At 44.7% G+C, this 535899-nt stretch overlaps 6 protein-coding genes, 1 long non-coding RNA gene and 2 other non-coding genes across 15 annotated transcripts; 1 reads left to right on the top strand and 8 right to left on the bottom strand.

Moving 5' to 3' along the window:
• Window positions 1–23696: 23696 nt before the first annotated feature.
• Window positions 23697–240099, bottom strand: DYM (dymeclin). Of its 6 annotated transcripts, XR_015799699.1 has the most exons (20): window positions 239969–240099; window positions 228710–228887; window positions 218730–218782; window positions 217981–218074; window positions 216563–216699; window positions 210029–210101; window positions 198361–198486; window positions 195896–196038; window positions 162487–162669; window positions 158814–158992; window positions 152455–152580; window positions 144980–145093; window positions 143566–143660; window positions 121439–121603; window positions 93678–93780; window positions 84629–84682; window positions 71193–71375; window positions 61139–61252; window positions 29233–29893; window positions 23697–25558 (listed from the first exon to the last, which is right to left on the bottom strand). XR_015799699.1 is itself a non-coding variant. In XM_088157402.1 (19 exons), exons 2-19 carry the CDS (start codon window positions 228847–228849, stop codon window positions 29744–29746), a joined length of 2232 nt encoding a protein of 743 aa, XP_088013528.1. In that variant the 5' UTR covers window positions 228850–228887; window positions 239969–240099; the 3' UTR covers window positions 27410–29743. The 6 variants fall into 6 exon arrangements, 5 of the variants coding, with proteins under 5 accessions (XP_088013528.1, XP_088013530.1, XP_014750376.1 ...); XM_088157402.1 differs by lacking the exon at window positions 23697–25558 and having other exon boundaries at window positions 27410–29893; XM_088157404.1 differs by lacking the exons at window positions 23697–25558; window positions 84629–84682 and adding an exon at window positions 209665–209769 and having other exon boundaries at window positions 27410–29893.
• Window positions 240100–245483: 5384 nt separating this feature from the next.
• CZH18orf32 (chromosome Z C18orf32 homolog) lies at window positions 245484–248847 on the bottom strand. Its single transcript, XM_014894895.2, has 3 exons — window positions 248767–248847; window positions 246938–247174; window positions 245484–246299 (listed from the first exon to the last, which is right to left on the bottom strand). Exons 2-3 carry the CDS (start codon window positions 247163–247165, stop codon window positions 246225–246227), a joined length of 303 nt encoding a protein of 100 aa, XP_014750381.2. The 5' UTR covers window positions 247166–247174; window positions 248767–248847; the 3' UTR covers window positions 245484–246224.
• A 939-nt stretch (window positions 248848–249786) lies between these two features.
• RPL17 (ribosomal protein L17) lies at window positions 249787–254257 on the bottom strand. 2 transcript variants are annotated; one of them, XM_014894893.2, is made up of 7 exons: window positions 254192–254257; window positions 253798–253850; window positions 253668–253708; window positions 252328–252462; window positions 251280–251378; window positions 250346–250537; window positions 249787–249882 (listed from the first exon to the last, which is right to left on the bottom strand). In XM_014894893.2, the coding sequence occupies exons 2-7, from the start codon at window positions 253835–253837 to the stop codon at window positions 249835–249837; spliced, it is 555 nt and encodes a 184-aa protein (XP_014750379.1). In that variant the 5' UTR covers window positions 253838–253850; window positions 254192–254257; the 3' UTR covers window positions 249787–249834. The 2 variants fall into 2 exon arrangements, with proteins under 2 accessions (XP_014750379.1, XP_088012555.1); XM_088156429.1 differs by having other exon boundaries at window positions 254070–254212.
• On the bottom strand, window positions 250206–250275 carry LOC148219960 (small nucleolar RNA SNORD58). Its single transcript, XR_015799717.1, has one exon. It is a non-coding gene; the product is annotated as a small nucleolar RNA SNORD58 (small nucleolar RNA).
• On the bottom strand, window positions 253929–253997 carry LOC148219961 (small nucleolar RNA SNORD58). Its single transcript, XR_015799718.1, has one exon. It is a non-coding gene; the product is annotated as a small nucleolar RNA SNORD58 (small nucleolar RNA).
• A 15853-nt stretch (window positions 254258–270110) lies between the features above and the next one.
• On the top strand, window positions 270111–280204 carry LIPG (lipase G, endothelial type). Its single transcript, XM_014894896.2, has 10 exons — window positions 270111–270333; window positions 270452–270624; window positions 271606–271785; window positions 272398–272509; window positions 273641–273865; window positions 274296–274538; window positions 274972–275092; window positions 275686–275904; window positions 276929–277021; window positions 278622–280204. The coding sequence occupies exons 1-10, from the start codon at window positions 270246–270248 to the stop codon at window positions 278641–278643; spliced, it is 1476 nt and encodes a 491-aa protein (XP_014750382.1). The 5' UTR covers window positions 270111–270245; the 3' UTR covers window positions 278644–280204.
• Window positions 280205–338720: 58516 nt separating this feature from the next.
• On the bottom strand, window positions 338721–340104 carry LOC148219962 (uncharacterized). The gene is made up of 2 exons (XR_015799186.1): window positions 339773–340104; window positions 338721–339696 (listed from the first exon to the last, which is right to left on the bottom strand). It is a non-coding gene; the product is annotated as an uncharacterized LOC148219962 (long non-coding RNA).
• A 20389-nt stretch (window positions 340105–360493) lies between these two features.
• On the bottom strand, window positions 360494–378589 carry ACAA2 (acetyl-CoA acyltransferase 2). The gene is made up of 10 exons (XM_014894897.2): window positions 378513–378589; window positions 373771–373937; window positions 372080–372208; window positions 370250–370366; window positions 368750–368897; window positions 366330–366505; window positions 365271–365400; window positions 362991–363061; window positions 362307–362461; window positions 360494–361125 (listed from the first exon to the last, which is right to left on the bottom strand). The coding sequence occupies exons 1-10, from the start codon at window positions 378526–378528 to the stop codon at window positions 361041–361043; spliced, it is 1194 nt and encodes a 397-aa protein (XP_014750383.1). The 5' UTR covers window positions 378529–378589; the 3' UTR covers window positions 360494–361040.
• A 2314-nt stretch (window positions 378590–380903) lies between these two features.
• Window positions 380904–503945, bottom strand: MYO5B (myosin VB). The gene is made up of 40 exons (XM_088157035.1): window positions 503940–503945; window positions 503729–503839; window positions 499697–499868; window positions 497397–497541; window positions 477424–477580; window positions 474649–474792; window positions 473193–473274; window positions 469569–469676; window positions 467480–467589; window positions 465550–465815; window positions 460229–460310; window positions 458559–458699; window positions 452195–452317; window positions 450904–450987; window positions 445249–445395; window positions 444544–444641; window positions 439967–440053; window positions 431504–431615; window positions 429860–430071; window positions 428003–428159; window positions 424991–425230; window positions 420416–420655; window positions 415524–415608; window positions 414007–414155; window positions 413139–413258; window positions 411926–412063; window positions 410322–410384; window positions 404397–404648; window positions 403503–403600; window positions 396920–396997; window positions 394648–394846; window positions 393843–393936; window positions 392733–392876; window positions 391425–391576; window positions 391016–391105; window positions 388865–389015; window positions 387836–388121; window positions 387102–387276; window positions 386100–386180; window positions 380904–385345 (listed from the first exon to the last, which is right to left on the bottom strand). Exons 1-40 carry the CDS (start codon window positions 503943–503945, stop codon window positions 385193–385195), a joined length of 5532 nt encoding a protein of 1843 aa, XP_088013161.1. The 3' UTR covers window positions 380904–385192.
• Between the last annotated feature and the right edge of the window lie 31954 nt (window positions 503946–535899).

A 535899-nucleotide genomic window follows, 5' to 3' on the forward strand; every position in this document is an offset into this window, starting at 1 on the left:
CACGTTTGCATTTCTATATGTACATACCTAAGTGAGATGTCCCTTCTTTGTAGTTCCCCAACACCTCTTCTTGAGCCAGCATTTGTAAAATGATATTTCTATATTTACTTCAGCATCTATTTAAAAAGGAACCCCTCACAATTACTCACCACACAGATAGATGACACTGTTTGGCTGTGTTTATTTAGTTTCTATTAGTGATTGGCAAAAAGTCTATTGTGGCTTCAAAGCAGATATAGATGAATGACCCGTTGATCATAAAATAAAGCATGATGATCCCTTCTAGACCTTGTGGAAAATGGCATGTAAAGGGGACATGTATCATTATCTCATCCTGCCACTTCCTGATATAATATAAAATCCAGTCATTCTGGTAGGCTTGGCTCAAAAGAAGATGTACATACAGTGTTGGCAGTCAAAGCTATAGAATAATGAAGCAATTCAAGGGAAGCTGTTAGCTTCAAAGCATGAGTTCATTTGTCACTGCAGGTGAGACGTCTTTCTACAAGTCCTCTGTCAGAGATGATGGGCAAAATATGAGCCATCAGAATGTTAATCTCAAATTTTTGGCTTGCCTGCCAAAAATTACCTGCTGGTGCATGGTTCATCCTTTGGGAACTCAAGCACAGGCTGTCCTTTGCTCAGCTTCACTCATCCAGAGCTGGGTCATGGAGTGATGTGGATGACACAGACAGAGCAGCATCTGGACCGTGATCAAAGGACAAATGAAAATTTACTGTTTGCCACCATGCATTTCACTGCCCCGAGTAGCTCTGCTCGTGGAGAGTTTGCAAACAGCCTGATCTGCCTTTTCTTTGACTTGGTCATTGGGTCCAGGTGAACAGTTATTAATCAATACCTTTTCAGCAGATGTAGCCTTCCAGGTGAGGTTTGTTAGGGCACAAATTGGTGTTGTCTGTGCTCAGATGAGTTAGCATCAGAATTGTACCATGGCACCCAGACACTCCTTGCTCAGGAAATACATCTGGTACTGACTCCTACTCTTCCTCTGGTGTAGTTCAAAATCCTGTCCCAAGTGGCATGAGCTAGAAGTGCAGGAGGATCTGTCTGTGTTGGAAATCAAAGTTCACCCTACTGGGAGGAGGTTTTTGCTGAAACTCGTTATCCCTGCCAGTCAAACCTCAAGTCTGATCAGCTGATTTTTCTCTCCCAGGGTGTTGGTCCATGGCCCTCTGTTCTCATGCTCACCCACACAGATGCTGAGCCATCCATGGAGCAGGAGCTGCTGCCTCTTGAGGAAGAAGAAATCCTCCAGGATTGTGAGGGTCTAACACTGATAGATCATAAGTAACACCAGTTACGGTTCTCTTGTGAATTTTCAAAATGTTATGGGTGAGATGAAGACGGAAGCAGAGGACTGAGTTACCCAGTGCTCATGTGTAGTCTCATACTTTGTGGAATGCTGTGCAAACCCAGTGTACACAGTCAAAGCAAGTGTCTCGTGGGATTGTTTGAAATGAGATATCAAAATAATCTAAAGTACTTTAAATATGCCTGGAAACAAGACTTGCTCCCACGGGAACTAGAGCATCCTCAATTTTTACTGATATCATGGAGAGCTTGAAAGTACTTACAACTTTTGCTATAGATAAGACACCTTTAAAGATAGAGATGTCCCTGTCTGGACATTTGGGTTTGGTCTGTGCAACACCACGAGCACTTTGTTTGCCTCATGGTGACTTTTCTGGAATCATGGGCCAGCTATGAGGGAAGGGAGCAATAAAGAGGGGACATCCAAAGTCCAGGGAAAAAAGAGGGGCAGCCCAATTCCAACCCCAATACATACCTCCAGCATAGGACTTGGTCTTAAGGACTTTAATGAAAGAGTAACCAATTAAAAATCTTTTCAGGTGGTCATATATGATTGTAGGATATACACAACAAACAGACCCTTTCTGCACTTCTTTCAGGCAAGCTTGTCTCTTCTGGACAGGGTGACCCCAGGAATTTTTTGGCCCCAGACTCCCAGTCTAGACTGCAGAGGATATTTTTATTTTGAAGTTAGAAATACAGTTCTGTATCATGCTGATACTTTTGTTCATTTTTGCCCCAGATCTGTGGTTTCTTTCTGCTGAAGTGTCATGTGCTGTTAAAGACACACACACACACATATATATGTATGTATATATAAAAATGTATATATCACTGCTGTCAGTCATGATATTCCCTTTCCTTATACTCACCAAGAACACTCCTTGTAGACCCTGGCTTTGCTGAAGGCCATTCTTCTCCAGTTGGGACTTATTGACGTTACACTGTTAGATGCTGGATTAATTTTGTTGTTTATCCTTGCCTTTTGATGATGCTGCTGTCTGAAGGTTATCTGCTACAGTGATTTCATAATCCTTTTGAGTCTCTTTCATATCTTCAAAAGGCAGGAAACAGGGTTTTTTAGCTATTCAAGAGCCACTCGTCTGCAGGTAAAGAATTTAACAGCTTGTGGGAGTGCTACTTACTGCCAGCAATAATGTGATTGATCTTTCCTGGAACTGAAAAAATCTTTCTTAGAAGTGACATTGTGAAAGGCAAAAATTGAGCTATTTTCTTTCACTTGTCTACTAGGAACACTTAATACAAGAAAATAAATACCTGGTATTGAAGGGTGACCTGTCTCCTTGCATTTCCGCGGCAGAATTCGATTGCTAACTTTTGGGGGGCATTGATGGTTTAATTTGCTTTAAGATTCAGAATAGAAAAGGAACAGCTTGCTCAAGGACTTTCCAATTTAGATGTTTTCAGTAGAAAAAGAAACATGTTTAGAGTTAACTTCATTTTCTTTTTTGGAGGATTTAAGAGCAAAACCCAAATTGCATGTACTATTGTATGACATGTGTAACCATATGGTTAGGCTGGCTTATCTTTATTCCAAGATTTGCATGTAATGAGCCCCAGTGCATGATTTTGGCATATTTTTCATTCACAGCTACCTGATGAGCCCTTCCTGTGTGAGCACTTGCAGCTATTGCTCTCCAGGGGCTGTACTGTTTTATCTCAAGGCCAGGGTGCTGCCTTCCCGTCTCAGACACACACACAAAAAATAAAGTAGATGGGAAAACACAGTTAAAATGTTGTGATATACTCGAATGAAGCAACATCTGTAGTCACGACTGAACAGAAACATGGCTTTGGGTGCCCTGGTCTAGAGGAAAGTTATCTGGCCCATGGCAGTGATGACATTAAGGTCTCTTTCCACCCTAAGCATTCTGGAACTCAAATTATCACATAGAACACTTGAATAAGTTGCTCCACTGGCTTCTGGTGCCCCACACTAAAATGTTTTGGATTCTGGAGTTTATTTTGTTTGGCAAAGGGCTACCCACTGTCCCATCTTCCCAGAGTACAGGAAGAAAGAATATAAATACCTTTTGTAGACCAGAATTTTCTTTATGGCTAAACATGTCTACCTACCATACTTGGAACATGGCCTTTGTCCCAAGAAGAAATTCTTGGAGGTGGGAACTCACAGGGAGGGAGTTTTTATTCCAGGAGAGCTTCCTAGCACACTGTCCCTGAAGAAAAGGAAAGCTGTGTTTCCTGTGGGTAATGCCCCAGGGAGCTGGGTGACAGAGTAGCTGACTGCAGAGCTTCTTTCCAAGCCTCATTTCTCATTTAGTTTCCTAAGAGGAAATGAGACTCCTATTATCTTGGTCTGAGGCTCTCATCGGCATCAAAATTATGATGTGAAAATATTTACTGAAGCTTTTCTCCTTCCTAAAACAAATAAAAAATAGAAATTGCATAGAATCACAGGGTGGTTTGAGTTGGAACTTAAAGCCAATCCAGGGCCACCCTCTGCCATGGCAGGGACACCTTCCACTATCCCAGGCTGCTCCAAGCCCCAGTGTCCAACCTGGCCTTGGACACTGCCAGGGATGCAGGGGCAGCCACAGCTGCTCTGGGCACCCTGTGCCAGGGCCTGCCCACCCTCCCAGCCAGCAATTCCTTCCCAAGATCCCATCCAGCCCTGCCCTCTGGCACTGGAAGCCATTGCCTGTGTGCTGTCCCTGCCTGCCTTGTCCCCAGTCCCTCTGCAGCTCTCCTGGAGCCCCTTCAGGCCCTGGCAGGGGCTCTGAGCTCTCCCTGGAGCCTTCTCTTGTGCAGGTGAGCAGCCCCAGCTGTGCCAGGCTGGCTCCAGAGCAGAGGGGCTCCAGCCCTGCAGCATCTCCGTGCCCCTTCATTTCTGTTGTTCTTGCTGGTTCTAAGTTTTGGGATGGGCAGCCTGCGTTTGCTCCCACTTCCCAGCGTGTCCCAGCCCCTGCCAATCGTTGGGAATGATGCCATGGAAGATTCCCTAACAGGAGCCCTGCAGGTACAGCTCTCCCTGGCACAGCTTTCCCCAGCAATTCTCCACCACCCTCTGGTTTGTAGATCGAAGCACGGGGATTATCTGTGCATATAAATGTTTATTTTAGCAAGTATGGCTGGGTGATATTTTTAGTAGTGGTGGTAGTAGTAGTTCCATGTGGAAGCCTTTAGTTCATCAGCCTTTTCGGCCGTGTATCTTATCTCGGAAATGTAAGCGTCTGCCGGGGGATATTGTATAATGTTGCCTTCATCACCCAGAATTTAATCTACACACGATTTATTTACTTTTGTAACTAGAGGAAGCAAATAACCTCTGTGTGCCTTGCTTCAAGTAACTGAAATACTGCTGTGTGACAAAGTATCGCTCTGTTTGGACTCTTTCTATCCTTCTTAAAAAAAAAAAAAAAAAAAAAAAAAAAAAAAAAAAAAAAAGAACAAAAAACCAAAACCAAAACGAAACAGAAAACCAAAACAAACAAACAAACAAAAACAAACAAAAACTTCCTAAAACAAACAAACAAACAAACAAAACCCCAACCAAAAACAGAGAACAAAAGTAAAAATGCATAGCCCCAGGCAATGCATTAAGTAAAGCTCTGTGGCCTGTCCTGTGCAGGTACCTGGCATGGTGGAGGGCAGCCAGACAGAAAGCTCTTCAGCCACCAAAACAAAATGTTAAAATCCTTATAAAAGCGTCTTCTTCCAAACCACTAACATTGCTTGCTTTATGTATGGTGAAACTGGAGAGTTGGTCTCTCCTTCAGTGTTTATTTTTGCTGGTATAATTAGCTGATTTTTCAACCAGCAATATTGCTTAGTAGTGACTTCCTTTTAAAAAATTGTTTTAGGCTGTGCAAATCTTCTTGGCTTTGTGTGCATACAATGACTTGAACTGGTAGGACCCCAATGTACTAAGGCAGAGCTGCTAATTAATTCTTGGCTGCAGAAGTCCTGATAAGAGTAAACAAAGAGTGAAATTAGCTCAGGAGAAGACACAGGAATTTGCAGGCAAACCCACATCCTTCCATGATATCATTGGGAATCCGCCCGTACTCCACCCATACGTTTGACTGAGCCCTGGCCGAAGGCAAGAGCTGATTTTTGGGAGGGTGAGCTGTGGATCCTAGAGAGACTCAGTGTAATTTACGGCCTGTAAGGATTTTATTCCCATTAGCTTCCAGAGCGGGATAATTTACATTCACTCTGACCTGAGGAAGCCAAAAGCCTGGGCCCCCACACCCACACAGCTCATCCCTGCACCACCCAGCAAAGCCCCTTGAAGCCCTGGATGCTGTGGGATGGCTGCTGGGATGCACAGAACGTTGGTTCTGTGCTTTTCAGTGCTTGCTCTGGGGAGGGTTTGAGCAGCAGACAGGGAGGTGCTGCCAGCACCCTGCCAGCAGCAGTCCCGGGCTGGGCAGGGCAGAGGCAGATGCCCAAAGGGTGCTGGAAATGATGCACCCTGGAGATGCTCCCCCAAATCCAGCACACCTGGTACCACGGGTAACACTTCCCCACGACACCTCGGTGCTAAACTGCTGCCAAAATTATGTCCTTTTTTTTATTTTTATTTTTTTTATTATTTTATTTTTTATTTTTTTCTTTTTATTTCCAAGGGAATACTGCAGTGAGGAGACGGTGAGAGACATCTCACATGGTGCTGGTGTGTGTTGCCATGACATTGAAGTAATTGCTGTTACTTTCTTCAAGAGAAATTAATTCTTTCAGAATTAAGTGACCAATTTTGCCAGCACTCAGCTGCAGGGGAAAGGAATTTTCTGTAATTCAGCAGATAGATACATTATACCTACACTTTCACAATAGCAGCGAAGTGTTTTTGCTGTTCCCACTGTTTGCTAACACCTTGCAGTTTGCATTGGGAAATTGTGGGACTGATGATAGAACAAAACAAAGTATAATCTTGAAATTTTCCCCTAAAGCACAGTAAGAGGGGAGCAGGAGGATACAAAGGTGCAAGGTGGCAAAATTATGTCTAGACTGGCTACTTTGAAAAACAAATCCAGTTCCCTCTGGATGGTTTCCTCTGTGGTTTAAGCCTCAGCTCCTTGACTCAGCAGACACTGTGGATGTTCAGATTTGCCATTTTGTGCAGCGTTCTTGACCACACTCTTGTCAGAGCCACCTAAATACCAACCTGCAGGGCCCTTGTTCCGTCCTCTCATGTTTTTCATCTCAGCAAGAACTGTTACATAAAAACCTTGTGCAGGTAATCCAAGGTAAAAAGCAATTAGCTAAAACCCAAGATCAGGTGAAACTATACAATAATAAGGAGACAGAGTGAGCCCTGGCTTAGTGAGCACTGGGAAACCTGAGTGGGTTTAATAAGCACCCTGAAGCCTGGCTGTCCACTGCAGGTCACGGTGTTTCTGTGCCTGCCAGACCCAAGGTAGGATGAGATGTTTCCAGACAGTTCCTGACATCCTGTCTAGGCAGGAGATTACCAGTCTGCTGATGGGAGAGTTCTGCCCAAATCCTCCTGTTTAGACGGGATCTCATTCGGGATCTGGCAGTTTTTGACCATCTCCCCTCTTGTACCCCCTCTGTATTAAAAAAAATCTCTGTGGTAACAAAGGCTAAAAGAACTCCTCACCCCGGAGTTTTGGCTTTTGCTATGCAAAAAATAGCAGCAACACCTCAGATTTCTTAATTGTTTTACATTTCTTTTGGAGTTTGACATTAAAGGGGAGAAAGGAATATGTATGAATATATATATTTTCCTACATATCTCGCAGATAGAGATACTGAGGTTAAAGAGATTTAACTTGCAGGAAGACCACCCAGCCAGCCTGTGGGGGAGCTGGCAGATGAACAAAGCCCTCCTGATTTATTAGCAAGCATCCATCCTAGAAGATGTTGATCCTTCCCCCAGAGAAGGGGATGGACCTTTAATAGCACAGTTAATTAGGGACGTGTTTTATTTTTAATTTGAATCGGGTCATACTGCACCCCAAAGACTTTTCTTATTTTCCCTTCCAGCGCTGGGTGGAGGATGCTGGCAAGTCCTGCTGGCCTTTGGTGGCCCCAGATGCCTGATGGCCTCTGCTCTGCCTCCAGCACTTTCCCCTGCCACGCACGGAGCAGCCTTCCCGTGTGAAACAGGGAGGCATTTTGCTGAGCCATGTTTTAAAACAAGGTTTGGATGAGCATCTCAAATGTTTCCTTGAAATGCCCCCACCTCCGAGTCATCAGAATTTGGAAAGCAACCAGAGCAAACAACCCCCATCCTCTGGGAGCAGTGGCAGCCCTGGCTCCTTGCTGGGTGGCATCAGCCCCTCGTGCCTCCACCCTGCTTCCACACAGCAGCCCTTGTCCATTTGCAAAATCCAGAACTGGGTTATTGTCTCCATTGCTGCATCTCTGGAGTCCACTTGTTTCCCCAGAAACCTGTCCTCGACGTGTGAGGCTCTTGGATGTCTTTGGATCTCTGTGAAGCACAGCTGGGAATTGGGCACGGTGCACTCCAGTGAAAAAATCCCAACAAATTCAGGTCTTTGCAACAGGGCTGGAGCCCCTCTGCTCTGGAGCCAGCCTGGCACAGCTGGGGCTGCTCACCTGCACAAGAGAAGGCTCCAGGGAGAGCTCAGAGCCCCTGCCAGGGCCTGAAGGGGCTCCAGGAGAGCTGCAGAGGGACTGGGGACAAGGCAGGCAGGGACAGCACACAGGCAATGGCTTCCAGTGCCAGAGGGCAGGGCTGGATGGGATCTTGGGAAGGAATTGCTGGCTGGGAGGGTGGGCAGGCCCTGGCACAGGGTGCCCAGAGCAGCTGTGGCTGCCCCTGGATCCCTGGCAGTGTCCAAGGCCAGGCTGGACAGGGCTTGGAGCAGCCTGGGACAGTGGAAGGTGTCCCTGCCTGTGGCAGAGGTGGGGTGGGATGGCGTGAGCTTTAAGTCCTTTTCCACCTAAATAATTCCATGATTCCATGATTATGTGATATATCCATGTGCTCAGACCCACCTTCCTTAGACAAAAGCTGGGGGAGCTTCTCAGGATCTTAGGAAAACCCAGAAAAAGGAGGGGAACTGCACGGGAGCCACAGGTAAGGAGAAAACAGGGACTGGTGGCATGAGAAGGAGGACACCTCTGCTGTTCAGAGTGGCTTGCCCAGTGCATCTCACTGCTTTACTAGAGAATGCACTGTAAAGGCTCTTTTCAGCTTTTGCTACAATACAAGCATCAGTGCATGAGACCAGCAGACAAACCACTAAATTGGACCTTGTAATTAGACAGCAAAACATTATATACAGCTTCTTCTACGAAAAATGCAGCTTCTTCTTTTCTAAGAATGGCTGGTGAATAAGACCAGGCCAACCACTGTGTGTTCCTAAAACGTGCAAAGCCTTTTCCAAGTATAAAATCTGTGAATTAGCCGGGGTAGGACCTTGATATTTGGTTCATACTGGATAATCTGTAAATGTCAGGTTAGAACTGCCATGGAATTGGAATGCTGGCTATTGTCAGAAATGATTTCCACTAAATACCCTATGAATTAGCTTCTGAGTCAGCTCAGCTTGTAAAGAAACTGAAAGAACCTATTTGTGAGTATATGTAATTGAAGAAAAAGCCTGTGCTAAAACCACTGAGTCCAGCTCTTTGGGGTAACACCTTATGTACCCACAGATCCACCTGATCTCCTTCCAGTCCATGGGGGGCAGGTGGGATGTGCCAAAAGTGAGAGCAGGAAAGGTGAACACACGATTCACTCTTTCCTGTTTCATACATCAGCTAATCCGTCGTGCAGTCTTTATTGATTTGGCATCAGCCATTTCTTTAATGGATTTCTGAACAGTTTTGCCCCCAGCTGTTTGTGTTCTGAGCTGTTCTCTGGTGCTGGCAGAGCCACAGCTCCTGTTGGTGTGAGTGGTCTCTGCTCCGTGGGCCTGAGGAAGTCCTGGCTTGGGCCAAGGTTTGCAGCTCTTGGCCATTATTCTGCATTTGATACATTATCGTGTAAGTATGAAAAAGCTGAGCATCAACATATAATCCTGTCTTTTCTTCTTAAAAGAAGCCTGCACCTATCCCATGAAATGCCTCCAATTGAAATTGCAAGCTTACAGGGAGGCCCAGTGCATTTCTCCTGTGGCTGCTGAGAAATTGGAGTCCTTTTGTCGAGCTGATTTCCAGGTGACAGGACAGTATCTGATGTAAGGCCCCCCTTAGCTGTTCGTGAAGTGAAATTATTTTGCTTTACACAGTAAAAAATCACCTGACTGTCCCTGACATGACAGCATTTTCTGTCCTGATTCCAAAAAAGAAATGGGAAATACTTTTAAAATTGAATGCCAGGGAATAAAGCACATGGCAGGGCTTGGTTTTAAGGGGGAGTTGACTGGCACAGCACATTTAGAAATTTTTATTATTATGGCCTAACTCCTCCGTCTTCCAGCATGTGAATGATTTTATTGTGCTCCAAAGGAGACGAAGATGTTCCTATTGTCCACATGTGGGTGGCTGTGGTTAAGCAGTGAAGACACAGATCCCTTAACCCACGAAAATTCAAACCACTGGCCCCAATCCCTGCACAATGTATGTTGTGTGCCTTCAGAAACGTCAGTACACATCCCTGCCTTTGGCTTGTATCCTTTCAAAGTATAGGAAAATCGATTTTTAGAGGGACTCTTGGTGTGTTGGAGATATCCATGGTCCTTGTAGGAGGGCTGGGCTGGATGCCCTTTAAAGGCCCCTTCCAACCCAAGCCATCCCATGGTTCCATGATTGCAGTGTGTTCTTGTTTTTCCTTCCCTGGTTGGGTTTGCAGAGGTCAGTAAAGCCAGTGCATAAAGAAAAATGCAACTCTGGTACCCTCCAGCAAGCCCTTCCTGTTGGTGCTGTGCAGAGCTCACCTTCCTCCTCCTCTCCCTCCATCTGCCTCCACCACGTGTGCACCAGGTCTGACACAGCCATCAGGCCACCAGAGGAGGTGGTTTAGCGGTTTAGTCTGGGGCTTGGCTGAGCCTGGGCCTCTGGACATCACCCTGGAACGTGTGCCCTTCACCCCTGCCCCAGGGCACAGCTCCTGGCATGAACTCTCAGTGAGAAAGTTGCTAATTCCATCTGATGGTGCACGCTGGGGGTGGAGATCACGTCTGGGCGTCCTGCTGAGCCACAGACCAGAATATGAGTTATGTTTAATTAGCATTTACTCATCAGTGCCTCGGGCATCCTTTGGCCTCAAACCCTGCTGTGGGCAGCAAGAACTGCAGAACCCCTTGGAGGGCCTGGCTGCCCTCAGGTGTGCACACAGCCCAAGGAGGGCTCATCCGAGGTGACAGGAGGACAGCAGCATCGTGCCAGCATTAGTGGGGACCTGCTTTTGGAACACAGGCTCCAGGTGGAGGGGGGCTGGGTCACCCGTGGAGGGGAGCAGGGATGGAAGCTTGCCAAGGATGCAGCCTGCTCCATTCCCCTAAAAACAACACCCCTGCCCCTGGTTAACAAGATCGTGCAGGAGAGCAGCTCCTCTGAGGATGGAGCACCCTTGAAGGCCTTTCAAACATAACATCACCAGCGGTTCTCCTTGCTCTCGTATCACAGAATCATGGAGTGGTTTGGGCTGGAAGGGGCCTTTAAAACCATGGGCAGCGACACCTTCCACTGTCCCAGGTATCTCCAAGCCCAGTCCAGCCTGGCCTTGGACAATTCCAGAGGTGGAGCAACCACAGCTTCTCTAAGAAACTTGTGCCAGGCCCTCACCACACTCATAGGGAACAATTTCTTCCCATTATCTACCCTAAACTTACTCTCTGGCAGTGCAAAGCCATCCCCCTTGTCCTGTCACTCCAGGCCCTTGTCAATTGTCTCTCTCCATATTTTTGGTGGCTCCTTCAGGCCCTGGAAAGCCACAATTAGGCCACCTCCGAGCTTGCCCACTGCAGGCTGGACAATCCCAGTTCTCTCAGCCTTTCCTGATACCATCCCTGCTCCATCCCTCTGCCCCACTTTTGATGCTTCCTCTGGACCCTCTCCAGCATCTCCACGTCCTTCTGCTGCTCCACATCCACAGCTGCTCTGGGCACCCTGTGCCAGGGCCTGCCCACCCTCCCAGCCAGCAATTCCTTCCCAAGATCCCATCCAGCCCTGCCCTCTGGCACTGGAAGCCATTGCCTGTGTGCTGTCCCTGCCTGCCTTGTCCCCAGTCCCTCTGCAGCTCTCCTGGAGCCCCTTCAGGCCCTGGCAGGGGCTCTGAGCTCTCCCTGGAGCCTTCTCTTGTGCAGCTGAGCAGCCCCAGCTGTGCCAGGCTGGCTCCAGAGCAGAGGGGCTCCAGCCCTGCAGCATCTCCGTGGCCTCCTCTGGGCTGGCTCCAGCAGCTGCACGTCCTTGTGCTGTTGGAGCCCAGGGCTGGAGGCAGCTCTGCAGGTGGGCTCTCACCTGAGCACAGGGGCACAGGGGCACAATCCCCCCTCAGAGGGGGATGGGGTCAGCCCAGACTCTTGCCTGGGATGCTTTGGGTTCAGAGGCAACACGAGTTCAGCAGCCCTGCTCCCCTCCAACTGGTTTGAATAAGTTATGGGCTGAAAACCTGGAACATTTGTTCTGGTGAATATTAACGTCGATCCCTGGGTGCTGATGTTTATCTGGCCAGGCCATCTAAATAATTGGAAAGTACATGCATGAGTTCAAAGCCATCAGCTAAGCTGCTGCCTTCCCCTGCCCTTACCCGTGTGCGTGTCAGGCGAGGCAAGCTCTGCCAGCCTCATGTTTTGTGTTTGGGCAGCTTCAAAGCCTCTGTGAATGCTTACAAGGTGCTTGCCTGCACAAAACACCCCTGCCCTAAATGAGCAGGGAAGAATTGTATAAAGATGTTTTCTTTTTTTTTTTCTTTTTTTTTTGTTTTGTTTTTTGTTTTGTTTTGTTTTGTTTTGTTTTGTTTTGTTTTGTTTTTTCCCAACTGCCCTGTCCTTAACAAGCACTGATGGACCACATGCAAATCTTGCCTTCCCTTTTTACTCCCTACAGCCATGTGGCTGCTGCAACCATACTGATAATTTAAACATCTCGCGCTTCAGGCAGGTCCCCGATGGCAAAAAAATTAATATTTTAATTAAAGTGGTTCAGACTGAGTCTCTCTCCCTCACTCCTCAGATGCTGCTTTATACAAAGGACATTTGTTTATAAGGCTCAGCTGGATTTTTCTTAAGAAGTTCCCTAAGCATTTCAGTTGCCATCTGTGCACCTTTGTTGTTCAAGTGCATTAGCAGAACTTCCCCAGTTCCATCTAAATTGATAAATTCATCCAGTCCCCACTTGATATCACCACAGAGCAGCTGTTTGTGGAGTTATTTAATCTCCATTAGGACACTGTGGTTAAGAGCCAAGCTTGCATCCATATGAAAATGTGGCACAAGCAGGATGCTCTGCCTCTGCAGGTCTTTCCAGGCCAGGGGTGTCTGAGGCTGTTTGGATATTTAACATTTCCATGAAAACCAGGCTGGCTGCACGTCTCCCTGGAAACCCTGTGCTGTCAAAGAGGACGATCAGCTTTCCTTGGTGTTTTGCACCCATAGGTTGTTTTTTTGGTTTGTTTTTTTTTTTTTCCCCGCACGAAACTCATTTTGGGAGATGCAGGGATCATAGTGGTGGGGTACCTGGGGCAGAATTTGGGATTTGGGGCAGGTGTTTATTCAAGGAAATGTGTTCTGTGAAAGCCTTTCTTTTAATCACCTCAAGTGCTTCTGAAGGGATCTACACTGCACCTTGTTTTGTCTGCAGGCAACGAGATGTGGACAGTTAGGCTCTCTTTAAATTACATCTGACAGAGAAATGGAATCTAGATTATTTTTAAATCTCCTTATTTCCTTTCTATATCTTCCAATCCATCTTTCTCAGTGACAGCTGGGGTGAAATGCCCGTCACAGAAGTTCCTCCCCAAGGTTAATTACAGGGAAGAGAAATTATTTTCTCCAACATTTATGTAGTAGAAAAAAATAAGAACTACTTTTCTCATTCGTTCCTTGAAATTTTTTCATCAAACAAATAAACCAGACGTGAAGTATCAAGCTTGCTCAGTGTTAGTGTCTCAGTGCTCTCTCCAAGTGCAATACTGTTGGGATCCCAGCCAGGAATCACTCTTTTAAGTGACCTGATGCTTTGGGAGAACAATTTCTCCTTGTAACACAGCTGGGTTTGTCTTTGTGCTCTGGCCCTACCGAAGACAACAGCATTTTTATCATCAGCCTCGAAGGATTCATTGACCTCAAAGGATTCAGGCTTCCAGCTCCTGTATTTCGATCCACATTAGGTTTTGGCTAGGCTGCTCCTAACAGCCCTTCAATTGCAGGAACTCAGTTTCAGCCACCAGCTACAACTATATCCCCCTGAGAAAGTTCATCCTTCTCAAGCCATGTGTCCCACGAGGAAAGGACAAGGAAGCAGCTGCAGGGTGCTGTCAGCCAGGCAGAGCAGCGAGAAACCCAAATTTTCTGTGTCTGTGTCCCCTGGATGTCACGGCTCCTGACACAGGAGAGAAGGGGGAGCAAAGAGGAGGGACCAGCCTCTCTTCTCAGGATGGCATGGTGGGATCCAATAGAATACATAATGTAATCTGTAGGGCCAAAAGCTGCATGGTTTGGATGGGATTTGTCTCTCCTAATTTTATCTAAAAATCAAACCGCTGGGCTGAAGTGATTGCCCGCAGCTTAAATTACAGCAGGGACAAGGCCAGCACAGCCTTGGACACTCACATCCAGGACCATCCCCTCAGCTGACACGGATGCCATGGCATCTCTCTCCACATCCCTGCACCTGCTGTGGTGCAGAGAGCCCTGAGACAGCCCAGGATGTGCTGCTGGGGCAGCTGTGGCTGCAATTTCCTGCCTCCTCCACCTCGTCTGCAGTGAGCAGGCAATATTGCAACACTTTGGTGAGCAAAGGGGATCAGATCAGAATAGTCTGGGCTGTGCTGTAGGACATCAGCATCTTTGCTGCCACCCCACCTAGGAGCAAGCTCTGTGCCCAGGCACCACCATCAGCACCACCACATCTGTCTGCATTTCTCTGGACAACTCCTCTCTGTGTCTGGAACCTTCCATCCTGACAGAGACACTCAGGGCTTGAAACATAGAATGGTCTGGGTTGGAAGGGACCTAAAATATTATGGGCAGGGACACCTTCCACTGTCCCAGGCTGCTCCAAGCCGTGTCCAACCTGGCCTTGGACACTGCCAGGGATCCAGGGGCAGCCACAGCTGCTCTGGGCACCCTGTGCCAGGGCCTGCCCACCCTCCCAGCCAGCAATTCCTTCCCAAGATCCCATCCAGCCCTGCCCTCTGGCACTGGAAGCCATTGCCTGTGTGCTGTCCCTGCCTGCCTTGTCCCCAGTCCCTCTGCAGCTCTCCTGGAGCCCCTTCAGGCCCTGGCAGGGGCTCTGAGCTCTCCCTGGAGCCTTCTCTTGTGCAGCTGAGCAGCCCCAGCTGCGCCAGGCTGGCTCCAGAGCAGAGGGGCTCCAGCCCTGCAGCATCTCCGTGGCCTCCTCTGGGCTGGCTCCAGCAGCTCCTTGCCTTTCCCATGCTGAGTTATTGCTGCTCTCAGCTCTCCATAATTAATGGGCCCCAGCACTGTGGTGGCTGTGAGGTCCTGTCCTCACACCATACAGCAGCATGGCAAACAAGGAAAGCACCTTCCTCTGCTGGCTGCCCTAATGATTTTTTGGGTTTTTTTTCCCAACAATTGAATCCCCGAGTGCCTTACTGAGACTTCCACTCCTCACACCACACAAACCACAGCACCCATGTCACAGTGAGCCATAGAGAGAGCAGGAGCCTGGCACAAGCGGGGAGACACCCACGGCATCCCAAAGCGGGGCTGCAGGTGTTATTTTATCAAATTACAGCTGTGGGGAGCAGGTCCGTGCACACCATGCCCAGCTAAAGGAGGGACCAGCCGATCCTTGCAGCACCAGGCAGCCCCAAACGCTGCTCTCACCTTTGGCTGTCTGCAGAGAAAAGCACAGACACAGATCTGGGGTGATCTGGCATGGTCTGAAGGACCTGTGGGTGCCTCCCGAGTGCAGATATGGGACTGCCCTCTGTCCCTGCCAGTGGGCAAAATACAAAACATTAAATAATATTTCTTGTCCCAAACAATTTGTTGTGGTGGCTTTTCAGCAAGAATTTAGAATTACAAGCGAGGACACACTTCATGAGGGATGAAACACAGGAAAATGAAGCAGCTCAGCTCAGGTTCCCCCCAGAAAGATGTGAACAGGGGAATCCTGACTGTCACTTTTCTGCTGGGATATTGGGGGCTGGACCTTGTACTGCAGCAATTTTGTGGCATCCCACCCCTAAGGAGAAGGGAGAGCCCAGGACTTGCAGGTGCTCGTGATGAAAGGAATGACAAAAGTCAGAATCTGTGAAATCTTACAAAGTTTTGTAAGTGTGTTACACACTTGCCATGGAAATTGGTGTGTTAGTCCTTGATATCCCAATGTAAGCACACAGCAGTGGGATTAGGATAACGGGGTAGGGTGAAAGGGAAGGCAGAGATTAATTGGAGAGATAAAGGAGAAGGAAGGAAGGAAGGAAGGAAGGAAGGAAGGAAGGAAGGAAGGAAGGAAGGAAGGAAGGAAGGAAGGAAGGAAGGAAGGAAGGAAGGAAGGAAGGAAGGAAGGAAGGAAGGAAGGAAGGAAGGAAGGAAGGAAGGAAGGAAGGAAGGAAGGAAGGAAGGAAGGAAGGAAGGAAGGAAGGAAGGAAGAAAGAAAGAAAGAAAGAAAGAAAGGAAGGAAGAAAGAAAGAAAGAAAGAAAGAAAGAAAGAAAGAAAGAAAGAAAGAAAGAAAGAAAGAAAGAAAGAAAGAAAGAAAGAAAGAAAGAAAGAAAGAAAGAAAGAAAGAAAGAAAGAAAGAAAGAAAGAAAGAAAGAAAGAAAGAAAGAAAGAAAGAAAGAAAGAAAGAAAGAAAGAAAGAAAGAAAGAAAGAAAGAAAGAAAGAAAGAAAGAAAGAAAGAAAGAAAGAAACAGAAAAAGAAAAAGAAAAAGAAAGGAAGGGAAACCCCCAGTACTGGCTCCAGCACTGATCCATCCAGCTGATGGGGTATCTAGGGTCCTGGGAATGCCATCAAGTTTCCGTGGGGCCACATTTGTAGAGAAATCTTCCTCACCTGGAGAGAAGCTTCTCACTCTTTGTGCAGATCAGTTCCCATGCACAGCCAGGTCTTTTGGGCCTTTCTGGAAATGCTTTGGAGGCTTCAGACACCTTGGGTGGCCTTTTCCCCTCCATAGCCACAGATTCACAGGATCCATGAGGTTGGAAAAGACATCCAAGACCGTCAAGTCCAAGTTGTGCCCAATCCCCACCTTGTCAACAGCCCAGAGCACTGAGTGCCACATCCAGTCATTCCTTGGACAGCTCCAGGGATGGGAACTCCAACACCTCCCTGGGCAGCCCCTTCCAAGGCCTGACCACCTTTTCCATAGAGGAGTTTTCTCCATATCCAATCTAAACCTCCCCTGGCACAGCCTGAGGCCGTTCCCTCTCCTCCTGTCCCTGTTCCCTGGGATAAGATCCCAAATCCCCCCCGGCTGTCCCCTCCTGTCAGGGAGTTGTGCAGAGCCACAAGGTCCCCCCTGAGCCTCCTTTTCTCCAGGCTGAGCCCCTTTCCAGCTCCCTCAGCCTCTCCTGGGGCTCCAGCCCCTTCCCCAGCTCCGTTCCCTGCCCTGGACACGCTCCAGCCCCTCGGTGTCTCTCTTGTCCTGAGGGGCCCAGAGCTGTCCCCAGCACTGCAGGTGTCCCAGCAGTGCCAGCACAGGGGACAGCACTGCCCTGGGGCTGTGTCACACCCTGGCTGCCACAGCCCAGGGGCCACTGGCCTCTTGTCCACTTGGGCACCCTGGACTCATATCCACTGGCACCAGCACCCCCAGGACCTTTCCCGATATTCCAGCCCCTCCTCCCCAGCCTGGGGCTGAACTGGGTTGGGGTGACCCCAATCCTGAGCTCTGGGGAACCCCATCAGTGCCCAGCCCCAGCTGGATGTGGCCCCTTTCCCCACCACTCTCTGGGCCTGGCCATCAGCCTCTTCTGAGCCCAGCTAAGACTGAACCTGTCCAAGCCATGGGCTGCAGCTTTTTTAGGAGAATGATGTGGGAGATGTCAAAGGTTTGCTGAAGTCCACGGTCACTTCTTGACCTCATTCCTGCACTGAGCTGGGCTGTGCTTTGCTCCAGGAGCCAGAACAAGGTTTGTCCCAGAAAAGTGCTGTCCTTCCTCCATATAGCCCCATCTCCAGCCACATCCTGGTGTTCCCCGTGTGTGTTCTTATCAAAAACCCTTGGCTGTTATTCCCAACAACCCCTGGCTCCACAGCCAAGCAGCACTCTCTGTTTGGGACATGCACATTATCCCCTCACCTTCTGGGCTCCTCCAAGCTACTACAGGCAGTGGTTGAGCAACAGAAATTTGGGCTTTGCAATGAGAAATTATGGGGAGACCCAAAACCCCAGCAAAAATGATGTCCCCAGCTGGCCAGATATCGTCATGGTGCTCCAAACTTCAGGGCAGGGGTTGGGATTTTTCAAAAATAATGAGAGGACATTTGCTTTGCTTGCAGCAAGCATTTGTTAGGCTTAAGGACATTGCACAAGGGGAGTGTTGACAACAAAATATGATTATTCGGCATTTCTGTGTCATTTTACATTTTCAAGATGCCTTTCAGGCACTAAGCAGACATTAAACATGAGCTAATCTTTTGTTATAGCTCCTCTGCAGCCGTGAGATGGGATTAGGGCTCAAACTGGGTAGGTATTGAAAAAAAAAGAAAAGGAATTAATTAAAAATATTCAAGTGCTTTTAACAAATTTAAAAGGGTTCATACCATGGTCCATGTCTTATGGACAATAATGAGCACTCACACACTTCACATTAGGCTTGTAAAGAACATCCTGGGCAATGCTGAGTCAGTGCAATTCAAAACTAGTCAAAGGGGTGGCAAAATCACAGGATCCCAGAATAGTTTGGGTTGAAAGGGAATTTAAAGCTCCTCTCATTCCAAACTCCTGAGATCTTGGTTCACCATCTGCAAGGAGTGGATGAAAGGACTTGCACAGCAGACAGAGATGATGTAAAACATGCAGATTCAGTAATGAGTATTATATACAGCCCTCTTTAATGAGTGATGCAGGTTAATTGCACCTCTTTAGTTGAAGATTGGGGATTTTTGTGTCCTTAGTGGGTTATTGTGTAAATGGCATTGGGTAGCTGAGTGGTCAACAGCACCTGTGTGTGATCCCAGAGGGGACAGCTGCTGGGTGGCCACTCCACAGGGCAGCTTTCCCATGAGATAATTCCCATTGTTCATGGGAATGATGCAGTTTCAGTGTCCCTCTGGATAGTATTCCAGCCTGGCTGCACCCCGAGCATCTCTGGCAGCAGGGGGAGGTTGTTCCTCCCAGCAGCCCTGGGAAGGTTCTCAGCAGCTTTGGGAAGCTGTTGTTTCTTCAGTGACTAATGGCTCAAGGAACCTGACTTTTGGGTTCAGTGCTTTCAGAGCAGGAGTTGAAGGCCCTGAGTAACTTCCCTGAGCCAGAGAGTGACCCAGGGCTGCCACAGGGCTGGACCACAGCAGGGTTTTGAGGCTGGAGGCGGCGTCGCCGAGGTGAAGTGACTTGTCTGACAGGACATGGACACCGGTGGTGATGCTGGGAGCTGACTCAGGAAATTTGGGCACAGAGACCAGCCCCTGAACCACAGCCCTCTCCTTCCTCTGACTCTTTCCACAGCGTGGCTGCAATGGAAGATCCAGGCAGATGCTCCGGGAAGCACAGCAGCACCAGGCTACTGCTGGAGACCTTGACCACAGAAATGATGGTCACCATTGACCCCCAGGACAGCATGGGGTGATGCTTCTCAGCACCATGGGGCTGCTCAGTGTCCTTAGACCTGCAGCAGACCTTGCCAGGGGTTTAGGCATCCCTTTCAAGGGGCTCGGGTTGACCCTCATGGTCCCTCATGTTACAGCACCCCAGGCCATCGCTCTGTGGCCCTGCCTGTCTGGGAGGTGCTGGTTGCCCAGTGAAGTGGATGGAGGGAGAGCTGCACACTCAATAATCCCCAGCCAGGAGACTGCCAAGAGGAAATGCACTTCCCGTAAAGCAGGCACTGTTACCGACTCGTTTGCTGGAATTGCTTGAGTGGTAATTACCTCCCTTGATATTGACATATTTAAATAGTTTCCAAACATAATAGGAGTCCTCTCCCACTCCTTCCACCTCCTTTTCCAAATTTCTGTGGCGAGCTTTCACTTTGAACAAGGGATTATCTGGAGGGGCGTGCCTTGCCCTGAGCAGCAGCCCCAGATGTTCCGCTCTCTCTCACGGCGCATTCCGCGCACTCAGTGCCCAGTGTGCTGCCCCACGGAGGAGCCGCAGGGGTTCTGTCAGGCAGAAGAGGAGGTCTCTATCTCCATTGTGCTGCTCCACATGTGAGTGTGCTGGCTGTGACCCCCAGCTCACGCTGGGATGCTGACGGGGTAAAGCGCGGCGCCGCTCGCACATTTGTGTTTCATTCATTGTGTTCGGAGACATTCTGTCCCCAGCACAGCGGCCAAAAAAGGCCATTCCCTCCTTGCGTTGCTCCGTGCGTGGGCCACTCTCATGAATGCTGCAAAAGAAGGATTCGTTTTCCCAGGGAAAACAAGTCATGCTAGAAGCATGGTGGAAACCTGGGCCACTCCACTCTGAGTGGTCCCCTGGGTTCCTCTCTCTGCCCAACAGCCCATGCAGAAATTTATCTTGGACAGACCCCCAAATTTGGCACCTTTCCCCCCCGAACAAACTCCCTTTTCTCCCCCATTGCATTGCTGCCGTTGTTGGTTGGTCCCTGTCTCCCTCTGAGCATCCATCCAGAGCAATATCCAGGCATGGCTTATACAAACTCCTGCTCCTCCCAGCTCTGGTCAGCCTCTGGGTGGTCTGGTCTTTGCAAACCTCTCCCTGGGTTTTCCTCTCCGCCCTGAGGAAGATTTTTTCATAGAACCACAGAATCCCAGAATGGATGGGGTTGGAAGAGACCTTAAAGCTCGTCCAGTCCCACCTCCTGCCATGGCAGGGGCACCTTCCACTATCCCAGGTTGCTCCAAGCCTTGTCCAACCCAGCCTCGGACACTTCCAGGGATCCAGGGGCATCTGGGAAAGTTTTTTTTTCTGTCACAAGTGATGGCTTGCCTCACAGGACACCCTTGACCTCTTCTGCTCCATGCCCAGGGTCAGTTTGGGCTGGACACCCTGTGGGGCCACTCTCAGGGGACAGAGGTTATAGCAGGGGACCCACAATCCTTTCCATCAGGCAGGAGTCAGGCACCGTGCAGAGCACCTCCTCTCCTCCAGGAGGCTGCAGCTGTGGCACTATCAGTCCTCACTTTTATCTGAGGGGCCTGTTCTGCTGAAGATGAGCATCAAGTTGGCCAATTTGCTACATTGCCTTGGTACTCGAGAGAGGAAGGCATTCTCACCCTTGTTTGGTGAAAGCCAAAACAGGATAAACTCTCATGCAGGCTTTGAACTACCATGGAAATTGCTCAAAATCACTCACAAATGAGAAATTTCCCTGAGAATTTCTGTAAAGGATGGAGAAGAGACTGCCCGTCCTGCCAGGGCCCCAGCTGGGTTGCAGTTGCTTGCACAAAAAGGAGGTGTGTGCGTATTTTAAGTGTGTCAGAGGGATGAGAAAGCAAAGAACAAGCCAGCAAAGTGCCAGGGAGGTTCCAGAGAGGGATCTGGGGAAATGCAGTGCGAGGCCAGGGTGCAGAGAGGCACTCAGGGTGTGCAGGGGTGGCTCCAGGCAGGCTCGGGCTTGGGCTCCAGGCTGTGGCAGCCGACGTGGCCCCACGGTGTTCGGGGAAACGGGACTCCACGTACTTTCCCCAGTAATAACCAGAATTGCATCAAAGAAATACCTGGCTGTCATCATCAGCCTATCCTCCCAGAGAAAACGATCTTGGCAAGGCCTTGAGCAGGCCCAGCGTCTCAGGCCAAGAGCCAGCAGTGTTCAGTACAAGTTTCTTCATCTCCCTGTCTTTCATCATCTCCCACACGCACCACACCACGTTGCCATCCCAAGGGTTACTGTCGAGGTAGGAGAAAGCTGCTAAGCAAAGGCACTCTCAAAACTTGGAAGGGCAGTGCTGCAAAGGCATCAGTAAAAAACCCCAGCCCTCTCTCCACCCCTCCTGAGCCTCACCCCACTCCACCTGGCCTTAAATTGGGACTGCAAAGTGACAAATCCTCTTAAAACGAGACAATTCACTGGGCAACTTCTGGTCCCCAAGATCCATCATGGTGCTGGGGGCATTGACTGGGAAGAAGGTGTAGCAGGCCACTATTCCCAACATCATGAACCCCAGATCTGGGCTCCAGACTGAAGGAAAAAGCCCTGGATCCACCAGCCAGGTCTCTGCAGGCTGTGGTTTGGAACATTTCAGGGATGCTCTGCATCCTACTGTACCTTTTCTGAGGGAGGAGGTAGGGTAAGGGTCTGCCACAGCACGGGCAGCTGCTGCTCTTGCTGATGGCTACTGCTGCTGCACACCAGCGAGGTGAAAGATGTGATTCCCAGGACCAGCTCCTACATTGTTTTGACCTGAAGAGGACTGCCAGCCCTTGAAAATTATCAGAGCCAGATGTGATGCTGAAGCGCACTGGTACAAACAAGGCTTTTGATGTCAGTTGACTGCAGAGCAGCCCAAGGCCACAGGGCAAGGCAGGGGATTTCAGGCCTGCATTGGACGGAAACTTTGGAACTTGATGCCCAAGGCTGGGGTTGAGCTGCTCTGGCGTGAGGGTCGGGAAAGGAAGGGATTTCTTCCTGGCTTTTAATTTCATCAGGAGCAGAGGGTTATACAACAGTGGGGCAGATGGAAAATGTCACAGCAGGGAGGTTGGCAGCTGCACAAACACAGCTAATCTGCCCTCACTTAATGCCTGTAGCCACAACATAAACATGCACGGCACAAGGTAACCGAGGAGGTGAATCCTGCACTGGCAGCCTCCAGACGTGGGATGTGCTGTCCCCATCCTCCCTGCACATCTCAATGCCTGAAAAAGCCTGGTGTCACCTTGAAGTCCTGCCCCAAATAGAGCTGAGGTGTCACCTGTGGCCACTTCTTGTCCATTTCCTCTTGGTGGTGTTCTACAGGGCACACACCCAGCATGCCCAGAGCTGTGCTCTCACTCTTGGCCCTTCATCAGACAGGGTGGTACATCAGAAAGGGGCTCATTTTATAGATAATATATCATAAAATCAATCATAAATAGCAATGATGTGCCATTTTGACATGTGCATATGTAAATACCCCACTCTATGTATCTGTACTGCATATACACATATGAACACTATACACATACATCCAAACTGCCAGTATAGGCTCAGCCCCTTCCTAATCAGTGTCATTTCCTCCTAATTAATCACTCCTTGAATCAGGGCCCTGGCTTCTGGCTTATTCTCTAGCACTGCTCCTCTGGGTACTCACTGGACTTTAACTTGGCTGCACAGAGTCAGTGACAACAAGCAGGAAGGTATTGCCTTAAAATGTTTGTTTCTTCCCCAACCAGCTAAGAAGAGCCTCTGCCATCTGTGTCTGGTACACGCCAGTGGGGAGGCTGGTGCCCTCAAATGTGGCCACTGGTGGCCACAGTGGCCTGCATGTGGGACCTTTGGTCACTTGGTGGTGTGGCTGTGGTGTGGGTGAATGTCCCAAACTGAACAGGGAAACACGGCCTGGTGAGGAGGGAAAGAAGTCCTGCTGGAACATAGCTTCTGGGTCTGTGTCAGGGATGGTTATGTGGGAAATGGGAAATCCACCTCCTGACCAGGCCAAACAGCTGGGACAGGAGGGAGGGAAGGATTCAGGAAGGAAGGATTCCAGGAAGGAAGCAAGGAAGGAGTCCAGGAAGGATTCCAGGATTCCAGGAAGGAAGGATTCCAGGATTCCAGGAAGGAAGGAAGGCATTGGATGTGAGGTTTTATTAACCTCTCCATCCCACCTTCACCAGGGCCACTTTCCTGGCCCAAATGTGCTCTAGCAGGAAGGAGGAGAGGCCAAGCAAGGAGACAAAGGCTGTTGTTTAGGTCAATAATGTATCGATTACAGTTCTGTGGGCTAAAAGCCTGACCTTTTAAAGGGCAATTGGTGCCTGTGAGATTTGATTTATGAGAAAGAAAATAATTTAAATTTAATTTTCACTTCATGTTTAGTTGGGAGAAACTTGCAAAACCTTGTTTTTTTTGGGGGGGGGGGGGGTAGGGGAGGGAAGGTGAGAGTTTTTTCCTGGGGCCATCACAAAGAGCTTCATTTCAGGGTGAGAACAGCTCTGCTGATTGTCTCTGCTCCAGTGCTCACCATGCAGAGACACCACAGGTTGCAAGGCACTAAGCAGAACATTTATTCTGAAGCTCAGCCCAGTAAATATAATGGACACTAAATATCCCACATCAAGGAATGATGGCTTTCTCCCCTCTAGGAGCAGCCTGACCAACAAAACAACACACAAGGATGTTTCATGAAACACCCTACATTTTTAGGCCTTCAAGCACCTGCTTTTTAAGAGGCTTTGAATCTCCAGACATGGTTTTGCCCAAGTGGTTTATTCCCATTATTCTCAAGCTGATACAGTTCTTAAACAGGGACAGACAGCTCTGGTGGGACTGAGCACCAAGCCCCCCACCCAGGAGGATTCATGGAGGGGGAGGCACTGCAGACTGGATGCAGGAGCTACAATGGGAGAGAGGATGGACCCTGACAACGGCTCCAGGGACAAAAATAGAAGCAGCACCCGAGGACAGCTGTTCCTAGTTTAAATTGCCAGTTTTTAATAAGCTGTTTTGCTCTTTGGAAAGCATTTTTTGTCGTTTCATAAATAGGAGGAGGGGCCATGGTAGCATCATCGAGACGTCACCTACTTTGTCACTGCTCCTCTCTGGATCCTCAATTTTCCCCGGGTGCCATCACATTCAGGGCTTTCAGCAGCACAAAGTGACTGCAAGGAAGACTGAAGTCTGCCATTTAGTTTGCCAAGACATCTGGCAAAAACATTATGTACAGCTGAACATTTCATCACGTCTGCCAAGACATATTCATTTTGGATTAATTTTAAGACAGTTTTTAAAGTGATGATGAAGGATTATGCTGTGCGCTTCAGCAGCATTAAAAAAAAAAAAAATCATCTCTCCTCTTTAAATCTCTCGTTCAAATTGTCCCAGTTTGGCAGATCCACGGTGTATTGGATTCGTGATCTGGAGGGATTCACCGATAGTGACATTTTCATTTATCTGAGTACATGTAAGTGCTGTCACAGCCCATGGGTGGTAGCAGAGCCTCCAACACCAAACACGGCTCCTTGGAGAAATTCATTTGCAGGCAGCACAGCCCTAACATCCGAAATGCATCCACCCAGCAACAACTCAGCATTGATGACTGAATGATTATGAGCTGTAATCTCAGCTGGAACCTTTCAGTTCGAGGTTAACTGCCCTCAAAATGCAAAGCATTTCTACAGTGCTGTTACTCCAGGGACATCCCCGGTATTCCCAGAGAAGGGATGCCAAAATCTCTAGTCAGGAGCTTGCAAAGGAGGGATATAGCTCATGGGTTGCTGCTTTTGAGTAAGACCACGCAACTCTGCAGCCATTTCCATGGCCTCATCAATTTCTCTGGGCACCCTGTGCCAGGGCCTGCCCACCCTCCCAGCCAGCAATTCCTTCCCAAGATCCCATCCAGCCCTGCCCTCTGGCACTGGAAGCCATTGCCTGTGTGCTGTCCCTGCCTGCCTTGTCCCCAGTCCCTCTGCAGCTCTCCTGGAGCCCCTTCAGGCCCTGGCAGGGGCTCTGAGCTCTCCCTGGAGCCTTCTCTTGTGCAGCTGAGCAGCCCCAGCTGTGCCAGGCTGGCTCCAGAGCAGAGGGGCTCCAGCCTTGGGATCTTTCAAGTCCCTTCCAGCCCTATCACTTTATAATTACTTTAAACTCATCTCCACTGCCCACAGCACCTCCCTGCCCTGCTCCTTATGAGTTCCCAAAGTCACAGCAGGAAGAACAGCTCTGCTGCCGGGGTCAATGGAGGTTGAAGAGCTGCCCTTTTGTCTGTGAAATGCCATTATCTTCAGCTGGCAGAGCTGTTATCAGGCAATGAGCTCCTGGTGACGTGAGCCGATGTCTCATGCAGGAGGATGGCCTGCAGCACTGCGCTGGTGATGTCACAGCAGCCCGGGGATGTCCTGCCAACAGGCTCCTTCCCTGAAAGTGAAAAGAACAGGGAAACTCCCAGCCTTTGATCCTTTCTCTGAACCCTTCACACATATCTGAGTCTCATGACTGACCTGTGCAAAGGCGTCCACAATGAGTAACTAGCGTTTAAAAGTCAGGCTTCTGTCCAAGCCCTGAACAATTCCCAGCCCCATCCAGCCTAATCCCCACAATCGACCTTGTGGCATCCAGGAAGTCCCGCCGTGACAGGTGAGTCTCTAGGGACTCGAAAATTAACAATGAGTTGAACATAAAAGCAGCTGGGATGCTGAATTTTTACAGTATTGCCAGTACCAATGGTACAAATTTTTAGGTAAGGTGGACAAAGGGGGAATAGGTAGAAATGGGAATGGATTTGCAGTGGTGAGGTGATTTGAGGAAGTGCAATCATATAGAAAACTCTTGCTCTTCCAGCACAGAAGGTGGTGCTTTCTGCAGACCAAGCCAAATCAATTACAAGAGAGGCCGGGATGACTAAATACGAGATTTGACCTTTACTTGGCTGAATTAGGTAACATATGCAATGATAAAACCAGTAGAAAAGGTTGTACAAAATTTTTAGAGTTTCCAAAAAAGGGAGGGGAGTTGTTTGCTTCTTCCTTTCCTGTTTAACTGGTAGATCAACAATCTAGTGGCACGTACAAAACAGCTTTTTTTTTTTTTTTCCCCCATAACTTGCCAATACTCTTTGGTTTTAGGCTATTAGGGTCAAGAAATGCCAAGAAATCTGGCAGGTTTTTGGACTGCTTTTGCCGAAGTGAATGATGCCCAATGCATTTCTACCTTCCAATCCCCCCTCCTCCCCCATCCCACTTTCACAGCGAGATCAGAGTTTCACTCTATTGCCTGAGGGAGGAGGATTTGTGTCTCACATGAGGCTCCACAAGTCCCACCTCACCAATATCTTACACAGCAGCTGAGATTTCCGCCTGTTTGGTCTTCTGGAAGGGATGGTCCTCTGAGGGCAGACCTTACTTCCCCAGCCCTGAAGTGATGGGTTTCCCTCTCCAGCTGCTCAGGAAGCCCAGGCAGGTGGTGACACCAGTGATCAGCACTCAGAGCAAGGATATTGTAATGGAATCTCAGAACGGTGTGTGTTGGAAGGGACCTTAAACATCATCCAAGTGCCACCCCCTGCCATGGCAGGGACACCTTCCACTGTCCCAGGCTGCTCCAAGCCCTGTCCAGCCTGGCCTTGGACACTGCCAGGGATCCAGGGGCAGCCACAGCTGCTCTGGGCACCCTGTCCACCCTCCCAGCCAGGAATTCCTTCCCAAGATCCTATCCAGCCCTGCCCTCTGGGAAGCCATTCCTGCTGTCCTGTCCTTCCAGGCCCCTTCCCAAAGTCCCTCTCCAGCTCTCCTGTCAGTAACTTCAGGTACTGGAAGGCCAAAGTTAAGGCACCCCAAATATGAGCATGGTTAGGAGAAGGTCCTGGTGCAACACCCATCCCACAGCCCAAAACCAGAGACCCCATCAGCTGAAATGGACAGGAAAGAGAATCTGAGGGTGCAGCAACACATCAGGTCTGGTCTTGTGTGGACAGCCCTGTCCCTCCCCTGCTTCCCCCCATGACTGCACATTCCCTGTGCCCCTTCAGGCCATAGCCACTGCAACCACTAAAGCTGAGCTTTAAGGTGACATTAAGGCAAGAGGTGACACTCCCCGTGTCATTGCAGCATGACATGTTCCTTCTTTTACCAGATTTTACTGATTTACTTTATACAATATATAAGATTACATTCTTCTTAATTGCACGCCATAGAGGACAATATAAAACCTTGATCAGGTTGGGCCTGATGAGCACACCAAGACCTGTGACATAAACCACACCAACCCATATTTACTGTTTTATCTTTTTTTATTTTTGTAATTACGCATAATAAATCTTTCACACAAAGTAATGAAAAGGATCCCTAAGGTGAAGGAAAAACAGAGTATTTGTGACTGTACCAGACTGCAGATGTCAGGACACTGCCAGGCCCACATCACGCTCCAGCTCTTGGGAGAGCCAACGGGGCCAGCATGGATTTCTGCCTAATTCTCGGTCTGGCTCTGCTGTTTTGGCTTTAGGTGGTAACTCCAGCTGTTCCAAACCAGCTGGGACCCGGGAGCAGGGCATTTCATGAAACACACAAGGATGTTACACCATCAGAACAAACCCTCTGCACCTCAGTGTCACCACAACAGGACAGTGAGAGAATTTTCTGTGAGACACCGATGTTGGTTCAGCAGCTTTGTCCTGTTCCATTAGACTGCTGCTGTATGTGCCCCTCTCTTGTAAAAAGCCCTTTCACAGACAAATCAGGTTTTCTGCAGTCTGACACCTGGCTGAGCAGTGTCTGCCCTGGCAGGGCCTCTCTGGCTCTGCTCACCCCGGGGTGTTTAAAAACGGATGAACACGGAGCCAGCCCAGCAGCTTTAGAATCCACGGTTTAAAAGTGCATCTTCAGACTGACCTTTCCAAATCTGGGCAGCCCTGTTGACTCACAAACACTCCTAGTCTTTTAATAAAGACAAAATTACAAATCACTACAGTAACCAAGAATAGTTATCCCCTTTTGACGTTTGCTCAAAGACCAAAACGAAACAGAATAAATCCAAAATACAGATCAACTTATGTGCAGCTCAGTCATGGTTCATTCATTTTTCCTATTTGCCTAAGAAAACACTGCATCTCCAGTCTTATCATTGTCTTTTCTCAAAAGCTTCTGCCATTTCAAAGTCCTAAATGCTCATGGGCTGTATATATCCCTTTGCAGCTATATTTAAATAAATTTGGAAAGCTTTTTTTTTCTTTTTTTTTTTTTTTAAATAAGCCAGCATTTCCATTTGTGTAGGATTCAAATGGACTTCTGTCTCTAAATAAGCAGATAAAAGGAAAGTACAATCTTAGCACATCCTTCAGACGGACGAAATGGTGCAAGAAATTCTATTTAAAGCCATTCAAAGGACTTTCTGAAAGCAAATGCACCCGATTCCTCAGGTCAATAAACAGAACATGCTGGAGCAGGCAGTGAATACAGAGGGTTGCCACGCATCTTCAGGAACTAATTCCTTGAAATTGAAGTTTTGGCATGCAATGCACTGGTGACAGTCCCCCACACAGCAGCACGTGGGACGAGGAGAGTGGGTGCACGTGTGTGCAACAGGCATCCCCAAAATATGATCCCCACTTTGAAAAAATGAGATTTCTTTCAAAATCACACCACTTCTGTTGCTTTTCCCACTGCTGAAACAGGTATATCAGGAAAGGGCACTTGAAAACAACAAAAAAAGAGAGTAGTATTCTACATTCAGATAAATTTATACTTCTGCCATAAAACTTTAAAAGCCAACAGGAGGTTTTCAACACAGAGTTTCGTCAAGGATCCCCAAAACACACTGTCACCATTACGCACAGGTTTACAGGACACTGGTCTATTTTACAATCTTGTAATTATTTTCTTTGGACTTTTTTTCCCCCCTTTCCTTACACGTTCAATTTCCAGGAACAATTTTGCACAGAAAAACAAGTCTGTAAGGGACCTGACTCTGAAAGCAGGTGTTTCTTGCCCTCTGGGGAGTATTTGCCAGTCAAACAACAACAACAACGAAAGACTTGCTATTGAAAATCCTCCCACAAACATCTAAATCAAGTGTTTTGAATCTGCCTGGGAGCTAACCTGATTAAGATGCTGCTTGCTTAGTTCCCTCGGATGACAGCGTAGACAGCAATTTAAGGGCTGCAGCCTTGACAGTGCCACGGAAACGAAGGGCTGTGAGTGAAAACACAGGATTAGGTAATGAGCAACCCACGGCAGCATCCCAGAGACCGTAAAAAGCTTGACCCAAGGAAGCTGCCCGCTCGAAAGAGCCAAAAATACAAACGCTGCTTCCAAATCAAAGCCTGCAATCTCATTTAGCCCGTTAAGTTAAAAGGACGACCAGGTTTGTGGTTGGTAGTAACATCATACCCCATGTGTAAGGCCTCGTTTTCATCAAACAAGCTCTAGGTTATGGACTATAAACACAAGGTTGCCTACAAGCCATCAGTGCCCCACACCAGCCTGTCCCAGCGTGAGGCTGACACTGGCTCTGGGGTTGGAGGGGGCGGTTGGAGGGGGTCAGGTTGGAAGGGGTGCAGAGGTTTGTTTCCTGTAAGATGGAGTGGGGCTGGCCTGGCCAGGGGGTCCCTCAGCCCGAGTCCATGGTGAAGAGCTGGATGTCACGGGGGTTCCAGTACAGGGCCACGGCAGAGTTGTACACCAGGGACCACACGTAGGGGATGAAGAACTCCTCGGGCTGCTCCTCCTCCACGTACTTGAACTTCAGCTCGGGGAACTTCTGCAAAAAGAAGCCAGAGTCCGGTGAGGAAAGGTTTGCATGTCTGCTTGCAAACACACAGCCCACATAAACACTGAAGAAAGAGGTTTGGTGAAAAAAATAATGGAAGGAACTAAACCATTAGAACCCAAGGAAAATATTTATAGGATGAAGAGATCATTTATAATTTCTTCTTTGAATCAAATGCTACATTTGCATATTGTATTCGAGCCTTTTACTGTTGGTCACAATCCATTTGCCTGTTAGCAGACTGAACATGTGAATCCTTTACAAAACACAAAGGTCTTAAGGAAAACTCATTTTTAGCAGCTCCTCAAAAGCCTTCTTGCTTGTACACACACAGACCTATTCATTGCATTTTTCCTTAAAAAACATTTTTCAATTAATTGTACCTGACTTCTTAGCAGGAGAACACTCTGAAAAAGGCTGAAATAATAAACACAGTTTGTGATATCATAGGATCACACAATATCCCGAGTTGGAAGGGAAACACAGGGATCATCCAGCCCAGCTCCTGTGTCTGCACAGACACCCCAACAGTCCCACCCTGTGCATCCCTGGGAGCAGTGTCCAAACTCTCCTGGAGCTCTGGCAGCCTCGGGGCCGTGCCCATTCCCTGGGGAATTACCTCTGGGGGAAGAACCTTTCCCTGATATCCCACCTAAACCTCCCTGGCACAGCTCCAGCTGTCCCCTGGGTGATGTCCCTGTCACCAGAGAGAAGAGACAGACATGCTGCAACCTCAAGTTCCCATTTTTCTCGTTTTTTCTCCCCCAAAGCAGTGCACAATGCAAACCCACCAGGTTCACTCTTGGTAAGTGTATATTTTGGAAAGAGCTGAGTCTACTTTTGTACTGTGCTCTTCACTTTATCCCCTTCTAAATGTTGCCTGTGTCTGAGCTTGGCAGAGTCTCAGGCAAAAGCCGCATTACAATGATCACCGGGGTAAGATAAAACATGACCCATTTTATTATTTATAAGGCTGTGGCTAAGACTAAGAATAAACTCTACTGTGTGACATGATCAGAACAAGCACAGCAATGGCTAAGGAGCCTCTTTGCCCATTAATAATGAAGGGATTCCCTATCCTATTTCTTGAGCTCAGTGTCCTGTTTCCTTGCCTTAAGGGTACAAGAATTCTGGCTGGATCAGTCTCCTTTGAGGGCGCATTTCTTGGACACTTGGTTTTCAGGATTAGGTACTTAACTTCTATGCTCCCATGTTATTTGTATTCTTGGAGTCAGAAGGCATGAAAACTTGTAGAAAACATGTGGATGTGGCACCTGGGGACATGGGTTAGTGGTGGCCTTGGAAGTGCTGGGAGAACAGCTGGACTCCAAGATCGTGGAGGCCTTTTCCAGACTAAAGGATTCTGCACTATCTCACTCTATCTCTATGGAACTGAGGCAGCTAAAAGGTAAAGTTGTTAAAGGCTCTTCTGCATCCAACTCATGGTAAGTTCAAAGCCCAGAATCTCAAAGATACATCAGCAAGTTTAATTTCCTGTGTCAGACATGCAGTTTGTGGTAGAGAACTCTCCCACAGCCGTTTTGTGCATCTAAACCACTTTCTACCACCTCTCTACAGTCTCTGTTCTCCAAGTCTGTTTTGACCAGCCTATTTAATCATCTGCATCACCTTGTTTTTTTCACTCTTAGGTACCTTACACCCATACTCACTCCCACCTCTCACTTCCAATCTCCCAGCCTACTGCCACGCCAGCTCCCTTCCACTGCATCCTTATCCTCTCTCTTTAGCACACTTTTCTCTTTTGTACTCACCCAACCTTTTTTCTCACCGGCCTTGTGAGATCCTGCTTTTCACTGACATTCTCTATCCCTTCCCAACTCGGCTCCAAGTTCTCAAGCTGTCCTTGTCTTCCCCCTCTACCTCCCCCCAATCAAGCCCTCGTGTATATTTTTCATTAGTATTTATTTAAAAAAAAAAAACCCTGACATTCTACTCTGCTTATCCTCAGTGTAATCTTCCCCACTTCCTTCCAAAACTTCCTGGCTTGTGGTCAGTGTAGACAGGAGCACGTTCTGTTCAGCACTGCATCAGCAGAATGAATGGTTCAACCTCATGATTACACCAGGGCAACACTTCCAGCCAGAGGAAAGTCTTGCACAGCTGCCACTCTTCCGCCCAGGGGTGGCTGCACACCAGGATGCAGCCCATGGCAGCAGCCCTTCTGGGAGGGAAGGGACGGGGAAAGTGATGGAAGATCCTAATTTGAGTTGAATTAAACACAGACAACTTTTTTTTTCCACCTTCAGGTCACGGATGTAGCTACTGACTTTGCAAACATTCATGGCAGTAGCCTGGGACTATTCCTGGGCTCTTGTGAAGCTTAACAAACATCTTCAGCCTTAAAAGTAGGCAAAATCACATCAGAAATTCCAACAGCTGCATCTGAGATGCTCAGGTCTTACTATCCCATTATCTCTCAGCTGGAAGGGCAGCATAAAATAGCTCAGGTAGCATTCCTATTTTCAGGCAATAAGCCATGCATTGATTTTATTACTCAGCCTCTCTTCAGGCTGATCGATGTTGCCATTTATTGCAATCGTACTGTAGCAATTTAATAATCAATTTCAGATTAAAGGCTGTAACTCACTGCCTCAGCCTGGACTCTCTGATACTCAACATGTGCTTTGAACAGCCTGAGGGGGTATCTTGAAAATGAAGACAAAGAGAATGAGATTTTTAAGGAGAACAGTAATACACACTGCCACTACGTATACACAATTTTGATTAAGTCTATATAAAAAGAATGTAGATAATGGCAGGAGTGATGGATTTTTGATGGTCCACCTGAACAGCAGGCTCAGGACAGCTCAATGAATTGCTGATGAGACATGAAAAATCAGAACTCCAGGCCAGCAATTCAAATCCACATTCTTTAGATGACTGCAATGACCCACAGCTGTGTGCTGGCCATGTTTTCTCATTCATTTAAAATGAGAAACTCAGAGGCCCAGCATGGAGAGAACTGCACCAGCATCTTTGGGGTGTGGATGTAGCACTTGGGAATATGGTTTAGTAGTGAGCACAGTGCTGCTGAGTTAATGTTTGAACTCAATGATCTTAGAGGGCTTTTCCAACCTCAATGATTCTATGATGCAACTGACAAGATTAACCATGGCAGCTATTCACTGTTGAGATAAAAAACTACCCACACTGTTTCACTAACAGGGTGTTCACTGAAAACAGAATTTGTTAACAAACAAAATAAACAAAAATTTCCACCTTATGAGAGTGACTTTATAACTATTTGTAACAGTAGGATTTAAACACCATGTAAAAACCTCGATTGATGCCAAAAAGCTTTAAAAATTTCAAAAAGCTTTTCAAGATTTTCAGGTGACAGTACAAGGAATGTTTAAATTCATATTTGTGCCATTTGTCTCCTGTTTGTCCTGCTTCAAATGAATAATCAAGAGCCCTGGGCCCTGGTTGTGTGTTGCAGACACACAGGAGATGACACTATAAAGCAACCAGGCCATATGGATCTCAGGGCACTCTCAGCAATAACCTAGCCAGCACTGGTGAAGGTTTTGTCATGGTTAACAAAATTCCCAAAGTGGCACATCAAACCTGCAGTGCACAAATCTATTTTCTTCTGCCTTGCTGCTGTTGTGTCCAACTTACTCCTGGAAAGACACTGGCAGCCTAGCTGGTGACACTCCAATGAACCTCATTTTTAGCACCACCGAAAAAGAGAGGCAGTGCTAAGGCATCGTAAATGGTAATCTTAATGATAGAGGAAAAGCCTTGGCATGGGATGAATCATGCTTTTTTTTCCTTCACTGCCCTGTTTGTTTGGATGGACGGTGTTGAAAGATGGATCCTCTCTGCTCTGGAGCCAGCCTGGCACAGCTGGGGCTGCTCACCTGCACAAGAGAAGGCTCCAGGGAGAGCTCAGAGCCCCTGCCAGGGCCTGAAGGGGCTCCAGGAGAGCTGCAGAGGGACTGGGGACAAGGCAGGCAGGGACAGCACACAGGCAATGGCTTCCAGTGCCAGAGGGCAGGGCTGGATGGGATCTTGGGAAGGAATTGCTGGCTGGGAGGGTGGGCAGGCCCTGGCACAGGGTGCCCAGAGCAGCTGTGGCTGCCCCTGGATCCCTGGCAGTGTCCCAGGCCAGGCTGGACAGGGCTTGGAGCAACCTGGGGCAGTGGAAGGTGCCCCTGCCCATGGCAGGGGTGGAATGAGATGAGCGTTAACCCAACCCAAACCCTTTTTTATCCAATATACGACAATGCTCACTAATTTAAGTTACTGAACTCTTTGCCCTGACATAAACAGGTCCGTTGGAGCCGTTATTTGCATTTCTTTCCACCCCTTACAGGGACAGACAACCCCAGATAGTTTAAAATAAACCAGCCTGAGAAAGTCCTTGAAAACACAAGAGACAGAGGTAACATTACGGTTTGAACGACACAGTTCAAATACAGACACCACTTATCAGCTCCGGTGAATCACTCCACCACATCACCCTATCTTGTTTTCTTCTGCCAGACAAAGCAGAAGTCAGATTTAGTGGTTGGGACGAGGGTACAAACGAGACAGACCGAGAACTTTACTGACTGTCTGCATTGTCAATCACATGATTCGATGAAAAACCACGGGAAGTCTGATGAACAGACACAGAACTGAACTGCAGTAACTCCCCCACCACAGAAGTGCAACAATATCGGGGAGTTTATTGGGTTCTTTTGGCTGTTTTTTTGTTTTGTTTATTTGTTTTGTTTTGTTTTTTTTTTCAGTTAACGTTGAGGAAGGAAACATCACAGCCAGTGAGCAGCACCTGGCCCTGCTCCAGGCAGCACAGTAGCATCTGAGCTACAAGGCTTGAGCCATACATTAAATAAAACATCCCCTTCCCTCCAAATGAACCCTCAAAGCTGCTCTCAGGCTACAGTGTTGTGTCAGTGGACGATCTCCACTCAGATAATGCAGGCAAGGGCAGATGGAGCTGCTTTAAGAGCAATGTCTTTATTTCTTCCCTGATCTAGATGCTCTGCTGGATGAAAAGCAGCATTCATCAAAGATATGGGGCAGTCACTGTGGAAAATAAAGAAATTAAAGAGCTGGATTAATAAAAAACTGGAGAACCCTCTTTTCCTTGAGTTCTGGTTAGAAACTCTGGTTTCTGAAACAGCAATCAAGCACGAGTCAGTATTTTCAAAAGCAGGTGACTCTTTGAGCAGAGAAGTGCTCTTTTCAAAGGAGTCTGAACACATTTGAGAGTCAAATTCATGTGAACTTTACATCAATCCAAAGCTTCAAAGTCTTTCTGAAAATGGGATTTCTCTGTGTTTGAAAAGCTTACCATGAATCCTGTTTGGTAACCTAATGACTTGATGGCAAATTATGTGTTTCATATTGTTTCAGCTAAATATAGCAGTATTGCCTGCAGAGCATCTGTAGGATTGGACCTCATTAGCAAAATACATCAAATGGCAAGGGAAAAAAAGAAGGCTCAGGTTCAGCACTGCACCAAGCCTCTATTATAGGGTCTATAATGAAAATTCACCCCAGCAAGGATTGGCCCTAAAACCTGCCTTGCACCAAATATACCAATCTGTGAGGATTTTGGGCAGAGGAATGATACCTGCACTTGTCTACCACGTCCTCAATGCCACTTGGAAATCTGGTGCCCAAAATACCAATCTAAGTTAAATTAATGGCCAAGGATCTTGAAAACAACTCAACAATCATGCCCAATATACTGTTCATGGTATGAATATACAGGTACATATGAAAATATTGACATACTTGGGTTTATATAAATATAAGGACTCGAGTTCTTTAACAGACCACAATTTGTGGAAGAAAATGTCTCAGTGCTTGCTCTAAGGTACTGACAGATTGAATTTTTGCAATTACTTAATTCTTGTGGGGCAGTAAGGCGGTTTCATCTTTCTCAGGTTCTGTTCCTGTCTGTGATGCTTCTCTCTGACTTCAGACAGAAAGTCTGTGTGGCTCTGGTGAAGTATCTGTACAGGCTACACCACACCTGTCTGATACCATCTTTTTCTCCTCCTCGGGCTCACAGCATAGAGGATGATGGTGAGGAGATGAAGGAAGCAAACAGGAAATGTGCTAGACTAAGTGTGAGACACACATCTTGTTCAGAGATCTGCCTAAGGAATAGGTGCAAACGGAAAGACACTGAAGAAAATGGGGGCTCAGAGCATGGCTGTGAGGTTGAAAAAGAAATAGAAAATTCAGGCTAATAAGAGGTGCAAAACCACCTGTGCACAAGCTAAATATAACAAGTATATTACATATTATTTAATATATATCTATTAAATACAGTATTATTGATAATAATAGAATTATACAAGTTTAAGCAACTACACAAGCTGTAGTAGACAACAGCATTGTTCCCAGGGAGTAAAATTCCATAAGACAGGTAACCCACATTCTAATGGGTCACAATCTTCTAGGTCCAGGAGGGTAGGGGAGTTCATTTACAGAGAGAGAGTTGTTTCAGCAAGTTTCATTGATATGTGATTTCTGTTTTCGGATCACTTTGAGTAAAGGTTTGTACAACCACAGCTGCAGGAAAACAAATGCTCACCAGTGAATTTTCAGTGTCAGATGTGAACTACTGCCAGAGGAGCTGACGTGCCTCTGGTCAGAGTTCAGCAATTACTAACTTTTTTATAGAGTACTGAGAAGCCAGGTCATTTTGGGAAAAATCAATCAAACAGCTCTGCCTAGATAATTATTGGTAAAAACATAGTGATTTAAATGAGTTAAATATTTGTGGCAAACCTGCCAGGGCACAAAGCTTTGCAGGGTACTGTGAGAAAGAGACAGCTTTTCTGTCTGGGATAGAATGGCAAATAATGAGAGCTTTGAAGTCCTAGAAATACAGAGATACAAACACATACACACTTGCTTCTTTTTCTTCCAGGAAAGGAATATTTGATAAATGTCAGTAGCCACAAATTGTGCCATTTTTGTCTTCATACCGGGCTGTTAATCTGTACAGATTCCAAAAGCACTTTATAAATTTATTTTTCTGAGCTTAGGACAAGGCCAGGTACCTGTTTCAGGATCTGTTGGGTCCACATGAGAAACACCTGGACTCTGGGCTACTTCTAGACAGCACAGAAAATAAACTGGACCTCTGGTCAGCAACTATAAAGAACCCTAGCACAGCTGGGGCTGCTCAGCTGCACAAGAGAAGGCTCCAGGGAGAGCTCAGAGCCCCTGCCAGGGCCTGAAGGGGCTCCAGGAGAGCTGCAGAGGGACTGGGGACAAGGCAGGCAGGGACAGCACACAGGCAATGGCTTCCAGTGCCAGAGGGCAGGGCTGGATGGGATCTTGGGAAGGAATTGCTGGCTGGGAGGGTGGGCAGGCCCTGGCACAGGGTGCCCAGAGCAGCTGTGGCTGCCCCTGGATCCCTGGCAGTGTCCAAGGCCAGGCTGGACAGGGCTTGGAGCAGCCTGGGACAGGGGAAGGTGTCCCTGCACGTGGCAGAGGATTGCAATGCAATGCGCTTTAAGCTTCCTTACAACCCAAACTGTGCTAGGATTCTGTGAAAATCTCTCGGTTTGAGAAAAAAAGGGGATCCCTGCTCAGCTTCAGAGATCCTGTGTCCACCTGGAGAAATTTCAGAATGGGAGGAAAAGATTAACAAGATGAAAGACTGGACCAAACCTACATATCACACACTGTTAAGCATCATTAATCTCTACATACATTTTATGCATTATATATTTATAGTCACAGTTCAAAGATTTACAGGTCTAATTAAGAAATTTGCTTGCCCTGTCAGGATTGTTCTCTATGCCAGGTTGTCTAGATGGACACAGATCTCTCCAGAACATTTCCAAGAGGAGCCAGACTTGCTGTCAGACCATGGAGAGAGTAAACAACAGGAATACTACGAGGACATTTGTAACACTGCAGAAAACACAACACATGTTGGCTTTACCAAATAAAAAGAAAAGAAAAAGACTTATATATGTAATCACACTTGAACATGAAGGCAGGACGTGTAAATGAGGTACCATCAACAGAAAATAGAACTTCCATCCACTTCAGGGCTTAACCCAGAAAATACAGTGGCTTTTTAGAAGAAAGAATATAGGTCTGAGCAAAAAAATGAACGACCTCAAAATGACAACGATTCAAACAAAGCATGGTTTTTACACTGAAAAAAAAAAACCTAACCAAGGAGAGAGTTAAACACATGGAATGAACACAGCTACTGACACAACTGACAGAAACTGTTCTGGTTCTGGTCTTGTTCAAGCACTTGTTATGTACATTCACCGACCACTCAGATAAGTAAGTAAAATCCTTTGTGTGCTTTTGAATTTAGGGAATTAAAATCTGAAAAACAGAATAATCCCTGAAGCACAAATGGGGATGAGTCTATCAACTCACAAAACTTTTATGGATATGAAGCAGAATATAAGCCTTTCCTACAATGGGATTTACAGAAAATACACATTTCATAACCGAAGTCCCTATTTTTACCCCTGGTAAGGAAGATGCAAATGACTTTAAGGCCTGGTTTCCTGTGCTTGCTTGCAAACTATCCTTCTCTAGATTAATGTGCAAAGCTTTACACAACCACGAAAAACAGTATGTTTTCAGCAAACATTTTTGATAAAACAGAAGTGAGTTTAGAAATCACTCATTCACTGACACCTTTATGTAGAAAACTTATAGACCTGCTAACAAAAGGTTACAATATTAGAACTAGATTTTTGATGCCTCAACTCTCAGTTAAGACCCTGATGCTTTAGCAGTACCCTCAGAGAAGGGCTTAGAAATACACAGATTTCTAAAATCTCAGAATTAAACCCTGCACCTTATGTAGACTTTCCAAACCCCCAAAATACCATTCACTTGCCAAACAAAGCTGATTCAAGGCAGAATTTCTTCTTTCCAGAATTTTATGAGTGAGATTTATGAGTGATTTATGAGTGAAGGTGCTCCTGGAAGGTGTCCCTGCCCATGGCAGGGGGTTGGAACAAGCTGAGCTTTAAGGTCTCTTCCAGTTGAAAACATTCAGGGATTCTATGAATTCTGCCACTTTTCAAGTGCGCTAAAGGTAAAGTTTAAGAAATTGGCAGCAATAAATCAGTTGGGAACATCTCATGAGGAACACCTCTTAGAAGAGCTCAAACTGGGCAAAAGCTCAAGCTGTCCTAAGTCCATACATGAACACACGCTGTCTGGATCACTCTGCAGAAGACAGAAAATGTATTTAGAAAGTCTAGGAAGCAAGAGAAGGCGGGGTAAGATCAGTTCTGCATTCAACCAGACCTGGAGCAGATAACCATCTCTGTAGAGGTTTAAAAGCCATGTGGATGTGGCTCTTGGGGACATGGATCAGTGGTGGCTTTGGCAGTGGGGGAGTGGTTGGACTTGTTGGTCTTAGAGGACTTTTCCAACCCAAATGATTTTGTGGTTCTGTGATCTGTGACATCCTGAGATGCTTGCTCCCTCCAGAAAAAGTTCATGGTGCTCTCAGGGCCCCAGTATCACCTGGTCATGACACTGGGTGGGGAAAGCCTTATATGAAACAAAAAAGGCTTTTTACAGTTCAGGACTTGCCAAAGTCCAAAATAATTCTTCCTAGGCAACTTGAGTATTTCCAACAATGTGGAAGAACTCAAAGCAGGGTGAGGTAGGGGTGGGAAAGGCAAAGTCTCCTCTTAGAGCTATTGTAAGGGAAGAGAGTAGAGAAGAATTAAGTTGTATATCTGGAATTCTGCTTCAACTTTTGGATAAAAAGAACAGATCTATATTCCCTTCATCAGCTTTTTTTAAAAACAAAGCCAATACTATAAATGCCCAACAATATTCCACTGCTCATGCCAGAGACAACCATCTGCTAATTATCTTCTGAAAAGTGAGATACACACTTTTAGTCTAACCAATACAATTTATTAGACTTTTTTAACAATAAGGAAAAACTCACTGGAAAGGATTTAAAAGGGCCTATGAAGTGCACAAACAATTGAAGCTTTGGAGAAAATAACCACGCTGAATAATGAATGTACACTAATATGTGTAACTATATATTAAGAGACATTGAGAATCTGCTCTAGACAAAGCTTAGAGCCAATTACATATTTTACATTTCAAGCAGCGAGTGCTACTGTTTAAGCCAGAGCAGTTGTTTTGACTTTGATAGCAGACTAGTCTAAAATACAAGGAATGTTGTTTATCATGGAAATGCTTTGTGCTCCAGATAACATCACGGATGGCTGCCCCACCTAGGCCACGGCACCATCCCACCGTCCTGAACAAACCCCAGATAAACCTCTCTGTGCTGCCCGACTTCTATTCCCTCCAAGGATCCAACTGTTGTGCAAACAAAACTCTACATGGTGTGTGCCATGCAATCAGCAGCACAAAAAGAGGTGAAGGTGTTGGGTACACGTGTGACAATGAAGGAATCTACTGAACTTTAAGAACATGACCCACACAGAGGGATGCACCTCGGGAACCCTGTATAGACAATGTACATATCCTGACTCAGTAATATATAAATATTACCCTTCCTTCACTCTTTTTTAAAAATTTTTTCCCCTCCCCATAGGAATTGCCATGCCCAGGGTTAGATTTTTCCTCCTCCACCCTGGAGAAGGAGCTAGAGATTTTGTCATCTCACTCAGTCCCACACTGCACTTGCTGATGGAGACTGTGACCCATCTATGGAGTTTCCAGCACTCACCTCTCTGCTCCTCGGCATCTGAGCTGGGAAGGGACTGAATCACAATGACAGTATAAACCCCACCAATTTCACAGTTTAAGGATTTTTTGTTTTGCAAACTACTATATGACCTTTCTTTGCTCTAATACAGTCTTGGGATAATCCAGCAGAACCACAAAGGATTGAGAGGTCAAAATGCTGTCTTCATCTGCCTGTTTCTTTCACCCCAAATCTAGAGCTACCACCATGTCACAGTTGTTTGGTTTCCTCATTTATTTGTGTAGAACGTATTCCCCCAACACAAAAGGTGGCAGGAGAAGAGCACAGTGATTCAGTTTGCATACTTTTCCAGTGATGAGGTCCCAGACATGCTTTCACTACATACTGGTTCAACGCTGCCTCCAAAACATCCCACCAAGCCAAAAAGAACATTCCTTTGGACAACTGGGACCACGCTCCTCTCCGTTATCACTGCACAAGGGTTGATGCACTGCCTAAGCTTCGGCTTTATACGTCAACCAGACAGACAAGGCCCATTCTCCCAGCTGAGTTTAACACCTTTGATTTGCATCCCGGGGGCTGACATTTACAGCACGTTTCCTGGTGTGGAGGGCTCCTGGAAGGTCGTTAGACAAGGTTTGAGCTTTCCTTCTCAGCAGCCACAGAGCCGAGGCCCGCGCCGACATCCTGCTCCGGTCCCTCCCACCCAGCGCGGCGGTGGGGCCGCATGCCAAGCCCAAACATCCTCCCCCACCCCCAGCGCCCACGGAGGAAGACCTCCTTTTGATTTTGTACTTTTTAATCTGAGAGAGCCAGGCCTGTAAATATTACAAAAAATTATAACAATGACTTAAGAACAGAGACAGACTCGCTGTCACCAACTGTTAACTCTCAGATCAGGGCAGCCTAGGAAGTGGACCCTTATCTGCCTGAAGCTCAGGACGTGCTGACTAACACCCTATTGAGTCGGCAGACCTTTGGCTCTCTAATCTCCCCAAACTGGAAAATGTACACCCCGGTGGACATACTCCCTTCTTAAGTATTTCAAGCCTCTGCAAAAAGACAGACTGTGCTGCGAGATGAGCAGTGCTGCATGCAGGAAATCCCATTTATTTGTCTTGAGGAGTGAAATGTCAAGTGACAGTAAAACCTTTCCAGCCGTAGCACACAGTGCCAGACTGCAGCCTTATCTCTGCCAGGACTGCCAGCCAAGGAGCTGGTGCCAAAAGTGTACGTTTTCACAGTTATTTTGTGAATGCGGACTTCACAGCTTTATTAAAAAAATTTGCCCTAATGCTAAGAGTCCTGTGAAGACAAACCGAAGTCGGGGGAGGGGGGTGGCGTTAAGTTGACCTCAATAACCAGGATGCCTTTTCCGAAATGGATTTTTAGGTTGCTCATTCTATGCTACGTTTTATTCTATATTCCATTATATTCATGAAGGTTGTGATAGCAAGTTCAAATTAGGTGTTTTGAACATGCCTTTCTCAGTGATAGAGGCCAGCAGCATGTAGAAAGGAAAATGGATAAGTATGAGCAGGACATGGATTCCTTCAAGGTTTTAAGATATTATAAATCTTGAACCTGGGCAATCTCCTTGACTGTCTGAGTATAAGGAGTCAGGAGCTGACTGCAACCAAAAGGAATCTGTATGCAGGTATCATCCTGCAGTCACCAGTTTAAAAAGTAGCACTCTACTATAGTGAAACGGCATTTTTTTCCTAATGCAAAGAATCTCCTCAATAGGAAAAAGGCCCCAAGTGAGCTTCTGTTTCAATAATGAATGAAAATTACTTGTGTTTTCTGTTTCACTATGCTTTAGATGCAGCATTTCCAGATTTGTTTGCCTTCACTGACACTTCACTTGTATTAAGACTTATTTTGGTAAAGACTGTCTTTAGGACATGAATCAAACATTTCTAGAGAGTTCCCCACCTCAGGCTGGGGAATTCTTTCATAAAAGCTATTATGTTCCTTTGTTATTGAACATATCTGCCCCCTTCCTCCCTGTGCATTCAGGCCAGGATTGTTTACCCCGGTGACAACAATCAGGCTTTGCTGGTCTTAGCTCAGGAGGATGGAGCTTGGCAAGTCCTGGTGGGGCAGATAAGCACCAGGAATTCAAATAAAGTTTTGCTGTCTGACTCTGTGCTCAGAACTACAGGCACCACTTGGATCTCATGGGTCTCACATTAGGGATAACATGGAAGTTTAAGGCCTGTGCACTCCTCCCACTCCACTCTACAGACACATCATTTCCTTCTATGTTTTGGAACTACCTGTCTCCCATATACTTGAGGGACCTTCCCTCAGTGAATGATCCAGAACTATCCAGCCTGTTTTCCCATCTATAAAAACAGTTTTTGCTGTGTTTTTGATAGTTCACATGCTGCAGTGAAGGAAGGGAACTCTTTCTCATGGAGCTTTGGGTGCTGCTGCTACAGCATCATCAATATAGGAAATCCTCATCCCACTGCTACACTGTCTGTCCTCCAGCCCTAGCTCATGAGCCAGAGGTTGGTTGCTCTCCCCACAGTTTAAACATCAGAGTAATGGCTTTAAACTGCCAGAGGACAGGGTTAGATGGGATATTAGGAAGAAATCTTTAGCTGTGAGAGTGGTAAGGCCCTGGCACAGGTTGCCCAGAGCAGCTGTGGCTGCCCCACCCCTGGAGGATTTTAAAAGCCGTGTGGATGTGGCACCTGGGGGGGACAGGGGTCAGTGGTGGCTTTGGCAGTGCTGGGGAATGCTTGGACTCAATGGTCTAAGAGGGATTTTCCAACTTACAGGGCAAGGAGAAAACCTGGGTAGAAGGGAGCATAGCAGGGTTTGTTAAGGCACAAGAGTCAACATGAGGACCCAGTCAAGAAAAACCAGGCTTTGTTTGTGAGCTCAACAGATTGTGGGTTTAGCATTAAAACCTTATCATAAACCCAGCCTAAATCCACATGGATTTCAGATTCAATACCATCATACTCCAGAATATCTACAGCTACAAAAAAGGCAGGGTGGTCTAAACCAGCTGCCCGGGCAAACCCTAACACCAGAGTCCTCAGCAGTGATGATGATAGACATGAGAAAATGCCTGCTTGGCCAGGAAAAAGCCATTTCCATCCCTAATCATCCTTGGCAGGAAAAAACAGCCTGTAAATCAACTGGAGAAAGCTTTGCAACTTGTATCAAAGGTTGTAACAAAATTAAACTCTCTATGGGAATGAACAGGACGCAGCCATCAGCTGACAAAGTACATTTCTTCCTCATTCTCACTTCTTGGTGCAGTTGCTGTAAACATTCAAGACATTCCTCTGATTTATGCATTTAATTAAAAGATATCTGTAACATTCCTGCTGTTTACATTTAACCCAACACTGCAATGAAAGCTGTAATTTTGTCTGGGATTTATATTCTGTACTCAAACTTATTTTGATTCCTTGATTTAAACATACACACAGAAGTGAAAATGTGTCAAAATCATGAAAATGGAAGAGATTATACTCCATTATCTAGTTCATCTGTCATCCAGGGCAGAAATTTTCTGAGGACTGTTTTTCTCATTCTACCACATGTTATGGAAACTTAATTCAAAAGTCTAATTCAGAAAAGACAGCTAAACCTTAAAAGTGGAAGAGTAATTGGATCAGTATAATTAGAAGTTACATGATATTTTTCTCCCTTTATCTTGTATTTAGTTGTCATAACTCATTAAATTTTGCACCTTTTGGGATAAATTTGTTGGCCTCTGACATATTATTTTACATTTTATTTAAAATATGGTCAATACTTTTTTTCCTTGATGCATAGGGGATAATGTGGCACTTTATTAATCAAAGAAATTAATAAACTCATTTTAAATGCAACTTTTTATTCTTTTCAGCTACTCTGACTTCTGAAGGTTTGCAGTAGAAAAGGAACACACGGGTTGGAAATTGCTTTCAACTGAGCAGGGGAAGAAAGGGGTCAGGGCATTTCAGTGTAATTTTACTTTATTTTGACCAAGGTTGCAAGATATTTGGAAACAACACGTCATGCAAATGCAGTGCCTTTGGCACTGGACTTTTCACTGGACTCACAACATATGCAATGGAGTGAGAGGAGGCTGCACAACACATGTGAAGCAGATTTAGTCACAGCAAAAAACGTAATAAAAGTATAGGGAGGCTTTCTAGGGAGGGAAACTTGGGGAATGTTATTTAGCTTGAGCAATTGTACAGCTCTGAAGTGAGCAGGGGCTGGGCTCTGGCTGGGAGCCCTCCTGTAAGATGTCTTGGACAGGGAGTTTTGGGCTGCTCATGAGGTGTGGGGTTCCTGCCAATCTCCTGCAAAGCCAAAGCTCTGCAGCTTTGGGCAGGGAAGCTCCTCTGAGCTCTCTTTCAGAAAAAAATGGGATCATCTTTGAAGGTTAACAGAGTTCAAATGATGTGGCAGCCCAGCAGTTAGCCGAGTGGAAGTAGCTTTGAAAAACGTACACGTGCAGAGAGTTGTTTACTAAGGTCAGAGCTCTGTTGCCATGGGGAGCGACTTGGAAACTTTCACATTGCTTTCCCATCCTCCTGTTTCTCCAGAGCTTGCTCTCTGCCTTGTACTTTGTATCTCTTTCTTGTAGCAGCTTCCTTAGACCAATGAAATCAGTCAATCCAATGTATCTAGTGTCAAACAATAGATACACAGACTGTTTCACGTTAGAATCCCTGTGAAGTTTAAATTCTTCTGCTCAAGGTCTCTTACTTGTGCCCTTCTTTCCTATAATGCAAGAGAATCAAAGAATTGTAAAATAGTTTGGATTCGAAGGGGCCTTAAAGTTCATCCAATTCCACCCCCTGCCATGGCAGGGACACGTTCCACTATCCCAGGTTACTCCAAGCCCCATCCAGCCTGGCCTTGGCCACTGCCAGGGATCCAGGGACAGCCACAGCTGCTCTGGGAAACCTTGTGTCAGGCCCTCACCACACTCACAGTCAAGAATTCCTCTCTAATATCTAGCTTAAACATTCTTCTTCTACTTCATATTACCCTATCTTTCTAAGTACCACTGAAAAACTACATTTTGGACTACTTCTTAATTTTCAAATTGCACACCTAAGTTAAAATAGATGCACGGACAGCCAATGCATTGTCTCAAGAGCTCACATGAAAAAATCAGAGCTTACTGCGACCCTCTCTGGTCATTTCATTGCAATAAAAGGCCAGACTTCAGATGTGCATAAAGAAATATTTGACTGATCTCTTCTGGCAATCTCAATGCTCCCTTTAGTGACTGGAGTTTGTATGTCATCTCCTGACCCTTCCCCTCCACACAGCTTGCAGAGCACCTAACATCAGCCTCTCACCATTCACTGCCTTGAGCAAGAATGCTCAGCTGCATGGACAGCAACAGGATGGGATACATTCCTCACCACGGATGAGAGTTAGGAAATGTCACCAGATACATTATTATCCTCCAAAACTTCACTCCTAACTGCAATGGTTTCTGCTCATCACAGCCCAACAGTGTCCTCATGGCTGAGCCAGAGCCCTTTTCTCTGGATGTGAGATGAAGATGCTAAAAGGGTCCCTCTCATCCTGACTCTATCACCAGTGGAGCACAACCAGATTCTTCTGATCCAAGGAAGGAGATCTTTGCAGTACACTTCCCTTGTGTCCCTTACAGAAATATTTTTCTGCTCTCTACAGGTAGCATAAAGAATTACATAATTATTTTATAGCGTCATAGAATCCCAGAACGGTGTGGGAGGGACCTTCAAAGCTCATCCAGTTCCACCCCTTCCATGTGCAGGGACACCTTCCACTGTCCAAGGTTGCTCCAAGCCCCGTCCAACCCAGCCTTGGATACTCTCAGGAATGGAGCATCCTTCACCTCCCTGGGCAACGTGTACCAGTATTTTACACCCTCATCATAAAAAGTTTCTTCCTTATACCTTACTCTGAATCTATCTTCTTTTAGTTTAAAACTTTTACCCTTGTCTTGAGTGAAAAAAAGAAACAAAACCTCCTTTAACACTTCTTGTTACAGTACACTATTTCATCTTCTAAAGCTTTTGCATGTAACTGCATGAATTTTCATCTGTTGCCTTAATGGGAGCTAGTTAATTACAACCCACAGAGTGCCACAGCCAAGGCTGAGGCATTATTCAGCTCAGCTGGGTACAGGGCTGCGACTGCAGCTACAGCTCTGCAGAGCAGCAAAGGGAACCCATTGATTGCAAGGTAAAAACAACCATGAGAGAGAAACAGCAAACTTCTGCACAGCTGATCAACTTGCTCCTAGAATTGGTTTATTTTCCCTTTTCCATTTTTAGAAGTTTGAAGAATTAAGTCTCAGAATCACAATAGATATTACTGTATTAAAGTTATTACATTTGCATTTGTACAATTCAATTGTTACTGTTACCTAGCCCATGGTAGTCCTGGCTAGGCGGGTAGGACTTTGTCATCTGCACATTTTTGTTTAAACTTTTTTTTTAAACTCGTTTGGGATAGCCAGAACATCGCCCAGCCTTCTGCAGGAGACTGACATGCATAACAGTATTATGGAATAGCTCTCTGGAAGCAGCTATGGCAACTCCACGATAAGGTGATTTCATTCCAGTGCAATTGTTGAGCTTTGCAAAGAAAGCAATGGCTTGGGAATGAAGTGACTGAATCCAGAACGCAGCTTCCAGAAGGTAACTGGAATAATCTTCAGGGGTGGAGGGGACAGACATTAAGCCTCCATGTAAATATTAGTCTCCATGCAGACAGCAGCTTGGGAATAGGAGTGTCCTGTGTTAGCCCACCCTTCATCCTCATCTTGGCCAATGCACCTCATTCCTGAACTGCAGAATCACTGTACTCCAGTCGCTCACCCAAGCACCACCCTCCCAAGCTACCTTGGATTCTTGTGCAATACCCATCTCTGATGCATTCCTTCATCCTGGAATGAAATGTGCTTCCCTGGATTTCACTAAGACAAACAAGCCTTCTGCATGAACAGGATGCATCTTTCCTAGAGAACAAGTAGGACGTAAAGACGAGACTAAAAGCAGATAACCTACGTGGTTTTAAAACTGCAACTGTCACCACAACCCTGACGACAGTGAAACCCTCGCCAGTGCTTCTGAGAACCCTGTATGTAATGCTTTCCTACAATATATTTGCATTTTTGTGATTCAGTTTTACTACCTATTACTCCAAAATAATCTATTTTCAGCCAGTCCTTTATCTTGTATGCATAAGATTTTAAGCAAGCACTGAAGAAAGGTGAGGCTCTGGTTCAGATTTTCCAGAGCAGCTGTGGCTGTCCCTGGATCCCTGGCAGTGTCCAAGGCCTGGCTGAACGGGGCTTGGGGCAGCCTGGGACAGTGGAAGGTGTCCCTGCCATGGCAGGGGGTGGCACTGGATGGGCTTTAAGCCCTTTCAACCCAAACCATTGGTTTGGTTCTAAACCCAAACCATGGTTCTAAACTATCTGGAGCTTCCCCAAAGCTTGACAGCAAAGGTCTTTTTGGGATTGTGACAAGTTCACTCATTTTTCAACAAATAATCCAAGTAGATTTGAGTGTTACTGGCACTCTGATTGCCTTGATCATCATCAGCCTCTCACTGACAGAATGAGGGATCTCCAAACATGTACAGCCCTTAGCCATTGTGGCTTTCCTGGTTCACAATGGAAAGGGCCAACATTCTGAGATCCTCAGGAGTATTTATGACACACTACTTTAAAATAGAAAATTATATTTACACTACTAAACCACAATTTTTTAAAAGTAAGGAATACTAAATTTGTAGTATTTTTATGATAACTTGAGCTGCAGACACAGCTTGGCAAACATCTGAATTTTACAAGCCTCAGTTATGGCAGTAGTGAGGCCAAATCACCCACTTATCCTCCCCTGCAGTGGCTCAGACCTGCAGGATGCTGGCCATGAGCAGGGTTCCTCACTGGCACCAGCCCCAGGCAGATCCTGCAACACCAACCATGTCTCAGAGAGCGGCTGATGAGGTTTACACGGTGCTTTCACAGGCTGTGGACGAGCTGTTTTCAGCCACTTTTTGTTTATGGAACAAAGGACCACAAATTGCCACGAAGCTAAATGAGCTAAGAGAGCTCTAAATACTTTCACAGTGATTTGCTCATAATAAAAAGGAGAAAAAACACTCTACCCTATTAGACTGCAAAAATTCTGTTTACAGGATTTTTGTATAAGAAGCAATGAAATTAAGTGAGGCTGCATTACTTGCTACTGCTATCAATTAATGCAGCAACCACTTCCAGACATAATAATTACCATATGTGCACTGTGCTTTACCTCTGGGCTTAGTAATTTCATACATGGGAGGTTACAACTATTGATTGCATTAAAACAGACTGATGTCTTATGAGAGACATGCTCCCAGTGCAACACATCGTTGCACAAACTGAAATGATTCAAGTGGTACAGGAACAGACACCTGCATCCACCAGCAGACAACCTGCAAATGGTCATTTCTCCATCCCCTCTGAAACACACAGACACCGTGTGTGACACAGAAGAAGTATTGCAAAAGGAGTGAGCTCAGTTGATTAGGGACGAAATTAGGGGGCCTTAAGAGACAGATGTTGACCACTGGAGAAATGAAAAATCCCCAGCAGTACCTCCAATTAATATAAATAAATTAATAAAACCAAAATGTCTCCTTGTTTCTCAATGCAACTTGCACAACTGAGGATTTGCTCATGTTTAGCTCGAGTATTAGTAAAAACTTCTTGACTGAGAGGGTTGACTAGCCTGGCACAGCTGCCCAGGGCAGTGGTGGCATCCCCATTTCTGGAGGGCTTTAAGACTGGGTGGATGTGGCACCTGGGGACATGGGTTAGTGGTGGCCTTGGCAGTGTTGGGGGAACAGCTGCACTTGATGGTCTTAGAGGGCTTTTCCAACCCAGATTTTCCAAGCTCCTGTGATTGACAAACAGCTCTGCCCTGCAAACTTCAGAGCAGCTTGGAGTCTGGTGAGTCACAAAAAAAATATGCATTTGCATTTTTTAAAGTGCATTTGTTTTTTAAAGTTTGCCATAAAATTGATCCATAATGAAAGATAATGACCTCCAAATATAATCTAAAAAAAGTGGTGTTCACCTTGCCATTAGACAGCTGGGTTTGTAACTATACGCAAAACCAGAATACTCAGAAAGAACTGCACTTGGTTTTTTTGTTGTCATCCTATATACATAATTAAAGACATATTTCTATTCAATTCTGGTTAAGCTCCTACAAGTTATGTATAACTTACACATATAACTTAGGCTTTAAAGCCTCCCTTAAACAACAAAGCATTGTTTATGTTTTTAATAAATCTTAATTTTCACTCCTCTAATTCAGAATACATTTTTTGAAGCAAGAATACACTGAATTCAGCAGGCAAATCTCCCATTAACATAATTCAATTGCCCTAAAATAATGCTTATAAAGACAGTAGTAACTGTGATGCAAAGAGCTAAATGTAATTGGTAAAATTATCCTGCATTAGTAGTATATTCATAAAAGGTGAAAGTGTGTCAACAATTTCCAGAAACCTTTAAAAGTAGGAAGGAACCTGGCTTTTTTTCAGCAAAAGCACTAAAAACAAGCACCAGCACAAAGAGTTAACACATTCTTCCTACTTCTGAGGGCAGGAACGGGGCCGATTTCGTCAGTGAGGTTTGGCAGCGCGCGAAATCCTGTAACCAATTCCATTTCCTGATAAATGAACGGTCCACAGGGGAAAGTCAGCCAGAGGCTTTGGGAACTGCCGAGCGCTCAGACATGACCGAGAGGCTCCTGGAAGGAGCCAGACTGTCTCTCTGCTTATCGCCGCCCAGCCGAGCGGCACCAGCGCAACGCCGGTGCTGCCAGACTGCGCTGCGAGCCCGGGCCACTTCAGCCACACGTGAGACCCCCAGGAAAATCAGAAAATACACCCAGCACCAGCACGGGCCTGACATCAGGCTCCAGGAACTCTGAGAACACATGGCCGTGTAATAGGGGCGTTGGGATGGGACTTGTAACAGTCCGCGTTGTTTATGCGTTTCGGAGCCAAGCGCTAGGAGTGACTCGGTATTCTGGAGTTGAGGATCTCGCCCCCACCCTTCCAACAGGAAAAAGCCAAATACAGAATGATAAATCATTCATTATTGGTTAGATTCTGGCATCAGTGAGGCTCTGAAGGAGGGGTTTAAAACTGGAGCTATAGGGTGCGTCGATTCAAGAGCTGAACGTCACTCTCAAGTTGTAAACTGTTCTTCGTTTTGAGCTAGAAATCCATTTTTTTTAAGTTATCTTCATAAATATGACTAATACTGAATGTTAACAGTAAATATCAGATCTAACAGCAAAATGATAAATGTGCCTCAACCCAAGATCAGCCCTGAGTTTCTGATCTATTTCAATACCAACTTTTCATACAGTTAACCTGGAGGTTTCTTCACTTTCATATTATTACAAACCAATTCCTAACTCCAACATTTTTACAGGAAATTCAAGTAGCTTGACATACACAGAATTGAACTTTCAAAAGTCTAAAATTTGAGCTTGTAAAAAAAAAAAATAAAAATACTGCCAGTTTGATGACCCCTGAAGGGAAGTTGAAAGGAAAAAAAAAGAAAAAGCTCAAATAATAACTTCAGGCCCTTCATTACCAAAATCTGGTAAATTTTCAAGTGGCTTGCAGGCTCATAATAGCAACGAAGTCTGTAATTGATTAGCTCCCTCAGCACAACCAGATGTCTCGGTGACAGGGAGAAAGTACTGTGGGTTTGGAGTTTACTAGGATGCACAGTATCCCATCACTGAAAAACAAAATAATAAATGGGAAGGTGGGGAAGCTAAAGAAACATTATGCCTGTTCTCAATGTGTCTGAATCCAGTTTTACTGCAGGTTCTAGTTCTTTTGAAATCCCAGGATAAATTCTTTCTTGCTCCCAGATAAAATGCCACAGACTTGGTTGAGTCTGTCCTTTATCACAGCACATCACTACTCATTCCTTTGCTGGGATCTTGGGTGCTTTCTGCTCACGGCTGTGACAAACACACGCCAACAGCATAAAAGAATGACAGGTCTCCACATTCTCTATCTACCCAGGTTTGCAAACAAGGTACATGGCCTTGGAGGAACACCAGAGCACTGTTCCAGACATAACACCCATACGTAGACCAAACAAACTCCTCCTTCCACCTCCTTCCCGGACTTTAACTCGTGTTAATTAATGCATGCTTTAAACCACAAATGAGAAAAGTGGTGGGAATACCTGAAGGAGGTACAAAAAAGATCTGCTATTCTTTGGATCATTTTGATATTCACAACTCTGCCACCTTCAAAGCATCCTTGATCCTTTTTGGGCTGCTGCTATGCTTCCACCAAATACTGCTATGACTCCATGCACAGCATTGCATAACAAGCAAGGAACACTGCAGCAAGAAAATATCTTCTTCCTGCTCTCTTCAGGATATGGCATTAAAGTGGAGGATAACACTGCAGGTATGGAGTGCCACAGGCTGGCTGACAAAAGGAAAGCCCACCCCTGAAGAGTTAGTATTTCTATCACAGAATTACAGAATGGTTTGAGTTGCAGGGATCTTAAAGCTCATCCTTTTCCAATGCCCTACCATGGGCAGGGACACCTTCCACTGTCCCAGGCTGCTCCAAGCCCTGTCCAGCCTGGCCTTGGACACTGCCAGGGATCCAGGGGCAGCCACAGCTGCTCTGGGCACCCTGTGCCAGGGCCAGCCCACCCTCACAGCCAGGAATTCCTTCCTAATATCTAGCCTAACCTTAGAACAGTCAAAGTTCAAACATTGAAGGGATTCAGACATCAGTGCCTTATTTGAATTGTAACCTGTGTAAGAGAAATTATTCACCAAGAAGGGTGACAAAATGCAAACTATTCAAGATGAAAGTGAGCAAAAGCTGATGGACTTGATGTGGGTAACCCGAGTCACTCCCAGCTTCTTTGAGCTGACTGTGCACCTGCTAACAAAGCTCTGCCTCCATCCTGCTGCTCCTCTCAATCCACTCCAGCTGAGGTGGCTGAAGGTCAGGAGCTGAGACTCAGTTTTGCTGCTCTGTTCACTCACAGCACAGGCACAAACACAGCTCTCACGACATGAGATCCTCCCCAGGCTGCTGACCATGGCACCAGCCTCACTTTCTGAGCTACCATGCAATCAATGCGAAGCTGCCAGGGAAATCAGGAAGAGGGCAGGGGAAGATGAAGCACAGTCCCTCTTCCCTCCCAGCTAATCCCAGTCACTGTGAACCACACGCTCCCCACACCATGGGACCCACACAGCCTTGGGGCCTGCCTTGTGTCCTGCTTGCATCATGCCTGGAACCATCTCCTAAGCACCAAGATACAGCCTGACAACCTTGAGAATGTCAGAGCTTTCCAGTGGAAGCAGGATTTTCTCCATGGAAATGAATGCTCCAGTGACTAGGAAGAAAACAAGACTAAAGTTCTCAGTTTATTCTTTGTCTGTGAAGAGAAGCTTTACACAAGTGGTCTAAGGTGAAAGCATGATTATTATTTTCTGTTCAAAGGGATTTTTGGGTTCTTTATAATAAGAAACTGATATTACATGAGAAACAGTTTAAAGATCAGAGATTCAAAAATTTGCTAATGCTTTTTTCCTTATGTTGATGCTGCAGTAATGTTTATATTACTCTTCAATAGGGAGGTGTCAGAAAAGCATTAATATGTTTTTAACTGTGTGCCAGGCAGACAAGCAAAATAAAATAGCTGGGTTTTTCCCTTGTTCTAGTCAACAATGCCAAAAATTACTGTTTATTTTTCTCCACCCCCATGAAAGAATTTATAACCACTGAAGTAAACTCAAGTTAAAAAGCTGGTTTTAATCCCAAAACTGACTGACAGCTGCTGTGTAAAAGAAAACCTAACTTGTTTGGGTTCTCAGAAGCATTCACGTTTGGGTTCTCAGAAGCATTCACATCTGAAAAATTTAGTTTCCTGGAAACATTTGAGGGGTGGTTTTTCGCTTTTTTTTTTGTCCCTTTCCCCCTAATGCTACAAAAATAATTTAAAGAATGTGATACTGTATAATTTTCACACTCATAAGACAACTGGGGAACGGTGGAAAGCACATCCCCTTTTCAAACAGCCTTAAGAGTAACATATAAATATGGTGTCGGTTACAGCATGAGTGAACTCTCTTTGGGAGTGCCAGGGAGAGGTTGTGAGTGCCACAGTGCACACCACTGCTGCTAGGCCTGGCAACACTCAAGCAGATAAAATACTCAGCTGTAACTAAGACCTTGTATGCAAAAGGACTCATCTTACACCACACCAAAGCAACCCAAACCTTGACATGTATGACAGTCAAAATCCATGCAAGCACATGAATAGAAGAGTTCTTGTTAGGGTTTTTTTTTCATATAAAAGTATCAAACCAAACTTCGAAAAATAAATAAATATGCTTGATAAATGACTCAGTAACACTGCCAGCCTATGCCAACATTTCAAACACCTTAAGTTCAGCAATCTGAAGCTCTGTGGATAGCAAGTTTCAAGTCAAGCTACACTGCTAAGGACTGCAGTAGAATTTATTTCTCTTTCCCTAAAGTCTCTAAGTTAACTGATTCCTTCCATTTTACCTGAAGGATGCTTCTGAAAATGAAGTGTTAGTATTCAATCCAACTCATCAGCTGTATTTGCATTACACACGGTTACAAACAAGGCTCTCTTAAGACTGCTAAAATCCACTTCAGGAGTCATCACATTTCAAAGACTTTTGAACACTTAAGTGTTCAAAAGCCATGTAGATGTGGCACTTGGGGTGAGTTAGACGAGTTAGTGGTGCCCTTGGCCTCCTTGGGAGAATTTATTTTAGAGGGCTTTTCCGACCTAAACTATTCTGTGATTCCATGACTTTGAATCCACAGGTGGCAAAGTGAATTTACTTTGGCCATTGGCTTTTTCAGTGTTAAAGCAACCAGGCACATAAGCAAATCTTTTTGTTAACATGCTATGCATTCTAACTAGCTACTGAACCCTACTTCCTACTGAAGTCACATTTCTGTGGATTATCATATTAATGCTTCAAAGTGAGGGTGGTATTTATTTCTGAACTAAACCCCCAAAGCTTTCGTTCCCTTCTGGGATGATGCCGTTAATTTCCTCCCTGTAAGGCTTCGAACTACAAAGCCAAGAGTTCCCATACAATGCATTATGTCAGCAAGTATCTAACTTCAAGCACTATAATAATCACAGTTTTTCCATAGTATTTTTCACATACTTCAGATCTTGCCTACACACAAGTTTGCACCATTTAATTAAACAGATTTAAATGATAGAAACTCCTGCTTGGACATACTTATTATAAAGTGGTGTCATTCAGTTTAGTTTCAACTCATTCTCACCAATTTAAGTAGCAAGGCTTACATTAATAGAAAAGCACCTGCATAAGGGTTTGCCCTGGCTCAGACAGACAGACAGGTTTATAATCCCACTGTAAGATTAGCCAGAGTCAGCTAAGTGCAGACATGTCTTTGACTGCTCATAGTTTCACAATGATAAGTTATTTTCTGACCACAAAGCCCATCAAAACTTTCAGGATCATTTTTTCCCCCTGGAATTTTGATTACCCAAAATAATATTTCTCAAGGGACTCAGAGTATATTCTTCTCTGCTTGAGGTCTCTGAGAAGCTGACCTCTAAAACAAATGCCTTCAAAAGAAATGTGAGTTATTGTCCATCACTTACAGGTCAGCTCACGGAAGCAGGGAAGTCTGACATCTTAATTGAGGGTATAAATTGTCAGAAGGAAATATACAATCCATAAATACTCTTACTCTTAGCATATGGTCAGTGTTCTGGAAAGGCCCAAAAACCACTTTGTTTAAAACTTTTTTACACTTCTGTCACTAATCTGATCTTCTTCAGGGTAAGGGTTAACAGCAGCTGAGGGTCAGCAAAAGGAAGTCTGTGTTGTAGACGCCTGCCTAGCGTCAGACCTAAGGATGTATTAGACACAATCAGCTTCCACTGTAATAAGAACTTTGACCTTTGAGCCAGAAGAAAAAAAAAAAAAAAGAAAAAGATAAATATCAGGAAGAACTGGATGAATTTATTTTTTAAGGAAGTTTTCTGTCTCTCTTGCTTAGTGCTGTGCCCTGGAGCTCTGAAAAGGAGTTGCTGGTCTCTGTAACTTCTCTGTCCCTACCCCTTTATGGTGTCACACAGAGTTAATTTGTGCACTATTTCACCAAAAACTCCACAGTAGCGAAAGTGTAGCAGCAGTAAAACAAACACAAGAAACTCTACATAGCTTTTAAAGCAATTACAGACCTGCCCCAAGGTTTAATTTGGATTATTAAAGACCATTGGTCTGGATCCTGAATCCAGCATCTTGTTTCGGCTAAATAAGAGCCACTTAGGACTAAGGACAGCAGGACTGTGGGGAAAAAAAAATCATAATCAGGAGCAATTCTAATAGAAGATGGGGCAATGGATGGTTTCTTAGGATCAAGAGGGTGCATATATATGGAACACTGAGTTCCCTTGCCACCTGGGGTGCTATGCTGGGCTGCCCATGTCCTGTCCCTCTGCAGTTGTGATGGCCCCACTGACTCCTCAACAGATGATGTCTCCTCCCTGGGAAAATTCTTCCAAAGGGAGCTCAGTATCCAAGCCAAGAAATTATTTAGGCTCCTTTGGTTTTGGGGACTTCACAAGCACTCTGTTCTATGGCCATTCCTGATTTCTGATTTGCCATGAGCCTAAGTCTGATGGGGAGCAGCTGAGGGAGCTGGAAAGGGGCTCAGCCTGGAGAAAAGGAGGCTCAGGGGGGACCTTGTGGCTCTGCACAACTCCCTGACAGGAGGGGACAGCCGGGGGGGATTTGGGGTCTTATCCCAGGGAACAGGGACAGGAGGAGAGGGAACAGCCTCAGGCTGGGCCAGGAGAGGCTCAAGATGGACATCAGGGAGAATTTCTTTACATAATGCTCTGGTTGCTCAGGGCAGTGATGGAGTCCCCATACCTGCAGGGATTTAAAAGCCGTGTGGATGTGGCACTTCTGGACATAGGTTAGTGGTGACCTGGGCAATGCTGGGGAAATGGTGGGACTTGGTGGTCTTGGAAGGCTTTTCCAACCTAAATGATTCTGTGATTCTACCAAAGCACCTTTGCTTGACATCCCCTGTTGAATTCACTGCCACCTCAGTCAACAATCATGTTATTTTTATGACATTTTTTGTAGCTGAACTTCTGGTGCTGGTGCTGCTTTCCCAGGGTGATGTGCCAGGGATATAAAGCTGCTCTGGTCCACCTCCTAGGCAGTATCTGCCATCACTATGATGACAATTTACTCTTCCCCTCTGCTCTGGTGCCTTAGTGATTAGCAGTTTTTTTCAGTGAAATAAATGGAAGCTGATGGAATTGGAAGTACACTGTTAACAGAAGGGGAAACCTATGAGAAGTGCTTTTAACACCTAAAGCGAAACTTGTTCTGTCAAGAGACTGAAGGCTTTTACCTCTGCTCCTTTTACATATTCTGTGAAATTTTAATGCCCATCGAACTCAAATGCACTTCAATAAATATTAAATTTTGTACCGTATCAGAAACATGAGAGTTGATGGCATAATGGCACGTCTGCATAGCACACAAAGAACATCTGACAGAGTGCACATGGATGACAAAATACTCATTGGCATGGGGAGAAAAGGAGTAGTGGAAAAACACAAGCAGATCAGAAAATGCTCATGAAAAACAAATCTCCATCTTAAGTGGCTTAGGTAATGGGAACTTTTCTTTTATAAAGCATTAAACATGGCCTCCCAAGTGTGATCACTCCATGAAATCAAATGTCAGTTTCTAGTCACCAGCTAGCATTTGAAACAAGTTTTCCCACTTATTGCAGAAGAGTTGTTATCTGCTGGCTAACTCCCCTTGAAATCCTGAGATAAGTCACAGGCTCCAGACACGGTCCCACTTCTCTCACTCTCCTAATCCTGAAAGTACAGATAGTTCACCAAAGGGAAAGAAGACAGCCTGAGAACTTTCAAAAAAATAAAGAGAAAGAAAGAATGAGGCTAATTTTCACCTATCACTATGATCTCTAAATTGCCTTTAATAAGCTTCTGCAATATAGCAGGGAGCCTGGATTGTGGGCTGCTCGTCTGCAAAGGAGACAGCTCTATCTCCACGCCATGGCTTCTGCCTCCATCCTGGGCATATTAACTTCATTTATCTCCTCCCACAGACTGAGGGAGAAATAACCAGCTCTTGATTTCAGCACCTGCCCTTTATCTCTTTGTTTGTGCAGAAGTCTTCTAAAAGGCTAATTGCTCAGCTTGGACTTTCTTGGCCTTCCACAGTACACAGCTAAAAGCATATGCTTAAAATAATGTTAATTACATTGTTTGTCTCCAGTCAGACTGCTCCAGGACTGGAAGGAAAATCTGAGTTAGATCTCCCATTTCCCAATAATTATTTGCTAAGAAAATGCAGGATATCTTTCCTAACACAAACACGCACATATATATATTTATCCATGACCTACTGCTAGCACACATGCTCACTTTGCATCCCGTGTTACTTCTCACAGTGGAAGGGAGCAGGAGCACCAGGGTGTGCTCCCAAACTGATAAGCTCCATTATGCAGATGAGGATCGTGGCTCTAAGTGCTGTTATTTTTAGTTGACGTTGATTCATGTTTGAACTATGGGCTAAGCAACAGGCTCAGAACCTGAATAGTGTAGCACCTCTTGAATGCTCACTTCCTCAACAAAGGCCAAGATAAGCAACTTGAAAACATTCACTTGAAAACATCCATGCATATATTGGGTACTTACACACAAGAAAAAAACATCATTGTCTGAGCTGCAGGGAAGTGACTGAGTAAAAGCTCTGCCTCAGCCCTCATTTTCCAAATCATATCCGTGTTCCAACTGCCTTCCCCAGAGTGCTTCAGCTGAAGATGGTTATTTCTAGGAGGCAGGAATAATATCTCTGCAGGGTCTCTTGTACTTTACAGCACTTCATATGCTGTGGCAAAAGGCAAGGATGGCTTTAAAATTAGCAATTAACTTTAACTGGTGTATATATATATATATATATATATATATATATATATATATATATATACACACACATATATATGTATTTTTTTTTCCTTGGGATTGAACTTCACAGCTTTGCACATTGGAATTATGTGTCGGTGGTGTCAACACAGATGCAGCAGACTCACAATTCCTCCAGACACTGTCCAAACTGGCTGAGCACAAGCTGCCCCTGGTCCTGGGGACAGCTCGGGCCCCTCAGGACAAGAGAATCATCGAGGAGCTGGGAAGGGGCTGGAGCCCCAGGAGAGGCTGAGGGAGCTGGAAAGGGGCTCAGCCTGGAGAAAAGGAGGCTCAGGGGGGACCTGGTGGCTCTGCACAACTCCCTGAAAGGTGCCATCAAAACCAGCATGGGTAGGGCTGCTCCCACCCATCCAGACTTGCCCAGAGAGTGTCATTAAAGACAGAAGGATTAAAGCTTTCTCCTTTATTTAGCTGCTGAAATGCCTCAGAGTTGCCAGAGTTATTGTGTAACTATATCTTCAGTCTGATCTTAATATGAGTTTGTAGAGCTTTAGAATAGCTTCCCCTGAAAACCTCAGACTGAAGTGGGAAGACCTGAGGAACAGGGAGACTCCTAGTAGAGAGGCACAAGGACAGAGGGCACAAAAACTCACAAGGCCATTTCTATAGGAGGGAAACGTGCTGCTCCTCATCACTACCTGTGCAAAGGAAGGATGTTATTTGCATGTATAAACTGATGCATGACAATACATACATATATATCTACATATTTTTATATATATAGATATATACAAACATCCCGCCCCAAGGTCAATGTCACATTTTCTGCATGGAAAAGTAACCTGCTCTGGCCAAACTGCTGTGGAAACCAAAAAGATAAAACTCAGTAGATATAAGTGGTCAGTGTAGAAGACTGATGTGCCAGGCTGGCTGTATCCCCTCTGTAAGTCTGTCCCAAAACTCAAGTGCTCCACAGGAAAGGGAAGTGCTCCAAGCAACACTAAGCATCCTTAAAACTGGAAGTACTTGACTGTTTGGTGAGGACTTACAGAGCTTGGCACACGCCAAAAACTGATGGTTTGTTGCTTTAAGTGGCAATATAAATATATGATTTTGAATACTGCATATCGTTAGTGCAGAAAATTGAAACTTGATGGCATTTCACTCCAGAAACAGCATTTCTGTAAATTGTGGCCTGACATGTCAGTCGATGTGGCACACTCAGTAACTGAGCAAACCTTCATTTTTTTCTAAGCAGTGAATTTATTTGGTGATGGCGCTGTGTCAAGAAGGAATCACTGTAGCCTCAACATAAGAGCTTTTAAATATCTGCACATAAGAACAAGTTGTCATAGAAACAGCAGAAGTTCCAGTGTTTCTCTGTATTCACAGCATCACCACATAGAAAGGACAACCTGAAGGGCTTTGGGATTTGGGTCCCAACCCTGAAGGGATTTGGATCCAACAACTGCTCTGGTGTTACTCAGGCTACTCCTGTACTGCAGCTCAGGACTCGGACTCTAGACCAACCTCTCCTGAAGGAATTCAGTCTGAGTGACTGAAGATGTGCCATCTCAGGGACACAGGGAACTGCAGGAAAGACATTAGTATATGCAGCCAGCTAGAAAATTCCCACTGGGTGTTTTAAAACTACCAGCATATAAATAAATTACCAGCCGTCGCCAGTGGCCGTACAGACTCAGTGTGCCTTATCAGAGGATATTTTACTAGAGTTACCACAAAAGAAATGATGCTCTCACTCTCTTATCACAGAGTAGCAACAAAAGTAGTTCTGAAGAAAACAGACAGTATTTAAAATACACTTGGCATAACAGAGAAACAAGATTCATCATGTTTAAAAAACACACACAGCTCCCATTTGCTTACTTACCACTTACACAGATTTCTTTATTGTAGTATTTAAACATCACATAGCCATTAATGGATTTTAGCCTGTCACGTTGGTAAATCCCTCAAGAGATCTGAGAGGTTCTCAGAAAGGAATGGAGGGGACTGTTCAGGATTATACAGAAAGCTCATCATCATGTTGACCAGACTTACAGGTCCTGAACTAATTTTCACTAGGTTGGATAATTATTAACAAAAGCCCCCCAAATTTATCTTTATAGCATTTAATATAGATCCAGACAGAGGTGCAGAACACTAGAGACAGAAAAATAAATTAATCAAAAGAGAGAATTATCAATGTTTGATAACAGCATAACTAAACAACAGATGGAGAGAGGAGCTTGCATCTTCAGGATATGATGAAGAGAACTTTAGCTTCAGCAAATTTTAATTCCTCCACACGCTTCAATTTAATAACTAATCATAAAAACTCACCCAAACACTTAGCAGAAATTAGGAATTTAAATGAAAACACACATATGGCAATCGACAGTGTAATCACTTATCAGTCACTACTGAAAGGAGAGATGATTTTTTGAAGTTACAGATATAAAGGGCATATATATGTAATTGATAGGACCAGTACACTTCAAGTGATGAGGTCTTGAGCACTTACTCTTAGCCTGTCTTTGGGCAAAGCAACAGCTCCTTGCTTGATGATTTCCAGAACTCGCTCCACTGACAGCTCAGCTCCAGCTTGCTCTAATCGGGAGCTGAAAAAGCTGATCACCTGGAATGAAACATCACAGCACATAAATAAATAGAAGAGATCTTTGGATCGATTAATACACAAAGCTGTCATCTTCTTTTTTGGCACCGCTGTATCTGCACTTCTTAAAGAATAATCACGTTATTGCATGTGTCACAGCCAGGGAGACTTTGTTAATGTCAAGTTAGCACAACTCTCAGTATCCTCTCGCAGTCATTTTTAACACAGATTATTTTACTATTTAATGCACACAGCTGAATTAATAAATTTACCTTTTCAACTACTGTGCACTGACATATGCCTATATTTCCTTCTGTCAGTTCTGCCCATCACGCTTTTGAGTTCTTCCAGTCTTTCTATGATTTGAGCTAGAAATTTACTTTCATTGTAAAGCATTAAAGTAAAATCATTATAGTTTCATTGACTTCTGGACAAAAGGCTCTAGGAAAACTGTTAAGCATCTCAGTTTCCACATTTCCTGGGAGTTGTGCAGCACTCAAAGCTGCAGCAAGTGGACAGTGAGAAGGAAGTCCACAGCACAAAGCTCCTCTTCTACCCAGTATCCACCCCAAGTGCCACACACACCTTCCACATCCTGGATTATAGGCCCAAGGAATCCTGCAAATTCCCTCTCATCTTCCACACACCCCCCTTGTGAAGCCAAGCTGATTTTCCCCATATTTCCCTTCCTACCCCCTTTTCTGTGACCCAGCTGGTCCTTGTTAGCTAGAACTCAGTTAGGTCAGGCTTTAACTTTTATCCCTCTCCAAGCTCAGTAGGTCATACCAGAAGCAGACATCCCACCAACAGTTATCCATGTGGGACATCAGAAAATCTTCATTCCTATAGCTCCTTCCATCCAAAAAGAACACACTTTGCAAACCCCATCCCTTATCCCAGGGAAACTCCTTAGAGTCACACAGGAGATCCAGGACTCAAAACACAAAGAGGGTCTAGGGAAAAATTTCACCACCTATGTAGAATCCTCTGGAAGTACCACAAGAGGCACTTGCTAGAGCCTGTCTACACCAGAGCACCTGGCTACTTCTGGGCTGGAGGCAAGCACAATGCTGATGGTAGATTCTGCAAAATCCTGTGAGCTTTTGACACACTCTGTGGAAAAATACTGATGCTCACTTGTATCTGAATCACAGTCCCAGTCCATCGAGTAATCTTCAATAATTCTCCCAAGCAGAAAGGGGGAAAAGTGTATTATACTACAAAATCTCTGCTGAGCTCTCTTTGTTCTGTAGTGAGACACAGCTGGAGCCAGAAACCATTACCCTAATTATGCCTCCCAGCTCAGCTGCTGTTCATAAAACAAAGACAGCTGATGGCTTGATTACTGTGAGATTCAAATTTGTTGTTCCTGTTTGTGACTTCCCCCACAGAAAGCCCAGCCCTTGTTTTGAGCTGGAAGATTTGCTGGGATCTCTAGAAACTCTTGCACCAAGTGAATGAGACAGCCACACTAAAGTTGCTGGAAGTTGCTTTTTGGGGTTGTCATGGTATAGTGGTACTTGTTCTAGGTTTTTTTTCCCTGTTTTATTTTGTTTCTAACAACAGAAATACAGAAATCAGTCAAGAGAAAATTCAGGTTTAATTTTCTGTGCTGTCCCTACGATTATCTCCATACTTGAGCAGAAAGGGAGAATTTCATTGCCTCTGGCAGATGCTGCAGGTAGGCTTTTACATTCTTAGAGATAAGGAGCTGGTGGAGCACTGTGATCTCTGATCCTTAGAAAAAAACAGGAGTAGGAAGAGGTGCTTGAATTCATAAGCAAAGGAGCTGGGGGGAGGGACCAGAAATAACAGAGTAAAACAGCAAAAAATAGCTTGTGCAGAGAGCGTGAGGACCTCAGAGTGAGGCTGACATGGTTTTGGCACAGAGTTTGGGACAAATTGCTGGTGGAGGATACACAGCTCACAGAGGAACAAGCAAGTTGCCCACAGACTTTGAAAGAAAAAAACATCTTCCTGCATTTCAACACTCCTCTGTTGTCAGTAATCACTGGTGAAACCCATTCTTGCCAAGGGCAGGCTCCTGCAGAGAATCCATCCCAGTGGCATTGCCTTGTTAGCTCAAGTTCTGCTAAACCACAACAAAAGCAAAACTTAATATTTAGCTTTTAACCAAAAGGATAAAATACTATCATAATGCAAACATGTAAAAAAAACTGAATGAAGCTCACAGATACTCCCTGAATTCTGACGTTTCCTATTTTGGGAAGTCAAACCCTTCAATCTTAACCTGTTTTTAAAAGACTTATGTTTTTGTGGTAAAGGTACTAATCTTCTTTGGGTTGTATTTCAAAAGAACAAAAGCAAGACAGGCTTCCTGCATTTTCAGGCTATGTCAGCATTTTAGAGAACTCAGAATGGCTATTTTTGATGTGTAGTTGATGACTAAAATTAAAAATATCTACTTTAATAATGGTACTTATCTCTGGGAGTTATTTGCCTTATTACTTCAAACAAGATAGAAATGAAGTACCTCTCATTTGGACCCTGAGAGCACAATACCCCCATGAAACAGTGAGGTACCCACGAGTATCCCAATGAAGTAAGAAAACAGAAAAGCAAAAAGAAAAAATAAAAGAAGATTAATTATACAGAGGAGATCCTAAAGAAGGCATTTTCTTATTAGCTTCAGGTCAGGAATAAAATCAAAAAGCATCCATCATTACATACCTCACGCCTAAGCTCCAACCTCTGTAGCAGAGGGTCTTACACTTTTCCTACTAATCTAGTCAGATATAAAAATATAAAAGCTCAACATCATATTAAGGAAGAGTAGCCTTTTCCTTTGAAAGAGCTTTAATTATCTTCTATGCTTAAGTAACAGAGGTGAATTTAAAATAAAAATGAAAATTAACTGATTTCCACCCCTTGTCCCATCGAATGTAAAACGAACCAGACAAAAAAAACCCCTGGGTGAATAGTATTAAATGAGTTTCAGGTTTTAGTATATGCTTTAAAACCAACTGAACATGTAACTGTATGAATAGAAAAACCCCAGATCTTAGGGGAAATAAACAAGGTTGAGAGATGGTGTCTTCCTGATACTCTGAAAATTAATTTTCTCCTTAATTATTTGGGCAACTGGTCTAAGAAAACAGAAAAGAACTGCAAGGACTGCTTAAAAAGAAGTGTAAGAAGGAACTCCACAAGTTGCTGTATATTACTTTTTTCCTAGTCATGCTGAGTACTGAAAGGCCTCTCCATGAAGGAACATAACCCATTCTAAACAGAAATTAGAAGGCACATCTAACCCAGGATTGGACAGCCCCTCATCAGGAATATCTGATCCCTGTCCAGATAAAACAGTGGGTGTATGGAGAGCCTTGCCCTGTGCAGAGTCTAATCCTGGCTAAGCAAGGTACTCAGACCTGTGGTACAATGGGCATGGGGAACCTGGCTTGGCCACCTCCAGCTCAGGCCTTGCCAGGGTTTGTATTAAAATACCATTAATATTTCTATAATAGAACTGTTTTCTGTAGTGATTTCCAAAACTGGTTTTAATTATAGACTGATGGAATGGTTTGGCTGGGAAGGGACTTTAAAGTTCATCCAGCGCCACCCCCTGCCATGGGCAGGGACACCTTCCACTGTCTCAGGTGCTCCGAGCCCCATCCAGCCTGGCCTTGGACACTGCCAGGGATCCAGGGGCAGCCACAGCTGCTCTGGGCACCCTGTGCCAGGGCCTCAACAACCCTGCAGTGAGAATTTCTTCCTAGAGATCAATTTTCCATGAGAAACTCATACTTTCTCCTTTTGTTTTCTAAACAGTAAACTTACAAGGTATTGCCAGAGATTATTAAAAGTACAACAAGATTAGAACGATTTAGAAACATTTTTCACTTAAAGGCAATACTTCAGGTTTTGGAGATAATTTTTGTGATTGTGAGAGAACAACCACAGTGTCTGTTATTTCACCCAACTATTGTTTTCAATTGGGCTGCAAGGCTGAATTAACTAAATATTTCCCTTTACAGCATGCCAACAGCAGAGCTATCAAGGGCAAGATATTTTCTCCACTTGGAATCTGTCAGCAGATGCTGAAGTGCCATGAGGCCTGCAGCAGCCCAGGCAGTGCCACTGCCTAATGAACATGACAGCTCCTCTCCTTCTCCTCCAGCTAAAAATAACAGTACAACACGTTGCTGCCTCCTCTGCCTGCAACTGTAAAGGTCAGTTCTGCAAGACAGAAGAAAAAATCACTTGGCACAAAATGAATAAGTTTTGAACCTGCTTTTGTCAATTTTGTTTCCCTTTGAAAGTGACTGAAAGAAACACTTTGAGTATTTTATTTCCAGCCACATTCACCACTGGGAGAGTAATATGGTGTATTGATGGCACAATGAATGGAGAAAAAAAGAAAAAACAAACCTCTTGCTGTAAAGTACCACAAGATTAGCACTTCAACTAAGTAGCTTCCTAGGGAAACATAAATCACAGCTACATTTGGTATCCAGTAGTCATACCTGGAGCAAATGGGAGGCAAAACCAACCCTCACTGATTTAAGAATGGGTGAAACAGCTTCAAGTGATTCAATAGCAGGAGAAACACAAAAGGTTAATCAGCAAACTTGAAGTACTGTATTTTTCAGAATCACCTTGAAATGAGGAGCATGTTCAAGGACATATGAGGTATTCCAGGTATTCTTATACCCTCACTCCTAGGGTGAAATAGTGAGGAGGAAAACAACAGGCAAAAGACTGTGCCCTCCCCCCCCAAAAGCAAACAACAACCAAAAAAACCTCAACCCAAACCCACCAAAACCCCAGAACCTTAGAGTATTTAACAAGATTCTGGTAATCAGCAGGATAGCAGGATCAAGGTTTTTCTAAGGACATTTTAGGGAAAGTCATAAAAACTTAGTTCTTAAGTCCTGCAGGTCTTACAACAGGGGTTGCTATGCCAGAGTCAAGCCAGCTAGATTGATTTTAAACTCTAGCAGGGAAATGTCTTTGAAGAATTAAATTTCTGGTAGGAAATTGCATCAATTGAATCCTTTGCATCACTAAGCCATTGCTCCCAACCTTCTGATGTCTATCAGACTATTTTGCAAACAAAATTCTAGCAGCTCCTAGTTAGGCCAGTTCCGCCACCTGGTATCAGTTGCTCGCTTGTAGGAAATATGAGAGCAGTGAAAGCCAAGGAGTTCTCACCATGGCCATGAACCAAACACATCTTTAGGAATGATAAGCGAAGAGTCTCCACCAAATTCCTGGCATATCTGAGGTGGCTGACCAAATTACAGACCACCTCTGAAGTGGAGGCACATAGACAGCTCCCAGCTGAAATATTTCTGCACAAGGCCAGAAGAGGAACCATAGCATTCCTCTTTGTTCATCATTCCGAAGAAGAATGTTCCATTTTAGCTAAATAAGATTCACTATCTCCTACTAAAATGGCTTTCTAAAATGAAAAGTAAAGTAATAGGAAGCAGAAGGTATTTTGATTTCAGTTTCTTCTGTACAATATTAATGGTTCCCATATGTTCCCAATCAGCTGGTAATAGTGATTTTTAAATTTATAAAAACACAGAGGCAAATAAGTAGTTTTAATAAAAAGTGGTCAATACATGACCACTTATAGATTCACTTATTTTTGCCTCACTGATGAAGCACAGAGATTATGTAAACTCCAGAGTAAACTGAATGGTTGAAATCCTGAGGAAGAGCCCAGAGTTACTGTGGCCAGGTCTGTACTGAAGGTAACCTGGGCAATTCCTGCTCTAGTCTGAGCTCTTGTGGGACTGCAGAGACATCCCCACACCTACCTGTGCCTATAGCCCCAGGCTGATTTGTCCTCTGCCCCAGTGCCATGCTGCCAAACCTCTGCTATCCAGAGATCCCTGAAAACCTACCACAGTGCTTCATTATTCCTAACCTTGGAAAAGTCTTTCCTTATGAACTGTGAACCCACAAGTATGTGAAAGAGATTATTCCATTTCACTCCGCAGCAGTGTTTTATTTGAAAAATACCACATCACTTTACCCTTCCTGTGGCAAATCAGGACCTTCAGAGGTTCTGCTTTCTATATCTTTTATTTCTACCTGGAATTTCTTTCATGGTGCCAGCTGAGCATGAGCACAGGAGTGCTCAGGTGGGCAATGGACCCTGGGCTGTGTCAGCCAGGGTGTGACACAGCCCCAGGGCAGTGCTGTCCCCTGTGCTGTCACTGCTGGGACACCTGCAGTGCTGGGGACAGCTCTGGGCCCCTCAGGACAAGAGAGACACCGAGGGGCTGGAGCGTGTCCAGGGCAGGGAACGGAGCTGGGGAAGGGGCTGGAGCCCCAGGAGAGGCTGAGGGAGCTGGAAAGGGGCTCAGCCTGGAGAAAAGGAGGCTCAGGGGGGACCTTGTGGCTCTGCACAACTCCCTGACAGGAGGGGACAGCCGGGGGGATTTGGGATCTTATCCCAGGGGACAGGGACAGGAGGAGAGGGAACGGCCTCAGGCTGGGCCAGGGGAGGGTCTGGTTGGAAACTGGGGAAAATTCCTTCATGGAAAGGACTGTCCAGCACTGGCACAGCTGCCCAGGGTAGTGGTGGAGTCCCAGTCCCTGGAGGGATTTCAAAGCCGTGTGGATGTGGCACTTGGGGACATGGGTCAGTGCTGGCCTGGGCAGTGCTGAGGAATGGTTGGACTCGATGGTCTCAAAAGTCTTTTTCAACCTAAATTATTCTGAGATTCTAAACCCAGATTAATCCAGCTAAGATGTCACCAGTGTGATTAGAGTTAGAGGGCACCTCTAGGTTATTCTCTGCTTGTATACATAAGCAGAATTGCAGCAGATGCTTTTTTCTATTTGCATCATCAACTACTCATTATTACATCCCCACTACATTCTCCAATTAATTCTTCATCAAATTTTTAGCCTTTTCACCTCTTCCATGCTTCCTTTTGGTTGATGAGTACATTATGTCCAATAGAGTAAAAATAATAAGCATTAAAGTTTTTACATGCCACATCTATTTTATACATTCTTGACAAGGCAAACTGGCAACTGTTCTGGTGTCCAAAACTAATTACAGACTTTACATGCTCTGTATTTTGGTCTGCTTTCTGCACCATTAAACATTATCACATTGTCTGTTAGTATTTCTCTATGAAATACAAATCTGGACTACAGTTTCCAGTCGGAGAATCTTTTATCAACTGGTGGGCAGAATTTGCTGGAGCAGAGGGATGTCAAGAGTGACACAGTGCACAACAGGCACCTACTGCTCATGTGAATCTCTAGAGCTATCTGATGACTGGAATCAGAATTCCAGAATGGTTTCAGCTGGAAGGGACCTCCAAAGGCCATCCAGTCCAATCCCAATGCACCTTCCACTAGACCAGGTTGCTCCAAACCCTGTCCAACCTGGCCATGGACACTTCCAGGGATGGGGCAGCTACAGCTGCTCTGGGCACCCTGTGCCAGGGCCTCCCCACCCTCATAGGAATTTCTTCCCAATATCCAATCTATCCCTGCCCTCCTGCAGTGGGAAGCCATTGCCTCTTGTCCTATCAGTAAATGCCATTGTTAAAAATTACACTCCTGGTTCCAGTGAAGCATGAGTGCAGATAAACCAAACGTACTTTGCTGTTTATGCCCAGAGAAAATACCAAGAGAGGGAGTCAGGATGGAGCAGAGCTCCTGCAGACACAATTGATGAGCTTTAGAAAGTTAATTTTACTTGACCACTCTTGCATTACCGAAAATTGCAACATTTACCATTTCCATCTACAATTTACACTAATTGGGCGACAACATTTCATTGATCACAACAATGAAAGCCTGAAAGCCAACACAGCTCCCCAGTACACAGGAGGTTGGTGGATCCACCCTCTTCTGAATAACCAGCCTTGGTCATACAAAAAGCCTGGCCAGCACTGTTCTATCTGAAAGCAGGCTGGGATGGATGCTGAAATAAGAATATAAGAGCAAGTCAAGAACAGGGAGATTCTCCCCATGAGTATATACCATTCAGAAATTTATTGAGCCAAATCTTTTAAGATTTTTTCTCTGGCTCCTTTTAGAGCACAGCTACATTTCAGACATCCACAGTGTCCCATACAGCTATGAGGATGGAGCTCCCAGCTCCACCACAGCAGTGAAAAGTCTGGCAAGTTCTTGGAGCCAGAAACTCATTTTGGTTCTTCCTCAAATCCTGCCCATGTTTCCCAGACAAGCTCCCTGCAATGTGTACAGTAAAACTAACATGATTTGCCACTGTTCCAAGGGACAGCAAGACTTGTTAGAATATTCTGACTGTAGCACACAAGACAAAGACCGGTTCTGCTTGGTGCTGCCAATACTGTGTATGAAGTGCAGGACGTGACAGGGTAGACGAGGAGTCAGATGAATCTCATCTTTTATTCAGATCTACAAGCCTGACAGCTCTTACCACTTGCCAGATGGTGACAGGTACATTTAAAAAAAAAAATTAAAAAAAATCTTTTTTTGACGTCCTCACTTCTCTAACAAAGGAGCTATTTAAAAATTCAACATGCTCCCTTGGAAAGCTTTAAATAGTTTCTGAATGTAACTGGCATTATGCTGTAACCCAATATTAAATAGTTTTGGGGAGGAATTGTTTAAATTGTTGAGGAAAACCTACATTTAACTGTTACAAAGGAAAGGACGTGCTGCTGTCTGTGGGAGGCACAGGGCTGCAAGCAGAAGGATCTGGCCACCACCAGCTACCCTGGATGTGGGCAAGTAACCAGAGAAGGTCCCTATCTCAGTCAGGAATGTAGACAACTGTTATCTTCAGTGCACCATATCCTCTTTACACAACTTGAAGACATCTTGTTCTAATCATGCAGACAGCATCATGCTGCCTATAGTCTGCAGCTGCTGAAAGTTTGGAGAGTTTTGAGCTTCCTCAAAGTCCTCCACTCCCCAAACTCTTGCATCACCAGAAAACGTGAAGAGAGAACACAAGAGGAAGGAATAGGTACAGAGCAGGATTTCAGTTCAATATTTAAAATTACTTTCCTCTATGGGCAATCAGATACCTGTCAATCTCCTGTAATTAAAAGCAAATCAGCCAGAAACTCTGCAGATTATTAGACACAGTAATATGTTATTCACTGCATCCAGAGACTTAGCACCCTGCTCAGCACTCCCTTCCAATATTTTGCATCCAGTAATCATAGACTTGCTTCAAACATTGCTCAGCTCTGCAAATACTGACCAGAAGACAGAAAAACATGTGTAATGCTTCAGATTTTTCTAGCAGAAGCTCAGGCTCTCCATATGAACATTAAAACTACTACCAGATGCAGAAATAATTAGCAACTGTTTCCCAAAGTCATACTCCATGGAGAGTCACACTGGTAACAGCTTCTTACCCAGAGCAATTTTGTTCTGTTTTCTTCTAAAATGTTTCCTTACACAAAGGGAAGGTTGCTGTGAATAAAACACTCCACAGGTGAAAACAACACATATTTAGACACAGACAGAGAATAAGACAGCTGACTGTCTGCTCTTTAGTTATTTAAAAATAATTCCCTATAATCATTAATAGGCTGGTGATAGGAGTAAGAGAAAAGGAAAAGGATTGTTAGATGATGAAAATGAGCATTTGCTCCTAACAAGGGGGGTCAAGAGAAGCTGACATTGTCCTCCCTTTGGAGGGTAAAAGATGTGTCACAGCTTGGGAATTCCTTACCAGAGGTATCTCAAAATCCCTCTGATTCTCCTGTGTTAAAAATGTGGGAAAGAATTGTTCAAGAAATTAGTGGATTGGAACTAAATGACCTTTAAGGTCCCTTCCAACCCAAACCACTCTGTGTTCCTATGCTGCTCAGAAGTCATCACAGTGCAGGCCCAAAAAACAGGCAAGAAAAACTCAACGTTTTAAAACAAACCGGTAAGAGGTGATAAATATTTTCCACCTCTCAAAGGTAAAAAGAGATCACATAAGCAAGTGTAACCATCTTTGAAGTCACGTATCACTCACCAGATCTATATTCTGCATGATGTCCTGGAAGGAGGGGTGAGTCCGAAACTGCTCAAACAGATCCCGCTTGTAAAGCAGAGCGTACACCAGGTTGGGGTTGTGATGGAGGGAGTTGGTCAGGCAGGAGTTGATAATCTCCAGCATCATTCGGATCACCTCCTCGATCACATTCAGGTCTTGTGCCTTTAAGAAAGGAGTAAAAGGTCAGTGTGCCCTTTTCCATTGTAAAATGTTGAGTAATAAAGGCAGTGCACAGGTAAACATTATTAATAAAGCTATTAGCTAGTAATGTCTCTATGGTGAGCAAGTCTGACATCCATGTGTCTGGAAAGGAATCTGTTTTCTCCAGTAATCACCAAAATTTTAATTGAAATACATCATACTAGTACTCAGCCTCATAGCTTGATTCTCCCAACAGGAGCTATGACATAAAGCATTACTATATTGTAATCAGCCAAATTCTTAAGGGTTAAGTGAACAATCTTTTCAGCCTTTACTATTCTAAGTAAAAGCACTTCAGCATATAATTAATTTATTACATTTTCTGCTTAGCCCCTCTGCAGGAAGGAGGGATAGGGAAAACAGAGTAAAAATAAGAGGGAAATAAAAAACAGTGGGTGAAAGAAAAAAAGCAAAGGCAGGAGAAGGAAAACTGACTGGATCAAACATCACTGCACCTTGAACATCTGTCACTGTTACCAGACTTTTCCCCTTTGACTATTTTTTAAAAGTATTTTCTTGGCGTTGAAGAACACTTGTAACAAATGAAAAAAGGAATCTCCTTTTGTAGTGCACTAGGTCTTCACACTAAGATAAGCTTGTAGAGCTTTTGATTTTGTCAGTGCATTTGACAACTCACACTTCCTAAGCTGAACAAGCTGGCATGTGAACTCCTGCCAGGTGTCTGGATTTCCCTCCTTGAGCTCCACATCAGGATATCTCCAATATGGTTATTCCAACTGCAGAGCTGTCTGTCCTGCCTTGGAATAGGGTAAAAAATGGGCACTTCTACCTAGTTTGTATCATTTAGTCTGTCTGCATCACATTAAACACTGTGAGACTTTACAGGTCTGGCAAGATTGTGAGCCATGCTAAACCAGCTTGAGTTTTTCTGCTGGGTATGAACAAAGAAACCACTGACTTTTCCTCTTGCCAACTGCCCACAAAGTTCATTTTCTGAGTTATCACAAGGCACTTAAATTCTTCATAAAAGGCAGTACTTACGACAGCATTTTGTTGGGCTGTCATTCAATCTGCACACAGTTATTTTCTACTATTAAGTAGCACTGTAGGAATTGTCATGTGGCAGATGTATGCTCTCACCAAGGCAGAAGAGAACACAGGAATTTTCATTATCCTGTTTAGACTCATAAAGAGCAACATTTTTTGCTACCACTTTGCTCTGGAGCTTTCCATGCAAAGCAAGGTGCATTTCTTCCTAGAAGTGTTGGTCACATAATCCCAGAATGGTTTGGGTTGGAAGGAACCTTAAAGCTCAGCCAGCTCCAACCCTGCCATGGGCAGGGACACCTTCCACTGTCCCAGGCTGCTCCAAGCCCTGTCCAGCCTGGCCTTGGACACTGCCAGGGATCCAGGGGCAGCCACAGCTGCTCTGGGCACCCTGTGCCAGGGCCTGCCCACCTCCCAGCCAGCAATTCCTTCCCAAGATCCCATCCAGCCCTGCCCTCTGGCAGTGGGAAGGCATTCATCTCTCAGTCCCTTGTCCCAAATCACTCTCCTAGATGCGGCCCTGCAGAAGGCAGCACCATTCCCCTAATCTGCTTCTGCATTTCTTTTGTGACACTGAGGACCATGGAGAAGTGAGATCCCATCATTATCCCCACACCTGAGTCTGGTTATCCCCAAAACTTGTCTTCTACATGTGCAAGGGAGATTTAAGTGGAAGCTTTTTGGAGTTCTTGTTTAAAGAGGAATATTTCATGCATGCATTCCAGTAAAATTCCTTCTTTAGCAATGAAGCCTGACAGTGAAGGTTACAGATTTTTTTCTGAATGTAAGTATCTCCTATTTTTTAATGACTTCACCACCTAAATTAGCACTGTAGTGTAGCTAACAATGATGGCAGAAGCCCTTACAAAGCTGATGGCTGTCAATGGGATCACATTCTTCTATGACAGAAATAATCTTTACTTTCAAAACGCAGGTGGTTCCTCTGCCTGTAGTTACGTAGTTATTGTGCTATGAAACAGCATCCCAGGTAGGTGTTGTGAAGGGTGTGCAATGGAAAGTATTAGACAAAAATAGAAATAACTGCTTCAGCTGAGATCTGAAGAAAAATCCAGACCAAACTCACATGGGAAATGGTGCCTGCTTATCAACTCAGATTTACTGCAGAATATGGTGTATTGTGGTGCATTTTTAAACGCCCTGAGCACTGGCATACTTCTGCCCTCAGTGCAGCAGGGTGAGCTAGTGACCAAGACACTATCCTAAAATACAGACTAGACAACTTTCACAGAAATAATATGATTCCAAACCAAGTGAGATCTACCCAGTTGCCAGAAAGGTAACAAACCACACAACTACTTTTCAAAAACTAGATGTTTCTTAATGAAAGGTGCTCAGCTTAAACCCCAGGCATACAGCTAATTGAAACAGAAAGCATTGCTAACCATCTTCCAACAGGCTGGAGACTCTGCTAGTGGTCAGCTTCAAACAATGAAAAGATTCAGAGGTTATTGCACAGTAATTAAATTTAACATTTTAAAGAACTGATGGACAGAATCATCAGTATTTCAGCTACCTCATTGCAGGTGCAGAATCTGGGACCCCCATGAAGAAAAATAGGAGATATAGTGAAGATTTTTACTCACAACTAACTACACAAGAAAGAATTTATAAGAAGAACGATCTCCATAAAAGACAGGGAAGTATCACTGAATCCCTTTATTGCACATACATTATCAGAACTGTCTGCTCCGATAATCAGACATTGAATCATTCTTAAGGGTTTAAAAGTTTTCAAAACAAGGGAAAAAACAAGCATAAATCCAAGGACAGCATTTGGATGAGACAGTGGAGAAATGCTGATAAAATGCCCTGTGGTTTTGTTGCTCTGTATCATCAGTATCAAGCTCCAGCCCCACCGCATCCAGACATGGTATCAAGACAGGTATAAATTAAGCTACATTAACATTTTGTTGTTGCAGTTTATCACCCTGTGTATTACTTTCAGAGCAGCTGAACATAGCTGAAATGCTGTGCTGAATGTGTGTGGCCAAGGCAAGGACTAACACATCATCCTCAGCAGCTTTTTTTTCCACTGTATTAGCTGTTATATGAAAAGTAAAATATTGATTTGTGAAACGTAGACATGCTTCAATCTGTTGAACAGTATTTAACAGAGAGGAGTTAAAAGTTTCCTGTTGCTTACAATTGACAAATTCAGTGTGGCACTCACATTTAAAATTACTACAATATTCCTTTAGAAAACAGGGCTCAGATAATGCCTCTGTCAACATCGATGTGTAGCAGTCCTCCCTCACCTTTTTTTTTTTTGTTTATTCCCAGAGAAATAATTACAACCATCATTAAAAAGAAAAGAGGAAGCTAAAAGCTTGGTACCAACACTGTGAGACTGAAATTATGCCTGCAAAGGGGACAGGAATGTAGGCACAGCCCTCACATTACTGTGCATAATTCTAGGTAGTCACCTCTTGTTCCTTCTCAAGAGAGAAATTAAATGTGGTGCTTTTTTTACAAAGTTTCTAACTTTTAAGGCAAAAAGACAGATGTTTGGTCATGTGCTAGATGCACAAGGGATGAACCAGGCAGTGACAGCTAAAAGACAGTCAGGTACATGTCTGGGTAGTCTTTTGTTAAAAGGAAAAAACAAGTAATCATGCCAGAGAAAAGAGAATGGAAATAAGCTGAGAGGATGCAGGGGAAAACACAATGAATAAGAACATTATCTGGGAAAAACAATTTTGAGTTTGATAAACACTATCAAGGAACACAAGAAAGTTCAAAGCCAAGGCAAACGATGGGCAGAGCTGGGTGTTCCTGGATCTGACCATCCTGGAATATTTTTGCTTTCTTTACTGCAGTACAGTTAATAATTAGCATGGCATCCTCCTGGGCAAACGTTTCCACAGAACTCAGTACTTACATCCTGATGTGTAGAACCACTTGAAAAGTATATGGCTTTTAAATATCAAGAGAAGTGAAGCAGCCTAACCACGGAACCCCAGGCATTTGCTCACAGTTCAGCTCCTTACAGACATATTTATCCATCAAAAAACAAATCACTGTCAGCGGAGGATGCAAAAACTCAGTGTCACCAAAAATCTGTTTAATTTATGGTGCTCCATCTCCTGGTTCCCACAATGGAACATTCTGAGTGCTCATCCTTTTAATTCAATTTGACATTGAATTTATTTTAATTATTGTGACAATAAAAAACTGATTTTAAAAGTTCTCTCATGAATGAATGCAAATCTCCACCCTCTAAATGTTACCAGTTCTGAGGAGATAAAGGGAGGCAGGTCTTGTGTAATTCAGCTTAATGTTGCATAACCATCCCTTGTGGCTTGTAGTGTCTAATATAAACAGATACAGAATTATTCAGCTTTCTGTTTTCTTTCCTCCAAAGTTAGTTTATATGAAAAATAATAGCTTGTTGAAAAATCAGAATTTTGGTGACTGGTGATGCCATGAAATGGCATCAATAAGCAAAGGGGGACATGAGTTTCTCTTTCATGATGAAATAAGCTTCTTGATTAGCCCATTTTTGACCTTCAGTCCTGGGTCCAGACTGAAGTTAAGCATTGCTCTTCTTCAGAGTGATACCCAGGGTATTACACAGCACGGATGGTGACAGATTTCCTAATGACATTTTGCATTTTTGATCGTTAACCAAGGAAGATGTGCTGCACACTCAGCCACAGGTTTCTCAGAGAAGGACCCTGGGATAGTGGAAGGTGTCCTTGCCCATGGCAGGGGTGGAACAAGATCAGCTCTAAGGTTCCTTCCAACCCAAACCATTCAGGGATTCTATTCCATGATTCTAAGCACCAGTGAACAAACTTAAGTCTCTCTCGCATCATGTCCACATGACAATTACATTCTTCAGACTATATATTACAGATATGATTATATATTTCTTTATTGCAAGCTGAAACTTACTTAAATGCAATGATTTGGTTTTCCTTCCTTTTATCTGGATGTACAGTAAACCCCAATCCAAAGCAATGAATAATTGTAAGCCTGAAGAGGTCTTCTTTCTAACTTTTTTAAAAATTGGAGATCTAACAAAGCAACTTTTCCTTTGTGGCAAGATTCACAGCAATGGTGTTATGCACCATATAACAACGGGTATAGACACCCAGGTCACTTGTGTGTACTAAAAACAGCCTCATTTCTCACTGTGCATTCACATCACAGCAATTTTTCAGCCAAATTACACTTTCAGCTAAATAACTGCTAATTATATAGTTAGGACAATAAGCAGGAAGAAGCTTATCTGCCTAAAAAAAGCAAACCTGAGCAGGGATTGGTGAGGGAGTACACTACAACTGCACAATGTAAATAGGGTAAAAGAAAACAACAGGACACCACACTGTGCTGAAGTCTTAATTCAAAGAAACCTGACAAAATAAAGTGGAAATGTCACATGTAATTGCAAAAGAAATACTTGATGGAAATGCAGGCTGACAAAAAAACGATGTCCAAACACAATTCTGATCTTAACTGCTTATGACAATGAATGGCTTTTAGTGAGTGGGAACTTGCTGCCAGCAATAAAATGCTTTGACATTTGAATTTTCAAAAGTGCAAGCAGCTTTGTGTCAAAGCTTGGTGGCTTTAGCTCCTTCTGACCAACACTGCTGGTCCCTCTCAGCGGAGCCAGGAGTGCACACAGTGTGCAAAAGCTGTGAGGCAGCTACCTAAAACAGCTGGACGTGATGTAATAGTTTCCTTCCCAGGAACTCCACAATTCACAGAAGAAAAACCATCTCGGACTCACCACTCTCTCTGCCAGTTCTGAGTGACCCCTTAAGGACATCTGCTCCCTTTGCCTCTCTTTGCAACTCAGGAAATCCCCACGATGGTTTGGGTGGGAAAAGACCTTAAAGCACTTCCAGTGCCACCCCCTGCCATGGGCAGGGACACCTTCCACTGTCCCAGGCTGCTCCAAGCCCTGTCCAGCCTGGCCTTGGACACTGCCAGGGATCCAGGGGCAGCCACAGCTGCTCTGGGCACCCTGTGCCAGGGCCTGCCCACCCTCCCAGCCAGCAATTCCTTCCCAAGATCCCATCCAGCCCTGCCCTCTGGCACTGGAAGCCATTGCCTGTGTGCTGTCCCTGCCTGCCTTGTCCCCAGTCCCTCTGCAGCTCTCCTGGAGCCCCTTCAGGCCCTGGTATGTCAGGGAGAGCTGCACCATGTCTGTGCTGCTGCATCCAGACTGTGGGACCACCCATCATCTTCAGTGCTGAGGCTGACGGCCTCATACAGATGTAGGAATAGAGAAAAGGTGAGGGTGGATGTTGCACAGGCAACTGTAATTATGGCTCTTCTCCATTCTGAGCCCCTGTCCATGATGACTCACTATAGCTCTTCATCTATAATATTTTCAGTGAGATTCAACAATTTGTGAACATAAATTATAAAAAATTATAGTCATAAACAACTACTTCCTTCATGACGCAGATATGACTATAAAAGCAATTTTGTCAGCAATGGGAAAAAAAAAAAAGCATACATACCCTGCACAATTAACAGATATCAAAAGGACTAAGAATGCCAAATTAACCCCAAACACACAAGTTCTGTGATTTTTTTTACTAGGGAGAAATTGGCAGGAAAAATTTGGTAAACTGCTCCAGATCCATAAGCTGCAGCCACACAAAATATAGCTGAACAGACAGTTTCAGTTCATTTTACATCACTTTTTTTTTCATCTGGCTTTGTAGATGCTAAAAAATACTTCAATGAATTATGCTTCTGGACATTCAGTAGTTATTACTTCTGTCTGTAACACAGCTATTCCAGATTTCAGGGTGGTACTCCTCAATCTTTTGTGAGGAATAGACAATAGACACTCCAGAGAATTTCACCTTGATAACATAATTTATCAGCATCCTCAGCTGTAATGATGTAAATTTCCCTTTTGTCTTTATAGGGGAATATCTACAGTTAAATATTTTTCAAATAATTTACTTTATTTTTAGTTAGTTTAAGAGAAGCATATGTATCTTGTTTGTATTAGCTTTGGGGAGCTTCCAAGAGAGCTGTCTGAATTTCCTGCACTTTCAGCAGAAAATAAAACCTTCAACAAAATAAACTCACTCTGCCAAAGGAGTGGAAGAACAGAGAGGAATGAAGGAAGCTCACAAGAAAGCTGCTCATACCCTGAGTGAGCAAAGCAACTTCAAAGCCAAGCCTTTGGTGACCAGAATCTTATCTTTATCTCTTTTACTGGCAATAGTCTTTGGCTGTTCTATGTCAAGCCCAGACAACTTTTGGTAAAGTAGGTACTACGTGAAAAAATGCAGGGCCGAGAGCGATTATAACCTCAAGAATTAATCCTGGCATTGCTGAGCACAGCTCAGAAATGAAAGCAGAGCTGTCACACCAGAGCAAAGTTTGTTGCCAGACACTTGGCCAAATAAACTGTCCATCCTGACACTCCTCCTCTGCTCTCCCCAGTAACCAGCAAGCTGAGAGTGCAGGTTTTCAGCCACGCTGAGCCAGCCCATGCAGGAACACATTTCCCACGAGGAATGTAGCGTTTCCAGCCCGCATCCCAGTGCCAGCACCTACCACAGCCCAGGACAAGGCTACACCAGAGGAAATGCCACAGTGTGTGTCCTGTCCTGGAGGAAAAGGCCCAGGAGCAGTCTGCTCCAAGGGAAAACACACCACAGGACACCTGCCAAGGCAGCAAGCCCAACTGCTTTCAAGCTCCAAAACCTTGTTTTTCCAACTTGCACTGGCCCAGGAGATATTGAGCCATTTCTGAGGACATGAATATAACCCAGGGAAGGTGTAGATGCTTCACTGGTACTTCTTACCTGACTTCATACTATGTTTACTATACAGCTGACCTACAGCTAATCCACAGCTTATCTCCTGCTCCTGGTCACCCCTTCACCTTCATCTCTTCTTCCATCTATGCCCTTCTTATCTTTGAAATTCCAATCCTAAACCACTTCACTTCAGAATATTTTAACTTATCCTCCACCTCTTTCAAAGTCAGGCTCCAGAATCAATCAAAAATTACTATAAAATTGCCCAGATTCCCTCAGTGTTTTACTGATTTGTGGTGATGTGTCACATTCTCATAGTCCTGTGTCCTTTTTACCTGTTTACTGAGGATTTTGCAATTCCCAGAATCACAGAATCCCAAAAGAGTTCGGTTTGGAAGGTTTATTGGTAGAGAAACCTTCCACTACACCAGGTTGGTCCAAGCCTCCCCATGAATCAAATCAAACAAACTGATTTTCACCACAATACCTTAGAAAAAGTAAATTACTCTGGAAGACATGTACTCAGGGTCAAGCTTCAGAGGCTGGTCTAAGCCCACCAAGAAGCTCCAGCATGAAGGATCCACCACAATGCCCAAAATACCTGACAGTCACCACCTGGGAACTCAAACACTCCCAAGATAGTATTTCCAAACCACACACAATAATGACAGCAAAATGCAAACAGTACTTAGTAAAACTGAACCCAATCATTGTCTAAAATCCCATAAAACCTGGGAAGCAACTTCTACTATAAGATGACAACATTCGTACTAAGAAAATTAAAACTGTGAGTTTGTATTTAGTCATACTGTGCTTGAAATACTAATGAGGTTTTCTTGCTGTTGAAAGGAAATGAAGATTTCTCCATTTCTCCATGAAACTAAGCAGTATTCCCTAGAGGTATGAGAAGATTTTGTTTAGTTTGACTGGCAGAACAAGAAAGAACAAGTTCCATACGCAAGCCCAACTCCACCATACAAAGGTAAATAGATCATCATAATACAGGCTTTAATTAACAGAACTAATCTACCTTGAGGAGAGTTCGAGGACTTTAAAGACATTCCTCAAGTGAAAAAGTTCTGAATCCAGCCCTACACATTCAGCTTAGCTGCAAAATGTCACCAGCAGAACTGTTTGGAGAAGTTACACAGCAATTAGTGCTGCAAGAGCTGAAAACTCGGTAATTATCGTGGAATGACAATCATCACAGGATGGCTTGGGTTGGAAGGGACCTTCAAGACCACCCTGTTCCAGCCCCTCCTGCCATGGGCAGGGACACCTTCCACTGTCCCAGGCTGCTCCAAGCCCTGTCCAACCTGGCCTTGGACACTGCCAGGGATCCAGGGGCAGCCACAGCTGCTCTGGGCACCCTGTGCCAGGGCCTGCCCACCCTCCCAGCCAGCAATTCCTTCCCAGTATCCCAGCTAACCCAGCACTCTGGCACTCGAAAGCCATTCCCCCTCGTCCTGTCACTCCATTCTCTTGTAAAAAATCGCTTTCCACTTCCTTGTAGGCTCCCACCAGGAGCAATACAGGTCTTATATAAGACACAGTTTCCAATTTATGCATTTAACCTAACAGTAGTATTAATAGAAGGGTAAACAGTAGTACCTAATGAAATCTGTAGACTTTAAAGTATATCTCAGAGATTATTTCTGATGACCCTTTTTGAAGCAAGTAAGTGGTTGTCCAAAAAGAAACAAATTTAACCATTTTGTAAGAAGATACAGTTGCTACACGGGCATTTATTTTTGTGTTTTAGTTCGTAGTTAACTCCAGATTTAAGCATCCTTACAGTATTTTAATGCTTCTTTGGAATGGGCACTTACTCATTTTATCCTATGTGATGTTAACAAAGTGCAGAAACCCATATTCTTATTATGAAGATGGCAAAACATTACATCTTGCAAATGGCCAGAAAAAAACACCAATTAGCAGTTTAACCCAAACAGTTTTCTTAATGTTTTTCTTTCACATCTCCCAAATCTTAATACATACAGTACGTTACAGTTGCAGGAATGCAATTTATCCACCAGTACCCTATCACCCCAGCATCATCTCTGACTATATTATCAAATATTTTCTTCATCCTTGATATTATGCTTAGCACTAACAACTGTGACACTCTGGCGAAGTGTATGTACAACTTTCAGCATATTTCCTGTGAACTACCTGCTGTCACTTGAGAAAATCACTCAGTAATTACAGATTACACAAATCCTGGAGTCAGTTCTGGGCCCCTCAGGACAAGAGAGACACCGAGGGGCTGGAGCGTGTCCAGGGCAGGGAACGGAGCTGGGGAAGGGGCTGGAGCCCCAGGAGAGGCTGAGGGAGCTGGAAAGGGGCTCAGCCTGGAGAAAAGGAGGCTCAGGGGGGACCTTGTGGCTCTGCACAACTCCCTGACAGGAGGGGACAGCCGGGGGGGATTTGGGATCTTATCCCAGGGAACAGGGACAGGAGGAGAGGGAACGGCCTCAGGCTGGGCCAGGGGAAGGTTTAGATTGGATATTGGGGAAAATTCCTTCATGGAAAGGACTGTCCAGCACTGGCACGGCTGCCTTGGGTAGTGTTGGAGTTCCCATCCCTGGAGGGATTTAAAAGCCATGTGGATGTGACACCTGGGGACACGAGTTAGTGGTAGCCTTGGCAGGCTGGGGGAATGGTTGGATTCAATGACTTTTCCAACTCAAACTCAAGAAGGCTTTTCCAAAGCAAACAATCCTACAATTCTATGGTTTTGCAGACCCATCTTCAGTGTACAAGCAATTTTAATTGAGAAGGTATCAAAATAAACTGAATATAAACTGATCCCTGACTAAAACTGTCAACTTCACAGAAGCTGAATTCCTAAGTTCTCATTCCTAAGTGGCTCCTCACTGATCAGATCCTGTGGTTCAGCATCTCTAATATGACACACTAAAACCATCAATGCCTTGGAACTGTTCTCTCCCACTGAATTACCAATCTGAATAATTTTGACCCTATCTAAGAGAAAAAACTTCACAGGCAAGACTGTGTTATCCAAGACCTCAATACAAACAAAGACTGAATGGAGTTTCCATAATTTCCATACTACCCAAGCAGAAGATTTTCCTGTCCTGATGACGCACAGGATGTCAGTGGGAAAAGTCAGTGCTTCTCTCTACCCAGCAGCCAAAAGACTCTGTATTCCTGCCCTTGGGGTGAAAATTGCTAGTGAAATTGCTGTGAGAGGCATAAGAAAATAAGAAGGGGTTCGCAGAGCAGATGTATCCATCATTACAATTTGGGGAGTGCCAAGGAGGCAAGGGAATGTTGTCACTGCTAAAGCCACACCCTGCCTCTCCCATAGAGCAAGACCCTGCTCAAACACCAAAAATCAGTGCAAAGGGAAACTGAGATGGTAGCACAACAACAGAAAATCAACACAAAACAGAAAAAAACAAAAAACGCTTGACTGCCTCATGACAATATTAGGCATGTTTAAAAACAGGAATTACAAAAAAGGTTGATTTAACCTGTTGCTGTTCATACAGAAGGTTACAGTGTGCACACGGGAAAGCTTTTATGATGGTTCAGTATTAAACAGCAGCAGTCCATGATAAAAAATGTCAGGTCCCAGATAGCAGACACTTAACAAGGGGTTATGGCATTAGATTCCCAAGCTGCTGTGAGCAGGAATAAGCTGTTTTACAGCTACCATCGTATACCAGAGCTGAAGATAAATCATGGAAAATGCTTTTATTTCTTATGATACATTTAAAGATAGCAGCATGATTAAAGAAGTAATCCTTTATGACACCACTCAGCACACATACTATATTCATTCCTTCAATGGTGTTAAATATTTTGAAAATTAAAGGGAATAGCTTAACAAAGATGTGTGAAGCCTATCAGAAAAATCCCATTATTGAGCTTTGAAGTGGTTTTCAGTACAAAGGAGATAAGTTCTTCTAGAAGATTAGAAAGTACACGAAAGTGGTTTTGTTTTCCTCTTATCATACCAGTTCTCCAAAACTAGTCACTGCCAGTACAAGTATTATTTTTTCTATTAACCTGGGCCCAAATAACCTCCATGAACAAATTTCAAGAACTGCTCTCTAGAGCTGAATAAAATGGAAATTGTTAGGAGATGAGAAACAGCCTTCTGAGAGCTGACAGCAAACAAACCAAATAAATGGGGTAACTTTAAGATTAAATCTCTTTTCCGTACATTCCATCTTATTTTTGAAAGACATTTGGACACAAAGACACTGCATCAGTTCTGATAAACATAGAAGTTGCTGACCACTGCTCTGCTGAATGTTCTGGAAGCACAGAGCAGCTGCAGCCTGAATGCCAAAAAATGAACCTTTAACTGAGATGTGGAATACCCAAAACTCACAGAAAATAATTGTATAAGTCTATGTACACAGGCACTTGTTCCAAAATGAACTACGAGCAACAGATGGTATTTTCTCTAATGTTGCAGCAAAATGCTCTTGATAGAAATATGTAAAAACAGCATTATCCAACTAAATAAAATTTCCTAGAATATTTATGAAGTCTTGTCTACTCTGGGACCAAAGTTAATTTTGTGTAGCCTGGTTCATAAAGCACAGCAGTGATAGACAGGGACAAGATAAGAGATTACTGCTGAAAGACAGCAAAGCACCTGGATATGTTGTACATCTCAATCCCAGAGTCTCTCAACCCTTCCTCACCAAAATCCTGTTTGTGATTATAACTGGTTACTTATAATTGACACTAAGTTTTCTAATAGACTCTAATTAAGCTACTACATGTTAAGATGGCTAATTTATTGCAGAAAAATAATTTTATGTACTAGAAAAATTCCACGAAGCTTTTTCCCATGGGAATGTAACATGACTCTTCCTATTGACTCAATTTATCAAAATCTAGAAGATTAGTGTTGGAATGGGAAAACTTGTCATTATTTGTTCAGATAATTTTCTTTGGCTGCATCGAGTAAGCATCTGATTTCTCTGTGAGTGCCACAAATTATCTGCTGGTGATTAGATGAAAGACCTGCCTTTGGGAACTGCAACATCCATTTTCTCCTCAGTTTATCTGGGGAGAACAGATATACTTCAGATAATGAGTCCTATTGCAGTGAATAAAGCAAATTGAACCTGCAATGTTACAATACATCTTATTTTCTCTAGAACAGGACAGCTGTTTTTTGTTATTAGCCAACATTATCTTTGAGATCAAGGGTTTGGGTTAACACACACACAAATGCTGGAGTGGAACAAGCTCTGTACACATCGTACCAGCTTGATAGCAACAAAAAAATGCATTGGATTACAGTGTCTTTGGAGAACATGTCATTTAGTAGTGGGCCACAGCTCACCCAGCTCGGGCCCCAGTCTGAATATGAACAAGAGCAGATCTGGAAGAGCTCCACCACATTCCAGTAACATATCTGAAGGGCAATTAAAAAAAAAAAAAAAAAAAAAGGTATCTTACGTGTCTCAACTTTGTTTCAGAGAAGTGAAGGCAATCAGACATCTCCCAGAAGTGCTGGGGATAACAAATACAGGAGGATTAACCAATGGCAATGTATTAGAGGCTTGTCTCCCCAGAGCCTTCTCTTCCCCAGGCTGAACACCCCTAGTTCTCTGCCTCTAACTCCGAGATTGTTACGAATTGCTACTTTCTGCCCAAACTCTGGGTTATTGTTTCTATAATTAACCAATTCTGTGGAATAATTCCTATTTATTAAAGCTGATTTAGCATAACAAACATGCAATGTATTCCACTAATTCACTTAGTTCCTAATCAACAAAGAAATGAGAAAATTAGGAGAAATAGCTGACTACATGAAAGGGAATTAAAAGTTTATCTTTTCAATTACACCTGTGAAAAACATTAGGGTGTCTATACAATTCAATAAAAATGAGTAGCACGGTCTTACAAATTTCAATTTCTTCTAAATACATTCTCTACATTTTCTGAGAGGTTTTCAGAAAGATGTTTCACAGAGAACAAGCATCCATTCCTGTCAATGGTGATAAACAAAATGTAAATTCTCCCTTCTACATTTCTTTAATGCTGTTTTTAGGCCAGGTGATGAGGAAATCAGTTTTCACTAAGTGGTTTACTTTGCTCCATGTGATAGTTCATATGAGCAGCAGAGAGGAGCCAACCTTTCTTCAAAATCCACTTTTGGTTTTGAATTTCTGTCTATACTAATAATTTTTCTTCTCCAATTCTTTTTCTTTTTCACTTCATACCGAGACTGTCTTTTAATATGGTTGACTCATTCCCTTTAAAATACTCTCCTTCCCTTTATCCCATCATTCAGTTTCCTGGCCACCCACACTGCCAATCAGCAGCAGTTGCATAACATTACAGGTAATATTAACAAGAGCCATCAGTGGGAGAATTGCCCTCAGCATGACACTGTGAAATGCTGCTCAGGGTGACAAGACCTCTCCAAGAAAATAAATTGTAAACTGAGGAGATTAGCTTGCTTCAGTAACAAGGACATAACTTGGAATAAATGTGGCTCTGTAGTGGTAGAAAATGGTCCTGTTTTAACATTTTATAGAATTAGAGAATTGTTTAGGTTGGAAAAGCCCTCCAAGGATGGAGTCCAACCATTCCCCCAGCTCTGCCCAGGCCACCACTGATCCCAAGTGCCACATCCACACGGCTTTTAAATCCCTTCAGGGACGGGGACTGCACCACTACCCTGGGCAGCTGTGCCAGAGCTGGACAACTCTTTCCACAGAGAAATTCTCCCTAATATCCAATCTGAACCTTCCCCTGGCCCAGCCTGAGGCCGTTCCCTCTCCTCCTGTCCCTGTTCCCTGGGATAAGATCCCAAATCCCCCCGGCTGTCCCCTCCTGTCAGGGAGTTGTGCAGAGCCACAAGGTCCCCCCTGAGCCTCCTTTTCTCCAGGCTGAGCCCCTTTCCAGCTCCCTCAGCCTCTCCTGGGGCTCCAGCCCCTTCCCCAGCTCCGTTCCCTGCCCTGGACACGCTCCAGCCCCTCGGTGTTCTTTATTGTTCTGAGTGGCCCAGAACCGGACACAGCATTTGAGGTGTGGATGTTTCACTTCAGATTTGAGCAGCCTCTCCACAGGTGAAGAACTTCTTCCATTATTTTATCCAATGTGAAGCACACCATCTTACTCTTACAGCATGTTTCTCAAAATCACTGGGTTTTGGTTCACCCTAATTTCTATTATTTTCTTTGTCCTTCCAGTGCCAAATCACAGATATCTGCAATGAAGGAATCTAAAGACCTTTGTTCGTTCCCTTTTTAAATAACTTCTTAGAACCCTTTGATACAAATGGATGGCTTTTTTTTAAACAACAACTAAAAACGCAGAAAAATCTCACTGGTTAGTCTGTAAATGTCCCCGTAAAATATGAAGAGGAGAAATTGGAAATTGAAGGTACAACATGTTCCGCCAATATCTCATAGAGAAAAAGCAGCACACAGAAATTCCAATTCCAATTAGATATTTAGTACCAAACAGCCTAAAAGGTTTGGTACATACTTTCTTCCTCATCCATTTCCTCTACTTTGTATGGCTGCATGTTTAAAAAAACAATTACTGGGATGTTTATAACATATGGTCACATACTTATGGTTTTTAAGCACTACATTTTTCAATAAAAACCTTGCGTTAGGAACACCAGAAAATTGTTTTAATGCATTGTTGAAATAGATTGCTGCTATAAAAATAAATCCTACTCTTTGGAGAGCTACTGCATTAGGTTGTTCTGTTTGTCTGTGGATGTCTGACCAAGATGAACCATCCAGGTGAATAATTGGTTTCTGAGAAACCCTGAACAACCCATTCATGTGAAAGAGGCAGCAGGAAAAGCATCTAATGACCAAATCAGCAAAGAAGGGTGCTTTGGGGATCAGTACTGCTCCTTTTTTCATCCAAACACTTCAATACTTGCCATTAGTGTGAATAAAACAAATGTTGGTTTACATGGCAGTAATAAACAGTTTTATGGAGAGGCTTATGAGGGCTTTATCTTAATAATGTATCACATTTTCTATCTACAGCTACACTTAAGACCCTTTTAAAATCTCAACATTCCCGGGCTTCCAGTTCTCTCAAATGCAACCCAATTAGCTGTGCAGGAGAAAAATCAGCATACAAAATTCTCCTGTTTAACTTGTGGAGGTACAAAGGAACCCCAAGATCTCATCCATTTATAAGACAAGCTCTTAATAAACTTCTTCAGTTTGATCATCTTTTCTTTTATGGACACTCATTTAAGCAGTCTTCTCAAAAAACATGGGTTTTGAGTACAGAATTTGAACAGATGCCATAATTTATACCCTTTAGGGCAAAATAACAACAATGTCCTAAACCTCTAAAACTATTAAAGAAGAGTAAGTAAAAAATTATGATGTTCATGTTTGGTTTATGTCAAATGTTTCTAACAACCAAAACAAGAGGTTTTGAAATTACTTTAGCAGGTGTTAGAACTTTTGCACTGCTAATGTCAAAAGTTCTTTTACTTAATTGGTCTCCTGATTCATAAACACGAAGAATGAAAGATTTTCAATCAGATGATCATATAAGATGCTACTGCCACAGTAAATATTCTTTCAAAACAAACAAATTTTCATCCTTATTTTCCAAAATAATGAGAATTTTCAAGTGAAATAAGGCTTAACACCATCTATGTAACACAAATACCAGACACCAATGACACATTTGTGGAAGTCCTGGGTGAATAAAGACATCACCTTTTTGAAGAACATCATCTTGATGTTCTTCAACGTATTTGTCTACAAATCTTTCAACCACAAGCAATGTATTTGTAAAGACACGATTATGCAAAAGCAGCTGCAAATAACTATTAGCACTTCATAATAATATACAGAAGTTTAAACAGTCTGAACTTCACCAACATCTTTTTAACAGGATTTTAGGATAGCTCTTCTGTTTAAGGATAATTTATGCAGCATTTTCTCATGAAAGTTTCAATTCATTTAAAGGAAAGAACTGATTAAGAATTCAGACAGAACTGCAGAATTCAGCTATTACTCAATAGAAAAGCTTCCTTTAGATTTGGGTTAGGTTGGTTATTTCAATCTATTCTGAAATAGCTATTTTTTGGTGATATAAAAATAGGGGGATTAGGTAGGAGTAATATATTCTATAAAATATAATTCATCTGGAGGAGGGCATGACTAATATTTAGAAAAAGTATTTATAGGCCCTCTGCTCAATACTGGAGACAGGCAAACCCAAGAATAACCTGATATTGAAAATGTTACTTCATCAGCCATCAAGTCAGAGTAATCAAAAAGAAGGTATTGTAGTGCAAAACAAGGTGACTCTCCTATTAAATGCAACTTAAACAGCTAGAATCCACATACTATACAAAGCCCACCTAGTACTATATTGCTTTACCATATGCTTCCAGTAAACAACACCCTAATAAAAAATTTCTTGTATAATCACATTTTAAGTTTACTCCTCTAGACATCATGAGACACTAAAAATTCACACACAAAAATGAAGTTTTTTAGACCATTAATGATGTGTGGCTAAGGCATTAAAAAAAATCTTACTGGGTTTCTTGATGACATTTTGAAATGGAAGAAAATAGAGACAAAAACACTGAAGAGACCTAAGTGGTTTTAGTGAAATGGAAGAAAATAGAGACAAAAACACTGAAGAGACCTAAGTGGTTTTAGTGGTAAGTAGGTGGTTTCTGAATTTTAAAGAAAGATTATGACAAAAAAAAACCCCAAAAAACAAAGAAAAACCCAAAAAACCAAAACACTACCTTAGCTTTTTTCCTCACCCTAGGATTTGACAAATACGGACATATCTCAGTCAGGAGTCCTGATTTAATTTGGCAAAGGTTTCCCATTCTGCCAACAGTGTATCCAGCTTACACAGTTTGTGCGTTCTTAGCAGTTACCACTGAGCAGTACTTTACAGACTACCAACTGAACAATGTTAATTTCATCACACTAACTCTATTATGGATGACCAGTTTATTTGGAAGCACGTTTAATTTCATTTCTGCATCATTACTGGAGTCATCAGATGATTGTGGGGAAGACTTCCCATTTCTTTGTGAAAACACACGTTTATAGGAGAACACTTCTATGTGACGGCAGAGCTCACATTAAACTGTTCTTTAGATAATTAAAAAAATCAGACAGAGCTGCAAGATACCTAATGTAAAATCAGCTATGCAAGCACAGAGCATATTATAGGACCTGATGAACTTAGGGGTGTTTTCCACTTCAAACAGCTCAGTGAGTCACAGAATCATATAATCCCAGAACGATTTGGGTTGGAAAGGCTTGTAGATCATCTCCTTCTCACCCCCAAAGCATCACAACACTTACTTAGAGTTCAAATTGCTCACATAAATAGTGAATTAAATACTTGTTTGCTACATATTGGATTAAAAATTAAGTTTTCTGCAAGTTAACTGAATCTAGAACACTAACGGATTTTAGATCTGTTCTATTATGTTTAAAAGACAGCAAACACTGCAGTTCACGGACCCGATTTTACCTACTCTTTAGCAATTTCAAGTTTCTAAGATAAATACAGAGCTCTTCATTACAACAGGAAGTAAATTATGCAGGGGAACCTTTCTACATCTATTTATTGATGTACAGGAGGGAGAGTGGGCTGGTTCTCTCTTGGGGGAACTCAAACGAAGGACTATTTATGAAGTACTTGAAACTTTGAATCTAATCAAATGTAATAACAAGATATAAGCTCCCACCATCCCCCAAATTTCTCTTTTGTTAAAACCACTTTTGTAATACTGCTTTTTAATAACCCCCATAATGGCCGAATTAGAGGGACCCCAACTGATGTCATTCATCCCACATAAAACAAACATTGCTTTTTCTTCTTAGCTTTGTTTTACAAGCTACATTACTTCCAGATGACGCTCGAGGGGCCTAGGAGTTTCAAGAGTTAGATGGTTAAACAGACAGCTGCTTTCTATTTACCATATAAATCAGGGAAAAATCAAAGAAGAATCTAAATATTGGAATTCATTTAGACCATTATAGAGCACAAACTGAGGGGGAAAAGAAAATAATACAGAAATCTCATCATCCAGATGCAAAGTTTAATTCTGGTTATCAAGATGAGAGAAAAACTCATCAACATTTGCAGAATTCCAGCCCTCCATGAAAGCCAGCTTTGCACAGTGGGTAAATTTACTGGATTGGGAAGGAGTCAGGAAAAGTCAGCTTTGATTGGGAACTCTCCCAGTACCACCAGGCTTTGCTACTGCAGACTTTACATATATAACTATGTATTAAAACATATATTTTTATACATATACATGCACACACAGAGCTCACTACATTTGTATTTTTTACATTTTTCCCTTTGAATTGCCAACACGCTTTTATTTCTACACTAAATAACAAAAAATACAACAGATTTTGAACGGAGGATGGCTCTCTCAATCATTATATTGATTAATGTATCTATTAATATGAGAAGTTTGATATTATACTACGAGGTTTCTATCCCAAATTTCATCCACCACTGAAGTGCTGTTTAGATGACAATGCTACGTGTCAAATAAGTGAATGTATTGCCACTAAGTGGGATCTGTTTTAGAATTTTTCCTAACACATTTAAGCTTCATCTGGCTAGAACAATTTATTTTTAACCCAAAATTTAGGAGGTAAGACTCAAGTGATTATTTCTGCTGAACTACTTGAATCTAATACTATACCTACATTTGATTTTTAATTTCCTCAATTTTTGCATTAAGGAAACTGGTTCTTTTTTCTTACATGAGCAAGAAAATTACATAAACTTGCCAAAAATCAAACTTTAATCTCTTCTTCTCCATCCACTCTTTCTCTAGAAAGATATAAGGAGAATCTCTCATTACCAGTTGCAGTTTAACAAGCAGGGGAAGTGCTCAAAAATCATAAAGAACGTGATGAAATCCTTAAAAATAAGTTTTTGGGGTAGATGGTAGCTCCATAAACAACACATCTGATGTGCTACTTCTCAAGAGAAGTTAGCATATCTTTAGTTATGCTGTTAAGTACCTCTGATTTGATAAATCACATTAGGCTGAAATCAAATTACCAAGAAAATCATTGATATGTTTACTTAAGTAGTATGTCTTGATTTGAACTGAAAGAAGCAAAATTCTCAATTATTTTATTACCAGTTTCCATGTTTGCTAAAAACATTGGAAAATAATGCCTTCATGGAGTGCAAGAAAGCAAGAAAGATAAAAACTAAGTGGATTTTTCCCATTTCCAACCTGATTGAAATGTAGTGTCTTAAAACAGGTCAATGCTGTTACAAAAACAATGACTACTATTATGGTTTATGAAACAAGAAGCAAACTACTCAGCCTGAGAATTAGTCTAACGAAGGATCCTGCCTTTGAGGCAATGACAGAGGGTGGCTGTCTCCGTCCTGCTGCCTTGTCCATCCTGCTCCTGAATCTCACCACACTGACAAGAGTTAATCAGGAAAGGACCTGGACGCTGATCAAGCCTCCATAAATGAAACAACTTGCTCTTTTCTCTTTTAAAAAACAAACAGAAAAAACCCCAGCAAGAACAGTATCAAGGCCAACGGGGTCAGTTCCTTACTCCAGTTCCCAGTTCTGCTGATACATCACAGACTCGATGGCAGACTGCACCAGATAGTCACAAAAAGAACATTAAGAAACGTGGTAAAGGTAGAACTCAGTATATTCCAACCACCATCAGTGAGTATAAGCTTAGGGACTGTGTATTGGATCCAAAACTTACTAGAATTAAAGAATATTACTGTTCAAACACCCAGAATCTAAGACAGTATCTTCAGCAGCACCTACAATAATTTTATGCATGATTTAACCCTTGGATTCGGGTTGGATGTAAATTCCCCTTTGGATTACAGAGCATAGTAAGAACATTATTAATTTCTAAATTAAAGTGAATGAAAAAATGGTGAGAGATGCATTTTTAAAATACATATTTGGTTTGTACAGAACCTGCAAAGAGAACTGCTTATTAGGCAAACCTCCAGCTCTCAATGAACAAACCTGTGCAGAGCAGGCAAAATTGGAATCACCCCTTTCCTTAGCTCCACGCTGGGATACAGAGGCAGAACATGCTTCAGAACTTCAGACATTTCAGTCCCCTCAGCTCCCACACTCCTCCTTGCTCTTACACACAACATAAACACAGGCTTTCAGAAGCAGAATATGCTGAGGTGATGAGATCTGGCCTCAGTCAACTGCCTATATTTCAGACTGAGCTGTAACATGAGCAATTTGGAGAGGAAAAGGAAAGGACAAGAAAGCCATGTTTAACAGTTTACCTTATTGTTTCAAAATACAGTCCATTAACTTACTTTACTCTCGCCTACGCCAATCTTCCCAAGTGCTCTCTTTCCCCCTTCCACCCCTCCATCACACCAAGAGTAAAAAGAGAAGAAATTCAGTGGAGTGTCTAAGCCTCTTGGCTGTACTCCAGGGAGCTTTTCCAGCTCTATCAGCTGCATTGTTCAGCTGTCTCTGCAGGTAAGGGGACAACTTCATACAGAAAGCCTTTCCCTGGGCCTTTCTTTAACTGCAGAATTGTTTACATCCAGAAAGTTAAAAAGAAGCCCAAAGCCTATAAAATGTTTTTCAAGCATTGTATTCTTAAACACCCTAAAATATGTATCTTCCTATGTATGTTATCACATGCCTATGTGTGCCTTTGTGTTTTACAGACGTGTATCATGCTGTTTTCTTATTTAGGTCACTAAACTACTATATCAAATTATCTTTTTAGGTATTTTTATATTTAATGCTAGAGTAATAGGATATGTAAATTCTCAGGCAGGCATATTCTGGATCATGTATTAGCCCTGAAAATAAAAACAGTTGATACGTTTTCATCCTCAAAAATCCAGAGCAACACTTTTCTTTCCTTCACACAGTATTGCAGTGAGGGTTCAAATGAGTACAGACCAAAGATACTTCAGCAGCACAAAGATATTATTCAAGTCCTCTCACGACGTCTCCTTCTTCCACCCAAAGCAAAGATTTCCCAATAAGCCATGCAATTAAATACAAAATTGTTGCCTGCTTGTGGGCATTGGCTCAGCAATGAAGGGAACTCTAAGTATCCATGGATTCAGAACATCCTAATTTGCCCCATGACTGCAGTACTCCCCCAGAGGCTCACTGGGAATTGTTTTCAATCATTTTTAGGCCATTTTAAGATTCTGTGGATGTTAAAACCCAGCTCTTAAAAATGCCGTTTTCAACTGTGTGATTTAAATATCCTGAATTACAAATGGCTTGAAAAGCACGAGTTGACAGTAAGCCTCTTCCCTCTGCATAGCTGTGGTTTTGTTCTGCCATTTCTAAGTGTAATTCTTGTTTTTTAGAGATGTTTCAGACATGACATCATTCATACAGGTTCCTGTATTTTGATGTTGGTGGTTGCTCGGCTGCCACACTCTGAGAATTCTTTGCAGATTTAGGGATGTATGACTCGAATTTCGAAGCACCCATTACAACATTCATTTTGATACTCACATAATCAGGAAGTGGAGAGTCGTTTGAACCCAGGGAACCTCTCAAGGACTGCGTGGCTTGCTCCAGCACTTTGTTGTGTTTTTTAGACAACAGAGAAAATAAACTGGGGGGGAAAAAAAATTAAAATAACTTCACGATAATGTCCTGAAATAGTTAAGACTGTTCAGTAAGGAAAGAAGCCTTATTATATACAAAAAATTTTCAGAATTCAATGCACAATAGTTGTATCATTTATTTATTTATTTATTTACATCTGGGTAAATAACAGCAGAGTTTGAATCTGAAATATTCTATACCATATATGATCTGAAGAACATTTTATGTTCATTATAAAATTCTTAGAAGTCCAACTGTCCCAGAAGGAATGCATACGTGCAATTTTGATTCATAAATAGTTTGTGTTCACTAGAATGCAATTTTTAAGTGCAGCACCTCATGCAATACATTGTAATATACATTTAAGTATCTCATATATTATCCTTTCTAATAACCTATTGCTTAGACAGGAGAAATCTGAGTATATGACAAAAGCTTTGGGTATTTCGAGGCCAAGTTACTGCATTTTACTAGTATATATTACTTTCAGATTTATTTTAGCCTAAGTCAATGAAAAAATGATTACCTTAGCTTTTTAAATAATCTGTTAAATCAGAGGTCCATACACATACAGAGAAACAAACACATTTTTCCTGTGTTCTGGAAAAAGGCAGGGCAATGACACTCACAGAGGATGGTGTAAGCTGATTTACAAGGAGAATGGTGGAAGCAGCAGCAGTGGGAGAAGGCCACCAGCTAATGCTCACAGCAGCAAAGAGTCAGATACTCCTCTAAAGCCCTGGATAGCTCAAACGTGACTGTCAATTCACAGATAAACCCATCCCCAACTAGGAAGAGCTTCTAAGGCCATTGAGTACAGCCATGCCCCCAGCACTGCCCAGGCCACTACCGCCACATGTCCCCAAGTGACTCATCCCCAAGGCATTTAAATCCCTCCAGAGATGGGGACTCCTCCAATGCCCTGGGCAGCCTGTGAAAGAACAACCCTCTTCCCTGGAGAATTTTTCCTTAATATCCATTCTAAAACTACTCTGGAGCAACCTGAGGCCATTTGCTCTTCTTACATGTCAGATGTTTTTAGGCTTTCTGTGTTTAAAAACCTATTTTGGACTTCTTTACTTCCTTTTGGAGCATTACAGGACTCCTACTAGGTTTTCCTAAGATGACTATGTGTGCTTTAGAGGGTGGAAAGGCTAGCTTGATCAACAGGCACCAAAAGGGTTACAGGTGAGGCCCTGGCACAGGCTGCTCAGAGAAGCTGTGGCTGCCCCTGGATCCCTGGAAGTGTCCCAGGCCAAGCTGGACAACCTGGGATAGTGGAAGGTGTCTCTGCCCATGGCCAGGGGCGGAATGGGATAAGATCTAAGGTCCCTTCCAACCCAAACCATTCCGTGATGTTGTGAACACAATTCACTTACAAGTGGCAAAAGCTACCTCAGTATTACATTCTGGACATCCTCCATTTCTTGGAGCTGGATCAGTGTTTGAAGGCATGTGCTGGCAAGGCTCTTCTGCCTCAGGAAATGATGATCAGCACTGGGAGAATCCTCTGAATTTTTTTAACTTGTGATGTATCATTCCTATTATATCCTTCACAGATGGTAGGAGTGGATTCTTTGGAGTACCAGTACTTGACATACCAAGAGCCTCAGGAAAAGTCTTTTCCAACACTCCCCACAGCCATGAGGAATTATTTACACTAACTCACAGCTATTAGTCAATACCACTAGAACTTTCCATGTTAAAAGGGGAAGAAGCAATACAGAAATTAAGATATATTGGTAGCTTTCCACCTTTTCCCCCCTCCCATATTCTCCAATTGCAGGCTGAAATTTTTGTCCAGATCAATAACTGGATCTGCAAACTGGTCCTTGGTAGGAAACAGCAGCACTACTTCTGCAACCATGGGTGTATCTTTGAAGACTCAGATTTCAGAGATACTGTCATCAGCACCATCTAGTGCTGTGGAGACAAAATAATCAGTTTAAACCAAGCTGGAGATGCTTATGGTGGGGTGCAGCAAAACCAGGTTAAATCTGGTGTCTGCTCCAGAAGATATAGATAATTTTACAAAGAGGAAGAATTTGGAATAAAGAGGATTTACAGCTAGTAGATTCTTCTCCGAAATACATAAAGCACTCTGGCTTTAAAGGAAATTTAAATATAAACAAAGAAGTGGCATCAAAATTTCAGAAAGTGCAAGCGTTCAAAGCATGTGAAGAGGGAAATGAACATGCAGTGGTACTCTGCATGGAATCAGAATGGCAAAAAGTAAATTTATTTATTCTAACAGAAATGTAGACAACTGGGAAAAAGTAGAAAGGAAAATAATTGATAAATTATTTCTTTATGTATTCCTAAAGGGTTTTTCTTAATAAGGAAGTGTACTATAAGTAGTTTATGGCATAAGCTAGACCTTGGTGGCTGATTCCCAGTTCCAAAGCAGCAGTGCAGAGGCTTTTGATGTCTTCCCCCTTGCAAAGTTCTGCCTTCCAGCCACAATCTCATGTCCTTTACACCATGCTGGGACAATTCTTTGTGAGACCACTGCCCGTAACACAAACATCCAGGTTAAAAAACCACAATTCTATCTTCCATCCATTGGTATCCTTCTCCAAGGACTATCCTTTAGATAAGCACAAAGACAGGGATACATGGCAGGATTTTTCATACTAAATTTTTCATAATACAAATACACAGAACTGCAAACTCAAAGAGCTCCACAAAAACACTCTAGCTAAACACAGAAGAAAAAAAATCAAGGCCAGATATTGTGATTAACGACTGGATTTGGAGCTTCCTAGGAAGTGCTATTGCCTCCTGAATTGGTGCAAAATTGAGTTCCAAGTCATTCACTTATTATTATGCTCCATCTCCAGCTCTGAAAACCACCTTGATAAATATCAGACTAAGTTTTAAAGTCTCAGCATAGAGTTAGTTAGGACCCTCAAAAGGCATTTGTATGCAGTTTAGCTCATAAATACCTTTCATCACCAACAAATGCTGTGTTCTAAAAGAGCTGCTTGATTCTGCAGCAGTCATGTCTCCAGTGTCTGTAAGGTTTTAGGCTTGATTTTGATTTTCAAGGCATGAATAATGCAATTTAAAAAAAGCAAAAATGCTTTACAACAAGGTTGTTCTCCTTTTCACAACAAGGTACAAGGTCCAGAAGTGGAAGCTGAGACTGTCTCCCAAATTTCTCTCATGTGTATTCATCACACATCTATTTTTGCCCAACTAAAAAGCCGACATAAAACAGAAAAATGCATGTACTATGTGGTCACCGAGGGCAGCGTGCACAGGCTGACAGGAATATGGATTTTTCTACCAGAACATTTGTCCTCTTTCATCCACTCTTCTCCACCGACTGTCAGGCAGGCTATGGAGCTCGACAGCCCTTCAATCTCACCCATTACAGACTTTTCATAATAATTAAAAGCTTTGCTCAGAACAATGAAAACATCTTGGTACCCCACCTCATCTCCCTCTCACAGAAGTACATCCAGACCAATGTTTAGCAAGCAAAACAGTGAAGTTGGAATAGGAACAAGACGAGGTTAACAGCTGGCATCTGTTCGGAAGATTAGGAATAATCATCAGCTGGCATTATCAGGAGAAATTCCTGGCTGCGAGGGTGGTGAGTCCCTGACACGGGGTGCCCAGAGAAGCTGTGTGCAGCTGGAAGTCTCCAGGTCCCTGGCAGTCCAAGGCCTGGCTAGGCAGGGCTTGGGGCAACCTGGTCCAGTGGAAGGTGCCCCTGACCACGAACAGGGTGATCTTTGAGGTCTTTGCAACCTACACCATTCTGGGATAACGTGATCTATTACAGATCATCAAATCACACCAGGGATGAGCTCAGCCAACAAGGAAGACTCAAGGCTGAAAAACAATCTCAAGGTCCTGTGGTTGTTTGTTTTTAAGGAATTAAAAACAGCATTGGTTTCTTACCTCCCTTCACACAGCAGTTTTTAATTTAACTCAGGGCTGAACTTCAATAAATAAAAAAATTAATACAGACTAAATAGTAATAGTTGCTAATACCAGTGAATTGATTAAGTGCTATTTGCACACACAATAAAATGAAAACCAGTAATATATGAACTTGACACTTTCAAATAGTCAACTCCACAAAGTCTGTAGATCCAGAAAGAAAAAAAAAAGCCAATAAGGAGACTCATTTAACAAGTGCCTCAAAAAGTCTAATTTACATCAGTTTGAAACAGCTCATAAAGTACACTTTTCACATAAAAAAGCCCAATGTATATAATGCAGCTTTCATAATGAGAAAATTGGAAAAAAATGTGTTGGTATTAAAATTAGAAGTTGAAAAGAAATCCGAAGTTAAAATTTGCTAAAACCTTTTCTGAAAGCTTTGGACAATGAGAAGGAAAGGTAGCAGTATACTTTATTTTAAGGAAGGATAGGATGCTCCAAAATAATGACATGCAGTTTGTCCTGAGCATAATACTGGAACAGTGATCATGAAACTCATTCCAAGGAGGATATCACCAGCAATTAAAAATATATCTTGTCGATGATCTTTCAATGAGACTGGAAGTAAAATAAGGCACAATAGTACCCCTGTTGTAACAGGCTTCTACACATCATTTATATGAATTTGTTCCATGTGAGATATTTTTCTTTTTAAATTAAGACAGTTGAATAATAAAAAGCAACATGGGATGCATTATACGAAGTGAAGGTGAGACAGTCTGAAAAATATTCTTATTAGGGCCAAAATGGAACACATTCTTGGCCCATCTAAAACCAAACCTAATAAACACTCGAGCTTGAGCTACCAAAATACTTTCAATATACAGACAGAATATATGAAGTGACTTACATCAATATACATCAATGGTAAAGAAATGCCAATGGCCTGAAGTTCTGTCAGGGAGGTTTAGGTGGGATATCAGGGAAAGGTTCTTCCCCCAGAGGGAATTCCCCAGGGAATGGGCACGGCCCCGAGGCTGCCAGAGCTCCAGGAGAGTTTGGACACTGCTCCCAGGGATGCACAGGGTGGCATTGCTGGGGTGTCTGTGTAGGGACAGGAGCTGGGCTGGATGATCCCCTGGCGTATTCTGTGATTCTATGAAATACTACAGTTAAACTTTGCAAATGGCACAATCACTACAAGAGTGATAAACAAAGAGATAAAGTATTTTAACTAAATTTTTCTTTACCTTTCAAGAAGTTGGACACAAAATAAACTTGCTGGGACTTAATGCATCAACAAAAACTAAGCTGGCTCCATAAGTATGAAGAATTTCACTGTGGGAGCAGCAACTAAGGATGACCAGATAGCAAACAGCTGTCTATAATGCAACAAAACTGCTGAAAGAGTACCTGTCTTTGGTTTTAACAAAAATATGGCCCTTCACGACAAGAAGGACATTGAGGTGCTTGAGCATGTCCAGACAAGGGAACAGAGCTGGGGAAATGGCTGGAGCCAGGTGGGTGTCAGTCTCTTATTCCAGATAACAAGTGACAGGATGAGCAGAAATGGCTCAGGGTGTGCCAGAAGGCTTAGTTTGGATATAAGTTCTAAAAAAGTTTATAAAAAAAAGTTATAAAAAGTTTCTTCATGCAAAGGGCTGTCCAGACCTGGCACAGCTTCCCAGGGCAGTGGTGGCATCCCATCCCTGGAGGTGTTTAATAGCTGTGTGGATGTGGTACTTGGGGACATGGGGTGGTGGCGGGCTGGGCAGTGCTGGGGGAAAGGCTGGACTCAAACTTAGAAACAAACGATTCTATTATTTTATATTCAGTAAAGTTGTGCTGTGCAGCAACTGCCCCGGCATCCTGTGTGCAAGATTTTGAAACAATTGTATGGAAATGCAAAGGCTCTAAATCCATGAAATGCTTGATATGGAGAATACTTCTCCATGAAATGATTGAAAACTCATTCATTCAAATGATTTGAGAAAAGCTGAAAGAGTGATTTGACCAAAAAACCCAAACATATGCAAAAGGAGAAAAGAAGCTTGCTTTCAGAGGATTCTACAAGATACCAAAGCAAAAACAAAACAAAACAAAACAAAACAAAGCAAAAAAAAAAAAAAACAAAAAAACAAACAAACAAACAAAAAAAAAAAAAAAAAAAAAGAAGAAGAAGGAAGGAGGAAAAAAAAAGTTACAGTTATTGAAACAGAAACTTAATTATGATTACATGGGCAGAAATCTCTCTTAGAAAGAAGGTTGAAGCCAGGCTCGAGGTGCAATAAATTCCTATTTGCACTGTCAAATCAATGGCAAAGAGGCAGGAAAAACCTGGGAGGAAAGAAGACAATTTCAATACCTAGGGTATGAGATGAGCTTAGACTGATGGTGTGATACAAAGAAAGAGATGCAAGACTGAAAAAAAGGGTCAAAATAGATAGACAATGGATAGAAACAAACTGATGATATTAGCAGAGCAAAGTCAGATGGAGTTTTATATATATATGACATCAAGAAGGGGTAAGGATTGGATTTCTCACAATTCAAATCACTACTGAGCTTCTAAAGGTGAATTTTCATTTCTCCGTGTATCTAGAAATATTCTGTATGTGCTGAGAAGAGAACTACTTGAGGACTAAAGCACCTCTCCACAGAATTTATTTGATGTCTGGAAATTCAGATGTTCTGAATTTTTTCTGCTCACTCTCCTAATTCAGAAGTGCTGCAAACCAACTAAACAGCACCCAAACACAAACACTATCTGGTGGCAGAAAAGAACCAGTTCCACGGATCAAAAAATTTGAGGATGAATGTTCTCAAACAATTCAGCAATATTGTGCTGCTTTTTCTCTCTCCTCCTATACACATGCCAAATGTACTATTGTTCTCTATTTTAAAGACTTAAATATAAAGCCCTAAACACCAAAACCTTGCTAGACAAAAAAATACTCCTTTTAAACAAATGAATTTTACATTGCCACAAGCATATTAGGAAAAAGCTCTAAAAATATTTTATTTTCGAAACCTGGCATCTAAACATTAAAACCATACCTTTTACAATACCATTTCTGCATATGTAAGGAACACTTCTTGGGTTTGACTTATTTTTTTAAAAGGATTACAGCAAAAAATAAAATTGTGTGCTGTGGCACAAGAACTCTAGACATGGATATATGCCTGCATCTCCAAGCAGACAACCTGAAATGCCCATCTGGTTGAATAAAGGTCTGTGAAGGGTCATACCAGACATCAGAACAAAACAAATGTACCGTGCTGCTCCACTTGAAACACAATAAATGTATTGTCCCATAGACCTGCATGGGGACAGGTTGTAAGCAAGTGCCTGTCTGTGGGTGGAGAAGTGCTCTGTGAGCACTTAAAGAACCCAGCACTGAGAGAAATCCATTTAAAAAATAAATGCAGAGAAAAATCCCTAAGCCCCAGTGCTCATGTCTACTAAAGAGCCCTTGAGGCATTCTGCATTCAAATGATCCAAGCTACAATGGCACATAAATAGAAATAAAGAGAGACAATAGCCATGGAGAACACCAAGGCCTTTGCAGAGCAATTTACTCCATAGAGGGGTACTGCTCTTATTTATCTGAGCCCAACTCTAAAGCCTGGGAGACATTTAGGATCCCAAGAAACAGAATCAAACCAATTAAAATATTAAATAACAGAATAAACAGAAAGTAAGAACACATTTTATATCTTTCTTTCTCATTTTGTAATGTGAAATATAACTAAATTCTGCTGAATAAAGATTTGCTATATTTACTGTTAGGTCCATCTGGCTTATGGAAATGATGTGAAATCAAGAGACTCATAGTGTGCAGACTTGACAAACATCATGGATATAATAGCATGGTTTGCATGGGCCACGCTAATGGACAAAGACTGTTCAAGGGATCAGGGAATGAAAAGAAACTCACAGATAGTACAATATTCACATGAGAAGGGCATTGTACATTCTGATTTTGCTGAACAGTGATCAGACCTTTTTCTGCTTATCTCATCTTGTGCCTTCTTAAAAATATAAGTTTGTGTCTCCTTGGAAACAGCTGTGTGCCACAGCTGGCAGCTATTTCAGGGCAGATCCCAAACCATAGAACCTCTGAGTGATTGGGATGGAAACAGATCTTAAAGCTCATCCAGTTCCAGCCCCTCCTATGGAGAGGGAGATCTTCTACTGTCCCACGTTGCTCCAAGCCCCAGTGTCCAGCCTGGCCTTTGACACTTCCAGGGAGCCAGGGCAGCCACAGCTGCTCTGAGAAACCTGTGCCAGGGCCTGCACACCCTTCTGAATAAAGAATTTCTTCCTAATATCCAATCTGAACCCACCCTCTGTCTGTTTAAAGCTGTCTTGTCAGTATCTGCCCATGTCAAAAGTAATTCTCCTGAGCTGATCTCTGGAATCACAAATGCTTTTAATGGAGCCTGGGTAAGAAAATAATTTCTATCCCATCTCCCTGCTAAACAGCAAACATAAAACACTCTTTTAATTCTACAATCCTAAACTTGATCCTAATAAATTATATACTTCAAGATATCTTCATGACAAAACATCTTATTAATTTTAAAGAGTACCCTTTTATCTGCCACTGTTTACATACGAGCAGAGATCTATAAGTCATGTGCCATAAAGCCATATCAAATTCTGCCTCACAGAGGATAACATTATTATTTAGAATATTGTTATATTAAGTAGAAAAATGAGAAGTCACCATACACTTGTAGGTATATAAGCAAAATCAAAAACAACCTAGAACAATTAAGGGAGGCTTTGCATTAACGAACAGGATTTCCTGCTAAAATGGAGTTAGAAAGACAATGACACTAGAAACAACATGGAAGAAAGGAATTTGATGTGGCAAGACAAAAGTAAATATTTACAAAATAAGCCAAGAGTTTAATTTCCACAGACAAGGAAATGTATTTTTCAACTGAAGGCATAAATTGTTCGGCATCTCATGGCCACTTTCCAGCCAATGTTGGGAAATGGATGCTCCTATTGCTTGAGAAGTAAAAGGAACAGAAGGCAGTAAATTCCTTCCCCTATATCTTGGTACAGATCGTTTTATTCCCCTTTTGTCTGGCATGCCAAATAACATCCTTGTAATTCCACTTACAGGGCAGAGGCGGGCTAGGACCCAACTCTAGGTTGTAATGAAGTAGAAACTCAGTAAGCAGACTGTGAGCTACCACGGACTGAATTCCTGCACACAAATCCTATAGGACGTGATGATTTTGACTTGACAGGGCAGTGCTTTGCTAAGCACCATCTCTTTCCTGTACTTTTCAAGGGAGTGACAAGTGGGAAACTAAATTCTGAAAAGCTGAAAGCTAAGAGATGAAAATGAGAGCAGTCCAGTATAAACAGAATGCATATTTGCATATATTAAATACAAGGTTTATTCTGAGCTTTAAATCCTCCAACCTGTTTTAGATGTCTCAAGGTATGCATGTAATTCCTTCCAATGATCCCTGTGTTTGTCATGTTACTATTTTATTAGAATATCAAATCGTAAGAGCCAACAATATTTCCTTTTAATCTACTTGCTCTTAATTCAGGCTAAGTGTCTCATAACTGCTGAGAGATGACATTTGCCTTGAATGAGGGCAAAACTCTGTGGGTGAGAATCAGAGGAAGTTGCTAGAGAAAGCATCCTGAGCAAAACTCTCACCCAAAACCCCAACAACAGACTCCTAACAAAGAAATAACAAAATGAAAATTAGAAAGACACTGCTGTCATGCAACCTAAGGTCCAAATCCCTGTCCTTTGACCAGCTCAGATTCAGCCCAGCTTTGCCCAAACACACGGGCTGTGCAAGCACATTTGTATTTGTGCGTATCTGGGTGCTTCCTGCACTTGGAAAGAGAATTGCTGTGCCCTGTGATCTCATTCTGACAGGAAAGATTCTGGGTCCACTTTAGGAGGTAACACTCATTCTGCAGGCAGGTCACAGGGTATGTGTATTGCTTACAGCCCTCTTTCTTCTATGATTTAAGCAGAACATGAGTCTGGAGCCCGAGTTCTGTACCCGGAGCCCTCATGGCACACACCTCTGACACCACCCTGTCCTTATGCAGCCCTGTGGGCTCAGTGGGAGTTTGGCTTTTCAGTGTCCTGGCACGGTTACAATGAAATAATTGTTCATTGTAGTCTCCACTGAGACTTGGAAATAACACCACAGAGTCACAGAGTGTCTGGGTGGGAAAGGACCTTAAAGCTCATCCAGTGCCACCCCCTGCCATGGGCAGGGACACCTTCCACTGTCCCAGGCTGCTCCAAGCCCTGTCCAGCCTGGCCTTGGACACTGCCAGGGATGCAGGGGCAGCCACAGCTGCTCTGGGCACCCTGTGCCAGGGCCTGCCCACCCTCCCAGCCAGCAATTCCTTCCCAAGATCCCATCCAGCCCTGCCCTCTGGCACTGGAAGCCATTGCCTGTGTGCTGTCCCTGCCTGCCTTGTCCCCAGTCCCTCTGCAGCTCTCCTGGAGCCCCTTCAGGCCCTGGCAGGGGCTCTGAGCTCTCCCTGGAGCCTTCTCTCCTCCAGGCTTTGACCTAACTTCATAAAACTTGAGTTTCACTGTCAAAGCAGAACAAGAAACAAGCCCCTAGGAGGACCCATCATATGCTGCAGAGAATACTATTTTTGTCTTAAGCCTTTGTCTCCTTTCCTCCTCCTTTCTTTCAGTCCCTGTCCTAAGGGTTCTCTTTGACCTCCTTGCTCCACAGGAAGGAGTTTACTGCTTTCCTCATGGACTGACCTTCTCTTTGGCAGGTGTCTTTCCTGACCTCACCTTTCTCCCTCCACAGTGATCCTGCCAGCAGGCATGGAAAGCCTCTAGCTGTCTCTCCCTCATCTCTACAGTTTGTTTGATTACCCTACTGACACAAAACCTCTAAAATTTTAACGAAGTGGAAACATTTTTTTTTTTAAGAATTAAAATCAGTTGAACCAATCAACTTTACAAGAAAGCCATTACTAAGGACACTACAGAAATGACCAAAAATTCAAACCTGACATAGGTGTCACAGCTAAGATGTTCTCCCAAACAAAATCTTGGATGCAAGGACTCTGTTTTGCATAACAATAACGCCATTTCTACACTTCCAATAGCCCATAAAGGAAAAAAAGCTGAAAGATAACACATTTACATCTGTGGATAACTTTCATAACTGTTCATAGTGGGTAGCAATGGTTTTTTTTCCAGATTAATATCTATAAACGATTTGCATTTTCACTGTGAACACTTGTGAACTAGTGAGAACTTTTATGAGTACCACCGGCTCCAAAAAAAACCCCAGTTACTAAGGAAATGAGCAGTTTTTGTCTTCTGGATAAAGTTAGATGGCATGTGCTCAGTGTGCCTGAGGCCACACAAAGAATTAAGACAATATAAAAAAAGCCCAAACCAGGGAATAACCCCACATTCAGAACAAAGCACAATGAACAATCACTTAATTAAAGATTGTGTTTCTCTTTTGAAACAAAGACGGTGAATTATAACTTCTCATAAAACCTTAATCTATTATTTCCTGGACTTTGAGTCAAATTTCAATATTGATGAAGTCAATTTTTTAATGTAAAATGTGCATAAAGAACAATATATTAAGTGTATTTCCACCTCCTTCAATGGACTATCTCTATCCATATAATGTTAGTGATTTTGTCTCAAATATCTCATTTTACTGATTTCCCAGACATAAAAAAATACATAGTTTGAGCTGCACTACTATAAATCCAAAGTTGGAGCTGAATTTTTATGATTCCCTCTACACCTTCACCAGGAATTTCTCACAGGATGTTCAACCTTGGCACACAAACTGCAATTTATTACTTTCTGAAAAATCATGTCAGGCAGGAAATAACCTTACAAGGAACAGACAGGAGGACTCAGGTATGGTACTTGATAATTAGCTCAAAATTCACACTACAGTATCTAGTAATCAGATTATCAAAAAAGGCTAGAGCACTGGCCCAAGGGAAGCTCTGAGGTTTGACAAGGCCAAGTGCTGGAGCTGCACCTGTGTCAGGGCAGCCCCGGGGGTCGATCCAGGCTGGGGATGAGCAGAGGGAGCAGCCCTGGGAGAAGGAGCTGGGGGTGCTGTGGGTGAGAGCTGGACCTGCCCCAGCCTGAACCCCCCTGCCCTGGGCTGATCCCCCAGCGTGGGCAGCAGGGCAGGGGGGATTGTGCCCCTGTGCCCCTGTGCTCAGGTGAGAGCCCACCTGCAGAGCTGCCTCCAGCCCTGGGCTCCAACAGCACAAGGACGTGCAGCTGCTGGAGCCAGCCCAGAGGAGGCCACGGAGATGCTGCAGGGCTGGAGCCCCTCTGCTCTGGAGCCAGCCTGGCACAGCTGGGGCTGCTCAGCTGCACAAGAGAAGGCTCCAGGGAGAGCTCAGAGCCCCTGCCAGGGCCTGAAGGGGCTCCAGGAGAGCTGCAGAGGGACTGGGGACAAGGCAGGCAGGGACAGCACACAGGCAATGGCTTCCAGTGCCAGAGGGCAGGGCTGGATGGGATCTTGGGAAGGAATTGCTGGCTGGGAGGGTGGGCAGGCCCTGGCACAGGGTGCCCAGAGCAGCTGTGGCTGCCCCTGCATCCCTGGCAGTGTCCAAGGCCAGGCTGGACAGGGCTTGGAGCAGGCTGGGACAGTGGAAGGTGTCCCTGCCCATGGCAGGGATGGAGTAAGATGAGCTTTAAGGTCCCTTTCAACCCAAACCACTCTGGGATCCTATGACTGAGTGTATACACCTACATAAAACACCCACACCTTCCTCCCAGAGAGGTATTTGTTGGAAATACTCCTCCTCTCTGCAAACAGCACTGATGTACAGACACATATACTTTTAAAGAGATCAAATGCTTAAACATTTTCAGAATATGAAGGTATACTAGTACTTGAAAAAAGGAAAAATGCAATGAAGACACATGATAATGTCAAATAATGTAACATCAAATAATGTAATATACCAAGTGCTTTTCAACAGAAGACCAAGATTAAGTTCAATATCTATTACTAAACCCATCCTGTAACAATACAGTACTTGAAAAACAAGTATCTCAAACAAAAATTGTTTACATCCTTCACTCTAATGTCAACATCATTCCCTTTGTTGCATTTCTTTGAATCTCTGTTCTTAGAAATAGACCTGCAAAAGGTAGCCTGTCATAAATAAACCACTTTTCAAAGGAAAATTGATGTTAAAATAGATAGGAAATTAAAGATAGGTATTTTCATCCTGAAAAATACTGCATCGAAAGAAAGCATTTATCAAGAATATTAAATTTTTTGTAAGGGATGTTAATATCCAGTCAGAACCCAACTAGAGTGAATGCTGAACAAAACAACGGATAATGAAGCATTTCATAAGAGTGCAATTCACTATGGAAAAAGCTACAGTTAATGACCTACATGGAGCTTTACTTGGCTTTAGGAAGTCCCAGCCTGCCCTTGCCCAGTTCAGTGTAAATGCTGTGCCAACATCCTGGGAAATCAGCCCACGGTATTTTCTTAACTCCTGTTATTTAACATTTCTCTTTATTTTCTGTATTTCTCTCTTCCTGGTAGCTTCAGCCTCTCAACAACACCCATGTCCTTTCCTATATATATCTGAGAGATAATGCCAGGGTCTTTCACCTGTTTCATTTCCCATGGATCTTTAATATAAACAGTAAAGTTTACCTTCCTAACATCACATCCTAAATTCAGTGTTTAGTGATTTTCTTCCCTTTGTTCTACAGCTCATAAGACAAAACAAAACAAAAACAAAAACAAACAAAAGTCAAAACAAAAATCCAAACAAACAAACAAAAAAGGGGGGTGAGGGGAACAACCTTTGAAGCATCACTGGAGGGATTTTAAAATTTGTGAATGTGAAATTTTGGGACATTGGTTAGTGGTGAGCTTGGCAGTGCTGGGGGAATGGTTGGACTTGATGCTTTTCAAGGGATTTTCCAGCCTAAATGATTCCACTAAATGTGGAGCAAGGACCTATAAAGGTTAAAACACAACTCCAGGAAACAGTGTATAGGAATTAAGAATATACCACGGTCTCCAGCATGCACAAAAGCATTTAGAAACACACTACAGGCAGCTTGAAATGCTCTGAACTACTCATTGTTGCAGGAAGACGACAATCTTGGAACGGATAATCTGGAAGCCTTTAAGGAAGGAAAAATGTTTGGAGCACTGAATTCTCCCAGCTTTTGTCTCCATCACCACCACTGTACTCCCAAACAAACATGTGTGATCAAAATCACCGTGGCTCACAGCAGGAAAAGCCTTGTCAGCATCCTGAAGGATCCCTGGCTTGGACCGTCCCCTCATCTTTTATAAAAATACTTTCCATATCTAGCAAAAGTCACATCTTACCCAAGTCTCACAACCAAATCCTGACAGACCTGACATGCAATCCTGTTTCTCCACTAGTCTGCCTGTCAATGCTTTTTATTTTATTCTTGAGTGAAAAAGGTGTTACAGACAATATCAATGAGATCTAGAAATGTTACATGGGCATGAATAGCCCTTATCAAGAAAAGGTAGATTTTATTTAGGTAAAGCTATTGTTCATTACTTTTCAATAGGAAAAACGCCATTATTTCCCACATACACTGCCATCTGAAATTACCTTACCCACTACTGAACCTGTCATTCTGAAGAGTGATTATTTTATTGCCTTCAGACACCCTCAAGTCTCAGGATTGGTGGGACAGCTAACACAGATTTGATTTAAAGATTTATTTCAGCACTCTTGCTGTTGTGCAATATTTTTCCATCTTAAAAACTTAACATGATAGCTTTTAAGTCCCAGTCCTTCAAGCTGCACAGTAATTAAATTTACATTGTCTTCAATTTATTTGGAAATTAACCTCCTTCCCACGGAGAAGGAGGTTGTGCTTTACCTCCCACTCAGTTTTATAAATCTTATTCTGCTGTGTAATTCTGTCGGCCTCTATCAATCCAAAAATCCTCCTAAATTCCAAAACATTGCCCTCCCCAAAATGTACTTTTTAAAAAGACACATTTCTGTGATGTTCCAGGTCATTCTCTGTTTTCCCCAAAGTTAGGACAACACTTCCAGGAACTGACTTCATGATGATAAAGCAAACACAAACAAATTTCATATTCTATACGGTACAAAAACCAAGTACAACCGTCATGGGTTGGGATGCTAATTCCACTCCCACTTGGGAAACAAATGCTAGGCCATAGGATCGAATATAAACTGTATTTCAATGAGATATTCCAAAGAGACACAGTAAGACTCTTCTAGGCATGTACAAACATTATTCTGAATTTCAATTGACCCAGGTGACAGAACTGCACAGAATCATTCAGGTTGAAAAAACCCTCCAAGACCATGGAGTCCCAGCTGTGCCCAGTCCCCACCTTGTCCCCAGCCCAGAGCTCTCAGTGCCACCTCCAGCCCTTCCTCAGACACCTCCAGGGATGGGCACTCCAAACCTCCCTGGGCAGCCCCGTCCAGTGTCTGACCACCCATTCCATGGGGAAATTCCTCCTGGTGTCCACCCTGAGCCTCCCCTGGCCCAGCCTGAGGCCGTTCCTTCTCCTCCTGTCCCTGTTCCCTGGGATAAGATCCCAAATCCCCCCCGGCTGTCCCCTCCTGTCAGGGAGTTGTGCAGAGCCACAAGGTCCCCCCTGAGCCTCCTTTTCTCCAGGCTGAGCCCCTTTCCAGCTCCCTCAGCCTCTCCTGGGGCTCCAGCCCCTTCCCCAGCTCCGTTCCCTGCCCTGGACACGCTCCAGCCCCTCGGTGTCTCTCTTGTCCTGAGGGGCCCAGAACTGTCCCCAGCACTGCAGGTGTCCCAGCAGTGCCAGCATAGATCACAGATGAGTTTTCCCAACCCTAATGGTGCAATCTGAAATCTTAATGCAAGGCCAAAACTATCCCGGATACTGACGCATTTTGCAAATGTGAACAACTACATAGTATAAAGATTCTCTAAGATAAAATCAAGATAATCATGGTATTTTACAATTAAGCCAAGTCGTAACAGAGTTATGAAGTAGAGACTAGATAAATGGACAGTGAGGTGGACAGAAACCTGGCTAGACTCAAGGGGTCAGAGAGCTACAGTCAGCACTACAAAGTCCAGCTGGAGCTCAGCCATAAGTGGTGCACCCCATGTGTTGATTTGGGAGGAGGCCACGGAGATGCTGCAGGGCTGGAGCCCCTCTGCTCTGGAGCCAGGCTGGCACAGCTGGGGCTGCTCACCTGCACAAGAGAAGGCTCCAGGGAGAGCTCAGAGCCCCTGCCAGGGCCTGAAGGGGCTCCAGGAGAGCTGCAGAGGGACTGGGGACAAGGCAGGCAGGGACAGCACGCAGGCAATGGCTTCCAGTGCCAGAGGGCAGGGCTGGATGGGATCTTGGGAAGGAATTGCTGGCTGGGAGGGTGGGCAGGCCCTGGCACAGGGTGCCCAGAGCAGCTGTGGCTGTCCCTGGATCCCTGGCAGTGTCCAAGGCCAGGTTGGACGGGGCTTGGAGCAGCCTGGGACAGTGGAAGGTTTCCCTCTCCATGGCAGGAGGTGGAACCAGATGACCTTTAAAGACTGCTTCCAACCATTCTGGGATTCTAGGACTAGTGTTTTCCAGCATCTCCACAGATGCCCCAGCTGGTGGGGCAGGCTGCAGCCTTGGCAAGTTTGCAGGTGATACAGAACTGGGAGGAGAAGCTGATGCCATGAGGGTTGTGCTGCTAGAGGGACGAGGACAGGAGGGACAAGGATAAAAACTCCAAGAGAAAGCTTGTGAAGCTATAAGGGACCATCGCCAGCCCTCTGAAGGTGTGATCCTCCCTGTCTGCTCAGCACTGTGAAGCCTCAGTGGAGCATCAAGCTTCCAGCACCAGGCACTTGCACACACTTCAGCAGGTCCAGCGAAGCACCAAAAAAAATGAGGCACTGTAGCTTCTGACATGCAAAGAGAAGCTGAGAGACTTATGATTAGCCTGAGGGAAAAAAGGCTCATGGGGGTCTCAGAACATGCAAATATCTGATAGATGATGAGGTGGTGTTAGGTCACAGGGAGGACTTGACGATCATAAAGGTCATCCTTTTCTGATCTAGATGATTCTGTGATTCTGATGGGAAGGTCTAGAGATGATGAAGCCAGACACACTGGTGCCCAGAAAAAGGACAAAAGGAAATGGGCCCAAGTTGAAATACAGGAAATTGCATTTAACCGTAAGAGAAAAACCACAAGTTACTCAGAGAGCTTGTGGAGTCACCATCCTTGGAGATATTAAACGTCAACTGGATGTAGCCTTGGGCATACAGCTCTTGGTAGCCCTGCCCTTGGACATGACAATCTCCAAAGATGCTTCCCAACCAGGCACTTTGATGATTCCCTGAAATCACTGAGCACGAACATTGAGCACAACTCAATAAACAACAAAATGCAAGGAAAACTGGCTGCCAGGAATGAGTATCAAGTCAATGTAGAAACCTGTAAAGTCACAACTGCACTGCAAAGCACTCTGCAAAATACAGACAACATACTTCAGGGTAAAATCCTGCAGTAGCAAGAGGATGGCCTGTTGATTAACTATAAGAATGCAGCATCAGAAAGACCTGGTTGGGAGTTTTTTATAATTACCAATTTTTAATTTTTGCTAAGTGAATGTAACACTAAATGCAAGGACTTGCATCTTTCTTCACTCTGGTGAAAAGGAATACATCTATGTTGAATTCCCTTAAAAGTCTTCTGCAAAACTGAGGGGCAATCACTGAATTTTCACCAACTGGAAGTCAAAAACCCCATCACACTATTGTTGACAGGTCAGTTAGAGGTACCTTACCATTATCTTACCCAGAATTTCCTCATAAAACTTTCTGGTAACTAATACAGAATACAGGCAAAATGTAATACTGCACATTAGGCACCTAGAAGTATTTAAAGTAACGAAGTGCACAAGGCAGGAACATTAAATGGGAACTTTAAAATCTTTCATTAGTAACATGTATCGAACCAGTTTTCAGCTAGGCTGACGCCCCAGAAAACTTTTCCAGCAGAAGAAAAGCCAAACGCTAATCACTGTCCTGGAGGTTACTCTGGGGCTGCAGGATTAGTCATCTTTGGAAACCAGTTGTGGTTGTTCTTATTTTCCTCTCCCACTGCTTTTTCTGATCTGTGGCTGCTGCAGTGGGAGCATTCTCATCAATGTTTTCTCATAAATTCAGCTTACAAACACGAAAGAACAAAACCACTTAAGAATAGCTCACAGCTCTCACCCCCTACATCCTGCTGCAGAGTGGGGATCCAAAAACTCCTTACACAACTTAAATCAATCCTTTGGAGAATTGGAATAAAGAGCTGACTAAATCTTCCCCACAAGTCTCTCTCTGCATTTCTTGGTCAAATAGGCTGTGGTGAGGAAGGGTGATACCAAAATGTGAGAAGACATAACAGTTCTTGTTGTCAGATGTTCTCAATAGAAGCCGGAAATGAAAAGAACAGAAGGGCTCATTCTTACAGTGTTATTAATTCTGCAGATCTGGAATGGTTTGGGTCACTTAGGTCAGTATGAATGGATCTGGATGCCCGTTTCCAATTTTTCAGGTGTTACACCTTCAATAAGGAGGTCAGCAAAGTTCCCCATTCCCTCCATTCAGCTCCTTTCATCCCCATCCTGTTCCATGTGGGGAGCCAAGGCCAGGTCTGCAGGACCAGCAGCTCAGGGGCTCTGCCTCTCTTGTAATGTATTTATGATCCTTCACTGGCAGCACCTGCGTCTTTGATGGAGAATTACTGATTTAGATTCAACAGCTGGGCAGCTGGGAGACTACCCAAAACTACTTCACGTACTACTTCATGAGGATGATGCCTCTAAACACTTATATTGTTAATTAGATATTTTAAAAAGATTTTTTTTTCTCAAAAGAAACCAAACTCATGCTATCCACAGCTGCAGTTAATGAGAAGAATAAACTCTCAGGTATTTTCACTAAGCAGGTCTGCCCTATGGCTCCTGTGCAGAACATCTCTGCAGCACTTATCACAAGCCCTGCTTTGAAACAATTTGAGAAAAAACCCTGGGCCTCTCTATATAAGGTTTATGTCCTGCACTCATCACTTTTAAACTAACATACCAGCCCTACATCAGCAGACCACTCAGACATCCTTTTTATGCACAACATCCCACTAACCAAATTACCTCTCAAGCGAAAGCCTCCTATGAAGCTACGAGTATGTTGTGAGGTTCTCTCATTTTTAACTGCACTGTTAATTCTTGGGGTTATTGATTAAAAATAACTGCTGACCTAAAATTTTATATATTTTATGAAGTGAGACACTTTGCATCCAACCTTAAAAGCACAGAACTTTAAACCTCTTGTCCTCTACATGAACAATATTAATTTCTTCATGTTTCTGTTCTTCAGAGTCCTTGATCAAAATTTAAAATTTCCTTCATCACTACTGTTCATATGCACGATTTGAATCCTTAAGCCCATCCATCTCTGTCTCCAGGAAACACCTGCAAAGAGGTTTGCTACACTGTTCTTCTTGTGAATCATTTGTTACTCGCGGTTTGCAAAGTTCTTTGTAATATTTTAGTACTGAGGGTACTGCCCAGCTCTGAGTAGACACCCAGATCTCTCTCAGGAGACCCACCTATGTGGTTTAAACATTTAATTCCCAATTGATATCAAGATGTAGACACTTCTACTTTAAAGGGGGAAAAATATATACATTCTGATGCTTCAGGCATTCTGAAGGAACATCATAATCAAAATTATCAATTGTGACAACTCTAGCTGCATTCAAAACTTTCTTTAATTTGACAGATTGGAAGACTTTTGAATCAGGAACATATGTTCATTATTTTCTAAGTGAATAATTTTCTATATTTAGGCAATAATTAAATATTTTACTAAGGTGCTTTCACTAGTCGAAATTCATGCAATGCTGTCTGGGAAATCAAAACAGACACGAGTGCATCACCTAGGTGGAGAAAGCCAAGAATACCTGCAGGGCACTCCCTGCTACCAGTGGTGGTGACATAGGGAAGCTGCTGGAGAGGTGCACCCAGGGAAGTTAGCAGAGACTCAGAGGGTCTGGATCTCAGCAAGGTTTTTCAGTCAAAGGATAAAACTGGCTGAGATGAGCACAAATTCTTTCTCCTTCCAGTTATAAACTGTTTCAGTATATTCAGAATGACATGCATTTTGTTAGCATTCTCCTGAACTCTTCAGGCAAGTTATGGTATTTTTCTCCTTTTACTCCCAAAACAATAGCTTATTTACATACTTACCAAAGAATAAGACACCCTCCCAATGCTGATTAAATGCCAGACGTTACGTAGGAACGCAAAACCCCCGGACTCTGAACATTCTGCTACAATGGAAATGTGTGAAAGTATTTTTGTTCCAGTTTCATCTCATGGGAATGTGGGCTCATAAGCATCCAATTAAAAATAATTCCAACTGATCGAGATGTGTTTTAGCTTCATATGCTAATGTGGTAGAGTGCGTCTAGAACATGCCTGTGATAGATTTTTACCAGGGTGGGAGGAATAAAGATTATTATAGAGAAAGAACCTCACTCTTGCAATTTTTCCCTTTTCAATTTCATTCTTTGTACATGAGAATGCAGAGTTTTGGCAACCTGTGCTGTTTTGTACTATTTGGGTCAAATCACCTGGGGAACCTGAGAAGATATCATTTTTAATGGGAAGATTCCAAATCAAAATGCAGCCTTTTAAAGCAATCAGTAAGGCAAACAAATGAACAAAATCCTGCATGGCAATCTGCCTGTAACTTCCATTTTTTATGCCAAAAGAAGCCACTTTGATTCACTCATCTGACACAAGCCATAGGAATTCCCTCAGCTACTTCCTCCTTCAAGTCCAATAGCTTGGCTGGACTTGGACATATCTTTCAGGAGAACTTCCAATCTCATTTTAAAATTCCAATCTAGGGAAATCCAGAGCCCTTGTTAAAATATTCCAGTGACTCATACATCATGTAAAAAAAGATGCACCAGTCTCAGCTGGGTTTGCTTCCCAGCTACTGGAGTGCATTGTACTTCTGCATAGGATCACAGAACACCCTGAGCTGGAAGGGACCCACAGGGATCATCCAGCCCAGCTCCTGTCCCTGCCCAGACACCCCAACAATGCCACCCTGTGCATCCCTGGGAGCAGTGTCCAAACTCTCCTGGAGCTCTGGCAGCCTCGGGGCCGTGCCCATTCCCTGGGGAATTCCCTGGGCAGTGCCTGAACCCTCTGGGGGAAGAGCCTTTCCCTGATATCCCACCTAAACCTCCCCTGACATACCTTATTAACGAATCTTCTTACTGAAGGATTTATTTACCCTTAATCTTCCAAATAATTTAAGGAGTAAACCCATAAAAATGCCATGGAGTACTTCTGATTTCTTTCAAAGTCAACCTGGACCTTTTATCCTGTAGCATGATCTATGTGCATGGAACTCCACCAGCTTTATTAAAATATAGCTTGCTTTCATCAAGCTTAGACAATTACATTTTTATATCAGCAATCTCTCCCCTTCACTGATCACTCCTTCCCTAAAAACTATTTTTGATACTTAATTTTAAATAGGGCAGAACTTAACAAATCAATGCAGAGGGTTTCCACTAGACATGCACTCACCTGATAAGCATCCAGTTAAACTGTATTTGAGACCTGCAAGCCAGGCAGTTCTTCACCCAATAAATACCCACAGCATTGATTTTATATCTCACTGGTTTCTTGATCATTATGCTGCACAGCACAAAGATAAATTATCTCTAATAGAATTATTTATAAACAATTCTGCTCTGCCAAGTCACTTGATGTTGAGTGTAAAGTGATCCTTCCATAATAAACAACTCTGAGCCTTCAATAAAATTATGAGCAGCTGACTAAAAATCACAATCACAAAACAATAAAATATTAAATTATATTAATTTAACAGACCTCTGAACTTTATATTTTTTTAGTTCTACTTTTTCCCCCCCCCCAAAAAAAAATATTAAATGAGCCGGATTTTGGGGAAATGATCCATACCAATGCCCCCAGCTCAGAAACTGAGCCCCACAAAATATCTTGCATGGAAGCTCAGAGAACAGAGTTTCCATAGAAATTTACAGGCCACTCTAGAGAAATCTCAGCATATGGGTATTAGCAAAGCAGCCTGAATCTGTGAAGAAATATTAATGCAGTTTGATTGTCTTTTTTTCCTTTGTTAATTTTCACTTGTTCTTGCTTCTATTTACTTCTTAAGTAACTTAATTAAATTCTGTCAGCTGATCCATGATCTGCCTAAGACTGAGGTTTAAAATACACCATAACCACTTAAACTCAATGACTATTGGTTGACTATTACAGCAACTCACAACACTGCACAGGCATTGAAAATAAAAACTAAAACTGTGCCTATTTAACCCAGTAGGAAAAAGATCATCTTTGAGACTTCAGGCTTAACACTGGTAATGGCAGCAGTTAGAATTTATCAGTGGCACAGCATTAAGAAAAAAAAAAATTGTTCATTGTCACAAAAATGAACAATTTTCAACTCTGATATTAAAGGCTCGAGAAATTATGTCATATGTTTCAATAACAAAAAAAAAAAAAAAAAACAAAAAAAAAAAAAAAAATTCCCAGCCCACCTAGAATGACTCTGATAATGCAATGACACTGCAGCCCTGAATGGTACCAAGCCTGTTCCCATCAGCCTCTCAGCTTGGCAGGATGCTGAGCAGAGATCACTGAATGGTGTTTGGGGGAACAGAAAGGAAAAAGAGAAGGAAAAAGATCATTGGTCAAATGCCAGTTTTGGAAGCAAAGTGTAGAATCTTATTTAAATATCCTGAAGAAAAAGAATGTTTTCACTCAGTATTGTAAAAGAAAAAAACCAAACAACCCAAGTTTGTTTATTTTTGAAAAGTGCTTAAATCTATCAATTTTTTCTGTATATTGGAGAAATAAATTTTTCTTTGGGGAAAGATATTTTAAACTATGCTATCTACCATTCCAAAAATAGTTTGCTTTAGTGATAAATGAAGTGAAGCTGGTTCTTGCCTGTGACAGATCCAGATTCTGCCACCCTCATTACTCTACATTTAATCCTATGACAAATGTGGAGCCATTTATAACAGCTCTGACAGGTTAAGCTCACAGTGAAGTAAGGATCAATGTTTGTCCTATCCCTGGAAGTGTTCCAGGCAAGGCTGGACAGGGCTTGGAGCAACCTGGGATAGTGGAAGGTGTCCCTGGTTCGTGGAAGGGGGTGGAATGGGATGAGGTTTAGGGTTCCTTCCAACTCAAAGCACTTAATGAATCCAAGCAAGGCTGATGTATTTCACTTGCACTAACTTAGGATGAGTTTTTAACACTAACTGCCTAAAAACTCAATGGCAACAAATGCTCAAGTTTATCAGAGAAAAAGAATTCACATCTGTTAAGCTCCATTTGAAAGAATACAAATTGCTGCACATCTCCACATAGCATTAATCCATGAAAAGCCATTTATGGTTCAAAAATAAACATGTTTGCCTCATGTTTTCCCCACCTTCCCTTACAGACTAAAGCCAAAGAAAAAATGTCTGAGTTGCAAATGTTTAAGCTGTTTTTGAGGATGATACCTAGACACCTTTCCTGCCTTGCCAGTCAGTAATCCATACCAGGACACAGGACTGGGATTCAAGCCCCATGGCCCAGCACAGCTCTCACTCCATGGAAAAAGGAACTGGAAACTGGATAATAAATTCAAATTGGCTTTAAGCAGGACTTCAGCATCAGGTTGCAGCAACAGAACCATTTCTAGTAAATTAGCAGCATTTCTGAAAGCTAACCTCCAAGGCCCTGATCCTGCTAAGGCGGCACATTCTTAAATGAATGTAATTGCATAATTCCATTGACTCTGATGGCATGGGAGAAGGGTGGCTGCAAAGCTCTCCATACACTTCAGACAATGTGCCAGAACGCTTCTGAAAGAGAGCATTATAATCTTATGAGATTTTGCTGTTTAAACAAACCCTGCATTAAGTAATAAAAGATAAGCAAAATGGGTAAACTGAATGTCAATTTGATATTGTATTTCTTGGTCTTTTTTATCCACGAAAAAAAACCCCTAATTTAAATTAATCCATAATAAATTTTACCTTTACTACTTTAAGACATATTTACCCAATTTACAAGGCTCGGCAAAACTGTATTTCCTGCTTTCACACACAGTGTCATGCTTGCTATGAAACCAAAACTGTCCATAATTTGTTCAACATCCCAGAACTAATCATTGCTTGTTAGCTGCCTCTTTACTAGTACATGCACTAAACCAGTCTGCCTTCAAAAGCAATTTTCCTGAGCTTGACTGAAACCCAAAGAGGTTTAAAACAAAATGTGAACACACACAAGCATCAAAACATCACACAATGAATATGAAATGCAAAAGGAAACAGTAATAGTGGCAAACATATCTCACATCACAAAGCACAGCTGCTGAAATAAAAAATATATAGCACAGTTACAACAGAATTATTAGATATTAGGAATTTCACATTGTAATCCCAGGCTCAAGATTTACGCTATGCTAATGCTATGCATAATAAAATGGATATTGTATCTACTATGTCTCTAGAATTTGCAAGAGACCTAAAGCAACACTGGCACTAAATCCCAGTGAAAGCTGCCTGGAAAACTGGTGTTGTGGGCTTCCTCCCTGTGGAACAGCAAAATATGTGCTAGTTTGCATTCCCTCCTCCCTGCTTTAACCAGTGCTGGCTGTCCAGTAAGCGTGGGGTGTGGCGTGCCTGTGTGACACATCACCACCAGGTTCTTACACACATCCATGGTGCACTGAAAACCTTAGAAACACAGAACGGCCCGGGTTGGAAGGGACCTGAAGGACCATGTATTGCCACCCCTGCCATGGCAGGGACACCTCCCACTGTCCCAGCCTGCTCCAAGCCCAATGTCCAACCTGGCCTTGGACACTGCCAGGGATCCAGGGGCAGCCACAGCTGCTCTGGGCACCCTGTGCCAGGGCCTGCCCACCCTCCCAGCCAGCAATTCCTTCCCAAGATCCCATCCAGCCCTGCCCTCTGGCACTGGAAGCCATTGCCTGTGTGCTGTCCCTGCCTGCCTTGTCCCCAGTCCCTCTGCAGCTCTCCTGGAGCCCCTTCAGGCCCTGGCAGGGGCTCTGAGCTCTCCCTGGAGCCTTCTCTTGTGCAGCTGAGCAGCCCCAGCTGTGCCAGGCTGGCTCCAGAGCAGAGGGGCTCCAGCCCTGCAGCATCTCCGTGGCCTCCTCTGGGCTGGCTCCAGCAGCTGCACGTCCTTGTGCTGTTGGAGCCCAGGGCTGGAGGCAGCTCTGCAGGTGGGCTCTCACCTGAGCACAGGGGCAGAATCACCTTCTTTGGCTCTTCCTTGATCATCTTCCTGCTGCCCACACTGCTTTTGAACGTTTAATCCAAACATTAATATATTTGCACATAAATCTATCAAAATAGTAATGAAAACTCTAATTCTTTGCTAAGTACAAAGACAGCCAACACCATCTGTAAGTATTAGGGCATCGTTAGAGACCTGCTGCTCTTGGCTAAATTTTATATTCTTTGCCAGGAATACTGGATGGGGGGTGGCGATTTATAAATCACCATAACTAATTATCCTCTGCCTTTAGTAGTCTGTAAATTCCATCTCTTCTCTAAACTGGCTGATCACACAATAAAACACTGTAGTACTTAATGCAGGATGGATGCATGGATTCGCACAAAAAACTTTTGACACTTCAATTATGCTGTTGTATTCAATGCTACTTACAGACTTAGACAGGCAAATTTCATGAGTGTACAACTTCTCTAATCATCTGTTATCAAAACAACAATAGAGAATTAGCCACAAAAAACCTGCTACCTCTGTATTTTTACAGCAGCATTTTCTATTTCAAATCCTCTGTTCTCCTCCCCTCTCAGAAAAAGATAACCTGCAATGAAAATCTGAGATTTTACAATCTCCCAGACTGAGGTACTCTAATATATCTCAACTGATGCATAACTCCCATTTCAGAAAGTGATACCAGTAAAGAAGAAATCTCCATCAGTTTAGGTACAAGGAATAACTAGATGAATGTCTTTTGCTCTAAAAACTTCACAAGCTTGTTACATGAAAACACATACAGTATTATCAGTGCCTCTTTTCATCCACAGAACACCTGAAAGATGCAATATCCATGGAGAAGCACTTAGTCTCCCAAGGATGATTTTGGCAGCTTAATGTGCAGTGCTGTTTTTGTACAGAATTACCAAAATTTCATGGAAACAAGCTGGGAGAATTACACTACTTCTTTTACATTTTCAGTATATCATTCCTACATGTAAAACATTTCATCTTAAAGAAGATTGTAGTGTAGACTGCACTTATTATTAGTATTCATTTTTAAGTAAGCCTTTGAAATCTCAGGCTTTTGCCTACTTTAATACCATATCCCTGTTCCAAATTAATCTGGAGAATGCCCCTGGGACAGCTAGATTTTCATCTCCTGTTGAGATCTTCAGAGTAATTCTCCATCATTATGTACTACTATAAATTTTTTCTTTTGTACAAAAAGAGCTATTTCAGCTTGCATGCCTATTTTCTTCCCTTGACAATCAAGCTGGTTCTACTTATGTTTACTGTGTGGTCTCTTGCTATTGTATGCTGGCTTAGCTGGGAAGCTGCATTTCCACCCTGGATGCTTTCCATGTTCTGATGAATTTTGTCACGCAATTTTTTCCTTGCTTTCCCAAAGCTTCTAGGATCTAGGTTAATATATTTAATTACCCACAGCATCAACAATGAAATAGTAAAACTTAAATTTTTACTTGGAGTAAACAGCTAAGAGAAATCCTTTGGGTATGGCAAGTAGGACTTACTTTTAAATTCACCCTTCTTACAGTTTCTCTAAAGCATCTATAATTCTCTATCACAAACAAGGATTTGGGGCTGATAGATTCTCATAATTTTTATTCTATATAATTAAAAGTGATCAGGCACACAAAAAAAGAGAGATCTTTCTTAATTGTCCCAAGTAATAACCAACAGAAGAGGAAATGGACTCAGTTTGCATCAGGGGAGGTTTAAGTTGGATATTAGGAAAAATTTCTTAACCCCAAGGGTGGACAAGCACTGGCACAGCTGTCCAGGGCAGTGGTGGAGTCCTCATCTTTGGAGAGATTTAGAAGCTGTGTGGATGTGGCACTTGGGGACATGGGGGAGTGCTGGGTATGGCTGGACTCGATTATCTTGGAGGGCTTTTCCAGCACAAACAATCCTGTGATTAACTGCCACAAAAACTTCCTGAACTTGAGGCAAAAGCTCTATCATTTCTATTCTTGAAAAGCAAATTATATAGACAACACTATAAATAAAACAATGGGTGTCAAGGAAGTATTAGATACTTGCATGTAAGACAACTTAAATCTCTGTACCAATTCCAAACAAACTATACAACTGCAATGGAAGTTTTGTGAATCACAGCTTATATTCTCATGTCAAGGCTTTGGAAACGCATTAAAATACTTCAACATAAAAAGCATTTAAAGCTTCCAAAGACTGAAGAATTTGTATTCTAAATTTAAAAAGACAAACCCAAACCATTACTAGACTCCCATTTCTAACACACTTTTCAGAATATACATCAAGGATGCCATAAAAGACACAAGTCATCCCCTTAGAAATTAAAATTACTCATCAGTTAACTGAAAACATGCACAGATCAGTCACAGGGCATGCAGCATGCAGTAAATGGAGAGCAGAGGTTAATAACCTGGAAGCATAGGATCTGAGAATGTGAGAACAAGTTAAAGACAAGAGTTCCTCTCCATTGTCACTGAGGGTCGAGAAGCAATGCTGCAGCGTAGAGCAGTGGGAGTGGGGGAAATACAGTTTGTCCAAGACATACACATATCTCCGCAAGTGGCGGCAGGTATAACTGAAAGACAAGGGTAGAGGGAGACAAAACAGAAAAAAGAGGTGTTTTCCTTTAAGAAAGCTAAGTCATGGTTTAACATCCCTGTTTTTTGTGCCAAGAGTCAATGGAAGATGCCAAGAAAGCAATGGAGCGGTTTGACATAAAACAACAGTTTCAAGAAACAGAGGGATCTGTTTGCCCCTGTGCCCACACGCTGGTTCTGTCACTGCTGCATGGGGAATTCGCCAAGTCTCACACATTAGACACAAGAATTTGGGCTTCTTTTGGGTGTGTGTGTCATTTCTCTCCCTCCTCCCCCGCTTTTTACTCTCAGTATCATCTTAAGAAAAGTTTTTTCTCTCTCTCAACATGCCCAAAGATTATAAACACAGGAGACCGGCCTCTGGTTTACAAAGGCTACCTTTAAAAAAAACCTAAAAATGTCCACAAAATTTAACTGCCTTTTATGGAAACTGACAGTTGACTTAAAGGGGAAAAAAAATCACAATAGAATTATTGATCAGTGCGAACTGCTCTTGCAGCCTGGGATTTCAGTGGTAGAGCGTTCCTGTATTTAATTCTAGTTGCTTAAATGCTATGCTTAATCATAACACAGTCACTCAATTAAGACCTGGCCAGCTTTTCCACGAAAAGCTATGGTCACTTCTATGAAGTAAATATAGACCAAGCAATATAACATTTAAAATTGATATTAAGCAACCCTGAATGCACCTGAGTAAGAGATATATTGCTTTTGCCTATGCACAGGATATCCTCCCACTCATAATGGAAAGGAAAATAAATTCATTAGTGTAGTTCACCTGCAACAAACTGCATCACTGGAAAATTCTGAGGGACACAGAAAACACATCTTCAACCACCTTTTATTATAGGGTTTGTAGAGAAAATACTTCACTGCATAATGGTGCACAGCCCAGGGTGTGCCAAGTATGATGATGTGATGATGTGACTCAGTGATCTTACAGCTGGACTTGGTAATCCTGGAGATCTTTTCCAACCTTAATGATTCTGTGATTCGAAGTTGTCCAGAAAGGGCTTTAACCAGCCTAATATACTGTGATGGTCCTACCAGGCTCTGCTGTCCTCATTTGCAGCCAGGGGACATGGCCCTCTCCAGGACAGACATACCCATGAAGTGCTAAACCAGGAAAGTTTTCCATGGAGATTTATGAAATCAAGTCTCTTTTGCCGACTTTGGCAAGAAGCAACACCCAAACTCTGGGCTCCAGCATTCTCACCAAATCAAAAAACCCCATTGTTTCATGGCCTCACAGGTGGAAAATTGGCCCAGGGGTTATACACCCAGCCACCTGCATTTCACAGGCTAGCATCTCTCTAAATTCCTACCTAACATAATCATGTGGCTGAAACACTCTTTCCTGAGACAAAATCATTTGTGTACCTTGGGCAAAAAACAGGACAAAAAAGAGTGCCACCGACACTTCATTGGTGCAATCAGTGGGGCTCTAAGTCCAAGTCTGTATCAAAACCAGCACCTCCCTCTGCTTTACTTTAAACAACACTCACTACTGGGTTAAATCAGTCCTATCTTTGCTCTGGAAGTTTGAGAATACAAGATCCCTTTTGCACTTCGTTTGAGATATGATAGTTTTCAGGAGATGAAGAAGCTTCAATAATACAATTTCCTAAGCTTTCATGCCTTTTTTGCTTTCCTGACCACAGCAAATGGTCAAGTGAGCAAGGCAGGCTATTCTATTCAATCCATAGGCCAGGGATGGACACGATAAAGGATTTACAGAGTCCCATACTAAGGAAAACCAACAAGCCCGCCCTTCCATCTACCCAGAGAGGCCACATATTTTTTTCCAAAACCAGAATTAAGAGCATAATTTAGAATGATGATGCTTAGAAGATTTAAATGGTTCTGTGTCCACTGTTATCACTTAGTGTATTTAATCAGACCTCCTACTAGAAAACTTCCAGCCATTCAATCTTGTTAAATTTATCAAGAAATTGAATGGGTCTTCCCTTTTAGAATCCCAGGATGGTTTGGGTTGGAAGAGACCTTAAAACACTTCCAGTGCCACCCCCTGGCAGGGACCCCCTCCACTGTCCCAGGCTGCTCCAAGTCCCAATGTCCAGCCTGGCCTTGGACACTGCCAGGGATCCAGGGGCAGCCACAGCTGCTCTGGGCACCCTGTGCCAGGGCCTGCCCACCCTCCCAGCCAGCAATTCCTTCCCAAGATCCCATCCAGCCCTGCCCTCTGGCACTGGAAGCCATTGCCTGTGTGCTGTCCCTGCCTGCCTTGTCCCCAGTCCCTCTGCAGCTCTCCTGGAGCCCCTTCAGGCCCTGGCAGGGGCTCTGAGCTCTCCCTGGAGCCTTCTCTTGTGCAGCTGAGCAGCCCCAGCTGTGCCAGGCTGGCTCCACAGGGAAAGTGATAGCAACTGTCCTTGATCCCTGTCAACATTCTCCATAGATGGGAAGAAAGAACAAGACTTGATCCCGTAATCACCACCACCGTATTTAGGCTTAACTGACCAGCTGGGTGAGGCCACAGCACGCAGAGGAGGATGGAAGTTTCTCCAAAACATCACTCAGAGGTTCTGGAGACACACACAGGGTGACACAGTGCCAGCAGCATTGCCCTCCATAGGCCATTCCTATTTTCAAAGCTGAACTTGTGTACTGAGAAGTTTGATGCTAAGCCCACACCAAAAGCAAAGCAACCCCGTGGCTGTTCATAGCCACTGTGACCAGCAGAACCTACATCATATTGAAGACTAAGCATTACTGTTATTAAATATTCTAAAGTAAATCAGAATAAAATCAAGGTTTAAGAGCACAGCTCCTTTAAGGCCCTGTACATTAAGAGACATGGACATCAACTTTCACTGACTACTTGTGAGTTTGAAATAAGTTTATTTGATCCACCATCAACTTTTAGATGTTACTGGAATTTTTGTTTTCTGTATGTTTTATGGGGCGCATTTCTCTTACTTTGTAGCAAATGGTGCTCTTCAACTACAATGTACTACTGAAATTTTTGAAAAAGCACTAGTGCAAAAAATGAAGACAATCATATTTGATTTATGGTGGGGGTGTGGGGGTGTGTGTGCATATGTGCTAATCAGGTATCCTGTTTAGCTGGAGGACAAAACTGTAGCTCACACTGTACTAAAATCCCACTTCAAAAGACTGTAATCCTCTCATATAAAAAGTCATCTGATCAACACTTTGAATTCTGATATGACAATATGACACTGTCTATTTCTAAAAGCTAAAAGGTAGAGTGTCCTGTTATAAAACTCTATGATGGAAATTAGGATGGATTTGAGCTACCCAATCAAAAAAAAGTAACTATTCATATATAACAGTAAACTATCACTCTCTTTATGGTAATGAAAATAATAGAACTCCTCTCTTGCCTTCTCACTACACAAAAATACACAGTGACTTCAATACAAGGTTAAATTCATGAAAAAAATTCCATATGCTCCATTAAAACTTCAAGTGATTAATGTTCTTTAACAGCCACAAAAGCCACAGAACCCAAAACTTTCAGATCCAAAGCAACAGAGATCAGCATCAGTATTTTGGAGAATGAAATGCCAGGATCGTTTCCATCTGGTAGTTACCCATCTCTCACATTGGATCAGCTGGGATCCTCCTGTGATTACAGAATATCAGCTGGAGGGAAACATAAACATGGAAACCCAACAACATCTTTAAGATAAGAGAAGATGCTCAAAAGTGACAGCCACTATAGCAAATTCAATCTTTATAAAGTCAGAAAGTAGCATTTAGAAACCTCCAAGGATTTAATTCCATAGGTATTTTTATACATTTCTTGTTTGTTTTTCAGTTGCTCTACCACACTTTGAGGGTAGAGAATTGAAAGAGACAAAAACTGAACAAAACACCAAAACCACCATTAAAAAATGCTCACTTGCTAACCATCAATAATGTGAATTTTGGAATAAAAATATATCTAAAGTACTTTGACACTGTAAGAGACAGCACAGAGAACCTGACATGTGTGAAGAAGCCTGTAAACTACCTGCTAATTGAGAATTTTTTCTACTCATGCTTCTGGCATCCATTAGTGATTCATTTCTTCCCTGATCCTGGCACTGTCTGATCTTGCCCAGCAGCTGGTATAAATTGAGAGGGCAGGGAGGAAGCTGCAGTATTGGCTGGCAAATGAAAAAAAGAGAAAAGTAAAAAAAAGAAAAGGAAAAAACCGCCAAACAAACCACATTAGTCAGCTGCATCAAACTTCTAGAAAAATAATAATAATTTTAAAAAAGTGAATTTGTTCAAAGGGATCACTGGTCCTGCTTTTAACTCTCCCCAGCGTCTGAGTTGTCCTTTCCCCTGACAATCTGCAAAGGCAGCCTGTTCTCATCAAGAGGTGAATGCCTTCATCTGACTGCTGTGAGAATACTCTCACCTATTTAAACCAATCTTCCATAATCCTAGAGCTCTGATCCTCTGCCTCCAAACTTTTTTGTCTCAACCAGTAGTAGTTAAAATGAACGCTGAGACCCTCTACTGTACTCACTGCTCAATGCCTGACACCTAGGCATATGTTGGGGGAACATGTAATTTCTACACACTTATAAAAATTAACCCAGTATATCTACATTTATTTGCAATTAAATGCAGATTTGATGAATGCAAAGCAAAGTTTCTTTCCTTTTTCTTACCCCAATCAGTAAAGGTATTCTGATGACAGCAGTTAAACAAGAGCATCCAAGACACACTTTAAAATCTATGGGAGTTTGATGTGGAGAGCCAGAGGGAAGGTGGAAGTTTCCATGTGAATACAAGAGAGTATTTTCAGTAGGAAGGGACCTATGATAACGTTCTAGTCCAGCTGCCTGACCAGTTCAGGGATGACCAAGTTAAAGCATGCTAAACGACTGGCACAGGGTGCCCAGAGCAGCTGTGGCTGCCCCTGGATCCCTGGCAGTGTCCAAGGCCAGGCTGGACAGGGCTTGGAGCAGCCTGGGACAGTGGAAGGTGTCCCTGCCATGGCAGGGGGGTGAAATTATATAAGACTAAATTATATAAGACTAAAGGTCCCTTCCAACCCAAATCATTCTGGGATTCCATGATGGACCACCTCTCTAGGAAGGCTGTTACAGGGTTTCACCACCCTCTCAGTAAAGAAATGCTTCCTAATGTCCAGTCTGAACCTTCCCTGGGCACTTTTGAACCGTTCCCACACGTCCTGTCACTAGATCCCCGGGAGAAGAGGTGACTCCCTTCCTCAGGAAGCTGCTGCAGGGAGCAATGAGGTTGTGCCTCAGCCTCCTTCTCTCCAAACGAAGCCAGCCCAGACTCTTCAGCTGCTCCTCACAGGACGTTCCTTCCAGCCCTTTCACCAGCTTTGGTGCCCTTCTCTGGATGCATCCAAGGACTTTCCCATCCTTCCCACATGGTGTGCTCAGAACTGCACACAGTGCCCAAAATGACACTGCAACAAACGCTAAAAAGTGGAACTATCCCCTCCCTTGACCAACTGGTTTTGCAGCCTTTGATGCTCACCAGGATGCAGTTTTCCCTCTGGGAATGCCAGGGCACAGAAGGATGTCACAGCTTCCTGCAGCTTTAGTTATCCCCCTGATTGTCTGGAAGCCCTCAAAGCACATTGTGTGAAAGGATCAGATAGTCAAAACCAACAAATAAATAAGACTTTGCTAAAGATTCTTCCGAAATGTCTCTGAAAATTTCAACATCCTAATTGACCACTGCAATTATTTTGGTTCAGGTGATCGTATCACTTCCAATATTTAACTCAAACTCCACATTAATTCAGGAAGTGTAGATAAGGCTACAGCCACAGACTAAACACCTAGCAAAAATAAGAGTTTGAAAATAAGGACTGCAGAAATTCATTATATGTTTACATTCATTTTTTTCATCCAAAATTTAAGACTTGAACAAGACAACAGCACTAAGCAAAACATGAAAAGTCACTTACATCCTCATTTGTTTAAACTAGAAAGCTGATCTTTTCTCTAGTGAAATCAACTGTCATTTAAAAATAAATATATCAAAGGCAAAAATGTAAACAGCACCATGCCAACATCTTATAACAACACAGAAAGGAAGCAAATGGGGCAGGGTATAGAAAAGTGGTATAAAACCAGTGTTCACTAACCCCTCTACAAATACAACCTAGGCTGAAACATCATATACAGGATTCAAAAGAAAAATTCCCAGTGTTAATGTTTAAGTAATTGTAATTCATCATCTTCCTCTTGGCACATGCCAGATTTTATGAGACCAATAAATCTTTAACGTTATTGAGAAAAAGAAATGAAGACATACATGCCATGTGTATTAGCTCAGAGAAACTAGATTAATCTGCAGCAATAAAAAAAGCCAATTCTACTAAGCCTGATTAAATATTTAGGTCATATTGTTTCTGCGGTAGAATTTGAAAAATGCACAGCAAATAACATCTTTCCCTGAGCTTGAAGACTTAATCATTGCATTTTCGAAAGGCAGTTACAACACGACTCTACAGGAAAGCCAATATGAAATTTCTTTAAAAGAAAAATAAATGAAAGTAAAAGCTAATTAAACTAGTACATGTTAGTCAACACACCAAACCACCTCTGTACACGTGGGCAGAACGTCACGACATGCTGTGAACATTTTATTAGAGTTCATGTTTGATAATTCTAGGAAGACCTATTAGTCACTACTCCTCTGTTACCAAAAACAAATCCAACCAAAATACTTCCTGTACTCAAACACCAAATATATGATAGCGACAACTTATTAGATCATCCACTCCATGAGAATTGATTTCTATTCTGCTTGAATATCACCAATTAATGTTATTTCTTAAGGCATAAAGAGCTGAAAGGCAAAGCTTCTCTGTGTCCATCTCAAGGCCAGGTTGGGCAGGGCCTGGAGCAATCTGGTCTAGTGGAAGGTGCCCCTGCCCATGGCAGGAAGATTGGAAGGAAATGATTTTAAAGATCCCTTCCTACCATGGGCCAGTCTAGGATTCTGTGATTCTTGCAACAGCAAAATACATCATATACACCAAGCAAAAGTAGAATTTTGGATTGAACTTTTCATTTCTGTTTAGTACTCTGCCACTGATGACATGATGAACTATGGTATTGATGAACCAGAGCAGAAATCTATTTGTTTTTCAGTACCAAGAATGTTTTGAAAGGTTGACATGCCCATGTTCAAGGAAAGATGTTCTGGGCTTCTTTGGAGCGAGTTTCTGCCACTGTGGTATTAGCACAATTAAACTGCTTAAGAAATCCCTTATTTTTCATACAGTTTAAGCATTTTTTAAATTATTATTCTTACATTAGAGTCATAATTTAGATGAAAGAGACCTTAGGGGGTCTCTAGCCCAACCTTCTGCTCAAAGCAGGGTTAAAACTTAACCACATCTGAGCAGGGATTTAGCTGGTTGAGTCTCAGAAGTCTCCAGCGAGAGAGACTACAACTTCCCTGTGCTGCTATGCCAATTCTGCCATGACCATGAAAAACTGCATTCTTCCCTCAGCCTGGAACCTCCTGACCATTCTCTCTCATCCCCCTGCCACGCCCTTCTATAATAAAGAGCCTGACTCCATCTCCTCAGCAGCCTTCTCATACACATTCTGCTCACCCTTTCTGTGAACCTCCTGCTGTAGCCTTGCCCCAAAGCCTTCTCTCCTCCAGGCTAAACAAGCCCAGAGCCCTCAGCCGACCTTTCAAAACCAGCTCCCAGCCATCATGCTGCCCTCCACAGAACGCCCTCCAGCCTGGCAGCTCCTCTGGTATGTCTAGAGGCCCAAAACCTGGATGCAGTTTTCCAGATGTGATCCAACACAGTGGCCTTGCATGGGCACAAGTCAACAGGCATGGCACTCTTGGATGTGTTTTACCAGGTCCTCTGGACGTGGATATGTCAGTTCTCCAGTAATCCTCACTTGATCCTTTTCCAGGGCTAGCACTTTCCTTCCTCCCTGATCCCCACCTAATGTTCTCTTCTAAGTAACATTCTCAGAGATTTCTAAAAATACTTAATTCCTTCAGGCCTTCTTTTCAGATGCAAGTATCCCTAAATTCATATCTTACATCATAAAGTGATGACAGGATTTTAAATTACATTACTGCAAAACAGCAGTTTGGTGGCGAGGGGTCACCATGGGGTTAAAGGTGACATAACAACATAGAAAAGGATGAAAATTATTTAAATGCTTAAGAAGCGATTATTTGTGATAATGTGTCACAGATGTAAGTTCCCATGCCCTGAAGCAGCACTCTGTCACATTACTGGCCAAATGTACACGACAGGCTTATGAGAGGAGTATTATCTTTAGGCATGGAAGTATTTATAGTGAAGGAAGGCAAGGAAATGAAAGCCAAACAAGTTCTGGAGATGTCTGATAGACTGAAAAAAAAGAGAAATATATGAGATTCTTCCACAGAAAGGCCAAATTACTTCTGTACAGATGAAATTCTATCAGAAAGAACAAAAGGATTTATATATTAAAAGCAGACAGAAATAACTGATGACCCATAAGCAAAAAAGATATAAAAGAGCTCAGCAGAAGTGTCTATTCAGTTCTGATGTTTCAAATGCGAAGGCTTTAATCACCCAGATGCACTGGTTACTTGGACAGCACATATTCCTGGCAGCTTAAGAGATGCTACTATGGGAATGTTGTTTTGGAAACCTCCTGTGCTTTTATCCTTTGGCTAGACACTTGTGATAATTCACAGACTCTGCACAGGATTACAGGATGCTATGACACCCTCATTAACAGAGGCGTTTGCATCTCTGTCTGCCTGAACCTGGAAAATCCTGTGTCCAGAGACAGCAGCAAGAGAGTGCATGGCAATGAGGGCAGCGGTGTCTGAGCCACGCAGCCCCTCCCACCATCCATCCATCAGTGCAAGGAATGCCCACTGAGCTCAGCTGCGCTCCTGCAGGAACCTGCCTTGGCTTGTGTTCTCCAGCTTTGTCCAAAGAGGGGTGCTTAGACCACAAGTTCCTATTTTTCATACCAAAATGTGATACCAAAACCACATGGCTGCTTGAGCCCTTGGGTCACAATTCAGCCTAGATGCTAGTCTAGGTTGGGTTTTGGGTTTTATTAGTTCTCTTTCTATAGTCTGTGAGATTTAATACTATCAAAAAAATGTAACTCAAGGGAGCTGCTAAGGGTTACTGAAAAGCTTTCCCCCAGTCTTTGGGATTCAAACCTACCAGCTTCAGACAGCTTGAGAGCAAACGCTGAAAGTATTCAAGTATTCCATGGAGCATCCATCATCCATCCATCCATCATCCATCCATCCATCCATCCATCCATCATCCATCCATCATCCATCTATCATCCATCATCCATCATACATCCATCCATCATCCATCCATCATCCATCATCTCCATCATCCATCCATCCATCATCCATCATCCATCCATCCATCCATCATCCATCATCCATCCATCCATCATCCATCCATCATCCATCATCCATCCATCATCCATCCATCCATCATCCATTATCCATCCATCCATCCATCATCCATCATCCATCATCATCCATCCATCATCCATCATCCATCATCCATCATCCATCCATCATCCATCATCCATCCATCATCCATCCATCCATCATCCATCCATCATCCATCATCCATCCATCATCCATCCATCCATCATCCATCCAACCATCATCCATCATCCATCCATCATCCATCATCCATCCATCATCCATCATCCATCCATCATCCATCCATCATCCATCCATCCATCATCCATCCATCCATCATCCATCATCCATCATCCATCCATCATCCATCCATCATCCATCCATCCATCCATCATCCATCATCCATCCATCATCCATCATCCATCCATCCATCATCCATCCATCATCCATCATCCATCCATCATCCATCCATCCATCATCCATTATCCATCCATCCATCCATCCATCATCCATCATCATCCATCCATCATCCATCATCCATCATCCATCCATCATCCATCATCCATCATCCATCCATCATCCATCATCCATCCATCCATCATCCATCCATCATCCATCATCCATCCATCATCCATCCATCCATCATCCATCCAACCATCATCCATCATCCATCCATCCATCCATCATCCATCATCCATCCATCATCCATCCATCATCCATCCATCCATCATCCATCCATCCATCATCCATCATCCATCATCCATCCATCATCCATCCATCATCCATCCATCCATCCATCATCCATCATCCATCCATCATCCATCATCCATCCATCATCCATCCATCATCCATCCATCCATCATCCATCATCTATCCATCCATCCATCCATCCATCCATCCATCCATCCATCCATCCATCATCCATCATCCATCCATCCATCATCCATCCATCATCCATCATCCATCCATCATCCATCATCTATCCATCCATCCATCCATCCATCCATCCATCCATCATCCATCCATCATCCATCATCCATCCATCATCCATCCATCCATCATCCATCATCCATCCATCCATCCATCATCCATCACCCATCATCCATCATCCATCCATCATCCAACCATCCATCCATCATCCATCATCCATCCATCATCCATCCATCATCCATCCATCCATCATCCATCCATCATCCATTCATCCATCCATCCATCCATCCATCCATCCATCCATCCATCCATCATCCATCCATCCATCATCCATCCATCCATCCATCCATCCATCATCCATCCATCCAGCATCCATCCATCATCCATCATCCATCCATCATCCATCATCCATCCATCCATCCATCATCCATCATCCATCCATCATCCATCATCCATCCATCATCCATCCATCCATCATCCATCCATCCATCCATCCATCCATCCATCCATCCATCCATCCATCCATCCATCCATCCATCATTCATCCATCATCCATCATCTATCCATCCATCCATCCATCATCCATCCATCCATCCATCCATCCATCCATCCATCCATCCATCCATCCATCCATCCAAGCCCCTGCTGACTGGGGTACTCAGACACATTCCTCAGCACAACTAACGATTAACAGGAGCATGCCTCTACACAACTTCATAGTAAATTTGTTTATTCATTACAAAACTAAGTGCACTTACTCTATCTAAAAGCCTGATATTTCCCAAACTTGCTGAAGGTCATTACCATTAAATAGGCTGAGTCATTCAATGGTTATAAAGACCTGCTGCACATTAAAGTTGTTAAATCCCGATTATTTTGCCTCTACCTATAGTTTCACCCTCCATTTACAAATGTTAGATGATTCAATGTGCAATATTGTCTTTGAGAGCCACAAAAATGCCAGTGAAAATACATGGTGGTAGGAAATAGCTCAGTTTGAGTATGTAGGAGACTCAGAAATTTCATAAACTGTTATTTTCTATTCCCAAAATCCATTAGAAAGCCTATTTGAAAATCCTCAGTGAAATGTGGGGTTTGAATGAACTGACAATTTCCATATGTGGTGGAAAGGAAAGTTTTCAGGAGGCATTTGGAGGGCAGTGACACAGGTCAGTTGGGCATTACACAGCCTTGCTTCCCTCCCTGAAGCCACCCATACCTATCCTGACTTCATGCATATGGAGCTCACTGCAGTGCAGAGCTGGAAAAATACTAGACGTATATAATGACATCAGTTACAATGTGAAATAAGCAGCTGCCTGACAAGGAAAAAAATATATAATTAATGCTATATTTTTGGCTACACTTGTGTTCCATAGTAATGTTTACTTAGAACCATTTTAGTTTGTCAGATAAATCCTTAAAAGTTCATTATTTATTTCTTTAGATCACCGTGCACAGTTTTTTCCAAAGAGAAAATTTCTAAAAAGGAAAGAGTACATGTTGTATCAGAATAAAGCATTAATGAGCCAAATACCCTGCAACTGAGGATAAATTACAGGTTCAAGCAAGTCATTATCTTGAGTCACCTCTATTTCTGTTAAGGAACACTGTCCCATAAATATGTTCCACTCAAAACAAGCTGAGAAGACAAGACTGCAGTTTCTAGGATTTTACTAGAATGGCAAATAATAGTTTCTAAAAGATTTTCAGAATTCCCTTGGTTTTTTAAACCCAGAAAAATCCTATGCAGGACAACTTATGGGTAGAAAACAGTCTTTTTACAACACAAAAGCTATAAGGACCACATCTAGATATCTCTAAGTTCCCTTCTGACCCAAACCATTCTATGACCCCTCACATTAGACATCTGAATCCACAATAATACAGTGGGACACAACCCAGCAAACATTTCAGCGGCCTTAACATTTTTTACATCCAAAAGAAATCAAAACTTCATTAGCAGGACTGGAATAACCCTACTTGCTTTATCATTTTTGTTTCCTGTAGCCATTAAACATGCAGAAAACTTAAGTGACACAACTCAGAACTACCTTAGTCTACTCTGCAAATTCGTCTGTAAAACAATACTGGAAGTCTATTACAAAAATAGTTATTTCTCTACAGGTTTTCTCAGATATTTCTTCTTCTCTATCAGAAGAGATTCACAAGATCAACAGTTTCAAGGATCCACCAAAAAAGAAAGTTTAATTTCCCAATTTGAACATTATATCAAGTAGTACCATTTCCAAAGAGCTTATGTGGCACAGTAACAATGAATGGGCCATTCATTATAATCAAAGATGTCACAATGGGGCCTTCTCCCTCCTAACTTCAGCTCTGTGTGACACATGTGATGCTCTAGATGCCCTAAAACAGGGATCAAGGCTTCAACACACCTCAGTTCTATGCTGATTTAAATCACACATCCTGCCAGGCAGCAATTTGCAGATTGTATGACTCTGAAATACACAATTTTCTGGATGGCAGCAGACAAATAACTTGTAGTAGTGTCTTGCCCCACAAAACCCGACAGAATTACCCTGCTGGTCGCTGCCTACAAGTCAGCAGAGACAGAAAAAGTGGCCCATGGAACAGCAAACTACCTTGTACAAAGTTGAGCTTTCAGAATGGTGCATATTTTGATACTAAATACCTTTTTAAGCCAAATCAGCAAACTGTCATTTTTCAGGAGTCCTGTGGCCATTAACTGCAGAGCAGAAGATAAGACAGTTTAACTGCTCTGCTCCATGTGAGAAGACCCTGACACAGAGAGAAGCAACTGCTTCCCCAGTAGCCCTCCATGGCTCATCCTGATCCAATCTGTCCATCTGGGAGCCTCCATGACCTGTGAGCTGGGCGTCCTGGGCTGCAAACGCTTCCAATGGCACGTGGGGCACTCGACTGCTCACACCAGATGGGGGATGAGGGTATTACTGTCCCATCAGATGCCCACTCAGAATCCCCAGCAGGTTCAACCAGGCTTAAACCAAGTTCAATGATATTTCCATGTTGGAAACAGCTGATATCAGCCTAAAACCTCACCTCCATATGTTACACACAGGCAAAAACAGGCAAGCACACATGGGGTACTCCTCTTGCTGTTGACATAGCTAAAGCAGCATTTTAGTACATTTGACCACAACTACACTCAATTCTTAGTAACAAAGGATGCTTCTTTCCTCTTAAAAAATTAACTTCATTCTATTTACATCCCTAAGTCATGCCAGCAAGAGCCCATTTGCTACTAATATTCTCGTTTCCCTTGTCAGAACAATTGTTGTCTTCCCTTTTGTCACAGCCTTTCCTACTAATTGCAATGACACCTCCCAATTTTGGAATGGCTGATCAGCTTATAAGCTTCCCCACAGCTAATCTAGGTCAACAAGCTACTAATAAGGCCAGCATATGTTTCTTTTATTTAACGCTATTCAGCTCTTTATAAATCACTTCTGTCTCCCAATAAAAGGCACCCCAGGGATTCAAGACCCTCTGTAGGTTTGAGGAGGAGCAGTGACAGAGCAGAGAATAAGGGGTATAAAAAGCACTGCACATAGATTAGGGAGCCTGTGCCTCTGCACAGCTCAAGGAAGAGAAGGCAAAGCTGCTCGGGGTTTCAGAGTGACGCAAACAGTGTCTCCTACTGCACACGCAGCCTTGGCTACTGGCAGCCCACAGGTGAAAAGCAAAGCTCTGGCTCAGGGGCTTGAAGTTGCTTGATCTTCCATTTCCACAGTGTCCTCTTTCAAACACGGCCTGAGCATGAGAATATCATGAAGGCCCTTTTTCTGAGAAGACATTCATTTTCACTCTACTTGGAATGCTTAATAAAAATTAGATTACCACTTTTGCTGTACTGCATAGGGGTTAAAAAAAACCCCAAACTCACTATCAAGCAGTTTCTCATAAACAGAGTATCATTTTATCATAAAATCACAGAATGCCTTGTGTTGTAAGGGACTTTCAAGATCATCCAGTTCCACTCCCTGCCATGGCAGGGACACCTTCCACTGTCCCAGGCTGCTCCAAGCCCCAATGTCCAACCTGGCCTTGGACACTGCCAGGGATCCAGGGGCAGCCACAGCTGCTCTGGGCACCCTGTGCCAGGGCCTGCCCACCCTCCCAGCCAGCAATTCCTTCCCAAGATCCCATCCAGCCCAGCCCTCTGGCACTGGAAGCCATTTTATATCCAGACTAGACAATAAATGCTTTATTTTCTGAAAAAAAAGTTACAAACTATTTCAAAGTTAAGAAGCACTAAATTGTGTTTGAGGATATTAATTCTTACTTTTGAGGCAAAGTCAACCAGTCAGTTCTGTAGCCTTCCATTCTGAAGAGGATTTATTGCTAGAACCTGTATCTCACAGCACATGGCAAATACCACCCAAGTGAAGGATGGACGGAGAGAAAAATCAATACAGATTTTTCAAAGCAACAAATTCACCAGTCCAAGTATTGTTATGGCAACATAAGTTTGTTGGGATGAACAGGTCATCAGCTACTGCTTAAAAGCAAGCACAGAAAATTAAACAAGCTGGTTAACTTGCAGACAAATAACCTGAAGCCATATCCACACAAAGATGCTCTCTGCCTGTTCACTTCAGTGACATGATGTCTGCATGAAAATAATCAGAGATAGAAATTAATAAAGCCAACATTTCTACCAACAGTTTTCCCCAAAGCATGGAATTGGAGAGTAGGGCTGTGGGGCTTCCTGCACTGACAGTGAAATTAACATAAGCCTGAGGTTAAAAATCACATTTAGAAAATTTAGAAAATAGTCATATTGTTGTGGTTACTATCACTGAAATAAATTTTTTTTAGCACAACCCCTATGTGATTCAAAAGATGACCAAAAATTATCTTTTATTCTTGAACAGCTCAGACTGGACGTAGTTAAGTTTCACTATCAGAAACTAGGGACTTTTGACTATTCCCCTCACATTATTTGCAGAGGCAGATTTCACTGCTTTAGCGAAACTGTTCATTGCCCTCAATTCCCTCCTTTCTTCTTTTCTTTTGGTTAAAAAAAGGAATGGGAAAGCTGATGCTCAGAGGGTTCACTATTGAGAGTACAAAGCTGATGCTTAGAGGGCTCAGTATTTAACAGCTCTGGCCACAGGGCACTAATTCCAAGAAGCTTCATCGTTTATTATGTTATAATTTAACCTGTGAAGTCTCTCAATGTCTGCTGCCGTGGGAGCAGGAGCAGCCTCTTTTCTCTAGGGCCTGCCATTGTGAACACTTCTCTGCTATGATTAAGAGATCAGTAAACTGAGATTTAATTTAATGGCCCAATTAGGAGATGAAGATTGGAACCCTGATTGTAAAACCCTTGTCTATTGATCGTTCCTACAGTGCCATTACAGCCTACCCAAGCCCAGGCTCCCGGTGTGTATGGTGTGATGGAAACCTGTGTGTTCCAAACCATCCCCAGAGCTCTGCAGCTCTAAGCAACATAAACGCCGTGTTCCAACAGTACCAGTGGAGAAGGAATAAAGGAGGGTGGAACCAGTTAATAATTGCATAGGTTATAAGTCAATTACTGAACATCTTACTAGTGTTATCTTGCTTTTTGATTACTGAAAGCTGACACACCTGAAATTAAAGAGTTTTGCAAAATAAGGTTTCCTGGTGTCAAAGGGCTTCAACTTCCAAATCTGGAACAATTTTAGGAAGTTTTTTATCTAAACTGCTCTAATTAAACCCCACTCATAACTCTGCTGTAAGAAAGATGCCAGAATGACGAGTTTAACAAAATTAATGCATACTCCATTCACCTAATTCTATTTGCTCAATTTAGACATCTCAGTTGAAGTCTGAAATGCCAACTTAGATCTAATCTTATAAGCTAAAAATCACTACTCCTGAAGAAGAAACACTTCTGTTCTATACCCACATTTCCAAATGAGAATTAAATTATAATGCAAACAAATTTTGAAGCATCCATGCAGCAATCTGGATTATGCTTCCAAGTTTTTCCCCTTAAAAAGTGCCTTTGATTTTAGGAACTCCATCTCACTAGTTCTTTGCTCCAACTACCCCATTGCTATTCTCCTCTGCTATAGAGCTTCCCAAACACACTGTGGACATCAAAGAAAAAAAGGCAGGAAAACCAGAATGCTCACAGAGTTTAAAGTTGTGTTGGACACAGATTTGTTTATCTTCCTATGTGAGCAGCCTTGAGAATTTTGAAGCAGAAATTACATCTCATTATTGGCACTGCTAAATATTATAAAGTAATTGGAAAATTTTAATTTCATCACATTAACACACTAACAATTTTCGATTTTTCAGTTCAGTGTAGCTGCTAATACACGGGTCAGATCACACAGGTCTTGCTGCTCTATAAGCATTTTTCTTCTTTGTTGAAACACAGCAATTCACACAAATTTTTCTGAGCATAGAATGGATCAAGAGCAGCCCTGGGAGAAGGAGCTGGGGGTGCTGTGGGTGAGAGCTGGACCTGGCCCAGCCTGAACCCCCCTGCCCTGGGCTGATCCCCCAGCGTGGGCAGCAGGGCAGGGGGGATTGTGCCCCTGTGCTCAGGTGAGAGCCCACCTGCAGAGCTGCCTCCAGCCCTGGGCTCCAACAGCACAAGGACGTGCAGCTGCTGGAGCCAGCCCAGAGGAGGCCACGGAGATGCTGCAGGGCTGGAGCCCCTCTGCTCTGGAGCCAGCCTGGCACAGCTGGGGCTGCTCAGCTGCACAAGAGAAGGCTCCAGGGAGAGCTCAGAGCCCCTGCCAGGGCCTGAAGGGGCTCCAGGAGAGCTGCAGAGGGACTGGGGACAAGGCAGGCAGGGACAGCACACAGGCAATGGCTTCCAGTGCCAGAGGGCAGGGCTGTATTGGGTATAAGGAAAAATTTTATTTACAGTTACTTTAAGGAAAATATTGGACAAGGTTTCGAGCAGCCCAGTCTAGTGGAAGGTGTCCAAACTATTCTGGGATTGTATGAAATACATTGCAGTAGCAATACAATGCTCCTGTAGAAATTCACACATTACAACTTAAAGACAAATTTTAGTTCAGCATAAAAGGAGCTTAAAAAGCACAGCTTAAAGTAACATCCTGTACTCTTTTTCTTAAACAACAGTCATAAACATTTTCTCTCTGGAAAATCCCATCAAACTTCTGTAAGAGGAAACCATACCAAAGAAATTAAATTACTAACATAGAAAACCATAAAGCAAATAAATGGCTTGTTTGGGTAACTGAAACTTCTCAAATACAGCAGCACATATCATCAGGGATAGCAATTTTCACAGTAGCTTAAGAAACATAATCAACCCTACAAAAAGATGCAGTCTACTGAAGAGTAAAAAGGGAATTCAGGGCTTCATCCTCCTCTCAGATGTGAGGATCTAGTGCAGTATACTCAGATTTTACAAGAATTAATGCTTAAGGACACTACTCACAACTTATTTAAAAAAAAGAGAAAAACAATGTTTCCAGCTGGTACATATGTTTCCAGCTTTGCTCTCCAAGCAGGTACAGCAGGGCTGTGATGACACTCAAGAACAACCTACTGCACCCCAGAGCATGCAAGTTTCCCAGGTCTCTGATCTGTACCCTTTTAAAGCACATATTCTCCTCTAATTCCACTTGACTCCTACCAGCATCGGAAGAATTGATACAAACCTCTTTCCTCATGCCATTCCCTCAATCTCATTGAAACCTCTGTGAATACCAAAGAAATCAACAAAAGTGCCACCAATAGAGTTCTAAGTGTCTCACATGCACATGAGCAGCTGTGGTGATAATAGAGAAATAAGGGAAACTGCATGGCATTTCTAGCCCCATGAAGTCACTTAATGTTAAAAGTCCCCATCTAATTAACGAGGTGCATGGCAACCTCTAGTGGCATATGCCTGCTTAGGAAACAGCAAACATTCCAACACATGAAGTTACAGGAAAAGCATTTGCCTGAAGTGATCAGTCCTTTTCTTGTCACTAATTTTATTAGAATGACATGGAGAAGAGATGCCAGGACACAGCTGAACTGAGGAAGATCCTCCAAATGCTCCATATAGTACAGCAGTCAGGCAAGCTGCAGAAAATCCAGGTATCATGAACAAAAGCTATTTCCAAATAGGTTTTAAGGAATTAATGCCAATTGATTTGTGATGTTAAATGACGAACTGAATACCTGCACTACTGTGCAGGTACATTTAAATATAATTTTAAGATGCTATAAACACCAGCACTCCACAATACAGTGCAGTACCACCCTCAGCAATCTGCTGATAAAAGAGCTCTGAATAATTAAACACAAATCCGAGGTAGCAGTGCATAGAAAATCTCAGAATCACAGAATATTCTGAACTGAAAGGGACCCACAAGGATCATTGAGTCCAACTCTTCAGTGAATGGCCCATAAAGGAATCAGAGAAGGCAAGGATTTCAAAGTCAGGGTAATTTACAACAGAGGACATCCAACACTAAGTGAACCCTGGATCTTACTAGGAAACATCTATTACTTCTATTTTTAAGTTTCTGCAGCTGCTTGTGATAGATTCACACAAATCTGACAATTTTCATGCTTTGCTGGAATGTGATACAAATTACCCAATATTACAAAGTTGTATTTTACTGAGCTCTTAAGTGCACTACCACACAGAATATTCCCAGCTCATTCTTCCACAGAAAATAGTCTTCAGAATTTAAAACAATTGGCTGTCTCTGCTCAGAACAGGATTAGGAAAAAGCCTGCATGGAAATGGAATTAATTCTCACATTAAGGAAGGAATCATTAGAGCATCTGGTGAGGTTTAAACTATGACTATCTATTCAGTTGTATTGCTAAGCAGATTTTAAGTGTTTCAGAGATACTTAATTTAGAAATCTATACCCTGAAATACTTCACATAATATAAAGTACAATTTTGTTTTTCATTCACAGAAAACTTCATTATTAAGATGCTTGTACTCTTATGGCAAAGCAGATTAGGAGTACAAACATACATATTCTGTTTTGGCATCATGGGACAAATCTGTGTCCACCACTGCTGGCTAAATTCAATAACTGTGGATAACAGACTTCCTAAGGTAGAAAAACAAAGGACCATATACGACTCAAACACCAGCCCCTTAAGAAATACGTGTATTTGTAATGCTTTTCTTGGTAACTGAAGCTTCATAGCAAATCTAGTGCATTTTGAGAGGAAATCAGGTTAAATACTTCCTCAATCGTGATTAAACCTGCCAAGGAATCCAGGGCTGTAAAGTTCCTGAGAAGAAAATGCAGTAAAGTCTAACAGGAGACAGGCTGCTCCTGGAACTGGCTCGTGCTTCCAGCCTGCCCATGTCCTAGTCCCACAGGACACTTTATAACAGATTTTAATACATTTTTAAAGCAGTGTCTTTTGATTTACAAGCAATAACGATCACAGTGACAAATTAAATTCCAGTCTTGGTGGTCGCTTTTGCCTATTGTCCAGATGTACAGTTTTCTAGCTCCATAATAAGATCCTCTTTCTCTAATACTCTTCTTACTTTGCTGGTTCTGTTTCAAATCTAAAGTCACCTCCTTCATTACAATTTCCACTTATAATAATACGGAGTGCATGGCTACAACAAGACAGAAGCTTAAAAGCAACAGCACAGAATACCTTTGGACTATGTAAGAATGTCATAATACAGATCTTAATTGCCTTTTTTTTTTTGCTTCTTCAGTTGATGAGCATGACCATTTTCTCTACCAACCCTTACATTACTTCCATGCAGAAAAATACAGCTCCCATCCTGCTGGCACCCAACAACTGGGATAGCCAGCACCCTACTCTCTGCTGTCCTACCAAACTAACACGTACATACTACAATTCCTCAAATGCACTGAGGTCCCAGACTAATTTACAGAATCACAGAATAGAACTACAGAACCATTTAGGCAGGAAAAGCTCTTGAAGACCATGGAGTCCACCCAATTCCCCAGCACTGCCCAGGCCACCACTGACCCATGTCCCCAAGTGCCACATGGCTTTTAAACACCTCCAGGGATGGGGACTCCAGCAGCTGGACTCGATGATCTTCCACTCTGACAAAATTTCCTTTCCCTGATTTCTGCCATTCACTTCTTTGCCTTCTTTCCACACACGTTAGTGTCAAGCAGCAGAACAAGTCTGCCTCCACTAAGAATATCACAGCTAAAAATCAAGCAGCAATGTTAAAGTCATGTTGCAACTATGCAGGTCAAGAGACATGAAGAATAAGGCTCCCAAACACTACAGGAACCTGATAAAATGCTGCATGAAATGAGTGAAAGAGAAATGCTGGGTCTTGAGACTAGCAAGATAATTGCTTCCTGCCCCAAATATAACCAGAAGAACATATCTCACTTTGGGCTGCAGAAACAAAGATAGAATAAAATTAACAACATCAGAAACCAGGATTCTAGGAACAACCTCTGAAGTGGCAAATGAAGTATCTCAGTAAGAACCAGACCAAGTTTTTGAGAGTCAGAAAAGTGTATCTCACACCACACCAGGATCTCTGATTTCAGAGCATTTCAAATGCTTGGAAAACTCAGACTTCAAGTCTATGATTTGAGAAATGAGCACAGCAAATATTTAAGACAATTTCTGTTGCAGGGAAGGGGAAAATAGCTCCATTTCAAACTCTGAACCCTCTTTACTTTTGCCAAGGGTATGAAAAGAGGGCAAGTATCAGGCAGGTGAAAGGCACCAACACAATGCATTCATTCTGGTAACCTGTCCTGCTTTTACCACCAACCATTTTCAAAGGAGAAGTGTCTTGGAGAGAATTAAATCCTTAAGAACAAGCTGTATGTCATGTTAACCCAGTCCTTGACAAAGTGTACAGGTACACAATTATTATTTTTGGCACACAGTCTGTACCTGACAAGCCCTGTAACAATTTATTCCAGATCACATTAAAAAGGACCTTCCCAGTTTCCCTTGGAGCGTGGAGCAGGGCTGGCTGCCAAGATGAGAAGGATGCCTGGCACAGGGTTACCTGCCTTTACAATGTGCTCTGCAGCACAGAAACACAATGGGACGGACCAGCCTCAATTTCTGCTACTTCAAAGTTCTAGCCTTGTTTTAGAACAATGCCGACTATTGACTATTATACAGGATAATAAACTTTAGCATTTGAGAAGCATAGATCTAGGCTTTATTGCCTGTATTTGCAGGGTATTGTCGCAAAATGATCGTTTAATTATATCCGATTTTAAAAATAGACCTTTTTGCCAAATATGCAGGAAAATCCATGCTGTATAGTACCTGAGAACCACCACTCAGTGCATTTTCATAATAACCGAATACACGACTGAATTTTTAATTCACACAAATCTGTGAAAATCTTCTGTTTGGAAGGCAGTTATTGAGCTACTCTGTTAAGAGGATCAGAAGGCCGAAGTTTCTCAGACAAACTAGTATTTCTTCTGTCCATTCAGAGCAGGTTCAAATATAGAGATAGTAAGATTTATTCTGGGATTATTAAGTAACTCAGTTATCGTTTCTGCTGTTTAGTCCTTTGGTATCTAAGGCATATAAACCTCATGTTTCTCTACCACTAAGGCATACAAAATTCAAGCTTCTCCACTCCTGAGCTTCAGCAAAGATGACTTTCCAGCAGAGCCTTTATATTTACCTGATGATCCTCTGAGCAGCATACTGATGCAGCGAGCGGAACTGTGCCGACATATTTGCTAAGGCTGCCAGACAATTTGTATGAAGGTATTTGTCCTGTCAGAGAGAAGAGGAAAGATAAAAAAACCAACACATCAAACTGTTCGTTGGATATGCACTGACACCTCTTGCAGGAATCATTCAAAAGACTGAGTAATAGATGTAGTTTTAAAAGCACAGGAAGAAATGTAAAGTGCATATATGTGGTGATGTTTGAACGTGTTTTCTTAAAATATAAGGCTTATAAAAGAGTGATTCCATACAGATTTCGGAGTGTATTCATACATATATGTATAGACATGTTTGTATTTGTCTTTCAATGTTAATTTACAATTGCACCACAGCCGTAGCATATACACAAAGATACTTTCTTCCTCTCTACTTTCCTTTCTCTCCTTCTTGTAGTCTTATCATAAAACTTTCTACTTCATAAGTCATCTCCCTATTGACTCTTTCACACCATTCCATATACCCCGCAATTACAATCATACCATACTTCAGAGCACTGGTCCTCATTTCAGCATCCCTGAAACCATTTGACCAGATAAGCACTTATCTCATGGCCCTTTCAAAGTCAAGGGTTCTCCAAGAATTAAACTTGTCCACATATCCAACTCAAAAGGGATTAATTTCCCTATCCAAGCCTAAAATATTCATTTACATAACATAACACATTCTAAATACTAAAAATATATGCCAAATCTGTTCTTGTTCCTTCCTGTTCTTTTTATCATAAAAGTAAAATCCTTAATTTTTCCAGTTTAAAATATAGTTAATATTTTGGCTACCGTTTAATGTAAAACATTCTGTGCCTTTAATTGTTGAAAATAATCAGAAGTGCATGATACTACATTCGCGTTTGCAAAAAAAGGTAAAAAAACAAATGCTTGAAAAAAGCACAAAATCAACCTAGGCTAAAAGGCTGTGAAGTTAAAGCAGTTTTGCTTTGCCAGAGTTCAAAAAGGTCTCAGAAGGGTCTGGCCCAGTCCCTGCCATACTTCCTAAAAAAAGTAACAATAAATAGACCTGAAATTCCTTCCTACTTTTAAGTCATTCAGAGAGGCAAACAGCCTATAAGGAATAATTTCTTCTCATGAAACTAAGGAACTCTTTCTTCTCAACTGAAGATGAGCTTGATGCCTGAATTAAGGTCTTTAGAGAACCATACTCAGTGAACTGGAAGACAACACAGAATTGTGTTACAAGTTCACAAACACTTAGTTAACACAGCCGATCTATTTTCTTCCCTCCAAAAACCAATGCCCAAACCAGATGCCAACTGATCGCAACAGAATTAATAAAATTCCACCCCACATTTGAAATTGAATTCAAGCTGCTGAGGTTTGGAATTCACAAATGCTCCACGTAGCTCTTACCCTTGTCCGTGTCATGTTGTACTGGATGGTTCTTATCACAACCAGTATCAGAAGACTCCCAAGTGAGATCTCTGTTAGGACACGCTCAGCATACCAAGTGATGTTTTTCAGTATCTGCAAAAGAAAAAAATAAAGGAACAAGGTTCTTCAGCACCTACGTCTGAATAAGAACATAGGAAGCTGTCTGGAATCTCACACATTCCATAAGACATGAAAATTAGTTTCCAGTCTCAAATGTGACTTAATTTTTGTACTCCAAAGCACAATTAAAACAAAATTTAAAAAAAGAAAGCCGGACCTCTGCAGCATTATCACCTAGTAGGTCTAATCAACTTTAAGTCATATGGAAACACACCAAGTGTACAAACACTATTACATTTGGCACTTCGCTCATTTCTATGCCCTGTACCACCACACTCACGTATTCATTGTGATTTTAGCCTTTACACTTTATAAAGTCTCTACTTACACCCAAGACACCTGAATAATTCTGCCAATGCCTTGCCATTCTCCTTCATCACTGTCTGGGCAAAAAGGCAGCACACAGGAGCTCTGACTGATGGGCAAGAGCACACACACTGAAGGTCAGGGGCAAATCAGCAGTGTGGCTTCACACCAAAGCCTTGTCCTTGAAAAGTATGAAGTCTTTAACACTTAGAGGAAGTCTTCAGCTAGACTAAGAGCTTCATATCTTTCACTGCCCTCCACTATCAGGGTGTATGAAGTTAACCACCATTTCCAAGTTTATTGCAGAAGGAGAATCAATCTACTCTTTCCTTGTACTCAGCCAACCTACATGGAGGAAACACATGTGCCGAACACCCTGCCTTGAAGCACTGGTAAAAATGACTCAACAGGAACTGTCCTAAAAACATGGAAAAGATCCTCTATAAATTCAGGGTTATTCTCGGTCAAAACATAAATATGTTTAACAAGGACTACCGCACACAAAGCTATCACCCTGTGTAACTTCAGAGAGAAGAGAGACTGCAGGAGAGCTGCAGAGGGACTGGGGACAAGGCAGGCAGGGACAGCACACAGGCAATGGCTTCCAGTGCCAGAGGGCAGGGCTGGATGGGATCTTGGGAAGGAATTGCTGGCTGGGAGGGTGGGCAGGCCCTGGCACAGGGTGCCCAGAGCAGCTGTGGCTGCCCCTGCATCCCTGGCAGTGTCCAAGGCCAGGTTGGACAGGGCTTGGAGCAGCCTGGGACAGTGGAAGGTGTCCCTGCCCATGGTGGAACCCCAACATGACCTTTAAAGTCTCTTCCAACCCAAACCATTCTGTGAGTCTGTGCCTCTGGAAGCTCTTTCACAGCACAAGAGACATTTGAAACAGCATCCTTATTATGATTCATGTTAATTGGTAAGCTGATAAAGTTTGAGATATAAAAATTATTTTTTATTATATACGAAGAGACAAAATAAAAATCCAGATCCCTGAAATTAATTTCAAAATAATTTTTAAAAGCATCTCCATTATCACATGCTGCACAGTACCTGGCTCTTTGTCAGCACCTTCCTATTTCCCACAAGGATGCTAAAATGAAGCCTATAGATGGGAAAAACACTGTCTCATGGCAAAAGTGACAAAACATCCCCAGGTACAGGCTGAGGTGTAGTGGTTGATGATGAACACCTTTTGCTAAAAGGATCAAAAAATCAGAATGGGGGAAGACAGAAAGTCTTGAGAGGTATTTAAAAGGAGAATGGTCAAGGCTGAGGAACGAATAGGAAACATGAAATCACTACAAGAAAGGTTTCCACAAATAGCGGGTGATGAGTGGATGTGGAAACCAGTATAATTTCTGGTTATAAAAAGTCACTAATACTATTTTAAGACAGAGTGATGATGGTATAAATGAAAACAAGTCATCCAAGGAGTTTGAGTAAACAAGGACAACTAGTTGGGATGAACAACATAGATGATTAACAGGAAATGCCTGAAAGACAAAGCAAAATCCACACATATTTTCACAAAAAAAGGCAACTGAAAATTTCAAAAGCTGTTATTGTAAGTAATTAATGAATCGCACGTACAAACTTCACTGCAAGAAGATACTCTGCTAGTGGAGAACTTGATCATCCCAAGGCTGCTAAGCATGAACATATGGTAAGATACAGCAAGTTCATGGGTTACTTCACAAATGCAAAATGCTAAAGTACGTGTAGATATTCATCCTGGTTGCTTTAATTGTAATTTCTTAATATCAGCTTATTTATGACTATGTGAATGTACCTGTTCTCAAGAGAAAGTTTTATAAAAAGAAATAAATTAACCAGTTTGACAAGTATCTCAAGCAAATATCTCAAGCTCAGCACTGGAACCTTCCAGAAGAAAAACATATTGTTATTTGAAGAATATAGTATATGATCATTAAATAATGGTTACTCTCAGTAATACATAAATATAGCAGGGATAAGTTGTGGTTGCACATTTCATTTCCTGACTTTTAAATGCTTATTGAAAATGTAACAGACTTTTTAAAAAACAAAATACAGCTATGAAAATGGATAGTATGAAATACTATTTGTTTTGACATGACACACAATGTAAATTGAAACCAATAGCACATAAAGGGACGTATTTCCTGATGATTATTGAAGAAATAATTTCACTCAATTTGCTCTGAAACGATACCCAAGAGTTTGGTTTTTTAGGTTGGTTTTTTCCCCTCTTAGACAAAATAGACTTATCCTGGCCAAAAAACCATCAACTTAACTGATTAAATTTCTAATAAGTTACTTTTTGTAGTCTCTGATTTATGAGTGAAACAGCAAAGCACTTCCTCCCACAAATAAAACAATCCCCCTGTTTCCTCCCACCCTCTTTGGGGCTATTTTGTGGGGCACATCCCTGCACTTCACCAACTGAAGTGGAAGTTCATGATTCACTCTATCCTGGAATTGAGAGCAGATTCCATTATGTGCTCTCTCCCACAGGGTGTCCTAGTGGGACAAGAGGAATGGGACTGGGACAAGTTAAGTAGTCTCAAGGAGTACCTTGAGCCCTCCAACATCTCCAGACACATCCTTCTTTTCCACCTGTGGATCTCTGTTATTTATAGAAGCCATCACCCTTCCTGTTTTCTCTCCCTGTAACTTCTTCCCACCTCTTTGCCCTCCAAGACTCCATTCCTTCTCAGCTCATTCTTTAACCTGCTTCCACTCCCCCCACCTACACCTGATCATCACAGAACCATGGAGTGGTTTGTGTTAGAAGGGACCTTAAAGCTCAACCAAACTGCCACTATCCCAGGTTGCTCCAAGCCCTGTCCAATTTGGCTTTGGACACTTCCAGGGATTCAGGGGCAGCCACAACTTTTCAGGGTACCCTGTGCTAGGGCCTCCCCATCTTCACAGGGAAGAATTTCTTTCCAATATCCCATCTAACCCAGCCATCTGTCAGGGTGAAGCCACTCTCCCTTGTCCTACCCTGCCCATCTCAGTCTGTCATGAAAAAGAAGCCTGACTTCACCTTCCTCAGCTTTTTGTCACTCTGTTTCTATCCTGCCTCTCTACTCATTTCTCTTCTCAGCATCCCAAAATCTTACCTACTTCTTGTTTAACTACTGTCCCTCTCCCCTACTGCACCATTCCATGTTCCATGTACAGCCTGTTTCAAATTTCTCCCAACTCCTGTCACATTAGGGCTCCCATTCTTACACGTTTTTTCCAGCATGTGGATGTGGCCCTTGGGGACATGGGTCACAGGTGGCCTTGGCAGTGCTGGTGGAATGGTTGGACTCGATGGCCTTGGCTTTTCCAAGCCAAATGGTTCTGTGTGGCTTCAACCCCTGCCAAGCAGGAGCAGAAACATCCCTGGGAGCACATGCCCACAGGAGCTGGGAGCCACACTTGCACAAGCTGCAGCTCGTCCCTGCCTATCTCAGCTGATAACATGATCCCTGGGCAGGGGAGGATGCACACAGCCCAGATGGCTCTGGGAGCAGCAAAATGAGAATATTCAGTTTCCACAGACGTCAGGCCACCTCCGGCTACGTCTCTGCTGCGCAGATGGAAACAGACTGCTCCCCGTGCCCTGAGACTGATAATTTGGTCACATTTAGTCATATTATCAGCAGCAGAGCCCTGGCACAAAGGCCACCTGCCAAATTTCAGACTCCTAATGCAAAACATGAAGTTACATGAAGCGCTCATTATGTAACGTGTTGACAGCTGTAAACATGGACAATGATGTTAATGCTCCAGTCTCACCCCAGAAACCTTCAGTAGTTCCTCCTGAAACTCTGAAAACACCAGCCTGGGAAAAATGACAGTTACTGAGATAACTATTCCTTGAAATAGTACACTACTCTTAAAAGAAATAGGTAAATTATAAAGCTACATACCCGAACCTGTTACCTCTCCTCCACACTGAGGAAAGAAACCTGAGCTGGTAGGCAGTGAGATGGCTATTTCAAAAACAACATCAGTAACCACCACCATTCATTTTGGATTTCAGAGGCATGAAGCATGAAAATATCTTAAATTTCAAAATCGTCTACCCAGAACCAGTGCCCCCACTGACCAATCTCATTGATTTGCAGTTAACATTAAAAAAGGAGAAAAAGAAAAATCTTAGTCCTGGGGTGGTCTTGCAAGAATAATTTTAAAAGAAATTAAAAGGTTTTGATTGATTATTCTTTTGAATACGAGGCTCTTGGATAGTTCCAACTGAAGGAGCACAAACTGCAGATGCAGAGAGCAGGAGCTCAGTTCTACATATACCAAGCAGCAAGATTCTCAGTTTCCCACAACTTTGCTCCTGAGATATTCTTTAGCACACTAAAAATAAACACAGTTAAATTGTGATTTACAGTCTATCACCATTTCCTACAGAATAAAGTGCTACAGTAGCACAATAAGGTTACTGCTACATAAAATACTGCATGATGTTATTTTGATGTAATTTTATTTAGAATTTCATAAATCAGAGACAAAAGATCACCAATACTTGTACCTCTGGGGAAATATTACATTTACTTGTTTATTCTACTATTATAATTATTGTTATTATTAGTGAAAGAAATTGAGTTCTGTGTGGTTACAGTGACCCAACTGCATTAAACCAATTGCAGGAACAGGACCTATGATTTTGATCACATTTTCCAGGCAGTTAAGACCACATTCATTTTAAATAAAAAATGCTTCAGCATCCTACAGCAGTCAAAAAGAGTTTCTGTGGTTTCCTGAGCTCCTTACCAGTTGCTATAATAACCAGATTTATAAAACTTTGCTTACTAAAATTAATCCTAAAAATCAATAAATAAATGTGGGTTAAATGCCACAAAGGAAAATAGTCCATAAATGAACTGCACAGTCATGGTTCTTATAAGAACAGTACACAGGACAAACAGTAGAGAGAAAAACAGGTTGATCTAAAATACAGCACATCTTTTTTTTCTTCATCTTTTACCTAAGTGATGGAGGAAAAAAATAGTCCTACTGTAGCTGCTGAAATTTGGTATGTATTTGCATGCATGAGGTTTATAAAACTGATGCTAGATGCTTACATTTTACAGAAAAGCCTACAGAGATTTTCTGACACCCATCATTTTGCAGGCCTATAATACGCTCTTAGGCTTTAGGAGATGTGGAGTCAATATTTAAGAAAGTATGAGACTTATTTCATACTAATACTAGAGTTTTTGAACAGGAAGTTGCTCATTCATACCTGAAAACATCCATTTAATTAATTCAAAGACATGGGTGAGGAGAATGGATTTATGACTTTGAAACTTTTTTCTCCTTTCACTTATTTCCCTCATTGGGATCTGCAGGAATGTGTAGAAGGCCTGCAGGCTCATGCACTTCACAGCCACCTCTCATTACCCACCTAAGAACCAAATCCAGCAGAACTCTGGCCACACAGCACTACTAACAAATGGAACCAGGCACTATGGAGCAGGAAAACACAACCACAGAGGAAAAGAAAGAAGCAGTTAGTGAACAACTGAAGTAAAATCAAAAAAATTGTTAAGAAAATGGAAGAAGCAAAGGCATGACTGAAAAAAAGATCAGTGCAGGGTAAAAGGAACAAGGTGGGGTTTGTGTTTCTATTAAGACAGAAGTAGTAAACCAATATCCACATTGCAAGCAAACACTACAACTCTGCTGGCAGGGCTAGCTAAAAGGCAGGATAAACCGGACAAGAAAACTTGATTTATGTTTTCATTCCACAGCTGGATCCTCATTAAGGAATTTTAGGGAAATCTTCCATTTTTACTCATCCAGTAAGGAATTTATTGAAAGACTGTGTGTAAAGCCTCTAAAATGAACTAAGAGTGGTAGGGGAAGAGACTACAGCAGGAATGACACCTTGTCTGCTAAATTCCAACTCTCAACAAGCCCCATTTATGAAAGAGGATAAATGACTCAATGGCATAGAACCCAAAAGTACACATCACACATGTACACCTCTGGTGCACATGTACAGGTTTAAGGCACACAAAGTTGAAGGCAGGAAAAAGCTTCAAAAAAATATTTCAGTGATCTGCATGGTTGTTAGAGGTGCTCCTAAAAGCTGCTTCCAAAAAGGTATTCCCAGGAAATTTGACTTAAATAATCTCTTCCTGCTTTCTACAGAGAGAGCTATACTAAACAATCTGAAATTTCAGAGAAAAAAATACTGTAAGTCTCTATTGCTTGGCACCAAGAAAAAATTCCAGCTCCCTCCAAAATAGGCTGGAAATTCACCTGGGAGAGAATTCTGTTTAGGAACCTTGAAATTTGCTTTCAGCATTTTGCATTTCAATAATTTCACAAAAGATAATAATTCCACAAAAATAATTTCCCAAAAAGAAAATTTCGGTGTCCCAGTCAAAAAATGAAATTAAATCAGTGCCAATATATAATGCAGCATCATAGTTTTAGAAGCTGGGAAACTAGGACATAATTGTCCAAGGTATTTTCCTGCACAGATGGTCAAGGTCCATCAAAGCTAGTAAAAGTTTGGATGCTGTTATACGGACAACATAAAACAGAAATTAATCTAACAGAGAGACAGAAAAAGAAGTGCCAAGTAAGGAAGTAACATTTAGTGTGGAAAATACAACTCCAGCTAAGGCTGCATCAAACTAGTTAAGCAAAGTTTTTCAAGAGAAATAAAAAAGGTTTCCTGTTTTTTTTCCTCTCTTCTAGGCCCTCCACTTCCATGGCAAATATTCAGCACCTTTGAGGCAGCCTGCCCAGCTATTACTGGGCTAATTTGTAACAGGGAACACCAAAAAAGGCAGAAAAAGAGATATTGCAGCAGTTTCTCTACAGGAGGGAGTGTGTTTGTTCATTTTACTTGGGAAAAGTTTTGAAATCAGTCTTCAGGTTCCTTCTTCTTACAACAGAAAGATGTATATGCCATCAAATTTGGATGAGCTCATCCAGCCTCTGTTGAGGGAACAGATTTGCCAACGTATCTTAGAAGTAAATATTTAGGTTATTTTTAGAGCTGAAGGATTATTTACAAAACAGCAACTCACCACTTCGTGAATGGATCGGTTGAAGCCATCATCCTCTGTAAGGATCAGCAAAATGATAAGGGCCATGTAAACATGGTGTGAATTCCTTTCTTCAACGTGATACAAAATTTCAAGAATTGGCAGAACCTTCAGGGAAGGAAAAAATGTGTGTATTAGTTGAGTCTTCAAATAACTCAGACACTATAGAGCAGAGGCTCTAAAGGTCCCATGCATTGCCCTGCCCTTGACAATTCATACCAATTCCTCCCTCTTGAAAAAAACACCCCTGAGAAGTGACATACAGTGTCCAAACACCTTCCATCTACTTCATTTTGTCTCACAACAGATTCTTAAACAAGTGCTTTCTTGTGGTCAGAAATGGAATTTCTATCCCTGATAAATGAGATTCCCAGCCATACCAGCTACCTTAATCTCCAAATGCTTCAGTCCTCCTCTCCACACTATGGGGAAAAGTGAATTGTTAAACAAGATTTTCACCAGTCCAAGCAGGAAAACAGTTGTGTCTACCCATCTGTGCTACCACAAGCCTGTTCTGAAAAGCCTTTCCTCATCAAACCTAGCCAAGCACATCAAAGCTGAGGTGAACAGAGGCATTTTGAGACATGAAAGTAAATCCCATTTTGGTGTGTGAAGATAATACCAGAAAAAACAGTTTGGGTTGGGTTAAGACTAGAAGAGGCCTGTTTTTCCAATTTTAGATAATATGCAGCCAAAGAGAGCTGACTGATCATTATGATTAGAGTTCAGCCCAAGGTCTTGCAACATTTCCACCAGGATGAACAGCTTAAGCCAAAGCCTTGCAATAATAATGAAAATGAGATTTCATTGCAACAGCAAGCATACCTGAGTGCTAGTCTAAAGTTAATCCAGATGCAAACGTTGTCTCTCTACCAAATGAAAATTAGCTTTCTACTGGCTCAGTATAACGTGGCTTCCCTGGGCTGCAGAAATAGGCCGAAATCACAAAAAGCCCTGGAAAAAGGAACTGTATAATGCCCTCGGTTCCAAGAAGCTTCTAGACACCTAAAAACTTGCTGTTTTTCAAAACAGGCCAAATGCAGCTGGATGAATCATGTGAAACCTATTCTGGTGAGCAGCCAGGACACCAAGTGCTTCACAAGCCTCTGAAGTTACCAAAATGTTCTCTTACAATCAACCATCCTCGAAACAGCTGGGACATCCTAAACCAGTTTCTATTAGAATGAAATGAGATTGATCTAAATGCTGCAGGCCACACAACCTTTTGACACATGCTCTGGACAGGGTCAAGACAAGATGACAACAGAAGCAGAGGGAGAATATACTTACCATAATATTCTAATTAATACAAAATAAATATTGAAATAAAAATATTTTGTAAAATCACATGCTGCAAACATCCTTCCCTTGCTATTCAAAGGATCCTTCAGAAACCAATCTCCCCGGTGGAAACCAGAGGACCATATTTGAGTTTTCTAAATAGCAGTCTTGAGTAAAGACCAGGTTTTCCCTGGAACTTCTCATTAGCATATAGAGAAAACAAGATTTGTCCTTTTCCTTGGATGGGGAGAGAGACAAACATCTCTGCTTTAGTCCACCATTCAAATTGTTTCCATCCCTAAGACTTGCATGTAGCTTTGCACTGTAAAAGCTCTGTAATTTACAAGTCCATGAGTTATTATAATAGCTGGATAGAGGTGGAAGCAACATAAAACTAATAAAGAATTGCATTTACAACTTGATTTTTCAGGGAGAACAACAAAAGCCTTGCTGAAGGTAGCCATTGGAACAACTTCTTAGTTTTCTAGACAGATCCCAGATGGAAGCACAGAAAGGTTTGGGTTGGAAGGGACCTTGAAAGATAATTGTGATTCAGTCTGGTTGTGTTAAACCATACAAACCACTCTGGCAAAACATACTCCTTCAGAACAGCCCAAAATATCTCCTCTGTCTACACACATTAATACTAATTGTAACTGAAAAAGTCCATTCACGTTCTCAAGTGCTCCAAGTCCTACACATGTGTTGCTACAAACTACATTTAAAAATACATGATATTGAGACATTGCAGCCATTCCCCTACAAGCCAAAATCTGAAAGTGCTGCTACTAAAAAGCTCCATACTGCTACTGAAGAGTAGTCTGGTACTCCAGATGATGGCAATCAGTCCTCCTGCCCCAAACACACTTCTGTTGCTTCCAAAACCCCCACTCCTTTGGCCACGTTTCCCTTTTCACTCCTTTTTCAGGCTTTGTGCCGTCCAAACACCAGACAAAATTCAGGGAGGCAAATGGCAACTTAATTCTCTCTTATGTGTCATTTCTGGATGGAATCAGAATCAATTTGTACACTTTCCATAATCCTTCCTCCTTACAACATTTTTTCCTTTGTATATTGATTGCTGAGGTGCACACACACCTTTAGGACAAGTATTACTGTTCTCAAAACAAAAACTAGTTAACAAGCCACCATTTCTATAAAAAAGTCACAATATAAGATTTAATTAAAACTCTAATAATATGAAAATGTAAAATTGGAAATACATTAGGAGATGCCTGGGAGGAGTTCTGTGTGGAACTTGGAGGAGACACTTTTCTTCAAAAGAGGAAGACTTTTAGGTAGTTTCCTTGGAGAAGTCTGGGGCTGAAACCTGGGTTTCAAGTGTCTAGAAGAATTCAAAGAACCTTGAGAGATGCCTGGAAGGAGTCTCAAGTGAATCTTGGAAGTGAGATCTGCTATTTAAAGAGCAAAAACATCTCAGGTATCTTCTCTGAAGGAGTCCAAGCCTGCTGCCTGAGATCTCAGATGTCTCAAGTAAAGGTGGAAACTGCAGCAGATGCCTGGGAGGAGTCTCAGGAGGATTCTGGAAGAGATTGATTCCTCCAAAAGATAAAAATCCTCTCAGTTAATATTTAAATTATATTAAAATTTATCTAGACTTTCAACCGAAATACATTTCTACACTTCTATCCTATATACATACATTAAAACTTTTATACCTATCTTCTTACACAATTGTTTTATCCAACCTTTTATTCAGAAGACAGCCACCACTTCTTTTGTATTACTGACCCTTTTGTCACAGTCATCACACTACCTCTACTGCACCACTACTAACACTCCTCACTCAGGAGCAGCTTTTAACTGGCAAGAAACAGCCACCATTAAAAAGTTACTTTTAATCCCAAAAACAAGTGGCAGGTAAAAACAGACACTGAAAATTGCAGGTGCTATATCCAGTCCAAGGCTGGTTTCCCCTGTAAAGTTTAAGAATAGGTTGTCTTTAGTAATCAACAAAATACAAGCAGCAATCTGCTTAAGACAAATTTATACTACAGGAAAAAATATTGCTGTACCATCAGCTGATATAAATACATCATCATGTATGTTATTTCATTCCAGTCATGTTGAGCAGCAACAAAATCTCAACTCAGCAGCCAAAGCAAACACATCAAATAGCTCATTTCTTACATGCAGAAATCTCACTGGTATATTTACTTGCAACACTGGTGCTAATTGCTCTACCAAACAGAAGAAGGCTCAACAGTCTCGCATCCAGAGACCAGAACACTATGCTTATCAAAAAATGTGCTAACTGCCCTCTATTTCACCTGTCCCACCACCTTGCTTCCCTGAAAGCACTTTGAAAAGATGTAAACTTCTCTAACAGAAAATTCTCTAGCATCAGATCTTTAATCCAGTTATTTTTAAAAACGAAGGACACACAAAGATCCTATTCATTTTGCCAAGCAGAATTACAATAAGAGCAAAAAAGGTTCTTTATTAACAATAAAACACGAAGCCCAACAGAAGGTGAAGGTATTTAACTATAAATGGCAGAGGGAGATTCATACAAGTGAGGAAGTGAGCTGAGACACTCATTTGTTATACCAACTAAGAAAAACAAACTGTTTGAATTTACAAGTTAAATTGAAGTTGAAAAAGAGCAGAGACACATTTTAAAAATCCTTATGAAATGTTACAGAGCACCTTCTGGTGATGCTTCCTGGGCATAGAAAGGGAGACAAATAAAAATAGAGGAAAACATAACATATGGGATGTACTGAATGCAGTGAAACAGGAACAATGTGCAAAACCTCCTGAAGTTTAGGATGAGCTCTGAACTGCATACAGACATCATCTCTCACAGCACCTATATACCTTATACTTAATTCATCCAAAGCCTCTGTACAAAGAAGCCATTGATTTACACCACATGCCTCCAAAAAGTGCTCCACCTTGATTCAAAGATCATTTATTTTGACTTTGAATTAATGACATTACTGTTTTTCTCCCATATATCCAGATGGTAGGAATCAACCTCCAGGCTTTAGTTCTTCCCACCCCTCTCTGCAAGTGAAGATTCTTGTTTTTTCAAGGATTCCCCCTTACGAAGGCACATACACATCCTGATGCTCCCCAAGCTCTTCTCTGACCAGCTAGAGTTATCTTCCAAAGCCTCTCACAGCATTATTGTTAATTTTAAAGCAAAAAAACTCCCATGTTTCTCATCACTGATCTATTTTTCAACAGTCTGTAACTATTTTATGAACTTTGGAATTACAACACCAGAATAGTACACAGTGCATCACTCTTGCCATACAGGGAACAATAGCCAGCTCCAGTACTTGAGTCCCTTTATCTCATTTTCAAGTCTAAGGCTGAATTACCCTTTTTCACCACAGGACTGTAGTTAGGAGGTCATGATTTCTTTGTCCAGTAGAACTCCCAGCCCTCCCAATTCTTTTTGAGTCTGGCTCAGCCTGCCTTACTGAGCAATTGAAACTGCTCTTCTCCGTTAGTTGCTGCTACACCTTATTCACTGGCCCAATAAAAGCAAGAGGATCGGACAGAGATGTCAGTAAGTTGTCAGTAGAGATCACAGAGCAGCAGCATGAAGAGCAAAATAACACCAATTTCAAATGTTGGTATTAAAAAAAAATCAAACTACCCACAACAACATGCGGTTGACTTTTCAGCAATGCTTTTCTGAATTTTTCCATCTTTTCCCATGAAGTGTTTAAAGTTGCTGGTAATTTCTGAGATTTTCTGACTATTCTTTTTTAGGTGATAATATATGAAAATATTCTACACTGCACAGCATCTGAGTACCTGCATCTTGACTTGTTTTGACAGATGCACCACACTGTTTTTCTGGAAGCTTTACAACGTATCAGAAACCGTAATTATAAAACAATGCACACACCTAATATTTAGCTGTCTAGAGCAACCTGGGATAGTGGAAGGCATCCCTGCACATGCAAGAAGTTGCAAAAAGAGGGGCTTTAAGGCGCCTTCCAACCCAAACCATTCTGGGATTCTATTCTACGATTCTAAAGATACAACAAATTGTTATGGTTAGCAGCTGTTAACTTGTCATATCACACACTAGCAGCCCCAAAAATTATACATGACCATTTGTTCACAGAATTCATGCAAAATGACTCAGCCTTGCCTACATAATCTGCAGTGGACACAGGAGTTCAGTCCTGAATCAATTCAGCATCAACCATCTCACCCCAGTTTGCCAACAGTGGCGTCTATCAACTCCGATTTTAGCAATACATCTGCTAGAACTTGGACTGAAACCAAATTCACTCCATATCTGCCATCAAACAGGCAAGGGATCTAATTACCTGGCAGGATTTCAAATATTAAAATGGAAAGGGTCCTCTATTCTGTTACCAATTCCCCTAGACAGCCATTATCTTATTAAAGGAATGCTCTTTAATAAGTAAGATTTGTTAAAGTGGTTTGTGACATTACTAAAGCAGGGAGCATAAGCTAATTTATAACCTACAAAAACCATACCAGGTGTCTGTTATATTGGCCATTAACCACAATCCTATTTAAGCAGCTAAAAAGGCACTACAGTTGTATTTCTATAAAATCTGTGAGTTGCTCCTTGAGGACTTTCAGTCTTAGGTCAACCCTGTAAGACATTTGGCATGTTAGTCCAGTTACAGCTCATTTTGTTAACTATTACTCCTGAAAGCACAGAGTAAGCTTGTGCAACTTTTTGGCCTGAATATCCAAAAGACATAAATAAAACGATGAATAGAATAATTTCTGCTACCAGTTTCTCTACACCATGATCAGAAGTGGGGAGTTTTCACCTGGGTCACGATAGTGGCACAGAGAAGGAGGGAATCCAGGATGGTCTTGTGGCTTTACCAGTACCACCCTTGACTGCAGTCATGTGCTAGCACTACACTCCTGAGATGACATAACAAAAATGAGTAAGTGAGCTAGAACTGGTGAATGAGTGATCCAGAACCCACTGCTCCCACGCAGAACAGAGGCCACTGGCAGCTGGTGACACCCAGGCTTGCAGGGCCAATCCCTCGTGGTGAGAATAAAGGAAGCAGAGCAAGACTCACCAGATTTTCTATGTCTGTCCGTGCCAACACGTAGGTCCGCACATTGCTGTTCTGATGCAGAAGCATGTATAAGAGAAGAGTGGCTTGATCAGATTTCTGCTGCTCACATAAAGCTGTGTATAAACTGTTAAAGTTAATCTGGAAAGTGTGTGGATTTGATGACGAAAATGCGGTGTTATCTGAAATACAGAAGTAAAAGAAAATCTTTAACAAATACATTTATCATTCAGTTATTTGTTAATTTTATAAAATCTCTGGGGGAAATATTTAATACACCACAGAAAGGAGGAAACAAAAATCACCTGTGACTCGTATCACCAATGGTCATAAACCATAACAGAATCTCATAAAGTTTCAGTTGTGCCAAAAGCTGAGGTTGCTCTCCCATATGAGCTTGAGTAAGACCCTGGTACCTGCACAGAGCATTCACCTTTTTTCATAAAACAATTTTGTCCCTCCATATGGCTTCTACTGCTAATAAGGAATGTGATCCCAGGAGCTGCGGAAGACGGGCAGCCACAATATATCTGGAACCAATATATCAGTGATTAACTTCCAATCCCTGCACATCAAACTTGCAGGTTTAGTTCTCTGGCATTAAGGCGGAGTATCTCCCATCCATTCCTTTTTGGCACAAAGGGCGGATGTGCATAGGTCAAGATTACTGTGATATCTCAGTGGATCATAGGTGTCAAGACTTTACAGGTGTCAAGACTTCAGTGGTGGGGAGTTTGCTGAGTTAAGTGATGTAAAGCATCACATCACATTGTCTGACATCCCTCAAAGTAATAGCAATTTGTTCAGAATCACAATATACTCTGTGTTAGGGCTGGAAGCGAAAATAAAACAGATTTCTGTTCACAGAACTTTTACCAACTTCAATAAAAACATGCATCTGCAAAGATCTCTAAGGTGTAGAAATTCCCTGTGGAAACAGAAGAGGCTAGTACTTACAGGGGGCTTTTGAAGAAGATGGAGAGTTGAGAGAATTTTTATATGGGCTAATGGCCATAGGACAAGGGGGAAAGGTTTTAAACTGAAAGAAAATACATTTAGATGACAAATCAGGAAGAAATTCTTCCCTGTGAGGGTGGTGAGGCCCTGGCAAAGGGTGTCCAGAGAAGCTGTGGCTCCTCCATCCCCAGCAGCGTCCAAGGCGAGGTCGGATGGGGCTTGGAGCAATCTGGGATAGTGGAAGGTGTCCCTGCCCACGGCAGGAGAGTAGAAACTGGGTGATCTTGAAAGTCCCAACCCAAACCACACTGTGGTTCTATGATTTTAAGCCCATATTCTTACTGAAGTTTTCTAAGTAGCTTTCAGTGCAGAAGAGCATGGCAGTCATCACGTATTTTGAACAGCATTTCCACCCACTTTGGATGGAAAAAGTGCTTGGAATTGCTGCAGGAGCCCTGCAGGAGCCCTGGCTGCCATTGGTTTTGTGGGGCCCAGCAGACAGCGTGCCGGGGAGCCACCATTCCTCTTGGCCAGGGCAAGGGGGGACAGCTCCAGCCATTGAGCTGCAGGCAGCAGGAGGTCCTGGAGCAAACAGGATTCCTGCCTGCAGGAGCTGGGAACCACACGGAGACACAGCCCCGTGGTGATGGAGATCCTGCCTGTCCCAAAACCACGCACCCACGGGTGCAGGAGAGACTCCAACCTGGCCTCCTCAACTGCTGACCACGATTGTGGACCAGCTGGTTTAAAAAACCTCCCTGCTTTGGGCAGGAACTTCCCTTCAGGAGGGAAGACCTGGATGTAGACAGCAAAATCAGAACAATTCAGTCCTTGGTGCCACAGGTCATTAGCTGAGAAGCTCCCCTTGGCTTTGCAGCTTCATTTCCGTGGATGTTCAAGCTGTGCCACTGGGATTTATAGCATTTCACTATCAGTTTTATTAAAGGATACTAAAAAGTCCAGTAAAGTGAAAATCTAAACAAAATTAAAGAAACTTACCAGCAACACCAGCATATCTTGTATTATTCTGCAGAGCATTAAACTCATCAAAGAAAAATTAAACTATTCTAGACCATGTACAAAAAAAAAAAACCCTATCCTGAATTCTTCTAGTTTTGTCCCAATTAAATTATAGACATTATTTTAACAAAAATGCCAATTTTCCTTTTATAGTATATATTATGACAGCAACCAGCTTCTTTTATTTCACATTACTTTCCTCTTACAAACCCCTTAGAATGTTCACAGAAATTAAATTTAAGTTCAATTATGAGTATTGCTAGTGGGAACAAGTTTCTGGGAAACAATAAGTCATTCTATCAACATACACATGTAGAGAAAATACAGCTTTTCATGCTACATTTGACACAAAATAAGTTCTTTCAAAATTTTCTAATGATATATGTATAGCGCCCTTTAATGCAATACACTACTGGCTACTGATGGCATGAAACAAAGCCAACCAAAATGCAACATTAAAGGAAGCTTGCAGTTTAAAGACAGAACAAAACAAAAACTTTATCAACAATTTGATCTCAACCACCTGTAAATGGTATCCAATAAATCAAAGAAGCATGTTAGGACTCAGAATTCTTCTTATAAGAACAATCCTCCACCTTCACAACCCAATAAATTTTCCTAGGTAATGGTGAATTAATTTAGAGCTCAACCTGGTTAAAACTTAATGGATAAAGGAATACAAAAACTCCCCAGAAGAAAGTGCATAACTCAGGATATTACTGTGGCTTCACAGGTTGTCACTCAGCTCCTGAGCTCTGTGCACGGTGCCAACCTGCACAAAGCCAATGAAAGGTGAAACCACATGGCTCAGACTCAGAGATCTAAGCATCGATAAAGTACACATGGAAAATGGTGGAGTCCCCTTCCCTGCAGGGATTTAAAAGCCATGTGGCTGTGGCACTTGGGGACAGGGGTTGGTGGCCTGGGCAGTGCTGGGAGAACGCTTGGACTTGGAGGGATTTTCCAACCTAAATGAGCCTGTGATTATGTGAAAGGCACAGGCTGCATACAGAGCTATCTAGATATCACAAGCTTTGTTAGGGCATTCCCAAATCCCAAACAAGACCCTCTGAGACTCAGTGCCACATGGCACCTGCCACAGAAACTGCAACCTGCCTTCTCAAAATCCAGAAAAGCACCAAAACAACTCTGAAACCTCCCACGCATACAAAACTCATGGAAGTGTTTACGTTAAACATTTTTTTCTTACATTTGAAATATAAGAATACAGTCAGCAGACCCAGGTAGTAATTTAATTATTTATCTTCTCTCCAATGACTATGACTCCAGGACAAAAAGTACTACAAATTTTCAGGCAACTCCTGCATACTCTTGGATAACCAATCTACTTATAGGTTAGTTTTATGCATATTTTATGAAATTATAGAGTCACAGAATCATCAAAGTCAGCAGAAACCTTCAAAGAACTTCTAGCCCAGGAAGTAAACTGGACCAGGATTATGAAGCTCTCTAGTATTTCTCAGGTCAGAAGGATAAAATATCCTCCCTCTATCCCCACCATTAACTTCAGCACCTGAGGAACTCCACCTCAAAACTCCCAGATAAAAAACTGTTACTACTGCCCTTCCATGGGTGTGCTGGAAGGACAACAAATCTGGAAAGAGAACCTCTATGCAATCACAGCATCTTAAAATGCCGTTCCATCAGTTCAGGCCCAGAAGTAAGAACAGACACAAACCTTGTGTGTTCTTGAAGGACATGATGGCTTGCCTGTAGGGGTTTGGAGTGTCTGGAGCATCGGTCAGGTTGGCCAGGACCAGCAGCAGCAGCAGGCTCTGGCTGGCCAGAGGCGAGCACTGCTCCAGCTGCGCCGACGCTTTGCTGCCCACCCCACCCAGCGTGAACACTGTCCACAGGCCAGCTGCAGAGAAAAAAAAACAACAAGCAACAGGTTTAGTCATCCTTTAATAAACAAGGCTATTTTACAGAATAGGCTTAGATTAGATATTGAAACAAAATCTGTCCCTGTTGAGGGTGGGCAGGCCCTGGCACAGGGTGCCCAGAGCAGCTGTGGCTGCCCCTGGATCCCTGGAAGTGCCCAAGGGCAGGCTGGACAGGGCTTGGAGCACCCTGGGACAATGGAAGGTGTCCCTGCCATGGCAGGAGTTGGATGGTCTTTAAGGTCCTTCCAGCCAAACCATTCTCTGATTCCACAATTGTACACTGGGCATGTACAGTTCCAGTAATAAGTCATAATGTATAAAGCCAATGTCATGTCCCCAAAGGCTGCTTGAAAAAACTCTCATTGTCAAACTGCTTATCACACTTTGATGACTGGGCCTCAAACACAGAGTCTTTGTCACACTTAGAGCACTAAATAGAATTAACCCCAGTACTAAACTACTGCATTTGAAATTCCTGTTCCTAATTAGAGAAGCGTTGGTGAAACCAGATGACCAGCTACATGCCCAAATACTGATTAGAGGAGAAGGAGCATAAGAGGAGGATTAAAGGACTCCCCTCATCCCTCTCCAGCAAGTCCATTAGTCCTTATGCCCTTGCCACTGCTCATGGGACTGTATTACAGCACAGAAAAACACTAAGAAAAGCACCAAAACTGAAACAGAGATGCTGCAGACTCAGCATTATTGGTGTACAAAGTCAGAGGAAAGGACAAAACCTCTATGTTTATTACATCTGGGCCCTTGATACATTCATTTCAAGGGAATAAGAAGCAGCCCTTCCCAATCACACACTATTAGATTTATCCCCAAATGCCTGCCTAGTAGATCATTCTTTTGAGTGTATCTTGAAATTTTATGGCAGAGTCTAAGCATTTCATCAAATTAATACTTTAACAGGTCAAAGCTTTGATTTATATAGGAAAAAACCCAATAAGTTCTACTTTAAAAAAGGTAAATCCTTATTTCCTCTTTTAATTAATGCCTAAATCAAAAATTAATTACAGCCTTCTTAAGAAACAACAACATCTTCTCAAAGAAAACAGAAAAATCAAGAAAGTTTTGTTTCCCGTCTTCTAGTCTGCAAGATTCAAAGTGTAAATGATAAAAACTTGTAAGCCATTTGAATGCAAAACATTAAAGTATAACCAATTAAGAGAATTTCAAGTACTCTTAGCCCTACAAAATTTCAAGCCATCCAATGAGTATTTTTCTTCAAATGTAATTATACAGTCAGATTATGTAACAAACCAATGCTCCCTCATTAGGACAATTGCAGGGCAATTACTGCCATGTCATGGGCAAGGGGACTAATGCCACTCAGTGTTAAGCAGCTTGAGAGAGTTCTTATAATAAAAAGTACTATAATTGCAGCCTTCTTGGCAAAAATTTAATGTTACATTAATAACCTTTATCACCATGTTTTTCATCCACTGCTCTTATCAGAATGAATGATGCTGACCACGAAATTTTTAAGCTCACATAAGTTACCCAGAGACATAACATACAAAGAAATTATTTTAAAAACCCTGAAACAACTGTACATCTATCATCACATGTTAAATAAATTAAAATCTATCAAATTTCCATTCTTGAACATTAGTGTAGTTCTTGTTTTTAATTTTCTACCACCCCATCTTTCTGTGGCTGACATCTGCCATTCCACCTTTTCTCAATACTTAGGAAAAGAGGGATATGGCCAAAATACCAGTGATTAATCTGAATCTTCCACCAGGGAGAATGAGGTCATTATGTCCAAGAGAAATCTGCACATTAATATGTGACCCAAGTAACCTCCTGAAGTTCTCTCGTGTGTTGGCAAATCCTCCAGTAAACCAATCCCATGTAACAGGTTCATAACATTCCTTGCAGTTGCAAAGGCAGTGTCATATTAGGTGCTAAGTACTGGCTGATGCTTCCAACACACTCAAATTAAAAACATATTAAAGGAAAATATTATTTCTGATCATAAACATCAGATTAAAATGCTAAAAAGGTAAAGAGCGTGGGAGGACAGAGAGACAGAAGGTTTCTAGCTGTATGTAGCAGTATGTTCAAAACATCTGAAATATTACTTTGTTAAACCTAATTTTATATTTATGCATATTTCAAAATTACAAGACTATATTTAACTTCTTTATCACACAAAATGAAGTAACTTATGCTGCACTCTTTTAGAAGCATTCCTTACTATATTCTTTTCAGATCTGAAGTTATCAGAAAACATAGAAGAATAGACACTGAATCAGTGTGGACAGAGTAACATTTCAGATTCTGCTTCTTCAGAACATCACAGGAAAAACAAAGAAAACAGAAGAAAAGGAAGAAAATTCATCTTTTTAAAGTGATGATGGCCAGGTTGGCCAGGGCTTGGAGCAACCTAGGAGAGCGGGCGTCCCCGCCCATGGCAGGGGTTGGATCAAGATGAGCTTTGAAATCCCTTCCAACCCGAATCATTCTAGGATTCCATGATTCCATGAAAATCCCTGTTTAAGCCAACAGGATAGCCACAGATGGCTGCAAGACCACTAGTTCTGCCTAGCATCATTACAGGCATGAAGAGATATTTGCCTATATGCTTCAACATATAGATTAGATTTCTTTCACATTGAGGATTTTTTAATTTTACTTCTATCTTCCTGACATTTTTTTATATATCACGAGAGAAATACAAATTCCAGATGTTTTTGTAAAGCTTTCTACATTTCTGGGAGGTGGCAAAGGTAAGCTAGGGTTCTCAAAACTAAACCACTAAGCTGCGAAAAAGAGGGAAGGGTAGATTACCTGAAACAGCGTCATGAGGCAAACTGCTTCTGAAGATTTATAAAATCTTGAAAAGGCTCTACAGTACCAAATACTATCTTTCTGGTCACAGTTATAAGCCTGATGAAGTCAATAATTCACAACCCTAAACAGTCTCTTCAACGTTGTTGTGGTTTAACACCACACAGCCAATCATTCTCTCCTCTCTGGTGAGATGGGGAAGAGAACTAAGAGAAAACGCAAAATTCAGGGGTTGAGATGAAGGCAATTCAACAGGAACAAAAAAGAAGGGAAAATTATGATGATAATGATGATAAAAGAATATACAGAAGAAGTGATGCACAGTGCAGTTGCTCACCACCTGCTGCAGACCCTGAAGCAGTGTCCACCAACTCCTGGGCAACACCCTCCAGTTTGACAAGATATGGCATATTCCTTCAACTCGTTGGGTCAGCTGTCCTGGCTGTATCCCCTCTATGGGATATTCCTTCAACTCGTTGGGTCAGCTGTCCTGGCTGTATCCCCTCTATGGGATATTCCTTCAACCCGTTGGGTCAGCTGTCCTGGCTGTGTCCCCTCCCAGCTCCTTGTGCTTTAAGAAACATTGAAGCTCATCCCATTCTAACCCCTGACATGGGCAGGGACTCCTTCCACTGTCCCAAGTGGCTCCATGCCCTGTCCAGCCTGGTCTGAAACACTATCAGGGATCCAGGGACACCCACTGCTTCTTTGGGAAACCTGTGCCAGGGCCTCACCACCCTCACAGACAGGAATTCCTTCTGAAATTATGAGAAGGTGACAAGTCCTTGATTCAGCATAAGCATGACTTAGCGACAACTAAAACATCAGGGTGATATCAACATTACCCAGCAACTCTACCGAAGCTGAAAACAAGACGCTTAGGTATTTGGATTAGTTATTTCTTTTATACAGTTTACAGTTTTCTGCAGAATACTTTCAATTGCATTTCTGTAATATTTGTCCATCATTTCTAACTGTGTCCAGCTCTGGGCTTCCCAGCACAAGAGGCACATGGAGCTCCTGGAGCGGGTCCAGTGGAAAGTGACACATACACTGAAGGGCCTGGAGCATCTCCCTGTCCAGGAAAGGCTGGGGGAGCTGGGGCTGTTCGGGATTGTGAGAGGGGCCCTGAGCCCTGCGTGTCCCTGAGTTCAGGCAGGGTCAGAGCAGAGCCCAGGCTCTGCTCCAGGCACAGCCCAGCCATGGCACCAGAGCCACGGGCAGGGGCTGAGCCCAGCGATTCCCCCTGCACAGGAGACACAAACTCTGCCCTGGGGTGGAGTCTCCCTCACTGGGGATATTCCAGAGCCCTCAGGACACAATCCTGTGCCCTGTGCTCTGGGATGGCCCTGCTGGAGCAGGACGTGGGGTCAGATGTCCCACTGTGGGCCCTTCCAGCCTGACCAGCTCTGGGATTCACTGGTATAACTTTATTTCTTGACTCAGTTCCACATGGAACTACATTGCTAGAAGTTTTGTCAATTGGAGAACTGTAAAATTCTGCCAATTATTTCTGGGAAATTCTTAAATACTTTAATAAGGAACTGACTGCTTTTACATTTAAAACATAATTAACAGATTCATTTTTGCTCTTCTCTTCCACCAAGCTATCAGCCACAGATTGCTTTTCTCTGTTCATACAACTCTATGTAAGGCAGAGCAAGAAAAGCAGGTCATAAGAGCAAAGTATGTTATTTTGCAACAGAGAAGCTGAGGTTTTCTGTAAGATGGCTGGAAACACAGTTTACAGCCATGAAAACAAACCCAGGACTTTAATCTACTTTGACATTCTGTGAAACAACACTTAATGGCAAAATGAAGTTATGACACAGTCACCAAAATAGAACTTTCTTTCACCTGACTGTTATTTGATGTAAACACAACTCTGCAGAAACCTCAGCCTAATGCCTGGTCTCTGTTACACAATGAGATACAAATAAGGTTCATGTTTGTACCTGCTTCGAAAAGGTTTAAACACACTTATTTATAGTTTCATAAGAATAAGAAGAATTTTAGGAGTTTGACTTTGAAGACATTTTGAAACCAAGAGTGCAGAAAGTACTCTAAAAACTCATTACGCTCATATAAAGCATTGCTACTTACAGTCTACAGCTTCTAACACTGTCTACCATTATTTTAAGTCAGCAGATCAACTAACTGTGAGCTGTAATTGATTTTTGAGCTCTCCTGGATTAGTTATTAAACTAGTTGTAATTCTTCTGCAAAATATATTATTCACCTTTTAACCTTCAGTGTCAAGGCTCAGAAGACAAACTTTCGACTTCTCATGCTGGACAGAGCATTAAATTAATGCTGAGGAAATTGGAGTTACTTATTTCCAAGTTTCTTTCTAGGAAATTAGTATTGTTTGGGTTTTTTTTTAATCTAATAGTAGCTCAAAAATTCAATTAAAGTGATCACTGAACTTAAACCTTTCCTTTGAACATCCTTCATTGCGTTTAAATATAGGCATTAAATTGCAATTAATACTGGCAAAGCCTTTTTGAGTATGGTCCTGTCTCTCGTCACTGGAGTTTGGTAAGAGGGCAGATCCTTCCCTCATTCTCCACTACAGGACCTCATCATCTCAAATATATTTAGCATCCTCCTAATGAGTTTTTTATTACTTTTGAAAGTATTTGCTGAGGGCACCAACTTGAGGTACTGCCCCAAGCTGCTTTTGAGACTGAATAGGACAAAGTAAGAGTTTTAGTAGACATGAAGATCTTCGAAAGGTCTCTTGATTTCCCCCTGTCATTTTGACATATCCAAAACAACAATCCTGCTCTCTTGCTGCAGAAATGGAAAGAACACAAATAGATGAGGCTACAGAAGCTGGCGAAGCCAGTGTTAAATATCAGAAAGAAAACTCAACCACAACGAAAAAAGCCCAAAACAGTAATACATCCAAGTCTTAGCTCCACATTCTGCTTTCCTATTTCTGAAACTTCTAGCATCCAGAAGATTGTACAATGCTGAAACAGCATCTAAGGCATCACTAAATACAGACGGTGAAGAATTAAAGCAAAAGTGATTTTCATTGCATCTAATTGATACCATCATGTAGTTCCTCCACCAAAACCAGTAAATAACGTATTATTAAAAAACATTACAATTACTGTTTAATTCTTATTACACTCAAGCAGCAGCACTGGGAACTTGAGCGTTGTTTTTTTAACGCTTATTATGTGTGTCACATTTCTTAAGTCAATTCAATAGTTCTCACACTGTGGTCTGATGAACACTTTCTGGTGGCCCATGGAGAGCTGGCAGTTCACATTGTGCTGGCTCTTGTCCTTGTTTCCAGCTGCTACATTGTGTTAGAAAAAAGCTAAAAATACATAAATACTTTCCTACGATTACTTTTCCATGCAAGCAATTTCTCAAGTTGCCACGGGGATGTTATGTGATAATGAATGGGAGAGGAAAAAGAGGTCCATGGAATCATGAACAGGGATCAGTGAGGCAACTGCTCTATCAGGGGCATTTTATACTTTATAAAGCACATCTTCAACATCTCAGATCTTTAGTTAAGGAACTTAAACTGCAAATTGTGAGGAATCCAGGGTATACTTGCTTAGAAGACTATAAAATAGCAGCTACATTGATTTTAGGGAAGTCCTACTGCAGATTAGGCAAGATTTATTACAGAAAGAAACTAGCAAAGCTGAAGTACAGGAAAGTATAGGAAATATGGAATCATTTTTACACGGTTTATGAACCTGCATGTTAAATATTCCACTCTCAAGCAGAATTAAACTCATCTGTAGCATAAACACACTGACGTACACACAAACTACAACCTGTGACTGAAATAGTCAATCTGGTGACTTTTTAAGAAGGGAAATTGTTAAAACTCAGAAGCACAAAAATGGCTGTCCTAAATACCACAATAACTTTTGTTTGCAGTCACTTTTTAATTGTAGTAACTTTTTCAACTGACACACGTTTCCACAAATGATAGGTTTTTGCAACATTTCAGCTGGCATTGTAATACAAAAAATGACAAAAGTAACAATTTTTAATTTTCAGCAATATTTGTCATGGTCTTCATTGTCGTGCATTGGACTAACAGGATTAGCCGAAACTAGCTTGAGACATAGGGGAGGTTCTACAAACAGCTATAAATGAATAGTTTCTCGATGTCACACAGTCTAGCAAAACAAATTTGTATTTAAACACTGGTAGGCTAGCTGCTCTATAAGTCATCAGCAGGCTGCAGCAAGAATTCATGCGTGGGAGACACTAAATTTAAAAGCATTTTTAAACTACAGCTATCTACCAGTCCATCTTGACTCCATTTCTTGTCTGGAACGCAGCAATGGCACATGATGTGTATCAGAGTAAATGTGTGATCACTTGGAACTGCATATTCAGACTTAAAATCCCATCGAACTACTACTTAGTCCCTAGTGCAAGGTCAAAGTCACACAATTCACGAAGATGATTGCCATGGCTTTATTTCAGGTGCTGTGTTACATTTCAGCTGCTTTACTACTATATTTTAAGCATTTAATTCCTAAATACTACAAGAAAGTGACTAAAATGCTATAGAAAGATTAAGTGCATGTTTTAGATTACTTCTTTAAACGTTAAAAAGAATTATAGAAGAGATTTAAAAATCAAGTTATTTTCTTCTCAACAAATCACTGCAACAGAACAACTGCTCTATATTTCATGGATTTCAACTGGCTCATTGAAATACATGACTGAGTATGACTTAATTGTTTGAGGGTTTTCACACCTAATAACACTATTGTAAAGGAGACCAGTACTTCATCCTGCCTGCCAAGAACAGCAGAAGGTAGTTGTTTCTGTGGAGCCAAGCTCTGCAACAACAGCTCCCCGCCTGCCCCACTCCTGGTCACAGCCTCTCCAGGGATAGCCCAGCTCATGTCCCTGTGCACCCACACATTTCAAATACACCCCAGGCACCTTTTTGATGTCACCATTGCTCCCCGTGCTGCAGCAGGACAGCAAAGCAGCAGGGAATGGCTGGGGTGGAGGAGACACTGGGGAAAAGACAGCCCAGGAAATCTCCACATAAACCCTCCAAAGCTAGAGAGGCACTGATGAGTCTGAGGTGCCCGGGGCTGTGATGTCATTAACACATTCTGGAAGCAGTTTTTCAGGAAATGAATCATGGAAGCAAGTGAAATGCAAAGATGTATTAGGTAACTGTGTCCATCCCCTATCCATGAACAGTGTTCCCTCCAGTACAGCTTGTTATTCTATCCAGTCTAATTTTAAGAGACTAGTAATGGAGCTTGAACCACATCCTTTGGGAAGCGTGTTCCATAATCTAATAAACCTCAATGTTAAGATTTTTTTCCTAATATTCTGCTAAACATTACTTTGCTCAGCTTCATCTACGTATTCCTTTAAGTGGTTCTATGTAATACCATAAAACATTTCTGCCCCAGTTCAGTGTTTACAGCCCTTAAATAAAAGGCACAGTCAGGTCTCCTTTGTTGCCCAGCCAAATTACATACACACATTTTTCTTTCCTTTCTTTTAAAGTCTTTTCCAGTTTGCTTCCTGCAATTAATTCCAGCTCTAATACTTCGCACGACCTTTCAAATGTCATGGAACTGAAAAAGATTGCAAACACAAAATTGCATAGATTGATAAATAAGCATATCCCTCATTTCACTGCAAAAACGGTGTTTATTTCATTTTAAACCATTCATCTTCCTTTTTATCACTAGATCTCAGAAGATCTTTCCTTGGGGCAACCCATCTATTGCATTATTACTATTTTTCTTGTTTTGAACTTTAAAATAAGAAGACAATCATCTTCTCCCAAGACCATGAGGCTCAGCTGCAAACTTGCATCCTCATTAAAGCTTTTCACACCACAGAGGAATCAGAAATTCCAAAACACCAAAAAAGTATTTAATCTGAAAAACTACAAAAACATTCAAAGTCAATACCTGTAAACTCCGTGAAATTATACTACCTGTAACTAGATATGTATTATTAACCGTTGGATTTGATGATCTTCAAGGTCTTTCCCAGACTTGATGATTCCATGAGTCTATGGTAAATTTAACATTTCTAGATGGGGTCTACCTCTCACTTGCCCAGAGATGCTGAAGCATGGCATAGCTTTGTTAGCTGGAAATCCCTGATGACATTTTTATTGAGTAGTAGCCATACCCAGAGACAGACACCTTGAAGAATTAAGTAAAGCAAATTATATAACATCAAAAGACCGAGTAAAGCTGGGAATAACTATAACAAACCATTAATTCACATTTAGAAATATAACCTATAGGAAGGGAACATCTTAAGTAAGGAATCTTCACATTTTTATTAGCCCAACTCCTGGCCTGTTGCTATTTCAACTCCTTTTGACACAAGTGATACAATTTCTGAGATGGAACAATATTCCTGCTGCACATTTGAAGACTGTCCAGTATAACTGAAGTTGCAAATGTGACCACAATATCAAGAAAAAATAAATAAAGGTTTTATGGTATTATACAAGAGCACAATACCACAGTATTATGAGTACTTGGAACCTAAGAAACTAAGTGCAAGCTTGAAGAGAGTGAGAGAGAGGAAAACAAATAAAAATGTGGGAAAAACTGCAAATCCACCCAGTGTTGGATTTAATTTTAGAGGAACTGTCTGACTCAATCATCTATCCACCTCGGAACAGCAGACTTCACGCCAACAAGTTCACATAGAGACATTAAAAAGTAGTTGTTGCATGGTGGGGTTTGGGAGTTTGTTTTGGTTTGGGCTATTTTGGTGGGATTTTGGGGAGAGAGGGTTAGTTCCTGGAGGGGTTTTGTTCAGGCTTTTATTTTTTAATCATTATTTATTTAATTATTTACAGTTTTATTAGAAAACTCCTCTGGCTTTTGCCCATGGCACCATCCCCATATTTTATTGATCTTGTCAGAATGCAAGGGAACACAGTGAATGTGTATAATTCAACCAGTTGTGGAACTTCCAGTAACATCTTCTGTGGACTCTATCAGGCAAAATATCAGGCAGAAGCAAGCATAGAAACATGCTACAAAATAACCATCTTGGCAGTATTATTTTTAAATAGTGCTAATCAGGGTATCGATATTAACTAACGTGTTTGATGCAGGACCCTCAGGACAACTTCATCCTCATACATATGGGAAGGGGAAGAAGAAATCCAGACAACCAATGAAAGAAGTGACCTGTAAAGCTGCTAGACAGGTCAATGCATCCAAGAAATTACTTTTCCAGAGCAGTTAGATTTTTATATCAGTTAGTGAGTTTAGCACACTGCTCCTGTTGGCTTGTTGTGACTGCAGGCGCTCAATTCAACTGCTTCTTGAGGCATGAGAGGAACAAGGAATTGCTAGCACAGCAAACTCAGCACAGACCTGCTGCTTCCCTCCTAGACCATTTTCACTCCTCTAAACTTGTGAAGCACCTCACCACTGGTACCTGCAGCACTTCCAGCCAGCTTCTCCATCAGCCTCCAGGAGAGCATTCAAAAACAATTAAATAGAACTCCTAATATAAGCACAGCTGAAAAACTTGGAGTTACACAGCTTAGGAATGCTCTGGCTGCCACCCTTTTTCCTGAGAAGATCTGCTCACACTCCTTGGAGCCTGCCACCTCTCCCCAGCACAATGGGCACGTTATTTTTTAACCCAGCATGTCCCTATTTTTCCTTTAAGAGGTAACATTTTGTTTGTGTGAGGTAACTTCTTCCTCTACGCTACCTGCCACTCCAAGGACAAGGAAAACTCTAAGTGTTAATTCTCTTGCTTGAAACCTCGTCCACCAGCAACTGCATGGGGCAGGGAAAGTCTCCCCTGGATCCTGGAAGAGGCTCATGGACCTCACGAGAGGTGCTGCATCCCGAGCCTCAATGGCACGACGCTCTGGAACACACTTCATGAAAACTCAACGTTCAGACAATTCTGCTGCCAGTTTTTCAACAAGTTTCTGCTCAACATATGCAAATAGCAAGTTTTGGGACCTTGTAACTTGGCCAGATTTAGTAAACTTTAAGAGGGATTGTAAATGGCACATCTCTATCCACAGCTTCACTCCCCTAAGCCCCGCTTCCCAAATCTCAAGAGCCTGTTCCAAGGCATGAAGGCTCTAAAGCTCCTCAATAAAACAGATGTAAGAATTCAGCATTGGTTAAGTAACATTTTTCCCTAACCTCATTCTCAGAAACAGAAGAACTGTTTTCAATTAAAGCAGTGCCAAAAAAATTTAGAAAAAAAAATCTAAAAAAAAGAGCCTAAGGAAGATACTCAGCATGAAAAGTTTCATCACAAACAACTGAAGTCCGAAAAAAAATTATGAGCAATTGAAAATTGGATTTCACTACAGAAAGTGCTCTATAAGCTTATCTTGAGGCATCAATACCAGCTCCAGCCATACGAACATTATTAAAGTGGCAGTTTTAATGATGAAGCGCTGAGGAAAGCAGCAGTGCTGAGGAATGAAGTCCTACCCCCAGAACAAGCGTGCCACAGGCAAAACTTTTCATTATCTTGACTAGCAGAAAATGCCTCCTCAGCTGAAAGAACCCAGTGTCCCTGCTCTCTCTGCGAGTGGGGCGGGAGCTCCTGCCAAGGCTGACGAGCTGTTTTATGTCAGCACCTGCCCTTTGGCTCCGCTCTCGGCACTGACATCAACTCCAGCGGCATCAGACAGGAACATGTTTCTGTCACCAGACACCACGGCTGGAGCCACACCAGCAAAACAGGGCTGACACTCACGGAACACCCTTTGAAGCCTCTTATGGATCCAACACCGACTGAATTCCCTCTCTTTCGGGTCGATGGCCAGTGTGCAGGGGATGGTGAAGGGAGAGGCTTTGGTGTGTCAAATTTACTAACTATGAAAACACTATGGGAGGAGAAAAAGGCTGACTAAGTATTACTGACTCTGCCTGCATATTTTTTCCCAGCAAAAACTGATAGTTAACATTGAAATTATACAGAAACATGTGCTAACACTCATCAACTTTACTATTAAAGACAAAAATTACATATATAGTATAGAGATTTGTTCCAAATACTGATTTGCCAATTTATGGAATGAATTACATAAAGATTTGCATTTATATGAAAAAATATATTTAGAGGCACTTTATTTTTTCTCTAGCACGCACGTTTACTTCCATAATATTTCATCTTCAGTACCCAAAAATGTTTTTACCACAGGGCAAGGGATTCCTCTGGGCTTTTCCAGTTCTTAAGCATTTTGCAATAGTGCCAAGCCATAAAGGGAAAAGAAGTTTGCTGTCTGGGAGCACAGTTAGGAAATAGTGAGGCCAAGCCACGCCTGCTGCTCTGCCATCACCTACAACTGGGCTATGTCCATACCTGAGAAAGAGGAGTTAATAAAGTTTTTTAATATAATGTACAAAGCAATTCCTACTCTGTATGAGATCAACCTAGGAGTTAGAAAAGCAAATTTGAGCAGAACAACTGTGCTAGAGGGCGACACCTGGCATCACCACGTCCAGATTTGCATGCAGATCTCACCTGTGTGGAAGCTACCTGGCAATCCCAAGGCACCCCAGGCAAGCCCTAGGATGCAGACAAGCTTTATAGACCTCCATCATCAGCAGCTGCCCCCTGTGCAGAGACAGCCTTTTTAGGCTACCAGGTTTTGAGTAGATAGTTTAAATATTGGAATATTTTTCATAAAAAACATTTCTGCTATCTCAAATGTTCACAGAATCACAGAATGATTTGAGTGGAAAGGGACCTTCGAGCTCATCTCATCCCAAACACCCCCTGCCATGGCAGGGGCACCTTCCATTATCCCAGGCTGCTCTAAGCCCCAGTGTCCAACCTGGCCTTGGACACTGCCAGGGATGCAGGGGCAGCCACAGCTGCTCTGGGCACCCTGTGCCAGGGCCTGCCCACCCTCCCAGCCAGCAATTCCTTCCCAAGATCCCATCCAGCCCTGCCCTCTGGCACTGGAAGCCATTGCCTGTGTGCTGTCCCTGCCTGCCTTGTCCCCAGTCCCTCTGCAGCTCTCCTGGAGCCCCTTCAGGCCCTGGCAGGGGCTCTGAGCTCTCCCTGGAGCCTTCTCTCCTCCAGGATGAAACTCACTCCACATTCCCACAACAACTACTCAGTAAACTTTATGGAAAATCACAAATGCCACCAAACTGTTTGGCAGCAGCTGACAGCAGGGCCTTGTGAGCAGGCCTTTTGCAAAACAATTACAATTAGCAAGATAAGAAAATGAGAGACACCTACGTGCTGTATTTACATCTTATAAAATCACCTGAAATTGTTTGGTAAGTTGGAATCCTACACACATTATCACATGCAAACAGCATGTTTTATTAACCTTGAAGCAAGGCCCAGCAGTTAAAACATGAGGATAAAGATCAGGACAGTGGAATTTTATTCCCAGCTGCAATGTCAACGGATTGTGTAATTCTAGCCAAGCTTCAAGCATGTTATTTCCTCTTTTTCCCCCTATCTATAAAAATGAGAATTTTCTACTTAATAAGGGCCTTTACATCCTGATGCCCTTGGCCTGAATGTGTGTTGTTCCTGAGCTGATGTCCCAATTTCCGAAGAGATCTCTGACCCACTGAAGAGAGTCAGAGCAGATTATATACACACCAGGACTCATTACACACTCGTGTATTTTACATGCAACTAGCTAATGATATAGATATACAGAACATATCCAATTATACAGATGTAATTATATAGATATATAAAAAGACAGATCTCTGCTTGACAGATCCTCTCAGAATGGCAATTGCTCAGAGAAGCAGTTCAATAAATATAAACTATTGAGGCTGAAATTAGAAGCCAGCAGTGAATTAAATGGATGAACCTGATGCCAAACCTATAATTATGTGAGACAAAAGTTTTTTCCTATGAATATTTTTATATTTTGTATTATCTACATTTCCACATATACATTTGCTTCAATATGTTTACACATGTCATATTTGTATATATTGTATATACATCTCATAAAACAACTTGACATTGTTTAAGTGGGAATCTTACAAATTACCACATGCAAATAGTATGACTTCTAACTAAACATCATGTTGATATAATATATTCTAGATTTATGAAACGATTTATTATCATATGTAATTTATATGCTTTATTTTTATATCTCTAGGTATTTTGATACCTAAATGGCATATTTTTGTATAAATACACTAAATATATAGGCACAGTTCAACAGGTCATATATATTTATATTATTAAATGTAAGTATGTTCATATTTTTCTGCATAGTCTGTATTTTATTTTTATTTTATAGTTTTTCTATTATATACATACACATCCACACACATAAACTAGTGAGTACCAAATAACTGTCAAATGCTGTGGTGTCTAAAACATCTCTCATTCCTGGCAGAATTAATTTGATCCAGATTTACCTTCCAGCTGAGAGTAAACTCTGCTGAAACCTCCCATATATCTACTTTCCTTTCTTTGCAGACAAGAAAAAAATCTTTGTTCCAAGGTCATGATGTGGCTGCATCCCTGGAAGTGTCCAAGGCCAGATTAGATGGAGCTCTGAGCAATCTGGTCTAGTGGAAGGTGTCCCTGCACATGGCAGGAGGGTGGAAAAAAAATGATTCTTGAGGTCTCTTCCAACCCAAGCACTTACAGGATTCTGAAATTCTATGAACTGATTTTTTTTTCTAAAAACAAAAAACTCCACCAGTTTCCCACACAGATTGGTTCACAATTCATAATTCAAGTGCTTTAACTATAAAACATTCAGAAGATTCTTCCAGTTTCCAAGTTTCTTATCAAAATATAATTTATTTTCCTAGTTAGCAATTTCAGGATAGCAACTCAGTTAGCAATCTCACTTACCCTAAAGATTAAGAAACAGGTAAGAAAACAGGTTCAGCTTATGAATTCCTAGGTGGCAACAGCACAACTTAAAAGTCACCACGTGAGGGCTTAGATGGGATGTCTCTGTTAGAGACCCTGAACAGACAAAAAAGCACCATGACTCAACTGCAGAGAAAGGAGACTACTAAATGTAAAAAGATTAAGTCTTTTCCCAACCAGAGGGAAAAAAAGTATATAAGCTTTGGCAAGTTCAATGCTAAACCAGACTGAGTTGAGCCAAAAGTAATTTGGGAACAGCCTGCTAAAGGTATAAAAATCAACAGTAAAAGCTTTTCCAAACAATCTGACAGCTCCTCAAAGAGGCCAACAAGCCATGGAGGCCTTTAGGGAGCACCCTGGGAAGGTCAGGCTCTGGCAAATGAACTACTCTGGGTGCATTTCCCAACACTTTCTGCACACTCCATCAACAGATATGATGCATGACCAGTGAAAGCAGCAACTGCTGTGGTGTCCTCCCTTGGCAACAGGTCTCCTCCAGCAGTTGAAGGCTCTGCAGAAGCCCTGAAGGTGAGGGGCTAATGTGTATGTTCCAAAAACCAACAGCTGGATGGCTGTGGAGCCAACCAAGAACCAAGAGCAGTTGCTGGGAACAACAGCCAAGGGTTGTTGGTAAGAACATGCATGAGAAAGACCAGGATGTGGCTGCAGAAGGGGCCATATGGAGGAAGTGTAACACTTTTCCAGGACAAACCACTTCCCCTTTCCCCTTTCCCCTTTCCCCTTTCCCCTTTCCCCTTTCCCCTTTCCTTTCCTTTCTTTCTCCAATCCAAGCTCCCTTTCTCTTCCCTTCCACTCTACTCCTTTATCCAAAATCCACCACCATGTGCTTATACTAGAAGAACAGGGACTGACACACCAATTTCCATGCTAACAGCGCAATTTGTTAGGAAAGCTTCCTAAACTTTTGTGGACCCTCTCAGTTTCGTCATTCTTTCTGACCCCAAACATCTGGGTCCTCCCTTGCCCTAAAGCACAAGACATCACAGGAGGCTGCCTTTGGAGTAACAGCTTTCACATGAAGAATCAGGGGAAGATTTAGGGGAAATCCAGAATTTTTTAAGAAATATTTTTATATTGTCCCACAAGACTCAACACCCACATCAAGCCCTGAAAATTTCACAACTAAGAATCCTCACTACAGATACAACTACAGGTAAGCCAAACTTCTTTTGCTCAAGTTTAAGTAATTTTTAAAAGATTCAGCAGCTACTGAAACACGTGACTTCACATTAAGGAATATTCCAATATAGTTATAGCAGTAAAAGGCTCAGCTCGAAATCAGACATCTAAAATAAGCAAGAATTTGAGTAAATATGCCTTACACATTCAAGCAGAGTCTATGGACTCTGTTAACTAGTTATTAATTATCATTTGAAACAAGCCCAAAAGAAAAAAAACAAAATAAGATACTGCTTAATTAATATACTTTTAAGCAAACCCCCCAAAGCAAACATCTATTTATTTGAGGAAAGCATGAATTAAAGAACTCCAAAATACATTCAGAACAAATGGGAAAATGTACAATATATTAACCAATCCATTCCAAGCTTTTATTTCCTCCTACACCTCTCATACAGACGTAAGAGTTTAATGGTAAGACACCAACCCCAGCCCCATGACTGGAGCTGATGGATCATAGACCACTTTTGATTCTAGCTGAAAGAATTTGGCATTCTGTCAGATTATAAAATCCCTTCCTACGCTTGTGGAAGGACACAATGACGGCTCCAGTAGAGACACCACGCTCCATGAAGAATTCTGTCTAGCACAATACCCATATTAACCAGACAGAACTATACATTTTAATTTATACAGTCATTACTTCTTTTCAAAGCATGCCTCCTAAGGCAGAAAAAGTGACAAGACAAAGGGATTGATTTGTATATAAGGTGAAATGATTATTTAGTACTTATTTTCCATCTTTAGTAATTGCATTGTGCTTGTTTCAAGTATGTGCCAAACCACAGTGAAAATCTAATTTAAAATTAATTAACTGGAGAACTCTACATATATGCCGAAGCTAATTTCTACAAAGCTTCTATCCTTTAAAAATTGACTTCTGCAATTTGCAAATATGCCAGTTCTTGACATACCAATAGGATGCTGGAATGACTTAAAAAATTACTCCAAATATTTGAGCATGCCATGAGTTTCAGCAGACTGGTGGTGGCTGTGGTGGGGGAGAGAGTGCAAAACACAGAAGGGAAAAAAAGATGCTATTAAAAAAGACAGGAAGAGAAACACTGTAAGAGTGATTGAGAACACATTATTTTCCAATACACAAACTGCAAAAGCTCATAAGGTTATTTTTTCTTCTTCCAGTGAAAATACTAAGAAGCCAAATGGCAAAGATAAACGTTTTCTATTTAGCAAGGACAAAAATTCCCCAAGTAGCTACATATTATATGACAAATCATTATCCTGACTAGACAAGCTACATAGGATTATGTTTAAAACGTTTTAGTTGACTACTCTGGAAAATAATTATTAAATTTTATTCTCTATACATTGATCAAAGCAAGTTTACCTTCAGTTCTAAAAACTTTTGTAAGTCAACAGAGTGCATCGAGAGAACAGGAAAACAGAGGAGGAAGAGACAAGAGTAATAGTTTACTACTTATTTTCACGGTATCACCTGACACACTGATACAGTAAACTTCCACAGTCCCATGAGGGCCCATATTAAATGTAATGTATTTTCTATTCATAAAGCAGCACCAGTATAAATGGCAAACACACCCAGACCAGCCACACACAATAGCTTTCCCTGCATTTGTTCATTTTAATGCTGCAATTAAATCACTCGGCTCTACCAAGTGCTGTCACCAGGATTTTGTTTTGTGACTGCTACAGCAGTTTAAAATTGTTTGTTTGGGAAACAGTACAACTTTTGCAAAGCTCCAGCGTGCTTTTGAACTTGGGATAGGGAAGGCAAATATATCTCAGAAAAGGAAAAATTTATATAAATCTTCATTAATAAGCAATTTGAACCAATGCAGCAATTATAACAAAAAAAAAAAATGCACTGACAGCAGCCACAGCATGTTAAAAGGTTGTAGAAAAATTAAACAGAACATTGGGCAAGAATAGGAACATGGCTAATGAGCACATTTTCCATCTAGGCTAAGACTATTTCAGGACAACTCTCTTAATTGCAAAAATGTAAAATGCTGCACTTCCAATTGCATAAAGCCTTTACATAACAAGCAGTTCTCTAACCTAGATTATATGTGATTCCTGTCCAAAAACAACAGTGACAACAATCAGAGGCTGTATAGCTTCTGTCCATCTCCCAGGCTGGTTGCACCACGAAACAACAAATACCATCTTGAGAGTGATGTGCAGAAAATCCTAAATCTAACTTTTAACAGAAAAGACAGCACATAAAATCCCCAAACTGAAAAACAGGAGAGGAAGTCAAGGAGGAGAAAAAAGTCTGAAATCAGTGAAGATTTCTCTGTAGCAAAGTCAGATTATCTTTAAGCATGATAAACTCCACTCAATGATCACCAAACTACTACTGAGATTGGTTAAACAGCAGACCTGCCACTAGAACTTGTTGTGTGCAGATCTCACTTTTGACTTTGTGAGCAGATGCTCCAGATTCTGTTTGAGAGAAACCTTGGAAGACCAAGGCTGCTTCTGGAAATGCCAATGGAAGAACAGCTTGCCACCTCTCACTTCTCGGTCACAAGACAATTTAAAGAGGTTGACTAGAAGTCAGCTCAAAACCTTTCTCATCACAGTCATCTGATTCATTTCACAAAATGTTTGGCAACAGAAAAGTTCATGGAGAATCACAAGTAAGGTCAGACTTAGTAGCAATTAAATCCCCTATTTAGTCAAGAAAGGGAATGTGTCTGCTTGGTATACTCCTAGACTTGTCACTATTTTTTAAGGATTCTGCTTCATGAGGTAGGCTTTTTAACTTAAAAAAACTACTCCAGATTTTTCAGATCATCAAATCACTATGGTTGAAAAGCTATCTAAGGTCAAGCCCAACCATAAATTTGTTGCTGTTAATTTTTCTTGAGACTAAACGATTGGATCACTGAAGAAACTTACAGTAAAGTTCTTCTCCTGTACGGAGATACAGACAGAATCACAGAATGGTTTGAGCTGGAAGGGACCTTCAGGATCACCCAGTTCCACCCCTGCCATGGGCAGGGACACCTAGAGCAGACTGCTCCAAGCCCTGTCCAACCACGTTTTGGACACTTCCAGAGGGGGGCAGCCACATGCTAACACTCAAGAGTGGCTCACCATGAAGATCTGCCGTTCTGTTTCTCTTCCAAGAAAGACAACAGCTTTTGAGGACAGAACTTATTTCCAATATCCATAATTTCCACCAAATCAGATTCTTCAGTGAAGACAGAACTTTGCAGTAAGTCTGGACTAGTGTCTGAAAAGCTCTGAAGTCAGCTACATGCATTTTGGCATGTCTTGCTCTCCATACTGTGATGTGAAAAAGCAGTACCCAGTTCATCAGGACAAGGAGTGGCTTTGCTTCATTCCCAGCGCCTGAAGGGTCTCTTGGGCCAACGAGCCTACACAGCTTCAGCCATGTACTAATATCAAAAAGTCCAAAATCGTTGTTCAAGACACTTGGCATTTCGATTTATCTAACTTAGAGACCACAGGCCAATCAACTGATTACTAGGAAGGGGAATTTTTATTTTCACTTTTTCCTCCAGGACATTGCAGATAATAAGACTTGTAGGGAGCTGGTGTGCTTCCACTGATCAGCTGTTTGAAATGGATGTTTGAGAACAAGCCCTCCTGCTAGAATTTAGTATATATTCCATGCTAGGACATAAGGCTTCTGAGAAAATCTTCTTGGAGAAATCTACTGAGAAAAATGTGTGTTTTTAGCTGTGTACTTCCACATTTACAACTACTTTTTCTCCAAGGAGAGCCTTTCCAACCCAAAGGAATCTTCCTTCCATTACACAGTAAAGGTGGTGTTTTGGTTAGATACATGCAGTTATACAAATCATTTTTTGACTAGTTACTATGTTTCAGAAGTATGATGTCAAATTCTGTCCATCACAGCTGTCACAGGCATTCAAGCTGCTGTGCCTGACTGCTACCACCACCAAGATCATAAACAGTTTACTAATACATCCTAGTAAGTGCCCTTTATGCAATTTATTGTTGAACTCATTACATTTTTAAAATCGACAATCGACTTTATTTTCCAGACATGTTTTTATAGCAATTGTTCTTTTATAGAGGTTCTAAAATATAAGTTTCCCATATAGATAATTTCTCATTAATATCATCATATCTGGCTTGCTCTGGCACTACAGAAATCCAATGCATCTCCAACCATTATATTTCAAAAATAATTCAGTTCTCTGTTGAATAGAACTGTTTTCTTTTTACTTATTTTCTTCCTCTTGCCACAGTTTTCTGTGAAACATCACTTAACACAAAAGACCCAAGTGTTTGTTGCTGACCACAGAAATCAAAGTTCTCCCTAATGTTATTTAAATAACTAGAGATAAAGAAATTCTAAAATTACCTCTTAAGGTTTTAGCTCTTTCATCTGAAAGATGTCATGCATTTCCTCAGGACTGGAAGTGGCTGGGGACATGTCATTTCCACACTCCCACCAGACACCAGTGTGCTCTGCATGTGGCATGTGCTGTACCACACGACATACCTGTTATGCATCTGGAATATTGCACCATCTTTCTTCTTTAAATGGTTAAGTATTTTAACTAAGCACTTTTCCTAACCGTGGTTATCTGACTGTTTTCAGCATGAACTGTGCAAAAAACCCAACACAGGAAAAATTAAATGCTCCTCTGTTTCCAGGCATCACCATCACTGTGAATTCAGAGCATGATCAAGAAGTGTCCCTTCTTTCCTTGGAGCACTTTGTACCACTGCTAAATCTAACAGGTTGAAAGTTTAGGGTCTCATCTCAAGATTTCCTCTGAAGCTACTGGGATTCTGCACAAGCACATGATGTCTCTGTGCATAACAAGACCCCAGAACCACACACTGCAAAGCTATAAATACACATCTTTTGCCACATAGAGGAACACGAACACTTTTATACCACACAATCTGCCATCATCGTCTACAAAATAATTCTTTACTTATGAAGGAGTTCCAGCCTGTGAAAGTGTTGAGGCCCTGGCACAGGGTGCCCAGAGCAGCTGTGGCTGCCCCTGGATCCCTGGCAGTGCCCAAGGCCAGGCTGGACAGGGCTTGGAGCAGCCTGGGATAGTGGAAGGTGTCCCTGCCATGGCAGGGGGTGGCACTTTAAGGTCTCTTCCAACACGAACTACTCTGTGATTTTATGATTCATGGCAGTCCCAGGGGTTTGCTCTCTTTCCAAAGAATGGTACAGATTCTGATATGTTTACACAAAACCTTCTGAAGTATTCAGAGAGTAACATAAGACCAGCTTATGCACTTAGAAAAAATTACTCTTTAGACGTGCAGCCTCTAGTAAAATGTGTGTTTAAGAGCTTTGCCGGTCCAAAGGAAAAGTTTGCAAGCCTGATAACTGCAATACAGGATCTTCCTTAAGAATACAGAGAAAAAAACCAACGAAGATGGTTCTCAACAAATTATTCACTTCTCTCTTATTCTACTTGCTAACCTTCTCCCCATTTTTTTGAATCTCACTACACAAAGCAATATATTCAGGCAAATATTACATGGGTAGTACAGTAAGAACTATCTGTGAAAGAGCTAATTCTTGCCTCCAAAATCCTAGCTCATTTAAGACCTAATTCAGATCTGCTGAAAACTAGTTTGTTCTAGAGGCTTAAATGAATCTGTAAATCCACCTTTCCCCAAAGGTTCAAACCTAGCTGTATGACAGACATCCCAGAACAGTTTGGGTTGGAAGGGGCCTTGAAGACCAGCTCATGCCACCCTCCTGACATGTTTTCTGTGAATTAAGACCAATAGGATAGTAAAAACTCTCAGTTCAGGCTGAGAGTACGGGTCTATGTTTTTTATCAGCTACAGAGTCCCATACTGCTGAACAAAAATCCAAAATATTAGCTGGAATGCTAAGAAATTCAGTCTTTTAACAATTATAAGGAATTATTCCAGAGTCAGACTCATTCTGAAATTTTTCATTTAGACAGAAAATATTATCCTGTTCCTGACCACAATTCTCTTATGAAACCTAGTTTTAAATTTATTACCTACCCAATTCAGCACAAGAGTGACAAGGTCTCAACTCTGTCATTATTAATATCCACAAAAGGAATACAGGGTTTGGATCCTAGCCAAGGAAAATCTGTCCATTGTACTGCAGCATTTCTACCAGTAATAGTCTACCTCAAACCTCACAAAATGCTCCAAAATTAAGGGGGAAAGAGAGCAGTGCTTGGCACAAATACTGGCAGAAATACTATCTAGAGATCTAGAAAAGCCAAATATGAAAGCATGTGCTTGACATGCTAAATAAAAGTAATGTGTGAGAGCCTATCAGACCAACTTGCTCTCCACTTGGCATAAGCAAGCCCCTAACAAAGGAAGTTTTTTACCACTAACTCTTGGGTATACATTCACATCAGGAACGGGTTTACATGACAACAGCCATTTACCTACAAGCAACAGCCTGCATGTCAGCCAGCCAAGTCATACCTGGTTTGGAGATGTCAATCATCCTCCTACCTACAGCACTCTACCTCCTCAGCTCCACACCATCCCCATTCTCCGTCTTACAGGACAGAAACAGAAGAGGAAAGGACCAGGAGACAATATGGGACACTCAGGCAATAAGAGATTTGCATCTGTGCCCACCTCTCTGACCTCTCATCTATCTAGTCCTCCCCTTTACTTTACACAGCACTTTAGTTTATAATGCTTAGTTTTATTCAACTCCAATATTTGATGAAAGATAAAATTAATTAAGCTGCATTATAGCTATGGTGCTGGTAACATTTTTTCCCTCTTGCTCCAGCCCTTCACCCAATCAGCCTGCAAAAAAGCAGCATGTCACTTCAGTCTGAGCCACGTCCCCTCACCTGTGACAATCACCTTCACCCAGAAATCAACTGACAGAGCTTGGCAGCAGCACACCTCTGAGCCTCATGTATATTCAAAATCCAAATAAAAATCTAATTACTTAGGAGCAAGCAAAAATTCACGCTTTCCTATAAGGATGCTAATTGAATTTCCATGTAATGCAGAAATTTATTTTTCAATAATGGAAATCCATTCTTTTCAACCAGGATGTCTATTCCTAGGTGCCACATTCTTTTCTTGTTAATAGTATTTTTCTTTCCCCAGAGTGAGTCACTCTGGAAAATGCCATTTGCTTAAAAGAGAAAAATTGACAAACAACCCCAACTGTCACAAAAATGAATGTTCATGCTCAGAGCTACAACTACCACATACCAATAACTTAAACCTCAATCACGAAAGTACCAAATTACTCAACAATAGTAACTGGCCTCAGGACAAGGAAATAAAACTTAAGTCTGCAACTGTGAAAATAGTTTCTACTAATACACTGCTAAGCACATGATCTGTTTGGCTTTGCTCTGCTTTGGCTGGGAAGTCTTTCGCAGAAAGACGGAAAAAGTTTTTGATGGCTTATTCAAAAGGAAAAATAGCCATTTATCAGGTTATGTAAAAATCTCATACTTGTGTTGGAAACTACAGTTTGGCAGAACACATTCAATTACCACTGGGTCTTCTAGAACATTAGGTAAAAAATAACGATGGTTTAATCGCATTAAGGGTTTGTCTTTGTTGGTTTAAGACAAAGATTTTAGTCAAAGGCCTCATTAAATCTTAGATCATTCTGTGCAGAGCTTAGCTCCTCCGTGGGTCTACAAAAACAAGGAAGTACAACTATAATCCATAGAAATAAAAGAAAGATGGAAAGATTACCAAGTTTTGTATGCTTAAAAGCAGAGGAACATTTTCCCCTCTTCAATAAAATATATTAATTAGAAACTATAGCTGTTAAAATGAAATTATTTGTGAAATCAACCCTCAAAATCAGAGTCAAGCACTTCAGTCCATACAGGCAATACTGCAAGCTTGTGCTCTTAAGAACATACTCAACAAGGCTCAAGAGAAAATATACTCTGAGCCACATCCAGATGGTGTGTGGCTCCAGTGAGGTTGTACTACCTCAAAATTACAAAATTAATTATGGCCAAGATTTTTACAGTATTTCCTCTTACCACAGAATGGTTTGGGTTGGAAAAGACCTTAAAGCTCCTCTCATTTCAGCCCCTTGCCATAGGCATGGACACCTTCCAGTGTCCCAGGCTGCTCCAAGTCCCATCCAGCCTGGCCTTGAAAACTTCCAGGGATGGGACTTCTCTTATCCTTCAAAATACTTTTTGTCTCACATTCTGCAAATTCAATGTATTCTTTGCATACCGACCACAATAAAAAAATGCAAACAACCAAATTTAAAAACAAGGTTGCTGAGGAAAATAAAAGCATAGTTTTATTATCTGAGTCAAGGAGCAAAGCTTCTGTATAGATCTGCAAGACTGCAATTTTGAACTGCAAATGTACACAGAAATGCCCACAAATATTTTCACTACAGATTAAAGAGAGTCAAGTGTTCATCTGATTCTGAGTTTTGGTGCTGTTTAAAGATTTGCTTTCACAACACACTTTTGTTTTCCTTCCTTTCCCTCAGAGATCCAGCAAAACCTACCACAGTCATCTCCTAGAAGCACAGTATTCCTTTGCACCATGCATATTCAAAAGCCAGATTGCATTAATCACTTGTTTATGGAGGTAGTTAATTGCCCATCTCCTTCTGGACAGGTGCTTAGCACTGGCAAGACAGGTACCACTTCCTGCAGGGAATATTCTTGTCTCATAAGTACTATTACTAAATAAGAGGTCATCCACAGGCTCCTTAGGTAAACTATTCCTTATATTTAGGCATTGTAGCTGAGCAGAGAGATATCACAAATTAAGGCTTCTCCCCTGACAAAAATACTGAAAGGCAAATAAAACTGTTCAGAACTTGAAATAGTTTGATCATGACACAGAACTTCCACATCTAAAATGTGCCACTCCTATTATGAGTCCATTCCATGCTGAACATATTTCATATCACATGAATAAACTTTTCTTTCACGTTGTGCATGTCAAAAGTCTACCAGATTTCAGGAGTTATTTGGTGAATGGGTTAAAATATAGATTTTCCTTGCAGATGCACTAGGAAAAAAAATCTATCATCATTTCTTTCAGGGAAGGAGCAGGAAGCTAAAGGTGAAAGGGAACAAGGAACTAAACAGAAAGCACACAGACACGCTTTCCTTTACCCTTGCTTTATCTATAATGTATCAACAATAAAATAAATACAAAATCTTAAAGAAAAATTAAAAATAACATGACAACTTCACATAACTGATACTCCAGCAGCCCACTGGAGAAAACAGAACACCCAGAAAATGGAGCTAGCTAATCAATATTTCCAGTCAGGCAGTGCATAGCGTGGCCTTTTCATTCCTTTAGTCTTTACACACACGACCAATCAATAAAACCACAAAATTTAACTATTAAAAGGGGTTTCACACGCCAGGCAATGTAACTCCCCTGCTCTGTTGAACATGGACAATGGTTAAAATGAGTGATCTGATGTCTGAATACTCCCACTCCAAAACATGGCACAGACATCTGGCAGGACAATGAAGGGGAAACAGTTAATGTGTTATTCAGTAACATGTAATTTATTAACAAACGCAGCTTCGGATGGATTTAATCCATGAGCAGACTTGAAAAACAGTTTTTAAGAAAGAACAATAGAAAGCCAAAGAATTTGTTGTGCTTTATCAATGTTCCTCATCCTGACTTGAAATGCAGCTCAGTTTCTTCTATTCATTCACTTTCCAATCTGTCCAGGGCACCTGTCAATTATCAGACATCAAATTTTTCATAACATGGCATCAGTGCATCTAGAATCAAATAGACAGTTGTTTTTCCTGACCTATCCAACCATTTTGATGAGAAATCGAGCAGCTGAACACCACAGCCTGAGAAGTTTATTGCAGGTATTTTCAAAATTATGAAGAATAAATTTCTTATGGAGTTGTAATTTGTGGGTGTTGTTTTAATATCCCATATCAGTGCAAAAAACTGCAAACTTTTGAGTCATAAATGCTACACAGTCTGCTTCTCCTATCTAGAAGGACTACCATCAAAAAGTTCAAGATCATAGAAACCCAGGATGGTTTGTGCTGGAAAGGGACCTTAAAGCTCATCCAATTCAAATCTCCTGCCATGTACAGGGACACCTTCCACTGTCCCAGGCTGCTCCAAGCCCTGCCCAGCCTGGCCTTGGACACTGCCAGGGATCCAGGGGCAGCCACAGCTGCTCTGGGCACCCTGTGCCAGGGCCTGCCCACCCTCCCAGCCAGCAATTCCTTCCCAAGATCCCATCCAGCCCTGCCCTCTGGCACTGGAAGCCATTGCCTGTGTGTTGTCCCTGCCTGCCTTGTCCCCAGTCCCTCTGCAGCTCTCCTGGAGCCCCTTCAGGCCCTGGCAGGGGCTCTGAGCTCTTCCTGGAGCCTTCTCTTGTGCAGCTGAGCAGCCCCAGCTGTGCCAGGCTGGCTCCAGAGCAGAGGGGCTCCAGCCCTGCAGCATCTCCGTGGCCTCCTCTGGGCTGGCTCCAGCAGCTGCACGTCCTTGTGCTGTTGGAGCCCAGGGCTGGAGGCAGCTCTGCAGGTGGGCTCTCACCTGAGCACAGTATCTGTTAACACTGTATAAGAACCACAGCAGCCTACAGGAAGAAGTTACTGAACCTTTAACTCACAGATTTTGGATTGTTCCTTAGGCAGCACGAATGGTCAAGCGCCTTTGTTATTTGAAATGTGCTCAAAAATGAACTGAAAAAATACTGGTGCTTTTTAAAGCCTTTTCACATTTATTGCTAAAATAAAGATAGGTAAGAAATTAATACTCTTGTTGACACTGGACTATGACGTGAGGACTTATGGATTTCTTACCATCCACTAGTTCAAATTTATAGGACTTTAAGAAAAAGTCAAATATAACTGGTTTTGTTGCTCAAGTTTGCTTTTTTACATAGATGATTATTGACATTGTCTAATTATAAATACTATCTATCTCAATTTCAATTTCTGTAATTCTCTAGAGCTAAGAAGAATATGGAAAGCAAGAAATACCTTCTTTTCTGTCATATAAAATTCCTTTTTTCTATCTCTAATCCTCGCAAAATACCAACTTTTAAAACTTTGTTACAATACATCAGCTTGCTTCTTGGTTCCCTTTAACAAGCAATTTCCCCTAAAGAATTAAAGAAAAATCATTTCTGAGCCAATAGGTTTTCTCTTCTCTTTTATAATGGGTTATTTGAAGCTGCTCAGGTTTTGGAATATCAGGATAAATGTCAGGGAGATAAATCACCAACACACCTCGTGAAACTTGCTGCTGCACTCTCAGTAAACAAGCTGAAGCATATGGTTACAATTAGGGTTTGTATGACCACAGAAATCAGAAGCTCTAGTCATGAACCACAGTCTCGCTGTGCTGTGCACTGATGGTCCCTGCTCCAAACAGCTGACAGGCTACAGAGAGCTACAGCACAGCTCCCAGCACAACACAAGCCTGGGCAGTGTCAGGAAGACATCACACAAAAGAGGCTTTACAGACCTTAAAAACGCATATGCCTCCACTATCTTAAGTATGAAAAATTTTGTCACTCACAAGGGTGGAGTAGTGGCAGTCAAGGGTCTCCAGGAGCATCAGCATCTCCAAAAAAAGAAAATGTACAGTTCCACAGAATCTCAGAATGGGTAAGGGTGGAAGGGACCACAGTGGATCATCTGGTCCCAGCTCTCTCCTGCAGCAGGGTCATCCCAGAGCAGTGGCACAGGATTGTGTCCAGATGGGTCTGGAATACCCCCAGGGAGGGAGATTCCACACCCTCTCTGGTCTGTTACAGTGTTCAGTCACTGCACAGGGAAGTTCTTCCTCATGTCCAGGCGGATCTTTCTGGGCATCACTTCCTCTGGTGCCATTGTTGAGTCTCATAGAGCAGAGCCTGACCCATGCTCTGACACCTCCCTGCAGATACTGATGAGTCTCGTCAAAGTCAATGGAAGATTTATAAGAATTATCAAGCCCAGGAAATGACAGTATAAATTGCTCTTCTGGGAAAGAATCCTTTGCTGTCACTACCAACAGTGTACGTGCAAAGAGCAGAGTTGACACAGCAAAGCCCATGCTACCTGTGCAGCTAGTTCTGATTAATGGTGGTTTACAATCAAAATAATATTGGTGAAGCTAACAGGACTGATCAAGAATTTCATGGAATCTCAGAATGGTTTGAGTTGAAATGGGATCCTAAAAGCCATCTCATTCCAAACCACTGCCATGGGCAGGGACACCTTCCACTGTCCCAGGCTGCTCCAAGCCCTGTCCAGCCTGGCCTTGGACACTGCCAGGGATCCATGGGTAGCCACAGCTGCTTCAGGAAATCTGTGCCAAGAATTTCTTCCCAAGATCCCATCCAGCCCTGCCCTCTGGCACTGGAAGCCATTGCCTGTGTGCTGTCCCTGCCTGCCTTGTCCCCAGTCCCTCTGCAGCTCTCCTGGAGCCCCTTCAGGCCCTGGCAGGGGCTCTGAGCTCTCCCTGGAGCCTTCTCTTCTCCAGGGGAACACCCCCAGCAGAACAGAGAGGCTCCAGCCCTTGAAGCATCATTATTTCTAATTATGTCTGAAGTAGAACAATTGTTCTAGTTTAAGATTTTTGTCATTCTAAGTCCCAAGAGCTTAGTGGAGCTGGGCCCAAATGCTACCAGAAGTGCTATTGCTGCATAATCATTCTATACTCTCACATCATTCAAATACTCAATGAGATAATAGACTTCAAGAAACAGAACATACATGACACAGTGTATGTCAAAGGAAGTGTCTAAGAGCTTGATAGTGAAGACATCTCTGGTCTGCAGAAATTCCTATCAGACACAATGTATTTCTGTACCAATACGATTAAGGCAGAAGGTGAGGTTTTGCCATAAAAACATGAAAAGTCTCAAAGGCAACACTGAGGCACTACTCGGGCAACAGCAACCCAATTTCAAACCAGCTTCTGTGGTGTCCTTGTAGCATCCAAGCACACATTTTGGGCAGGATGAAGCTGCTGTGGCACCAGTTCGCTGTGCAGCTCTTGCAGACCGCCCCTGCCACAGCTACACAACCAGGAACACTCAGCTATTTGTTCTCAAAGTACCTGTGCTTGAACTGCAGCCACACACTTTGCTCTGTGTCAGGCACACCGTCAGGGGAACTAAGTTTAAAGATTAAAGATCTGGAAACTACCTCCATCTTCCCATTCAGACAGGGGAAAATATCACAGTTACAGCGTCAAGAGGATGACACTTAGAGACTGTAAGCAAGAAGGAACACGAACAGACAGAACTGGTAAAGAAAGCTCAAATGTACATTTCCATTGTGGTGGGCATGAACAGGCAACTAAGCATTGACTAAGCATCAGAGATAGACACCAGATCTGTGACACATCACAAAAGGGATCTGGAAGGTAGAAGCAAGCAGAGGGAAGCATTTGTTAGCAGAAATAAAGGTTGGTGAAATCATAGGAAATAACAGACACATTGTTAGTACCTTTTTGTGTCTCTCTGCTTTGATACGTGTTAATGTAGGTATTACAAATCAGGCTACATAAAACTGAAGAGGAAAAAAATATTAACATAAAATACTAAATATTATTAAATAGTTTTCTTGTAAAGTTAAAAATTACCATGCAAATGCTTCTAATAACCAGAAAGTAGCAACAAAAAAAGAAAAAAGAAAAAAAGGGAATAAGCTATAGTGTATATAAATCACAGATGTACAACAGAGGTCTGATACATTCAGGTATCCTAATACTGAACAGTATAATGCAGAGTAAAGCATATACTTGCCTGATATAAAGTCATTAATGGCCAGGAATTTTTCTCTAGTTCCAACCAAAGAATAAAGACATGAGAAAACAAGCCATCACTGACCACTACACACTGAATTCTGCAATTTCTGTTAATGCTACAACAGTACATTTGTGTGGCAGATTAGTTATGATGATGACTTAGGTGATTAATCTGGTTACCGACTCTGCTTCAGCTCCTTACAGATACTGCATTGTACCCCACACATCTATAAACACCCTAACAGCACAAATCAAGTCAATTAGATCCCACTGTTGCAGTAACTCCTTACTTCTGCCAGATGCATTAGTGTCTGGAGTTATTTTTCATAGCAAAATATAAACGGATCAACTATTTCAAAGGAAACCATTTAAACTGACTTATTTTTCAACAGTCTTGAGTAGCACTATCATTTCCCTGTCTTAGCACATCATCTGCTTGGCAGTTCTTCACTCTAACAAGGATTTTATTTTGCAAGCAATAAAACGACTAATTAAAAAAAATTGCTTGTCCACAAAAAGTTGTCTCAACTTAGTTAACTGTAGACTATGAATTGGCTGATGTTAATAAATCTCAACAAAAAAGAAGCGGGAACTTAAAGCCAACAAAAAAACTTGAGTTTGAGGGTAAGTTGGTTCAATGTGCTTTGTGAACCAGGAATAATTAATTTCTGGTTTCCAATAAATGAGTTTCTAATATCTGAACTCTACTGCCATGCATATTAATGTCATTTATGCTTCACAACACTGCCCCAGATCTAGCAGCACTTTACAATTACTTTGCACACCTACTGAAAGACCACAAAGACAAAGCAAAGTTGACTCAGTAGAGAAAAATCTCCTTTCCGAAGTCACAAAAATAAATACCATTCTTTTTCCCCTCCTTGAAAAACCACCATTGTTTCTTTAATTATTGGAGCATAACAGAATTGGCAGGACAATCCAATCCAGGTATTTTATATCCAGGATGGAAAAAGGTCCTTGCACAGAGGTAACTTGGATCCAGTCAGAGGCCAAACCCAGAAGTAATTGGTGTGAGGATGTTGGTTGTGTGGTTTCAGAGTTAAGGAAGCTCACGGAAGGAAAAAAAACAGGCTATGAAGGATGAGATGCAGGAGAAGGTTAACTGTGGGAAAGGGTAAAATTCTTCTCATATTGTGTATAATTATCACTCCTGCTGAATCACAAGGAAGGAAAAGGAGGGTGGATCTAAAATACGGTGCTTGTAACTGTTTGTTGATCTCCTGCTGCAGAGCAAGTGACTACAAAATAGGAATAACATTGTACATGATCATGACTGTGGTATCAAGTAAATTAATTAACAAGTAAAATAATTATTTTAGGCCTCAAAATTTCATAATAAAAATATATTTTTTAAACCAAGCTCCTATCTCCTTTCATCCTAAGTAGATTATATTTAGACTACTTCAGTAAACATACTTTAAGCATTATGTGGTATTTAAAAGGCACTGAGCAACACAGAAGTGAGTTTTCAATTCTCCCATTCTTCTTTCAATCTCTGTGTAAAGATTACAAAACACACAAAAGTAATACAATACAGAAACAACATCAAAGTTTTCCACAGCTGTTCATTGCTCAAAATTTGCTTTTGTTCCCTAACAGACTATCAACTCATGTTGCTGCATCTTCATTTGTGCTGCACTCTACCCATCTACCTGAGGCTACATGAACCAAAGCAGTTAATTCAAAGAGGTAATTCAGAGACAAGACAGGCAAATATGCCATTTACTCTACAATCCTACCATGTCCACATTCCACCTATAGTCCAACATCATATATAGGCAAATAATTTTTAAAAAAATCTCAACCAACTGTCTGGGCACAGATAAAAAAACATTTCTGTTTTTTAACAGGATGTGGTAGTTCTTTTTTCCCTTTTCCCAGGCAGGAAATTAGAAAGCTCTTTAAAAAGGCTCCTCTTCTTAAAGCTTTAAATGAAGACACTTAATTTGCCAGGCTAAGAGATGGCACTTCAGGTACTCATGAAAGAAGCAAGAAAACAAGCGTAGGCGTATGCCAAGGTAGTTGCTAAGGGAATGGTTCAAGAGGAGTGAAGGAGGTGGGAGTGTAGGAAGAGACAAGAACAGATGTAGGCTGAAATCTTAAGAGTTTGCACAAAGAAATGGAAACTTAATATACAACAAGTAAAAAGTCATGGGGGTTATCATGTGAGAAGTGTTACAAGAGGGAGGCTGGAGTGGTGGCAATATGGATGGATTTACAAATCAGTCAAGTAACGAGAGGAGGGGAAGAAGTGTTTTGCTTGTGGCAGCACTGACAGAAAGACACTAGAGAGATCAGAAGTAATCATAAAATAAATAACAGCAATTTTTCAGGTAATAACCCATACCAAAACATGCAGTAAAAACTGCAAAACTACAAACCACGTACTGAAAACTGCTTTAGAAAAACATGCTAAGAGCAATTCCCCCTTGCAACAGCAACGAAGGAAAAGAATATACCTGATGGGACTCTCGAATAAAACACTGTAAGGAACAATTTAATTAATCTGGCGTGCGTGTAAGTGAATTGCAAACCAAGCCACTACTTCTTGCTGGGTTAACGTGAGGGACACAAGCCAGGCGCGGCCCCGGAGGGTGTAGCCCGGAGCGCAGAAGGAGCAGCAGAAACGCAGCCGTGCGCTTTTGCTGCCGCCGCGAGGAGAGACGCGGGCACTGCCTCCCACTGCAAATTCTGGCAGACCCCTTGCGGCCTGAACTTTAATATTCCCTCAGGAGGCTGCCAGTGAATTGATTTCACAAAAGAGCTAAATAAATAGTATCGGTTTTAACAAGAACTGACTTGCAAAGTGTTCTCTAGTTTATCGGGGAGAAAGAAAATAATATCTACCTTTGCTGTTAGCACTGTATTATGTTTTATCCTCATTCAGTGGAAAAGAAAAAACCTCTAGGACGGATTTTTAAATACCAGTAAAACACATCTGGTGTAGCGAAGGGAGCAGCCACCAATCAAAACAGAGTATATAGTGTAACAAAAATGAGAAACCTTTTTCTGAACAACAAATGGTATCAAGTCTTCGCTATTCTTCAGGCAGTATTTCTCTCTACAGCAAACAGTCTGGGAAAGGTCAGAATGTAGTCATACTTATCAGGAAAAAACATTAGTCAACTTAGTGGGAAAGGCACAGTATGTTACAAAAATTCCTATCTAGGCTGCTCCCGCCTGGGAGGGACCACCTGGGACCACCTAGCCCAATCTTTTGCTCAAGCTGAGCCACAGAGCAGGTCACCACTGAGTAACTGTAAAGAATAAAATGTGCTCATAAAACTATTTCTTGCAACATTTAAAGTAACTTAAGTATGTGATTCATCAAATAGGGCACTACTTGGTTGGTTGAGGGTTTTTTAAATGTGTTAGTGAAAAAAAACATGGGCTAGGTGATACTTTTACCATCTGCTGTCCTGCAGGTATAATTGCTTCAGATTCTAACACATCTCAAGATGGGCCATGCAGGCCTGTGGACAGCTTTTCTACACTGCTAACACTTGCTGAAAAAGAAATGGGCTACAGGTGTGCCTGCAAGAGAGGGCACACAGAAGGCGATACTTCATATGGTCTTAAGTACAATTTATAGAAAATCAGACTCACTTGCCACCCCAGATGCAATTCCATAGAGCAGTCCTCCTCCATCTGTTTGCTGCTGAAAGACGTGGGCCCCCGGAGGAGGGCTTCTCTCTTGTCTAATGAAATTATACAGTAAAGTTTTCACAAGTCTGCTGGTGTACGGGAGACTGGAAAGAAAAAAAACACCAAAAAACTTAAGTTGACTCACAATTCACAAAAATTGGCACAACAAAGTCCAGGTAGGGTGCAAAGGCTGGTGTTTGGCATTAAAGATGGTCAGTAAATGTCCCAGAGCTGACCAGACTGGAAGGGGAAAGAACTCCAAGGTCGTGCCCATGCAAAGCTGCCCGGACTTCAGCAGGGGTCTGCAGGAGCATCTTCCACAGCAGGATCATGAAAACTGCCTTTTGCTTTTTGTTTTTTAAATACTACTTTTAATAAAAGTTTAGTTTGTAGAATCATTGTATTCACTTACCTCAAGACACAACTGGAAAAATATTTATGCAATGGAAAGAAGCATTGTATTTTTTCAGTTTTTTATTCCATGCTCTGGTAATAGAGACCAGGTAGGAACAGCGTCTCTCCACACCCACAGTATTTTCGTGTGTGTGTGCAGCACAGAACCAATCTTAAACATCTTTTCATACCTCAAGGATTCCATAATTCTATGAATTTGCAAAGACCAACGAAACAACCAACCTCACATCAATGAATCAGACAAATGCCTGTAGAATTTGTGGGGTTTACCTAAAAGGTGATAGTATTTCCAAAATGGAATAGCATTTCCACAGAAGCAAACAGCTGCTCCCATTCCCATCTGATTTACAGCTGAAAAGACAGAGCTCTGTTTGGATGGACCCTCTGACCATCTGTAGAAGTCCAGAAGGTAAGGGGCTAATGTGCATGTCCCAGACACCAATAGCTGCACGGTATGGAGCCAACCAAGGATTTCTGGGAACAAGAAGGACTGTTGGTAAAAACACCCAAGAGAAAGACCAGGATTTGGCTGGAGAAGGGGCCATACGAAGGCAGGGCAGCATTTTCTGGGACAAACCTCCTGGCTGTGGCTCCTGCACAAAAACACAACTTGGCTCAGTGCTGGGATGGGCTGAGAAGGGCCAGGGACTGAAGGAACCCATTCCCAAAAAGGTCTGAAAGAACCCGCTGTGAATGAGAAGTGATTTGCACAAAAAGTGAGAAACTTCTCTCCAGGGAGGGGAAGGCTTAAAAGGTGCCCCACAAAGCCCAGGGCCCCAGGACATCCCGTCAGCTGCATCCACATGGAGACAGCACTGGTGATCTCTCTCTTTTTTCCTTCCTCTCTCCCCTTCTCTGATCCAATTCCCTCTGTGTTACTCTCTTTCTCCCTTTATAGCCTCCCCCACCTTTATCCAAGTGCTTACACTGGGATATCAGGGACAAAGACACCATTTTCCATGCCAAGTGTGCAATTTACTAATAAAACTTTGCAGATCCTCTGGCTTTTGTCATTCATTTTGATCACCAACATCTATAAATGCAGGGTGTTTCCTTCTTCTTATGTGTGAGATGTCACACCAGTACCCCTCCAACTGTTGACATTGTTCTTGATTCCCAGCCACCAAATTTCTATGTCTGCCTCCAGAGGCCAGGCACCTCCTACTCTCAAATCAGACCTCTTAGACCACATACTAACTCTTCCCCCCAGAAAATCTCCATTTTCCCCCAAATTCTCAATTCCTTTAGCCCAGGGACTGAAGTTCCAGCACATCCCACACCTCCTGAGGCTCTGGCTCTATCCTATTGCTGTTTCAGGCTGAAGTCTGCCCTGTGCTCCAAGCTGAGCCTCCCTCCTTTCCCTGCACATCAGAGCAGTTATCTGTCTCTTACACCTAGTAGAAACTTCAGGAAACCAGAGAATAAATACATTTATGAAAAATCTGCCCACTCGGACCTTGAAGTTGAAAGAGGATGAATGGGAGCCTGACTAAAATGCATGTAAGCCACCGTGAAAGCACTTGAACACAACTACCAACTTGCCAGAACAAGTGGTGTTACTCACACAACCAAGTTTACCCCTTGCTAAGTGCTCCCTTCAGCTCAGCACAGCACGTGTCTTCACCTTTCCAAGGACTGCTGCTTATGTGTATGACAAGAAAGCTCTAGCATTTCTGAGGGACCTGAGTTCTGTATGCTGCAGTGCTACAAGACTTATTGCTGAATCAAAGAATCATCCTGAAAAGTAAATGCTGTTTTAAATTAATGAAACTACCCTCAAAATACAAAAATTATTTCCAAACTAGTTTTACTGAAGTCTGGGCTGTGAGATTTCCACCCAAATCCCTCCAAGAGCCTTTACAGATGTTTTTCTGTTCTCTTTTCTTTTGAGCAGCATCTATCAAGATAACATTTTGCTGCCTTCTGTTTTCTGTTTTCAGGTACGAGGAACCTAAAGAAGCAACCAGCAGCGTTTGCTTTGCCCTTAGGCAGCACCCCAGAGCAGGACATACCATCGACCGTGCATCAGGTATCTGTGAATGATGCTCTCCCGCAGAATCTCTTTGTGGAATAATTGGCAGGAGAGGAACACAATGAGAGTTGTCACGGCTTCCAAAGAAATGCTGTATGTAATATCTCTGCAGAATAAAGGGAAAAGCACAGACATTAATCTATTGGGTTGTTTACAAGCTGGATTTCCAAGAATACTTGGTAGCTTCACCTGATGTTATACACTGTGTAGCACAGAGAGTTTCAACTGAGAACATGTAAACAACAAGTACAAGAAACCCAGAATCATTTCACACCAAAACCAGGTTGTTTTTCTTAGAAATAAGCACTTTTTTCATATGCCAAAGGACAAAACAATGTAAAAAGAGGTACTGCTCACAGCACTCAAGTTACAAAAATTGATAGACTATACTTCTAAAAATAATAAGTAACTCTCAAAGTGTGTCCTTTGTACTGTTCAACAAAATTGTCACAAAACCATCATGCTAAGTGAGGGAATGAATGTCCAGCTAGCCCAACACGGCTCCATCTGCCAAGAAAATTGGATCCCTGTGAAAGGAATGTAATATACAAGTGTCAGCTCAAGTGTACAAAACACTCAAGGTACAGGATACCACGTACATTGTTCAGTTTTAAATGGTATTTTTGAGGTAACTGAGAACCAGAAAGTTTCAAGGTATTACAGATAATCACAAAGAATGAGCTGCAATGCTTAAATACAGACACCAGACAGTTCAGCAAAGTTCATTTAGCTCAGGCTGATTAGGAAAGGCTGTGCAGCAGAACAGTTGACAGGCACACTATTAAAAATATCTTGTGCTTTCTGTTCCCACCTCTGCCTATAATGACTTTGTTACAAATCTTGTTTTTAAAAGGGAGAAAAAAATGGCATTTGCCTCTTTAATCAGTAACAAATTGCAGACTGCAAGAAACCTTTTAAAACACAATGAACTAACTTGGACGTGAATCAGTACCATTCTTACTTTCAACCAAAGACCATTTTTACACCCTCCAAAAAGAGGTACTTCATTTGGTGCAACAGCAGCATCCTGCAGTTCATCAGAAATACTGTTATCAAGTATTGTTATTGTTACCATAAGTCATGTAATGCTTTTTCTACTGTCACTATTTGATTTAACAGGATGCCTCACAATCCGGTATTGCTAAGTTACAGTGGTTTCCCTGCAACAACTACCACCAAGGTTTTATGACCCGGGAGCTACTGGAAATTCAAAATCTATTTATTATTGTCAAATGTAAATATTTAAGATTTTTGAAAAATCAAAACACCAAAGAACAAATCAGCATCGATGTTTAATCAGTGGTGCTAAATTTTTCTTTGTTATGTCACCTTACAAAAATTTTATTCTCAACAGTTAGAATAGGTATAAACATAAAAATATGTGCTCTTTCAAACAATGTTGATTTGAAAACTACAGTGCAATCTCACAAAGCAAAACAAATTAACCCCAGAAAAGACTAGATTTTCACTTGTCTCAGGATCAGAGTTGGTATGGTCCTCACTGAAATACACAGGATTTATTTAGAAGACATCAGTCCAATTTTTAACATAATCAAATAGCTTAATATTCTCAAAGATGCTGCCAGATATGCTGTAAACAACATGCATTATTGTGAAGTGTGAAAAGAATTTCATGCATCACAATGCACGGACAGCTGAAGTTAAGCTCCTCTGCAGCAGCTCCAGGCCGAAGTTTCTGCAGAGTGCAGTTATTTACTCAAAGCCAACAGCAAACTGGAATCACAATTTCCTGGATCACAATCCACAGAACTGCACCACCTCTCATACAAAAATGTTTTTAAAAGTGAAGGTTGTGCAAACTCACTGTTTTTTATTTTCTCTTGCCTCATTTGAGTATTTGAACCCCAAATATTTGAAGTTACAGCTTGGGAAAGGACATACTGCCTAAGTAACATTTTCCTGAAAATCACGATGTCCTTTTGAATTACTTCTACTCTCTGCAAGTTACCTGACTTTTTGCCCACTCCTGAGGAAGTTCGCCAGTGTAAATGCTGATAATTAGATCAGGCCAGAGGTTACACTCTGATCTGGTTCCACTGCAAATTCACCTCAGCCAGAAGCAAGGCTGCACTAGGAACAGTGCCTGCTCCCTCTCCAAACCAGGGATGCTGTGCAATCTGCCACCCACATGCACCCCAAGCAAAGCAAAGAGGACTTATATATTAAAAATTAAGAAATGTTTTTCTACCAAAATAAAAGCAACAGTTTGGAAAAATACTTTTTTGATATCATAAGAAAAACATTCAGAAACTTATCTTTATGGCAAAGGCTGAGAATACAAGAACAATGTCTCCTACCCCAAGGTGATGAATGAAATGGGTAATAACTTCATGACATACTACAACATGCACTGGGTCACTATTCAGAGAGGAAACAAATTTTGGGGTCTAGTATACTTTTTCTCCATTTCAATCACTCATTCATTTATTTTTATTATAACCCACACAAGTGAAATAGCAAATTTGAGGAAACATTACAAAATAATTTTCTGTTTTGATAGGAATCAGCATAAAAAAATAAACTAAGAGAATACTGTACTGTATTAAGTACTTTTTGTGAGAAAAAAATTGCTTTCAATATCCTTGTACAACTCTGATAGAAAAAACAAACAGAAAGGTAAATTCAAGCAGCCCCACTTAGTGAGTTATTCTCATTTTCTCTAAATTCAACACCCAGCCAGGACACATTTAACTGTGGAAACACTCCACTCAAACCTGTAGAATCTGTTCAAATTAAATCTGCTCTGACATAAACATAAGCAAGGTCCTGATATCTGGGGTAAACCCTCAGGTCCAGTCGCCCTTAATTTACCAGCACAAAGATAAAGCTTCAGAGCAAAATTATTTTCTCCATGAAGGGTCAAATGTACAGTTTTCTGAAATTCAGGCATTTCTAAAGGATCACAAGAACTACCAGAAACCTCTTTCAACTTCAAAGAACATATTGTTTATTTATATTGAGAGACTATATAATAGGGGGTCTGGGTTTTGATTTTTTTTTTTATTTTATTCCAAGCCATCGGTCATATAGAATGACTTAACATGGAATTTATGCTGATCTCCAACTTCCCCTGAAAACTGTTTGCTTGCAGATAAGGAGGAAACTAGAAATAATGAACTCATGTATCAATTACATGTCAAAATTATTTAGCGACATACTTCAGAAAGCCAGAATAGCTACACGTTGTTTTGGGCTTCTGTGGCATTTTTTTTCCTTCTCAAGTGTCTTACAAAACAAATAAAAAATCTACAGATAGAGCTCATATTCTGCATAAATGGACTTCATAAAGCAACGTAACAAAATATGCAGAGGTCTTTTCTTTCTCTTCTCCTGCATTTTCTCTTTTGGGGATTCATTAGTTATTCTCAATTTTTTCACCTTATTATCTCTCCTTTACTACAAGTCCATAAAACACACATCTTTCCTTATCTCAGGCAGCTGTCCTCCTGGTGTCACACCTCCTTGAATGCAGCAACATCCTTGGACCGCATGGAGCAGGTCCAGGTTCTCCCATGTGACACCCAAGCTAAAACTGATTTCTGGCAGCAAACCTTGCACATAAACAGGTACTCTCTGAAGAAAAGACACGTCATACCATATCTATCTGAGATTACGTTAAATTATGGATTCTTCATAGAATGAAGAGCTCCAAAAAGGAAGATTCTTCTATACTAGCATAACAAATGTGTGTATTTAACACGTGTTTGGTGTCTACATTTCAATGAAAAACCCATACATCAATGGATTCCTTCCAAAAGCAAATGATGCCAGATCATTCAAATAAAAACTTTAAAATTAAACAATGAAGGAGTTGTATAATTTATAGTAATCGTCAGATAACAACTTATTAAATCAAAAGACAAAAATTAGAATCACAGAATGGTTTGGGTTGGGAGGCATCTTGAAGCTCATCCAGTTCCACCCCCTGCCATGGCAGGGACACCTTCCACCGTCCCAGGTTGCTCCAAGCCCTGTCCAACCTGGCCTTGGACACTGCCAGGGATGGAGAGTCCACAAGCTCCAGGAAATAAATTCTACTGAGTCAGACCACGTTCCATCTTAATCTGCTTTGCAAGGCAAGTAACCGAGATTCTGGGCTCCTCTGGGACTTCTACAGCCCTCACAGGGCTGCTTTAAAGCAGACTGCATATAGATACACAGTAGAACTGCTTTAAAAGAAATTGGTGCAGCATCTAATTCTTCCAGGACATGGGACTGGAGAGAATATCACTTCTCTTCTGGTCTTCCACCAAGAACATACATTTTAGTTGATTTATTTTATTTATTAACGTTGATGGAAAACTTGTAAATTAGAATCATCGAATCCTAGACTGGTTTGTGTCAGAAGAGACCTTAAAGCTCATCCAGTTCCAGCCCCTGACACAGACAGGAACACCTTCCACTATTCCAGGTCACTCCAAGCCCCATCCAACCTTAGCCCAAATACTGTTTCCAAATGATGCAATCACTCCACACAGAACAAGAACTACGGTCCTGTTAAAACCACAGCTCCCCAGTATCCTGGCATCTGCTTTATCCATTCAAAACCATGTGGATGACCTCCTATCAGCATCACCTACCAAGAACTTCAACAATCTACCTATGTGTCACCATCCTGCTGCTGCTGGCTTCTCTCCAAGGCCAAGCACCACTCACAAGTGCTTTCTGTGCTCCCAATCATTCAGCTTTGTTCCCTGCCTGTGAGAGAGAGGTCTGTGACAGAGGAACCAAGGTGAAGCACAGAGGCACCATAGAGGAAAAACTCAGCTACGAACTCCAATTAACACTCTGAAGGCACATGCTGTTGTAAACACTTTAATTACTCAGTGAAATGCAGCTATTTCTATATCAGCACACGGAGGCTGAGAGCTCATAAATTATTTCACACCTATAGAGCAAACAGCCTGAACAGTCAGAAACCAAACTCCAAATTTCAACTCCCACCCCTAGACCGAGCCCCCTCCCTGTTCAAATATTTTCCTGAACTTTCACCCAGCCAGAGCTGTCGACTCCGAGTATTAAAAGGTTAAAAGGTAACCCATTTTCTAATTTAGGAGAGTTGCCAAAAGGGCTGATTCATACAAAAAGTCTCAAATCATACAGGAACCAGGTTTCATTTCCCTGCTTCCTGAGGGCCCACCAGAAAGGTGAAAGAGGAGTCACCACAGAGAATAGGATCAGTTTTGAAAACTGAAAAGCAAGTACGATATCTGGCTATCAGTCTTGGGATGCAAGTACAACAACTGAAAGAGAACATAATCTTTCCTCTTGGAAACACTCCTAATTTTACACTCACTGATGGCACATATGCACTGTGGCAGCTGATAATGTTCTACACTCATTACAGCTGACTCCAAACATTTGGGAGATGTCCCAAGGGGACAATCAGCAAACATTGACTGGAAGCAGAAAGCATCTCTGACATTTTGTACTGGATCTCCCCACACTGGGTATTCCCAACTGGAAGAAGAATAGGGTAAGGAAACAAAAAATCCCAGAATTATTTGGGTTGGAAGAGACCTTAAAAATAATCTCATTCCACCCTCTGCCATGAGCAGAGACACCTTCCACTAAACCTCCAAGCCCTGTCCAGCCTGGCCTTGGACACTGCCAGGGATCCAGGGGCAGCCACAGCTGCTCTGGGCACCCTGTGCCAGGGCCTCAACACCCTCCCAGCCAGCAATTCCTTCCCAAGATCCCATCCAGCCCTGCCCTCTGGCACTGGAAGCCATTGCCTGTGTGCTGTCCCTGCCTGCCTTGTCCCCAGTCCCTCTGCAGCTCTCCTGGAGCCCCTTCAGGCCCTGGCAGGGGCTCTGAGCTCTCCCTGGAGCCTTCTCTTGTGCAGGTGAGCAGCCCCAGCTGTGCCAGGCTGGCTCCAGAGCACAGGGGCTCCAGCCCTGGGATCATCAATAACATGGAAATATTCTAAAGGTAGTACCTAAAGGATTAACATGAGAGCTGGACCTGTTCCTAAACCATCTGATACTATGTGACTGTGTATATTTTCACCTCACCGATATTTATTTCTTTCCTCTACAGATTTGGGACTTTTACATGTTGTACAGAGAAGTTGTACCATTCTCTATTTACTTTACATATCACTAGGTCTTGTTACCAATTAAAAAGACCTTACTTTTCAAACACCAGAACTCAAGAGAGCAGCCCAAATTCCCACAAAAATGGACAGGTGCAGTTACAACCCCCAGGAAAGAGAAGAGGACCCACGTGATCTACATTAGACCATCAGAGAGACCACAGGAATCTCATCCTGCATTTCAGTGAAGCAGCCTAAGTGAAAGACAGACCTGACTCACAGTCTCTATGTCTCTGCTGTTGAGAGCCAAATACCTGCAGTCAGAGGTTTTTCAACACCCATCATCTTTTGTGAAAAAAGGGATGAAAACCATATCAGAAAGCAGATTATTAGGAATATGAAACACAGCATAATGTATGAAAAACTGCACAGACCTCTGATACTGTGCTTTGAGGTAAGTTTGTTACAAATTAAAGCACACCTAGTGAACTGATAGGCCTAAGAGAAATACTGACCTAAGTCTAAAATAAAAACTGAACTAGAACAGAGAAAGAACATGTGATATAGATAAAGGTTCTCCTACTCAGGATCCTTAGACACTTACAACACTGCACATCTACCATTAGAAATAAGGATATGAGTGATTAAGAAAATCTTCCAAATACATAAATATATTTTATTTGGCACACCCCAAGGTGCAGCAGCAAATAAAACTCCCTCTATATGAATCAGCTCCCTCCTAAACAGAGCACAATAGCCTTAAATTTTGAGGCTCTGCAAAGTAAAACAACACAAATCTCTCTCAGTTTGGAGGTTTTCAATACCTTCAATCTCAGTTTCAACAGATGGAAGTTTGCCTTTGATGATCAGACAAAGTTGCCAAAAATGCAAAAGTCACATAGTTTTCCAAATAATGGAGCTACTACAATCTTGATAAAAATTCCTTGAATAGACTCTTTTTAAAAACTACTACTCTGACCTATTCTTTTGAAAGTAACAAAAATAATTAAAATACGGCACTCCTGAGCTAGAACAGAAAACATTTCTTCATCTCTTTGCTGCTCACAACTGGCAAAAAAGCAAGCATAAACATTTGTCATCATCTGTACACGGCACATTTCCTACACTGCAGTTATTTTGTAGAGCTTTATAATCAATTATATTGCCTTTCTTCCTCCTACATTTGACTTTTAAGCTCCCATAAAATGCAGCGAGTATCCCTAATGAGTCAAAACATTGTCAACATTTAAATTTCCAAACAACTAAGACTGCACCCTAAAACAGCCATAACTAGAGAAAATAAGGGAATGTATAGAAATATCAACTAACTTGTACTGGCAACACAGGGTGCTACTTAGGAGTGATGTAAGTAGATCACAGTATTTCATTTTTCCTCCACATGCATTTATAGTTTTTAATGAAGTGAAAATGCACTGATAACAACCAGATGTTCAGTTATGGATACCAGCTCTTAACAAGCTGCTGAAAGAAGCCTTTATAATTTAAAGCTTTGGGAACTCCATCCTGCAACAAAATATTAGCAATAGTTTCTTCATAGAAGTCATACAATTAAATACTAACATTGTATCTTTTTGCCGACTATGCAGTTCGATCATTAGTGTACACTCCTGAGTGCTAACATTAGCAAAACCAAAGAAAAAGCAGAGTATCCATAGCACACCCATAGCACACCCAAGGGAATCATAAATCAAACATCAACATACAGTAACACAAGTGTTATAAAGGACTGCAGAAGTCTAATTGTTGAAAACTCTATTTTCTATAAAATTAAACCTGAGACCTTTATCCCTGGCATTCTGTACAATGCAGCACGGCCTGTTTTTAAGAAAGGTAATTCAAGATAGTTTTAACAACTCTCACACACAGCACCACAATGTTGCAGAGTCCCAGAGTCCCTACTGCAACCTATTTCTGCCTTAAAGCACATTTGCCTTTTCCAATACAAACTTAGAGGAAGATTTTCTTAAATTCCCTGTAAAAAAAACTGAGACACTTCCAGAAATGCTCTGCCTCCCAGAAAGGCTCTGCAGACTTCCCCAACCAAAAAAAAAAAAAAAAAAAAAAAAAGTTACACTTCATTATAAGAGACAGAGATAGATTTGATATTTATTTTCTTCCATAACCCACACCTTCCTTATTAATTATGAGAGACAGTTCGCCTGCAATTTCCAAGTATGCTGTAGGTCGTTTAGGTCGTTTTATAGGCAGAAATGAGCTTATTCTGACAAGGATGGAAACTAGAGCAAGCTCAGAAGTGAGTTACTTCTGCCCATAATCAGAAGACTGGAGTCTTCACAAATTCAACATCCCTGCTGAATAAGTAGTCCAATTAAGTCCAATAGTAGTCCAATAAGTAGTCCAAACTACTTATAGTTAGCATCCCAGAATGGTTTGGCTTGGGAGACCTCAAAGCCCATCCAGTGCCACCCTCTGCCATGGCAGGGACACCTTCCACTGTCCCAGGCTGCTCCAAGCCCTGTCCAGCCTGGCCTTGGACACTGCCAGGGATCCAGGGGCAGCCACAGCTGCTCTGGGCACCCTGTGCCAGGGCCTGCCCACCCTCCCAGCCAGCAATTCCTTCCCAAGATCCCATCCAGCCCTGCCCTCTGGCACTGGAAGCCATTGCCTGTGTGCTGTCCCTGCCTGCCTTGTCCCCAGTCCCTCTGCAGCTCTCCTGGAGCCCCTTCAGGCCCTGGCAGGGGCTCTGAGCTCTCCCTGGAGCCTTCTCTTGTGCAGGTGAGCAGCCCCAGCTGTGCCAGGCTGGCTCCAGAGCACAGGGGCTCCAGCCCTGCAGCATCTCCGTGGCCTCCTCTGGGCTGGCTCCAGCAGCTGCACGTCCTTGTGCTGTTGGAGCCCAGGGCTGGAGGCAGCTCTGCAGGTGGGCTCTCACCTGAGCACAGGGGCACAGGGGCACAATCCCCCCTGCCCTGCTGCCCACGCTGGGGGATCAGCCCAGGGCAGGGGGGTTCAGGGTCCCAGTGCACATGGCTGGGGCATGTCCAGCCTCTGACAATCTCTGGGCTATAACCAGGAGGATATACCAAAATCATTCTCCTCAGGGCTGCTCTCCAACCAGCCTGGAACAACTACATACCTGCCTGCAAAACACCACACACAGGTATCCCAAGCACCCGACAGGACATTCAGAACAAATTCACAAGGAAGGAGTGCAAAACATCTGCACAGGTACCTCTGTTCCTGCATTCTGAACATGGAGATGGCCTTCCATGCTTTAAAAATAATGTTACAGTTTCAGTGAAGGAGAAAAATACAAGCTTTAACTGGGGTGCAGACGTGCAATATATTCAGACAGCAGCTGCTAGCTGCATCTACTCCTTCACCAAACTGCATCTACAGAACCCAAGGGACACACTAATTGCCACAATCCTCTGCTAAGGCCACTGAATGCTCCTAACAAAATCTTTGCTATTCCGAAAGAGACTTCGAAGACTTTAGAAGGTGAGCATGGGGATTTCAATGGTCTGTCACAACAAAAATTCATCTTTAATAGGATCTTTACAGACAGACACTACGTTAGAGTGCCACTGCAAGCTGCCAAAGCTGTCTGTTCTCTCACAGGTGATCCCAAGTCCTGACACAGGGATCATTACAAGTTTGAATATTTCATGTATTCCACTCAATATATTCTTTCCCCAAATGAGCATACCAGGCTTGCAGTTCTCCTGATTCATTCCAGTTAAAGACAGAAATGGACTACTCCCTTGAAACAAAATAGGGAAAGAATTTCTAGTGATACTTGACCAGGGAGAGTGAGGTAAGCAAGAAGTAAACTCATTATGAAAACACTTCTGAGTACTCTCTTGAACAAAATTAATAATAAAGTAATAATACCTTATAACACCTTTTTGAAGAACATAGTTGGACTGTGTATTAGAAAATGCAAGTTTTCCAGTATATCCTTTCCCCTAACTATTTCCCTTTTGAAGATATGGGAACAAAATGCTTAGTTAAGGCATTATCACATTGCTAAACATATTCTAGTCATAAACAAAAGAGTCATACTCATTTTTGTAAGTGTTAGTATTTATTAGCAATCAGCAACATGCTGTTTCAGGAGAAATTTAGCTAAAAAACTTATTTGACCAAAAAAAAAAAAAAAAAACCAAAACAACAAACAACCACTAAACAAAAATCTTCCATATTATTCTCTTATGAAATGTAAGTTTTCAATATAGCTGAATATTAGATTATGGACAGGCTTCATAATTTTCTTTTTAAATAAGCCATTTTAGCATTAGATTTGATAGTAATCTAAGTGCTTTCAGCAGCTGCTTCCACTTGCAGCAACCACATTCACACAGAAACAGATGCTGACAGGTTCAGCTGTGGAAGTGAGTGAGGAACAATCATTTTCTTCTGCTGGAAAGGCAGAATAAAGGATACCGGCCTACACACACAGACACACTGGTACTTCCAAGAAAGAAAAATAAAACTCTGCAGGATTTATGAACTTGCCCTTATATTACAGTCCTCTCGCCCCCTTGTACTTCCTTTAATCTGTTCCAAACAAAGCGTGTATCTGTTCCAGGAAGTCCTGACAAGCTCTGTGGAATGACACTCTGAATCACACCACTAATTCATTACACTCTACCTACACAAATCCCTCGTGTTAACGTTGACAGAGCTGCATTTAATGACAGCAACTCTTCAAAGAACATTGCATCTTTGTCTGTTCTCCAACCAAAAGAACAATCCCAGCTACAAGATAGCAGAGCTCTATACTACATCTGAAACTCCGCCAAAGCTGCCATGCTTCAGCTGGGGAGCTACATTTTAGACACAGACGACAAAGCAATTTAACACTAAAGACACTGCTCACCTTTAGTAAAGTTTATAATGGGGAAAATAGTCAAAACTTGTCAGAAAACTTCTACAAAAGTGAAAGAACCTCTTTTTTTCCCCCTAAGAACAAAGCATGCTCTCCTACATAAAACACTGAAGTATGTTTTATGACACATTTCCCAACAAGATGTGGAATCAGCATTTTTCAAATACAACAGATGCATGAAAAAAAAGCCACGTAAACAAATCTGGAGATCTACAGAAACATTCCACTTATGTATTTCTCTTGTCCCTTCTTCAGACATCAATTCACTGGAATTTTAGAAATCAGTATAAAATAGCACAGTATGATTTAGTTTTGCAATTTAAACCCCCACAGAACTGCAGAAGAACTTTAGTTTTCACCTTACTGCATACCCCAGAGCTGAAGTGACACCTCCACTGTACCTTCCCCTGTACCATGAGCACAACCATTTCCACCAGTTACTGTCTGTGTGCTGACAGGGGTACCTGAAACAAATGGAATAACTTCTGTTGATGGTTTGAACTGGGTGTGAGATGTTCATCATGTACTTCTTCCAACAGAATATTCAGGGCTGGCACTGGCAGCAGCTTATCATTATCTGTACTGCTCCATTGCATGGAACATTCAAATTCAACTATTTAACCATTATAAATCCATTACTACAAGTTCCACATTCTCTCAAATGCTCAGTTCATAAAAGAAGACTAAGGAAGAAAAAAAAAGAAACTAAAAAAGCCTACTTACAAGAGGGGAATTTCAACAATGAGCTGGATGAGGCAGCACAGCAGCTCTTCTATCAGGTCTTCACACTCTGCTCCTAAAAAAGAAACACAGCAAAGGATTTCTTGGCTTTCAAATACCAAAACAAAGAGCGAAAATTCAAACACACAAATGCAGTTGATCAATACCTCAAATAAGGAACAAACTCTTGAAGTTCTACCTATTAAAGGAGATAGACCTTTTTTTCCCTGAAATAGAAAGCACTTGAGCTCATTAACGGAGAAAACGGTAATGCCTTCTCTTTTTTACATAGAAAAGTAACTAATAACAACTGCATAAATTAAGTGAGATGTTGGTATTGTGGGAATGTGCTCACATTTAGCACATCAAGCATTCCTTTACTACTTACAGAAGATCATATTAAACAGTGTCATTACTAACAGCTGAACTAATCACTGGTGACTTCTCACTGGTCCACAATTAAATGTCCTCTCAAAATTCCCTGCACTTCACATATTTTCCCACTCTGTCGTTTAAATCCAAGCAAAGAATAATCAGAGACAGTTTCATTTGTCTAATACACACTGAGCAACATTATAAAACAACGTCAAAAGAATGTAGCTACTGAGCATATAATTGTTGCTCTAGAGTAAAATAGATACAATTTTTTCATGAATACATATTTATTTATTGAGGACGTTTTACACATTTCAATGACAAGTTGGTGCATGTTAAGGGAACAGAAATCATTCTCTAATGATATACAATGGGATAAAATGCATGCAATGACTCGGAATTATTAAAAAACTTGCAACTATTCTAAGCAATAAAACTGGTCATATTTTACATCAATAATTTTTGAAAGCAACTGTAACAAAAGACTTTTAAGACTCACTGAAGCAAAAGCTTATTAAACCACTTGAAGTTATTATATAATACTAAAAAACCCCAGAAGATAAATCTCTTGGCTCATCAGGATTTATTCTGCTTTCAAAAACAAAATTATGATGAGAAACCTACGTCATCATAAAGAAGTGGAGGGTTTTATATGCTGAAAGGCTTCAGAATGGCATAGCTGATCCACTGCATTACAGCATCGAAGCACACTAATTACCCAAATGCCTGTTTATTTTGTATTTTCAAATAAATAAGTCCTGCCATAAACACAGGTTTATAGCCAGGTTACAGCAGTGTTACTCTGCTTAACCCAATTCTGTTCTTGAATCCAGATCTCAATTTTAAGAAGCACACCAGGGGGAATATTCACTATAAAGCAAAATTATTTCTTTCCACAATCAGTTTATTAAAAACACATTAAAAATTGTCACCTAGTGAACTGCACATTCTAAAGGAAATCAGTTTTTTATCACGGAAACATGGTTTCCTTTATATAGAATCCCCCATGAGTAACACAATGCAGCTTCTGTTAGTAAAACCAAGAACTGCTCAGAGTATTTAACCTTGGACAGAAACCACAGCCAATAATGGAGCACAGATAATATATTCTAAAGTAACTTGAATGTGACATTTTCCTAAGGCTTTCTGAATCTAGAAAATGCTTATAAAGCAACACTGATACTAATTCCCAACAGGTACCTAATTTTTCTCCTAACAGAAGAAAGTGAGAAGAAAAAGGTTAAAAAAGTAAAGTGAGTGCATTTTTAAAACATATTTTTTTCCACCACACTGTATGCACAACTCATCTGAACAGAGATTAAGGTTATTTGAATATCAAAGAAGGCTTTTTCCTCAAGACAATATTCAAAATAAAGTATGAAAACACTGGTTTAGCACAGTTCCATAGAATGAAGGATGTTATTAAAAAAAAAAAAGAAAAAAAAAGAAAGAAAAAAAGCTTAATTGCCATAATCAATGTCATTCAGCTACAATAATTAATGTATCCTTTTCCCAATTGGGGCACACACATTCTTGTTCAATTTTCGTCTTGCCAAGACAATGAGGAGGATGCAAGCCAAATCTATAACGTGAGAGAGAGCTATAAACACGGAACACTCTGTGTTTTCACAAACAATGCCTCTTTCAATAGCAGGATAAAGACAATACACACAAGACTCATTCACATTAATAGATTGCATACTTGGATCAAGGACCTGTAAAGCCTTGGGGAAAGTAAGTACAGAGTGAACCTGTCCAGATAAAATTAGAGCAGGGAGAGGAATCACAGGTGTATCTTCCAAACTCCACTGCAAAAGTGACTGTAATTACACAGGTTTTAAAATATCCAGTTATGCTGAAGTACCGTTTTTTCATCAGCTATATTTAAGTGCTCAAACGTGGATTATTTAATTTTGCAAGTAATTTCATGGATTTTGACTTTTTGGTGGAATTTGTTTCCTTCGGGTCTGATGTATATGCATATACATTTATTTATTTATTTAAATATGTATATATATAACTTCTAAAGTTTTTTTTTGTAATACATTTTTTTTCGTTTGTTTTTACTTTCTCAAAGTTACAGACACTGAATTAGCACACTCTACAAAGATAAAATGGCTTATGCAGAGGAAACCAGAGATGCCAAGAGGCCCCAATTCTAAAACCAGTCCAGCTCCATCTTCTCGAGAACCTAACTACTATATTGAAAATGCCTGATCTGGTGGATGTGTTTAATACCAGCATCAGTAAGATACTCAGACATAACAAGGTATACCTCATTTTAGATACTTTTTTTTCTGCCCTGTTGCTCATACAGAACCTGGATACAAGTAATAAAACGAATAATTCCTTGCAAAACAGACTTAGAGTTTCCATAGGTTGTGTGGTTTGATCCTCAGCTCTAATTACTCTCAAAAACTTATTACTTCTACTTAAGAGTGATAATGAGTACATAAATTGATTGCCTTCCCTCATTTCCTTTATGTGATAGCTGAACATATGTGAAATCATTTTAGGCTTGAAGTAAATGTGTTGTTATTTATTCCCTCCTCCTGTCCTCATATTTGCTTTAATATGTCACAAACAGCCCTTAGGAACCTTGCGTTTAAAAACTTCTCTACAGATAATGAATAAAGCTTCCTACTACAGCTCAGGGAACAGGTTAAATGAATTGATGGTCTGATTTAAAATACAATACTTAGCATGTGCTCTCTTACACCTTTGAGCAACAATACAGATAAAGATTGTGCAGAAATTATGGGATACAAACAGTGGAAAGATGAATTATTTGTGTTAGTGAGACTAATTCCAGCTTCAGCTGAGCAGATGCTGACTCCAGTTTGGGATTTATTGCATCAGGAAATTTTCAGCTGAATCTTAAACTATAAAGGTTTAGACTCTTTGTGGATTTTCCTGTAATCAAAATTCTCCAATATTCTCCAAAATTATAAGCAAATTACAGTTATGGATGAAGAGGAAAAGACTGCACTTCTAGGGCTAAAGAACCATCTGAAACTCCTCAAAAAGAAAACATTTCTATTAATGGTAGGCCTCCTCTTGAAGGAAATCAATAACAGCACTATCAGCAGGGACTCAGTCCATGACAATTTATTCATTAGGCTAAAGCACACCCATGCACTCAACCTCAAAAAAAAAACCCCATTTTTATGACACAAGGCACCACTGCACAGCTTTCTTCTGAGCCTCAAGCACAGTCTAGTAGGAAGAAGTACAAACTGGACATTCAGAAAAAGTGAAAGCGTATGAACTGCAAAATCAGAGAGGAGAATTCTCCCAGACAAAGCAGCTATAAAAATGCTCCCTGAACATTTTGGATTTCTGAACAGTCAGTGACAGGGGTATTTTCCACAGAGAGGACTCATAGATTATAATGATACACTTCCCCCTGAGACATCAAATATCCTGGAACAGGTGTGGATGCAGTGCCAGACTGCAGTGTGAGCATCCTGACACACTGACACTGCAGCCACGTGCCCTGAGCTCCCAGGTGCTGTACCTAAACCAGAGAGCACGGCACCACAAGGTATCGTCCAGCCAGAAGGACAAAAATGAGATGTTCAGAGGGAAACAAACATCACCTCAGAGCGATTTCCAAAGGAGTAGTGAGATGATCTTGAAAAGAATAACCTTTTCTCAGAAGGTGAAGACACTGAATAAAGCATATGAAAATGGACCACAGGGTAGAGAGGTTGTTTATGTTGTTGGGTGGTTGCACTGTTCTTTCCAGTAACTACTGACCAGGCAGTAAGAAAATACAGAAACTTCAAAAATCAGACATTGTAATAAAACTTTTTTTAATATGGATCTTTTATTTACATCATACAGTTCATATAAAAATGTCTTTCATAAAGCTTGTTTTATCATGATCACAAGTGAAGAATTATAAATAATGCCAAGCTCTGGAAAATGAAAAAACAGTAAAGATGACTAAGAAATTAATTTTTAAAAAGCGTGTTCACCAAAGATAGTAAAATTTCCGTAAAAGTATTATTAATTCTATGTAAAATTAAGAGGAATATAGGAATATTAGTATCATAATAATATATTAATAATATTATAATAATAAATGTATAGTAATAACAGGAATATTCTACTTTCCAAAAACTAGAAACCAAAAATTGAAGAAAGCGACACTTAATTATAAAAATACAAACAACAAAACACTTCATTTTCTTCTGCTTACTTTTAATAGGCCTTAGCACAACTACAGCTTATGACAATTCAATCATGATACTTCACCATCCTATAGCTGAGCATAAGAGCTATAGGAAGGTATATGCCTTACTACCACCTTCTATAGATATTTAAAAGTAGGATTTTTAGGAATCAAACCCCATGGCTGTGTAACCTCAGCATGTTATGAACCTCAACACCCTGAGGAAGTTCACAAGAGGCATCTCCAACTGGAAACCCAAAGAGGAGCCGAGGAGCAGCTCATTTCCTGCCTCACCAGCAGACCACACACAATTACCTTCCTAATCAACAACATCCCGTGAACAATCTGCTCAGAGGTAATTGCTAAGTACATTTGCCATCAATATGCACAGAATTATTGCTAATAAATGTCACTGCGAATTACAGTCAAGTGCTACTAGACATGGTATAAACAGGGGTCTACCCTCGTGACAAGAATCCCTTTCCACACCACACTGGGAGGAACTCCCAGTGCAAAGAATAAAGATCACAGGAGTTCCAGCTGACAAAAGTCTCAGCTTTTCCACCCATCCCACTGTGGCACACTGTACACTGAAGCAAGAGGTGAGCCATTTTTTCAACCCAGGAATAAACCCACAGGCAGTCTGCAGGGATAGCTTATACACAAGCAGATACTCTTTTCCAATGCATCAGTGTGCTGACTTCCCTCCTGGAGATCACTCATCACAGTTTAAATACATTAAACCATTTCAACATGTAGCACTTAATCCTTTGGCAACACAATTCTGATTTCCCCAGAGCACTGGCAGGCGCCAAGGAGTTAAACAGATTTTAATGAACAGTTTTCACTGTTTGATGAGCAAGCAGCAATTCGGGTTCTCAACACGTGTCCTCGTTGCAGGAAATCCACGGTCAGACACTCCTGGCTGCTCTCACACCATCCACTCACACTGCTCTAGCATTCTGAGACTTTTTAGGCTTCATGCAACAAACAACATGCACTTACACACTGAAGAGCACTTTGACTTGGACTTGGCAGTGCTGGGTTAGCCATCTGACTTGATGATCTTAGAGGGCTTTTCCAGCCTAAATGGTTCCCCAATTTACAACAAAGAAACCAAGGCTCCCATGGCAGCATTATCCATCAAGGACTTTGTGAGAGCATCTTGACACAGAGCTATCAAGATTTGTGGCAGACAATGTTCAGACTGTCTTTTTGCTGTAATGTAACTGATTTTGAATGCATTTGTACTATTCTTATTCAAAGACAACAATTTCTTCCTTGAGCCTCTCTCCTGCCATCTTCCATCTCGTGTGATACATATTCCATTTCCTGGACATGAGCCCATTCTAGTAATTCTGCCTAAATTCTGTGACTGTTCCTGTATTTCGTATAAATTATTGCCACCAAATTAAATTTTAGCAGCTGCTTTCTCAAGGGGTCAATTCTAACCAAAGGGCTTCTAATTTCCTTCACTAGATCCCTAAAAATAGCATTAATTCCTCTCTGTGGCTGCTGTTGGTTTATAAAAAATATGTGAAAAGATTCATTAAATTGAAATATCAGTGTTCCCACGCTGGCATGTGGTCACCTTCACCCCAATTGTGTTCTGTTCCTCTGAAGAGGACCATAACCACCTTTCAAACTGTATGAAAATCACTAAAACTCAGGTAGATCTACAGCACCACATTTCAACAACTGTTAAAAAATCCAGATTAAGCTAAACTGAACTCTCTAGTACTTAATTTCTGGTTTTAAAGCAAAGTTTGGGATTCTGAGTATAGAAAAAACATAGAATCATAGGCTCACTTAGACCTAAGGCATCTGAGGGAAAAGACCCTTAAGATCAAGTACAACCATTAACCTAACTCATTAGTCCAGCACTAAACCTATCCCTACATGTCCCTACATGCAACACCTACAAACATCAGGACATTTAAGTTTCTCATGGGATGTTTGTTTCATTAACACTTGTTTGTACCCACCATATGAGCTTGGTCCTGCCTTCTCTTCGTAAGTAAAATGAAGTTGCAGCTCCTCTTCTGACATTCGACTGATGAATACTTTCAGTAAACAGCAAATTATGAACAGTGCATTGTGAGCCTGCCAGATAAAGAGGTGGCTAGAAAAGAAGCAGGAACAAACAAGAGTCAGTAATGCTTCACCAGCAAACATGCATCAAAAACCGCAAGAAAATAAATGTCAGAGTAGACAAAGTTCTACAGTTGAAGCAAGGAAAAGTCAAAGTGTTTAAGCAGGGAGTCTGCAGTTGATGTTACAGAAAACACAATGGGAATGTATCCAAAAGTGGTTTTGAAAATACAACCTTATCCCTAACAACATTTGTACCATTAAAAACACCAGAGTAGACAGAAATCTTTGAAGAACTCACCAAACAGTTCAGCAAACTTCTAGAGGTCTCTAGACACTGTGGCACTCAAGGCACACAGACATTTGAAAATTCCCAAGAAGTTCAGACCTGAAAGCTTCCTGGCTCCCTGAACCTTAGCCTTTTTCCCTGGTAAACAGCCTTCAGGTGAGGCATTTATGGACTTCATGAGCACCATACAGCAGGATTTTCTTATGCAACACACACAGATATTTTCCAAGCTTTCTGAATGAAAGGGAAATACAGCTGCATAAAATTTTTTTTTAGTCCCAATAAGCAACTGCTGGGGAGCCCATGCAACAGCACAGAGTCAACTATTGCCCAAAGCTGTACTTTAAAGGTATCTTAGGACTAAAACAGCAACAGCTATGTGGGCACAAGTAACTTCTCATGTTAGATGCAAGCAAAAGACTTGATGGCAATCCTGAGAACAAGGAGGAATTCCAGCTCCAGATCTGATGAAAGTGGGAAATTTATCTGTGGGTGTGAGGGAACAACTACAGAAAGCCTCCTGCTAAAAACCCCCACAGTGCTGCACAAGTAACCTGTTGGAGTTCTCGCCTACTGCTGAAAGGGGCAAACCAAACCAATAGCAGCTGCATGACATAACTTGAAAGCATTATTTTCACACATATTTACATATTTATAGACAGATATTTAAAATATTTCCAAGACAGAATAATGGCTCATACATTAAGTTCAGCTAAAAAGTTCAGATAATTTTTAAACATCTCTAACCCAGTAGTAGCCATAGCTTACACCATTTATATAAAAATGTGCTCATCCAACACACAAATATGTCTCTTTCCCAAGTAATCTATTTACCTATTACACTAAATTTCTGTGTTTAGAAAAGTACCAGACACTTGCTCTGTTTCAAACAAAAGTCCAAGAGAATTCTAAGGTTTGGTCTGTGAGTATGTTAATTAGCAGAGTAAAAAAATTCAAGAGCTAGCAACAAAAGGAACATTAAAAAAATTAAATGGCACAGACAGCTCTTTTTTGAGAACTTACTTCTGACATTCTGCTGAGATTTTTAACTCTTTGGTTCTAGAAAGAAAGACCTTAATCAATGATCCAAGGTTTCCTGTTCGAGGATTCTTCTCAACTAGATGAGGAAAAATAAGATGCAATTACAAAGCATGCATAAGCTGACACTATCTAGTTCAAATAATGTATAGAAAAAAACCCAAATTTCAATGTCTTAAATATTTCTAAATAAATCACAGTATGTCTTATTTTTCTGTACAGGCATTCTTCTTTCACGATTCTCCAGTACACGGTTTACTAGCCCATAATTGTTCTCTAAATACTATTAATCCTAGATTTAAAATATCCCAAACATGGGATACTCATACTCATGCTGCTTCCTTTCCCAGACTTGTCTGCAGCACAACAGAAAACTGTCAGAAAACTGGACAGGTCTTCACAACTACCTTTTACCTTCTTGCAACACCACTGATCACATTTATATCATCCCTTCCTTTCATCCTCTCATTCTATTCCCCTTACTGACCAGCTTAAGGGACAAAGGAAAAAAAGACATAATAGAGATGGAATTGTTTTAAACCTTGCAGGCGTATCAAGTTCTGTGAACCAGTTAACCATGGAAGTAAAGGTTTGGGATATACATAAACACACTCTTTACACTGCTTTAATCTTACTAGGGCAACATATATAGAATGTTAAAGGCATAAAACAGGGATGCTGTTTCCCAATTTTTCTGGTAAAGCGCATAGAAAAAAGATGGCACAATGTCTCACCTAAAGACTTGCAGACTGAGATTGTGGCTTCTTCCAAGAGCTTTAAATCAGCACTAGGTAGGAGGAAAAGAAAACAAAAATGGTTACACAAGCAATTGGGTTCATGTACGTGAAGTGAAAATTCATTACAAAACAGTACTCTTTCTATGAAGCACTTAATTTTAGCCATCCATTAGCTTGTAGAGGTCAGTTAGTTCAACCTCCCGACTCAAGCAGGATCTCCTAGAGCCAGCAGCCCCAGACTATGTACAGGCGGATCTGAGTATCCCCACAAGCTCCCTGAGCAACCCATTCCAATGCTCCATCATCCTAATACCAGGCAATGCAATACTCTTTTGAACTACTGCAACTACAAAACAGGAAACTAATATTCAAAAGTGAATTGTTCATCGGAGTGAAATTATGTCGGTGTCTTCTTCCAGGGAACAAGGGATAGAATGAAAGAAAATGGCCTTAAGCTATCCCAAGGGAGTTTTAGGGTGGATATTGGGGAAAATTCCTCCTTAGAAAGGGCTGTCCAGCCCTGGCACAGCTACCCCAGGCAGTGGCGGAGCCCCCATCCCTGGAGGGATTTGAAAGGGTGGATGTGGCACTTGGGGACAGGGGTCAGTGGTGGCCTGGGCAGTGCTGGGGGATGGTTGGACTCCATGGTCTTCATGGGCTTTTACAGCCAAGATGATTCTGTGATTCCATGTGCATTTTATTACTGCTGCTTTTGCAGCTTCAGTGCTGCCATGCTCAGTTTGGTGTTACTGAAAATACAAATAGAGCAGCAGCCTACAGAAAGAATTTGAACTTCTTTTACAAGTAATTTCACATGAAATTACGCACTTTTAAAAACATGAATAAAAGAAACCTCAATCTGACATTTAACTTCAATCTAAGCAACTCTTTCCTTTTAACTCATGTAATTATACTAGCGCAACAATCACATCAGATACAGCAAATTGTAACTTCATTAATTGCCTCGTGGTACGCCTCAGAAAAACATCATCTGAAAACAACAATAAAGTACTAAAGCAAAACCTGACGGCAACCACTGAAACCACACCAGCTGCGTCAAACACACACTTCTGACCTACCAGTGCAAGGCAACTGATCCACAAAAACATCCTTAACAGATGGGAAAACAAAACAAACCATCAGATACTGCGCTCAATATTAATAACTAAAGGGCACCCTGTTCCACCACTCTCATCATCAAAATTTTTCCCTTCTATCTTGTCTGAATCCACCCTCTTCTAGTTTAAAACTATCACCTCTTCTCATGAAAGCCCTACTGCTCAGTGCTTTGGAAGAGATGGTAGAGCCTCTATACAGACTGAACATATAACTTGACCTTCAGGGACTTCTGAAGTTCAACAAATTAAAGGACAGTCAAAAAAAGTTAGTTCAATGCTTGTAGTCATAATACAGTCCTCCTTTCTTTTTGAAGTCCAATTTGCATGGTAATCCAGTTTACAGCACGCTATTGCATCAACCTGAGATTATCAGCTGGGCTGTGTGGAAAGCTGCTAAACCAGCTCCAGTGCTGAAAACCCTGTGGAGCCATGCTCTTTGAAGCTGTGGCGTTTGAGCTGTTCCCCAGCTCATGAGGACTAGAAGATACTGTAGAAAGAGCAGTCAAAACAATTACTTCAAAACCTGTCAATAGGAAACTACTCAGGATAGAGACATCAAACAAATTAAGTTTTAAGATGACTGCAAATTTTCTTGTGTATCAGACTAATTTACTGTGCAGAGAGCTGACAGCTGAGACAGCTCTTCACCTACAGCTGAATATCCTAAGACAACTTCAGATTATGCAGATTGGCTTGTCCTGATATCAATTACCAGCATTCATTCTTCTCTTACAAGCTGCTTTGAAACACAAGATTCAGAAAGAACAAGCTTACACTTTGATATATACTTTAAAAATATTAGGCTTGGTCTCAAAGGTGGTCTCTTGTTCCAGCACTACAAACATGCAGAGTAATTAAAAACAAATGGTATTGAGCAAGAACACGCCACCAAGCAACTACGGGCAACAGTTTTCTAGGTCTATGTGACCTTACACTTTTTTAAAAAAACAAAAACTTCTAAATTTGCCCAGCTGGTTGCTTGTCATCAGGATTTATTTCTTCCCGAGATCTGGCAGGCAGGGAGGGTGAATATTACAATGGACAAGAACTCAGCAGAGAGTTCTTAGGTACTGAAAAATCATAATCTAACAGAACATGAGCCCTGCCACTATCCAAAGATCCTGGAGACACAGTCAGAGTGGTTATTGAATTGCTCCAGGATTTAAACCATAAATGGAGACACTCAGCTTTGAATTATGGTTCATTTTCTCCCTAATTTCTAAGGTCAGGTTTCAAAGTATAGCATTCTTACAGAGTTTTTTCTTCTCTTTGAGTTATTAAAACCCACACAAAGTCCTCAAAAAAATTCCACAGTTGTTTAATTTCTACAAGTTGCCAGGTTCAAAAATAGTGGCAAAGCAAGCAAGGCTTTCAGATCTTCAGCAAAGCTTTTAACACTCAAGTAATTCTTTTTCATACTAAAATGAAGTTTAACACTTAAAAATTAACTACAGCCCACTGTCTCTTATTCAACAGCAGAACACAATAGTGAATTTTGCCACACTCAAGACCAGGCAACAGCTACTGCAAAATTTCAGTTCATTCAAAAGAAACACCTAGTGAAGGGGAATTACAGCAGAATAACACCCCAATACACACACACCAGTGAAATATTCAATACTGTTACATCCCCAAGGATGAATTCATGGAGACAATATCGTGGAGGGGTACAAAAAATGGCAGCTCATTCCTTGGGCCAAACTTAGCAGTGACTTTCTTTCCTTTGATTGGGCAATAAAGAGAAGTGAGAGACATGGAAAAAGCTGTCTAGGCATCTTCTGGTGCAGTGAAGAGATAGAAGGTAAATTACATTAAGATTTGGGTAGAAGATGCCAGAGCCAAGATTTACAAGGTGGCACAAAAGATGTGGTACAAGTAACTGTGTCACTGACTTTTCTCTACAGCTCTACAGTGGAAATGAGATCTGGTTAATGAATGAATGTAAGAATGGAAACTCAACACTGAAACATCTGTCGTTTCATTAAGCCACACAAAACACTGTGATTAAGTACTTGAATTGTATTCCAGCTCTAACAAGAGCAAGGACTGGTGAAGTGAAGCTCCTTCACTGCACTGATCACAAATAAAAGTTCCAATTCTCTCTGAAAACCCTCACCACAGGAATACAGACTGCCCTGTTGTCAAATACATGTCTGGAGCACAAGTCTGACGAGAAGCAGCTGAGGGACCTGGAAAGGGGCTCAGCCTGGAGAAAAGGAGGCTCAGGGGGGACCTTGTGGCTCTGCACAACTCCCTGACAGGAGGGGACAGCCGGGGGGGATTTGGGATCTTATCCCAGGGAACAGGGACAGGAGGAGAGGGAACGGCCTCAGGCTGGGCCAGGGGAGGTTTAGATTGGATACTGGGGAAAATTCCTTCATGGAAAGGGCTGTCCAGCCCTGGCACTGCTGCCCAGGACAGTGATGGAGTTGCCGTCACAGGAGGAATTTAAAAGCCATGTAGATGTGGCACTTGGAGACATGGGTTAGAAAACATAAAAGTAAAGAATGGAGTGTAAAGTATTCCCTGCTCCACAAGAAACATTTTATATATTCGTAATATGAAACAGATTTGCCAGTAATAAACAGGCAGTAAGTATGAAAAGTCAACTCTGCCTGCTGCTTGATGGCTCTGCTGAGCATCAACAGGAGAAATCCAGGCACCCCAGTCACATCCAGGAACCTCTTCCCTGGACAAGACACCTCTATGGAATCTGGTCACATGCATATGGAACAAACTCTGAGGGTGGGGAGGCTCTGGCACAGGTTGCTCACAGCAGCTGTGGCTGTCCCTGGATCCCTGGCAGTGTCCCCGGCCAGGCTGGAGGGGCTTGGAGCAACCTGGGATAGCAGAAGGTGTCCCTGCCATGGCAGGGGGTGTAGAATGGGATGAATTTTAAGATCCCTTCCAAATCAAACTATTCTAAGCTTCTGTGACACCAGCTTCAAGCCACGGACCTTTAACAGCACGATCACAGTGACCTGGGTGAGTTTGCACACGTACTTCAACTGGCACAACCTGCACTGAACCGCCTTGCTTTCAGAGAGCAGTACATATTTACATATTCACCAGTTCTACACTTTTCCAAGAAATGAACAAAAGGTATCACCTGATGTGGGGATTCAAATAGGCTGCAAACACATGGGGCAAACAGAACAGATTCAAAGCAGAATATTCTTAACTATATAGACTTTACTGGCTCGGTTGGATACAAGCAAATTTGTGAAGTGCATGCTTGCTTCCCACACACTTTAGGAAAAAATTCCAGGCTTCACAGGAGTTCCTCCCTCATCCTGTGGATTTGATGGGCAGCATTTCCCAAGTACTTAATAAAAGAAATAAATTATTTTATTTGCTTTTCTTTTATGTAGAGGCTAAGTCCACAGACTTCAGCAAAACTAAAATTAGTAATAGTGAAATTTGCTTCCTTAACAGCACAGCCATGTTTAAAGAGAATTGGTTTGTCTTTGTTTATTTTAAAGGTATCCAAACAAGAGAGGTTCTACAGTGGCAGTGATTGTTTTCTGTAACATCTTAGCACCACGTAATAAGAATATTTTGCATACCAATTGTCACTAAAAATCACTCTACACACAGGCAGCATCTGTGTGACTGCAGCTATCACACATCAGTGAAAGTAAAGAGTAATTAAGGATAATCATTATTTCGTTGGGATTTAATCCCTTTGTGTTTGCAATCACTCATCAGAGTCCAAAGAGTTTCTTCATCAGGAAGTTAGTTTTCTGTAAGAAAACCTCTTTTCAGGAGAGGTGGGAAAGAATAGCAAATTGAGCAGTCTATTAGTCAGTAAAACTTCATCATTTTCATTGACTGCAGATTTTTATTTCTGGCTTCTTACAACCAAAAAGTAAGATCCTGCAGTCAGCTATTCTGGCATGTACTGTAAAAAACATTACTGCCAAAAAGAAGAGGATGGGAAAAAAAGAATAAGGGAAAAAAACCACAGTGGCATTATAAATAGGATTAATTTTAAATGGTTGAATTCAGCTGCCTTACTTTAAATTTATTAAAAATCAGTCTTCATCAAAACCATAATTATTAAGAGAGTGAAGGTTGTCTCCTGATAGCAGCCAACTTTGAAGAACATGGTTTTATCCGCCTTTGTTTTAACAGCACCACAGTATGTTTCAAAGTTGCAGTGACTTCTGTAAAAGTATCTCCACATAACAGGAGAAAGCATTCTGCCTAAAAGCTGCAATTATAAACATACTCACAACACCTGCCCTTAGTATGGTAAGAAAAAAACCCAAACCAAAGCAGACAAGTACTCCTCTATAAAAGGAGGGGGAAAAAACCAAAACAAGCAGCTTTCCTAACAGTTTTTTCCTCATAGTAAGGCCTCTTTCTTTGCCACTGAACACAAAACAGAAGAACCAGCCCATTTACTAAATTCAAACTCTGGGAATGCTTTTAATGGACTAGTTGGAGGACAGACATCAAAGAATATAAGGCAGCATATGATTTATTGCACCATTTTAAAAATGTACCATGTTAAGGCAACATAAAAGCTTCCCATCTTTATGTCTTTCCATTAAAGGCCCATGCACATTATTCTTGAACCAGCAACTCATTAATAACTCTGGGGAAGGAACAAAGCAGAACAGTAAATATTAAGCACATGATTTTCAGCAAGTTCTGCTTTAGTTAACTTTAAGTTTTCCATCAGAAAATAATTGTAACTAATACCACCACTAAGGAGGAGGTTGCATTCTTGGTAGCAAATCACAGAAAAGCCAGACAAACACAAAATCTGCCTAGACTGAAAGCTAACACTCCAAAGCAAACCTCATAGCTCTTAATCCTGACAATAACTTAAAAAATCATCCAGAAAAGCTGTATTTAATTTTTCCAATATCCACACACTGTTGGATTGATAGGTCAGTCACATAAAGTATAGAAGTGGTAGATTTAAAAGGTTTTATACAATTTTAATTCAGCTCCCACAAGTCCATTCTGAGCAACAAATAAGGACCCATGAAGGAAAAAAAATTGAACACGTACGAGTGTGATATTAGCCTACCAAGTACTTCCTAATGGCTGAAACCAGAAATATCTCAGCACACACTTCAGCAGGACCTGCTTAGCACTCATGATTTGCTTCATGGAAGAGGATATTACAATAAACCTTTTACGGAGAAAAGCATGGGGCAACCCAAAACTAAACAGCTGGAAGCTGTTCCTTTGACTATCATTAATGTCTGCCGTGCCTGTCTGCTCCACTCTTAGACTGTGAAAGGCCCTGGTGGCTTTCTGTACCTGGCAGATACCCGGGCTGGCTCTGGCTGCCACTATTCACTCATGCCAGGGGAGTTGCAGGCAGTGAGCAGAGATTGACCATCAGCTCATTTCTGATTACTGACAGCTGATATTCCCTCTTAATATTTGCCTAATTATTAAGAAAATCAACAGTATAAGAGGAAGAACAAGCAGCCCAGAAAGGCAGAATATTGGACTCCTCGCAGCCCGCTCTGCTTTGACCACATGCTCTCCTGTTCATTTTTGGATGGTACAGCAGGTTTAAGTAATCCCACCTTTCAGCTCAATAGGTTGCTGTGCCCCAAAAAATCAATCCCTCATCGTGCCAGAATTGTTTTGTGGTGCCAAGCTATGAATCACCATAAGGAATTATCTTGGCTGAAAAAATAAACACTTCCGCTGTGTTTTCCAGATAGATTAGTTCCTGATTAAACCCACAGAAGAACAAAATAAACACTGGAAGAGATAGTGAAAGGGCAAGAGCATCTTGCATCAATGTTGCTGACAGAGATACAGCAACTTTGCAGTCGGTAGCACTGGTATTTAGCAAACGTTATTCCGTATAGAAAACTATCTTGTGTTCTTCACAGAAACAGACCAAGAAGTCAACAGGACTGAAAAAATAAAACTCAGTAAAGAAGGCATGGCTGAGGAAATGAGCAATGCTAAACAATTTCATATGGAACCAGAAAAATAGGGATTAACACATTCAGTCAGGTAGAGGTTAGGAAAAAAACAAAACAAAAGAGAGAAGATGAGACATGTATAAAAGGAGGAAGAGATCAACCAAACTGAAAAGGGAAAGAAAGAGAGAAAGAGAGAAAGAGAGAAAGAGAGAAAGAGAGAAAGAGAGAAAGAGAGAAAGAGAGAAAGAGAGAAAGAGAGAAAGAGAGAAAGAGAGAAAGAGAGAAAGAGAGAGAGAGAGAGAGAGAAGAAAGAAAGAAAGAAAGAAAGAAAGAAAGAAAGAAAGAAAGAAAGAAAGAAAGAAAGAAAGAAAGAAAGAAAGAAAGAAAGAAAGAAAGAAAAGCAAAACAATGACAAATAAAGAAATACAAAGTGCCAAGACACACAAATCATAAGACAATGAAGACAGCAAAGCACAGAAAGGGGTGCTGTTTTAAAATCTGATATCATGTTTTCATGTTTCTTGGAGCAGCAAGACAGTAATTCCCCATCTCTCTAGCCAAGGCACAAAGATTACTGTTCCACAGAAGATCCAACTCTGTTTGACACCTGGGATCCACAGTACCTGGACTAACTTGGAACAGCTTTTGTAAAGCAAAGCACTAGTCACAAGTTCCTAACTAGAAAAAGCATACATGGAAAAGCATTAAAAAGCCCACAGACTTTCTTGCACACACAGATTCCTATCTCCCTTGGAAGTCTTCCTTGCAGATACTGTTTCCTTGCTATGGCCAAGGCTGCTGGCCAACAAGGTAAATTTGTTGCTGAAAAGAGTAAATGCACCCCAGCCCCATCACTTCCTCACCTTGCTGGCTTTTGCTTGGATAATTTGGGTTTGGCTGATTGCTTTTCCTACCAACATGACTTTTTCTATCACCTTCTCTTCTAATGTTTTTCTCTGCCTCCTCCCCTATGGTACTGACATATGTAGAACAGAATTATGTCTAAAGCAATACCCAGAGAAATCCTCTTCTCTCTGGGGATCACATCAGTCCCATCTTAGAAAAACTTCAGGAAACAGATCTTTAATCTGAAGTATGCCCAACTGCCTGCAGAAAAAAAAAAAAACCACAAAAAACTTCCACAGCTCCCAATAATACTTGCAAACAGTCACTAGTTTCACAACAAACAACTGGAAGAAGTGCATTTAAAAAGAGAATAACACTGCAAAACTCTGTCCTGTATGACAGGTAAAAATTGGATCCTTTCCACAAATCACAAACAAACATCTTGCTCCTGACACTCAAGCTTCATTTAAAAAAGAGTTAGCTTGGTAATTTGAAAGATTTCAATCTCAGAAATTGACATTGACCTCTACTGTTGCATTCCTGCAGGCAAGGTTATCTGATATAGACAAATGCTGAGGGTGCTGTGCAGCCAACATCATCGGATTTCACTTGCCAATGGTTGTCTCAGGTAGATGCAACTAAATGGGAAATTTCTGTTTCCTTCCAATACTAAGCTGCAGAAGAGATGCCTCTAAAAATATTTCCCCTCTAGCTCCCAGGCAAGAGCACCATCTGGTGTTCAGCTAATTAAATCTTTCAACCTGTGTTTGGATAATTTTATTGGACTGCTTGTCTTTTTAATTATGTTTCTTTCTTGAGTTTTTTCTGTTTGGTTAGATTTTTGCTTTGTTGATTTGGGGGGCGTTTAGCAAATTTACTCTGCACTGGATCTGAATTCCATGAAACAGACATAAAAAAGCTGCAAAACAAGCTATGAAAAACTTAATTTTCATGGGGGAACGAAGAAAAATAGAACAACCAAAAGAAATCAGTGGGGTTTTATATGTAATTATTCCCCCTTAGAAAAACCCGAACAACAGAATAATACATATGCTCTTAGAATACTGTCAGTCTTATTAGTCGTGGGTAGGCTGTAAATAGTTCTTATCTTCAGGGATCTTAGAGGAAAAACAAATGCTTGTTTGCACACTCCCAATTCTGTACTGCCCTTTACCAGCTTTTCAGCCCTCCACAACATCATGCCTTCTCCCTAACCTCTGGCTATTCTCTCCAGGCAGATGCCAAAATACTTCCTCCTCCTCACTCTTCACAAAAATAGCACCTAGAAAATGCCTCCCAGTTATTTACCTTAACCATTTTCCATTCCAGTTGCCTGAACTTTCACTTACAGAGAAGCACCAGTTTTATGCTGAAAACCATAAAAATAGTTTAAGTAACACCTGAGGGTAGTAATATCAGATTGTTCTTGAAAGACTGATAATCAACACACAGGCCAAAGAATTTAGCAATGGAGTTGGTTACGAAGTTACAAGAACTTAAATTCTCTACTTCTGGAGATGTGCTATGGATCCTCTAAAAAATTCTGATTTCATTTATACCCACAGCACTTTCTGGAATGAAAAGGCACTCAAAGCTTGAATTTGAGGTATTTAGAAAATACCTTTATGGAGAATATATACCAAATTTCTTTTTAAAATGCAAATAGGATGAAAAAAAACCCCCACACACTAAGCAACTCAAAAGCTAACGTACAATTAAATCATGCAAGAAGTACAATTAATTCTAAATTGAGAGGAAACATCAAACGTTGGAATCTTCAGCAAATCCCGTCAACCCAAACGCTATACCAAAGGAAAAGAAAGCTTCCGAAACCAAGGAAAAAAGCTTCCCCCAACACTACAGACCCTATTTCTGATCTTTACCACGAGAATGAATAGCAATTACACCTATTATGAAGGAGAAAGAAGCCCACAGGAATGGAAGAGGTGGTGGAAAACACTTCCAAACTTAGAAACAACAGCATATTTTACACAGGCCTTTATTCCTCTGCTACCTAAAACAGGAATAATTAACATAACCACTCATTTGCTTTCAGACTGGTGACTTCTACAAACATATTATCAAAGCCAGCTCTTCAACACCCTCTTACCTGTTTGTTGGAGTGGTGAAGCTAAAAGACAGAAGCTGATTCCAGAACGGGTCATTCTCAGAGATGGGCTCTGATCCTGACAGTTTCTGTAAGTACTCATTTTCTGGAAGTTCACTGATGCTGCTGCTATTTGCTCCCATCTTCTTTATTTGGAAAATGTCTTCCTAAATTTTCATTTCTTTTGAGGAAAAAAAAAAGAAGAAGAAAGAAACATTTTAAGTCTTTTGCACAAATAAGGAATATGCAGACCCTGACTTAGCCGCTAGTAAAGCTTCAGATCACCTCCTTGAAAAACTACTGAGATGTAGGAATAAGGCACATAGGAATATATTAGAAAGATTTCCTTTCAACAAACTTTGGACAGTAACATCTTTGGTCAGGAAAGATAAAGGTTTCTGTGCTATTACTTCACTCATCATCTCACTTGTATTTTAATAAATTATACTGAGCAAGAATACTGAAGCACAGTTTTATCAGAAACAAGGTTGCTAGTAGCGTAGAATTCACAATTTTAATGGCATGCTGACATACTATTCAGAAATATGTTTTCAAACTGAACACGCACAGATAGAAAATTACTGCTTCTGTAAGGATGCAGCTAATTCCTGTGTGCCACCAGTGATCCACACCTTTAAAGTTCCTGCCTTTCCAGAGTAAACACAGCTCTTATCATGCTGTTATCAAGCAAGCAAAGGTACTATTGACCATACATTAATCTCCTGACCCCTGTAAAATAGCGTGGTTCCTCCCAGGCAACTACTTCAATGGGAAAATGCCATAAAATGAACATATCAGAAATACAACTGCTTTTTGATGGAACACTGCAGAAGCTGGCTCTGCAAACACTCTTACTTACATGTGTTGTACTTGATCTGTGTGAAAAATGAGAAGTTTAAATTCCCCATGCTGCTTCTCATCCTTATAAAGAATTTAAATAAAGAAAGAGAACCACCATGATGCTATTGACTATGCGCCAGATATGATTCCAACCACCCACATCTTTCCAGGCATCAACTTCAATAAATTTCCATTGTTTGGGACAAAATAACTGTGACTGATAGGTTTAAAAGTTCGTATGAAAAGGCATCCTCGTCAAGATAAAAGTGCTGTGCAGCATTTACTGTAACCGAAAGACTCACTCCTGAGCTGGCATAAGACATAAGAACAGGCACAGCTGTACCAGAAGATGTCAGCTACTACCCAGCAGCAACTTCTCCCTTGGTTTCTACAAAGATACAGATGTGAAGCATCAGATATAAAAATCATGACCCTACTGATACTCTTAAACTCATCAACTTCACAGCTGGAATAACTTCCAGAAAAGACATTTCCAATAGCGGTTAATATTAATAGAGAACTGTGCAGATATGAGTAAAGCTTACTAAAAACAAACATGAGCTGCAACAAAAAGCTGCAACATTAGCAGCCATAGTAAAAGTTCTCTAAGAATTCATATTTGAGGTTTAGAGCAACTGCATAATACCCAAATATGTCAGAAACAACAAAGGGCCAGCACAGCCATAGAGCAAAATATAAAATACATTACGTAATAAAGAGATCTTGAAAATGTGAAATCCTACCAAAAAAAAAAAAAGGAAATTGGTGATTATTTTCTAAACTTTATTTGTAGGAGACTCCAGAGGCAGGGACATCCTGCAGTGGAGCAGGTTGCTCCAAGCCCCGTCCAACATGATGTGTTTGCAACATGTTCAACTACTGCAAAAGCCAACAATGATGCTGTTGGCCCTGGACCGATATTTTGACTCAAGCCTCATCCTCTGCCTTTAAATGACTTAAAGGCCCTACATTTAAACCTTTATTTCTTGGAGAAAAGACAAGTCTAGTCTCTCTCTGCTTCAAGTTCCCATTCTCTGCTCATGTTTTCCAGCTCACTTGCTCCAAGATAAACAACTAATGGTGAAGAGAACCAAGAGGCAGCTGGAGCCCTGCCTTCAAATCCCTCCACCTTCACCTGGAACTCAAGTTCTCCATGCCAGAGCTCTGACAGTGCCCAAAATCTTTAGCCTGTTCTCCTAAGATGAGTCACCATATTCTCTATTTACAACCTACTCTTACAGCTCTCTGCAGCTCCCAAAGAACCCCACATTTAAACCACTTTCCCAAAAATATGACAGCAACTACTTTCAAGCTAATTCCTGAAAAGGAGTCACGCTTGCTTTCCAGATTTCCTATGGTATGCCAGCAGGTTCAATACCATTAAGATAAAATCCAAAACAAAGAGGGCTTTAACAGCAAGTCTTAGCAAAAATTTATTGTCTGTTTTCAGAGTCAGTGTCAAATCACAGTGCCCATGAACGTGCCCAGTTCCACGGCCACAGCCACGCTCTCAAGCAACGTGACAAGCTATGGAGTCCCTTGTGAGCCCTCCAGCCCTAAAGCCCAGCTGGCTCCTTCCAAACTGCAGAGAACATGTTTCACTCCACAGATCTTCCCCAAAGCGACAGAAAAATAAGGCACTGGCTGATTATTTTCTCCTCTAAATGATATAAATATCAACCCATCCAGACCTGTCAAAATAATCCACCTGCTAGCTTGAGCTTTAAATACCTGATAGCAGTTTGTAGATAAGGGGACTTGGCGAGCTTTGACTTCCACTCATTCAAGAGCCAATAAATCTTGGAGCAATCAAACAAACATAGAGATTTTTTCCTCTCTCTTATACCCCAGGTGGTTTCTTTCCTCTCCGAAGTACATTACACTCACTATACCCCTCTGAAGTAAAAATCTCAGCAAGTTCTACTGATCCTTCCCGTAGATGACTTAGCTTACAGGCACACTAAGCTAACTCCTTCCACCAGGAACTTGTGTTATGCCAAAGCCTGATGAAGTGCTCTGCAATGACTCTATGATGCAACCTGAGCACCTGCAGCTCCTACAACCTGAACCACAGGCCCTGCTTTACATAAGCAAGATATTTCTGAAGAACTCCAGCCATCAAGTGACCCAGGAAACAAGTCTCTCCTTCAGAGTTCCCAAATATCCTACAGGAAAAATGTCTAAAAATAATTTTAAAAGGAAAAAAAAAATCAACATTTAATTTCCAGGCATTTTAACAACAGTAACTGATTAATCCCAATGCTTTAACTTAGCTAATAACATGCTAGTCATGATCTCAAACACATTTCCAAGACAGCTGCTACTAAATAATATTAAATAAATGGCAGTCACCACCTTAAATAATTTTCAAACATGCTGTCAAATGTTTCTTTTAGAAACAGTTGCCTTTAGCTGAAAAGATCACTCAGATAAAACATGTAACCACTTAAATGTCCACACTGCTTTTGATTAAGAGGCACTGCCTCTGTGCCTGTATGCTGATTAAGAGAGTAGAGGTTCAAGTCATTAGATAATATAAAAGGTATGTCAGTACCTGTAACAGATTTAAAATAGTATGCTTTAAGCAGTATTTAAAACATTTATTTAATTATCCACGATTTTTCCTACATGTGAATTTCATAAGAGCCTCCAATGCACAGAAAGCCTACTCCAGAGGATCCCAGAGAAAGTGCAAAACACAAGGTTAAACAGCTTCTGCTTCCTTACAGGCTGAAGTGGGACAGCCCCAACAAACATCAAATCACAGGAAATTCCCTTTCACTCCAGGAAAGTCAGTCCTTACTCTAGCAGTAAATTACCAATGAAATCAAATTTCCTTTTCCTTGAAATACACTAAATAAACAAATGCATGGTTCATTAAAATAAGATTTTACAAAAAGCCAATCTACTTACTTGCCACCCCCCCAAAAAACAAACAAACAAACAAACCAGACACAACTTACTAGCAACTCATTTAGTTTAACTCAGCATTATTACACCCCCCCAAAGAATCACAGCCTGCTCTGCAAGAGTCATTCTCTAATAAATCCAGCATCTGTTTAGTCCCAGTACTTGGCTCCATGATGCAGCAGCAGAGGCTTTAGAGCAACAACACAAAGGAGTTTTGTTTTGCACATCAGGACTCATTCCAGTCTCAAATTGCTAGGAGTAGATATAAATCCCAAGTTTACTGTTCTAGAAGATTTCAGTATTAATTATTAACAAGGCTTACAAGAATATTATTTTTCCTCTGAAAGAAAGTTAAAAGCAATTCAGCAATACATAAATGCCATATATGAATTCCTAAGTGTAACTCAAGGAACAGAAGTATACTGTTGAACTTAGGAAAAAACTTGCCATGTTCTATGTATCTTCTAGTTAAATACGTTTAGATAAGTAATTAGAGTTCCTTTCAGGATTGTATCTCCTACTGGTCTCACAATTTAATTGCTACTGCTGGAATTTTATCTGTCCTTTACAGCCAGCTGCCCCCTTCCAAAACTATGCTTGCCATGATCGTCTGGCTGAGTCTGCAGACATCTTGAATAATATAGATTACATATAGCTGTGGGATTCTTTTTACATGACTGCTTTAAAGTGTAAGGATTTGAGACGGTCATGCACATGAATTTACAATGTCATCTAAGATCTGGTCGCTAGGTTGAGTCTTTAACGTAACCACATGAAAATACTGAAAACATTTGAAAACCTAACAAAAATTTATTTTCTATACATAGCAGAACTCTGGTTACCTTTATAGTTTGCAGCTTTATGAACTAAACACAGTTTTCCTTCCAAGCAAAGCAGCTATAATATAATCACTGTAAAGATGAGAACATGAAATGTAATCCTGCTCACTCGGTACTACCAAAGCACTGCACTGAGGTTTTTGGCTGATTTCTCTTAGTATCCAAGAACTGCAGGTTTCAGACCATCTTTCACCCATGAGACATTAAAGCATCCCACAAAATCCTAACATAAAGCTTGTCACAGAGTTATGAGACTAGTGCCATGTATTTACACATCATTCTCCATCATACAACGGAAAACACAGAAGTTAGATTAACAATACATATTGTTCAGCTCCAATATTTGAATTTTACTGTCCACACAAGATATTTGAATTCTGACTGCTCACTCGCCTTACAGTAATATTTCAGAGATTCACAGAATGATTTGTGTTGGAAGGGTCCTTTAAAGGTCATCCCATTCCACCCCTTCCACGGCCAGCAACACCTTCCACTATCCCAGGTTGCTCCAAGCCCCACCCAACCTGGCCTGGAACACTTCCAGGGATGGGGCAGACAGAATTTCTCTGAGCAACTCTGCAGCTTTCCAGGCACGTTAGGTGTTTACCTGCACTGCTTGGGGAATTGTTTTGGAGAAGTTTTGGTGCTGTTAATAATGTCTGAAAATAAAAAAATAAAACAAAAACAAAAACAAAAAAACAAAAAACAAACAAACAAAAAAAAAACAAACAAAAAAAACCAAACAAGAAATGAGATTCTCTACAAAGGCAAAAAGCAGTTATGCAAATACTTCATTCATACTCGGAGATCATTCACTAATTTTCACACAAAAACGTACAAAACTGTAAGAATTTTGGTTTCACCAATTAAATTGGTAAGATTTTGCTAAGCAAAACCAATGATGCAGAAATACCTGGCAATAACAACTCATGTCAGTAAAAGGGATCTTCAGGAAAAAAAAATTCCTTATAATTCTCAGACATTAGAAATTTTTGCCCTTTTAAATCAGAGAAGAGCACTGAAATAGTATTTGTTTTTAAAGCATGTTGATGAGTCAGAATATTCCAGCTATAACTTAATGCTTAGCAATCTTTAAATGCTATCAAACCACTATTAAAAATTCACCTTCTCTGATACATCAGTTAGCCACAACTAAGCAGCTTGGGAGATTTTAGAATGGAATAAACAAATCCTTCGTGACCAATTAAAAAAGCTTCCTACTGTTTTTAAGTTAATGAGTTACGCAGGAAAGGCTATTTCTGCTCACTTTACACTGATTTGTAATTTTTCTCCTCTTTTCTACTGCCTTTTTGGCAAACACTCTTTTCTTCATTTCCTTTTTACCCACCCCCTTTTACTTTTGCATGCTGAAACTGGACACATACCAAATTCCCTCCTCCCCAGGAAAAAACCCACCAAAACCATAAAAAACACAATCTTGTGAGAAGTAGCAGACAGGAAAGCTGCTTTTGTGAAAAACACAAAGTAGGTGCTCTTTTAGAGAACCTGGTTGACCATGACAGGGTCTGTCTTTGCAGCTTGGGTGCCAATACCATCTCTCATAGTTTTCTAGATAATTCTGTGTTTCTCCTCTGCCCGTTATTTTTCAGAAACTGCCAAGTTTGATGGCTACTGATACAACCCTCTGACCCAACGCTGCAGCAGCCTAGCACACTAACTATTCAACAGGTACCAAAACGTCTTCCTGCAAAGCTCAGCACATCAGGACAGAAGCACTTTTGGATGGCAGAAAGAAATGCAATAGAATTATGAAGTGGTCCCTACAAGGCCTAGGAAGAAGAATAATACAAAAAAAACCACCCCATCTTAAGGTCTTTAAGCAGCTCTCAACATAAATTATCTGACTTGCTCACTGTTTACTCAGCTGGGTGAACAAACACAGCATCTCTTTTGGCTCTCCTTGCACAGTAAGAACCTGAACCGAGCAGCAGTGCAGTGACATCAGTATGGTCCTTCTGAGTTCCACTGAAGCCTGAAGAGCCTTGCACGTAGCAGAAGTGATTAATCTTGATAGATTTACTGCAGGCAAAGAAGGCCCCTCTCAGGGAAGGCAAGCAGCTGAAAAAACGAGTGACGATGCTGTGTTTTCTGCTCCAGTTCCTTTTCCACAACATTTTCGTGGGAGTCAGTCATCAATAAAAGCCTAATTCCGAAGAGCACAATCTGCTTCCTTCATGTCCCACCTACAGGACAGTTGTTCTGCTCACAGCTGAAGAAGGGATTTTTCAAAACCTTCATGACAGAGTATTTCAAGCAGAAGAATTCGGATGTGAGTGAGCCTGGATCTTGTGGGGCTTCCCCAACCTGCTCAACAAGGGATGCTATTATCTTTGACAGCTCACCCTACACAGTTTGTCACACTTTAATGAAGTGTTCTGAAAGGAGATGACAGAAAAATGAAAACCTAAATTCCATAAATAAGACTGAGATATACTGGTCGTGTTTCTCGGGCATCTCAGAAAACCAACACATTTTCATACACTCTATAATCTCTAACCTCCAGGTTACTGGTGGTCCACTCTGCTAATTTCTGACCACCAAATGTAATATTTTGATAAGCAGGTGCCCACTTACTAATCTCAAAATACCTTACTTCAAGTGAACTACCAGTCACCTTCACAGGTCACCTTTAAAGTCGTGTCCTGAACTGGAACTACTGATTCACAGGAGGACAAAAACAACCTTGCTCACACTGCTTTTCTCTAAAGTTATAAGAGATCAAAAATAATTGACACAAAAATGCCATTCCAACCTTCCACCTCACAACAGAAACTTCGGATACAGAGTGCTCTAAAAAATACTAAATGTTATGTGATAGCCCCAAACACTAATAAGCAAATACAGGCTTGTGGCAAACTAAACCTTAAAATTATCATATTTCCACCCAACATGTATTGGCCTTTCCACTAGCACATACCCATGAGTGACACAACTAATCTGTATGAAGCTTTTTGTCCTCCATCCCCTCAGTCACCATGTTCTGTCAGGGCAGGCAGCAGGTACATGGCAAACCTCTTGAGGGAGCTTTTGCTGAATCCTGCGTGTGAAACACCTTTCTGTTAAGCAGTTCAGAGAGCTCCTATTTAACTTTACAGGTAAATAAGCATTTATAGCCTTTAAGGACTTCTTTGTCCAATTTGCAATCAAAGCAATTTATGCAACAAAACTTAACTCGAGTCCATTAATATAACATCCCACAAGGTCAATTAGGGAATCCTCAATTTTGCCCATTTTTAGTGCAGGCAGTTATATTCCTATACCAAAAGATGATACTTGTGGCCAAAACTCCCTGGAGGCTCAAAAGCCTCTCTACATATAAAGTTTGTCAAGAGTTAACAAAATTTAAAGCTAGATCAAGATCACTGTTCTGTTGAAACTCCTACATAATAAGTTATGAAACAAGTACTGCACTAAGCCTATCAATCTGAGAGGAGAATCTCAGTCTCAGTTTTCAAAAACCTCCTGTCACAGAGGGGAGGAGAGCTGGTGTGGAGGCAATTATGAAAAAAATTGATTACGAAAAAAGGTACTTCTATCCATACTCTTACACTCCAGCACCCCAAGAAAAGGTAAGCACTCAAACACAGCTAGCATTTTTTGGAGTACCTGCAGAAATAAATTCTTTAATCCAATCAGTAAACACTGTCAGAAGAGAAGAAGGCTGGGTCAAGCACACCTTGTAATTTCTGTGTAAAAGGTTCTACACCTGTTACAAATCTATTACATGTAAATAACACATTTTTCAAAAGTTTCAAGAAGTGAAATTTCAAATACTATCTCTGCTGTCTGCAATGGGCAGGTATTTCTGTAAAGGTTTTGTTTGCTCTCACCAGTGAGATTCCTGCTGCCAGCCAGGACAGGTGTGCTGGAACTATAAAATTAGAACAACAAACTGAACTTTAAACAAGAATATCAAAGGGATATGGAGCTTAAAAAAAAAAAAAGCCAAATCAAGAATATGCACAACCCATACTGAGAGCTCCCTTCATAGATTAAGAACATACAGCACATCAGAACAAATATAGCTGGTTTGACCTTATCTTCTTCCAGTGGCCAAAAAGAGACTTTTATTACCACAAATACAGCAATGGTTTTTAAAAGCGATTTTACACCAGCTCCTTGATAATCCATGATGGATTACAGTATTGGAATTTTGTTCAATATGAGAATGCTTTTTGACTTTGTCCCTCCCCTCTATTTAAAAAAAAACCAAACAAACCCTCAGTATACCTATCTAAAAAATCAATTTATAGCAATTCATTGTTTCTACCATAATTTAAATGGACAGCTGGGTAGGATATGATACAAGTCAAACTAAACCTAGCCTGATTTAATAAACCAAGTAGCTTCTATATGGAAAAGATATTAAGATTACTGTTACACTCAAGTATTTCCTCCCTATTTCACTATCAGACATAAGTAACACCTGCCTAAAGGCCAAAGTAATGTTTCAAAACAATAATTCAAACACCATTTAAGCTTCAAACAGATAGTCATATGTTCGTTAAAAGGCCTGCATTTGTTTCAATATTGGTATATTTTGTTATATTTCAAAGCTTATATAACTATTTTGCTATCTGTGCTCTTCAACATTAACATATTTTTGCAGCAGGATTATTTGTCTCTGCTTTTAAAGTTCCTCACAGCCAAAGATCTAATTACAGCACAAAAAAGCATGTTATGCAGAAAGACTAATCTGCTCTGTATGTGTAATAATTTTATTTTATATTACACAGCGCAATTTATATCACCTATCTTCAGGATCTACTGCAAATTAAATTATACTTGCCAGGCAGGGTGTGGGATTACTTCAAGGTGCAACAGACTTCCCATTCTAGAGAAAACACTTTGAGAAATACTGTTAAAATCATTAATCATCTCCTGTGGCATCAGTTCAGCAGCCACCAAACAGGATTTCTTGCTTTCAGTTACTTTTGTCAGTCATCAGCATGTTAAAAACATCCTAAAATCTTAAAAATACAGCATGTCAGAAAATGCCAGAGGGCAGGGCTGGATGGGATATTGGGAAGGAATTCCTGGCTGTGAGGATGGGCAGGACCTGGCACAGGGTGCCCAGAGCAGCTGTGGCTGCCCCTGGATCCCTGGCAGTGTCCAGGGCCAGGCTGGACAGGGCTTGGAGTAGCCTGGGACAGTGAAAGGCATCCCTGCACATGGCAGGGGGTGGAACTGGATGATCCTTAAGGTCCTTTCCCACCCAAACCAGTCTGGGATTCTACGATCTCTGAATCTTCCTCTTAATCTGATAAAATAACTGGAAGGAAGCACCAGATCCATCTGAGTTTAGCAGTAATTTGCTATAAGTACTTTTTTTACTGATTTAGTAGGAAATACGAGGGACTGGAAGCTCTGCTAGTAAAACATCAGCACGGGGCTGTAAGAGGAGGAGCAGAGGGATGCTTCAGCCAGGTGACAGTGCTGAGCTGGGTCCATCATTCCCCGGGCAGTCCACGGGCATCTGCTGATGCAGCAGCAGTGGAAAGAGAAAACAGCCCATGGAAATGACAGCAGGAGGCCCTCCCAAGCTCCTGGCAATGTGAGGAGCAATGGCAATTTTCTAGTTGACCCAGCTGGAGCACCTTGAACGTTTTTCAGTTGGGAATTGACACAATGTGGGATTACACAACCCCGCGCTGGGACACAGAACTCAACCACCCAAGAGCCTCCTTCCACTCCCCTGCACTCCGAAAGTGATCTGTGATGGAAATATCAAGAGCTTACTTACTTCTGTATCTACAATGATTAGAACTGCAGCCCAGCATGTTATCCCTCGACACAGGAGAGGGAAAAAGTCAAGATTACAGCCCCATAAACTCCCTACGCCCAGCACAGGAGATTAAGAAGAATAAATAAATAAACAAACAAACAGCGTTTGGCATGAAGCCATATGAGGTAATACAAAGCCTGGCAACTAAGAGAAGATACTAATTCAATTCTAAGCTAAAATATGCCTCACTTTTGATAAATATTATCATTCATAAGTATGAAAACAATGTGGTTGGAGTGAAGAGGCAGAGTGAGCCCCAGCAGACCTGAGATGCTTCAGAAGAATAGAAAAGCCTCTGCCTCTCAAGAACATGATGGAAAATAAATCAATTTATTTAGCCATGAACGATAAATATCATTAAGGGCATATAACAAAATGCGGGTATAAATCGCTGGCTTTCCAGTCCTAGGCGCATTTAAAGGGACACAGGGACATCCCAGGGACCCTGAGGGATCCCTGTGAAGTGAGCACTCGGGGTCTGGGTAAACGGACACAGGCACATTCTGGGAACTCTGGCAGGGATCCCTGGATCTCTACGGGACACAAGGACATCCAGGGGACCCAGCGAGACATCGATTTCTGGATCCCGAAGAGACACAGGTACAACCCGGGAACATTATGAGGGATCCCTGGAGATGCCCCAGTCCGGCGGGGACCCGGCGAGTGCCGGTGCTCCGGCAACTCTCCGCAGTGCCGGTGTCGAATTACGCAAGGCATCCCTCCATCTATCGCGACACAGGCCCGCGCCACGAGGGGACGGTGACGTCGGGGTAACCGGGGGATCTCGGGGGCCCCTTTCGGAGCCGGCGGCCACCGGGTCCGCCTGTCGCTCGTGGCCCTCGAAGGCTCCAAAGACGCCGCGCTTACCGTCCGTGCCCTGAGCCCGAGGTGGGTGGCGGGGTCGGTGGCGGGGTGCCTTGGCCGGTGCCGCTCCCGGGTCCCCTCACGGCCCCTCACGGTCCCCGCCCGCCTCCACGTCGCCGCCGCGGCCCCGCTGCGCCTGCGCGAAGCCCTTGCGGGGCGGCGCGCAGGGCACCACGGGAGTTGTAGTTCATGGCGGGAGGCGCAGCCATGACACCCCGCGTGCCCTGGGCTGATCCCCCAGCGTGGGCAGCAGGGCAAGGGGGATTGTGCCCCTGTGCCCCTGTGCTCAGGTGAGAGCCCACCTGCAGAGCTGCCTCCAGCCCTGGGCTCCAACAGCACAAGGACGTGCAGCTGCTGGAGCCAGCCCAGAGGAGGCCACGGAGATGCTGCAGGGCTGGAGCCCCTCTGCTCTGGAGCCAGCCTGGCACAGCTGGGGCTGCTCACCTGCACAAGAGAAGGCTCCAGGGAGAGCTCAGAGCCCCTGCCAGGGCCTGAAGGGGCTCCAGGAGAGCTGCAGAGGGACTGGGGACAAGGCAGGCAGGGACAGCACACAGGCAATGGCTTCCAGTGCCAGAGGGCAGGGCTGGATGGGATCTTGGGAAGGAATTGCTGGCTGGGAGGGTGGGCAGGCCCTGGCACAGGGTGCCCAGAGCAGCTGTGGCTGCCCCTGCATCCCTGGCAGTGTCCAAGGCCAGGTTGGACACTGGGGCTTGGAGCAACCTGGGACAGTGGAAGGGGTCCCTGCCCATGGCAGGGGGTGGCACTGGATGACCTTTGACATCACTTCCAACCCAAATCATTCTGGGATTCATTCTGATTCTCTACTCTGCATCCCACATTTTCAATAGGACACGAGGTAAGCCCAGCAAATGGAATGAACAGTGAATGTCTGAGGGCAGGAGGATTTACTAGGCCACATCTTGCGCTGCTTAAAATCATTTCTTCTCCAATTCTAACCTCTGACATGGGGTTCTGCAGTGTGCCATCACCTGCTGTTTCCAAGGCACCCGTCGACTCATTAAAAGGGAAACTCTTCCCAATGTAGTCCTGAGTTTATTCCCACATTCCACGTGGTGTGTGACAGGAAATCCCCATCCGGGCTCTTACCCATCGCTGTTCTGGGCTGTGCATGCCAGCAGCACGTCTGCAAACAGCACAACTGGGGTGTAACCCTGAGTAAACATTGCCACGGTACAGGAACAGTCCTGGCGTGGGGCTTGGCCTTGTTATAAATGAGAGACAAAAGTCTCGATATTCAGCAAAATCTAGATTGTTTTATTTGATATGGAAAGAGCAAGCAGTGCTGGGGAACGTGAGGGGTCACTGCCCACTCCACGCTCCACCCAACCTCGGTTTGCAGCCTCTTCTTATACTGTGGGTTCTCGTTGTAATCAATAATTTTGGGGTTTTGTTGTCATAATTTTGCCAGGTAAGCAGTGCTGGTCGAATAAACATCCTTCCACAAATTCACAAAGCCTTTGGGTGATAATCAGTCACAGATAGCCATCTGGGCCTTGTAGATAACCACCAGAGAAGTTCTGGGAGTCTGGTTTTTGGGATAGGCAGCATTGATCAGACAAAGACAGGAAGGGCTTTTTGGGAAGTCCGATTTCGCAAGCTGGTAGCCGATACAACTTATTTGGAAAACATAACATATTATAGTGTAACATAATACAACATAGTATAACATAACAAGGTGATTTTAAACAGAATTATTTAATCATATAATTTCCATTACCTAGTGTCCATGCTTCACTTCAGAGCTTAGTATTCTGGTTTATACAAACCCCAATGCTTTTGTGATTAACACGAATCTTTTATCAATTATCAGAGCCTCATGCTCACACAGCACTCGATGGGAATGGTGTGGTCAACAGCACGGCTGTAAAACACCGTGTGCCAAAAAAAAAATAAAAAGGTATTGTAGAGCAAGCTCCGTGCCAAAAACAAGCATTGCTACCTGTGGGTAGCAATGGGTTTATAAATTTAAATAAATATAAATATATTAAAAATATATATTTAAATATGAATATAATATATAAATATATAAAATAAATATTTAAATATAATATATAACATATAACATTCATAATGTATGCTATATAATATATAAATTATAATATCTAAAATATATTATATTATATTATATTATATTATATTATATTATATTATATTATATTATATTATATTATATTATTATATTTTAGATATAAATGAAATTATAAATGGGTTTATACACATGTGGGTATATAAATACATCTATTCACAACATTTCAATTTATATTTTGCTGTCATCCCAAGGCCAGGCTGGACAGGGCTTGGAGCAACCCGGGATAGTGGAAGGTGTCCCTGCCCATGGCAGGGGGTGGCACAGGATGAGATTTCAGGCCCCATCCAACCCAAACCATTCCATGATTCTAAAACAACAGTGAAATAAAGATACGGCAGTACTATCAAAAAGCATTTCTAGCACAAAAGAATCACCATGGCAAACCTAGACCTCTTCAATTAAATTACTGCAGCCAAGTTCACTGGAAACAGGAATAATGGCTGTTGCAACCAAAATCATTTGGTTCAGCAAGCACACTCTAACAGTCAGAAAACTGCACAAAGAAGATGATCCCTTCTTTCATGTCTTAGGCAGTTTAATGAAACAGAATTATTTCTCACTGAAGGAGGTCTTAGTCAATCTCAGTGTAAATTAAATTTCTCTTCATTTCCTTTACCTGCAACCTCTGAAGCCACTGTTCTTTCAGCAATAATGTTCTCCATTGTACAGAAGTCATGAAGGAATGACCTTGAGGACTGAACCTCAGCAGCATGTCCAACAGGTCCCAGAATTCAGCTGGGACATGATTGCTACATCTGGGTAATAACAGCATAATGTGTTACTGTCATTAGAATTTAATTTCATTTTCAGTTTAGACATTCCTAGCAGCTGATCCTGTGCAGTTTAACACATCAGAATTTCGTTTCCTTTCAGGTTCAGGCCCATCAAAATAATCAGCAACATAAAATTAATTCATTTTTATTTAAGAATTTTTGGCATATACTTGCATTTTTTAAAATGCATTTTTCAGTTAACTTCTTGGCATCCAGCAACTTGTGCAAACCAACACATAGAAGGTACCACATCCCTTTAAGACCTTCCCATTCAGAAAAAATGCTTGAAATGTAAATGATGTTTTTTCAAATATTGATTTCTTGATCTTTCCTCAACAGTATTTAAATAAAGCCAGATAGGTTTAATGCTAAAGAACTTAGGACTAGATTTGCAGTACTTTGGTCCCCTAAAGATGACAGCTCTGAAATTTTGTAAAAGTCTTCAGTGTAAATGAAGCTGCTGCTTGGTCTAGGAAATTCTGGTAGATGTCCAAGTGTCACCATCAGGTGCCTAAATCTTTTGTAAATCTTGTTTTTAGCAGGTAAGGAGCACATGGAAATTTTCTCAGTTAAATTCAACTCAATTGATCAATATTTTATTCCCTCACATGAGGATTTCCTTAATATCTGCCTGCTTATTTTTCTTAAAGAAGGCTTAGTGCACTCCTCTGCATCCCAGCAGATGATCTCATGCACTCTGGCCCAGACTGGGGCCTTTGCTTTCACTTGATTTTTATTTAACTATTCACAACACAACAGGATTATTGACCTATTCTTGAAAAAGAATAGGGGCAGGAGAGTTATAACACAAATCTCCTGGCAGGACTTCCAGTGAAGTGCCTCATACAGAAAGTTTTGTGACGTAATTTGCTCACTTTAGGGTTTAACTGCAGCTAATAAAGGCAGTGGAATACCATTCCAGAGACCATAAACATGTAATCTTACTTGCATTATCTGCCTCGTTTTGTTTTTGCAGTTTTTTCGGACAACCTGGTGTTTAAATACTGGCACACAGCTGGAAGCCTGGTGCAGCCAGCAGTCTAATTCACTGTACACTTTATTGTCTATGTTATTGTTAAATGCATTTTCTTCTGTAATAATATCCGAAATAACTAAAAGAAATTTATTATGCAGACTTCATAAATTGACTGAATACATTTACAGATTAAAGGAGCCCCAGCAGAGCTCTTGCTCTACTTTTTGTTGTGTTCACAGCTGTTTAGGGGTGGATATGCTCTAAAACTATGGCTTGTTTATGAGATGCCCAGCATATTAAAACAGCACGGAAGGGACAAAACCTTCAGCAATGCTCAGGATGTCAGAACACTATTCTTGTTTAGCTGCAGAGCTGCAGCTTGGACTGGGCATGACTGAGGTACCTCCAGTCCTGTGTCCAGGGCTGTTCATGATGAGAGACACCGAGGGGCTGGAGCGTGTCCAGGGCAGGGAACGGAGCTGGGGAAGGGGCTGGAGCCCCAGGAGAGGCTGAGGGAGCTGGAAAGGGGCTCAGCCTGGAGAAAAGGAGGCTCAGGGGGGACCTTGTGGCTCTGCACAACTCCCTGACAGGAGGGGACAGCCGGGGGGATTTGGGATCTTATCCCAGGGAACAGGGACAGGAGGAGAGGGAACGGCCTCAGGCTGGGCCAGGGGAGGCTCAGGGTGGACACCAGGAGGAATTTCCCCATGGAATGGGTGCTCAGGCCTTGGCAGGGGCTGTCCAGGGAGCTTTGGAGTGCCCATCCCTGGAGGTGTCCCAGGAATTCCTGGAGCTGGCACTGAGACCTCTGGACGGGTGACAAGGTGGGGATTTGACACAGCTGGGACTCCATGGTCTTTTCCTGGCATTCACTGATGTAGGAGGAAGCTGTGATGCACTGATCCGATGGGGGGGTTGTGTTCCAAAGATGAGGTAAGAGCTGATTAAAGAGCAATTCCAAACTCAGGTCCGAACAGAGTCACTCGTTAAGGAAGAGCAAATGGCATTAATGAAGGTCTCACATGGAGGTGTCTGTGCCTGAGCTCACTGCAGTGTCATGGCTGTGGCTACAGGGGCACATCTGTGAAGGCTGCAGATCAATTCACACCACGTCTGACCAAACCAGGCACTGGTAGCAAACGAGGCACCTCACCAGGGGCACCGGGCAAAATTAGATACCGGAGTAATTAATTAACTGATGAGAGAAATCACAGTCACAAGAATAAGACTGGACCACAGTGACAGTTCAAGGACTGCCTGTATAACAAAGGTGCATTTTTAGGCCTGCCTGAGGGAGGATTTAAGGGAAGTCAAATCATAACGAACAATCCAAAACTTCTGGAATGGTTTCATTTTGAATCTTTAGAAGAGCTCTCTAGTTTGGCAGACAGGAAAAAGCAGGAATTACCACTTCTGTTTCTTACTAAGCACAGGGACACATAAAACCCTTCACAGCTGGGATGCAAGTCAGCAGCAGAATCCATCTTCTCAGAAGTCAAAGCATGCCCAGTTCACTTTATCATGACCTCAGCTATTTTAGGACCTCTTTCTGCCTGGGGCTTGTCTCCAGGTTTTCAAAGATTTTGTCACCACTTCAAGTGTTTATAGCTCTAAACACTAAGAATTCTGTGGTTCTGTGTAATAATGGCATGAAGCGACTTATCTTTGTAAAATCTGGGTTTATTATAAGGAAAATTCCACAAGCATGATAAAGAGATTTTAGTTGGACATGGGTTTTTTTTTTAAAGCCAGAACTGCACCATTTTAAATCACTACAACAGAACATAAAGCAACATTCTCTTGCATCATGCCTCTGCTGCTCCTCTTCAGGAAAAAAAGGCATAATATTTCAAGGAAAATAATTAAGGGAAGTATCACATCACGACTTTCTGCTTTTAGTAAGCTAATTAAATTTTGTATGTAGCATAACTCCTTTAGCCCATCCACAGATTTGACATGAAAAATTTAAATTCTTCATAGACAAATGATGAGCTTTTGTTGTCACAATGCAGTCCACAGTTCTTCACCAAGAACAGATAAAGCCTTTACCGTGAAAGCCTCAAGTATTGCACTAGCACTTAGTGACATCAAGATGCTAAGATACATTTACCTTCCATAGATAGATTTATTTTTACATTATTTAACCTAAACTCTAATCACACCAAACAGATGGCAGGTGAGAAGTAGTTTCAGCGAGAAAAATACAAAAACTTCAGCTTTCAAATATTTTAAATAAACAAATGAGCCAGCTGCCATTTTAGTGGCAAAAGAGAATCTCTCCTGCAAGCAATAAAGTTTTTTATTCAGCTAAAATGTGCAAAGAAAAAGGTCTCAAAGTGAGAGGAATATCAGCAGTTCATACTGGACATGAGGGAATAAAATCCTTAGGAATTAACTTCTTTAAGCCGTTTTCTTGTCAAGAACGGCTGTGGATCTCTTTACAGCACTTCCATTTGCAATGCCATTGCTTTCAGCCTGCAAATAAAAAACAGTGTCATTAATGAGATGTCAAATTAGAACTTCTCACCTAAAACAGGAACAGCTGGTGACAAAAATGGCTTTTAAAAGCAAGGTCAGTAAAGATCTAGCCAGAAATATGGAGCAAGAACCAAAAGTGGTGGTGTCTGTATAGATTTACAAATTGCTTCGGGTGGAAGGGAGGAATGAGGGCAGTGACAACATTTACAAGTCTTTGCGTTGTGGTAGAAGATAAATAATAAAAGCATAATTTACATGCACTAAGCATCCTCTCCCATAATGAGTGGCAGAGCTGGCTGAAGAGAGGGGCTTTTTTAAATTTCTGCTTCATCCATCTGTTGTGATCTACCAAATATTTGACTTTTTCTTCTCTAAAAAACCAGCCAGTTGTGTAAAAAAAAAAATTAATTAAGCTATTTCAGGGTACAGGCACAATTCCTATTCCTCCGAGACCAGAAGCTGTCTTGAAGCAACTATTTCTAGCTGGCACAGCAGTGGCAAAATTTCTAAGAGAACAGACACCAAAATATCTGTAAACACACCCAATTATTCACCCTCCTGTGGTGCCTGCCCTGAGCTGCCACTGGGTGGCTCATCCCGGAGCTCCCCTGCTTAGCTGGGTGAATTAATCTTACTTTATGGCTTCCAGATGCATCCTCCTGGTCTCTTTTGGCGGCCGCAGGTCCCTGAGCACCCCCAGCGCTGCCTCCTGGCCCCTGCTTGGTGTCTGGCGCCTCCTGCACAGCCCTTTTGGGCCAGAGGCGCTTGATGAAGGGGGCAATCACCGGGTAGAGGTAGGGCTCCACAAACTTCTTGTAGACCCAGAGCAGAACGGGGATCACGATGCAGGGAATGCACACCATGGCTCCCTCCTGCGCCGGGAAATGGTGATGGGGGGAAAAACAGCTTAGGGTTTAGGCAGCGTTTGTATGCCACAAGCTGAGAAAACGGTATTTACATAGTAAATAAAAAACCCTGTTTGATGTTCAAACGTAGATTATTCTTGAATTATAAATCAGCCGCTAAAATTTCAATAATGCTATCTGTTCCAATGTTATAAAGTCTCCAATAAAGGGAACGTTCTTGGCATTTTAACAAAAAAAAAAAAAAAACAAAAAAAGCCAATTTGATATTAATTCATCAGTGCTACAGACGCAAGTAAGAAAAAAAATTCGGGAAATAAGAGTTTTTGCTTAAACCACATGAAAACACTTTAAGCAGCAATCTGCCAATATTAGCCCAGTTCGTGCTATATTAAGAGTCCAGTGGGTTTGTTTTGCTCAATCCATTTTTATTTAAGGAGAGATTAGACAGCAGAAAACCAATCCATCTCATCCCACTGAAGGGCAGGACAGTGGGAAAGGGGAAAAAAATTCCAATCAGGATTTCAGAGAATTAGAATATGAGTTACTTTCTTCCTCCTGCCCTCACTTAATCCCACACCAACCTCATACAATAAACTATTAGAAAATGAACCATGCTCTCTCTCTGAAACCCCACAAGTCTTCAAAATTCACACCTTGGAATCTATACTAACAAAAAAAAAATAAAATGCAGAAAAGCAAGAGGTCAGAGAGGTCCAGCTGGGAGAGGAAGCAGTTAATTAGGACTAGACCTGTGCCAGTGCTGGTGAGCAATGTATTAGACACACTCTGCTGCCACACAACTTTGCCCTTCACAGTCCCCCGCTCTAGGCTGCTGACATCTCAATTCTCACACCAAGAAGCAAAACAAAAGCTTTCCAAGTGGAGAATGAAGAGGCAGATGTGCACACTTCACTAGGGACCAGTTTTGCTGTTTTGTTTTTTTTTTAGTGCTATCCTGAAGATTTTTAGCCCTGTGGAAAAACAGAGTATCAGTTTCCAGCTGACTATCTCCAGGTTCTTTTCTCGCTGCTTCGAACACATAAACATAGTTTAAATTTACTCTGTGAAGTCTGAGAGGAATCTTAAATTGAGACAACACAAATGAGTTAATCCTTTAAACTTATTAAAAAAAATATTTTATATGCTGTCTCCACCAGAACTTCCCAGATATTAAACTTCCAGCAAGATGTGGCTTCATCTAGCAGCTGTAGAAAGTGGCTGCAGGGAACACCTCCGGCTGTAGAATCATTACAGAATTACAGAATTATTTGGGTCAGAAGAGAACTTAAAAATAATTTCCTTCTATCCCCTGCCATGGGCAGGAAGGGACACCTTCCACTGTCCCAGGCTGCTCCAAGCCCTGTCCAACCTGGCCTTGGACACTGCCAGGGATCCAGGGGCTGCCACAGCTGCTCTGGGCACCCTGTGCCAGGGCCTGCCCACCCTCCCAGCCAGCAATTCCTTCCCAAGATCCCATCCAGCCCTGCCCTCTGGCACTGGAAGCCATTGCCTGTGTGCTGTCCCTCCCTGTTTCCCTAGGGAAGCAGCACGTGTTGCGTTGCCTCTGCTGCCATTCCTGACCAAAACACCACCCGTACCTGCGCCCGATGCAGCAGCGATCCCCGGGATCAGGGTAAAACACCGTCCCGAACAATTCCTTCCGTCACTTGGTGATGCTCCTCCACCTGGTCGGCAAGGAAAAGAAGGGAAAAGAGAAGAGTGAGGAGGTGGTCGGACAGTAACCGGGGGGTTGTTCTCTGTGACGGGCGGTGCTGCGGGTCCCCGTGAGCCCCCAGGCGCTGGGCCAGCCAGGAAAGCGACGGGCAAATCCCGCCACGGCACGGCACGGCTGTGTTACCAGCGGCCGGAAAACGCTACACGGGCAAACCGCCGAGCTTTCCCCGTTTTCCATAAAGGACGAGCCAGTCCAGGAGGGTGGCTAATGCCAGGCATTGCCGTTAGCTCTCCGAGGGCGGTTGGGGCGGTACCGTGGGCCCCCGGTTACCGGAGCCGCCGGGTGCGGGCGGGCCGTGCGGAGCGGGGCGGAACGCGGCGGGGCGTGGGTGGTAGGGTAAGGTGGGATATGGGGAAGGGATCATTCCCTGCTCCCGGTGCTCCCGGCGCTCCGCACCCACCTGCGCCCGCACCGGAACGGCCCCACGCTTCCGGGGCGGTGCTTCCGGCCAATGGCAGGAGGCAGCGCGCATCACGTGACGCGCCAGGCCACGCCCCCACCGCGGGAACAGGGACAAGATTCCCGATTATCCGGGATTTGGGAGCGGGGAACTGTGCGACGGCACCGGCAGCCCCGCGGGAACACACGGCTCGTAGGTGCGATATTATGAAGGAATTGCTGGCTGGGAGGGTGGGCAGGCCCTGGCACAGGGTGCCCAGAGCAGCTGTGGCTGCCCCTGGATCCCTGGCAGTGTCCAAGGCCAGGCGGGACAGGGCTTGGAGCAAGCTGGGATAGTGGAAGGTGTCCCTGCCATGGCAGGGGGTGGCACTGCATGCCCTTCAAAATCCCTTCCCACCCAAATCACTCTGTGATTCCATAATTTTCACTGCCCCTGTCCCACAGCATCCAGGCCCAGGTCAAAACTTGTAGCAGAACAACACAATCAATCCAAACTTTAAAATTTTATTTATGTACATCTGCCCACATAGGTTTACTCCCGAGCCATTAGCTTTTGCTTCTTCAGCTTCTTCTGGGAGATCTGGGAAGCAAACACAGAAAGAAGAAAATGGTTAAATGCTACTTCCTAAAACATCCCAAAGTTATCTTTTAGAAGTGCTGAGAACTGTTAGAAATTCTCTCACAAATCATAGTCACCACACTTGCACACTAACAGGAATCCATACAAGCACTACATTACTTGCAAGCTCTAAATTCAACTTATTTATTGCACACACTCAGGGTTCACACAGTCTGGGAATGCCGTTGCTGCCTTGAGGGAGCAAAGAACAACCCTCTGTGCAATTAATACGGTTTTCAGGGTTCTCAAGTGCTTAAGACCTGTGTTGAAAATTATAAAACGGGGTTGCTCAGAAAAAGGTTGTATTTTTTTCATGGGCATTCCAAAGGTGTCCTAAGATAGTCATCACAGCAACCCTTCTTCTCTGCCAGACTCTCAGCTCTCCCAACAGCGTTACAGGAACACAGCATGTGACATGTGGTACCTTTTTCTTCTGGGCAACTTCCTCCTCTGGCTTGGGCACGATCTGCTCCTTCTCTGTGAGGATCATCTCGATGTGGCACGGGGAGCTCATGTAGGGGTTGATCCTGCCATGGGCCCGGTACGTGCGCCGGCGCATCTTGGGAGCCTTGTTCACCTGGATGTGCTCGATGACCAGGGAGTCCACATCGAGACCCTGCCACAAGGAACAAAATCTGTGACCCATTCTCGACTTTTAAATAATTCACCTCTGCAGCACAAATGTGAGTAACCCCCCCAGACACTACTGCTGGTCAAAGTAGCCAGGGCTGGTAGTGTCATGGAGCTGAGGGTTTTCCAAGGATTCACCACTGACACAGCCAAGCTTGGTGATGCCATGGAGCTGAGGGTTTTCCAAGGATTCACCACTGACACAGCCAAGCTTGGTGGTGCCATGGAGCTGAGGGTTGCCCCAGGATCTGCCAATGGAACTGCTGAGCTTGGCAGTGTCATGGAGATGGGGACTTACCAAAGCAAGCGCCATTTAAAATCACAAATAATTTACAATTATGCTGATGGCTCATTGCCTATGGTTATTTTGTGGTTACTCAAAAATAGGTAATCATCTGTTATTCCAACACTGCTAATAATGCTTGTTTTTAAATTGCCTAGCTAAGCACTATAACAAAGACAGCAACTGACCAAGAGTTTACAGATTTCAGGAGATCTGAATAGCCTTTTTGTGTAAAAAAAATTAATTTAGTTTTACCCTGTGAAAAATTTGTTGCTTCCATTTTAAAGAACACATAAAGCCTGCTTTAAACAGGGAGCCATACCAAAGCCTCCATATAATCCAGTTTTGTGGACAAAGCAGGCAGTAAGTGGCTCTCCAGGTCAGTGACAACCAGGGGAGCTGACAGAGAGCATGACACCACCATTCTGTGCTCAGTTACACCCACCTTGAGCTCAGCGTTGCTCTCTGCATTCTTCAGCATGTGCAGCAAGAACTCTGCGCTCTTCTTGGGCCAGCGACCCTGTGTCCAGCCCCACTGCTTGGCCTGGAATGAGAGGACAACAATGGGAGTCCTGCTTTTGGCCTGGTCCAACTCAATTTAAGTTACCTTTTATACACCTTTAACTTGCCATTATCACAGAATGGTTTGGACTGGACGAGACCCTAAAGTTGATTCAGCACAAGCCCCTGCCATGGCAGGGACGCCTTTCACTGTCCCAGGCTGCTCCAAGCCCTGTCCAGCCTGGCCTTGGACACTGCCAGGGATCCAGGGGTAGCCACAGCTGCTCTGGGCACCCTGTGCCAGGGCCTCAACACCCTCCCAGCCAGCAATTCCTTCCCAAGATCCCATCCAGCCCTGCCCTCTGGCACTGGAAGCCATTGCCTGTGTGCTGTCCCTGCCTGCCTTGTCCCCAGTCCCTCTGCAGCTCTCCTGGAGCCCCTTCAGGCCCTGGCAGGGGCTCTGAGCTCTCCCTGGAGCCTTCTCTTGTGCAGGTGAGCAGCCCCAGCTGTGCCAGGCTGGCTCCAGAGCAGAGGGGCTCCAGCCCTGCAGCATCTCCGTGGCCTCCTCTGGACCTTCTCTAACAGATCAATGTCCTTCCTGTGCTGAGGACCCCGTATTTTATGGATTAAAATGCATTATAACCTATTCTATTTTGCTGTGCATCAAACAAACCCAACAAGATTGAATTCCTTGACTAGATGCTGCCAGCTAGATGCAGACACTCCAAGCAGATACATCTTCTGGAATTAATAATCACTCTTTTCTCAGTCCTGAGCAACCCAGTCTGCCGGAAGGTGTCCCAGTCCATGGCAGGGTACTGGAGCTAGAGGAGCTCTGGGGTCCCTTCCAACCCAAACCACCCAGTGATTCTGTGCTTTTATGCAAGTTCACCATCAGCAGTGACACACTACATCCACAACATCTCTACATCACCTTTTTCCCTTAAGCACCCACAGCCAAAGGCTCCTTGCCACGTTTCCCAGGAGCTCACCTGGGCGCACCTCCCGACGCCGCCGTTGTAGCGCCGGAAGGGGACACACTGCTTCTTCAGGGTGACGTCCTTCAGGTACTTGGTGGCCTTGCGGATGTGCATGCCCTTGATGGCCTGCGCCGTCTCTCGGGTGTTCTGCCGACACAAGGCACAGAAAAAATCCTCTGAACAAACCTTTCCAAGACACAGCATGAGCACAACCACTCCTCTGTCCTACCCCGATACAGTTATTTTGGCTACAAAGGAAGCACTTTACCAAAAAAGACCCAAGTCGAAGAATGAAAAATAATCAACACCTTTTTTCTTTTTTACCCACTTTTCTAACCCTTGGTATGACTGAATCTGTGGCTCCAGCACACTTTTTGTTTTTTTTTTTTTTGTTTTAGCTGGTGGCTAAATCCAACAAGGAAATTTGTAACTCTTAATAAAATTTTAATTTAAGTACTTATACTTTTCATAGCTGCTCTTTGGTCACTTATCTAAAAAAAGCAAGATCTGGATGTATAAATTCTTACTAAAAAGTCAAATACAGCACCTCACAGAAATGGATGAAGAAACACTGGGACAATTCTTAGCAATATTATTTTCTCTGAAGGAATCGTAAGAGAAGAAAAGGCTCAGAAATAAAAAGGATAAAAGATCAGTCTTCTAAACAGCATGTACTAATTGTGAAATATAATCCTACCTGTTCCTGATAACAAAAGGAAACGAAAGTGAAAACCCCATATTACAAAAAGAAGAAAATGATCCGCTAAGTTCTGGTTTTGTGATTAAATAACACTTCTGAATTCTTTTTTGCAACTAAGCTTTTTCCAGAAGAACGGAGGTCTTTGTGCCAAACACCACAAAAAATATGAGAAATGAGACAAATTTCACACCAAACACAAGCTCAGCTTCTGATAAATTCAACCCAACTGTTTTGCTGCTGTGTTTTGTTATCTGAAGTAGACAAGGACAATTTTAGCATCCAGACTCTAAATTTTTTTTGTGGATGGATACCACTACGAACAGCTAACAGCAATCTTTAGTGACTAGAGTAAAAGACACTTCCTTAAAAAAAGGAATATTGGGAAGGAATTGCTGGCTGGGAGGGTGGGCAGGCCCTGGCACAGGGTGCCCAGAGCAGCTGTGGCTGCCCCTGGATCCCTGGCAGTGGCCAAGGACAGGTTGGATGGGAGTTCAATCCCTAACGACGGCAGAGAATGGAAGGAAATATCCTTATAATCCCTTTCCATCCAAGACAGTCTGGGATTTTTTTAAAAAATAGTAACAAAAACTAACAAAAAACAAAGCAAAACAGCAAGTTAATTTGCAATTCCTGCTAATCACGCACTCCTTACCTTGAAGTGCACACGCAGGTTAGATCCCCGTGACTTGCATGCTGCAAGAGAAAAAAGACCAAGTTTTAGAATCAAAACCTCACCGAATTCCGTGAAATCCCACACAAACTCTCCTAAAACAGTAACTCACATTTCGTGGGGTTCTCCGGATCCAGGGAGTAGCGCACCATCTTGAGAGCTTAGCTGAAAAACACCAAATCAAAACATATTAAAGTTCCAGCACTCGCACGTATGACCTAGATTACTCCCCTTACCGCCGCAGCTGCTCAGGAATTACGCGTTCTTTTCACAGTTACATCCAAAGGTGTCCTAAGAAAGTCATCATCACAGCCATGGATTTACTCGGGCCTGCCCCTTCCCCGCGCCCGTACCAACCCTCCCACGCGCCATCCCGGGGAATACCGCGGACGCGGGGCATGCCGCAGCGATCCCGGTGTCTGGGATGCCGGTGCTGGCGGGGATGGGGCGGGATGGGGGCGGATGGCGGCGGATGGCGCGGCACCGGGCCGACCATGGCTCCTCACCTCGGGGCGGCGGCCGCAGAGGAAGGGGAAGGGCGGGGCGCGCCGTGAGCCCGCGCGCGTCTCGCGAGATTTCGGGCGGGGACGGGCCCGGGACCGCTCCGCCCCCAACATGGCGGCGGGTTCTCAGCGTGAGGGCGGAGAGAATGGGCAGAGCGGTGTTCTCGCTGTCCGCGTGAATAAAGCCTGCTATGGGGAGCGACACCGCGGTATTCACTCTGCCATGTGGAAAGACACCGCGGTATTCACTCTCTGCTCGTGGTGCAGGTGCTTTTAGTGAGGAAATCAGCGTGTATCTGGCATAGCGCCACCAGCCGCCCGAGGGAGGAGATTGGTCCTCGCCGCTCCGCGCTGGTGCGTACTCATCTTGAACGTTGTGAGCAGTGCTGGTCAGTGTAATATAAGAAAAGTATTAAACTGTTAGTGCCAACAGGATGACTACGGAAGTGGTAAGGGGCCTCGAGCCGTATGTGCCACTGAGGGCACTGGTCTGTTCAGCTGGAAGGAGAGGAGACTCAGTGCAGTTAAAACTTCCTCGTGAGTGACGAGGAATATCAGGCACTGGTCTCTCTGGTGACCACTGACAGCACCCAGGGAATGTCTGGAGCTGTGTCAGGGAGGTTTAGGTTCGATTTTAGTGAAAGGTTCTTCCCCCAGAAGGTCCTGGCACTGCCCGGGCTCCCCAGGGAATGGGCACGGCCCCGAGGCTGCCAGAGCTCCAGGAGAGTTTGGACACTGCTCCCAGGGATGCACAGGGTGGGACTGTTGAGGAGCTGGGCTCAATGGTCATTGTGGGTACTTTCCTACTCAGGATATTCTGTGGTTCTGTAGTTCAGTCAATCAGGATCTTTTAGGTTGGAAAAGACACCATCGAGTCCAAGCTGTGCCCCATCGTCACTGTGTCACCAGAGCACTCAGTGCCACATCCAGGCCTTCCTCGGACACCTCCAGGGATGGGGGCTCCAACATCTCCCTGGACAGCCCCGTCCAAGTCCTTTCCATGAGGAAATTCCTCCTGATGTTCAGCCTGAACCGCCCCTGGCATAAACTGAGGCCGTTTCCTCTTGTCTGTCCCTTGTTCTCCGGGAGCAGAACCCGACCCCCCACCTGAGAGCACAGAATTGTTAACTTTGGAAAAGGCTTTTAAGATAATCGGGTCTTACTTTCATCCCAGCAGCCACTATCGTATTCACCATTAGATGGCAGCTCAGGATGGGAGTAGAGCAGCACATTGCTTACAGAGGTGTCCAGGAGACCAGAACGAAGAGATTCATTCAAATTCATATGTAGAAACCTCCGCTGGTATTTACTGCACCATTATAAAATAATCACAGATTGACTGATTAAAATAAAAGATTTTTCTTTCCCATTTGAGACAACATTTGTGATTAGAACTACTTGGGAAGCAGCTTAATAAAAGCAAAATGTTTCCTGAAGTGATGTCGAACTGCAGCAAATCTCATTGAGAAAAAAGTGTCAGAATCGGTGAAAAAAAGAAGAGGCATATTCCTGAGCGGGCAGTAATCTGGTGTGCAGGCATCTCCCCAGCGTGAGAGTCTGGTTTGAACTCTGAATTTAGACATAAGAAGAGAAACCTTGCTGCCCGTGTAGATCACATAGGTCCTGTGAGCAGGAGGCTGTTTCTGGATCTCTTGTTTAGGGCTAAAAAGCCCCAAAGCTCTGCAGTTAGGATTTCGCTCAGATGGGAAGAGTAAAATATTTGAGCTATCACAAATATTTACATGGCTAAAAAGTGTAAGAGCTCTAGTTGTTACTGCAGCTTTCCATTTAACTGCCTTAAAATGTGCCTTTTTCTTTGGTTTTGTATAAGCTCTCTGTAAAGTCTCTAAGCAACTTTTAGGCACTGATCTCAAAGATGGAGTGTGGGTAAATATTATTTCTTCTCTTTGTCATAGAATTGCAGAATGGTTTGGAAGGAACCTTAAAGCCTATCGCATCCCACCCCCTGCCATGGGCAGGGACACCTTCCAGGTTGCTCCAAGCCCCTTCAACCTGGCCTTGGACACTTCCAGGGATCCAGGGGCAGCCACAGATTCTGTGGGGAGCAGTATGTAGCATTAAGTTTCCAGGTACAATAAATTAAAACTGGCTAAAGCTGAGGTCCTCAAACACTTGTACAGCCTTACCCACCCTACTATAGGAATCCCCTTCCCAAACACAATACAGCTCTTCTTCATCCTTTCTGCCCTTCCCTCTGCACCTTCCTCAGTTTTTTGCTGGGGCAGAAACCCAGTCTTTCCATGGGAAGCACCTTTAAAGACAATTGCTTGTTAGCAGAGCACAAAAACAATGAGATATTCAAGGAAAGCTGGAGAAAAGATGTAAAACACAAGTACTTGACATATGATGGGGATTATCACCTGGGTTCATCAATTAAACAGAAAAGAAATATATTTCCTGTTTCTCTACAGGTGGAACTGTAGCTGTTTTACTCAGCTGCTAAGGGTTTGCAATGGTGGAAGGGTAGCACAGAATCACACAATGTCCTGAGCTGGAAAAGGCTCTCCAGGGTCATGGAGTCCAGCTGCTAGCCCTACACAGACACCCCAACCATCCAACCCTGTGCATCCCTGAGAGCACTGTCCAAACGCTCCTGGAGCTCTGGCAGCCTCGGGGCTGTGCCCATTGCCTGAGATGTATGTTTTCATCTTTGTTGAGAACTTGACAAGAGCTCTCATGGGCAGCCTGGCACATACCTGGTGCTGGGATCAGGGCTGAGGCAGCTGAGCTTGTGCCCTAGTTGGGATTTCACCACATCATTCCCTCACTGCACCACCTGCCTGGGATATTTGGGTTGTATGAGCTGACTCCAAGAGAGCTTTCGGATCCTAAGCAGAAAATTCAGGCAGGTAAGTCCAAAATTGTGTTATTGAAAACTCCTGTGTTGGAAGCAGCTGCCTGCTAATTGTACTGGAATGTCAAATCCATAAAATTTCAGCTCAGACTCTGCTGCTGCCATCCCTCTTGCTGCCCTGTCTGTACTGCCCGGCCCCAGTGCCTGTGTTGTGCACACCCAAGGAGATGTTGCTGTCCCAGCAAGTATGGACAACACGCACCCAGCTGTGCTTGGACCCAAGCAGAGCCTCTGTTCAGTGCTCTGGGAGCTCCTGCTGAGAACAGCCTCCTGTGAAGGGTTGATCACAATGGCAGCAGAGGTTTCTGCCATCTCCTCTGCTCCAGAGCCAGGCTGGGAGAACTAGAGGTATTTACCTGCACAAGAGAAGGCTCCAAAGCAGAGCCTTCTGAAAGGGCTCCAAGAGAACTGGAGAGAGACTTGGGGCAAGGGCTGGAGGGACAGGACACAGGGAATGGCTTCCCTCAGCCAAAGGGCAGGGATATTGGGAAGGAATTCTTGGCTGTGAGGGTGGAGAGGCCCTGGCACAGGGTGCCCAGAGCAGCTGTGGCTGCCCTAACCCTGAGAGTGTCCAAGGCCAGGCTGGGCACTTGGACCAGCCTGTGACAGTGGACAGTGTCCCTGTCTATGACAGGGATGAAACTGGATGAGTTTTAAGTCCCTTCCAACCCAAACTAATCATTGATCCCATGATTCTGTCCTCTGGCTGTCCTCCTGGGGCTGGAAAGGGGCTGTACCCTTTATCCTGTCGTGGAAAGGCCCAGCGGGCAGTGGGGAGTGTTCAGGTACAGGAGTATTACCTCACATAAGTCCTTTTGTGTCTTTAGCTGTGAGTAAACATGCGGCCTTATCAGTGCTACTGGGAGCCAAATGTGACAATTAGCCAATGTCCCTGACAGTCATCATCCCTCCTGGCCAGAGGGACAGGTGAGTTCCAAGACTGGCTGGAGTTCTGTTTTCACTGTCTGCGGTTATGTCTTTGTGGCAGCTCTAAAACCACATGGAGTTCATTTCCAGACAGAGGACATTCCTGCTCACCTTACAGCCTGACACTCAGCTCAAGCACAGACTTGGCTTGGGGCAGCCACTTCTGGCAGAGGGGCTGTGTTAAACCCCCTGTAACACACAGAAACACTGGGGCTGACTAACCAAGCTTAACTCCAGCTCACTAAAACACTCCTCTTTCCTGCTCTTCTACAGGAGAGGGCCTGACCTGCTCTTTGCACAGGAATGGAAGCCAATTCCTCAAATCTTTTTGTAGATATCTTGGCATTTCTCTTAGAGACCCAGCTTTTGGAGTGCAAGGGTTATGTGGGGATATTAAACTGTCATTCATGAAATTGCACACAAATGGTTCCTTGTCCTAATGTTTAAGCAGAAAATCTTGAAGACAAAGACATTTTAAATTGAAACCAGCTTGAATGCTGCAGACTCTGAGGCTTTCCAACCATCAGACAGCTGCCTGCACCTTCTTTCTGTGAAATCCTCTTTGCTGACCAGCCTATGGTCTCCTGCCCTCCTTGTCCCAGATGCATGGCTCCTCCAGAAGCACAGCTCACCCTCACTGTTTGCCTTTTCCTTCCACAGTCAGCAGAACAGTGGCACTTGAACACATGGGAGGCAAATTCTCCAACTAAAGGGCTCTCCACAAGCATCTTAAAATCTACTGACCCAGGCAGTGAGTCACAGGAGCAAGATCATAGAATCACAGAGTCATGGAATGGTTTGGGTTGCAAGGGACTTGAAAGGTCATCCAGTGCCACCTCCTGCCATGAGCAGGGACACCTTCCACTGTCTCAGGTGACTCCAAACTCTGTCCAACCTGGCCTTGGACACTTCCAGATATGAGATAGCCACAGCTTCTTTGGGCACCTTGTGTCAGGACCTCCCCAGCCTCACAGGGAAGAATTCCTTCTCAATATCCTGTCTATTCCTGCTCTTTGGCAATGGGAAGCTGTTGCCCCTTATCCTGTCACTCCATGGAAAAGGGGCAAATGCACCTCCAAAAGATGGACTGACCCTCATTAGAGATTTTCTGTCTTGGTCACTTGGAGAGCTCAGTTATGTTATGTGTTCCACTCTGTGTCTTTCAAGAAGAGATGCGTCCATAAGGAGCCAGAAGATCCTTACTTAAGCAGCTAAGTTCTTTATATGCATATATTTATGTGCATATATCTATACATGCATATATAGTTCATCAATAAATGTATCATCTAAAACACTTGAGCAAACAAACACTTTTGATTCCTTATGAGTCCTCCTAAAACACAGGCAACTCTTGACAAGGAGAGAGTATCTGCCCATCCTGTTTAAACAATTTATGTCATATGTATGCTGTACCCAGAGCAGAGGTGAGGAAAGAGCTGGGGAGCTCAGCATCAGCACAGCCGAATATCTGTCCTCGCCATCACCACTGCTGAAGTGTGACGCAGCAGCCACAGCTGCTGGTGACCTGCCTGACAGGATAATAGTCAAAACAACAAAAAAAAAAAAACAAAACAACAAACCACAGCAATCAGTGATGTTGTCTTAATACTCAACTTTTTTGGCATATTGTCCAGAGCTACGGGTTCGTTCACCCCGTAAACACCCAGCTAAGAGGGAATCACTGGAAAAACAAACCTCCTATGTGATTAAATGACCTTGTAGCTAAAGTTTGTGTTTATTCAGTGCAGTTTTTGACAGCAAACCAATTTACGCAGGTTGTGGAGGTCTATGATTGCTTGCTCTTTGCTTTAATGGACAGGAATCTCTGTGATGAGTGAATAAAGGCATCATGTAAGTGCCTGATCACAAACATTTTGTAGGATAAATTACATCCTGGGTTTATATTTGCCCTAACCTATGTAGCTCATAACCAAGAAGTACTGCTTTAAGTATGCTTTTGATTATTGAAACCTAAATTATCCCTGGAATCAGGGATATTGCCCAAAATTTAATTACAAATTAAACTATGGGGAATTCTGTTTAAAGAAAGGAGAATGGTTAAACCCTGAAGAAGGTGGGTCAGAGACAATATCCTGGGCAGCGAGCGCTGGCTGATTCTGCCTTGAGCTGCAGGGCGGTTGCTCTGGGAAGCCTTCTTTGGCACTTTCCAGCCTCAGCGTCTCTTGATCTGTGAGTCCTGTCAACATTTCTAAAGCTAAGTGTGCCCTGTACTGTGAAACAGAGCCTCAAACTCCCTTTGTTGCACTGCATCTTCTAAACAAAACAGATCAAAGAATCCTCCTCCTCTCCTCTGTTACAGTCATGATTACTGATGTGGCAGCGCTGGGTTGGCAGTTGGACTCAATCACCTTAGAGATATTTTCCACCCTTAAATGATTCCATGATTCTATGACCCTGTCGGCTGTTTTTGCAGCTGCCCCGCTCAAGAGCTCATCTGGATCAGCTGATAAACCACAACCAAAACTCACTTTTCTCTTTCAGGGGCTTCTCCACCTCCCTACTGGCTGACAAAGCATGCAGGGACCTGGGACAGGAGCATCCTTACAGACAGGACCTGGCTTTGTAGAGTTCTGTTCAGAGCTGGGAGATGAGCTTGAGTGATGCCTGTTAACACAACCTGTGCCAAAGCTTTGGCCAGCAGACTGTTTTCTGTTCATGGCACAGCAAGAAACGACAGCCCTGAACATCTAAACTTCATGCCAATAGCAATCTCTGCAGCATCTTCATTTTTCAGCTCAGTACGTGGCTTTTGTGGTCATTCCTTACTATTCTTATGGTTCGAGATTGTTCCTAGGTTTGTGATCCTTCCAGCTCTGACGATTAGAGTGTGTTTCTCTCCACAAGACGCAAACAACTTTCATCCCAAATGCCAATTCTGATGTCATACCTTCCTCCCAGCTTACTCCATGGCTATTTTCCAGTCATCCAGTTACTTCCCTCTTTGCTATTGCAACAACTTTGACAAGAGCCCCCTCTTTCAAAGTTTTCCTTATCTGTCCAGCTTATTAATCCCCTCTAGCTGCGCTGCCCTCCCCCTCTCCAGCCTCTCCTCTCCGCTTTGCCCAGTCTTTTCCAGCATGCCTGGCCCAGTCACATGCGGTGCTTGGGAAGGTCATATGATGGGTAGGGACTGCCAGGCAAGGCTGTGGCAGGGGGCCCCTACAGCTAGCACACCTCCATCCCCTCCCCTACCTCTCGGACATCCACTGCTCTGTGACTCACTCATCGTGCATCCTCCATCCTGCATCCTGCATGAGCACGGAAGGGCAGGCACAAGGAGTTGCACGAGGAGAGATCTATTCAGGGAGCTAATCAGTGGGATGGGTCCTGCACTCATATCCCAGACTGGGGACCTGTGCTGCTGCTGCTTCCCTGTCCTACGTGCCCAGCAGGCCTCTGCTTAGAAGAAGCCACCCTTGCTCTGTGAAGTACGCAGAATAGAATCCCAGAATGATTTGGGTGGGAAAGGATCTTAAAAATCATTTCACCCGTCTGCTACGGGCAGGCACACCTTCCATTGTCCCAGGTTGCTCCAACCTGGCCTTGGACACTGCCAGAGATCCAGGGGCAGCCACAGCTGCTCTGGGCACCCTGTGCCAGGGCCTGCCCACCCTCCCAGCCAGCAATTCCTTCCCAAGATCCCATCCAGCCCTGCCCTCTGGCACTGGAAGCCATTGCCTGTGTGCTGTCCCTGCCTGCCTTGTCCCCAGTCCCTCTGCAGCTCTCCTGGAGCCCCTTCAGGCCCTGGCAGGGGCTCTGAGCTCTCCCTGGAGCCTTCTCTTGTGCAGCTGAGCAGCCCCAGCTGTGCCAGGCTGGCTCCAGAGCAGAGGGGCTCCAGCCCTGCAGCATCTCCGTGGCCTCCTCTGGGCTGGCTCCAGCAGCTGCACGTCCTTGTGCTGTTGGAGCCCAGGGCTGGAGGCAGCTCTGCAGGTGGGCTCTCACCTGAGCACAGGGGCACAGGGGCTGAATGCCCCACCTTGACCTTCCTGTCACACTGCTGGTGATGCAGCCCAGGGTGTACCTGACCTGTGCAGGGAAGCCCTTTTGTTTTTCCCCTGCCCTCGCTGCAGTTTTTCTGCCTATCTGGCCTTGGGCTGGGAAGTCCTGGGATGAATGTCAACAGCATCTATACATTACAGACAGGAACGTAAGTTCAAGGCACTGAGAAATGCCCCAAACTCTTCCTAATTAATTACAGAACCTTTGACTCTTCCTAATAAGCTACACACACTCAATAAACGCAATAAATAGGAGAAGTTAGGCAATTAGGAATAAATAGCCAGAAGGTGAAACAGAGCCTGATGAGGACCAGCATCCTGTTGTCCCATTGAGGACTCTGCAAACAGATGTGGTAGGTGTCCTTTTCATTGAGACATTGAGTAAGAAGACTGGATTCAGGAATGGGACAACCGATGAATTGTCAAAGTAAAATGTGCAACCTTGTGAAAACTGAAATGAGTAATTCTGTTGGTATAAGTAAAGCCAGCTTCTGAGAAAACAGGAGACTCCCTGTATTATCAAGGGTGACTTGAGGCTTTACCCTGTCTCAGGCAGATCCCACCTCTACAGTTTGCATGGGTTGGAGAAGACAAATGGTTCAAAGGAGAAGGTAAAGGATGACCAGGGTGCTGGAGAACAAATGACACTGACCTTGATGATACACAGCCACATCTTGTGCAGCTTTTTCCTGTCCTCAAGCTGTTTGTCACCCTTTTTCTTCACACAAAAGCTAGTGCGTAAAGTCAGTGTTTGTGGTCTAAAATACAATTCCTCTTCAGTGTGTGAATCACAGTGAAATACTGCCACAGGCTCTCCTAAACACCGGCTGAATCAGCAATCAGGACCAGAAATAGATGAAGAACTTGTGTGAGCTGACACAATTACTCAGGAAGAAATAGTTACCCAAGATTTGCAACCATAAAGCTTGGGTACAAATTAACAATAATGGTGAGAACTATAATATGTTTTTACGGGCTTTGCTAAAGTAAGTAACCAATTAATTGGTTTCAATAAAAGGCTCATTTTCTTTCCAGTATACACTGGAAATGGAGTGGCATGCTCAGAGGTTCATGGGTTTAATGTCCATCCAGATTTACAGGATCAGTTCTGAAAGCCTGAGATAGATTTAAAGAGGATTTAGGAGTGCTGAAAATTAATAATAGAGTAATAGAATGGGTTTGAGTGTAAGTTAAAGATCCATCTGTTTTCAAAGCCCCTGCTATATGCAGGGACACCTTCCACTAGATGAGGTTGCTCCAAGTGCTTTCCAAGGTGCTTCCAGATACCCAGTTTGGGCATTAGTCTGGAGAGTTTTAAGAAAAGAAGGAGATGTCAGCTTACTCATTATTCTGCCAAAAGGCCAAACTCCAAGATTTTTTACCTGCTAATTATCAGAAATAATCCCAAAGCCAGAGCTCTGCCCAGACCCATCTCAGTGGGCAGGAGAGCCATGCCTGCTCTGCCAGTTCTTACAGTCTCCACTAGTACTGCAGCCCAGCTCAGTGTTGGTTACATCTCACTGGGTGCTACCACATCCACTCCACTCTTGGGCCAATAATTCCAGCAGGTCTGAAGAAAAAGCATTTGGATAAGGATAGGATGTACATTCTGAAGCAGTACCTAAAGCAAACGGCTGCCCTACCAACTCCTCTCTGGACTCTCTAGCAGTGCCAGGCTCCTCTTATTTTAGTATTTTTTAAGGAAACTTAAAGCAGAAGCTCTCTTGAGGCCTCACTATGCACCAGCTGAAGGATCAAGTAATCACAAACTTCTGAGATGTTTCTCCAATCCCACCAAAACAAGACCTCATAAAGGAGCAGAAGGAAATATCCCTCTGGCCACCCACAACACCTCTGCACTGCCAATGGACTTGGCTCCAAGTCCACGTTCAAGCCCAGACATGCTCAGCATTCATCCAGCTTGGATGGAAAACTGAATTTTGTGTAAAAGCTTAAGAAGAGAGAAAATACATGTCATTCCTCGGCACAGACCTAAAGGCATCCTTGTCTGCAGAGTGGATGGAGCAGGCCCACCACACACCACTAGGGCTTCTGTCTGACACAAAGCAGCCGAGCAGCCTGGATCCGTCTCACAGACCATGAGACATGCTGGGAATGACAAGCTGAATTCCACTTGTCCACTTGGGCACAGCAAACAGGCGTCAGGACACACGGAGCTCTCTCTGGCTTCCAGCCTGAGCTCCTGCACGGCCCTGCTGGGACTAACGGAGGGCAGGATCACTTGAGAGTCTCACAGCAACCCAGGGACTCATGCAAGACATTGGCAGGGGTGAAAAGAGATAAAAGCCATCATAAAAACTATTCCTGATGCTCATATATGGCCGGTAAAACGGCGAAGGTTTGAAGAAGGAAGAAGAATTTTGTCTGTGCTGAAGGGTGGTCCAGAGGCAGGACCAGAGCCCTGCCATGGGGTGGGGGCAGCTAGCAGGGATCAAAGCCTCCTGGAAACCTCCCAGTGGATGGCGATGTCTGGAGACAGGTACAAACTGTAACCCTGTGTGACAACGTTCACAAGAATTAGCATTTCTCAGGAATGTGGGGATTTATTCTTCAAGGCCCACCGTATCCGCGAGCACTACAGCCCAAACACTGCACCAACAGAGCATGTGTTTGATAAGAACCCAGGAACAGATGCCAGCGGATTTAATGTGGGACAGGAGGCCCATTGCAGGTTTGCAGACTGCTGGCAGGGTCAGCTGTAAATATTCCCTCACAATCAAAGGCATTCATCTAAGGATTACATGCTGGGGGCTTTGTGGTAAAGTAAATTTGCAACTAACAGGACCATTAATAGTCAGACAGTTTAGTGGGCTCACTGGCTGCCATTTATTTTCCCCCCAGTCATTTTTACTACATCTAAATACCATGGGGATGTGGGACTTGAATGAGGTGGCTTAAGAAATCAGCTTAGAAGGAGTAGGAGAAGGGGTTACCTCCAACAAAGAGAGCTCAACGGGAATCGAACAGGATATCAATAGTGGGTAAGACCACTGAAGCATGTGAGCTGATTTCATAACCTGGTGGAGATTAGCCTCTTCTGTAAGCAAACAAACCTACACAGGGGTATGAAATATTGGTCCTATGAAGTTTGTTCATAGAGGGGATGCATTTGAAAGGCTGAGGAGGGGAGGCAAAACTTGTGGGGTAAGGAGTGGCTGTGAAACAAAGGTACCATGGCCTGCTTTCACCCTGGTTTGACACTCTCAGAACAAAAACATCCAGAGCAGAAACTGTGCTGCAGAAATAATATGTGCTCCCTCTGCAGCAAGCATTAAGCATAAAATAATTGTGCTGTGATGGGATGATGACAAACCAAGAGTTCCAGGCTGAGCAGGCACAGGGTGATACAAGGATTAACCCAGGGTGATATTTCACTGGGGAGCTGCCTCTCCAGAATCTCAGACCTGTTGGGGCTGCAGTCAGCTCTGCACCCCCATCTAATGTGGGGGGTCCTTCCCAGGCTTTTGCCCCACCTCAGGATTCAGGAGGGAGCAGCCCTTCCCTCTCTCAGCTTGTTCACCTCTCCTCCTCTGTCATCTCAGAAAGAAACTAGGCAGAAGGAGCTGTGTGGGAAACTACCATCAATTCCACTGGATTACACTGCCTGTGTTTTGTAACTGAAAATAATAACTGTTTTATAACTAAAAAAAAAAAAAAAAAAAGGGAGAGAGATCCCTTTCTCTCCCCTCCTTCTACCCTGTAAATCCTACTCCTTTCATTGGAGAAAGGAAGAACTAGGCAGGAAGAATGGAGAGTGGGGAAAACACTCTCAAGTTTCTAAATGCACTCCCTGACACTGAATATCTTACCTAAAGCCATGACACAACTCTTTAGCTTGTACAAATGAGAAATTCTTAATAGGAGCATCTTTAACTGTGGTTGGTATGCCATTGTTTTCACTAATCACTTCACAAGCCCTGGCAGGAGTGGCCAAGTGCTCCATTAGTGCCTTCCCAGAGATGTGAACACAACAGAATGCAGTCTTAGGAATACTGTACAGATTTCTCCTGCAGCCACTCATATCAGCAGTGGTACCCTGTCCTGGGCTGCAGGTCATCCATGGGAGGATGAGGGATGCAATGTTGGCAGTGCTGTTCATGCAAAAGGCTGCTGTTAGTTTTCTGTATTATCTCCAGAATTGCTCACACCAGAATTACTCTACCTCTGCAGGTTTTTAAAGAGGTGGTGTGATGATGAAGTGTTTTCCCTTTTCCTTTAATGCTCAGCTCTTCAATGGTGTGGCCATTACTGCAAGGAAAGCAGTTGCCTACATGATAATTTTAAAAACGGGGAAAAAGAGGCATTAATGACTATTATTTTGCAGAAGTCTTCTGACTTCACTCTCCTGGAATTCCTTTCTGTCAGGGATGCTGAGCTCCTGCAGAACACGCTGACCATAACCCAGGTTTGAGATGCTGTTCTTGTAGAGAAACAGCATTGAAAGTGTCTCCTTGATGGATGCACAGATGCCTCTCATATTAGATGCTGCTGCTGTAAAACCTGCCTAGTCCTTCCCTCAGAGCACCAGCAGACTTCAGACCCTTAAATATTTGGGCATCTTAATTTACGTATCATACTGATTTTAGCTTTTTGCTACTAAAAGAAGCTTGACTCCTCTCACATACCTTCTACCTTCACATTTCATGACTCTGCTGTGATTCACGGTGCTGAAGAAGAAACCAGACTCACTCAACCACCCAGCACCCACCTGCAAAGAGCTTGTGACTACAGCTGAGTGGAACATTTTTCTACTTCCTATAAAAACGCCCATGATTTCAAAAACATTCCTCTTCTGCTTTTGGATTGAATTGAGACCTTTAGGAAATCACGTAGGAATGGAGCCAGGGAGAGAGGAAGGGAGCCAGAAAGACACCTCCAAGAGCAGCCACTATCTCTGCGGGCATTGCCCCCTCACACCAGCTGCTGAGGTAAAGCCTCTACCATCCCTATGAGTGCTGTAATTCTCGAGCTTCCATGTCTTTTAAAAGTGGATTACTATCCATTTCACCTTGGTTTATTATTTATTACTTACTACAATATCCAGAAATTCCATCTGGGAGCCATGAAATCTTTTCCATTGAAAAACTAATCAAAACTAGGAATTTTTCTTCAGAATTATTTGGCTTAATGAACCGCTATTTTCGAAGCAGCTCTGGGTGGGAGCCTCCTTCCCCCCAGGCCACGAGGGTTACAGAGAGGTCAGTGTCGAGCCACACTCTGTGAGTTGATACAATGCCCATCACAACAGACTCTGAGCATCTCCCCAGATGATCATCACCTTTCAGCCGAAGCAGCCAGGATTTATTTTGATGCACTTTTTCCTTGCTGTTGCTAAGCTATTCTCACTGCTACTGTCATTCTTGGAAGCCAGAGGCAAAGACCAGGACTCCTCTCCCGGAGCCTGGAGTTGCACAGACAAAAGCAGGAGCTTTACAATAGCAAGAGACAACAGAAGGAGAATGAGAAGGCATAGTGGTTAAACCACGATAATGTCGTGGTGGTCAGCAGTCTGGAAGAAGTTTGTTGGCATCAGAAATGTTTTAAATGATGAGGCATTTGGTGACAAGGCTTGGCTGATTCATTTCCTGCAGGAGTAAGTCCAGTAGTGGACAGCAGCTGAGAAATGTAGGTCCTTTTGTTTTAGGTCAGTGCTGTCAGGATGCTGCTCCTCGAGAGGGACCACACAGCTGCAGAAGAGAGGTTGCAACCTTCAGGACATTTTTCTCAACCCCAGGTTCCCTGAGGAGCATGAGCATCATCTCTAGCCTCTGGAAACAGGACGTGCTTGAGGAGATCCCAGAACACGTGTTCATCCTGTGGAGTCGGAAATTAAGAGGTTCTAGGAATGATCCCCAAAGGAGCACTCCCCAGTCACAGCCTGTCACATGTAAGAGAGCTATGGGGAAAGAATAGAATAGAATAGAATAGAATAGAATAGAATAGAATAGAATAGAATAGAATAGAATAGAATAGAATAGAATAGAATAGAATAGAATAGAATAGAATAGAATATTTCAGTTGGAAGTGACCTACAATGACCATCTTTCCAACTGCCAATCCACACGAAGTCAGAAGGTGTCTGGGCTGAGGAAGGCTCAGAGATATGGGAGATGCGGGGTACAAACTGAGTACCCTGAGAAAGCACTGCCAGAAAGTCAGATTAATTCTCTCCATTTCTATCTACTGGTGAGAGCTAAAGCAATTACTGTGTGTGCGTGTGTGTGTGTGTGTGTGTGATTTTGCATGATGCTCCATTTCCTTCCTTCCTTCCTTCCTTCCTTCCTTCCTTCCTTCCTTCCTTCCTTCCTTCCTTCCTTCCTTCCTTCCTTCCTTCCTTCCTTCCTTCCTTCCTTCCTTCCTTCCTTCCTTCCTTCCTTCCTTCCTTCCTTCCTTCCTTCCTTCCTTCCTTCCTTCCTTCCTTCCTTCCTTCCTTCCTTCCTTCCTTCCTTCCTTCCTTCCTTCCTTCCTTCCTTCCTTCCTTCCTTCCTTCCTTCCTTCCTTCCTTCCTTCCTTCCTTCCTTCCTTCCTTCCCTCCTTCCCTCCTTCCCTCCTTCCCTCCTTCCCTCCTTCCTTCCCTCCTTCCTACCGTTAACATCATGTTTATACGAGAAAATCAGGGACAAACACACCTATTGTGCAATTTTCTATTAAAACCTTTTAACTTTTTGCAGATCCTCTGATTCTTGTCTTTTCTTTTGATCGTGAGCATCTACAAGTCTTGGGTGCTCCCTTCACCTTAGGGATGGAATGCTCCTCATCATTTGCCTACACCTTTTTCCTTTACCCTGGTGTCTTCTCCTTGCTTTTTTCTGTGAGTTTGGAGAGAAAGAGGAGCCGTGGGACTGAGGAAGGGGATGAAAAAGAGAGCAGGAAAATCATGTTCCCCCGAGCATGATCTCTTCTTGTACAGTGCAGTGAGACAGAACCAGTATAAAGTGAAAAACTTGTCGTGCATCAGTAACTGATACATATACAAGTAATAAAAAAGGTACATATACAAGTAATAGAAAAGGAGAAATAAATGGTTAATTTTTGAATTCAAAATTATTTATGGTCTTGATAACGTACTGCAGAAGGTGGTGGGCTGGAAGTCGGGCAATGTCATTCGGGAAGCATCTTGTCAGTGCTGGGGACTCCTGTGACTCTCACCAATCCCCCCACATGTCCCCTGTGTCCCCTGGGGTGTCAGCGCTGGGGACTCCTGTGATCCCTGCCAATCTCCCCGCATGTCCCCTGTGTCCCCTGGGGACTCCTGTGATCCCTGCCAATCTCCCCGCATGTCCCCTGTGTCCCCTGGGGACTCCTGTGATCCCTGCCAATCTCCCCGCATGTCCCCTGTGTCCCCTGGGGACTCCTGCGATCCCTGCCAATCTCCCCGCATGTCCCCTGTGTCCCCTGGGGACTCCTGTGATCCCTGCCAATCTCCCCACATGTCCCCTGTGTCCCCTGGGGACTCCTGCGATCCCTGCCAATCTCCCCGCATGTCCCCTGTGTCCCCTGGGGACTCCTGCGATCCCTGCCAATCTCCCCACATGTCCCCTGTGTCCCCTGGGGACTCCTGTGATCCCTGCCAATCTCCCCACATGTCCCCTGTGTCCCCTGGGGACTCCTGTGATCCCTGCCAATCTCCCCGCATGTCCCCTGTGTCCCCTGGGGACTCCTGTGATCCCTGCCAATCTCCCCGCATGTCCCCTGGGGACTCCTGCGATCCCTGCCAATCTCCCCGCATGTCCCCTGTGTCCCCTGGGGACTCCTGTGATCCCTGCCAATCTCCCCGCATGTCCCCTGTGTCCCCTGGGGACTCCTGCGATCCCTGCCAATCTCCCCACATGTCCCCTGTGTCCCCTGGGGACTCCTGTGATCCCTGCCAATCTCCCCACATGTCCCCTGTGTCCCCTGGGGACTCCTGTGATCCCTGCCAATCTCCCCGCATGTCCCCTGGGGACTCCTGCGATCCCTGCCAATCTCCCCGCATGTCCCCTGTGTCCCCCGGGGGCTCAGCATTGGGGACCCCCGGGGACCCCCCGCACGCGGGGGCGTGGTCTCCTATTCATGCCGCCCGTGACGTCACGGAAGGCGTGACCAATGGACGCTGCCCTCTGGCCCCGCCCATGTTGCCACTCGGTAAAAGCGGCGCCGCCGCCGCGGCCGAGCGTGTGTCCATCCATTCATCCCTTCCCTGCTCCAGCGCTCTGCCCGGCCGTGCTCCCGAGCCATGAGGAGGCTCTTCCTGCTGCTGTGCAGCGCCGTGTCCTGCTGCATCGCGGCGCCGGGCGCGGAGGTGACGCTGCCCACGGCGGGAGGTGGGTGAGCGCGGTCGGTCCCACGCGGGACCGGGGCAGCGGCGGAGCGGGCTCGTTCCTTGGCGGGGAAGGCGGGTTCCGAGGTTGCTGCTGACCTTTCTCTCCCGCTGGCTCGCAGATGGCAGCGCGGAGCGTGTGCCGGCGCAGAAGGCGCGGGTGAAGTTCGGTCTCCGCTCCTCGCCGCACGCCGGTGAGGATGGGTGCGCGCTCGCCATCGGCCAGCAGCAGTGCCTGGAGGACTGCAAGTTCAACGTGACAGCTAAAACCTTCTTCATCATTCACGGATGGACGGTAAGTGTGAAGAATCCCCGGCAATGCAGACTCTCTGAGTCTGCCCACTCAGAGAGAACAAACTGCTCTGCAAACGGGCTGTGTCTCCAGAATATTTATTTCCTGGAATTTCTGTGGCTGCCTCATCCCTGAAGGTGTTCAAGGCTGTGCTGGATGGCACTTTGAACAACCTGGTCTAGTGTAAGATGTCTCTGTCCATGTCAGGGGAGTTCAAACTAGGTCATCTTTAAGATCCTTTCCTACCCAAACCATTCTAGAATTCTGTGAATATAGGAATTTGGGAAAACTTTTCATGTTCAATGGTCTCTTAAAAGATGCACTTCTATTGCGATCTCTGGGGCAAAATGTTTGGGGGTCAGGCTTAGGAACTCTAAAATCACCCAACTCATTCATAACTGCTCAAGATCACTTCATAGCTGTATAATTTGAACGTGGTACTCAAATCCAACTGACTGACCACTATGAATGTGACGCTTGACTTGACAGGCATGTGGATAGACCTTCTGTAATTGTAGCCGAGTGCCCAGCCCTGACGTCTGCTACGTGGTCTCCTTGATAAAGTAACAAGAGGGCACGTAGACTTTATCAAGTTTTTAATTCTGCGTTTGATGAGGCCAAGTGTGTGGCACGAGGGGACTTATCAGCTCTGCCAGGGCTTACACAAACTGCACTGCCAGGTCTGGCGGATAATTTTGCAATCCATCAGAATTTCTGAAACTCTTGAGAAAAAGTGTGATAAGGTGGCACGTAACGAATGCCTCTCCCTCCTGCCCTAAAAGGAAAGTGGGTAATTACAGCCAGAGTCTCTCAAAACCTGTTTTTCTTACTCCGTTGCATGCATGCTCTTACTGCATTGCTGAGGGCTTGCAGAGGAGCAGCATGCAGCTGGAGCGGCATATGTAAATGACATGCAAGTAACTTGACTGTGGATGTGTCATCTTGGTCCTGCGAGCTGAAACTGACATCTGAATCTCTTTCTAGATGAGTGGCATGTTCGAAACCTGGCTTGACAGCTTGGTGTCAGCTCTGCAGGAGAGGGAGAAGGATGCCAACGTGGTCGTGGTGGACTGGCTCTCTCTTGCCCACCAGCTCTACACCGATGCCGTGAACAACACGCAGATTGTTGGAAAAACCATAGCGAGGTTGCTTGACTGGTTACAGGTAGTGCAAGCTGAGAGCAGCCTCTGTTGTAATGCTGGTGAGGGACTGTTGCACAAGGCTGCAGAGCGTTCACCAGCTCTGAGGCTCCCCAGCAGGGCAGGCTGTGCTGTAACACTCAGCCCAGGGCTTGGCTAGGTGATGGCTCATAGCTGCAGTGCTGCTGCCCTGCCTCCCTGGAGATGCTGCCTTGCAGAGTGCTGGGGTCAGTGGTGCTGAAGTGCAGTTCAGATTTGGGAGTGCTGCTTGAGTTGTGTGTTCAGAGCCAGCCCTGGGCTGGCAGGAGGGCGGGGAAGGGAAGGAGAGGTCCATGGTGCTGCACTTGGCACCTGACGCCACAGCCAGTGCTGAGTCTGCTGGCAGCTCCCAGGGGAAAGTTTTATTCTTTATGATAAAGAATATCATAATTCTGGGGCCTTGACATGGGTAAACCACATGTGCCATCCAAACAGTTCCACTTGAAACAGTTCCACTTGTCTTGATGAAATACAAAATGAGGCATGCTTATCTGCCCCCTCTGTCCAAGCTCTTCTTGGAACTGGACTTTATATTCCTGCAGACACGGATGCACTGAAAGACAGGGGATCAAACTCCCATATTTTCTTTTCTTTGCAGGAAGACCCCCTCTTTAAGCTTGAGAATGTCCACCTGATTGGGTACAGCCTGGGTGCCCATGTGGCTGGCTTTGCTGGTAACCATGTCCACGGCACTATAGGCAGAATTACAGGCAAGTGGCTTTTTAAGTCTCTCCCATGTCCTTCCTGGCAGTGAGTTTCCCCGAAGAGGCTCGTTTCCTGTGTTGCTATAATGCTGTTTTGGTGTTATTCTTCCAGAAATGACAAGTTTTCTACTTGTGGTAGCAGTGGAAAGCACATGTGTCTTCATGTCAGTTATAGCAGGGCTTCAATGAAAAAACCTTACCCAGGACAAACCGGTCCTGGTTTTATTTGAATTTAAATGTAGGTTCGAAAGAAGTCCAGCTCAAGCTCTTACTATGCAAATGCTATTCTTCTGAGTGATAGTGTTTTTGTAATTATAGCTCATAAAGTAATGGAAGTGAGAGCTATTGGGTGCTGCTTGTCCCACAGGATGTTTGATTAAAAAAAAAAAAAACCAACAAAAAACTGAACTGCTCTAACCCCTCATTCTGGAAATATCTGAAGAGTTTGCTTCCAGCTCCAGAGGAAAGCTGATTTCAACATGTGAGAACTTAGAGCATAGTACAAGGGTTTGTATTAAGGATTTACATGTGACACTGGCAGTGAGAATTCCACAGAGCCTAGCAATAAATGTCTGTATTTAGTTAATCGGGGAAAAAAAAAAAAAATCACCCAACAGTCAAGTTGTAGAAGTGCTCTGGAATGCAGTTTCTGGTTGGGAATGAGGCTCAGGGGTTAACATCATCTCAAACCCATCATGGGATCATAGATGCAGGGATTTCTTGGCTGCTGCTTAAATTATGTTAGTCCCTCCATACGAGCAGTCTGAAAACAGACTAAATGTCACCAAGGCAGCTTTGGCTGCCAGCTGTCCCTGGGCTGTTAAACCTCTTCTGGTGTTTGGAACTCCCTCTTGAATCATCTCTTCACCATGTCCTGGTGAAGACTCTTTGCCTCCAACAAGCAATCTAATCATGGTGCTGCTGTTGGGTGGTATTGCCCCAAAAGTGGAGTGAGACATCTTTGTTTCTTCCCTCAGTGAGCCCGTGGTGAAGACATTTTTGGGAACAGTACCAACCATGAGGCTGAGACTGTGTATTAGCTGGTGAGGAGACCTACCAGCAGCAGGCTGCTGGCTGTATTCCATATGGAATAGCCCAATTTCTTACCTGGCCCCTTGTTTCTGTCTCTGACTCCAGGCTTGGATCCTGCTGGCCCCATGTTTGAGGGAGTGGACCCCAGCAGGCGCCTCTCCCCTGATGATGCCAACTTTGTGGATGTCCTTCACACCTACACCAGGGAAACACTGGGTGTTAGCATTGGGATCCAGATGCCTGTGGGCCACCTTGACATCTACCCCAATGGAGGAGACTTCCAGCCTGGCTGTGGCCTCAGTGATGTCTTGGGAGCCATTGCCTATGGGAGTAAGTTCTCTTTACCTTTTGCCTCTGGTCAGTGTAGACTTCTCACAAATAGACTTGGGTTGATGCTGGGACATGATCCTTCTTATAAAAGCAAAGAAAACAATTTTTTCCTTCTAAATTCTCTGTACTACTGGAGATAGTTCCTAGAAACGATACCTGCTTTTAGCTTTGAAGCACACTGTCACTCCAACACCTGACCATAATCTGTGGTCTTAGGCTGGGACTAGGATCCTCTCAAAGCTCTTCATGGGAGGGACTAAGTGAGCATCCCCACTAACCTCCTGAATTGCTGCTGTTGCAAAACTTTTCAAGTTTGGCCACGTTTCACCTCACAGTGGGCTGCAGAAAGGCATAGCTCACTTTCTCTTAGGGGCTGCTGGGGTGGCAGCTGCTTAAACCAAGTGTGTCCCTTGCAACTCTGCCTCTCTAGCAATTGGTGAAGTTGTTAAGTGCGAGCACGAGCGGTCTGTGCACCTCTTCGTGGACTCCCTGGTGAACCAGGACAAGCAGAGCTTCGCGTTCCAGTGCACGGATTCCAGCCGCTTCAAGAAGGGGATCTGCCTGAGCTGCCGCAAGAACCGCTGCAACGGCATCGGCTACAACGCCCGCAGGATCCGCCACAAGAGGAACAGCAAGATGTACCTGAAAACCAGGGCTGACATGCCCTTCAAAGGTAGGAGAGCAGCCTCCCCGGGTGGGTGTTGGGAAGGATGCAGAGGAGGAGGAGCAGCATCGCCCCAAAGCCGTGCAGCTCCAGGTGTCGGTGTTCTGCTGGCACACGGATCTGCTGCTGTGCTGTGGCACCACTGTGCTCCTTCCTCCCCGTGGAATCAACGCACAGCAATGCTCTGCCTTTTGAGCAGGGCTGTAGTTCATCTGCTGCGCTTACAAAATTCAACCTCAGAGCGATGTAAGGTCTGGGGAGCCATCCCCAGAGTGGGCCTGCTGCTGTTCTTGTGTAAAACTCAAATTTGTAATCAGTAAGGGCAGGATTAGTGCTGTCTCACTAAAGGAGGGGTCTGGTCTTTGCTCAGCACTGCTCTGTGAAACAGCAACGTTTCTTTCAGTACAGTTGGTTCCATGTCTGCTCTCCCCTTTCTCTCCAGTCTACCATTACCAGATGAAAATGCATGTCTTCAGCTATAAGAGCTTGGGAGAGGTGGATCCCACCTTCTCTGTCACCCTCCACGGCACCAATGGAGAGTCTGAGCCCCTCTCTTTGGAAATGTAAGTAATCTGACTTTTGTGTTTTTACCTAAGAAGGAAGGCCACAGGAGCTACACAGGATGGCAGCATTCTTTTTCCTCTGCTAACACTGGCGTTGCATCCCAGCCTAGCAGCCTCACTTCATCACCTTTCAAAAAAGCTTTTCACCCAGTAGCTTAATTATAATTTATTACTAGATGAATTGAGAACATTTTAATGTGCCCAGTCCCATGCTAGCCTTCATGGCTCATTGCTTTTTTGTGTGTGTGGTTTTTTTTGGTTGGTTGGTTGGTTTGCTTTTGCCTTCCACCATTTGGATGTAGTCTGAAATGTCTCTGGAGGCACTGCTGACCTCATTTAACCTCTCCCAAAAGAAAGTCCAGGCACAAACCCCACCTTTAAGCTATGGAAGGATGGCCAAGCTGAGTGCAGGACGCGTTGTGTGGAACCAGCTCTCTGAGCTCCCGTCAGTGTAATCAGTAATTAACTGGTGACAGTTGAACATGCAGCACTTGATAAGCTGCAGGGGCTCTGTTAAACTCCTGGCATGGAACAAAGGAGCACCTGGCATGCTTCCATAAGGAAAAAATGCCGAGTCTCTGCCTCTCTTCCAGGCTTGATCTAATTGGCCTAAACGCCACCAACACCTTCCTGGTCTATACTGAGGAGGACATGGGTGAACTTCTGAAAATAAAGCTCACCTGGGAGGGGACGTCTCAGTCGTGGTATGATCTGTGGAAAGAGCTGAAGAGCTACTGGTACAGGCCTGTGAATGCCACCCAGGAGCTGCACATCAGACGAATACGTGTGAAATCTGGGGAAACACAGCAGAGGTAATAAGTGTGCTAGGCTGCATGCATGAACTGACTTGAACCTTCAGCCCAGAACTGTGGAAAAAAAAAGCCAATGTTTTGGATGTAGTTGGTATCACTATCTGCCTTTCAGTTTTGACATCAGCTATTGCTCCTTTGTGGTGTAGGAGAGCAGATTATTGTCCAGCATGAGGCTGCAAACAGGATTTAAGCAAAATTGGTCGCCACAGAGCAGATTTGGGGTATTCTTTTGCTTTATTTTGATACTGTGGGATCTACTAAATTAGTGTGCTTCAAGGTGGTTTAGATTGTACCTGAAGAGTTAAGTTACTGAGCACCAAAAGTACTGAAACATGGATGGTCATGGCTGTTATTTACAGGCTTAATGTGCTGGTTTGGCACAACCAGCAGGACCTAAAACTACAACCAGTAACACTGGTGACACCGACCCCTCAAGCACTGCATTGCTCCTTCTGTGAACTGGCAGGGGGGTTGGAACTAGGTGATTTTAAAAGGCCTTTCCAAACCCAACCCATATCCCTGGATCATAGAATTTACCATAGAATTCTAGTGGAAGGTTCTCTACTATGGCAGGGATGATTTTTAAAGTCCAGCAATGATTTACCCAAATCATTCTCTGCAAATGGAGAGTTACCTGAGCATCCAAAAGTTATCAAAGCTGCCAAGCACATAGCATGGCACTCCTACGTCTTCTGTTAATGTTGTTCTGAAGGTAACCCAGATTTATCAAAGAGCAGCAGTTGACACTGATGATTTCCCACATTTCTCAGAGCTTTAAGTAAGCGTTGCCTGTCATCTGTAAGGTATTTTGCATCCTGGCTTCTATGAAACATAGGAGTAGTAGAAGCAAAGATCCCCAGTTAAAATATTGAAGTAGGAAATAAACTTAACAGGCTGATGGTCTATCAAAATGTTCTGTGGGATGGATGTCTAACCAAACAACTTGTCCTAGAATAAGCTGCATTGTTAATTGTTAACCATGGAGACAGAAAATACCATGACTTCTGATTCTTCCTCCTCCTAGGTTTGCTTTCTGTGTGGAGGACTCCCAACTGACCAGTATATCTCCTGGCAAAGAGCTCTGGTTTGTGAAGTGTACAGAGGAATGGCAGAAAAGGTATGGAAATCAGTCAAGAGAAATTCTATATGATGCATGTGGCTTGGCTGGGACAAGTGGAACCTTTCTGGGTTTTTTTAGACTCCTGAAACTCCTTTTTCCTTCAAAATAGGTAAAGGCATTCTAGCCTAAGACTCACAGCCATCAGACTTAATTTTCCTGTATGCTATATCTATTGCTAAGTAGGTGATATTATCTTCCCTTCTGACCTTGGATTGTCACCTTGTACCTTTACATGTTTACTGCCAAATGAGTGTATCACAATCCTTGGTCCTAATTGTGTAGGTGCTGAAGTGAGGTGCCACCAATGCCCTAGAAGTGTGTAATAGAGGAAAGGTAATTAAGAGCCATCTATTAAGTGCCCTGTAAAACAGGATGTCATCCCAGGACGCAGAGGACGCTGGAAGGAGTGCAGGGCATTGTCTCAAAGATCTTTTCAGTCGGGTGGAAGACCTTGAGCTGCTAATAAATCACTTGGTTAAAGTTTGAGCTCAGCTGCATGAGGGAGACACAGGTGAGGACTTGCCATGGTGTTACAGCCCTGACTCCTACAGCTTCGTCTCCAGACCTGCTGATCTCTGGTTCAACTCTGCCACTGCCAAAGCAGCTCAGCCTTGCTTAACCTCTGGGGGACTTCCCAGACCCATAGAACAATCCTCAGGGCATGACTTCCAGAAAGTCTGGTCCCAGCAGTGACAACCTGATTGCCTCGGATGCCTCCAGTCATGTTTTGAATGAATTCCTGTTCATTTGACTAAATGATACTTTCCTTTGGATTCGGCCCAGCCTTCTGCCCTCTCTTAAATTTCAGTTTGTAGAGCTGGAGCTTTGTCACCTCTAATCCAGAGGACAAGGTGCTGTCAGGGCTAGCAGAGCCCCATGGAAACAGAGCTTTGCACGGCCCTCCTGGGCAGCAGAGCTCAGCTCAGAAATGTGAGCTGGTCCCATTCCAGGTTTGGCAGAAACCAGCAAGCTGTGCTCTGCACGGTAGCAAACAATTCTGTGAATGAAACCCCTGTGCAAAAACTTGTTGCTCTGCCACAAGTCTCAGAAGATCAAGTAAACATTCCTGCAGGTACAATAAAAGGCTGTTTTGATATGCTACTTGGTAACCCCCATAAAACAGAATTGCTGGCAGATGTGCCCTTCCTGCTTGCTCGTGCAGTGCAGCTTGTGCATGAGGCAGAGGAGCTGAGCTCAGCTCCAGCACACCCTTTTTTTTTTTTTTTCTAGGAAATTATCCTTCCTCCCAGAGTTCATGAGTGATTACTTGCTGTTCAACTCTCTGTTTCTGCCAAGTCAGTGCAATGTTACAGTTCCCTCCTTGGAGATTGAGCCTGCAAACATCTGTCCATCCCAAATGGAGCTGCACAGGCAGGGTCTAGCTCAAGCCGTGTAATTTCTGCTTGCAGCCTGCATAATGTCTGCTGCAGGCTCTCACTGAGTAGCTACTGGGAAAAGTGCAGCTTTGACAGAATAAAACACCAACCTGTGCTGTCCAAACCTGTTCTTGGCATTCCACAAGTTCTTAGAAATTCTTCATTACTCCTCTTAACTTATGCCTTTACTAGGTATCATTTCTGCTCTCTATTTTCCCCAGATCTGTCTCAAATCTGCTCTGAAGGCTTCCCTAAAGACTCACAACCAAGCAACCTAGATGCATGAAGACCATGCAGGTAGCAAGACGCTCTGGGAGAAACCTGGCTTGGTAGCACTTAAAGAAACTAGCTCTTCAGGACAAAACATCTTGGATTGGACGCAAGAATATGAGGAGCACTTCATGAACCGTGGTCCTAGACCTAGAATAACTAAAACTCCATTTTCCCTTTCCCAAGGAGCCTGGTTTGTGCATTTAACCTTATTTTGACCTGTTACACGCTGCATTTTCCCTTCCCTGCTCCCATTAACCAGGACTATGGATGAGATCTTCACAGACTGAGACCTCAGCAATGATCTTCTGGTCTGCCTGCCAGTGGAGTTGAGAAGACAAATAACCACGCTAACTGCCCACCAGACTGTGGGTGACAGAGCTGCCAAGAACAGATTAGCACCTAGGGTAGGAGCTGCCATGGTCCTGTAGCACTGTGGGCTGTGGGAAGGTGAGACCAGCACAGGTCAGGTGTGTGGGGTTGTCCAGGGAAGGGCTGGGGATAAGCACAATGCCACTTAACTTTAAGTTGTCCTTTGCTTGCCTTAAAAATAACCCGTTCTGATACTGAAATATCTATTTGCCTGACATGTGGCCTGATAAGAAGGCAGAGCTCTGCCTTCCCTGTGCCTGGGGCAGGACAGGGTGCAGGTGGTGGTGGCAGCTGCTCCTCACTGCCTGGTCACTGTCTGCAGTGTCAGGGGCTGCCCTGTCCCACCTGCAGATCCCTTTTCGAGGGGCAAAGAGCAGCTGCCCTTGTGCTGACCACAGGGATGGAGGAAGGCAATGCACCTCGCTGCCTCAGGAGAGCTTTGCACCACTCCTTTTAGCTGCTGAGAATGTGCTCTCCTCTGCTCAGAAGCTGTTGTAGTACCAATGCGTAATTAAGACCTTATTTTTGAGTAAAGTGCCAAACATCCTGCCCTCGATTGTCACAACACCCCAGCTGGATTCCCTGGTCCCAGGTGATCTTGGCTTTGCTTTGAGTTGGACAGACTCTACAGCTGTCCTGTTTGCTACAGCAGAGTGGGCCTTGTCAGTTGGTGAAATAGGTTTTGTTTTGGTTGCTTGCTTTTCTCTTTTTTTCTTTTCCTTTTTTATTTTTCTTTTCTTTCTGGAAAGTGAAATGGTATAACAACCCTTGAAGTTTTGGCATGCAGAAAGGCAATCTCGAAAATGGTGTTGCCAGGTGGTGCACTGAGTTCTGAAGTCTTAGCAAGTCCTTCTGAGGCCTGCAAATCACTTCAGTTTTTGTAGACCTTCACTCCAACCAAAGCAAGCACATTTGGGGATATTTTTTTTCATGGTTTTATGCAAAGACTTTGATAAGTGAAGCCTTTGGTAAGTATTTGTGACTTGTTGCCATGCCATACTTAAAGAAATTTCAAAGCCCTATTTGTATATTGTGGTTTTTGTATGACTTAAGACATAATTTATTTCTCATACTGTATATATGTAAAGTTTTAAACATTTTGGGTTTAAGTAACAGTTTTTATAAGCCGTGAGATCAAAAATAAAGGGCTTTGTAAAAATCAGTGAAGTCTTGTTATTGATCACAGAATCATTTAGGTTGGAAAGGCCCTCCAAGAGCACCAAGTACAACCCTGTCCCCAGCACCACTGACCCGTGTCCCCAAGTGCCACATCCACACACTCCAGGGATGGGAACTCCACCACTGCCCTGGGCAGCTGTGACAGGACAAGACAAACTTTTCCATGATGAAATTTTCCATAATTTCCAGTCTAAACCGGCCCTGGCCCAGCCTGAGGCTGTTCCCTCTCCTCCTGTTCCCTGGGAGCAGAGCCTGACTCCCTTGGCTGTCCCCTCCTGTCAGGGAGGCGTGGAGCTCAGCCAACCAAAAGCTCTGATATTCCTTGCCACATTTGCTGTCTATGGCTGTCTTGTTCCTCTCTGCAGGTCCCTGAGACCTTCAGCCAGGTACAGCACCCTCTTCTTCCCCCTCCACACCCTGCTGTGTTCCCTCCATAACCCACCACCACCGAGGGCCTTCAGGAACAGGACAAAGTCGCTCTGCATCTACAACTGCCCTGCAGAGATCCCTTCATAAAACATTTGGAGAAGGGGGACATGGAGATGCTGCAGGGCTGGAGCCCCTCTGCTCTGGAGCCAGCCTGGCACAGCTGGGGCTGCTCAGCTGCACAAGAGAAGGCTCCAGGGAGAGCTCAGAGCCCCTGCCAGGGCCTGAAGGGGCTCCAGGAGAGCTGCAGAGGGACTGGGGACAAGGCAGGCAGGGACAGCACACAGGCAATGGCTTCCAGTGCCAGAGGGCAGGGCTGGATGGGATCTTGGGAAGGAATTGCTGGCTGGGAGGGTGGGCAGGCCCTGGCACAGGGTGCCCAGAGCAGCTGTGGCTGCCCCTGGATCCCTGGCAGTGTCCAAGGCCAGGCTGGACATTGGGACAGTGGAAGGTGTCCCTGCCATGGCAGGGGGTGGCACTGGATGGGTTTTATTGTCCCTTCCAGCCCAAACCCTTCTGTGGTTACAGGTTTATTTCAGCTTTAGCCCAGCAGTGAGGACATGATTTCAACACTACCACTACCATAATTTTTTTCAGCACAGTGAATATCAGTTCCTCTCTAGTTTTCAGTAGAAGGGTGCTCTGGCTGCCCCTTCCCCACAGTGACCATTAGCCACATTCAACAGGGGACTCTACAACATTAACCTTTCCTTCCCATGCTGCTTTCATTCAGACATGGCAATACCACTGCTTTTGGCTGGGGAAAAGCAGGATTTTGTGCTACTCTCTATGGTTATTGCAGTGAGCACAGTGGACTCTGGAAAGACCATTGCTGCTGTGCCAGGCTAGTCAGGACAAGTTCAAACTCCTTCTCTTCCTTTGATTTCTTTCATTAATTCTTTTTTTTTTCTCCATTAAATGTGAGTTATATTTTGCCTGAAATGCTTCACCTGTACCCGACTTCACTAACAAACCCATTGGTGAGCACCTATAAGAAAACTTACCCAAATCTAATCACTAACTGAGTTTTCCCAACTTCTCCCAGCAGCCACACCACTGAATTTAAAGGGAAGCCTCTTATTGTGCTCTGCCTTCGCCTGACACAAATTGATGGCACAAATCCAGCAGCAGCAGAAGGACTTTGCAAACAGAGTAAATACCTCTGAGCTGAGGAAGATTTGCATGAAATTACTTAGTTAACCTTTCCCTATGGAAAGCTCAGCAATGCCTGTCTGCAAGGAAAACTACCTCGGTGGATTTGGCTATTTGGTGCTTGTAGGGCCCCTGATTATTCTGCACCCCAGAGCTGGAGCTGTTTTCTGATGTGTTCCTGTGGGTCTCCCTTCCACTCTCTGCAAAGTGTGTAGGGGGGGAACTAACACCAGAAGTCATTCCAGATATCTGGAACTCATTTTTTGGCTGCTACCCCGTGCACACAGCTGCAGCACAAGGGCTGGTGCCTCTTGCAGGGTGAGTCTCCTGCAAGGAGAAGCAGGAGCTGGCCTCTAAAGGAAAAGGGGGAAGAATACAAGCTCACAAGAGAGGAGACCAGGATGCTGCTCTTTCACATCTGTGGGCATCCTCTGCAAGTGTCTGGCCCTTCACACAGCAAATGTTTGCTCCCAAATGCATCGTTCCTGCTCCTCCACATCTTGAGGAGTCACACCTGCTGGCACATCAAGAGGCATCCTTGCACAGCTCCCCTAGCTGGGAGTCCAGACAAGTGAGAAAACAAAGAGAAGAGGGTATTTTTTTTAAGTTTTCAATGAAATTATTTTTTTTAAGTCTCTAAGGAATTTATGCTGGCAGAGCAGACACATCCCAAATCTGTGCCAGGCAGGGCTGAGGCTGGACCACTGTGGCCCCAGATGCCTGACACCCCTCCCCCAGGTTTCCTTGTGGTCACTTTTTCACAGCCACTGCATTCAGCCCCAAGAGCTGGGTCCCTACAAAGGTCAGGCTGTTCTCTGAGGAACAATGGGATCAGCATGGGGAATGTTTTACAACTCTCCTCAACCCCCATCCAGGGCTGCCCCAGCCTCACAAGCAGCAGCAACTGAGCACTGTTTCACCAATTATCATAAAATCAAAGTGCCATAGAATCCCAGAATGGTTTGGGTTGGAAAGGAACTTAAATTCCAGCCCATTCCAAACCCCTGCCACTGGAGGCATCTCTAGGGACACCTTCCACTGTCCCAGGCTGCTCCAAGCCCAATGTCCAGCCTGGCCTTGGACACTGCCAGGGATGCAGGGGCAGCCACAGCTGCTCTGGGCACCCTGTGCCAGGGCCTGCCCACCCTCCCAGCCAGCAATTCCTTCCCAAGATCCCATCCAGCCCTGCCCTCTGGCACTGGAAGCCATTGCCTGTGTGCTGTCCCTGCCTGCCTTGTCCCCAGTCCCTCTGCAGCTCTCCTGGAGCCCCTTCAGGCCCTGGCAGGGGCTCTCCCAGTCTGTCAAGCACATCCCAGCATCTCTCTTTGGAGGGGATTTGAACACAAAGTCCATTTGTAATGTGCTGCTCCCTCATTTCCCAGTGTAACATCTCCCTTTGGCAGGGCTCTGAGGCGGATTAGCAGGTCTCCAGTGCAGGTGGTGCCAGCTATCTCCCCCAAGCTACAAAAGTCTGGGCACAAAAGCTCTGTTCGAGATTAAAAAGACCAACCCATCCTTTCAAGAACAAGGACAGCACGTTTTTTGCTGGTTTCCCAAACTGAGACAATGACCCAGCCTCACTCCAACAAGCAAAGCTTTCCAGTGGTCCCCAAGAGCAGCGTCACCATAAGATGGCTGTGACTGTCCAGGAAAACCAAGATCTTGCTCCTGAGCCTGTGCAAACGAGTTGTAATTTTACGCTTGTTCTGATGCTGACATTCCGACATAAATTATACAGCTCAATGCCTTCCCAGCAGTCCCATCCAGCCCAGCAGAAAACACAAAGGGTCTGGTAACTTCTGCAGATTGATGCAAAGGCATCAGAGACCTCGTGCTGCCCAGAGAGATGGGTAAAGCAGCTAGACCCAGAAACAATCTGGGTTTAAGACTAGAAATCAGATCATTTCTGTAGCTTGATTATTGTTTTTTTCCTATCTCTGTCCTCTCTGTTCCAGGTTGTTTTCCAGCAGGTTCACAAAGCCTCAGGACATTTATGGCAATCTGTATAAATAAGACATAAAGTGCAAACATTCAGAATCCTCTTCTTCTGACCTGACCAGTAATAACATTGAAAAATGAGGAAGATGCACCAATAAAACAAGGCTTTTCATGCTGTTCCACCTCTCTTCATTCTGCAAACAGATAAACCAGCTCAGGCAAAGTAAGAAGTTACACAAGACTTGGACAAAACATTAATGCAAATATAGTTGATTTTTCTCCCCTCCCTTTTCATATCCTGTTTTTGGCTGACAACAGACATATCCTACAAAGTTATGAAGAGAAAGGCCACACCAGCTTGGCTGGAGCTAGGCAAGTAGTTGAAACAATCCCATGCCACAAAACCTAGATGTTAATGAGAAGAACATCCTTGCTCTGCTATCTGTGAAACAGCCAAACCCATAATTGAACAACCCATCAAAGACAATCCAGGGAAAAGCTGGATCATATTTTATCCATGCATAGCAATGGAGGCAATACCCAATCCTCTCAAAATCAGTTGGGTAATAAAGCTTAAAATTTAACTCTAAATTTCAGACTAGTGGATCTTGGTGGTTTGCAGATGACAAAATTTGTTCAAAAACCTCACTTGTCTCTTTACTAGTAGTTTATTAGTTTTGTCTTTATTGCAGAGGAGAAAGAATCCATTCAAACTCAACAAAATGCTCCAGTAGCAGGATAAGATTAATAGATTTGCCTTAAAAGCACTCCAGGAGTTAGAGAGAGAGAGAAACCCCAGATGTCTTCACCTTTGTTAACAGCTCAGTGCACAAAACAGGACTGTTCGTGGTCTTCTGAACAGTTTTTCTGAAAAAAAAACAGTTGAAGAGTTTATTTTGCTTACAGAAGTTTTCTTCTACTACTCCAAACTGGTCTAATATGGTACAATCCACATGAGGTTAATGAAGGTAAGTGAAGGTAAATCAAGATGAATGAAAGTGAAAATTTAGGAGGAGAGAAGTCACACGGAGATGCTGCAGGGCTGGAGCCCCTCTGCTCTGGAGCCAGCCTGGCACAGCTGGGGCTGCTCACCTGCACAAGAGAAGGCTCCAGGGAGAGCTCAGAGCCCCTGCCAGGGCCTGAAGGGGCTCCAGGAGAGCTGCAGAGGGACTGGGGACAAGGCAGGCAGGGACAGCACACAGGCAATGGCTTCCAGTGCCAGAGGGCAGGGCTGGATGGGATCTTGGGAAGGAATTGCTGGCTGGGAGGGTGGGCAGGCCCTGGCACAGGGTGCCCAGAGCAGCTGTGGCTGCCCCTGCATCCCTGGCAGTGTCCAAGGCCAGGCTGGACAGGGCTTGGAGCACGCTGGGACAGTGGAAGGTGTCCCTGCCATGGCAGGGGGTGGCACTGGATGGGTTTTATTGTCCCTTCCCACTCAAACCCTCCCATGGTTCTGTAGAACTCTCAAAGGCTGTCACAGCGAAGCATCCATCCCCAGGAGAGCAGCAGCACACTGGGCATGTTTTCCTTGGTGATTTCTGTAACCAAAGCCAAGGCTGCAGAAGCAGGGACATGACAGCTCTTCAGGGAGTTGTGTCTGCAGAGCTTCCTCCGTGTCTCGGGAGCACAGAGCAGCTGCTGTCACCCGGGCTCAGGGTCACCCGGGCTCAGGGTCACCCAGCAGGGCACTGCCCAGCAGGACCTCAGCTCAGAGCACACATCGTGCTCCAGCTGGGCCTCCTCTGAAATCTGAAGTTTTCCCTTGGAATTCAGCAGAGGTTTGGTGCATTCTAAGTCATGGACATATGCTGGTCCAGGAAGGGGAAGGAAGCCGAGCTGAAATGCCCAGGTGAGGAGCACGCTCTGCAAGGCTGGTTGTAAGAGGCATAAATTTAGAGAAATTAAAACTCTCTACACGTTTTTGTCTGCTTACTTCTGCTCATCATCCTCAGTTATTGACCCAAATTCCTGTCTGGGGTCCAAGTCACACGCTGCCTCCCAGCCAGCTCCAGTAAAATGATCAAAGCCCTGACCTAGACCAGTCCTGTATTCTGGCCAACAGCTACTTAACAGGACACGATGAACTTTATATCCACTTCATCTTTACAGGGATGAGCCAAGGGAGGATCTCATTTTTCAGTCTGATCCAAAGATCCTCAGTTAGCTTTTGCTGCTCTGTAATGGTGCTCTTTAAAGTTGTTTGTCCTTCCCAACTGGAAGACCATAAGAAACAACTGGAGAAAATCTGACAGCTAGATGGGCAAAGCAAAACACCTGATAAGGTAAATGAAATGCTGCCAAACAATCAAGAAAAAAATTGAAGAAAGGGAAAGACCAAAAAAAAGTACAAAAACCCATCCGTGTTTTCTTTTCTTGTAGCTCTATTCCAAGTGATTAAGTAGTGAGGGAAAGCAAGGACAAAACCAGATAGCATTACGATATTTAAATAAATACTATTTCCTTAACATAATCATCACTAATACTGGAAATAACTAGAAAGGCAACCAGAAAAAAAATCCACTCTTGCATTTGCACTAAAATTGTATGTTAAAGAGACCCCAAACATTTTAATGAAGACTGTTTTAATTCAAATCATACCCTCTACAGATCACTGGAGCCAAAGCCAAGCTCTGCTCTTCATCATTAATGTCCAGAAACCATTTAGAAGACAGATTTTTTAGATAATTCTGCCTAATCACTATCTGTGAAAGAAAACCTGCACCCATATTTTCCATTTGCATCCTTGGGTTGGCTCCCATCCATGATCCACTCCCTCACCCCACTAGATTCATATCCATGTTCCTTATTGCTTTTTCTTCCAAGTTTTAAAAGAATCAGCCCTGTCCACTGCTGCCTAATTTAGAGAAGCAGTGAGCTCATGTTTGTCCTCCAGAGGATCAATATCTGCACCCAAATATGAGCTACGCCTCTCAGGTGAGAGCCCACCTGCAGAGCTGCCTCCAGCCCTGGGCTCCAACAGCACAAGGACGTGCAGCTGCTGGAGCCAGCCCAGAGGAGGCCACGGAGATGCTGCAGGGCTGGAGCCCCTCTGCTCTGGAGCCAGCCTGGCACAGCTGGGGCTGCTCAGCTGCACAAGAGAAGGCTCCAGGGAGAGCTGAGAGCCCCTGCCAGGGCCTGAAGGGGCTCCAGGAGAGCTGCAGAGGGACTGGGGACAAGGCAGGCAGGGACAGCACACAGGCAATGGCTTCCAGTGCCAGAGGGCAGGGCTGGATGGGATCTTGGGAAGGAATTGCTGGCTGGGAGGGTGTTGAGGCCCTGGCACAGGGTGCCCAGAGCAGCTGTGGCTGCCCCTGCATCCCTGGCAGTGTCCAAGTACTACAGCAGACCTCTTCATTAGAGGCAGAAATGAACTAAGACACAGACTCTCATTTAACAACATGAAAAGAATCCTATTTTATTGTTTTTACAGATTTACCATCCTGACTCCAACTAATCACAGGCTTTGACTGCAGCAAACTCCCACCACAGGTTTCCTTGGCACGACTCTGACAGCAGGTTATTCCTTGCTGGAATATGACTGCAAGTATTCTCCTTGCTACCTCTGACTACAAGCTTTCACCTAGCTCGACTCTGATTCCACACACCCACTGCAGGGTCTAACTGTGGACCCAGACTGACCTCACAGGACCCCTGCAGTACCTTCTTTCTTAGGACTCCTCTGTCTCTATGTCCTCTTCTTCCAAGTCCCCCCAACCCGTCAACCCACCCCTTTTATCACACTTATCTTTGTAAGTCACACCTGCGACCTATTAAGGGCAAGGCTATTCTTTGGCAATTAGTACAGCCATGACGTATCAGGGGCAAGGTCACCTGTAATCTCTTCTTCTACACCTAGCCCCAAGGCCAGGTTGGACAGGGCTTGGAGCAACCTGGGGTGGTGGAAGGTGTTCCTGCCCGTGGCAAGGGGTGGAATGAGATGGGCTTGGTGGTCCTCCACTACCAAAATTGCTGAGAATCAATTTCACAGCACAGAGCTTGACCAAGGGGAACCCATATCCCAACCCTCTCCAAGTCCTGAGTTCCTCCTTGTCTCCCCCAGATGTAACTCCGGGAGTTCTCTGAGCACTCTGCCTGCCCTCACCTGGGCAGTGGAGAGGTACAGAAGCGCATTCAGGGCATGCTTTGAAATACCTGAGGATGAGTTTCTCCTGCTCAGTAGCAGAAGCCCCAGGAGTTCACAGCCCCTGTAACACCCAAGTAAGATAAGCAAAGACCTTGCCTTAGCAAGCTGACAGTATCCCTGCAGCTCCAGGGATGTGCATCAAAGCAGCTGAGATCAGGAAAATGATTTTATATGTGTTTTTGTTAAGCAGGGATAGAGGAGAACCTGTTCCAGCCAGACCACTATTTGGTCCCTGCCTTTAACCTTTGTGTTCTGGAGATGCTGGAAGAGATGCAGCCCCTGTGCAGAGGCATTCAGAGCTCTAGCTCCACCTGCATCCTCTCCTAGGACCTCTCAGAAGAAACACACCTGGCAGCCCTCCCTCACCTGCATCTCATAAAGGAAACTCTCTCTGCTGAACTTCCAGAGGGAGGTGTAAGACACGGGTGGGCAGAGGACACATATGCATTGATGTCCCTCTTGTCTGGGTCGTGCTGCTGGCCCACACTGGTCATCTGTGAACCCAGCACAACAAAAACCTTCCAGGCAGTGTGGGATTTCCCACCAGGAGCTTTGATAACAGCAGCAGGCGTGGTGCACACAGCCACAGTGGAGGCCACCAGAGGCCCAGGCTGTTTGCCAAGGATCAACCCTCCTGTTGCTGGAAGATGCTCTAAGAGCCAAACAACACATTCTGAACCTCAAAGGAATCTACAGGGCTCCCTCCTCGATAACTTTATGGATCCTGGCTTGAGCATCCTGAAGAAGCAGCTACTACTCATGGCAGGATCAGCCAGTCCTGGGAGGTGGCTGAGTTAGGCTGGGATTGCAGTGCTGTGCTCTGCTGTTATATCAACGACTTGGAAAGATGCACCTTCCCAAGGTACATCCCATGTTCTTCTGAGCCACCATCAGCTGGTGACCTTACGATCATATTGAGCCCTTACCTAAATTTGTGGTCTGTTTGGGAATTTTTGGTTTGAAGGGCTGTGTCCTCCCCCAGCTCTGTGGGGATCTGCAGTTGTTGTAAAGCATCAGGGCTGATCAGCCTCTGATCACTCCATCAATCTGATTTTCCTTTAAAGCCAGGATGAAGCCACCTGCAGGACCTGCTTTAGACCAACTCCAGACCTGGCCAGAGAGGTGGAACAGCTGCTCACTGCCAGGGGCGAGCTGAGGCTGATTTACACTTTGGGAGACGGGCATACCAGCAAGCCTGTTTGTTTGTAAACCAAGGATGATTTATTCCTCTTAGTAATTCAGTGTCCTTCGGAAGGCACACGATGTCAGCCCCATTCAGCAGCCCTTTATTTATTATTTTATTCCTGCATAATCCATGCTGCAGACAAAGAGGCGCATTGTTCTACTCTGGCTGACAAACAAAAGCTGTTTTTTTATAAAGTCCTGCTGTGTTGTTTTCTCCCAATTTTGCTGTATCAGCTTTTAACTCCCATTAAAAAAAAAAGGTATTATTTTAAAAAGAAGCAAAATTTGGTTTTGTAATCAACTGAGTTACCTCCTTACGCAGTTTCAGCAGCATTTTGCTGCTCCAATGGCCAGGAGGCTGTTTGTGCCAGCCTATACAGACTGCCTTGACTAAAACACCCCATCCTGTCATTTTAATGGGACTAGACTCAAGAAACAAAGCCAAGGACCAAGTCCAAGTTTTGGCATGTACTGGTGTAGTTTTTCATCGTGCTTTTGGGGGTGTTAAGGGGAGAAATTGTAGACTCCCAGAATGGTTTGGGTTGGAAGGGGCCTTGAAAATTATCTCATTCCACCCCCCTGCCATGGGCAGGGACACCTTCCACTATCCCAGTTTGCTCCAAGCACTGTCCAACCCAGCCTTGGATTCTTCTAAGGATGGAACAGCCACAGCTGCTCTGGGCAACCTCAGGGCCTCGCCACCCTCACAGCCAGGAATTCCTTCCCAATGTCCCACGTAACCCTGCCCTGTGGCAGTGGGAATCCTTTCCTCCTTGTGCTGTCTGTTCAGACCTTGTACAAATCCCTCTCCAGTGCTTCTGTAGGCCTCCCATATACATTTGTTAAGATAGAGCAGTTGGAGCCCAAAAGATTGCAGATTTTAGGAGATGTTACCTTGAATTTTGTGAACTGATTCACTGCCCCATGGCAGAAAGTTCTGGGGAAAGTCACAAGAGCCAACAAAAATGTCCCAGTTCTTGTTAAACTGCAGACAATCTCTGCACCCATTGCAGTGAGAGTTGACCTATTGCAAAATGCACACCAAACATCCTGCTCCTGGTCACTAGACTTGCCTCTTCAGGGTCTCTGGAGATGATGCTGAAGCAATCACAGTTCAGTATTATTTTGACTGGCTGACTGACCACAAGAAGGGTCTCTGGCTATAGCACAGAACTGGAAAGTAGATCCAAGGTTGGTCGTCAACACTGATACCCAAGGACAACCCAAAGGTCACAGACTGGCATGGAGAGACCAAATGCTCACTAAATCCCTTGGAAATCTGTTGAAAGCAGACCCTGAGGTCGCTGGTCTATGCAGGATGCTTGAAGCCTACCCAGGTCCTGAGGCCAGAAATCCCTCAACAGCATCCCCATAACTCACTGTGTTCACTGCACCTGCTGCCCACAAGGACAGGTGAAACTGCTCCAGGTTTGGACATCAGCTGCTTACTGATGGGTGAGAGGTGGGAAAGGCTGTTACCAGCTGCCCTGCCTGGCTGAAGGTGGTTTTCAAGGGTGAAATCTATTTAAAGACAAACATTTATGCTGGCTCTATCTTGATCTTGTGGTTTTTCTTTCAAGTGAAAGGCTGATGGGTCTGAGACAATCCTATTGCAGATGCACAGCAAACCCAGGACAGTTGCAGAGTGTTTGAAAGCTCCCAAGGGATGACTTATGATGTGCCAAGAATGACTCCAGCCACCCATGTGGCAATCCTGCACACAGCTGAGTGCAAGCACAAGTTAGAATAAGAAGAAAGGCCCCTCAACTCCATGCAAAATGTCAAGGACCAGTGCTGACCAAGGGTGAAGGAAAGGGCATGCTTATTATGGCAACCTTTTTCAGCAGGAGAACATTATCAGAGCTCCCACCTCACTGGAATCTGCAGAATAAACGGTCCCTGATGCTGGGTCACCAAGGGCTGGCTTTAAATTCCCTGTTTCTGGGCACAATGCTGTCCCCAGCGTGCTCCTTGTACTCTCAAGGGAGCACTCCAGAAATCTGCTGATGCCCCTCGTTAGTCCTGTAAAGCTGCAGGACAGCCTCCCACCAGTCACTGGAGTAAAACCAACTCTCTCCACTCATCCATGACCAGACTTTTTGGGTGACAGCCCAGGGATGTGATCCCCAAGCTCCAGCACCCTGGTGGTGCTCAGGCTGGGGAGCATCAAATTGGAGGAGCTATTTGCTGTCAGATTGCACGACCAAAAATAAGTGACAGACTAACTAGGGACAGAGCAACTCTCCACAGACCACTGGTCTTCCTGAGCTGTCCTCAGAGCACCAGCAGCATTGAAAAAATAAGCAAAGAAATCTTCAGCTCAGCCACCTCCTAATCACATGAAAAGTTCAGAAAGACACAAAAGAAGAAACTCTAAAAGAAGAGCTTGTGCAGTAAAACCACAGATAAAATGCTTTTCTCTGCCCATGACAGTACCACTAGAGTGGTATTATATTGGTGCAGCTCAGGGTCCTGAAGAACTTCTAAGGTGTTCATGTGCCCAAGAAGAAGGGATCAGACTGGGCTCTTCAGGACTGTTCAGAGGGCACACCCAGCCGTGCAGGGGATGTGTCCCCTCACCCATCCCTCCATTACATCCCCTTTGTATTCACCATTTGCTTCTATTGTGTCCCTTTTTCTTCAAAACTCTCAGAAAACAAGTCTAAGGTGATAATACTCCCTGCACAAAGATATGCTCTACAGCAGAGGAGAGCATGCCATACCTAAACCAGAGCCCCCAGACCAGTTCTCCAGCATGTTTGCAGGAGCTCCTGCTAGAACTCAGCATTTTATGGACTTTGTGGTGGAAGCTTTCCCTTCTCAAGAGACAAGAAACACAGGTTTTGCACAGGGATTTCTAGATATGCAAGAATTTCTGCCTTGGAGCACTCCAGATTTCCAGATCTGTAGATAAATCCTTCTCTCTAGCCAATGCTCACCTGCTGCAGAGGACTTGGACTGAATATTTACCCTTCCCTGATCACTTTCTTGCACCTCCTGGAAAAGCTGGACACTAAATCTCAAACTACTGTTGGCCCTGCCTTTGGTGTGAAAATCAGTGATTTGAGGTTATTAAATAGGCGTTTTGACTTCCATGTGCCTCACAAGGCAGGGAGTGCCTCCCACCACCACATGCTTGTCATGCACCACAAGGCTCCTGCCCCGGGCTCTCAGCATATGGGACAAAAAGTGAGAGAAGCCCAGCATAGGATGAGTTTTGGAATGTGTGGCTGCCTTCAACCTTGGCATAGGAGAAAGAGGAAGGTCCACACACAGACCTTGTCTAAGTTATCAGCATCCTGTGGAGTGTGGGCTCAAGTGTCCATCTACCTATTGATACACCCAGTACTCAAAAAAATCCCAATATTTAACCTGATAACCCCTCTGCAGTATCTGTGTTGAAGTTTTTCTGTTTTTCAAAAAAAACCCCACAAAAAATAACCCTCACAAAACCTCACCCATCATGGCCAGCTCTCTGGCCCTTATAAGAGCAATATTTTCAATCCAACTTAAATGCTTAAGATGACATTTTAACCATCAGTTAGATCAAGCTTAAACACAGAGGATGTAATAGCCAACTTTTTGGAATTTTACGGAGGCTTCTCCACCTCACCTAAATTGCGTCCCACTTAAAATCCTATGTATGGGTATTTGCAACAGCTCCAAAAGCTTTAGCAATTTCCACATAGCACAAAGAGAAAATCCCAAAGCTAGAGTCTTACCTAGACGAATTGCCTTTATCTACCAAAACCATCATTTCCCCAAGACATCCACAGGGGATCTTTTGCAAATGTCTCTTCTATGGCAACAGGGAGCTCGGTGTTTAATAGCACCAAATCCTTACTCTGTTTTTTAACACAAGACAGGTCCCTAATGGTTTGGTTATGGAACCACAGAATTGTTTTGGATGAAAAAGCCCTTCGAGATCACCGACCACCACCAGCACTGCCAAACCCACTGCTGACACGTGTCCTGAGGGGCCACATCCACACAGCCTCTAAATCCCGCCAGGGATGGGGACTCCAGCACCACCACCACCCTGAGCAGCTGTGCCAGGGCTGGACAGTGCTTTCCATGGAGAAATTTTTCTTCATGTCCACCCTGACCCTCTCCTGGCCCAGCCTGAGGCCGTTCCCTCTCCTCCTGTCCCTGTTCCCTGGGATAAGATCCCAAATCCCCCCCGGCTGTCCCCTCCTGTCAGGGAGTTGTGCAGAGCCACCAGGTCCCCCCTGAGCCTCCTTTTCTCCAGGCTGAGCCCCTTTCCAGCTCCCTCAGCCTCTCCTGGGGCTCCAGCCCCTTGCCCACCTTCCTTGACCAAGCCTGCTTCAGCACTGCAGGAAAATAACACTTTTCCATTGGGTTTTTACCCACTGCTGGATTTGTCACCTGCAGGTAAGACCAGCTCTTCACTTGTTCAATTAACTGCTCTGCCTTGGCAGCAGACCGGGAGTGGGAGGAAAACTCTTTGTTTTCAATTTTTAGAACAGGCAAAGACCAAACAAGGAATTAGCTAATAAAATCCTCTATGTTACATGGTTAAAAAAAAAAAAAAAAAAGAGAAGAAATCCTGAATTGTGTCAGACACTGTAGCATCTGAACCCTATTTGTTACCAGAGATAACAAGATATACTTTTCTTTGTATCTCAAACCAGTCTCCGTTTGTTTCAAACTAGATTTGAGTCTGGCTATGCAACATGATATTTTTCTTGACCAAGTTGAAGGATAAGCCATTTTTCCCTCATCTGGAAACAGCTGACAACAACATACTCTGCATTTATGGAGTACTTTTAATCTTGGGTGAAGTGTTTATGGACCATGGGCCTTGTTCCACTTTCAGCTGCATCTGTGCAAGCCCGTGCTTGGCTGAGAGGGAGATAAATTAAAGGAGGGCAGAAATCACTGCAGTGTGTGCAACAACAAAACAAGAATTAACTCCATATGAAGCCCATTTGGCTCTGGCAGGGCTTCTTTGTTTTCTCTGTGTTTTTCTTTACTCCTGCTGCTCAACGTGAAGGGAAGATAAAGAGATGGCTGTAGATTGCCTTGCATAATAGAGCAGAATTTATTCCAGAGGATTTAACTGATATGGGAGAGAGAGTAGATCCTGGAGGCCTTAAAATAGATCAAAATCCCATCTTTTCAGGTGCTGTACAGGTAGTCACTAAATAAAGAGCCAGGGATCTGAGAGGGATCACCCTGCATAAACCAGCAGTAAGGAGTGTGGGAAGGGAAACAAAGGTCCAGAACAAGCAAGGTGATTTAGCCAGGTCACAATACCCATCAGTGGCTCCCAGATCTCTGCAGTACCCACTAAATACCCCTGCAGGGATGCTCTGGATAAATTATCACCTCCAGGAAGCACAGCTTCTCTCCAGGCACACTCAAGAGCTTGAGGCCTGTCCCTGAACCAAAACCCCATATAACACTTATACACCACAGAGTATTCCTGAACCACCAAAGTTCTCAGAAGCGATTAGGAAAAGCTCCCTCCAGCTCCAAGCTCGGGGTCAGTGAAGGCTCATTTCCCTGGTGGGACTCAGTGCTTTTTGTGGAGCTGGGGTGATGAACCCTGGGTGAGGCACCTGCTTCTTCACATGGCCCTGCTGACAGCCAGGCCTTCGGGGGTGATCCCGTGGGGTCTGCCGAGGCTGAACATCTGCCAACACCTGCACTCACCTGGAGGAGCTCTGTTCCTTTCAGAAATCTCCTGCTGTGTTCACTGGTGGGTACCAGGAAGAATGACTTTGCCACCTTCCCCAGATCTATGTGGTTTTTTAGACAAAATAGAATCATAGAATCATAGAATCATCAAAGCTGGAAGACACTTTAATATCATTAAGCCCAGCTGTCCACCCAGCACTGCTGCTGAAACCCCTAAACCACATCTCCCAGATTCTAGCTCCTCTTGAACATCTTTCAGGGATGGTGATTCCACCAGCCCCATGTGCAAACTGATCCAATGCCTTACCACTCCAACACTGAAAAAATATTTTCTAATATCTAATCTGAATTTCCCATGTCTCTGTTTAAGGCCATTTCTTCTGGTCCTCTCACTTCAGCCACAGTGGAAGAGACCAGCCCCCACCTCACTGCACCCTCCTGTCAGGGAGTTGTGGAGAGCAATGAGGTTCCCTCTGAGCCTCCTTTTCTTGAGACTAAACAAACCCAGCTCCCTCAGCTGACCCTACAGAAGTTAGGTACACCTTGGGATTCTTAATTGTAAAAAAATCTCAAAAGACCAAACAAATTAGCACAGAACCCAACACTGGCACCTTCCCTAACCCATTTTTTTCTCTGCCTGTATGAATCAAGATATTTCACTTACAAAACATCCCCTGTGTGATTCACTAAAACTTCAACCTTTTTTTTTCATTATAAGGACTGTGATTGGGCAGAGAACTTGAATGAAATTGTAGAATAGTTTGGGTTGGAAGGAACCTTTAAAGCCCACCTCATTCCACCCCCTGCCATGGGCAGGAGCACCTTCCACTATCCCAGATTGCTCCAATCCCCCTTCAGCTTTGCCTTGGACACTTCCAGGAATGGGGCCCCACCACCCTCACAGATAATAATTCCTTCCCAATTTCCCATCCAACCCTGTTCTCTAGCAGTGGGAAGCCATTGCCCCTTGTCCTAATGGTAGTACACAGACACACACACTGGACAATAATTACATTAATAGATGGAGATGTGGATATTGCACTCAGCATTTACCAAACACCTAAAACTGTACAGAAACTATATTTTGCATTTTGGGCCGGTTCCAAGGAAAATTGGAGAGCGATACAGGGAGTGAGGCTGTTTTCCTGCCCAGTTTTGCAGGTTCATGACATTTGGAGCACTCAGGCTCCTGGATGCTGATCCAGCCTTTATGACACAGTCACTCTGGGGTGTGTTCAGGCAGCATTTTTCAGATGCTGAGGATACACAATGAAGGTCAGACTTAGAAAAAGCTCATTGTGCATTTAAGCAGTTGGATGAATCTAAGCAGCTCTTTTTAGGGCTGCACCAGATGCAGAATCGAGTGCTCCAGAAGTGGATTGCTTTTGCCGAGGTTTGAGCTAGTGCAGGGTTATGGGTCCTGAGATCTTGTCCCAAGCAGTGCTGTCCTGAAAGAGGCAGCTAGATGTGGGAAACCTCTGTCTGTATGCCAGAAAGAACAGATGGCTGTTAAACAACCAGACTCCCTCAAACATGTGTAACTGATAATATTCCAAATTAGTGTTCCAGGTAGAAATTCCGCAAGCAAACAGAGCACTTTATAATTTTTTAAGCTCAGGAGACTGGTCTCTCTGCATCAGGAAGAAGTGCTCAGTCCTGGAGGCTGTGCTGCTGGCCAGGCTCCAAGACAGAGTGTATCAGGTTTCTGCCTCTGTATTTGCACATGGTTTTAGATTTGGGAGGAGAAGCCCTTCCTCCTGTGACAGCCTGTCCCGGATTTCTGGATTTTCAGCTAACCAAGTACTGCAAGTTGGAATGGATTTTAAAAAATGTAGGTCCTGTTTAGGCTGTTTAGACAAGGACACTTCAGTTTTCATCCTTATTGGGAGTTTTTATGCTCCCCTTGGTATTGTTTTATTCCCTCCATGATTCAGAGCCTTATTTTGGTATCTAGGTAACTTCCTTTGCGGCTATATTTGGTATCAGGGGCCACTTTTCCATGTGCCTGGGCATCTGATGAATCAAGGATTATTTTTCTCCTGGTATCTTTCTCTTATTTCAGGCTTTTCAGTCATCTAAAACAGCAGCTTCGTATTTCCAGGTATTGAGTGTTCACCTTGCTGAACTCATCTTCTCAACTCTTTGACTGTTCTTGATTTGTTTCCTTCACATGGGAGACTAGAGAGAGCATGGATCTGACTCAGCAGAAACATATTTAGGAAGCCAACAAACCCATCTTTTTAAGCTCTCTCACTCCCCCCCCTTGTTACGTTCCCTGTTAGTGTTGAGGTTCTTCATGCATTGACCACACTCCGCTTCCACCCTGTCCTCAATCCACCTCTTGTTACTGGTGAGCTTTGAGCTGCATCTCCTGGGACTGTTTGATGTGTTTTATCACTTTCTCTCTCCTCAGCTACTGCTGACTGAGGCTGGTGGTATTTCCTAATTCTGAGACTGTTTAAGGACAGTTTGGACAAGACTTGGAGCAACCTGGGACAGCAGAAGGTGTCCCTGCCCTTGGCAGGGAGTGGAACAGGGTAAACTTTAAGGTCCCTCCCAACCCAAACCATTCTGGGATTTCTTCTGCTCAGAATGGCAGAACTTCTCAGGAGGGCTTTTCAGAGTGGCAGACATAGAGGGGATGGTGATATTTTGGGGCTGGGAAGTCTTAAGGGTCTAACACTCGTGTGCAAACCAACTTTCTGTGTGGTGTTTGGAAACGAGGAGTGGCTGATGAGGCCGATGCCCTCAGAGCTGCTGGTGAATGTGGAGCCGCCAGCGTGTGCCAAGTCCCGGCCATAAATAAAACCAAAGTGCCCCTCTGCTAAGCCATGCATCAAGCAAAGCCCCTGGGAATGGGATCAGTGACTCACTTCAAATGCAAATCGCTGTTGGTGTGGGCGCAGCCGCGGGTTCACGTGCGCACACCGCCATTCTTCCAGCCCTGAAAGCCAGACAAGGCTTCAGTGAGTAATAAAGCACCTAATGGCACTCTGAGCCCCGGCTGTGCTGGGCCCGTGTGTGAGTGGGGATGTGTTCGTGCCTGTGAGGGATTTTTTTCCATGGCCTGGTCCTTCCCATATGTGTGTGAGGGTTTTTGTTTTTTTTTCTGTGGCCTGGTCCTTCCCCTGGGTACTGCTGCTGTCTAAATGGTGTGGGCCTGTCCGTCACGGTCTGCTGCCTCTTGGCCAGGCTCCACCTGGCAGCCTCTCTGCTAAACCCATCAAACAAAACAGCTCCTCTGCAGGGCCTGTCTCACTTTCTGTGGGGTGGGGAGCTGCCAGAGACACCAAGCTATGGCAGCAGTGAGCGAGGGAGAGGTGTCCACCATGGCCCACCACATGTCACGAGCAGGGGTCTGTCCCTTACAAAATTTTTAGCAGGGCTTGTTGCGACAGAATAAGGGGGAATGGCTTTAAGTTGAAAGACAGGAGGTGCATATGGGATATTGGGAAGGAATTCCTGGCTGTGAAGGTGGGAAGACCCTGGCACAGGATCCCTGGCAGTGTCCCAGGCCAGGCTGGATGTGGCTTGGAGCAACCCGGAATAGTGGGAGATGTCCCTGCCCATGGCAGAGGTGGAACAAGATGATCTTTAAAATCCTTTCCGACCCAAACCAGCCTAGGACTACTTATAGGTGAGCTAAAGGACTTGCTGTTCTGACCCAGGCTCTGCACATATCTAACAGCATCACACAAAAAATTTATTATCCAGAATCTGTGCTGGAGACTCAGATCACAACAGATGCGGAAATAGTGCTGGGAGATGTACATTTTTTTGTGGACATCTCTGTAAGCTGTTGGAACCTGGATCCTCAAAGTCTTGGGAAAAAACCCAGAAATATGGGCTGTGGAGATAAGAGGAAACAATCAAAATCCTAAGGACAAAACAGCAGACAAAATTCAGCAAAACTGAGGAAAAAGAAAGATAAAATCACAAAGATTGCATGCGAGGAAGGGGGAAGAATAATTTGGATTGATAGAAACATTTCAGATACAGCTGTTAAGTAGAAACCTTTGCCAAGAGGAATTTAGAAGTTGGCAGATGTGGATTGCTTGTTATTGCAATCTCTAGAGGTGTATCTTCAATTTTTTGGCACTCCCAATCTGTCTTCTTTCCTTTTCTTGCATTCAGGATGTAAATTGTTTAGGACAGAGACTCTCCTTTTGGTGCATGGTGGACTTTGCCTAGCAGGTCTCTGAGCATTGAGAATTCTACAGGTAATTATACTGAAGACAGCTTAACCGTGAGGAAAGGATTTTTGACAACCTAGAAACAGTTGTTATAACAATCTTTTCCTGCCAAAATGTTAACTTGTGATGAGTTGTGGGTTTGAAGCATACACAAGGAGTAGATACATAAACAGAAACACTAAATTCTGTATATGAGAAACCTGCAGAAACTCAAAAGCGGCAAGTCTTTCTCCACTCAGCCTTCACCCTGCTGTTCCACCAAAAGCCTCTTTCCAGTGGGTGCTCCCCAGTTTTTCCTTGGCTGTCTGGGAATGTTTCAGGTAATTCTGAGCCGTGATAACCAGGCATCTCTGCTTTGCTCTGCTTCACCACCTTTGGTTTCCCAGAGTGTTTCAATGATTGCATGAATGATTAGACAGACACGGAGAGCCCCAGTGAATATTTAATTGTTAAGGAACATATGTGTTTATGTCATGATGGGCCTTCCCTGCTAGGATCCTATTTATCTTGCCATGGATCTCATCTGTATATTCTATCCACCTACTTCAGCCCCCAACTGAGAATCCCTGTCAAATCTTCCCAACACTCCTGGAAAGTTTAAAATTAGATCAAATCTCTGTGGGTGGCTCCTGCTTCTAAAGTGGATGAAATCCAAACATGAGCCTGAGCTGAGCACAGTCTGGAGGCTGCTCTGGGAGGCTGAATCCATCCAGTCACCCTTGTACAGGGGCCAAACCCTTACACTTCCCAAAGCACAGTCCCCACAAATGCGTTAGGGCTGCGATCAAAGATCAGAGGGAACGGAGAATTGCCTCTGTACCGCTAATCCCCCTCATCCCCAGCACGGTGAGAGCTTTGTGCCAACAGAAACACAGCAACTATTTATTGTTTTTAATCACTTTGAGCTCAAGAATTTCCCTGAAAATGCTTCTTCAAACTTCAGGCTCTGAATCAGCCACGTGCCTTGGGCAGGTGTCCTGCAGGAGGACACGGTGGCCCATGCAAAGCCACAGGATCACATTTCCAGGTGGTCGTTTGACCAAGTGGAACACAACAGATGTGTGATGAATATCTCTGTCCATTCTCTGCACACAGGCATTTCCCTGAGTATACAGGCCATTTTCATCACCTCTGGGACACTATTTGTGCCAAATATGAATCTCTGAATTGGTTCCTCATCATGCAGTGCAATAAATCTCCAATTCTGAAAGGGTTTCCAGAGAAACAATGCTAAAGTATTCACAATGTAAAAGTACAGTAATTTCCTCATTCAATACAAGATAAAACCTAGGCAAAAGATCCAGAAACATTTTAGATTAGAAGTGCCAAGGTAGTCAGACAAGAAACAACTCTGTACTTTTCTTTTTTTCAGTTTCAAAATTGAGATAATGGATATTCACAATTCATAATATGGAGATTGACTTCCCATTTATCCAGGATGAGAGGCTCTCTGTATGAGGTGAGCTCAGCCAAAGAAGGAATTTGGTGAAATACTTCTTGGAATCCATGAGGCTGGAACAACTCTCATCATTTTGGAGTGTGGAACTAAGTCAGGGTGGTGATGCACTTTTTAATGAAAACAGGGCAAGACAGGTTCTGTCTCCCATTTAGTACTCCAGCGGAGAGACCACTCATCTGAAATATCAAAGAGCACTGATTTGCAGTCTCTTCTTCAAGCTACACACAATTATTTACATAAATGAGATCTGTTCCTACAGGAGGCACTGGCTGAGGGCAGAAGACAAAGCTCACACCTGGACAAGGTGGATTTCAGCCTGGTGGGCCCTCACTCTACTTGAAATGTTCAAGGCTGGAGCCAAAAGCGTTATCTTTTTCCTGGCTGGGCTGGGATGTGCTCTGGGAGCTTGGAGGCACATCCTGCAGCAGAGTGGCTGGGGATTTGGGAGTGCCCTCACTACCACCATGGAATCCTTTAGGTTGGGAAAGCCCTCTAAGCTCATCCAGTCAACCATTCCCCAAAGCACTGCCAGGCCCACCAGTAACCCAGGTGCCATGGGGACTCCATTGCTGCCCCACGCAGCCTATTCCAGGGTTTGACATGAAGAATTTTTCCCTAATATCCAAACCAAACCTCCTCTGCTGTAACCCAAGGACATTTCCTCCTGTCACTGGTTACTTGGGTGTCCTGAGCACATGTGCCTGTGGATGGAAACCTTGCTGAGCCCAGCCCTAGACAGCAGGTGCCCAGCTGGGCTCAGCCTGTTCCTGCTGCACTTGGGAACATGGTGTGAATTATGCTCTGTATAAACATCCAAATTATGTTTGGGGTCATGTCAATTTGGCTGGGGGGAGAGGGGAAAAATCAAGGGAGACACAGTTAGGGGTAGGATGAGGGACACAGACACCCTGAAGATTTCGAAGGCCCTTTTTTTGTCTTTTTTTGAGTTCTTTGAGCCCAGAAAGTTTGTTTTCCCTCAGAGTCTCGCTTCTTTCTCTCTAAAATGAATGTTTACTTCTATTAAAATCCCTCACAGACTACAAATGCTCGTCTTTCTCCACTTGTAATGCTGCACTCGCCATGAAAACAGAATGAAAAGCTAGTCCTCCCAAATTCTATGGGAAGAGAGGGTTTTCTTGAGGGTTCAACAGATCACTCTCTGAGTCATTATGTACAACAGGAGTGCTGCAGAATTATCCTTGTGCATTAAATTCCCTTGAAAAAGTGAAAGTCACTTGAAGGAAGGGTTGTTTTAATTTCACAAGACAAGGAAACTTTGGGCTTAGACAAAACAACCTGGTGTGAGATATCAGCTGGGCAGTTTATCGTCACCAGGCTCCTCAGGGGTGATTATGGGAACAGATCCGAAGCCAATTTAATTGACATATTGAATATTCAGATATCTGTAATGAAAAAGCAGTTTTTGGCACTAATTTTTTTCAGTGCTGAAGGGAGCAGTGCCACTGAGATAAAACTGAAAATGTCATTTCCCCTTGGGGCCCAGCTCCGTTCTCTGGTAGCCAAAAGAGCGATTAACATATTTTATTGTTTCTATTTCCCTGCTTTGCATTGGTCTTCCCACATCAGGGAGAGGGTTAGAAAGGAGACATGTTCCTGCTGAAAAGACCTTTTTAAGTCTCTGATTTGGCACTTTTATGTAGGATTTGGACCCCCATAAACAGGGGGGCAGCAGCTGTGAGCAGCGGGGAAGGTGGCTGGGAGGGCAGCAAACAGCTGGTATTTATGTTGTCGGCCTCCAGCTTGTAAGTGCTGCACTTCATAAGCTGAGTATTTGTGTTTACTGGTGCAAATGGATGTGCTGAGATGCAGCAGATCTCCAGGAAAGTCCAAAACAAAAAGGCATTTCTGCAGCCATGTCCTGCTGCAAACTGCACCACTGGGACTTCCTGAGCCCAAGATGTCATCTGCAGCTTGGGTAGACTTTCCTGCCTTAAAAACTTCTATTCCTGCCCTAAAAACGTCTAATCCTGAGCAACTTTTCCCCACTGAGGCCAATGTCATCGTGTCCATGGTTTTTATAGCTTCATGAGGCAGCCAATGAAAAAAGGTTGGACCAGATGACCTTTAAAGCTCCCTTCCAACCCAAACCATTCTGTGATAAAAAAGACTTTCTTGACACCATTTTTGAAGCTTCTACCTGGTGGTTCAATTTTTGCACTCCTGTAGATGGGCTGCAAGAGGATGCAAGTCATCAAAATGGGACTTGCAACATTCTCTTTAATGCTGCACAAAAACCTGAGTATTTAGAGATGCACCTTCTAATTAGCCATGGAGATGATGACTATAAACCTCTGGTCCTGGGCATAGTTACAACACATTTTTTTTGCTTTTAAGACAGTTTCCTTGTTTCCTTGCCACTTTTTCTTAAGTGGCTCCGAGGCTGGAGCACAGGGATCATGATGGGAGCTCAAACCCAGCACAAGCAGATGCCTCACTTCAGAATATTCATAGCTGTTGGTACCAGTGGTGAAGTTTGGCAAAAGCCATGTGATGGTAAGAGGCAGAATGAGTTCAGTTCAGCTGATTCTCACGAAAATGGGAATTGAAGTCACAAGTGCCAACAAGAACCTTCTCAAAAATATTTGCTACCTGTTGACTCACTCTGCTTTGGGCAAGCAGGGCACAGACAGGATTTGGATTACTCTCGTCATGCATTTTGTCATTTCTTTCCTGTGAACAGGACAAACACCTGATAGGAAAAATTAATTATATGGAGATTCAAGGTGTATTTTTATGGGGTGAGGGTGAAAGCCAAAAAAGATGGTATTTAAGAGGTTTGCTGCACAAATATTTGGCTTTTCATTGGATTAAAGCTGGTTCTAAAGGAAAGTGTTTCTGAATATATGTGTTTTCCAAATTCCTAATTTCTTAAATCCAACAATTCCTATACATAACTGTCATGTTGCCAGGCCATGGAGTATCCTTCATAGTTCTTGCAGTTTCCGTGATGCTCTTCTAGATCCTATTTCTTGTGTTTGTAAGAAATCCTGCTTTTGTTCAGTAAATAAACAAAGTTCTTGGTCATCTTAATTGTAAAATTAAAAAAAAAAAACAAAAGGGACCTGGAGCTATCATTCAGATGCTGGGGATTCTCTAAGGAAATAATGAATTGTGATTTCTAGATTGCCTGGAGAGGTAACAGCTCCCAGAGGAGAGACGGCTCTTCAGGTTCCCTCCAAGGGTTCTCTTCCACAGCCTCCCTGGCAAAGCTATCCATAGGGATTGAGGGAAGTGTGACTCAGCTGTTAGCCAAGGAAGGTGCAGGAAAGCTCCCTGCTCATGGACAGGAAAGCTGCTGGCTCGGGAATGCCTTTCCTGGTGTGTCTGGCACTTAGTCACAGAATCACAGAATCACAAAGAGTGGCCTGGAGATGGAAAGAACCTTGAAGCTCATCCCGTTCCAACCCCTGCCATGGGCAGGGACACCTTCCACTGTCCCAGGCTGCTCCAAGCCCTGTCCAACCTGACCCTGGACACTGCCAGGGATCCAGGGGCAGCCACAGCTGCTCTGGGCACCCTGTGCCAGGGCCTGCCCACCCTCCCAGCCAGCAATTCCTTCCCAAGATCCCATCCAGCCCTGCCCTCTGGCACTGGAAGCCATTCCCACGGTTGTCATGACATGCTCTTGTGGAAAGTCCTTTTCCATGTTTCCTGTTTGCTGCTTCAGGCACTGAACAGTCACAATTAGGTTTCCCTGAAGCCTTCTCTTCTCCAGGCTGAACAATCCCAATTCTCTCAGCCTTTCCTACTCCCACATAAAAGGTCTAAGAAAGTGGATTGAATATTCCCTTCTAGGCAGGAGACATACAATGCATTGAAGTAATGACACCTCAGAGTCAAAACTTCCCTTTTTAACCTGCCTGGGTAGCTGTGAAGATGAAACTGAGATGTAGGAAGGGCAGGGACATCAGCAGTCTCCTAAGCTCCCTGATCCTCCAAGGATCCTGGTGTTCTAGCTAAAATAAGACGCCAAACTCACAGTGTTTTCATCTCAGTTTGGTGCTCTAGGGAAAACTTGTTTCATGTGTGCACTGGAAGCTCCTGGGGAACCGAGAGCCGCCAGGAGCACCTCCTTACCCAGCCCTTCCAGCTGTGAGTATCGGTGTCACTCAGAAGAGATGGGAAATCTGCTGTTGCTCATCGCCAGAGCATGGTGGGAGGTGGAGCCCTGCCAAACGTGGGTGTGCACAGCCTGGCAACGCATCCACAGTGAAAGAAAAAGGGAATGTGTAGGATTTTCCAGGGGACACTGGTGGAGCAATCCGTCAGCGGGGTTGTTTGATGGAGGCTGCAGGCACCTGAGATCCTGCAGCATCTGCTCGATGTGCAGAAGGGCCAAACTTCCACTTGGAAGGATGCTCTGACAGCTCCAGTGCTCTCCCATGCCAAGGTCTCTCCTGGGTCCAACCCTCCCTCCATCTGGAGCTTCCCTGGTCCTACCCAAGCCCCTCAGGGCCTTTAGCTCATTATTTTTCCCTGAATCACCCTACCAAGCACCCACAGAACAATGCCTCCATTACAGTGGTCTCACAACTGCTTCACAAATTTATGTCTACAGACATTGCAGCAACAGCATAAAATATCCTTAGATTTTTTTAAAAAAAGGTTTATTCCTTGAGCAGGAAAAATCTGAAGCGGTCAAAATAACTGGAAGCATGGCGGTAGGTAGAGGTTTACTTATAAATACTTGAGCTCATTTAGTTAAATGTTCCACTCCTCAGCACTTAGGCAAGGAAACTACTTGAATTTGAAAATATATGAACGCCTTCACAAACTTCTTATTGCAGTTTTTGGATTGTTGCACAAAATGCAGTACATCTGACATCAGCCTTTAAAACATAATACAGCTGGGAGAAAGGAAAAATCTCAGAAACTGAGATAGGAAGAGAGATTCCCTACTTCCATTTGTTTTGTGTTTGTGCCCAGTTTCTGTATACCCTGGGGATCTTTCAAAGACCATGATTACAAAACACAGGAAGGTGTGTTTGGGAAGCCGAAGCACCAGACAGTAGCACCCAAAAAAGGCCTTCAGATTGATTTATCAAACAATTTACTACCTTCAGAGTTAATTAAATCCTTTGAACACGGTGGTGTGATGCACAGGAGATGAAGGATTTGTTGGAGCTGTTGCGTGATGTTGGGAGATGTGCCACAAGCCCAGGTAATGCTGGCAGTGACACCCTTCCCTCACTGTGCATTCACCCAGCCTGCTCCTCGAGGCTCCAGGGGACACTTACACAGCCAGGACAAGGCAAAGGAACAGAAATAATAAGGGCTGGATGGAGGAATTAAGTGTCCTGTCATTTCAGGTAATTTTTCCTGGCACCATCGACAATACTCATTCTGCAAGAAATTATCTTTATCCCAAATAGGATTTCACTTTTCTTTCTCTTTTTCACCAAAAGTAAAAACCAAAAAAACCCACAAAAAACAAAACAAAACAAAACAAAACAAAAAAACCCACCACACACACACACACCAAAAAAACCAAACAAAAAACCAAAAAAATGACAAACCCAAACAAACCCAAAACGGGGGAAAGAGACAGAAAGAAACAAGGTAAACACACCATACCTCTTACTTTTCTGGGAATCATGATCCTATTTTACTGTATATCAGGACAACGCTGAAAAAAAAGATAGATGTCAGTTTGGGAATATTTTGCAGGTGGAGTTATAAGTCAATTAAAAAATGAAGCAAAAAAATCTCTTGGCGTCCCTCTTTCCGAGACACAGCCAAGATTCCTGCTTTGACTTGATCCAGGCGAGGGAGAGAGTGCAGCCTGTTCCTCCAACGCACTGAGATGCCAGGGGTGTTTGTTTTCTGTTATCAGCAAAGGGTGGTGATGAGCTTACTGTCCGTGAGATAATCTATTTTTTATCACTGTGGGTTAGATCAAGTGTACCATGGTTTGGAACAACAATAAAAGACAAAAAAATCCCCCCCAAACCTGGAAAAACCCCCCACCCTTCTCTTTTGCATTGGTGATAAAGTGGTATTTTTTGTCAGAGTGCCCACCCTGAAGCACACTTTAATAATATTAGTGGTTGTTACATGCAGAGCGGCTTTTCACGTCACATGAGCCAGGCTTGAAAGCAAATCCCAGCTCTCTGTGAAATCCACTTGATCCTTGTGTTGAAACACAGCTATTTCCAGATGATACAAAGCACCTGTTTAACAGGGAGCTGGGGCAGGAAAATCCCATATTCCAGTCAAAATGGCAGAAGGAACTTCTTGGCTATTCAACAAAATTACTCACTGGCCACGTAGGGCAGGTTACAGGTCACTGTCGTACTTCCACAAAAATTGTTCCAACATGGGAATGTTACAACAGGTCCCTGACCAGGGCTGAGTCAGAAAGAATTGTCCTCTGCTCCCACCCCAAACACACAACCATCTTTTACCAGGACCAGAGGGGCCCTGCCTGTATCTGCCATGGCTACAGGATGGCGTGGAGAAGAGAAAAGGATGATCCAAAGATCACCAGCAAGTCAAGGCCCTTTGAAAGGAGGGCTTTGAGAGCAATTCAGAGGGAATCCCAGAATGGTTTGGGTTGGAAGGACTTTAAAAATCATCTCATTCCATCCCTGCCATGGGCAGGGACACCTTCCACTGTCCCAGGTTACTCCAAGCCCTGTCCAACCTGGCCTTGGACACTGCCAGGGATCCAGAGGCAGCCACAGCTGCTCTGGGCACCCTGTGCCAGGGCCTGCCCACCCTCACAGGGAAGGATTTCCTCCCAGTATCTACAACAAATTCCTCATCTAAGTTTAAAACTGTTGCTCGCTGTCCTATGTCCCTATCTATCCCCTGTAAAAAGCTATTTTCCAAGAAAGAGGAGATGCTTCTCAATGCAATAAAGCATTAAACACAACAGAAACTTATTGAGAGAGCAGCTGGAGACTACTCAAAATAAATTGCTGGAGGGTACTCAGGGACCTGTTCTTCCCATGCTTGCAAAAGCTGAATGAATAGGCTTTATCCAGATTCATTCCTAATTGTGACAGGAAGGTTACAAAATCACCTGTATTCTGCAGTTTAATTAAGCTGACCCTCCCTGTCTTCACAGCACCACATGGTAACTCAGAGATGTGTTCGTGGGTCTGGCACCATCCCTCACTCACGGGATCATCCGTGGAGCACAGGGACCCAGCCCACCCCGCTCCTATGGGACACACGCTCCCAGCACTGTACCCTGGCCCTAAAACTACACCAAAAACACCAGCAAAGTCAGGGTGCCCACCAGATGCGCTGCCAAACCTGCCGAGGATGTCTCTTGCGAGCAGGAGTGCATGGATAAGAGAACAATTCGATTTGGGGCAGATAAAAGGGCTTGAAATCTGAGCCTGCCGAAGGCAGCAGCTGCAGCTAACACTTTGTGGGCAGAGCCTATTAAAGGAGAGGGATCTGCCTTCACTCAGCTCTCCCAGGTGCCCTCACAGCAGGGAGAATGAAGATCTTTTGCTCTCCACAGCTCCCAGACAGGAGTGGGCAGCCGGGTGGGGGTCAGTGTCTTCTGCCAGGTAACAAGTGACAGGAAGGGGGGAAACAGCCTCAAGGTGTGCCAGGAGAGGTTCAGGTTGGATATTGGGGAAGTTTTTTCCATGGAAAGGGTTGTCCAGCCCTGGCACAGATGGCCCAGGGCAGTGTAGGAGTCCCCATTTCTGGAGGGGTTTAAAAGCCGTGTGGGTGTGGCACTTGGGGACATGGAGCAGTGATGGCCTGGGCAGAGTTGGGGAATGGTTTGACTTGATGGTCTGAGGGCTTTTCCAACCTAAACCTCTCAATGATTCTGAGATTTCCATCGACTTGGAGCAGCACAGAGAGAGAAGGGCCATCCAGCCTGGACACAGAAGGCTCCTCGGTGTCCTAAGGCTGCTAAAACGTTCAAATTTCCAGTCTCAGCCAGAGGTTTGCTATGGTCAGTGGAGATACTGGGCACCATAGAAGATGATTTATCTCATATTTATCATTTTTCTTAGGGAGTAATGGACACTGAAGACCCCTCAGGCTTTGCTGCCTGCAGAGAGGACCAGCATGACCACATGAGGGGAGTACACCATGAAGCTGCTCTATTTCCAGATGTGTCGTCTCCAAGGAGTTATTTCTATCTACATTAATATTTGTATTTTCTGACAGCCAGTTTTGTTTCCCTTGCTCAGTGTCAGGGATGTTGGAACAATCTATTCTTTATCAGAGCATTTAATTCCCAAGATGTTTCCAAAACAATTTTCAGTGCAGATTCTGTACTGGTCCCATCACCAGTGTGTCCTTGAGCATCATGTAACCAGAATTCCAGTGGCAAGTGAAACATCATCACTTATGCTGCACACAAGGTGCAGGTGCTTTGGAGGTCTTTGTTCTTGCTTTTTTAAGGGAAGCCATGGATTTGGAGTTCTCCCTGTGTTTTCCATCAGGGCATATCTGCAGAAGTACAGTGCTGAAGCTGCAGAACAGGCACACTTCCAGATTTCACCAGCCTTAGTCCCAGTATCAACTGTTTGCAGACAGCTGTCCCTGTAATCTGCAGGCTGCAGCTTGTACACAAGGGAAGCCAAAATAATACATATTACTGGAAAGCTGATGGGCAGACATGGCCAGGAATATTCTCCCTCTCACTGGTGAAGATGTGTAGGGGTTTTTTTTGTTCAAAATCACATTTTGGATGTAAAGGGAGAATCTTAACTCTCAAGAACAGGCTTGTTTTGGTTGGAGTTTTTAATTTGCTGTCTAATTTTTGTTGTTTTTCTTCTATTTCTTGGAATCTGTACTTCTGTGAAAGAAAAACCACATTTCCTTTTTCCTTCCTACCATTCAGGTGTTCCTGTTGTCATTTGCTGACAGTGACAAAGAGCTTTCTAAATTTTAGTCACTTGGAAAAGCTGAAAATACCTACAGAGCTTCTGCCTGAAGACTTGCAGCCACATGCAGGGGCCTGTGCACAGCTGGGAAGTGCCACTGACTCATTATTAAGGATCTCAGCCAGGTGGACATCTAAATCCAGATAATCCATGTACTGATATACATAGAAAGAGGGGGAACAGAACCAGAAGGAAATCACAGGGCAGGACAGCACTGAGAAGCTCTGTTAAGTGATCCACTGTAGGCAAAGTCGAGCTGCTGCTATTGCTAAGTGGTTTGAGAAATATTTTCCTGATTGTTTTGGGGTGAGAGGATCTTCTGGAAGGTAGGAAGTGGCAGCAAAACTTTTTCCCCTAAAAGTTTGTCTCCATCCCAGCTACTGCAATCCCCCATCAAGCTGCAGGTGTAAATGCTCATGGCAGGTCCTGCACATGAGGTGAAACTCCACTAAACTCTCTCTATTAAACACCCAATTTCATGGCTGGAGTTTGGTGGCAAAATGACAAGGGTAACCCAAATAAATGAGACACTTGCAGCTTCCAAAAAGCAAACCCACAGACGGCTCTCTTTGTTTCACTCAGAGAGTTTTGATGTTTTCAAGGAAGGTCAGCTCAACTCCAGAAGTTTCCCCAGACACTTTTCATCCAGTTGTGGTATTTCAAGCAGATGAAATTTCAAAGGAACGTTTGGAAGTGGACATGTTGTTATGAATATAAACACGGATGAGCCATTTTTCGTGAAGGAGAGACAGTGTTTACTGTTGCTGAGCTGTAGAGCAGATAAATAAAAGCATTCTCAAGTGCATTCAGCTGTACTCTGCTACAGGGAGCTACTCTGGCTCCACAGCACAAACATCAGTGGCATTTCCCACCTAGCACTGCCTGCACGCCTATTCTTTCACAGAAGCAAATTTTTGTCAAGCGAAAAATATTTGTTTAACGATCTCAGCTATTTTGTTGTTTTTTGATGAAGTATTCCTGCAGTGATGGCCTTTTGCTCAGCAGGAACCAGGAGGGAGCCACCCTGCTCCCATCAGCATCTTCACTCAGCCATAGCCTGGGGACTGAGAACATGACTTTGCACCAATTCCATAAAATTGGTACAAATTGGGGCATTCCATTCTCTCATTTTGGAGATGTCTTTAAAAAAAAAAAAATCTTTCTTGCAGGATACATGTGACAGACACTCAACCTCAGCCTTGCTCAAGAAATTGCCTTGCATCTAGAAGGGGAAAAAAGCCTCACCAGCTTGCCACCTCCATAAATCAGCCATCTGCAGAATGTAAACTGGTGCAGCGTGTCTCTATCAGCACTTACAGCTCCGAGTGCTTTGCAGAGGTTTACACAACGGGAACTATTCCTTCCGTCCTAAAAGAAATCTCATGCTATAAATTACCAAACTTTCCAGGAAACACGACAAAAACCCACCCGTCGGTGCTGACCTCAGGGACTCAGCTATAGAACCGAGGGAAAGGAGGAAAAAGGAGAAGTTTCCCTGGCGGATGAGGGGAGCTGGAGAGCTGAGTTTATCTGTGGGTGTTTGGGGAAGAAGGTCACCCACGGCAACGCGAGAAGGTGTCTGGGGAAGGGCTTGACAGACGATGGGGGGAGGAGGAGACCAACGCACTCCTCTCCTTCCTGGTCTTCACAGGCTCCAAGGACATAACCCAGAATCAGCCTGAGAGAGCAGCAGAACTCCTGCTGAACCCAGCAGGGCATGGAAAGATATTGCACCCTTTGTAAGACTTCGTTAAGCACCTGTGTTTTCGGCTCTGTGGCACTGGCTGCAGGAGCAGGGGCTCCTTTCTAAGTGCTGAAACAATTTTTAGCTATGTTTTCCCATCCTCAGATTTCTCTTAACTCATTGACATAGATAATGCTGCTGCTGAACCAACCCTGGGGCCAAGAATGCCCCACTACACTGTGCTTTTCTCTCAGCTTCATCAAAGTTTGTACAGAGGGTCCATCAAGGGCAGCATCCTCTACCTTGTGATATGGACTGGAAAAACCCCACTAAAGCTCAAAAATTTCAGGAGTCTAGAAAAGAAGCAAGAGGGGAGGCAAATGGGGAATGACTTCCCACTGCCAGAGAGCAGGGATAAACGAGATATTGGGAAGAAATTGTTCTCTCTGAGGGTGGGCAGGCCCTGGCACAGGGTGCCCAGAGCAGCTGTGGCTGCCCCTGGATCCCTGGCAGTGTCCAAGGCCAGGTTGGACAGGGCTTGGAGCAGCCTGGGACAGTGGAAGGTGTCCCTGCCATGGCAGGGGGTGGAACAGCATAAGCTTGAAGTTCTCTTCCAACCCAAACCATCCTGGGATCCTGTAATCTGTGATGCTTTAAATAATTGTATTCATACTGGATGTATTGGGGTTCGGTGGAAAAATACAGGGCTAGTTCCTCTCTGTAGAGTCAATTTTGGGAAAAGTGGCCAAAGAGTTGGCCCAGTACATGCTCTTTTTCTATTTAAGTTATGCATACACACTGAGGGGGAAAGCACCCATCTTTCTGTAAGACTGCTCAGCACTTACCAATTTCTTAATAGTTGGTACATTTATAAAGCTTTTTTCCTTCCTGTTTTGTTTGCAGCATTGTAAATCAGTGACAACCTCCCGCTGAGGAGCTGGGGATATCCACAACAGGAGTAGACACACAACCAGATTTTTACTTGACTTTGTGACATGATGAACCTCACACAACTTCACTTTGCCCTCTTTAACCTTTAGGAGCTGCTTTCCTCTTAAGGGATGCCGAAACTTCCAATGGAGCTCTGGATGCCCATGCTACCTGCATGGTAGCCCCAAACGTGCTAAAGTGGGCAAGGAGAACTTGACTCTGCTTCTAAGAAACATCCTTGTCATACAATAAGAAAGCCAATTTATGAAAACAGGAAACCACAAGTGGTTTCACCTCTAGTAAGTTCAGCTGTTCAAGAGAGCCAAAACAAACTCCAAAAACACACTGAGCTGCATTTTGTGAGACCAACTGTGCTGACACACTCCCATTGCTGGCTGTTTTCTGTCCCCCTACATGGCCCAAGACATCCCCCTGCTTCTCTGAGCATCACCATATCAGTACCCAGTTGTAATGTCACTCACAGTAAAGAATTCTTCTCATTTCTCTGTTTTTGGCAACCTTGCCCTGCAGCCAAACCTCCCTCCAGTCTTGCTCATAGACAGCAAGGAGGAACTTCTCACAGACCTCCATCCTGGGAGAATTTGGATTAATCCTGTGAGGAGAAGGAGGTCTGGGAGCTCTGAAGTCTCCCTGGTGTCCCTGAGGAGTCACAGGGACTGCACTGCCCTCATGCTTTGCTCCCAGCCCAGCCCTGGTATCCCATGTTGTCCATCTGTCCTTCCTCTCCTTAGCCCCGGTCCATCCACATCAGACACAAACCTGTAAAGGAATATGCTAAAGGAAAAGGTTCTGGTGGAAGAGCACACGGAGGATTCCACACAGGAGATTTAAAATGAGCATAAAAACTTGCCTCACCCCCCCCATGCAAAAAAAGTCCCCAGAGAGGGACATACTGATCCCCAAAATGTGTCAGAAGTAGCAAATTCCTGTTCCTGTCTGAAGATGGAGGAGCTGTGGCAGAACACATTTCTTCAAATGTAACCTAATAGAGAAAATCACAGGATTTGGGGTTACATTCTCCTTCCTTTCCATGAGTTCATTCATATTACAGACCATACAACCCCTCGTGGAAATCCTTGTATGATCTGGCAAACCTGCTGGAGGGCACCTGGGCCATGTCCAGCTCCTGCCTATTCACCTGAACAAGGCTGCTCAGCCTCAGCTCAGGTTTGTGCATAAAAAGCACAAAACTAGATCAGAATGCAGTGACAAAAAAAGCCCCAGTCCCAGAGCTGAGAAGGCAGGATGGAGGGATCACCCCTTGAGAGCCTTCCTGGCTTGCTGCTTCACGTCACTCCTCCAGGCCCCTTCTCCCCAGGTGTGCTGCCCTCTCCCTCATCACCACGTCCTCTGCCCCTGCCCACCCCCAGGAAGACACAGAACAGGGACATCCAGGCTGGATGGGGCTGACAGGGTCAATCACAGCAGCCCTGTGTGTGCTGCTCCTGGTGCCAGTGCTGTGGGCAGGACACGGCTGGGAGGGGGTGTTTGTTTCACCTCCCTCCAGCCATCACTGTAGGAAACACCTCTTCTGCAGCCAGCAGAGGAGTATTTCCTGAAGGAGGATGATCTCAGCCTAAAAAACAAGGTGCAAGAAAACACATGGGCAGATGACTTTGCAAAGCCTCGTCCCAGAGAAAAACAAACCCAAAGAAGCAGTGAAGGAACACCATCTTCCTGAAGCTGTCTTGCTGCAGCAGCTGCAGAGAGACTTGGGATGACTAACATTTCTCCTTCAGCAGCCGTGTGAGACACAGCTCACCTTCACAACAGAAAACAGATCAGAGATTAATTTATTGTAAATAGAAGGTGTATCCAACAATACAGCTCTGAGAAATGGGAAAGACACTGGAAGGATTTCAGGCAAGGGTGTGCCTGAAAGCAGAGCACTGCATGTCAGGAGATTCATTAATGTGCAGTGCCATGGGACCCTGAGTGAGGAAATGAGCTCATCTTTTCATCTTCAGAAACCCCATCTCTTCATTTCTGTAAAACTGATGGAATTTGCTGCATTCATTCACTGTCCCAGTGAGGAGAGAATTCTACATTTATATAAAACATAACTCAATGGATTTCTCTATTTAAATAATTATATTAAAACAGGTCTTCTAGTGGATTTTAATGTGCCATAATTTCAAGAAATTATTTAAAATTTGAAGTTGCATATTCATTATATATGCTAAGTATGTTTAAAATGACAGTAAGTATGATTTTAAATTATTCAGGAAAAGCTTGACAAGTGAACTATATGCTTGAAGACTAGAAGAATACTGTAGTAATCAAAGTTATTTTTTTCACAAATTATTTAAAACTGGTAACCGTCCCTTATTTTTCAAAGTAGGTCGTCTATATTCTCTGAAAGGCATACACTCATGCTGAATTCTCTGAGAATAACAACATGTAGATATATAAAATAAAAAAAGGTTAAATAAAAGCAGATATTTCAGAAAGAAGCCAGCAGTATTTCTCCTTACAGGTGAGCTGCAACTCCTTGTGACAATTTTGAAGATGCTCTTAGTGACAAGGACCATCAGCAGCCGGACTGCACTGGAGGGAGATGGAAGATACTTTTCAGCAAGGTAAGATGACTCAATAATCCCTATTATCCCCTTCCAAGTCAGTTTATTCTGCAATTCTGTGATTAATTCCGTAATTCTGTGACAGCTGTGGGAACCAGCAGTGATTTCTGGGCGGCTGAGACTGTCCAGATTTGTTAGTGTTAGTTAAGATAGTTCCAGCAACTGGTGTTAGTTGAGATAATTCCAGCAGCTGCTGCTGTTCCTGCCACAGGAGGAAACACACAGGTAATTAATTGCTCCAAGTTCTCGCAAGCAGCCGTGGCAGCTTCGTCATTGCATTAATTGGGTGATTTGCATGCTGGGTGAAAGCACAAACTCTGACTCACTCCTCCAAGTGAATTCACAACCGAAGGAGTCCACCTGGAACTAACTGTTAGCTGCCTTCCTGTAGTCACTAGGCAATATTCGTTGAACAAATAATCTCCATTCAAAAAATCTTTAAAATCGGGTAGGGTGGGTTTTTGAATCCATGCCTCCAGCCCAAACAAGAGCAGGTAGTACATAAATCCATGCTTCAGCTTTGCCCCAGGTGAAGTCTGATGATGACTGAAATAAGTTAAAAGGCCACCTCGTGTCCTGCATATTCTACTTTTCTCTTATGCTACAGGGTACATTGGGATTTTCTGCTTTGCAACAGAAAATCCCAGAGGTTTTTGGTCCCCACAGCAGGTTTCAGGAGTCCTCTGAGGTTCAAAACATTTCCTAGTATCAAAGTATGCTCTTCTTCCCACCTGATTTTTAAGGACAAAGCAGTTCATTCACTGTGTGGATACACACCCACCTAACTTTAAGTCAAACATGAAAATTTCAGTTTTGGGGAAGCACAAATGTTTGATCTCTTTGCTTGCACAATGTGACCGGGAAGAAGGTGAAACAGGATGACACTAATTTTACAAATATGTTTCATTTTTGTGAAGCCAGAGCATCATTCACATTTGACAGTAACGAAGTAAAACCACCTTTATTTCAAGCTTTAAAAGAAGAAACCGAACAAGTGGAGATGATGGTAAGCCCATGGGAAGAAAACACATCTCTCTTTCCAAATTCTTTAGGTTTAAAGGTACACATCATTCATCCAGCACAGGGCTGTTAGGGGGGAGCTAACACACAGCTCTGAAACGAACAACATATTTCCTGTCTGTATTAATTAGCATCGGATGAATATGTCAGTACAAGCACACGCTCTCCAAAATGCCTTTATTTTAACACATAACATCCTTTGACCTACCAAACCCACATCCCTCTATAGTAGGAAAACCCACCAGGACAGCCACTCTATTAAGTGATGTTGAACATCCCCATAACCATTCCTGGGATGAGCAGACCAAGCGTCCTGTGCATTTTTGGGGGAACCACAGTCAGCAGAACAAAAGGCATCTGTGTGATGCAAGACTCAGTGCCACATGTCAAACACCCGAATGAAGGGGCCTGAATGAGTGGCAAAGATCTGAGCTCCCTCCAGAGCTATCTGAGATCTGATGCCCCCATCCCTGGAAGTTTTCCAGGCCAAGTTGGACAGGGCTTGGAGCAACCTGGTCCAGTGGAAAGCGTCCCTATCCAAGGCAGGGGGTGGAACAAGGTGATCTCTAAGGTCTCTTCCAACCCAAAGCATTCTGTGATTCCCTGGTTGTATGATCCACTTTGCTCACCCTAATGCAGATTCCAGGTAGGACCTTGTGAAGCTTCTCTTATTTCCCCCCATATAAACCAGCAGGGAACATGCCTTGTCTTTTGGTCTCAACACCAACATCCTGGGAGGTCTGGACCAAAAAAACCACCATTTGTGAGAAGGCATGAGGTGCCAGAAAGATGACTTTCTCCAAGGTACCATTCACATGTTCCCTTTACTGGAAGGAGCCCAGGAATATGTCATCCACATCAGCACTTGCCTATTCCTAGGATATTTCTAGTGCTGCAGGAAAACTTAGTCAGGCATCATCCTGCACTCTGAGCACATGCATTACTGCTCTCTAAAACATGTGTTGAAGGCCTTGGCAAGCCCGTGTTCCCCCCAAGGACGGCTCAGATTCATCTGCTTCTCTCCCCACGCCAGGAATGGAGGTGATAGGCAGTAGATACATCATCACACATGTTTGGGGCACATTATCTGGGATCACCTGAGAAGCACGGTGAAATTTTGGGTCATTCTTCCTCTCCCTTGTCTGTGCACAGATCTGGGTTAATCCTCGTATGGGTTATGGCTTGTGATGGTGCTGACCAAATTTCAGATGAGAGGCGTGTCTCCTCTGCACACTTTTCCCCTCCAAGATCAGGTGTTTGAAATCAAATAAGGAAATAAACCTACACAATTAATGCTTTGAAGCCTGAATATGGCTGTGGGGCTTTTATTTCTTCAGCGTTTGCCTGCAGCAGTGAGGAGGGAGAGACCACGGGGCAGAGGTGGGTCACCATGTCCTTGCACTGCCCGTGGCACACCGCCCTGCCTGCCCTTCATCCCAGAAAGATTTACGAGTTCCTCTTTCATCTCACAATCCCTCATTTCTGCCACGTAACCTCCCCCGAACCTGCTGTGAGTCATCAGGACTTGTCTGTTAAGGGAAGATTGATGAATGGCATGAAAAAGATAGTGCCTGTTCCTGGATCAGCCAGGGCATGCTGGCCATACTGACCATCTCTGCCCTCACAAGAGGGATGGACCAGGGCCAGAAGCTGCACAGAGATGCTCCAGGGGCCACTGCCCTGCTGGCCCCTTCCCCAGACAGACTGAGGTAGTGATGTGATTCTGCTGCACAAACGTGCATTTTCCAGCTCCTTTGCACAAATCTCATGTCTCACAACTCAGCTTTTGGCTGCTGGTGAAGCTTTCTTCCAAATGGGACAAACCATGAACACTTTTAATTGGTACATATTAGGGATTGTGTGGCTGGCAAAAATATTCACCATGGGGTTCTGGCCCAACCCTTCCCACTTGGTCAACCTCTGCCTCCCAAAGCTCTCCTGGAAAAAAAAACAAAAAAACATACCTAATGTTGGTGCTGTCGTTTGCTTTAGAGGTGGGAACGTGTCAGGAATGAGAGATGACTGGGAGCAAGCGCTCCCATTTGCTCAAAAAAAACCAAAAAAACACAGAGCTTGATATGGGAGGTCAAATCCGCCCGCTTAAATCACTTTATTTCTTAAAAGTTGCCATTCTTGGCAAATATATTGTGGCCTTCACCTAAAAGTGAGTTTGTCTGTGAATGCCATCACATCAGATGTGCACTGCGGCTTCTTTCATCCCCGGCAGAGGAGGGCTGATGGCTGCAGCCTGAGGGTTGAAAAGATACTTTTCTTTGGAGATGCCAACAGTTTCTTCGGCAGATTTCTCCCCCTCACCCCCCTCCCACCCCAACCTACTTTCACAAAAGAGACAAAAAAAAAAAAAAAAAAAAACCACAAAAAACAACCCCTAAATGGATCCTGTAGTGTCTGCAATGTAAAGAATTAGCTGAATGGGAAGAAATGAACCATGGTCTTTATGTCCTAGTTACAGTCAGTGCAAACATTGCTGATAATCCCTGTTGTCAGAGGGGACTGGGGAAGAGACACGGATAGATCCCACTGGGAACATTTTGTCTCTCTCAATCCACACTTGAGATCACATTTTTTGTGTGTAATAACACTGAGTTGTATTAAGAAGCCTGTGGATAACTTGAAGCTGGGGGGGATAATTGCTCACTGTCCATTCCACTGAGCATAGCACCTACAGCCTTCATATGCAGGGAGGTCTGAGCAACCCATTCATTTCAGGGGAGAAAAAGAAAGCTATTCATTCCCAGCAAATCCCATTTTGCCATGGTAACCCCCCTTCCCGCCCCTCGAGCACAACTGTTGTTCACAGGGGCTGTTTAAAACAAGACAACAAAACCAAACCATCGCCCATCCAGCCCTGGCATTTTCTGCTCAGGCTTTTCTGGGCAGGGATAGCCCAGGGATGGGGAAGGGAAGGAGTGAATAGCTCATTTTGTCCCCTGCCATCCCTGGGGGCATCCCACTTGTGTCCCTCAATGGGTGGGGTGTCCTGTACCCCTTGAGGTCCCCGTGGGACAGTGGCAGTGACCATGCCATGGAAGCAGGGAAAAATGGGGGGGAACTTATTTTCTACCCTGTTGTGCCAAGGAGAAGGTTTTGGGTTGCCAGAGCCCATATAGGGGCTGGGGAAGGGAAAAACAGGCTCCCTGCCAGCTCTGTCCCCATCGGGAAGGATCAGCCCTGCTTTCTGCAGTGCCTTCCATGGGGAATATATCCATGGGTCCAACAGCAGCTGGGCTCCAGCACAACTCTCCCCAGTCTGGAGGCCTCCAGCTCTCCTGGGCCCCTCCAGCTATGCTTGGGTAGGAGCTCTGGAGTTCATAGCCCATGGCCACCACAAGGAAATCCCAGTTTGTGCTGCTGGTGGAGCATTTGGTGGTCACTAAAGTTGTGTTGAAGCTGCTGGGGAGGACATGGGACATGGAGGGATTCTCCTGGTGTAACACCGAGCTGCTTGGGATAGGGGAAGGTGTCCCTGCCCATGGCAGGGGTTTGGAACCAGGTGATCACAGAATCCCAGAACGGTTTGGGTTGGAAGAGACCTTAAAGCCCATCCAGTGCCACCCCCTGCCATGGCAGGGACACCTCCCACTGTCCCAGGCTGCTCCAAGCCCTGTCCAACCTGGCCTTGGACACTGCCAGGGATCCAGGGGCAGCCACAGCTGCTCTGGGCACCCTGTGCCAGGGCCTGCCCACCCTCCCAGCCAGCAATTCCTTCCCAAGATCCCATCCAGCCCTGCCCTCTGGCACTGGAAGCCATTGCCTGTGTGCTGTCCCTGCCTGCCTTGTCCCCAGTCCCTCTGCAGCTCTCCTGGAGCCCCTTCAGGCCCTGGCAGGGGCTCTGAGCTCTCCCTGGAGCCTTCTCTTGTGCAGCTGAGCAGCCCCAGCTGTGCCAGGCTGGCTCCAGAGCAGAGGGGCTCCAGCCCTGCAGCATCTCCGTGGCCTCCTCTGGACCTTTTCTAACCAGCCCATGTCTTTGTTGTGCTGAGGAGCCCAGAGCTGAGTGCAGTGCTCCAGGTGAGCTCTCCTGGGGCAGAGCAGAGGGGGGCAATCACCTTTCCTGACCTGCCCATGCCAGTTCCAGTGCAGCCCAGGGAGTGTTTGATGCTCTGGGCTGTGAGTGCACACTGCTGGCTCATGTCCAGTTTTCACCCACGAGAACCTGCAAACCCTTGGGGATCCATAAGGTCCCATCCAACTCAAACCCTCCTACAATACCCACCTCAAGGCCTCTCCTGTGCCTCTCCATCCCTCTCTCTTCCTGATTCCTCATCCCTGTGTAGCCATTAGGTGTGCAGGGAGACTTGGGGTGCAGGAATACTCTGGCCCAAACCGTTCTGGTCTTGCACCAAAATTATGACTCAAGTCACTGCTCCCACCAGAACAACCACGACTGAAGCGAGCTGACCACCACCTGTCTGGCAGGAGACCCTGTTCCAGCCAGAGGTAATTCCTCCATGGAGTTATTATCTGAGCAGGGACTGATGTTGCATCTCAGAATATTCACGGGGCAAGAAATGCAGGGAAATCCAACCAAAGTCCAGGCAAGCAGTGTGAGGAAGACAGGAGATCCTCAGCCTATGCCATAAGTGCTTTAGCTCTGTGGCATCACCTCTGCTGAGAGCAGGGCTTCCCACACCTAAAAATCACATCATTTTTGGTTAACCTGAATTTGCATTTGAGAGCAAATAAAGGATTAGTGGCGTAAATATAATTTCAGTAAAAACTAGAATTAAGTTATTAATTAATAGGTAATTTTATTTTTGTAAACGCAGAGAGAGCACAAAATGTTGGGAAATGAAAAAAACTGTTTGCACCAGGTGTTTTTAAAATAAATTCCCAGCAATACCACAGATTTTATCCTACACTTTATTGTTGACTGAGGTGAATGAAGCCCTTCTGGTGACCCAGACTTTTCTCTGCTGCATCCTGGGCATAAAACCCTCCCTCTCCACAGGCAAACAGTGTTAGTCAGCTGATCATACCACAGCCTATTAATATGTAGATATTTTAATCACCCTCCAGGTCCTCTCACAAATTGCTCCTCATGGGTTTTTCAAAGCCCACAACCAATTTCCTGTTTTTCAGTGGCACTTCTTCAAAAGTTTCTCATCTGTCCAGAGCACCTTCTCCTCTCCAGAGACCCAGCACATTGTGGGATCTAGCCATAGCACAGTTGCCCCCAAAAAAGTAACTTTAAAGTTAGAGAAGTCTCAAAACAAGTTGTCTTTGTCTAAACCAAATAGTTAATTCAGCTGAACCGACCATTCCCGGATGGAGAAACCACTCGTCTCCATTCACAAGAATGAGAATTTTAGGTTGCAATGAATCCCACTAAAAAGTCGCCCTAGAAAAAAAAAATCCTGTAATGACAGAGTTTGACTCATACTAAATTCACTACAACTATGGGGTAGGGGGTAAGAAAAGGGGGGGAGAATAAATCCAAAGGCTTCTCCATTCTCAAGTTTTCACTGGCTCTGACATGAGCAAAAGCATATTAAAAGTAAGCGCCTGGAGAAATGACTGCTCCCAGCTGTCTGTCCTGCCTCCTTCTCCTCCAGTGTCACTGTGTGTGTGACACAGACAGCCTGGCTCAGGCAGCAGCTGTTAAACCACTGGAAATTTCACACAGATTTAGGGTTTCTTTCATATATGAAGTGTAACCTGCAGCTGTTGAGCAGCTGCTGCGCGGGAGCTTAACCCCCCGTGCAGCAGGGCTGGGGATCCCTGCCCAGGGGGAGGACAAGTACCTGGGGGTGCCAGAGCACCCACATTTGATCTGCATCAACCACAGCCCTGCCCTCGGTCCTCATCAGAGCTGTGTTTTCACTCAGGACCGTGGCTTTGGGGTGTCTGTCTGCATGGCTCCCTTCAGGCTCCAGGTGTGCCAGCTCAAAGCCCCCTGGAAGGAGCATTGAAGAAGTGCTGTGACCTTGCAAGTGTGGACACAGCACCCTGTGAGTCCTTAAAGTATTCAGACACTAAATATTTATTGAATACTGAAAGATTGAAAAGTCTGCATGACAATGAAATAACAGGATATGTTTACAGATCATAGAATCAAGGAATTACTTGGGTTGGGAAAACCCTGAGAGGCCATGGAGTCCAACCATTCCCAGCATGGCCAAGGCCACCACTGACCCCTGTCCCCAGGTGCCACATCCTAATGGCTTTCAAACCCCTGCAGGAATGGGGACTCCACCACTGCCCTGAGCAGCTGTGCCAGGGCTGAACAACCCTTTTGATAAAGAAATTTTTCCTAATGTTCAGTCTAACTCACTATGGGAGCCAAATCCTCTGCTATTTGACTTAGTTTTTTTGTGAGGACCATCAAGTTTCTTACCCTTTGGCTATGCCAATGTCTTAAATACTGACAGCCACTGGACTCCTTGGGACAGAAATGGAGCCCTGGGTTCAGCACATGACATTCAGGAATGGTGTTCCACAGCCCTGTGGGAGCTACAAGGATCCTCTTTGTTCCTCTAGGCAAACACAGATTTATTACCTGGAGAACACTGCCTTTAGCCTCCAAAAAGGCTGAAACAGCAGGACTGTTAACCTATAGGACCATAGCCACACTAAGAATGCAACAATTCCAGTGCCCCTCAGCCAAAGCAGCTTTTCTCTGCTGTCCATGGTTCGTTGGGGTTTGCAGCTCCCAAACCACCCAAAATGCCAAGAAAGAACAGAAGCTTCCCTGGGGGGTGGTGTTTGCACAGGCTGAGCCACACCAGTGTCTTGGGCCTGGCCTTTCCTTCCCTGCTCCATTAACATTTCCCCAAGGCACTGAGAAAGTGAACTTGTCCCGGGATCCTGTGATAACTTTAACAGATTGACCATGACCACTGATTTACACTATCAGCCCCCTCACCAAGAACTCTCAGTTTGCCACCATGGACAGAAGAATCACTTCGTTCTGCCATAGTTCTCTCGTCCTCTCTAGATAAGCAAAGAAAACCAAGCAGAAAGTTGGCTTAGAAAACGTAATCAAGTAATTTCTGTATCCTACTCTTTATGGAAAGAGAGTTCTAGTTAATTTCATTTCATCTAACCTCAGCCATTCTGTGTTCCACACAAATGATCTCATCCTCTCACCATAAAAGCTCAAAACAACATCAGATTATTTGCTGCAGTCATTAAGTTGTTTTTATTGATAAGTATGAGTGAATTTATTTAGTCTGTTGGTGTCCATTCAAGAAATATTTATGAGAAATGCTCCAGACCAGTTCCAGTGGTGTTCCTAGTGAGACTGCCAGAACTGTGCAGTGTTCACTTTCTGAAATTAATGGGGGGAAAAAAATAGCATTGCAGGATACCATTGTATTTCAACCCTGTTGTGGGCCACGTTTTTGCCACACACGTCTCACTGTAAGTAATTTCCTAATTTCTTTGCATGAAATTAATGAAGAATGAAATTCAGGTTTACATTTCAAGCAGCCACACACCCCACAAAAGTTTCACTCAGGGTATATATTAAATATATGTTACTTCATATCAGCCTCAGCCAGAAGATATCCACCCTGGGCTCCTGAGGTAGAAAATATTCCTACTGACAGCACAACCCTTGTGAGAGCACCCAAGTCTTGCAGGCACACTCTGGGTGATGGAGCAGGAGACTTTCCAAAGAGAAGCCATGGTGCTGAGGGATGAACTCTTGGGATTTAGGAATGGACCTGGGGCAGAATCTCAGATCTACCCACCTTTGAATTTCCCAGAGTTTTTGTATTTGTGTTACAGCATGAATTTGTCTGTTCTTGCCCTTTGACATGTTCTGAAAACTGGCAAAGCTGTTGAACTCCCACTGAAGAGCACTTACAGAGCCTGGCATGCTTTTCCCAGGAAAAAAAAAAATCCTACAGAAAGGAAACACTGCAAGCAAAATATCCACATCCCTGGCTGCATCTAGCCCACAGGCACGGTGATGAGAGAGAATATACCTGTAGATATCAGAGTGGGTGGAAATTATAAAAATTCCCAACTCTAGAAGCAGTTTCTTCATGCAGCATCATCTCCCCGCTTCTTTTGAAGAAAGACACTCACCACTTTGGAATCTCAAGAATTCGGAATTAATCCCGCCTCCTACCCCCCTCCCCTTTATTTTTTAGCCTTGTAGGTGGGAAATATTACAATGTTAATTGACATTTTCAGCCATTGATCCTTTGAAAAACACCTACATGGCCCCGCTGATAAAATCTGTGGGCAGCACCAGCATTGAGAGCTATCACTGAGGGCAGGGCAGCTGCACTGGGATCTTTCAGCCAGCCAGAGATGTTCTGACAAACCCCATTTTCACTGAGCTGTACAGAAAGTTGCAGCCGCAGTTGTTATCTGTTTGGTGGGAAAATGTGCTCTGGAGGGTTTCAGCTGAAAAAAAAAATGCAGATGCAATGGTATTGTAATGATATTGCATCGATGATAAAATTGTAGTGATGTTGAAGAAGCTGGTAGCAATGACAAAAAAAAAATAAAAGGGCTGGAGAAGTTATTTTAAGATAGAATAAGTATTTTCAAGGCTCTATACCGAAAGGAAGAACAAAAATCATATTCAATCCACCCTATCCACTCCGAGTTCACAGCTCTGGCTGGAGCTGGGGCATCCCCACAACAAAGAAGGTGGTAAGATCTTCAGTTTTTGCACTGAGTGACAGCATTTGCCCGTTGGGATCCTTGCCCACAGCAGATTCCATCCATCCTGTGGTCCAAAGGCTCTGTTCTCTCTGGGTTAGCCAAAGGAGGGTTGCAGAGTGCTTTGATCTCTGCTTCTGAGTGCCTGGACTGGGAAAATAATTAATGGGGACTAATCAAGCTCCAGCAGATGAAGCCAGACAGCTGCAAGTAAAAGTAAATCTCCCTTTCTCCAAAAGTTTGACTGACCACGAGGGACAAGGCTCATGGGAGGAAACAGACCTGCATTTCTTGGTGTGCTCAGCTCCAGACGTCACCTCTCTCAACAGTGTCCTTCAGCCAAACCCACGTTATTGTGTGTGCATGGTAATGGGGGACAGGGGGGAAGAAAGGGAAATGAGGAGGAACAGGATGCTTTTCTTCTGCCCTTTGGCACCATGAACCAGCCTTTCAGTGGGAAGCACCACTTGGGAAGTGAGACAAGAAGAATTCCATGAAGAATGACCTGTCCTTTGCAGGAGAGAAAACTCTCCAAAAGCACAACTTGTTCTTCCTGCTGTGCCAGCCAGCCCTGATTCTGCTGGGGGATGGCTTTGTCTGCCTGCAGTTGCGTCAGGACGTTTGTCACTGCTCAGGAGAGTGCTCAGCAATCTCCTGATGTTTCCATCCTGCCCCTGCACAAACCGGTGTCCTTCCAAGTTCTTTCTTCCTCCTCTTTGTAAGGCTGAGGAAACGTGAGAGCTGTGGCCTGGGCTGCCAGCAATGACCTAGAGGGAACAGAAAAGACACCAAGCAACACAGGTGCCCCTCAGTGTTCGGAGAAACTCACCTAATTGTAATAATCTGCTCAGGTTGCTCGGTGTGGAGTGTCTGTGCCCAGGACAACCCACAGAGATTCAAAGAGGTGGCCCCCAGCCACTCCTGGATGCAGCCCCTGGAGGTAAGGGCTCCCAGCCTACAATTCTCCCTCTGTAAAGGCTCTAGATGCTGCAAAGTGAAAAAAGAAAGGGCCCTTTGAGAAATTAAATCCATTTGGGCAGGGGGCATAAATTAGAACTGTACCTCTCAAAGTTTAGAAAAACAAGTGTCCATGTCCCTCCAGTGTCACTGCTGTGACCAGCTGCTAATGGCCAGCACGCCAGAGAGGGATGGTCCCAGCAGGAAGGTATTGGTTTGTTGGTAAATGCTTGGAGAAATTCATGGAGTCATAGAATGATCTGGGCTGGAAGAGCCTTCTAAGGCCATTGAGTCCAATTGTTTCCCCAGCACAGCCAGGGCACCACTGACCCCTGTCCCCAAGTGCCACATCCACACGGCTCCAGGGATGGGGACTCACCACTGCCCTGGGCAGCTGTGCCAGGGATGGACAACCTTTTCCATTTTTTGGGGGGATTTTGCCCAATTTCCACCCTGAGCCTCCCCTGGCCCAGCCTGAGGCCGTTCCCTCTCCTCCTGTCCCTGTTCCCTGGGATAAGATCCCAAATCCCCCCCGGCTGTCCTCTCCTGTCAGGGAGTTGTGCAGAGCCACAAGGTCCCCCCTGAGCCTCCTTTTCTCCAGGCTGAGCCCCTTTCCAGCTCCCTCAGCTGCTCCTCACAGGACTTTTCCTGTACAACACGAGGTTTCTGTCTGACTCCTGGTAATGACATAAAACTGAATAGAGTGAAGGAAAAGTCAACTTTGGGTTGGTTTTTGTTTTATTTCTTCTGTTCTTAGAATTGTACAGAGTAAACCTCATTTGCTTAGCAGCCCCTGTTGTAGGATTTCCCTTCCATCTGAAGGTTCCTCCTGGACACCTTGCAGGAATTTTGTGCTTATGAAATTGTTCCAACCTCTGCAGCTCAGCTCCCCTTGGAACAATGCATTCTCTGTGAGCCCCTGAATAGAAAACATCAGCCCATAGTGATACAGCTCCTGTTAGTGCCCAGCCCTAGACATGGGATAAAAGTGCTTTTCAATGTGTACTTGGGAAAAAAAATGTCTTTTAATGCTCCCACAGTACTCCTTTTACAATGCCAATGCCACTTAGAGCCGCTGATAGGAAGAAGTTGGACTAATCTTAGCCAGAAGTTCCCATGACCTTTCAGTATCTGCAATACTGCAACTTTTCTTAAAATTATCTTTACAGGGAGAACAATGTAAAATATACCAAAGGACTTATAGCAGACAAACGACTACTTGTTAAGGAGCCCAAATATTACAGGAAGATGTTTTTAGTGATTTTATGCAGCTGGTATGAGGAGGGAAAAATTCACAGAGATCAAGTGGGAATATTGAAGAATAAAACAAAAGTGAGTCAAAGGGTCCAGCAGTGATTTCACACAGTGCTTCGTGGAGCATAACCTGGGGAACTCCCTGCCCTCTCATATCATCTCAAATTAGCAAGTAAGAAGGAAGCATCTGTGATTAAATATTGGAACCCCCTTCACTTTCTAAGAAGCAATTTTTCTTAGAAAAAAATTTTAAGACCTCACTTTAGGAAGAAAGCTCATAAAAGGATGGAAGAACCAGCAAACTAGAGTCAGAAAAATAAATCTTTGAGCAAATACACATCAAGCAGCAGCACTGGGATACAAGGTCTAATGGAAGAAGAGGCTGAATTAGGAAGGAAAATAAAGACAGAAGGAAACCTCTTCTCCCTAATGCCTTTGTGTACAGTAAGCTGTGCTCACCAAGAAGTTATTTCACACCTCTGCCAAATAAAGCTTTTATTCTGGCCTCTGCATGTTGCAGTCAGCTAGATTGACCAAAATGCCCCCAAAAGTCTGACAGCTGGAATAAAATAGTGATCCTGGCAGAGCAAACATAATCACAGAATGGCCTGGGTTGGAAGGGACCTCAAACTTAATCTCATTTCACCCCTGCCATGAGCAGGATCCACTATCCCAGGCTGCTCCAAGCCCCGTCCTACCTGGCCTTGAAATATATCAAAATGATAGAAAACAGTAAGAGAAAAAAAGGAAAAAAAAAGTGTTTTTGAAGGACCAGGAAACAATCAGAAGCCAGATTTGAGAAAAATAAATGCAAATAGGTCTTGTGCTGCAGGAGGAAAAAAATCATGCTCTTGCAATGTGTCATCCCATGACACGTTTTGGGGGAGTAACACTGAAAAGCAGCAGGCTGTTAAACAGTCACCCGTTTCCAAGTGGGAAGTGCTCAATTTCAGAACCAGACCTTTTCCATACATAAACGGTGGGAGAAGCACTTTCATGTCATTCTTTTTATGGCAGGGAAGGAGAGGAAAAAAGGAAGAGGCTTTGGGGGCTGCCGTGGGCTGCAGCTGAAATGTGATGGTCGTACCAGCCTGGCTCAGCTGGGACCCTGCACAGGGACTCTGCACAGGCCAGCCTGCATGTCCTGATGTGATCTCTGGGTTTTCCATTTCAAAATGGAACCTCGTAAAAAGAACAGGCCAGCTCTGTTACTCAAGGCTTTTCAGCACAGGAATTTGCCAGGGCACAGGTATGGTTACTCCCGGGACATTGTGGTGACGCCCCTTGGAAAACTGTCCACGAGCCTAATGTATTTTACATGTATTTTAATACTTTTAAGGCAACAGCAAGCTGGTTTTTGTGCAAGCAGGGATGCAAATACATGCAAAAACTGTAATAGATCCCCTTATTTTCATCGGGCCTTACAGACAGCACCAAGTGTTTACAGGCTGTCCTTTTAAGATTTATTTTTATATTTGGGCATTTAGAGGCAGGCTCTGCAGCTTCTGCTCAAGTAGAACTCCTTTTTTTTCTGTCAGCAGGTAGTTTTTTTCCTAGTAAAAACAACCATGATTTTTACCAGCAACAGCTGCTGTCCTGTGCTCAGCTCGGCAGCACCCAGTCTCCTCAGATGGGAGAGTTTTCCCTTCAATCTGGGAAACACCAACACCAGCTCTGATCTTTTTTTTTTTTTTTTTAACCAAGGGTTGTCCAGCCCTCGAGCAGGGATGAGCAGGGCCTGAATCTGGCTGCCTGCTCTCAGAATATCTTGGAGATGTGGGCAGTGAGCTCATGGCTGGGCTCTGCCCATGGTCAGCCCACCAAAAAAGGGTCCAGATCAAATTCCAGCGTGGTCACCTGGAAGATCTGCACTCCCAGCACTCCCCATGCCCACAGCAGCCTCCTGCTGAACATAAACTGGGATATGGGTTACTAAACCCCTGGGCATTTCTGAGAAACTCCAGATGAAAGAAAAAGGGTCCTTTCCTGGCCGTGGAAGATCTGCAGTGCCAGACGTTCAGGCTGCCTACATTCAGCCTCAAGGCCCCTTTGTCTAATGTGAGTTATTCATAATTACTCAAGCTGCTAATTTTCCTCTCATGTAAATGATGTTGGGAGGCAAAGCATGAAGGCAGCTAGGCACGTACAGGATAATGGATTGCAGGAGGAAAGAATGGAACTGGCATGATGCGAGAACGGCTCTGGGTGCTAGGCAGATTCCAGCAAAATAGAATGCTTCTGGGAATTCCCTAGAAATCCAGGTGGCACCAAAAAATTCCTCTTCAGAAAAGGGTGAAATGTTTTCTCTCACATAGAAAAAAATCCATTTTAGTGCTATGGTCCTCCCTCTCCAAAGCAGCCCCGTCTTCCAGCACGGTGACATTTGGTTCAGCCATCCCAAAGGCACAGCCCCAGGGGACGGCTGCTTCAAGACTTTTGAGGACATCCTGTCTGTGTTTACTCTGCTGGAAAAGCTTCAAAATGAGGCCTTATAAACAAGCTCATGCTTTGTTTTGGTTTTTTTCACATCATCTCCACCTGACAGCTGAGTGGCCATCTCCTGGGAGCACACGGCCACGAGCTGAGGATGCAGAGTAAACACCAGCAGACGCACTCAGCCATCACCAGGAGGTTGTCCCAGGCACTTCTGTTTCTGTGCTGGCCTCTATCTGATGGCCAGTGCTGAGTTTTCCATCTGAAAGCTCACTGCTCTTCAAGTCAAGTAGTTTATGCTCACAGTCCATGCCTTAGCTCCCTGGCTGGCTGCACCCTGTGTTTTGTTCACTGCGAGGATGTCAGGAGAGGACAAGGCTGGAGTTCTCCAGGACAGTGGGGTTGTTGCTTGTCTCACACCATGGTGGGGAGTGCTGAAAAGCATCTCTGAACCCATGGAGTCTCCAGACCTCGTCAGGGATTAGCTGGGCTGGGAACATTCACTCACAGCAGACGTGGGCTGAGGTTTTCACACATCTCTGTTAATTTTTAGCCTAATAAACCCTGCGGCCAGCAATTTCAACCCTCACGACTTCCTGAGCCTGTGACTACTTCCCAAGGGAAATTTGGCCTCACGTATGGGAACACCTCTGGGCAGCATGTTTCCTCCCCATACCTTGCACAGAGTGCCCCTGGACTTCACCGTGCAGTGCTTCCAACCCCCCAAAAAATTATAGCTCAGCTAGAAAAGATGGGATATTCCCAAGATATAAAGAGTTTTATTTTTCTCAAGAAAATTTATTATTCTCAAGATATAAAGAGTTGTATTACTGACACTGAAAAGGAAGAAAGCAGCCAGAGGCCAGTGAAATGCTAACAAGGATGGAAATGCAGAAAGTTTTGAGAAGGATGAGATTTCACTCTCCCAAATCCCTGCACTGTCACAGAGCATAAGGAGTGAAGCTTTTTTGAACAAACACACACACACAGCCAGGATGACTCGAACTTGGGCTCGTTAATGGGAAGGGTCACCGATTTTCCTCTGGATGCTTTTCCTCTTCCAGATGAGAGGAAACAAAGATGTGGGATCTGTCTCAGTAACTGGAGGAAGGAGAGGGTGATTCCAGCTTCTTTCCAGCAAAAGAGCAACATGTGTCAGTCAAAGAGCTGAGTCAGCTTAGCACCAGCTGTGTAATTAACCATAACATGAGTAAGGTATTTTCTTGTTTTTTCTTCTTTTATCTCATTGCTTTGCTGCAAATCTTTCTTTTCAGCCTCATGTACTCTTTTATCTGTCTTGTCTAGTTACAACTGTGTGAGTGTGAGCTGAGACACAGCAAGGTGTTCTTGTGCCCTGGGGTTGGAGGCTCTTCAAACTGGGCTATGGGGGCTTGAAATAACTGTGCTACCTCCCCAAAATACTGCTGTGATGGGCATTGATGTTGGCTTCAACAAGGTCCCTGAGGAACAGCTCTGATCTCTGCTCCCTGTGACAGGGACAGCACCCAGGGGACGGCTGGAGCTGTGCCAGGGAGGTTTAGGTGGGATATCAGGGAAAGGCTCTTCCCCCAGAGGGAATTCCCCCAGAGCTCCAGGAGAGTTTGGACACTGCTCCCAGGGATGCACAGGGTGGGGTTGCTGGGGAGCTGGGCTGGATGATCCCTGTGGGTCCATTCCAGCTCAGGGGATTCTGTGATTCATTCTGGGTCATGAGCTGCTGCTGACCAGGTCTGGGAGTGAAAAAGGTCTCTCCAGGGACCAAAAGGCTCAAGAAAGGTCTCTGACCTGTAGCAAGGCAGCTGAATGTGCTCATGAGCCTCAGAAAGGTGCAGTGCTTCACCTTGCTCAGCAAGAGCATCACCCTTGCCCATCCATGCCCCCATACACTCCTGGGCTCAAGTCCCTCCCTGAAATGGTTCAGTCAAATAACAGCTGATGTTGTGTGTGGCACCAGCTGGTACTGTTCAGAGCTGTTTCTCAGCTTTTAAATGTTATTTCAGTTTCAGTTCACTCTCTGCCATCTGTCTTGGGGAGAAACACCTATTCCACAAAAGGCCTTTCAGCTGCACCAAGCCCCAACAGATAATTTTATGCAGAAATACCTAATTTATCACACAGTCTAAAGAACATTTTATTTTCACATGCAGCTCCAGGAAGCAGCATGCTCTTAGGATGTCACCTGTTGGGTCTATTCCTCATTTCCTGCCCAGAAAAATCCATTAGTCTTCAACTCAACAACTACATTTTAGGGCTGTAACCTACCCCTCACCTTTTCTGTTTACTAGTTAGGTCAAGAGGCCAGAATGGGAGTGGGCAATGCAGAAATGTCACTGGTCCATTTCCAAATTGCTCCACGTTCTCCAGAGATTCATATTCAATAAAACCCCTCCTCCCTGATACCTTCATCCCTTGCTATCTCCTTTTACAACAGTTGGGCTCAAGCCACACGAATCAGTGAGTTTTAAGAGAATAATATTATTCCTTGAGTTTTAACTGGGTAAAAAGTGACTTTACATGTTAACATTTTCAATATGTTCTGGAAGTCAAACTATAGCTAAAAAATTACTTGGTGCACTTTATCATAGAATTCTAAAAGGGTTTGGGCTGGAAGGAAGTTTAAAGTCCATATTGTTCAAACACCTCTGCCATGGGCAGGGACACCTTCCACTGTCCCAGGCTGCTCCAAGCCCTGTCCAACCTGGCCTTGGACACTGCCAGGGATCCAGGGGCAGCCACAGCTGCTCTGGGCACCCTGTGCCAGGGCCTGCCCACCCTCCCAGCCAGCAATTCCTTCCCAAGATCCCATCCAGCCCTGCCCTCTGCCACTGGAAGCCATTGCCTGTGTGCTGTCCCTGCCTGCCTTGTCCCCAGTCCCTCTGCAGCTCTCCTGGAGCCCCTTCAGGCCCTGGCAGGGGCTCTGAGCTCTCCCTGGAGCCTTCTCTTGTGCAGCTGAGCAGCCCCAGCTGTGCCAGGCTGGCTCCAGAGCAGAGGGGCTCCAGCCCTGCAGCATCTCCGTGGCCTCCTCTGGGCTGGCTCCAGCAGCTGCACGTCCTTGTGCTGTTGGAGATTCCCTTTGAAAATAATAAAATGTACAAAACCCTGAAATTATTCCAAATTTGTTTAACAAAGGTGGCACAGGACCACTGAATTCTCTGTGGGGCTTTCCCCTCCTGGGCAGGATGTCAGCAATGTTCCCATTCCACACAGAAACCAAACCTTACAGCTTCACTTGCTAAAAATCTTCAGAGCTGGAAGCTGGTCTAAGGAGTCTTCACAATCACTTAGCAGGCACCAAACGGCAAAGAAGTCGCCTCTGTTTCCCTTGTGCACCTTTATAAACTGAAAGCACAAGTGGTGGAACCACACACAGAAGCTGAACTGTGCGTGCCCAAAGCAGGCTGGCACCTTCCATGGGGACAAAATGGATTGACTCAGGGCTGGCTCACTCCTCTCCACTCTAAACACCCCTCAGGGTCATGGTGTCCAGTGGCTTCTTTAAAAATTTACCCTTTGGGCTTCTGTTCTTACAGGAAAAATCTGACTCTAATCTAGTCCCCAGCACAAAACCAAAAGCTGTTTCTAGTGGATGCTTGGGAAGCAGGGATCAAACAGCCCAGGAGTGAAAAGGTAAACAAATTTCCCTGAATCCACTGTTTCAAACAAGCCAGGTGATTTCAAACAGCTTTCTGTGTTGGGAAGAAGAGATAGGGAAGTGACTAGCTTTTATTTAATTTAGTAGGAGAGAGAGCCAAGGCTGAAGCTGGCACACAATTGAAATGCCTCTAAAAGGCAGAGGTGAGGAGGGGCCACTCCAGGTGGCCTTTTCATTTCTGGTACGGGGTCCTGGCCAGGTTCAAGACCTCTAAGGACTACTGCAATCAGTTACCTCCTCCGCAGCTCCTGTAGCCCTCATTCTACTGTATTTTTATAATACAATACATGTTCCATAATGCAATCACAAAAAACAGGAGGAACTATGGGAAAGGAACATTTTCAGTTTCTCTTTTGAACTCTATCATGCAAATTACTTCCCTGGAAAATATCTGGATCAAAATAATTTTTTCCAGGGATTCTTTTTTTTAAAGACTAAATTCTCCTAACTACATAAAATCAGAGAATAATATCACCAGCACCCCAAAATATGGTTCTGCATCTTCAAAGTATCAAAATTCATCAATTTTCTAACTTTTGGGGCAGTAAAATAATTGCAAAGTGTCTATTTCAACAAAAATATTAGCTCCTGGTGCCACATTAATTGAAGATTAGGCTACAGAGTTTCTAAGAGGAACACTTCTAAGGTAGATCATTAGAATGGACAGTTTTACATTGTCAGGCCATGAACATCAGCTACAGCTGAAAAGCAAAAAGCATCTACCCAGAAACATGGTCCATCTAGAGAGACTTGTGTAGAGAGGGGGGAAAAAAAAGAAAAAAGAAAAAAGAAAAAAGAAAAAAGAAAAAAGAAAAAAAAAGAAGAAAAAAACTAGGGAAAATGATGATTGAGGTTGTGGATTTCTTCATAATGGCAAAATTAAAGTTGGGTTTTAATTGGCTTCAATCAGCAAAACTAAATTACATCAACAGGTTTTTAAAAATGTGTTTTCTGAACATGCATGTGCAAGGCTCGTCCTCCTTAAGGCCACACATCCCACACAGCCCACAGCAAACTGTCCATGGGACAGCATGGGACTAAGGCCCATGAAGAGATTTTTTTTTAATGTTTTACTGATATGGTATTGGACTGGGGATTTCCTTTAAAGAGCAGCAGCTGAAGGCGGCAAAGCAAATTCCCCAGCTAACATTTCAAGGAAATGAGAAGTGTCTTAGTCCTTTTTGAAAGCCTCTTCTGTCACTGCATAGCATGACCATATCTGCTGAGTTCACTCTGCAAAAATCCCCCTCTCAAATGAGGGCTCTGAAACCTTCTCAGAAGATGAAACCCTGCAAACTTCTCTGTAGTGAGAAATTTCTCTCTGTCTGTCAGCAGCGTAAATTCACCAGGAATAAAAAATTGTTTAGTTTAGCAGAATTTACTCAGGGAGAGCTTTCGTAGTGGGGTTTTCTTTTAAATACTTGTGCAATGATAAGGTCAAAGATCTGGAGGGGCACTGGGAACCTCAGCAGCCTTTCCCAGCTCGCAGGGCAGGATGCTTTAATGGCACCTGGTACATTCCCATAACACCCACCTTATGCAAACAGCAACAACCTGTTGGGTAAAACAGGGCTTGTTCTGGCTTGGGGCAGGCAGGCCCCGTCTCCCAAATGGCATTGGGAACCCAAATTTGGTGCATGGTCTCACTGGGACCCTCCCCACCCTGTGGAGCTCGGTGGGGTGCCCCCACCACCTTTATAGGATCACAGGATGGTTTGTGCTAAAAGGGGCCTTAAATTCCATCTCATTCCACCCCCTGCCATGGGCAGGGACACCTTCCACTATCCCAGGTTGCTCCAAGCTTAGTTCAGTCTGGTCTTGAGTGTTTCACAATCTCAAACAGCACCAGGGGAGGATCAGGTTGAACATTCAGAGGAATTTCTTTACAGAAATGGGTGATTTCACACTGGAAGGGGCTGCCCAGGGAGGTGTTGGATTTCCCATCCCTGGAGGTGTCCAAGGAAGGACTGGATGTGGCACTCAGTGCTCAGGGCTGGGTGACAAGGTGGGGATTGTCACAGGTTGGACTCGATGGTCTCAGAGGACTTTTCCATTCCAAGCGATTCTGGGATTCCGTTTCCAAGGATGGGGCATCCACCACCCCTCTGGGAAATCGTTTTCTTCCCTTGGGCACAGCAGCACAGGAATGTGCTATTTTCAGCCATGGGCAGTGCTCTGTCCATGGGCCACAGGACGAGATGTTCCCCAGTGAGATCCTGGAGTGCCTGGTGGTCATTCCCAAACCCTGGGGCCCTTCCTGCCTACCTAAGAGCTTCATTGGGGGATTGGCTAAATGTGCTGGCTGATCCATGCCTGGATAAGCCCTCCCAGCTGTCCCAGCCACACAGGGAAGCTGTCATGAGCTTTTCCTCTCTCCTCAGCACACCAGGAGCAGCCCCAGCCATAGTGATGCCTTCAGAGCAGAGCATGCTCAGCACAAACATCGCTGTTATTACTCACAAGCAGTAATTAGAGAGGGCTTTCTCCACCCAGGTACTTTGCAGCAGAGTTGGATGCATCATTTGCTTTGATGATGAGCTGCATCAACCAAGCTGGCCCCATCCAAGGAGCTCTTTATGCAGGAGACCCCCAGCCCAGGGAGGAGATCAGATACCTTGAAGGATACCAGCACACCTGGATATGGGATCAGCTGGATTGCTCCATTCTTCAGAGCAGAGCCACAGGCAGTCATTGGTACCAGCTCTCCCACTGAGGAAGATCTGGGAAAATTATTTCCTAGCTCCTTTCCATAAGAAGAGTCCTAAAAATGCAAAGAAGCCAGCAGGTATGGCTGAGACCAGCTGCACTTTGATTCTTCAGCAGGAAGCTAAAGAGCTGAAAAGATCCTTTTCAAGACATAAATGTGATGGGAAATGACTTAGTTCAGTGTTGGTAAAGCTCAGGATAAAATCCAGCTGGCACAGCCGCAGAAGAGAGGTGGACGTGATCCTGAGGAACAGCAAATTTGTTTATTTATTAAGTCTCATGCCGAAAATACTAGAGCACTATTTGCTGGTAGAAATATTTAGTTCAGTCTGGGACTGCCCTTCCTGAAGCTGGTGTGGGATTATTTATCTAGGCAGAAAATTGCAGGGTGTACTCAGGTAGGAATAATGTGGCCTGAGCTGGGATCTGCTCCTGGCAGAGCAGCCCGTGATGAAAGGGTCCCTTTCCCCCCTGCCTCGGGGCATGAAATGTGAAAGCAGAGCTACTGCATCTCCTTGAGGAGCCCCTGAGCAGGGTGAGCAGCTGAAGAGGACACATTTCCCCCATGCATGCACGGTCCCAGTGTCCTGTGGCATCCCCCTGTGGGATGGGTGGGACTGGGGAAAACACTGATTTCAGACAAAGGCAAGAGTTAGCAGATCAAGGGCTATGGTAGACAAAGGTTGTCCTACTCACAGCTCTAACAGGAGTGTGTGAGAGCCACAGACATCTCTGCCTTCTGGACACCCACCTTAGCTGGAGCAGAGCCCACCCGAAAGACCTGAACAGACTCTCTTGAGTAAATCTGCTCTACAGACCCTTAAAAACACACAGGAACACCACAAACCTTGCTAAATTCTTTCACTCCCTGACAAAGTTTCCATCAAATTCTGTTGGGAAACTGTCTCAAGCAGTTGTCCCCAAGACGAGAGAGGCAGCTCTCACATTAGAAGTCCTCTGGTTCAGCCACTGTGTGGGTCTCTCCCCTTTACCACAAACCCACTTTCTGACCTGATCTCCAGAGGCTGTCATTCCGGAATTTGCCCCTCTTCCCCCCTTCCCCATCACTACTCCTGCACTTTCCCTGTCAGCTGCTGCTTCAGTGCCAAAGGTGTGTCACAACCAGACCCATTTTTCTCCTGCAAGGGGCTGGGCAGGTCAGGAGGGTGTCAGAACACGGACTGCAGGGACAGGCACCCCCAGGCACCCCCATGCTGGGTGCCCAAGGGGGGAAAAGGTCTAATGACAAAATACACAATTCTGGACGGGGCTGCAGCCCTCTTGTACTCAATAACATCTTGTTCCTACAGATAAAACAGGGATCTCATAATCCGTGGTTCTGGGATGTCTCATGTACAACAGGACAGTAATATAAACCAGAAATATTTCCCAGACCTGGCAATCTCACAGCTGATAATGAGAAACGTTTCCTTTAACAGAAGACTTCCAGGCATAGAAACGTTAAGAAGAAATCATATCAATGTTAAAAATGAAGACAAATTATTCCAAACCCAGGACAAGGATTTTATAAATCTGTGAATTTGTCCCAGTGGTGGGAAGAGAGAGCCAAAAAGCATCTTGTCAGGAGTCCGTGCAGAGGTGGGTACCACTGCAGGAAATCCCTGGATAAGCTGCTGGGGCTGACCTGCCCCTCTGTTTAATGCCAGTGCTGAGCAGTGACGGGGTCCAGGGGTCACCATCCCAGCCAGGCAGCGCTGCTGGGGCAGTGGGCACCAGGGAGCAGGAGGGGAAACCTGCCTCAAAGCAACCCGGGGTAAACACTGCAGATAAAAATCCTGTGGGACAATCACTGCAGCTACCAAAGCTTCTCTCTGTGTCCCAGATAGGAATTTTGAGATAAGAAGGCATGCAGAGCCCACGGAACATTAGGATTGTCTCACCCAGCATGGCAGTGACTCAGGCTGCCAGCATAGGTAAATAATTCCCCCGCTCCATCCTTCTTCCCTTGCTCCAGCTGCACTAAGATTGGTGCAGAACTATAGAAACTGTATTAATAAAGGTCTTTTATGTGGGTTTAATAATCTCCCAGGATCTGCCAGACCACAAACTTGAAACTCGTTATGAATGTGACTCACTCCCAGAGCACACTTTCATTGGTCGACAGACTCTCCTGATTTTGCCCTGTGAAATTCTTTTTCCTATTGGAAGAGAGGGCCTGAGGTGTTACCTATGCTGCAATTGAAGTTCACTGACTCCCAGTAACCCCAGATACTTGTATCACATGGTTTGATACTCATTCATTCATCCCAGAACAGCTTCACAATAAACACTGACACCCCCCCTTCAGCAGAAATTATCGTGTGTGCACATACACTTCCTACTTTTGCAACAGGTTTTACAGGGTAGGACTATCTGCAAGACTGAAAGAAAAAGAAAAAAAGTTATTTTTCTCCTCAAATGTATTAAACATCCGGATTTGCCACGGTGCACTTAAAGAAAAGGATTTGGATGAAAAAACTCAATGTGTTTTGAATCAGTATCATATCCCACTTAGGAGCTGGTGTCCGACCTGCAGAGAAATGCAGTACAGCCAGAGATGAGTGAATTTTAGTAACATTTTTAGAGTCAAATATGAGCTTGGCAAGTGATTCACAAAGAAGAAAGTTGATAAATAAGATAAATACGCAGAGTTCAGCACTGGCAATTTAAGCCGAGCTGGGGTTCCTGCAATATTAAACCCATTGAAAGTCTGTATTGTGCAAAATCTCTCAAGTTCCTGTTCCCCTGAGCTGCAGATGGATGGGGGATCCCGGGTCAGGCTCAGGGGCTCAGTGCTGCACACATAATCCAGGGAGCCAATTATAGGCTCATGCACATCATCACATATCTCTGCAAGTGCAGAAAAACGGAAAGGAGAGATTTCCTGCTCACAAAGAGCCAGGAAATGTCCAGCTTGGCAGAGGTGTGAAACTCAAACCCTGAACACAGGTGATGGGCTCAGCTGCTAAAGAGGAAACAATTCGCAGGGGGAGCATTGCAGGGATCTACAGATTTGACCCCCTTAGCAAGCGTTTGTTTGTGAAATTCACCAATTCTCGTGAGCCCAGGGGGCACCTCCTTTGCCCAGAATTGTACATCTGCACTCACAGCTCTGTAGAGACCATCTCCCACCCAGGGCTGCCCCTCCAGTGGAACAAAAATCAGCCCCCAAATCTGCCCTTTTGCATTTACACCACTTAAAGTGCCTCGCTGGAAAAGTTCAGAGCAAAGCGGGCAAGTAAATGCATTCTTGAATATCTTCTCCAAGGCACTGGATTCTCTGCAGAGCAGGGCATAATAAAAAGCTAATGTGGCCACAGCTTGTCCTCCCCAAACTGAGCACTGGCTCACACACTGAAGAAAATGTCTTGGATGCCTGTCTGGAGCACAGCCACTTGCTGACAGCCTACCATAACATTATACACAGGGCTATCTTACCTTCCAATTACATGTCCCCAGGGTGTTCCCTAAATATGACCACGCTGATTATATTCAGCAACCCTCCTTTTATTGAAAGGCACTTATTTCCCCTCTCCCTCCCAATTTATTCCAGACACACTAGAAGGCTGAATAAAAACCGCTGAACTCTGTTGCCCATTTTAATTTCAAATTCAATTTAAATTTTAAATTTTAATTTTCAAGCACAGTTTTCGCTTTACATGTTTCTCCAATGCCTTCAGTATCCTGATGTGTGCTGCTGGTTTCTCCAGTCACCAGGAGAGTCACGTTTTTTTCCCAGAGCAAACATCTGTATGGAGTATTTTCCTCCTTTTGGCACAAGGAAATTGGCACTAGAGGTGAGAGAAGAGAGGAAAGTGCCAAGGATTGATGAATGGATGGATGGAGGTCCCTTCTCCATCCACCTCAGATGTGATAGCATAGAGTTCCTATCACACAGGAAAGGTCACTGATATCACCACTTTTTCCTTATTTGCTCAGTACATTTGGCTTCCCTGTGAGCCATGACCACGTCAGCATTGGCAAACTCCACTCCAGTGTTGACATCTTTTGCAAACACCCACTTCATTCAACAAACAGCACTGAAATGCACATTAAAATATTTGAGGCGTCAGCAGAGCAAAATAATACGCACATGGATATTTTACCAACATACTCACGGAGTAGAGAAAATCCCTATTTACTACAAATTAGCAGACCTCCTCTGTCAGAAGGCTAAAAAAAGTGCAGCAGCCTGAAATAGAAACAAACACTCGTTTGGTGAGTGCTGCTCTCTTGTCAGGAGCTTTGTCATCCATGTCACAGGAGTGCCCACTGCGGTTGCAGCCACCTGTGTGTGGCCAGCCCTGGAAGAGGCAGGGACACATCCCTGTGCCCCAGCCAGCATCCCCCACTCCTGTACAGCCAGGCAGCCCTGTAACCTCTCTGACTGCCTTCCTAGGAGCTGGTACAAGAAGCAAAGAGGTGAAAAGCCAACCTGACAACGGGACCGGGCTCCAGCTGCCGTGAAAGCCTCAAAAAACCCCAGCTCCTGTCAGCAGCTGCCAGCACCAACATCTGGATTCACTGAACCCAGGTCATGGCTTTGATTTCCTGTGATTCACCTGTGAGATAAAGCGTTCAATCAGCTGAATCAGATGTGGGGTAGAAGAACAGACCACTACACTCTCTTCAGCAAACCTGGCACACTCAGATATCTTGACTGAGGTCTGGCTTCCCAGCGCTCCAGGCTGCCTGCCCTGTACGGCCGTGGGGCTCCCCAGGGCACCCTGCACAGCAGGCTTTCCTAGAAGCCTGCTCCAGTAATTTTGTTGTCAGAGCACCTCTTTTTAAAGGTGTTCGTAGAAGGCAGAGAGGGATATTCATGGCTGAGCAGGGAACCACAGGCTGGATGAAATCCAGGGTGAGTGTGCTGAGTTGCGGCACGGTGCTGTGGCTGCTCGCCTGCTCCTGTGAACTGCAGGGATTTGGTTATGGATGTGCTGCAACACAGCCACTGGGGTTTGCCTTTTTTTCTGTCTCTTTTTTTTTTTTTTTTTTTTTTTTTTTTTTTTTGTCTTTTCCATGAAGAGCTAATATCTTGGGAAGTCTTTCAAACTCAGAGGTGGACGTGCCAAAACATGATGCTGGACACTGTTCCTGCTGCAGGCTGCCAACCAGCTCCTCCAGCCAGCTGCTTTAGGAGTTGACAAGTTTTTCCATGGTCCAGGATCAAATTTAGAAGCAGCAATCCAGCTAGCAGAAAGAAGCACAGATGGTTTCTTTGTCAGGAGAGCAGCAGGTAGAGATCTTCCAGCTCAGAGGACTGATCTGTCTGGCCTCAGGTCTCCCTGTTGACTCGGAGCAGGAAAAACCTGAGCAAGCTCTGGTGGGATCCAGGCTGGAAGACCCAAACCCATTCCAGGCAGGAGATGTCAGATAGGTCCTTTTGCCCTCCTTTAACTTCCCCCACCACCTGCACTCTGTGATCCATATGTTTATTTGCTCTGCAAGGTGGGGCCGATTCCTGGACTCTTTGGAAAGCCACCACCTGCTCCAAGAGACCTTGGTGGCTGCCCTTTTGCAGTCATTATGATTGCAATAAAATTCAAGCAAGACCATAAAAACAAGTGAAAAAACCAGCTCGGGTGTGGGTCTAGCCCCGGGAAGAAGTGAGAATTTCACTGGATTTAGCTCAGAGGTGCTCAGATCTCAGCCTGGGCTCTCTGCCAGGCGGCAAAAGCTCCCTGCAAACCCAGTCTGGAGACAGAGCTTTGCCATGGCAAATGGGTTGGGAATATCTCTGAAGGGGCTCCACAAATCCCTCTGCAGTGCAGCGAGGGCCCTGCCAGGAACCAGCACTCAGCAGCTACTGTGGGGAGGAGCTGAAATGTTAAAGTTCGGGTCCCAACACCAAAGTCTCACCTCAGTCACCTGAGCTTTGTGCTGGGTCACGCTGCAGAGTGGGACAACTCCTCTGCTCTCCCAGTGCCTGGGCTGCCCTCTGGGGCTGACAAAGGCAGAAAACCTGTCTCCATCCCTAGCACTGAGCTGTTTCCTCACCTCCAGCGAGGACCAAACCCGTGTGCCTCAGTTTCCCCACCTGCTGCAGGAGCCCAGCAGCTCTTTGAAGTCTCTCACAGTGAAACTCATAGCACATGTAAGACCTAAGTACCATTGCAACGTAATTATAATAATCTCCTTTATGAAACGTGGCTTTTTCTCCTCCACCACTGAGAGTTTTCCCTGCTGGTGGAGCAAGAGGAGCCCTGCTCACACCACTGCAGTTCCAGGCCATGTCACTGGACTCACACCACCCTCCTGCACCATATTTCTTTTGGGAATGGAACACAGAGAGCGTGGGAAGCACAGAGGGACCAGGCCCTTGATGTGCAGCACTCAGACAAATCCTGTGGAGCTCACTCCTTCTCCCTTGCCTCTGCCTCTTTGTAGTCGTGACCTCTCCCTGGCGAGGCCAACCTTCTCGATGGCATTTCAGGGCTGACCAGGGCACTGAATGGGGAATTAGCCAGAACACAGCCTCCTTTGTTGCAACACTCCTTCTGATATATGTAAATGGGGCAGGTTGCTGCTCCAGCCCACCAGCAGGTACAGACCTTCCCCCAGTGGCAGAAGCCAGAGCGTGGCCAAGCCCACGTGAAACACAAGCTGCATTCCTCCTTCCCAGCCCTCCCAGCAGAGAAACATGAACATCTCAGATAAAACCATCCAACATTTGATATCTCACAGGGCAAGAATGCACCCCATCCACTCCAGGATAGAGTATTCATGCCACCTCCTCTTGCTGATGGATTACTGACACTCAGCTGGCTTGGGGGTCTGGAACAGGACACAAAACCCTACAGTGCAAGCTGGCAGTGCCCTCAGACCCCAGCTGGTTCTACTCCTCGTCCATGCTGTCCTGAGATTCTTTTGTCCTCATTGTCCTGCATGATGATGGGTTGGCAACCTTCACAGGAAAGTGGCAGATCATTCTCTCATCATGCTTTGGGGCACTAAACTGGTGTTTGGATATCTCCTGGTATATGAGGTGGGAGGTAAAATTCTCCTTCCAGATACAGACTGCTACTATCAGGTTCAGGCTGGAGCTTCATGGGCCCAGCATCAGGGAATTCAGTCACAGAACTGTCACTTGAAGCCCAGGATTTGTCCCACGTTTTGGTCCATGTAGTCAATAAACAGAAAAAAAAATCAAGGTTTGGCTGAGGGACACACAAATCTTTCATGAGGGGAGCTCCAAGACAGACACCAGACCTTCCTGCCACGGTGTTTGAGTGACTGAGTCCATCCTGTGGCAGAGTGCAGCTGAGGGCAGCCACCAGAGGAAAGGCAAGGTGAGATTTTGCTCCACGCATCCCCATCTCAATGCACAACACTGTAGATTTGCTTTTGGTAGACAACAAAGACAGCAAAGAGAAGAAAAAAGGAAGAGGAGGAGGAGACAGAGGGGGAGTGGGATCAGAGGTTAAAGGGCACCCAGAGCCTCGTACAGAACGTTTTGCTTTTGATCTTGTCCTTGATCATGAAGGTCCATCCCACTTTTGCACAGTCACAGGTCATATTATGGCTTGTTTTCTCAACAAAAAGAAATACAGCACCAGAAGCTGGCAGATACTGGTTCTCACGCACAAACCTGAGCAAGGGTCACATTTTCAAAGAGGCCAGTGTCTATTCTGTCTTCAGCCAAGGACACAAGAGAGCCTAGAAGGTCTGGGGTTTGTCTGCAGCTCTGCTTTCTGTGCGAATGTAGATGAGCAGTTGAGGATCCAGCTCCTTCCACCGTGCCCCAGGCCAGAAAGTATTTTAAGCACATTGGACAAAAAAGGAGAGATCTCAAGGAACCAGTTTTTCTACAAGGCTTCTGAAAGTTTATGCTGGGAAGAACAGAACAGAGTGAGGAATAAAAAAGATCCTGTAAGTGTATCCATTCAGAGTAAGAATCCATCTGTGGGTTCACATCCTATTAAATACTGGAGAAACACACACCCGAGACCTCTTAAAAGGCATTGGCCATCAAAGAGCTTTTAATCAGCACCAGTCAATCAACATCAAGACACAAACTCATGTGAAATCAGGCATCCTAGCTGCAATGCTCACAGGGCTTTTCCCTCTCCTTTCTTTTGCACAAGGTACAAGGAATAAAGTTTGTTTCCAAACTGTACCGATTTGAAGCGAGCAGCTGCTCACCACGGAAAGACGCAGAGCTAATTACCAAGCTCACCTAACGACCTCCTTGTGAGGCTTGCAGGGTGATTTGGGGTGGGATGGTCCAGCCTGAATCCCTGCTCCAAGCGAGGTCAGCTGTGAATCCACACCAGCCTCCTCAGGGCTTGGTCCAGCTGAGCCACAGGAGCCTCCGAGGATGGAGAGTGTGTAGCCTCTCCGGGCAGAGCTTCTCCTGCAGATCCCTAAATTGTGATGTCAGGGGCAAGAAGGATCACAGAAATGTCACAAAGAGCACCAGCTGATCTCCCTCTTGGGGTTCCCATCTTTTCCACACCTCCAGGAGGACAACAGTTCTGGCAAAATCCAGAGTGAAACCCACATTAACTAAAAAACACCTCTGCAAAACCAAGCTCTCCAGGGAAAGCACAGAGCACAACCTCTTCCCCTGCAGCTGCATTAGGAAAAATCCACCCATTGCCTGCCCACGGTGATCTCAAGCCCTAAATTTAAACTAGGAAATCAGCTGTCACTGGGAAAGTAACCTGGGTATTTTCAGCCACCGAAGAGGAGGATTCCTGGCATAGCCTGGGGCTGCTCCGTGGCAATTGCAGCGCTCAGCTGCCTTTTGTGGGAATAAAGCTCGGGACTGGCCCCGGGGAGGAGGGGAGCACAGGCAGGTTCAGCTCGTGTGAGGTGTGATGGGTGCAGGTCCCAGCCCATGCCGAGGCCAGGTGCACATCCCAGGACACAGCCAGGCCCTGGGAAGTCTTTGGCAAAGCCCAAGTGTACCTGAGCAGTATTTATTAGGCCCAGAAAGAGTTAGTCCCTGACTAATGCTGGTAAAAGCAGGATGAATCCATAAATGTAGGTGTGTGAGGTTACAGCCCAACATAGGTGGGGGTTGTTCTCAGCCCAGCTCAGGTATTTTTACATAATATTCCCTACCTTACAGATGTATTTACATTCTCATCCCCTGCTTTCCTGCATGACCAGAGCTCATTTCCAGCGACTCAATGCACACCTTCTGCAGTAGGCCACAGACAGCAGGAATTGGGCAGCTTAGATCCTGACCCAGCACAGAAAAGGCTGTGACCACACTGGTATTGTACCCCTGGCTGTCTCAAAGCACTTTCTCAAACTAATGGTGAGGTTCAGCTCTGCCCCAACATGGGAGCAAGCCCAGGTGCTAAAATTTTGACAGGATCAGAAAAAGAAAGTGGTTTGCTACAAGCAGCAACTTCTTCCTGCAAGGACACAACACATAACTGTCCTGGTGGGAAAGAACCAGTGCTCATCTTCACTCCTATTTTATTCATGGCCTCATTTCCCTCTGTCAGAATGAACACCAGTGAAGACCCATCCATGGGATTATTCTTGTATCAATGAACAGGAAAGAGCCCAGGATGACTCTTAATTTCTAGACCAAGATTTGGGGACTGATGCTCAAAATACCTGCTTACTTATCTGTGACCTGAGTCTGTGACAACTGGGACATCTTCCTTAGACTTTTTTGCCAATTCCTGAGCTGCCACTGTCAGAGCACAGGTGAGACCCTCGCAGGGTAACAAGCACAACCCTGATGCATGTCTTTGTATCATCTCCCCCTGGCTGTAACTCTTCAAACTCAAAAATGTGGCTCTGGTGACAGCACCTTCAGCACGAGGCACCTGGATCAGCATTTTGCACTTCTCTAGGCTGTGTGGCAAGACCCTTCTTCCTGCCTCAGCAATACATAAGAGAATGATTGTCAACCCCATCTCTGTGTCCAGCATCTCCCAGCTCCTCTCTCCCTCATTCCCTGGGCTGGTGGAGATTCTCCCTCTGTGGAATAAGAACTGAGATGCTCCAGGGAAGGAGGTTCAATACTAAAATCAGAACCACAGAATCGTAGAAAAATTTGGGTTGGAAGGGACTTCAATGTCCATGATGTCCATGATGATCCAATTCAATGAGCAGGGACACCTTCCACTGTCCCAGGCTGCTCCAAGCCCTGTCCAGCCTGGCCTTGGACACTGCCAGGGATCCAGGGGCAGCCACAGCTGCTCTGGGCACCCTGTGCCAGGGCCTGCCCACCCTCCCAGCCAGCAATTCCTTCCCAAGATCCCATCCAGCCCTGCCCTCTGGCACTGGAAGCCATTGCCTGTGTGCTGTCCCTGCCTGCCTTGTCCCCAGTCCCTCTGCAGCTCTCCTGGAGCCCCTTCAGGCCCTGGCAGGGGCTCTGAGCTCTCCCTGGAGCCTTCTCTTGTGCAGGTGAGCAGCCCCAGCTCTCCCAGCTTTTAAAACGCAAATTCCACTTCTCCACTTTCCCTCTGAGACATTTTCCTTCCCTCCCACTTGCCCATCAGTGCCTCTGTCACCTCCAAGAGCTCCTACTCCAGAATGCCACAAGCCCATTTATTTGGCTTCTTGCTCTTAGGTGGAACTCAACCATCTGTGACTGCTGGTAACCAGAGCTCAGTTTTCCTTTACCGTCCCTCCCAAGGTAAAATCAGATTTCTTAGTAATGACTTTATCACAGTCCCAAATTCAAAAAGCCCCATCCAAAGCCTCCCAAGGTCTCCCCTTCTCCCCATCCCTATGCCCCACAGTCCTGGAGGCAGAGGAAGCCAAACTGCACAGACAAGCCCTGGTTTGGCAGCAATGCCAAGAAACTTTGAGATTTCCTGCTGGAGCACCTATGGAAAATGAGCAGCTTATTTTTGTCTCCGTGTGTTCCCATTTATTCACTCTGAACACTCCCCAGTGTTTCCTGTCTCGGCAGAAGCTACATTTGCTGTATCCAAAACCCTCTCAAAAAAGCCACGAGGCAGTCATATCCCATCAGGGTAGCTGCCCCTGGATGTTTTATGGGATCACGGCATCAAGCAGGTTATATTTGTATTGTTTTCAAAAATAAAATATAAATAAAACCAAAAATAATCCTCCCCACTCTCAAAAATGGGTTTTCAAGGACAGTATTTTTTTAAAAATCATTTAAAAGATTATTTATATTATTGCAGAATTTCTTGAAGACCATTTATTTTGCTATCAACAGAAACAATCAGATTCCAGAGACTATTTAGAAAGTTTGCATTGAGTAAATGAATCCCAGAACACTCAAGAAGTCACGTCCACCTGCTATCAGAAGCCACACACCTTTGTAACCACTCGGGTATATATATCATTAAATAAACCCCTAAACCTCCTCGTATTAAATGTAGCATTTATTAGAGCTACTAAGTGCTTTTTAAAATATCTTTTTACTTATTTAAGAACTTAAAGATATTTTGGGGGAAGGTGTAATCCATTTTGGAAAGTTTGTTCCATGTTTTTAAACCTGATGATAAAGTCACTGCTGTCATTTCCCTGAAGAGATGCAGAAAGTATTTTTATACTAAAATAGTTGTGGATGCAGCATCATGTCCATTCTTAACACATACAAAACATTAGAGCTGAATAATTTTTGCAGCCTCTTTCTATCACATCTTATGTTTTCTTCCAATACAACAGAAATATTTTCTCTTGATTTCTTGAAACAAGGACAGTTCATGCATCATTTGGCAGCCCTGTGCAAGCAGCTTGTACTTGAATTTCCAGAAACACAGTGTGTTATTTACATTGCCAATTGCAACACATTTTTTTCTGTGTAAAAGCTCCCTTAGATTTCACCAATCTTTGCTTTTTTTTTTTTTTTTTTTTTTTTTTTTTTTTTTTTTTTTTTTTAATAAACAGACCCTGAAGGCAAGAAGAACACTGCAGAGAAGGAAAATAGCTCTGATACTGTTAGAGCTGGAGGCCAAACACAGATTCCACACTCTCTGCCGGCTTTGATAAATTTGCTGGGACTTCAAGGCAGAATTTCATGTTCCCCGGGAGAGTGTTGATGCACAAGATATATCTGTCTCTTAATGCACTGTTTTTCCAGGGGAATGTGTTGATTAGTCCTCAGATGGTCCTTCTTATTGCTTCAGGTCCTTCAGGATTATCCAAGGTTGGGAGGGAGAACTGCTGAGGGTTAAGGAACAGAAGGGGGGGTTGAGCTGCAGTGATGGAACCACAGTGATGCTCCAAGACCAAAGCCACAGATCCCAAATTTCCACCTGCTCCCATTCACACAGCAACCCCAGAGCCTGTCAGTGCTCTCATTCCACCCCTTCCCAGCTGCTTTCCAGTGGGAGACACAGTTTTAGGGAGACATGAGCCCTGGGAACACTGGAGTCTGCAAACATCCATGACCATTTCATCATTTCTCTTTAAGCAAGCCAGGCGTTATTAAATGGGAAACACCACTTGAGCTGATATTCCACGTTCACAAGTTTTTAGAAACAAACAAAGAGTTCACAGTAAATCAACCTCACTGGGGAGAGAAAAAAAAAAAAGGAAAAAATTGGCGTGTATAGTTGTAGAAATAAGACACAATACCAGAAAAAAACCCTCCAGAAAGCTCATTTTTAACTCTAGAATTTCACGTTTCCAAAAGGCACAGCTCGTCCCACACTCCCACCCCTGCAGAGGAGAGAAGCTGAAGGCATTTAGCAGACATTTGCATCTATATTCTGCAAGCAGCAGATGCAAAGGAAGAGATTCATTTCCCCTAACATAAGCCATCTAAAAATTAAATGCTGATAGTCATCTTGGATTCTTTTAAAACCCAGATTAAAATAGCTGCTGTGTGCAGGTCTGCCCTGCTCTCTCCCCAGAGATTACAGAAAGCACTCAAGTGCCAAAATTAAATAGGGGTCTGAAATTAAACCAAAGGTATCCCACCCTCAGCACAACTCCTGAATGCACGGCCTTGTATCCAAAGCACACTGGAATCCCTGGAAAAATCACGGCTGTAATCCTGGAAGGGTGTTTGAGTCCTGTGCTGCTGCTCAGGGATTTGGGGAGGTCAGGCTGACCTGAGGTGCTGTGCCAGCCCCCCAGCACCCAGCACCCTTCAGGACAGCACAGCAATGTCCCTTTGCCTGGCCTCAAATGGAAAGGCAGGAGTGGAAGCAAAGAAGGTGCTTGTGCCCCCACCCTCCCTGCTGGGATGGGTTGCTTGGGATGTTTTTACTGTCAGATATGCTGAGCCCTACCAGAGCAGCACCACTCTGAAAGCATTGGAACGAGCATCTCTGGGGTGCAAAGGCAGGAACTGCAGTAAAATCCTCAAAAAAGGGTCTAACAGGCTGAAGAAAAATTAAATAAAAAGGATTTAAACATGTCTGTGGCCTCTATTTTTCATTGTGCTGCACCAACCGTGCCAGCAGGGTAAAGTGTGTGCATGCCCAGGACCAGAGGGGAACAGAGCCTGACCACACCAGCTCCTCCTCCTCCTCCTCCCCACACGACCCCCAAGCTCTCAGCTGGGTGCCCGAGGCCAGGGCTGTCCCAGGGATATCCCAGGGCTGTCCCAGGGCTGTCCCAGGGATATCCCAGGGCTGTCCCAGGAGCAGCACCCAAGCCGTGGTGTGGCACAGTGGGCACACACCAGGAGCTCCATGGAGTGGGACAGCAGCAAGGGCTCCCCAAAAGGCACCACCGGGAGACTCTCAGGCATCCAGAGCAGGGCAGGGAGAAGCCCTGGAAAGGAGCCCCCACTTTTATTGCTGGAGTCTTGCACTGCTATCCCAACACAAGGCTCATAATCGAGAGCACCCAGCTGTCAGGAGAAGGTGCGTGGGGAGCAGAGGGGGAGCAGAGAGGGGACCAAGCTCATCTGCTTCTGTTCTTCCTATTATTTTCTACTTTTTAAAATTTAATTTAATTTTTTCATGTCAGATGCTGGTTTTCCACGCACGCTGCCAGCTCCACACAAGCTTTTTTTTTTTTTTTTTTTTTTTTTTGACACGTTCCTTTGAGAAACAAAGGTTCGACGCAAAACGCTGCCCCTGATGAAATGTGGAAAGCGCCCGGGCCTGGCTGCTGGTGAGTGCTGCTATTCATCTGACTAAGCAGCATTTGACATTTGGGCTTGGTGGGTCTCAAGTTTCCCTCTAGTAAGATATGGGCTGACTCCGCCGCAGCCAATCTCGGTCGGAGGCTGCGGATGGTGCCGGAGGGAGGGAGGGAAGGAGGGAGGGAGGGAGGCATGAGCACATCCCAGCACCCACGGGCTGCGAGCCTGACCTCAGCTGCACCGGAGCCGTGGCACCGCTGCCCGGCCCTCCTGGACCTGCTGGAGATGCTGCAAATTCATCTCTTATTTTTATTCTTTTTAATTTATTAAAAACAAATATTTTTTTTTACATTTCTTAACGACTTAGACTCGCTTTTGCTTCTCTCCCCGCCACCCCAGTTGCCAGTTTTGCGTTTGCTGCAGCACGCGTGGTTTATATCTCCTGCTGTAATCGGAGGCAGGTGGAAGCTGTTTTACAAGAGCAGCGTCGAGTTTCCCAACCCAGGTTTGAGCTTGGTGCAATGCAACCAGCAGCATAAAGGGAAATCCTCACTGTCAGCCAGTGTTTCAGAATAAATCCAGTCAAGTTGAAATCACACCAAAAGCGCTGGCTGCGTGTTGCAAGGAGGCTGTGAGCTGAATCCACAACTCAGACATGCCTTCCTACATGGAGAGAGCCCAAGCCAGACAACAATACCACAGTGCACTCTTCTGAGAGGTGTAATCCACAAAAAATCCCACTCTGGGTGGATGTGTCACTGCCCAAGCGCAGCAAGCCAGCTGGAAAGAGCTGACATGTTGGCCTTTGATGAGTAAAGCATTAAGTACGTTTTGGTAGAGACACTTTGTGGTACTGGAAAGATCTGTAACATCCTTTAATCTTGACATTTCTCTTTGTCTTTTGTCCTCCTCCCCACCCCAAGATTTTGCTTTAACTACAAGCAAGGACAAAAAGAGGGGAGCTGCAGCATAAATGACATGAATACTAAAATAAGTGTAATTTGTAAGTAAGGGTTCTTTAAGTACTACCACTCCCTCTTGTAAGTACTAAACTCCTTGTCTACAAAATTTAAAACAGGCTTGTACAACACAGTACTTCAATGAGTAAAAATCCCTTATCGTCTTATTTTGCATCAGACCTCCCAGTGCTGTTACTTGCAACATTGCCACAGAGTCTCTCAGCTCCTAACAGCACTGTCCCTGAAGACCCACTTGTTACTCTCATTTCCACTTGTTGAGCCTTTCTATTAGTGGAAATGAAATTTGCAGAATTCATTGCATAACTTGTTCAAAAGGAGTTAGGAACAAACGTAAACACATCTCGTGGATGACAATAAGCCTCTGTGAACCCTAAAATCCCAACAGGCATTTACTCACTCCAAAAGCTATCTAAGGACCTGACCCCAGTCTCACTGAGTGCAGAAAAAAACACCTAACTCCAGACCACAAGTGCTGCAGAACACTATAAAGCCATGGCTTATAAAATTTATTTGCCAGGTATCCCCATCCCTTGCCTTCAGGAGATGGATGGCCTCACCCAAGGATGGGTTTCTTCCTAGTCCCTGGCTGCCCAAGAACTCAGGCAAAGCTCAGCCTGACTTTGAGCCATCTCTTTGCTGGGGGTTGGAGCCCTCCTAAGCAGGGTCTCATCATGTCAGTGATCAGCCACCTGGTGTGGCTGCAGGCATGCACAGGTCTCATGTGTGCAGTCCATGCAAGATGTGGCATGTTCCTCAGCTCAAAGTACACCCAAGATACTCATCTGCTCTGCAAATACAGCTGGGCCTTTTTGGAGGCAGCCTGGAGAGTGCTCATGTGGACAGACTTGGGTATGAACAGCCTCGCCTCAGCTGCCTGCATGAACAACCCTGCCAGAACAGCTACACAGGAAATTCGGGGCATTTGAGGGATAAAACGGAGGTGTCACCTCTCCCAGGTGACCCCAGAGAACCTCTGCAGCTGTGGCAGCAGTACAGTGCACTCCTGCTGCCCTGCTTGGGCGAGGGCAGCATCCCCAGGGCACCGAGCCTGGAGGAACACGCTCCACCCCATCCCTCCAGCCTGCAGAGCTCGGATGAGGCAAGCAGAAGAGCTGTGGGAGGAACAGAGCAGGTAGAACCAGTGCTCCCCACCTGCCAGCGAGCCTGCTGCTGAGCAAGACCAGGGGCACTGTCCAAAACAAACAGCAGGAGAAACCTCTTCTCCAAGGAACAGCTTGTCCACGCTGTTGAAACCTCGAGGGCATTGCAGCCCTGTCCCAGCAGGCATCTCTGCTGTGCACACTCAAGGGCTTGAAGCACACCCGGAACACGGAATGAAGAGGTCAAACCCAGGAGAAGGGCCTGCCTTATGCCACAGGCTGATCCCAAGCTCCACTTTCGCTCTGGATGTCTTTAGTCCGCACTCACGGGGAGGAGGGGCTGACACAAATCCAGCTCTGAGCACTGGCAGTGATGTAACTCTGCGTCTCAGGAGAAAAGGAACGCAGGTTTTTCTCTCCCTGTTCCTCAGGAAGGGCACAAGCCTCACTACCAATGGTTTCTTGTCTGTGCCACAGGAAGATGAGCAGGCTGAACCCTGTCCCACGAGGAAGCAGTAGGCTGGAAGCGGTTTATTCCAGCAGTGCAACCACCATCTCTGACACCTCCCTGGAGGGCAGGAAGAACAGGGTGTTCAGTTTGAACTGCCCTTTAAAATCACATCTAATTCTCCTTATTCTAGCACCAAGCTGCACAGCTACCACGTAACCTTAGGGTTGAGACTGGAGGAATCCTACAACACTCAGCAGCTACATTCACTCAGGTGCATAATTGTGCAATTGTGGTTGCAAAAACTCCTATCATTCAGGCATCAAGACCTGAAACGGGAGGAGAGAGACCTCTTTTACTTCTCAGCACATGGTGAGCTTGGAGAACACCACTAACCTGCAGTGATGCCTCAGCTCACACAACATGACCACCAAGCTATCAGCACTGCGCACACACCTGCACCAGGCAGCTGTGTAAGTCACATAAAACATTTTCAGAAATACAGTTGCCATCACTAGGATGTTATAATCCCTGCGAAGAGTCCTTCAGTTTCATATCTCAATCTCTCATGCCTGAAAGGGGCACAGGCAGCTCCAGTTTCAAGTTTCCTAGCAGATTAACAAAAACCCTGACGAACTTCAGCATATTTCTGTTGGTTGATGTCCTAAAGGATTTTATTTATACTAAATCCATGCTTTAAACAGCTGATAGTCACTTCAAAACATGTCAAACTAAACCCTGTTCTGGCCTCAAAGGAGCTCACAAATAATAAATTCATGTAATAAATAACACTTTCCCTGGGACAAACAACAGACTGTAAAATGCACTCGTTCAGCAACTGCTGCGAACACTCATTTCCTAATCGGGCCCTGTGGATGCAGCACACACCAACTTAACCTTATCTCCTCTCACCTGGGACTCAGACTCTGTGCTCACACAGCACTTGTGCTCCTCCAGAAGCACTGTGGTGCTCAGGTACCAGGTTTTTCAGAGATGAATCAAACACAGAATGGTGAAAAGCTACAGAAGCTACACACGACCCTAAACCTGCCTGGCACAGCAACAGCCTCATCCCCATCCCCATTCCTGGGGGATGAGGAGCCTGGGCACTGAACACCCCTTTTGGCAGCCTGAAACCCTCTGTCAGATGCAGATGAGGAGCTGCTTCAGCTGTGGATGCTGCAGGTGACTGGTTGGAATGTCAGGGGTTGGGTCACACCACGGAGCTGCCCACCTGCAGCAGGAGAGCTCAGCTGCTCAGAGGCACTTTGGGAAAGGGCCACGAACCCTGGCTGGTGCTGGAATAAGTGCAGGGCTTGGGGTGGAACAAGATCAAGGCCACAACCTTGAAAGTAGGGGTTTGGCTCATTGTCTACAGCCTGCCAGATTCGGACACCCACTGCATGGTGTGCTACAGCTTTGTACCAGGCATTTGGTACATCCCTGAAACCCCATCCCTGGAAACATCCACGGTTGGGCTAAATGGGGCTCTGACCAACCTGGTCTAGTGGAAGGTGTCCCAACCCATTGCAAGGGGTTAGATGAGGTGTCCTTCAAAAGTCCCTGACAACCCAAACCATTCTGTGATTCCATGGTCTATTCCAGCACTATCAGTGGTAAATAATGGCTTGATGAGGGAGTCCTCTCACAAGGGAGGCATCTCAGAATTTTAATGTCCTTCATTCCACAGAAAAGTAGTTTTTTAAAGTTCAAATTTTACCCATCTTAATATCTCTGTTCCCAGATTCTCTCCAGGGGTTGAGGCAAAAAACAACCTACTGCCTTGAGTTCAAACTTTGTAAGGGGAGTGTGTTCAGGAGAGTACAGGGAGGTGGGATAGTGGGGAGGGTGGGAACTGAGTGCCTGTGCTGCACTCTGTAGTTTTGCACCTCAATTCCAAATATCTCTTGTACAGTACATCCCTCAGGCCCACGGATGAGAGACAACAACGTGGTCTCGTGGAAGGTGGAACAAAGTGGGCTTCAAGGCCCCTTCCAACCTCACACATTCCCTGATTCTATGACAGGGGACCACCTGCAGTGCCAAACCAAATCAGAGAATCTCCTGATACACAAAAGTCTGGCTCCTGCTCTCTCTGAGACATAGGGATGACAGTGAGTTCACTGCACCTTCAGCAGTCTCACAGAGAGGCCCATTCCAGCAGTGGCACCCCTGTCACCCTGTCTGCCTCCAAACCTTGTGCCAAATAACTGCACCAGTGCCCGAACCACACTGAGAAGGGCAGGGAAGGAAAGGTACAAAGAAAGGAAAAAGAGAACATCTCTATATGGTTAGAGCCCCAAGCTGCTTATCCTCCACCACACGTGGAGGGATGGGAGTCACTGACACTCCCCCTTCCTACCCAGGGGAGTCACAGTGAAATCATCCTCCTCCAGTGATTTAGGCTGGAATTACACAGGTGGTAGCAACATACCGCAAATTCCTCGGGTTTGGTTGGGTTCTCAAGTCATTCTCAAGGAATCTATTTTTAGGCCTGCAACTGCATTTTTCCATGGCACTCCGTGACTCTTCCTCCCACCCCAGTGGTGGGCAGAGCAGGAAAAGGCTGAGGACAGAGACCAGCCCTCAAGGAAACAAGACCTGAGCCAGGGGCACACCTGCTTTGCAGTACAAGAGTCACGGGTCTCCACTGCGGTGTCTGGAAGCTGTTCTGACAGAAAACAGCAGCACAGAGCCCTGGAGCACACACCTCTGCACCAGGACTCGGGGCTCAAAGTCTCCAGGACAATATGCTACAGGTGGTGACAGAGGCAGGACACCCCTGGTGAAGGCACACAGCACTTGAACCCTCACCCTTCCTTTAGGAGCAGCATTAATGAATAAATACTGGTGTTTGTGTAGCTGCATCCAATACCCGACACAGCGAATTCTTGGTTTATATCCACACTTGCCCCTTCCCTCAATTTCAAACTACTCCATACTCAATATATACTCCATATCCTACTCCATACTCTGCCTACTCCGTATTCTACTTCCTTGCAATCTCTCCTGGGTCCTGTTTGCAGACTGACACTTGCCACTGTTAGAGAAATAGTCATAAATGTTCTACTTTTCACTCACCACAACCTCACGATGCTATTCTCCAAGTTAGTAGTATTTCCTACCATTCTAGCAACTGTAGATTTGCTGAATCTTACAGTTTCACAATTACTTTTAAGGTGATTCAGGAGTTTCTGGAATCTGGTGAATGTACTTTTTTTAAAAAGGGCACATCTTTAGTTTGTACAGGTGAGGAACTTCAGCCTGGTGAGTGCCAGAATAGGTTCCTGAAAATGAGTTTTTTCATGCTCAATCCAACAATTAATGTTCCAGTAAATACAACTTCTCAATGCTCTGCCATCTCGTCAGTTCTTCCATCTTAAAACCACGTTATCTTCTGCTTCGCAATCTAGATTTTGCAAATCCCTTTTCAAGACCGGAAAAATCTCTATTTATAAATAACCACAGCAGAGGGGAAAAACATTGTTGTGTAAAACACTTTTACAAGACAAACAGAAAGCCCAATGTTTTTTATTATATCGTGTATATTTGATTATATCATGTGCATCTCATACTAGAGCTAAATGTTTATAAAGAGGGATTAATTATTTTCCTCCTTGGCAACAGCTATAATAAATACACTGCTAGAGAAAATATGTGAAGTAGAAGACACGCACTCAACACTGAAGAAGCATGTTTGGATATAGTGCAGTGAGGAACTCGCAGAAGAATCTAACAACATAAAAATTTTGAGCTTCCAGCTTGCTGTCAGTGCTCAAATCTCTCAAAGTAAAACTTGTGTGAGTCTTCTTTTGAGATGTGGTCAGATGGTGCCTACAAGCTCCATCAACTGATTAGTTAGTGACAGAATGAAAAACATTTCATAGGTTGACAGAGGTTATCAGGCAGCAGCACAGAAATGAGGGCACAAAGCCTTTCCCCTCCTGCTTCCTGCAACTCCAGAGTTCATATTTTGGCTCCTAGATGCTTATTTTGTTGGTTTGGGGTTTTTTTTGTTTTGTTTTTTTTTGTTGGTTTTTGTTTGTTTCTTTCTTTGGGGTTTTTCTTTGTTTGTTTTGTTTTGTTTTGTTTGTTTGTTTTTGTTTGTTTGTTTGTGTCTTTTTTGGTTTGGGGTTTTTTTGTTTTTGTTTTTTGTGTGTTTTTTTTTGTTTGGGTTTTTTTGTTTTGTTTTGTTTTTTCGGTTTTTTGTTTGTTTGTTTGTTTGGGGGTTTTTTGGGGTGTTTTTTGCTATTCTAGGTCCCGTGCTGTTAATGCAGAGGACGTGGTGTGATGTCTGTGTTTGGGGCAGAAAGGAATTTGGTGTGCCTGGCTCTTGGTGTCCAGGCTGAGCATCACAACCTCTCCAGACTGGCAGGTTCACTCCCAGAGCTTGCTGCATTCAGCTTCTGTGCAACAGCTCCCTGTCTGATTTTCACAGAGATTAATGCTCTGCTTTCACAATCACTAATGCCACATTTGGGCAATTCCTGATCTCACAGAAAACACATCCAGCCCAGGCAGGGTGTGAACACACAACCCTGCTTTTGCTGAATCAGAGCAAGAGTATGACCACCAGAGGGAAAACAATAGCTGCTCTGGTTTCATACCTGCCAGGAGGAGTCTGTCATGCTGACAGTTTCAAATAGCTGTGGATTAGCAGCCTGAGATTACACCTGATCTGCCCTGCAATTCCTATGGCTCCAGGATTTTGACCAAGCATCACTGGCTCTACAGCTGGATTTGCTCTCAAAGAGCTTCCTCAACTAAGTCCAAAAACGTTACCTTTTGATCTTAACTCACTTCCATGAGAAATACTTATCCAATATAAAACTAAAACTAAGACCAACAACCATATGTGTAAGCCAAACTTAACTCATGCTCCAACCCACCTGTTGAATTTACTTTTCTCATGTAAATGTACCAAAGTCAGCAAAGACATGACCAGCACAAGGCTCTTTGTAGCTGCTTCCAGAAGAGGGGAAGTGCATCCCTGTTACTAAACCCTTAGCTCTGAGCTCTCAGAAGGATTAATTTCCCTTCTGATCCCCCTCAGCATCCCCCTGCAGCATCCCAGTCGGACAGCACAGACTTTGGCAGGTGGAGAGGCCAGACAGAGCCCTGCCCAGCTTAACAGCATCACACCAGATGGAAAACGTCTGGATCTGCAGATGGAGGAAGAGCTTAATAGAAATACTCTCACGATGAGGTGAGACTTCCCTGAAAATGTGCACTTTAGGAGCTTCAAGATGTAATTTCTTTATACATAGAATGCTTACACAAGATCCCATCTTCATTACTGCAGCTCCACTAGCAGTGCAACGGAACTGCTCGTGTCTAATCCAGAAAGGAATGCCACAGGTAAGCCTACCTCTGTCAGACCTCTGTGCCTTCCCCCTCTCTCTCACATACAGTTGTTTAGGATTAAGGTTTAATAGCTTTTCTCCTGGACCAAGGGACCACAGAATCTCTTCATCCCCTGCCAGACGTAGCACTCCAGCCATCATCCCCTCACACTGCAGTGGGGACCCACTCTGTAAGACACCAAATGCTTTCCAACGCCCTTGGAGTCCAGCAGCACCACACACTCTGGGGTGCAGAGCAGCACAAACGTGTCGGTGTCGTGGCAGCTGCCTGTTTAAAAACCGTAAAAGGAGAAACGGGGCCTGAATTTTAAAGCGTTTCAGTTTTAAGGTTTAATCTATCAAGAACTTAGGAGAAAGGCTGTGCTACTGCGAGGACTGCAGATGCCTTTGCGAGGCTGGAACAGCTGCAGGGTGTCTAAAATGCTCCACCAAGTGGCAGAAAGCTACACCTGCCTGGAAAAGTAAATCCTGCAGAGTTCTACACGGGTAATAAATCCCACACATGCTTTCTTTCCCCACGCGGCTCAAAAAAAAAGAAAGAAATTAACATTTTCATTATAATGCATAATAGAGACTATTCATGTAAAGAATAGAACTGAGTCTAAAAAGGTTAAAAAAAAAAAAAAGAAGTATGCACTCAGTGCACTCAGTACACTCAAAGTATGTGATTATCCCTCTAAAATCTAACACATTTCTTATCTCCTGCTTCTTCCAGGACATTTAAATTCTCCTAATCCCAACTGCTCTCAGCAAAGATGCCTTAATTTCCCAAAGGCAGAAACACAATTCTACCATTGTTATATCCAGGAAATCAGGGAACATAGTTGGGAATTAGTACAAGGATCAGGTATTTCTGCTGTTACTCTGTAATAAATGATAGGGCTTACTAGCAAAGACAAGCTCAGACCAAAGCTTCAAGGCTCAGCACCCCTATGTATTGTGGAAGACTGGCTCAGGAAACAAACATCAGTGCTCGTGCTCATCTTTTGTAATAACTCAGCAAGAAAAAGCCAGTATTTTGAATCCTGGTTGGAAGAAGGTGATCTTTAATGTCCCTTCCAACCCAAACCATTCCGTGATCCTGTGATTCTGTATTTTCAAGCACAGCAAACCATGTTTGTGCAAGGCCTAGCACAGGACCTGGTTTTGCCCTCCTGGGAATGCCATGCTCTAGGATTAGTAGTGAAATCAGGAAATACAGAAGAGGAATGGAGAGGGCTTGTCACTGGACTCAACCATTCAATGGTTTAACTGGCACAAAGCAGATTTAGATGGGTTATTGGGAAGGAATTGCTGGCTGGGAGGGTGGGCAGGGCTGGCACAGGGTGCCCAGAGCAGCTGTGGCTGCCCCTGGATCCCTGGCAGTGTCCAAGGCCAGTCTGGAACAATCTGGTCTGGTGGAGGGTGTCCCTGCCCATGGCAGAGGGTGGAATGGGGCACTCTCCAAGGTCCCTTCCAACCCAAACCATTCCACGATTCCATAAACACCTCTCTGACCTGGCTGACCTCAGCTGAGTGTTGTGGAAGAAGCTGCGAGTGTTAGAGCTGCACTACCCAAAGTCCCAGTAACTTCACGGGAAAGGATCTCTCACTGCTTCACTTTACTGTGGCAAACCCTCTCATCAGAGGTTCTTACAGGAAATGAACAGGATAAAAATGGAACTATATGGGAATAAGCAGTTGGATGACACTGCAAAGAAAGGTTATTGGCAAGAGGATGAACACCATCATGTGCTGGTAACACATTTGTCAAGGTATCCTGAAGTTGCAGCTTATGCATAAAAAGTTCTCTGGAAAATAAGGTGGACCTCAGGATGGATTTTGCAGAAAATACACCATTATTCAGGATGACTAAATGCAGCTCTCATGGCTAGAATTACACATGAATCTCAAAAATTTGAGTGATAAAAAGGGGAAATGAAACATTTCCTCTTAATATTAAGGATCATCATGCTAAATAAAGCACATGAAGGGGATTTACTGTAAACACACAGTGATGAGCTCAGAAAGAAGTTATTCTTCTGAGAATATTACAACACAGAGATGAGATCCTGGAGAAACTTCATGCGGTTCTCTGAAAATGAGAATTCAATGATCATCCACAGTCAAGAACTGCCCATCAATTCCTTCGTGAGGGCAAGAGGAAGGGCAGCACCTTCTCTGTGACCAGTGACCAGACCTGAGGGAATGACACGAAGTTCTCTAAGGGCAGGTTTAGGTGGGATATCAGGGAAAGGTTCTTCCCCCAGAGGGTTCAGGCACTGCCCAGGGAATTCCCCAGGGAATGGGCACGGCCCCGAGGCTGCCAGAGCTCCAGGAGAGTTTGGACACTGCTCCCAGGGATGCACAGGGTGGGATTGCTGGGGTGTCTGGGCAGGGACAGGAGCTGGGCTGGATGATCCCTGTGGATCTCTTCCAACTCAGATTATTCCACCCTTCTGTGATTCTAAGAAGGAAGTGGGAATTAGTTATTGGTTATTACAGAAGGCACCACTGGTTATGAAATAAAAATTCTCCTGCAAAAGATGTGGCAAAATCCATGTGGCAAATGCATTTTGAGCAGTGAAATCCCAGTAATCCTAATTGACTACGATAAGAGCAGAAAGAGGAAAACAGCTAGTGTATTAGATAAATATCTGGTTTGCTGCCCTAAGGCAGCTGAGTTGGCTGGGGTTTCTTTAATCCATACAAACAGTGCTAAATATCTCTACAGTTGTTAAAGTCACTGCTCCCATGAAAACCCCTGGGAAGGTGATAAGCATACTTCAATTGTTATCCATCAGCTGTAGCAACACTTGCCTTGACCTGAATTTCCTGCTAGGCTAGGCAGACAGGTTTGAGTAACTGCCTGGCTTTCACAATCCTCTCATGCCAGCAGAGTGGCAAGAAGCTGTTGCAGATAAGGAATATTTGTCACTGGACAGAGGATGAGAAAGAGTAAAGACTGAAGTCTCTGCTCCTGTTCCAGTGCTAGGGAGAGGTGTGTGCTGTCTCTGACAGGGCTCTCTCCAGTGAGTACCTGATGCAGACAAGCTGCAAGCTGCTCACAATAGCCTGAAGGACTCCAGTGAGCACAAAGACTTCATTTCACCCCAGTTTCATGCTGGTTCTGTCAAATGATTCATAACTCGAACTCCACTGCCTCTGAGAGGCCAGGCAGCTTCCCTGGAGCTGCACCTCTCAAACTGGCCAAGAATAGCCCCACACCCACAGACCCAAGAAATATGGGTGATACTATCAGAGCAAGTTCAAGAATGAGGTGCTGAATGCATGCAGTTACCATGTGACAACAGGCCAGATGCAGCCATACCCGTTCTTGGAGGGCTGACAGATTTGCTGGAGTTCTCTAGAAACTACCTAATAAAGTTATTCCTCAACCAGGAAAAACGCTCTGTCCAAATCCCAACACTGATTTCCCAAAAGTAACAATTCTCACAGTGATTTACTTCTAAAATAAACTAACAAACAGAACACCAAGCCCTTTTTCTTTTTGTGTTATATTTATTATTCTTTTGGGAGGCACAATGAAAATTCCACCTTCTGCTCTTTTCCCTTGCAGAACAGCAGGGTACAGGTTAATAGCCATCAATCTACAATCAATATATATTTCAGAAAGTCTCTGATTACATTTTCACATTTCCTGATAATAAAAGAGGCACATGTGCCAGACAGTGTCATAGCTGTAATAAGTTTAAGCAATACTTGCTTAAAGAGCTGCACTGCTATTTTAAGGCAGGTTGGGTGAAAGTTTGACAGGCAATTTCCTCAGGAAATGAAAATAATTTTGCCTACAGAAACACATTGATTGAAAACAGGCTTTTAGAAAATAGTTCATCAGTGTGAAATTATATTGATGCTGCACTTCCTTTAGTTAGAAAGACATCAACGAATCTTTTTTTGTTCAGAATCCTGACTTCTCAGTTGTTCCTTTACCTTGCAGGAAAGGCACTCAGCGATGCTCTGCTGTCACAGGAGGCAGGTTCCTCAGGGAATCAGCAGTTCAGTGATCCTGCAGTGCCCAGGATCCATCAGGCTGTGTTCTCAATAAGCACAGCAATGCCTTGCCCACCGCCGATGCACGCCGACCCGACCGCGTACTTCCCACCACGGCGCCTGCTCAGAAACACCAACGGGGAAAATCGGTTACCTGCAGGAAACCACAGCAGCTCCTTGTCCTGATTTTATGAGAGGAAACCAGCCATCAAATGCGTGTTACTGAAGATGACGTTCTAGAACGTACGTGCTGTTATTTTTCTAGTAAAATATCATGACGTCTCAACTGACGTTGAAATATTTCTGAACAATGAGTTTAGACATCATCTGGTACCACCCTCTGCCACAGGCAGGAACTTCTTCCACTAGACCCCACCTGAACATTGCTAGAGCAGTTTTTAAACTACCTGAACACCACTGAGTTAGCTTTTAAATGCTAGGTTTCCTACAGCCACACTCCAAGAAACAGTTTTCGGCAAGGTGCAAATGATCTGAAGTTTCATGGCTGAGCACTAAGTGTTACAAGTACAAGCAAAGAGACACAGTAATCTCTACTCTGAGAAAAAAGGAAAATTCAGATTAAAATGTTGCTAAGCATATCAAGCAAGAGCCAGAATTTCTGAAACTGGAGTAAAGGAGAGAGAAGGTGACAACAAATTCTTTTAAAGAGCCCCCTTCCAGTAGCTAAAGGGGACTGGAGAGAGACTTTGCACAAGTGCCTGGAGTGACAGGGCAAGGAGGAATAGCTTCCACCGCCAGAGGTCAGGGTTAGATGGAATACCGGGAAGGAATTCCTGGCTATGAAGATGGTAGAGCCCTGCCACAGGGTGCCCAGAGCAGCTGTGGCTCTTCCATCCCTGGCAGAGTCCAAGGCCAGGTTGGACAGGGCTTGGAGCAATCTGGGATAGTGGAAGGTGTCCCTGCCCATGGCAGGGGGTGGAATGAGATGGTCTTTAGAGGTCCCTTTCAACCAAGACCATTCAAGGACTCTAAGACTCTATGAAATATGCCATGTTAAGAAGAGAACAGACTTTGCTCAAAGGCCATTTCAAAAAAAAGGCCCACAGACTCCTGTGGGCTTGGATCAGATCTAGGTAAACTGAAGAATGCTGTCATGACAACAGGACGGAATGTGAGGCAAGTGCAGGACCTGCACTGCAGCACAGAGGTGGCAAATTTGTACATTCCAGCAAGGAGAGTTTTTAAGCTGGCTGACTGGAAGAGTTTAGCCATATGGCATGTGTGCTCAAAATACCTGCAGGTGTAGCTGCACCCTGAACAGCTCCTGTCTGTGTGCCTACCTTAATTCATGCACCAGGTGAGCTGTGATCCGTGACCCTGAGGCTCCCAGAGGGTGGCCGATGGCAATGGCACCTCCGTTGACGTTGGTTTTCTCGGGGTCAAGGCCCAACACTTTTTCCACAGCCAGATACTGAGGTGCAAATGCCTCATTTACCTAAAGCACCAGAGAAAGGACAGAAATTTTACACCAGTTTTCAGCAGTATGTGTGCAAACAAGATTAAATGAGGTGAACTGGCCCTCCAGGTCTTTTTGAGAAGAATATTAAATGCCATATTTATAACAGCATGCCCAGCCAACACACATCTGTCAATCCAATCCAACCAAATTAAAATACTAAGCAAGTATGAGGTGTATTCTATAAAAAAAGGTACTGTATGTTCTGAGGCAGTGCTGCTCTGTCAGAAAAAGGCCCTGCTCACATGTATGACTAATTAAAAACATGATCAGTCCAGCCAGGGAGTAAAACACCATGTCACATGAGGATATTTTTGTTCCATGGAATGCGATCACACCATTTCCAGTTTCCACGTGCCTGGGATTTTTGTAGTGACTGTGCAGCAGAAACTGGATGGACAGAGGTCAGGCAAGCTCCTGACAGGCAAAAACACCTACATGGCATGAGTGGAATCTTTCTGCTAAAAAGATCAGGGGTAAAATCACTGCTCCTGTAAAAACATCTCACCTCTACCAAATCCATATCCTTCAGGGTCAGTCCTGCCTTCTTCAAAACCTCTGTAATTGCAGGTACAGGGCCTGTTTGGAAATTGTATGCAGTTAGTTAAATTTAGAAATTATTATTTAAAGTATTAGAAACTTGTTTTACATAGGATAAATTCATAAAACCTCATGAGAACCCCCCCCATGAGCCTCTGTGCAGCCAATGAATTCTGGATATGTCACTCACCTGCTTTATTACGTGGTAAGAGAACTCCTAAATCTAAAAACCACTTTGTCTCCTTGTCAACATACAGCCAGGGAAAGCTAAGAGTGTCACTACTGCTGCACACAGAGCTTTCAAGTCAAGAGAAGTGACAGTCCCCAGGCAAATAAAACAACTTCACAATGGTTGTGAGGTATTCTCCTTCCCAGTACTCTTGGTTCCATTTATTCTTTTCTCACAACCTGAAGCCTCCAGGTAAACAATAAAGGAAAAATACAGGCTGCTCTAGAGTTTGCTGGTCATGTGTTTAGTTATGGGTATTGATGTTTTGGTATTAATATAACTGAAAATCTTCTAGCAAAAAGCTAAACATTTAATTAGTTTATTCCAAACAATTAAATGTTACCCCAGACCCAGGTCTTGGACAACTGAAGAAAGTAAGATTTTGGTTTTCAGACTATTAAGAGTTTTGCAACAATACTGTTCTCTGGAAGAAATCTGACTTATATAACCTAATATTATCTGCTAAGGGAAATTAATCCCAAACACAGCTACCTAAGGAAACACACTCAAAGAGAATTTGGAAGGGTTAATCACGTACGTGCTTGTAGGAGAAACATGAGATGCTAGGTAGTGGCTGATCATTCAACCCTAAAACACCAACAACCCTAAATGCTATCACACCACCAAAAAACGGTGTTGAGATCACACAGCTCAAAGAATAAAAACATAAAAATAAGTAAATTACCAAAGAGACAGAAAAATGAAAAGAAGAAAGGGCCCAGTTCAGAGCTCAGTGGAGTTTCAGGGAGCCCCAGGCAGCTTAACACTAGAGTCTAAGTGCATCTCATTAGGGAAGGATTTTAGTATGCCTGTTACGCATGAGAGTAATGGGAGGGGTCTCATGTGGACAATACAAAGACCCCTAATGACAGCCAAGTAAACTTTTCCCCCCTCTCTTTTTTTAAAATAATGAATTCTCTCACTGAACACTCTGAGACAGGACTTGCTATCAGTGTGTGAAAGGACAGTGGCTCAGACTGAGCTCCTGTTTGTCAGATCCGCTGCTGTCATGTCGATGAATCTCATCTGGTCTCTTTGAGCTGCTGGGGACAAGCTGTGGTGTGAAGGAGCTGGGATACTAAGTGATCCTCCATATGATTTATGAAGTTTTTAAACAAGCTAGAAGAGTTGTCTGACCTAGAGAGAATGGGCTGGTTTAGGAAGCACAATGCCAGCACTAAAATCCAGCGAAAAAACCCCTCCCTCCACGTTTGCTTTGAAGGCTGTGTCAGTCAGACAGTCTGACCAGGAAAACAAATCTGACAATGCCTCATTTGCATTTCTACTGACACACAGAACCAGCCAACAACAGCTCCTCTGAACAGAACGACAAGAGAGGAAAAGCAATGCTGGGATACAATGCTGTCTGCAAACTAAAGCAAAGGGAAAAATCCTGTGGTGTCTGGATTGGCTTTGAGGGATTGTTTGCACTAAGAGATACTTGATGAGGAAATATGGGACTAAAGCAACCAAGAAAGGGTTTGGTTTGCCAAGTAATACCTGAACAGATGGTAATATCCTGGGATCCAAGATTAAATATCCTGGGATCCGAGCAGCTTGAGCCTCTGAGTAACTGCTGAAAGGTGTTCACATAGCCACAACTCCATCAGCAAAAGGTGAGGCAGGCAACCCTTAGTTACACGTTTTATCATGGGATTTAGAGCTTACAGGAAACTAAAGTGAATTTTAGGAGAAAATTATAAAAAAAAAAAAAATTGAGTGTTTGTTTTCTTGACTAAAAGAGACAGTAAAAAAGGGGAAGACAGGAGAGCCTGGGGGACTGTGCTCGTGCTATTACTGTGGGTCAGACACTTCCAGCCAAACCAAGGAGCAAATCTGTCCCTGTGCACAACAGGGATGGAATGACACAGTGAGATGGACAGCAGGACACACAAACAGCTCCAGAGCCACCAGTCTGAGCACAGTGGAGCATCCTTTCCTTTCCTTTTAGAATGCCCATGGCAAGAACATTTTTATGCTGCTTTATGCTATAAAATGATGTACTTTACTGTAACTTACCAATGCCCATGATGGAAGGGTCACAGCCAGCTGAGTGATAAGCTACTACTCTTGCCAGAGGAGTAAGACTGTGCTTTTTAAGGGCTGATTCACTGGCAAGGATGACTGCACCAGCTCCATCACACACACCCTTGCAGTAAGAGAGAAGCATTCTTAGTGAGAAAATACAAAGACACAAAAAAACCCTCACACTCTTTAAACTAAACCCACAAAAGGGGCTTGAGTCTAAGGTACTATAATTAATATTTAACAATGTTTATTCAGAACAGCAAAAAACAATCTTTCACTATTCTGAGGATAGAAAGTTAAATATGGATACATGTTTAATGAATTCCAATGTGTTAGAAGAGGAAAAAAAAGTCTTCCCTGCATTGGAAATATGATTCTGCTGACTTGCAAGAACACTATTCATAATGGATAATGTATGTGCTATTAATTATAAAAGATACTTTGCAGACACCCACACTTACTGTGGCTATGATCTATTTTAGTCATGAATTCAGACTGTATGATCACAACACTCCATCTGGCCCAAAGAACTTTAATCAATTAATTAAGGTAATGACTGTGAGAGGAACAGTCTATAATGACATGCTGCTAAGCACTGAGTATATTCTGGGTAAGAGCAAAATGTGGTTTGGGGGAGGGAGGACAGTAGCTGTGGTACAAAGATGAGCAGCAGCATTTTGCCCACTAACAAAATGTAGGTTTAAAGCAAAAAAGTTCAGTAACCACTGCTCCCCAAAGAAAGGAGAGTGGCTACACATCCACTGCAGCCACCAACTGCACAACTCAAGGCTGATGAAAAAATGCCAATGCCTCACTGCAGGATCAGTGGCAATCCACAGAATTAAATTTTAAGATTTAGGAGCTGGCTGCAGGATCCCCTGGCACCTTGGGGCTGGAAGAGTCAGCTGGGGCATTTAGCTGCAGAATTAGAAGTCATTTTCGTCAGGAGACACCACTGAGAGCCAACTCGGTGAGAGACAAAAACAGTGGCAATAAATCTGGAGAACCACAGGGGGACACGTGCCCAACCCAAGGGTCTGATGTACTCACTGAAGCATTCCCAGCCGTGACTGTTCCATCCTTTTTAAAGACACATGGCAGTTTTGTCAGCTGTTCCATAGTGGTCTGGGGTTTGGGGTGCTCGTCCTTTTGCATGCTTTCTTTACCCTTTTTTGTCTTCACTTCAATTGGTGCCATCTCAGCATTAAAGTAGCCAGCATCGTTAGCTGCAAACACAAAAAGGAAAATAAAAGGACTTGATAAAAACATCAAGATGATTGTACAGCATGACCAACAATCATATTTTCATGTGCACACAGCTTCTGCTCTACTCGAACCAAAGTTCAGAGACAGCAATACTTATGCTTTATTTTGCTTATATATTGTTGCGGGTTTTTGTGATTTTTGTTATTTTAAGAAACTGGGCAAAAACTATACAAGTACACTCAAACTTCTCCAAAGGAAGTCTCAAATATTGAAACTTTATTTCAGGTTTAAACAGCTGAACTCTTTTTTGTTTGGTTTTCTTGTGTAAACCGCTAGGTTTATTTTTAGTACATATTTTCCTTTACTGCTGCTTTATTTTACAGCTCTCTAATTTCTCAGATGGCCGAGATGTAAATCTCACTCTGAGAGGAACGTGCAAAAAACCTCTTGAGCCACACCGTTTCTGTTGATAAGATACTGTGTATCAATCAAAATCCTGTTTAAGGTGCTCCTCCAAAGGTTCTCACTATCAAGCCAGGATCTCAATGGGATTCAGCTGCCTAAACAACCTACTGCAATTCAAGATGCCCAAAAAAGCAACTGGTCATATCACCCAATATAACATGAGACAGATATTGATAACTAAGACACTGAAATTGTCAGATCTGATGTTGTTTAGCTACCTCTGGGCTTCTCAATATATTCCTCAAAACCTTTTTCTTTCCTGATTACACACAGGACTCTCTCTTTACTCTGGGATAAGACGATCTGGTCCTATAGGCAGAAATAAAAACAGCAAGGTAAAATCCTAAAAAACAAGAAGCACAGTTTCTAGCAAAGGCTCTAGGAATGGCAGGAGTTAGGTAACAAGAAGAACAAGCAGGAAAGGTAATAAACAATGAAGAAAAGTTTCAAAAAGCTCTTCCACATCCATTTGAAAAAAATAGAAAAATCTTCCTTCAGGAGTGCAGCTGTTAAAATGTACTATCATTAGAATGTAAAACCATGCTTAGATCTTTCCTTCTTATGTTCACCTTAGCCCTGCAACGCATATTAAGTGCCAGGATGGCCACTGCACATTCTATTGGTTGTGGGCCTAAACTTCACAGTGACTGAATCACAGAACTTGAGATGGTTTGGGTTGGAAGGGACCTACAATCTCATCCAGTTCCACCCTCTGCCATGGCAGGGACACCTTCCACTGTCCCAGGCTGCTCCAAGCCCTGTCCAGCCTGGCCTTGGACACTGCCAGGGATCCAGGGGCAGCCACAGCTGCTCTGGGCACCCTGTGCCAGGGCCTGCCCACCCTCCCAGCCAGCAATTCCTTCCCAAGATCCCATCCAGCCCTGCCCTCTGGCACTGGAAGCCATTGCCTGTGTGCTGTCCCTGCCTGCCTTGTCCCCAGTCCCTCTGCAGCTCTCCTGGAGCCCCTTCAGGCCCTGGCAGGGGCTCTGAGCTCTCCCTGGAGCCTTCTCTTGTGCAGCTGAGCAGCCCCAGCTGTGCCAGGCTGGCTCCAGAGCAGAGGGGCTCCAGCCCTGCAGCATCTCCGTGGCCTCCTCTGGGCTGGCTCCAGCAGCTGCACGTCCTTGTGCTGTTGGAGGCCCCAGAGCTCAGTGCCTCTGAATTACGGTTTTGGGCACATAAACCACCCAGAGAACAGTTTAAAACACAGCTCCTAGACAAATATAGCCTCTTCAGATTCCATGTGCTCTCACTGTTCAAGCATTCAAGAACAACATTTAATTTGCAAAAGAAAACAGGAGGATTTAGATGAATTACAGCACATGCTGGCACACAAGAAGGATGTGGGTCACTGTGGAAGACTGCAGAGGAAAGAAAAGAGTGCAGTCACGCATGCCAGGGACAATACTGCATCCCACCAGAGGGACACCAACAAACGAAATTCACCAACATGAATCCTGCTCAGGCAGGAGCTGACCCGTGACTGGCCAATGGTGTTTGCTACCTCAACAGCTATGAAATGTCCCTGAGGAAAGCAAAGGAAGGCAGTAGTGGAAAGGGGCTCGAACCAAATCTTCTGAGGGGTGCAACACCTGACTCATTATACTTTCAAAGCCATCTCCCCTCAGAGTGCGTTATTTGTACCAAGGGGCCAACAAAATCACGAACTACAGTATGCAAACAGAAAGACAAATCACACCAAGAGCCAGGAAGAAACCTGAGAACACTTTGAATCAATGCTAAAAGCTGACCAGACTTGAAACAAGTGTCGCATAAACACTTCCACTCTCCGATTTACTCACCAGCTTTGCACCTCTGCTGCGTTTTGAGCGCGTACCGGTCACAGTCCTCTCGGGAGATGCTGTATTTTGCAGCCAGGTTTTCAGCTGTCACTGCCATGGGTATTTTAACATGTGTATCTGTCAGGGCTTCCCACAACGTGTCTTCCAGCTGCGTGGAACATCAGAAGAAAATTAGGAAGCACAGAAATACTCTGTTTATTACTGACAGTTTCTAACTGTTCAGCAGTCTCTTGGAAACTAGTGGCTCCTTGTAAAATTAATTCAGGTCACCTACAGATAATTTATTGATTTATTAGAATAAACACACTTGAAAAACTGTGTGCAAGTTCTTGTGTGCAACTTTAGTTAATCTCCACTGTGCTCTGGTGCAATTCTTTCCACTCACACGTGGCCCCAGGAGACTTGGGGAAAGCTTTAAAATAAGATTTTTAGTATTTCAGCATATTTCACTTCTGTTTGAATTATTTATTAGGGCCCTGTATGCACACACACCTGTCTGGTTTCCAAGAAGTTAATGCAAGGCACTGTGAGAAGGCACAGCAGCATACTGATTCTTTAGCTTTTTCTTTACTGTCAGGTAAAATGCCCTTAGTAAAGTCAAAGGTTTCTGTGGGTATAATATCTCAGGGGAGAAAATACCCAAGTCTACCTTCACTCAACCTGATAAAGGCAAGCCCAGTCAGTTCAGATGGGTTTTGCTATCTCTGTCTGCAGCATAATTCTGCAAGATAAATCATTTATTCACCTCTCACTGTGTAATTCAGTCACCTTTATGGTAAGAAGCCAGCTGCACCTACTTGGTGTATCAGCAACTTTGTGAAGGTGCTGTCTGTGGGACCAGTGCCACACAAGAACAGAACCAAGCACACATCATATTGACCATATTCACAATGGAAATTCAGTGTGGGAAAAAACCCCAAAGGACTGGAATATCCTAATTTTGCATTTTGACGTCAGTTATGACCTACTGAGTAAATGGTGGCATGTTATTAATTAATCCTGCTGCACATTTCCCACAGCATTCATTCAGGAATTATCTTCAGAAGAAAATGTAAAGATAACTTATTTGTCAATGGATTTAGCTTCAAGGTTCCACCTGGAAATTGAGAGATGCTCACAGCTTGGAGGCATACATGTTCTTTACCAGTCTAGCTACCTACTGACAGCATTTCTAGCCTTGCCTAAACCGTGTGCCTCTACTTCACAGACATTTTGTACATTACACTTGCACAGGATGCACCAAGCGACCGAAATTTTGTGTAAAAGTTTATTGGTATGTTTAACACGGAACAGGAACTCAAAAATGGTTTTGAAAACGCTGGAAAACTGGCATGCTTCACGAAGTGGCCCGAACCTTCTGTTTTGATACTGTCTGAATACTTGATAAATGCTGTAAACTACAAAGTCTGGATCTAACCTCCAGTAATTTCATTTGCAAGGATTTAGCGCCTACAATACTGATACTGAGCAATGCTTTGCTCAGAGAACAAAAACCAGTACCTTGAGCTCTGCTCCTAATCTGGTTCCGAACCGAACCTTTCGAACCGCGTACGGAGCCTGGCTCATGCTTTCAGCTCCGCCACACAGAACAACTTCTGACTCGTTCAGGCAGATTTCCTGTTAACACAGTAAAACAAAACACATCCAGGATTCAGCCTGCTGTTTGAGTAAGAAGATAGCTGTTTAAAAAGAAGAGGCTGTCACCTACAAAGCAACGAACTTAGAATGAATCCAAACTTGGTCACATGTGTGTATATTGATGAAGGGTTTACCCTTCTGTTAAGGTTGGAGTCTGCCTCCTTCATGCCAGGTCCCTTTTTCTTCCTTTCAGCAAAGAATGATTGTATCCATGAGGGAAGAAGAGAATTTGGGTGTGCACACGTGACAGAGCAGAGGAACAAAGACATTAGGCATCGGCATGCTTGTATGGTTTGGTTCACAAATGGTTGTGCTGGTGGTTTTGAGCTCCCACTCTTCTCAAAAAGAACATAAATTACACTTCAAAGCCTGAAGTAAGACCTGACGATTTGAAAAAAATGGGACATAATTTTAAAAGACAATAGCTAGGTACTTGCCAAAATAAGTACCCAAAATACTCTAATTCATCAACAGCAAAGCATAAACCTAAAAGCCCCAATTTTTATATGCACCATCAGAGCATTCAAAAATAGTGCTTCCTTAAAATGCTTCACTGAGCTGGACTTTGAGATTATTTATGAACTAGAATGGAAGAAAATTACATTACCACAGAGAAGCCGTGGCTGCCCCATCTCTGGAAGTGCCCAAGGCCAGGCTGGACAGGGCTTGGGGCAACCTGGGGTAGTGGAAGGTGTCCCTGCCCGTGGTAGGGGGTGGAAGTGGGTAACCTTTGATGTGCCTTCCAACCTAAACAGTTCCATGATTCTGTGATCTTGATATACATTTGAGATTTTTAGTTAATAACTCATGTGTAGCAGTAAGTGCAGAGATGCATCCTATAGTTACTAAAAACTTTGTGAGCATTTAAACAGCACTGGCTGCATTGATGAAATACCATCTTTGAAAGGGACCTCACCACCATACTTTCAATAAAAGTGGTCACATTTTGCAGCAGACTTTTTCAGTGTGGACAAACGTGTGTTTGGCCTTTGCAAAAAGCGCTAGGAAAAGCAGTCAGGTGGATAATATTGTAAACACATAATCTTAACTCTACATTTTTTCTTCTAGAGGATCAGACCTAAAATAATTCTTTAGCCAAGGAAAACCAAAAAAATCCCACAAAACCAACAATCTGCTTGTTCAAGTATTCATACAAGCAGTGTATGAGCAAATAAAATAAAAATCCCTGTGCTCTGACTCAATGGTTTTGGCCAACTCCTCAAAGAGAAGTTGATTCTCTTCTATTTTAAAAGAAGTGACACTATAAACTACTTAACTCATGAGAGGTTTGGATCTTTGAACAAAAGCATACTTAAAAAGCACAGGTTGCTGCTTACAGAGCTAGCCAGGTGAGAACATAAATAATGATCAAGAGATGAAAGACTCCTGGAGTCCAGTAATTCCAGTCCATACCAACAGGACTGTGGGATGCAACTATTGCACAGCTGAGCTCCATTTCACCAATTAACACTTGCTGAATTCCTCATATTAAACTAAAAATCACTACAATATTGGATTTTAAAAAACAACCACACACCGTAGCATTGTGGCGGCTGAACTCCTGCAAAAATCTATGCAGGACAACACAAACCTCTACCAAAAATCCATGTCAAGACTCATCCCAAACACAAAGGACATGCTTCCACACGTTAACAGCCTGACAAAAGTTACAACAGAAGCAGAGCTTTGTACCTGACAGCCATTGGCAATGGACTGGAAGCCAGAGCCACAGAGCCTGTTGACAGTGAGGGCTGGGACAGAGATGGGAACTCCCACACGCAAACCAACATGTCTTGCAATGTAGATGGCATCCGAGGAGCTCTGCAGGCACAACAGGAAAGAGGTTTGGTCACACTCTCATTGATTTGGAAAGCAAAAGTAGTCTTGATGGAGAGTCAGAATGGTGGAATTGCATCCCTGACAGAGGACAGTGTATGCTCAGCAGAAATCCCACCTCTCACCAGAAGCACTTTCATTCACTTCAAGAAGACACCATCCTACGGGATCTGAAAGTGTCACTGTCTTAATATGCATTTTAAAGGAAGTGTGTGTTAAGTCAGCAACTTTATGTTTCCTCTCATTTTCAAAACAGCACCCTCACAGCAGGCTGACACAAGGGCAGATCCAGCCTGGAGAGCTGCAATTATTTTAAGGTAAATTAATATTGCTCAGACTAACAGGGGAAAGCCTCCCAAAACCAGACAGAACATCTGTGCTCTTGGGGAATATGCCCCAACGAAGTTCTGTGCACAGTGCTACAATACTAATGCAAGTTCAGAAAAAAAATTAGAATTAATCAAACCCCTTCTGCTGAAGAAGGAGAGTTTGAAATACTCATATATTCATTGTTAATTAAACTTAATCAAACAATATCAATAAACCAGAATTTAAAAAAACATACAAAGGAAAATACATGTACTTTCAAAATTAAAAGAAACTTTATCAGAAGATTGCTATTTTTTATGTGAAAGCACTAGAGGAGATCTGACTGCAGCAATTCTTCCTAGGCCACAAACAGCTCTTGCAAAATTGAAAAGCTTAATAGAAGAAGCTGAAATGATAGCTGTAGGAGACAGAATAATTTAAAGCTACACTTTTGGCTGAAAATCCGAAGGAGGAATACTGCCTGTTTCTTTGCTTATTGTTCAAGCTCTCAGTTACTTGCTTCTTCTGCATCCTTGAAACATGCAGTGCAAAATACAAGTCCCCACCCTTAATAGTAACGGTGAAATCAGAATACAAAGCAAAAAAAACTTCAAAAAATCTAGGTATGTTCTTTGCTGTCTTGCCTAAAACAAAGATCCTCATTTGTATGTGTAGGTAACTGCAGTTTTGCAAACGCATACAACAGCATCCTCCACACAAGCTCTTTGGAAAAGACACGATTTTCCAAATGTCTCTGCCAATCAAGGCATGTATCCTTCCAGTTCAAAGGAAACTCACATTCACTCAAAAAAAAATTCTATAGAAAACACAAGAGAAATGGACTCAAATCACAAGCTTAACACAGAAAGGGCTTTATGCAACTCAGTGAAAAACCACTGATCACTGAGTCCCACAGCTCGAGCCATCAAAACAGGGAAAATGTACCTGGGATTAGCAACTACCCTGTTAATTGATACATACCTTTAGGAGGTCAGCTCGCCCTCGTTTAAGCTGCCTCTGGCACTAAAAAAAGCAAGCTAAGCCTTGTTCCCAACAGTACCACAAATCACACAGGACACATCCCCCAAACACAAGCAGGAAACACTAGACTGCCAGCTGCTACTGACCCCTTTCCCTTCCACGCCTTCAGCTGCCAGCCAGAGGCAGCTATCTATAGGGCCACCACACCGAGGGTGCCTGGAATAGCCCCCGAGCAGCAGGTTTCCCAGGCTACCCACCTGCATGACGTTGCCCACGACGACGCTGTCGATGATCTCGGCGGGCACCTTGCCCGCGGCCAGCGCGGCTCGAGCGGCATGCTCCGTCAGGTCGGTGGCTGAGAAATCCTTCAGCAGCCCCCCGTAGGTGCCAAAGGGAGTGCGCTTGGCTGCCACGATGAACACACCTGGAAAGGGGCAGAAAAGACCCACAGGTGAACACACCTGCAGCAGGGGCAGAAACGACCCACAGGTGAACACACCTGCACTGTTGGATCCCAGGAACCTGGGAGTTTGGATCTTTCTGTGCTTCCTGGCACTGACCCCCAGGAGAACACTGCTTTGGACCCGGGGCCTTGGAGAAGGTTTCCAAATTTGAGTGATGGAGTTAAAATCACTGGTGTGTAATTAGAATAGAAGTGTGTGATTGCACATGGTGAAAAGTTTTGAATTTGGGGTTTTAGAATATAATAATAGGTATGGGACAAGATGGAGGATTGTGAGTGTTGTCTCTTTCTGTCTTCTTCCTTCACGATTTCAGGTTGCACAGTCAGTGCTGCACTGCGGGGCACAGGAGTTTGGTTATTGGGTCAAAAGTATAAATAATAGAGGTGTTAGTTCTCTATTGGACTGTTTAGCTTTCAAAGACCTTGTAACCAGCTCGGTTCAGCTCCATTTTGCTCACTTTTAGCTGGTGGCTAGAAGTGTTGCAGAACTCTCTGTACTTTAAATAAGATTTAATAAACAACTAAATCCGAACATGAAAAAATCCATCTCCTTCGTTTTTTAATCCTGACTCTGAGTGAAGGCAGAAGAAAATGAAGACAAACCACTAACTAAGTGGTGCAGTTAACCCTTTAACACTGCAACAGGGGCAGAAACTATCCACAGGCACAGCACCTCACACACAGGAGAAGCCAGCCTCCGGTGGGTAACAACCTAAATTCACATTTTTAAGTACAGGCCACATGAACACAGGAAGCTCAAGATAAATAACGTGCTTTAGACAGGGAAGGCATTGAGAATTAATGGTCAGAAAAAAAAGCTGGGCGGATTCTGGAAATACCCCCCCCCTTTCCACAGTGAGGTTTGACAACAAAGTAAGGTTGGATACAAATGTGGAATTGGAGTAGGCTGCCACATACATCAATCATTAGTGGCAGTGCACTAAAAGCATGCCAGTAACATCTGTAGTAGACACATGTGAAAAAATCAAATGAGGAACTGTGCTTTTAGTAGAGGCCACTCCCTCATCCTAGAAAAATCAGCAGATCTTTGGTTTACATGGACTCTCCACAAAAAAAAAAGAAAAAAAAAGAAAAACCAAACCAGAGAATAAAGCACAAAACCAGCCCCCTGCTTTTTACATGCATTTCAACTTTGAGTACTTCAGCTTAAGAGGAAAAACATTCACTAATCAAAAAATTCATGCTCCCGCCAGAAACATATATGCCACCTAAACTGCTTTAGCATGAATCTTCTGGTTCCTGAGAAGAAAATCAAGTTTTTACTAGGCAGGAGACCATGTGCAAGCACATGTGTACAAATGCACGGGCCAGGAGCAGTTGATACAAACTCCAGCTCGGGAGAAGCCATCTCTGAACCAAAGCAAACATCTCCTGGCTGCCTCTCACACTGGCTCTCTGCTCCCACGTGCAGAAAAACAAGTGGGAGGCAGGCTGTGAACTTTGCCCCAGTTGAACCACGTAGCTCACACCCCCTGTTTCCACAGCTCCCACTAAACACCCAGCTATTTAAGGCAACGCTGCAGGGACGTATGCAGATGCAAGAACACAGACAAATGAAAATGCCCACTCATTAAGCCGCTCATGAGCACTGATTTCAGGTCATCTGATCCGTATTGCTTGGCTTCTTTGTCAGAGAGAGAGTGCTCCTCCGTCTGGCATGTACTTGCACCCCAGGCTGCATGACTGCTAGATAAGGACATTCCAAAGTGGTGAAGGTCAAGGTTCCTCACTGACAAGGACCTGAACACAGTGTAGAGATTTAAAACATGCAGGAGGATGCTCAGACTCGTATCACAGAATGGTTTGTGTTGGAAGGGATTTCAAGGATCACCCAGTGCCACCCCCTGCCATGGCAGGGACACCTCCCACTGTCCCAGGCTGCTCCAAGCCCTGTCCTACCTGGTCTTGGACACTCCCAGGGATCCAGGGACAGCCACAGCTTCTCTGGGAAACCTGTGGCTCACCTCATGGCAAAGAATTTCTTCCTAATACCCAATCTAAATCTTCCCTCCTTGGCATATCTTTCCTGGAGCAAAATGGGCCTTGACACTCCCATTCTTCACCCCTCCTCCTTGTCCACTGATTCCCTGCCTCCTCCAAATTGTGCCAAGCCTAAATGATTACAAAGCTTTGCTGCAGACCAGCCTGGGGACCTGACCAAGCTCAAAGAACTCTTTCTCCTGTCTTTTGGCCAGGTTGTCAGTCACCCACATTGTTTGTTCAGTCACAGGCACCGTGGTGTTGCCTCACGAACAGTCCAGGGCCGAGGATGAAACTTTGCCCTCAAACATTCCTTTCACATCAACACCACCTCTCTCTCTTTCACGGAGGCTGCTCACTGCTGCCCACCTCCCAACAGCACCGTGGGGCCAATAAACCAGGGCAGGTCACACAACAGAGGCAGCTGAACACTAAGCCAGACTCAGCAGAAAACGAGGGCCTCATTTCCACTTGAGTTCTCTGCCCGAGTTCACTTTATGGCTGCTCAATAAAATAATAACTCAAGACTCACAGAGAAGGCTGGATGAACCACTAAGAGAAGATGAAGCAGAAGCAGCACAGTCTGTGTTATGTTGATTTAACCTGGACACAGACACTCCCTTAGGGTACATAACTCCAGAGCTTGCCAAATTTTCCTTGGCTGGAGAGGCACCTACAAACGCTACCCCATCCACAGAATTTCAGGAGAGGCAACAAGAGGTGGCAAAAGTCCTGAGTGAAAAAGGACTCTTTGTCAACTCTTCCTAAATTTCCACTAATTAGTTCTGTCCTACATTATCACAGAAAGATTCCAGAGTCTCTGCAATCTTCCAAGGTGATAAACATTGGATGAGAGCAGAATAATACCAAATGCATCGAGATCTGAAAACTTTTGGGGCAAGAAAGCCAAGATCACTCAGAATCCTTACAAAACATTATCTTTGAGACATCTTCTAAACTGGTTTTGTTAACCATTTGCTGCCAAACAGAGAACTGAAACTCTGTTTAATCCTCCAACATATCTCAAATGCACTTGATATAAAAATAATTCTTCATCGGGTCCTGTATTTTGAAAGCCTAGAAAACAGTCAATAACTTTAAAAAGGAAGTTAAGAAGCAAGAACAGTATATGAAAGTGTTGTGGATTGAGATGAGAGAAAATCCTGCAGTGGGCACAGAAAACTAAAATCAAATAATTACGGGCAAGGTGCCCTCTGTCTCATCCAGCTCAGCAAAACCATCAGAATTAATACAATGCTGACTACACAGGTTTTAGCACTGCAATCTCACACCATGACTGACACGTATGTTATTATTTAGGTACAGTCTGTCAAGTAGCAAAGAGCTGTCAAGTAGATAAAAAGCCCTATTGCAATAAATTTCAATTTTGTTTTCATAAAAGAGCTGGCCTTAAAAGGTGTATTTACCTTATTTTTTTAAGAGTCACAGAATTTAAACAATGTAGAGCATAAATTGGCTCTTTGCACCAAACACTTTCAGGAGGTGTAGCAACTTAAGGAGTTTATCCTGCACTATCAGTGCTGACACAGGCAGGGCCTGGCTGTGACAAACTGCCAGTCACTGTCACTTCAGGTGTCACTTACAGTCACTGCATGTAAACAGAGAATCACAGAATCATCTGGGCTGTAAAAGACCTCCAAGACCATGGAGTCCAACCATTCCTGAGCACTGCCCAGGCCACCACTGACCCCTGTCCCCAAGTGCCACATCCATACGGCTTTTAAACCCCTCCAGGGATGGGGATTCCACCACCGACCTGGGCAGCTGTGCCAGTGCTGGACAACCCTTTCCACGGAGAAATTTTTCCTGACACACAACTCAAATTCCAAGTTCCATGACAGACACACACCCCTTGCTACCCGTTCGTTTGCAGCGAGGCAAACACTGAATTACTGCATAAAGCAATGCTGGAAACAGAGGCTGTGACTGACATTCTCCGACCCCCTCCCACCCTGTGCTCCCCATTTCCACTCTCCGAACCTCATTTCCACACGCTGTGCTCCCCATTCCCACCCTCTGCACCCCATTCCCACGTCCTGACCACATTCTCCCTCTCTGCACCCCATTCTCACACCCTGACCACATTCCCACTCTCTGAACCCCATTTTCACCTTCAGACCGCATTCCCACCCTCTGCACCCCATTCCCACACCCTGACCACATTCGCACTCTCTACACCTCATTCCACTCCTTGACCCCACTCCCACCCTCTGAGCCCCCTCCCCACTCTATGACAATCATTCCCTCCCTCTGACCCCACGCAGCCATGAGTTTTTTTGGAAGTTCCTCATCACTGCCAGCCGCCTGGCCGTGCAGGCACGGCCGGGACCGCGGGGAGAGAAATCCCCCGGGAGGGGATCGCCCCTTGGGGGCTCTCCTTTGTAATTCCTGAGGGCCCCGAGAGCTGCCCCGCCTCAGAGGCCCCTCCAGCGCCCACGCCGTGACCGCCCGCCCTCAGGGTGCCCCCGGAGCCCCTCAGGGAGCCGGGGATCCGCGGCGGGACGGGATCCTCACCCCTCAGCAGCGCCATGGCCCCGGCCGAGTGCCGCGCCCGCCCGCCCGCCCGCACATTCGCCACGCTGGGGGCGGAGGGGAGCAGTTCACTTAAAGTTAATTTCTACCTGTAGTTTTAATTTTTAGTTTATTTTAAATTTGGAGGGTTTTTTTTTTTTTTGTTTGTTTGTTTGTTTTTAAATTTTGCTTCTGCTTGGTTCGATTTTTTTTTTTTTCAGTGCGGTTTTGGCGAATCGGCGGCAGGGGAAGCCGGGCTGGGAGGTGATCGCTGAGGGGAGAGGCTCCCCCGCCCGCCCGCCTCACAGGTAATTACAGCGTTACAGCTAATTCCAGACAATAATGGAATCATTTCCATTGGAAAGGACTCCCGAGAGCATCCAGTCCAAGCTGTCACCCGATCCCCAGCGTCTCACCCAGCCCAGAACACACAGTGTCACGTCCAGAGCCTCCTGGAACAGCTCCAGGGATGGGGACTACAAACCTCCCTGGGCAATCCTAATTCCTGACCACCCTTTCCATGGGGAAATTCCTCCTGGTGTCCAACATGACCCTGCCCTGGTACAGCTGAGATCTATGACCTCCTCGAGGGGGATGAGGAGGGTCGCACCCCTGAATTCGTGCACAATCCATGGCTGACCCAGCGCTGCCCCTAATCCCAAACTTCGGCTTCCCTGGACACGGATGGAGACGAGCAGGAGCTGCTTGCAGCCCATCCGTTTGACATCATGGATACTCTCATTTTCCAACACAGCAGATACTAAAAAATAAGGGGATAAAAGGGAGAAAAAGCCTGCAATCACGTATTGGTCACTGGAGGGAAGAACTGATCCCTCCGTGGGCTGCAGGGAACGGGTATCACACAACGCCATGGATGCTGTGAGAACCAACAGCAGGACACATCCATGGTTTGCTGTGATAATATGAAATAGTTAAAAACGCACAGACATATCCTAGAATCCCACAATCCTTTGTGTTGGAATGGACATTAAACCTTATCCAGTTCTACCCCCTGCCATGGGCAGGGACACCTTCCACTGTCCCAGGCTGCTCCAAGCCCTGTCCAACCTGGCCTTGGACACTGCCAGGGATCCAGGGGCAGCCACAGCTGCTCTGGGCACCCTGTGCCAGGGCCTCAACACCCTCCCAGCCAGGAATCTGGACCTCCAAGCTACACCACGAAACCCACCCTCCACAGTTCTGATGGTTGAAATCCAGCTTGAAGTATGATTTATCTGTATAATGGCTCAGTGGAACCATCCTGGCTGGCAAGCAGAAGACGGGGAAGCCAGTGAAAATATTTTGTGTACAAATAAAAATTGCCATAAAAATTGTCCTCAGGGACGCATTTAAAGTGCTATAAATTTTCTAGAAGAAAAAATGCTATTCTGTGAAGACTCCCATTTTTCATACAAAATAATCTCTCAACTACTTTCCCTACTTAATTCCAATGATTTAATAAATCTATAAATCAATGAACATGCAACATTTTCTTCAAAAAAAGCTGAGGGCTTTGCTCTATTTTCTCCCTTTGCCATTGACTTCCCTCATCTAAGTCTCTTTCAAGGCCAAGCGGAGGGATTGTGCCCCTGTGCCCCTGTGCTCAGGTGAGAGCCCACCTGCAGAGCTGCCTCCAGCCCTGGGCTCCAACAGCACAAGGACGTGCAGCTGCTGGAGCCAGCCCAGAGGAGGCCACGGAGATGCTGCAGGGCTGGAGCCCCTCTGCTCTGGAGCCAGCCTGGCACAGCTGGGGCTGCTCAGCTGCACAAGAGAAGGCTCCAGGGAGAGCTCAGAGCCCCTGCCAGGGCCTGAAGGGGCTCCAGGAGAGCTGCAGAGGGACTGGGGACAAGGCAGGCAGGGACAGCACACAGGCAATGGCTTCCAGTGCCAGAGGGCAGGGCTGGATGGGATCTTGGGAAGGAATTGCTGGCTGGGAGGGTGGGCAGGCCCTGGCACAGGGTGCCCAGAGCAGCTGTGGCTGCCCCTGGATCCCTGGCAGTGTCCAAGGCCAGGTTGGACAGGGCTTGGAGCAGCCTGGGACAGTGGAAGGTGTCCCTGCCATGGCAGGGGGTGGAACTGGATGGACTTTAAGGTCCCTTCCAACCCAAACCATTCTGGATTTCTGTGATTCTGCACATGCACAAAGGGTGGCATTTCCTCCCCTTTTCTCCACTCATTTACAATGGGCCATAACATTCCACACTCAGTGAGTTTGTAATTAGCTGCCAATATTTCAGCACCTCTGAAACCAAGTTATAACTCCTAAATCTTCCAGTGTCATAAATGATTCTCCTAATTTCTGTTTTTAAACTACTTAGAAATGTTTCTATTAGATGGATGTATATATTGAAAAGGGTTATTTTTTGCGTTCCCATTTTTGACCATGAGCCACAGTTTCTTCAAAAGTGTTTATTTCACAAATTTTTTTATCCCCAGCTGAATATTACAGTGACTATTACAAGCATTTTCTTATAAACAAAGGTGTAGTTTACAGATTTGTTCAAAATGGAAAAATATTTTATAAGCAGTAGTATTTCATCTACAGTATTCACTCATGTATATCATTCAACTTTGACAGCAGCTATAGCTTCTCCTTGTTAAGGTCATGACACTTCACACCACAAAAAAAAAATAAAAATATCCCCAAAGATTTCGATACAGTAGCACTTTTTAAATATATTTTTTTCTTCTCATTTCAAATTAATCTGAAAGTCTTTGTCCACTGGCATTCACACCTTGAAATAATTTGGATGCTCATCAGGGTTATGTCTTCTGCATTGTTTTACTTAACACCTACCTTACTAGAATTTTTTTCAGAAAAAAATCAATTTATGACTGTACTATATATATGAATCAATAAAGCTTGAGGAAGGAGTTTCATGGAAGTTCATGCAATTCATTTTAATTAGGTTCTATTTATATGCAATGATAAAATGTTAATTTTTCAGTTAATGGTCTGAAAGAATATGTTTGCACAACTTTATTCATTTACTATTGAAAACGGAGGAAAACAACCATTGTTTCAAGTGCAGCTTTTTCATTTGTACCTTTTGCAAATCACACAAATGAGGAGTCATATCCTGCAAAGACTTCAGTGTTCAAGTTGCAGGGTGATGAAAAGCAGCCACTAAGCTTAAAACATGCCCACATTTTGGTACTGTTTCACGAATACGAAGAAATTCTTGTAGATCCAGTGGAATAAGCTGCATGACCAAAAAAATTGTTTGCAATATGGGATTGCAAAAATTCAGTCTTGAGGTCTAATGTTCTTTTTCTCCAGTCAACTACAGCAGCTTTATCAGATGACATAAGCAACCTCAGCTACAAAATGTCAATTAAAAAAAAAAAAAAAGAAAAGAAGAAGAAAAGAATACTTTCTGTTGAAAACGAAACGTGGATGCTTCTTGTAGGTCAGCCAGCATATGCCCGAACTCATGTTTGAAGTGTTGGTTCTGTAATGCTGGTAATTTGGGCATTTTGATGGTTTAATTTATTTTATTCTCAATAGTGCTTTTCTGAGTTATAAGCCATCATATTTGCAAAAATCACCAATAGTGTGTCACTATTATTTTGTTGGGGTTTTTTTTTCCCAAGAACTTCAAAGTGTTTTTGCAGACCTCCTCAATGTAAGATTTTAAAAACAGTCTTTTATATCCAATGACAACTTTTTCTATGTCAGAATAATAAAAATATTCCACTATTTTAATGCTTATTTCAGAGAAATAGTGGTTGAGCTAAAAAGCTAAAGGCACAGAGTGGGAAAATGCTAAACTTAATAATCAATATTTAAAAATCAAGTCAGATCTGGAGAAGAGCCAGCATTCTCTAAGCCATGCTTTGTGTTAATTTTGCTTTTTAAATAAAGAAGTGTAAATCTGAGGAAAGAAGGCATGCTTGAGCATAGCAATTTAACTAAATTAACATTTAAATACCAATTTTAAAAACTGCTAGCAGAAAAGATAACATATATTAAAGGTATTTCATACAGAGTTCTCTTCCAGATGCATCTCACTGGATAAACTATGTGATCACAGATCAAGACGTTAAATCCCAGTTTCCATCTACATATACAAGGAGTTTTTAAGAAAGAACATATAAATTACAATCCTGAAGGTGCTAGTGAAGGACCATTATCCCCTAGAAGACCATTAAGCACATTTTACAATGGTAATCAGCAACAGAGTCACTGCAGAAGAGGATTCTGCAGCAACCTGTCACTTAGGCTGAATGATAAGCATAGGTTTAATCAATGCATTGGGAATTGTACTCCAAATAATTTACATCAGAAAGAGGTAGAGACCTGAACTGCCTGAAACTGCTGACCTAACATGAATCCTGAGCAACAGCTCTCTGTTTAAACCACCTTGCAGAAAGGCTGAATCCTGCTTTGAATTATTTATTTTTAAACCATGAGGCCTATTGGAGCGTGGAAAGAAGGGAGAGGCGACAACTGAAAAAAAATAAAAAAATAAAAAATTCAGAGCAATGCAAAGACATTCGTTGTGAAAAGAGGTAGGTGAAAATAAATAAAGGTATTGCAGGCGAGTGGGTGGCAGGGCTTGCTGGGCAAGGACAGCAGACTGGTGCATGACCCTCATTGTATAGCAAGGGGAGATGAAGGCACTGCTGAAGACAAGCAGAGGTGAGTGCTCAAGGACTGCAGTTTGGAGGTAGTCCTGCCTCTATACAAGCAAAACATCCGTAATTTGATGGGCGTAGGTTAAGGGGGGAAAAAATTACTTTTTTAGCCTGAAGTCTGTCCTTCAGTGGTAACAGTTGCTCTCAACTATAGTCTCAGTTTAAAACAAGGTATTTTTACCCGCTGGCATAGACCCACATAATTCTGCAGAGCACTCAACAGTTTCTGTTAAAATGTGCTTTTTTTGGATAGTAATATACATATATAGTACATACAGGATGAGTGCAGTTTGTATATACACTGATTATATACACGATGACTAAATCACAACACGCTCCTTTGCCTAGAAAGGAAGCTGCAGCGGACATGAGTTAGTGTATCTCCAAGAAACTTCACATTCTACTTTCAATCTCTGAGCAGACTGTGTACCAGGTCATAAATTTGCTTTTTGGATTGACACCAGCTAAAAACAGTCAGATGGAGAAAGTGGATTTTTTTTTTTTCTGAAAGCTCTTAGTCACGATGGTCCTGCAGACCACAGAAGCAACCACAAAAGCAAGTGAGTTAAGATTGATTTAAACAAGACTATTGTGGAGGTGGAAAGGACAGAACGCTGGCAGCCACACATCCTGATTGCAGTTTGGCACGCTGTGCTATGGCAGAAGCATCCCCACGCTGAGCAGTGGTGGAGCAACACTGACAAGGACCAAAGAAAAACAAATGGCTGGTCTCCTTCAACATCTGTGTGGTGAGGTCAGAGGGTTGGTTTGGTTTAGTTGATAAGTCTGATTTAAAATAAAAAACAATAAACCTAACAGAGTCTGAATTGAGAGCAATTATTCATTTAAGGTTGTTGTACACAAAGCGTTTGGGTTCACTCTTAAAGAAATGGCTTATATTACTAACATACCACCTGCTTGCTTTTTTTTTTTTTTTAAGTGTTGGAACATTTAATTTCCTTTAGAACTTTTATAATTTTTAAAATTTTATTCATTTATCCAAGCTGTGTATTTGCATGATTCTTAACATTTTGGATGGCTACTTGAACTGAATCAAGTTTTTCCATGGACAGCTACAGCTAGGATTAACCCACTGAACATAGGTAGGGCTGGATGATTGAACTGGATTGCCTTAGCATGATCTATGCATGGGATTCTGATACTGGCCATGTAAGAGGTCCAAGAACCTTGACAGCCACTGGGTGAAAATGTTTGACACTCAGAAGCACAAGGAAAGCCAACAGCAGGGATCAGGATGATGCCACACTAGAAGCAGAAGGCTTAAGGGCGTCCTTTGCATCATGATTATCTCACTAGGACAAAACCTTTGCTAACGTAAATTTGGTAATGCAAGAAAGCCCAATGGAACAAAAACCTGCCAATTTATTTAAATTTCCACAAAGCAGATGCACTGAATATATTTAGGAGGAGCAACAGCATTTCTCAAACCTACAATTTGTGAAAAATTCTCCACCAGCGAAAACAAGCAGCATCCCCGCCCTGTTACCTTTAGGGTGTGATAAATACATATCTTCTGCAATTTACCTTTTCAATTCATCATTGTGAATGCAGGTACTGAAAAGAACTAAAGATGGAACTGCATGTTCTGTTACTCATACACACAAGACCACCTGCTACTAGACAAATGACACATCCTTCAAGGCAGCACAAGTGTCTCAGATTTTGTTTTTGTCATAGACACCTATGAAGATCAAAATAAGCTGTCTCCCACTTCCATCTTTTTTTGTTAGTGGCTTTTGTAAATGATTATGGGCTTTGAACTATGTCAACATAAAATCAAGCAGCAAAAAATAAATCTATTTTTCAAGTATCCTTATTTCTGAGCTGCAAATTACCAAAAAAAAAATCACATACAGACCAGTGTCTTTTTTAGTGTACATTTTAGCATCCATTTGTTACTGTGTACTGGTTCTTCCATAAGCCTGTTTGGTCCATATTTAAAGAGCTCTTGAATTCTTTTTATGATTTTTTCTTTTGTTGCTGGAAGTCTCTGGGTGTGAGAGGTGAGCTTAATTCCACTTTCTTCAGACTTTATTGAGAAAATCCAAGTTGAGAGAAGCAGGGAGATGAATGGAGTCCATGGTGATGGCAGATGGGTTGAATGGGAACACAACTGGGAATATGTGCTTGAAGTCTATCAGCAGCTGTGGAGGGTCATTCCGCTCTTGCAACTGTTTCTGTTGGGTGTGAGAGAAGAAAACAGATTTAGCATCAGTTGTTGCCTTTTGTTGTTGTGCTTAACACCATCAAAAGTTTGAGAATGTGCATCCTTTTACAGATACTGCAGAAAATAGTGAGGGCTATTTTGTTGCCTTCTGCAGCAGCTTTCCTTCTGAGCAAGTATTTACAGGAACTTCTATAGAGACTGCAGGAAACCTGGTTACATTTCCTACAGGACCACAAAGAAAGATACAGGACCTGGAAATAAGATCACCCTCTTGGCACAGCAAAACCTGGACTACATGATACCAGCAGACCACCTTCGATTCAGCTGCTCAGCCACGGTGATATGTTCTGGGGATAGCTGAACACATGCCCTTCCTTTTCCTCCCTGCCCTTGTGTGCATTAAAAGGTGTTTGGCTTTAATTTGTTAATTTTTCCTTTAGTTGCCAATTTCTACCTCCTATCTCAGACGTAACTCCATTTCACCAACACTTTGTTGACTCCTGCAACCTTAATCCTCAGTCATGTTGCTACTGAAGAGCTGAATTAGCTGAGCTGGGGATTTGGGTGTTTGTTGCCCTCTGTGATTAACAGCCTGGTTATCCCTGCAGCTCTAAGTGTGTGCACACACAGAGCACTGAATTCAGAACAACCTGCAGCAGCACGCCTTTTATAAAATGCCCGAATTAGCAGCGATTTAATACAGGTGTCACTAGAACTACAGAGATGTCATTTGTGCCCTCCAGCTGACAGCCCTTTAAATTTACCTGTATGTTTCGTATGAAAGCTACTGTCACACGTTCTTCAAACTCATTCACAGGAGTGTAGAGATTAAGTATCTTTACAATCTGTTGGAAACAAAACACAGTTACAGTCGTGAGAAGCCAAACTTTTCCAGAACGCAAATGCTGTTTGTCATGATACGGCCACAAGTCTGCTCTGACAAAACAGAGAAAAGAAGCAGTAAAAGCATCACCCTGGTGCTTTCCTTCGCCTGCTGTAAGGTATTGCAAGATCTATGGACCTGTCAAAATCACTTCTCATGCAAACATCTGTAAATCGGCAACAGACTTGGACAACAGATTTATACAGGGACTCCACTTGGCTGGCTCATGGTGACATGGATGACTTCTGCTGGCACCTCCACAATACTTGTCTTGATTCTCCCTCACTCCCACTCCTCCTCTCAGCTTTTCTCAAAAACGCATGTTCAGGACAGGGTGATGCAGATGCACTAGAAAGGCTCCCTGACAGCCGCTGGAAATCAGCTCACACCTCTCACTTCTCCCTTCCTACAATATTATTAAATTAAGGACAGGCAATCTGGCAGTAAAAAACATGAGTTTATATCCTCCTGGAATGGAGTCTCAAAGTTCAAGCTCATACCCAGCCAGCCTAGATTGGCACTTCTCAACCTCCCACCCCAGGCAGGAATCCTTGGTGGGCATCCTGCAAACAGTGTAAGACCTGGTAAAAGACAATAGGCGGGTTTAAAATGCCAAGAATCTGACTTACACAACAAACTCCTCGGGGCTGGGTTTCATCTTTGCACATTTCTGGAGCTCCAGTGCCATCAGTGGCACTGTGAGAGAGGAGCCACCACTGTGACCAACTCTGAGAGCGGCCAGGATGTAACATCACTCCTGAAAAGCACAAGCCGTGCCCACTGAAGGGACGGTGCTGAGGCTGGGCACTGAAGAGCTGGCAGCAGGAGACCACCCTTTCCCACTCTTTAATTACCCTCTGCAAACCCCTGCCCTGCTCCCTACCTGCTGGGTTGTGAGCGATGTGCACAAGGAGCAGATGGCCTCGGCATCCTCTGAGGTTTTCTTTTTCAGCTGCAGGAGCTGTGCTGCCTGAATCAAGGGCTCCAAACTTTGTGCTGCTCCACTCTGCTGCAGATTCTTCCCACGCAGCCATTCCTCCAGCTGGCTTATGTTAAACCTGGATAAGCAACCAAGACAAGACGTGAGCTGAGAGATAAGAAGTAGCATCTTCAAAACTCCTCTTTGGGGCTCAAGGTATGTTGCAGTGCTGGCGTGAGTGGCTTTTTGTGATGCGTATTTGTGATACACGTGGCAAGAGACAATCAGACCAAAGCTTAATGCTCAGCAACTCAGAGTAAAATATATACTCCAAGTACCTTACAAATAGATGAACCGTGTAACATCCAAACAAAACAGGGGAGGTGCTTTTCTAGAGCATTCAGATTCTCCCAAGTTTCAACAATTAAAATGAAGCTTTTAACCAGCTTTTAAAGGCTAACAGGATCCTGCAAGGTACGCAGATACCTTTGAGGATATCTACACAGAAAATGCTTTTGCTGTGTCCACCTCAAAGGGAATGCAGAAGGATCCAGCGTGGGAAGGGGAGAGGGTAGCAAAAGGAAGATTTAACTAATTTGCAACAAGAAGTGCACTTTTTTTTTCCTATTTTCCACCAACTTATGACATTAAAAAACTTCCCAAAGCAGGCACGGGTCTGCCCCAAGCGCCAGTCCCACCTCAGCTGCATGCCCGTGCTCCACGAGCAGACGTCCTTCCTCAGCAGGAGGTTGTTCAGGGTCACGGCGTTAATCATGTAGAAGAGCTGCTTGAACACCTGCTGGATGATCTCTGGGTCCAGGCCCTGGTCACACATGATGCTGTGGAATGTGTTCAGCTGGCGAATCATTTCATCCAAGGTGCAGAAGCTCTCATCTTCTGCTGAGTTGGAGGAGTATTTCCTGTAGCCTATCGGTTTGACAATGGAAAGCCCTTGGATACCCTCATTTTCCAACACAGCATACACTGAAAAGAAAGAGGAAAATGGGCTGAAAAGCCTGCATCCATCTATTTGTCATCAGAGGGAGGAACTGATCTGTCCATGGGGTGCAAGGAACACCTATCAGTCTCGGTGATGCAATGCCATGGATGCTGTGAGAACTGACAGCAGGACAGATCCATGAATGGCTGGCTTACTCTGATAATACAAAATAGTTTAAAAACACACAGATATCCTAGAATTATTCAAGAGTTTGGTTTGGAAGAGACCTTAAAGGCCATTTAGGTCCAGCATCTCTGCCATGGGCAGAGACACTTTCCACTATCCCAGGTTCCTCCAAGCCCTGTCCAGTGTGGCCTGGGACACTTCCAGGGATGGGACATTCCTCACATCAATCATAGGGATCTGGCTGAAGAGAAAACTCTTCTCATACCTTTTCTCCCCCTTGAAAAGCCAGGTTTTTATGAGTCTTTTTCCTCTTCCGAGCCCTCTCCTCCCTTCCACCCATAAAAAGATTAACCACAAACCTGGGCTGGAGGGGAAAGCAGACCCACCAGCACAACCTCACCTCTCCCACTGCCTCCCCAACAGAAATGAAAGAGATATCTTCCAGAGTGGGAGGAATATCCCTCATCCCTATTAGCTTCTATCATGGGGGAAGGTAAAAACTCTCCCGGGTCATGCTGGCACTGTGCAAAGGTCTGAAGAACAGCTGGAGTAGATAACCTGGGCCAAGAAACGCCCTGCTAAAGGGCAGCTGTGAGCTCACCAGTCATGGGCTGCAGGATGCCCCTGGCAATTGTGATGAGCTGTTGGTAGATCTGGATGGAGAGGTGGCCCAGCACCTGGCGGTACTCGGTCAGGTCGAAGTTCTTCAGGCAGTGCTCATTCTGCTTCGCCGTGTTTTGGGTCATGAAACCCTGAACAGGAAATTAAAACGCCCAGGCTCGTTATCCCACCCACTGACAGTCCGTCAAAACCACTGCATTAAAAACCCCCTGCACCCTTACAGTGCAATACACCAAAATACATTACCAAAGTGCATCATAGAAATTACCAAAACTCATAAATCACCCAGGCATTTGTTCATAAATTATTACTAGAGGACTACCTTTTGAAGAAAATAATTAAACTACCAGTTTTTCATTTTATCCTTATCAAGGATGTGCACGTTTGTATTAACTGCAACATATAGGATTAGAAAATGACATTTCAGGCCCTATGAAACTACTTTTTTTAGCTACATGCTTATCCTTTGAGTTCCAACTGTTTATGAGAAACAAAATATTTTGATATTAAGATTCTAGAAAATTGGAAAAAAAATATGACTGTATGTTATGTGCTTTGACAACATTTTAAATTGTTCTGAAATTCATAAATCTCCCCAAATATCTGATTTGCTGATACAGCTGATCTCTGAGCCTGCATTTGGCTGCTGTAAGCGTCTGTTCTGGGCTCAGATATTAATACCAATTTTAGTGGCAGAAGCTAATGAGATGTTTTAATTAACACAGATCCTTTAATTGGCTGTTATTTGGTGTGAAAGTGAGAACTACGAAACTATTTTTGTTGGTTGCTGACTAGCAAAATGCAAAAATAAAGCATATACCAATCTGAGTTGATTTCACAATTTACCCATTTTTCTGACTAACTGAAGAGCATCATGCTCTTCACGTGACAGGACTGCATGTGGACTGGGATTTGATTTTAAACCTTTTCTTAAAAATAGGTTGGATTTAAAACTAAAGATAACAGTATCTTGCAAACTGCTCAGAAGTATTTCTCCCCTCTATATGTTGCACCAAACTGCCAATGGAATTTGCAAACAGCTGGTTTCATTTAACACAGTAAATCATGGCAAACAACGTAAAATTTAAGACTGTGTTTTAACCCAGCTGGTTTTCTGGAGAGGATTTTCTTTAAATGCAGTATTATTATCCAGACAGAAGAGGGCAAACAAGAGCACAACTGCTAAAGTATTCTCTAAATATTTTAAATTTAACTTTTAATTTTAAATGTTCGAAATCCAGTGCTGAGGTTTTATACGCAAATCGCTATCTTTTGAACTATTAACCTGAATAGCTAATTTTATGATTTTTTTTTTCTTACAGTTTGAATGCTCAATATATCTAACAAAAATCAAGACTAAAATAAAAAATAAAAGTATTTGGGTCTGTGGAAAATTTTAATACACAGAATACATAGCTATAAGGATGGAAGTGTGTAATGTTCTAGGAGAACTGTCATAAACCCAGTTTTTTGAAAGGGATCAGCTTTAATAAAACTTATTCCAAACTGTGAAATTCTGTTTAATAAAAAGCTGTGGGACCAACTAAAACCAGGAGAACAGCCTTCAAAACGGCCCACCAGAAAGAGAGAGGCTGGCAGGGCTGGGGCTGCTCACCTGCACAAGAGAAGGCTCCAGGGAGAGCTCAGAGCCCCTGCCAGGGCCTGAAGGGGCTCCAGGAGAGCTGCAGAGGGACTGGGGACAAGGCAGGCAGGGACAGCACACAGGCAATGGCTTCCAGTGCCAGAGGGCAGGGCTGGATGGGATCTTGGGAAGGAATTGCTGGCTGGGAGGGTGGGCAGGCCCTGGCACAGGGTGCCCAGAGCAGCTGTGGCTGCCCCTGCATCCCTGGCAGTGCCCAAGGCCAGGCTGGACACTGGGGCTTGGAGCACCCTAGGATAGGTGTGGACACCTGGGAAGGTGTCCCTGGTCCCTCTCCAACCCAAACCACTCTGTGCTTTTAGGAGCTTTTCCAGGTAAAGCTAGCCCTGCTATATCCAGATGAACCAGGGATGGAAGCCTGAGCGGCCCCATCTCACAGGCAGAGGGAAGCCCCTGGTGCCAGGAGGATGCATCAGGAGGATGCAGGACCCTCTCTCCTGCAGGGATGCCTCCCCCCAGCCGGGCTCTCACCTCTTCCCCGCTGTACTGCTTCAGGCAGTGCAGGAGGCGGCAAGTGTTCGCCAGCCAGAACGACGTCATCTCAAAGTCATCCCTGTGCTTCTGCAGAGGCAAAGTGAAAACGTGTGAGATCTCCCCTCCCCTTTCAGTGATGGCATCACAAAAACAACAGATTTTGAGTTTCCCCACCCAGAATCAGACAGTTTTCCCTCTGCAGCTGGGTAATATTAGCCGCTCTCCTCTGCAAACTTTTTTTTTCTTATCTCTAAATTTAAACAATTTTATTGCTGAGATCAGTTTCTTCTTCTAAAAAGTGCGATTTGGCTTGAGAGTCACTGTGAGAGCAGAGTGTCACACACTAAGATGTTTATTACCACCTGACAGCCTCTGAACCCCGAGACAGAAGCAAATGGACACCTGCCTTCAGCACTTTCTTAATGCCGTTGATGGTGGAGGTGAGCAAGGAGTGCACCTTCTGGTCATCATTGATGTAATCTGCATGTCTGATACACATGTAGAGGATGTAAGCAGGAAGGCAGGGAACAGTAGCAGACACTGCCTGGGGCTTGAGATCTAGAAGATTTGACAGTTAAAAAATAAAAAATTTCACAAAAGTTAAAAAATAAAATAAAAAAAAATATGATAAATAATAATTTTTTAAAAAAAATTCACAAAAAAGCGAACTTAGATTTCCCCAATTGACAAGTGAAGCAGAGAATGCCAGAGCTGAAGTGAACCCAGGTACACCCCTCTCCCCTCAGCCCTGGGTAAAAATGTATTTTGGCCCTGCAAGTCGCATCCCTCTCTGCAGAGTGGACACAGAGACAGAGGTTTACCTGCAGGACAGAGGGACCTGCCCCAAACCCTCAGCTCTAGGGCTTGGGAGGGCAGCCCTGCCTGCATTGAGGTTTGTGACACCCCCCCATTTCTCCTTATGGACGCACAGTGGAGCCAGAGCTTCTTCACCATGTAAAACCCTACCCCAGCAGCACACAAACCACCTTAGAACAGCTCCCTGAAGCTTTCAGGAATACCTCCCACAATAAATCCTCTCTCTGAATTGATGACACATTAAATCCCTCTTTCCCTCAAGATACAGACTCCTAATGGCAGCTGTGGGCATTTGGAGCTTCTAAAGAACAAGCTTGTCTGATTAGGGGAATTTCAGTGCCCATAGCAATGGGCTAGCACTACTCTATGAACACTTTTTGGATCCTCACTAGGCTCCGCTGGGGTTTGAGTTGTAGTAAATACCAACATCCAGCCAGGGAAACCTCATTTCTGAAACAGCATTGAGTGAGGGGATGCTGAAGCAACTCTGACCAGACTGTGCAGTGCAGAAGAGCTCACAAATTCATTCGTTGCTGTCTGTTATCACCTCATAAACCAAACTATCTTTGTTCCACTGCTGTGCCAGATCCAAGGAGTCTATCCTTCTGTCACCCCCTCCCCATCTATCACATTGTATGAAGCACAGCAAGTGCCTGCTCTGAAAACTGTAGCCTTGCTTTGTGTTTCCCATTTTTTGCTATCCCTATGGAATTGTATCCACCCTGGTCTATTTGCCTAGTGCAGCTCTACCAAACTGTCATCACCACAAACATGCAGCCCCAGGAGGGATTAATTGAGAAGATCTATTTGTCTACCTTCATTTTTTAATCTCAAGTTTACAAACTCCCCCAGGCATGAGAAGGAGCAGCCAGGCAGAGAAGTAGGGCAAGCTCCCCACCTGTAATGAGGTTTCGGATGAGGAGTGGCTCATCTTCTTTGTAATATTCCAGCATGCCCTGAAAATCCTTCTCCTTCCTCTGGACAGCAACCTGCATGTTCCGCTCGTGCAACCTCCTCTCCGCTGGCACCATCGTCTGGGATGCTGTGGAAAGAAAGGATCATCAACACCTGGCTGGCACCTTGAAATCAGCAACTACTCAGGCCCTCCGCTGGCCTTAGTGCAGACACCAAACCAAAAAGTTATAAATTAAATTCCCAGTGATGTCTCCAGTTTTGACAAACTTATAAAATTAGAAACACTCAGGTCCTGGATTACGGAGTTCTGACTCTGAATGAAAGAAAAAGTGAAAAACTTGAACTTAAAAGAGGAAAACATGAAGCCGTTTTTTATTTTCCAAGAGACCACGGGCTAGAAGGTAGCAACCCTAGTGTATGATTTTCACCAAGTGGGGCAAAAAGCAGGCAGGCAATGCAGAATCCCTAGGCATGGCATCTTCTGTCTGCCTGCAGAGCTGCAAACCACGGTGGCACACTGCTGAAGTGTAATAAAGCAGAAGAGACCAGCATGCAAATATTGCAGCAAGCAGCATGCAAATCATGCTGACAGAGAGCAGCTGGGCGAGCCGTGGAAACCCTCCAGTTATCCAGCTTAATTTCACTTAATGCCCGGTTTCCAGAAATTAACTCATGAGAATGGGGGTCTCTGATTAATCACGGCTCCCCAAGAGAACAGGAGGTGCTTTTCATACAACACACATGTCACATTTAAGGTGCTCTCTCATCAAGCAGAGGATACATACACATTTGGATACTAAAGGGTTATAATCCCCCCTCCAAAATTGACAGATCAGAGCATTTTCCTGCTGGCCACTGGGCTCCTTTCTGTGTCTCTGCCTGGGTCACTGCATTGACTGCAATGACAGCAAGAAACTCCTTAAATATCCTCCAAATCCTGGTACTGGCTCAGTGCCAGATCTGTGCCTGCTGCTAGTTCAGTGTCAGAAGAAGCAAAATCTTACTTTCACAGAAAGAAAAAGGGAATAAAAAACCCCAAACCTTGATCCAAGTGCAGTTCCCCCAACCCAGTATGTCCCAACACACAAGTCACCTTCAAAATCTTGGATCTTCTTAATGTAAATCTTCAGCTGCTTCTTCAGCTTCTTTTCATTCTTTTCCAACTTTTCGAGCAATTCTTTAAGATCCTGAAAGACAGAAGATACATTTAAAAGAACTCCCAACATTAAACCCGAGAACAACTCATTTGAGGTGAGTTAGAGGCTGGAGTCTGGTCTGTGCATCACCAAGGCATGGTGTGAACATCTCACAAGGAGAGGAGCACCACCCACAGCATTTAATCCTGGCTGTTAATCACATTCAAACAATTTTATTTAGATCCTGGAGTTGTTGAAAAAAGGCAAAAACTCAGGAGGTGCCAACATTCCCTCCAGACCTTGCACACAGACACAGAAGGGGAGAAAGGGAAAATTTATGATCATCCAGGCCAACTTTTTGGAGTGGCAACTGCCTTTCCACACCTCCAGTAATGGCACCTAAGATGAAATGCCTGTGCTACCTCTGTGCCTAACAGAATACAGGGGTCCCCAGTGATCTGATTTGGAAGGCAGTGCCACAAGGTAGACAGGCTTAAAAAAACATTTAAAAAATTTTAAAATAAAGCTCCTGTGTAGTCACAAAGGTCATACAGCCATGGAACATCAGCTGAAGGCCATGTACCAACACTCCCAAATGCACCAGTGGGAGATGCTGATGAATTCTGCAGAGTTTAGGAGGAGTGAAAGTGCCCTTCCCAGTGATCCCAGTGTCCTTCCCTCCCACCTGTTATGCTTCCTATCTCCTTTCTCTCACACTGGTGTTTTTTCCCCTCTTTCTGTGTTCTCAGCACAGCCTCTTACCAGGTTTTCATTGGTCAGACGTGTAATTTCATGCTGAAGTCCCAACTCCACTTGGACTTCTGGAGAGAGCTGCAGAGTCTGCAGGAATGCCTGCTGCTGCTTCTCCAGCTCCTCTTGCATTAAATCCACCTGGTTTTTCAGAGCTTCCATCTCCTCCTCATGCTCCCTTCTCTGGTCCTGGAGCTGTGCTTCCAGCAACCTGAAAAGAGGACCACACTGATGAGCCTGTGATGTTAGCATGATGGTAGTGATCACCATTTGAGTTTAGATCCTTCAAAATCAGGCAGCCTGGGAGATACTCTCAGTCAATCACTCTATAAAACTGATGAACAAGAAGCTATTATTGCCACACTAGTCTGTCATCTGCTATACTGCAGATGAAATAGTGTTGCAATTAAAATATAGTAAATCAAACATAGAGATTTTTTTTAAAATAAATCTCAAGGCACCCTTTTTTATTTAACTGCATCAAACATCCAGCTTTCCTTTACTTACAAAAAGCAAATACATGGCAAGAAAGCAACACAGATCAACATCTGCAGGTTTTGTTTTCAAAAGCTCAGCTTGAAGGACATTTATTCCTGTGCTCTTCTCCTGTCAAACATAAATTCTCACTCTTGAAAACTGCCATTTGCTAAGCCAGAATGCCTTTTTAAATCCAGTGGAAGAATGTTTCATCACTGAGATGTTGACTGCAGACCTGTGCTGGCTATGATGGTGACAAAGCTGGTAGGAAACATGGTAATTGATTTTTTTTAATTGTGTCCCCTACCCTCTGCTACATGGAAACCTGCCTCCAGCCCACCAGCTCTTGCCAGAAGACTGAAGTGACTCCAGAAGGCATGAGGACTCTGGGAGAAGGCCACCAAACCAGAAAGTACAGACTATAGTCCCAGATTATACAGGACAACGTGGCCAAGAGAAGGAATGACCCAAGGGGATAACCAAGCCCCTGCTGCAGCTCAGCTGTGGGTCACCTCACACCCAGAAATCCTCAAAGATGAGGAAGATCCTGCTGCTGACAGCTTCACACTGACCCAGGACATGCACAGACACAGAGCTGGACCAGTGGGGAAAAAGCTACAAATCTCTCTGGTCCACAGAGAAATTGGTTGTGATCCACACCTCTGAACTGTTTCCCTACTGGAACAACTATGCAGGGAGGGTTTTTTTGTTGTTTTTCTTTAATAACTGTTATAAAAGAGTGCATGCTTTCAGGAAAGACTCCTGGATGAAAAGTATTTATCATTCCCGATGTTGTTTTGTGTGGTTGTTGTTTTTGTTGCCTTCAGAAAATTTAACAACGCAATCTCTACTCCCACTTTCCAGCACAAGACAGAAAAGCATGTTTTCCACCTATAGAAACATGGGCAATAATGCAGTCAGCCCCATAATCCTATCAGGAGTTATCTCAATAGGAGTCTCTGTCAGGAAAATACAGACTCACCACGAAATAAGTATTAAGCACTTAATTTTCATTTTATTTCTTCATATTGGAATTAGTTTGGATAATCCCTGAGACTTCTGTGAACCTAGGTTACTACTTTGCTTGGAAAAACACAAGAAATAATCTCTTATTTCCTCCTGTTACTGTTGGGTTTCACTCTGATACCTCTAGATGTGACCACTTCAGACTACTCTATACACAATATAAAATTTTTTCATCTTTTTAATGTCCTTAAAACTTTAATAAAAACCATATATATTGGAGCCCCATAGCCACCAAGCACAGGGGTGATGCAGGACAAGAATCCAGGAGGGATTCATGTGCCTTTCTCACCCACAGACAACACATGGATGGCAGCACAAAATCCCCAGGATCATGCAAAGCTGGCAGCACCAGGATACAAGGACAGGCCCTCCCCTTCCCACAGGTCAAGGACTGGGAGAAAACACTTCTGAAAGATGCCATGTCTTAGTGCAATTTGGGGGAAAAAAAATAAAATGGCAGGGGTTTTTTGTCTTCTTGGAGATCCCAGCTTCCCTTCATCACCCAATTTCCCATTAATGTCACATAATCCTTACTGGATCACAGCTATTAGTGAATAGCCAGCACCAGCAACAGCCAACTGGAACCATGACACCTCTGAAAATTACAGGAGGGTCTCAATTCCTGCAGTTTGGAAATCCTACCTCCAGCCACTCCCAGAGAGGACAGTGGTCCCCACCCAGGACCACAAGGCAACAGCAGAGCAAGAGGAAGAAACAGGAGGGCAAGGAAAAGGCAGGAGAAGGGAAAAGCAACAGTGGGGAAAAAATGAAAGCGTTTGACCTGGCAACTTGCTTTAAACCTTGATAAGCCAAGCCGAGCTCTCCATCTTCATTGAGGTACCCCCAGTCCTCAGTCTTGCTAGAAATAAAGGACAGAAAAAGGAAACAAGAGGACAGAGAAAGACAAAAGGTCAATTGAAAGAGAAGGGGAAAAGGTGCAGAACCCTTATTTATTTCAGTCAGTATTATTTTTTAGAGCACACTTTCATTGCATTACATTTCTTTTTCCACCACAGGGAAGGAGAGCCCTGCCTTAATTGTGCCCTGTACAACATTTTAAAACAAGTTTCTCTATCTCTTTCCCACTGCAGCAACTCTCACTGGTCTAAAATAAATTCTACTCCTTCTACTTCAGCCGAAGGTTTCCTCAGCATTTAAATCAAACACATCAGTATTTCCTCAGAGCAACCTTTGGTTCTAACACCACATGCATCCACACAAGATCACTCTCCTCTGTATACATCCAGGCAGAAAAACGATCAGAAAAGTCTCATCTCACTTTAAAACTTTTAGCAGATTGGCTTTTTTAGTCTCCTTTTAGCAGATTGTTTGGAGATTTTTTTTCAAGTTATATGAGGCAAGAAGCTGATTTATCTTCTTTCATGAGGTGCTGAACACATTACAAATGAGGATGCAAGCTGGTCAGCTTGACCAGAAGCACTTGTTACAGCAAGACCTAACAGGGCTGTGATGTCAGTTAGAAAACAGTGCTTGTTTTAAGCAATAACAATTTAAAAAGTAAGCAAGGAAACAATCAAATTTAATATATCATTATATTAAAAAAAAAACCAAAAAAAAACCCAACAAAAAGCCAAACAAACACAAAAACCCAAAAAACAAACAAAAAAACATTTAAAAACCACAGAAAGAACAACAGAAAAAAAAAAAAAAACCCAAAACCAAAAAAACCCCACAACAAAAGCCCACAAAAAAAAAAAAACCACCAAAAAAACAGAGAGGAAAAAAAACCCACAAAAATAAGAAGGCCAACACACATTTTGAAAAGAGCTACAGCAGATGCCATTCCCTGGCAAGGGACTCTCTGCATATTTCAGTGGAAAAGCACAACACACAAACGGAAAGCAGTGAGAAATGTGGTGTTGCAGCACTGCTTTGAAAGGGCTCTGGAGGTGCCTCGCCACCACAGACAGCTCGTGCATCCCTCCCATGGCACTGCTCGAGCACAGCACTTCTCAAAACTAGCAAACACTTCAGGCACTGACATTTGCAAAGTTCATCTGTTAGAGCCACATGTGTGAATTTAAATTAAAACCTTGTTGCTATCCCGTACGTAGCACGTTTCCAAAACGGTCTGCAGGCTGACAGATACAGGGAGGTTTATTGGTCTCATTTGCATGAATTTGTTAGTAAAGTCTTTTTTTTTGGTTCATGTAATCCTAGCAGGACATGTCATCAGGCACTGAAAACCAAAAGAAAAAGCTGGAAGGATCCCCACTATTTATTGCATGTCAGAAACCTGTGAAATCTCACATGATGAGCAGCATTTTTAATAGATAGCCCCCTTGGAAAAATAGCTTTCCATCATTTCTTAACCATAGGCATTGAGATAAATGAGAAGAGCCGCTCAAGAAAGTGCCATTATAAGATAAATATATAAAAATGCTGATTTAAGGTAAACCTGCACTGGGAAATAAGCATTCAGTCCATCTCCACCAACAGAGCAGTGAACACAGAAATCACTGTGTTCCCACTTCTCCCAGAAGTTCATGTTGACCAAGACATAAAAAGGGATCCTTTCAACGTAAGTAGAGTAATTGGCATCTGAAACATAATTTCCTAAAATGCTGTTCTCAAGTAAGGCGGAGAGGAGTTGAAGGGGCTGATTCACAAAGTTTCCCCTTTATCCTGATCTTGGAGGCACAGGTCTGGGGAGTGGCTGGGACCTGCAGTCAGCAAATTGCACATCAAAAGCAAAAAAAATTCCTGCCCAAACACCTCCGTGCCCTGTGAAAGTAGCTTAAAGGAGGTGCATGTACCCCAAACCCAGAGATGTTAATATCAGCATCTGCAGTAAATTATCCTCTGTCCATAAAGAAGGGGCATTCCACTTTAAGTCACAGATACACCTTTTTGTTTTAGCTAAAAGGAAAAACAACGTGCATCACAGACCAGATCTGTGGCAGAGTGGGAAGATACCCACTGGAGAGTGGGAAGCAGAGATATGATACAATCTCCACACGGTGGTCTCTCCTATCTGCAAAAGCATCCCTCATGTGAAACCAGCATCAGCTCATCACCTTGCACAGCAGCTGCAGGTGGGACTTGCTCAGCAAGAAAAAAAAAAAATCCATGTGCTCAACAGAAATCACCACCATGGAAGCTAATTTCAAAGACACAGCCTGATTTACTTTGAGCTGCCAGGTAACACCATCTTGTAACACCACATTTTGGTCTCTCACTGGCTCTGTGTTTCCACCAAGATCAAACAGGTTTGAAAGAATGATCCCAAGAACTCAAACAGGGAACAAAAAGCCTACTTAGCTTTAGATTCAGTTTTTGAAGCAGAAAATGAGGTAGGAACTAACTTAATGATTTTCCGCTTAGCAGCTGAAATTCAGCAGAATTAAAAAAAAAAAAAAAAAAGGAAAAAAGAAAGAAAAAAGCTGAGTTTAACACATCTATAAAGATAGGCTGCTTCCAGTTCAAACTTGCCCTTGACCTGGAATCAAAGGGCTTTTCTCCAAAAGCTTTGTGGAGAGAGAATTGCTTCATGGGCAGGGTTAGCAGCACCCAGCAGATTTCTTCCTGGTTTCCTCCTGCTGTGTTTAGACACAGACACGGAGAGAATAAAAAGTTGATCTCCCATCAAAATAAAGCCATGCTCTGTCCTCAGCCGAAATAGCTGAGACATGATGGCTTGGAGCTAGGAGCCATTCCTGGCTGGAACAAGGTTTTAGCACATCTGTCAGTGTGGGCTGGTGAAGAACCTCCACCTGGTCAAAAAGCACCTCAGACTGGGGGGCAAAGAGCAGCCGGCACCCCTGAAGGACTGGGCCATCCAGAGGGACCTGCACAAGCCCAAGCACTGGCCCAAGGGAAGCTCTGAGGTTTGACAAGGCCAAGTGCTGGAGCAGCCCCTGGGGTCGATCCAGGCTGGGGATGAGCAGAGGGAGCAGCCCTGGGAGAAGGAGCTGGGGGTGCTGTGGGTGAGAGCTGGACCTGCCCCAGCCTGAACCCCCCTGCCCTGGGCTGATCCCCCAGCGTGGGCAGCAGGGCAGGGGGGATTGTGCCCCTGTGCCCCTGTGCTCAGGTGAGAGCCCACCTGCAGAGCTGCCTCCAGCCCTGGGCTCCAACAGCACAAGGACGTGCAGCTGCTGGAGCCAGCCCAGAGGAGGCCACGGAGATGCTGCAGGGCTGGAGCCCCTCTGCTCTGGAGCCAGCCTGGCACAGCTGGGGCTGCTCAGCTGCACAAGAGAAGGCTCCAGGGAGAGCTCAGAGCCCCTGCCAGGGCCTGAAGGGGCTCCAGGAGAGCTGCAGAGGGACTGGGGACAAGGCAGGCAGGGACAGCACACAGGCAATGGCTTCCAGTGCCAGAGGGCAGGGCTGGATGGGATCTTGGGAAGGAATTGCTGGCTGGGAGGGTGGGCAGGCCCTGGCACAGGGTGCCCAGAGCAGCTGTGGCTGCCCCTGGATCCCTGGCAGTGTCCAGGGCCAGGTTGGACAGGGCTTGGAGCAGCCTGGGACAGTGGAAGGTGTCCCTGCCATGGCAGGGGGTGGCACTGGATGATCTTTAAGGTTCCTTCCAACTCAAACCATTCTATGAAAGAGAAATGGGAATGCTTCTTGAAGAGAAGGTGAGAGAGGAACTGGCTCTTGCTTATAAATCCCATTTCAGAACTGCAACTCCACCTGAAAAGCTTCCCATTAAAATATTTATTGATCAAGATTAGAAAGGGAAGGCTTTTCTGTTTCTCATGCTGACACCCTTGGGTATAGAGCTGTGTAAGTACAAATGTAAATTTGGTCTGAGGGAGGGAAAATTAATATATGTCCACAAACACAATAATCCCGGCTCCCCAAGCATTTGTCTTCATCCATTTTATTGCCATCAATACCAGCCTACAGCTTATAAACCAACCCAATAAACAGCCAGCTGCACAGGGAACTTTGTAATGGGGAGGTTGGTGGTGCTTAATGAGCCGCTGGATAAATCACTGCAGAAAATCAGGGTGAGAGTATATAGAGCTACTGCAGCTGTACGTCAAGAGCCAAGCTCCTGCACAAGAGAGGCAGACGAGAGAATAATGAACTGACCCTGGAGACTGCAGATTTCCCCTCCCAAAACTTAAGAGGCCAAAAACCACTCAGGCCAGATCACGTGAACTTCTTAAAATTCCAGCTCACCCGTGAAATTGCAAGGAAAGAGATTTGTGCTCCTGTGGAAAATTAGATCCTGGAAACTCATAGGCCCTAGAGGGATTTAAAATCCATGTGGATGAGGTACATGGTTTAGTGCTGGCCTCGGCAGTGCTGGGGGAAGAACTGGACCTCAAGACATCTTTTTGAACCTAAATTATTCTACAATTTCAGTTCTTTCTGCAGAAGTCAAGTGTGGAAACCAGAATGTCTGGAGGAGGACTGGAGCAATGTTCAGATACCAATTAATACTGGGGACCAGTGACACCCCTGGGTCAGACATGTCCTGTGAAAGCAGCAATCCTTATTTTGACTCCTTCACCAACCTCTGAACACAAACTAACCTTCCCTACACGTGCACACTGGAAAACTTAGGGAGTAATTAAAGCTGTGCCCAACAATGGCATTTCACACCTCACATGAGCAACCACAGCTCCAGGAGAATGTTGGAAAGAAGGAAAAAGAAGGAAAGAAGAGAAAATTCATAGAATTCATTAAGTGACCAAAACCCACTCCTTGCTGCACGAAGCACACTGAGCTCCACTGATTTACTGACAAGAATGTGAATTAATCTCAACCCTTCTACTGCAGGAGGGGCAGAAATTTCATCAGCAAGTTCACTTCAGGAAAGCAAATATTCAATGGCAAATTGAAAAAAAACCCATAAAGACTAGACCTGGTCTAGGCAGACATGATGCACAGGAGAAAAACCAATGTCACAGAGTTCTGGACCCCAACAATCCCATTGCTCCAGGCCTCCAGACCTGGCAGAACACCCCATCAGGGCTTTGAGCTCTACTTACATGGGCCTTTCCTTGCATTCATACAGGTGTGAATAAAATCCTCATTAAGTCAGGTCCCAGCCTGGAATGTTAACAACCTTCTGCAACCACTCTACAAAGTAGCAAGCCATACTGTGCTATTAAAAGCCATTAATCCACAAAGGCTGCATCTTCTTCCTTGCTGAATGGAAATTATTTAGGGAAAAAAAAGTTTCAAACATCTGTATTTGTCAAGAGAAGTAAAAAAGATAAAACATTCAATTTCCTTGAAGTAAAATAAAAATTTACTTTTCATATTATCTTGCTGCTTAATCCATGTAATTTTTTTCTTCTTGCAAGATACTACTTTGATATTTGGTATCCTTCTGGGCAGCTGCAAGGACTGATTTAATGCTTGGCAGTATCAGCCCCCTGTTACTGTTAGGACAGATACATGTTCAAACTATCAATCCTCATTGAGGTAAAACTGCAATACAACAGTTGTTCCTGGCACTCAATTTGGGTGCAAGAAAATCAATACTGTGAGTGTTTCCAGGAAATACAGAATGTTTGTTGGCTCAGTTAACCACAACGGGCTTTTGCCTTGGGGAAAATCAGAAGGGAACTGTGGCATCTTCCCAACACAGTATGAGATACCTGAAATAAATACAAATACAACCCCAAATCTTAGTTTTGCTGCTATTTACATACTGGAAGCAAAGTCAAAACCCAGTTTTTCTCACTTCCATGTTTGCTTTTCCACCTGCTCAGTATCTGACTAGAACTAGATGATCTTTAAGGTCTCTTTGGACCCAAACCATTCTGGGATTCTACAATTTGCAAGATGTGTGTCTTCGGTTTCACCTCTGTGGCTGTCTTGGGGTTACTTTATGATGTTTGTATTCTTAATTGTTTGTTTTGTTTGTGTTGAATATTGAGTTTTGTAGTTTTAAAACTGGTTTTAGGAGTGAAGTGGAAAGAAAAGGTGCAGAGTTTGTTATTCGATTGTACTTGTTTATTTTGTATTTTTTACACAGACTGCGTTGTTTGCAGGGGACAGGAGAAGAGAGCTTTTTTTTAATTTTGGCTGGTCTTCGGTTAGCTGAAGTAGTGAAGTTTCTTGGATTGTGGTTTGTTTGTTTGTTTTAGAATAATATGTAAAGTAAATTTTTACTTCAAGGAAATCAAATGCTTCTCTTGCTTTTTTTTTTTTTTTTTCTCTTGACAAATACAGATGTTTGAAGCTTTTTTTCCCTTGAGTCCGTAACACAACCCGGAGGCTGGCAGCTCTCTAGAGCACGTTGGTTTTGGTGTGGATCCCTTTTTTCCCTTGAGTCCATAGCACAACCCAGGGGCTGGCAGCTCTCTAGAGCACGTTGGTTTTGGTGTGGATCCCTCTCTGACACAGAACCCCCCCGTTGCTGGAGAGGTCTGTGCCACACTTACCGGTTGGTCTCGCACATGCCCTGGTAGGCTTCGATCGCGTCCTCCTGGTCAACGTGCCGGTCACTGTTGGGCCAGCTGGCGTTGGGGGAGATGCTCTCCTAAAGTCAAAACAGCAAGGTGACATCCTGCTTTAAAACTCCACCTGGCTCTAAAAGCTCCTGACACCAAACAACTCACAGTTGTTCCATTAAAAGCATCCCTGGGGCATCCACCACACTACTGAGTTTCTGTGAATCCACACACATGCAGCAGGAGAGATGAGAGATGGAAGAAAGATGCAGTGATAAGAGATGGAAGAAGAAGGCAGTGAACTTGGAAAGAAGATTAGCAGGGTGCTTGGCTTGGTCTGAAATACAAAACACACTGAAATCTTGAGGAATGGTAAGACAGCAAATCAATAAAGACTGAGTTTCTGGAAAATGTGCCCTTCCATTGGAATGTATTCTAAATACAAATCCCATCACAGCTGTTTGAGAGACAGGCTTCCTTCTTGCCTGCATGTCAGAAGAAACATATTACAGCTGCACCAGCCTGAAGTGAGCAGAATCTGGTCTAGAAATTATTTTTCCTCACCCCATTTCCTTGCAGAGAAAGATTATTGCTGCAAAACATCACCAGGAACTTGCTGAACCACACACATGGGTGCAGGGGTGATGTGGGCTCATGAGGTATGGGAGTAAGCACCTTGTGGCAGTATACCATGGCACAGATAGTCCTGGGCTGTCTGAAATGTCAAGGATTACATCTCATCCCCAGGCAGGACCTCCTGTATCCCTGCACAACCCTCCATAACCTCCCTGTGCTATCCTGCCCACCAGAGCAGAAATGGCATTGTTGAGGCAGCCAGTGAATCTCCACCAAGAGAAGGGAAAGAAGGAGAAGAAAATCCATTACCCTCTCCTTTACCATGTTTTCTCCCGTCTCTTTCTGCTGAGCTGCCTTCATGATCTGCGACCTGAGGATGAGCACCTCCTCCTTGCGCACCTCCAGCTCCTCGTTGGCCGATTTCAGCTGGTTCAGAAGGAGGTTGTAGCTGTCCTGCACGTCGTTGGAGGAGTTGCTCTGCGTGGCATGGTCTGCAATGGCCTTCCTCAGCTCGTTGAGTTCATTTTTCAGCTTCTTGTTCTCTGACTCCAGCTCTTGCCTCTGGAAAACATTGAGCCGTTAAGCAGTTTAGATAAACTGCCCTGTGGTGCTCCATGCTGTTCTGAAATGCCTCTGGGGTGACTCGATTATTGATGATTACAGATCAATGCAAGCCAGGATCTGGGTTTTGCTGCCAGCCTAACCATCTGTGATTCAGGGAAGGCTTTTGCTTTAGTCAGCAGCCTGTTGCTACTTAATAACAACACTACAGAGCGACCCAGGGTATTTTTTATTTGTTGGCACTATTTCTAAATGCAAAGGCAGGCTGTAAAGAAGCTAAGCATGCTCTTTTCTCCTCCACATCTCTTCCTTCTGAATCAATAAATCACAAAACCCCCACAACATTCAGCTCACCTTTCATATTCATTAGATAAGAGGGAAGATGCTGATTTGGGCAAACCATCATCATGGCAGGCATCCCTTAGGAGAGCCACGGGTCTGTGAATTCTCTCTTCTTTTCTCATGCACTTTGTAATTCCTCCACCCCAGTGCAGCATTTACAGTTGGAGGATTTCCTCACTCTGATTTCTCCTCAAACTGGCGTTTGACAGGCAGGGCCAACACTGTGCTAGTTTGATGCCAGCTGATTCTCCTGAATAACATCTTTGCTGACACAACTGAAGGGCTTATTCACTTTTGCATGGCAGCAGGAGAAGACAGAAGAATAGAACTCTGGCAGCTAAGACAGCCTTTATTTTAGCCTGTCACCACAAAGTTCTGTTTGCAGGTGGCAGCACAACATTTGGCAGCTCTTTGCCACCACCCAAAATCCACCTGGAGAATGCTTGCTGGTTCAAGAGCAGCTTTGCTCCTGCACATGGTGCAATCACAGAGTCATGGAATGGTTTGGATTGGAAGGACGTTAAAGCCCATCCAGTGTCACCCCATGCCATGGGCAGGGACACCTTCCACTATCCCAGGTTGCTCCAAGCCCTGTCCAGCCCGGCCTTGGACTTCCAGGGATCCAGGGGCAGCTTTTCTGGGAAACCTGTACCAGAGCCTCACCCCCCTCACAGACAAGAACTTCTTTCCAATATCCCATCAAAATCTACCTGCTGTGCTTCTGGAGACAGGATGGGAGCCAGACTCCTGGGGTCCTGTTCACAACAACCCACCTTCCCTTTGCACTGATCCCCACCCAGGACTGCTCCCTCCCATCCTCACACTCCCAGACTTCTCAGGCACCGCCAAACCCCAACAGGACCCTTGTCCAACCTGGCACAAACCAACACCCCTGCACATGAGCTGACAAAGGGTGATGCCTGACGTGGGGTCAGCTCCTTGCTAGGGACCAGCCCCCATCCAGGCGGATTTTCCAGTGTCTGCAATACCACAAGATCATTGCTCGCTTTCACCCACATGCCTCATCTCCTGCTGCTTACTGAGCCTTTCCACAGCTTCCTTTCAAAACCCCTCTTATCTCTGGGATATCTGCTTCATTATCAGCTGAGTCAAGCTAATGAATCCAAAAATGGCTGGGGGGGATGGGGGCAATTTATACAATTTACACAGTGTGTAGCTAGCACAGCTGTGTAAACCCCGTTTCCATAGGAAACGGGTGTTGTAATTATAAATCCTTACAAATTATAAATAGCATGGCTTATCACAGCAGAGGTGTGAACAGAATAGCTGATCTGGCATCTGGGCAGCATGCTCCTAGCTGAACAAACAACATCAGTAATGGGGCATATTCAGGTACTTTACACCATCTGTCATGAAAAAACCCAAAAGGATAAGAAATGCCTTAGATCCATCAATTCCTCCACATTAACCACGGCAGAGGGAGTATGTGAGACATGGGCTTTTCTGTAATTGGTGTTTAAAGCAGGAGTTGGAAGTGTGTGCATGGTGGGAATTGATATCAAACTGGGTTTAACTCTTCCTGCTATGTGGAGAAGCAGCATCCCCCACTGATCGTGAAGGCAGTTACTTGCTTTTCTACTTAAATTACTCTTCTGTGGTTCTTTTTCATTTGCTGCTTTCCTTTTTCTTAACTTTCTTCCTCCTCCTCTTTGTATCCCTTTCTCTCACTCTTTTTTATAATAGCTCTGCCACTGCTAACTCCAAGGACTGGTCATTTCAAGCTCTGCTCTGGTTAAAAACAAAGCCAGGAAGACCAGGAAAGAAAGCAATACCAAAAACCCTGCTCCAAGAGCCCCTGCTGTACACTCCTTTCAAAGTTTACATTTAAATTTATTCCCTACTGCTTTCTTTGTGGATTTCATGGAGCAGTGTTAGAACACCTTCTGTCCCCAGTTCATACACCCTTTTTGCATCAGCACTTGCCATGGAAGATCAGAAGCTAAAATAAAATGCTATGGATGTGGAAAGAGATTTCTACTGTCAAAGTGAAAAAATGCTCTTTCTTCAGCACAATCCAGTCATGCTGATTTATTTGACAAATATCTGACAAATAAACTTGACCAAAAAACTTTACGGTCACTGAATGCGCTGAACTTGAACTCACACTTGCCCCAACATATGCAGTGTTGAAGAGCTCTGTCAGGGGTACCTGAGCACTAATCTTGATGGAAATAGCTCCACTCTTTAGCAAAGGGCTTACAGAGCAATGCTGGGGGAAGTGTGAGCCTGCCTAAGTCAGAGGCTAGCACTGCCATTCCAGGATCTTGCCTCCTTCTTCTTTTCCGGTACTCTGCAGGAAAAGAAAATGAAATCCTCCATGCAGCTCATTTTATGATGAGCTGCCAAGTCTAAGGGATGAAACAAACATCCCAGCTATGCAACGAGTGAGAAACTGAATTATGCATCATGCCCCTGCTTGGAATCCTAGAATGTGTGAGTTAGGAAGGACCTTCAAAGGCCATCTAGTCCAGCTTCCTCTAGAACAGGTTGCTCAGAAACACAGAGCCATAGCAAGGGCTCCTTGATGCTTTCATTCCCACTGCCACTTTCCCAGCTTGAAAAAATAAGGAAAACACATTTTTCACTGGCATGTCAGAGACATATCTCCTTGTTTTGCATTTCTGGATAAAGATTAACCAAACATCTGGCTGGGTGTGTTTTGGGACAGCATCTCCTGAGAAATGTATTTATCCATTTCAAAGGACAGGCAACTTCTGCTGTAAATTTATCAGTGTTAGCTCAAGTTTCAGACATTTCTTTCCAGCCTTACAAAACTAAAAACCAGATGAGCCTCTCTAACAGAGCACTGTGCCTCACTCACTTCCCTCCATCAGAATCTGTATCAAGAGCAGGCTCCCCACCAGATGCTAATTCCACAGGGAAATCCTGGCCATCACGGGTGTCGTGACAGTAATAATTACAGTAATAATTACAGCAAGACACCAAGCTGGAGGACAGCAGACACCTATGAAGTATCAGACCACGTGCTGGTTGCAGAAACCAAACCTGCACGGCCATCCACCCACAACTTGTGTTGTCCTGCTTGAGGGGCTGTGAGTGCCAAAAATGTCGTGGAAGTATGGAATCTTAGAGCAGCAGAAACAGTTTGAGTTGGAAGGGACCTTAAAGCTCATCTTTTCCAAACTGAAAGAGAGAAGGTTTAGATCAGAAAGGAGGAAAAAATTCCTGGCTGTGAGGGTGTTGAGGCCCTGGCACAGGGTGCCTAGAGCAGCTGTGGCTGCCCCTGGATCCCTGGCAGTGCCCAAGGGCAAGTGGGAGCAGCCTGGTCCAGTGGAAGGTGTCCCTGTTCATGGCTGACTAACTGGTACCCCACAAGCCATTCAACAGCATCCACAGAAAAGACTGTCCTGTGCGTGAGCTTTTAGGCACCTCAGACTATTTCCTCGAGATAAAGTCTTTTTAAGCTGGTAAAACTGAAAAATAAACATATTCACAAAAAACTTTTAAAAGAGCCAGAGACAGCACAAATATTTGAGATATAATTTAGCAGGAGAAAGAGAAGAGAGGAATAACTTTGTCACAGCCATGGAAGCAGCTGTCAAGGGGGAAGGAGGGAAAAGAAGCCCTCAAAATTAGCAGTAAGTCACTCTTGCATTGCAGACAGAGACTTCAGGCTGTGTCCTATGTTCAGATGTGGGGAGAACAGCAGAGAGGTGTATTTATCTCTCTTTTTCAGTGGTCCTTCTCATGTAAACACTCCTACAGAGAATGTGAAATCCCTGCCGGTTCGTTTTCCACCCATTTTAGACTAAAGTTTAAAGCCCTGCATTTTTAGCAACACATGCCACCTACTCTTATGAAATTGTATTAACATTAAATGGTATTTTAAAGCTTATTAGATACGTAGAACTGTGAGTGCTAGTATGGCAGTATGCAGAAAGTAGGAAAATCCAAAATTAGCATTTCCACTCTGAACTTCCAGGGTTAAACCTTGAAGAAAACACAGGTTGTGAACTCACACTGAAGTCACAACTCCAGAAGCCATTTAAGGAGGTGGTGGTTCTCGTCTGCTGGGATTTCCCCTTCCAAACTGCAACTCCACTTTGCTTTACAAGGTCAAGAAACTTAAACCTTCCACAAGTATGTTTAACCAACTGGAAGACACTTGGGCAGTGACCTTCCATGCTTCTTCTCCAAGGGGCTATGCAGATGTACTAAGGAAATTCAGGGTGGTTTCCCTCCACCTCAAACAGCACATTTAGCCAGAGCTACACCAATATCATGCTAGGAAAATAAAACTGGGTTGATTAAGTGTCATAAAAATCTACTGCTAGACATAAGAGTTTACTGAGGGTTGGACATCCTTTCCATTTCTAATTTCTGCTGCTTTTTTTGCATCCTTCTGAGGAGATGATGCAGAAGCAAAAGTTGATATTACTACTGCCAGATGGTTTAGCATCATGTTATTCTGGAAAACATATGTTCCTCTGGACTTCTCAGTTGCACTGCAATATTTGTTAAGGGAATAGGGAGAAAAGGAACATTGGAAAGGTAGGTGTGCACTGAAAAAACCAACAGCATAAAAAAATTTCCCTTAATAACCCTATCCTAGGAACTGGTTCTCTGAGGATAAGCAGGACATAGGAATTGGTCTAAAACAGCCAAGGCCAGAAATGTTTGAATACAGTTAGAGCAGAGGACAGAATCCACAGAAGCTGCAGTAGGAGCCTAGGAGGTTTCAGCTGCTCTGATTGTCACGGGGAGAAAGTGATGGGGACAGAAACTGTCAGCATTTAGAGCTTGGGGGCAAGATGAATTCTAGAGTAGGGCAATAGCTGAGAAAAACAGGATGACTGTGGTCAGCCAGCACTTCTGCTGGGAATAAAGGCTATTACTGCAAATCACACCACAGATTTATCTGGGTTTGACCTGAGTGGCACCTTGGGATGGCACAGAATAGGGGTAGGGAGCAGAGATGGAGCCTGGAACAAGAAACAGGTGCAAGAATTCACACCTACTGCAAAGCCAAATGCTGAGACCTGCAGTGCCTCACCAAAGGGAGCCCAACGAAGTCCCAGAAAAAGCCCCCTGGACCACGAGTGGGTTTGTTACCTCCACGGATGACTGAGAGACAGGCAGATCAGCAGAGAACAGATGTTGCCTCAGAGAGAAACATCTGTGAGCCCATCCCAGGCCCAGGAGCTGATGGCAAGCTACAGCTTTCCAACTGCTCTCTCTAACAGAGCTGACTACTGCAGGTTTTGGAATATTATCACGTTCACATCATTTGTCTGGGCTGCCAGAGCCACGCAACAGGTTACAGGCACTAAGCAGAAGACTCTCACTCACCTTCAGGCTGTTGTATGCAAAATCTTCACGCTCTGAAGTCACTTCAGTCTTTGTTTCAATTACCTGTGCAGATTAAAGAGGTAAATTTGTCTTTAGGAGCAGGCAGAGGAACTGGCACACAGCACAGAGTAGCTGGGCACGTCTCCATCAGCATTCAGCCCTGCCGGCCAGCTCAACCATACTAATGTCATTAATTGCCATCAGACAGCATCCCGGCAACACCAGTGGGGCACAGGACACTCCAGGAGAAATGAGTTTAATCTCTCATTAATATCTTGACAACTGAGCCTCGCTGCAGCTTTCAAACAATGACAGTCATTAAGGGAAAAGTCTTCAACATAGCAGCGGTTGGAAAACAGGTTTTTAATCCTCCTGCAGCAGGAATGAGAGGCTGGGGAAGTCTCCCATTTCATGCGTTTCCTGCAAATTGCTAGGTGTGATCAATAAGGATATCTAGTGAAGCAAGTAAATAATTACTGCTGATGATCTTGTTGAGTGTCTTACTGCATTGGTTCGAAGGTACACTGATCTCACACTGTAGAGTAACAACGAAAATAATTCCCAAACAAAGCCCCAGAAATTTCAAATAGGGATGCCATCCCAAGAGCATCGGATGGCATTTGCTCAACAATTTGTAAAACAGCATCTTCAGTGCTTCGGGACACCAAGCACACAGCAGCACTGCTGTTTCATAGCCACAGTGGCCTCTGACAAGGCACAGAGCCTTGCCTACAGATGGCAGGGAAAGCACATACAAGAGATCTCCTCTGAAAACCCCCCAACACAGAAGTCAGCTCACCACAGCCTAGAGAGATGTATTTTCAGGCTTAGAGACTCCTGTCTCCTGAGCTACCACTGGGCTGTCAGTAACATTAATTTTTTTAATATACACGGTTTTAATTTGCTTTCAAGCAAGCAACTCAAACTTTAGGAAGTTTGGTTTTGCTTTTGGTTTTGTTTTTTTCACGAGAAAGGAAGAATACAGCAAAATAATGTTCCTGCCTTGCAAGAGAAATGAAGGATTCGTTCTTCTAACAGCTATCCTGATATTTCTGATTTACAACACTACTTTTAACCTGTATTCTTCTATATGATCATTACTGAAGAAAAATGCCTAACCAAAACACACAGATGATAATAAAATCAAACTGAGGACACCAGACTGACATATGTGTGAAGTGCTTTTCAGCTCATACCACACACTGCTGGATGGGGGGAAGCCAGGACAGCAAAGAAATACTTGAATAACAGAAATCATCCAAAAGGGAGGGTTGTTGAACATGCAAGTTGCCACATGTGAGACACAGGGCCAGTGCTGGTGGAATAACGTGTGTCAAAATTGATTCCACATTTCATTGCTTTCAAGAAGCTTAAGATACCGCCCTAAATATGTTATGACTAGTTTGTTTAAACAAATAAATAAAGTAATTCTCCTGTCCAATTGTCCTTAGCCAAGTTTATCTCCATTTTCCAGATGGATTTGTAGCCTCTTATGCTGAACTTGTCACTCTCAAAGCTAAATTCCTACATCATGTGGCTCAGGCAATCAAGGAAAGCCAGTTACAAATATGAAATATTAGTATCCATGAAAAGATGCCTCTTGCCTGGGATTTCTTGCTCTCTTGCTCCTTTTTCTCCAGCTGGGATTGCAGCTTCTTCCTCTCCAGCTCAAGCTCCCTCACTCGCTTTTGTAGCTTTAGGAAGAGAGTCATGTCCATGGCTGCTTTCTCCATCCCAATTTCCTGGAGAAGAACAAGAGGGAGGGAAGAAAAGAGAAGATCTCAGTGTCAAGTTTTGTAACCATGCACAGTGCCAGATGACCCTGACTCTACACCAGCCACAGCCAGGAACAGGAGCATCCTAAGAAACATGTTTACTTCCAAAGAGCAAATCCACATCTTAAATATCTATTTTTAATGTCAGTAAAATACCTGAGTTGTTTGGATACAACACTGAATGCTTAACAGCCCAACAGATAAGTAGGTGATGGGGGCTAAGAACATCAAAAATGCCTTAATGGGTCCCTTTCAGTCAAGTGTTTATTTGTTGGGGGTTTTTAACTGCCTGCACCTGGAATATTTCATACCAAAGCATTGTCAATACTGATTATTTTGACTTCAGAAAATGCTTTCAGAGCAGTTCAGAAATACTAAAGCAATATAACACAGCGCCAGCAGAGGGAAGAGGGGGCTTCTGCAGGCATGGTATTGGGACACAAAATATGGTCCTACAGGGTAGGACTGACCCTAGGGACACTGGTCACCCATAAATGCTCTTGAGTCAAGAAAGCTGAGTTTAAAAAGCAGCCTATTCTATCAGATGCAAGTAAAACACATATTTCCCTTTTCCACAGGATCCTTGATAGCCAAGGAATAATTTGTGCTGCTCTCTCCTGCATTAGGAGACTGCTGATTTGATTAGAGGGGCTGTGCTGGCCAGCAAAGCATCCGTGAAGATTCATGGGAATGAAAACGCTTGGGGCAAGAGGGCAATGAATTCTGGTGTCCTTGCAGAGAAGGATCATGATCCAGTCATGATCCATCAATGCTGGGTGTAACTGCTGTGATGAATTTTCATCAGTCTTTAAGCTGGTATGGCCCAAAGACAGCACTGTATTATTTTTAGAGCCCTGATTCTGCAAACAAGAAGAGTTTGCCGGAGCACCACCACCCTGCAGTCCTTCTCACACAATTAAGGACGTGTTTCTACGGCATGGAGTCAATTTTATCCATCATGCCTTATTGCCCAACCTGCACTGCTACAAACCCATCACCCCCAGAGCAGGGCTGCCCTGCCCTCCCTCCTCATTTACTGTACCTCCACCTGCTGTATCACATCCTCAGTGTCCCCAATCTCAGAGGTGCAGATGGATGGGTTATTGGAATCAGACTCCAAGCTGCTCTGGTTGGATGGGTTTCTCCTGTGCCCTGGCGTTTGCTGCTGAGACATGATGCAGACAGATAATGCAGTGTTAAAGGATTCCTCTCAAAGTGTTGCTTCTTTAGAGCAAATATGTATATACTTAAGGTACCTTATAGAGAATTACATGTGCTGAGTTTTTATGCCCTACCCTTAAAATTCATATTAACACTTCAAAGTGCAAAAGTGATATAGAAGCTCAGTTTAAAAATTCTGCATGAATTAAAGGCTCTTCATGACACCAGATGCCTGGTAAGTGTGAACATGCAAATCTGAGCTCAAGGTTGTGCTGCTGACAGCACCCTCCAGGACTCTTTAAACACTCAGCCTTCCATCAAATCCAGCAGCACTCTGATTTTCAACAGTTTTTCTAACACTTTAGCAATGCTGAACCTAAAGACTTTGGGTTTTGAAATTCTGAAGTCATATTGCTGGAGGGGTTTTTCTGTTAGCTTTTTTAACCCAACACCTACACGTGAACATCACTGACACAAAAGCAAAACAAGAACAAGCATGATCCAGCTTTTGCTGAGATTCACAGACATCTTTAGGCATTTCACAGAGCAGCATGGAAGACCAAGCTCCTTTTCCAAGGCACACAAATTGTTTGGTTCCAGTGCAAATAGGTATTCTTAGAAATATCAAACACAAACTGTCCACTAATGGCAGTTCTACAAAATGTTTTGAGGGTGAGTGAGCCAAGTTATTCAGGCACCAATGTCAGGTCCAGGGCACAAGGAAACAGGGATAATTCCAGCTTCATTACCTTAATAAAAGTAATTTCATCCCTCAAGTTGTCATATCTCTGCTCCAGACTTGCATACTCTTTTACCAGGTTCTGATAACGAGATCTCTCTTCTTCCAGTTCTTTCTTCATCTGGCTATTTCCCTCAACTGTGTTTTGTGCAAGTTCATCTTTAAAATAGGAAGGGGAAAAAAATAAAAAAGAAATTATGAACTCTAGCTCAGAAATAAGCTTCTTGTAAATATGTGGAACAACAACAACTAATGAACAAAATACTCTCTGCCAAGACCCTTTAAAATACATGTAAGCATTCACTAATATTTAGAGACCATTATAATCTGTATTTGCCTCCTCAACATTTAAACAGCTTGAGCTCTTCTACTTGCAGAGCAGTCCTCTGCCTTGAGTTAAAGAGAAGTCTCCTGCACCTACAAACCATCACTTAACTGTGGCAGCTCCAGCTCCCATGGGCCAGCCATAAACCCACTTAAGAAAATACCAGCACGGTACAGAAATACATTTGGGCTGAAAAAGTGGTACTTGCTGCATATAAAATCTTCCCTGCCTGCTTCCCGCCAGCAGCTTTGGCACAGGAGCAAACCAACAACAGCAGCTCTTCCTCATGTCATCATCAACCACTTACCATGGTAAGACTGTGGGGGTTCAAAGAAGTTTGTATTCAAATAAATTCAGTTATTTGTTAAAAAACTCCCCTCTGGAAGCAAACCTAGACTCTCCTCTTCCTGAGGAACCAGGCAAATGTAGCCTGTGTGCTCTTTTAAATGAGTGAACAACAAACCAACCCACTCCACTTCCTTTCTCCCATCTCAGATGCTCCAAAAACATCCTGTAAGGAATGAGTAAATATTTACAGCAAGTTTCTTCTTAATACGTTATCTTCATTTCTTTACTTTATGTTCGGCTAGGAGCAAAAAGACTTCACAAGTACCATGGAGCAGTGACAGTTGCATCCACAGCATGATGATCTTTGTAAATCCTAAAATCTCTCTAAAATCAAAGCTGAAAAGGATGACAAAAAATATAAAAGCTCCATACATGCATGAGAGTCCCTTTTGTAAAATGAGGTTTTCCCAGGTTGGTTCCCCTATGTATGACTTGTCTCTGCTTTTAAAATACACTCACAGTCTCGTGTCACACTAGAGAAATCCTTTGTCACAGCTCAATAATGTGAATTGTGCTGTCTCTTGGATCCCTTATTAATCATTCTTGGGACACAGCTATTCCCTACTCCATCAGCTTTACTGCCTCCCACACCATCTGCATGAAATGCTTTAACACGTCTGAACTAAAAAGCCTTGCGAGGTACTTTATTCTGTGTTTCACCAATCAAACTGGCCTCTGGCCACCAGTAGGGCAGCAGGAACAGAACTACCTGCACAACAAAACAGAGACAAAAGCCACCAGGACAGGCCACGGGAAGACGAGCACTTTTCAAGGCAGGGAAAACGAGCTTCAGGGGAGAAGATTAAGCCCTTGTCTCATGGAGGCATGACGATGCTACAGGCAGTTTTTCCTACCTTCAGACTGATAGAGAATCCTGCTGTTCAGCTCCTCTTTTTCCTGCTTCAGGAGAGCGTTTTCCTCTTCCAGGTCGGAGATACGCTGCGGAACAAGGCACAGGGTTACAGCTGGCTGCAGGGCAGAGCTCCTGAGGGGATTAATTTCACCTGGCAGGAGACAGGGGCCTTTGTTCGGCCTCTCTTTGCTCTTTAAAAGATCTGTTCCCCTGTGCTTTGCCACTAATCCTTTCTACACCAGTAGCACAGCAGAAATGCACTGCTACAACAAAGAATAACTTTCCCTTCCCTGAGTGAAATTCTCCCTTAAATCAGCATTTTCAGCAGAATCTTACAAAACATTGAGCAACTGGACTTGGTGGCCACAATCTGCAAGAGCGAAGCTCTTGCAAGCGATCAGGTCATCAAATCAGAAATTTATTTTTACATCTCAATGGGCTTCATCCTTTTCTTTAAGTCACAGCACCAAGTCACAGCTGCTGGGGAAATAAATCTGCTGACTGTTCCCAGAGATGTAGTACTTCAGGAGCTGATGGACACAGTGCATGTGAGCTGAATGAATAGGTCAGACTTTTTAAACTTTATTGTACTTCATGTATTGAGTCACTTTAGTGCTTCCCACAACTACAGAACCTCTGGTACAGTGAGGAATGGCATGTACCAGGGCCCTTGGCAATACAACAGCAGCATATTTAGCAATTATTAACAACAACAACAATTGCCTTGTAAAAAAGAATGAGAACAGGAACTAAATCCTGAAAAATGCTATTTTCACTTGTCACAACTGCAAGGCTGCACTGATGCTGACAGCAACCAATCCTGGAACATCACTCAGCTTCCTGAATTCTGGTGCATTTAACAGCGTTATCTCAAAACACACGACCATCATATTGCCAAGTGAAATACGCTGCCACAGCTAAGCAGGATGATTCTGCTGCTGTCAAGGGGGAGAACACACATCATCCCAGCACGTGTCATTCCCTACTCCTGCTCCTTCACTTCCTGTAGCCACTGCTTAGGAAACGGCTACACACAGAAGGATCTCAAGGTGCCAACGATAAACAACACTGTAAACACCATAATAAGAGTTTTCAAAGCCCAAGAGTAATAATTTTGCTGTCACCACTAGATTAAATTTATAGGCAGCCCAGCTGGCATGCATTCCTAGCACAGATTTCAGTCTTACCACACAAGCTTGTTCAAATTAAGGCATTTTATCAAACACTGGCTATGCCAGATACATACTAATGGCGAGGACAAAAGCACAATGAATATTTTCTTGTAAGTCACGACTGAATCAATCCTGTTCCATGCACAGACTGAAAAACCTCCCCACTCGTTACTCTCCCTGTTAATTTACTCCAGCTGTCTGCATTACATCTGTCTGCACTTCTCCTAGAATGCTGGAGTCCAGATATACAACTAGAAAGTGAAAAACCCCACAACTTAAGCATACAGAGCTACTGGTGCTCTAAATGCTGCGAACTGAGACAAGATTTTAATATTCTGTACCAAAAACAACTGCACTCCTTCACCATAAATCACATTTCCCATTAGATCAGCACTGATGTCTTCAAGGTAGGAAGAATTCTAAAATAATTGGAGAAGAGAAGAGAGACAGGAGTGATGGAATGGAAGGAAAATCTTTGCTGCATTGGGACAGCAAGGAGCTCTACTTGTTTGTCCCATCAGGAAAAGATTAAAGGCAGTGGGATTATTTTACTAATGCTTTTTATTGGGTGCTGATAAGGAATTCTCTGCCCAAAGCAATGACGGTTAGAAAACAAAACTGGACAAAAATCTTGAGTTATTCTCAACTGTGCTGAGAGGATATTTGGAAGAGCAAGACTTAACAGAATCCACAACAATTATTCCCAGATTTTAAAATTTCTAATCCAGATTGGGTTCAGGTATTTTTAAGATTGTTCTCTCGAGCCACTGAATTTGTTTCCTGCATTCCTGTTCCTACATGAAACAGGAGCAATCTCAGAGTTCATAACCTGTGTGTAACCAGGCCCAGTGGGAACATGAACATTCGAGCAGGTCACACCATGGCCGAGCAGCACCAACTCCCTCCCTGACACCTACATGGACATTTTTGTACTTCCTTTGCTTACCTTTCCACAGGAAACAGATCTTTGGAGGTGCTTCAAAGCAACAGCACCTGCTTTGAAAGGTTTCTGTGGAAGATACTGAGCAGGGAGCACTTTGTGATGGCTGCAGCTCTCATCTAAGTGCTACCCTGGAACAACCTGCTCATAAGATCTGCCTCCCATCCTCCCCCAGTTTTGTAAGGAAAGGATGATGGCATTTTGGCACTTTCCTAATGAAATTCATGGCCAGGCTGTGAATTTTCCTAGCTCACCAAGCCAGAAGATTAGGTGCTACCAAATGCCCTAGAAAGAGCTGTTGGTACTTACCACCCAGATGCTACAAACTTTATCACAAAATTAAAAAAAGAAGAGCTATTCTAAAATTAAGGACTTGGAGAGAATAGCTACGATGAAGAGATTAAAGGACTTTTTTTCAGTAACTAAATCTTAACTGACATGGATTTGCAGGAGCTGCAGAAAAATTAAAGTCTCATCTCAGGCTCACTCAGAAGTGAGATGTCTTTGGGAATCTGTCCCACTACAGCCATGCCCATGGTGGCATCTTGATACTGAAGGTGAAAACTGCTTCTCACCTGAATTTGGTTTCATGACTTTTCCCAGCTTCTAACAGGTATTACAACTCAAAAATCTCTTCCCAGAATTTTTCTTGAGAGGTGTTCTGGCTAAATTAATATTTTCAGGAAGGAAACAGGCCCACTCCATCTTCCCCCTTACAAAGAAATGATGGGAGCAATGGAAAGCTAATGCCAGAAATGGGAGCCTGCACTGCTCATTAGAAATGTTTTATAATTAAACCACCTATTTTCATGGTGAAAAACAGTATTTGCTCTGCTGTAGGCACTTTTACAACAAGGGAAAGCTTCTGCTTTGTTTTCATGCTTTTTAAAAGCATTTCTTCAGTGATTAAGCCAACCTTCCATCCAAACGCTCGAAGGGAATTTGCAATCAAGAACAAAGAGACACAGTTTATCCCCAGCTGTATCACCTTTAGAATCAAGCATCCTTTCCGGCCCTAAAAGCCTGTGCTGCACCCAAGGAGACCTGCAACAAAAATAATCTTATAATTTTAAAAGGAAACCTGGTTTCATGTGTCCCTCTGTAGGTGCATCTCAGGTGCAAGGAGTGGAGTAAGTGATCAGCTGGCAGCTCTCTTGGTCCAGCCAAGGACAGCAAGTGTACAGACCGTTCACCTCTTTCAGAAGAACACCCAAAAGTGCATTTCAGTCGTGTCAGAAGGTGCAGAGTAAACCACCCTGACCACAGTCCTCCACCACAGCTTCTCAGCCAGACCCACCACCTGAGGGCTAAGCCTCGAGGGGAGGTTGGCCACAGCAATGCTGCTGTGTGAAGTGCACTACAAGAGCCTCATGAGGACATTCTTCCACTGTAATAATAACACAGCTAATTCCAGGCTATTTTTTTTTTTTTAATTTCCAAAAGCGACTCATCTTCAGGTTGTCATGCACCAAGTACCGTTCTAGAATAATGGCTGCAAAACAGCTTTTTCTTTGCAATTTGTTGAGTAGAAAAGCCCTAAATTCTTTCCAATAGCAAGATCAAAGATTCAGTTCAATTTCTGGTGCAGAAGGGATATCGTGGATTTAACTTGAGCAGCCACAAGCATCTGCACAAGGAAACTGAACTCTCGTCTTAGTGCCTCAGGTTAAGAGAACGGGTTTTACTCAGAATTAATCTGATCAGCAAAGAAATTCAGGGCAAGAGGTCCATCTTTGCTATTTGCAAAACAAACTCTACACTCCAAAGTCTCTTCCTCCCACTAGAATGCCTTCTTATTCAATGGTAGCAGTGTTGGACCACTTCCACCCCAAGAGATAAAGCACAGGAGCTGCACTTGATTGTCCTTGTGGTTCCCTTCCAAACCAGGATGTTCCATGGGTTTGCATGAAGGAGGGAGAAAAAAATAAATCTATTTTGTGTACATCCCAGCTCCAAACCCTATAAAAGCCTATAACAACCAGCACTGCTGGAGTGCCTCTCCTCGTGGAGGGAAGCTGGTCCACACACAGTTCATACTCTGTGTGTACCTACAACACGTTGGAAACTGAGCCTTGTGTCCCATCTGTGGGCTGGGATGAGGAATATTTACATCTTCCTAATATTTGCAGCATCTGTGTCAGTCCTGTACAGTAAATTGCATTACAAACCATGAGGAATCTCTGCATACACATGAAGGTCTGGCATGTACGTGAGTCTTAGGACAAGAAAAGCAGCTTCAAGCTGTGCCAGGGCAGGTTTAGATTGGATATCAGGGAAACTTTTTTCACTGAAGAGCGTGTAAAGCATTGGAACAGACTGCTCAGGGCAATGGGGGAGTCACCAGCCCTGGAAGTGTTCAAAAACTGCATGGGTGTGGCACTCGAGGACACAGTTTAGTGCTGACCACGGTGGTACTGGGCTGGAGGTTGGTCCTGGTGATTTTACAGGTCTTTTTCAAGCTTTACAACTCTGTGATTCAATGATATTCATGGCTAATAGGCATCCAGATTTCCAGATATGTTTGGGTTTGGGGCGTTTCCTTGTGGTTGGCAGCACAAAAGACATCAGGAAGGGGTGTCCTGACACAAGGCAGCCACAGCTCCAGCAGGGATGTCCACCTGTCCTTGCTGCCCTATGAGCTGGCTAAAGGTAAATCCTAGGGGCATTCAGCAACAGAAATAATAATCAAAGAACAGAAACTCCCCTTCAGAGTTGTGAAGAGTGAGCTTCCACCAGCACGGCCACCTGCAGGAGGCACCTGAGGCAGGCAGACAGACGAACCTTCCTCAGCAGGTCCCTCTCCTTGCCGTGGCTGTCCTCCATGACCTCCCTCTCCCCGTGAGCCCTCTCCAGCTCCATCCGCAGCCGCTGCATCTCCTCCTGCAGGCTCAGCAGCTGGTTGCCATCACCTCGCTGGTTCTGTTGGTACTGCTGCAGCTCCTTCTTCAGCTTCTCCACCTCGGAGGAGTGGGTTGAGGTCAGCACGGACAGCTGCTCATTCAGAAGCTTGTTCTCCTTGTTCTGCAGCCAACATCCCAAAAACAAGAAAAGAAGAGCACAAGTTACATCAGTGCATGGAGTGATGCACTGCAAAAGTAACCACTCAAATTCTCAAGCATGGTGGGTGACAGGCCCACAGTAACAAACATTTCCATGCATATGCTAATGAAACTCATAAAGCTAAAAGCTATTTCTAAACTGTGACAAAAGCTCAATAATATTTTGGCAAAGATTACAGAAGCATTTGTCAAATTGGTATTACGCTGTTATCACTCAGGGCAAAGGCAGACAACTCTTGGTAGCATTGGCAGCCAAACCAAAATACTACATTTCTACTACAGCTTCCAAATGGTATTGCTTAATGTGATTGGTTTGCAGTTTTGGAGGAGTGTGTAGTATTCCTTTTGCAGTTTATCCTTCTATTCCTGAATCCCATGCATGCAGAATCCTGGAGTGACAACGCAGAACTGCAGCCCCAAGCACAGGGAGCTCCCAAAACTCCAGTTTTAAGTCATGTGCCAGTTCAGTCATCCTTTCATTTACTCAGGTTTTCAGTTTTAAAGCACTTAGCAGTGATTTGCTCCCAGTTTTGGGAACTGAAAGTTCAGCAGACTTTGCTGATTTTTGGGCTTCAAATCAAAGTCAATAGGCACTATTGTGACTAATGAAACATCACCATTATTAAACATCCTCAGGCCAAAGACCAAGAGCTTCATTAAGAGCCTACTACATAAGCTATGCTGAGTTTGGGTAGATAATCTTGATATCACAAGAACCATTTTGAAACTTAAAATGCATTCTGGTTTTTAGAGTTTGGTCTCATCATCGTTCTGGCTTCTTTTAAGGTGACCTCCCAAAGCATCCCCTCTCACTGCGTCTCAGTGCTCTGAAGCAAGATAAAAACACATCTCAAATGGAAAAACAAGTAAATGAAGCGTATCAACAATTTTTTTCCTTTGCTCCCTAGTAATGAATTATTAATGAACATCAAAATTCAGCATTCGTATCGTATTAGGAAATTAGAATTTCTGCATGACCAAAGGCATTTCATAGAATCCTGGGATGATCTGAGCTGGAAGGGACATTAAAGCTCATCCAGTGCCACCCCCTGCCATGGCAGGGACAACTTCTACTGTCCCAGCTGCTCCAAGCCCTGTCCAGCCTGGCCTTGGACACTGCCAGGGATCCAGGGGCAGCCACAGCTGCTCTGGGCACCCTGTGCCAGGGCCTGCCCACCCTCCCAGCCAGCAATTCCTTCCCAAGATCCCATCCAGCCCTGCCCTCTGGCACTGGAAGCCATTGCCTGTGTGCTGTCCCTGCCTGCCTTGTCCCCAGTCCCTCTGCAGCTCTCCTGGAGCCCCTTCAGGCCCTGGCAGGGGCTCTGAGCTCTCCCTGGAGCCTTCTCTTGTGCAGGTGAGCAGCCCCAGCTGTGCCAGGCTGGCTCCAGAGCAGTGGCTCTAAAGACATTTCCAAAGAAATGCATTTTCAGAACCTTGTGTACATGGTTTTACACAGTACCCAAGTGAGATTTTCATGCAAACACAAGATAAAATGCATAGGAATGTTTCTGGGTTTTTTTATTACAAACTAGAGACATGAGAGAGCATTTACTGGGTTGCTCCCCACTGCAATTAGTGATTGCTAAACAGACCCTGTTAAATTTGAACTTGCTTTATTTTCAATCATTATCCAGCCCTGCAGATCTGAGACAGTCCTGGTTTCAACCCAGGCTCTGTGGAAAAACCTAGTTTATTTTGCTGCCAAAGGCAGATGTAACAAATTCATTACCCAAACTAGTTTTATTCACAAAAAATGCTCACAGAGATTGTACTGCTTGCAGAGACAGTGTATAGAGCTCACAGTGTGTCTAAATATTGGCTGCATGAACATGCAATACTACATTAAGCATATGCCTTATAAGCGTCTCAGGCAATTCCAACAAACAGATTTAAATAAAATTAATTGGAGAAAAAAAAAACAGAAAGAAAAGAAGGAATTGGTCCAGTGTAAATAGAAAAGAAAGTGCTCCAGTGAGGATATTTTGCAGCAAAATAGATCAAAATCCTTCTTCTGTGTGCAAAAATCCCTCACCTGATTAAAAAACTTAATTAAATGATTCCAGTTACAGATGCCAGAGCATCTGAGCAGAGGCTGACATACAATAATAGGTTTTAATGTTTTCAAAGAAAGATCTCTTCCTTCGGGGCACATGGAGGATTGCATCTCTACTCATGCATGAGCTAAAGTAGCAGAAATAGAAACATTTTCTTCCACTGCTACTCAAAAAAACCCCAACAAAAAACAACTGCAGCTCTCCAGGTTACCTGCTATATACATTTTTTTTCTTGGAAAGTTAATTGGTATTTTCAAAGGTTGTGTTTATAGATTAGCAACAACTGAAAGCAAGATCCTTCAGGGAAACTACAATACAGCAAACGCACTGTGCCAGAAAAAACATTCAGTGCACTGAAAAGGGAACCTACTGGAACAATGCTCCTTAGCACTTCCAAAGCATCCCAGGGAAACCTGGCAGCCCTGGAAGGATGGTTAAATTCAGCTCACTGGAGAGGCCACCACGGGTAATCCCGAGCAAGAATGCTTTCCTGCAAAAGCTACACAGAAAGCATCAAAGAAACTCCTACAAAATGGTCTGTGGAAAGACTGAGGGAGAGCAAGATGAGCCCAAGACCATTATTTCTACGTGGGTAAAAGCTCTCCATGACTCCTTCCCTAAAGCAGATCCTTCTGCTGCTTTCATAGCCCATGACAGGAAAGCCAATGTTAACCAAATATTGGGGTTTTTTTCCTTCACTGTTCCACTGCCACACTTCTCCTAGCAAGGAAATAGGGAAAAATACTAACAAACTAAAAAATACTACTGATGTTACAAGTGTCAAGTCCAGCAGCTCAGCAGATCCAACAGTGACATTCACACTCATTGCACAAGTTCAGCCCAAAATACCTGGACTTGGAATGACTCATCCTATTCAATTCCAACAAAATACCTTCTGAATGAAAGGTCATATCAAACCTTACTCTTAGAGGTTTCCATTCCTAAGTTAGCAAAATCTAAGTATGGAACCAGGCGTTTTAAAATTAAGCACCAGGGCCTGAAAGCTGGACCCTGTTGTGGTGCAGTTAATGCACTGCAGACAATTAACACTGCAGTGAGGGTGACCACAGCAATGCAAACCCTCATATATCCTGACTCTGCACCATCTGAGCCAACACAGAGCCACTGGTCATCACCTCCAACACAGCACTGCTCGTGCCACACTGGGGTGGGGAGATTTCAGGTGGAGGGAGCCCTGTGGGATGGACAAGGGTCCCTGATACCATGATAAACTGGAATTACCACAAACTGGGGCTACAAATAAGGGGTAATTCCAACTGAAGGGAATGTTCTCTTACCTGCAAAAATTCAATTTAAGGTTACAAGTGTATATGAATTTCCCTGTTGATATTAGTCAATACAATTAGTCCCACTCAGTATTTCTTATGATCACCCCTCAATTCCTTGTACAGCAACAGAAGGTATTTAACAGAGTAATTTGCAGGCATAAGCATGTGAAAAAAAATTATTCTGCTACGTGTGTAAAATCAAACCATTATTCTGCAGCTTATTAATGGCAAATGGCTACTGGTGAAAACATCCTTGTGATCAAACAGTCACTGTAAAGTCATCTAGTCATTCCATGCAGGAATCTGTCACATCACACACTCTCCTTACTCCTGAGAGTCGTTGTGTCTAGTAACACCAATGTGCTCAAAGTAAAGTGTTTACCCAGACTGCTATTTCTCTTCCCAGGAATGTGACTCCCAGGACACACAGTTCATAGCACCAGTGGTGGCAGACACTCTGCACACCCAAAAAAAAGCACAGAGGAGCAATTCAGCCCCAAACCCATGACATTGGGTCCCACGTGCATTTGGCTTGGGTTTTCAAGCAACATTTCCCAAAATTGTTCTGTTTTCCCCCTCCGAGCCCTGCTGGGCAGTCCCCACAACAATTGCCCTGAGCAAGCTGTGTCCCACCATTACAAATGCCCGGCTGCCACCAACACCACCCTTTCCAAAAAACAACTGCTAGAGATTTCAACTTCCACCTGACATCTCATGTTTTACCTGCAGAAAACTGTGAACTTTGAGCTTTTAAATGTGGGAATCTACAGCAGTACTGCAGAATTTTGTTAGGTAATAGTTTAAGGGAGATACGGGTTTCAATTCTATGTTACGATTTTGCTTTTTTGCTGTTTACTTTTAGTAGTACCGACTTGCCAATTAGGCACAAAGCGGCAGCCGGGCCGGACCAGGCCCAGCCAGGCCAGACCAGGCCCGGCCCAGCTCAGGACGTACCTGCTCATCCACCTTCCTCTGCAGCTGCACCACCTTGTTCTCCATGCCGATGTTGAGCTTCTTGAGGTGCTGTGCCGAGCGTGCCTCGATGCGCAGGGCCTGGAGCTGGCGCCGGGCCCGGAGGCGGCGCCAGTGGCACTGCAGCACCACGGCGGCGGCCCGGGCCCGGCGGAGCCGCACACGGGCCAGCCAGCCCCGGGCATACTTCTGCACGATGGTGGCCTTGTGCTCCATCAGCATCTGAAAAACACGGAGGGTTAACGGAGAGAAGGCACAGAATTGTGGAATCTCTGAATGGGTTGGGTTGGAAGGACTTTGAAGCTCATCCACCGTGGGCGGGGATGCCTTCTACTAGACCAGGCCACTCCAAGCCCTGTCCAGCCCGGCTTTTGACACTTCCAAAGCTTTTTTGGGACTAGGAACAGCCACAGCTTCTCTGGGAAATCTGTGCCAGGGCCTCCCCACCCTCATAGCCAGGAATTCCTTCCCAATATCTTCTCTAAATCTACTTGCCTTCAGCTTAAGGCCATTCTGCAAGGTCACCTGTACACCAGCTCTGGTTTGGCTGCAACAAACATTAAACACTTCCCAAATTGCCTTGGAAAGGGCTTCTCCTACAAGGAACATGCTGGTAGATGCAGGGGCTGACAGCTGGAAATGGAAGCTGTTGTTTTATACCCTCTTTCACAGACAGTACTTCCAACCCTGCTTGTGGAGGCTTCTGCAGGCTCTGCTCTCAACTGATGCAGGCAGGACACACCCAGACCTCCCCTAAGAGCTTGGTCTCAGACTAAAGCCCTGCTTGGCCAATGACATGAGGGGATGTGAAAGACACGAGTCCTCCTGGTTGTGAGGACTTGGTGGGAGCAGGTGACATCTGAGCTCAGGTGTGAACCACCCAGAACAGTACTGAGATTCACCAGTACTAAACAGTCATAAACAGTCATTAACAGACACACCAACACTTAGCAGTGCATTTACTGTCTGTCCCCTCAGCATCAGACATCCCCCACACCAGAACAGATCTGTAGATTTTTTTTCTGTGTTCCACCTCTGCATTATGATAATTTTCACTGCAGATAAATGCTGTCCTGATGGGATTTCATATCATGTGGATAACCTTCAAATAAAACCACGAGTCCTTTCACTACAGCCTGCAGCCAGTTCTCTAGTACAATTCAATTCCCAGTAATTTTTATCAGCTTTTGCGAAATTTCTGGCATGTTGGCATTGAATTTCTTCCCCAAAATTTACACCTATTTTGTCACTCAGTGCCAGTTCAATTTTGTCCTCTAAAACTGAAGGCTGACATTTTAAAGATACAAACAGTATGTTGTTAATATGCTCCTTATGCTTCAGTCTGCTAAGGAAATAAATAAAAGAATTTGAAGATTACAAGATGTTTTATTGTTATTAGTTTGGGTTAAGTTGTCTCAGAAAAGGTTATCCTATCAGCTTCTCTTACAAATATTTTGTTTCACCCTAAGGCTTTCTTCGCAGTTGAAAATTTTAATTCCGAATAAAGGGATTATATAAATTTAGGATGCAGCAAGAATCACTGTTAAATGAGCTTTGTATGTCTCCAGCCTTGGCATTCAGAAATGGGGAAATCTAGGGATGCCCAAAGAGGTAGAAGAAAGCCCACTGCATTGCCTTAGGGACTTATTTCAGCTTTACAGCAAAATTTTGGTGGGCACTGGGCATGCCCTCATCCCACAGATGATCACCCACAGCCCAGCATCTGTTGCTGAACGTGCACTGGAACCAACATCTGTGTCTAAAACCTATACCCAGGTGTTCCAGAGATTAAGGATGTTCAGATTAGAGAGGTCTGGACTTCAGCCAACTTCCACACCTTGTTAAGATTTGGGTGGCTTTTAATCTCTGTAGGACCAGATGGAGATTTTTAACTGCTGGACCAGCTGCCTCCCCTGCAGAAGCTTCAAATTTAAAAGAAATGCTGAAAAAGCAGTGGCAGCACAACTTCCTTATCACCAGCTGCTGTGTCTCAAAGGATAACCCTGGTCTCTCTAGGAGGTCGCCAGGTGTCCAGGTAACTTCAATTATTTCCAGGAACAGGCTTTTCCCTCAGGATGCCTCTCACTTCCTGGAGTAGCCCCATAACCCAGTTAGGCACCAATTTAGGTAAACACCAATACAGTGCTGGGTCTGAGGAGTGGACAGAAGACTCTCCAAAACTGTTCTCAGTTTCCTGACAGAGAGTAGCTGGAGAAGGACTGGGGACAAGGCAGGCAGGGACAGCACACAGGCAATGGCTTCCAGTGCCAGAGGGCAGGGCTGGATGGGATCTTGGGAAGGAATTGCTGGCTGGGAGGGTGGGCAGGCCCTGGCACAGGGTGCCCAGAGCAGCTGTGGCTGCCTCTGGATCCCTGGAAGTGACCAAGACCAAACTGCACAGGCTTGGAGCAGTCTGGGATAGTGGAAGGTGTCCCTGCCCATGGCAGGGTGGAATGAGGTGATCTTTAAGGCCCCTTACACCCAAACCACCCCAGGATTCAATGATTTCTCACTGTATCACTGTTGTCACAAAACTCCTAAATCTTCTGTGTCCCACTCCTGGTTTAACATAGGAAATGGAAGGAGAGACCTAATTGAAGAGATATTTCTACCAACAAATGTCTTACTGCCTGCCTTCCACGACAGACCTTCCTTGTCTTCCTACCCTACTGGGAATGGCCCCTGCATGCAGCTTCCAGCAAACACACAGTGGGATGGGGAGGTTTTAGCAGAGCATAGGTTAGATCAAATGACATTTCCACATCTCCACAATGCCTCCCGGCACTACAGTGACTAAGTCCATTTAGCTGCTCTGTTGAGGTGCTGCTACCAAAATGTTTTTTTGCTTGCACAGCTTTAAATAGCAAAGCTCACCGTCACCGGCAGCACCGGGCGCCTGTCAGCTTCACAAACATCAACACAGCCACAACAACCACATCGCAGAAATAAACACAAAGGCCCATTCCCCATGCAAAGACCCTCCTGGAGGTGTACCTGGTGGTAAATCCTCCTGACGAACATGCCCCGAGCAAAAGCCTGGATGGTGAGGGTGGCATTGCGGACCCTCAGGAAAGCCCGGTGCATCCGCACCATTCGGTACTGCTTCTGCAAGATGATGGCAGCCCTCGTCCTCCTCAGGTTCTCAAAAAGCCTGCAATGCACAGGAGGAGGGTTAAGCAGGGAAAATAAAGTCCACTTCTTTCTGATGCAGTAAGTTTTAAACCAGGGGGAGAGGAAAACCTTTCACCCAATGTGGCTTGATGGTAGTCAGGAAAGACCACGCAACAGCTGGGATAAGGAAGCCTCCATGGTATCAAACAGCAGCCATGGAACCCAGGAGCACTAGAACCACAGATCAATATATCTCGTTGTTCCCAAACAGCACTAAACCCAAGTACTCCCCAGGTTTTTCTTGGTTTGAACTCTCTGCCTTGTGTCCTTGCGCTCATCAGTGCCCAGGTTGGCTCCATCACTCCTCTGACTATAAAAAGCACACGTCACACAGGGTATCCACTGACTCAGTGAAAACAGCAGCAAATTGATTTGACATTTAAACTGGTGTGCACTGCTTTGGCAACATTCCTGAGCAGAGCCTCGAGCAATTCACAGACAGCAAATAATGAGGGATGTGGTCAACTCCACACCATGTTGCTCCCATTCTCCAGCTGAACTCATGTTCAATTTGCTGTTACACAGGTTAATAAATGCCCATAAACCCTCAATTTAATTTGATAATTAGCTTGTTTTGCTGAATTTATGATTCATTTATTGCTCTCAGCATGCAGCATTATACAGAAATTTGATCCACTTCTTTTATTTTGTGAAAAGCGTATCAAAACTAAGAGGCAAAGCTAAGAGGTTTATATATTGCTTTGATTGAAGCAAACGGTTTCTCGTTAGGACCCACTAAGCCAGGGCTTCCTGAAGAGGATAAGGGATGGTCTGTCTCCAAAAAGAGGCAGTAGTTACTCAGATGTCATCTGACCCTACAATCCCTGCACAAAGAGGGAAACTGAAAAATTTTGTAGAAGCTGCAGCTGCTGGTTCTCCCTGACACCAACCCCTTTCACAACCACAAATTACACCACAAATTCAGCGAGCATCTCTGATGTTCTTTTTACCAACCCCACACCTGCCACCAGCAGCCCACTCTGCAGCAGTGCTACCTACAGAAACTACACAAGGGAGCTTGGGGTTCCTGCACAGAAAGTGTTAACATTGGGCTCTGTTATTATCTACTGTACACAGCCCCCTGCCAGTGATTTGGAATGATTTTACTCATTACAAAGGATACAGCCAATCAATCCTGAGAACTCCCCTTGGACATCACAGAGACACAAACCTGGTCCCTGCAGGGGAGGAGTGCATACCAACTAGGCAGCTCTTCCCTGGCTGATCTAAATGCCCTTTACCAAAGGCAGTCCCAGGAAAATATTAGTTCTGTGAAACACTTTCACATAAATCCTTCAGAGCACTACAGTCATCTCATTATAACCAGATTGTCTGTGTTACAACCTTGGCCAGCACCTAGAAATTAAATCAATGTATGATATGTATGATATGAAACCAGTTTGAGGCAAAGAATTTTGATCTCTTGCCCCTAAATATAACCTGAGAGGGGGTCAGAAAGAAGTCCCAACTTTAGCCCAGAAACTCCCACCACAGTGTTACCCACACTCACATCATGCTCCTTGCTTTCAAGAACATCTCAGAACATTTTCAAAGTTCCTCATACGAAACCCCCCAAACTTAAGCTCCAGAAGATGCAAGAGCTTGAGAACACGGGTGGCTGGAGATGTTTTCACACTTGACCTCCCAGCTGGCCCCTCTCTGAGGCTCCCCAGGACCCACCTGCGTGCCAGGTGCCCGCGGGCATAGCGCTGCAGGGTGAGGGTGGCTCGTCTCAGCCTCTGGTACCTGGCCCTCTGCAGCCAGCCCCGCACTGTCTTCTGGATCATGATGGTGGCAGCTCTGAACTTATCTGCCCGCAGTTTCTCCAGATATGCCACCTGGCCTGCACGGAAAAAGATCTTGGTACGGCCAAACTGGAACTTGTCTGGATCCTTTTCAAAAGCATAAAGGAAACTACATTTAATTGAGGCAAACATTAGCTTTTTTTTTCTTTTCAGTCTAAGTTGATCAGTAGATACAGAGTAAAATCAAATTTATCCATTCACATCTCTTCTTAATTTGGTAATGAAGATATTATTAGACTCCATTATTAGACATATTAGATTATTAGACTTATTAGACATTATTAGATATCATTAGACTTATTAGACTTACTATACTATACACCCATTAAGGAATGCAGCACTAGGACTCAGTCTTAAACCCCATATATTTACAAAAATTTTGAAGGGGTTTTGGATTGGTTTTTTATGTTTTGTGGGTATTTTTGCTTGGTTGGTTTAGGGGGAATGTTGTTGGGTTTTGGTTTTTTGTGGTTTGTTTTTGTTTTGTTTGTTTGGGGGTTTTATTGTTTTTGTTTGGTTTTGGCTTTTTGTTGTTTGCTGGTTTTAATACAAATAAAGAAATCACAGAATCACAAAATTGTTTAGGTTGGAGGGAACCTTAAACCTCACATATATCCAACCTCCCTGCCATGGGAAGGTCTGGTCTTCCACCAGACCAGGCAAGAAATGCAACACCACAGCACTTCACGAAAAAGATTTCTTTCTCAAAAATATTACTGTTCTGATCTACAAAGTCATACATGTGCTGCAAAAGGTTCTGCAGCCAGGGTACCACTGGGTGCAAAAAGCAGTAAGAGGAACCCAACTGGGTAAATTCCTCAAAATCACACAGGAAAACAAGAGATCAAACATTAAAACTTGTCTAAGGTGCTGTGCACATTCTGGGCCACTCAACAACAAGAAACCTTTGCATGCACATTTGCAATTTAAAAATAACGGATACAAGCAAGGAGTAAAGTTTTGGTAAAGGAGAGGTGGCAAAACTTTCTGATTAGTTGATGGTAAAGAAGTCCCAGTCTGTGGGATGTTTTTTCCACACAGGGCCATTGAAAGTCTCTCACACATCAAGATAAGACATTTACTGCACTTTTCCCTTACTCATTTGTGCAAACAGGCATTTAATGATTGACTAAGGTTCACGACATTCTCCCAGGCTGGACCTCTGAAATGTGCTCCAGCTGTGTCTAGACAAAACCAGAAGGAGGGGCTTGGGGTACACAGTTTTTGAAAGCAGCCAGTCCTTCATGTCCAGCCAGTGACAGTAAACTCTGGACTTCTCCCGCACTGAAATGATTTGCTCTTCTTGACCACAACCAAGAAATCCCATGTCCCACTTTCTCCTGCCACCTCCTTGCAAGACTCCCTCATTTTGGGAAAACTCCCAGGCTGATTTTTTTTTTTTTTTTTTTTTTTTTGCTTGTTTTGCACAAGCAGCAGGTGAAGCTGGAGCAATTTCAGACATCAAAGCCATGAGTTCTGTGCTTTTAAAATCACTGACAAAGATGTGGTCCCAGCTCACCTTAATGAGGTCTTCCAACAGGGTCTGACAGATGATCTTCTTGTCATTCTTAGAGAGGTCTCTCTTGTTCATAAGCACACGGTACCTGTCGAAAAAGTCAGCGTAGGACCACCTGAAAGCAAAGCACACACTGGGTTAGTCTGCATGCTGGGCACTGTTTCATTAAAATAAAGTGCTTGGAGTCACAGACAAGTCAAAGTGTGAAATATTTCAAGGGATTCCTCATCACTACCCTCAGCAAGGACCAAAGCCATCCAAAAGGAGGTACTCAGCCCCAGCCTGGCCCCAGTCTCAGACACTGAATGACCATATCAGGGCCTTTTTAGCCTGGAACAGAAAGGCCACAGCTCACCCTGTTTTCACCCCTGATCTGCTTCCCAACCTGCTGCTCTTTACCACTCATATGCAACAATGCTGTTCCCATCAGAAAAGAGAACCTATCACGGATCTGTTGATTGCCCAAAAATAAAAATTAAATAGCAATCTTGACAAAGTTACAGATAATGAATCAAATAGATATTCTTTGGGTTTTGTGCTCCCAAACTCTGCTGAATACTAATTTCAACCAATTGACTCACTAATTGCTCCATCATGAGGTCTGTGACTGACACCGTTCAAATAAACACAAATCTTTTGGCTCTGGAAAGACAAAGCAGCCCCTTGGAAGATGCCTCACTGTCTCCAGCAGCAAAGCTTCCAAACAGGCAACACTAATTGAAGGAATTAGAGCATTGTATCCTACTGCTAGGAAGTATCATCTCCTGCTGCTGTTGATAGATGTAGAGCCTGCAGACTATGATTCTGAAATTGTTTCAGCCTTCTCTAAATTAGCACAGTGAGTTATAAACCCCTCAAAACCTGAGTTTTTAATTAACATTAGCCTTTTCCAGCAATGTCCAGAATGACATTGATATTTCAACAAAATATGCATAACAAACATCAAAGGGAGACTGGAGAGAATCGCAGAGAATTTGATTTCTGCCCCCACTCAACAAAACCACCTGTGAGCCTGATCCTTACCTGCAGGGATGCTCTGGCAACCAGGACAAGAACAACCTGTGAAGAGCTGCCATACAGAATCATCCTGTTCACCCAGAAGCCCCATGCACACCTTAATTTCTGCATTACGGCACCAAATTCTTCCTATTTTTACACTTCCAGGGATTACAAGTGTGAGAGGGAAAATAAACTGCAAAGGGCCAGAGCAATGATTGTGACAGGTCGTGGCCAGTTTGCAGTGGTGAGGCTGAGAGAGACCACCCGAGCAGTCAGAGCTGCCAGCTCTACAAAATGCCCCACGAAACAGAATAGCTCAGCTGGAAGGGACCTGTGCAATCATCTACTCCAGCTGCTCATACCTCTCATCAAACACCTTGAAGGCTGGAAGCTGTGGTATTTGCTAAGACATGCATATTGCTGATTTCAAAATACACAACCAACAGAGTTCTGTGTCACTTCAGAAAAGGGGAGGAATGCCAATGCTTTTTTGCATTAAAAGCAATACTCTAATTAAAAGAGCACAGCAGAAGGAAATGTTTGTAAAGGGAATGAAGAGAGAAAACTGGGGAAAAAAGGTGGACTGGTAAGGACTGGGAAGCCACAAATAACTCCTGCATGGACACACAGCATCCAGGACACAGCTAGCAAAGTTTATGGGACCGGCAAAAATCAGAGTACCCTTAGGGTTGTATCTGAAGCCAAAGATAAAATGGGGAGCTCCTGGAGGCAGAAGCACGAGGGAAACTGTGATGAAAGGATTTCCAATGCTCAGAATGCTCAGATTGGTTCTGGAGCAGCCAGATTTAGTGCTGATTTAATCTCTGTCTCCACAGGCTAGTCCTGAGGCCAGGTAGCTGAGGCTACCCATCCTCAAATAACCAAAAGTACTGGATTACCACTAAAAAACTAAAATGTGAGCTATGGGGAGCTCCCTCTGGGGTGAAAACTGAACACAAAGATTAAGCAAGACTACAAGCCTTGTGTCCTGTAAGGTTTAACTTAAACTTGCCTTCTCTTTGCTTTCCCAGTGCCTCCCATGTTTCATGATCACATCTCCCATTTTGCATTGTGCAAATAAAACTCGTTTTCATTTTAAGCACGCCCGGGGTTTACACAGCTCCAAATCAAACCTGAGAGGAGAAGCAGAGCATGAAGCGCCCCAGGCACCCAGCCAGGCACACGAGGCTGGAGATATCCTGCCTGCCTCGTGTATTGCTCCAGCCAGGAAAAGCTTGGGAGGGGGGAAGAGAGAAGGAGGGAGTATTCCCATTAACCTGCCAGAGTCAGCTCATTATTAACTGCTGATATGTGGAGAAAAAAAAATCACCCTGCAGGTGCCACCCAGGCTCTTCCAGCAAAGAGCAGATGGTGAAGAGGCAGAATGTGAAAATCAGGGCACGGGTCCAAGCTGGGCAGAAAGCAAAATCCATCATCTTGCAGCACCAAGGCAGAGATGGAGATCCCACAGATGCTCACCAGCAAGAGTCAGACACCTGCAGGAATTCCTTAAAAATAGATCATAGGTCACAGCACAGTGGGTCTTCCTGCAGAGCCTGTCGTTCTCACTTTCCAAGGTGGCAAAAATTGATTTTCCATGTCCATCCGTAATAAAAATTACTCACTTTTCAGGAGTGAGTCTCACGTGAGACATTGGAAGAGTTGGGGAATATTTCCCCTGGTTTCTGTCGAGGTGTTTATCAGGACTGGTGGCATCCACAGCCCCATTTCCACATCTCCCAGAGGTTCACAGCCCCACACTGCACCCCCAGGGCACAGAACTGCCTCACTCGTGCTCTCACCACTCTCTGATTTAGCAGGGGATGACAGCCCTGACACCACACTGCTCCTGTATTATTGTCCATGGAGCATCAAGAGAAAATCTGTGCCACGCCAAGGCTCAGCCAGCCCATCAATAGTTTCACTGGGATATCTGCCATCCCAGTTCACCAGAAAAAGAAAGCTGCAGGGGTTCAGAGGTGCTGCAACAGAATCCTCCACGGAGAAAGGAACAATTAAAGCACTCAGGTTTAATGTAACATGCCTCATTGAGCCACTCGAGGCTCAAAGCTGTATAAAATTTCCTTACAACTGTGTGCTCAGAGAGAAACAAACATGATTCCCCAGCCCTGCAAGGGAGATTTCTCCAGTGCAAAAACACCGAAGCTCAGTGCTTTGCTGTACACACACTTTTAAAATCAATTTTTCTGCACGTACAGCTGGTATTTTTCTTAGGTACATCTTCATTTTCAGAGGCAAAAAGAAAAAAAATCCACAAAAACAGCAAAGAAAAAGAAAACTTATTTGATACTCCCCAAACCACGCACTGACTCCCAGCAGGAGACAAAGGATGTGCTGTGTTACCCCACAGTTCAAAAAGTCAGGAAAAACTATGGCAAGGGTACTCCTCAGTTCAACTTGAGGACAGGTATCAAATAAAAAACAGATTTCAGGTGCTTGGTAATCTGCCACACACCACACAGCATGGGCGAACCTCAGTGCTGGGGGCTGGAAACCACCAAGGGACAGTAAATAAATACAACTCCACATTATTATCATCAAGTTTTAAGGTCCAGATAAGTGGTGCAGAGAAAAGAGATGGAACCAGGGGAATTTTTATACCTGCAAGATTTACAAACAGGAAGAAGGAGGCACAAAGGACTGGGCAGATGCTACTCAAACTGAGATCAAGCCAACCTCAAACAGCTGAATTTTGCTTTGATGTCAGCACAGGTCACCAAGGGGAAAAGGCAATAAAAGGAATTGAAGGATGCAGGAAAATGACTTAGGTCTGTGGGAAAACCCCTCCTTGGGCTCCAGCAGCAAGGGGGATGGTTGGCTGGGAGCCTGAGACTTGGTCACCCCACCAAAGTCTTCATCACCTACAGGAAACAGAGGGAATATGCACAGCACACACCACAGATAAAGTAGGTTTTTCTTCTGTACTTTAAGCAACCAGATTTGGATGTTTCACACAAAAATGCAGCCAGGTGCAAAACAAAGAGGCTGCTCCTGCCTAAAATTGAGGGGTTATGGACCTGAGCAGAGCCAGATGGGTTTATTACAATGTCAAATTGAAGGGAGAGTGGGTAGGAAACTGAGGTTCACATTCTAAGGAAGCCTCCAAAAACCGTCTTTCCAAGCAGTCAGCAACTGCCCAAAATATCCACAACCCATTGTTTCAGGGTTATTACAGCAATGTTACACCAGCTGCACAAAGTGAACAGCTGAAAGGACTGTAATAGGTCCAAAAAGCTTCAAACTCTTAAACATAACATGGTTTCTTTTGGCACCCTAAAATAACTGAACGTTAAATGTTTCCACTTAGAGTACACAAATTCACTGTCCCTGACACCCAAGACCATCCCAGGTGCTGAGCAAACTCAGTCTTGTGTAAAAAATCCTGGCAGCACCACAAGGCACCCTCCCCTGAAGGGGTCAACATTTTAGGCAGGAAGGGGTTGGATGATATTGATCTTTCCAGAGGAGTCACAGCATGTCTGGAGGGGTGCAGGTTCAATCTCAGGGCCGAGATTTGACAGGAAATTATTTTAGAAACTGCAGTTCAGGGAGAAAATTTCTCTTGTCTTGTTTACTGCAGCAGAACAGATTTGCCTTTCAATTATCTCTAAAACATGCCTGGCTTGAAATTAGCTGGAAAATATTCAAAGGGAAAAACGAGGGGGGGAAAACCCCTCCATTTACATATTACACCTTTGTTGGGAGTGGGCAAACAGAACTGTTGGCAGCCAAAGCAATTTATAGGTCTTGTTATCCTGAAATGACAGCCAGACAGCTAAAGGCACATTCTATAAAAAAAAAATTATATATCCAAGGATGTCCATGATAGTTTTCAATTATAAGTGTTTATAGAGTTTAGCAGCTGGGATTTCACACTGAATTGGTACAAAAATGCTGCATCTGACAGCGAGCTCCAGCGACCAGAGGAAGCAGCCAAATGCCGAGGATACTTAAACTATAAATACATAACAACTACAAAGAGGGCATTTCAGAGAGAACTGCAATGATGAGGTTATTTAGAGTGATGGCATGGTGGGAGACCACTGCTGCTGGACCACTGGCTGGAAACCACCATAACCAGCAGGAAAAAAAATGCACAGTTTTGATAGAACAATTAAAAAACTTGTTTTAAAGAGTATTTTGCTATTCGTGGAGGTCTGCATCAATTAGTTCTCTAAAGACTCATCTCTATGCAGCCAGTTTTCTGTAAAGAAGACGAATGGTGTTACAGCACAGAGACATCTTCCACGCTTTACCCAGGGAAGCTGATGATAGATTTACTACCTACACACCTCAGACAGTCCATTCATCACAGTCATTTATGTACACGCTAACAGATACAGGTTTCTTAACTGCTGAGTAACATTTCAAAGCAAATTACACATTTTCAATTTACTTCAGACACAGCCAGAGCGCAGCCTACCATGGAAATGGTGAAATAAACCCAGGGACACCCAAAGTGGGGAGCCCAAGGCTTCAAATTTCTGCAGCTTACACAGCTTGAACAACTACAGCTTGTATTAAAAATTATTTCTTTTCTCAGAGGTGAAAAAATTGTTAAAGACTCAAAACATCACTCTTCAGCAGCAGGTGGTTTTGTCCAGAGATCTCTGACTCAAATCCACATCACCCTCAGAAAGTTACTCCAGCATGCTGGAATATATTCAGAGGTAAACATTACAGGATGAAAATAAGAGTTTTTCCATTGTTTCTGGATAAAATTTACCCTGAGATAAACAAATTTGGAAATTCCCTGTTGCTTTACAGGTAAATTGCGTATACTCAAGCGAAGCAAAAGTCATGAAGATCAAGTTTTCTGTTATTATGTTGAAGTATTCCGAATTTAGAGACTTCACATGGGGTTTAAATTTAATATAATGACTCTCCTTTTTGGTTTTATCCTTAATCAAGCGATATAAACTCAACTGGTCTCAAAATATAAGGAAATACAGAGGAATAATCAATGCCCACTGTGATGAAAACTGAGAGAGATCACATGTAAAACTGCAGAAAGAAATAAAAAGTTTGTTACTTTTCCTACAAAATAAGATCCTCTGGGAGCATCTTTTTCTGAGATGGTCTATCAAAGCAATTTAAATACACAGATTGAAAGATTATTCACAGTCTTTCAATCACATTGTCCAGCTCCTGGGTCTGGATTTTCAAGATTGGAATTTTTCGAGTAAGGAAGGTGAAGAACTACCAGAGCCCAAAATGAGTATTCTATTTGGTGCAGAGCTGTTCCTATATACAATTATATCCCAGAAATATTAAAATAAACAACAATCTGTCCTTCAAGCATCACAAACTTTAGAGAAGGTCACTCTGAAAGGCTGAAATAGCTTTTTGCACCCTTTTTTTTGTCCCTGGAGGAAGAACGAGAGCTGACAAGTTGCAGTGATGGAATAGTTCTGTATTCGTAGTGTCCTGGGAAAAGATCTCATAACCAAAAGCATGCAAGCAGAGCTGAGAGCATCATTTTTTAGTTTGTCATTGCACTGGTCAATTCTTGGCTGTCAATAGATCCTGGCTGGTCTCCAGGTGCAGCAGTGGTTTCTCCCCTCTGCTCCCCCTCTCCAGTGTCCAATTTTACATTGATTTTGGTGCTGTAGGGTCTAAACTGCAGTTAAGTGAGCAGAAATGGAAAAACGCTACAAATCTGCAGGATAATCATGAATGGAGAGGAACAGGGTATCCGTGCAGCCATCACAAGGCCAGTTACAAAGTCCATAAAACACACAAAAAAAGACAGGTCAGAGCTCCCCAAACGCTCCCAGGACCCACCCCAGCAGAGCCAGGGCCCAGACTGCACTGGGCAGTGGGATTGATTGCCTGGAGAGCAAAGAATGCATCTCTCTGCCATCTTCCATGTGAAAAAAAAAACCCCAGATTTTTCCTTGTTTCAAGGATTTTACTACACGAGGGCTGAAGCATTTGGTCTGGCAACAAAGATGGCAATAAAAGACAACCCATGGGCTGGAATTTTTGATTCCCCCCCATGGCTTAGAATGCAGAAGCAGCCTTTTTTCTGGATGCTTCCACAGAAGCCCTCAAGACTTCAGAGATGAGAGCCAAAGGTCTCCTAAATGCTGGCTCTCCTAACAGGGTCAGACTCCCAACATGAGGACCCAGATCCCCACACTGGCAGGGGACAGAGACAAATTGGTTTCCATGAGACTTTTCTTCTCCTTTTTCCTCTTCAAGTATTTGGACTCAGCTGGCCAGGGAGAACCCCACCACCATTGTGGCCCACGCATGGAGGTCACTGGCCAACAGAGGGGAAAGGGCAGCAGAGCCACCTCAACATGCAGCTGCTGCCCCAGGAACCCTCTGCAGCTTCTCAGGAGGTGAGAGCAGCACAGTCCTCCCCAAAATCCAGAGTTTCTCATGGTGTTCCACATCACGCTCAGCCAACCCTTCACTGAGCATATTTATAACTTCTTTGTTCCACATAAAAACAGGGCTGATGGCTTTGCTGACATTAACACAAAGCTGCTTGGCACTAAAATAGAATTGATGCATTTTTAGAATTATTTGCCCTTGTCATGTTCAGGACTTATGTATAGTCTATGTTTCCTGATTTATTGGGCCTTAAAAACCTCTTTTGAATTTTACATCTCAATCAGCAAGAGCCACACCACCCGTAACCCTCCCTTTTATGATGCAAGAGTTTGAATCCTAGGATCCTCTGGATGTGTGGTGTAAAAGTCTACAACAATAATTTACAACCCTTATTTTCTTTCTCTGCAAGTAGAATCAATTTCTTTTTTTTTTTTTTTTTTTTTCTGGCTGAAATGAGGATTGCAGCAGATGTCTGAAGCCAGGAAAAGAAAAACACAAAGGAAAAGCAAATTGAACAGTGGAAGGGGCTTCAGACAAACAGGGAAGAAGTCCTTTAGGGCAATGCTCGCTTCCAGAGCTGTTGTTTTGTTACTTGATGTCCACCTAGGTATGGGATCAAAGCTGGATTCCTTTGTCTGCTTTTTCAGAGGTTTCATCAGAGCAAATTACCTCTCAGGACCAAACTGAGAGCACCAGCTGGAGCACTGGACACAGCACAACACACCCTCTGTCAGCCCCACTCTGCAGCTCTCTGACTGACAATGAATCCCTTAGACTTGAGGAACCCAGGACATAACGGGAGTATTGCAAAATGAAAAAAACATATATGGAAAGCAGAAAATCTATCCTGAATATAAAACAACCTAAATGGACACCGTTCTGAGAACACAAGTGTTTTCCTCTCCCTCCCTCACAGCAGATAATCACAGAACGGTTTGGTCTGGAAGGTTCTTCAAACTCATCCAGCTCCACCCCTGCCATGAGCAGGGACACCTCCCACTGTCCCAGGCTGCTCCAAGCCCTGTCCAACCTGGCCTTGGGTGAATGAACTTGCTGAGTAAATCACAGGAGCAGCAGAACCCCAGGGAATTCCCGGGCCAGTACCTGGATGGGAAGCCAGCTGCACTGATCCGGATGGTCTCCAGCACCCCACAGGCTCTCAGCTGCTGCACTGCTCTCCTCGGATCAAACCTGCAGTTAGATTTGGGACAGACATTAACACACAGTGAAAGGGAACCCACCTCACCAACACACCTGAGAGCGGCTCTTCCAGAGACAGGAATTACCTTCTCCTCTCCTCATTACTCCTCGTGTCACATGTATTCTCTGCATGTCACAAAGGTGATGTGATTTTTCAAGCTGAGTGAAACCTTGCTACTGCCCTGTTATCAATGCCAGGTGTGTTCTTGGGATAGGAGGACTACCTGCTGCAATTTATTAGTGTCTACAGCCAGAATCTACCTGGCTTTATAAAGCAATAAAATCACAATAAAGAAAGGAACAGGGTTACCCCACCACAAGTTGCCTAGTGAACCAGGTCGTATTACTCCTGCAGATATCAGAGTAATAACATATTAACAAAAATCAAATTCAACAGAAAAGTAAGTCAGATATATTCAGTTCCATATCAAAACCAGGTAATTAACAGGTGCCACAAGTTTCTAGACTAAGTTTTCCAAGAATACTGTAATGACTTTGGTAGGCACCACGTGGAAATTCAAGGTGTTTCTGCCCTCCTCTTCTTAACTGGCATCTCATTTCCATCAGCAATTTGTGCAAGAAAACATCTCATGGCAACTTCCAGCTGAATACTTGGGCAGTGCTTTCTCTGGCTCCTGGCAAAAACTCACTCCCAGATCAGGCTGTCCTTGCACAGAGTGAGTCCAGGTTCCAGCATCCCCCATGGCTGCTCCCTCCTTCCACCCTGACTCTGAATGCACAGGGAGGTTCCAGCTCTCCACCTCTGGAAGGCACTGGAAAACTTCCTTGCATCAAGCTTGGACTCACACGATGCAGATGTCCACAGCTGTGTGAGGTTTCCAGAACAAAGCTTCTCATATAACACCGGCTTTCCCCTTCCTGAAAGCCCAAAATGTTTACACCTGCAAGTCAAGATTGCGTGAATAATTCTGCCTGCTCTCTACTGCACAAAAGCAGCATGAAAAATAGTCCCCTTCTTTTCTCTGTGTGCTTTTTTTAATTCCCTGGACCTGTCAACTCTACAAGCAAGTTATTCACTGAAACACCACAAACACTACGCAGGTTGAAAAATCAGTTTGGGCTGTCACTCACTTCAAGGAAGAACCCACAAGAGTGCAATTTCCATAACAATAAATAATAAACAGGGCTGGCAGATCAGCAGGTAAGCGTCAGTCCTGGAAGATCCCAGGGCAATCTCTGTTGTATCCAAGGGAAACTCTGCAAAGCAGCAAAGCCCTGCTCAGTGGGGGTGAAATGCAGTCACCAAAGAGGCTGCAGTCATCTATCAGCAACAGCTCCAGCTATGGTCTAATGCTGAAATTAAGACCTTAAAAGTGGGACAATACACCTTATTATGAGCTCCTTTTCCTTGCCATGGCAGGTAGAAGCACTTGGCAGGTTGTTTTTGGCCTAGAAACTCAGGTCAAAAATCCTAAACCCTGCCTGAAACAGAATCTAAAAGGAAAATTGACAGAGGAACAACCTGAAGTCAGGCATTCCCCTTGCACATCTCTCTTTGGAAGTCTTCTCCACTAGGAATCAACCTCAGACCCAGCTGCAGTCAGATGCAGCAAACATCCCTGTGTGGTGCCAAGGTGCCCCCAGGATGGGAGCCTGACACTCTCAGCCCCATTGCAGAATCTGAAGTAGGAATTCAGGGTGTGAGAGAGCTGGGGAAGTCTCCAGTCCAACCCTCTATGTTCAAAAGCTGGGACAGCTATGGGGCAGACCCATAGCTCAGGGGTTTATCCAGCCAAAACTGACAGAAACCTCCACAGAGGGAGGCTGAACAATCTCTCTGGGCAGACTGCTCCATTGACAGACTGTCCTCAGGGAAAAAAAGACTTTTCCCCAGTTTGAACCTCCCATGTCAATTTGGGGCCATTGGCTCCTGTCCTCCTACCACACACCACTGTTGAGAGCACGGTTTTCTCCTCATGGTAGCCCCTCTAAGTACTGAAGGGCTGCCATTCCATCCTTTCTGCTCCCCAGGGTAAGCATCTCATTTTAGTAAAAGTGTAATGCTCTTGTGAGCTGAAAAATGTTTTGTTTTAGAAAGAGAAAACTTGTTTTCTCGCTGAGCAACAAACGTAACACTGAGCGTTCTGCATGCTACAGACACCACTTCGGTGCTAACCTGAAGCAATGCTGATGATGTTTCACTTCACAAATGCTTCCCAGCACTGAGCATTTTCCAGCATGTGTCTCTAGATCCCACTTTCACACATAAGCAAATAGGCTTTAGTGAGCAAGTCCTACAAGGAGCAGCTGAGGGAGCTGGGGAAGGGGCTGGAGCCCCAGGAGAGGCTGAGGGAGCTGGAAAGGGGCTCAGCCTGGAGAAAAGGAGGCTCAGGGGGGACCTTGTGGCTCTGCACAACTCCCTGACAGGAGGGGACAGCCGGGGGGGATTTGGGATCTTATCCCAGGGAACAGGGACAGGAGGAGAGGGAACGGCCTCAGGCTGGGCCAGGGGAGGCTCAGGGTGGACACCAGCAGGAATTTCCCCATGGAATGGGCGGTCAGGAACTGGAAAGGATTGCCCAGGGGGGTGTTGGGGTCCCCATCCCTGGATGTGGCACTGAGCACTCTGGGCTGGTGACACTGTGGGGATCAGCTTGGACTCGATGATCCCGGAGCTCCTTTCCAACCTCAGTGCTCCTGGGATTCTGTGACTTTTTTTGAGCCAGGCTAAGGATACAAATTCCTCAAGCTGGTGGCAGCAACACCAACTCATCCCCAGGTCACAATGCCAACCCTGCCAATCCATGAGGGCTGAGGGGGGAGAGTTCTTGCAGAACCACCTGCAGAGACACCTGAACCCCCTGTGGTTGAGGATGCAACCCCGTCACCACAACCTAAAGCAACCTCCTCCAGAACCATCCTTGTGTCTGTTTTGGTCTGCCATTTGTTCCCAAAATCCCAAGCTTGGACATTCACCAACAGTAGCTTCACAGTGGACAGAGCTATCACTTGGACTTGGAGCAGGCTCTGGCAGAATTATCTTCCTGGTGCTTGCTACCCGTAATATCTTAGAGATACAACTGAGTTCTTTTAATTACTGCCCCCTGAAAACCAGGAGCTTGCACATCCATGGAATTATATTAACTGTATCCTGAGCATCACAAGAAAAACTGAATTTGAAAGTTCAAAGGCAGAGACATGAAGAGAGATGAGCTACAAGGAGAGCCAAGCAGGGACACGGAGTCTTGGAAACACCCCTTGGAAAGATGAAGCCACTTCACCACCCAGAGCATCTTCAACACTCTCACTACAGCAAATCAGAAATAATTTTGTGCTTCATCTAAAGAAAACAATCACACAGTGTAATCCTGAATTTCATTTAAAATACAATAATTTTATTTAAATCCCATGCAAAAGGCAACAGGAGACCAAGGCCCCAAGCATGCCCAGTACCTACAGGATGTGTGTGAAACACATCAGCAGAGCCCATGAACTGCCATCCCAGCACAGCCAGCCTTCTCCAGGGCTGTCAGTTACTCCTCTAAAGAATCGGGTAAATACAAAACCATTTTCTGAATGTCTTGCAATGATTAATACCCTTCACTTTGCTGTTTGCAGCGGGAGAAGAGTCAAGCCAGGAAGCTTCCTGGTGGATGCATCTCCCCCAGCACATCATGACCAAAGGTGAGCCTGTTTAGAGAGCAGCTTTGCCCTCCTTTCAGGACTCTCTCGGAGCTGTCTCTGCACTCCTAAATCACACTGTGCTCACTGGGAGCACTCACCCTGCAGAGAAATGCCTCCCTGCTGCTGGATTACACTGACAACCTTCTTCCTTAAAGGTCACCACCTGCACTTTATGCCTTTCAAGGACATCACATCTTTAAGGTCCCTGCATACTAATGGCCAAGCTTTCCTGCCGTTACAGGGAAGAAAACTGGGCACAAATCCAAAACCAAGAGGTCAAACAGGGCTAACAATTACCTGCTCACAGTGTTTGCTGCCCCTGATACATCTCTGAACTATGGAGGAAGATCAAGACTAGCCTTTTGCTTCAGCTGTTCACTCACCTGGAAACCTGCCTGAAGATGATACAAGCCACAGCTTTATTTTTTCTACATTTGTTTTGGAAGCATCAAGACATTTTTGTTCCTTTCACAAGCCCACTACTTATCTCTGCTTTTTCATTTCTTTCTCTTTTCACTGTTTGAAGCTATAATTATTTAAATCAAAGCAAATGTAAGACAAAAATTGCACAAAGACCCTATCACTGCAAAGCAAGGATGCTCAGTATTAACAGAGCATATCTATGCATTATTAGAACCCGAATTAGTCTTCATTTTAAAGGCACAAACCACAGATGCTGAAACCCAAAAAGGAGACTCCAGCGACCCAACACAGACCTTCCAGTTACAGGAACAATATTAAAAGGAGGGGGCGGGCTCTTCAGCAGGAGGAAGAGCCCAAAGCAAGCTCTGCTGCCATAAAGCCGAACACGTCTGCTCATCTGCGGTGCCACTTACTTGAAGGGGAGTTTCTCATCGTTGGGCTTGATGCAGCGCACGTAGTGAGGGGTGGTGGCGTTCAGGGTCTCCATCAGCAGGTGCAGGGAGTTTCGGAACTGAAACACAAAAAAAACCCCACTCGTCTGGAGGAGCTGTGAGGCTGCTGCAACCCTGCAGCCCCAGCCGCAGGTGCCACAAGCCAGCCGTGGGTGTGACACGGTGTGAACCTCGCCATGGCACGGGCAGGGGGGAACTCAGAGAAGACACTGAGGGGTTGAGGGCTTCCAGCTCAAAGAGGCTCATGAGCAACAAAGCTCAGGATTCTGCCCAGCCGGGTCTTTGAAACATCTCCAAGGATGACAGCACAACCTCTCTGTGCCCCTGCTGAACACTTTGACTGCCCACAGGGGGAAAAAATGCTCCTTTTCTGATGCTGTTTAAATATATGGGCTCCACAGAATAATGGGACAACATCCAGTGAATCCCAGAGTGGCCTCCACCCTCCCCAGACTCATGTCTCAGCTGCTTTCAGTCAAGACTACTCAAGCCTGCTCTTACAGAGACACTGGCAGAAGTCTTCCAAAACGCAGCAGCTGAACACACATATCATGGGGAAGTCTCTTTCCACCCCCAACACCTTTTGATTTACCTCGGCTTCAGACTGAAGCAGAGATCTTAACTGGATTGCTCTGCCTTTGCTGACTCACTCCAGCCTTGCCTCACCTGGTGTCCCACAGTTTTCCTGTGCTCCTTGTTGGCAGCTCTGAGGGCTGGTGTGGCAGAGCGGACGTTGATCCGCGGCGCTCTCTTCCACGTGGCAGCGCTGGGCACAGCGTCCTCTTCCTGGAATAAATCTGCTACCATCTGATACTGAAACAAAAGGCAACACCTGAGCACCTCTGGCCCTGCTCCCCGGGCAATGAACCCACCCAACTCCCACTGCGGGTCATTTCTCACCCATCCCAAACCTGGAAAGGGGAAAAGGGCAAGAAAGAGAAAGCAGGAAGAGTTGTCTACATACACCACATCAGCAGGACAGCTGGCCATTCTGTGCTGCAGTTCATGATGTGACAATTGATAAAAGATTCGTGTTAATCACAAAAGCATTGGGGTTTGCATAGACCAGAATACTAAGCTCTGAAGTGAAGCATGGACACTAGATAAAGGAAATTATATGATAAAATAATTCTGTTTAAAATCACCTTGTTATGTTATATTATGTTGTATTATGTTACATTACATTATGTTATGTTTTTCAAATAAGTTGTATCGGCTACCAGCTTGCAAAATCGGACTTCCCAAAAAGCCCTTCCTGCCTTTGTCTGATCAATGCTGCCTATCCCAAAAACCAGACTCCCAGAACTTCTCTGGTGGTTATCTACAAGGACCCGATGGCAATCTGTGACTGATTATCACCCAAAGGCTTTGTGAATTTGTGGATGTTTATTCAACCACCACTGCTTATGACAACAAAAACCCCAAAATTATTGATTACAACGAGAACCCACAGTATAAGAAGAGGCTGCAAACCAAGGTTGGGTGGAGCGTGGAGTGGGCAGTGACCCCTCACGTTCCCCAGCACTGCTTGCTCTTTCTATATCAAATAAAGCAATCTAGATTTTGCTGAATATCGAGACTTTTGTCTCTAATTTATATCAACGACACCTTGAAATGTGCACAATAAATGGAACTAGCCAAAGGAAAACCAACAAACAAACAAACCAAAAAGGAGGCTGGATTGCTGAAGTCTTGACAAGGCACAAAACCCCCAGAACACGAGATGACTCTCACTCCCAAGGCTTTGTTTCAGGGTGTTTATCCAGCCCTGCCTGCACAGCACATACCCCAGGACCAGGATCTCCTGAGAGGACAGACAGCAGCCAGGCCCCACCACGGCCCCAGAGGCACCCCTGCTTTTCAGAAAATTAAGGGACACAAACACTTCCTCCCTAATTAGCCACCTTCAGGGCAGCACCACCATTCCACAAGCCTGGAAGCAGCACGTCTAGCTCAACAGATCCCTAAGTCTGGGATTTCTGGCAAGCCAGCAGCACTATTTCTGCTCCATAAACAACAGGTGAGCTGGCAAATGCAGTTACTGCCTTTTTTATTGTTATTATTTAGGGAGCAGGATATTCAAATTTACATTAGGCTGGGGAACCTGAATATTAAGTTAGCCACCATAAATCTGGTCTGGTTAGCAGGGCTGTTGAATTTTCACATCTTGAATCCATCTAGACACCCACACTGGCTACTGCCACAGCTGCACTTACATTCAAAGGGGAAATCCTTAAATGCCAAAGAACCTTTCTGTCAGCAGGTGGGAGGTCATGTATCACCAGCTGAGCTGGGCTCCAGCCCTGTGACACTGCCAAAGCCCCCAGGTTGCCTCCCAGCAGCAGGGATGCTGGAGCACCTGAGGGAGAGAACCACATTCCCCACACCCATGGCACCCCAAAAACAGCAGCACAAGGCACTGGCACTCTTGCCCCCACCTCAGGCTCCTCCAAAAGCCCAACATGGTTCTATTTCCATCAAGATCCCAGGAAGAGGGCTGTGGTTTACCACTTTTTAGACATAAATGGACAGCCCTGTGCCGTGAAGGGCTGCCTGGCTCTCTGCCACATCCCTGGGCTGAGACAGGAGCACTTCCAGCCCTGTCCTGTGGGCTGTTCTCACAGCTTGTTAGGACAGCAGCCTCAACACCACTGTGGGAAGGAAATTATTTGCATTACACGAGCAAATTTCTTGCAGGCTCCATGACAGTGCCAGCTGAGGATCTGTTTCATACTCTCTGCTCTCACTGCTATCTCTGCAGCTCACTCAACTCCTACCAAAATAAATGCTCTCTCCTTCTTCACCTGAGCCTCTATCCTAACAAAGACATCCTGACAGTTGTGGATGACACTTCACCATCTGGGATGCTCTGACTCCTGCAAACATGGGAGGTATGGATGGCACATGCATTGATGAAGATACCCAACACAGGCTCTGCACTGCCACCTCACACCTGACAATGTGGTAAAACCCCCGGGTGTAATTTTGGGTTTCAAAATATCTTCTCAACACAGCTGGGAGTGCCACTGATCCTTCTATCCACTTGGCATCAATAACAGCAGTGCTTGTTCCTGAATGAGTGCTGCAGAAGGATCTGAGAGCCAAGCTCCCAGCTTGCAGGATTCAGACCTGGTGGAACTGGGACCATCTCTAGCAGGAACCATTCCACAGGTTCTGGGGCATAAGCAAGAGGGACAGATCCCTCCTCCCCAGCTGGCAGAGTCAAAACCATTGGTGCATTATTTGTAATTACAAAGAACTGGAAAATAACACCTTCACAGCATGCCCATATGCTTTCCATCAGCATTCAAATCATCTCCCTTAATTCAAAGAACATCAGCTCTCAACTGTTTTAGCTGACCAGCGCTTACAGAACTAATTAAATGCTTTATAAAGTCTCTTTCACCATCTTGTTGATGGCAGTAATTGCATTCTAATGAGCAGAAGGCAGTTCTGCCTTGGTGGGAGTGCTTCATCAGCAGTGGCTTGCTGACAGGGAGGTGCCCAGGTCCTTGCTGTGTTAAATTCAGAGTTCCCCCTTGCCCTCTGTGCTGTTTAAGTGGGAATGCAAAGAAGAGTACAGGGAATGCTCTGTGCCAGCTGATGCTGAGGACAGGACAAAGTCCTCACAGCACAGCCCACCACTGCACAGCTCTGAGCTTTAGTTAAATTTGCACATTTGGGTAGCAGACTCAGCACTGCCACTGATGCTTTTTCTGGTTCAGAGAGACCAGGTTGCCTTTTACAGCAAAACAAAATTGTTTTTAATTCTTTATAGCCCTGGAGGGAAAATGGCAGGCAAGAGGCAAAAATATCAGGGTAACAATGTGCTGGCAAACAGGAGTTGGGGGCAGCAAGAGCAGATCCTCAGGTGTGGAAGGATTTGGAAGAGGAATGTGACAATGTTCCTGCTGCTCTTTTTCCAGAACAGCATGGGATCAGCACAGGCTGGTAAAAGCCACTGCCCCCATGTTGTTCTGGGCTGGGTCAGGGCAGCTGTGGCTGTCCCATCCCTGGAAATATCCAAGGCTGCATTGGACAGGGCTTGGAGCACCCTGGGAGAGTGGAAGGGGCAGGGGTGGCACTTGGATGGGATCTAAGATCCCCTCCAAACCAGCTATAAACAAAAGTCCAGCCTGCCCTGATATTATGTCATGGTCCCTGTACATGAAAAGAGAGCCATTATTTTATATCTCTGTTTTTAGGGAACAATTTCCAGGGTCTCCACCACTCTACACCACACTACTCCATGAGTCACAATCCTCTACACCAACAGGAAGAAGCCAAGCAGAAATCCTTATCACACACTGCCAGTTCTGCAGCACTGACTCCAATGGCAAGTTCAGCACTGGCTAAATAATTAATCACACAGCATCAATTATTCCTGGAGGTTACCTGGCATTTCTAATGAGCTCTAATCACGCCCAGTTTTTCCCTGGGAAGCTTCCTGAACAGGCAGAGCTCTTGATTTGGGCATTATTAAAGCCCAGCTTCACAGTTGTTAATTTCACAACTACTCCCATGGATGAGAAAACTGCTCATCTTGCCATCTTCACATGAATTCCTTGCTGTGAAGCAGGCCAAGCCACTGACAACACTTAAATAATTACCCATTCTCATCTCTTCCAACTTTGACAGGAACAAACTCCTCCTAAAAATAATGTCTCCTACACGTCCCTTCATCCCACTCCTTATTCAGGGTGACATTTAGAAGGTCACAGCCAGCAGCAAACCCAAGGGTGTCACAAAGAGAACTCTGAATATGAGACACATTTGCTGGCAACATTCAGAGGGGCCTTCAAACCCTGTAATGCAAAAAAAAAAAAAAAAAAAAAAAAAAAAAAAAAAAAAAACCCTCCAAAACAAAACCAAAACCAACTTAACATGCTGGCCTATGTTGTGGAAGGCTTTGAAATGGTTTGGAGAAAAGAAGATGTATTCTTTCCCTAAACCACACACCAGATTTGGAGGAGCAATGCCCAGAGTCATGCAGCCTGGATTTTGGCTGCTGGATGGTGAGTTGGACTTCGCAAGGCTGCATTTTCACACTGACTCCCTAATAAAAGCTGCCCCTGGGAGAGATGAGGTTGTTTAAAGTTTCAGCTCATTAATTGACAATGAAAGACTCAAGGCTGCAGAGAAGAACTTTAGGTCTGGTTTTGAAACAGTAAGGATCTGAAATTCCTTAGCTGTCTGTGCTATTGACACTTTTAACCCAGCCTACCCAAATGCTCATTGAGAGCAGGAGTGTGGTACTGGAAGCCAGTGTAAAATCTGCTCTATATATATATAAAAAACTGTAAAATCTCCAACTTAGAACCCACTGTCAAATGCTCATTTAGCGCAGGCAGGACCCACTCCAAAGCTTTCAGCTCTTCTGCTTCCAACATCCCACCAAATCCACAGCCCCATAGGAAATTTTAAACACCAAGAGCCAAAAAACCCTTTACCAGGAGAGCTGGCATTCAAAGCCAGTCAGTACATGGCACTTGGTGCAATGAGATGTTGACAAGTTGTTTGTACAACACTCGGGAGCACAAGTGACATCAAGAGTGATCATTAGTAGCTGTTAATTTGTTAGCTGCACACTGGCAGTGGTGTAAAACAGCTCCAGAGCAGCTACAGTGTCTCAGAGGTCATGTTACATTTCCAGCATTCTGTATTAACTCTATTTTTTTGCATAGGGGTTGTTGAAGTAATTAGAAGTCACAGGGACAAGTATGATGGATTACAGCTGAGAGGAACCAGCTATTTCCACACAGAAGGGGGATAGGACCAGCAAGGCTGCCCACAATATACAAACCACGCTGGTGACAGTGGCTTTTAACCCCAGATCCCCGTGCTTTTGACCAACCTGGTCTAGTGGAAGGGGGCTAGAACGAGATGATCCCTAAATTCTCCTCCAACCCAAATCATCCCGTGACTCTATGGATGATGGGTGAGTGAGGGATGGGTGGGGAGCTCCAAGCAAGAGTTAAGTGTGACTCACAATGCCCAAAATCTACCTGCTCCTAATTCTGGCCCTCGGTGACCAGAAAAGAAGAGGATCAGCAGGTTTATAAATTATTTTTGTGATGTATCTTGACAGCACACCAACACCAGGCTGAAGGGACGCAGACAACCACCCACATCCATGCAGGGGCACGGCTGCAACCCCGAGAACCCTCCTCTCACCCCTTTTCCCTGCTCCACACCCCTTTGATTTGGCTCTTTGGCTGCTCTCAGTGGCTGGAGGCAGCTGCACGTTCACAGCCTCAGCCTGCTTGGCGTGGCACAGGGATGCACAGCTGAGCTCCAGCCTGGAAAACTCGCTGCTCTTACCTTGCTGGCTTTCAGGATGTTGATCTGCTCCTCATACACGGTGTCCCTGTTCTTCTCCAGAAACCCCTCGCTCTGGTACTCCACCTGCCAGGACACAAAGGGAAGAAGCTCAGAGGGCCACGTCCAAACACGCAGGGACAAGGGGCTCCCACCACCCCCCTGCCCCAAAAACCTGAGAGGGGAAAGGGACAACTGGAATTTAAAGATCACTTTTTATCAAAATGAGTGAATCAGAGTGAAAGCAAAATCCTTACAGCAATGACAGATTGTTTCCTAGTCATTAAACTGCTATGTAGGGAAGCAGGGGGTAAAAATTGCAAGGATCATCAGTAACTCTACACGCTCTTTTGTTCGCTCCTCAACTCCTTCTAAGTTAATCAATAAACCTCAAAATACGCCCTGCCTAAGTCTCTTGTCGGTCTCTTGGGTTTTGAAATTGCAGAGGGCTGGGATGCAAAGGAATTTAAAAAAAAAAACAATTCAAAAAATAATTTAGAGGCAACAAAAGAAAATTTCTCCTTTTTTCCACATACAAAAATAAAGGAAAACTTGCCAAGAAATATTGTTTATGAGGATGCCATAAGCAAAACCAGCTCGCAAAGAAAGGTGAGTACCATCCTTTCCCATGGTGAGTGCTTCTGGCATCCAGGGCAAACCTGGTTGGGAGAAGCACCTACCTGTATGGCATCACAGCACCTGGATGTTGTCCAGCTCCTCAGATACATCCCTGGGTTGATCTTTTTAGTATTTTTTCAAACAAATGTGCATTTGGGGTAACTTCAAGCCTTTGAGACTCCTGTTTGCTGTGAGTGACACCTGTCACATCAGGGCTTCAGTGAAGCTGGAGCCCATGGACAAGACCCCCAAGCACCAGGCACAGGGATTTGGTTTCGTTTAGTGCCACAGCTGGTGTCTTCTCCCTCAAAAAGGTGGGATCTGCCTGGGATCACCTCTCACCTCCTCCCTGCACTGTGCCTTGCTGGCACTCACACCTCCTGCTCTTCAAACACAATTCCTTTTCCCAGCACGCCTTCTGCCAAGCTGCCCTTACAGAAATCCATCTCACTGCAGCTTTGGGAAAGAGGATTGCCCTCTCCTCGAGAAGCTCCCAGCTCAGAGACACAGCTGGCAAGCTGAAGCCCTCGGGGCTGGCCCAAATTTGAGCACCTGAGCCACGATCACCTGGCCAGGCAGCACGGTCGCCACGGAGCAGCTCACGGGGGGCCACCCACGGATTTATTTTGCTGCAGGATGCTTTCCTGTCCCTGCTGAGTGTTCCCCGTGCAGGTACCTTGTCAGCAAAGTGCAGGATGATGAAGGAGGTGTTGGATATGCGAGGTTTCTGGAAGTGCTGGCTGGCGGCGTGGCGGTCGTACAGCTTCTGCACCCAGTTCTGGTCCGTGCCCTTGGGCACCTGCACAGAGGGGACAAAGGGGACAGTGCCAGGCCCAGGTGGTGCTCCGTGCCTTCATGGCAAACACACCCAAACTGCCTGTCCAGCAGGGAACACCCAAATCTGGGTTCTGTTCCAGCAGCCAGAAAGGCTCGTGCGGGAAAAAGTAAAAAAATGGCAAAACAAATGGGCAAGACAAATCGACAAAACTAACCAACCAAACAAAAAAAAAACAGTCACAAAGCCTGAAACAAAACATAAACAAATTAAAACTACCCCCAAACCAAACAAACAATAAAACAAAAACCAAAACAGCCACCAAAACATAACCAAACCAAATCAAAAACCAATAAAAAAAACAAACCTCCCTGCAAAGAAACCAAACAAAAAGTCCCCACAGAAACAAACCCAGAACCAAACAAAAAATCCCAAAATGAAACAAAATCCCGAAAACATACACACAAAAACCCCCAAAACAACAACAAAGACCCCACTAATCAAAACAGAAATATTAAGAAAGTATTTTTACACTTAAGATACATTAACTACTCAAGCACCCACATTATTTTTTAATGCTGTTTTAGGTGTCAGAATAGTTTCCAGAAACAGCAACGTGATACCAAACGCATGAAGTTCTGGTTTATTTGACAGTGAAACTGCTCCTCTTGGGGTCTGAGAGCCACCCGTGAATCACTGCTGAGCACAGCAGTGGCTGCACACACACACACACACACATTTTTTTAAACAAAAAAAATGATAACTGGATATTTAGGTTAGAAAAAGAGATGGTTCGGAAGAAAAGTCTCAGCTTCTATTTGAAATTGGATGAGACAAAGCCTAGAAATCACAGAACTGTGCAGCAACAGAGAGAGCTCTTGATCATCCATCAGGACTTTATATGAAAAATGACAGAGGAAATAGGGACAGGGAATGGGAAGATGGAAAACACGAGACAGGTGAGGAATACTTCTTTATGCTGTTCTGAGACAGGCTTTGATTTCATGACAGCAAACCAAAATACACCAGAAGGGTTCTGGACAAAGGGATAAGCATCTCCTGCCAATCCCTGTAATGAGGGTGAATTAAATGCAGCAGCCACTCACTCAAGCCATGCTCTCCCACATTTATTTATATTTTACAGTTTTTAAGTGTAGCCAATTATGGATACATACAGAAGTAACGCAGACTATATATAAATATTGAAAGGCACTTAGCTATGCAATTATATACATATTTCATTTATGCAAGGTAAGACTGGCATGTTTAAACTACGGGGTTATATAAATGTAGATTGTGTTTCTTTTCATGGGCTATATTTAACATTTGCATGCAAAAACATCCTGTCTGGAGGTATCACTGCGTGCCTCCTGTGCAGGACTAAACCACAGGTGCAGAGCAAGAGCATTGCAGCCACCCTGAGCCAGATTTATCCTGCACCACCTCTCTTCCAGGGCATCCACTTTGCTGAAAAACCTGCTTATCTCAGAGCTGAACTTCAAAGGCATGGCTCCTGCCTCCCAGAAAGAGGGTTTGCCATACCCTGCTCACCGTCCTACAGCCTGGGTATTTTTAGCTGCCTGGGAAGCACCTGATAGGGACCAAGTTCCGAAGATAAAAACTAACAAGGCCATTATCTGTACTATTATAACAGCTTTTGGTATTAAAATTGGTATTTTTTAGGCGATGGGGAAGAGGAAAAGCGGCTGGCTTGCAGGTTCTGTATGGAATCTTTAAACAGGATAAAGCTGACACCAGGAATTGCACAAGGTCGCTGCCCGTGCTCCTCTGCCTGTCACGGGCAGGGTGATGGATTCACTGTCCCTGGGGCTGCCAGGGACACACAGCCACAACCACACCCACCCACTGCGGCCAGGGCCAGCCCCACACGATCCATTCTTGCATCCCAAGAACCCACCAGCCAGGTGAGGAGATGCTTGGGACCGCCTAGAGATCCCCTCCATCACCACCTCCACCACAATGACAATTAAATGGATAGAAGAAACAAAGGTCAATGGCTTAACGTGAAGGAGGGTAGATTTAGATTAGATATTATGAAGAAATTCCTCCCTGTGAGGGTCTGGCACAAGTTGCCCACAGGAGCTGTGCCTGCCCCATCCCTGGAAGTCTTCAAGGCCAGGTTGGATGGGGCTTGGAGCAACCTGGGACAGTGGAAGGTGTCCCTGCCCATGGCAGGGGGTGGAACTGGATGAGCTTCAAGGTTTCTTCCCACCCAAACCATTCAGGGATTCTGTGCTTCAAACCTAATGATCTAAAAGACAACCCTCTGAAAACACAGTAGGAACCATTCACGTTTTATTTCTTTACTCCTCAGCACTCCAATATAAGCTAAAGCCTGAAAAGAGCCTGGGTTGCTTTGTCACTCCAGAAACACGTTCCACTGCAAGTGATGTGCCTGACTTCAAAGTCATCAGAGCTGACAGGGTGATGTAGGGGAGGCTGTTCTGCCCACGAAAGCCCAGGGGTCCAACCTCTGCTCGTGGAGCAGAAATCCCCCCGGACAGGAAGGCCATGTGCTAATTTCTGATGTCCAAAAAACTAACGAGTGCAGACAAGGAAAACACATTTGCTCAGATCCCCAAGTTGGCAGCGATGCACGGAGACAAGCGGGACGGAAAAGCAGGAGTGAAGTACAGCGTTCCTGGCACTTGACAGAAGGACACAGCAAAGGTTAAAGTGCACCCTCTGAACAGCACTGGAAAAGTGCATTTGGCACATTAGCAGCATAACACAGTGGCGAGGTGCCATGGAGCACAGCATGGAGCCACAGGGGAGCTCCAGAGCAGGAGGGAGTTGGTGGGTTTGGTGAGACACATCCCCCTTTGGCAGCCTCAGGGTCAGGCTGCTCCACAAGCAGGAAGATCCCTCACAAATCCTGGACAATGATGACAACATTGACACCTGAACCTTTCCAGTCAGCCTGCTCTTGACTGAACCTTTCCGGTTGTGCTTAATGGAAATGGACACTTACTTCTTCATTAATATTTTCATTCTCACTCCCATTCCAAGGTGAAAGCAAGGAAACAGTGAGAGTGAGTGAGTTTCTTCTTATGGAGAAACCTGGGCATCCACAATAATCTCTGTATTCCCAAACAGAATCACAGAATATCCTGAGCTGGAAGGGACCCACAATGTCCAACAATGTCCAGCTCTTGGCCCTGCACAGGACAGCCCCAAAAATGCCACCCTGTACCAGAGATTATTGCCCAAGGCACTTGGGAAGTGTCTGGATGACAGGCAGCACTCCCACATGGCAAGTACCTTCAGCCTGAAAAGCAGGAAAGCTCAGCTTTGACAGAGGCTCGACTGCATTTCTGAGGGTTTTCTGTTTCCTCTAAGGATAATTTAAATCTCTTGAAAAACCAACCCCAACTGGCTGCTCCTCTTCAGAGAGTGCAAGTCATTCCACACGTTTTCTCAGAAATCAAAGCATTCAAAGTCTTCCAAAGTATGTTGTCCTCTCCACCAAAGTAACTCCCTCCACAAGTGTAACCATACCTTAGAGAGATTTTAAGGGTTCCTGGGCAGACCAAGGATGTAATAGGAGGTAGGAGCAAATGAGCTCCAGAAGCCACCTCCAATTTTAATAACTCTACAACAGCTTCCAAAGCATATTATTTCAAAGCTGTTTAAGAAAACCCTCATCTCCCTCCTGGAGAGGGATTTTGCACAAAGACCTGGAGGGACAGGACAGAGGGAATGCCTTCCAGTGCCAGAGGGCAGGGCTGGATGGGATCTTGGGAAGGAATTGCTGGCTGGGAGGGTGGGCAGGCCCTGGCACAGGGTGCCCAGAGCAGCTGTGGCTGCCCCTGGATCCCTGGCAGTGTCCAAGGCCAGGCTGGACAGGGCTTGGAGCAGCCTGGGACAGTGGAAGGGGTTGAACACAGGATGGAGCAGGATGATCTTTAAACCCTTCTGTGATTCCATGATTCTATATCCTGAAGTCTGCTTTAAGAAGTAGAGTTTTTCTCATTAGCTTTCAGAAGACAGGTTTAGTTCTTAACACTCCAATCCCAGTCCAAGAGCCCTCTCTTTCGCTGCCAATCCTTACATCAATTTTTCCCTAAACAGCAACAAGGCTCTCCTATGACCTCCACTTCCTGAGCAGCTTCATCACCTACCCAGCCACCTCCTCCCCAACCACACATCCAGGATTAAAAAACCCCATACTGTGAACCAAGAACATTAGTGACAAACCCTCTGCACTTGCACTAATGCTTCATTATGTACCAAATATTCCCCTGGTGCCATTTTCATGTCCCAGAGTTTTCATTCTCTGCAATAGGTTCTAACGAGGTGGCATGTAATTACCTTATTGTGGTCCCACCCCAGGAGGTGAAACACTGCCGTGGGGGTGAGGGTTTTCATCCATAAACTGTTGCTTTCAGTTGACAGGTCTTGCTGAAATTTTCATAAATCTGGAGAACACTTGCAGGTTGTTATAAAAGAGGCGATTACAGGGCTGGTAATAAGGGCCTGTGACTAATGACAATATCCCCCACTGACAGGTAAACACCCAGATAATTGGCATTTGATGAGAAGGGAACAGATCTTGTGGGGTTTTAGTTGGGCTTTTGTTTTGGTTTTGTTTTTTGGGGGTTTTTTGGGGTTTGGGGAGTTTTTGGGGTTTGGTTTTTGGTTTTGTCTTTTTTTTTTTTGGTTTGGTTTTTTGTTGTGTTTTGTTGTTTTGGGGGTTTTTTTGTCAAAACATAAGTATGGATGAAAAAAGTAGTACCAGGTAGATCGACCCGTGGTACATGGGAGCTGCAATGTCCACCAGCAAAGCCATCAGCAGCAACCAGTGCCAGGTGCTCCAGAGAGGAGCCAAGGGTGTTATTCCCAACACCAGGAAAGCTTCCCTTACAATCCTCACAGCATCCAGGACACACTTGCAGCCTGCAAAGTTCACTGGCTTAACAGGACAGAGACCAGGTGAAATGGTGCTGAGTATCAAGCAAATAATCTGACCTCATTCTGAAACAGCACTGGCTGAGATACTATTTTTAAGGACATCAAATTAAGTGTGATTTGTTCTCATTTGTAAGAAGATTTCCTGAGAGCAAATTCGAGAAGGGCAAAGCCCCAACCCCAGCTCACCCCAAAGATGTAGCCAGACCAGGGCTGAGCTGGTGGGATGTGCAGGCTGGGACAGGCTGGGAAAGAAGGAAGGCAGCCCTGCTGCCTGGAGGACAGCAAATACTTCCCAGTTTTCCAGATACACTTCACCTTTCCAGACAAACACAGGTCCTTGTCCAGAGAAACTCATCTAAGCAATGGATCCCAACCCTTTCCCTGGGATACAACATGACACTTGTGCTCTTGAGCCACTAAACCTGTCCTGTACTCAGGGATCCAACAGACACAGGAATTCCAGCTCTCCCAACACTCCTCACTCTTCCCTGCCTTTGCTCAAAAACACTCAGAGCCCTCCCACAGTCAGAAAGACATTTCCTGGCACAGAATACAGCCAAGTCTCAATGGAAACCTTTCCTGGGGACAACGTGGGTCACCCACAGCAGCCCCAGGCTGAGGCTCCTCCAGGCAGCCACAGCCAGCAGGAAGGCAGTTCCCATCCCCTTCCAACAGGACATCTCCAGCATCAAAGAGCTACAAAACCAGCATCCCAGCTTCCCAAGGAAACCTGCCCTCTGACATTCCTTCTTCCTACGTAAATCTGATTATTCATGACTGAACAATGTGTGAACAAGGAGTCCAACCTTTCTTTTGGATTGTCATCAAGGTCTGCCACTCTGGTTTTTCTTCTCAAATTTCAAACAAGATTTCACTTTGGCCAGCATGAGAGAGAAAGGGCAAAAGAGACCAAACTGCCCTCCAACATTACAACTCTCTACACGCTAAATGCAATGAGATTTACCTTAAAGAGTTGTTGCAAGAGGATTCAGGTTTCCCCTGAGACAAAATAAAGCTTGAGAGGAGCTCCAGCTCCTGATGTCCAGAGACACCAGGTCTCAATCAATGGCTGTTCCTCAGTACAGCCAGGCCAGACACACGAGCACATGGTGAGTGCAGGCACCCAGGTTTGGAGCAAACACCTGCCCAGGAGGCTCTGAAGAGTTCCAAACCAAAGCAAATCCCAGCTCAAGCCTACCCTTGCCATGAGCACAGCAGCAACACACGACAAAGGAGATGTTTACCCACCTGCAAGACACCAGAGTTAAACGCCCATTCTTTGACCTCTTATAGAAACAAAGACACCAGTGAAAAGGTGGGAGATCCTCTTTACCTTGCACTCTTCATCCAGCAGGTCCAGGATCCCAAGCTTGGCCTCGATCAGGTCTATGCAGGGCTGGTTGTCATAGAAGTCTATGAGAGTCCAAGGGATCCCCTCCTTCATGTACTCCTCCTGTTCCAGCTTGAACACGTGCTGGGGGTGGGAGAAAGCAGAGTCACTGCGGGTGACCCCAGCCAGCAGAGCACAGCCCCTTCCCCTGCTCCCTGCTCAGCATTCCACCAGCACATCCAGAAGCCTTAGAGGCTCTAGGTGCCCTCAAGCACAGCCTGCACATTCACACAGCCCAGCTCCTGGCAAGGGAAATAAAACCATCACACAGGGAAACCACGGTGCAGGGAAAAATAAGGCTTGAAAGGACTTCCACTACAAAGTGACTGAAGCTGTCACTGCGCCGAGGTGGGAGCCACACACTGATGTGGCAGTGACACACATATCTCTTGGGCTGACAAAACAGCTCTTGGGCTGACAAAAACCCTCCTCTGCTGCGCTGCTCTGCTGATTAAAGCAGTGACCCGAAGCAGGTTCACAGGCTGGGAGCCCAGCCAGGGCTGAGAGCCTTGTCCCCATCAGCGAGCACAAAGAGCACCCATCCTCCCAGAAGGGATATCAGCAGCAGCATCTCACTGACTCAGGGACACTGCCATTGAAAAGCCTTCTTTGAAAAAAAAAAAAAACCTATAATAGAAAAATCTTCACACGGCTTATGCATCTCAGACCTCTGCCCAAGCTGATAAATTGTCTCTGGCTATTTCTGAGATACTCTAAAGCATATTAAAAAATGATTTTTCAAATGCACTTTTTTTCCCCCTTCAAAGATAGCTTTTTAAAATCTCTTCAAACTTGTCATCTTGGAGTTTGAATTTATAAGCTTCAGAAGTGATAGTTAGACGTACCAAGTAAGATATGAATAGTGCAAATACAATCCATAATTTACTTTTCATTTTTAGCAGCAGTGATCTATCTGATGCATTAGATAGACTGCAAATGTTCATGTCCATGCATATGATATGGTTTCAATGGGCCAAAATAATCTGCAGTACTTAAATGCTCAAACTTAACAACTTTTCCCCTGTACCCTGAAATTATTAGTAATTTTTTCCCTACTTGTAAATGAAGCAGAGGACAACTCCTTACTGGTTCCATTTCCAGTGAAGGTAAATTGTTTCTAATAAAATAGGAAAATTTCTGGGTTTTGTGAGGCATGTCCAAGTGAAAAGGGGGGGGTGTTTCCAATCGTGTTATTTAATACAGAGCTTTCATCTCACGGGTTTAAACCACGCTTAATGGGAAGGTTTCCACACTCATAACTTATTTTAATTCACACTGGAAATCAGCATGAGACCATCAGGTTTTGTTTCAGGATTGATACAGCACCAAGAAAAAGGCAAATTACATACTTATTCAGAGCAATGTGTGAGCCTTAGCACAAACCACATGCAAATCCATTTCCAGGACCAAGTTTACACATCAACTAACCAACATTTTCCAACTTGATAGGAATATCTAGAACCACTGCAGTGAAGGGAGGGAGGCACCCCAAGGATCCACAGGATCTGTCCAGGCTGCAGGTAAATGCCATTAAGCAGAAGCCAGACACTCAGCAATCCTGCCTTGTTACATTTTCTGCTCAGTTCCATGGAACGTTTCCAAGCTGACCTTACCGAGTTGAACTGCTGCTGGAGCTTCTCGTTGGCATAGTTGATACAGAACTGCTCAAAGCTATTCACTTCAAAAGTTTCAAACCTGCAAAGCAATGAATAAATCAGCATTAGGCGTTGCTTTGTCTCAAAATCTTCTCTTTTTTTTTTTTTTTCTTTTTTTATTTTTCCTGCATCCGTGTCATCTGTGATGGGGAACACCAGTTACTCAGCTATCCCTTCCATTCCTCCCATCCCAGATCTACGCTTTTTCCCCCAAAACATCTTTCCTTGGCACAACTCAAGGGATTCAGGAGGTCCCTCCTGCTACACACAAATGAGACATCTGGCACGACTGCAGCTTCTTCCTGCCCACCAGCTCTGTCTGAGACAAGAAATGTAACTGCTTCTCCTGGGGAAAAATATTATGAAATATTAAGTCCAAATACATTCACTGCAAAGGTGATGAAGAAACAGCAGCTGCTGTCTTAAAAGACCCAGCGTGCTATTTTTAATGGGATTTAATAGAGCAGAAAAAGAAGGTATTAAATTTGTAATTATAGCTTCTCTACTGCATCCCTGTTAGCACAAAAATTAGACACACGTGAGTAAGCAACTTCTGGAAGGGAGAAGGGGAAAAATGGTGATTTCAGTTCCATCTCCACATTCCTTAGAGGAGCCTTAGAGGGGCCTTGGTGCTGGACTCAGTGATCCACCTCTTCACCAGGACTTCCACACCAAAACACTCTCCTACCCTGCCACAGATCAGCTCCGAAACAGGCCCAGAAACAGATTCTTAGGCACAATTAGAAAGGACCAAATAGGCAATTTTGGTAACACAAACTACAGGTAAGGAGCAGGGAGCCAGCAGAGCCCCTGAGGCTGAAGCACACAACACCCAGAAACAGGCACAGGGAGCCAGGCTTGCTCTTAAAACCAAAAGAGGGTATTTTGAGCTACCAATGGGAATTATGTGTTTTATATTTCTATTTTTAAGGCACAGTTGGAAGAGAGAAAGGGGAAAAAAAGCCTTTGACACATGACTGTAAGGATTAAACCAAGGGGAGAAGTGGGAAGGCTTCCTGTGTTCAATGAGTAAGCTGCTGTAATGATAAATATGTGACTAAATAATTGTTCGGGTAATAGGCACTGCAGGAGCTGGCAGAACAGTCTTTAAACACTGAATAAATGAAGCCCTTTCCTTCCAGCCTCTCTTCCTCAAAATAATCAGTGCTTCTGCCACTTCCTGAGGACCACCCTGCTGTTACCCCAGTTATCCCCGGGTACTTCCAGGTGACAATGCCATCACCACACAAAATGCCCGTGTCCCTGGGGAAATGCAATGTCAAAAGGCAAAAGGAAAAAGGGAATGGGAGGTTTTGTGCTTTTATCACCCCCACAGTCCTCGAGGAAACCTGCTTTCCCTCTGCCTGCCCGGCTCTGCCCTCGGAATTGCTGCCACCTGTGCCAAGCAGAGGATGCCTGATCCATCCCCTTCCCAAAAACTGGGCTTTACAGTCTTTAATGCAACAGAGTCTGGTGCCCGAGACAGCAAATGTTTACACTAAAGACGAGGCTGGCCCTCGGTGGTGAATGTGTCCTTGGAGAGCTCCCTCTGTGCCCATCTTGGCTACATGGATGGGCGAGTCTGTGCCTCCAGCCCTTGGAACTCAAGGAACGTGACATCCCAGGACTCCTTGGAAATACCAGCTGCTGCACGACCACAGCAACACGGCAAGGAAAGGTTTAATTAAAGCACAGATGGCACGGTGAGCTCGGTGGAAAAAGGCAACGAGGGCAGGAGTAAGAGAAATGGGAGGAGAAACTTCTCCCCTTCCGAGACTCCAGATGTGATTTATGAACCCTCCCAGTGAGTGCCAGCCGGGGGCAGAGCTGCTGTACAGCTCCAGCTCCACGGCAGATCTCACTGAGCTGCTAATTAAGGGACTCTACTAGCACAATTTGTTAATTGACAAAGCCGATTAGTTGCCAGCCCTAGGTGTGTGCTTGCCAGGAGGCCCTACCTGCTCAGAGTGGGGCAGCATCCTGATGGGGAGAGCAAAACAGTGCCTGTTTGGTCTCTGTTCATTTCAGTGCACTTGGTGGGGGGAAAAAAAGCATATCCACCATTCCAGTGGCTCCCTGGAAGGCACATCCAGCCTGGGGACAGCTCTTATAAGTAGATTTTTAGGGGCAAATGCCATATTTTGGTTTTTTCTGCTGCTTCTGGTCTCTCCTAAGTCCTCTGCAGCACCAAGGTTTGTAGTAAAATATTTAGACTTCATGAATAAGTCCAGCACACAGCTGGTTGCCTGGGTGTTCACAGTTCTCATGGCAAACGAGAGGGGGAACAAGCTGTCCCCACCGAGTCCAGGAGTGCCACATGAATCCACTCTTCTGACTGACTTCAGTATTAGTGCTTCAGCAAATAACACCACTTCAATAAATACAGAAAGGCTTTCAGTGCTGCACCCTCTCACCTCAGTGTTAACAGAGAATTAAGGATGCAAAGTCAAGCATTGGGAAGTTGGAAGAAGAACCCTACAGCTTCTGCATCCTCTGTTTGGACCCCACCCCTAAAAATCCTCCCCATAGGGACAGTCCTCCCTGAAGCTCTGAGGATGTCAAGGATGTGCTGTGAAGCTGGCTGCAGGCTCCCTGCCTTTCCAGCTCAATCCCTCTCCCAAAGGAAAGGAAAAAAAAGTCCATTCGAGGAAAAAAAAATCTGATAGTTAGAAAAATGCATTAAAAACTCAAAAAACACATGAGTTAGGAGAACCAAACCACTTTAAAGTTCAGCAGAATCAGGGTATCATCACCCATACTCCCCACATCGTTAATTACTCAGCATTTAGACAGCAAATTCCATTTACGAAAGGGATTTATGGTCATTTTAGGACACCAGACTCTCACAAGCATTTCTGCCAAGAACATGGACACCTTCCCCTGCAAATTTGCCTCTTCAGTAGGACCTGCAGGTCCTTGTGGAAAAAGCCTGCTGGTGTCACCAGGACTGTGAAAGCGACTGAAGGAGGTTTTTCTTCCACACTAACAGATTTTCAAGCCCAGCTTAATCTTTCATGAGCCTTATCCTCAAGTCTCCCTTCATTCAGGTTTATGAAAGTCTGATCCTCCAACTCAGGCATCCAGTTTTCTGTATGGATCCACAGGGCTCCATCTCAAAGCTTTATTTATCATACTCCAGCCTGCAGGAATTTCTGTTTGTAGGGACAGAGATGGGAAACAGCTTCTCTGTCTCATACAGTCTTTGAACCACGCTGTGCCATATTTAAGATGCTCCCAAGAGAGCCCAGAAAGCTGCAAACCAGAGAGAGCAACCTCATCACCTCAAGCTATCCCCTGAAATCCCAAACCAAACAGAACTGTGTTGTTACAATCCTTGGTAGCAGTGCTCCTGCAAACTTTGCCCTAGGACAGCAGTTACTGATGGAGATCAGCAACCAGAGGGGCTGCACTGGTGCTGCAGCACTTTCTGGCATCCTTTCTGCTGCTGTAGCTGTCCAGCAGATGTTAAAATCAACATCCCAAACACCAGCAGCTGTAGAAACCTCGTGGAAGGGTTTTTAAGCAAGACCCAGTTCTAGAAACTGTGTCACATTACTTTTTCGTTCTGATCAGACCTGCTTTGGCAGGATTTCACTCTGAACTTGAGGTTCTCCTAGAGCTGACAGACCTTCAGAGGACACAGAACTGGGGGCTGAGCAAGCACAGTGACTGCCCTGGGTTAGGGACTGGTTCCTGGAGCAGCTGCAATTTGTGCATTCCACCTTCCCCTCCAGAACAGGAGCACTTCAGCCCCTTAATGTGCTAAGGGAGAACAGGACACCACTGCTGTCCCACCGAGAACCACAGAACCCCTGAATGGTTTAGGGTTGCAAGGGACCTTTTAAGGCCATCCAGTCCTCAGGGACACATTCCACTGTCCCAGGTTGCTCCAGGTGCTGTCCTTGGCCTTGCATGGACCTGTTGCACGGACCTGCCTGGGCCACCTGGGACTTCTCTCTTGCCCTTGCTGCCCAGAGACACACACAAAAATAAACATGGTGTTGAAAAAATTAAGGGTAAAATCCAAACCCACAACATCTCTTTCCTTTTCCACCCCACAACTAAGAGAACCCCTTCCTCTCTCTTCCATCTTCTCCTTCTTTGCAGCACTTCAGCTAAAATGAACTCAGACCACTCTCACACCCCTTTTCTAGCACCACTCAAGTGCCAGGATGACAAACCAGGCAGCAACAGGTACCCAGAACAATTTTAAAGCGTCTCACTGCCCCCGAGGGCGCAGGCTGCAAGCCTTGCAAGAGCTTTTTGCACCTTGCATCCCGCCTGCAGCAGCGGCTTCACAGATGAAGTGGTGTCCTCAAACCCCACAGCAAGACGAGGCAGTCTGTGGTCTCCACAGCAGCACCTTCACCCCAGCTCATCTTAAAGGCTGTTTTAAACAGCACAAGGGACAGAAATTCCAGTTGGGAAGGGTGAGGGAGGTAAACCCCAGAACGCAGTGCTCACACAGACCCGCATGCACTGTTTTGTGCTCAGGGCTGCACACTGTGAAGGAGGATCCAAACTGGAGACTACACAGTACTTTTCTGTGCTCATTTCTATTACTCCCATTGCTGGATCTCAGAAATATGGAATTTTGAGCTTTCTGTGCTTCCAGACCCCTGGAAAACACTGCTCTGGACCTGAAACCTTGGAGAAGGTTTGTAAATGTATATAATGAGTAAGAAATCACAAACGTGTAGTGGGTTAGATATGTGTATTTTCACTGGGTGATGGGTTTTAAATTTAAAGTTTTTTTAATATAGTGGTAGTTACAGGACAAGATGGAAAATTTGTCTTTCTCTTTGTTTATCTTCTTCTGTCTTCTTCATGGAACTCAGGCAGTGACCTTTGGTTGGTCAGTCAAATGTCACTCTAAGGGTGGTGGGAATCTATTATTGGCTCAAAAGGATAAATAATGTAGGCATTAAACTTTTATTGGTTTGTTTAGCTTTAAAAGGCCTTGAAGCAGGCTCAGCTGTAGCCATTTTTCCCACTTCTAGCAAGGAGCAGGAGGTGCTGCTGTACCTTCTGTAATTTTTAACAAGATACAATAAACACCCAAATCCGAAGACAAGCATCGCCTCAATCGTGTTTCCATTAATCCTGGCTCTGAGGGCAAAACGGGACTGACAACAAACCACGAATAAGTGGTGCAAAGCCCAGCCCACACCCCCACACCCATCACCAGCCCCCAGCCAGAGCAGGGTGTGCTCTGCAAGGAGCAGAAGGATTGGTACAAGTGGCCAAGGAGCAGCCTGGCCAGCCCAGGAGGCGCCTACCCGTAGACGTCGAGCACGCCGATGAAGGAGTGCTGCCTCACGGTGCTGTGCAGGGCTTTGTTGATGTGCTGCACGATCCAGCTGAAGAGCTGGGCGTAGATGTGCTTGGCCAGGGCGCTCCTGGCGTTCACCACCTGCGACAGGGACATGCTCTTCACGTAGGTCTCGGCCGTGGTGACGAGCTTGCGGTGGCAGAGCCAGTGCTGCATCTGTCTGTGCTCCACGCCCAGCAGGCTGCAGAAGCTGCTCAGGTGCTCGTCCTCGCTCTGGGAAGGGGGGGACCAGAAGCAAAGTCAGCTTGTCTTAATGGGGTTTAATAGAGCAGAAGAAGAAGGTATTAAATTTGTAATTACAGCTGCTGTACTGCGTCCCCGTTATGTCGGTGGCACCCCCAAACTGGGATTTTAACACCCAAGTTCGCAGATCTGCACAAGGAATGGCAGCTTTTCACAAGTACCTCGGGAAAAACCCTGTCCCTTTCTCTAGATAAGAAAGGACAGCAATGGGAAGGCAGTGACAGCCATCCAGCTGTGCTCACCCTCGTGGAGGGAATGGCATGGCTCACACGGAGCTCTGGATGGCGGCACCAAGGCTTGGCCCTGCTCTGGTTATCCTTGAGCTCTCAGCTTTCACAAAGAGCAGGTTTCCACAGCCAAAAAGAATTCTCCTCCTCGTGCTGCAACTCTCCCCCATAACCAGCCCTGGTTATGCCTCAGACTAAAGCTTAGGGAATGCCATGCCTTTTACAAAACAACTCCATCCTGAATGACAAAGTTATAAACCAGAACGGCTTAGGCTTTGCACAATTAACAAAGTGAAACGTGGACTTCACTCTCTTTAGTGCAATGTATTCCCTCCCCCATCTCTGAAATTAGGACAAAGCAGTTCTGAGTCTCGATTATGGCCAGATAGCAGGCACTGCCTTTTGGAAAATAAGAAAACAATTTCCCTTCTCTCTGTGTAATAATATATATACCTATATGAAGTAAATTGTATCCAAATAGGTAAGTGTACTCAGAAATGCTTGATGGGGTTGGGGATGCAGAAAAAAAGTGCATTTTACAAGAATTCCAGGTGTTTTACTGCTACGTTACCTTTTTGACAACAGAGTCAAGGCTGCACCAGAAATGATTTAATACCTTGCAATTGCACTCGAAGGTAATTAAACAATATAAACCTCATTAACAGAACTCAACACTGTTGAAGCAGGCTGCTTTCACATATCCATGTTGCCAAATATGAAATGAACCACCCCCAGCATCTCACTTATTCAACACCACATTATCTCAAGGGTAACACTAAAGTGTGTGCAGAACCCTTTTAATACTTTAATTAGGAACAAACGACCCAGCCTGGGATGCAAGGATAATTTACAGGACAGTATTTTCCATATAATTGCTTTACTTTTCCCCACCTCTGAACAAACACAGAAACAGAAAAACTGCCTCTAAGGCATCCTTAGTGTTATTTATTTTTGCTAATTAACTATGCAGGGCTGCTTTGGCCACTTTACAAGCAGCAGCTCCGTGGCTTTGCCTGGAGGAAAGTGGTTGTAAAGCATCACACCCTGTGCTGGTGTCACCATCGGTGTCACAAGTCCCCAGGACCCCACACTGGGCATTCTGAGGAAGCAGGAAGAGTTAAATGTGGATTGGGATGTAAGGGATGTGAGCAATTTTTAAACAACCTTGCTTGTAGGGTGGCTAGAGAGGAGGAATAATGCATTATTTCCCAGGACAAGCAAAGCAGCTAGCAACAAAAAAAAAAAAAAACCAAACAAACAAAAAAACCAAGAATGTTTTTGAAAACAAATGTGTTTTAGAAAAAGGGCAAGAAAACCAGGAGGGAAAGGGTTTTCTACCCAAGGGCACTGCTGTGAAGCTCAGCACATGAACACGGGCTGACCCCCGAGCACTCCTGAGTGACCTACCGACACACTGCAGCCTTCCCCATCTCGTTCCACTTGGATTTCCGTGTTCCCTAGGTGCAGAATGGCAGCAATTATCCTAAAAATGGTCATCTGATGAGACTCCTTCACTCCTGCGGGAACAATTGATGGCTGATTGTCACAACGGAAAATGAAACACGATTTCAAGTCTATTTGAAGGTGCTTGCAGTGCTTGATTTCCTTCCGAGGGAATTGGTTTTCAGAATCATGAGGCTTCTTCCAATAAATACACCATAAACTCTCAATTTTAACACGGATGGGTTTAATACACACAAACCCAAGGACGCTGCTCCACAGTGATCAGACAGGAGCAGAGTTACAGGGGCTCTGCAGCCTTCACAGAACAAGGGGCTGCTTGTCTGCCCTCGCAGTCTGCTGACAACCAAAGCACAGAAATTACAACTTATTGCCAAAATCTCACAAAAAGAAGGGAAATTGAAGCCCTGCACAACGCCTCCACACTGGTGGCACAGCTGGATGCAGCAGGGAGGTGATGGGAGCTCTGCCTTACCATCCCCATCTCAACAAGGGCTTTGTGTTTTGGGTCTTTACTGAGGGTGCAAGATGTTATTGCCTTAAATATTTTATTTATATATTGCTTTATCTATTTTTCTTTGCAGGCATTCCCAGCAGGAGCTTTGCTCAGCAGCAGCCTGCACATGGCCTTCTTGCTGTACCTTGCATTTTTCTAACATCCCAGCTGGGTTTCTGTGTCCCTTTTGTGTTCAGGGCTGGTGTCCTAATTATCCACCCAAGGTCTGAGACATCACCTGCTGGTTTCTGAATTATCCAGAGCTTCCCCTTCTCTCTCTCGGGACTTTTCTGTTACCAGCACAGTGAGAAATGTTTCAAGGTTACTGAAAGGAGCAATGCTCTGCTCTTACTTGGAATTGGAGTTAAGCCTGGCCAGGCCTGGAGATTTGCAGACAAATTTGACTTCTTGTTACACACAAAAAGGCAAGACTGGAAACTGCGGTAGCAATTTCCCCAGGCCCTGAACAGCAGCAGAGCTGGGAAGCACTGAAGGAAAATGAGGAAAAGCAGAGGAGCACGTGAAGAACAGAAAATCATCATCAGACTGGCCCCAGAGGAAGATGCTCTCACAGAGCTTCCCAGGGATCAGAAAGGAGACAGGGGAGCTGCCTGGGGAGCCAGAGAAGGGAGGGAAAAAGAGACTACACATGCCAAGGGGATGGAGATCGAGTTCTCTGGGGATCACAGTCCTGTGGGCAAGTGTGGAGCAACCAGGAATTGTATTTTTTGAGGAGTTAACAGAAGTCACACAAGCTGAACAAGAGGAGGGTAAAGATAGGACCCCAAAGAGAAAGAGATGAGGCCCATCTGAAATAGAAAGAGGACAAATTTTGGGGAAACAACTGCAGTTCTACAGCTTGCAGTGAGTCCCCACTCTCACTGCAAGCACAGCTGGTCAGGGGATTTCACAGGCTGTGAACTCTGAACATCATGAGCTCCTCTCCCAGCCTGTGGAATGGAACCAAGAGGCACCGAGGCTGACCAGGATTTATAACCTTGGTTTCAGATAAATACAAATGAACTGGGCACGTTTTCCCTTCCGGATTGTTTTTCCTTCCAAAGAGCCCTGCTGCAGGCAGGGTACAGCCCTGCTCCCCTGCTGCTGGCACGGGGGCTGCACACAGCCACAGCCTCTGCAGCTGCCAGGTAGATGTGGACTCTGCACAGCAGGGGTGTACTCGGCTCATTATTTCCAGGAATCGGTACAACGCCGTGATCCAAGAAGTGACATCACCCTCAACCACAACACAGACTGAACTGCAGAGTAATAGCTCTTTTCCTGCTTGTAAACAGGGTAAAAAAATAGCAAGTCAATACTGCAGCCCTCTTTGGCTTCAGAATGATTCAAGTTTCTCTTAAATTCAGCATCCTTCTCCATTTCACTGCTGCTTCACAGACTAGAAGCACTGCTGTAGCTCCCACTAAAGAACAAAGTAAAGCCAACTAGGTCAACAGGAACGTTATAATTCAGGCAAAACACTGAAAACCATTGTGAGAGACTTCTGCTGGGCAGGCTTTGAGCAGAGCAACCCCTTACCGAGCAGGGTGAAGGCATGCCTGGTTTTCTCAAAGTCATCAGCATCATCCACACCATCGATGGACGTGTCCCCTCCCTGAGAAGTGTAGAAAAAGTCTTCAGCACATGCTAGGAGAGAAGAAAGAGGAGAAACACATCAGCAAGCCGTGCTCCCCCACTGCAGCCACTCCCCAGAACGTGCACTGGGATGTTCCCTGCTCCCTGTCCCCCAGCCCTGAAGGGCACCTGTGTCCTCTGAGCCACAGTTTGCCCAGGAGTGGATGAAGCAGAAGCTTGGCAAGTGGCTGCAGCTGCTTCTGGCAGTGATGGAACCTCTCCTCCAGGCACGGAAAGTTCAGCCAGGGCAGCGCTGGAATTCCAGTAACAGCTCCATCACACGGGGGAAGACCATTTCAAATACTGCTTTCAGTAATTCCTCATCCTGTTTTACACATCCATGACTGACTCAGGCACTCTAACACCTTGTCTACACAAAGCCTTAATCCTTGGGAGCAAAGGGAATGGAGAATGGCTCAGGGTGCCTGCATTACATCACATGAACACCTGTGCCTCAGTGAAGTTACTCCAGGATGGCACCAAAAAATCCTGTGGAGGCCGAGAGGCATCTCCGATGCAAATACAACAAGAAGAGATGGCAGGATTTGTGCCCACTTAAGAAAGCTGCACATGCGATCCCCCTCCTCAAAACAAGCAAGATGTGTGCCCGAGGCTGCTGGCTGAGTCCTGGCAGAGCCAGAGCTTGTCCCCTGCGAGGGCTGGGGGAGCCCAGCCCCTGGAAAACCTCCCCACCCCACCCAGAATCAGTTCTCAGCACCAGACTCAGCCTGTTTTCAACTGAGGAGGAGTCATTTGCCAAAACTCACCCATTAACACACACGAACATATTTCCCAAGCATCATGAATGCAGAGAAAAAGCCCACTGTGCTCCACACCAGCCTAGTGGTAACCTTTAAAATCACTGCAGTCCGCACTTTTCTTGACTCAAATTGCCACCAGAAACTCCCCATCCCTTCCCAGGTCCCCCCACAGGCTTCTGCATTAGCTGTGCTTTCAGCCTGTAAAGAAAAACATTTAATTCTCTTTGGCATACAAAGCCCTGCGACCCGGAGATTTCGGTAATTCCACTCATTGCTGGAGCATCAGGGACAAGGGGCAGAAAATGCTGGCTGGGGTCAGGCAGACAGGGTCCCTCCTGGTCCCCCAGCACAACAGGAGCTCACCCAGCCCGTGGTGGAGCACATCACACCCACGGCCTGATGCTGCTGCACATCACCCTGCAGGATGTGCAGGCTGACGGGGCCAGGACATCAGCTCTCGATTTTGAACATTCACACTGGCATCTGTGTCTGCCACCTCTGGTATAGCTGACTCCAACCTGTACGTTCCAAGACCTCTGTAATTATTTTAACGACCACGCCAACCCTTTGATTCATTGCAAACAAACAAAACACATCCCTGCCTTGCACCACTGCCCAGGCATCATTAAGCTACACACCACACTTCAAAAGGCACTTGCACTGCACATCACCATTTAAAGTCAAATATTTACTTTCTAGTTTAAAATTAAGCCTTTAGGATCGCTCTGACTGAAGCCAACACTGGTTTGCTCTGCTGGGCTCACGCATGTTTAGAGACTCTTTTTTGTTTTTCAGCATCTTGCAACATAAAAGGAAGTAATAACAATTCTTTGTATGTGCAAGACCCAAAGGAGAAGCAATAGCTCCTGGTTTTTAGATGGAAAAATATACATCCTCCTCCATGAGCAATAAATAAAAAGTAGATTTTTCACATCAAGACACCTCTTGTTTTGTATAAGCCTTGGGAAGACAAGGTTGACAGGTAAGTACAGCTCACACTCAGGAAATAAATCTGAGTTCTGACTAGTCATCTTCAATCAGGCCAGTAAATCCGAGGCAAAGCTGGAAATTAAAAACATCACTCAAAAGGAAGAAAAACAAGTGAACTGTGCACCTCTGCACCCGCAGACCACTGCCCAGCCCCAGCAATCCCAGGGGACAAGGCCCAGCCTAAGTCACACCGACAGGAGCAGCTCATGGAGCCACCTCCCTGTCCCCACCTGCCACGTCTGACAGCCACCAGAACACTTTGGGGAGGCGTTTCTCAGCTATTGCAAGGTGAGAGGGCAGGAAGCACCAAGGGCACACACCTTTGCCTTTGGAAAGAACTTTTCCAACACCCAGTGCATGCTCTGACACAGCAAATGCAAAGTGCCACAGAGAGCAGCAGACTGCAGGGACTGGCACCGAATTTTGATTAGAAATTACCCAAGAATGTTTCCCTGCAGGCTAATGGCCCCGGCACCCACTCCTCCTGCAGTGCCAGCTGTTGCCATCACACGTTCATCCCTGAGATGCTGAAGCTGAGAGCCACAGCCACAACAGCACAAACACGCCCCGGGGGATGCACCAGGACGGAAAAGCCTCTCAGCCTCCACTCCTACCAGCCACCACAAACACAGAGATGCTTTTAGAGAGCTGTGATGAGTAACTTCCCCTGATACACATGCTCCCAAGAAGAGAGCAGTGGTTTCACAGCTGGAGCTCTCACACGTCAACTCGTCTCCCAGATGGAGCTGAAATAATTTGTGTCTGAATTTTAAGACGCCAGCAAGCATCATCCTTACCCAGGGCATGTTATTAAAAATGAAGCGCACAGGCATGGCATAAAGTCTTGAAAATGGTCCACGGGATGTGCTCTGTGTGGTCAATGTGCCTGCAGTGACCCAAAAGGTCATTAAGACAAGCTCAGAATTACCTAGAAACTGAAAGCCCCTCTCTTCATCTGCCATTCCACTGTTATGTGGATGGCAACTTCTGCAAGGCCCTGTGTGGGATCAGAACCTGCCTTGCTCACTATTCAAAATAGGAGAAAAGCCTGGTTTAAACCTTGCTTTTCTCTCTAAGCAACACCAAATATTCAAGATAAAAGAATAATTAAAATTCATCCCTGTGTCACCTGCTGCAAGTGCAAACCCTCTGAATCACGTGTTCTACAGAGGTTTTGCTGCAAATCCAGGGGAAAAACCCAGCCCATCCCAGGAGTTAGCCATTAAAAAAAACAAAACAAAAGCATAATGAATTCAAAGGACAAAACCACTCCTGCCAAGACATTGGCCAGAGCAGCCCACATTCACATTTGATTTAAAATACACACCTTATGCAAGGCTGGTACAATATTAACACATGATCTCCTTGCACCAGCTGGCATTTACCACAGCAATGTAGTTTCACTGCAGCTCTGCTGATGATTTTTACAAAATCACAGAATCCCAAAATGGTTTGGGTTGGAAGGAACCTTAAAAGGACACCTTCCACTGTCCCAGGTTGCTCCAAGCTCCATCCAGCCTGGCCTTGGACACTGCCAGGGATCCAGGGGCAGCCACAGCTGCTCTGGGCACCCTGTGCCAGGGCTACCCAAGCTGCCCATCCCTGGTGATGGGGTGAGCAAACCTGTGCCCCAGCCAGCAGCAGAACCTTTCCATCTCACCTCCCTCCCCTCCTCCCAGCGCCTGGGCACACAGCCCTCGCCCACCAGTGACCTGCAGTGGCCCCACCACGTCCCCCTGCTGCCCTCAGACCCAGCCAGGGATGTGCCACCACTTACTCAGTCCAAGGTCTTTGAATTCTGGCAGGCTTGAGGAGGCACAGAGCTGATAGAAGATGTGGTAGTTGCGCTCGTCCTCTGCCTGCAGGGAAATGCTGAGTTACCAGGGGCACAGGGAGGTCACACCCACCCTCACACTGCTGCCCCCTGAGCCCAGGGCCACCCTGATCCCATCCTCTGCTTCCCACCACCGAGATCCCCCCCACAGCACAAGGACCTTCTCCTTGCCACCTGGGAAAAAGGAGGTGCCCAGCCTGACCAACACACACTGCCTGTCTGGCAAAGTAAGAAAATAGTTCTGTATTACCTCCCACATCTTATCCCTCTCTGGAATAACCAGGCTAAATGCAGCAGCAAGCACTGAGTTGCAAACTCACAGTAATATAAAATAAGGTGTTTCACTCTTCATGGCTTTCTCAAAGTTGTCAGCTGTTTAAGATTTTTGTAGTTGGAGCACTCTTCTTGTTTTGTATAAGGACAAAATTTTTGCAGTAGCTTCTGATGTACATCTCAAGCAGAAAGCAAGAAAGCCTCTCCTAAGCCAGCACAAGAAACCCAAGGGATGTGCTGTTGCAGGGCCATCAGCCTTCTCAGCCCCTCTCCTGCCCCTTCTTCATCTTCCAAAACGAGCACTGCTGCCTGCAATTCGCTCTCCCTGGCTCTGTATCTACCCGTGTCCCAGGTACACCTTAGCCCAGGACGAGGGTCACCAGGCTGGAATCACAAAGAGCTCCAAGACTGAGTCCAAAAGACACATCCGGGAGCTGTGCCCACTAAGAAAGTGACAGGACAAGGGGACACAGCCTCGAGTTGTGCCCGGGGAGATTTAGGTTGGTTATTAGGAACAGTTTCTTCATGGAAAGGGCTGTCCAGCCCTGTCACAGCTTCCCACAGCAGGATGGGCTTAAAAGCCATGTGGATGTGGCATTTGGGGACATGATCACAAGGAAGATGAAGAGGGACTGGGGACAAGGCAGGCAGGGACAGCACACAGGCAATGGCTTCCAGTGCCAGAGGGCAGGGCTGGATGGGATCTTGGGAAGGAATTGCTGGCTGGGAGGGTGGGCAGGCCCTGGCACAGGGTGCCCAGAGCAGCTGTGGCTGCCCCTGGATCCCTGGCAGTGTCCAAGGCCAGGCTGGACAGGGCTTGGAGCAGCCTGGGACAGGGGAAGGTGTCCCTGCCCATGGCAGGGGGTGGAATGAGGTGATCCTTAAATTCCTTCCAACCCAACCCAATCCATGATGATGATTCTGTGATGAGTATGGCAGTGCTGGGGGGACAGCTGGATTCAATGGTCTTAAAGGTCGCTTCCAACCTAAATGATTCTGTGGTTCTACTTCTAAAGAGACTTCTTGAAAAAAAAAAAAATTTAATCCATAGAAAAGACCCAGACTATTGAATTCCTGGAATACAGCACCCAAAAGAAAGAAAGGAAAAAGCCCCACAACTCCTCACCTGAAATACAACCCGAGATTTTTCCAGGAGATATGTCCTCATGTTGGCACCAATGATGTGGTATTTTTTGTCAAAGCCAATCTGAATGTATTTCCCAAAGCGGCTGCTGTTGTCATTCTTTGTTGTTTTAGCATTTCCAATGGCCTGCATAATACAAACAAAATCAAAAATTCAATTTTAATTGAAATTTTGAATTTTTTTAAGCACTTCGATTTGCAATCAGTGTTACATAAACAGTCACGGGAGGATTTGAGGAAAACCCCTTCCCAGATGCAGAAGGCAGAGGAACAGTGTGACTTGGGGGAGGACTCTTCACTGAAAATGTGGTGTCTCCAGGGTTTTTATGGAAGAAAGATGCATAGAAACAGACAGCAACGAGTATTTATACAGTAATTAATTACCTACTTCCCAAAAGTCTGAACATTCGTGCTGCACCTTACAGGATATCCCCACCTTTGCTCAGAGTCAACCCCAGCAGCTTCCCTGGATGGGTCTCCTTCCCCCAAAAGCCCATTTAACTCAGGGTTTTTCTGCAAACCAGGCAGTTTTCTTTTATGTTTTTTTCTGCATAGGCAATGTTCTCATCAATTCCCAATAAAGACAGGCATGTTGCCTGGCCTCAGCACTAAGAAATTACAGCCAGAACTGAACACAGGCAGGAAAATTAGAGCAATAAAATTCTGGAGTCATATAGAAGAATAGTGTGCACTATGAATTTATTTTTTTTTTCTTGGATAGTTTTAAGTGCCCCCTGGTATTGGAGCTGCACTTCACAGAGGCAGGGAGATGGGTGAGGAAAGGAGTGAACTAGCAGGTTTACCAGGAGTAAACCTGCAGAAATCCAGCTGTGTCTCACCCTGGATCAGCCACCACCTCTCTGTCTATCAGACAGTTTGGCACGAGGCACCGTGATGGGAAGCCTCCCTAAAGGCTGAGCCAAGCCTAAGGTTTAAGCACAGGACAGCACCACACTCCACCAAAGCAGCACTGCTGGCTCCTGCCTTGAAAAGAAAGTCACACCAGCCTGAAGTGCTTCATGGACTTTGGAAAAGCCCAAATCAACTGAAGGCGCTTCATGACTCCAAAATCTCTTTGGAAAATGGGATTTAGGCACTCAAGACATTTATTTTCAGCATCTGGCTTCAGTGAAAGGAAACAAAGCTGCTTTTTCCCTTTCTTTTGTGTTTGTAAGAATTCTTTTCCCTCAGAGCAGGGATTTCCCTATAATGAGACTCATTATTCTCCAACACCCAGCATTCCAACATATCAATCAGGTTGGAAAATCCCTCTCAGTCCAAGCTGTGGCCAATCCCCACCTTGTCACCCAGCCCAGAGCACTCAGTTGTCCAGTCCTTCCTTGGACACCTCCAGAGAGGAGGACTCCAACACCTTCCTGGGCAGCCCCTTCCAATGCCTGACCACCCTCTCCATGAGGAAATTCCTCCTCATGTCCAGCCTAAACCTCTCCTGGCACAGCTTAAGACTATGTCGTTTTGTCCTGTTGCTCTTGCCTAGGGGAAGAGGCCAATGCATGATTGATAGCAACAGAATGCTAATAAAAATTAAAATTAATTTAAATATCTCAAATGGATTAATCCTTTTATTTTCTACTCCATGTTTGTACAACAAAAGGAGGCACCGTGCAGTGACAAAGGAGGAAGAAGATGACAAAACACCAACAGTGCCAGCTGCACTGCCTGAGCTCTCCCCTCTGGAGCCCCACCAAAGCCCAGCTCCTGGAGATGTGCTGGGGATACTCAGGCTCAGCTTTAAGACCATCAAACACAGGTGCAATTGGGGTGGATTAAATGAGGCTGTTGGTGCATTTCTGCACTCCAGTCCAGCTCCAGGGCACTGTTATGCCATAAATCAGACCTGTCTCACAAGTCCCTGGGGGTTCCCCACTGTACTTGACAGAATTCACAGAATTCACAGAATCACTGGGTTGGAAGACACCTCCAAGACCATCGAGTCCAACCCAGCCCTAACACCTTAACTAGACCATGGCACCCAGTGCCACATCCAGGCTCTTTTTAAACACATCCAGGGATGGTGACTCCACCACCTCCCCGGGCAGACCATTCCCAGTACACTTCATCACTCTTTCCGTGAAAAACTTTCTCCTGAAATCCTTATTATAATATATATATCCACATGTAATATACTTGTCATGTACAGAGTGTGGGCAGTGCAAGCAGGACACAGGACAGGGAGCAGAACACAGGACAGGGAGCAGGACAAAGGACAGGGAGCAGGACACAGGACAGGGAGCAGAACAAAGGACAGGGAGCAGGACACAGGACAGGGAGCAGGACAAAGGACAGGGAGCAGGACACAGGACAGGGAGCAGGACAAAGGACAGGGAGCAGGACACAGGACAAGGAGCAGGACACAGGACAGGGAGCAGGACAAAGCACAGGGAGCAGGACAAAGGACAGGGAGCAGGACACAGGACAGGGAGCAGGACACAGGACAGGGAGCAGGACAAAGCACAGGGAGCAGGACAAAGGACAGGGAGCAGGACAAAGGACAGGGAGCAGGACAAAGGACAGGGAGCAGGACACAGGACAGGGAGCAGGACAAAGGACAGGGAGCAGGACACAGGACAGGGAGCAGGACACAGGACAGGGAGCAGGACAAAGCACAGGGAGCAGGACACAGGACAGGGAGCAGGACAAAGGACAGGGAGCAGGACAAAGGACAGGGAGCAGAACAAAGGACAGGGAGCAGGACACAGGACAGGGAGCAGGACACAGGACAGGGAGCAGGTTTTACCTCCATGATGGGGCTGCAGGCCAGGACTTTGGCCTCGATGTTGGTCTCGCTGGTGGAGCCCCCGACGGTGGCGAAGAAGCGCATGGCGTACTTGGCAGAGACTGTCTTGCCTGCCCCCGACTCCCCACTCACGATGATGGACTGGTTCTTCTCATCCCTGGGGAGCCAGAGCAGCAAGGTTAATAAAAGCTGAGCTTCTCTAAGTTAATCCATTTTTTCTGACCAGCTGTTTGCACCTTCTCCCCGTGCTGCACCCTCACCTTGTCGTTACAGACACTGGATTGCTTCTGGGCTACAAAAGGGAGTAATGCACAACTGTGGCACTTCCCAGAAAAAACATGAAGGACACTGAACACCTCCAGAACATCTCCAGAGGCCTGAAGAGACAGCAGGAGCTGAGGCCCTGCATGAAGCACTGCTGCCTCCTCCATCCTGGGACTCTGGGAAGCCCATTCCTTGCACACCACAACAGCCAGCCTCTGCTGCTGGACATTTGTCTGCAGAACTATTAACAGGCACTGGCTGAGTATCAGCTCCCAGTTCTGTACATTTCATTTCCCTCCCCCCAGCTCCTCCACTCAAGCATTTGAGATTCTGCTCATTAAAACCCAGTCAACTCGTGAAACTTGCTTTTAAAACACAGTTACCCAGAAAGATTCCTCTACACTAAAAACATGTTAAAAATACTGAAGTTGTAAAACCAAGCACCTAAAATTGGGACACAGGAGTCACTTGATTCTCTATGCAAGTACATGAGTATCAGTATTTTCACACAACTGCCAACATCTGGTTAAAGCTGACAACAACAATACAAAGTATGTCTGATATCAGAGTCACACCAGCAACTCATAAACTCCTAAATCCTGTGACATGTGAAATCACTGATCTGACGTGCAGAGACCTCCAGGGCATGGGGCTTTTCACGGGGATGCTGAGGGTGCACCATCCCATGCAGCTCCTGAGCCTTGCACAGAGCACAAACTCTTCCAAATGCCCTTTTCCACTTGCAAAATTAATGCACAAGTCACCATGGCAAAGCCAGTCCTTCCCAGCATGGTACCCAGCACATACATCCCAATAATTAATCTGTTTAACATGCTTGAGCTGCAAGGCAAAGAAAGGGCCAAGGCAGTAAGAGGAGCTCATTTTCAGAACTACATCCCCCCAGGAAAAGTTTTGCTGGCTCCAGGGCCAAAAGCCTCTGCTGCAGTGGGATTTGATCCCTGGGGCATCATCAGCACACAGCAAACCCAGCACCTCAATTTGGCTGCAGACTTCGAGAAGGGCAGAGTTTTCACTGCAGGATTTGCTATAAGCTCCCAAAATACCCGAGCTCTCGGGTAAGCTGTGAGGACATAATTGAGTGTGTTTTTAAGTAAGATCAACTTAAGCTTCCCAGACTCTGCCCTGGCCTTCATGAATCACAGCTGAAAGCAGGCACAGAAAATCCCACACACAAATACAACAACAAATTTATACCTTGCAGTTGTCTTGACATCAGGAAATACCATCAAAACACATTTCAATTTAAGATACTCGGTTCAAGTTTATACCAGATGAGGACAAAAGCTAAATGATTGCCATACACCACTTTTGCACTTCCAACAAAGACACACCACACCATTACTTCCCTCTGTTGTCAGGCACAAACATCTTAATTCCTTCTAGGCTCAAGGTAATTGGTTTGAGAGAAAAAAACTCAGCCAAATCACGTGTAACTTTTCGGTGCAAACCATGACTTTGAGACGCTTCCAGCAGCAGCAGACTGACAAGATAATTTCCAGCTCTCTCGGGAAAGAGAGACACCAGTTCACAAAGTGCATCTTAATCCATCCCATAGCCAAGTAGTTCCCCTGGGTACCAACCAAGAGGAAGGCAAGAGGAGCCTCCAACCACCCCAGCAATGAGGCAGCAATGCAGTGTAAGAGCCCAAATGAGGAATACGGGGCTCCAGGTGGCTCTTTAAAATTTTATTTGTTTGTAATTTATCTGTTTATTGCATCCAAACGATACAGCAATTCACGGGTCATGGGTGACAAGAGCCCAGCCCACAGCCTTTTCAGCTGTGGGTTCGTCTGAAGCTCACTCTAGTTCTGGTTACAATGCATTATTTACTTTTTATTGCAGAGCATCTTAAAACATTAACACCATTAAAACATTAAAACATTAACAACCAACCAATACCTTTACTATTACCTATAGCCTATTGTAACTATGAACATTACCATATTCATGTTACGATTTTCCAATCACAAAAGGTTAGTATGTTACAGCTAAAAGTTGTTCTTCAGTTTTCTCACAGTGGAAAATTTTGAAATCTTTCTTTTTACTTGCAACATGGCATTTTTGTTTGCCTGTGAAAATCTTTTTGCTTGGTAAAAACATCTTTTGTTTGAGGTGAATTTATCTTTGCTCAGTTATGAAAGCCTGTTTTTTAATTCACATACTAATATACTTTTGGCCTTTTTAGTTATCCAGTAAGCCTGGCTCAGCAATTCTTTAATTCTATATCAAAACTTGCTATCATTTCTATTCCTTCTTCAGATTCCACACTCAAAGATCTTTCTGCTGTGCACACAGCACAGTGAGACCTTCCTGTCCAGTGCTGATCTTTTCCAACAGCACAGGGACAGGGGTTGGGAGTGGAGCACACCCTCAGCCAGGCAGCCCAGCATCCCAGAGCCCGTGACTCAGCCTGGGTGGGGACAGCCTGCTCTTGCTAAGTCACAGCACCGTGCCCTCAGCAGCCCTTGGCAAAGCCACCGAGGCTCTCCCACAGCCAGCTGGCAGCCCCCAGGCACGGGGATGCCAACGTCTCACACCTTTGGGCTTCCACAGGTGTGCAGCAAACCTCTCCTGGCAGCACCAGCCACCGGGCACGGGCAGCCAGCAGAGGGAAAACAGTGCCAGCTCCACAGAGGGGAAGGGAAACTCAGCCCCAGCCCCAGAAAGGAGCTGGATGAGCCCACAGCAGCAGGTTCTGGGACAGCTGATGGCTGGCATGGCTTGACTGAACTCCGACTGAAGCTTCCCCCTGCTTTGATCAGCTTCAGTGAGGCGGCTGTCAGTCTCTCCTCCCATTTTTAAGTGAAAGGAGGAGAGGAAATAGCCTCAAGCTGTGCCAGGGAAAGCTTAGAATGGATATCTGGAAAAATTTCTTCATGGAAGGGGCTGTCAAGCTCCAGCACAGGCTGCTGGGAGTGATGGAGTCACACTGGAAGTGTTTCAGCCAAGTGTGGATGTGGCACTTGAGGACATGATCAGGGTGAACACGCTGTGGTGCTGGCTGGCAGCTGGACTTGATCTCAGAGGCTTTTTCCAGCCTTGACGGATCCATGGTCAGGGGCTCGTGGACAACCTCCCGCTGAGCTCCATCAGTGAAATCCCACACCGGCCATCAGCAGGATCCAACAGACACAATTCCTGCAGCTGCCAATAAAGGGGCAGACAGAGGCTGTGGCATGGGCTGTGGGGGTGGATGAACAGGCTGTCCTTGGCCAGAGGTCAGGGAGAAGCAGAAGGGAGAGGCGACAACCAAAATCCCTGCAAAAGCAGCTCTGCAAATGCAAAGCTGGCATGGCTTAGAGCTACACTTGCCTAAAAGCTACTTCAGAATTATTGTTTCCCACCCTGCTCTGCATGACAGGTATGGCCCAAGTGGCACATTTCAGATAACATTTCCCTGCCACTTTCCTCTTAAAGCTGTAAGATAAAAGCTCCACCAGCCTGGGAGTGACTCTTGAGCTAAGTGAGGCCAAAATCTCAAAAGATGCATTACTTGGCATCCAGACAGCACTGCTGCAAGGTAGTATTTGGTAATCCTTTTTTTTTTTTAATTTAAGAAATAGAACACAATTATGAGTTCTTGCTACCAGTTTTGACCTCCTCCACAACTTCTCTATCTCCAGCTATTGGGGTGGGCCAGGCTGGGGAAGGCAGAGACCAACCCACCTGAATCCCAGCTAAGGACCAACCCAGACCCACAGCTCCCCTGGGCTTCAGATCCCATCACAAAAATGCCTTTAAGTGGCATTCTGAGTGCTTTATGCCTCCCTCTGGCCTGTCTCTTTTCAAACAGGCATTTGCCAAAAGACACGGAGCCTCATGACAAAACTATGGCCAACACAATTTGCTGCTACTGCAGCCACTCTGCCAGGTCCCATTTTCCCAGACTTTCTCAAGAATTTGCCCTAATGACTGATGTGCTGCAATATGAAATGGGCCAGGTGAGCTCTCTGTGGCACAAAAAACTTTTGGATTATATAAATAAGATAAAATGAAAAGAAAGATGCTCTTACCAGGCCACTCAACCTCCTGCGTTTGCAGTAATGTGTCTCTTCCGGGGCTTTTTTGGTGGATAATGCATGTTCAGATATCTATTTTCTAACTTCAGGAATAAAAGCCTTCAGGAACAAAGGCTGCAGAGCCCTTCCCTTCTTCAGTGTACAAGTTAACCAACTGCTGGTGCCAGCAGGGGAAGATCGATGCATCCCACGGAGCAGCTGGCAGCAAACAGGATGCTCAGGCAGCAGAAATGGTTAAAGCCAGGCAGGAGGTGTTTGTGTTCAGTGTGGAACAAAAGGCACTGAAATGTTTGGCCACCGTGCAGGCACAGTGTGCAACATGGCTGTTTAAAATACATTCAATTTTGGCAGTGCCAGCGCAGGAGAAAATTATTATCGAAAAGGACCTGGATAAAATGAAGTGTTTATGGATGAATTCTGCTTCTGCTGCAGCATGGCAGTGCTGCCCCATCTCCTCCTGGGGCTGGGGGGCTCCTGTGCACCTCAGGGCTGCCACCACAGCTTTTCACGAGCATCAGGGCTCCTCTCCCCATGGCACACAGCTCGCACCATGCTCAGGCTGGAAAACCAACACCACGATCTGGGCTACAGCCACCACCCATCAGAGAGGCAAACAAAACCATAAAGGAGCAGAAGCCCAATCAGAACAAGATCCAGAACGGTTCTTTCAATACAAGAGGCAACAGCAGCTCCAGAGGTGCTCTGGAGGTGGGTAACAAATCTTTTTGCAGGTATTTGCCAAGTTAAGAGCAATGCCCCTCAACACCACACACAGAAAGAGATGGGTGACATCTCCAGCCCAGCAAAACTGAGAGGGGGTCACTGGTGCTTTCACAACACACGAAAAATATCATGGAACCACAGAAAAGCTAGGCTTCAGAAGAACCTTTAAAGGCCATCCAGTAAAGGCCACGAGCAGGGACAGCTTCCACTACCCCAGGCTGCTCCAAACCCCATCCAACTCAGCCTTGGACATTCCCAAGGATGAGGCAGCCACAGCTGCTCTGGGCAACCTGTAAAAATTCCTTCTTTATATCTACTCTAAAAGTCTAATGGATACCATTTTTCAAAGGCAACATCTAAAGGTGCTGCCCAAGGCAAGCAAAAGTCAGTTGTCTGTGAAGAGAAAGGGCACTTCAGATTTCTTTGCTGATTAGCACTGGCTGCTAATTACCAGCCTTTACACCAAGGGAATATATTTCCTGCCTGATTCCCTGCACCTGCAGCGAGGCAGAGAGCCCTGCTGCCCTCAGAGGAGCCTCCAGGCAGCCTGGGGAAGGTGTGGAGAACCATCCGCACCCCAGGATGGACACAGCTCTGCACTGCATCCACTGCTCAGTGCTTCCACCAGCACCTCCCATCACTTTATCTATCCAAGCCAGGGCAGAACATTCCCTGGAAAATCCTCACTTCAGAAAAGGAGGTGGTCAAGCCACCACCAGGCAGTCAAAAAGGGTTTGAATCCAGGGATGGTTCCCACCACCCCTCTGCCTGAGACAGAAGAGACAGGGGACACCTCAGTGCAGATATTTACACCTTCAGCCTTCAGCAATGCTGCTTGAAAACAGGTATTTGAAGACAAACACACCCCAAATGTTCTTCAGATATGTATCACCGGTCAGAACCTCCCCAAAGTCAGCTTTCTTTAAAACAATAACCCAAACCCACAAGAAGGGACCTGGCACATTTAGGATTTGCTTTTGTAGTCATCCCATCAGAAAATCACCACTGGCACAAGCAGCTTGACTGCACAGCTTCATCCTGGTCTCTGCAGCAGGAGCAACACCAGTTGCACTAAAAACACAGCTTTTCCAGGAAGGAAGAGGAATGGAATAAACGAAGGCAGAGCCAGACCCTGTGAGTAATTGTCAGGGGTCACTCCAGCCTTAATCCCAGATCTGACACTAATTCTCTGTGTCGTGGAACGAGTCAATAAGTCTCTCCACCATGGAAATCATATTTAACCTACTTCTTTCAGGTTGCTTGGAGGATTAGTGTTCATAAAGCAATCTGAAGATTAAAAATCCTTTAAGTCTGTAGTTTGAATTGAGCCTGACCACAATGAGAACAAGCACAAAAGCCCCAATGCATTTCTCCATTGACAGTGCTGCAAAGGCTAAGCATGAGCCTAGCTACTGCACTGTGTTGTTAGAAATATAAAAAATGCAGTAATTTAATTACCACTGGATTGCATCCTTCAAGTGCCAATAACAGCGATGAAATACTGAGCTCAACTCTACTTTCAAATTAACAAACAGAAGTTGCACTCTGGAGGTAAAAATCAGAGTTTTTTAGTGTTGTAACACAGAGAAAAGCCATCTCTGAAACAGTCTCTGAAGTCAGGAGTTGCTGCCATTTCTGTGGGATAACTGGAATTTGGAGCAGCATCACTGTTGAGAGTGGCAGCAGGTTCTTTTATTTATTGGCTCTAATTTGGGCTTTCAGAATCTCTGGCATTGACACTCAATGCAAATAGAAAACCACAACTTAGGGGCAGTTACACTTTTCCCTGCGAGAAACCCCAGAAGACGTTTTTCATCCAGTTGAACAAGAATGTTTAAGGACCCGTTTCATTTTGCATTTTCAAATATCAGCTGCAAATGCACACTTTGTGCTGCAGCTGCTGAAGCCAGCAGCACTATCAGGACAGATTTTCACCAGCTACACATTAATTTGGGTCATTTTTTACCCTGTATCTTTCATAAATGGCATGGATTACCCTATGCAACCTTTTTTCGGTCCTTCTGGTTTTTTACATAGAAAACTATATTTAACACAGATAATTTGTTTTTTGTAGGGATAACTTCTGATACAGTGGCACGTACCAGTGGGGGAAAATAATACCATTTTCTCCAAAAATCTACACCCACATCAGAGCTTCAAAATACGTTCTGGTCACAAAGAAAGAGCTGGATTCTGAAGGGCTGGACTTGAACTTGATTATCCTGAGGAGTCCCTTCCAGCTCAGCATATTCCATGACTCTGAGGTGCACTGGGGGTGATGCTTTCCCCAGGATCCACCCTGCACAGCTTTGGAGCCCATTTGCTCACACACCCCTGGGTTTCAGCAAGGAGGCAGAGAGAAAACGTGGCCTTCCACGTCTCAGTCGCTGGGGAAAAAGCCTAAAAGCAGTTTGGTCTGGAATGGGCAAGGATGGGCTCGCAGCAGGATGCCTGGAGACCAGGCAAGGCTCGGCATTAAACTTCTCCTGGTGGTCACTGCCAGCTCAGCAGGGCACGGCTGCTCTGGGGTTTGGTCTCAGCTTTAGGAAGGCTGGGTCTATGAGTGTTAAGCAGAGTGTCAAACACAGGGACACAGGGTCTCTGCAGAGCTCTTTCTTTCTTTCTTGAGGTGTTCCAGCACTCCAGGGGGAGTGGGGTCTCCCCGCAGCCCCCAGCCCATTAATGCCCTTCTCCCCCCCAAACACCTCGTGCAGCCGGCTGGAAATGCCCTTCCAACAGCACAGAAAACCCTCAGAGCTCCCAGTCCCTGCGAAATGCTGAGCTGTCTCCAGTCTGGATGACCTTCTTGCTTTGCACACCCCGCTGGGGAGGAACACAAGCTCCTCGGCCTCACGGAAACGAGGCCAGCAATTCTTTTGTGTCCTGTTCCCAACAAGAGCAAAACACCCTCCCGGCCAGCTTCCTTAGCTCTCTGGCACCCTGATGCTCTTTTCTGTGCTGGGATCACGCCACAGAGCATCCCTGGCTCCAGCCCAGGCCACCTGCCAGCTGCTGGGGCACTGCAGAGGGAGGAGGCTTGGCACTGCGTCCTCCCAAAAAGCCCCACACAGAGGAAGGAGCCCTGGGATGCTGTGCCAACAGATCAGCTTTGGAGCACCAGGAGGACAAGTCGGTTGTTCTTCCACCCCATGCCACTCCCAGAAAAAAGAGACCACCATCCTAAGCTACTGCTGCTTGGAAAACTCCCACACTGCCATCGGACTAATTACAGCTGATGAACATTAGGAAAACCCAAAAAAGGGATTTTCAGAAACCACGCTCTGGGTTCCCCATCCTGAGACCTCCAGAAGTTCACTGAGGATGTGGGGTGGCAAGCAGTGGCCGGGAGGTGGGCAAGGCCAGTCACAAGTCTTTGGGCTCTGATGTAATCATGCTGCTCACAGATGCAGTTTTGAGTTTCGAATGTTTTGAATGTTTGCTGTTTTGAACGTTTAATGATGCTTGGTGTTACAGCTGCCTCCCCTCGGAGCTCCAACAGCTCTCCTGCATCACAGCAGAAGTTGCATGTTCGATGCAGGCTATTATCCCTCCTTCCTGGTCAGTGACATTTCACACACACACACTCATTACTCTCACTAGGGCACTGGCCTTTCTCTACCTTAAGCTTTCCCATGCCAGTTCTGTCCCATTTACGAGTGTTTATGATTTTTCTATAAGGGATGTCTCATTTATTATTAAATCTGCTAGCAAACAGCACAGTCCTTATTCTAAATTGCCGAAAATAAAAAAAAAAATTACATTTTAGAAAGTTTATTAGTTGGCCCCTTATCCCCAGAGCATCTCTGTCTTCTCCCATAGCAAGTAAGACCAGAGGGTCTCTCCTCCAGCTCTTGGGAAACATTTCCTGGAATATCTCTCAATTTTTTAAATTTTTTTTTAATGTATCACCTCAGGAGAAGAAAAGCAATCCCTGAGGTCTTACATTAGCACCAGCACGTTCAGGAGATAGCTCTTGCAAAATCTCCTCCCCTCCCTATCCCACTTTTAACTCTAAGCAGAAGAGAACCCCCTCAGTTTTGCAACTTCCTAAATTAAATTCAAGGCTCTTGAGTTATTTTTCCTCTGGTCCCCTTTTTAGACCACAGCTTTATTTTTGTGCTGATCCCTGCTGCACAGCTCAGCCCCACAGCTCCCTGCAAGCCCCCACCCAGCCTCATTCCCTGGAGACTAAACCCTTCCCTGCCTTTAATATAACACAGGATTCAGCCTTATTTACTGTGCCAGTCTGATTCCCCTTGCATCTCTGTCGGGGGTTAATCTCTCTTTTAACTCCTATCTGCTCTCTCTTTGTACGGCTTTAAATCCTCCTGTACAAGCCTGAAATCTCAAGTGCTATGAAAGGACATCCCCCACCGTGCCCATACCCCTCCCTGAGTCTATCTCCTTGTTTGGGGGGTTGTTGCCACAATTTCTGCTCTTTTCCAGCTCCACCATTGCCCCCCACGGCAGAAAAGAGAGCAGTGGCCAGCCCAGGCAGCCCCAGTGGCACCTGCCTCGGCAGGACACAGACATTTCCCCCGAGGCTGCAGGGAGCCGTGATTTTGACAGTGCAGTGCAAAGCCCGGGTGCACTAACTTCTGTGGGAATCCTTAAAATTAGGGGGTTTGGGGAAAGCTGCAAAAAGCAGGCCTGAGAAACAGCAGAAGTGCAATTAGAGCTAAGGGGTAGCCATAGGATTTGTCAGCAGAAAAGTTACGTGAGATGTAGAAAGCAAGGACAAATAGAACAATGGTCTGTGTATTAAAACTTGGCTAGGATAACTCTCTAAGCTGCAGAAAAGTTCATCTAGCAAGATGTCAGGAAGTTCTAAGCTTAATAACGCAGCTCTGTGCATTGTATTTTAAGGCTTACAAGCAGGTACTGTATTTGAAATAAGCAAGCATTGTTTTCACCAAAGCTACGTGTACTTATGGTGGTTGGATAGAACTAATGTCAGTGTGGTTTTGCTTTTGTGATTGGTGGGAAAACTTTTAAAGTGCATTGTAACACCGAGTTCCGTGGCTGCTGTGAGCTGCTGGCATCTTCCCATTGTCCCAGCCATGTAATGAGACTGACGCTGGAAAATAAACAGCTGGACATGCATTCCCATCCCGTTCGTGGTTCTGTGCATAAATCCGTGGCTGGCATCAAATGGTGCCCCTCCTGTGTGAGGAATTATAGATTAGAAGAATACAAAAATTAAAAAAGAAAACCGTGGACAGTTCCAGCACCGGAGACCCAGGCTGTTAAAAGGAGGAATGGACTTATCCTCTCGTCTGCAGCTGACACAGCTGTAAGTAGTGAATAGCAATTTCAGGGGCTCCTGGTAAGGAGATGGGGAAAAATTCATCTAAAGCAGAATGGGACATCTTTTATCAGCTTGAGACAATTTTACAGGATAAAGGACGTTCAGACATCTCAAAACACCAACTAAAAGACTTATTAATCTGGGTAAAAGCGAATTTTCAAAACATAGACTTGAAGTCTGCTTTTACATTTGATTTCTGGGACCGGATAAACTGGAAAATTTACAACCTAGTCTCTCGTAGAAAGGAAGAGACTTTGGTCAAATTTATCCCCGTCTCCATTGCTTTAATGAAGAGCTTTAAACATAACGACGGCAACAAGAGACTTTATCGGACAGCGAAATAAAGCATCTAGTCCTGGAACTTTAATTCCGGATGGAGCGGAGCCTTCGTCCTCCTCCAAAGAGCTCTCGGGTCTGGCTCGGGGCTCCTTCCCTTCTCCTGATGTACCTGAGGTTTCCCCAGGCAGCAGAAACGACGCCTCAGCCCCCAAAAAGAGGGAATCAGATCAACTTCCATCTTCTACTGCATCCTCTGCTTTTCCCGGGGTCCCCTGTGTCACTGGTGCTGTGACAGCTCCTCCTCATCCTCCCCTTCCTCCACGGAATCAGCCACCCCCGGAGTTTCTTGGAAAGCATTCGGGGCTTTCGTTGCGTTCCGAGATTTCGGGGGGTCAGCGATCGTGTTCTGGGGAGGCTGGGAGTCAAACGGGTCCCGGAGATGAGAGTTTGGAAAAGTTTTGGAAAAGTTTCGGAAAAGAGGGGCTGTCGTTCCCGTGTCCCGCTCCTTTTCCGCGGCCAGGTCTTGTTCCGTGGCTGTGCAGGCGGGATCTGCAGAGCGGGGCTCGGGGTCAGCTCTGCCCGGCCGAGGGGCTGTGGGGGTCACCCCTGCCACTGCTCCCCCTTCCCTTGGAGCCCCCCCTTCAGAGCAGACTCAGACCGGCAGCTTGCTTCGCAGTTTTGAGGATTTTTTTCCTATAGATTCCTCCACCAAGCCTCTTCCAGGGTTTTCGCCGATTTTAGCTCCGCAGCCTCTGGTCACAGCTGGTGGGGGCGGTTTGAATTTGGCTCTGCCTGCGGGGGAGCAGGCAGGGGGGTGGACAGGGGTGGACAGAGGTGGACAGAGGTGGACAGAGGTGGACAGAGGTCGAGGAGAGCCGAAATGACTCTGCCGGGAGAGTCGGACACGGTGCGAGCGAGAGCACCCGGCAGAGTTTCTGTGGAAACTCAAACAATTGATTTGGGAGCCTTGATATCACCGGTGCTGTCTGAAGTTTCTGTGCCTGTCCCATTCGCAGCTGGGGAGGGAAAAAGCATGCCAAAATCGCGGCTCGGAGCTGGGAGTTTTCCAGCGGAGTCCCCGTGGGCAGAGGCACGGTGCGGAATTTGTAATAATTCATTGGAAGGTGCTGCAGATCCGGGATTTGCGGCGCAGCCCGAACCGTGCAGTTTGCAAACGGAAAAAGCTGATCTCAAAAAGGCCCAGTCTAGCAAACTGGGATGGGAATTAGCAGGCTCTGGCTTTCCCCCGTTTTCGAGGTAATTCACTCCTCAGCTGCTCCCTCCGGCCAGGGGGAGGCTGTGAGGAATGCTGTGCCTTGCTCTCCTGCCCTTTTCGGTGGGACAGGTGATTGCTGTGACAACACTCCCTGTTCTTCTGTGTCAGATACAGCAGGCATGAGAGAAAAAAGCAAAGCGCAGTCTAACACGGAGGCAAATCCTCCGTTTCCACTAACTAACTGGCCTAATATTGATCGAAATTTAGAAAAAAATTGGGGTTCAAATGAACAATTCCTTGCCTTACCCGTAAGATATGGTCGTAATGATGTAAATCCACAATATGAAACTCTTTCTCACTATGATATCAAAGAACTTAGACAAGCTTTGAAGGATAGTGGGTTGGCTTCTCCTTATTTTAACAGTGTGTTGAAAAGTATATTTAAGTCTTGCGAGTTACTCCCTGCTGATTGTCAAAATGTGGCTTCCCGGATCTTAACCAAGTCACAATATCTTTTATGGGAATTGCAATGGAAAAAACTTCTTGGCAAATTAGTTGAAAAATATGAAAATACTCCTTATGAGGACATAGACATTGCCCAACTGGCAGGTGACTCACCTTTCCATAGACCAGAAAACCAGGCAGTGGAATTGCCTAGACCTACCCTTACAGATATTAAAAATGCTGCTAGAAAAGCTCTGCTTTCAGCTGAGCCAGCTGGTACCCATGTAAACGCTTATACTACTATCAGACAAAGTGAATTAGAACCCTTTGGTTCTCTCCTAGACGGGTTAACACAAGCTGTGGAAAGACAATGTGCAGATGAACGGGAGCATTCTCATATTATTCAAAACCTTGCTTTTGTTAACGCCAATGAAGAATGTAAAAAAATTATTTTAACTTTACCTGATCAGCCTCCAACTGTTACACACATGCTAACAGCTTGCAGGTCAATGCTTTTGAAAAGCAGATTGTAGAATCCCAAGAAAAGCTGGGGAAACTATTCGGAGATCATTTGGGAAAAGCTTTGGGAGATCCTTTGGGAAAAGCTTTGGGAGACAATTTGGGAAAAAAAATTAGGGAGAAAATTTGGGACTAAAAATGGAAAAACTTGAAAAAGCCCTTGAGGCACAAACGAAAACTTCTGAAAAATCTGTTATGCCTGTATGGTTGGACTCTGATGAAAAGGCTTGTTGTTTTGCTTGTGGTAAACCAGGGCACATGAGAAGGGACAGTCCTACAACAGCAATTCAACCTAAACAACTTTCCATTTGCCCTCGATGTCCAAAAGGGAAGCATCCTGCTAAGTACTGTCGTTCTCAATTTGACATGGATGGCAAACCTTTGTCATTAAACCCAAAAAAGAGCTCGGGCCACCACGCCTGGACAGAAGTAGTGGTACCTCCTCGCAGTCAAAAACTCAGTAAAATGGTATTTGTACCTCAGTCATTTATCCCTCACTCAGCCATCCCTCAAATGGTCCCAGCTCATTACCCTCAGGTGCAAGGTTTGAATACTATCAAAGAAGCTTTTATCACACTAGAGAGAGGTAGGAAATGGATTTGCAGAGAGTTCTCAAAAATCTCACAGAGATAGTGGATGAAGGTAAAGACATGGAGGAAAGTTTTGAATTAAGAACTTGGAACAAGCGAGATTTTTTTGAACAATGAATCGTAATTGCTATCAGATATGACTTATATCCTTTGAACAGATTTGGATTTTTACAGCATTAAAATTGCTGTGTTGTAACATAGCAACGCTTATGCGAGCAAAAAAGATGCTTTAAGCAAGTAATAAGCAGATATACTATAACAGAGCTATGAAACACAAAGTAGTTAATAAATGACAAGGTTACAAAAGTTTCTTTTTAGTGGTACCAAGAGGGGGAATTGTGGGAATCCTTAAAACTAGGGGGTTTGGGGAAAGCTGCAAAAAGCAGGTCTCAGAAATAGCAGAACAGCATTTAGAGCTAAGGGGTAGCCATAGGATTTGTCAGCAGAAAAGTTACATGAGATGTAGAAAGCAGGGACAAATAGAACAATGGTCTGTGTATTAAAGCTTGGCTAGAATAACTCCCTAAGCTGCAGAAAAGTAAGATATTAGGAAGATATTAGGAAGTTCTAAGCTTAATAACGCAGCTCTGTGCATTGTATTTTAAGGCTTACAAGCAGGTATTGTATTTGAAATAAGCAAGCATTGTTTTCACCAAAGCTACGTGTACTTATAGTGGTTGGATAGAACTAATGTCAGTGTGGTTTTGCTTTTGTGATTGGTGGGAAAACTTTTAAAGTGCATTGTAACACCGAGTTCTGTGGCTGCTGTGAGCTTCCCATTGTCCCAGCCATGTAATGAGACTGATGCTGGAGAACAAACAGCTGGAGACACGTTCCACAGCAGTCCCATCCCGTTCGTGGTTCTGTACATAACTTCCAATAAAAATGGAAAGCCATTGCTAAGCAGAGTCACCTGTCTGCAGTCCAAGTGCTCGAGCACTTGGTGACAGAAGCAGCGTGTGGGCAGAGGGGCTGAAGGGAGGAGACACTCTATTTCCAATTTCCAGTTTCCACAATTCAGGAATTGCACAGGAGGTGCCGAGCCCGGCTGGAACTGCAGACACCAGGGGTTATCTGGAACCCACTGAGCTGCTGCTCAGACAAGATATGCAGAAGCTGAACTCATCCATCAAATCGCTCCTGCATTTCTTATTTCATTTCTTCTGCAAGAACTATCAACAACACTGTGAGCGGATCCTCATGCTGGGAAGGAGGAAACTCCAGTCTAACCAACAGGTCCCCAGGACAATTGCCTTCCCACTGACACTGCAAGGGTCAGGTAAGGTCTGCAGAGCCCTTCCACTCTCCTGGAGGAACAGCACAATGTTCTGCAATTCGGATTTAGCAGCTCCATGGGAAGCAGATCCAAGATTTTTCTGCCTGGTCACAGGGAACAGCTTTGCAGGGATGCACCTGTGAAAGCACCAGCCAGATGGATGCACCAGGCAATAAAGCCCAGGGCACTTGACCCAGACCATGCACTCCTCAGGAGGCTTGCACAGGTTTTTTCCTTTTTTTCCTTTACTACCTGAGGCCTCTGACAGGTAGGAGCTGAACTCAGGAGCTCCTCTGTGTTCATTACCTGACCTGAATCACCTGTTCATCACGTGGGCTGCTGCCATGGCACACCAGGATAGAGGCCCACACAAGGGAGATAATGTTCCTGCCACAGCCAGACCCAGAGGTGCCACATGGAAAACACACAGAAGGGGTTGGCAACACCTTCAGTATCTGATTTGGGGCAAAGATCACCTCTGCTACCTGCTCCCTGCTTTTGAGATGTGTTTGACAGCCTTTGGAGGGCCCATTCTTCTGCTCCACTGCCCACAGCACATGCCTCTCACACCTGGTGCTGTTCAATTGTGCATGTTATTAAGTATAATGCATGGGTTTTATTTAAATAAATACATAAATACACGAATACATAAATAAATAAAAACCTACCAAAAAAATAAAATAAAAATCCACCACAAAACAACAGCAATAGAACCAAACCAAAATAAAAACCACCAAGAAAAAATCCTCACCAAATCCAAAAGCATTAAGAAACCTTACTTGGACCAACTCCTAGCTTGTGCCCAGAACGAACCTAGCTGGTAAAATAGGAAGAGACAAGGACTAAAGACAGAAAAGTCGCATAAATATATCCACTGTAGTGATTTTCCAAAGAGACTCAGCCCAGCATCACATGAAAGCGTGGTGACCACACTGAAAAGTCGAGCTGGGAAGAATAAAACGCAGCTGCAATATGGGGAATATCTAACTAAAAACGCACCTAAAGCTCCCAAAGGCTAGGAGGGGGATGCTGGTGTTGCACTGTCACCATCCAAATTTCCTCCATGGAGCTGGCAACAACCAGTGAGTCACATTCACAGAGAGGGACAGGGGTCAGAGCACGAATCATGCACTCTCTGAGGTTGGAAAAGCCCTCCCAAGGCCATGGAGTCCCAGCTGTGACTGATGCCAAATTGTCCCCAGCCCAGAGCTCTCAGTGCCACGTCCAGGTGACACCTCCAGGGATGGGCACTTCAAACCTCCCTGGGCAGCCCCTTCCAACACCTGAGCACCCATTCCATGGGGAAATTCCTCCTGGTGTCCACCCTGAGCCTCCCCTGGCCCAGCCTGAGGCCGTTCCCTCTCCTCCTGTCCCTGTTCCCTGGGATAAGATCCCAAATCCCCCCCGGCTGTCCCCTCCTGTCAGGGAGTTGTGCAGAGCCACAAGGTCCCCCCTGAGCCTCCTTTTCTCCAGGCTGAGCCCCTTTCCAGCTCCCTCAGCCTCTCCTGGGGCTCCAGCCCCTTCCCCAGCTCCGTTCCCTGCCCTGGACACGCTCCAGCCCCTCGGTGTCTCTCTCGTCCCCAGCCGTGCAGGTGTCCCAGCAGTGCCAGCACAGAGCAGTGTGGAACATGTGCTGCCCAGGTCAGGCTGACTGCAGCAGAAATGCAGGTTTTCAAGAGGGAATTTTTGCCAAACTCCAGGCTCCTGCCCAGAGCGATGACACACACGGAAATCAGAGCCAGGATGTGGGCACACAAGGGATCTTTTGTTCCTCTGCAAGAAAAGCAAGAATCAGCCAGGGCATCAGCTGTGACCATGGCACAGCTTTCAGACTGCTCCAAGGAGGGCAAACACCTTCTGTGTTGGAACCCAGAATCCTGGGAGTTTGGATCTTTCTGTGCTTCCTGGCACTGACCCCCAGGAGAACACTGCTTTGGACCCGGGGCCTTGGAGAAGGTTTCCAAATTTGAGTGATGGAGTCACGGGTGTGTAGCTAAAATAGAAGTGTGGTGTCACATAGTGAAGAGTTTGGAATTTTTAGAATTTTGGAGTTCTTAGAATATAGTAATAAGCATGGGTCAAGATGGAAGTTCTTGGGTGTTATCCCTTTCTCCTTCTTGTCCCTTTTTCTTCACGATTTCAGGCAGTAGTTTCTGGTTGCACAGTCAGTGCTGCACTGCGGGGCACAGGAGTTTGGTTATTGGGTCAAAAGTATAAATAATAGAGGTGTTAGTTCTCTATTGGACTGTTTAGCTTTCAAAGACCTTGTAACCAGCTCGGTTCAGCTCCATTTTGCTCACTTTTAGCTGGTAAACAGAAGTGTTGCAGAACTCCCTGTACTTACGATTTAATAAAAAAACAAGTCTGAACAAAAAACCAGTCTCCGTCTTGTTTTAATCCTGACTGTGAGTGAAAACAGAAGAAAATTAAGACAAACCACTAATTAAGTGGTGCAGCTAAACCCATGAATTCTGGAGCTCCCCCAGCCCCACTGCACCTCTCCAGGACAGGACCCTGACCACAGGAGGGACACTCCATGTCCCAAGGCACTCACTGCTTCCAGCCCACTAACCATCACCAAATGATCCATCCTTCCACCTTCCCAACACTTGAACCCACCCCCAGCAGCAGCACTTGGGGCAAATTAACTCCATGCTGCTCATTTTGTTTAAAATAACACTTTTGGTGTACTGAGTGTGTTTAGTCCCACACTGCGTATCTGAGGAGTTTCTAAAGGGCTGGTCACTGCAAAAATTAGGGGATGTCACATATGCATTTCAATTGCTTGCCCTCTTTTTTTCTTTTTTGTATATTTTTTTTAAGGTGTTTCACATGCAAGTGCTGCAAAAGCATTCTCTTTGTGGAAAGCTCATACTGATAGGGGAGTTTTAACACACTGAATCCACTGTAGGTGTTTAGGTGCTTCATGACCAATTTTGACTTAAAAAAAAGGGATGAGGTTGTTACACACCCTCTGCAGCTCCCTTGTATGGCCCACACACAGATTTTCTTCATTTTTTGGCTTTTTTTTCTTTTTTTTAATTGGCATTTTCTGTTGACAGGACAAAAGCAAACACAGGATGCCACACAGTCACCTGTGAAGGCGCCTCCAGTCCCATCTCCTGGGCACTGAGCTTGAGGCAGTGGGAAAGCACAGGAGAAATTACACTTGTACACACCACCTGCCTTACACTCTGCCCCCGTCCCTGCATGGCCATGCCACACTGGAAATAAAAATCAGATAAATAAAAATCTAGGTACCTCCAATTTTTCTCATTTAACAGAGAATCTAAAAGTTTTGTGCCCCTTTCCCTTGCCATCCACTCAGTCCCATCCCATCCCCTCCACTGTGCTTTCCCTGTGTGCTCTGGGCCACTAATGAAATAATCAAAATACTCAAAAACCCCCAAGACTGGCCAGACTGCTTTCCTGCTCTCGATCACCTTGCAAGTTTGACCTTCTGAGACGGCAGGCTTGAGTTATATTCCTGACCTGCACGGATGCACTAGACATAATCCAATTGTTTAGAAGCTGAACTGCAAAACAAGTGGTATTTTTGCACCAGTTTAGGTTTAACAAGCCGTATCCCACCTCACCCCAAAGGACTAAAGCTAAGCTGCAGGCACGAGGCATCCCACAGAGTCAGCATTTCAGATGAGAAAAGGACAAAAATAAGTCCTTTTCCATGCCCTTTATCCATCACCCAGGAGCTCTGCCATCCACACACCCTGCCCCAGCAGCTCCACCACTCTCCTTAGAGGGAAAAGCTCGGCTCAAGCTGCAGAGAACACAACACCCACCCAGGAGCACTCAGGCTCAAACCTGGTGTGCTACAGTTTAAGGCACGTTTCAAATAACCAGGTAGACTCCTATAATCCACGTCCCAATCTCCTCTCAGCCCCGTCTGAAGCCCTCTTTTGTACCCAAGCCTGCAATTACCATAATAACAGCCCAAAACAGAGAGCGCCAGAGGAGCACCGAGCAGTGAGCACCTTGCTTAAGAGCTCTGAAGGTGCTTATTTCCCTGTCCCCTTGAAAACAGAGCAGTCTGAGCCACCCAGAGAACTGCAGCTATCCATTATGAGTTGCTGTCAAAAACAGCTTTATTCTGATGAGGAGGAAAGCAGAGACAAGCATTGCTGGCTAGAGCTGCTAGCCCACCACCTGCAAATTTACTCGGGGATGTGGGAGAACAGTGTGCATTCCCTAGCACAAACTTCAGCAGAAAAGCAGGTTGCTGCCTTATCTTCTGGATGCTTGCCCTGGAAAACGCACAGGTCCTGTCCACGCTGGTCAGCAAACCCCAGGTATCTCCTAAAAAGAACCACGCAGCTTGCTGCCCAGTCTGGAATCACACAAGGACAAATTCCCAAGCCTTCCTCTCTCTACAGGCAGCTCCCCAAGTTCCTGAACTCTTCTGAAAGCAGCTCTGCCCAAAGCACAAGCACTTGCAGGAGTGAACTGCAGGCTGGACTCGGTTTGGGTACAATCCATCCGGCCTCTGGCCATGGCAGTGCTCCTCCAGAGGCATTTCTGGATTGAACTCTGGATCATTTTTATTAGAAATGCATCCCAACTCACCACTAAAGCCCAGACACAGCAGAAAGAAGGTTGTAACCCTTGGAAAATGGTTCAGTGCTTACTCCTGCTATTAAAAGCAAGAGTACAAAAATCTCAGCTAATCCACAAGCAAACATAAACACGCTGTGTGAGTCCTGACAATTATAATAAAATGATCCCTGGTACAACAATTTTCTGTTTCCTCTACAATTCTCTTTTGGATCGTGTTAAGAACAAAATCCTACATTTTTCCCCAGCAACACAACAAGCACGGAAATAAATAAAGCAAAACTCTCACCATATCCATCTGGTGAAGACTCTGCTTTTGAGGGATCCATAAATACCTCCAAGTATCTGCCAGTCACCACCTAACTCAAAATCACAGTGTCTCCATAAAACAACTAACATTAGCTTCTAGATTTAGTTTGATTATCTCACCAAATTATCTGAAATGTGGTTTCCTCTAAGCTACTAAACACGACGTTTGCCAGAGTGGTTTGAATTTCTTCCAGGAAACTCGCCCAAGAAGCAGCAAGGGAGGGATCCCCCACTGAACCCCTGAGGACCACAGGGATCCCCATCAGCCCAGCGGTCTGGGTGCAACAACAGGCTGAATCATCAGGCAGAATTAATTAGAAATACCTGACCTCCAGCACACTCTCTTTCACAACTTTGCTTCCATTGAGTATCTGGCGTATTTAAAGGCATCTTCACCCACTTTAGGCCCAAACCCCCACGGCTGGCCCCCACTGACCTGGCCATCTGCTTGTAGGCTTCCTCGGCCACGGCGAAGATGTGGGGGTCCATGTCCCCCATGTTCTGGCCACTGTAGGCGTAGATGACATCCTGCTCGTAGATTGGCAGCTGCTCATAGGGGTTGATGGCCACCAGCACGATACCTGGGGGCAGACAAACCAAGCAGGCAGTTGGTATTTCACCGTTTTCAGGGCTTGTGTTAGTTGCTTCAGTAAGATTTTTAAAATACAATGATTGAGAGTTAACAAAGAAAGGCGAGCAGTGAATGGGGAAGGGCTCGGAATTCTTATCTCAGCATCTCCTCTCACAGCAAGGCAGTAAGCTCCTGTACAGCTACAAAGGAGATGCACAAAGCTGGTGAGAAGAGCAAAAATGTACAATAATCTCCATTGTGTGAAGACTGACTTTGCAGGAGGGGTGAGGAGAGATCATCACAGCCTGAGCCAGAACTGCAGAGAAGCAATTCCTGTGCCACCAAAGCTCTGCTAGACCCAAACAAACACCCCGGGTTTTCCCCTGGCTTGAGTTTGCAAGTAAAAACTCCCGACAAAGAACGTGCCCAAATCAAACTGAAGTACATAAATCACAGGAAAGGAATGCCAGAGCCTGCTGGGAGGCTTTAATGTCTGCCTCCTCTCCAGCCCTGGGCACGCCGGAGGAGGCAGCGAGCTGGAGCTGATGAGAGGCCAAGCCACAGGTGGGGCTCCAGGGAGCTGCTCTGCACACAGGCGCTGACAAAGCTCCACCTCCGAGCAGTTTCAGGTCGGGCAGGTCTCAGCTGTCGCTGCAAGGAGCTGCAGGAGCACCTGGCTGTGGTTGTTGTGCTGTGTGTGTGCCGTGTTCCCAGCCCAGGTTCAGGGCTAGGGCACGCTGCAATTACAGGAGCACGGGAACTCTCAGCTCGTAGCCAACACCAGGAGGGTGACTTAGCCTGCCACGGAAGGCAAAGGTCAGTGGCTGTCACATCACCTGCCCCTGCAGGGCATTGACCCAGCTGCTTCACCTCCCTTGTTTGCTTCCCGGATCTGCTCAGGTCACCTCCCTGTTTTCCCTTTCTCACCAAAACCACAGTGCAAGCCAAGCTGAAGGGCTCTCCTCACTTCACACAAGCACCTTCCTGCCCATCTCAACCACTTTATAACCGAAGCACGAGGGATGCTGCAGCCAGGCAGAGCTTTGCAATAAACCTACACAGCCCAAACACTGCATCTGCATTAATGCTGTGCTCGGGATGATCGTGAACCCCCATGAGAAGCTGCCCTCAAGAATCCTCACTGATTTTGGGTGAGAGCAGCCTGTGGGTGACTGAAGGCACACGTGCAGCTGCAGAAGGATGCAAGCTACGCCAGTAATCCAACACTACACATCATTAAATACTGAAAGTTAACATTGCTAAGAGCCACAGAGGCAACAGATTTCCAGGGCACTGTTTTAAAAAGAGATTTCTTCCTGCCAAGCATTTCCTCTGCAACCTCAAACTGCAACACAGACATAGCTGTACACACCAGCTTTAACAGGACAGAGAGAATGGCTTCCCACTGCCAGAGGGCAGGGCTGGATGGGATCTTGGGAAGGAATTCCTGGCTGGGAGGGTGGGCAGGCCCTGGCACAGGGTGCCCAGAGCAGCTGTGGCTGCCCCTGGATCCCTGGCAGTGTCCAAGGCCAGGCTGGACATTGGGGTTGGAGCAGCCTGGGACAGTGGAAGGTGTCCCTGCCATGGCAGGGGTTGGAAAAAGATGATCCTTAAAACCCCTCCCAACCCAAACAAGTCTGGGATGCTACGAATTGCCTTCTTTCCTTTCTGTCCTTCGCTGTCCTGAATACCTTTGGCAAGGCTCCCTCCCCAAAAATCACAAAGCCAAGTTCACACCTGCCCTCCTCCTGCTCTGAATTCGGGAGTTAGATGATTCCCAAAGCCGTGAAGAAAAGGCAGCGCTGGGAGGTTTTTTCCATTTTTTCTGGAGGAACACCTGCTATGGACATTACTCAGCAGGATCACTGCATGGCATGCTGCTGTTCACTGCTTTTTTAAGTCCTACTTTTTCCCTGTGGAGGCTGCCAAGCACATGCAAGGCTTGCCTCACACTCATCTGACCAGATGTTCCCACCACGAGCAGCTGGACCACGAGCTCAGCAAATTCACAGTGCACCAGCCCCCAAAAACCACCTCTGGCTTTACATCCTGTTGAATCACACTCACGCCTCCCACCCACCCTAAACCCTCTGGTTTATGGTCCCCAGGGCTTTCTCTGTGGCCCCACAGCCTCCCAGCAGCTGAAGGGTGGTCTGGACACTCACCACAGTAGGTGTAGATGTGGTTGGACTCGAGGAACCTGACTTTGAGGTTGTGCAGGACGGCAGGTTCGTGCAGGTAGCTCAGGGCTGTCAGGTCATTCTGCCCCACCAGGATGTCTGGGTTGCGCAGGAAGGGCAGCTCGTTCCCCTGCAGGTCGATGGGATATTCGTAGAGCTGGAGAGGCACACCAGGAACACAGAGACAAAAAAAACAGCGGCTCCTTTAGCGGCTTGCAACTTTTCCAGGCGTAACTCCTGCTAGTGCAAAATACTTACACGCCCTGCTCTAAATTAATTTAAAAGTCCCCCGATGATAAATGCTATAGGGACTTGGATGGCAGACTGCCAGGTCAGCCCTCTGGCTTTGTCCTGGTGGACACTGACGGTCCAAAGCACCAGACTGGACATACCTGAGTCATTTTCAGGCCAGTCTTGGGACAAACAGCCTTTAGCCAGCTCTGAGCAGTGACAGGCACTGTAGAGAAACCCACAGCTTCATCTATCTAAGCACCTTCCTGCTCTTGGAAAAGCAGCCTCATTCCAAACTATGTTGCCTGGGAAGCCTGACCTGGAACAGAGACTAGCCAGAGAAAGAGGAATAAAATCAGTATTTACTGAAAGGATACACTTTGGGCAGTGAAGAGCCCGGCTGGGGCTACACCCAAATCAAATCCAAGATGGATCCTGGTCACGACTCTACACTTTTATAAGTTTTGGTTCATTTATATATTGTCCAACCACAGCCCCAGGCTATGAAGTCTCAACCCCCTGGCTTGCCCCTCCCCTTCAAGGTTGTTAATGATTTTTGGGTATGAGTTGTCCTTGATTCTCTAGCTACAAAGAGATTGTTTTGTCTAACTACCCTGAGAAGAGACCTTACTAACACCTAACACGAAGTTTCAGAGTTACACACCGAGCAGCAGAGAATCTGAAATATATATAAAAGCTAAAACCCAAGGCATCACCTAGACCGTGCTCTTACCATCAGAGCAATTTCTCAGCTCATTTTTAATTCAAGTTACTGTTCTACCTGAAACCTGGCACCCCTCGAGGCAGAGAGGACATGGAGAAGCACGGAGTCCCTGCTGCTGAAGTGCCTGAGAGCCAGGTTACACTGCTGAAGTTGGCATATGGGCAGCCTTATGCTATTTTTGACTCGTCCCCAAACGAGCAACAGAGCCATCAACTAAAGAAAAGCTGCATTCTTTTTTCTTTACAGAGGAGGGGAAAAAATTGCCAGTGATGCTGCTTCCCACAGGGTGCCTCAGAAAGGAGGCCTGGAGCTCAGCTACCAGCAGAAGGGAGGAATCCGTTTCCAAATAAAACCACTGTCCCTGCACTGGATCACTGCCTGTGCAAACAGCACAAGGAAAGCTGGCCCAAGTGCACAAGGACAGGCTCCCCCAGCATGTCTGACAACCCCAGGCTGGTTTTATCCTCCAATTCCACGTTGTCAATGCCAATTTTCAAGAGTTTGCACTCAGTCTCACATCTCAATGGCAAGCACACCAGGGATGCCCGGTGATATTTAAAAGTCAGCTCTTCGTTCAGAGGGACTACACCTGCATGCAGAGCAGAGCCAGAAACCACAAAACCCCTGAAGATTCACTTAGAGCACAAGGACAAAAGGGAGCACTGAACACGGGTAATGCATGCTGGCTGGCAGGAGCACAGGGCTTTCTACAGCTGTGAATCCCCTGAAGTTACAGGGGCTGGGTATCTCCAACCTGATGCACACAAACGCTGCTCCCCTTTGCTGGAGCTTTTGAGTCCAACATGACACGGATTGAGGCAGGACTTCACACAGGAAAGCATCCAACAGGGCACTCCCAGAGACCTTGGGTCTGTTGCACAACCCCAAAATGAGATGTTCCATGTTTCACCATGACTGTGACATGCTCATTAAGCTGCTACCAACAACACCTAGTAAGCCTTTCATCTCCTTTAATGTTGCTCATCCTGAACTCAGCTGCACAAAAAGATTAGACCTTGCAGGACTCCTCATCCCCTTTAGTTTCCAGGCAAATATCCAGATTAAAGAGGAAAAAAATAATTCCTGTGCAAGTGCTAAAACTGCAGGAGATCTCAACCAGGAAGGGAGGATGGGGTTTGTAGCACTCAGCAATAGGAGCAGGTGGACTTTGGCAGCCTGAGCACAAGTGGAAGAAAGGAGCTCCTGTGGGTGAGAAGGGCACCCAGGCACCCATCAGTGTCCAGCCCTGGGCTCCAACAGCACAAGGACGTGCAGCTGCTGGAGCCAGCCCAGAGGAGGCCACGGAGATGCTGCAGGGCTGGAGCCCCTCTGCTCTGGAGCCAGCCTGGCACAGCTGGGGCTGCTCAGCTGCACAAGAGAAGGCTCCAGGGAGAGCTCAGAGCCCCTGCCAGGGCCTGAAGGGGCTCCAGGAGAGCTGCAGAGGGACTGGGGACAAGGCAGGCAGGGACAGCACACAGAGGGAATTACCTAAACTGAAGGACAGTAGGCTTAGGTAAGATATTAGGAGCAAATTCTTTGCTGTAATGGTAGTGAGGCCCTGGCACAGGGTGCCCAGAGCAGCTGTGGCTGCCCCTGGATCCCTGGCAGTGTCCAAGGCCAGGCTGGACAGGGCTTGGAGCAGCCTGGGACAGTGGAAGATGTCCCTGCTCATGGCAGGGGGTGGGATGGGATGGACTTTAAGGTCCTTCCAACCCAAACATTTCCATGTGATAAAATAATGATTCTGTGCCTGGTTTGCAGGGATTGCAGGGTGGCATCTGTGCATCTCCTCATCCAGATTTATCACCGTGGAAGGCAAAAAGGCATCAAGCATCCTCCATCCTTTATCCTCCCCAGAAAGCTGTGCCCTGTGCTGGAGGAGCAAACTGGGCAGGGCAACAAAAGCACCAGCACCAAGCACTGGGTGCAGATCCCAACATCAACAACGTTCCCTGCAAACCTGGCAGAACCTGGCCCACTCACACACTGCCCCTGCTTGAGCTGCTCTGAAAGAAAAGCTGTTTTGACAAACTGCCTAATCAACCAGAGCTCATTCCTGCTCCCCATCTTCCCATTAGGCAATATGGTGAAAATGCTCCCCACAGCGAGGAAATGTCTGGCTTGGAGGGGATGGGAATTACTTGCCCTGCTCAGAACATGTGAATTTATAGTGGGTGATCTCTGCTAAATCTTCTAGGCTACAGAGCAGATCACACTCTAGACAGATCAGTAAACCCCACCTGCCCAATGAAGAAAGAGGGTTTAGCTGAAATTCTTCATGAAAAATGTATTTATTCTTCCTGCTAGTCCATGGTGGGTACACAGCACGGCTGCTGCCTCCCCACAAGCTGCATTTGCAGCTGATGCAAATGCCGTGGTTAACTTCATCTGCAATTCCTGCTGTCACCCAGCGTCCCACTCCACGAGGTTTTAGTGTGGAACAGAAAGCAGCTGCTCCTCCCCAGCCTCCATCCGGCCCTGGGGATGATGAATTGCTGGCTGTACGCTCGCTACAGCCCGGGCTGTTTGTGCATTTGGAGCCAGCACTCGCTACAAAACATCTACATTTAAATGAGCTTTGTGTTTTTTTCCTCTTTTAAAAGCTTCCCTTGTTTAGAAACATGTAAGATTAGACTCAGAGAGAAAAGCCAAGGCGCAGAGAAAGCTGTGGCACAGCAGTCAGTCACCTCTGAGCCGTGTGTGGGTTTTCCATCAGAACCCCGGGCTGGGCAGATGCCACCAGCCGTGCTCTCCACGATTTGATCAGCAGCAAAAAGCACAAACTGGCATTTCTGACGTGCTGCTGCTATTATAAAAAAATACACCCTGATATCACAGACTATTACAAGTTTGCCAAGAGATGAAAAGAGATGATGGAGGTCAAGGGCTTTTCTCGCAGCCTACTGCAACACAAGTGTCTAGGGAGGGAAAAGCTGGAAGTGTTAAGGCAATAAAACACATTTTAAACCACTTCACAGAAACTAGGAGATGGCTCAGGCTTCTTCACACATTAATTTGAAGCTTTAAATTACTAAAAAGAATAAAGACGTTCAAAAGCTTACAGTTTCATCTTCAAGTTTCAGCTGGAGGCTTTTATCTCCCTCTTTGTAATCCTTGATAATTTCTGCCGATCTCCAAACTTCATCAGGGTCAGGAATCCAAACCCTAGTGTACTGGAGAGGTGAAAAAGAAAAGAAAGAAAAAGTTTAAACCCAACAAAACCTCGGGAAATTAAATGAGAAATAAATTAATTCTCCATTAACACAGTCTCACAGTCATTGTAATGTCAATGCAGCTAAACCATTTATTTTAGTAAAAGAAAAATCTGCTTTTAGTTCTTGGGGTAAATTACAGACCAGAAGTCTAGTTTTTCAGTCTAATTTTCTCCTGTACAAGGTGTACACTGGCTTGTTACCAATCTAACAAAGCAGGAGAAAGTCTCAAGGTAAACGCAGAATTTAATTCCCCTGGAAAAAAAAAAAAACAAAACAGCCTTCCAGGAGGCTTTTATGTAAGAACACAATTCTCCCCCACCTACACCAAAGAGTGTTTATTTTGCTCAAAACAAGGTACTTTGGTCCCCACAGAGCAAGCCTTGACCCAAAAAACACTGATTTACTGCCCTTTTGGGGGCTTCTCTCCCCTCAGTTCTTCCTGCTGATTGAAATGAGAGCTATTTAATATTATTCCTACTCAAATCAAGAGGGGCTGGGGGAAATCCCAGCAAATCCAAGTGACAGCAGCACCAGAAACCCCAAAAGTGTTTTTGGCCTCCATCTGAAACCAAACCCCAGCACACAATGTCCAAGCCACATTCTGTAGCAACCAACGAGTTAACACAGCAGCAGCCACCACCTGACAGGCCACTTTGCAGATGAAAAGCAATAGATTTTTATACATTATCACACGTAATTATTTTTAGAGCTGCTCAATAGCTACAGCAGCAGGAACCTTCAGATGTTAATGGAGCCACACAATCATATTCCCAGAACAACAGTTTTGCCGGGGAGCAGGGGGAAAAGATGTGGAAACCTGGATTTTCTCAGCACACCAGCTCTAGAGGCTCATGAGCCTTCAGTGCTCTCCCTGCCATGAGGAAAGGAGGCTGCAGTGGGGAAGGAGCTCGTTTGGACCCCTACCAGCCCCACCACTGGGGATTCATCCAGTGCCAGCTCTCTGCTGGCAAAAAGTGAGATTCAGACACGCTCTAGAAGTGCCCAAAATAGCCGAGGATCAGGATGTACCTGGCTCAGGGCAGCTTCAAACACAAGGTGTTGCTGGTCTTGGCAACCTTGCAAATTTTCCACCTGCAGACAGGGCTGGGCTGAGCCCTGGACCTGCCTGGACAGGCGGGGACACACTGACCCCACAGCAACCTGGCATGGGGTGCCTGTGAAGGCTCTGTGGGGGAAATCTGGGTACAGCTCCAGCAGCAGCAGAAACAGCCAGAAGTCCCATGGGCCACCCCCAGCAATTCACCACCAGCCACGGCCAGGAGCCACCGGGTGTGACAGAGGGCTCTGAGGGTGACAGCTCCAGCACCCAGTGCCCACAGCCTGGTGTGACAGGAGGCTCCACATCCCACCAGACACCCTGACCACAACGCTACTGAGTTTTAGTAGCAGTAGTAGTAATAATTATAATAATAACAATAACTGGTTTTCCCAGACTTTGTGCACACACACACGTGCCGGGGGCCACGCAGGACAGAATGCCCCACGCGGGACAGGACAGACGTGTCTGCAAGCCCCGGGAGCCCCGGGGACAATCCTGGCCGGCAGATCCCAGATGTGGCCAAGCCCTCCCCACACCGAGTGCTCCCCACGCTGCTGCACAGCCAGGGGCTGTTAGCACGGGCTGCTGTCAATGCACTTCCCCAAGCATCCCTAATGCTGTCCTCTGGTGCGTTAACCTCCCCCAAAAAAGGGGGAGCACCATTCACTCCGTCGTGCCTCTCCACCCTCCTCCCCTCCCTGCTGTGCTCTCAGCCCTCCCTGCAGGGCAGGCTGCTGCACAAAACCCCCATCATAAATAAATAAACCCCCTTCCACCCAAAAATCCCAGATATGTCAACCACACAGCGCTGGAATGGAAGCACTGAGTCACTGGGGCATCTTTAACGAGGCCAGCTTTAATTAGAACCTGTGGAGGCTCGGGGGCAGCCCTTGGTGGGGTCACACTGGGCTCCCCTCCCCTGCATTCCCTGCCTCCAGCCCCGGCAGCCTGCTCCCCCCAAAGCAGCCTCGCACCCCTCTCTTTGCTCTTCTTGGCAAACGAGCCCAGAAGGGTGGGAGTCACCGTGTCACCAAAGCTGTCACCAAAGCCAGGGCGCTGGCAGAGCATCCCTGCAGCTGCTGCTTCCACAGCCACACTTCCAGCGCCCTTTTACCACTCCACGAGCCTTGTCCCAGCTTCCTGAGAGCTCTGACAGCCTCTGGATCTTCTGGAGGAGCTCGTTGTAAGGGGGAGGGCACAGGGGCCCATCTCAAAACATGAATGAAGGAATAACTTGACTTCAGGCTCAGGAAATACAACCCTGGGCAAACCACTCAACCTCCAGACACTCCAGGATTTCCATACATTTTCTCTTTATTTTTTTTTAAGAAGATTCCTTCAGTCCTCGAGGATGCCTTTAAACAATATGCTAAAATTAACTAGAAATAACTCTGTATGCTCAGCCTCTAAAAATATTTTTTTTAAATGTGGTTTACTTTGTGATTTTTTTTTTAACCCCAATAAAACTACAGCCATTCAGCACTCTCACAGCCTCTTGCATTATTCCACCCAGTTTAAGCAGAAGCTTAATAAATTCAATCCCCACCTCCTGATTTGATTTAGATTTTAGCAGGCTGCCGCTGCAGATGCAGATTAAAACCAACATTAAATTAGAAGAGGCAGGTCTTGTTTTACTGTTTCAAAGCCCTCAGTGCTGGCCAAAGGCACTCCCAGCAAGCTCTGGGCAATGTGCTCCATCTCAGCAAGAAGAGATGAAAGGCCAGGAGTTACAGCTCCGTGGACAGAGCATCACTTACATTACATTAATAAAATTGTATAATCTTCCATTAAGTAAAAAATGTTAAAAACTAGAGATCTCAGCTTCGTCTGGGCCGTCTGGGGGTTGCAAGTCTTCATGGCAAGCTGGACATCAGCAAATCCATCTTTATTATTGCTGGGTTTTAATCCCCTGAGTTATTTCAGGAATGCCAATACTCACAGCTGACCCCGGGAAGTTTTCATTGCTCCTGGGTCAAGGGCATTTTTTTCCAGGGGCATCCTTCCAACAAACTGCAGACAGAGGGAGGGCTCAGCAGAAACCCCACAATAATGGCAATAAAACAGCAACACCCACCAGGAATTCAGTAACAGAGGTGGAGACAAAGCATGTCATGACAAAGGTTCTTCCACACAGGTTAAGAAAATCTTATGGAAGGGTTTTAGTTGAAAACAGAAACATTGATTTTTTTTTTTTTTAAATGAAAGATGACTGCACAAATGTTAACCAGATCAAGGTGGAAATTGGGACAAGTCTCTGTATATTTTTCTCTGTAAAGCAAGCACACTTCTGCTTTTCTCCCTTTGCAGTGGGCTCATTGCTAACCTCATTCTGTATTGTTCAGTGTCCAGTATTGCTGGATACTTTTGAAGAGGACAAAAAATACACACAAAAGGAAAACCAGCACAAATGTGAGCCCTGGCTTCCTGAGAATATTTATGTTTACACACACAGCATGTGAATGGTTAAGCAGCTTGCTCTCAAACAGACCAATAATCACTTTCCACAAGCTATCTATTACTGAAATGCTTTTCCCAAACTGTGCTCTTCTCAAGTAAGAGGAAAGTACAAGCTGTACTTGGAACTAGAAGTGGCCATATCACACACTCTGGGTGTCTTTTTTCTGTTCCCTATTTTCCTTTTTTATCTAGTATCCAAGATCACTCCCCGGAGATAATTTAAAGAGGCTCTTGCAGAAATAAATTAAAAAAAAAAAAAAAGAAAAAAGAAAAAAAGAAAAAAAACCAGAGGACTTTACTTGCAGCCCCTGTCTGGATGTCCACAGCTTCTCTCTCAGCCTCTGTGCTAAATGAAACAAACTTCTCTTCATTAATTTTCATAATACAGCCCTGGGCTGAGCTGGGGTCACCACGGCTTGGCCCATGCATTGCCATAGTGCCCAAAGCAGCAGGGTCCCACGTTTCCCACGAGTTACAGGTGCTCACCGAAGGAATTACTCTGCTGTGGAAAATGTGCTCGTGTTTGCAAACCAGCTGCGCCTGTGGGTGCTGGGAATTGCCACTGGACGTGTGCTGGCAGGAGGGGCACACGAAAGGGACCGGCTCTGTGGCTCTCCTGGGTGCCCTGCAGCCTTAAAGCTCCCTTCTGCCCCACTTGGCAGTGACTCAGGAGAAAAATCTGCTTTGCCTGTGACGCAGCAAGGCACCAGCGAGGTGCTCTGGCAGCTGGGCAAAATATCTCCATTAAGGGACTTGTGGATCATTACCTTTTCTATTATTATTTACAGGACTGAGTATGGAGGCAGATGGCAAGCCATAATCCTCCCTTTCCCATCCTCTGAATGGGATTTTCATCCCAGGAGCAATTTCTCCCCTGCCCGACAGACAAGCAAGGCTCATATTTAGGTCAGGGCTGCCCAGGCTGTGCCGTGACTCCAGGACCTGCTGACCCCTGTGTCCCACCCTGCCCTGGCTTCCTGGAAAACCCTGGAAAACCCTCACGGGGGACAGGAGGGGGTGGCAGAGGCTGTCCCTGCTTGGCACAGGGATGTCCCAGAGCTGTGCATCGCTCCCCTGCCCAGGGCTGGTACCTGATGTTGGGGGGAAAAACACAAATCCAGCATCTCCAGCACGAGGCCAGAGGGTATCCTCTCAAAATGGGGACCTCTAGTAGCAAAAGACCAAATTCTTCCTCACCCTAAATCCCCACAAACACAGAAAGGACTGGCAAATCATCATTTCAACTCCAAGTGGGGAACACGCACTGCAAACAGCATCATGCTCCGGGGATAGGGAAAAAAAGTAATAGTGTTTTGCGTCTTAAAAAGCACAAAAAACATCATTTCGAGCTACGGAATGCAAGTGAGGGTGTTAAATGTAAAGGGAAGGACCGTGGCACTCTGCAGGAGCATCTCTAATTCCTCAACGTGAGAAAGAGGAAATTGAGCATTTCCCAGGGCTGATAAAAACATGGAAAACCAAACAGCAGAGCCAAGGAAGATGGGCATTATCTACACCATCCCTCGTATTCACTACCATCCTCGTGTTGGTGGAGATGAACCCTGGACAAACACACAGATGAACACCCAGACGGTGCCTCCTTTAAAGGAGGGCTCCTAAATTTTGGGGAGCACCTGTCCATCCCCAAAAACTGCAGGGGCCCCTGAATTTGAGCAAACCATGTGGTTAGAGGCAGGGGGATGTTCTCCTCTCCCCCTGAAGAGCTGTCACGCTGATGGATGGCTCCAAGTCTCCCACTAGCACTAAATCTGCTCTATCTCTCCTTGTGGGATTTTATTCCCCAGCCCAAATTAACTCCGATGACGATTTGCATAAAGTGTCACAGCAGTGGAGCAGTGCTCGGACAAGCAGCATCTGCAGCATTTATCCACTGGCTCATCAGAAGCATTTCTGATGAAGGGGCATTCAAAAGGCTTCAGCTCCTCCTTGCACCAACCTCACGTCACCAAAGGCAGACAGAAAACTGGCACCGAGCACAGGGGGGCTGCAGGCGAGCCCTGACACAGGACAGAAATACTGCGGGTACCCCTGAAGGCTTTAACTGCGATTTTCAGGATGATTTCCAAGACTAATCAATAGCCTCGCATGTAACTAACAGCCAGCTCGTGTCTTCCCAACATCTCCCCCGCCACTTCTTCTGTGGCATCTCGGCGTCGCTCGTTACCGCAGGTTTAATTAAGAGTGACAAGTTCAGCGTCAAGGTCTTGAGAGCACACACAGCCCTGCTCTCACTGCAAAATTCCTCTTCCAGTAGGTCACCAGATGCTGCTAAAGTAGGTAAAGCCCCAGGTGCTTTGGGACACTGCAAATAACAATAATAATAATCTTAATTTGGGGCAAAAATAAGCAGTCCCTCCTGGGCTGGGGAGAGATTGCCCTGTGGGCTGTGACACCACGATTTGCTCTGGGCAGTGTAGCAACTCTGGTTTCCACTTTGCTTCTCTGCTCTTTAAAAAAGCAACGAAACCAAAACCAGAGTCAGCAAGCCTCCATCCCCAGGGGATGTGCACTGTCTCCTGCACCACCCCAAAAGACACCCCAGAGCATCCCAAAGTGCTCCAGGGGGGAGCTGGGCTGGGTTATTGGAGCTGGCAGCACTCGGGGTCTCTCTGCAGCCCAGGAGCAAGCTGAGCACAGGAGCCCCTGGCCCTGGGTGGCTCTGAAGCAGCACTGCCAAGGCTGGGAGCTGGGTGCAGCCTGATGAGCCATGGCACGCAGGGCAGGGCTGAGCCTGCAGTTAAAGCCCGTGTGCTCCACAGCAGAATTAACCAAACCCTGCGAAGCCCTTCAAAACTTAGCGTTCAGCAGGATTAGAGCAGCGCCAAGAGATGCCAGCACCCCGGGCGCTGCTGTGAGTCCCCTCCCCAGCTCCTGGGGACCATCAAGCAGGGGATCACTGCCCCACAGAAATCAGAGTTTCTCTTCTGTCAGGCCTGGCTCAGCCCTGCACATGCCCCCCATTTGCTCTGCAAGATGCTCACCCCATCACTGTCCATCCCCTGCCAGAAAGAGGAACTCTCTGCAAGCCCCCAGAATCTCTGCAGAGTCCCTGGGAAGTACAAAAATCTGGTGATAAAGCCAACGCAGGTAACTTGACTTCATTTGCAGGTTTCCCTGGAAAAGCTGTGGGCATCAACATCTTGGAGCAGGGAGCTCAGCACCCCTTCCCCTGGCTCCAGCAGCACCCATGGGTGCTCACACCCCAGCACCACCCAGCCAAACCAGCTCCTCTGGGTCTCCTCACCTCTCAAGTTATCGATTTAAAAATTCCCACATTGCACAGGATCACAAAAAAATCCTTGACCCAGGATGAGCCCTTCACATACAGCTCAGCCGTGTAGATAGTTTTTTTTAAATTGAAGTAAGAGTTATTTGGGTTTTACAGACTTGGGTTTTGCTTCCTTTTAACTGAAAAACCCCACGCAGGGGCCAAGTGTCCCCGTGGCATGACTTTCACCAAACAGCCTGTCATACTGCAAGAGTGAAATCCTTCCAGGCTACTTTCTGCAAATCCCTCTTGATTGGCATTAATTACCCTTCTCTCCCGTAATTCTCAATTAATCAAAACCTTTAGCAGTGCTGTGATGTAACCTTGCCTCCACTGTCCCCTTTTCCATCCAAAATCCATGTGAGTTCACCACTCCTCGGTGAACATAAGCTGGATCCAAAACACGCTCAATATACACCGTTTACAGCTGATTGGTAATGAATAGCTAAAAAACAGCTTTTGGGTTTAATTAAATAGCCAAAAATGGCCTTTCGCCCTGGGTTTGCAGCGTCCTCTATTTGTAACACAGCCTTGTGATGCTCTAGGGAAATTCACAGGCACGTTACTTCCCAGGGCAGTGACCACCCCATGTTACACGATTTTAGATGAAAATGGTCCTGGGAGGAGCCTGGCTCTGTGGTGCAGGGATGCAGCCAGGGGACAGCAGGGATTTCAAGCGGAGATGTTTAAAGCAGTGGCTGCTCCTTGGCTGTGACTGTGGTGACACGGCGGCATTCAGGGTGTCACCAGCATCTCCCAAAATCCCGGGTACCACCCTGGATCCCCCCACCACTCCAGAGCTCAGCCATCCTCCCCACTGGGCACCACTGTACCCAAGCAGCACCAAAATCCATCTTTAATTGCAGTGCAACTCTTCCACCAGACTGGACTGTTAACCTTATTCGAAAGAAGTAATTGGATTAATCAACCTGCACAGTAACCCCTCACATCTCCAGAACCCGTGCATTAAAACCCCTCTTGGAACATCACTCAGGCATAGTTAATTCAAAGGGGTTTGACTTAAAGTTACAGGACATTTTTCAGGGAAAGGGTTATGCTGGAAAGACCCTCGGGGCCACCTCTGCATCCTTTTCACTGCCAGGCAACTGAAGGAAAACAAATTCATCACCAGGGATTTAAATGAGCAGCATTTTACCAGAGGTAATTAAAAAATTCCAGCAATGAGGTCTGTTAGCAAGGCGACATTAGACACCTGGAGAACAGCACCAAGACACAGAGCTGGAATAAATATGTTCAATTAAAGTAACTGAAGCAGTGGACACACACTGAGACACTCCCAACTGCTGAGCAATGAGAGAGCAGAGAAAAATCATAGAAGGGTTTGGGTGGGAAGGGACCCAGTGCCACCACTGCCATGGGCAGGGACACCTTCCACTGTCCCAGGCTGCTCCAAGCCCTGTCCAGCCTGGCCTTGGACACTGCCAGGGATCCAGGGGCAGCCACAGCTGCTCTGGGCACCCTGTGCCAGGGCCTCAACACCCTCACAGGGAAGAACTTCCTCCTAAATTTCTCCTTCCAGCAATTTCCAGGTATTTGGGAATGTGATTTGTACTGGCTCTGCTGCTCCCAAGAAGTCTTTACACCAGATCTCGGAGGAGCACTTGTAAAATGAGTTATTCCATGTAAATGCACAGACTCTGCCTCTTCTCTCCAGTGAAATAAATCAGCAAGATTTTGCAATTGCTGCACCAACACTGGTTCAAAACAAACCCAAACAAAAGGAGGTGTTCTTTTCAATACATGAAATGCAAGGCACAGCATGGCTGGACAGTCAGCTCTGTTTTCCTTCTCATTCTTTCCCAGTTTTAGCTGAAATACTGAGATTTTGGCTGTCCAGATCTTCCCACATTAATATCCTGCAGCCTCTTCTTTACACCGCACAGCAGCTCCGTGGAAAAGCACCCCCCAAATCCCATATCCAGTCTCCTCCAAGGAAAGCTTCAACAAGGAAGGATGTAGGAAAGAACATCTCCATCAGCCCCTGAATTTTGGATCTCAGGAGGTGATTTGGGAGGCGGTGCCTTTAGCAAAGCAGCATTTGTGTTCTGCAGGAAGGGCTCAGGGAAGGGGAGCAACATGCAGAAGATTGCCCGAGTGGGAAATGGTTGCAAGAAGGGCACCTGAACCCACTTAGAAAAACCCAAAACAAAACAACAAAATACCAACAGCAACCAAAAATAAAGGGAAAAACAAACAAACAAAAAAAAAACCAAAACACCCAACAAAACAAAAATCACCACCACAAAATGTATCTTTTCTAGCCTTCACCTTCTGGTCTGAATTTTTATTTTTTTTCCCCTGGTCTGGCAACATCCCCAGAAGATTTAGGCAAATCCAAGGTTATCTCTTCCCTTTGGAAGGGTGGCTGCCCCAGCTGCACACAAACACACTCCCAGAAAGATCAAACACAGCTCTCATGAAACACTGAAGTGTCCACAGAACAAGGCACCCAAACAGAAGGAGAAAATTAAAACAGATTTAAAAAACCAAAAGAATCTACCCCAGCCACGGGGTGCTGCTCCTGCCTTCCCCATTCCCACTGCAAAGCCACTCTTGGATCAGCACACAGGACATCCCTATCCCAACAGGATTTATTTTATTACTGATTTATTTTGTTTTATTATTATTTGTATTTATTCTGTTTGCTCACAGGAACATCCCTGCCTGTGCTAAAGGGGCATTTCTCCACTCCCCAACAGTCACAGGCTCCCTCTGCCACCAAGGGAAGTCGCAGCTCTGGCTCTTCCCACCACCACAGGGACATCCCAGATTTCTGTAAGATTCCCGTTCCCACTGCACATTCCCTGGCTCAGGCCCAAGGAGCTTTGCCCCACCACCAGGAAATGCAGTTCCCACCCAAGGTCTGCCTTTCCCTCAGGAAGGACATGGAATTATGGTCACACAGCAACTGATGCCACTCGCCTTGAAGCCTTTGGGTCCCATCTGCTCAGCTTAAGGACTTAACCCACTTCAAGGCTTAGTTACACCCACTCTTACCATTCAAGGCGGGGAAAACAATTATTATTAACTAGAAAGGCAGCAAAACAAATAAAAATACATCTTGAAGTTACAGCAGTTCCAGAGTGCATGAAGACAACTCATGAGCTCACTCAAATAATTTGAGTAACTCAAATCCACCTCTACCAAACACTGCTCTGCCACTTTTTTCTCTGCTCTAAGGGATGACCTCATGCTTTGCTAGGTAGATGAATAAAATGAAAAAAAAAAAAAAACCTAAATTGGATAAACATTACATTATTCAGGTTTATTTTGTTGTAAAAGCGAAGCCAACCATGCTGAGAGTTCCCAGTTCAGAATGTACAAGACCAAAGGTTTCTGCCCTCTCTGACAAAACACTCAGTCCCAGCAGCTGAGCTCCTCCAGACTGCAAGGGTCAGTGGCTGGACAGGGGCAGCTGAACTCAGGTGGCTGCAGTCCCTGCCACGGGCCAGCGTGCACTCATGGCAACCCACAGCATCACCCACACACGGGCTGGTCCCACAGCACCCCCAAAACACAGAACCCCTACATCAGCTGGGCTGGAAAAGCCTTCAGGCCATCGAGCCCAACCATCCCCCAGCACTGACCCCTGTCCCCAAGTGCCACATCCACCCTTTCAAATCCCTCCAGGGATGGGGGCTCCACCACTGCCAGGGCCAGGGCTGGCAACCTTCCACAAAGGAATTTTCCCTAATATCCAAATGCATCAGAAAAGGCGTTAGTGGCCATGCACACTCATGGATGCACCAGGGACTGGGGACCCTGTCCAAAGGGATGTGACCTACAAAAAGCAGAGAGGTGTGAATCAACTCACGTCCCCTCAGAGCTGCTCTGCCTTCCCTCCCACACTGCTGTGAAACTGGAGGCTGCTGCAAACTTTCCAACGAGTTCTCTTAGGTGTTTTATTTGGAAGAAAAAAATTAAAAAAAAAAAAAATTCCCAGTTTGGATCATGGTGACATCGTCATGCAGAGATGCCATCCAAAGTTACTATCACCCTCCCCAGCCGAGACACCAAACCAGCCTTTGCCACAGTTTCAGTTTCACCTGGCAAGGCTGGCTTTCCTTCCCCCTGCCAGGGGCAGCGAGCCCTTATCAGGGCATTACTGAAGGCACTGTCAGAGCACACCCTCCCAGCTCTGCTGGACATCGGACACACTTCGTATGAACAAAAACACTCTGGGAAGAGCAGAGACTCGAACGTGAGAGGGTCTATCAGAGCATCAGCGAGATGGATTCAGCTGCAGAAAAGCAAATATTTGCTTTCCCCTCCTCTCCCCATCCTCCCAGCGCTGTATTTGCAAAGCAGGGTCACTTCCAGCAACAGCATGTCCCCTGCATCAGGCTGGAAAGGCACAAACCAAGAAACCCCAGAGAGCAGGCTGAGCTCAGCCCAGGACTCACCTCCCACCACTTTCTCCTCGAGCTTTCAGTCACTGATTCCAGCCCCTGGAGAAGGACTGGGGACAAGGCAGGCAGGGACAGCACACAGGCAATGGCTTCCAGTGCCAGAGGGCAGGGCTGGATGGGATCTTGGGAAGGAATTGCTGGCTGGGAGGGTGGGCAGGCCCTGGCACAGGGTGCCCAGAGCAGCTGTGGCTGCCCCTGCATCCCTGGCAGTGTCCAAGGCCAGGCTGGACAGGGCTTGGAGGACCCTGGGACAGTGAAAGGGGTCCCTGCCATGGCAGGGGTGTGGGACTGGGTGAGCTTTTAGGTCCTTCCCACCCAAACCCTTCTGTGGTTCTGGGCTTTCCCCACAGAGGGTGTGCAGAAGCCCCCTATGTCCGTGCTCCTTCAGTTGCTGGGAATTCCAGCTGTAGGATTGTGGATCTGAGCTCCAGGCTGATGCATTCCAGAGAAGCCACCTCATTCAGGACACGACAGGTCCCTGGTCTTTGCCAGGTCTGATGGCCAGAGCAGAGCAGGATCTGGGGACAGCCTGGCTGCCACCACAAAGCCAGCTCCTGACTGATGTTCCAGCAAGGAATCCCAAGGGACTGGTCTTCACAAAAGCTCTTTTCACAGGAAAGCAGTTCAACCTGCTCAAAAGACATTTTAGGCTGCTCAGAGAGGAGGTTTCCCCTCTGTCCATCTACCAGCAAAGCACTGGAAAGGCCTGGACTTTGTTTCAAAGGAAGCCAGCAAACCCCAGCATCCCCACAGCCTGTTTCCAGCCAGGAATGCTGTCTGGGAAAGCTCATGAGCTGGGATTTCCCCGCTCCTTCAACACTTCTGAACGCCTTTCAGGATTTGCATGTGCAGGAGAATGCCCACATCTCATTTTGCACTGACACGGGGACAAGCAAGCCACAAATCTCTCCTCATCACAAGACAGAAAAGGATAGAGGCCGCTCCAGCAGTGAGACAGACTGCCACAGTTAATATCATTATCACTCCTAACCTGTGTTTTACTGCTGCAGTAAATTCATCCCCAGTGTCTCACATTCAGCCCGCAGGAATAAAATACAGGAGACATCCCCAGAAACTGCCGAAATCCCCCAAATTGGGGGTGTTTGTGAGCATGTGGAAGGGATGCTTGACCCAAGCAGAGAGCCCAGCAGCTGCTAACCCCGTACAGGAATCCCCAGCTCCTCATCCTCACAGCATCCTCACAGACCTGCAGGGCTCAGCGAGGCTCCTGCCTGCAGCGAGGGACACCAAGGGACACAGCTGCAGGACATCACCCCAGCACCAGCAGGGTTTGCCCGTCCAAAGGACACACAAGCCCTGAAGAGACCCACCAGGATCTCAGGTGTTGCTCCAACCCCACAGATGTGCACAGGTGGTTCAGCTGCCCAAGGCCACTGCTGTATTTCCACACCCACACTCAGTGCAGCCCGGGGTTTGTGGCATGAGGGACACACCAGCCACCCCCTCACTGCTCGTTGCCACAGCACAGAGCCCACACAGGCTTCGCTGGTGGCTTCAGTCTTCCCTCAGCTCTGCCTGCAAATAAACGGTGGGGAAAGCCAATTTTTAACTGGCCTGCTTCCACCCAACAACTTAAACACCCTTAATGCATCTCAGCCATCAAACACAGCCCTGTGGATGGGCACTGCAACTCCCCCAAGCATCAGCCACGGGCAAGTGTGTTAACAGAGCAGCCAGCTTTCAAATCAGACATAAATTATGCACAAAGCCAAGGTCAGGGCTGTTTGTGGGGTTAAAGCAGGTAAGGCAGATGCAGCCAGGGCCTCCTCCATCTGCTGCCGTGTTTCAAAAGCTCTGCAGCTTTCAAAATATGAGCCCTGGTTCAGATCTGCACTCATTTGCTCTGCCCTGACTTGAAAAATTACATTTGTTTTGTGTGAGCAGGATGAGTGAAGCCAAGTCCTTCCGAATCAGCCTTTTCCCTTTCCAGACAAATTAACTGTATTGAAGTTTAGCCTCACGCCAGGACAGGTTTGTCCAGATCCCAGGTACATTTTAGCTGTTCCCAGCTTTCCAGCTGCTTCCCAGGCAGGTGAGAGTGAGCAGGGAGGCACCAGGGAGGCAAACCCTCCTGCCCATCACCCCAGAGCCACCCAAAATCCAGAGTCACACGGGCCCTGGGCATTGGCACAGCCCCAGCCAGGGCTCCAACACCCACTGCTAATGCTTCCAAAATTCCTCCTGAGCCACTCGTAGGACACAGGGGCAACTCAGAGACCCCAGTGACCAACTGAGACACCCAGAGGTGTGTGCAAAGGAAATTAATTTATCCAGACAAGCATCAGGGCTACGTCTCTTCCCGCAATCTCTAACTGAATGTAAAATCAGCATTTATCAACAGGGATGCATCAAAAAAATATCAGTCTATTGGCTCTGGAGCTTGGAGGCAGAAGAAATAAGATTTTAACCCCAGGAAGGTGCTAACTTGCTCGGTGAAGACACTTGAAGCTTTTTTCTAAGCTTCAAGTTATATTATAATGCGGCTCTTCAAAGAAGAGTGTTTGGGAACCAGCTCAGAAAAAAGAGTGGATTTTATACTGTGGAAGGAGAGCAGTGGAATCCTGGCTGCAGGCAAAAGCAGAGCATTTAAAAACACCTACACGTGAACAATCACACAAAAGCCCGTTTGCAAAAACAACAACCAAGGCTCAAGCCTCGGACCCCCTTCCAGAAACCAGCAGCAGTTCCAGCACATCCCTGAGGGTGGACTTTCTGCCCCAAAACACTGCCCAAACGCGCAGCCCAGCTCATCTTCCCGTTTTCAGGTGGGCTCTGGCACTGCTCCATCACGCTGGACATCCACACCAGGATCCTGCAATTCCCTGTGTCTGCATCTCAGCAGCACCTTGCAAATTGCTACAGCGTGAGTTTAGCTACCACATGAAACTGAGACAGAAGTGTTGCTGCCATAGTCCAGAAGGATTACAGAACTATTTTTAATAAGGGGTTTAACGAGCTTTAAGCAGAGTAAGTTGCTTTTGCTCAGCTCACACGGCTGCAAAGATAAAACCTTGCACAAAGGCAACAGCCACCAGCTGCTTGACAGAACTTGCAGAGCTAAAAATTATGGAGTTACCTCTTAAAAGAATGTTCTCGTTTGCTGCCTTTGAAGGAACAGACTACAAACTTAGGTTTGGCTACCTCGCAGTTTTACAACATCACAGAGCTGCAGCTTCTGTTTGGTTTTGGCCAGACACTCGCAGGATCAGGCATGAGCCACACTGAAGGTTTGGAGCACGAGAAAAACACTCAAACCTGGGTTTGTATTCTTTATGTATTATAAAATTATCAGATTATTCTTTATGTACTTAAGGTAGACATCCTCAGGTGGGCACCCTGCTGAGCTGAGACAGTCAAAATCAATTCCCACATCACATTCCACATCCCCAGTTGGTCACCTACAGCTGGACCAGAGCCTCGCTGGACCACAGCTCCCAACACCATCAGCCACATCCCAGCACCATCAGCCACATCCCAACATCCATCAGCCACATCCCAGCACCATCAGCCACATCCCAACATCCATCAGCCACATCCCAGTGTCCATCAGCCACATCCCAACACCATCAGCCACATCCCAGCACCATCAGCCACATCCCAACATCCATCAGCCACATCCCAACATCCATCAGCCACATCCCAGCACCATCAGCCACATCCCAACATCCATCAGCCACATCCCAGCATCCATCAGCCACATCCCAACATCCATCAGCCACATCCCAGCACCATCAGCCACATCCCAACATCCATCAGCCACATCCCAATATCCATCAGCCACATCCCAACACCATCAGCCACATCCCAACACCATCAGCCACATCCCAGCACCATCAGCCACATCCCAACATCCATCAGCCACATCCCAACATCCATCAGCCACATCCCAACATCCATCAGCCACATCCCAACATCCATCAGCCACATCCCAACACCATCAGCCACATCCCAACATCCATCAGCCACATCCCAACATCCATCAGCCACATCCCAACATCCATCAGCCACATCCCAACATCCATCAGCCACATCCCAGCACCATCAGCCACATCCCAATATCCATCAGCCACATCCCAACACCATCAGCCACATCCCAACATCCATCAGCCACATCCCAACACCATCAGCCACATCCCAACATCCATCAGCCACATCCCAGCATCCATCAGCCACATCCCAATATCCATCAGCCACATCCCAACACCATCAGCCACATCCCAACATCCATCAGCCACATCCCAACATCCATCAGCCACATCCCACAGGTGACAGGTATCCACGGCACAGGGATGGTCACCTCCAGGAAGCACACCTTTGTTGAAAAGCAGTTCACATCAGCATTATCTTTTTCTCAGTAAAAAGAAAAGGAAACAGAGAAAGCAAGCAAGCCCCTCCTGAACCCGAAGGAAAGGGTCAGCACAATAACATTTAAAATTATAAATAACTATTAAATTTTTCTACTCTGAAGGGAGTGTTTCTCCTCCCCCCACCACTTAGCACAACCTCTATTGTCTGAAAAGCGTTTAACTGGAAGTGGGTCATGTCTCCTGGCATTACTAAATCTTCCCAAATTTCCCCTGATTAGTCAAACGCAATATCCCCTCTGACATCTGAATGATTGAGGTAGTGTGTAATGCCATTTTTCCCCTGAATGAGCCACATCAAAGAGGGTTATAAGCCTAGAGATGGCACGCCAGATAAAAGAGTCGCCAGCAGATTGTGCCCAAAATATTCCTGAGGAAAATTAAACCGTTTTGTTGGAAGGTTTCTCCTTTGGAAACATTCAGCTGTTAGTACTGAAAGTGGAGAGACACGAAACTCCTTTCAGAGTTGCCAGGAGGATGAAACCTCACTGGCTGTGAGCTGAGTGGCCCCATAGTGAAAACACTTGTGCACACGGAAGATTTTTCTATCAGCCACAACATCCAGCCTGCTCTTCACTCAGGGACACAAAGAAACATCCTGCTGGGAGTTAATGATAGCCTAAATGTATATTTAATTTTATATATTTTTATTTATTTGTTTATTATCTATTTATTTGTATATTATATTTATTTTTATATATTATATTATACATTAAATAAATATATATTTATGTTTATCTATGTCTTTATATTTATTATTTATATATTTATTGATATGTATGTATATATGTACATTTATATAGTTACATATATTATATATAATATTAATATATTAATTAATATGTCGGTTGTTATTATATATTAATAATAAATAATTTTTATATATATATATACATGCTATTTATATCTGGTAATACCTCTCAAACGATTTGAAAATTACAGAAGAATTCTATTAGACCGGGGAAGAAATAAAAAAAAATAATTAAAAAAAAACCACAAAAAAAACCCAAACAAAAAGCCCCACAAAAAACCAAACACAAACAAAAACAAACAAAGAAAAAAATATCAAAACAACAAAAAAAAAGACAAAAAAATTTTCAAAAAAGCAGTAAACCTGCTATCCCAGCCTTTGAAGCAGGAGGATGGCAGGAGCCTGGAAGGATCCTGGGACAAGAGCTGCTCAAATGCGTGTCAGGTTGGTGATTAGGTGAGATCCGGACAAAGTTTAGGCAATAACAGCAGGGTTTGCATTCTGCTGATTTACCTCACGTGGCCTCCCGGCGCTGAAACTTTGCACCGGAGCAAAGGCTGGCAGGAGACAGCGCCTTTTCCAGCCAAAAAAAAAAAAAAAAAAAAAAAAAAAGATAAATTAAAACAGTATTTTTTTAAAAAAAGAGGGAGAGGGAGAGAGCCTACAGACCTCTTGGCAACGACAAACAGAATACTCTGTTTCTGAGAACTGGCTTTTTATCCGAAGATAAAAACTGTGTAACGGTGTGGTGCAGAAATCCGTATTATTAAAAAAAAATAATAATAAATAAATAAATTTTAAAAGGCAGGTTCCATTTGGGTGAGAACACCGGTGGTGTGGTGGCGGAGCCTGGGACGCAAACCTCTGTTTTGGGGAGCAAAAGCCTGCCTGCAGCAAATCGCTCAGCCTGGAGCAGCCTCACCATCCCAGGCAGGTTTTGTCGCTAAGAACGGCTCAGGCCCACCCTGATGGTCAAGTGCAGGCTGCCCGAAGCTGGCCACCACCCTTTGTGGCCACCTGGCAGCACGGGGCCAGCGCCCGGGCTGCGGAGGGCTGCCCAAACGCTGAGCACAGCGGCACGGCAGAGCGCGGGGAGATGCAGATGAGCTGTGACAGCCCCGGCCCCGAGTTTATTTTGGCACGGCAGGAGCGCACAGGCTCCAAAGCAGCTCTGACGAGCAGGGGCCGGGCAGCTGCTCCTGCCCCGCGGCTGAATTCCAGCCCCGCAGCCACCGGCTGCACCCACAGCGCCAGGGCTTGATGGAAATGACACCTCCAGACACCTCGGTGTGACAGTTGATAGAAGATTCGTGTTAATCACAAAAGCATTGGGGTTTGTATAAACCAGAATGCTAAGCTCTGAAGTGAAGCATGGACACTAGGTAATGGAAATTATACGATAAAATAATTCTGTTTAAAATCACCTTGTTATGTTATACTATGTTGTATTATGTTACATTATAATATGTTATGTTTTCCAAATAAGTTGTATCGGCTACCAGCTTGCAAAATCGGACTTCCCAAAAAGCCCTTCCTGCCTTTGTCTGATCAATACTGCCTATCCCAAAAACCAGACTCCCAGAACTTCTCTGGTGGTTATCTACAAGGACCCGATGGCAATCTGTGACTGATTATCACCCAAAGGCTTTGTGAATTTGTGGAAGGATGTTTATTCGACCACCACTGCTTACCTGGCAAAATTATGACAACAAAACCCCAAAAATTATTGATTACAACGAGAACCCACAGTATAAGAAGAGGCTGCAAACCGAGGTTGGGTGGAGTGGGCAGTGACCCCTCACGTTCCCCAGCGCTGCTTGCTCTTTCCATATCAAATAAAGCAATCCAAAATTCTGCTGAATATCGAGACTTTTGTCTCTCATTTATAACATCGGCTTTCCTCCTGCCCTCGCCGCTGTTTTCAGGCGAGGTGTTTCATTTAACAGCTCTGCCTCCATCCCCCGTGACAGGGCACGCAAAGCACCTGCGCTCCCCTCCTCTGCCCGTTCTGCACGGGGACGAGCAGCCTGTCTCCTCGCTGGGGCAGGATCCAAACAAAAACAAAAGCTTTGGAAAGCAGGAGGGAAGAGAAAAGCAGAAGGAAAGGGGAGCAACAGATTTCCAACCTGGTGCTTCCAGGGTTTGCAGGAGCAAGTTATGCGGTGCTTATCGCTGGCCAGGGCTGTAAAGTATTTATGTGCTGCAGGAGAGCCAAGGGCAGGTCCCTGGGACCTCCAGGGTGGGAAAATCCCAGCTCAGAGGAGCAGGGGAGGCTCTGCAGACACCCCTGAGGGCAGCTCTGCACCAGCCCAGGGGGAGATGCTCACACCTCACTGCCTTCCCGAGAGCTTTCTCGTGGTGCTACAGGTCCTGCTCCAGCTCAAATAATGGTGCCTTGCTGGTACCATTATTTACAAGATGATAGTGCAGGTGTTCACGGCCTAACCCAGCAGAGAAATTATTTCTTCCAAGGGCAGGTGAGACAGGAAAGCAAAGGGACAGCACCAGAATACGAGACACCGGCCAAGCGGCTCTTTATCTTTAATTTCTTTAATTATTTTATTTCTTACCATGAGGATGGTGGTGGAAGAGGCATCAGCTAAGCAACAAGCAGGCACCCCACAGCTGTGGGAAGGGCTGGCAAGAGGCTCTCCAGTATTCCCACACCCACCTCCCACCCAGGACCGTGTGGCTCTGGAGCAGAACCTTCCCCTCCAACCTGTCTCCAAAACAGGACACGTGGCGCCACCAGGAGATGTGGCACCAACCCAAGCCCTCCGCAGCCCACCTGAGAGCCACTCCAGCTGCCCACGCCCACCCCACCTGGAGGCTGGGGGTCCCTGGAGGAGCCCCACGCCGTGCCCAGGGCACTCTCTGTGCAAAGAACAGCGATACCCACAGCCTCCCAGAGCTCTCAGCAATTAAGCAGCATAAATCCAGGAGGAGTTACTCAGCTTAATTAGATTGAAAATTACAACTTCTATCATCTCAGCATCTTGGCATCCACCGGTGCCTTATGCTTACACCAACCGTGCTCTCCTGGGGTGTAGCACCAAGGACCAGCTCCTCAGCAGGCACAGGGATCAGATTTTTTTTTTATTTCTATTTTTTTTAAAGCTCCTTTCAATGTCCATTTGCTAACACACATGTCAGCAGCCCCAGGTGCTCGCTCACACCCAACCTGCTTTGGCAGCTGGAGGTTTGCCTGTGCCACCTGAAACCATCCCTGTGGGGCTTCCAGAAGGAACCGGACATTCCCATGATTTTTAAAAACCCATCCTTAAACACATGAAGGGTCTTTTTCCCCTTTGAAGAGCAGTGACTCGCCGGGCCACATCCCTGAGGTGTAACATGCTATTGTGATAAGTAGTGGCCGTGATTCACCCACAGCACATCCTGCTCCCAGCAGCACCAGCTGTAAGTGGTGGTTAGCACATCCTCCCAGCACCTCACACTTCCAGGAGGGAGCCTGGGCAGTGACTCACGCCAAGGGGGAAGGTTTGAAGGTTTAGCTGGGTGTGAGTGCTCCACCGAGGGTGGAGCCACCAAAAGGGAAACTCGTCCCTTCGTGGGCTGCCCCCGGTCCTGCAGGGTGGGAAGTGGTCATGGCCTGAAAGGGCTGGTCAACCTCAAAAGTGGAAAGGATGCTCTCAAGGAACAGCTGAGCTGGAAGCACATGGTGAATGGAGACTTGTGGGTGAGAGCCAAGAGAAATATCCAGAAGTCAGAATGGAGGTAGGTTTACCAGAGGTATAGGCTGCCCAGAGCAGCTGTGGCTGCCCCATCCCTGGAAGTGTGACAGGGCTTGGAGCAACCTGGGCTGGTGTCCCTGATCCTTGAAGTCCCTTCCAACCCAAACCGTTCTGGGATTCCATGACCCAGCACACATCTCCCACTGGGGATCCGTGGAAGCACCAAACACCTGGAGCCCCCCGAGAATGCAAAGCCACCCCAGTGCTGCCACCACAGTGTGGGAACACAAAGAGAGGGAGGTGAGGGCTGTACATTAAGGAGGACATGAGCAGGGTATCCTACAACCTGCCCAGCACCACACAGAGCTGGGGAGGGCAGCCAGAGAGCTTACACAGTGCTGCTCTTGATCTGCTGGAACTGCCAGAGCAGGGCCTGAAGCACCACTGCCTTCCTAAACACAGGGGACTAAAAGCCAGTGCCACAGGAAACTGCTCAGGGAGGGGAAAATTAATAGTGAAATCTAAAAAAGAAAAATCAGATGGGGTTTGGTTAAAAATGGCAAAGGGTGGTGGCACAACAGGTCAGGAGCAGACACTGCTGGAGGAGCTGCACTCCATCCCATCCCAGGCCAGGAGTCAGCACCTGCAATTAAGGGCTCGCAGTGAGGGTTTACAGCCCTGTGCTGCTGCTTGCAGCTCTTATAGTCCCACAGTCCACACCTGGATGTGTTTAACTCATTCCTGTGATTCCCAGGTGTCAGTCAGCCAGAGGAGACTTCAGACACACACAAACCAAGGACAGAAGGAGAGCATAGCTGGAGGAAGAGCCACATTTCCAGGCTGCAGGCTCTCCCCCTTAGGGATGCTCTTCTCCAAACCCTCTGGATACCACAGGAAAGGCAAGGAGCAGAAACACCAAACCCTCAAAAGCTTCATTAGTACAAGCGACGAGTTTACCATGACCCAGACAACACACTGAAGAGTGTTCAGGTGAGGAAAGCCACGTGAAGCCCATCACCCACCAAGACTGGTCCTTCCCAGCCCTGCCAACACCTCTGGACAGGTCTCTGCTCGTACTTGAACCCAACCCCACAGGACGTGCCTTAGAGCAGACCAGGGGTGTACAAGGGCAACTGCTTTACAACCAGCTCGAGACACAGAAAGCTCGCAGGGAACCTTTTCCAGTTTTGATAAGTAGCAAATTCTTCCCTAAAGTGTTTTGCAAACCTTTCAAGCTGCCACAGCTTGAGGTTTCGCTGCAATAACAGCAGTCATTTTCCTGACCTGGATTGTAGTTCCCTCTGATGTTCCTCTAACCACACCAAACGCCTCTGTGTGCAGGCAGGGTCAAAGATCAGGCAATAGCACCACAAAAACACCAACTCAGAGTTTCACCTGCATTACCTGATATTTATTACACCCACGGCTGACAAGGAAGGTCCAAAGTCCACCTTCATGCTCAAGTGAGGCTATTCCTGTGGATTCCCTGAAGGACAGCTATCACAGCAAGGGTACATTACTCCTGTTTCAGACAATTAATTGTGTGAAAATTAAAAGTCCAATACATCTAGAACTGAAAACTGAGCATTTTAAACATATATGTATAAAAATACAGTCACAAACATGCACAGCCTTCTTTCTTGGTCACCAGCAGAGATGCATGAGTTCACATTCAGGGTCATTATTTTCTGTGCCTGGTAATTGGCAGCAAGAAAGAACAACAAAGCAAAAATCCTCCCCTGTAAATACATTCCTCAACAGCAGCTAGGCTGCCCAACAAATAACCTCAGATAAACTCCTTCCTCAGGGCAGGAAGGACTCATCCCACCCAATCCCATAGGAACCAGCACAGCACCATCTCAGACCCGCTGCTGTTCCCGTCCTTCACCCTGGAGCTGACCCAGCAAATCACTGCAAAACTCGGGCTTGCACGCACTGGGATTTCCACACCACAGTCTCACACCCTTGGAGCAGAATCAGGGCAGGAATTCTCAAAATTAGTTTTTCAAAAGAGCCAGCTGATTAATCCCAGCCAGCGAGAGGGCATACAGCTGGGATCCAGCTAATGAGCCCTTCAGGAACCACTCCTGGGGCTGTGCCCCAGCACCTGCACTGAGCTCCCTGCCCCTTGGCTCTCGCCTGACCCAAGCACGGGGGCTGTTAAATGCACAAATGAGATGAAAAATTGCACAAACAGAGAAGAAAACGGGGCTGCTTTTGCAGCACCTGGAGCGGCGTGCCCTGCGGTGGGACGTGCACCCACACTGCGCCAGGAGAGCATGGGGTGAGCTCCAGGCACACCCTGCCCATGGAGGCAGGGAAATGCCCCCCACACCACCATCTCTCACCTCCCTTGGACCCACTCGAGGCCCAGATCCAGTGGACTGAAGGATATTTGAGCCCCAGGCTTGGCTCTGCCTTCCTGTGCCCAGTGCCACCGCGGGGAAGCCGAGGGGGCCCCGAGCGGCTGCGGCGCTGGCCGTGCCCTTGGCACGGTCCCAAGCTGCAGAGAGCTGGCTGGAGCAATCAGAGTTTACATTTCACTGATTTTCTCTCTGCCTCTGCAGCTCATAATGAGGCAGGATCAGGAGGAGCCCGGGGATGCCGATGGACCCGGCTCCTTCAGTGAGGCAGCCTCATCCTCAAATAAAAACCCCAGCGCAGCCTCCAAGCTGTCCCTGCCCCTTTCTGGTAGGACCCAGACATGTTCTCATCATCTAAAATAAAGAAGGAAAAAAAGACAAAAAGCCTTCAGCTACAACCTGCTTTTCCTAAGAGGAGCTGCAATGGCAGCAGCAGGAGTTCAGGAGCTCGGCAGCAAGTCCTGGGACTGAACCCCAAACACTCCCTGTCCCCAGCACTTATCCCCACAAATTTGTTCTACACAATCCACAGAAAATCTTCTCTCTCCTTCCCGGCTGCTCCTCAGCCCCCAACCAGCACACAGGCACACGCTAAGGATGAATCCTCCCCGAGCCTTGCAGGATAAATAATTTTCAGAAGGTTTTATGCCAGAAGGTTTATGCCAATTCATTGACTCAATCAGAGTGTGATCACATTGGCAGCATTTATGCACTTTTGAAAAGTTTCTCCCCAGGGTCAGAAACCAGCAATTCATTCCAGCTATTTCATTTAATACAACTCTAAGTGAAAACCAGAGAGTTTTCTATACCCAACACTAACCATTAGAAGAGGATTTTTTAAAATGCATCAAGTTCCATAGTCTGTAAGAAAATACTTGCCAAATAGCAGCCACTTCACACAATGAGAGGGAAAAAAATAATATGAAAAATAAATACCCTGGTTTCTTATTTACCCGGAGCTTGCAAACCTTCTGAAGAGCATATCTTGAGCTGCACAACAGCCCAGGAGCAGAAAGACACAGCTTATTCCCTAGCCTGGCAGAAGCACTATTTTGCATGAGGTTCAGAGGCTATACTTACAAAGACAATTAACATATTTTAAGAAGCACCTTTAAGAGAGCAGAACATCAGAAGCCAAAGCAATTACAGTTGTTTTTGTCGTACCAAGAGCTTCACCTTACAACACAACAAAGGTCAGCCATACAAACAACTCTAATTTCTAGTTTAGTGATGCAAATCAACCCCGCTGCTGGTGACGGCCCTTCCAGAGGGATGTCCTGTCCATCCCTCCTGCCCAGCGCCCAGCCCAGGGCACACAGCATCCCGTTATCCCAGGGTAGGGTCACCTGCACAGGCTCACGAGCTGCTGAGCTGCCTTTGCCTCCTGCTGCAGGTAAAGAGGATTTGACAAACTCCCCCACCCAGCAGCAGCCAGTTTTCCTGAGCAGTGCTGCAGCTGGGCACATCAGGGACGTGGCAGGAGCAGGGCCAGCACGAGCAGCCTTAGAAAGAAGCTTCTTGGGCAATCACAGATGAGGCCAGGTTCTAGTTCTCCATCTGGAACAGGTGTTTGCAGGCTGGAATCCTTGATACCACTACCTGCCCTATTCCTCTTGCACAGGCTGGTGCCAGCAGCTCCAGCACCAGGTCCACATCCTCCTCCACAGAGCTCCTTTTCTGCTGGGACATGCACTAAACTCCCGTTTGATCTTGCCACAAAATAAAATCCACAGCCAGACAATCCCAGAGTCCCCAGGTAAAGCAGCAGGAGTGAGAAGAGAGAACGATCTCTCCATAACTGTGAGTCCTACATGCTTGAAGGTTGAGGCAGTTTTGGAGCTACTCTCATGCTCATAGTTAGGCAGACTTATTAATTACCCTTCTTGACGGGGGCTATTAGATCAGCCCTGATCTTGAAGGGGCAAGGCAAGGCATCCCACAGAGAAGCCTCCACCAGAAGCCCACAGCTGCTGGTGTTCCCAGGATGGGTTCCTCTCCTGCCTAAGTGCTCCCCAGGCCAATCTAACACATCAAATTCATCAGCATGGTGACGAATTTATACACCAAGAAAACTACTGCATGTCCCCACAAGGTCTCAGAAAACGTTCTGCAAGCACCAGATGGAAGTTAAGGGCACTCCACACAACACGCACCAGCTCCCATTGCAGTTCAGCAGGAAGGAGACCTGAGAATTCCCACCTGGATGCTCAAAAGCAGCTCCTCAGCAGTTTCTCTCTTCCTGGTTCCAGCAGGAGGAGGAATGACTCAGAGGAAGGTGCAATTGTGGCTGTGCTAATGGAACGGCACGCGTGGGATCGATAGGCTCTCAGCAAGACAGAGGTATTGACTCCGGATCATCTGCCTCGCCTCCTCTGCTTCCCCCCAAAACAGCCCAGCAGAGATCCAGGACGCCTCACCTCTGCACCTGGGCACTCACCTCCTGCACAGAGCTGATGTGCAGGTGAGCACCAGCACCTTCCTCAGCACCAGCGACCAACACATCCCCTTTGCCTCGGGCACCACCAGCACGGCCAGGCTCAGCACCTCGAGGCTGTTTGAGGGGTTTGTTGTGGGTTTTAAGCCTTCTTTGATCTTTTTCTGGTACTCTCAAAGTCACAGGAAACATTTTCCCTGCTGCTTCAAAGGCCAGAGCTGGCACAGAGGCCCCATGCAGCAGACAGCCCAGCAGGACAGTCCTAAATTTCACCGTGACTCAGCTGCACAGACCCATGTGGGTTCCTCCTCCTAAAAAACCAGCTGCACCCCTAGAATGTTCCTGCAAAACTGACAGGCAACAGCAGAAGGGCCAGTGCTGAAACACCTGCCCTCATGGAGAAACTCTGTTGTTATTAAAAATAAATCTAAAGTTAACAACACACACAGGTTGCCACCAAACCCCCACCACTTCCTCATCAGAAAGTCCCTACACAGCAACAGGATCCTAAGCAATGTCCCAGGAGCAGCTTACACCTGTTCAACAGATCAACAGGAATATAAACCAAGGCAGCATTAAAAAAAAAAAATGAAGGTTAACTACCTGCTCATCAAGTTAAAAATCAATTAACCGGGTAGATTTTGCCACAAAATAAAATCCACAGCCAGACAATCCCAGAGTCCCCAGGTAAAGCAGCAGGAGTGAGAAGAGAGAACGATCTCTCCATAACTGTGAGTCCTACGTGCTTGAAGGTTGAGGCAGTTTTGGAGCTACTCTCATGCTCATAGTTAGGCAGACTTATTAATTATCCTGCTTGATAGGGGCTGGAACCCACTAGAATGTAAAGGAATATAAACCCAGGCAGCATAAAAAAGATAACGCAGGTTAACTACCTGCTCATCAAGTTAAAAATCAATTAACCAGGTAGATTTAATCAGCCCATCAAAAGGGATAACACAGCCCTGGGAGCCAGCCTCCCTCCTCCCCAGGGATGCTTGCCATCAGATCCATGCACTCATCCTAAGAGATGCTGTGGTCGGCACGTCAGAGCCGTTCAGCCACAGCTTTACTTCTGCTCCTCTCCGGATTCTCCAAGGGAAAAAGATTTTCCAAACTTTGCTTTTAAAGAGCTCTCGGGAAGGATGGAGGTCATCCCGCTCACAGACAGCCCAGCTCAGTCCTGCGGGGCTTCTGCAATCCCCACAGGTTCAGAGGAGGAGCCGCCAGATCCACCATTCATCCCGCATCCCTTTGATAGCGGCAGCCACAGAAAAAGATACGTGGCAACCCCCGACATGACATTAAAAAAGATGCTGGCAAAATGAGTTACAGAAGCAGAAATCTGCAGCAAAGTTAAGCCCGGGGGACAGAAAGTGATTCCTGGTGCCAATCTGGCAGCCCCTCCATGAGCTGACCACGGTCACAGGAAGAATCCAAACCACTAAAATTCTCATTATGACAGCAGATGATGCTGACACTCTTAGACACAGTAAAACCTCCTCTGCAGCCCAGCACTCCTCCTGCCCCGCGTTACTGATGGCTTTGACCGAGCACATCCCCCGGATGCCTGCAGCACGCCGGGCAGCCCCGCGAAGACGAGGAGCGCAGCGAGAGGGCTCCCTCCGCATCCGAGAGATCCGAGAGGATCTCGCACTGCCTGCCAGGAGCTCTTTCATCGGGACAGGTCAATCGGCAAAGATCTCTCCGGACACCAGCCTCTCCCTGGGAAGAGGAACGGGAAGCCCCGAACTGTGTGGGAGGCATCCACAGCCTGGGCTGGCCGAGGGCTGGGAATACCCAAGTATCCCACAGACACAAAATAACAAAAAAAAAATAAATAAAACCAAAGTGGAAACAGCGATTTTCTACTCCAAACCTCAGACTCTGCTTTAAAAAGAGCACCTGAGCCTCCAATTACCATCACGATCACTTTTTAAGAGCAAACCTTCCCTCTGGGAAGCGCCGGGCCCGTCGGGGCGCGGTGCCCAGCCAGGCCACCAGCCATGTCACCTTCCCTGGCTGCCATGAGGAAGAGGGTGCGTCCCCATCGCACCCCTGCCATGGGATCGCATCCAGGAGTTGTGGAACAAAAGGGACTCTCGAAACCGGACGCCTCGGAAGCGTTTCGGTGAGTTGCGGCGCTTACTCTGCGATTCTGTGATTCTAAGGACCGCATCTTCCTCCCCCTCCCACCCCCGTGGTTTAGGAATACAGAAGGGAAGAATTATTCCGGGGGATCTGGGGAGGCTGAGAGTGTTTTGGCCGCGCAGGTGACGGAGCGCACGGAGGGCGAGGCCACGGGCGAAGTTCACCCTCCAGCGCAGAGAACCCGGGTGGGTGAAACACCGGGGGACGGGAAGGGGACCAGGAGGGCACCGGGAGGGCACCGGGAGGGCACCGGGACCCGCGGGGGGACGCCGGGGATGCCCCCTCCGCATCCCGCGCACCTGCGGCCGCCGTCCCGGCGGGTGCGGGAAAGTTGCGGGGCCCCTCCAGGACTGGGAAGCAGCCCCCCCGAGAAAGCCAGCTGGAACACGGAGAGCCCCCCGCAGAGCCCCCTCCCCGCTCACCTTGGTGTAGAGCTGCGCGGAGGACATGGCCGGGGCGGGCGGCGCTAGGCGCGGGGCATGGGGGCGGCGGGCGGCCGGACTGACCGCCGCACGGACACACGGACAGACCGACGCACCGGCACGCCGACCTTTACACCCGCCGAGACCGGCCGGGCGCGGGCACGGGAAGCGAAGGGAGCGGCAGAGGCAGGAGGAGGAGGAGAAGGAGGAGGAGGAGGCAGCGCCGCTCCGCCTCCGCCGCGCCCCGCTCAGGTATGGGGAGGCTCGGCTCGGCTCCCTTCGGCTCGGCTTTTATTATTACTCCTTTTTCTAAAACAAAAAAGCTCTTTTTAATAAATATTTTTTTTCTTCCCGGGCACTTCCCCCGCGGTCCTCAGCATCCCGCCCAGCTCCGGCGCCCCCCGGGCAGGGTCCCCCCAGCAGCGTAGGTTGGTGCTGCGTTCGGGAATTTTTGTGCCTTTTATCCATCTTCCTTTCTCACAGAAGAAGAGTAATTAAGCCCCAAGCAGATGCCCCTTGGTGGTTTTCGGGTCTTCCACCCCCCCCCCTCCCACCGGCCTCTGGGGATCACACACATTTTGGGGAGTGAGGGACGGCGTTACTGGGGTGTCCTTTGCAAAACACACCTGTTCCCCGGGACAAGAGCACTGCCCTCGTGAGCCCACTGGAAATCCACTCAATAAATGTGCCAGGGATATGTTTTCCTCTGTCTTCTGCCTGCAGGTGGGTTTGGGGTCCCACCAGCACCACTACTCCTGCAAGGGCACTGCTTGTGTGTCACTCCTGCACCGGTGGCAGGAATTGCAACTTCCACAGCAACAGCCGAAAACTGATCCCAGCCTGTCAATCTGTGACCATGCCTCTTCCCTCCATCCCACGGGAGCACCCTGTTCTGCAATTCATGCTTATACGGCACTTTTCGAGCCTGAGAAGGAGAATGAAATGCAAAGTATTCCTAATTAACCACTACTGCTATTCTTTATCATTCGAGGTATTTTGCATATTAACTGAGCAGGCAGAAACCACGCTCAGCGGATCCTGTTCTCTGTCGCAGTTGTTTACTCCGTCGCTGGGATCCCTCCTCCCGTGGTTTCAGGCTGTGCCACTCACAGGGCACCCACAGCCTTTCCTCAAAGTGATCACTGGTGGCATCTCACTCTCTGCTTCTTGTCCCCTGCGGGATAAAACTCTCCCCTCTGCCATATTTTCCCTTTTCCACCCCAGAGCCTGGCAGGGAGCAGAGCTGATTTGGTGAAAGGACAGCCAGCATTGCAGATACCTCTCTTTTCCAGCTCTGATATCCTTGATGAATCCCCCCTCAAAAAAAAAAAAAAAAAAAAAAAAAAAAAAAAAAAAAAAAAAAAAAAATTGCATGTGGCTCTGGGGGAAGTCTGGGAAGGAGGAAAGAAGGGTAGAAAAAAGTGCACCATGTCTAGAAATTACCCAAGGAAAATTTGACAGCATAATCTCTGCAAAGCCTCCAATAGAGCTTTGTCAGGCAGACAAAACTTGCTCCTCTCATTTCATTAAATCAACTGCAGAAGCAAAACGTGGAGCACTGGTGCAATTAGAAGCAAAGCTTTCAGTGAAGCTGGGGTAGCAGTGAATAGCCCAGAGGCAAAGCACAGCCATTCCCGTGAAACGCAGCTGGTGTCATATGTGATTCTTCATTAATCTAAAACTTTAATTAAACTCAGAAACTAAAAACCCCAAAATATACACAGAATCCTGAAGTATATCCTAACTGCTGAGTTGCTGGAAATTGTCTCCTCCAGGAGATAGAAGCTTCTTTCCATTTGGGATCAAAACTTGTGTTGATCAAATTTAACAAGCATGGGCTCTTGAATAGCAGTTTATGGTACCCCCTCTTGCATTCACATGGAAGGCACCTTAAGGTAAAAATTAACTAAATACCGAGGGTTTTTTCCCCCTTAAGCACAGACAGTGCTTCTGTGATTCTTTACAGTGATTATTTACAAGTACAGGATGGGTTGGAGTTCCTTTTAAGGTCCTGACCTTGTCCCTGTATTGTAATGACACATGGAGACCCCAGGAACAGATGGATGGGTGGACAGGTGATGGCACGGCCAGTGAGGAGCATCAATTCTGACAGCTCTAAATGTCATGAGAACAGAGCTGGCTGTTGCTAAGCACAACCCCAGGTCCTGAATTTTTGCATGCAGAGATGTCCTGAAGACCTCAAATCTGGATTTTGCTCCTCCCACACCACGCAGAAATCACCACGTGCTACATCTGGACACAATCCTGCGGTCTGGCAGAGTCACAGAACCCTGGGCTTGGTGGCACTGGCTGTTTCTGCAGCAAGGGTTCCTACCTGGGTTAAAGCAATGACAAATTATTCCAGGTGATAAAGCAACAAATAATAAACATGCCTGCAAATAGAATTGATTCTGTCCAAAGCCCTGCAGCCCAGCCCCAGGGAGCAGGGACCAAGCCAGTACCATGCCACAGGGCATGGGGAACCACTCCAGAGATCATCATCTTGTGTGTGGCCAAAAGCATCACCATGGAAAGCCCTGGGGTCAGTATAAAAGCCCTTGCAAGCAGATAGGTGCATGTAGAAACGTCCTAAAGCCTTGGGAGATGCCGAGGATTTAAACCCTGCAGTGAGTCTGGGATGATGTGATCAGGGACTGGCATTCCCAGCCCTGCCGCAGGCAAGTCACCCACACGCTCCACACCCCTGCTCTTCCTCTGTCACCACGACAAATTTAATTTAAAATTACAGGGAAGAATATTTTGCAAGGCTCTGGTACATGTCTAAGTGAAGAGGCTGCAACTGCCAGGTTTGTAAATGCCAGTGGTTCTGTCTCTGCGTGGCTCAGAGCCCTGGTGCAGGGCAAGCTCAAGGCTGCTTCCCTCACCGGTGGTGTCCCTGCGCTCGGGGTTTAATAGCTGGTTTGCCTGCAGGATTGCTCACTGGGGCAGGAAATGCCACAGGATTTCAGGAGCAGCAGCTAACACTCTGGAGGTTCCCGGCACTGCAAGCCACAATTCCAGAATCGTTTGGCTCGTTCCTGCTTGGTGACCTATAAGTCAGAAGTGTAACGTGAGCGCTGGCCCCAGGCAGGCAAAGGCACGACCATGCTTTGAAGCACGCTCTGCCTTGGTGCCCTATTTGCCCAGTTTACTGCGAGGAGATCCAAGGAACTGGAAGAAGATGGAAACCAGCAGGGATTGAGGAAACCCTTCAGTGTTGACAGAGAAAATCATTCTTACTGCATTGCTCGTCTGTTAGGGGCAGAAAGAAAGTGCCTCTCAAGGAGGGTCTGACCCACCCAGCCTCACCAGTTCTGCTGGACCAACCTGAATCCCATACAGCACCTGGCAGCAAAGGGTTCAGCCCCAGCAACACCTTCATCCACCAACAGTTTTCCCTCAGAAGTGTTTAGTTGCCCGTTATCCCATGGGAATGGTCTCCTGCTGAAGTCAAACTTCTTCCAGTCTGATCTTTTAATCTTATGCAGACCTCATGTTCGTTGCAGAGGAAATTTGCCTCCAGGAGCAGGAGCTCAGACTCTCTATAAATATTTGATAGCTCTGACCACCTCTTCTGAGTTATTATTTTATTTAAAAAAGGAGATTTATTATGGTTCTGGACGACTTGAATTCACAAAGCTCACCAATATGGTGTTTTTTAATCTCTCATATTGGGTGTACCCGACAAATGTCACAGCCTTTAATAACATGCTTTAATTAATCCTGGAATTCTGAATGTGCTATTATCTTCATTTTTCAAAGAGAGGTCACAATAGTAAAGGAAAATCTACATTGCTTGCAAGGGCTACTCCAGCAGTCTGCGGCAGACCAGGAAATTAATCTCTTAATCATTCTGCCAATTTGACTCAGTGGTGAGAGCACAGACCTACGACTACCTCATCTCTCTGCACTGATTAAATTATTTCCTTTATCTGGGGTGGCCTTTCCCACCTGCAGAACAGGAGCAGCTCTGATGTCCTCTTGTGTAGCTTTGGAGATGGCTGCTGAAAAGCACCGTATAAGGGCTCAACCAACCTGCTTCTCCCAGCCTGATGCTTCACCTTCTTGGAAGCTTCCTTCCTCAGTACCTGTAGCACAAACCCTGTTTGGATCCAAGGAATCCCAGGAACAAGCCATGAGAGACACTGCTCTGGTCTGTCTGGCTCCCTATTGGGATGGAAAGTTCCAGTGGACTTGTCTCTCTCCCATCTGGTGGCTCAGGAAGTTTTGTCTGTAAGCAACGATAAAATCCCACTACTCTCCTTTTCCCCTCAGCAGGGCCAGGTCCTTCCACTACTTACACCCAGAATTAGCTAGGCTGCTGAAAGACCACTGATACTGTTTCCAATTAATACAGCTCCACCTGGCTGTTTTCTCCACAGGGGACAAAAAAGCGTTCATCATCTTGGTATCTGCTTTAAACCAAGGGGATACAACTTTTCTACGTGTTTATTCCCGATTTGTTCCAAGATGTCTGGGACCTGGGGCTCCTGAGCTCTGACTCCAGCTATTTGCCAGCCCCTCTGTGCATCCATTCACGTTCTCACATAACAAAAACACAACCTGGTTTGCCAAAAGGGAGTCACA

The sequence above is a fragment of the Sturnus vulgaris genome, chromosome Z (assembly GCF_052056855.1).
Source record: "Sturnus vulgaris isolate bStuVul1 chromosome Z, bStuVul1.hap1, whole genome shotgun sequence".
NCBI lineage: Eukaryota > Metazoa > Chordata > Aves > Passeriformes > Sturnidae > Sturnus > Sturnus vulgaris.

Coding starts and splice junctions, on each gene's coding strand:
- DYM (XM_088157404.1), bottom strand. CDS start 228,849: ATGGGAGCAAATAGCAGCAGCATCAGTGAACTTCCAGAAAATGAGTAC. Junction 209,770..210,028: donor ATTGTTGAAATTCCCCTCTT/GTAAGTAGGCTT, acceptor CATTTGTTTCAG/GTACCCCTGTCAGCACACAG. Junction 121,604..143,565: donor GCTGCTCAGAGGATCATCAG/GTAAATATAAAG, acceptor CTTGTCTTTCAG/TTATACCTGCCGCCACTTGC.
- CZH18orf32 (XM_014894895.2), bottom strand. CDS start 247,165: ATGGTGTGCATTCCCTGCATCGTGATCCCCGTTCTGCTCTGGGTCTAC. Junction 246,300..246,937: donor ATGCATCTGGAAGCCATAAA/GTAAGATTAATT, acceptor TTTTATTTGCAG/GCTGAAAGCAATGGCATTGC.
- RPL17 (XM_014894893.2), bottom strand. CDS start 253,837: ATGGTGCGCTACTCCCTGGATCCGGAGAACCCCACGAAAT. Junction 253,709..253,797: donor TCCGGAGAACCCCACGAAAT/GTGAGTTACTGT, acceptor TTTCTCTTGCAG/CATGCAAGTCACGGGGATCT. Junction 249,883..250,345: donor AAGTTGCCCAGAAGAAAAAG/GTACCACATGTC, acceptor TTTGCTTCCCAG/ATCTCCCAGAAGAAGCTGAA.
- LIPG (XM_014894896.2), top strand. CDS start 270,246: ATGAGGAGGCTCTTCCTGCTGCTGTGCAGCGCCGTGTCCTGCTGCATC. Junction 270,334..270,451: donor GACGCTGCCCACGGCGGGAG/GTGGGTGAGCGC, acceptor GCTGGCTCGCAG/ATGGCAGCGCGGAGCGTGTG. Junction 275,093..275,685: donor GAGCCCCTCTCTTTGGAAAT/GTAAGTAATCTG, acceptor CCTCTCTTCCAG/GCTTGATCTAATTGGCCTAA.
- ACAA2 (XM_014894897.2), bottom strand. Junction 370,367..372,079: donor CCATTGCCAATGGCTGTCAG/GTACAAAGCTCT, acceptor CTGTGTTAACAG/GAAATCTGCCTGAACGAGTC. Junction 368,898..370,249: donor GATTAGGAGCAGAGCTCAAG/GTACTGGTTTTT, acceptor TGTTCCACGCAG/CTGGAAGACACGTTGTGGGA.
- MYO5B (XM_088157035.1), bottom strand. Junction 403,601..404,396: donor AAAACATGGTAAAGGAGAGG/GTAATGGATTTT, acceptor TTTTGACTTTAG/GAGAGCATCTCCCCCAACGC. Junction 396,998..403,502: donor GGCATGTGCGAGACCAACCG/GTAAGTGTGGCA, acceptor CTTTATTTCTAG/CAAGACTGAGGACTGGGGGT.